The 576,716-nt window shown below is 36.9% G+C and overlaps 1 protein-coding gene across 4 annotated transcripts; it reads right to left on the bottom strand.

Moving 5' to 3' along the window:
- Window positions 1-155,427: 155,427 nt before the first annotated feature.
- On the bottom strand, window positions 155,428-421,131 carry LOC127380455 (cadherin-18). 4 transcript variants are annotated; one of them, XM_051609377.1, is made up of 14 exons: window positions 420,940-421,131; window positions 405,955-406,047; window positions 354,951-355,030; window positions 333,569-334,022; window positions 291,914-292,208; window positions 282,651-282,770; window positions 230,794-230,961; window positions 216,644-216,831; window positions 208,141-208,394; window positions 193,804-193,940; window positions 184,573-184,694; window positions 177,871-177,988; window positions 162,228-162,479; window positions 155,428-160,165 (listed from the first exon to the last, which is right to left on the bottom strand). In XM_051609377.1, exons 4-14 carry the CDS (start codon window positions 333,794-333,796, stop codon window positions 159,663-159,665), a joined length of 2,385 nt encoding a protein of 794 aa, XP_051465337.1. In that variant the 5' UTR covers window positions 333,797-334,022; window positions 354,951-355,030; window positions 405,955-406,047; window positions 420,940-421,131; the 3' UTR covers window positions 155,428-159,662. The 4 variants fall into 4 exon arrangements, with proteins under 4 accessions (XP_051465337.1, XP_051465339.1, XP_051465338.1 ...); XM_051609379.1 differs by having other exon boundaries at window positions 155,428-160,153; XM_051609378.1 differs by lacking the exon at window positions 420,940-421,131 and adding an exon at window positions 420,543-420,575.
- Window positions 421,132-576,716: the final 155,585 nt, after the last annotated feature.

Here is a 576,716-nt window from a genome sequence, read left to right as displayed (position 1 = left end):
ACTACAGGAAGGAAAGCTCTTTCTATCAGTTTTAACTTACTGCCAGTGAAAATTAGCATGGCCACAACTATTTCCTGAACTGACTCAAGTATCTAAAATTTATCATCAGAATCTTGACCTGTAAATAATATTAAAATGTGTATTTTTGTTCAAGTTTTGAATCTTGAATACTTTTTTTTTGCCTGTTGGCTTTTGGGAAATTGATTTTGGGGACAAGAACGATATTCTTGGACAGTCCTCTATGTAGATCATTTATGGCACAGTCAAAAGCATTTTTTGAGGGTGCCAAAGCTGTATAGGGTCATAGTTAAAAAACTGTTGTTTTTTATTCCGTAATACCTCCCATAGAAACAAAGCTAAAAATAATCCATTTTTTTAATAAAGTTTAAAAAATATTCTTTATTTCTTTTGTATACCAAAATCAGTGTTGTCAGATCTTTGAACCTCTACCCTGAATCTCGTGATTCCAGCATTCCTCTTGAGCAGCAACATGGATTTTTTCAAATTAGGAGGCTTGTTTTTCATTTTTTGTTTTGCTTGGACCACTTAAGATGGAAAGAGAAAAAACTTTAGAAAACCAAAGCTCTTTTGATATTTCTCATTATAAAAAACAAATGCTGTCCTTCTTTCATGCCAATGCTAGTTACTGACACACTATTTCTGGAGAAGCTCTCCAAACATTCAGAGACTTTTGTGGTGGGGGATACAGCACATCTTATAAGAGAAGGAGATGGTCCATTTTCAAAGATAACTGCATTAAGAGTTAAGATGAGACCTGCAATCATGTAAGCTTAAGGGCTGATGATTGCTTGGATTTTAAATGCATGCAGAAAGGCTTTATCTGTCCCACTCATTTTTCCACCCCTTTCTCAAATCTTTCTTGCAATGCTGGAATTTTGTTCCTTTATCTGCAAATATCTGACTGAAACATGTAGCAGGTTCTTGCATGCAGTGTTAGCACAAATGGTGTGTATTTTTATGTTCTTGTCTCCTTATGGTATTACCAAAAAAAAAAAAAAATTAAAAAAAGGAAAAAAAAAGAAAAAAAGAGCAGCTACAAGGAAAAATTTCAATACAAAATGTATTTACAGGCAATTATCCCTGTTTTTTTGTTAATGGTTTATCATAATTTTTACTTTTAAGAGTAAAAATTATTTGTGATAGTATATGGGAAACAAATAGACATGGCAGAAAAACGTACACAGGCACATTAATTCCATAAAGCAGTTCATACTTTTTTTTCCACTAATTTCTTTTATGGAAATGTGGGGTTTTTTTGTTTTCCTACTCATTTTTCACTAAAAGCAGAATTCCCTACCTCCCTCAAGCATCCAGAAAGAATAATAAAATTTTGTGGAGTTTTTAAATAAAATATATTTTCTACATCTCCTAAGTAAATCTGTAAACTGCTTGCAATAAATTTTGTATTCAACACATTGTTGTTTACAAAGAGTAAATGAACAATCTATATATACATAGTCTTAATACTATGTTTAATAATTTATCTTACAGAAAGACTGCAAACCAAGACAGCTCTGCTTTTCCAATTAGCATCTCACGCTTTCACCATGACTATAACTTTCCTGATTTTTCAAGAGTAATGAATAATTACTTATACCTCCCTGATTAATTTATTTCTGAATTCATAATCTGATTCCAATATGGCAGTAAGAATATTTTTGGCAGTGTTATTGAAGCAACTGTAAATTTTAGGAAAGTTTTCTGCATCTGCAGGTACAAAAGGACTTATGTTTATGTAATACTCATAGGAATATAATACCTTTTCCCTCCGTGCAGATTCTTCGGGAATAAAAAATTGGTTTGTGAAAACAACACAAAATAAAAATAAAATAAAAAACAAACAACAAAGAAACAACAACAACAACAAAACAAACAGTGATAACACATTTTGTCTACACCTTTCCCAGTTCTGTATTTGAATATCAAATTCTCACTGTGTCCTCAAGCTGTAAGCTCACAGCAACAAGTTGTTAATGTATTTTGTCTTGTGTCCTGTATCAACAAATATGTTTAAATTGTCTCAGAAAATCTGTAATTGTGTTTCCCCATGTCTTTACAGGTGTGGATAGTCACAATAATGACAAGGACTTGTCACTTGTCATAAAGAGGTTGGAAAGTTCTTGTCAGTTAAAAACAGAAATTTCTTCACATTCTGTAAATCTTTCTATTATAAATAAGAAGACCTTGGCCTATTATTCCTAACAAATAATTATTACCTTAGTATTCTTAAGAAGTAACCTGATGTTTAAGCGGACAGACTGAATAGTTCCACAGAAGAGTTATATGTCTTTTACCTTACTGGGCCTGATTTTGTTCTCAGTATGTTACATTTGGAACCTTGGAAAAAGAAATACATAGAAGAATGATTGAAGTGAGGAACCTTTCTGGTGCACTGAAGCCTGCAGTGTTGTTTTTAGTGAAAACTGACGTTACACTGTCGATGCAAGCTGCTTTAGCAAAATTCAAGCTATTACTAAAAAGGTAAGGGGAAAAAAATTTTGTGGAGGCTGGTCTTCAGAAAGCAATTTTCTTGGCTACTGTGTTCCTGTTGTTGTTATTGTTATTACTGAACTAAATAAATTAGTGAAAAATGGCAGTTCTTACTTTCACAAAGGGAATTTTATCTTGTTCAACTATTTGGAGATCTTATTGAGTTTTTTGGGCTTTAATGATCCAATAATGTAATTTTAGGACAGAGGTGGAAATCAGCAAATTAGAGCTCGATGAACTGTTTCAAAAAATATGAGCTGATCTGAATAAGCCACAATTAATTCAGCTGAACCAAACTGTGGTATAATGAATTAAATTGTTCTAGCTTATACTCCTGCAGCATTCATGTCACATGCTAGCTAAGACACAGCCGTTCCCAAATGTCAGCTACACGTTTGTACCACAAGATTCAGAATGGGTGTTGTGCTTGTTAATCAGCTGTCACAGCTCTCAAATAAACATTTTAAGGTAATAAGAAATGAATGCAAGTTCAGCCTGATATTCTGGATTGTGATTTGCAGCTGCTCAAGGTAGATGCTTTGCCTTTTCTGCTAGCATGGACAGCAGAGCATTGTAGAGAGTGGGCAGGTGGGGAAACATACTGCTTAGAAAACTTTTACCAGGATTGCCTAAAGTTGTGATTGAAAACTCTTAATGGAAGAAAATGTTGACATTTACGTTATCACATCACAAGTGCACCCAAGATACAGTCCTAAGAGCAGCCTGTTCATTTAGGGAGGAAAACAGCCCAAGAAAATCAACAGAGTCAGGAACAGTGGTGGTACCCTTGCTGAGGAAGCAGTAGGTCTCCTCTGTATGTTCAGTCTCCATTTAGAGCATAAATTTGAAGATAACATAATCAAGATGTTTCCTAATTTTTATTTACTTTTAGGTACTGTAATACCTTTGACCAAAACTAGAAGCAATCAATAAATATTCAAAGAAAATTATGTTAATTCTTAAGTAAGTTTAAAGCAAACTAATTGTCAAGAGTTTTTTCTCTCCCTGTGTAGATAGTTTAGCATGAAACTAACAAAGGCTACTGAACTTCCCACTGGGGATTTTAAATAGGTTCCTAATAACAGAAGCTTAAAAAAAATATATGCAATCTCACATTTTGAAGAGTGCAATGAGAGAAATACTAGTAAACAGTCAGAAAATACCTTAAAAGATGTCTGTAGTGTAGTGGCAAGAAGATGAAAAGAAGGTTAAAAATAGATGCTTGGAAGGTTTCCATGTAAAATATGCTGAAGTAAAATTCAATTTAAAAATGAAATTTTAGATCTGTTCCTACTCAATATATAGAGCTGCCAGACATTTAGATGTAGCGCTTAGGGACATGTTTTAGTCATATACTTGGCAGCGCTAAGTGAATGGTTAAACTAGATGAACTAAAGGTCTTTTCCAAATGAATTATTTTATGATTCTATCCACAAATGAAGTTTTCATTATTGAATCATAGAATCATCAAGGTTGGAAAAGATCTTCTAGATCATCAAGTCCAACTGTCAGCCCTACAACCACTAACCACTAAACCATCTCCTGAAACACCATGTCTACCTGTCTTTTGAACACCACCAGGGACAGTGCCCATACCACCTTCCTGGGCAACTTGTTCCAATGCCTCACTACTCTTTCTGTGAAGAACTTTTTCCTAATAGCCAATCTGAACCTCCCCTAAAGCAACTTGAACCCATTTCCTTTTGTTCTATCGCTAGTCACTAGGGAGAAGAGACCAACACCCACCTCTCTACAACTTCCTCTCAGGTAGCTGTACAGAGCAATGAGGTCTTCCCTCAGCCTCCCCTTCACTGCCCCAGCTCCCTCAGCCTCTTCTCATAAGGCTGGTTCTCAAGACCCCTCATCAGCCTTGTTGCCCTTCTCTGCACCCTCTCCAGCACCTCGATGTCCTTCTTATACTGCAGCTGGTAGACTGATACTGGAGTCTATGCCATACTGTTACATAGAGCTGCATCTTCTGCAATTTTCATGTGTCTGGCTTTGGGCTTTTGCTACAAGAGCATACTACCTGTTGAATCCTTCTCAAAAGTCAGTAAATGGTGGATTTCTTCTTGGCACACTTGTGGTAGGAATGTGATTCCTAATAAACAAGAATGTATTAATATCTCCATATCTCTTTCCCTATAGAGAATTGGATTCAACCTTGAAAAGTCCACTAGAGCATGTTCTATCCAGTAAAAAGTGAGCCACACACAAGAAACCTATCCTGTTTGCTAAACATGCTAAGTTTGAAATAAATAACCATCGGTTCCATGGTTCTTGAAATACATTTACTGAGATTAATTCATGCATCCCCTTTCATTTGATTCTGCACAGATTATCATTTGTCTTATATTCGTAACTGAAAAAATGCATTAATATTTAAATATTTTTTAAAAAGAAAATATTTGTGTACATTAATACTTCCATTGAGTACACCTTCTTAAAGTACATTCATGTAAGTACAGAAAAATATTGGTATATAAAATGTAGTCAGCCTCCTAGTAGGCTCTAAGTATAGATTTAATGTAACTGCATTCTTAAGTTTATTTCTTATTCCAAATTTTGTCAGCATAGCCTGTAAATGAAGAATGAACTTTCCTTTGCAAAAGGTTTTTCTGTGTCTGTTAAGGCTCCAAGACATCCAGTTCATCAGCAGCTGCAGTGAAAAATGTTGTTAGGCTTTCCTCATACTCTCTTGCCTGAGGAGCACAGAAGCGTCTCACAGTGGTGTTGACAGAATGGCTTTCAAGTTAATTAAAAAGTGTAGTCAATCTGCTTGGGATTTCCCTCAATCAGAGCTAAAGGAAGAATTGTGTTTAACCAAGTCTTTGTAGCGTGTATGAATGATGTATTCTAAGTGCCATGTCAGGCCCTAGATGAAAAGTCAACAGAAAGGTAAAGAAAAATAATTCCTTTGAAACACTGAAAAAAAATACTATTTCAAAAAACATTACATGCAGTACTTTGCCAATGCATTGCTGGAATAAAACCTTTTTTAGGGCTCCAGTTCAGCAAATGCAAAAGTCTCGCTTGACTTTGATGAAATTCTTGTCATCCCCAGACATTTTCCTAGGTTGCTATCTAAACAGACCCCAGTAAAAGTCACTCATATAATTAAAAAATCTTACTGATCTCCATCAGTCTGAAAAAGTCACCCATCTTTAGATTTTTGGGGAGCTTGGGAGTGCTGTATATGATTTCTGAATTCTTTTTTTCACTTGCAACTGACATTTTGAATTACAATAAACAAGTCACCTGACCTGTGTAACTGTTGAGGTACAGTGCACCTCTGTCTGAAATGGTTTTATGAGTCAATATCATTTTATGTCTTCTGATTATTAGACTGTAGCTAGATGTCCAAGGGTGTTTTGGTAAAATTTACCTAGCATACAAAACCTCTTAAACGTTTTCTGGGGATGTGTCTATCCTCTTTTATCCATTTTATCTCCTATTTTGCATAATAAAAATTGTGAGTGTGATACTAAATATTGTAATTTTAAATATTTATTTTATAACCTTCCAATTTTAAGGCTATTCTATTTTCTTCTAAACTATGATGTAAAAAAGGTAATTTTACTAGATCATAACTTATTTTTCTGAACTTTTTTCAAAACTGCTTCTCTAGATGTAGGTGTATCCTAGTTTGAGCCAGGACATAAAAAAATTTCTTTCTAGCAGTTTTACTTTCCAATTAAGTCTCTCCTAAGCAACTGCACTTCCTGAAACTAGCAGCATGGTTTTCAGTCAGCATCTGCTACTAGGACTGGTAACACTCGATGTTTATAGTTGCTGTTGAACAATGGTGTGCTGAAACGCTCTTGCCTATACCTATGGCTATAGAAACCAAGGTCTCTGCTTGGTTCTGCTAAACTTATGCTCCAGAAACAAAAGAGTAGGAAAGGGGTGACACCTATGGCCCTCCTGTGGTGAAGAGTGGACCAGACAGGTGACCAAAACTGACTAGACAAAGTATTCCATCTCATAAGTGTTATATTTTATATAAAGCTGAGGGATGTCAGCCAAGCTCTGTTCACCATGATCAGTGTCCTGAGAAGACTCTGTCCGTTCATCTACCTTTCACCCCAATTTGTATCTTCCAGAATCTGTGTCTTTCTGCATTCAGTTCCCATCTGCCACTGACTCCAGGATCTCAGTCTCTCTCCCTTATTCTCTTTCCTTTTTCCTCTCCAGGAAGGCAGCAGGGTTAACAGAGAGCATCTGTCATTCAGGTAATTGGTAGCCCAGCACTAAAACTTGACAAGAATTATTTAACATTTAATTCCCATGTAATTCTTTTGTAAGCAGGAATTTGACTTTTATAAAACTTCACAAACTTTTTATGGATACACACAGACACCACCTCGGTTATGTTCCACCTGTGTAAGTTAGCTCACTAAATCAAATTCTATAAACTGACAACTTGAATGGTCTTGTGACAATGATCAGTGCGTCTACTGTTTTACACTTTTTTTAAGGAGGCATATATGCAAATAATGTAGCTTCTTCCTTTGTTGTTATAAGAAAAATATTTATCTCATAAAGTTTTTAATATGTACTGCATAACTGACATGCCTTATTCTAGTACAGTGAATGCACTATATCTGAATCCTAAGTTAAGATAATGTTAGTTCAAGTAATTATATGGAGAAGCATGCTATCTTCTAGGTCTATTTAAACAGCTGGACATAGTGTACAGCTTTTCTGGACCCTATTATGTAACATTTTTAAGATTTTGCATTTGCCAACACACATAAGAAAGTGAGAAAAAAAAAGTTTCTTAAATATGCATGTAATAATGGTGATTGCAGGTGCAAATATAACAAATGAAATAACGCATATGAGTCACATGTATATGACAATGGAAATATGAATGTACAATGGTAAATGAAAAATGAGCTCATACATGTGACCCTGAATAGGGTGACATCTATTATCCATGTTTTATTTCCACTTCTGACAGTTGCAATGCAAATTCTGGATCACTGCTGTTGTCTCTCTAAGGGAAAAAAAGATTGCCTTCTGGCTCTCATACAATATACTCAAGGCAACAAACAATGGGTTATGACACAGATTGATACAGAACATTTTATTGCACTCACCGATTGTCTAACAGTGCAGAAAGCTTTATGCAACACAGAAGAATTTATATAACAATGGGCTTTAAAGCACTGCTTTTGTGTATCTGTAGATACTTTTTTAATAAAAGAAAATTATTGTTTTTAATAAAATGGACCTAAGAATAGAGATAATATTACTTATTTTGCATGGTTATTCACAGAACTGGAGGCAGTTGGAAATACACTTTCTTGGTTTTATCAAATTGAAAAGAAATATTGTCAAGGTAAATCATATATTGTTTTCCTACCAGTATTTTCACACATGCTTTGTTAACAAGCAGATTTTACAGATTTTGTTAGCAAACAAAGCTTAACAAAAAGGGAGAAAAAAACCTGTAATGTAACTGTTTAGATCTATACAATTGTAAGCTTGTAAGATAAAACCAAGCATACATCCTATACTGAGCTGAATGATGAACAGTGCTAATGTCATTAGGACTGCACAGTGAATATGATTAATGGAATTCAAGCGAATCTTACTGGATTTGCAAATAGATCTCCACGGTACCTCTTCTCAAAATCTTACTTCCAAGCTTCAAACAAAGGATACCACTGCCAAACAAACAGGGATTATATTCACAGATGTGTGATATTATGTGCATTAAAGACTTTCTAGATTGCAGTCCTTACATATTGTTAGTAGTTAACTGAACTCTATAGTGTTGGTGTTAAACCAGCAAGGCTCAGAGGTTTGCCACAGTACTTAAATAAATAAAGATTAAATTCAATTGTAATGTTGAGTTTATAAAAAAAATATGGGCATCACCATTCTTTACACCTTCATGGCAGCTAAATTTACAAATAGAAAACAACATGACAAGCAAGGCTGGTGTCAAACAGGCTAGGAAAACTGCCACAGTCAAGTAAACGAGAAACAATAAGATGATGAGTTATGATATACAATGATTTTAAATCTGTATTCAACCATGTTTTGTTAGGAGAACCTAGGGTATTTCAGCTGAATTTTCTGCACAATGTATTTCATAATATTTGCATTATCATAATCAAATTTAAAAAGATATATTAATAAAATTAACAGTGACATTTAATTTTTAAAAAACAAAGATGGTACCTCAAGGGCAATTTTATGTGTGTGTGTGTGTGTTTCCATCATGTTAGAATTATGAGGAAAAAAAATACAACAGCTTCTAAATTATTTGATACAGCAGTGAAAGATTAAAAAAAAAAAAAAAGCAATCAATTTCTGACAAGTAAAAGTTCTGAGGAAGAAAAAGTTGATGTCTTAGAATCTAGAGATTCTCTGTATACAAGATACTGGTAAGGTAGACAGGAATTTAGTCTTTTTTACTGTTTTAACAAAGAAATCATGGATTTTCAGACATAGAGGAAATAGTTCCACTAGTGTTTATGTGTGGATGTATGTGTGAGTTATTTTTCCCCTTCTGCTTTGTTTAAACTTCTAATCTCTCACTTTCAACTGTATTTGCTAGAAATAGGGCTCTAAAAAGAGCTTTTTAGAATTTCTAAAAATTCCTTTAAAACTTTCTGTAAATAAAAGAAAGCCCAGTTTCTTGGAGTGTCACCTGGTAGAGAGGCAAAAAAACAGGGCATTTCTTGCTAGCTACTAGGTAATCCATTCTAGAAGAGGAGCAGAAGAAAATGACTTTGTAAAGAAAAAGAAAGACTGTCCAGCACAGGAAATATTTATTTGGTGTACATTAGTTCTTAGACACTTAATTCCATCAACAGTGATGGATAGTGATAATGAGAAAAGAGGAAACCAAGCTCCATTTATTCCAGCACTTTTGAACCTAGTTGCTTTTGGAACAATTTTGTCTAAGTGTCTTGAATTATGTCTTCAACACAGGTTGCCCTGGGGTTGCAGAGGAACATATGGTTTGAGCTTAAGTCAATTTGGTTGAGATGTTTATAGGTATTGTATATACAATTTGAAACCCAGTTGTGCTGGGTTTATGTGACAAGGGTTTGGTAGCCATGCGGCTACTAGGGTGGCTGCTGTGAGAAACTGTTACAAGCTTCTCCCACTTCCAGTAGAGCAAATGCCAGCTCGCTCCAAGATGGACCCACCTCTAGCAAAGGCCCAACCCATCAGCAATGGTTTTAGCACATCTATAAGAATATATTTAAGAAGGGGCGAAAGTTGAACAATAGCAGAGAAAGAAATGAGAAAGATGTGAGAGAAACAAATCTACATACACCAAAGTCAGTTAAGGACGGGGAGGAGACGCTTCAGGTGCTGGAGTGGAGGTTTCCCTTGTAGCCCATGGCAACTACCATGGTGAGGCAGCTTGTTGCCCTGCAGTCCATGGAGATTCACACTGGAGCAGCTAATGATCTGCAGCTTGTGGAGGATCCCACAGTGGAGCAGTTGAATGCCCAAAGGAGACTGTGATCCCATGGGAAACCCCTACTGGAGCAGTATCCTGGCAGGACCAAAGGAGAGACAAGCCCATACTGAAGCAGGTTTTCTGGCAGGACTTGTGACCTTGTGGGGGATCCAGGCTGTAGCAATCTATTTCTGAGGGACTGCACTCTGTGGAAAGGACCCACAGTGGAGCAGTTTGTGAAGAAACGAAGCTCATGGGAAGGACTCATGTTAGAGATGTTCATGGAGGACTGTATCCCTTGGGAGTCCACACTGGAGCAGGGAAAGAGTATAAGGAATCCTCCCCCTATGGAGGAAGGAGCACTAGAGACCCTCATTCCCAGTCTCCCTGCACCACTGATGGTGAGGAGGTAGAGAAACTGAGAGCAAAGTAATTTGGGCCCAGGAAGAAGGGAGGGGTGGCGGGAAGGTGTTTTAAGATTTGTTTTTTATCTTTCATTATCCTACTCTGGTTACTTTGTAATTACTACTTTGTAATATACTAAGCTAATCGGAAGGGAGTGATAGAGCAGCTTTTGAGGGCACCTTCTCTCCAGCCAGGGTCAATCTGCTGCAGCACAGCCTGGTATGAGAAAGAGAAGATCATGTGAACTCCTCCCTTCGCAGGGACTGAAGAGTAGTATCAGCCTTGAGAAGCTTGGGAGACACTATGTACAGAGGTGAAGTTTACTCAGAAGCTGTTCAGCTATCTTGGGCACAATTAAGTGTCACAGAAAAGTTGTAGAATTTCACAGAAGAATAATGTTTATTCTGAGTCAAATATTCATTACCAGCTTTTATTGTGGTAGAATAATTAATATAAACACTGAAGGAAATAGATCGGTGAAATGGGTAGAAGGATCTCTACGAGTCTCATGTGGTCATGGTTCTTAAAAAAAAAGTCACTGTTCATTGACTTGTTTCAGAGATCGGTCTGAAAATTATTTTTCTGTTGCACTGCCTACTTTAGAAAATGCTCCCATGGTAACTGAGTCTCTTAAAAGCTTTTGATTTGTTTTCAATTTTCTTTTGTGTTTTATTTAGCACTTTGCATTATTCAGCCAGATTTATACCTCCTTTTATTTATTTGCTTGGGTTTGGTATTGTTTACTTGCTGTTTTCCTTTGTTGAATCTTTTCCACTGATCTTTTCTGTTCACATGCTTTCCTGCTGTGCTGTTCCTGCTGCTGCTGAGACAGAAACCAAAAGAGAGTAGAAGCATCATCAAAGCATGGATCTATCATCAATAGATCCATTACCAAAGAGACATCAGTAAATGCAGTTTAATCCCTTTTTAATTATCACAAAGTTTCCCTTGGTCATTCAATAGTAATATTCCCTGCCCACTGCCACAAGCGAACATCCAGCACTTCCTTCTCAGTGTCAAAGTGGTCCGTCACCGTTTGTAGAACAATAATTTGAATCTACAGTTTTGACTTGTGCCTTTTTCAGAGGAAAGGCTCTGGGACAGTATGCAGTTGGCCTGCTCTGGCCTGCAACAAATCTAAGTTAAGTGCAGGCTTTTCTCAAATAAGACAAATGCCATTCAAGTCTAAGTAGGTTAGACACAAGAAATATACTTTGCCTGAAGCTCAGAAGTGCAGGACAGCTGCTACTGCAGCTGAGTAGGACAGCTGACTTGTATAAAAGTAGGAACTGCTGCCTTTTGTTGTTATTCCTCCTAAATGTTCAGAACATCATAACCTACATTGTCTGCTGAATGATATTTCCCTTGTCATATGAATTATGTTTTGCCATCTCAGGTGCTATTCATAGTCTTCAGGAAAGACTCACAACTAGTAAAGGACAGCAATCATATATCTGGAAAAAGTTTAGTGCAGTAAAATATTGTCTTGAAGATGACTGTAAGAAACCTGTGAAGGAAGAATTTATTCTGATTTATACAACACAGGAACCAATAAAATGAAACACAATGAAGAGGAGGTACAAAACATAATTACAAACCTGAACAGGTTGAGCTTCTCATCAACTAGCACCCCCAAATCCTTCTTCTCAGAGCTGTTTTCAATCCTGGTTAGAAAGTGCTTGGCTGTGTCTGTCTAATTCTGACACTTCAGATAAATGGTATGTACTATTAAAGTGATAATTGTTGGGGAGTGAGGTGTAAAGCTTACGCAAAGCATCCAGACTACATTTACCCTCCTGTAATGGTTTAGGTATGCACAGAAAAAACACACTAAAATTCACAGATGAACTCTTAGCTTTACATCTGTGTAGTCCATTTGAAACAGGAGGACAGAATGTGATAGCAATCCAGAGAACCAGTTACCTAGAGCAAGTCAAAGAGGTGGCCTTGGAGTGACAGGACTGATGAGACCATCAGTGACCAGCTGAGTTAGAAAGCTAAACCACTAAAAACAGCAGCCCTTTGGGGAGAAACACATCTGCATAACCAACGCTGTGCAGAAAGATGAGTCAAAGTCCTGCTAAATGTGAAGGCCAGTTCACCAGCCAAGACTTGGACACCTTGACCAGATGGAATGACTGGCTGTTTCTCTGAATTCATGATACTAATGAAAAACCATATTCATCTTCATTATCATAGGATGGTTTGGATTGGAAGGTACTCTAACCATCATCTAGATCTAATCCCCCTGAAATGGCAGGGACACCTCTCACTATACCAGGTTGCTCAAAGCCCCACCTAATCTGGGGGAGGGGGCATCCACCACTTGCCTGGGCAACCTGTTCCATTGTGTCACCACCCTTAAAGTAAAAAATTTCTTCCTAATGTCAAATCTAAATCTCCCCTCTTTCAGTTTGAAACCATCCCCCCTTGCACTATCACTGCATTTCCTTGTAAAAAGCCCCTCCCCAGCTTTCTTGTAGGCCCCCTTCAGGTACTGGAAGGCTGCTATAAGGTCTCCCCAAGAGCCTTCTCTTCTCCAGGCTGAACAAGCTCAACTCTCTCAGCTTCTCTTCATAGGAGAGGTGCTCCAGACCTCTGATCATTTTTGTGGCCCTTCTCTGGACTTGCTCCATCAACTCCATGTCCTTCTTATGTTGGGGGCTCCAGAACTGGACACAGTACTCCAGGTGGTGTCTCACAAGAGCGGAGTAAAGAGGGAAAATCACTTCTACTTCCATTTTGTGGTGATCTATAACTTAAACAGCAGTTTATGGAAGAATCATGATAAAACACTTTTTATGAAAAAGTTCTTTTTTATTCTTTCTATCTAAATTGTAGCTTTATTCAAACAGCAAACAGCAAGTGAGTTGTGGTGAAGGCAAATTGGGAGAAGGAAAGCAGGCAGTAGCTAAGCAGTTTAAACTTACTGCTAAAGCCAAAACTATTCTGGATTTTGCAGACTTGGTCCTAACTTTTCTCTTTCACACAGTCTTTACACAATTTCAATCAGTTCAAGAGAGCAAGGCAATATTTTCTTCTTAATATGTTCTTTTTCAGACTACATTTAATGGATAGAAGAATAGATTTTAAGGCAAATCCCCCAAAACTAAAGACAGTAACATGCAGAATACAACCATATAGTCTTTCAAATTTTGTCCTAAACATGACATGCTCACGTAGACAGGTAGGAAAACATACTTTCATTTTTAGATATGAAACATTGGACTTTCCCAATTATTGTTTACCGTTCCATATCTCCACCTTTCTGTAATGTTTCACCTCTTTGGAACAATCATCCCTTGTTATGAAGACATGATTTTTTTCTTCACTGTACCCTATATTAAGGGTTTTTTTTTTTGTTGTGGGGTTTTTTTTTGTTGTGTTTTGGTTTAGTTTGTTTTTGTTATAAAAAGGATACTGTATATTAAGGACAGAATATAAAATACATTTTTACAACATCATGTGAAGAACAGCTATGTCAATCTTCAGTACTCGTTTCAACACAAATAAATGTATGTTAAGCAACTTCTGGTAGCAAACAACCTATAAAGTATGAGCACAGAAATTGACAGGTTCATGTCATAATATTAAATCAAAATGCAAGGAAATGGCACAGTAGTCAGTCAAGAAATTTATATTTTAAAAAAACCCAAACCAAACAAAACAATACTAAAAAACTAACATAATGCAAAACTTTTAAGTAGAGCAAAAAAATCTGTTTTAAATTTTCAAGCAGGCAATGGTTGATGTAATTGCAATACACTTATTGATGCAAGTGTAAATTATAAGCCTGAGGTCCATGGTGAAAGAGCAGTTCTTATAATAGATTCACAGAATATATATTTTTAAGAACAATAAAAACCTCAACAACACAGATGCAAAAGAAATTCTTACGAGATGAGTCCTGCATTCATTCTGTACTAAAAGTTGTAAGTTTTTAGAAATTACAGAGTGATCCCAAAAGAATAACAATTCAAACTAGTATGGTAAAGTTCTCTGAAAATTAAGACCTTCATTTTTCATTGTGCTGGATTACATTGCAGTTTGCCTTGAAGGAGAAAGGATTATTTCCCCAGAGATTCTTGAAGATGTCAAAATATTAGAAGTGTTACATCTTCTGCCTGCAATAAGATTTGTTATAATTGGTACAAAGTCAAAGGCATCATTAACTGCAGCTATGCACAAGAATGCCACCGATATCACACTGCAGTACTTTCTGTTTAACTAATCCATTAACTTTCCCTGAAATCAATTGACATTAAGACATCCTTGTTTGTTCATGAACATGCTAATGTGCAACTATTATGGTTTTTTTTTTATTTGAAATGTTGCTATGTAGATAAAGAAGATTATTAATCATCAATACTGTAATTAAATTCTATATGAAGTGATAATGACTTATTAGCAAAATCACACACACACACAAATTTCATTTCTGTAATATTTCACTGAGCTTTGAAAAATGTTAAAGGGGTCGAAGATTAATTAGAATATAAATTCATGATCCTGCAAACTCTTTCAGATATAGAGTAAATCATAATTGAAATACATAACAAAATTTCTCTCCCTTTTTTATTTTTAAATGGAGTAGAATAAATGGAGTTTATTTTGATTATTAAATCTGGAAATTTTCATCTAATGAAAACCAAAATAATATAAATCGTACAGTTAAAGAATGAAATAATAAATAAAAATTGAGAACAACAAAGAAGCATAAAACCCAGGGTTCCTATAAAGCAAACAAGTGTCATTGTAGATATCTAGGAACAAAATACTTTCATCATAGAAACTGTGGAGGTCTGATGCAAATTTTGTCAGGCTGCTTTGTACTCCAAATGACTACAGAATATCTAACAGTTTCCCAATGTAGATAAGATATCTGCAATGCAGATCAGAGGAAGGAAATTCTGCCTGCATTTACTATATACATCATTGTTTGTTTATGTATTACTTACATGCCTACTTGCACAGAAATACAGCATTTTTTATTTTGTCTATAGTTATAAAAATAAAAAAATATGTTTACTTTGGCACATACCCACCACTGCAAAATCTCTGCCAACAATTTCTATTCTTAAGGTTTGAAGGAAGCAGAGCAGAAACAACACATATCCCTCTATACAGCCTGTTCTTTCAGGGGAGACAGTCTTTCATATCTTCTCCTCTTCAGTAGCTATTTTAATGATTGCTAACTCTTTGTCTCTGTCTATCTGTTCATTTTTCTATCTGCTTGTCACGATTTTACTCAGGACCGGCGATTAAACTAATGAATGCTCTCAATCCCCTCCACCTCCCACCTAGGTAGGGAAAGGAGAGAGAGTAAGGAGAGAGATTTTCAGGATTGTAAATTAAACTAGACAGCTTTCATTAACTACTAATGGTAAAAGAAAATATATACATGTATGTATATATGTACAATTACATACAAGTATGTGCAAGAATGTGCAAAACCCTATTGCTTCCCCCCACCCCCAGCAACTCCCACAGCACTCTCCTGAGCTGTGAGCAATTCCAAAAAGTCCTGGACTGCTTCCAGAGATAGCAGCAGAGCAGACAGGATCTGAGTTTAGAGTTACAAGAGTCAGGAATGCATAAGCCATGGGATCAATGGTGATGGTTTTGACAGCCAGCCATGGACAGAAGAGGAGGAAGAAGAACTTGACTTACATGATCCCTGAATTTATACTGATTATTACACATACATATGTATGGAATATCTCTGGCCAATTTTGCTTTCTGTCTAGTTCACTCCTTCCTACAGTAGGGTTGTAGATGTGTCTTTAGTGCCCAAAACAGTAAATCCAACAACTACAGCAAAGTGTCCTTGGTGTCTTGGTACTAACTATAAACATCCAGGCATTACCACTAGCTGGAAAACTTGTGTGCTGCTTAAAAGAGAGTTCACTGAAGAAAAAAACATCAGTAAAAAGAAAATTTGCTTCATCCTGGCTCAAACCAGGACTCTGCTTTAGTTCTCATGTATGCAGTGGTTGTATACACCATAAGGCTTCAAAGTTAAAGTGCCAGGCAGTTATTTATATTCCTTGGCTACAGCCATGCAAAATGAATGGCACCAAGTAATAGATTAGGTTTCAGGGTGAATCAAGGTCTAAGACTAGTTTTGATTAAATTTAATTAGTTTTCATTAAAATAAATGTCTGGAAAAAATCACATTTCACCAGCTTATCTTTGTTCCCTACAGACTTTCTATTGTCTTCCCCCAATTAAGAAAATAATGGTTCTTCCTGAACCATTAGAAACACTTAAAGAAGAGAAAAAGCAGCTTTTAGTTTGGATTACACTTAAAGAAAAAGCTACAAGAGAAGATCAGCAATGCCTCAAGGTTGCTGTGTCAAGCTGTGTTTTTTCTTTCTCAGACTGGAGACTGAATGCAATGGCAGCCTGAAGATGCTGCCTCTCATAGGAGAATGAGTCCAAGAGTCTTAATTGCTGTACTTTGTCTCTTTGTCTCAGCGGCTCACAGTTTTTTGCTGAGTTTGAACCTTAGTGGAAATCTGGAAAAGAGACTGTTTCTCATAAATGCAATTGTCCAGGTATCATTCTTCTGTTATGGACCTCCCCCTTGTCATTTAAAATCTGCCTTAGACAAATCCCACTGTGCTGTCTTCAGCAACTATGCTGCCTGCCAGTAGCCCCTGTTATATCAACTGCTTGAAATATTTCTCACCATTATTTTTAAAGGTCTTTAAACAATGAAGTTTTGTATTAGCACCTCTGTCTCTTATCATTGCCCTTTTCTGTTAAACTGATGTTATTATTACAACATGTCTAGTGAAGTGGTTGTTGCATGAAAAGCAGAGGTCATGAAATTAAAATAGTTGTGGGCTAGTGTTCTGTGTTTCCTTGTAATTAATGTCTACAGTAGCCCCATTCTCTTTCATGTCCCTGACACCCTCTTTTTTCTCCCTTGCACAATGTTCCTTCCCATTTCTCCTTAAATTTAATGGAAAAAAATTGTAGGTTCAGTTCAGAGCTGCAAGTATATTGATAAGATAGCTGTTTGCTTCATTCTGAAGAAACACAGACCAGAGTTAGAACTGCTTCACTAAAGTCTCTCTACTCCATTATCAGTTTTTACTGGATTAATAGTAATAGAATAGCTTTTACAACTCTACTCTCAGCCAAAATTAACTGAAACAGCAACTGTTTATCAAGGTATTCAGAGTCATTTACAGATATACAGATGGAGAGACAGTATGACTCTCCTGGTTTGAGTCTGGACAAAACCAATCTTCTTTCTAGTAATTTTACTTTTCAGTTAAGTCTCTTCTAAGTAACTGCACTTGCTGAATTTAACAACATATTTTTCAGTAAGTGGCTGCTTCTAGGACTGATAACACTAGATGTTTATAGTTGCTGCTGGAGAATGGCATGCAGAACCAAGGCCACTGCTTGGTTCTGCTAAATATCTTATGCTCTGGAAACCAAGCGGCAGAAGAGACGTCACACCTGCGGCCCTTCTGTGGAGAGGAGAAGACCAGACAGGTGACCTAAACTGTCCAAATTAATTATTCCATGCCACCCACTTCATATTCAATATAATGCTGAGGGATCAAGACAATCAAGCTCTATTCATTCATGGTCAATGTTCTGGGAGGATTCTGTTAATCTACCTTTGATCCTGATCCATGTGTTCTTGAATCCATTTCTTTCTGCACCCAGCTCCCATCTGCTGCTGACTCCAGAATCTCAGTCTGGGACTTTTCTAGCCCTGACCTGCAACCTCAGTGGTGATGTGAGCATTACAGGGAGGGACAGGAGGCTTATGATAGTAGTTTTGTATATATTTTTAATATATTTCATTATTTTCTTTTTCATCACTTTTTTTTCACTAAAACTGTGTAGTTTAGTTTCCAACCTGTAAGTCTCTCTCCCTTATTCTTTTTCCTTTCCCTTTATGGGAAGGGAGAGAGGGTAACAGCAAACATCTCTCATTCATTTAATTGCAAGCCGAGCATTAAAACTTGACAATGGCTGCATCCATCTCATTTCTTCAAGAAAATAGGCTGAAAATGCTGCATTAAAACAGCTTGATATAGCAGGTGGTTTACAAACCTTTGCTCCAAGCCCCAGCTCCTCCATTCATGGAGTTTTCTGGTGAATACCTTACTGAAAATAATATATCAGAACAATGACATTTCATATTTATAACCCCATAGTTATCTATCCCCAGTTGATAAGTGTGCCTTGGCCCCTTTTATACTGTGTGCTTTATTTTTAAGCTCTTAGGGGGAAAGTCATCTTACATGAAAAGATGGCTTTATTTACAAGACTTATGGAGGAATGAAAAAGCTCTAAAGAGTTTCAACATTAGGGAATCACTGAGAAGTAAGAAACCACAAAGTAAAACTCTGACCCTGACTGTTCTGTACCAAAGGTGGTAGTACTGTGTGTTATGCTTGAATTTTGGAGGTGTAAAATTAGCAAAGCTATTCAGTCATTTACACATAGTATTCATCTTTGAAAAAAAGTGGTTTGGGGTGTGAGCTGATATAGACGTGAAGAACAGGAGTTGATTGATATAGCTTTTCCCCCCTATAGGGTTCCCTGTGGGCAATGTAATCATGACAGGTCTTTGGGAGTATTCTGAGTAGAACAGATCTGGTGAATATCCATGAGCTGGTTTGTTGGTTTAAACAGAAAAGAATCATATCAGTTTTATTATGTTCTGTAGAATCAGATTCCTTATTACCCATGAATGTTCAAAGGGTAAGGAATATTAGCAAACATGTTTACAAGTTGGATAATAAACATATTTTTAATGCAGATATCTTCAAGATCTCTCTTATTGCCCATATGTATTATTCAATATTAACTGCTTACTATATACCAGGTTCAAATTTGCAATTCAATTAAAAATTAAATTTTGAACAGATTCAAAAATAATATAACTTTTATCCTCCCAGCATGTTCTTAAAGGAATGGAGTAAACTTCAAGCTTCACAATGAGGTCTTCTGTTAAAAAATAATAATAACAACAGACCATGAGCTTATATTTGGTCAGTATTTCAAGGCAACATCCAGGTTTAGACCTGTGGGCAAAGTAGTAAAGGAGATGTGGACTATGATGTAACAAGGAATTAGTTTCAGAAGTCTGTTTCATGTGATCGAGACAAATCCGTCAGATCCTGTTCCGCATCTGTGACTGGAATGATGGATGAAGGTTAGCTGCTCTGAAAGCTCTCTTCAGATAGAAAAAGTTATGAAGCCACAGAGCTGTATGAGTGAAAGCAGAGGACATGGTGGAAAATGTGTTCTTTTTTCAGATTTACATAAAATTGCTTGGTGAGCTCAGCAGTTGAAAAGTCTGATTGGGTATTGCTGTAGGCCATATCTATACTAGAAAATTAAACAATTCCAGGTATTGTTTCTAACTAAATTAGATAAATAGTTTCTATGTTTTTAAGTTATCATAATGGTCCATGGTATGAATGTGGTATGATCCTATTTGCACCGTCAAATAAATTCCTGAGCGTGGTTGGACTGTTAATACAGGAAACAAATAAACAATATAGTTGCAGGCACCCTGTTCAAAGGAGAACAGAAATTAGTAGTACAGATAAGGGCCATTCTGTGCAAGATGGCCTTGCATTGTGCACATATACTGGTGATATTGAATAAATAAATAAAAAGGAAGGTAGGTTTTACTTGTTGAAATGTATTCATAAAATTATAACTGTCCTTTCAGAATTAGAGTCTGCAGAGAATGCCAGTCTCCTTCTTAATCTTCTGTGTGTATTATTCTATATGGAACAGGATACGGAAATTACAAAAAAAACAATGGAAATGTGATGTGGTATGCAGCAACTCGGTTGCTAGAGCTGTGAATACATTAAATCAGAAATTCCTTTACTTACCATTACCCTGTAGCTATCTAGGTGCAGATCAAGATGCTGCTTTGACATCTTCAACACTATAGACTCATGAGCTAACCTCATGAGGAGCAGTTTCTTTCCCATCTCCATTTTCTGCCAGTTCAGAACAGTAGAAGAAATCATCTTAGAATAAACAGGAAGAAGTAACTACTAGGGTTTCATGTGTCATCATGCATCTCTTAATTCAGAATAGCTCAGATCTGACTGATTTGTCTGATGCTGTAAATCTGCTTCATCTGACAATTCAAAAAGGGGAGAAATTTAAAAAAGTTTATAAGATTTTTAATGGTTTAAAAGTGTATTGATACTAATTTCAGAAACAAATTTTTAGTATAGCAGCAATTTTAGTATGCATCAATGATGCACAAACAAAATATATCAGCATTTTTTCTAGATTTGGAAAGATCTTAGTATAGCAGTTTCTTTTAATAAAGAAAAATCACATTCTTAATACAGAATTTCACACAGGCTTAGGTGTCATATTAAAAATAGAACATAAATTCTATACTGGCCTTCCATAGTAGAGCACATTTCACATGCAAAGAGGTTAAAGGAAATCAAAGGCACATTACTGAAATGAAATAAAAGAAAAGAAATTTAAGAGAATCAAAGTTTTTGAGTCAATAACTATACCTAAGCTGGTCTGTGTTTACCTTTAAAGAGGAAACAGAGTTGCTTTGGCTTTCAAATTGAACACACTATAGCTGCCAACTGTGACTCAAATAAACAAAAAGCAGTTACAAAAAGGAAAGTGTGTTTGTATTTGAGGAAGTGACAGGCCAGTTTAAAAAATTTAAATGGAGGATCTGATATTCAAACAACCTAAAAGAGCTAATAATTATTGTTGTTTTCTTAAGGAAGAATAACTTACACATTCATACAGAATATGTATTTGTCTGCCAGATTTATCACATTATATTTTGAACTGAGTACCTAATCACAGTAGCAGTAAACAAAGGAGTAAAATTCTTCAAAAAGTTATCCCTCCACAAGCTGAATGAAAATTGACATCAGGATAAAAGAAGACATCTTTGTAATGCTTCTATGTGGAAACACTTGAATTGTGAGTTAATCTGCAATCCTCATTCATTTGACTGCCAGAACCTAGGCAACAAGGATACATTTACTAGTCCAGACAGTTGGAAATTAGCTTTACGTCAACGACATCTAAGGACTGACACTTACATGGCTAGCCATGCAAAGAAGAATAAGGAGTGTTTAATGATAGAAAAAAGGAGTAATAGTTTAAACTGAAAAAGCAGAAATTTAGATGAGATACGAAGAAATTATTTCCTATGAGAGTGGTGAGACACTGGAACAGGTTGCCCAAAGAAGTTGTGGATACCCTCTCCTTGGCCAGGTTGGATGGGTGTTGGAGCAAACTGGTCTATTGAGATGTGTCCCTGCCCATGGCAGGCAGGTTGTAATTAGATTATATTTAAGGTCTCCTCCAACCCAAACCATTCAATGATTTTATGATTTGATAAGTAGGGAAAAAGCTGGTGTATGGCATTGAAATTCCTGGACATGTGGAAGGGACTTGTGTTTACTGTGGCCTATTTAGGGGCCACAAGAAGTTACAATTCACTTGAATGGTGGCAAAAAAAGACCACTCATGACAATGACATTGTGCAGTGAGAGAACTTTAGTACTTATAAGTAAGTCTGTAGGGAACAAATCTTCATTAGATTTGCTGTTTGAAGAGTAATGAACAGGGCTCAATTATAAAACTGAAGTATAGGTATGTGAAATCAGTTGCTTTCTTAACCCTCAGTATAGCCATCTGGGCACAGAAATCCAGACTAAGAGCAGCATCCTCCCTTTTTCCAGGATTTGGGAAAGAAACTATTCTTATTGTTATGCTGGGTTCTTGTAAGTACAACAAATATGTTGCAATTGCTTTATCTGAAATAAGGAGTTTAAAGAAAATATAAATAAACTGAAAAAAAAGTGGACTGTATGGATTAGTATCAGCTGAACATATAAACAGCTGAAAATTCTCTTTCATACCTTGCACAGAGAGCACACTATGTTAACAATGGTCTCATGAAATAATGCAATTTTGCTTTTAAATACAGCATCTGCATGGTATATAAGTTTCCAAGGCGCATCTTAAATGCTTCTGTATTTACCACAACATTTGAATACAAAATTTTTATGGATTTCAACAATTTCAGCTATTCAACAAGGGATTTTCAACTGGCATTTACTAGTGCTTCCAGATACTCTAACTTTGTCTTTAAAAACTTTGTCTTTAAAAGAGCAATTTAATATTAATAAACATTAGTTTTATTCCACATTTGATTAATGGATTTTGTCCAGGCATCAGGAATCTACACAATATAAGACATTTCAGGATCACAGCCCAGTATTTATGCCAGTGTAATGTACCATTACTCTTATGATAAATGATACAAACATGAAATATTAATGGACATGGATATATACTGATGAAGTTAATCAGACAGAAGCATAGAATCATAGAATGTCTTGGGTTGGAAGGGACATCTAAAGGTCATCTAGTCCAACCCCTCTACAATAAGCATGGTTGTCTCACACTAGAACAGATTGCTCATAGCCCCATCAAGCCTGACTTTGAGTGTCTCCAGGGATGGAGCCTCCACCACCTGTGTAGGCAACCTGTTCCAGTGATCCACCATCCTCATATTAAAGAACTTTTTCCTAATGTCCAACCTCTATCTACCCTTCTGTAGCTTAAAACCTTTACCTCTTGTTCTATTATTACATGGTTTTGTGAATAGGTCTTCCCCAGCCTTCTTATAGGCTCCTTTCAGGTATTGAAAAGTCACTATAAGGTCCCCCTAGAGTCATTTCTTCCTCAGACTGAACAGCCCCAACTCCCTCAGCCTGTCAGTTTCCCATTGAATAATAGGCTGACCATTTGGTCTCATGATCTTCCCATGGCACTGCATTGATTGAAATCCTGATATTAAACAAAATCCTGAAATAAAATTGAAATTCCAGAAACTGATTAGTCATGCTCCACATGCATATAAAAAACTACTTCAGGTGGCTCAAATCAGCCAAAGTTTCACAGATGTATGTTTTAAGATGGTAACATATTTTTATTAATGTAATATTTTGTGTGAATTAATTATTTTACCTTCGTCTAGCTCAAAGTTTTATTTGTATTATGAAGAGAAAACAGTTCTCTTTCTATGAGACTCTCTAAAGACACTTAAGCTCATTTAAAATGTAAAGATACACTTAAATACAGAGTTTAGCAATTGCTCCAAATTATATAATTTCACCTCACTCAGCTGATCAGGCTAAGTAGATTCTACAGAAAAGGTGTTTTTTGGATATAGGCTAGATGTATACTGCCCATATTTTGCCATTTTTAGGAGTTCAGCTGTCATTTAATGCAGTTACTTGCTACTAAAGTATGTTCATGAAGACTCTTAGGACAACCTTGATTATAACTTAGTCGTGTTTAGCTGACATTTCCTTCTCCCTCAAATTAATTTCAATTAGGTGAAACCTGGTTGGTTTTATTCTTAATTGCCCAGCATTCAGCATAGCATTTCCACAAAGAAAGAGTAGTTGCCGAGTGGATGAAAAAAATAACTACCTTCCAGTTTGGCAAGATGTTATATCAGCTTTTCAGTGATGAAAATAACTATAATCGCTACATAGCAAAAGAGAGTATTGCTCACAATTTCTGGAAGCTAGGGGAACTGATTTGTTCAGTTGGGAAGTGAACAGGAATGTATGTAACCCACCAAATAACCAGAAAAACCTCCCAGAGAATCACTGTGCATCACTATTACACTCTAGCTACTATCCTAACAAAACTTCCACCAGCAACATCAGTAGGTGGTAACATATACACCAAAAGTGCAGCAAACTTATTGAAGAAGACAATTATTTTATTTTATTTTATTTTATTTTATTTTATTGATATTTTTAAATAGAACAGCTGGAAAAGTAACTGGAACTTGACAATTGTGTTGAAATCCAGTCTTAAAACAGAAGATAATATTTAGAATACACCTAGTGGATGAAGACAATTATTTTGCTATTATTTAGTGTTACCCTCTTATTGCATCTATTTCTCAAGCTTTCCGCTAGAGTTTTAACTCAATTTTGTGTCATCATTTACTAATTTTATAGAAAGACCAAGGAAGAAAATAAAATTCTCTAATATAACAATAATTTCCCAGTAACCTTGGAGTAACTATCTTTCAAAAAATACTTTTGTACAAATGTAAGCTAATTGCACAGAGATTTAGTTAACTACTTTAAGCAGCATATATAAATACCCTTCAGACACAAGTATGAATTTTAATGATTGCTATTACTACTACAGAAGCCTATGAGTTCTGTGTTTGCAAGTGTTTTGGTCTTGCACTGATTACACATTCGGGATTCCTTCTATGCATGGGTGTAAGCAAAGCAGGAGAGAACTTTGTAGTTTTGATCAAAAATACAAACAGAAGAACAAGCCAATTTTTAATGCCATACTGAAATTTCCCTGTGGCGCATGCAAGAAAACCTTATGTACAGTGTATGTGATAGTATCTGTAAGCAGCAATTAATACACAAAGAGAGACGCTCCACAATTTCCAAAGCTGCCAGCATGCTTTTCACCGGCAATTAACAGCAAGAAATGACACATCAAAAACTGCTAAGGGGAAACAGAGACTTTGATGAAGTGCGAGCTGTTTTTAAAAGAGTTTGACACTATTCAAAAAAGTTTTTTCTTTTCCCATTTTCAATACTATTACATTTTAGCACCTCTCTGGTGTGCAACTGTGTACTGCCACCTTCAAAAAGCTAAATAAATCTATTACATGATATGTAACACAATCCAAAGCTAAAAATACTTCCATCAGAAAAAAAAAATAAATATAAAAATTAATAAAATATTTATTGCATTTCCCAAAGACCAGTAGTGTGCCTTGAGAAGGAAACTGAAATATTTTCTAAATGTTACTGAGAGAGAGCCAGAAAAATCCTGACTCTTCTCCCTAAACAGGGAACAAGGTACTAAGCAGTCAACAACATTTCAAAATCTGTGGTTATCTTAGAGAAGTTTCTCACTATGACTAAACACAATATCTTCAAGATTCTAAAACCTTCATTCCAGCTAATTTCTTCAATTCTTTCTCCAATAAACAGAACTATCTATATGTGGAAATAGCAAGTGATATAAGAATTGGAAATATAGGTAAAATTTATTTTCTACTCAATCCTTACATTACCACAATCACTACTTATTCTAAGAGTCACCTGTATAAGATCAGGATAATCTAATCAGCTAATCATCCAGATCCTATGGGCAGAGGACATAATAATTCTCTTCAAAAGCACAGACATGCTCTATCTACTCACTGCTATGCACCTTTATAACCATAGGCTTGTCTTGATTTCACTCTTTAGTATAAAAAGGGTGACACTTTATGTATGTCTATGGAGAATAAGTCAGAAAGTAAAAGAAGGGAAATAAAGGCAAGTAAAAAGGTAAGGCAAAGGAACCAAATGAAATATGCCATTCAACCACAGACTATGGTGGCAGCACAGTTTGTTTAGCTTGTGACTTGATGTGTAGGATCATGAGACAAGAGATGGCAGGGATAGCCAACATCTAATTGCACTCCTTGAGAAGAAAGTATCTAGTCTTCAGGCCACACACGAGGCACGCTAAGATATTAAAAAAATAATAATAAGAGGGAATGCCAGTTTTTAAGCAAAGCTTTAAATACAGTGTCCCTTTCAAATTGCTGTGGAACTTATAATAAAATAATAAAAATTACACATGTACAGCCCTGTCATGATAATGATAGTAATATCTTCCTTCAGCAGAAAGGGCCTGAAGCTTACAGCCCACATTTCATAGCATGTTGGTTCTGAACATATCATTGTTAGACTGAGTACAGCTTTTTAAGGCATTTTATAGAAATGGAAAACTCTGTAATTTGTAAGTGGCCATATGTTCAGAGCATCATAATTCCTCACTGCTTATAAATAACTTTTTACCCTTTCCCAAGAATGAATGGACTAAAACATATTGTCAAGTTTACCATTTTATTGACAACATCCATACTCTGCTGCTCAGTTTACAGAAGGATTACAAGCAATAATCAGTGTAATTTTCCCTTTTCTCTCTGTGGTAAGTTATGAAAATAAGTCACAGTAAACCTAAATCTAAGTTGTTTTGAAATCTTGAAATTGGAAACACTTTCTGATTTTGCATCCAGTGGGTTTATGGGATCTGCCTTCTAATTTTTAAAACTTGGGGAAAGTTGATCAATACATAAATCTGGATGCATTTCAAATTAATTTTTTCCAGCATATGCAAGGTGAGGATATAACATCTTTCATTTGTATCTCAAGGAGAGCACAATTAACAAGGCTTCCTCCAATGTACATTACCTAGGACTTCTAGCAGTAGTTTTGCTTAGAATCATAGAATCATAGAACTATTCAGGTTGGAAAAGACCTTTGGGATCACCAAGTCCAACCATCATCCCTACTCTACAAAGTTGTCCCCTAAACCATATCCACCAACACCACATCCAACAACCCTTAAACACACCCAGGGATAGTGACTCAACCACCTCCTTGGGCAGCCTATTCCAGTGTCTAACCACTCTCTCTGTGAAAATTTTTCTCCTAATGTCCAGTCTAAACCTCCCCTGTTGCAGCTTGAAGCCATTCCCTCTTGTTCTGTTGCTAATTATCTGGGAAAAGAGACCAGCACCAGCCTCTCTACAGTGAGCTTTCAGGTAGTTGTAGAGACTGATGAGGTCTCCCTTCAGCCTCCTCTTCCTCAAACTAAACATTCCCAGCTCCTTCAAGCATTCTTCATAAGATTTTTTCTCTAGGCCCTTCACCAGCTCCGTTGCCCTCTTCTGTCCTTGCTCCAGCTCCTCGATATCTCTCTTGAACTGAGGTGCTCAAAACTGGACACAATACTCCAGGTGTGGCCTCACCAGTGCTGAGTACAGGGGGACAATCACCTCTCTACTTCTGCTGGTCACACTATTTCTAATACCAGCCAGGATGCCATTGGCTTTCTTGGCCACCTGGGCACACTGCTGGCTCATGTTCAGCTGCTTAGCTAATACCTCCCACTCTGTTTTCTCCTGGGAATTGCTGGGAGCTCTCTCTTCACCAGTTTTTCAGCATCTTCTATGATTTGTTTTCTCTCTTTATGGCACATCAAGAAGCCTAGCTGTAATGGAGAAATGGGATGTACACACATGATCCAGGAAGGAAATTCATGTTCTTTTGTGTCTCCAATTTCTTCTGTACTCTCCTACTCCCAGATATTAGAAGTTATGTCTTTGACCCCCTCACCCTTTCTTCCCTTCTGCCTGCTACTCTGGAGCATGGTAGCCTGACAAAGAGCTGTGATCCAATTGTGATTAATTCCTTTCCAGAATACTTTAAAATGCAAACTCTACATTTCAAAGCATTTTCCTAAGAAGTAGGATGCTGTGACTCCTCTATATACATTGTTTTGTATGTAGGTGTGACCCTTCAGGAGATAAAGACAGCAACAGACCAGAAGGTCCAGTTACTTTTTACATTATAAGTGATTGGCTTTTAAAGTCCATAGTCCTCTACTATCACTGCAAGAAATAGTAAGAAACCCAGCAGAAGTGTCTTTGTTTTGCAATGAACAAAAATTTAAGCTGCAATAGCTTTTAAATAACTTCATGCTCCAGATCCTGGAATATATCTGCAGTGTTGTCAAATATTGTTTTTTTATATGGTTTTTTTAATGAGTCTTAGGTGCTTGCTAAGTGGACACATGGTTAAAGGCTAGGTGTGAGAATTTTCCCTTACTCAATATGATTTTCATGTTCTGTTAATATTGATGGGACTAAAGCTGATTGGATAACTGCAAATTCGAGTATCTTCATGTGGAAGTGCAGCTGCTGCTAACAAAGAAGTCATGACCTCCTGGGTGTTTTAAAGAGACTGTCACCATGTCCACAGTTAAACTGTTCTCAGGTTACAGTGCAATGAGACAAATAAAAAACCACCTCAGAAACAGGCACAAGAGCCATATGCAGGGTAAGGAAATACAGAAAAAATAGGGGCAGGATGGAGTAGTGAGTATACAGTGAATTATATAGAATCATAAAATCATAGAATGTCTTGGATTGGAAGAGATCTCTAAAGGTCATCTAGTCCAAGCATGGATGTCTCACACTAGAACAGATTGCTCAGAGCTCCAGCAAGCCTGACTTTGAATGTCTCCAAGGATGGAGCCCCCACCACCTCTCTAGACAATGTGTTCTAGTGATCCACCACCCTCATATTACAAAACTTTTTCCTGATGTCCAGCCTAAATCTACTCTTTTCAAGCTTGAAGCCATTACCCCTTGTCCTGTCAGCCATTCCCTCAGGTCTCTGGGATGCATCTCATCAGGTTCCATGGACTTGTATATCTTCAGGTTCCTCAGATGGTCAGGAACCTTGTCTTCACTTATGGTGGGAGGGACATTGTCTGTCTGGTCTCCAACCTGTGGGCCATCAACTTGAGAGCCATGAGGAGAGAGATTGCCACGGCAGACAGGCAAAAAAGTAGTTGAGAATCTCAACCTTCTCCTCGCCTGTTAATAGTTCACCACTGTTGCTCATCAAGGGCGTACGCTTTCTTTAACCTTCTCTTCCTGGTTTACATATCTGTAGAAGCCCTTTCGTGTTTTTCTTTACATCCTTTGCCAAGTTCAGCTCCAGCTGCTCCTTGGCCTTCCAGACCTCGTCCCTACTCAACCAGGCAATGTCCCTATAGTCTTCCCAGGATTTCTGTCCTCACTTCCCCTGCCTGTGTAGTTCCATCTTGCCTTTTCGTTTGACCAGCAGGTCTCAACTCAGCCATGCTTGTCTCTTGCCTTCCTTGCCTGATTTCCTACACATGGGGATTGAGATCTCTTGCAATCTTCAAGCATCTTTAAAGCATCCACCAGCTGTGTTCTGCTCCTTTGTCCCTGAGGGCCATTTCCCATGCGTTCTTACTAACTCTTTGAAAAGCTGGAAGTTTGCTTCTGGCATCTAGTTTAAAGCCCTGCCAATCAGCCCCACAATCTCTTGGGCAAAGTCCCTCTTCCCAGTTTCAGAAAGGTGTCTCCCATTTGATGCCAGCATTATGGGTGTTGTGTAGGCCATCCCACTATCAAAAAGCTCAAAATTGTGCTGCTGACACCAGCCATGGAGCCTTGTGTTGATAGATTGCATCCTCCTGTTCCTTACAATGTCCCTGCTTCAATTTGAAGGAGGGAAGAAAAAATACCCTACGCCCCAGATTCTCTTCCTAATCATCCCAATGTCTCTCTTGATGAAGTCTCTCTTGATTGATCATGGACTACTATTTGCTGCTTCCTCTCCACCCACATGAAAAATCAGTAGCAAGTAATAATCTGTGGACCTCACTAAATTAGGAGGTTTTCTCGTGATGTCCTTAACCCAGACTCCAGGGAGACAGGAGACCCCCCTGTGAGGAAAGTCTACAAGGCATATTGAACCCTCTGTTCTCCTCAGAACAGAGTCTCCTATGACTGGAACCCTTCTTTTTTCCTTTTGTGTGTGGTGCTCATGCCAGCATTAAGCCTGTCTGACTGTGTAGACAGCTCTGGTGTAGCTGCCCCATCCTCATTTGACTGTGCTTTCTCAACCAGACCCTCTTACCTGTTGTTCAGAGGCACTTAGGGAGGTGAGGTAACCAAAAGGGGATTTTGCCTGCTGCCTTTACTATGAACTTGCCTGCACTCACTCTTTTCATTTAGGTTTCTGCCTTTGGTCCAACAGGCCCCTTTATCCTGAGTGCTCTCTAATAGGTGGTTCCATTTGTGTTTTAATGGGGGCAGAGCCTGTCTCCACCAGTCTGTCTCCTGTACAGCCTCCCTAATGCTCCTCAACCTTTCAAGCTCCTCACACAGCTCTACCACCAGGCTGAGCAGATTCTCCACCTGTTCACAGTGGATGCAACAATTCTAATAGCTGACAGTTGTTGCCAGTGCAAGGCTCTGACATGCCTTGCAGCCTGTGACCTGGACAGCTGCGTGTTTCCATGGGAGTTCTGCCTGAGTAGATGCGTCCATTCTGGCGAGTGCAGAGGTCACGGCTTTCCACTGTGTGGAGACCATGGCTGAGCTCTCCCACACACCCTGCTCATGCTTTCCTTGATATAGCTGCTGCTTTGCTCTTTGCTCACTGAGTGTCACTTCTAGTTTCACTGGTTCCCCCCTCACACTCACCTGCTCACCCTTTGCAATTGTGGCATTTAAATGTCCCATGGTTGCCCCAGCAACAGCCCCAGCCATGTCAGCTTCTCTCGTATGAACTGCCAACTCCTGCCAGACCTCTCCACTCTCCCACAGGCTTTCCTGGCCCCAGGAACTGCCTTTTCCACTTTAATCTGGTGTACTTTTCTGTTAAGGCACAGAACTTACCATTGCTGCTGCCTCTCTCCTCGCTCCTCATGGTATGAGGACATCATATAAGAGAGGACACTACATGGAGAAGCAGTGCATAAGAAGTACTGACCTCATTTAGCAGCCTAGGAAACAACTAATTTTTTTCAAAACTGGATTTGATCTGCTGTTTCCAGTTGTGGATGAATAGCTTGCTTTCAGAATATTTGAAGTACAAATAAGGTTTTGCACATTTATTTTGATTTCATAACACTTTAATGAAAATCCTGGATTTTTTGGAGGTTCAGTTTGAGACTCCAGAATGTGTTGGTCTCATGGTCTCCTGCTGATAGAACGCAAGAAAATGCCAAAACTTGGTGAAAAATAGGTTTTACCATTTCTCTAAAGAAAGGACTAAAATTCAGTCTTCTTTTTCAGACTGTCTTTGTGGCTTCTAAGCCTATTTTCACCTCCTCTACTGCAGTAGATGTTCTCTGTTCTTTCCACTGAGGCCTATAAATAAACAGAAAGGGAATACGAGACAACAAAAAATGTGACTCTTATGTTAAGCCAAAAATGTTTATGGGGTGAATATTACCTCACAGAGAAATGGCTTTGTGACAGCTTGAACTATGTCAGCATGAAAAATAATTACACTGATAATTTTCAGAAACAAGGAAAGCATGTGGAGTACATAGCCTGTGTAATAAGAAGTGCTTCTTTATTCCCCCTAAGTGCTATGGTCAGAAACCTTTGTAACAACTAAATGGAATTTTATCAAACTTTTTAAACACTTCACTTCTTGATTAAGCACAAGTCTGAGAAATTTCCTTATAAGAGTTAACAGCTTGGAAAATTATAAGCAGCTGAAATTAAGCACTTAAAATAGAAAGAACATCTGAACCGTGACTATTAAACTTGTGCCTTTGTCACCTCAAATTGTGAATTCAGTTCTCAAAAGATGTGTGGCATCAAGCTGACTCAATGCTCAGATGAGAGCCCTTCGGGGAACACTCAAGTAGAAATCCTGTAAATCAAGCAGAAATCCCACTGAGCTGCTAATGAAGTCATACCCATGCCAAGTTTTTGAGGCTACCCAAGACAAGACATAGAATTATTGTCTTATATGATTAGTCATGTTGTTACTCTCACAGTGTAAATGTGAACCCTAGTGTCCTGGTTCAAGGCCAATTTACGTAGTTCATATCTATCATCTCTCAATCTCATTTGGGCATGCAGTCCTCTACTTGCTCTGGAAGTGTCACAGTTTATCAACAATAATTGTATGCCATCAGGAGCTAGACATTCGGCTGTTTCCATTACCATTTAGTAACTATGCACTGCTAGACTAATAACCACAGATGTACTGCTCAGACCTCATTTGTGTCCCTGGAAAAGCCACACCAAACAGATTTTTTAGCCTGATATGCATGAAGCTGGGCATTTAAACAAGGCATTTCGTTCTCTCTAATTGTCTAATCTCTTTGACTGTAACAGAAAGGCAGCTTTATCTCTTTTTACAACTCATTTGTCCAATGAGGAGTTAAATTTAAGTACCAATAAATAAATGGTAGTGCTGAACTTCAGTCAACCTGTTTAATATCCTTCACTCTATCAGGATGACACAAAAATATATTCCAGTCTCAAACAAACGTGTTAGATTGTCTGTATTATTAAATATGTTGCATATGTAGAATAGCTGATGAAGTCTGTATAGATCTTGGATTCTATTTGTATGGAGTTTGCTTTACAAAAGAGAATTTGTCATTCTAACAAATACAAAGAGTAAAGAAAACTCATGGAGACTGATTTCCCTAAAAGACCATTTTGTCTGAAGTTAGTAGGAACTGCTAGTGATTTATCTGAAAAATCAAACTTTAAACATTTAATTCTGTTGTTCTACTCTTCCAAAACAGGCATTGGTCAATTCAATATAAGATCAAGTCAGGGACTTTTCCCACGTGCCTTATCTATTTTCCCAACACTGGGCTTCTCCTCATTTTCTGTACCTGTCTCCCCTGGGTGAAACTAGTTCAGAACAACATCTCACAGAAAGAAATCTAATGACCTTTGTCATCTAGTTTGTTCTTCAGACAGGTACTCTCTTAAAACATGTTAACACTCATTCTTCTGCTAACACTATTGGCTAGTATGCCCTTTCAACAAATATCTGCCAACATTCTTATGTTCTGGTTTTCTGAGGAAATTAACCTTGTGCATTTGCATGGTTTATCCATCAGTCCATCTATCTATCTATCTATCTATCTATCTATCTATCTATCTATCTATCTATCTATCTAATCTAACACCCACTCGCTGCTGCCTACTCTTTGTTTAATTTAGTGACCAGATTAAAAAAAAAAATGGGCAAGAAGAAAGTAACTGCAGTGAGAGGCAGCTTTAGGATCTAGCAGATACTTTAAAAAAAAAAAAAACAAAACAATGTTCTTTATTCTCTGGACACAGTAATTTCAGGGAAGTCAGATGAATAGGGATATTTTATATATTTGCCACCTGGAAACACACCAATTGATCAAAGATTTTGTCATACTACTGTAATTATACATGCATAGGAATTGAGAATATAGGACATAGAACAATAACTTATTTTCTTGCAAGTATACTGAAAAATCTGTTGTTTTCCATGGCATATGATGTCTTTCATACACCATTACAGAAAATACAAAAAATTACCTGTGTTAAGGATATTTAGATCGTATTAGTTTTGGACTATCTTGATTTAGCAATACATTGTATTATTCTATTAATTTTTACAGTGTTCATTGAAAAGGTATTGACTGTAAACATCTTTAATTTATTAACTGAAAACACATTTGTTTAATGTGTATATGCATAATTTCTTCTTCCTTCTTGTGAAATATAAAAAATAAAATTCAGTTCCAGAATGGAACATTGTTAATACTGAAGGTATGAATGAAAAAAATATTATTTTTCTCAACAATAATAAATACATTAGTAATTGAGTATAAGGAAAAATACTGCAGTGCAGTAACTTTCCACAAAATTCATGCTCATCAGGTTACCATTTTATTGTTTTGAAATATTTAAACATGCATGCAATAGGGACAAAAATCATCAGGGGGAAATTCAAAAGAGTTTTATTGAAAAAAAATATTAAAACATTTTACTGAAAATCTCCTGTTCCTCACTGTAAACCAAATTACATTTCCATGAGGAAAATGGGACAGAAGAGGATATTTCCCTTTGGATACACTGAAATTCTCATACTGTACCCGTTGAGGTATAGGTTTATAACCTAAGGAGTCCAGAATAAATGCCTGTAAGTAAGAGATTGGATCTGAACTAGCACACCTGATTCAAAGCCTGTGTCTGGAGATATATGCAATAAGACTCTAGCTTCCAAACTCCACAAACTAGAAACTCTGAACTGTAGGTAATCTACTCTATTGAATGACAAGGGGCAGTTGTTTTAGATTGGAATAAATTAGATTTAGATTAGACATTTTGAGGAAATTCTTCACTGTGAGGGTAGTGAGACACCAGAACAGGTTGCCCAGAGGAGTTGTGGAGGCCCCCTCCCTGGAAATGTTCAAGGCCAGATGCAATGGGGCTTTGAACAGTCTAATCTAGTGGAAGGTGTTCCTGTCTATGCAGGGTGGTTGCAACGAGATGCTCTTTAATGTCCTTTCCAATCCAAACCATTCTATGATTCTGATTCTATGATTCTATGTTACTCTAAAAAGCCCTATATTTTTTTCCTGCCTCCTAACAGAGTGAGCCTTGTTCTGCATTGCTGTGGCTTTCTCTGTATTTCACTTACCATTTTCACTGGGTTTTTACTCTTAAACAGAGCCTCAGCTCCCTCTGACAGAGTTGCACAGTACTAAATACCATCTGGGACAAGAGTGGTCTTAGCCCTATGTACATGGAAACTGCTCAGGGAAACACACAATAAAACATTAATGTCCCACAGAGGTTACACCTCCATAAGATACTAACAGGGTAACTGATGGTGACCTCTCTTATATAAAGGATGGACAGAATCAGTAGAATCAGTTTTGATATACTTCATTACATGTGCCACTCAAGCAATCTAAACAGCCAAAATCAAGACCAGCACCCACAGCTGGGATTCACAGTCACACTTTTCTTACCAGAGAAGCTCCAATGGAAATGACAGCATGTATTCACCCATTTTTCATGGCAGGCTGTATACCCACATCTAAATAACTGAAGCCATAATCAATCAATCAATTCATATAAAAATACAATACAAACATAAGAAAACAAAAAACCTAAACCTCCAGAGAAATTCAGAAAGGTAATAATCACAGATTATTTGGCAAGCTCAACCAAAATGCTGTGGTGCACAGCCTCTATATCAGTTTCATGAGTTATTTTTTTCTGCTCCAAGGAAAAAAGTATAAGACTCCAACTGCAGAGCTACTGTTATCAGGATTTTAACTCACCAAGTGGTCTCAGCCTTTCAATTCCATCTTCTAAAACCTAAAGTGGAATTTGATCAAATGCCAAATTGATTTTAAAATCGCTTTTATGACTTATGAAAGCATTGCTCAATTTGAGCTCCTCTGCACGTATTTATCTTCAGTTCTGCCTCTACACTTAAATTCTGTGCTGCTGTTTGAGAATAGTTGGTCTTACTAAATTAAAGGAACACACACTTGTCTTTCTCATGTACTGATTTCTGGCTTTAGACTGAAATGCTCCCAAAAGCACAATATAAATCTAGATATATTTTACCTTTTATGTCAGCTATTTTGTAAATACAGTGGGATTTATTTTAAGGCAGGCAGGCAGGAAGGAAAATTACTGTAGGGCTCTGATAAACTCAGAAGACCTAATTGGTAAAAAAAAAAAAAAAAAAAAAAAAAATATATATAAAATAAAATAAAATAAAATAAAATAAAATAAAATAAAATAAAGAAGAAATATTGACGGGTACCATATCAAACTGTACTAACCAATACTAACAAACTTTCAGACAGAGATATCCCAAGTTATCAAAAAAAGAAGAAATATTGTCACAGGACTGGTTTGGTAATGGTTTACTACTTCCAAGCTGTGATGAATTCTTTTTCATAACAATAGAAAGGATAACGATAATAAGAATTTACTCTTGAAATCTCAGCATTTTCTGAACGTCTTCTCAAAAATGGGCATGCCAGATGGAGAAAAGGAAGCCATCCATAAATATCATAGTCTTAATTTGCAAAGTGCAGTGTATACATCCATAAAATTAATGTAACAGTACTGTTCCAAGAAGATTAAACAAAACCCCTTAGGCTGTATTCCAGACTACTTTTTTCTTGCTCACACTTGTGTCAAATGAAATTCAAGGGATACTCAGAAGAAATAATAAGGAAATTAGAAAGCTTTTGAAATAGCTACATAAGTACCCAAAGACACAACAATACAGTCAGTAAAATTTTATTTGCAGAATGCTGAAAATTTAGCAAAAATTTCTCATCAAACACAAATCATCTTAGGGAAATAAAAGGCGCAGGGATCTGCACACGTCCTGGAGCAGGACTGAATAATGGGATCTGACACAGTATCAAAACTGAGACATTGGCACAGGAGATTTTAATGGTTGCAGATTAATAAGCAATTTGGCATGGATTCAGACATGAAAAATAAGATTAACAGACTGTTGTCATTATCACCCAAAACAATAACAGAAAAGAATATATGACTGAAATTATGAAATGAAGTTTGGAAAAAAAATACAATTTTGACACTATTCTAATGTAAATAAAATTAAAGTAACTACACTAGCTGTCTTCAGAGTAATTATAGGGAAGTCTGAGTCAGACCTACATTACTACTAAGTATGTAGATAAATACAGAGGCAATAACACTAACATTAATGGATGGTAGAATTAAATATGTTACTGCATTCCAGTTTCTATTTTCCTTCAGAATTGAGAGGCCTCAGAAAAAACTAAACACTTTTTTTTTTAAGTTTGCTTATGATTTGTTAAATAATTACATTTATATGTAATGTGGAAGTTGATACGTTGCTGAAAAAACAATCTAGATGAAGATGCCATATGATTTTTGCCTTTTTGTTACAGCACACTTTTTAAAACAGGAATTAATTTTTCAGTTAATTCTCAGCAATTTCACGGAAATCACTGTCACAAGAAATTGGAAAACCTCTAATTTGAGCGTAGATCATCAAGAAGGATTAGAAACCTCTGGAAATAATCATAGACCTGCTACAAATTTTGAAAATTAAGGCATGCAAGTATTTGTAATTCAAATTAACCTGCTGTATGAATGCCAGAAATCTGGGATTAGATGGCTGTTCCCTCAGTGTCAGAATATTCCATAACTGTTAGGATACAATGTGGACACCCTTTTAAAAAATAATTTAGTCTTATCTACTTCAAAATAAGTTATTAGATGGATAACCAAATTAGATTGAATCATTTTCATTAGCTCTTTTAACATATGAAAAAGCGGTGGTTACTGCTGGGAAAATGTCTTCAATTTGAGCAGTTGCAGTTGGCCTTTAATTGTTTGTTCTGTTTCTGTATACCCATGTTATAATACCTAAAGTTAGTTTCACTGGGGTGAACACTGAAGTGCAAACATATTGACTTGAAATTAGAACAATGTAGAACAATCAGTCTTCTGAAAAATCAAGCTACAATTTTGAAGCTGAGCATTCAAATTAAATAGCACTTGCAGAGGCTGACATCCTTTGTGCCTTGCTGTCTTCTCTGTAAAATGGGGATAATTGAGCCACCCAGTCTAATAAACATCACCAATAATATTTGTGATTCAATCTACTGTTTGAGTTAGAGTATACTAAAATTACTAAGGAAGAGATTATTCATGCTGTATTTTGGAGAGGATAAACAAAAACTTAGGACTGCACAGTGAATGAGGAAGATGAAAGAAATATTTGATTTGTTCATTGAATAAGTGTCCTGGTTTGAGCCAGGATTAAGCCACTTTTCCTTTTACTGATTTTTTTTCCCTTCAGTAAGCTTTCTTTTAACTAGTAGCAGAGTGTTCCAGCTAGGAATGATAACAGCTGGAATGGTTTTGCAACAGCTGAGTCTTCTAGGTGACATCTTTACTGTGCCAGCTTAGACACTACGGGGAGATCTATGACCCCCCCTAGGAGGCTGAGTTAGACAGACAACAAAATTGGCCAGAGATATTCTGTTCCATATATCTACAAAAGCTCAGAGGAATGTCAGAGATCACAGAAGACAACTTCCTTCCTGCTTTTTCTTCCCTTCCATCCATGGCTGGCATCCAAGGAGGACTCCATCCACCCATCACCATCACTCCCAGTCTCCAGCTCTCCTGACCCTCATTACTCTGCTCTCTCTCCAGCAGCTCCAGGACTCTTCTGGACTGTTCACAGCTAAGGAGATGCTGTGGGAGTTGCTGGGGGTGGGGGGAGGCAATAGGGATTTTTTTACAGTTCCTGAACACATTTGTATATAATTGTATATATTTTCTTATATCATTGGTGTTTAATTAAAGCTGTGTAGTTTAGTTTTCAATCAAGAGAGTCCCTCTCCTCATTCTCTCTCTCCTTCCCTACCTGGGTGGGAGGGGGAGGGCATCAAAAGCATTGTTGTCAACTTGACTCAAACAGTGACAATGAAGCACTGAGGCATAATTGCACTTAGGCCTTGAATGTGAATTAAAATGTCACAGCCAGACTCCATCATAATCTTAAACTGGGCCACCTAGGAAGACTGTGGAATACTGTTCTGGGTTAAACTGCTGGCTGTTCACCAAGCTCCCACTCCCACTCCTGAGCAGGACAGGGGGAGCAAAAAAGATGAAAAAAGTACTTGGATTGAGAGAAGGACAAGAAAATCACTTACCAATTACCATCACTGACAAAACAGACTTGATTTGGGGAAGAGTATTTTAATTTCTTGCAAAATAAAAATGGAGCAGGACTATGAAACACAAAACTAAAAATTCTTTCCTCCCATCCTACTTTCCTTCTCAGGGTCAACATCAGTCCTGACTCTTCTACCTCCTCTTCTCCCTGAACAGAACATTCCTTCCTCTTTACACTTTCCCTTCACGCCAGTGTGGGGTCCCTCCAATAAGATCCAGTCCTTCATGAACTGCTTCAATGTAGCTCCTTCCCACGGGCTACAGTTCTTCCAGAACTGCTCCAACATGGGTCCTTTTCGGTCCTTCAGGAGCAGATGTCCTGAGCATGCGTCCCTCATGGGTCACAGTGCTTGCTGTAAAACCTGTTTCTGCCTGGGCTCCTCTCCATGTACAGCAGTTACTGCCAAAGGCCTGATCTAGCACGAGGTGTCCACAGGCTGCAGGGTGGATGTCTGCTCCAGCACCTGCAGCACTTCTTCCTCCTCCTTCTTCACTGACCTTTGTGTCTGCAGGGTTTCATTCACATTGTTCTCTCTCCTCTGTCTTACCCTTTCTCATTCTATGATAATATGTTATTACAGAAGCTCCACCAGCTTGCTGATGGGCTCAGGTTTGGCCAGCAGCAGGTCTGCTCTGGACCCAGATAGAAATAGTTTTGTCTGACATGGGAGCAGCTCTCTATTCTCACAGAAACCACCACTGCAAACCCCTCACTACCAAAATTATGCCACATACACCAAATAAAAATATTAATCCCTCAGGTTTTTAAAGAACATTTTATGAAGACCACATATCATTCATCATATTCAATTATAATACAGACAGATGGCAGAAGATCCTTGGCAATGTCTTGTATCAAGAAAGGAAACACTTCACAGGCTTCTAGAAATGGAAACATTATCTCATTTACTCATGAACAACCAGCACAGAGTAGGAGGAGAGACATCTGTTGCATTGCATCTGCAGAGTCCCTCAAGACTGAGAAGACATCAGAGAACAGCAATATAGAGAAGTGTTTCTTCAACCGGGTGGTTCTGCCTTCCTGTCCTGGAAGCCAATGTTGTTCTCACCTATATATGACTCTTCCATATTTCTGAAAGTTGTGGAATTCTCTGTAAGTTATACTACAATATCTTTATTTATTGTTTCAAAATAAAAGGGACAACATAAGTCCTTGTCACTAAGGTTTACTGCATACTGCTTAAATTATATTGACTATAAGATGAGGCCATGTACGAAAGGGGCTATGATTTTCAGTCTATTACAGTGGGTGGCCATCTGATGCAAAGTGGTTCATACAGCTGAACTCTTGTGGAGAGTTAGACTTTGTTAGTCATTTCGGCAGTCAACAGGAGAGTCCTTATACAGCTTTCATTGTAACTAATTGTAACAGCAACCCCCAGAAAGATATCATATACATATATTAAGAAAAAAAAAAAAAAATTAAGAACAACTATGGAAAATAAGTTAGAAATAGAAACAATGTGTGATCATCTGGAGTGTTAAAACAACAAAGGGTTATTACTGAGGTGGCTTAATTCTAGCAACAATAACACTTTAAATTTATTCTTAACATTACATGATGATATTTAGCACATTTAAAAATAAATGCACATTATATTAAACATTAAGATAGCAATACAGATTAAGATAATGCAGAATCTAGTATACCAAAACAACTGTTCAGTGTATTATATTAGTCTCATTAAGTCAGTTATAAGCCTATGAAATTCTCAGGCTTTTTCTAGCACCTGAAGATCTATTTTATCAGAAAATCAAGGTCCAGGTTACATATCATTGAAACAAATAAAAAAAATCCTATTGACTTTTGACAGGTTTTGTATGAGTATTTCAAATTCTGGTTAAGATTCCAGAAGCTCAACTCTTTTGAATGACACCAACATTAATGTTAAGAAATTCTATCTCAGGGATGACTATCATTGAACTATCAGAAAACTCCACAATGTCTTACAGCTGAGCATGTATTACTGTTGTTAATTACAACAGTTTTTTTGGTAAAAACATTGAATATTAATTGAATGTGAGTCTGTAGCATTTTAAAAGACATATTTATATTTCATATCTGAAGGTACTTTAGGTAGAAAATTAGTTACCATAAAAATTCTCAATACTTTTTACAATGCCAGCTCCATTTTTAGAGGGTGCAGAGAATGGAGGAAATGGGAGAAAGAAGAACTGTGTAACTACATTATTTTTGTCATGCAGTCCAGTAACCGGAGGGTGGAGAGCTACTGTAAAAGGAGGGTCTTCTGTTGTAGCTTCTGCTTTTTTTAAATGGCATTCTGAGGCTTCCCCTAGTTTGTGTTTTCCTCAAAAACATGTCTGCAATTTACATCCCCCATAGCATCTGGGTGTTTTGCAATCTTATATGTAAATGCTTTCACAAGGCTACCTCACCACCTTGCAGGTAGAAACCAAAGTGCAAAACAGCTACTGATTACAAGAAAAAATTGGTGAAATTGTACCCTTGAGAGGAGCTGTCCTCAGCATTTAGGCTTAGGAGAACCAATGGGGAAGTATAGTTCCAGATGGTTGCCCAAGTACCTTCTACACAGATTGAAGAAAGTGGCAGAAGGAACAGTAGACACCTAGCCTCAGAGAAGGTGTGGGCAGGGGGGCATGCAGAAAAGGTCAGCTCTTTCTATCAGCTGTACACCTAATTCCCACATGGGTCTCTTGTGCTGAAGTGCAGTCTCCTGGATTTGTGCACTTATTGAAAACAGATCAAGGGCAGATCTTTGTTTTCAAGTCAGAGAGGAATGTTTGTGAAGTGCTTAGCTCTCTTGAAGCAATATTCAGGAAGGTGTCTGAATCTAATGATGCAAGTTTCTGAGGACAATTTGGAGTGTCAGTTTTTAGGAATGACGTAGAGTTCCACCTGCTGGGGCAGAATGAGAAAATAATGTTTGTGTGAGGTAAAATTTACTCCATTTTTATGATTCAGACTAGAAAAGATAAACAAATTTATAAAAATTATAAAGCTCAGGAAAGCTAGAAAAGTAAACCTATGCATTTCTTTCTAAACCTCTACATTTCTTCACCTCATTCTTTATGAACTGTTATTTACTAGGAATATATCATGCAATAAGCCACAAAGCAATAACAATTTCTTTTCTCTCTTTCAAATTCTTCCCTGTTTGGCAACAAAAGTTATTTTTGAACAACAAAAAGCCATTCTGTGATCTTAATAATATATGCTTTTATGCCAGCATGATATTATGAGAATTACTTACAATTTCAATAGGACCTGTAAGCAAGCATCACCTCCAAAAATCCATCCATTTTTTTAACCTTAAAAAAAATGCCCACTGCTGAGCTATTGTAAACCAAATATATGCTAGTTAATTAATTAGAAATCTATATTCTTCACATACAAAATTAAGAATTCTATGTTATATAAAAAGACAAAATCACTTTATTTTCACTTTATTTTCGCTATAGAAGATCAGTATCCTGAGTTAAAAACTTTATCATAGGTGGGGTTTGCATCCTGAATTGGTACACACAACACCCCCCCACACACACACACTTTTCATATGCTAATCACAGAGAGGAGCATGAGAGGAGGAAAATAGGAAAATTAAGAACATTTTTATTTGAGGGAGAAGGCAAAGACTGAATTGGCCTATCTATTTTCAGTGGAGAGCATGTGTAACAATCTTATCGCATCAGGAGGTATTCATTACTCAGTCACCTTATAATGTGATTTAGCATATAAAGGCTATGAACTTATCTTTTTTAAAGCTGTCGATGGAAACACATGCTCTGAGGGAAGATCCAGAACACCTGTGTTAGAGGCCTGAACTGGCTTTATAAGTTGACTTCCCCCTGTTGACTTCCCCCTCTACTCTTCAACTTCATCCAGTTTCAAAAGAGGAGGAAATTAAAACCCTAAAGTAACCATCCACAATGGGAGCATTTCAGTTATCCTTGCTTAATGCTGTATAATTCAGACTATTTCATCAAAAGATCCCCTGTAACACCTGTAGAATTTTTGGGAACTGTGTCTTTAAAGACTGTCTTGCAGGTCAAAAACTGCAACACTACACAGTGCCAACCAAACAGAAAACCTCTGTTAATGTTAACAAAAGTTTCCCTATAATCATCTGGCTATGGAGTTATTTCTGATAATAAGATATTTAAAAATAATCATTCAAACTGCACATATATTTTAATCTAGGATTCCAATAACCCAGTCACACAAAAGTGTTTCAATATCTTAATTACTCTTAGAGTAGTATGTATTGCCCTAGCAGATTTGGAAAATTAGTTCCTTGGTCACTAATGAACAAAATTAGTACATCAGCAAATACCCGGTCCTCAGAAATCAAAAGCAATGGTTCAATTGCTTTTGAATCCAAAAACAAGTCAACTTGTTTTACTGTGTTTCTATTCAAAATAACATTGAAGACAAAATCTCAGAGTGTCTAAATCTGGTCCTCATTCTCAGCACTCTGACAGTCAAACACTAACTATTTCCTTGAATATATTATCATAACTTTCTGTAGAGCCAACTGAGCTCAAACCAGTTTGGATATATAATCCAGGAAGTTCTACTAGCTTAGTGTTCTGATTGACTCAATATATCCAGTCTTTATATATGCACTAATTTCAACTTATTTCTGTGTTTGGTTGCTTGGTTTTTTAGTGTACCATGCTAATTTACAGCTGGTCTGCCAAACTATTGTTACTTTATCTTAACTTGAAAGAATCAGCATTCTGGACATTACGTGAGTTCACCTTTCATGAAGACTCAAATATATTTTTTTGCAGACAAGCTAAGAAATGTCAATCAGAGTGACTTTTTAGTATGATGTCAACAACTCAGCCCAAGTCCTACATGGTTTAAGTCAGAGTTCAATGGGAAAAGAACCTGTCCTGTCTCACAAGCAGTCATGACTTCTTTTAGAATTTTTAATGGTTTAAGCAGTGTATCAGAGAAGTACAATAGCTAATGAGTGGGATAGTGTTTTTTATTATAATTGTATCAGTCACTGCATGGAGCTACTATAAAGCACAGAAGCACAGAATTGTCATGGTTGGAAAGGACTGCTGAGATCACCGAGTCCAACCATCAGCACAAAAGCACCCCAGACAAACAGAAACAAACACACGCATTCCACCAAAAAACACCCACAAAAAACCCCACTTTGGCCCCTAGACCATGACCTGAAGTGCCACATCTGCATATTTCTTGAATGCCTGCAAGGATGGTAACTCAATCACCTCCCTGGGCAGGCTGCTCCAGTGCCTGACCACTCTTTCAGTATGGAAATTCTTCCCAATATCAAATCTGAACCTCCCTTACTGCAACTTCAGGCCATTTCCTCTGGTTGTATCATTATTTGCTTAGGAGAAAAGGCCAGCACTCACCTCCCTAAAACCTCATTTCAGGTAGTCGTAGAGGGTGATGAGGTCTCTCCTTAGCCTCTGCTTCTCCAAACTAAACATCCCATCTCAGCTGCTCCTCATATGACCTGTTCTCGTGAGACCCCACTTAGAGGACTGTGTCCAGTTCTGGAGCCCCCAACATAAGAAGGACATGGAGCTCCTGGAGAGAGTCCAGAGGAGGGCCACAAAGATGATTAGGGGGATGGAGCACCTCTCCTACGAAGAGAGTTGGGGCTGTTCAGCCTGAAGAAGAGAAGGCTCTGGGGGAACCTCATAGTAGGTTTGCAGTGTATGAAGGGAACCTACAGAAAAGTAGTGAAAGGACAAGGGGTAATGGATCAAAACTGGAAGGGGGGAGATTTAGGTTAGACATTAGGAGGAAATTCTTTAGTGTGAGGTTGGTGAGACACAGGAACAGGCTGTCCAGGGAAGTTTTGGAAGCCCCATCCCTGGAAGTGTTCAAGGCCAGGGTGGATGGGGCTCTGAGCAGCCTGATTTAGTGGAAAGTGTCCCTTCCCATGCAGGGGGGCTGAAACTAGATGATCTTTAAGGTCCCTTCCAATTCAAACCATTCTATGATTCTATAGTTATTTCAGACTGAAGTAATGAAAAACATTAACAAAACACATAATTATGGAGAGTCTAATATAAAAGTGTTGCCTTTCAGAAGTCCACAATTAATATTAGAGATATGATAGAATGATCCTGGAGGTGACTTGATATAGATGCATGGAGTTTGTCAATATTACAATATTAATTTATCCACTTCTATTATGTTATTATGTTATGTTGAATGAAAATAATTTTCTTGTCTTATTTTCACTGCATATATTTATGGCATTTTACAACTGTAAATTCACATACCATTTAGGAACTGCAATTTTTCAGACAGAAAAAAAAAATAAATTATAACCCAGCTGTTGGGAGCTGGCAATTTAAGAATTCTTAAGCCTAAAAGGCTTCTTAGATAAACATGCTCATCTTTCACACATTTCAGTCACTTTTAGATTGGTGAAGAAGTAGAATTCCAGCAATATAGATAACATAACTTGGAAAAACATAGAAAACACTTACTAATCTTGGTCTTTATTGTTGAATAAGATACAGTGCAATGCACAGAATAAAAAAAAGTAGAAGCATATGAACAAAATATATTTTTCTGCTGAAAGTTTTGAGTTTTATCAAATACATAACTGGAGACTGACAAAAACTTCAACCAATTTACTCTCATGTATACATAGCAGTGAAGATGAGAGGCTGGCAGATTAAAACTATTAATCTTGTAAAGTTCTGTGTATTTGAGGGGACTTTCTCATTTCTCAGAGAATAAAGATGGTGAATAGTAAAGTCAGTAATGAATTTTTAATTAACTGGCACAATCTGTAAATTTACCCCCATAAGTCTAATGTCTTGTTCAAACTGAGTATGAACTGAGGAACACTTTACTGAGAACAGCACAAGGAACAGATAATGTGCATATCTTTATGGTGTTTTAAACCATAAGCAGGTATAAAACTACACCTAAAATCTGGCTTATGAATGCTCTCACGTGCAGCTGTTTAGCTCATCCCATTGGTTTTAGTAAGAAAAACATATTTTATTATTTTAAAATAGTTTGAACATGTTTGAATATAAAAATATATATGATAAAATCTTGACAAACATAAATTGATAGAACTCTACTCTTAAATTTTAGAGCTTAAAATCTATTATTAAATGTTTAAAAAGCAAAAAACAAACAAACAAACAAAAAACCCCACAAACCCAAACACTAGGTTAGAGAAAGCAATTTTTCCTCAATTTACAGAAAGGCAACTGAAAATGAAGCAACAAAGCAACCTGTTTTTGACACATGCAAAGACGGTGTAATGAGGTAGGGAAACTACAGGAACATAGAAACTGAATCCAGATCTCTACAGCCTTAGATACATTTCATTACACACTGTGTTTCTGAACAGTTATTTTGTCTCAGCTTTACACATAAGTATTATTTTAACTTGAGCTTACAAAACCGAGCATTTAAAAGAAAAACACTTTCAAACTTTGTTTGTTGGGGTTTTTTTCTGCATTTCACTAGAAAATAACCTAATTTGAGGGAAAACGCTTGTTTCTCTTAGTTATGGCAATGACTCTGTCATAGCAACCCCTTATTCACTGATATGTTTGTTGGTTTACTGTAAAATGATACTGAATGACTGAATATAGATGAGAAGGCTGTTTTTCTCCCATAAATTTGAATTATAATTGCTCTCATTCTAAATAGAGAAACAATATTCTCAATTTTTCCATACGTTAGAAAGCATAGTCTACTAAAGGCATGATACATGTATTCTAATTAAAGTATGGGGAAAATGAAAATTATTAGTACCAGGTTTCTACTGCTACAATAAATTAGTAGAATTTGAAAGTGTGAGTAGGCTTTCATATTGAACTCTAAGGTCTGGATTTATCTTATTAAATCTAAACTAACTACTCCTAGCATTATCAGTCATATAGTTAATGGGTTCAAATGCACTACTGTACTTTGTTTTGTGTAAAAGTGTAATACTAGAAAATCCTCTTGGATGGAGGCTTGATAACTCGTTGATCACAGTATTCTGGAGGTCACATTTATTAGAGACTGCTCAACACAGCCTAATGTGCCTCACAGATGATGGCAAACATAGTTCAGTTGCAGAAATAACTGCTGTCTTTAAGGATGGGGCATAAACCCACTAAATATGTCTCAGCAGGGTAAGAGGGATTTTTAACTTTTTTTCCACAAGCTGAAATAGAAATATAATAATAAGACTCTATTATTATTATTTTTTACTTTGTCTGTACAACCACTATAAGGTTTCTCCAACTGAATCTGAAACAATAATACAGCTTTACAATTTCAGTTATAGATTGACAAATGCTTTAAATAATGATTTTTTAATTATAACATTTTAAAATCATCCCCTTGACAATTTAATTGCCCCTTTCTTTTCTTGTCATTTTTTTAGTTTAAAACGTCTAGAATGTTTATGGATGAGTATATTTAAAGTTTTGGAAAATATCCAATTTAAACTTATATTAAAGAAATATAATACTTATTCTGTATGGGGTAAGAAAAAATAATGTGGTGGTTTCATTTGGCCAATCATGACTAACTGTTATAACTTAAATAGGTGGAATAAGTACTTTAAAAGCATTTTAGTTATCTGTAGTACACTGCAATCTTCTGTAGAAATGGAAACAAAGATATACACTGATGTTCATTTTTACTTCCTATTTTAGGCAATTCAGTATATAGTTTATTATTCTTATACAAAGTTTTGTATTGTGCAATTTAGCAACTACAAAAAGAGATAGATGAGAGAGAGATAGGGTGCTGCAATTTCCTGCCAGTATGAGAATGTACTTGCTTTTCCAACAGACTGAGTGATATGATTTTCTCTGCTGCAATCATGCAGTAATCTTCATTAAGAAGTAACACGGTTGTTGGTCTGCTAAGACAACAGGAATTAAAGGAAAAAAATAAATAATGCAACTTGTCTACTAAATTGTTACAATTAATACTTAAATTGCTTTTAATGAGTAAATGGAAACAAAATGTACCAGAAAAAGTGTGCTTCAATTAAATACAAAACAAGATAAACGAATCAGCAATATAACAGTTTACATAAATCAAGCATTATATTGCTTATTTCTGCATACCTTAAAGTTCATTAGTAGAAATAATTCTATCTGATAATGCAGATAGCTATTTGAAAAACTGATTACCAAAAGCAGAATTGTTGTATTTTAGCAATATATTTACATGATTTTTCATTATACACTTTCTAAAAAGACTCCTGTCTTCCATTACAAGAGAAACAAAACTAAATTTTTGACACCTCTCAAAATTCCTTCCAGTTTTCCAACTCAAACCCAAACTTTACAACGCCTTCAGCTGTGAAAGCAGTGTTCTCAGAACCATGCCTTGACAATTATCAGATCAGAGCTGTTCCAAGTCTGGGGTGAAGATCTTGGAATCTTCATTGCCAAGGAAGGCATTCTTGCAGAAATCATTGCCCACTTGCCTCTAAATCATAACACTGCTTTACACACACTTAGACATAAGAACAGTTTCTTCCTATGGTCTGGTAGCAGTTCACCCAGCTAAAAGAGACTCTTTTTTCCTTTTTGTTTTTTTTTTGTCTCCACAGCTTTTTTTCTCCCTTCATGGTGAAATTTTATACAAATTCTCAGTTACCTACCTGCAAGATGCCTTGATTTGACTCAGAATACTTTCTCAGACTAAAGCTACACTGCTTCCAATATTTTTATTGAAAGCAGTAAAAACCAAGTAACTCTTTCTCTTAGCTTCAAACCAGTTCTAACAAAACTTTAATACAAAGAATCATCCCCATTCATTAGAGCTCAGATACACTGTCGAAAATCTGTTATGACTCATATTCAATGCTGAATTTTTCATCACTCCCTGACCTTTCAAAAGAACCCAGAATCAAATGTGATCGTCTTTATATATTAACATCAGAAACCTCCACATTTCACAACCTTGCATGGCTTATGCATAAAACAAAATGAACACTGTTGTTTAGAGGTTTGTTTTTCCTGTAAGTATATTATTATATTCCAAATCTAACATGGATCTCTCAGCTTGCAAGTTCACATAGATCAAAATTGACAAGGATTTGCATGTACTCTTAGGATGTAGGACTGCAGAATTTTGCATATCAGGTTCACAGGGTGTCACAGTGTGACTCATCAGGATTACATGAAGACAACAGACTTTCTCAACTGCTGCAGCAGCTCTTTAGAAGTGACAGGCTGACTGACTCATGAAAGCTGCTGAAACCACAGCCTACTTGAAAGAGGGACATGATATTTGAAACTAACTGGCAGGGTGATTTGTTTTTTGTTTTGTTATGTTATGTTTATGTGGAGAGCATTGTCTCCTTACATAAGCCGAACACACTCCGCTACCTTCCTCTGTTTGGGGCTTTTGACAGGAGAGTCAGCTGGAATTCAAACAAAAAACATTTTGAACTTTTTTTTTCTTCCTAGAATAATAGCTGAACCTAAACCCTTATTTTGAATGTAAAACATCTAATAATGCAGCACTTTCTACAAGAAAAATCCAGTGTCTGAAGATAAGAGTAACTTACATTGATCAAAAGCAATTCCTTTCTGTATTGCTGCATTGTGTGACTAAGTTGGATGAGGTATATTTTAATTGCAAAATTTGTTGAACTAAATGTGAACTGAAAAAACAGATTGAGGACTTTTCTTAAAAAACAGCTGAATGTGACCTATTATTTTGAATCAGTTTTAATCTAAACCAGATATAAACTAAAAAGAATTCATCATTCCTAGTAAATCATAACAATTATATGGAAACCTGGCATTACACCCATCTCCCATGGAGGTCATATCCATAAGGGAATTCTAACCATGTCTATATTTTGAAACAGTAGGGAGCAGTAACTGTGCACCTGTGACCTGAACAACTGGCACTTGACACTGACACTTTGCATGTTTCATATGATAAAAACACAGCCTAGACCAGCCTAGTCCTGTGGACAAAATGTCCCACAGATATGGGAATGCAATAGGTGCATGTCTGGGACTCATCTGCCAGTTTAGTTCCACACAAAGGGAGCCAAGGCCATGCTCTTGAAGTCTTTTTCATGACTTTGCCCAAAGTATAGTCCACAGGGGTAACTGTTACTTCTCCCAGTCCTAACAATAATGCTAGTGTAGGTGCCTCCACTAGCTACTATGCCAAGTGATCTAATTTTCCAGCTGTTCCCTCTGCTCTCCCTTGGCATATGATACACCAGCATTTCCACACTACCACCGTGAATACTCTCTTCTGAAACATGAAGCATTGCAGACCTCAGAATAGTTATAAATATTCAGTAAGTGGGAATTTCACCTACCTGAAGTAAACTTGACTTAAATTTCCTTTAAAAAATGTGGAATGCGGGGAAATAGCAGCTACCTTTCTGCAACCTGCTCTTCTTTCCTATCTCCCTACTGATAGACTGTGCTGCAAATAAAATACATGTACATTTCTGCTCCTTCTTTGATGTGCATAAAATTTGGCAGAGGGTGTTTAGTGTAACCTCCTTTTTCACTAAAATCTTGTCTTCACAATTTCAAAACAGAATTTTGTCTGTCTGCCCCTCTGTGTCACATACTTCGGAGAGCTGAAGTGGAGTGAAAGTGGTGAGGCAGTGGCACACATATCAGCGCTGCTGCTACAGAAAAGTAAGAAATGGAATTACAGTCTCCTCCTGACTGTAACTCCATGCTGATAGACTTTCCCATTCTTAATGTTCTATTTTCTAATATGAATCATGTACTACATTTGATATGGCAAAAGAAATAGATATGGATCTGAATTATTTCTCAGACATTTTGGTGTGTACTTGACAGCAATGGGGCTGAGAGAAACAATATGCTAAATAAGGTACATGGGAATACGATTATGTATTTAATATTCAGCAATATGCTTGCTAAAAAGCAAAATAGCAGCATGAAATAAACTTAGATGAATGCAATTAATTTGCCTACCTGCACGCAGTTAATGCAATAAGTAAATTAATTCAGTCCTTATTAGGGCCTTAAAGTTACAGTAAGTTTTTAGTTAATTTAATTATTATTTAACAAATACCTTACAGTTAGGTAAATCACAACACAGCAAAGCAACTGGCATTTATTAATCCATTTGCTGATGCTTACTTAATATCTTTTAAATTGTTTTGTTAGAAACCATAGTAAACCTAAGCATCACTTCTGGCTGTTCTGATTTATCAAAAATTTTGTTTTAGTGGTCCTGCCTGGATCTTTCTTTCAATGTCATGTCTTCCTATGAGAAACTTCTTGGTTCTGCTCTTATACCTGGCCATTGCTAGATGTGGTATCAGTCTTACAAAGTTAAAGAAAATATGTCAAATGCTTGTAGGAGATTTTTTTACCATTATTTATAATAGTTTCCAAGGAACTTAGTTTTCTATCACCCAACACTTTTTAAAGTGTGTAGAGCTTGACTGGCTTTTATTTTGCATAATTTTCCGTTAAGGAGAAAAGAATTTGATGTATTAAAAAATATTTATTTTGCTTTCTGTTCTTAACACCATGTTTTTTGTAATTGATTATACTCAAGGTTTTTTGTTTTCATGTTTTGTCGTTTGTTTTTTTTCTTCCTTAGCTGATGTATATTAGAGAGAGAGGGTGGAACACTGAAATACATTTGGTGGATTTCCCTCCTTTAGCCTGTCACTCACTCTCAGTGTATTACATTAAAGTGATTAAATGCAGAAATTATGATCTGGATTTTGGTTCAGTATACCCAAGGTACAGAGAAACATCAATGTATAGAAAAGGAAGTCTGGAGACAGTATGTAATATATTCAGACCAGCGTCCATGGCCTCCATATCTAAATAGATCAAAGCTTTTTTAATCTAGTATTAATGTCTGTTGTCAGATGCCATCAAAGTACTTCTTGTTTCCACTAGAAATAGATCAACTTCTGGCTATATGGCTGGTGTCGCCACAAGGGTTTTGGTTTTTATGATAAGGGAACCTTCTACAAAGACTGCAACCTGATAGGAAGGGATGTAATCCACCTGTTTAAAAGAGGCAGGGCAGTCTTTGGCAGCAGGCTGGCCAACTTGGTGAGGTGAGTTTTAAAATTAAGAACTTGGGGGAAGGGATAAAAAATCATAGAAACATAGAATCATAGGGGTTGGAAGGGAAATCTGAAGATCATCGAGCCCAACCCGCTTGCTGCATCAGGAACACCTAGGAAAGATCACACAGGAATGCATCCAGATGGGTCTTGAAAGTCTCCAGAAAAGGAGACTCCACAACCTCTCTGGGCAGCCTGTTCAAGTGCTCAATCACCCTCACAGTAAAGAAGTTTTTCCTCATGTTGAGGTGGACCTTCCTGTGTTGCAACTTGGTGCCACTTCACCTTGTCTTATCACAGGGCACTACTTAAAAGAGACTGGGCCACTCTTGGCATCCACCCTTCAGGTATTTATAGAAATTAATAAGGTTCCCTCTTAGTCTTCTCAAAACTAAACAGCTCCAGGTGTCTTCACCTTTCCTCATATGACAGATGTTCCAGTCCCTTAGTCATCCTTGTAGCCCTCTGTTGGACTCTTTCTTGCATATCCCTGTCCCTCTTGAACTGAGGAGCCCTGAACTGGACACAATAATTCAGATGTGGTCTTACGAAGGCAGAGTAGAGGGGGAGGAGAGCCTCCCTTGACCTGCTGGTCACACTGTTCTTAATACATCCCAAGTTACTATTGGCTCTCTTGGTCACAAGGGCACATTGCTGTCCCATGGATATCTTTTAGTCCACCAGGATCCTAAGGTCCTTCTACATGGGTTGCTTTCTAGCAGTTCAACCCCTGTTCTATATCGGTGTGTGGTATTTTTTCTCCCCAGGTGCAGGACTCTACACTTATTCTGGTTGAACCTCATTAGGTTCATCTTTGCTCAGCTCTCTAGTCTGTCTAGATCTCACTGAATGGCTGCACAGCGTTCAGGTGGATCAGCCCCATGGCAATGCTCACACCACCATCACCACTACAACCAATTGGGGAATAAACCAGGCCAATCAGAGATGTATAAGATGTGCCTTAGCTGTCTCTCTAGTGAGAATAAAAAGATCAGCCACCTGAATTGTATGTATACTAATGCACACACTCTGGGAAACAAACAAAAGGAACTGCAGTTCCATGCCCAGTCAGAAAGTTATGATATCATAGGAATACCCGAAACATTGTGGGACCATTCATACAACTGGAGGATTATGATAGGTGGCTACAGGCTGTTTTGTTAAAGCAGGCAGGGAGGAAGAAATGGTGGAGGAGTCACACTCTATGCTAAGGAGAACTTTGAATGCATTTCAATGACGGTAATTGTGATAGCCCTATTGAAAGCCTCTGGATCAAAATCAGAGAGATCATCTCCAAGGGAGACTTTACATTAGGCATGTTACTGACCCTTAAACTAAGATGACAACACCATCTGCTGTTGTCGTCAGTACAGATACTTGAGTATTGTGTTCAGCTTTGATGTCTGCTATACAAAAAACATGCAAACAGGCTGGAGAGGGTCCAGAGAAAGGCCATAAAGATGATTAGAGTACTGGAGGACCATAGGAGGAGAGGCTGAGAGAGCTAGGTTTGTACAGCCTTGAGAAGAGAAGGCCTACGGGAGGCCTTATTACCATGCACCAGTACATAAAGGGTGGTTAGCAAGGAGACTCTTTTTTACAAGGAGTCACATGGAAAAGCGTAGTGGTCCAAACCCAGTGTTGGGTAGAAGCCACCTTATCTCAGGGCACAATCGCCCTGTTTATCAGGATTTTTTGACACCAAATTATATATTCAGGATAGCCTTCTTAATTATTTCGGTAGGTCCATCCCTGGCTTGGGGCCAGCTTGCTGTCACTGGGTATGTAACCAATTGATCAGGTCCTCTTGGAAGCACACACACACACACACACTGAGATTATGTGTTTAAAATATCACTTTACTGTAAGTTTTCAAAGTGTGTGTGTGGGGAAAAACTGGATATGTAAATGTACCCTGTTGGTAAAGAGAAAGAGGAAAGAAAAAAAAAAAAAAAAAGACTACCATAGTTTGGGGTAGAGAGAGCCTGAAGCCTTTCCTGTAAAGGGTCGACAAGGTGCATGAGTCAATGACATGAGTGCATGAGTCAAGGGGCCAATGACACACCTGGGGGGACAAGGCATTAGAGGTGAAAGGTTTGGAAGGTGATGTTGTGCTCACGTCCTCCTGGAGCCGAGGTTGAGGCAAGTTGTGGCAACGGTGGCAGGTCCAGCACAGGTGGCACCAGCGGCAGGGACAGCAGGGGCGGCTGCAGCATCTGCTTCCTCTGTCCTTCTGCTGCCTCTGGCAGCTGAGCTGCCATGAGCCTGGGCAAACAGGGGACGGCTCTTTTTGGAGTCTGGGCACAGCACGGGTGGCAGGGCCACTCACCGCTGTCGCCCTGAAGAGCTTTTCTCTGATGCTCTCAGGAGCGCTGGAGAGGCGAGGAGTCTGACGCTGTTTTCCTCACTGGACCCGGGTCTGGTGGCAAAAGGCCTGTGGTGGTCTCAGCGAGGGCTGCGTTCAGCTTGGCTCCTTGTATTTGGTTTTCCTTCTCCTCTCTCTTTTGTCTTCTTTTCTTCTGTCTCCTCTGCACCAGCAGCAGCGACAATGGGCGCAGGAACGACCCACAACCATCGTCATTCCGGGCATCCATTGCTGTGCAGGCTTAGGCCGCAGCTCCCAGCCCTACCTGCAGCCCGGGATGAAGTCCCGGCCGAGGCCCCTGCCCGCGGTATTGCCCCCGTTTCTCCTTTATTTTTATTTTATTCTGTTACATCTCTCCATTACAGTCAATTTCAGTGAGAGACATACTTTTTTGTAGGCCAGTTCTCCACAAAAAGACAAGGGGTAATGGATACAAGTTACTCCTGGGGAGATTCCAATTGGACATCAGAAGATAATTTTTTACCATAATAGCAGCTAGATGTTGGAATAATTCCCCAAGAGAAGAGGTGAACTCCCCTACATCGGACAGTTTTAAGAGTCAGCTGGACAGTGTGCTGGGCCTTCTCATTTAAACTATATTAAATAGAAAGGCTGGACCAGATGATCCTTGAGGTCTCTTCCAAACTGGCATTCTATGATTCTCTGATTCCTGTCAGAAGAAAATCTTTGTGATCTTATACACTATTTATTATGGATGTAAACAGCAGAATCAAGCCTTTAATAATTCTTTCTAAGTATGTTGTGGAATCAGAGGCTATTTATTCTGCATGTGAAGTGTACAGGTGTGTATATTTATGTGTATCTATGTATCTGTCACTACAGGAAATCAGGGATTGAGAAACTTGACGGAAAACATTGGGGGCATCATTCAAGTGTGTACTGTGTTACAGTTAAAAAAAAGTACGCAAGTGTGCACTTGCATTCCTCACTCTGCAGTAAGCACACTTTTTTTGCTTTACCAGCCTTCTTGTGATTTACTTCAATTACCATAGAATTATTTGCATTTATTTAAACATTTATTGAACAAATTTTTATAAAGTAACTGTACGCATGTAGTTTTAGGTATCTTACACCGTAATCAAGACTTATTTGCTGAGATTTTCTTGGGAAATACATTTACCGTAGATGCTTAAGCAGCTGCACTGTAGTTGTTCTACTGAATAGGACGATTTCAGGGTGAAGAGAAATGTTTTCTTTTTCTTCCCTGTCTCCCTCCCTCCCTCCTCACCTCTCAAACTTTCTCTCTCTAACTGTTGTCATACTTCGTTGTGTATTTTCCTAGCATGATGGGAGCAGGAAAGGCTGAGCTTATGGGATCAAAAAGCTCCACTAATCTCCAATACTGAATGAGCCAATAGTATGATGATTGTTCAAGCGAGGTTCCTGCCTAAATGCTATGATTTATCTTTTGTTATTACATGTTCATTGTCTTCAAAGATTTGTGCAAAGGAATATCCAGAAAAATATCAGTCTAAGGAGGCAGATGACAAATTATGGCAGTGGATGACAGAGATGTCCCTGCTAGATTGCAGGTGTAGCTCTGCTGGGCAGGAATATTATTATTTTTATTTTATATATAGATAATTACATAATAAATTTTTCATTCACTTTTCCTCTTTAAAATGGGAAAAAATAGTTTAATTTTACAATGCCATCAATACTGTTGATATACAGTGAGGAAAAAAGTATGTTTTCTACATATGTGTATACTTTGTAACAGATTTTGAACTCTCTTCACAAGTCTGCTTCTGCAAAACTTTACACTAGAAAGGTTATTGAGGTTTCTATGAGTTGTGAAGTTTGTATGATTCATGCATATACTTCCAACAGGTTTTGTTTCATTGAAGTACATAACCATGATCATTTCAGTAAGTGAAAAAGGTTGATTTGTTTGGAATATAAAAAAAAAACCAAAACACACAAATAAAAGCATCTCAGCAATACGCTTGGTAAAGAGTATTAGGAATGTCTTCTTTCCCTGTTTCCCTTTTGTTGCCATGGAAAATTTCTTTTGGAAGTACATTTTTGTTTCTTTACCTTAAAGACAGGTACACATGAAAGTAGTAAAGTTGCTTTGGTGTTTACATTATCTATACTGAATTATCTCCACAGTTCAAAACATTAGTGTCAATACATTAAAATACTAAAAGTTTAAACCACAAGTCTTTTTATGTTCTGCATGCATAAGAACTCACACATACCCAAATGATTGTGAGATTTACCAAGATGCTACTTCAGTTACTTTAATTCATATTAATGACACGAAGCGGCTGTAAAATTGGTATCTTCAAGGCAGAAAGGAGCAATGAACCTGGAACTTTTGAAACTTTAATTGTAGGGATGCAAATAGAGAAAGAACAGACATCCCACAGGTTGGTTATTTTCTTAGGGGAAACTGAGAAGAATACTCTTAATTGCTACATGTTAAGTGAAGGAGGATGGGGAGAAAAGATGCATTACACATATTCTATCTGTGTTTAATGAAAGCAATTTAGTAGATGTCTCAAAGACCCACTGTGAAAGTTCAAAAGACTGAACTGACAGCACTTGCAGCAATGTCATATCATCAGATACTCTAGCTGGATATTCAATCAATTATGTGGCAATTTCAAAACAATTTTAAAGGAAAAAGGGATAAGATTTCCTTTTGCTTCTTCCCCTCCATCCACTGTTCCCCCTGATTATTTACATTATGTATTAGCAGCTTGGTAATTCTTTTTTATTATTATTTTTAACATAATTGGCTACAGTGAGCTCCTTTCACAAGAACAAGGATACTGTGCTAAAGGTAACATGTTGCATCCATACAGCTGATTGTGCTATAGACCTTTAATAGAGATAGGAAGAAGTTCCTGTGGAAGACAAGAAGTAGAGAAAGAAAATTAGAATAGACTAGGAAAGGGCAAATCTGAAATAATTTTCAATATAAAGACATACTCTTGTGCACCAAGAGAATACTGGAATTTTTTCAAGGAGAGAAATTTCAAGACTTTCCAGCATGATGCATATATTTTTGTTGAAAGATTTCTATAATCTGGATAGGATTGTTATAGCAACTGAAACACTAGGCAGTAATAAGCATTCAGAAACACTAGGAAGCTGAGAGATTAAAAACCAAAATGTGTAGAAACAAACTAGAAGTTAGAATTTGAATGTTACGTTAAACTCCAATTTTTTTTTTTTTTTCATAAAATAAAATATTCTCAGCAACATCTTGTAAAAAAAGAGAATATTACCTGGCCACAGGTTTAGAGCACTCTTACTGTAATGAGGCAATCCAGACAATGATGCTGGAAAGACAGTGGATTAAGTGCCACCCTTGTGGTGCCTCCCACCTCTCATGGCTGTTCATAAAAGAAAGTCTGAATGGCTCATGAAGCAGCTCTTGAATCATCACAGTTTCCATAGATCATGAGATTCAAATAAGGATCAAGTAGTGATAGTGCATCAAGTTAAAACTGTGTTCATTCAGAAACTATTACAAGGTTTTCCCTGGTCAATGCCAAAATGCAAAGGAGAGAGCATATATGGGTGGGAAACTCTCTAAACAGACTGATTTTTATTCCTCACTGCATCTGTGGCAGAGTTTTCAAAGAACTACTTAAGTATGTACTCTCAGTGGTTTTAAAGTTCAGTAAGGCACAAGCTTATTGCTTATCTACCTTGCTGTTACTTATCCACCTGAAAACTGGCTGACAATCTTGCTTACGCTTGTAAGATGGTTTATTGATTACAGTCAGTGTGTTTTCAGAAATCAACATTGTTCTATTCTCTTAATATTTCTTAGTTTGTAATGAGTATTAAAAGATCTTTTTCCTCCAGTGTGGAATACTACTGTGTTTTTGTGCATAATTTCAAGTGGAATAAATGAAGTAGAAACAAAAAGAAATATGTGTTCTATGTGTAGAGCTAGGGTTAAATTAGGGACATCAGGACAATATTTTCTGTAAGTCTTTAACACATGGGAAAGTCAAGTTCAAAAGTCATTGTCTTGTTGACAGTTTCAGGAAAATGTACAATTAATATTTCATATTGTTGAATTTTATTTATCAAGTGTTTACAAATATAACATTGTATTGCCTTGTCAGCATTCTGTTTGGTTTTCTACTACTACTAAGTCTATAGAAATTAGGATTTTATTGATATTAAGGTGTAGTATAATATTGTCAAATGTCTCGATATTTTAATTCTAACAAAAAAAAAAAAAAAGGAACTAATACAATTTAACTGGAGTTCCAGCAGTGTTTCATTGGAGCAAACTCTACAACCTTTAGCATAAAAAAAAATACCATCATTTGACTGCTAGTAGTTTTCACCTGACTAACAGCCCACTTCTAGACAGGGAAAAAAACCCTACAAAACCAGAAGAGTTTACATGGGTTTATTGCTTTTCTGCTGGTAGTCCCCTACATACAGATGATTACCACATCCAGATAATGGCCTAGTGTTACTGTAGACATAATCAGTTTATGATTTGCAGTTATACAGTTCCAAAAACGCAAAGTGAACCAGTTCACCTTTGTGTTTTAGACTGCAGCACCTTCCTGGAGACAAAATCTTTTATTTTATGGTGCTGTTAGTAGAAGCAATGTTAATCAAGCCTTTGTGCTACAGCTTGAAGACAGAGCACTGGGTTCAAGCAGATTTCAGAAAGTTGTTTGGGTTGATTAGTCTTTCACAAATACTAGTAGCAATAGCACAATTGACTAGATACCATGTTGGAAAGAGGGAAAAGGATGTATGGCACCCCTCTTATGGTTCACATTTTTAATGTTATTCAGATTAGGCATACAATTCAAATCTTCCCTTCCCTTCTCTTCCCTTCCTTTCCCTTCCTTTCCCTCTTTTATTTATCTTTTCTCTTTTTTCTTCTAGACTCAGACTTTGTAGTGCTCTTTTCCAGATTCCAGAATGCTTGGAAGAGAGAGATTTTGTTGTGAAAACTTACCCTCTGTTGACACAGATGGGATTGTTTGCCAGTGCTCCCGATTGTAATCCTCTCATAAATAAATTAGTGCTTATGAGCAATTGCATCTGTCAATAAGGAAATAATTTATTACCTTCTTTGAAGTATGCATGGGAAGAAAAGAAATGGTTTAATTTTTTTTATCAATGATATGCATAAATTGACTTGACAAACTCAGTGTTTTTATTTCAATGCCAAATATAATTGTTTCTGCGACTAGAAAATACTCCTCTAAGTCATGAAGTCTGGACTTGAAGTATAATAAAGGCCTACTTCAAAGAGATTAGTTGTTCAAAGACTGACATGGAAGTATTTCAAAATTATTCAGATATTAGCAGTTCAAACTATCAGTACTATAGCCAAATAAATTACCTTTGTGGGGCAATGAGACAGGCCCTGTCTGACAAGATCCCTACTCTGTCATCCCAGGGAACCTGAATGGCTCCCAGACTACAGGAAACAGCAGCCCTTGCTGCACCCTGACACTGAATCAAAGAACTACTCTTACTATTATTTTCCAATATTTTTTTTCTCTATTAATATTACAAAATCCAGTATTATTTTCCAGTAGAATTTAGCAGTAATCCAACATCATTTACTTGCTCTTTTCAAGGAAACCTGACAGTGGTCACAGAAACTTGGCACTAAATTCTTGGCATCTTTTTGGGCAGTCAAACATAACAACTAAGACGTAACATTTCAGAGATATTTAAGAGGACTTAGCTTAACAGCTACTGCTGGCTTTATCTGCAAGATTCATGCCTGAACACCTGTTCTGGGTTCTGAATATTTGTTCTTATTAATATTTAGGTTACATTTTATGCTAAGATCTCCCAGGGCAAATGCCCACATAAAATTTCTGTCAGAAAGATATACTGTACTCATTGAATCAGCCATAAATGGTTATGTAGCATGAATATCTGGAAATGGGATATATTTTACAAATTTGCAACAAAACGAGTGGAACGTGTAACTGTGGTATCAGGACTGATGTAGACTAATCAGTTGTATTTTCATTAAGGAGTATGTCTTCAAATTTGTGATAATATTACCTAATTTTTCTCATCTGTTTTTCAAAACCTCAAATCAAGATCAGCTCAGTCCAGAGAAGTGTATCTGCACTGAAGAAACTGAACCACTACGAACAAGGCAGGTGACATTTTTTTGGCTAAGGAAAATAATTGTAACAGCAATTTTTTCTCCTAATTCTTGATGCCTAGGAGCTAAGTTTCAACAATTCTGCTTTTTCTGAAAGATGTGATGCTTTCTGAGCCTCAGATATCATGGTGCCCAGGCTTAGAAGAGTATGTCTAATCCTGCAGAACAGACTGTGTTGTAGATAGTAGAGTTTCTGGAGAAAACAATGGAAGTGGGTTTTATTCTGTTATATCACTAGAAATAGAATTATTTGAAACTTTTTTTTTAAAAAAGCAATTAAAGCCATATTAATCACTCAAAAGACACTTACAAGGGGAGCATGGTAACATCAAAAGCAAATATTTGACTTTAGTACTGCTGAACAAAATCAGTGTGTTTCAAAACAGTTACCCGAATTCAGGGTTCCATGGATAGCTTTTCTGCAGAGAAAATGAAATAATCTGGTATCTCTGATATAATCCCCATTTTTAAAAAGGATTTTAAAATCCTCTGGAACATAGCAAGAGGAAATTGTATTTTTGTGAACAAATCTAAGCTCCTTTCAACTTGCACTTTACAGGATTTTCATGTCTATATTTTTTACTTTCTCGTTTGTGCTGCTGGCAAGTTAGGCATTTCCCTGATACTCTCCAAGGGGCTTTATCTTTTCGTTTCATGAAATAGCTACATAAATACAGACCAACAAATGTTTTGTGGTTTGGTTTGTTTTGTTTTTCCTTTAGATTCACTCTTAGATAATGGCCTGCACTTCTCTTTGGAGGAGGTCATGAGGTTCTGTTAGTTTCCTGAAGCTGTCATAAACTGAGAACAGAAGTTCCATTCAATCTGTAAGCAGTCACCTTAAATCAAGAATATTTTTGCATGCCACCAAAAAAACTTGCAATAAAGGAAAGACAGTGTTAATTTATGGTGGGCTGACTCTGGCTGGATGCCAGGTGCACACTGAAGTCACTCTATCACTCTCCTCCTCAGCTGGACAGAGGAGAAAAAATATAATGAAAAGGCTTGTGGGTTGAAATAAGGACAGGGAGATCACCCAGCAATTACCATCATGGGGAAACCAGAATCGACTTAGAGAAATTAGTTTAATTTTCTACCAATCAAATTAGAGTAGGATAAAGGTATTAAATCAAATCTTAAACACCTTCTTCCCATCCCTGTCTTCTTCTTCACAAATTTCTCTGGTCCTGAATATGTGCCCCATGGGGTGACATGTTCTGCCAGCAAACATGTTCCATTGTGGTCTTGTCTCTTCAGAGATCCACAGGTCCTGCCAGAAGCCTTCTCCAGAGTGGCCTCTCCAAAGGCCACAGCCTCCATTGGGCATCAGCCTGCTCTGGTGTGGAATCCCCAAAGGCCTGCAGGTGGATATCCACTCTACCATGAACCTGAATTGGCTATAGCGGGACATCCTGCCTCACCATGGTCTTCACAGAGAGTTACAGGGGAATCTCTTCTCCAGCACCTGTAGTACCTCCTCCCCTCATTCTTCATGGACTTTGGTGTCTGCAGTCATTTGTCTTACACATTCTTACTGCTCTCTCCAGCTACAATTGCATAGTTCTTTTTCTTTCCCTCTTCTTAAATTTATTTTGACAAAGGCACTGCCACTGTTACTGATGGGCTTGGCCAATGGCAGGTCTGTCTTGGAGCTCACTGGCATTGGCTCTGTCAGACATGGTGGAAGTTTCTAGCAGCTGCTCACAGAAGGCACTCCTGTAGCCCCCATTACCAAAACCTTGTCACACAAGCCAAATATATATTAGTACTGTTGTTCCCTCAGACTAAAGTTATAAAAAATCATCACGAAAGAAAGGTGGAAATATATAAGCACTGACTTTCATAGCAACTTTCTTTCAAAATGCACCTGTGTCTTACTGAAAGAGTTCACTGTTCTCTTGGCTGATTGCATGCACACTGTGTATGTGTAATCATTTGACATGATGGAAAGCCTGACACAGCATTGAGCTTATCAGTATTCTATAAATTATTAAATAAGAATAAGGGCAGGAATATATTACCTGACTTTCTGGTGTTGTGGAGTCTTATAAGGAGGTAGCGCAGAGGAGGAGAAAAGCCATAGATCAATGTAGAGAAGTAAAAAAAAATATATATGATTAATACCAGATTAATTCAGTAGGAAACAAAAGGCAAGCTCTGTGTAGGGGAGAAAAACAAAAACAAAAACAAAACAAAACATAACAACAAAAGCATATAAGCATGTTCATTTTATCTTCACAGTTACTTTGTATCTTACCGTCGGAACATCTTGGTGACTCAGGCACTGATATGTTCATTCTCACTAAACCCCCGAGACAGGTAGATGGTGCTTTGGAAGTCATACCTAAAATAGTTATAGGTACAATATAGAAAGTCTATGGCAAAAGCAGAGCAGAACTGCCATGCTGAATCCCAGTGCAGCACCTTAAATATATCCTTCTCATCACATAAAAATAGCAAGCAACTACTGTTTGTATGAAATCTGAATTGCTTAAAGCCATACAATCTATTTTGACATCTACTGTGTAAATACAAAACAGAAATTTCCATTTTCTTTCCAAATCTTTCATTCCCACTTACAATCATTTTAATAGCAAAAGATTTCCTTTCTGGTCTTCATTAAAAACACTACCTCTGCCCATTGGTGTCTACTGCCACATACACAGAATCTATTATTTGTTTCATAACTGATGGACAATATGTTAAGTTCTTCTGGTTTTTACCTTGCACAAAAACATAAGCAAACATATAAGCAAGTGAAATATCTTTGAACCTGGAAAACTTTTTTTTTTTTTTTTCCCTGTTTGCTTTTAGAGACATTCATGACAGTTACTAAAAAACTATGTATGGCATTTATTTCCAAAGAAATATCTTAAGTAAAAATTCTCAAGTGCTGTCCTAGCCTTGAGAAAATAGAGAACTGAAAATCATCATGGATACCAACTTCACTGACAGGATTATTATTGAAAAAATAGCATTTTAATAGCCTTGCAATGTGGAATACTCTTTTTCTTCCTTGTGAAATTGTTCAGCATTGACAGACTTATCACAACTCTTACTTCACAACCACTGAAGATGGATCAGTTAATCAATCCAAACTGTGAATGTGTTCAGTCTCCTGCTAGTTGTAAAGTCCAACGTACTCTCATTCCTATGTAGTGAAACACTATGGAGAAAAAAATGCCCTTGCTGTTTCCAACAAAGACTTACTTCATAAGACCAGAACCTGATATAGAAATGTCTACTTACCAGTGAACTAAGTGAATGTTTTTCTGAATCCAGAATTGCCAACACATTGTTTAAGTATTCTAGAAACCTGCTATCTTCAAAAGGGAAAAAAGAAAAAAAAAAAGAAAAAAAAAGAAAAAAGGAAAAAAAAAACCAATATTTTACAATATTTAATACACTATTCCTACAAAGAAATAAACCAGCTCTGTCTTATATTCCTTAATTCCTTGGCTTGGAATGAACATGAAACAGAAGAAAGAGCTAAGTTCTCATGTTCAGAAAAACAAAAAACCATCTTAAACCAGCTCAGCACCTAAACTTTGAACACATTCATTTCCTGTCACATAAGCAGAAGCACTTCAGTCACTTGATATATCAGTTTGAACCCACAAGTATTTTGAAACACATGGTGTACACTCAGAATTGTGCTTAAAAATTTAATATTCCCACAGGCACAGTGCTGACCTATATCTATGTATGGGGTTTTCAGCCTGAAATTCTCTAAGTAAAAGGGTCAAAAGAGGACGTTAGATACCTGTTCAGAATTTGTATACGTAGAGTAACTAGGCCGCTGACAGGAGGAAGTGTACAGAATGTCTCCTTCCAGAGCATTAGCTGTGGGTCCGGAGTGACCAGAAAGCATTAAACACGGGCTGCTGACCCACACAAGGATAAATAACAGTGCCTTGCACAGTCTGCAGCACAATCATGTTACTGAATGTGCACAGCTAACCCTCCACAGCAAACCTCTGCTATACAGCATCTGTTCTCCATGAAACAGAAAGTGTCCTCATGGATTAACAGAATAAAACGGTATGACAACCCAGTAATAGCTGTCAGATTTTCATGGCTGAGAGAAAACTCTTAATAAAAAAAGAGAGGCCAACAGGAATAAATACGGCTTGCACTCTGTCTCTAACAAAAAATGGCTAAGTGTTTTAATATCCCGGTACCAGCACTGCATGGGTTAATGCCTCAACTAGATGCTGTGGCAGGAACCTGTGGAGCAGGGGCAGGGCATTGCATCATGTAATACTCCCTCTGTTTCTAAGGGTAGGTGAAATCTATCTGTTTCTTGCACATACATAGATGCAAAATCTTTCCTGCTTCTAGGAACCTTGATGACAGTGAAGATAGCCTGTTTTTTGCACATGCACAACTGTAAAGGTTGCATTTAGGCAGCTGTGCACCTCTGAGGGGTTACATTCAGTTGACCCTGTGGTAAGGGGACTGCAAGACCCCCAAGACTCTCACCCACCAACCCAATTTACTGCACATTCTCCAACCGTTGCTTGGAGGGGTGGTCGTTTAAGTATAAAATTGCAGTGTGACTAAGATGTGATGGCATCTGCTTATCAGATTGACTGACATACTAGTTATTAAAATAATATAATTCAGAAACAGAAAAAGCACAAATCCAGGACACTAAAACCAAATAGGTGGAGGTTGAATTCCAGTTTTGCAACATAAACCCTTTTTGTCTTTCAGTTACAGGTCAGAGCTAAAATCAGACATCTAAATGTAATTCAAATCCAAATGTCAATGCTTTAGTTAATTTCTGCTTCCAATAGAATGCATTTGATATTGAAATATATGAAATGTTTTGTATTTCACATCAATATGCACTGCTCACCTTAATATCAAAATGTGTTTTTCATTCTTGCCTATGAGTCAGTGGAGGGAAAAAAAAAAAAAAAAGGAGAAAATACAGAGAAAAGAATAGGAAAAAAAAAGGTAAAATAAAAACCCCAACACCTCAGTTGCAATGGAGATCATCAGTTTTCAATTGGGAATTTTATCACCGATCTCAATTTTTACTTTAGCTCGCTCATTTTTCCCATCAAAATGATTTGATCAAGACTCCACAGAACTTTGAAAAAGTTTTTCCTTGAACCTAATTTCAAGAGAACAGAAAGAATCTTAGAAAAAAAAAAATAAAATTCTATTCCTGACTCTTCATGCATAGGACCATATTTAAGTAAATTTTAATGTGGAAGAAAGTAGTGAATCTCATTCAGTAAGCAGAATGGTGATCATTGGTTTAAATAGGTGCTTCTACATTTTCACATACTTCCTGTGAGAGTTACACCTGTGAACATCCTTTCTACTATGAATCTTTAAAAAAATCAAGTTATGTTAAAGTTTTATCAGATAAAACTGGAATGATTTTATGCATCTGTACATCTAAAAGACAAAGATGTTTCACAAGAAGCAGTGAAAGCCAAGTTTATGCATCTTGCATAAGAATATATTTTGTCCATAGGTTATAGAATCAAAGAATCATAGAATCATAAAATGTTTAGAAATGGTTAGAGTTGGACAGGACCTTAAAGATCATAAAGTTCCAAACACCCTGCATGGGCAGGGACACCTCCCACTAGATCAGGCTGCTCAGCGCCCTATCCAACCTGGTTTTGAATGCTTCCAGGAATGGGGCTTCCACAACTTCCCTGTGCAGCCTGTTCCAGTGTCTCACTACACTCACACTAAAGAGTTTCCTCCTCATCTCTAACCTAAATCTCTCTTCTTTCCGTTTAAAACCATTACCCTTTTCCTTCCTCTCACTACAAGCCCTTGTACCAAGTCGCACCCCGACTTTCCTGTAGGCTTCCTTCAGGTACTGGAAGGCCACTATGAGGTCCCCTCTGAGCCTTCTCTTCTTCAGGCTGAGATATGTTATTTATACACAGATAAATAACACAAGCTCTTTGCATATCAATCTGTATATATGCACATAAGAAAATCTGATTATTTGGAGCATAAAGCTGTATTAACTTCTTAATCTCTGTGAAGTATTTTTTATAGACCTCTAATTTATCTCCAAATCAAAGAGTCTGAAGCATTTGAATCCAAATTTTACTATAACTATTGTAAGAGTAACATCTAGCAAAAATAATTTGAAGAATACATTTGTCTATTATTATATAGTTTAATTGGTTAAGAAGGACATTGTGTAGTTTCAGTGACTCTGAAAGGAGAAAAGGAGTTGGCAGGGTTACAAACCCACATCTGGATACACATGAATTTTTGAGGATTTCATATTCTGATATGAATTCAGAGGTGAAATTTGCATTTGCTTTCTAATTTGGCAATAGGACCTGGAGCAGAGGACCTGTTCTGTCCTGTTTAAATCCCTTGAATGCTGAAGAAAATCCATCTCATCTTCCTCAAGGGATCTCTGGTGTTTTTATAGTCTCTGTCCTGGAATGATCTTTCTTCCAAGTAGCTAAGAAGAAATACTCAATGCCAGGGAGAACAGCTCAGAGGAGAAGCTAAAACACAACCAAATGAATCAAGAGCTTTCTCAAGCTCAGTGACTGCTCTCTATTCATTCAAGTTAGCCTCTAGTGACAGCACCTTGACTTACTACCACCAGAAGTTCCCTAATAAAAAATTATTTAAATGTCTCTGACTTACTGTCTTCCAAGAAGACTCTGAATGACAGTGGTGTTCATTCAGCTTGTGCTGCTTTCCAACATTTGCATACAGAAGAGAAATGATCAACCCTCTCCTCACCCGAGGTAGTTCCAAAGGATCTTCTGACCGTCTTTACACTCGTTCAGTACCTGATTATGACAGTAAGAATAGCTGGACAGTGATGTTTAGGATCCACAAAACTACTTCATATTTTCCTGGTGTGGAAATTCATACCATTAAAAATATAAAAAAATCATACTCTTAAAATAGATCCTTGAAAATAGAATTAATAACAGAGACAAAAACAAATAAATGAACAAACAAAAACATTTCAAAGTTCTGTTTGAATTTTGCAACATTGAGTAAATTCAATATAAAGTTTATGGACTAGTTCATAAGCTCTGCAAATAAAAAATAATGGAGGCATATTTAAATGCAATCACAAAATAAATAAAAGGAATTATTTTATCAGCTTTAATCCCAGCACTTCATAGCTTGAGAATATTATGCAGAAATTCTGTCAGTTCCACTTTGTGCTACGTGGTTTAGGGAATTATTGATCTAAAAGATTATGAAATTATGTCTTCCTTTTTCCCCTGGTTCTCCTTGCAGTTCCATTTTTCACCTTTCACGTTAAGCCTTCAGTACTTCTGGTGTACGAATTAATGGAGAAAGCTGTGATAAAAGTAGTCAGAGGATTAAGTACCTTTTACCAGTTTTAGTCTTCATTAGTATTTTCTAATTGGTATTTTCCTATCTCTGTTGACATCATAACCATCTGCTCTAAGCATTCCTCAGCTAAATGGTTTCTGATTCTCTTGGTTCCAGAAACAAATCAACACATTTCAATATGAAAGGTTTCTATCAAATTAGATATATGAGTTTCAGGTAGGAGCAATCTGACAGATAGAGCAACTGACTCACAGAAAATCTATGCCCCAGTTTTCTTAGGAACTCCTACTCCAGAGTTTCTCTGTGAATTTCTCAGTTCTGTTTTTATCCTAAACTCAATGTATCTCTTCAGTTTCTACAAAACAGTTTTCAAAATCTCCTTCACTCTCCCCAGTAGCTTATTAAATACTCACAGCACATAATAATGTAGCTTATTAAGGGGATGGAAACTTCTTCTGTTCATAAGTAACTTAGACAAATTTCTGAGGAACTTCAGTCATTCGCCCTATCTAGAAAAGGCCAGATGCTCACAGTAAGTGCGGGATTGTTATTTGCTTCAAAGATATACAGACTTTCTTGTCCTTTTGCAATAGGATATAGTAATGCCTGAGGTGACAAGAATAGGTAGCCACTAACCAGGTTTCTATCAAGTTTTATTCTTTGCTTTTCATGGCCATACTTCACCTGGAGAATCTTATATTTAAAATTCAAAGTCACAGATGCACAGCTGTATCAATGGGCTTTGTGTCAGAAGTGATGCTGTGATAACATAAAAAGACAGTACTCTCACCCTTTTTAAGTTTGGTGGGGTTTTTTTTTTGATTGGTTTGGTTTTTTTTGGTTGGTTGGTTTGGGTTGGGTTTTTTTGTTGCTGTTGTTGAACAACTGTGCTGAAATGTATATGGCAAAAAAAAGATATTTAAAAATATGGCTTTTACAGACCTTATCCTGAACAGAACAGCATTTCATGAGAAAATAAGCAAAGCCATTTTCAGTTAGCAAGAGTTGGAATATTTGATTCAACAAATCACTGATTCAATAATAAAAGATCAATTTAACAGACATAGCAGACCGATTCTACATCACTTTGCATTAAGTTGAAACATGAAATTACTTAGATGAAGAAGCAGGCTATTAGTTGATACAGTTTCATATATGAGTTCAGTTGCCTGCAAAGTCAGCACTGGTTAACGTGAGTTTAGTAAAAATTTGTTACATTAATATTTATTTAATATTTCCAATCTGGAACAAAACCTGAACATTACAAAATTTATATTTTGGTTTCGTTTGTTGTATTTTTTTAATAAATAAATTTTTATTTAGATAATCAATACTTCAATTTTCATCCAAATAAAAGCATCCACATTCTAAAATCAATTACATATGTAAGAACTAGCAACAGTATTTACCGATCAGCCTTGAAGAAAGCTTAATTTCAAAAAGTCGAAGACCAAGATAGGCAACAATTTAGGACTATTTTTGAAATATAGGCTGGACTTCAATGATTATTCTTAGTCTAGCTACTTACATTAAATAAATATTCCAATACTTCTTCTGTTTTATTGAAATTTTGGAAGGAATGTGCTCCTATCACTGAAGGGCATGATACTTCCCATCTGTACATTACTGATGATAGCAATCTGTTGAATCTATGAATTATCCTAAGCAGGGTGCATACAGGTATATTTGAGTATTTTCTTATTGCTCCAATTGTTACAACTATAAATTATGTCAAGTAAAAAGAAGAAAGTAGTCACAAAATATTTCAAGGTAGCTTTAGTGACTTGTGGAAATCATTATTCCATAGTCAATCTAAAAGCATAAAAAAATATATATTAATTTTTTAAGTATGAGTACCTAGGACTCTGTGAAAAGTGATTAAATGAATCTCAGAATTGACAGTTAAAACTACAGCTTGTTTCCAAGCTGCCAGTTAAAAATGGTATTTGGTAAACTAAATTCTCATATGGCTCTCACTCTCCAATTCTGCTTGACAGATCCTTCACTGTCTCAAGATGATCTCTCAAAAGGTATGATCAGGATGTTTCAGTCCTGATAGCTCTCAAATATCCCTGACAGATCCTCAGGACTAGCTGTTCTAGTTGTAGTTTGACAAAATACCCTTGCAGGTGATTGCTAACTCTGCCTGTTGTTAATAGATAATCCACAGCACAAATCCACTAAGCTTATGTTGATTCAATACTATTTTGTTCTAACTGGATTCACCTGAGGTCTCTCAGAAATACTGTATGATGAGAGTTTTGTGGGTTTTTAAATGTACATTTCTGAATATATCTTTTTGCTTCCATTTCCAAAATTTCCAAAATTTGGACCAGCTTGATAAAGAACATTTCTGCCTTGGTAAACTCTTTACTAATAGACTGCAGTAAAAAAAGGGTTTCTTTTGTAAAGACAAAGTTCGCTATTGAGGAAGTGGTAAGGGACAAGAGAGTGCAGCTTAATTAGGGATCAAAATCAGCTGAAAGACCATAGAAACTGCAAAACTCAGAAAAGCTGCCAGAAAGAAAATGTCTTTGTAGTGTCTTAGCAGTTGTCTTCTTTTTTAAGAAAAAGTAAAAGTAGTGATCAGTTGAAACATGAGTCATATAAGGAGTCAAATGATGTGTTTAGCAGAAAAAGAGAGATTAAGATATTTATATGCAGCTTTGCTAATTTTTTTTTAGGATTTCACAAACTCTCTTTCCAAAAGTGGCTGTTGATATCTGAGAATGTTACTTGTTGAGCTGAAATATTTAGTTTATATTAGCAGAAAAATAAAACAAAGATTGTGGTTTAGAAAATGAGATTTTAAATGTCTTCATTGTTTTTGTGATAAAAGGAATATAAAGCTTCTATAATTATCTCAATATTTTTGTCTAAGTAAGCATAAAGAAGAAGAGGTAGAGGTACATAAAACATGCCATATACTTTTTACTGCTATGGTATTTAGTGATGCGAACATACTGCATTACTTCATTATTTAGAAATTAATGTAATTTGCATTTTGCCAGGATTTCATCTGAGTTTGCTCTGTACTTTCTGTTCCTATCATATTTAACACCTAAAGCAAGATTGTGAATAAGGTATAAAATCAAATCCATTCATTCAAATAATTTCAATTTCTTACTTCCTATTAGATAAAACATATTCTGTCACACCAAGATCATCAGATGACATGTTACTGATACAGACAACCGTTCTATCTGACAATCTCTTTTTACTAATTGACAGGCAATTTTCTTCATTAATAGTGTTGATTTAACTTTTTTCTCCTGAGGATCTCCTCTACAGAACTGTATTATCTCATTCCCATTTGTACACTGTCTGCAAAGGGTACACAACACTGATACATAATCTTAAATGTTTGGCATCTCTTTATAGTAGACCTCAAATATGCAATCAAATCTATTCATTAATATCTGCTTTGAAAAACTGAATATAGAACAACCTTGAATTTTTTTTAGTGTCAACATTCACATTTCTGCGGAGAAGAAAACAATTCAAAGGAAATTAATCTTTCTAATATAACTTCAATCTTCTGAACTCTGATCCATTACAAGGTATTTTCTGTAACTAAAATCTATTTTTCTATAGCTTCTTAAGCTACAATATCAATTTCTAATAATATCAGTAATCTGAGACCCAAAAGAAATAAAAAATCTGCACTTTATACCTCTGGGTATTGAATGCTATCATTACAAGAGCTATCTCTTTATATGATAATTTTTATCTTCAAAAATCTGAAGGGAATGTACACTGCTATATTAAAAAATATGTTTCATTAATAAAAGACAGTCCTTACCTTAAAATGATTCTCTCTATTTAAATCTGATATCTTCTCTAATATTGTACAGTGGCATTCCTTAAATACATAAATTTATAAAGATACTAAATTTGGATTTTAATAGGACCAATATGTCTGTCTTAACTTTTGAAAATTTCATGGTCTTTCTTAGCTAGCCATGGAAATTTATGATAAAGTGGCAGCAATAATTTTTTATTAGGGCAGTTATTGTACTCTTTAAAAATTTATATTAATTCAGCACTGTGCTATATATAATCATTAGTCAACAGCAGAAGATACCACCATGAACTTGTCGGATGCATTTTTCATTAAATAATGTGAAATATATGAAGAAAATTAATCAACACCTAAAATTCAAAATGAAGAAGTATATAAAAGATACTTTATTGTTTTCTATTTTTAAGTTATGTGGAGTGAACATTAGGAGAATGTTTGCATATTTGTCTTACATCAAAACAATTATATTAATTTTAAACTTACTATGTCAAAAAATGTAAAAGCTGATGCAAAAAGAGGCAGACATACCCTCTCTCACATCTAAACATTAGCCTTTGTTGGAGCACACCATGAAATGTTCCAGATTATTACCAGTTTCAAATATAAGCTTTGTCTAAAATCAATTAATTCAACTGAAATGTCAAATACTAGAAACAGCTTATTTGCAAAGCATTTTGAATGATAGAATTTTCTTCATTCTAAACTGTTCTGTGATAAAATTTGGAAAACATAAGACCATAAACTATTTGGGAGGTAGAAAGAGTAGGATGAAGAGGAAAAAAAAAACAAACAAACAAAAAAAACAAAAAACACCAAAACAACAACAAAAAAACCTGAGCATTTTTTAGAGGATATGAAATACGAAAGACAGTTTTTTGGTAATTTTTTGTATCAAATATCACACCACTCGTCGGTTCTGATTGTATTTTATATTAACTTCTTGATAAGATTAGGTTTCATCCATATTTTACTAATTTTAAAGTAAGTTTTGAATTTCACTCACTGTCTCTAGACAGTTTTGAATGGCAGAACTCCTCATTGGAGAAACCCCAAAATAAGAAAGAAGCAAAATCACACAGAAAACAAGGCATGTCGGGCTAGATCACTGGGATTTTTGGCAGTCACTTCTAATTGAAATGCTAAATTTGGAATTTTCCTCTTGTACTTTTTGACAGCAGTGGGCATCACTAGAACAATCCATAACATTCAACCTGTTAGTTTCAGAAAGTAATTTATTCAGAATTCTCAGTTTGACAACACATGCTGCGTGGTGTTTTATGTCAAAAACTAGTGAATGCTTGCTCTTCACAGAACTTAAAAGTGAAGAGTATTGCCAGATTACTCAGAACTGCTTTCTGAAACTTGCAGATAAAAGGATTAAAACATATTCCTTAATATGTATATTTAATAATAAATAAGCAGCATGACAATTCTGAGGAACATTTTATTTCTGCAATAAATGTTCTTGTTAAAGAGTTATGCAGTACTTAGATCCTCTTTTTTTCAAGTTATAAAATGAAATTCTTACCCATGGGCAAGTTTAAATACATTTACATAAGTTTAAATCTGAACTTTAAACACGTCTATATAATTTGTTATATAATGTCATTCTTTAGTGTTTAACATATACCACACAGATTCATTTATATATGTGCTTCTGTTTAATAATTATTCTGCCCTCAATACCTCCGGACCCAGGAGGTATTGATAAAACTGCAACGTCTGACTTTGGAAATTGACCTCATCTATTTATACTCTAACTCAAAGCATTTTTTTTAAAAAATAGCTAGCTATAAATAAATAAAAACATGGACAATGGCATAAGCCATATATAAAGTATAACGTACTAAATTTTTTCAGATATTAAGATGGAAATAGATCAGATTAATAAAAAGTGCAAGCTAACAGCCACAGCAAATTATTTATTTTTTTTTTATGGAAGATGATCAACTTAATACAATTGTGATAGCAGTTCTTCTGTTCCCAGTGTTGCAAAGCCTCATCTTATAAAGTAGGTTAAGAAAAAAGTAAGACCTCTTCCAGACTGCAAGAGCTGTTGAAAATTACTACTGTGGCTTGCTTTGCTTTCCTGGGGCTTAATTCAGATTTTATGGTTCTTTTGATCTCTTAGTTGCCTTCTTTTCCTGTCGACTGAAACTGTGAGCTCAGCATATTTAGAAAACAAACAAACAACCAAACAAAAACAACCAAACAAATAACGTGTGAAAACTTATGAACTAAACCTCTGCAGAGACCCCTACCATGCTTTAGCTCTTCATCGCCACCCAGTGTGACTGTGACGGGGGGACACTGACTTTTGCAGACAGTTGTACTGAAGGACAGCCTTAGTGTGGCCAAAGAGCAGCCATGGAAGACATCCTGAGATGATGCCAAGGCAGAGCAACATCACTGGCCAGCATATCACTTGAGAGCACTCTCAGAAGCAACGACCTGTCCCGTCCTTCCCCAATACTGTTCATGAAACAACCCCATCCTTTGTGTTCAAATGTGTTTGTTAGCTAAAGATTTATTTCTGACCTCCTAAATGATTATTTGCTACTTTTTTTACCACTTTATCTGCACAGCTTCTTTTAACTCTTGCACCTTTCCTCTTTGAGGAGTGCAATACAATGAGCAGCTGTTGATTTTCTTCTGCAGGCAGCTATAAGGACAGTGAGAGCCCCCAGCCTTTAACTGCAAGCAGGCCCTTACAATTTGTGACCCAGAGGTTCAGAGCAGGGATTTAACTCTTGGTCTCCCTATAGCTTAAACAAGTACTCTAAAAATAAGTCTGTCAATGCTATGTGCTTGGATGTTTTTCTTGTGGCTTTTCTCATTGGCAAAAAGAATTAACTGCTTCCATTTTATAGTCACATAAGTTTGTGAAGTTCTACAGTGTTTTCTTAAGTTTTCTTAAGTTACATACACTTGATTTAGCTGTAGCTTTGCTTCCATGTTTTTGAGATTAGTCCTGCCATAGACATAAATCTGGATGCTGCGGCTGCAGGTTGCAGCAGTATATGATTTATCTTTATTTTTTGAAAGCACCTACCTGTTGAATAAATTAATACAAACTTGCATTAAGTTGCTGTAGTCATACAGGGGAATTCAACACATGAACAAAAGGAGATTTAATGTTTCCTTACAAATATAGTTAATAAAATTTTATTATCATTGTCTGTAAAAAGAAAAGAGAATGCTATAGAAAATAAGTGTATGCCAAAAAGCATGCATTTGAATTCTAAATACAAAACACTTAGTAAGAATTTTAGTAAGCACAGGTCAGCTAGTAGTGTATCAATTTTTTTTAGAAAAATTTGCCCAAAAGACCTAGAAATGTGTTCCTTACAAATTTCTTCCTGTGCTATTCAAATAGTAAATTTAACATTTCTTGACAGCAACTCAATTAGCTCAAATTTTGCAAATACTCTGATACCCTGATAAAAGTACAGAAATTCCTAAAGGGAAAGCTTTGATTTCTGTTTAGTTTACCTGATTGTTTCTTTAATCTTCATCTGTCACCATGGGAAAGCCAGGAACATGCAGAAGAGCTAAGGCTTACCATCAAAACCACTAAAAATCATGTGTACAATTCCCCTTCTGTTTACTACCTATGCTTCAATGTAAAGAAATTATGAATATAAATTGGGTTGCATCCCACATCTATGAGAATGAGATTCTTGAAAACATTATCCTGTTTACTTTCAACACATATCGTCATGTGAATTTAAGCTTAAAATAAAATATATATGTATATATAAGTATTTAATTTCTATCCATGCTTCTATCTGGATATGATAGTATTTCAGTCTCATTGGAAAATACTACCATAAAAATTTATCACATTTTATGCTCTTTATGATCAGCAAGGGAGAATGGAAGATGCAGTATTGATGTAGTCTTTCTGAATTATCTCAGTAGCACTCAAACAGAACAGTTCACAAGAATATCTACTAAGGATAACAGAATCAAATAGCTTATCAGCATACAAAATACAACTAGTGAGAGCACATACATTTTTAACATAATAAAAAATAGAATATGTACCTTGAAGACTACTAGGCATGTATACTTTATGTAAGAAAAAAAGAATGTTATTTGTTAAAACATATATGTTATTTCTACAGATTAGGCAAATACAGTTAGCATTTAAGTCATATGAAAATGAACACATATTTTTGTCTCTTTTTGGACTTGTACTAAAACCTAGATTAAAATTTTAATTTAAAAAACCAAAAAAAACCTAAAATTGATCCTTCAAGTTCTGGAATTTTGCAGTTACATAAAACACTTTCTGTGGCCTTTCTATAGGTACCATTTTCTTAAAATACACATGCATTATATTTTTTGTTAAAAAAATAAAATAAAATTCCACTTGGTCTCACTACTAATGAGTCAAGTGTTTTCAACTAACTGTTCCTCACTGGTACTGCTGATCTTCAGGATTTCACAACATACATTACGAAGAAACAACATTGCCTTCCTTCAGATCCTGCCTGAAAATTCAGCTCATATCATGCCTGCAAAATACTGCAGGAAATAGTCCAATGATTTAAGAATTACTTGTTTAGTATTCCACCTACTTGTCTTGCATGTTTATTATATTAAACTTTCTGTGCAATTAATTTAACAATGGGTATTGCATTGAAGTAATTTGTTGCCTGCATGAGAAAGTCTTTCTGTACACAGTCTATAGCACAGTGGGAACGTTATTCCTAAAGTCTTGACAAGGATTTTTCAGGACTAACACAGAGCAAATAATTATCGGAAGTAATTAAAATTAATGATTTAAACAAAGGATACAGCAGTATACAGCAACTGTATTATTCAGTTAACATCTCAAATATCACCCTCTTGTACACAAAAGGACAGTTTTCTTTATTTGCATAATAAAGTGGGGAAAAAATGTACCTGTTTTCACTATGTGTGAGTTGTACAGAAGAGCAGTAGTGAAAGAAGCTCCTTTGCTTAGGCACTGAGAAGTCCAGGGTTTTGATTTTTCTTCCATTCTTTAAATTGCATTATTTTGTGCATTATCTTTTTTCTGAATATATGTGATAAAAAGCTTTTATTAATAGACTGATGCTTTTGTCCCACTGATCAATACCAAACACTCTATGCATAAATGTACACTATCCCAGGTATCAATGTGTATTTATAATGTTATTTGTTTCCTCTAAGATTCATTTATGAATGTGTAATTGAAGCTCCGTCCTTCAGCTATATTATAAATATTACCTTTCAATAAATTCACTGAGATTAAGTGTATAAAGTCTGCCTGCAATAAATTTAGGCAAACATTACAAATTGTGGACTAGGCCATAAGAGTCCTCCTGATCACCTCATATGTATATATATGTGTATAAGCATGTGTGTGTGCACATGTAAAAAAATAAAATAACCCAATAATATAATAAATACAGAAAGTGATTGAAGTTAGTGGGCTATTATTTATTCAGTTAATCTTAGGAATTTTTTAACATTCAGACGTCTGATAGAATTTCATAGTCTTACTGAAAATAAAGATACTACCATATAACTTGAGGTATTGACATCTGTGTTTTACTCTTTCCCGTAATAGTAGCTTTTTGGTTCTTCTGGACAAAATGAAACTTTATAAAATAAAGTTTCTATGTGACAGTGAGAGTTTTCTAAAGCCTTATTAACAGTCAGTGGTGCTCATTTACTGGAGAAGAGAGGAGAGGAGGAAGAAAGGAAATGGTAGAGCTGCACACATCCTCTGTTATAAATTGCAACAAAATATCTGTATTTCTATATATGATAATCCAGATGACCCATACGGTATGGGTTCTAAAATGTAGTTTAGCATTACCTGAAGACACTGACTTGTGTTTCCCTGGGTTAGAATATGACTGCTCTGAATAATGTACCGCAAAATTTCCTAAAGAAAGCTAGACATGGTAAAATACTGTAAACCATGATGCAGTAATAGACTACAGGAAAAGACAAAGGCTTCACTTTTCCAAGGTCTTTGCAGTGTTACAGATTTGTCAAATAATATATCAAGAAGTTCTAATGCTCTGTTACTTTGATTCTATTATTTTTTATTATCACTTTTCATTACACAGAAAACAAGAAAAATGTTGTCTTTTATGTCTTTATCAGGAAAAAAAAATTACAAATCAGTGCTAATTCTTGTGAATAAATAGATGGAAGCTACTTTACTGGAGGCAAAGACACCAAGAGCAAGATCTGTTTCTGAAAATTGAGTCACTTGTTTGTTAGATCAGTAATAGAATTCTTCTAGACTTATTTTTTTCCTTCCTTTTTCTCATATAATTTTCACAGTATGAGTTAAGACTTAAATAAATCTAAAGTACAAAAAGGCTTATAATGAACCTGTCGAATGGCTTGCCTGTAATTTGCCTGAAATGATATTATTTCCTGAGAATGTGGTTCTGTCTTCATATAATTCTTCCTAAGATGCCCGATGCAGAACCCTGAAAATGGAAGTTGACAATTTTGAGTAACATCCACTGGTAGTTGCTATCCTAATATCCTGGGTCTGGGGCTGAAACGCCTCAGAGTAAAGATCAGGTATAAATCAACTTCACCTTGCAAAGCAAAGTGACTTTCATTTTTTCTCTTCTGAAATAATCTTCTGAAATGGTTGAACTTAACAATGCATAAATGTATCTTTCTATTTGTTAACATGCTTTCAACACAGTTTAACTACTACTGTTCAACTTATCCCTGTCAGTTTTTTAATTATTTTTGCTGCAGTATTCATTACAATGGTAGCACTGGTATAAGAGCTGAGTTGAGTAAGTATTGTAGTCCACAGCTCATTTACATAGGGAGGTATTCAGCTGACATATGAATCAGGAATTTTTCTTCACTACCTTTTTCAGTACAGTGCTTTGTTGAGCACATTTTGTCCACAGATTTTCTGAGAGTAAGAGTGGTGCTTCTCTCCCTAACATACTCTGTAAGGCGTAGCATAATGGAGAGATGATCTGATTTAGTGCAATAATCCATACATTTAGTAAATCCCAGCTTATACTCAACAAGAAACAGAATGACCTTGGCCTTGAAGGTATTGGTTTCCTCTTATTTTAAAAAGAGTAGAAGAATACAGGTTTGTTGGTTGGTTGGAGTTTTTTTTCCATAGAACTTCCCTGTATCAGCCATGCTGCCTGCTTCTACCTATCTGCACTTGCTTGTTTCTGAAAATAATGGTATGATTTTTGTTTCCTCAAGCATTTCCTATGTCCACAACTGCATTTAGAACTCAGTCTCAATAGCCACTCTAGGATCCTAGTATCATAGAATTATAGAATGTATTGGGTTGGAAGGGACCTATAAAGGTCAACATACAGCTCAGCATCGTCAGAAAACTTGTGGAGGGTGCTCTCAATGCTGTTGCCATTGCCATTAATGAATATATTAAACAACACTGGTCCCACTGAGGGACACCGCTTGTCATTGTTTTCCATCTGGATATCGATCCATTGACCACTAACCTCTGGATGTGACCATCCAGCCAATTCCTTATCCACTGAAAGTCCACCCATCAAACCAATATCTCTCCAACTTAGAGAGAAGGATATTGTGGGGGACCATGTCAAAGGCCTTACAGAAGTCGAGATAGATTACATCAGTATGTGTTCCTTTGTTCATTGATGTGGTTACTCCATTGTAGAAAGGCATTAGGTTAGTCAGGCAGGATTTTCCCCTAGTAAAGCCATGCTGGCTGTCCTGAATCACCTCCCTGTCCTCCATGTGCCTTAGCATGTCTTCTAGGAGAATCTATTCCATGATCTTCCCAGGCACAGAGGTGAGGCTGACAGGTTGGCAGTTCCCAGGGTCCTCCTTTCTATCCTTTTTAAAAATTATGAAATGCTTATTAACATTTTTTGGAAATCACTACTACTTAAAAATTATTGCCTTATTTACTGTTGTCTAGACACCGAGCAACTTAAAGCATTGCAATGGATAAACTGCAACTATCCATTTATTACTAATGTAACACGGAGATTTCATTTAGTATTTCATACAGAATAGCAGAATACTAGATTATGACTAAAAATCCACTGATAAACAAAGCTGGTTTCACAAATCCAAATTAGATTGTTGATCTGATCTGGAGCAAGATTTTTAAATATTTGGGGAAGATATTAACCTCATGTTCTTATTCATAAACATGTATGGAGAATCATAAAAACACAGGACATAGTATATTGATTTCTGCAATTACCTTTACTCTGGTATGCATGTACTCATTTTCCATGTTGCTTGTCAGGCTCCTGGAAAGCTATCCAACGTTACTTATAATATATCTGTCTCGACAGAGTGAAATAGAGGTTATGTTCTCTGCTTACTTTTTCAGTGTAACATCAAAAGTTTGTCAACCAGCAGTAAAAAGCATACAAATCTGTCTGGACATTAATGACTGAGCCTTTGGCAAGGTTATATTCTTTCTTTAGAGGACACTTGATGGGCCTCTCAGTTTAGACAACATATCAGACACTATTCCTGAATGCTGAACCAACTCTGCTGAGGTCAGAACATGCCTGAGACTGTTTGTAAAAAAGTTTAGAACCTCCAGTCCAGTCAGGGTTGTATGGGACAATCTAAGTGTCCTCAAAAATATTTTTGTACTGTGGATTTTGTTACTTACTAGAAGATAAAGACACTTTCTTGCAAAATAAAGGAAGTCATATGACTAAAAATATGATTGGACTCTAAAGGATGGCATTACTGTGCATTGATACAACCTTTCAGCTGGGATATTTGTCTCTTAGGTTGCAAGATTGAAGAAAAAAAAATTGCATTGAATCAGTAGGAAAAAAGTCTTAAAATGTATTTCAAAATTATACATTTTTCTGGGCAATACAATTTCTCAAGTAATGGTACCATTCACACAATTGTCACATACTATTTTTTTCAATATCAAGTCATTCTTCATGAAAGCAACATATGAACTAAATGTTTGATCTCTTTGTTCTCTAGAACAAAGAACATTAATTTCTCTCTCTTTTTTTTTTCTTTATTCAGCCAACTGAAGTAAGCCACACTTGTCTTCCCAACTCCTACTCTGCTTCAGCTGGAAAGATATCTGCTGATCAGAAGGGCCTGCCAGCCCTGCAGATAGATCTTTTAGTTAATTACAGCATTTCCTGGGGTAATCTTACTGTTTCTTTTTTGTGATCCAAATAAAAATTACTGGCAAGTCTGTCTCACAATTTCTCCTTCCATAGGAAAAACTCAGTTATCAAGTCGTATGGCCTGTCCTGTCTACTACTTTCCACCAACTTATCTGAAGGCTCATTTTCAGACAGTGGTAGTACTACAGTTGTCTGGTTTCTTTTTTTTTTTTTGGTAAGCCCCATGATATTGCTAAGAGCTACTATGCCATCTCTTTAATATTATATAAAGAATAATTGAATAATTTCTATCTGAGTAGTTTATCAAGACACTAATTAGAGGTAATTGGAATGATAACGTGCATTTTCCTTAGAATTTCCAATAATAATATAACAATTTGACTTGCAAGGTTCAGACCATATTTGATTATACAACTCAAAATTTAAACCATAAATTCTTCTCAGACTCAGGAGCACTTTGATTTAGTCATTCCTGCTCCATATCACTCTTGATTATTTAGGCTACTAAATCACTACAGATATCTCCAGAGAAAACATTATGTAGGTTGCAGCATTTCCTTTCACCTTTGTGAGATAGCCTTTCTCCAAATGTTCATACATCTGTTAAGTGTCACATTCATAAGAGATGAAAGGGTGACATTTGATTTATGTCAGATAGCACTTCAGCTGAACAGAAATCTTGCTGGATCATTCTGTCTTAGTCTCATTGCTTTCTTAGAACTTCAAGTGTAGAAGATTATGCATTCACTATAACACAAGACAAATCCTCATCAGTTGCTTGTAATTAATTAAAGGTTGTGTTTTGTTTTGTTTTGTTTTGTTTTAATTAAGCTTGAGTGATGCATATTTTTTTAAGCTGTACTGAACATCCCTGAACATCTCATCTTACATTGAATTTGTCTTTTGGACCTAAAAAATTAGAACTTCATGCATTTTGGGCCAGGTTAGAGACATCTTAACATAAAGAAGACGTGCATATGCATTAGGGTTCATGTGATGAAAATGTCCAAAACATGCTGAAACATTTAGCAGGGACTTCGACTAAGGATTCTGCTTCCTCAGAACGGGTCCTTCCCCTAGAGATCGGTTACTCCTCATAACCATGTCAGAAAGGCTGAAAAAATTTAATTGTTTGGGTGTTACCTGTCCAACAATTTGATATTTTTTTGCAACATTTTAGTGAAAATGGTTGTTGTCTCTTAAAACATTACTAAGGGAAATCAGAAGAAATTACATTGTTTTACCAGAGTTAGTAATTAAAAAAAAAAAAAAATCTTTTATTGGAAAAATCTGTTGATATCTGTTCAAGTTAAAAATTAGATCCTCAGCAAACATAAAAAAGGACTCCTGAATCTAGAAACTTAAATATTCCTCACAGTATTTGGCGTACTTCAACTCAGAACCTGGGATTAAGTTGTTGGTTTTTTATGTCATTGTGACATTACTTTACACTGCTATTGTTTATGGTGTTTCCAGGATGCTGATCTGAGAGTAGGCACCCCATCTTTCCTGTAATGCTAAGGACAGTTTTGGGGGCTAAAGCAAAACAAATGCAGTATTAAAGAGGAAAGAAGTAGAGAAATAAAAAGTAGGATTGGATGTGGGTATGGATTTGAAAGACAAGGAAGGGCAGGAGTATTTCTTGGGGACTAGTACTGATTATTCTTCAACAACTACAGGAATAAGGATTAGTTTGGAAGAGTTTTGTAAGGGTTTTCCTGATCTAGCCCTGGCTGTGGTCCCAGCCCTGCTTGACGGGTTGTAGCACAATGAGCCTACATTCTACCAGGGAAGGGCATGTTCCCTCCACCTGTGGTCACCTACCACCCTTGTCCAGCTGTTAGGACAAAAAGGGATTGTACTTGTAGGGGTAAGGAAGAAGTATTTATGTGAAGCAAAGCATAATTCTGGCCACAGAATGTTCCGCTCCAAAGCCTGCTTTTCTTCTGATCAAATGTTGTGAAACCTACAGGCAAAACAAAGTTTTCTGTCTTCTCCATAAAAGCTAACCCCTTACTTCTGTTATTACGTACCTCTTTAGGGCAAGTAGCAACATTCTGCACGGAGTAAAAGCTTATAGCATTGTTAATAACCTGATAAGTACCAATGCAATATTACAAAACAAAAATTGTTTTTTCAGTGTGAGTTTTTAGAAAAAGCTTAGGAAATTGCACACAAATTGTTTATGCTGTAATATTAAGCACTCAGAAAGTAAGAAATGCAAGGTTTTGTCTTCTTGGTAATCTTAATTCAGATGCTTAGTACATGTGCATCTTGATTAAGTCTTAATTATATGATTGTAATAGTCTGTTCTCTTCTGTTTAATTCTGTGCACTGGCAGGGTGATGTTTAGATAGCTCAGAGCTGTTCAATATTTTGTTTCACCCTTGCACTGTGTATTGATCTATACTGTGTCTACTGCATACCTTTCAATCCCTATATGAACTCAGAGTTTGTTATTTACTTCCAGGGTTTAGTACAGCACTTAACATGACACAGTATTTAAGCACTTCACATTTATTAAGAATTTTCACAACGTCTCTGAGAGATGCAGGGATAGTATTTATTATGTCATTGTTAAAGATGGGGAAAGAGAAAATAAGATAAAACATCTTGTTTCTGGAGACTTGTCTAAGACATTTTGCATATGAACTCCCAACATACTCTTCCTTTTTATAGCACTTGACATGTTCAAAACATAACCCCACTGACTTCAGCTTTGAGTTTGTGGCATTTTTATAAAATTCAAATAAAGAATTTAGAATTGATGAATCTTTTTCTGTGATAAAAAAAACTATTTCAAGTACATTGCTCATAAATGCAAAGGAAACCTGTAACAGTTTTAGGAAAATCATCTTATTTCTTTGGGTAACATACCTTAACAAATATCTTGCAATAAGCTACCTCTCACTGACTACATGAGGTCACCTTCTGAAAATATCTTTTCATAACACAGATCCAGTACTGTCTCCAGAGAATTTGCTTGTGTATTGAAGAAAATACTGTTCCTCTACATCTCAAGGGTGGGTGGGGTGGTGGATGAGGATAAATTGTAGCTGTAGGAACAATTTTAATTCCTGAATTTCATAATTTAAGTGCTCATTTAGGTGCTTAAACTCTTGCATTTTTATTAGTTTAGTTTAGTTCAGTTTATGTATGTGATATCTACTCACATTCTATGTAACTCCATATCTAGAAAAGTGCAGAGAGGTATTTCAGATAGAAACAAAAAAGACCAGTTTTAAGCTGAAAAACTGACTTGTTCTATTATGGATGAGTTCATGTCATCTAATCTATGAAAGATTAGAAGGTTAAAAGGCAAATTCCACTCCTTAGAAACGACTCACAGGGGATATTGCTACATGAATACACAATCTGATTTTCAAATGAGGAATTTTTCCAGTGAGCACAATTGTCTGCATGGAAGAGGAAGATTGGAGACAGGGTTGCAATCACCTATGAAAGAAGCAAAAGGAACATTACTGCTCTTAAAAGTTCAGAAAGAATTTTTGATGAAGGGAAAAGTTGCAGAGGCATTCTGGCTCTCTTGTATTTAGTGCATATCTCCCAGATATGTCCACCTGTCCAACACCCTGCTGATCCCTTCGGTAGATTAACTCTTACAGGATGTACAATTTCATGAACCTGGGTGGGGGCAGTCCTAAGCACAAATACAGGCTGGGTGAGCAGTGGATTGAGAACAGCCATGAGGAGAAGAACCTGGGCAGGATGGTTGATGAGAAGCTCAACATGAGCCAGCAGTGTGCAATTGCAGCCCAGAATGCTGACCATGTCCTGGGCTGTATCAAAAGAAGCGTGGCCAGCAGGTCAAGGGAGGTGATTCTCCCCTTCTACTCCACTCTTGTGACACCCCACCAAAAGTACTGTATTCAATTCTGGAGCCCCCAACATAAGAAGGACATGGAGCTCCTAGAGAGAGTTCAGAGGAGGGCCATGAAGATGATCTGAGGGCTGGAGCACCTCTTCTACTAAGACAGGTAGAGAGAGTTGTTCAGCCTGAAGAAGAGAAGGCTCCAGGGAGACTTTTTATTGGCCCTCCTAGTACCTGAAGGCCTACAGGAAATCTGGAGTGGGACTTTTTCCAGGCACATGTAGTGACAGGACAAGGGGTAATGGTTTTAAACTGGAAGAGGGGAGATTTACGATAGACGTTAGGAAGAAATTCTTGAACATGAGGGTGGTGAGACACTGGAACAGGTTGTCCAGGGAAGTTGTGGATGTCCCTTCTGTGGAAGTGTCCAGGGCAAGGCTGGATGAGGCTTTGATCAACCTGATCTATCTATCTGTGATAGGACAAGTTTATGCAGCCTATGTAGAAATTTCCTGTTTCTTCTTCTGTGATTCTATCCATGTGCTGATTAAGTAAGAACTTTATTTTCCATTATTGTCAGGAATGAATGTACTTCGCCAGAAACAGACACAAAGAAAGACGTCATCCACACATCTCAGTGAAAACAATATTTATTTTGTTGGTGACAGCTTGGAAGTTATGTTTTTGTGACTGATTTCACATCCTTATTTCAGTAGGAGGCAGGAAAGAGACAGTTTACAAGAATTACATATAAGCATCCCAGTGAATGAATCACCATTCAAAAATATGGAAGACGTTACAGTGAATCAAAACCGTGAAGATGCGATTCATGTTTACTCAAGTGTATTTCCCCTAAGTGTCACCCTTCACGCCAATTAAAAAAATTTTAGTGCTTTCAACACATTCTTAGTACATGAATAATCCATTACAACACCGTATGTGATCTTGTTGGAAGATTTAGAAAATACTCCATTTTCTCAACTAGTAATTATTAAAAATCATAAAAGCATATAATTTGTTGCCTGATACAATGGCCTATTAAAATACTTGGTATTAGCACTCCACGCATCATCAAGGTTTTCTTCTCCTTAGATTTAAAGCCTAGGTACTACGCTCCAAACACAACTTGAAAGCATTTGAATTCTTCTCCAGATTTTCTCCTAATTCAGTCAGTTAAGACAGAGAGGTTTTTGTTCAAAGATCTTCCAAAGAAAGTGTCTTGCCCCTCAATTTCATCCAGTTGAGACTGAATATTAGATTAGTATTATAATTGTAATAATGACATTTTTAGAATACTGATGGTAATTCGATTTTAACATACAGTTAAGTGTTTTTAGATTTGCTCCATTTCTTGAAGGATCAGTGCCATAAATAACCAGCCTGTCTCAAGATGAAAGTAAAACAAATTCTGCTATCATAAATACTATGTACTTTTGCAAAGAAAAAATTGTTCTAGATAAGTAAGGGTAAGATGTCAGCTCATTCAGAAATAAGGTGGTACTGTTAATGGATGGTATAGGATGTATTCATCAAACTGGTTCTGTTGCACTCCAGGCTTTTTTTCTTTTCATTCTTTTTTTCTTATTATTTTTTTTTCCCTAGTGGTTCTTTTCAGACCAGAAAAAGTTTTAAGTTCAGATGTTCTATTCTCTACAGTTTTACTTCTGTGTGTGTCACTTACATTTGTGCTGGTTGAAAAAGCCTGCCAAAAGAAAAGGATGGTGTTTTATTCTGTCTTTTCATAACTGCATAGGACTAAAGAAAGTGTATTCTGTGATGAAACGGTCCTAGTGCATTTGATGTGACAGTATGGACCCATATCCTTTCTCTACATATACCCTGTAGCCACACAGTTCTATGTTTTTCACATGTCGAGAGAAGACACTCATTTCAGCAGAACTATATGCATACCAAATATTAAGCACACATGAAACATCTAAGTATCAGCACACCCCTGACAGTAGCAAATTAAAAAAGCCTACTATTTCTTGATGCATGGCAGGCATTGTATTTTGAGAGAACTGTCATAATCACATTTTGGAAAACACATTAACTTTCAAAGATTACTTTCTGAATATTTTACTAACCCTAATTAACATAAAATTAAACACAATGAACCCAGTCACATTAAAGGTGTTCAGAATTTCAGAAAATGCAACACTGCCTGAAACTGAGAGAACATAAAAAAAAAGAACTGTCAGCTAGAAACAGTTAATTTTAAAATGGAAATAAGAAATTCAAAAGTGGTGCTTTTGTTGTGCACTCCTGAAATTTTTTTCACTGAGTGAAAAGTGCTTTTGTGGTATCTTGGCAAAAAAGTCTACCGCACTCCTTTATAAAAAATACATATGCACATAAACTTAGATATATATCGACCTTTTCTTTAGTAGGTCTGTATTTTACCAAATAGATGAACATCTTTATCCATAATTTACACAGTGATAAAATGAGACAGGGTGACCTGCTTTCTCTATTTATGACCGATGTGTCAGCCTTCAAATATATCTCAGACAAATTTGCAAGACGTCTTGCAAATTTTGTGTAAAAAAATATTCACTATGCAAATTGCCACAAAAGTAGATACTTAACTTCCAAAATGTTTGTTTCCTGTGTAGTTTTCAGTAGGAACACCTATATTAATGGTAGCATCAGATCATTATAGTAAGTACTGAAGGTAAATATATATTTCTAACATTATAAGAACACTTCAAATTCCCCATCTCAAGGACTACAGCTGATACATTAATTATCTAGCTGTATGAAAACAAGATTATCTTGGAGCTTCTGGCATTTTTTGAGTTCATACATTTTCTTACCTTGTCTTTCTCTTATGTCTTCTTTTTATTGAGAAACTCCAAATATAGTAGGATCGTAAAAACTCAGCCCAACAAAGAGTTGAGTAAGGAGGAACATTTATTGAAATGGGATAGAGCAGTTTATATCACATACATATGCTCATTGTTTAGTCAATCCAGTATTTTTTTTCCTTTTTTTTTTAGCTATCTATAGCCAGCTCCGAAATGACAGACACTAATGTGACTTGATGTTTCTCAACAGATAAAAGGTAGGGATTATAACAATAAATTATTAAATAAGCATTTAATATTTATTGAAGAAAAATACTCATACTTTGAAATGTGACAGCATCAGATTTAAATAATCTGACATCCAAGGATTCAGTCAAACAGCAAAACTATAAAACAAAGAGCCTTATTCACTACTGCTTTGCCCTTTTTAATAGCCTGTGTTGCCGAACAGTTGAGTGAATCAGAATTAACCACTTAAAATGAGCAGCTTACAAGCATTCCACATTCATGCCAGTTATCACATGAAACATAGCATAAAAGAGAATCCACTCTGAAATATTTCCATTCTTTAGAAATTTCTGAATTAGAGAACTGTGTAACTCCCTTCTACACTCTTCAATTCAATTTTTTTTTTTACCAGTAACAAGACAAAACTTAAGGGGCAATGCGATTTGCTGAGAAGCTGTGGAGAATTTCATGGCAAGTTTATATACTAATAAAATGGTGTCCAGAGTCTCCTACATGGTATCTGTGATCCATCCGCAAAGCGGCATGTGAATATTGTATGTACTGTTGATGACAGTATAGGAGAGCATTTTTAGAGTAATTTAATATATTGGATGTGCTTCTGCATATAATGTTCTGAATGACCCGAAAAATATATATAGGCTGTACCTGGGTCTGTGCTCACAGTCTCAAAGCCTAGGTAGCTGCATGTCTGATCACCTGGACAGCCTGAGAACATAAACATACTGATAGAGTAGGCAGGTATGTATCTGAAGAAAGACAGAGCCTGTCTTTGCCTCTTGATAGCAAGACAGGCAAATGTGAGACAAAAGCACAATGAATCATGTTCAGCAGCTGTCATAGAACTAACGCTTGCTTGGTGCCAAAAATTCTTCTGTTATGGATAATGTATGTCACTGATGTGTTCATTTACCAATACCCTGGCAAATCCTACTACCAGTGTTGACAAAAGGAAAACATACTCAACACTTCCTGAAACAGTGTTTAAAGCCATCTTAATGTTTAAATGTTAATCATGCATAGGAAGCACCAAGCAATTGTTGTTTTAACCTATTATTTGGTTCAACTATTTCAACAATTTGATATAGTTCAGTTTATGTCTCACTACATGGAATGGAATGGAATGGAATGGAATGGAATGGAATGGAATGGAATGGAATGGAGATGGTGACTCCACCACCTCCCTGGGCAGCCTATTTCATAACAGGCCGATAACATTGATTGATAACAACTGGTTTTCCAGTTGAAGACTCAGCAGCTGGAATATAAACCCTACACATAGTATGTGCTTCCAAAGGAAAGTTTCAGAGTTAGTGAGTTCACAAACAGATTAGAACAAACATGAGACTGCCAAAAGATACAACACTCATTATTAAGCACCTAGGACAACCTACCAAACAAAATGTGTTCTATGTTAAACAGCCATTACTGATTGTCAATATTTTTAGGTTTAAAACTGTTCCCTGCAAGATATCTCAGTTAAATGAATTTCATACTAATGTGCTTCCTGATTAAGTGGAGTCTTTGCCTCAATTAGTCTTTCTATTATGATCCTATCATTGTAATGGTTTAGCTGCAGCTCAGGTTTAAGATAGAGCATTATAACTCAGACTCTCTTATTTCTCCCTCCATTGGTGATAGAACTGACTTGTTTCCCTCAAAAGTTTAATTATCTTTATATGTTTATTTGTGTGCATAAGTTGGTGCTACAGAGACAACTTGCTATAAAATTTAAAGCAATAGCAGATATATCACAGGAAAATGCTCTCCTATTTGTAGCTGTTCTATACACTATACTCAAATATTTATATTAAAATATTTAATATTGCTTTAGCTACTTGAAAAAGCAATGACAACTCTAACATAGTGGGAAAAACAAGAAAAGGATCTGCTTTAACATTCCTTTATAACATTATGTCTTCTGTTGCTACCGTAAGACGAGGTCAAATAGTATCCACAGCTGAGCAAAAGCAACACTGAGAGGAAGAATCCTTACAAGCTGTGTTTTAATAATATATTAATTAGAAAGACCATTCATTGGTTAGGCTTCACAAAGGCTAGAAATACTAGGAGCCCCAGATGGAACACAGAGTTTTACTCATTCAAGTGGATAAATTGATATAAATTGATAATTGATATATTAAAATAAAATAAAATAAAAATATTCCTTAACACAGTCAAAACACACTTATATAGTAGTTCAAGTGTCACAAGTTGCAAGACTTTTCTGCACACCTCCTTGTTTGCACTGAACAAGTAATTTAGTCTGTCTGTAAAAAAATGCCTTGAAGATGATATCTCCGAAAGGTAGGAAGACTGGTCTACAGACAACAACTGTTTAGTAGCAGAAATTCCTACTGCTAAATCAATGAAATTGAGGATAGAATCATAGAAATATTTTGGTTGGAAAAGACCCTTAAGATAAAAAAGCCCAGCCATTGAACTAGCACACTGCCAAGTCTACCACTAAATGATGTTCCTAAGCACCACAGGTACACATCTTTTAAATACCTCCAGGGATGGTGTCTCAATCACTTCCCTGAGCAGCCTGTTCCACTGTCTGACAATTCTTTCAGTAACAATTTTCCCCCTAACATCCAATCTAAAACTTCCTGGTACAATCTGGGTACATTTCCTCTAGTTCTATTCCTTGTTGCCTGGGATAAGAGACCAACCCTCACCTTGCCACAAGCTCCTTTCTGGCAGAGTTGTATAGAGCTCCCCTGAGCCTGCTTTTCATCAGATTAAACAACCCAGTTCCTTAGCCACTCCTCATAAGACTTGCACTCTAGACCATTCAGCATCTTCTTTGTCCTTCTTTGAACATGCTCCTGCACCTCAATGTCCTTCTTTTAGTGATGTGCCCAAAACTAAACACAGGATTTGAGGTGAGGCTTCATCAGTGCCTAATACAAGGGGACGATCATTTCCCTAGTCCTGATAGCCACCCTATTTTTTATACAAGCAGTGATGCTGCTGGCCTTCTTGGCACTGGGCACGCTGCTGGCTCATATTCAGATGGCTGTCAACCAACACCCCCAGGTCCCTTTTTGTGGGGTAGCTTTTCAGCCACTATTCCCCAAGGCTGTAGTGCTGCATGAGATTGGTGTGACCAAAGTGCAAGATCCAGCACTTGACCTTGTTGAATCTCATACAATTGACCTCAGCCTATCAATCCAGCCTGTCCAGGTCCCTCTTTAGAGCCTTCCTACCCTCACGTAGATCAGCACTTCCTCCCAATTTACTGTCATTGGCAAGCTTACTCATGGTAGTGCACTCTATTGCCTCGTTCAGATAATTGATAAAGATATTAAACAAAACAGGCCCCAGTACTGAGCCCTGGGGAACACCACTTATTGCTGCCCACCAACTGCATTTAACATCATGCAGCACAACTATTTGGGCCCAGCCAGCCAGTTTTTTACCCAGCAAAGCATACTCTGAAGAGTTTATACTTATCTATTGCAGCACTTCAGCTATGTGATTCATCCCACCATGTTCCCATGATTACACCCATATTAGAGTTTTCCTACTGCACAATGAGCTCCTGTTCTTCCCGTTTATTTTCCAGTGCTGCATGCATTGGTGTAGATGCATGTCATTTGGGCTATTGATCTTGCTGCCTTTTTGTGGGGAGAAGCCGTAATTCTTACCTGATCATTCTTAGGTGCTACAGTGGTTTCTAACCCATCAATAACCCTTGAGTCTTTCTGTCACATGGCTTTGCATCTCCTACCTCCACTGAGACAGCAGAACAAAGGACCTTGCTAGCACACCATCCCACAAACTTTGGTGTGTCACACACAGGGCTATCTTAAGTGAGCCTGGTTTTATTTCCTTCCCCCTGCAAATCTAGTTTAAAGCTCTAGCAAAGAGCCCTGATAACTCCTGTGCCAAAATCCTTACCTGCTTTGAGACAGGTGTTCCCCATCTGTTGCCAGCAATGTAGTGTCATGTAAACTGACCTGTGATTAAAACCAAACCAAAACAAAATTCTGCTGGTGACAGCAGGCTCCAAGCCAGGTATTGACCTGCTGGCTCTTCCTGTTCCTTCCCTCACCATTCCCTGCAGCTGGAGGGATAGAGGAGAACACCAGTTGTGCTACTGATACCTTAACCAGTTGTTCCAAGGACCTAAAGTCTCTCTTGGTTGCCCTCAGAATTCTTGTAGCAACTTCATCACTGCCTACCTGAAAAATCAAAAACGGCTAATAATCTGATGGCTGTACCAGAATAGGAAGCTTTCTCCTCACATCTTTACCTGGGCCCCAGGGAGGCAGCAGACTTGCCTAGGAAGTGGGTCTGGTCTGCATACTGCACCTTGTGTTGCCTTCAGAAGAGGGTCTCCTGGAACTATGGCCCATCTTTTTGTATTATGGAGGCAGTTTTGATGCAGGACTCAGACCAACTTAACCTCAGTGACACCTCCAGGATGGATGAACCCCCATCCTCTTTGCTGTTCAGGGCCACTTGCAGAGCCTTGTGCCTGTTATGCCAGGGCACCTGGGAAGGTGGGAGTAGTCACCGAGGAGACATGCCTGCTGTGCTGAGCTGGAACTTATCACCATTGCCCCCTACCTCTTAGTTCACTGTGGTCAGCCAGGTGCAGAAAAGACATGGAATCCTCCGTATCATGTGTCCTTTCTGCCTGTAGGACCTATTTCAGGGAAGGCAGGATACGATTCCAAGAGTCTATCTCTTTCTCACAGTCCCTGGTACTCCTCAACCTACTCACCTCCTCCCAGAGCTGCATCCCTAAGCAGAGTTCCTCTACCTGGGGACACCTCCCACAGGTGGGCTCACTGCTCTCATCCTATACTGACATGAGAGCTGGGCAGAGTTTGTGCCCTGACGTCTGGGTGGCTGTGTGTTCCCACCGGGGCTCTGTCTAGGAATCTGTGTCTGTCCTGGTGGGTGCAAAGCTTAGATTGGCCATGGCTTTCTGCTAGTCCTTGGTCAAGCTGATAGAGCTCCAGCACCCTTCCTGTGCACCCTTCCCTGCCAACTGCAGTGTAGACTACTGCACCATGTCCTTTCTGATGCACCCTGCTTTGTTTGTCCTCCCTGGTTGATGGCACTCCCTAAGGGATTTTTTTTATATGTGGGGGAGTGGGAAGTGGCTGTGTTTGCTCCTGGCCCTGTCGAGGTCTTGTCAGCTACTCTCATTGAGCCGTGGGCTCCTGGCAGGTTTCTCAGCTCCCCCTGAGGATCTCCCAGTTTGGGAAACCCTCCTGTGCACCAAGCTGGAGTGCTCCACTGGAGATCACTGGGGCTCTTTGCCTCAGTGGCTGGGATGGATGGATGGATGGATGGATGGATGGATGGATGGATGGATGGATGGATGGATGGATGGAGCAGATGTGCCATTTTAGTCCAAAAAGATATTCCCTCTCAATCTACTCACACAAAATCTTCTAAGTAAAAGAAAATTAAGAATGTTAAAACTTCCTACTAGACATAGAATTAAGTTTCTCTTTATTTCCTTGTTTTCTATTCAGACCATGACATTACTGGTGAAGAAGCTATGTTGGTATTCTGTTGAAATGGACTCCAAGAGTTTAATTTTTGAGCAAATATGCATTGCTATTAATTATTCATTTACACACATTATTCAGATTTGAATAATTAAAATAATCACTTTAATGGTTATTATTCACACAAACGTGATACGACTTTGATGTTGATTGAATTTCTCTTTTATTTATGTGAAAAATTAATTCATTTTTGAGAGAACCTGGGATAGTTTATATAGTTTCCAGTTTTTTAGCATTCAGTGAAAAATTATATGTTGACACTTCTAGAGAAATATAGCAGTTTCCTGGTAACAATATTGCTGATATTTCCAATATGTAAGTGCTACTTTGATGATTATGAAAAAAGCTTCACGACATTTGTCTCACAGCATGTGTCCACCTCCAGTGACACTTTTGACAAAATAACCTTTCTTAAGCATTTTAACTTGGATATACCACTGGAGTCTCTCCAATATCACTGAAATGGCACAATCATGCACCGTTGCTACATGCATTCCCCAAGCCAATGAGAAATCTGCTGACAAAGTAAGACTGGCATTAACAAAGCTAGACAATTCACTACGTTGTCCTCAGGAAGTAGCACTGATTCAAGCATAAGCAAGTCTGTTGTTAAAGAGTTACAGCAGTAGGCAGAGTCTTCTTGAGGTCTCAAGAGTGAATTAGTGCCTTTGCAATAATGTTTGCCTGTGTCACGAGCCAAAGCCAGGGGGGCTACCAGCTGTCAGGTGCTTCTGCAACTCCCCCCACAATGTGGACGGGTTTGTGAATGAGACCGAGGGTCACACGTGGTGCTGCTTCTCACAGAGGAGTGGCCGCTGCGGGACTGTATTTTAGAGTGGTGATTAAAATACCCCCTCACCACGCTCACAAATTGCTACTGAGACCAAAGTTTAGTTTACGAATTAACCGGTTTATTAAGGGTTAATACAAACGGAGGGACCAAGGTTCAGGAGACCTAGACTAGCTATATATCAGGAAAATAATTCCAAGGTACTATGGTCTTATTAAATGCACACTCCTAGGGAGAGATGTAGAATCAATGGAGTAAAAGGGTAAGAGTTGAGCCCAGCAGGAAAGTTAGAGAGTGAGTGAGTGAGTGAGTGAGTGAGTGAGTGAGTGAGTGAGTGAGTGAGTGAGTGAGTGTTTTTACCTTTCCACAACATGTGGTTCCTGGGATGTGGCTGGCAGGGCTCAGCAGCAGGTCCATAGGGGGTTCGGCTTCCCGGTGACAGGGGTGACCCCCCAGCAGCAGCAGCAGCAGCAGCGGACGCGGCTCCTCCGTGAGTCGCGGGGCTCCAACCCCGGGGCAGAGCGGCAGGTGGACCGGGCAGGCAGCTGCGGGCTCCGGTCCAGTTTGACTCCGGTGTTAGAGACACTATTGTAGGGAACATAGTTACAATTTAAATAGGAATAGGGTTAGTATAGAGGGCCATTTCCTCACATAGTGATCTGCATCCAAATTCATACTAAACTAATATTTTAGTCAGTAGAACACAGAGAAGGAAAAAAAGCTGTCAGGAAAATGGTAGTAAAAGCTTTTAATGAAGTATTATTTCAACCTAATAATTAAAAAACAGGCATATGTGTGTTTGTGAGTATGCACATATATACATCATGTATATTATCTTAATAAAAAGATATTTTGGGACAGAGCAAAACTGGACTATATTTTCCAAACAATTTGACTCTACCCCTAATCATGTTCTTTTTAAAATGAGAATAAATTTTGTGGGTTTTTTTGGGGTTTGTGTTGGGTCTTTTTTTGAGGTGAATGTGACCACGTGTCCTAAAGTTCCATATGAATCACTTGATTAAGCAAAAAGGTGCCTGTTTAACTTCTGCTTCTGTCCAATAACTCTGGAATCCTCTCTTCTTGGAGACTTTTTTTTCCCCTGTAGGAAGCAGCAAGGGCAGTCTGCTCAGTGAGGAAAAGGGAACCGAGAGCTGAGCTAAAACACATGGCTGGTGAGATGGGGCAGTCTCATGGTACTTGAGCAGGCTGAGCAGAGCCAGTTTGCTCACAGCAGTTAAATTAACTCAAGAGTCTCAATCATCAGGTATGTGCATCACATTGAAATAGCTTGAAGGTAAAGCCAGGAACCTGAGACAGCAAGTCAGGGTCAGGATGTGCAAGCGTAGAGGAGCACAGCTTTTCACATGGACAGGGGTGAAGAATTACTGCTGCAGCTCTGTCTTTTCTTGCCTCTTCTGAATATCAGGTTCATGAGTCTCAGCTGAAAATAGAAGATACCAGGGGAATGGAACAAAATAATGAATCTTTGGTCTGTATCTACATTATCTTTTGAGAGTCTCCTCAAGGGTGAGCTTGCTAAATCTTCTGCTCAGGTGGAATCTCTTTGTTTTCAAACCCCTGAGCAGCAATCTAAGAAGTCTGCAGCTGAAAAGTAGAAAAAAAAAAAAAAACAAAACTTTTTGATATCCATATGTCGAAATACGCTCCAGTTTACCATCTTCATGGTATCTGTTTGTAGTCTGTGTGTCATTCTGCTCTTAAGCCATCAAGATGGTAGAATCACATTTTGGCCATTCAGTGAGTGCATGGGCAAGACTCTGCAGCTTGTGCTGACAGCTGATATTTTGCAGGACAAAGCTCTTTCCTTGTTAGTGGGCATCCTCTTCTCAGCTTCTCTAAGTAGGGAAACCTGCAACATGAGTAATCTGCTGCCTTGCTACCATAAACAAATGAATGAGCTAGCAGACATTGTTTACATTTTCCATTTCTAACGTGACTTGTAAATTTTTAATAACATTGCCAGCCAGTACCAGCTTTATTAGTAGACCCAAGTCTTCTGAGCAACCAATCTCCAGCCCTCTCAACCAACCACCTCACAGCCTGAAAAAACAATACTGAGTTACACCTAGATGACCAGTTTGCATGTATGCAAATGTCTAAGGTAGTTTTATGCTTCAGAACTCACTTGGTCACAGCTCTTGCTCTGCACGACTTCCTCACACACCCCCTTCCCACTCTTCTACCAAGCAGAGAGACCATCTCAACCAACTATGTGATTTTTGGACAGGAAAATATACCTGAACCTTAAGTTTTTCAATGTGAGGGAGAGGGAGCTTGTTCTGCATTCCATTTAGGCAGGCCAAGCCAAGTGATATTAGGTCTGACCTATGGGGACTCATAAACTCTCGAGCAAAGGGGTCTCATAGATCACTACTGAAAGGTTTTCTGAAGTTATTCCCTAGTCAAAATGGCTTCCTTTTCCCTGCCTTTTGCTGCAGCATTCTGGGAGATAACAGCATGAGTCACATGGTGTTCTGTATATAGTACTGCATGTGACATCTGCAGAGTTTGTCTGAGTTGCAAGCCAGCATTGCTGCAAGAGGGAAAATATGGCAAAGGTCTGCTTTAGAAAAGATGTCATGATGCTCCAGGGCATCTCAACCTGAAAGACTCTGGAGCATGCCAAAGGCTCAAAAACAGTCAGTGGGAAGGCCAAGTTCAGATTTGTCCTTTCAATTTTTTTTCCTCAGGCCAGGGCCACTTCAGTACAAGCAGGTTCAGTTACCAGATACACAAAATTACAATCTGAAAGCAATTAATTCTAAATATGCAGAAACTAGTTAGATAAAACAGTCTCTGCTCTTTAGTGTTCCACCTTTAGTGATGAACTCATTGTGAACTGGTCAGTCTAGTTTTGCAGACCTCTGTGACTGGAATAATTGAGTAATAAACTAGCTGCTTATCAGTGGAATACCAAATCCTTCAAAGTTCACCAAGTTCAGCTTTATGATTTAATCCCTGGTCAAAAGTATGTTCTAGCAAATAACAGAATACTATTGCATTCTATCTCAAAGGACTTAGGACTCAGCACTTTATGGTTTCTGTTTAGTACACAAGTTTCATGACTACAATTGAGAAGGAAAAATATACAGTTTAAAATACAACAGTACAAACAAGAGAGAATATAAAAAATTATTTTCCAAAGGTGTATGATTACAAGGTAAATGTACCCTGACATTGAAATCATGCAGAGATTTCTAAAACTTAATTATGTGAAAGTTCAAATGGTAGATGAAAAAATGAGTGGATAAATTATCTTTGTTTCGTACCTTAAAGTGCCAGCCTACAGTTTCTAAAAATTAGCATGCAGTTGGTTTGTGTGCTAAAGAGGTGAAAATGGAAACAAACTTAAAAAAATCTGCCTTCACTTGTTGGTTTGGATATTTCTTATTTTTAAATCCTTATAATTATACAGTCATCTCCAGGTATATATTTTACTATTATTTTTTCTCTCAGTAACTTTCCTCTCAAGCTGAGACTTAAAACCGTCCAATGTGGGGGAATCTACCACTTCCTTTGGGAAACTATTCTAATGTTTGATTGTCCTCATAGTGAAAAATTTTCCTCTTGTGTCCAATCAGAAGCTCATAATGAGTTGACAACATGCTCTTGCAGCCCAGAAAGCCAACTGTATCCTGTGCTGCGTCAAAAGAAGTGTGGCCAGCAGGTCAAGGAAGGTGACTCTCCCTTTTTACTCCACTCTGGGAAGACCTTATAGCAGTCTTACAGTACCTGAAGGGGGCCTACAAGAAAGCTGGGGAGAGACTTTTTATGAGGGCATATAGGGGCAGGACAAAGCGTAATGGTTTTAAACTGGGTTTAGACTGGACATGAGGAAGAAATTATTTACTGTGAATGTGGTGCGATACTGCCTAAAGGACTTATGGCTGTCCCCTCTCTGGAAGTGTTCCAGCCAGGAAGGGGAGGATGGTTGCAACTAGATGATTTTTAAGGCCCCTTCCAACCCAAACCGTTATATGATCCTATCTTATACTTTAAAGTTAAATTAAATTCCAGTACTTCCTGTGAAAGGATTCTAGGATTCTATGAATAGATAAGATCCTGGTCTATGAAACCAAGAGTGACATCTACATTTGGAATACCTGCAGTGAGGTAAGAAGAGGACATCACTGTTGATATGTGGTAAGCCTCCTGATCCAATTCCTTGCTGGCCAAGGACTAAAATTTGGACCTTATTTCTAGTCTGCTCATTTATCACAAGGACTTGGTGATGCTCTAGAACAAGTATATTTCTCCCACCTGTCTTGTTTGCTCTGAGAGGCAGAAAATCAGGAACTTCATCCATTCTTCTTAGAGGAAGAAACACAATGTAAAGCCATCCACCCATGTGTTTGGGAGGATCATTGGTGGAACAGAATCATAGAATCATAGAACCATTCAAATTGGAAAACACCCTTGGGATCATCAAGTCCAGCCACCATCACTACAAAGTTGTCCCCTAAACCATATCTGCTAACTCCACATCCAAACAATCCTTAAACACATCCAGGCATGGTGACTCAACCACCTCCCTGGGCAGCCTATTCCAGTGTCTAACCACTCTCTCTGTGAAAATTATTTTTCTGATGTCCCGTCTAAACCTCCCCTGTTGCAGCTTGAAGCCATTCCCTCTTGTTCTATTGCTAATTACCTGTGAGAAGAGACGAACACCAACCTCTCTACAGTGACCTTTCAGGTAGTTGTAGAGACTGATGAGGTCTCCCTTCAGCCTCCTCTTCCTCAAACTAAACATTCCCAGATCCTTCAAGTGTTCGTCATTGGATTTATTCTCTAGGCCTTTCACCAGCTTCGTTGCCCTCCTCTGTGCTCGCTCCAGCACCTCGATCTCTCTCTTGAATTGAGGTTCCCAAAATAGCCTCCAATGCCTGGTATATAGAAATGTATATGAGTAATTTGAATAATAATCAATAAATACAGCCAACCATTTTAAGTGAAGTTCTGAGGAGAAGGAACCAGCTGTATGCCTATGGCATAAGTGGTTACGACTGTAATATCATGTTTTGACTTTTCAAACACCTCTTTGTATTCGCAATGCAGTAAGGCAATTGAATATAGAGTCTCTACTTCTAGGATGAGGCTACATTCCATCTAAGAAGAATATGTTCTCTTCCATGCACATGAACACAGTACCCATACAGATAGGAAGTAACAATATAATTTATCTGTAAGTTTTGGTAGCTTGTAATGAAGGATATTAAAGAATTTATTGAGGTGGAGAAAGAACTCCAAGAAAATCCAGGTCAACAACAGGACAGGAATAACAGCTGTAGTAACAGGCATCATTGTAAAATATTTCTACCTAGTCAAATTAAAAGCATGAAAGAATGCTGAATACAGGTTCTTTTTATTTTTTGTTCTTATTTGAGATAATTCTTTTACACTGATTTTAGACATGAAAAGGAAAAATTTCCCTGTATCTCTGGTATTCCTTCATGTGGGTATGAAAATCCACACTACTCCTCTAGTTTCCTGCAGTGCTTTTATTATTACACTGGATACATCATATGTATCATGATCATATGATATGATCATATTAGATAGATATACAAGGACTAGAGGAAGAACACATAATTATTAATGCAACACTAATGAAATAAACATTTGCCTTGGAACTTCCTGTGACCATAGTATTTATTTTCTTCTAAGTTAAAAATCTTTATTATTTTTTTTCATTGTTCAGTGGTGTATCTTCCTACCAAATCTCACTCTTTTTTACAGTTTATCTTTACTTCATCTCTCTGTTCTCTGATTTATGTCTATCATTTAATGCTGACCTTCATTTGAAGTCTGCACTGTTTTGGGTCTTTTCCTCACAAATAGTGATGAGAAGTGGATTTTAATGAAGTAAAGGACTTCTTTTGCAGTAATTCATCAACTTTTTACAAAGAACATGAAAAACTGTTTGCACTAATGAAAGTCACTGAAAAGATAAAAAGGAAAAGTCCTTTTCTTCTGATTCAGATCATATGTGTAACTTTGTCACCTCAAGGCCAGTAATCAAGTTTCTGTCAGAGATACAAAAAAGGTAATTGTTCCAAAATGAAAACTGACAGGAAAAAAGGTGGCCTCTCCAAGGATTGGTATGAAAATGGATCTGCTAATGAGGTATTGTCATTTAGTATCAAATGTATTTTATGTATGACAAACTGTCACGGTTTGACTCAGGATCGGCAATGGAACCAGCGACAACAATGCTCTCAATCTCCTCCCACCCAGGTACGGAAGGAGAGAGATAACAAGGGAGAGAGACTTTCTGGATTGAAAACTAAACTAGACAGCTTTATTTAAATACTAACAATAAAATATGTACAACTATATATAAGTATGTTCAGGAAGGTGCAAAACCCTATTGCCTCCCCCCACCCCCAGCAACTCCCATGGCTTCTCCTGAGCTGTGAGCAGCTCTGAAATGTCCCGGAGCTGCTGGAGAGAGCGGCAGAGCAGACAGGAGCTGAGGGGAGAGTTATGAGGGTCAGGGATGCATGAGCCTGGGGATCAAAAGTGATGGGTAGACTGAGTCCTCCCCAGACACTGGCCATGGGCAGAAGGGAAGGGAATAAGAAGCAGGAAAGAAGTTGGCTTCCATGATCCCTGACTTGAACTTATGTAGGTACATAGATTGGAATATTTTGGTCAATTTTTCTGTCCGTCTAGTCCACTCCTGCCTACAGGATGGCTACAGATATGACACTTCTGCTCTCAGTAGCTTCTGTGGCAGCAGATTCATTGGGTAGATCAAAGTGACCTTCGAGTTTTGACAGTAACATAAACATTCCTGTGGCATCAGTCCACTAGATGGGAAACTTTCTTCTAGTTAAGACAGCTAACTGAAGGGAAAAAAAAAAAAAAAAAAAAAAAAAAAAAAGGAAAACTGGCTTAATTCTGGCTCAAACTGGGACAAAGGGTTAAATTGATGAGTGAGTTTATAAGTACAGAAAAATAAGCATTAAACACAGAAGGATGAATGGTGGAAATCATATTCACATTAACTGCTTCCTGATAGAAAATTAGACTGAGAAAACTTTCCATGACTTAGACACATTTCCCCCTCCAAAAAAATAAAAACAAACCCTCACGAATTATAAGAACTCCTTTATGGATTTTTGTTATAAATTTAAAATATTATAATCCAAAATAATTAGCATTATCTTGAAGAGTAGCCTAAAAGTACAGTCAATCCATACTCCTTTTCTGATGAAAAGTGGAAACAACTGAATTTTCAGCAGGGAAATAAATAAATAATTAAATGAATGTGTCTGACAACATTTGTTTCTGAAAAATTCTCCGCTTGTGTCTATTTCAGACTGTTCTCTGTTGTGGGATGTGTGATAAACAAATTCCTTGGTCCAATTTCTGCTGATGCAAATGTGTTGTGGTGGACAAAAATTTTATAACCACATCCTCAGTTTTTACACATTGTACTCTGTATGTCCTTGACAATGGCAGTCATAACAATGAGGTATCCACATTAAGTTTGTATAGAAAGAAGTCATAAATGGAGAATCATCACCATTCTTTGGTTCTTTTGCTCAGCTGTTCTATACATGATACACTAAGTAATGCGCAGGGGACTTTATTAGACCTGCATTGTTACACCAGGACGGTGTATAGTTAAAATCCATAACATCTAGGATGTTTACTGTCAGATGCACAGAAGGGCTCTAGTAAGAAGGCTTTCAGCATATTTTATTAAGAATATAATAAAAACTGTGAATATAGATGAAGCACCTCACAACCTAAAGATGCTGTTGAAAGAACAGTTTGAAAAAGCAGCATGATCTTTATTGATAGCAAATGTTTGCAGAAAGAGAGCCTGTGACTTTTAATGAGGCTGAGACCTGATTGGTTGTATTGCAATGACATCAACTTTTCTCCCCACTTTTTTTTTCTGTCAGGACATGTCCCAGCCTTTCTCTATCCAAAACTGGAAGAAGAAGCAGATGCTCTACCAACTCGGTCAGCTACACACCTGGTCCCTGTCACTATTATAACTGGATGAGAGCTAAAGATGCTGGAATTTGGTGAGGGTCCCATTCCTTCTCTCTAAGATCCTAAATTTATTTTTAAGGTATCTAGAATAAACTGCACGATATCATATGACAGGTGTCCTTCATTCAGATACTGGCATCTTGAACAGACCCCAAATGAGGAAGTAAAGGTGGAAAGGCCTTTGGAATTCCCTAAAGCACCAGTTTTATCATTCAGCTGCCACTTAGAGGGAGAACATCACCACAACTCACAGCTGCGATAGTAATTTCCTACTCTTCTCCTCTGTCCCTTCATCTCAAGACTCATAGCAGGTGAAGGGGATCTCCAGTACAGCTGGGAGCAAGCTAGAAGTGTATGAATTAGTCTGATGATAACATTGGTTTCCACAGGTCTCTACAATTTATAAACTAGTTGCAGTCAAAATCTGGAAAGAATGAGATGGAGAACCAATGGAAATATAGAGTGAAACAGAATAAGAAGGGAAGGGACTTTTCATTTTCTCTTGAAATATCAGATGGAGATCTACAGGTAGAAGCAGGACACTGAAGAAGTCAGAACCGATGTTCTGGTGATATTCATTAAGTGTTGTTGCTTCACAAAGAATACCATAGCATCAAGAACTAGATCTAATATATTTCCTCTTGGAAATAAAATTGTTACTTGAGAGTACTAATAAAGAAAACAATTTGCAAAAAAGTAGCTTTATATGGAGTCATGTTGTCACAGTGTCTAAATTCCAGTAAAACACCATCATTACATCTTTAAAGAACTGTGGAAAAAGGTATCAAAGACATCATATATGTGTCCACGTTCTGAGACCTCCTCAGGGATTAGGACCAGTGAAATGATTTTTTGAAAGCAGCTGATATTTTATGACCTCTGTGCCATACTCATGAGGAAGTTTTCTCCAAAATTTTAGTGATAAGTATGTTCTATTCAAGGTTGTGAGAAATCATTCTATCAGCAGGTGTTTGCTGAGTTCCTATAAGCCCCCAAATGTAAACAAATTACAAAACATTTTAAATAAACCATTTACACCATGCTAGGCATCTTAGACAAAATAGTGAATAAGCACTAACATCAGTGTTCATGTGCCATTTGCACAGGCAGTTCTCATGTAGTTAGGGTTTCTCTATTTCAAAAATTTAAGCGGTCAAATAAAAAACTTTTTTTCTTATATCTTTTTTATTCTGTCTGTAGAAACAAATTTCCCAAGATATTCAAATAATGATCCATACAGATGATTTGAACCCATGAAAAGAGACATTCATTCTCTTATGCACTGGTAACTTTTTTGTTTGGCTATAGTATGGATAATTTTCTTATTTTATTCATTAGGATATATGTTTTTCCAAGTCACAACATCAGTCTTCTTTTCTTTCCCTATCTCATAATCACTGCTAGAACTAATGGCTTATTTTTTTTTATGAGGCCAAACTATTAAAATCCAAAGGACATGTAGTTTCATATACATTTACAGACATATATATGTACAGACTTCTGGCATTTATTAACAGTCTAGGGGCAGCTTTCCGTGCTGAGCATCTATATGTCTCTTACATTTCCTTAATCTTTTTTTTTTTTTTTTTTTTTTTTTTTATAAATTGTTATGCACTAACACAACTAAGGATACCAGGAGAGTATAGCAATCATCTTATTTTTATCAAAAGACAAATGTTTCAAGTGCTCGATCCTCTCCTGTAGGGGTTGGATCAGGGAAAATGCATTTGTTGCACTGCAACTGCAGTTAGGCAACAAAGATGCAGTATAACTTTGGTAGGAAACAAAAACGTTGCTTCAGTTCCTACACTTAATACAACTTCTCTTTGCAGGACTTGCTTCATCGATATAAACAGGTATTTCAGTTGGAACTGTAAGATCTAACTTACATTTGCCCTTGAGATTAGATGCTTAAAAAATAATTTTGTCCACCTTTCTAGGAAAACCTTTTGATACTGTTCAAGGTATACAACAGCAGTGCCTGAAATTTCTGCAAGATGAAGAAATTGCCTGTTTTGTCGGGATTAGAACTGTATTGTTATCTTCTCAAATTTTATATTTTGTAGCTCTGCACTGGCAAAGCTGTGTCACTAAAGAAATTTCAACTTCAGTCACAGAAAGCATACAGGGAGTTAATCTAGTTCAGACATGCAGTCTGTCACAGAGAAGTGTGTTTACCACTTCACACCCTCAGGGAGAGGCAGATTCCTTTACAGATCCTATGCTGCCACGTGGTCTTTCCCAGGAGGAAAAAAACAACTCATTTATGCTGATGACTTGCTAATTTTGCAATGAGACAGACCAATCACCAAGAGTTTCATAGTCCTGCAGCAATTTCTCACAGTTCTCTGTGATGCTAGAAGAAAGTTCTCACGCTTGGATTGGAAAAGTTACCATATAAAGTGGATTAGTTTACTACAGGGCAAAGTTTTATCCCACAAAATCCCAGAAGCGGGTATATGTCAAGCTTGGCAAAACCATGGATTTCCATATGACTACTTGTATCCAGGCTGGATAAACTTAATTTCCAGAACTGTATGTCAATCACCATGTTTAGACTCCTTTTGTATACTCATTGTAATCACCAAACAACCTAACATAAAAAAAGATTCATTACTTCATTAAAAGCCATTTATATTAGAATGGCCTAGCTAGTAGTTTTGATGTTACCTCTACTGGAGTAGTGCAACAAAACCAGTCAATTTCAAAACCACATTTTTAGTCCTATTTCAGTATCCTGTTTGTGCAACCCTTGTTTTATCAATATGAACTTTTAATTTGTGGTTTAAGCAAACATATTATGCTGTCAAGACCAAATAAAAGACCTCAGTGCCTTCAGTTTGACATTTGGCTTACAAATCCAGTACATCCTTTAAAGATTTTGCAAAGTAATGGTATGTGTAGCCAACCAGTAAGTTGTAAGTGCTTGAGCCATGTTAATTAATACAGAAAATTTCCTGTCAGACATTGCTAGTGGACCAAACAATTGTAAAGCAAACCTTGCTTCGTGTCCTTTACTTTATTTTTGGTGGACATAATTGACTTTTTGTATAATGCTGCATATTTTTCCAATGGAGAGTTGTTAAAGGGAAAAGAACAGTGCTGGAATTCAGTAAAAATACCTAATCATTTTACATAATTCATGCCACGATTTAACATCTCAGTATCTATTGGAGGTGCAATATGACATGATGTAAACAATCCAGGAGATTTCTGGAGACTACCTAAGACAACTGAGGATGATTAATTGATTGAATTTATTGAAGCAATGAATTGCTGATTCTGGGTCAGCTAAGAAAAGTGCCCCTAGTTAGACTGTTTTTTTATATATGAAGAAGAATGGATAAGTGTCACCTTAACTTCAAGATTTTTGACAGAATCTCTCATATTATCATTACCACCAGATTGGTAAGATATTGACTGGGAAGTTGAGCTATGAGGAAAATTGGCTGGACCACTGGGCTCAAAAAGTTGTGACCAGAAGTTGGCAGATGGTTATTCATGGGATTCATCAGAGGTTAACTCTGGGACAGAGTGGCCGTGCAGACTGCCCCAGCCCTGGACCACAAGCGCAATGGACCCAACAGTGTTCTTGCAAATGCAGTGAGCTGGGACCATCTGTCACTTTCTGACCTTGTCTGCTGGGGCCGTGAGTTGAGACAATTTGGCACCTTCTTGTCCTGGTACAACTGCAGTGAGTTGAAACTCTATGGCACTCCCTAAGCATATCTGGCACTCTTGTTTCTGGGAAAACATACCTGAGACCCTCCCTGCCTGGACTACAGCCCATTCTGAAAGATGCCAACATCATCTGACAAGAATCATGGCCACAACAGAAAAATACTACCCAAAGTCAATCTTCTCGTGACCCTATAAATATTGATCCTAAAGGGAGGCTCTGCAGAGCTCCCCAACATGGAAGCAGTCTGGTAACCCATATTTCACAATGAAAGATCAAATCCAATGAGGAAAAGAGTAATTCACTGTTTTTCATGTTTCAGGATGGAAGATCAAAAGAGTGAGTAATTTGCTGTATCTCGATTTTTTGCAGTGTTCAGTAGTAATTCATTTTAATTCAACCTTGTGATGTCTAAAGATTATTTGGCATCAAAACTTACTAGCATCTTAATCATAGGTTAACCTCTGTATCTGTGTGTGTGACTTAATTTAGAAATGTCTTGAATCTTTAAATTCCTGTGCTTGTTTATATAAAATCATTGATTATTTACTGAAAAAATATATATATACTCTAATTTTGTGATTTGTTGTAACTATGTTAATGAACTTCAAATCAATGCTATTCCAAAGTCACACAAGGCCCATAATCATATGTTGAAGAGCTACAATAAAATCCCTGCTCCTAATCCCCTCAGACATAAACTGTTGACCAAGTCTGGGACTAGGAGGGTATTCAGCTGCACCTAGACTCCTGTCTGAGAAGGAGTTTAGAAAGTAAGGGAGTCTGCTTTGTACCTTGTGACTCAACCAGAAGGCCTCCCTCATTTCTTTTTCCCTGATCCCTGTGCAAATCACTCCAAATCAATCATAATTTGATTTCCCTGGATTTCTGTATAAATTTCTCCTGATCTTCATGTAAATATCTCCAACCTAATTCCAACCTTTATGTTTCTTCCACATAGTAAGTAAGTAATAGAGTGAACCTTGCCATGAACTCCAGGTTGTGCTTTTACAAATTTATATTAACATTTCCTTTTCTAATGCCTTTGATGGTGATTCTTTAGGTGACCTTAATTCCTTCCACTACCATCCAAGATAAACTGATAGTGTTTAATGTCTCCATTCAAGGCCTGACGAAAAAATTGCAACCTCATTAAATGCGAAGGTGAATCCAAACTGGGGACAGTGGATGACAGTGATAATAATTATGAAATTCAAATGGCTGTATGGGAAATTATTGCTGACCTTTGAATGAGCCAACTTTTTCTAGTGAAAATCTTTGGAGTGAGGATATTTGATTTAATAATATTATTTTTTTGTCTTAAGAGAGTGAAATGATGACTTAGAAGAGAGGTTGCAATGTAAAGCTGATGCCTGGGATTATACTTTTAAGGGGTACCGCTCTTATCAGTAAACTCCTCCCCCCAAAAAAAAGTCAGAGTTCTGAAACCACTTATTATTATTATCACTACACAGCAACATTGTTCTTTTAATCTTTGATGTGCTTAAATTTGCTTTACCTGTTCAAATTCCTTGCTCTAAAGAGAGCATACTTTCCTGATTACAGTCCACTAGATACAACCCACCATCTATGAAAACTATTTGCCAAACTTTTTATTTTCTTTTTTTTTTCTTCCCATTTTTAAATGAAAGGACAGCTTGATTCAAGAAAATCACAGAAGTCTTTAAGCTTTGTCAATTCTACCATCCTTAGTCCCTGCTAACTTAATTATTGTTCATGAGGAGATTAACCCATTGTTTTTCAACCTGCATTCTTGGTTCAGTGGGTAATTGCAGGTTAAAACTGCATCTGTAGCTTCATTCTGGCAAATGCCTACCCTTGCCATGCACTTTTAATGAAATATGTCTTTTGTTCCATGTTAGAAACTCTCAGCTATCAAGATGGGAGTAGCAGATGTTTTCAGAAGGGCCTGGGACCAGTAAAATGAACAAGATGGAATTAGGGACTTAAAAGGAAGAAAGCAGAAGGGAGATTATCTCTTCCTTAAAATATTCTTTCAAAATAAATGCCAAGACCAGTTCTTAATTAAATATTGCAGGGCTTGCCCCTCTACTCTTGTGCCAAGATATTTTATATCATCTTAGCTGATGAGATCAACATTACTTGTGATAAGAAAATATTTGCAATGAAGCAACAGATAATAAACTGAGACAGCAGAATACACAAATGTCTTTCATTAAATTTTTCCCAGTTGCTTCATGTCAAAAGTTAATTTTTACTGGTTAGAATTAGTTCTTAAAACTAAGGTTAGAGTCAGGCTATGTGAAAGCATAGGAGATGTCTTGTAAATAATTTCACAGCAGGTAGTTTGGATTTTGCTTCTGCTTCTAAATAAATATTTTGTTCATCCTAAAAAGTACAATTTGGGTCTTTTTCTTTTTCTTTTCTTTTCTTTTCTTTTCTTTTCTTTTTTCCTTTCTGGAATATGGGAGTTATTCTCAAAGTAAGGGCTTCCTACAAAATGTTATGTCAGATTTTATGTTTCTGTTATTCCATATTTGTTTACCCTAGGTTTGAATTTTACTTCTACAAAGTACTGCATATTTGAAGTTATCTGCTTCATAGCACAGAGCAATGTTTTGTCGGTTGTGGCTGGTAATAGTTTTAAGTGGAACAACTTGGCCAAAACAAGAGGAGCAACACGATACTGGGAAAAGAGAATCCTGATTCTTGACGTCTGGTGCCAGAATTATTGCTTCTAGCTGGCTCCCATTTTTTTATCACAAAATTTGCTGTGAGAAAAGACCCAGAGTGCATAGAACCAGTGTTAAAGCAAGAAGGATAAAATAATTGCCTATGAGGCTCATCAAAAGAAAACCTTGCTATGATTTTGAGAGCAGTGTGAGTTGGCTACCCAAGTAGGCACAGTTATGACTCACTGAGCAAGTACTGAACCATCACATGATTTGATGAAGACCCATCTCCCCATCAACTCTGCAGAAAGTAGAGAAGAAGACCTATAAAATGCTTTGTTTCCTGATGCCTTTTCTTTTCTAAACTTCCTTTATTTTGAGACGTTGCCTACTAAGCAGCACAAGCATCTCCTGTGTTAAACATTATTATACTATTCATATGATGAACCTTCCACGGGCTGCTGCCATGATGTATTTGGATTCAAAATTACTGTAATCATGTTGAACTATGGTTTTAAATCTGACTGAAGATAGATGCATTTTCCTCCTACTCCTCAAAAATGGAATTCACCACAGAAAAAAGCTACTTCAATGAATACTGCAATGCTAAATGCACAGGACAAGTAAGATTTCAGAAATAACACACTTAATTTCTCTTCAAAAGCCAGTTGCAAATACTGCTTTCTGTGATGGATGACACCTGTTTTCCTCACAGTTAATCTTTTCTATTAAGAGCATGGCCCAGCAGAAGAGCATTCCTGTTTTCCATGTTCAGCCTGCAAATCTCTGCAGTCAGCTGGAACTCCCTAGGGAGCAAGGGGGGGAAATGTCTCTGAAAAGTATGCCTGAGACTGCTCAGATGGGTGATTTCCCTGACATACAGGGCAGCAGGTGGCGACTGAGAAATAGCATAGAAAAATGTAAAAGCACAAGAAATATTCTGGAGAACAGTGGAACAAATAAATAGAAAAATGTCAGAAGTGACAGAATTAAAAAATAACAACCACAACTATTAGAGATTCATAAAAGGTGTGTGGCACCTCCTGAAACTCAGAATAATTGTTGAACTGAATGCAGAACTGGTTAAAAGGACCTTTTTATCAAGAATGCAGGGAGTAAGCTCAATATTAATTCTCAATTCATCTTACTGATCGTCTCCCCACCAATTGATCTAAGTGTCTTTGTTTGGAAAAAGTAAGTCCTTCTTCATTTTAGTTCATTCAGTAAATAGTGCTAGCGATGCAGTCTTTGTGGTGCATTCAATTTCTAGAAATGTGTATGGACCTTTTCTTCAAGATTCTGGCACACTTTCACAGCCTTAAACTCCAATAGATACCTATCCCTGACACGTTTAGAAGGCTAAATGATAAGATTATAAAAGTCACTTCTTCCTCAGAGAAAGGAGTGGGTGTAAATGCTAATCTGTGTATTGGATTTGCATGGTCATGTTTTGGCAGTGGGAGAGCTAGGGATGTGGCAGAGGGAAGGGATGTCTTCTGCAAGAAGCTGCTAGAAGCTTCCCTTGTGTCCGACAGAGACACATTGTGTAGCAGCCCCATCCTTGTCCTCCTGCACCACTGGGGTGGAGAAGGTATAGAAATTGGAGTGAAGTTAAGCCCAGGAAGAAGGGAGAGGTGAGAATAAGGTTTTTTAAAATACAGCTTTTGTTTTTCATTACTTTACTCTGATTTGATTGGTAATCAATGAACTAGTTGTCCCAGTTCAAATTATGGCAACTGGTGAGTAATCTCCCTGCCTTTATCTCATCATATGAGCCTTTTTTTGTATTTTCTCTCCCCTGTATAGCTGTGAAGGGGAGTGACAGAGTAGCTTGGATGGGAACTCGGCACCCAGCCAGGGTCAACCCATCACATCTTGTTACTATCGCACAAGTGGATTAGTAATAATTACTTTTCTTATGTGAAGTAGTATCCCTGTCTGCTGAAGAATACAAGTACCCAATTAATTGTTCTCAACTCATTATCGAAACAAGTAAGATATCTTATGACAGTAATTTGTAGCAGGTGACTTTAATACTGTGACTTTTTTTTCAGCCCAAATGTCATAGCTAACTTACATCAGAACGTAAGAAAAAGTGTTTTATGTTAACTGCTACTGAATTTTGGCAGTCCTAGCAAAGAAAATTTCTTGTGATAATGTCCCATAGGTTGACATCACAATTCTGCAATACAACCTGAGGAAAATGAATTGTAGAAATCTTGTGTATAGGATTGTTTGTCAGATTTTCACTTTTAGCTAGAACAGAAGGCCAGACTGCCACACAACATATAGAAAGGTATTTCTGTGTGAGTCTTTCAATATTGTTTACCATTCAGGATGTAAAATGCAGAAGTCTAACTTAGAATTGAAAAAAAAACAAAACAACAAATTTTCATGCTATTTTTTTTTCCAATTATGTTCAATATTTCGAAGTTATTTTTCCATTCACTGAGTGAATTACAAGAATTGAGAAGTTTTATTTGATACTGTTGCACCTCATGATATCAGCTCTGAAGGCGTGTTTTTCCAGCCACTGTCCTTCAGCTAAAATATTGGCTGTGCAATCAGGTTTATATAAATGTAAATTGAGAAAGCACTTGCAGGAGGCAGGTGAAAGGTGGGTGACAGATGTCAGATATTAAATTGGTGGCACAATTGGCTCTGAAACCCTAATATCTACTTTTCATTTCCATGCCTTATTCCCTAGACCAAGTTACCTAAGTCCTCTGTCAGCAACGTTTCACAGAAACCAGCCAAGAAGAATTGTTCGTTTCAGAAGCGCTGAATAAAATGTATGTTTCATCTAATTTGATGAAATCTCTTTCTAGAGAACCAGGAGTCTTCAGCTACTTCTAGCATCTGGAAAAATAAATAAATAAAAAGAAATATATACGCATAGACCAACTGGGGATTCACACATGGGATTCGTAGTCTATATATCTTGAATTTCAAGTGCAATTTTTGTGTGCACCACTCAAAACACAGAGGAAAACATTTGAATATTACATATAGACTATATATTTTTAAAAAACGACCAACAGAAATATGGTAAAACATCCAGATACCTCATCTGTGCAAAGCTAAAGACAAGTTTCTCAAATACTCAACATTTTCTGTGAAAGTGACTTACAGGCAGACAATGCCAATGGATTATTAAGTAGAAATTATTTTCAAGTGAATTACATTACAAAAATGTTTAATATTATTAATTATTAAGGAGTAAAGACTATCTTCCCAGATCTTGGTTATCATGCTAATAAACTTCAAGGCTATGTAATATATGGGTTCTAGTATAATATATAGTGAACTATAATGAAATACTGAAAATATTACACACAGGTAAATGGGTTTATAAATAAGATCTGAAATGGTCTAAAAGGTGACATACATATTTGAAATAAAACATTTTACTCTGTTACTTTGTACCCCATAAAACCATTTTTGTATAGCACAAAGTAAGTGGCACAGACATCAAGAAATCAGAAGGAAAACTTTATCGTCTCAATTCTATCTGTATTGCTGTACTTGAAGATGTAGTTCAAGGACTCTCTGGGTTTGGCAGCACAACCATCTTAAGAGTTTCCCTTTCTTCCTCTATCTACGTCTATCTACTTTTAAAATACCCCACATTTTTCCAAAATGACTGTTAGAAGGGCTCATCTGTAATCCAGACCATTGAACTGATCTTGGTTAATAAACAAACTCTGTAGAACAAAGGATCAGTGATGACTAATATTACTGTGGTATGCTCACTGTAATATTACTGTTCCCTAGGTATGTTTCATCTCTACCAAGAAAGGCTAGAGGGAAGGCAAACTGCAATGCAGGGACAGGAATGGGAAGTGGTGATAATTTATTTAGTAGGTGTTACTGCCAAGGCCCATGTCTCATTAAACTACACCTGGAGACAAGAGTCCTGGGATCTTGTACTGTACTTTGTGAAGTCCTGAACCAGGGAAACATATAATGAAATTCAGTATAATTCGCAGTATGATCATGTAACACACCTGTTCATCTTGTCCCGCATTGACTGATGACACAAATCAGAGAGAATGAAGCATTATGAACCAAAATATTTAGACCAATTTTAATATTTTTTTTGAGGAGAAAAGGCTTCACTTCCCTCATTCCATCTTAAACAACCCTTAGCTAAGTAGTTTGATAGTTTTAAGAAGAGTCACTTCAGTCTGATTTGTGATTTCTTTTCAGCCAAATATCTGTACTAATAAATCCCCATATGTATACAGTAACACCAGGTAACCATGTTTAGCAGAGAGATTGCTTTCTTTGCTTCTGTACAGAATAAAAGTACCAGTACAAAGTTTTTCTGCATCAACTTATTCACACATAGCAAGGTTAAGACTGTGCGACTTATTTGTATTGCAATTGCATTCTGCTTTTTGACAACAAACCTAGTCTCAATCCTACAACACCTTGCTACAAAAGTAAAATTCTTTCATCTTCCTCGCAACTAATTTTTCTGCCTTCTCGATTAGCAAATATCTACTTCAGAGTGACATTTTTGCCCCTCTATTCTTTCCAATTTAAAACAAGGTTTGTTGCAACTGGCCTTGGCTACTTCCCTTCTGTTGGTTGTCCTTCTGCAGGCAAATCAGTATCCAGGCAGACTGCCAGCTGTTCCACATGGAACAGAGAAAAAATTGGCATTTTTCCTGCCTTGGAAACGGCTATGAGCAGTTAATTGTTCAAGATCCCATGCATGCAAGGCACAGTACATGTGTAAATTATTAGTCTAATTGCAGCAACAAAATGGTAAACGGAAATAAGCAATGGAGAAGCTGTTGCATAAATGTTTAATTGCTTGTATGTGGCAGCTGTTGTAATTGAAATTGTGACAAGACCTTGGCATTAATGTAATGATTCTAATAACTGGACACACAAAGGAAACAAATGAAGAGTTGCCTCTGGCAGGACAAAATGACACAAAAACTGCAATTAAATAACACACTGAACAAAATAAAAGCAACACTTGTGGCACCATAAAAAAGTAAGTTTATATCAGCAGCATCCTAAAATATTTGACTTTTCTTCCTCTTTTTCTTCCCCTCTTCTGAGATTCAGAGCTCCCTCCCATCCTGTCAAATGAGAAGGTATATTCCTCAGTGTTATGTTTCTATCAAAAACTGAAAATCATAGGTAGAAGGACTCAAGCCTCTGGGACTGTTCTCAGAAGAGGGTGAGTCAAGTGCTAGTTCACCTAGTCTCACACAACTAAATGGAGAGAGGATTAGTAGCTCCCTACTGAAAAATGTGCTTTGTAGCTAACTTTCAGAACACTCTTATTTTCACTGTTTATTTTTGTGATGACATTGCTATAACAAGACTCTAGGTTTTTTGAATAAAAATTCAGAAAATAGTAACTGAATTGTAAGTAAAATTGTATCTTTACCTGATTTTCAGATTTTGTTTCTAAATGAATAGATTTCTATGACTTCATTATAATTGGGACTGTATTTTTTTAACACACAAAGAAAGATGAATTCAATTAAATGCCAATACAGTACCTGTGGGAGTGAATGAGCTGGAACTTTCTTCTGCAAATAACACCTTAATTGTTTTTAATTCATAAAAATGATAAGTATCATTTTTCATAGATTTCATTAAAATAATAAATAGTGATATTCAGCTGTAATTTTATATTGGTGTTTGATTTCCTTCCTTGTAAGATTTTTCTTTATTTTCAGAAAGTACCAATGCCACAAACTTGATCTTATATGGTCAAAAGAGAACAGGAAACCATAATCTCCCAAAATATAAATTCTATTAACAAGTAGTTCAACCATAGCTTCATTATATTTTTTTCTAGTTTTCTAGCAAGTAAACTCTATTACTTCACCATTTGATGTAGAAATGTTTTGCTACTACTTATGCAATAGCGGTATTTTTTTCATTTCCTCTAGTAGGGGGTATGTAGCCATTATTTTGGTGCAGACTAAGCCAGACATTCAGTGATGATGTGGTAATTAAATCAGTCTACCAGCTGGCAGTACTGCGGCTGCACTCAGATAGATAGGTATCCTAGTTTGTCCAGATTCCCTCTCCAAAGTGCTTTGTCTGCCATCTATTTTCTCATGACAATACAAATCTCACTGTAGCAAATACATTTTTGATTACCTAGCCTGTTTGCCTGCCAGTGAGTAACTAATACTGTTATCACCTAATCAACTGCTGTTTAAATGCAGAATGTAAACTATGTCCTTGGCTTTGTTCTTTTCACTTTGTACGCTGGTAAAAACAATAGGCTCTTCAATAAGGTTTCTCACAGCTCAGGTTCTTGAAATGTCAGTGCACAGAGATTAAAAAAAAAAACTCTGTTGCAAGACTGTACATGTTTCTGTACCTAGGGAATTAAATGCAGTCTATTTTAAACGTTTCCGAACTTGCTTTTTTAAGATGCCTGTGAGAATATTTTTGTTTTCGTAAATATTCTAACTGCTGCTGCAGACTCCATAAAACACCAAAGCATTTCATTAGACAACTCAGGCACCATTCAGCTCTTGCCAGGAGGCTGAATTTCCTCTGACACGATGCAGTTAACTTTTAGTTCATGCATGTTACAGTCAGTGGGGTCTTTTCATTTTTTTCCACAGGACTTTGACGAAGTGCTAACTGACATTAGGTGCCATTCCTGCACCTTTTCTAGAGCAAAGCTCACTGCTCCAAGGTCTGTAATAACTGATAGCAGTAGCATTGCTGGGGAAGGACACCACAAACTCCACACTGGGCTCAGTTATTATGCTCCAAGTATCTCATCTTCAAGCTTAAACAGCAGTTATAAACTACTCAACTTGCAGCAGCACCAGACTGATTTTTTCAATGTGGATCATTTGTTTGTTCTCTAAGAATTTTTTTCCTGGACCTGGTAAAAAAAAAAAAAATATATATATAAAAAAAATTAGTAGATAACACAAAGTTGTTATCTATTATTATTGTTGTTGTCTTGTTATTGCTGCTGCTGTTGTTGTTGTTATTACTAATTATTATTATTGTTGTTGTTGTTATTGTTATTATTGTTATTATTATTATTCCTATAAGTAGAAAGACACTATCTTTATGACAAGGTCTCTTAGGTGGGAAATGGAACACCCTGGGAGAAGATTATATTCTGTAGTTCTTCCACATATCTGTTGAGTCTCTTACCTATTGGTCAGTCAGAAGTAGGTCACTCTCATTTTTTCCTGCTAGGAAAAAAAATATAAAAAATTATGAAAGGAACATCTGTCACTTGAGAAATTCTGTGGCAGAATTTAGGTCTTCAACAACCACATTGACTAGCATATCTTTATGCCTAACAGATATTATGTGTCTCTCACCTCCACCAGTTTCATTCTGCACAGTGAAACAAGACTATTCTCATATAGATTGGTTGGTTGTGGTTGTTTTTTTTGTCTATTGATTGGTTTTGGTTTTATTTTAATAAAATCTTTACTATTTCCAATTAAGACTTTTACAAATGGACACAAGCCAGAGGTCCTTCCATCGTCAGGCATCCATAGTGTTACAGCTGGGAGCCTCAAATTAGACCTCTGTCTGGATTCCTGTGCTGCAGAGGACTTTGACACCTTGTCACCTTTTCACAGTAAGTTGCACTGTATCCCTTATCCAAAACCCCACCATGTGCTTCAGAACTGATATCTCATTAAGTCAGCCACCAGCAACAGGATAGATTTAAATATGCCTAACCATGGGAGAGGACAGTAAGAGCTGTAAGTAAATACCACTAAAGCCAAGATTTAACTGCTTACTTTTATGGAATTCAGGTACTTAAACTAGATTTTTAGGTACTATGGATTTCTTCATAAAATAGACAGGAGCACATTTCTGTTTTCCTCCATCACCTCTGTTAAGAGCTTACAGTGAAAAGAGTATTAATTTAATCATAACAGTAAAGTATCTAAATTCAGAAATATAATCCCCATATCTCACTTCTCCTCTGGACAAAGATGTGAGAGGCAGAAGACACTTGTACTTCCCACCTTTATGGAAGTAATGAGTAGATTTCAAAACATTAGAAAAATCAGAACAATTCAAGCCCTGTAGACTCCTACAGCTTAAACAAAGCTGTTTGAATTATATTGACCAAAAGGTCAGTCTGGGAATCTTTCCAGAACCTAGCTGTTATAAGTTTCAGTGAACTCACTAATTTTACTGTCAGACAATTATAAGAGTTCCTGGTGTTTTCTTATTTTGAAAACATACTTCTGAATTAAACAAAAACTTTTAAAATACAAATTTTTCTATGCATGTATGAAAGTGTAAGAAATTAGGTTTCAAGTAATACATTACAATACAAATATATGCATAGGTTGATGTTTCTGACACTTTTTGCTTTTCTTGAAGGGTTAGTATGTATTTAGACTTATGTGTCTATCCCTATAGTACTGGAAACTGAAAGTTACTCTTTGTATTTTTTCTGTGTGAAACAGATTTGAATGAACACTTTTCATAGATTGCATTGCAAAAATGCAAGAACTTTACAGTTACCCAACGTTATGTGGCATTTGGTAAAATGTAAGATCCATAAAAAATGCTAGCACCTGTAAAATAAAATTTAAAAAAATTATAATGACAAGTGAAAGGGGCGTTGGAATGACGTAATTAAAAAAAAAATCTTAAAAAATGCAGTCTATATTCCACTAGCTCTTCCCGACTTTACCCTTGCTTTCCTGAAAGAGCTTACCCTCAAATAAATTTATTAATAATATTTTGCTAATTACAAACTACAGTGGCTGGGGATGATCACAGAAACACTGCGGATTTACCCAGTTCAGCACTCTAAGTCTTAGACCAGAACAGGCATTAACATTGTCAACCTTTGTTAACCACATTCTTCCAGACGCACATGGTGCCCATGACCCCAAAGTCTGTGTCCTGCTAACACTGAGACTACAAGGAGGCTGCAGTCATGCTGCTGCCACTTCAGGAGTACCCTCCAAAAATATAAGAATGCAAGTTTATTCCTACTGAGACATGAGATACAGTGAATATAGCAAATCTAACTGAAAGTAATAGTGCCAACTCTGATCTAATTTTGAGAAACAGAGTGACAAAGCTATCTCCGTAACAAAAAAAGACACAAAACCACAACCACACATGCCACAAAACCAACAACAACCCAATACACACAAAAAATCGCACCATGGCCACTGGACCATTTCATGATGTGCTACATCTACACATTTCTTGAACACCTCCAGGGATGGTGACTCCATCACCTCCCTAGGCAGCCTGTTCCCTTGCCTAACTGCTCTTTTGGTAAAGAAATTCTTCCTAATATTTAGTTTAAATATACAATGACAAATATAAAACAAAACAAAACAGTACTGTGAAAAAAAGAGTTGTTTTTCTTATAATGATTTACAGTCATTGCATGGTGGATGCAGTTTGTTCTGTGTTCTGGTGGAACTGAACATATTTTCTTTATCTGAATTCCAGTAAAGTAGAGGAACATTAATAATTTAGGTTTTGACAATCTTCTGTACATTATGTTATTGTATTTAGTTTAAAGATAATAACAACAACAACAACAATACAATGAATAACAAAAAACAAACTTTAATTTTATGAAAAGTATCTGTGAGCCAGGGAATATATTCATTTCACCAATTTATCTGTAAGTAAATTCTCAGTGCGTCAGATTATTTACAAGGTGCAGCATAGTATTATCACAGTATATTGAGATGAAAAAGTTGTTTAAAAAGAGAAAGAGCCCATTAAAAATCTGGATTTTTTAAAAGTAATTATCAAAGTTCTCATTTCATTTAGGTTTCAGTTGAGGCTTTGTGCAACCTGGTCTAGTTGGAGGTAGCCCTGCTCATAGCAGAGAGGTTGGAATCCAATGACCTTTAAGACCCCATTCAACTTTAACCATTCTATAATTCTATGATTCTATGACATGGGCTGCAGAGCTTCCACATGCTGGGCTCCCACTGGGGATACTCTGCACATATGCAAAGAAAATAACTTTTCATTCTTGGGATGCCATGAACCAGGGCACTCCACCATTTCTGCCAGTGAATCAATGTGAAGTATTGGAGTACAAAATGTGTTTCTGAATCTGCAGTGTCTGAAGCCCTAGCTTTCTCTTTCCTCTTCTGTGTCCCGCAGCACAGGCTTTTTTTGTGGGAGTAAGACAGTCCCCAGGCAGTCCATGACTTTTCTTGAAAATACTGAACCCATCTGTGTGGTATGTGAGCAGGTTACACGACATACACATGACCCTGAGTGAACATCTAACTGTAAATTCCTCTGTCAATAAAGAATAACTAGTTCTGATTCTGAAGAATCTTCCAAAGCATTTTAGCTTTGTTATTCAGTCTGATTTTCCTATTCTGTTTTTAATACTCTCATTCAGCCTCAAGTTTTGTGGTTTTTACACACTGCTTCACTGGAATGAGACTCTAGCTTTCACTACATAGTAGTGAAAAATCACTTAATAGGATGCACAAATATTACCTTTCCAGACTAATCTTCAAGCATTTCCGTATCAGTAAATTCAATTTCTAAAAATATATACTGCTTTATCTTGAGTTTTTTGTTTTGAGGTCTTATCTAAATCTTTCCTGGATCTGAAGAAAGAAATAATGACTTCTTCAAATCTCTCAGTTAATGATTTTTGCACTGTTAAACTGATCTAGAACACATTGACAGTTTTTTCAAGACTCTCTAACTTAATTAAAAATTTAACTAGAATTTTTGCAGTGTATAGACACTTAACAGAATTTCATCTTCAAGATACTCTCAAAGACAGGAAAATAAAGGAAACACTCATCAATTTTTCAAGCAAATGTTCAGAGCTAGCTGTTTCTAGCAGTTTAAACTGTTCTTTGTTGTTAATATGCAAGATTTTAGCTGTCACTTTTTCTCCAAGCTATTCAGATATCTCACCATGCAAAACATAGATTCTGATACCCTTCATGTAGACCATTGGCTTACACTGCAAGTCCCACCCATTCAGAAGAATTTATAAGTGAGGTACTATTTTATATAAATAAATCATCCACAAGTCCTGTATCCCCAACTTCTCATCTCCTCTAGAAATAAAAACATTACATCAACTATTCTAAGAAATGTATGTCTGACTAGACAGTATGAATTGCTCTGACAGCTTCTGTGCCTAAATTACATATAAAACCTCAGCTGATTTTAAAACAAAAGGTTCTAATATAGAACTGGAAATTTCAATTCCAGGGCAGAAGTATTTGCAGTACTCTTGTAACTACCTTCCTTCGAATGTTGTTATTATTCAAGAATTTTCTGCATTTAAATCCCTATTTCTTCCTTTGCTTTTGTTTTTGTTGTTTTGTTTTGTTATATGCTATTCTTGAGTTTTGCGCTTTTTTGCCTCATAAGCAGTTCTCTTGGTGACTATCAGCAATTCTATTCAGTTCTTTTAACAATAACTTCTACAACAGAAAACAAGATAATTTTACACCCTCAGTTTACTTTCTTCTCAGAAAATTCTCAGAGAGCATGCAGATAGCTTTTCTAAAAAACTTGATCTTTTCTGTAAAATACTGCATCACAAAAGAAATTGTAAAACACAATCTTAAGTTTTATTGTGAAAGAGCATAATAAAAACACTAGATTGGGGAATAAGAGATTCACATGACAGTACCTCTTCCAGAGACAGAAGAAGTAAGAAAAGTGTTTTTAAACACTAAACTATTTGTCCAATTAACACTTTTTGGAAATACTCTGCTGCAAATGCATAGAAGCTCTGCTTCCCATTCCATCCAATAAGTAGTCAAGAGCCAGTATCTGAAGGGTGGGTGCAAGGAGGGTGTAGCCAGACTCTTTTCAGTAGTTCCAAATGACAGAACAAGGGGCAATAGGCACAAGCTGGAACATAGGAAGTTCCGTTTAAATATGAGGAAAAACTTCTTTATGGTGAGGGTGACAGAGCACGGGAACAGGATGCCCAGGGAGGTTGTGGAGTATCCTTCTCTGGAGATACTCAAAACCCACCTGGATGCAGTCCTGAGTAATGTGCTGTAGGAGATCCTGCTTTAGCAGGGGAGTTGGACTAGATGATCACTAGAAGTCCCTTCCAACTCTGGCAATTCTGTAATTGTATGATAGCTTGTTTTAATTTAAAATGCAGACACTAATTCTCAGTGTCCCTTAACCACTTTTACCTCATAACAAAGGGTGTTGTGAAGTTCAGGAATATAATTATATCCTGCAATGGACTAGTTATACTCATGAAGAATGGGCAAACTCACAACTCTTAAGGGGGTGGAGGAACTTTTATTTGAGGAGAAGGTGAGAAAGAAAAAGTGAGGGGAGAAAAGGTTTGGCGGATCTTTCAACAACTTCTGTTTCTTTTCTACATGATCCCTTAATACACTCAGTGTTTCAGATCTATTGGTCTAATGGGTATAATCATTATTCTTGTAAATACTGATGCAGAATTCTTCAGAGTACTACAATTTATTTTTAAGCACTCACTTATAAAGTATTATGAAAGCTGCACCACTTCGTAGATACATATGAAAGAAGGCTTAGGGTTATTTAATTTTGATATATCTGTTCTAATCTGTATTTCTTCAGGAAAGCTTACATTGCAACAAGCACTTTAGTTATTGTATTTCAAGTAATAATTGTGAACTGTTGAGTAAGTATTGCTCTGTTATGCATTCACCTAAAAAAATGTACTCCTACAAAATGTTAAAATACTCCAGTTCTATTTCAAACGGTAATCTGAAGTGACTCAACCAAAGCTTTCTGAATTGTGAAAACAGCTTGTTAGTTGTATCTGAAATAAATTATTTGCTTTTGTAGCTGCAACCTTTTACTGGCAGTGACACTGTAAACATAGATAAAGGTGCTAAAATTAGAAGAGAACAACAGCTTTTTTTAAACCTATACATATATACATATATATATATACACTTTACGCTTACTAAGTATCTATTATGCTGAACAAGCTATTTGGTCTCACTGTATAGTAAGTATTTGGCAGATGATTAGACCAAAAGTTGCATCTAGCCGAAATTTCTGTCTATGAAAGAGGACAATTAGGGTTGGTTAAAGAATGAACCTTCTCCTTCTTTACCCCCCTGATTAAAGCATAGGTTACTTTCATTTCAGTTTATAGTTGTGGGGTTTTTTATAACTTTCATACTTAAAAGGCTAAAATGCCAGACATCCTTGAAATTGTTCAGCACATTCAAGTTGCTGTTTCAATCTGCAACAAAACCAACCTTGAAGGGACATACAGATAACAGCAGGTCAACACTGTGTGTAAAAACACAGAAAACTAAGACTCTAAAATATTGTATGCAGAGGCAAAGTATGGAATGGTAAGAATAACAACAGTCTCAAACGAAAAAAGCTGCTACAGGCTTCTGAGTAGATAAAGCAATGATAAAAAACCAAAATAAAACAAAACAAAAAAACCTCACAAAACAAGAGAAACTGCCAATGCCTATTGGGAATGAAAGTGTTGATAAATGTAATGTTATTGAGAAAGACTACATCTTTCAGGGTTCTACAGTGAAAATACATAAACTAAATATAGTGCAGGCAACTTGAACTCTTTCTATTCACATTCAAAATGGGACACAAACCCATTTGATTCTGAAAATGATAAGAAACTGATGCTAACATACTTTGCCTCTCAGTAAGATTTCCTTAGATTTAATGCCATTCTATATGGCTTTTGAAACTCAAGCAGAGTTTGGTCATTTATTTTTGTTACAAAGTATTTGGACATATTCTTAACATCCTTCTCTGAAGTAATCTGTAAAGCAAAAAGAAGAGTGGTGTTAGCAAGTAGAGGGCTATGATAAACAATTGTTGTGGTTTGGGCCTAACACAACAACCAAGAACCAGACAACAAAGAACCAGCCAGGTGGCTGCTCACTCAACTCTGCCCCACCCTCCCCACACACACATACATACACACACACACACACTGAGATGGGGAGGGTAAAGGCCAATTAGAAGCTCATGGGATGAGACAAAGGACAAGGATGGTTCTTCACTGATTAAGGTCCCAGGCAAAAGAGACTCGACTTGTGGAAAAATAATAATTTAATTTCACACTAACCAAATGAACACAGGACACAGACAACACAAAGAGCAATGCTTAAATACATTACCCCCATCCCTCCCTTCTTCCTGGGCCCAAATCACTTTGTTCCCCATTCCTCTACCTCTTTCCCCTTAGCAGCACAGAGTGACAGGGGATGGGGTTTAGAGTCAGTTCAGTCTGGTGGTTCCAGCTGCTCCTTCCTCCTCAGGGAGAAGGATCCCTTACAGTCCTCCCCTGTTTCTCCATCTGGTCCCTCCCATGGGAAAGCGTTCTTAATGAACCTCTCCTTCATGAATCCTTGCCACAAGGTCAGGAGCAAGCTGCTGTAATGTCGGCTTCCCACAGAGTCATGGGCTGCTTCTGGAACAGTCGCTCCCCTGGTGCAGAATCCTCCACGGTTGCAGATCCAAGTCCACAGGCTGCAAGTTCACATTCACCCATCCTGGCACCTTCAGGGAATGTTCCACCACGTTCCTCCATGAGTGCAGGGGGACAGCTGCCATCTCCCCATGGTTTGCAGGGAAACTTCTGCTTGGGCACCTTCTTCCCCTTCTTCCTCACCAAACTCAGGATCTTCACCTGGCACTGCCTTTCACCTTTACAGCACAGCTCTTTCTGCTTGCTCTGCTCAGGTCTTATATCAGTTCTTTCATATGTTAATCGCCGAGGTGCATCTGTTGTCTCTCTAATGGCTCTGGCCTTGGCTACCTGAGCCAGTGAAGCTTTTTAGTAGCTTGTAACAGACGCCACCACTGAGGCCTCTCCCCTGCTACCAAAACCATACCAGAACCAAACCAGCACAACAATCAAAAGGGAAGAAAAAGCTGAGGAATGTAACATTCTTGATAAGTTGCTGTGACATGCCAGGCATAATACAGAAAAGTCTCCAATGGGATTACACTGGGATTCTATTTCCAATAGGGGACAGCAGCAGATGGTACAGTGAAATGTGGACAGCTAGAAATTGTGTGTAGGCAGCTAGAAGACAGCTTGCACATAAAGAGAAATTCCTTCAATTGCTGATGATAAAGTCTCAGCTTACAAGGCTTAGTTAGTTCTTGTTAACATTTTGAATGTTTTTATTATTTCTTCTTATATCTGGTGAAGGCATACTCCCATAGAAGTGATTCCTGTCAGACAAACAGACAGGAAGAAGCAGAGAGGATCTTCCCCCAGGATATAAAACCTTGCTCCTATCCCCGGATGTTGGCACAGCCCTGTGTCAAGATGTGAGAAGCTCACTTCTTTCCTTGTGCTTGCTCCTGTATAAGCCTTTCTCTCTCACCCTCAATATGTCAATTGCATAGTGTTTTTGTAATGCATAGAATTAGCCAGTCATGGTTTTGGGAGAGGGCTAGTAGTGGTACTCTGGGAGAGAAGAGATTGTGTTGCTTGAGGTGAAGCAGTCAGTGTTGCAGCCAGGTAGAAAAATTACACAGTAATGGATGGCCAAAAAATTGAAGAATGTAGTGTTATTGAAATGGCTGCTTAATGCTAGTAATAGTATGAACAGCTACTTCATTCCACTTGTACTGGTTGCAGTTTATGGGTACCAGAAGTGCACCAGAACATCACAGTTTGTTTTGATGAAGCTTACGGTATCATTTTTAAGGTGACTCAAATTCTTTACCTTATGCTTAGAGCATCTTCAGAATTCTTATGTATATCACTGCTCACCGAGGCCTTTCTTGTTCAGAGGGTATATTCACATTAATGACGTAAATAGTCCCAATCTAAGGTGTTAGTAGATGGTGCTCTAATTTGTAATATATTGTAATAAAGATGTGGACACATCTTTAGTTTCTCTGCTGTAGAAAGTGTGGAAGGTGCCTAGTAGGGTAAATGGTGTTACTGTTGCAATTCCTACTGAGTACCTTGTATAGTGATCTAGTGTTAAACAGCTCCTTCCTTCCCAAGTATGATACCATACCCCTCTGTCCTCTCTTGAACCAAGTCCCCCTTGACATGTATTTTGCAGAAACACAGGCCTGTTGCACCCAAACCAAGTGATGATCAATATTTGCACACCTTAGGCCTTACAAGAACACTAAAGTAGTTAAACTGGCAGAAGTATATTAGGATTTTTTTAACATTGTAAAAACCACTAATAGCATTCTGTAACAATGCTAAGACTAAATGGAAAATAATAGCCATTTCAGTAAAGAAGCAAATGAAAATATCTGGCATAGTTGCACGAACAAGGTGACTGCAAATATGGGCAAAGAGTAAAATCTGCAAGATGAGGTCTGAGGACAGAGAGCAATCTTGAGAAATGTCTCTTTACATCAAAATAAGCCTGCAAAGGAGGCAGAAAAGAAGTCTGATAGAACCAGAATAAACCTTCAGTGTTTGGTGAAACCAGAGCAAGTCCTTATCTTGAAAATATGTCAAAAGGAGATGAGATAACCCCCTCTGCTTTTAAGGCAGGTGAGGAGCAAAACCTGCCAACGATGAATGGGGAAAAAAAAACACACAGAAAAAAAAAAGTTAAAAAAGTAAAAAAAAAAAAAAATAGGAAGAAGGAAGGCACTCCATTTCCAGCTTCCATCATCAAAGATCTCTTGAGACTTGATGTCTTGGGACCTTGGTGCCTAAAACCACTGACAACAGACTTCAGTGATAACTAAGCTGCACTTCTTCCACTCTTCTGTGTTACTCAGACTGAATATTTTCAGCAAAACTAGAGGTTTGAATGAGACTTTTTTATTTTTTAAAATTACATCATAAAAGTGGGCTTCCATCTACTGTTTCATATGTTCTATAGATTTGAATGTACTATGAGTATTTACCAAAGCCTTCCAAAAGAGTGCGTCAACAGCTCACTGCAGTTTTAACAATTTTAAATCTTCAGTGTAAAATTTTTCATTCTTTAATGAATCTATCTTTTCTGCTTCCCTTAGTGTTATCCCTGGGCTCTAAGCACTTAAAGACAAGGGAATTCAGTAATTAAAGACAGTAAACATAACAGACTTTTTCTTTCTTTTTCTCTTCTGATTTAACATTAGGACCAAACAGATTGAATTTGCCTATTTCTAGCTGAAGGTATCTTATTTGTGAACACTCTTCACTGATATTTATCCTTATAAGGAACCAGAGCCATCACAGGAGAGAAGCATCCTTTCTGCTTTCATGAATTACACATGAGCATCCCTCTTTGAAATTCCTGGAGGAACACCATCAGTGTTACAAGGCATACATAGAAACATAATTTTCAGAGAAGGCTTTCTTTCAGCTACTGACTGTGTTTGTTCAAGATTAACATGAAGAATAGCTGAATGAGTGCAAAATTTCAAACTATAGAAAATAATATTAAATTCTACATATTTGTATATCTAATGGAACACTTCAAATATCTTCATGTTTATATGAGTCATATACTTTATAATATTTTATCAATAAAAATTACTCCAAAAAGCATATTATTCCTATGTACAAAGCTAATTTCCATTTGTAAAACACAGTATAATTTTTATGCAATTATTTAGAATTTCATTAAGTGATTACAGAATCGCAGAATCACAGAATTGTACGGGTTAGAAGGGACCTCTGGAGATCACCTAGCTCAACTCTTCTGCTAGAGCAGGGTTCCCTAGAGCAATTTACACAGGAACACGTAGAGGTTTTGTGTGTCTCCAGGGGTAGAGACTCCACAACCCCCCATTACAGCTTGTTTCAGTGTTCTGTTACCCTCAGAGTAAAGAATTATTTTCTCATATTCAGGCTACATCTCCCATGTACCAGTTTGTGACAATTGCCCCTTGTTCTATCACTGGACACTACTGAGATGAGTTTGGCCCCATCCTGCTGATGCCCACCCTCTAGATATTTGTAAGTAGTAATGAGATCCCCCCTCAGTCTCCTCTGAGCTAAACACGCCCAGCTCTCACAGCCTTTCCTCAAATGGTAGATGCTCCAGTCCTTTAATCATCTTAGTGGCCCTGTGCTGGACAGTCTCCAGTACTTTCTTGTCTTTGAACTGTAGAGCCCAGAACTGCACACAGTACTTCAGGTGAGGCTTCACCAGGCCAGTGTAGAGACCCTCAACCTGCTGGCCACACTCTTAATACACCCCAGGATGACATTGGCACTCTTGGCTGAGACGCATGATAATATTTCAGTATTTTGTGTTAAACTGAGTGTGTGTCAAAATAAGTAATTGACCTTCCTGGTAAATTAATAGAGAAAATGTAGTTCTATACAGCTGTAGTTTCTCATGCAAAAAATACCCATTCTTCCAACTTTACTTTGCAACTTTCCTCTCATGACACCCTCAGACTTCTGGCCTTATAGCAGTAGCAGGATACAGATTTCCATTTTTTGGCAAAGCTGCATCTTCTATTTTACAATGGTCATATGACTTACAAGAATAAAACAAACAAACAAACAATAGAAGAATAACACCTTTTTACATTATGGGCATAGTACTAATATATAGTATAAGTATAGTATAAGCTCATTCATTAAAAACAACTGCCTTTGTAAGTGATTTTACAGTTCAGATATATTTACTAGCAGTACAAAGACTTAGGACTCTTGGGTTCAACAACTGTGCAGAATTTCTGGCTTTTCTTTTAGGTTATTACACTTTAAAACAACAACATGTTTGACATACATATATTACTTCCTTCAACTTCAGAGGTGCAATATTTAGCTACCCCAAACTGAGGTTAGAAAACATTAAAAGGAAGAAGAAAAGTATTATTTTTCAGTGATTGTTATGTAACCAATTTCAAGTTTCAACAATCATCCCGTATGTAATGGCTAGTTCAGACAGAAAGAATCCCCATTAGAGCACTGACTGCTAGCTACTTTGTGATCCATCTACAGTCAATGCAGCCATCCTTACTATTTTTCTTCTCACTCTACAAATCAGCTACCAAATCTGTGTGTGTTGTTTTCCCTGACACATGTATTTAGTCAAGACATATCTTCTCAGAACTTAGGGAAAGCATTACAGTTGAGTTCTTTGCATTCTTGCACCATACAGTTGCGTTAAGGAAAATAATTTGGCAGAAAATAAACCCCCTTGCATTCTGGCTTGCCCTCAGATGTTAGAGAAGCTGGGGGTGTCTGGGCTTAGATTCTGATTGATGCCCAATTTGGCTTTAGTAGTCCTGTCGTACCCAGTACCTATACTGGGACTCTCACGATTACAGATACGCTACTAATGCTGCACTGTCTGTCCAACAGTGTTTTGTGAATTCTTATGGCCACACTCAGGAATTTGGTCAAGTTAAGGACTCTCATGACCAGAATAATGAACAGTATAATCTACTAAAGCAACAGATGCACAAATTCTTTTAAATTGTTGGTGATAAATTCACTTTCTGCAAAGCACATGCAAATTGATCAATACGGCTGGGTTACACATGCGTGGGTTAATAAAGCAACTCTAAAGCAAGTTCCATGAGGGGTGCTTGCACCTTTGGAAGCAGGCAGCTTATGGGATGGAGGTGTGTCTTGGTATTATAATTAAATTAGAATGAGCAAAGTTCACCTAAACAACAGGATTTTGTCAAAAGGTGACAGGTTGTTGGCCCAGGGTATTAAACATGCAGCTGATTTGTTCCACAGTATCTTTGAATCCCATTGTTGCTACAGAGCATGGCCATGGTGCCTCCACTTTACTCCAGCTTCCAGACAATTTCTCTTAGACTTAGCACACCAAGTTCTCCTGATGTTGTCAACATTTAGGGTTGCCTAGGGAACTGCCACGGTACAAACTCATTGCACATTAGCTGCATTCCACCCTGCTTCTACACGGTACTTTTTCTTAAAATGTGAGCATACGTTTAATTTCTAAGTCACCTCCAGGAATTATTCTACACATACTTAAGAATTTTACTATTAGTCAGTCTTTAATTCAGTAGGATAATGCAGATAAAACAGACACAAAACTGAGAATTTAGACCATAGCTTGTTAGAAATATATGCAGCAGAAGGACAATTCTTGGTTGCAAAGTATCATTTTAAAAGATTAATTGAGTTATTTCCCCTAGTGGCTTTTATGAAGAAATATTTTACAAGCAAGATCATGTAGCAAAACAAAACTAAAATAGAAATTGCAGATGAGAACTGATTTGTCAAATAAAGTCATAGTCCCAAGATACTAATTTAGATCTGCATAAATAACAAGAATCTAGGATGGTTGTCAAATTCATGAAATTCAGTAAGGCCAAGTGCAAATTCCTGCACATGCATCAGGGAAATCCCAAGCACAAATACAGTTTGGGCAGAGAATAGTTTGAGAACAGCCCTAAGGAAAAGGACTTGCAGGTGTTGGTTGATGAGAAGCTCAACATGAACTAGTGATGTGTGCTTGCAGCCCAGAAAACCAGGCATATTGCGGGCTGCACCCAAAGAAGTGTGGCCAGAAAATCGAGGGAGGTGATTCTCCCCCTTTACTCCATTCTTATGAGATCCGACCTGGGGTGCTGTGTCCAGTTCTGGAGGCTGCAACACAGAAAGGATGTGGAGCTGTTGGAGTGAGTATAGAGGAGAGCCAAAAAAGATGATCAGAGGGCTGGAGCACCTCTCCTACAAAGAATGGCTGAGAGAGTTGGGGTTGTTCATCCTGGAGAAGACTCCAAGGAGACAGCAACCTTCCACTACATGAAGGGGGGCTACAAGGAAGCTGGGTAGGGACTTTTTACAACAGCATGTAGTAATAAGACAAGGGAGAATGGCTTTAAACTGGAAGATGCCAGTATTGGGTTAGACAGTAGGAGGAAATTCATTATTGTGAGGGTTGTGAGACACTGGAACAGGTTGCTCAGGGAAGCTGTGGATATCCCTTCCCTGGAAGTGTCCAAGGATATGTTGGACAGGACTTTGAGCAATCTGATCTAGTGGAAGGTGTACCTGCCCATGCAGGGGGGTTGAAACTAGAGGATCTTTAAAGGCCCCTTCCAATTCAAACCATTCTATGATTCTATGAGAAAGTACCTTCTAATAAAACAACCATTTTTTGTGTGGTTTTTGTTTGTTTGTTTGTTTTTGTTGTTTTGTTTTGTTGGCTTTTTTTAATAGTCCCCTGAACCATTTATCTAATGAGAGAAAGACAGAAAGTGCATCACCGGCTACATTGTTTACAGCAGAGCGACTAAAAAACTCTACCTGGTGCTTCCAGTAAAACAGTAAGATTTCTCTGTTACACAAGTTGGGAAACTTAAGATTTAGGTGCAACACAGAAATCTGAATAAGTGGGTGGTCTATATGATAATTGACTGCAGCAGGTATTTTGGTTTTCCCCTCTGGAAGATTGTATTTGCTGCAGCTGACAAGAATGAGATGCAGCCAAAGGTCATATCCTCTTAATACTTTTACTTTCAACCAATTAAACCCATGTGTTATCTCCACTTTTCATTCCATCATCCCGAGTATCAGAGCCTAATCATGTAAGAAACTTTAACTTGCAGACTTAATCATCTGGCGGGGCGTAACCAGCTGACATCCTCTGTGAGCAACACAGAGATCTGCAACACATCTGCTGATGAGCTGCCTCTACTCCTCACGAACTGTGCAAAATAGCATTTGACAGGAACAATCTGAAAGATCAATAAAGTGAAATCCCAGCGGAGCAGAGAGTCACATTCACATGAAACTCAAAAGCTTTCCCTGGAGTCTGAACCTTTACTATTTTTTAATGTCTTCTAAATATATAATAATTCACCTTTCTTGGAGAAAGAAAGCTCATTTTATAATAGAGCTACATGACATTTTCTGTGCAGACTAAGCATTCTGCAGCACATAGCATAGAATTTCAAAATCCAGGGTCTGGACAAAATAATATAGCATGCTGAAAATATGTATAAATAATAATAATTCACAACCCCCCAAAAAAGAATATTCCATCAAGCTGATTTTTTTAAGTTTGGTTACTTTGAAGATAACTAGTTCCTATCTCATGACCTTGCCAGCCTTTCCTTCTGATTATATAGTTCATCACAGAGGCTGAGAAAAAAGGAAAAAATGTTAATTCTGATTCTAGGAAAAGGTTAATAGTAGCAATAAGGTCACTTTAATGAATTATTTGCTTTAACCTACCTTTCCAGCCTTAATGTAACTGCTGCTCAAGTATTCCCACTAAGCTAGCTATACTGAATAAAATAATCCTAGAGCCTTTCAGATCTCAGAGGAAAGATTTCTTCATTTATATGCCACACCAAGTGGTGTGGCAAAGCCCTGTATCTTCCTCTCTGTCCAGTTATAGTAAAAAGCAAGTGGTATGTTTTTGCTGCTTTCTTATTTGAGATATTGCATTTCCTAAGACAGTCAAACATACAGTTGTAAAAATTTACAGATTTTAATTCTACTTTGCTGCTATTCACAGGCTTACCTTGCTTCTAACTGTGATTCCTGCAGAGTAGCAACCAGAACCTGGGCTGTAATTAGTCAGTCACCTGGAAGTGTAGCTAAAAGCAAGAAAATCAACACTACCACACAGCACAGAGTATAGTTGCCTTTGAGTGAAGAATAATTCCATACTTGGAATAATCAAGTTCCGGAAACCTAAGTTATGTGTAGCTGGGTCATGAGGATTGGCTTCAGGGTCAGCTACCTTTAAGACGTCTTAAGAATACCTGGACTATATGTCTGTGACCCATCAATATCAACTGATCAAACATAATACATGAACAACACTATAAAATTCCATTATCAATTAAAAATGCTAGAAATATTAGGAGATCTACACATTTTTTCTTTGAATTTTTTTCTGTGTTCATTCAGTAGTATAGTGAACCTGTCCCCTTTTTCTTTGAATTAAGAGATCTTGTGCTTGTTTTCTAACAGCAGTTAGTCCTACTGCATAAATTAAGGCATCAGGGAAGCATAACAATCCAAACCAATTAATATGCCTCCCAGGTAGCCTGCCTAAGGCCTATGTATAAACAAAAGAAAGAGAATAATCTAGTGAATTATTTGGGACGCTTAACATTGGCTCTTAGCTGAATTTACTCTCTAGAGGAGTCTCTCTGCTTTTCAACCATATGCACACATTAGTCTCCAATCTCAAAGTGCTTAAAACTAGGAGATATGAAACTCCCCCACATTTTAAAGAGAAAAGGTTCTGCAATCTTAACTCTGCATTTAAATTCAAAACTATCTCTGATTTTTGATTAGTAACTTTCTAAGTTTAGGAATGGGACAGGGGATTTTTTAGGGGAATTTTGTACAGCAGCTGCTGTATTACAGCCTGGTGGTTTAGTAATGCTGCTAGGCCCAATGAAAAGCTGTCAGTAATATTATGTCCACGTTAAATTTTGCTCAAAAACTCTAGTAGCGAACTCTAATTTATTTTTTTTTTGGCAATATCTAAATCATAGAATCATAGAATCATAGAATCCTAGGGGTTGGAAGGGACCTCGAAAGATCATCTAGTCCAACCCCCCTGCCAGAGCAGGGTCACCTAGAGTACATCACACAGGAAGGCATCCAGGCGGGTTTTGAATGTCTCCAGCGAAGGAGACTCCACAACCTCTCTGGGCAGCCTGTTCCAGTGCTCTGTCACTCTTACAGTAAAAAAATTTTTCCTGATATTCATCTTAAACCTCCTATGCTCCAACTTGTATCCATTACCCCTTGTCCTATCACTGGTCTTCACTGAAAAAAGCTTAACTCCATCGTCTTGACACTCACCCTTTACATATTTGTAAACATTGATGAGGTCCCCCCTCAGTCTCCTTTTCTCCAAACTAAAGAGACCCAGCTCCCTCAGCCTTTCCTCATAAGGGAGATGTTCCACTCCCTTAATCATCCTTGTGGCTCTGCGCTGGACTCTTTCAAGCACTTCCCTGTCCTTCTTGAACTGAGGGGCCCAGAACTGGACACAATATTCCAGATGTGGCCTCACCAATGCAGAATAGAGGGGGAGGAGAACCTCTCTTGACCTACTAACCACACCCTTTCTAATACACCCCAGGATGCCATTGGCCTTCTTAGCCACAAGGGCACACTGCTGACTCATGGTCATCCTCCTGTCTACCATGACCCCCAGATCCCTTTCACCTACACTGCTCTCCAGCAGGTCAGCCCCCAACCTGTACTGGTGCATGGCGTTTTTCTTCCCCAAATGCAAAACTCTACACTTGCTCTTGTTAAACTTCATCAGGTTTTTCCCCGCCCAAGTCTCCAGCCTGTCTAAGTCTCTCTGAATGGCAGCACAGCCTTCTGGTGTGTCAGCCACTCCTCCCAGCTTGGTGTCATCAGCAAACTTGCTGAGGGTACATTCTGTGCCCTCATCCAGGTCGTTGATGAAGATATTGAACAACACCGGTCCCAGTACCGACCCCTGAGGGACTCCACTAGTCACAGGCCTCCAACTAGATTCTGCCCCATTGACTACAACTCTCTGACTTCTTCCTTTCAACCAGTTCTTGATCCACCTCACTGCCTGATCATCAAACCCATACTTGATCAACTTATCTACAAGGATGCTGTGGGAGACGGTGTCAAATGCTTTACTGAAATCAAGATAGACCACATCTACCGCTCTACCATCATCTATCCACCTAGTAATTTCCTCATAGAAGGCTATGAGGTTAGTCAAACATGACTTACCCTTGGTAAAACCATGTTGACTGCTCTTGATGACCCCCATCTCCTTGATATGTCTAGAGATAGTGCCAAGGACAAGTTGTTCCATTACCTTTCCAGGGATGGAGGTGAGGCTGACCGGTCTATAGTTACCCGGGTCCTCCTTCTTGCCCTTCTTGTAGACTGGAGTGACGTTTGCTATCCTCCAGTCCTCAGGCACCTCTCCAGTTACCCATGACTTACCGAAGATGATGGAGAGTGGACTAGCAATGACCTCCGCCAGCTCCCTCAGCACCCTTGGATGCATTTCATCCGGACCCATCGATTTATGGATGTCCAGATTATGCAACTGATCCCTAACCCAATCCTCATCTACTATGTCCTCAATAATTAATTCCAAAGCAGAACTGCACATAGTATTTCTGTGAGATCTCCACTCAGCCACAGACATGTAGCCTATCTTTACCAGAGCTACTTCTAACCCTCTGAGTGACTGATGAGCTTCAAGTCATGGATATTTAATTATTGAAGTACTGTTTTGAGCAGTTACAGAAAAATGCTGCCTTCTTCATTGGGATACTATGGCCATACTGTGGTCTCACATAGAAAATGAGGTCTGTAGAGTTATTTGCACAAGTCAGGGAAAATTATTATGCAAGCACTAGAGCAAATTTTATTTCTACCCATCTCCTTTTTTTGTTGTTGCTGTTATTGTTTTCTGTCTACACTTTTAGCCTGACTTCATGATTGTTCTGAATAATTGATTTTATGGTATGTAATTCCAAACCCATCCTCATTTCCTATTTCTTTGTTTATATGCATCCTTATTTTTATTGTTTTCTTTCTAAAATGAAAATAATCTTTTACTTGCTTTCCCCCACACACACCACTGCCTCTAGTACTAAACAAAGAGTATCTCATGTACTACTCAGGGATGTTGGTGACAGGAAAAAGAAGACAAGAAAGGTAAGAAGAAAGAGGAGAAAAATACATTTTAATTCCATGGCATCTGTAAATTTTTGCTTTTGCTGCTTATCTTTAATGTTCCACAAGGAAATGTGTTTTATTCCAAGGATCTCTAAAAGTGTCTCAACACACACTAAAGTTTCTGTCAATTACTCCCTAGTACCTGGCTTTTCCAGACCAGTATGTGAATAACACTTCGTAAGGGACTAACAACAGAACAAGAAGGGGTTTGAGCAGTTCACTCCTCCCCCTCAGGCTTTAGTTGATACCTGCTGAAACTCCCCCACACACAGGTAGTATGCACTGCTGCTCAAAAAGGGAATGAGGAGACAGAGTGGGGGATTTATACATGTTGATTCTTTATAAGCAAAACAGATATCCAAAGATGTAACTGTAGTACAAGCCTCTGATAACACGAAGATTGTTATGGTAAAGGGGTCAACAGCTTCTGTTCTTAACAGAACAGTCCGATTTCAGCCTTTATTCTGCCCCTGAGATCCCACGAAGACCTGGCAGGACGCAGCACAACAGGGTGCCCCTCAGCTACCTGCGAGTTCCAGGCTCTTCTCTCACAGAGGCAGAAACCCCCCTGTGCTGTCTGGTGACTTCTCTTAGGTCTGGGTGAGTTTCAGCTGCCCAATGTGTTATCTCATCTGCAGCCAGCGCTGGCCCAGCCAGTCTGGAGTCCTGGGGCAGGACAGACCAGCCACAGGCAGGGGGGCAGACCCTTCAGCAAGGAGCCAGCATCTTGGGTCTTGATGGTTCCAGGTGCCAGAGGCACTGTGCAGGAGTGGTGTCCATTTAATCGCCCTTATATGTTGAAATAGGTTTATGGGAGATATATCTTTTTTGTGGTAAGGGGCGTAATCCTTACACACTTTCACAAAATAAGATCATTCTCAGCTTAATTGCTTCTTGAATATGTTTTGCAGAGAAAAAGGAAGAAAGTGCTATTTCATCTCTACCCACTGACTGTGGACTTGGTTTCTTTTAGATGTTTTGCTATTATCAGCAATAGGTAAAGAAAAATAAGATTGTGCTGTGTATTTGTGGGTCTGATCAGTTACTTCTACATGTAGTCTTATCATGTGACAATGATTTTAATGCCTCAGTCCTCCAGCAGTGCATCAAGGAATGCACACGTTTTACTTCTCAGCATCAAGAGTCTGCCAGTTGGCATGTTGTGTAATGGGGGAAAGTATCGGCTTGATGTTTTATAGGGGGGATCAATTTGGGCCCTTGGGTTCACTGGTTGGTTGCATTTTTAAGAAAATTAAAGTGTCTTAAAAATGAAGATTTACAATGTTTTAGTTTCAATGATGCATTATTTTGTCTACTACGTGTTGGTTTTAGCCTTGCAGAAATCCATTGAATTAGTGAAACAAACCTTTTGGAAACGTTTGTCAGCTAGTTTTTCTGGATAACGTCAGGTCAGGCTAAACAGAATTTAGATATGACTTTCATATAGAAGTAATATCCAAGGAAAGTCCATTAATATTAAGATTCTATGGTTCATCTTTAAGGAAGGAAATTACACTTATTGTGTCTTTTCAAGGTTTTTCTGATGAAAATATTGTCACTTGTGCATATTTGTTTTTCTCCATAGGAGTTCAGAACTTAGGTAATGGTACCCTAAACCAGAAAGATCATAGAAAATGTATATTATTACATTTTCTTGTTTGCAAAGTTGGATGAAATCTCTTCAGGAACATGTCATGCAGCTCAAGTGACTCCTTTATGGTCTGCATAACTAATGGAGAGAAGTCTGAGTGACTAATTAGGTAAACAAGTCACAGGACAATATATGCAATTCCCATCTGCATATTTAGGTGCTCTGAACTACTTATGCATATGAAAAAGAGACTTGGACTTCTGTGCCAATTACATATTTTTGTTTAATTTGCCTCATTTTAAAATCCTTTGCCCAGATACAGTGGTAGACTTACTTATTTTTTTTTACTTTCTGACATTAATATTTCACTATTTATAGAGGCATACCAAAAGAATACTGAATTTCTTTAAAATGTAAACAGTTTATAAGAATTCTCTGTATTCATTACTTTACATGAAGGAATATATAACTTTGTTGGTAATTGCTGACATTTTCCATAATCCATATCTGGCACTCTACTGAAAGAATTTTTTATACAATTATTTTTTGTCATGTCTGCTCATTAGGGTGAACATGAATGCCATTTACTCATTTAAATTAAGTAAAAGTAATATAGTCATCTCTTGTCCCTGATCATTATTTCAGTCTATACACTTAGGTTTTAGGTACTCTCCTAAGTGAAAGGGTTGCAAAGGTGTTGCAAAATGAACATATTTTGTTCTGTACCACATATCAGGTTTTCCTGCTCAACAGATCAGATTTTCCTGCCTTGGGAAAAGCAATAGGATACACAGGTATGACACAGGTGGACTTCTATATTAATTGTGTGATCCCATGAGGTTACTGACAGGATCATGTAGACAGAAATTACATTTATCCAAGGGGAAAAATGGTATCTATGAATTATCAGAAGTGTTCATATGTGATACCTTACTGCTGAGTTTGAAAATGAAACATGGATGCTGACCAATATAAAAAGACTCAGTCAAGTTTGTAACCACTGAACTTTTCAAGGTCTTTATGTAAAATCATATTTTTTTATCCATGATAGGATTGCTTTCTTTATTCCACTAAATCATTCAGTTTCACAAGAAGAGACTTACAAAAAATAGCTACTAATATTACATAGATTAATACTTAATAACCCTCTAAATAATTATAATTTGTTATAGAAGGATGAAACTTAAAATGGAAGAGTATATATATATATATGTAAAGAATATAATATTCTGACTTTTGATTTGCAAAGTAAGAAAAAATGTATTAAAAGGTTTACTTGCAGTAAACAATCTGTTACAAATGCCTACCAAAATAAAGGATTTACAGTCTACAACTAACTGCCAAAAATAAAATAAACAAGTTATAGTGGAGATTTTCAATTTGGAAATCTCAAAAATCTATGGAATGTATCACGTTTCTGAGATTTAACTGAGTTTCATAGTAAAGCATATGACTGAATTCTGGGACACAAACATGAGTATTTGTAGCTAGAGATCTAGAGAGATTTTTGTTTTAGGTTTTTACAGTGGTATTGATCTTTCTGGAGCTTCTTCACCACAAATAATATTGAAGTACAACATTTTGTATGAATTTAGATGTAGTATGACACCACAGAGATTTAGTTTCCTAAAACTAGTACTTTCATAGGGAGCCACATCACTTTATAAAAAAGTAAAGAAAGGTTCTATTTCCATAGCCAGCACTCATGACAAATCTGAAATGCTAAAGGGGTTTTATAGTCACGCTTTCCCTTAACCATATTTTTATCTTTGTTGCTATTGGATCTTGTGGTGGTGCGGACCCCCCTGTTCACTGAGCCACATTGCAACATCAGCCAGCATTGTTCTTGCCCTATTTACAAGTGTGGTGGGCTTAACATTGTTGTTAATACCAAGTGCAGTGGGCTGATGCAGTCTGGCACTTTCTTGCTTTGCTTGCTGGAGCAGTGAGTCCAAACAATCAGGAACCTTTTAGTACTAGTGCAAATACAATGACTTGCACGATTTGGAACTCCCTAACAGTGTCTGGAACTCTGTTTGCAGAAAGTACCTGAGACCCCTCCTGTTCAGAACACAGGCCAGCTCTGAAAGCAGGCAAAGATCACCTAACCCAAGTCATGGTTATAATGGAAAAGTACTGAACAAAGTCAGTCATGTTGGATCCTATAAATAGATCAAACAATTTAGTAAAATAAATTTGAGCAAGTGAGGAGACTAACAGTAGTGAAAAGGGCCTGTAGTTTAGCAACATTACTATTTGATTTTTGCCAGCAGACTTTGGCCACTTTGATGTCAATTATTAATTGATATAAGTAAAATTTTGGGGAAAAAAAAACACATAAAAAACCCAATGAGACATGCAGAATAAAAACTGACCTTATATAACACTGAAACAGCAAGAATTAGAGAAAAGCACAACCCAAGTAGTTAACAGCTCATCCCTGAGACAGGCCTGCAAAACAGGAAAGCGATGGGAGTACTGCCCACAACTTATCTTAGGTATGGCTTTGACTACTAGGTAGAAAACACTGACTAATTTGACTCACTGTATTAACATATCATCAGCGTATGGAAGAGCTATTAGCATACTACAATGCCCATCCACAGGCTAGAGGGACCCCTACTAACAGAAAGGCCCTTAATCTTTGAGCATGCCGAGTGAAATTTTTTAGCATTGCCACTTTAAATGGAAGCGAGGAATTAGTTAAGCAATCAGGTGTGTCAATGATAGAGTAATGTTGGAGGTAAAGTCCTTTCTCATTACTTGGGGTTTAAAAGTAACACTTGTGTTTGGGGAAACTGAGCTTGCTTTGTGAAATACCACCTTGCTCCCTTTTCTGCTCAGAAGTCGGTATTAAAGCAAGTATCTCAGCTCTGTGTGTGGATCAGCTTCTTGCACACATGAAAGACCCTACTTTTTTGGAGCACAACCTAGTTCAATAAAAAATTTAAGACAATCAAGGCAAGATCTTGGGCTGTATTGAGATCCTGCTGAGCCACAAGGGCTACAACAGAATGGAGGAACCAAATGAAGGAAAAAGTGTTTCTCAGTGTGTTCATGACCAAGTGAAGGTACAGTGGCTGAGTACAGTGGCTGGGGTCTTCTTTCTATGCCAATAATGCTATAAATTCATTCAGTGGAACAACAGCAACAGCTTAAATTAACCTAAAACATAGCTTTCGTTTTTACTTGAACATGCTTAGCACTTTCCCATAACAATGCAGAGTTACAAGGCAAGAGTTCACTTTCAATTCCCTTGGGCTTGAGTTCCCCTAGTAATACTTGATTATTTTTTTTCCTCAGAATTGAAAACAACAGTCTGAAACTGTGAGAAGAATTAAAGATTTACCTATAGCATTTAATGGGAATTAACATTTCGAAGCAGCCATTAATACGCTGGAAATTTCTCCAAATATTTCACTTGCATGTGATGGGTTGTGTCCTGCTTTGGACTTCAGTAAGAATACTATGAAATGGAAAATTTTTTAAAAAGGCCACCACCATCTAGTGATTAATAGTTTTTAACAACAAAGCAGTAATTCTTGTCAAGTGAGCCTTTTCTAAATCAATATCACATTAGAAATCCCATCCATTATAAATAACACTCTTTTACTTATTCAGTGTTTTCATTCCCCTGAGTTTGTTGCAACTTTACTTACAATTCCAGCAGACCTGGTCTGACATTCCTAACATTCAAGCTAGTGCATGCATAATTAACAGTAAGCAAACGCTGTCAAGAAAATTAATAGTGACAGTCAAAGCGCCAAAACCATTTGCTCATCTCTTTTGCCCATATACATCTAGAAATCTTTCTTACAATCTGGTGTAGACATAGCACAGTATCCGAGAATCTCATAAAACGAGATGCATTTCAAAGACAAGATAATAATGAAGAAACAATGGATATTTAGCCTATGCCTTGGATTTATCTATACATACTGCAGCTCTGGAATACTTTAAACTTCCTAAATACGTTCTTTCTCTGCCTTTCTGTATTTTAGATAGAAAATAGCCATTGTGAAGATATGGATTTTTAAATTTGTTTCCAGAAAATGTGAACAATTATGGAATTTCCATACTTTTTTTTTCAAAAATGTTTGTAGGAAAACAGAATTTGTATTGTGCTTTGACTTTCTTGGAAGGACCTGTGCAGAGGAGTGCAAGATGAGTGGTGCTTAACTGATGTGTTCAGCCTTGGACCTGACAGATAGGCTAATTTAGGTCTGGTAGGGTGAACAAGCCTGGCTCACTGGCTGGAAGAGATACATCACTGTCCTTGTCTGCTTGCCATCAAACCTAGGTTCCAAATGGCTATGTAAACACATGACTTGCGAAGCAAAGCAAAAACTCCACAATCAGAGGATGTGCAATAAAAGCCAGGATCAAAACCTGTATGACTTCATCTGGCCATGTGCATGCGAAGCAAGGCCTGGGTATCAACGAAGCTTGAACTTACATGCAGAGCAGGTATTAGGAATCTCCCCTACCTTTTTCCTACTTAATAAATATCACTGCCCTATTAGAAACCAACCAATAAGCTAGTTATTACCTAAGTCTCACCTCTTCAAAAGATGTTAAATTACTCTTTGAATCTTTTGTTTGGGCTGAGAAGAGCACCTCCACAGGTCAAAGGGCTTGATCCTCTCTTCTTCTGCTCAGGCCAGGATGCCTCCTTGAATGAGATACCACAGCTTCCACGTTTTGGGTAGGGGTGAAGGAATCCCTGGGTGTATTGTGTACTTTATATTATTATTTATAGCAGTATTAACATTTCTTAATAGTCATATCGTTGTCAGTGCATTTATCAACAGCTATCTCAAACTTGTATCTGTCGCCCTAATTTACAACTATTTTGTATTTGCCACTTGTGAATCCATCTCATGGCAGGCCTTGCTCCCGTTTCTGCCCAGAACTGGATATTAAAGCAAATATCCCAACTCTGTGTGTGGATCAGCTTCTTGCCCAGTAGAGAGGGAGCCCAGTTTCAGGACAAAAGCAGGTTGAGAGGAAATTGCCTCACATTGTGCCAGGGAATGCTTTGATTGGATACTTGGAAATATGTCTTCAGTGAAAGTGTTATAAAACATTGGAGCAGGCTGCCTGGGGAAGTGGTTGGGTCACCATCCCTGGAGGTATTTAAAAGATACGTAGATGTGTTGCTTAGGGACATGGTTTAGTTGTGGGACTCAGCAGTGTTAGGTTTACAGTTAGAATTGATGATCGTAGAATCTGAGAATGGTAGGGGTTAGAAGGGACCTCTGGAGATTACCTAGTCCAAGACTCCTGCTGAAGCAGCTTACTATAGAGCAAGTAACACAAGGTCATGTCCAGGAAGATTTTTAGTATCTCCAGAAAGGAGACTTCACAACCTCTCTAGGCAGCTTGTTCCAGTGCTCTGTTGCCCTCACAGTGAAGAAGTATTTTCTTGTAGTTAGGTTAAACCTCCTTGTCCTAGTTTGAGCCAAGATGAAGCCACTTTTACTATTTTTTTTTCCCTTCAGTAAGCTAGAATAGCACTAGTATTTTGAATAGGTTTGTGATTGTAAAATGCATTGACACAGATGTTTAATCTGATATGGGAAGGCACCCTGTAGTAGTATAGACACCTTCATGCCTTTTTAACAGCAAAGAGCTAAACAAAACCAGTTATATGGAAGGAATAATGCTGGCAATCAACAAAGATTTCAGAAAGAATTCTTGATTTTATAATTCACAGAATTACATAATTAAGAATTCAATTTTAGTATTTGACTTAGGACATTCCAGCTAGTCTGCTAACTATCTTGATGTTATCAAGTAAATATCAATTTTTAATTTTAATCAATTAATCAAGTTCAAAGAGGCTTTTATAATTTGTTTTGGAATTGACAAATGCTAAGATTTTCCATAATGATTGCTTAGATTTAGTCTCTAGGAAGAATTGACTTCATAGCATTCTGAACATCCTCTCTTTCTGTATAAAATAAGCTAACACTGCAGATATAAAGTCTCTTCTGGAAAGTAAGCGCAGAAACATGCTTAGAGTTTTGAAAAATACAGAAAAAAGCCCCGATAGCAGTTACCATCAACATTCTAAAAACACAGTGAGCAGTGCTTGAACAAATGTCTCATCCACTTTTGATCATGTTTCCTTCCAAGACACCTTAAATTTTCATCTACACGCTAATAATAGTAAAGAATGAATCCTTGTTCTATTAAGTCAATGGCAAAAATTCAGCTGATATCTCTTCATATTAAAATCAGGGATTGTATCCTGTTAGTGTGGTCTAAATGTATTATAATTTATTTATTCACAATTTGGGTCTAAATATAAATGCTATAGTCCTGTATACACAGTAATTTCATGCCTATTTTCTTCATTAAAACATGCAAAATGTAAGAAAAAAACTTTAAAAATCAGTATTCTGTTTTTCATTTCAATGGTCTATAGCAATAGGTAGATCTGCAGCAGTACCATGGGATCTAATGCCATCCTCAAGACACTGGCAGGCAAATGGTATAACACAAAATGTCACATTATAGGTTATTATTGGCTCACTGACTCAAATAAAGGAAGAGAGGGTATTAATTAAACCAGTGATGATTTAGAGAGAGAAGAGCTATGGGAGAGGGGAGAAATAGACAGATAATGTCCAGAAGAGATCTAACATTGAAATAATTCCCTTCTGCGTCTAAAGAGAAAATATAGTCTTTGACAAGGACAGTCCATTAAGTGATGTGACCTGATTAGGCTTATGAATGCTGCTGGCAGCATTATTAAGATGAATGAGAGGCAGAGAAGCCAGGACTGTGTAAGCAAACAGATCCCACCTGGGTGGGATTATTACATTTCCCCCAGTACACGAGAAATAATTTTTGTTTTGAAATGAGTTACAGAGATGAGTGGAGGAAAATTCAATCTATATTTCTCTATGATAGAAAAGGAAAACATAATCAGAATATAGAAAATATGTAACTGCTATTTTTTCTTCTAATTAATTATGCCCAAAGTAAAAGCACATATTCAAAACATGATGCAAATATTACATTAAATCTCATAACAATCAAATCAATGTTTTCTTTCTCCCATTTAGATACAAAAACTTATAAACCACTGAAGAAGTAATGAAGACCATTGCCGTTAGCTTATTGATCAAAAGTAACGGAGAAGAGTCAGTGTATTTGGTTTACGTTGTGAGGTTTTGGTAGTTGGAGGGGCTGCAGGGGTGATGGCTTCTGTGAGAAGAAACCAGGAGATGCTGACATGGCAGACAGAGCCAGTTCCAGCTGGCTCCAACATGCACCTGCTGTTCCAAAAGCAAGGTTCGTTACCCGGTGTGCAAGGAGCCAATGCACATATAGAGCTGAGATATTTGCTCTAATATCCAGTTCTGCACAGAAAAGGGAACAGGGTTGTATTTCACAAAGCAAGCTCAGTTTCCAGAAACGCAAGTGCTACTTTTCTACCCAAAAATGTGAGAAAAACTTTTGTCTCTAACATTATTCTAAAACTCACACACATGATTGGTCAACTCATCCCTGCTTCCATTGGGTAATTGCCAACAATACACAGGGGAAAAAAAAAAAAAAAAATCCCACCCTGGTGACCCACTAACAAACTCTAAATCCTGAAATCAATATCAGGAAAAGGGGCAACTAAAGGATTTTAAAGCTTTTGACAACTTCCTAAGGAGCAAGAGGCCAGCAAGTACAAAGAAACATGGAGTTTCAACTCCACTAGCATAATAAGCAAAACCACTGTCTGACTTAAGTAAACAAAGTACAAAAGCACTTAGTGCAAAAGCAAGGAAATTGTCTTGTTTCTGCACAGAAACATGATTCAAGCAGCTGTAAATTTTTGTGAGTGTTCTGTCTATCTGTTATATAACCAGAGATAAAGCTAGGAGGATAGCTATTTCTTTTCAAATTTAGCTGTACAAATCTGTACAATTAATCATTTTATCATCTGAATTTGACTTATTTTTGCTCTTTAAGTCAGTGTATTTAAAAAGTGGCTATGTTTTCCAGAATCTGAAATATGACTTTTTTAAGGAAAACTGTCTGAGGAATCAAGCAAGTTATAAACTGCTTTAGCAGGTGAATTAATTTTCTTTAAACAGAACTAGATGTATAATCAAAGCAGTACTTTTTAATCGACTTTTGTCTTTATTTATAATGGTCTTTTTGAACAGAGATTGACAAAATAGCAAAAAAGAGCAATTCAAGTCACACAAAACTGATTACAGTCTCAAAGCGTCAGTTTAAAATTAACTTGCTCTCATTGAAACAGTATTTAAACAAATTTACTTGAACACTTGAGTAGTAAAGAATTTTAGTTTTCTCAGCTGGATATACATAGCTGTCCTAATGTTTTCCTATTGAACAGGGCTAGATATTTGCCCAGAGACTGTTAATGCACGAAGAATAAGAACCAAATTTGGGCACCTTCCTTAAAATGCCAAATTGATATGAACTATTTTTTTCAAGAGAGCTAACAGAACTACCAGTGTCAACTTGGAAAGGCCATCCATAATCTGAACTACCACATTCCTTTGATATTTGCAAGAATAGACGTGATTTTATGGCATTCAGTAGTTTGTTTTAATTAGATCTCAATGATTGATATTAGTCTTCATTTCTTTATCATTGACATGATAAGCATAGCATACTAGGATTAAGTAGGATAAGATCCTGCTGAATTAACAGTAGAGTTAGGGAAGTGCATGCATGATAAATCTGCACATCTAGATGCCACATTTCTTCATCTTTCTCAAATCTGATGTTCAGAAAATGATCTCTAAGGCAGCAGGACAACCCTACGAGTGATGATTTAAGGTACTGCCTACCTGTTTGTTTTTTTTTTTTTATTCAACACACCTGCATACTAAAATTGAACCAATGCTCACCAACAGTCTTACAAAACTCAGTAATGTGGTGAATTTTTTTTAAATGAAAGTCAGAGAACTTAGCTTGAAATCTGAATGTCATTGCTTGTGGAGCCATTTTGCTATGCTCCTTGACAGTCTTGACAGTATTAACATATAAAGCCTTTTCCCTTCAGTGCAATACCTGAGTTTTATTCAAAGGTGATATTTTTTATTTATGAATCTTGTTCAGGAGGAAAAAAAAGGACTTTTAATGCAAGCTTCAAATGTGCTGCATGACTACTTAGCTAACACAACACATGGGAATTGTAATCTCCATCAAGAGAAGCAAAAATGATCAAATCTATCAGAAAAGTGTTACAAGAGCTGTCTTGGGAGGCTTGATCACTGCTGTGGAGAATGAGAAGTAAAGAGGCTATGTTTTAAAAAAGGAAAAAAAAAATTCTAGTTACCTTCAAAACTGTTTCTAGTTGTCTTTCTCTCTGCACAAAACTACCTGCAGTTTATACAATATATTAAGCAATTAGACTTAAAGGCGTAAGAAAATAGTGTTATACATTGTTATATGGTGGACACCATTATGAATAGTGATGTCCTGTACCAACTTACTCAGGAAGCAGATAATGTACTTTTCAATGAATATATATTCAGCATTTTCTTCTCTGCAGTGCTTCTGGAAATTGCAGCACTGGACAAGCCTCAGGGAGCATATTTCAAGACAGAGGTATGTCTTTTTTTTGTGTGTGTAGTATCTTTTATTATGTTATGTTTTAGAGGTTCTTCTATCTTCATTCAAACTGAGAAATCAATAGTACTTCTGTGTGTGCTTCTTCAGATTCAGTTTGAAGTTCACAGGTGTCATTGCTTGACTCAGGTCCAACAACAATGCTCTCAATCCCCTCCCCCTCCCACTCAGGTAGGGAAGGAGAGAGAGAAAAAGAGAGAGACTTGGCTGGATTGAAAACTAAACTACACAGCTTTAATTAAATGCTAATGATATAAGAAAATATATACAATTATATACAGATATGTTCAGGTATGTGCAAGGGCCTCTCGCCTCCACCCACTCCCAGCAATTCCCACCACATTCCCCTGAGCTGGAACAGTTCTGAGAAATCCCAGAGCTGCTGCTGGAGAAAGCGGAGAGTGATGAGGGTCAGGAGAGCTCGAGCCTGGGGGTCGATGGTGCTGGATGGACGGAGTCCTCCTCGGACGCCGGCCATGGATGGGAGAGAAGGGGAAAAGAAGAAGGAAGTTGTCTTCTGTGATCTCTGACCTTCCTCTGAGCTTACGTAGATATATGGAATGGAATATCTCTGGCCAGCTTTGCTGTCTGTCTAACTCAGCCTCCTACAGGGGGGTCATAGAATTCCCTGTAGTGTCTGAGCCAGCAGAGTGAAGGCGTGACCTTGAAGACGCAGCAGTTAGAAAAACATTCCACTGTCTTATCAGCTTTAGAAGAACACAGTGTTGCTAGTTAAAAGAAAGCTTACTGAAGGAAAAAAAGATCAGTAAAAAGGAAAATTGGTTTCATCCTGGCTCAAACCAGGACAACAGGAGTGGCAAAATCAAGCACCATGGAGGGAGGGGAAAAGATTTTTCAGTTCTGCAGTCCTGTTAGGTAACAAGGCTTTGTTACCAAGCAGAAAACCTACGAATACACTCTCTGGGCTAGACATATTAAATCACATCAGCTGCCCTCAAGCTTTATCCAAACCAATAAAATAATTAGGTAATTCTTGCATCATCAGAGAGAGCTTAGTGTCTGCATACTAAACATGAGGTAATAGATACTCTTTATGTTTACAGAAAACAGGTTGTAAGTGCAGTTTATTCAAAACCCAGTTGAAAAAGGCAGTAATGCCCCTAGTGGCTTTTACAGAGGTTAGATTAGACAAGCTAAGACTAAGTTAGAGGGAGGGAAAAAAAAATCAACCCTTTTTGAAGCCATGTAAAAAAAAAAATAAAAATCAGTGAGATGTATTAATATAATGGAAGACTCATGGCTATATATTGGGAGAAGATTCTAGAGCATCCATACCGGGTGCAGGTGGCAGCAGCAGCACTGGGAGTAGCCACAGGGGCGACCCCCGTGCGGGGCGGGCGGGGCTGCCCCGCGCCGGACACAGCCGGTCCCAGCGGCTCCAGCGGCCCCAGCGCAGGGCACAGCTGAGCCCCTCAGCCACGGGCGGGCGCCTCGGGGAAACCTGGCTCAGAAAGGGCAAAACGCTGCCCGGCAGCCAGGGCTGAGGGGAACGGGGAGAAACAGCCCTGCCAGCCCCCAGGGGAGAGCGGGAGGAGGGGATCCAGGTGTCCCAGCAGAGATGCCCATGGGGACCCCAGAGAAACCCCGGTGGGGCAGGGGAAAAGTGTGAGGAGAATAAATGGCAAAGAGGAGCTATTACAGACTGACTGGAGCCCTCTTTTTGCCTTTTCTTCTCACAATCCTTATCTATTTTTAATTGTCAATACACTAACTTTCTCCAGGTTGGGTCAGTTTTCTTGTGACAGCAACTGGTCAGTGATCTTCTTATCTTTATCTCACACCATAAGCTTTTTCATCTTATTTTCTCTCCTGTCTGTTGAGGAAGCAGAATGAGAGAGCACCTGGGTGGATGTCTGGAAGCTGTCCAAGGTCAACCCACCACAGCAGCCTACCAAGATCAGGCAGGAAAGCAAATACAAAGAAGGAACTTGGTAAGTCTGTAAAAAGGATCACAGGATTTAAGTTGCTCTCATTAGTAATTCACTCATTGATCTAAGAGGGTGGGTGCTGGGGGCTTCCCAGGTCAGTAATGGCAGGGCCTGGCAGCAAGGATCTGGCCCACCTCCCAGCCAGGATCAGGGCAGCTGTGGCTACTGAAGCAGCCCCTGCCCCAGGCAGGCATTGTGCACCTCCCTGAGGCTGTGGACTGGACAAGGATGGGACAAGATGTGGGCCTGTTGGTGAGCGTGGCTCAGTGTGGCCCGTGGCTGGGCAGGCCTGTGGGGAGCTGGAGACCAGTCCTGCTGTGGCACCACTGGGGCAGGGGCTGACCCCAGTGCATGGTTGTCAAATACATAAGAGCACATCAACATAATCCATTAACTGTCTGCCCGAACTTGATAGCAGAACTTAATAATGAGATTTTTTTAAAGCATTTTGTTATGAAGATTTATTTTCCACTAACTGTAGAATGTAAGAAAAATAGAGGAGTTCATTAAATGTTTTACTGCTCTAGATTGCCTATATACTTGTATTTCTGCCATTCCTGAAAGTCAACTCATATAAAGTGCAATGTTTAAATCAACTTTATTTACAAATAAAAATCACATAATAGATTGCATAAAGGGAACGTGGACTTTGTCCCCCCAGTCTTTAGGCCAATAAATGAAATCAAGTCTCCTATTAGACAGAGGTCTAAGTACCAGATAACCTTAATGAATACTTGAACTTCCAGTTGTAATGATAAGTGGAAGGCTGCTGAAATGGTAGCTCTGGATTCCCTCATGCCAATGTTCCTGCCATGAAACATCATAAGAAGTTAGCAGCCATGACTCCCAAGTGCTGCGATAGAAGAATTCTTTGTAGTTCTCATATAAAAACCCCTTTCTTATTGTTGTGTGCCTGGCAACAGTATGAATTCAGTACAGCTGGATGTGTGACATAAAGCAAAAATTTATTTAGAGAGCCCTGCTGGGAAGCAGTTTCACTCCATCCAGCAATATGCAAAAGATAGCTCATCATGCCCAGCTGCACAAAATTTAGGCAATATCCTGATGTAGGTCAGCTTGGCACTGCATTTCTGCAGGTGGACAGAGCAATAAAACTCATCATTATCTCTTCTAATACCACAGACTTGATTTATAGGCAGTTACTTGAATTTTGTCTTATGTGGAGTGGTTACAAAAGAAATTTTTAAAATAAAACACATTTAAATCTTACACTTCAGTCATACTTTTCCTATTCCGTTATGCTCTGTAAGGCTCTTAGGTAACATAGAGACATCAGTCATGGCTAAAAAATGGTTCAGAACTCTGACTACCATAGACTTTTTGAAACAGAAAAATAAACGCTTCTAGCACATACCACCCACTATCATTCATCTCTTAATATACCCCCAATACCTTGGAAAGCAAGGAAATTTTTCCCCAGGAAGACTATCAGGGTAGCATCTTTGAGCTGAGACACAATCTGAGCCTATTTCAAATGGAACCAGAAGGCCTGGGAAACAGTCCCAGAATGCAATTGTCTAGTCAGTCTTATGGTTCATGCCACTATGTTAAAAAACAGACACAAACATGATATAAATATATCATACAGAAATAATGTAGCTCCAGCACCACCCCAAATGACCAAGTATTAATGTCTCAGCCAGTAAATGTAGATTCAAGAGGTGGTGTTTCATTTGTCTCAGCTATCTGCTTTTCCTACCTCAATGATTTCTCTATATCAGACAGTATCTCACCAAACAGAAAGCTTTTTTTTTTTTTCCCCCAATGCAACAAAACCCTTTCATTCAATCAAGTAAACACTATGCTAAATATAATATATTTAAGCTTTTCTGTACAAGGATAAAAGCTATCTAGTGTTGACACAAGTGGAATTTATTTCTCTGCTGTGACTTTTTTTCTCTCTTTAAAATACTGTTTCTTATTAGTTTAAACTCTTTATTCAAATCAAGTTATTGATTTTACCATTTGTTTAAAATGAAAGGTATGAAGCATATGAAGGGTGTGCATGTGGGGGTGAATCTGTGGAAGGTGTGGATCTACTTTACTGAGTAAAATTTGTTCTATAAGCCGAACTTTGTAATACAAGGCTTTTATTTTTCTGGTATGCTTAGAATAGTCTAAATAAACCAGGCGGAGTTATTTATTTGTATGAGCAAGATTTCCTCTTGCATTTTGAGCAGAAGCACGTTAAGTGCCAGTGCTTAACTGGATTATAGTCTGTTGTGGCTGGTATATTGGTGCGAGTTCAGCATAAATAAATAAGCTGTTATCCATCAGTGGTAGCTATCACGTTGATAAATGACATTGACAGAACTAAGAAAATTATGTTAGTAGATATAAGCTTTTCTATCATGATGATTGTTAAATACAAGAAACAAATGCTCCACTTATCAAGTAGGAAGGAATACTCACTGCAATACAATCCACACAAAATCTTAGTTTAGTATTGACAAACTGTATGTGTAGAATGCATTCTTCATTCTGCAGCAGGAAGGTAAGAGCTATAAGCTACAATGTATTTATTTTAGGGCAATAGAGCATGTGACGGGTCTAGAGCATAAGTACTATGAGGAACAGGTAATGGTACTGGGGTAGTTTGGCCTGGAGAAAAGGAGGCTGAGGCAAGACCTTATCGTTCTCAACAGCTACCTCAGTAAGTAGCATTTGGACTTTTTAAAAATGAAAAACAGTCTATTTTTAAAAAGAAAGTATTAAGGATTTTCACGTAATATACTTAGAAGTAGTTCCTTAAAAAACTTTATATACTCGAAAAAGGAGTAGTTCTATTAAAACCACTCACTAATTTAGAGGTAAAAACTAAATGTGTTTTTGATGACACATGCCTTTCCATACTCACAATACAAATAATTTATTTGCTTATTACATAAGTAATGTAAAATTTATATGTTTGTATGCTTAAAATACTAGAGTATTTTCTTGCAAATTATCACATTTGTAACAAGAGATAATTCAGTGCATTATTTTCAATTACCATTTCTAATAACAGATGGATTTAAAGTATTTGGTTTGCTATGAATGTCTTAAATTTTAACATATAGAGTTGGTATTTTTAGTTTCAAAGTTTTCTTTGAGCTACCTGATGCTGAATAAAACACGTAACTAAGTTCGTTTCTTACCAGGTATTTTGCCAGCTAGAATCCCAAGCATAATATGAAAGAACACCATGAATATCACAGGTGATGTGGTTAATAATTGAGAGATATAATGGTTCACATTTTTCTCTTTAAAACTGAATCTATGAATCCTTTATGTGGTTGCTCTGTAATCTCAGCTCTCGATAATTTAATTAAGTAATTACTTAGTTCAGAACATTTTAAATGGTATAATAAGATGCCTGTGGACAGTATAGGATGAGAAGAGGCCAGCAGCTCTTTGACTTCAGTTTCATAATTCATTGGACTTCAAATGAACTTGAGAGTTCATTTTCCTGACTGGCACTATCCACAGATTAAGCAAGTCAGCTGAAGAAGGTTCGTGAACTACATCTGTAACTGGGTGACAGGCAAATCAGGCAAATTTTAAAGACACAGGAGAGGATGGAGGTAGGTATTACAGGGCTGGAAATTATTTGATACTGTCTTAGTATTGCAAACCATTAGGCATGAATCACTGGAGCTAGTTTTAACCCTATAGTGATTTGGTCTCATTTTTAGTATCTCTTTTGCCCTTGTCACGTTGCAGAATTTATTTGGGTTGAAACAGTTTTTAAAAACAATCCCAAGAGCAAAGTACAGCCCAGCAATGCTGATGCCTGCACCTAACAACAAATTGCAGCTGTGTGACTTCCAAAGCTGCATCTGATGTGGAAAAAAGGCTCTGTCAGTTTTGTATCCACAACATGACTTCTACTTTGTTAGCTAAAAACTTGTGTTATAACTTCTAGTTATTCTATTGTGAAAAATAGTATTTTTTCTGTTTATTTCCTGCATGACAGTTCTAATTTTTAAATCTCTTTTTAGAATTTATAAAGTATTATTTTCATTAGTAACTTCTTTTCCATATTGAAGAGTCCTAAATTTTAAAATATCCTGACATGGGTGTTATTCCACATCTTTGGACATTTTTCTTGATTTCTGAGTGCTTTCCCTCATTTTCCTATTGGACCAAGCTATTTACTGAGCAGTTGAAAAGTGGAACCACTCGGGGTCTTTGATGTAGCAGAACGACACTTTCTAATTTGTTTTCTATTATTGCCTAATAATTCTTAACACCAGATTTAGTCACACTGTTTTGAATGACTGCTTCGCAGATATTTAGGTTGAAGCAGTAACTCGAAGTATCCTTCCTGAGTAAAAACAATTTATTCTGAGTTCATGGTGTAGATGTATTTTTCATGGGTTTTATTTTGATTCATTACTTTGTTTCAGTTTCATCCACAACTTTAGTGCATTCGCTGAGTGTCTATTGATTTATTTGAAAGTCTTCACAGTTTGCTTTTCTAGATTATTTTCGACTCTAAGAAACAATTCCAGTCCTGGAACAATGCCCAATAGTACTTTTTACACTGAGAAGCCTTGCAGAGTATTCCTGTACTTTGTTTCCTGTTCTTAAATCAGTTTTTAAGATGTCATTCCATAATAGGTTTGATGAAGGACTTTGACAGAAGCTTATGGGTTCTAAAATCAATCAGGTTATCATTATTCAAAGGCTTGTTGACAGCTTCAAGAAATTCTAGTAGATTAACCTTCTACATAAACTAGATTTACTTTTCACTCATATGTCCTATGAATTGCTGTGTCTGCTTGGTTTTCTTGCCTGTGACAGTTGCTAGACACTTGATAACTGAACAATAGAACGGTTAGATTTTGAATTTTTCTAGCACTTTCACCCCAGGTTCTTAAAGCACTTAACAACATGGGATTTTCAAAGCTGGACATTAAAGCCAAGCTCCTAAATGACCTAGTTTTGAGGTTCTAGATTATTTTTAGAAATCATCACCAAAAAGCATTTTAGCATCTTCTGTTTAGCGCATATTGATATATGGAGAAAATTTATTCCAGACAAGTGTATTTGAACAGCTGGGACTCATGAGTTGCCCACTGGAAGAAATACAAATTAGCTACTTGCTAATAGGCATTTATTAGAATATTTGGTCTGGGACAGAAAAGGAATGGATTGCAGGGTCAGAAAAAGCTTATTTGTTTATGGATCCAGAAATTGTTGAGGTGATACTGCAGTATAAATATTTTTCTGTGAATTTCTCATTTAACAAAGCCATTCTAATTTCTGGCCTTTGGAGTAGATAAAAGTCCTGTATGGTGCGGGTCCAGTAGTATGATTTGTTATTATTTTTTTCTACAACAGATCTATAATACTTTTGTACTACCAGTGGCTGTTCAAAGGCCACCTAATGGTCCTCTGCTTAAAAAATATTTCTGCCATTTGCTCCTTGTCCCTTACATGATTGATACTATTGTTATCATGTCTTTATATTATTTGGCCATTTTCTTTGATTTTTGAATTGTGAAATATCTTGGCTCAGGTTCTACTTTAGAAAAGTGGATAAACCCTAATTGCATGATAAGAGAAGGCGAGAATTTGAGCTGTATTGTACATAAATCAAAACAGAAAAAAAAAAAAAGTGTGTGTATATATATATATGTGTATATATATATGTATGTATGTGTGTGTGAGTTACATTCTAGAACCAGACAGAACAGGTTTACTTTGATGAGTTCTGTAGAAAGATTTATTCAGATTTTGACAGCTGCCAAGGTATGACAGTGTCTCACTCCAACCTGGAAACACTGCCAATGATACAACCAGGATGGAAGCCGGAGAAGGAGCACTGTGCTGAACACAGCCACAGTGCTATTATTGTAAAACTGGATAGGTCTTTTTAAAGGCATATTTGCCAGATCCCCTAGATCACAGAAGAAACTCAGAATATAATTAGGAGTGGACAGGAATATGGTGATTAGTCTGAGTGACTAACTCTGGCATTGCCATCATGCAGGTTTTCTGTACTAAGACAGAAGTGAGATTACAAACAAATTTCAAGTAAAGAAATAGTCATTTGGTGCTAATCATGTTTGCATTTCTCATTTCCATTTCAAATATGAACTGGTGACCTTGAACTGAAGTGCTCAATGTTTCTTATAATTTTTTTTTTAACAAAAAATTTATCATTATGTTTTATTAAGAAGTCTGACAAGAACGGCATCTTCCTTAGCAATACCATGGAATATACAGGCTGCACCATCAAAAGCAGACAACACAAGATGGAAAAAGACAGATTGATCATGAAAACCTCTCACATTCAGCAACAATGCTTTCAAGCTGTGATAGTATCTGACATAAAACACCCTGCAAACAAGAAAAAGCTTTTCACTTTCAGAGGGCAAAAGTTTTCTTTTCCATAAGGACAAATAATAGCAGCAAGTTCTTGGCTGTCAGAATAATGTAAAACACTACAAGACACCAAATACCCCTTCCACATACTTAAATTGGGATGTTTATTATCTGACCTGTTTTCTCACCAGGTGTTCTTTCCTTCTAAAATATAACTTGGAAAGACATACTCTGAGCTCAAGTCTAAATTGCTGTCCAAAGTCAATTACTTTTCAATTGACACACTGCATCTTCCTATGTACACATTTAAATTGTAATTTCATTGACATGACATTTGAGAATTTAGTGCTGAAGTCAAAGGGCTGAGCTAGCCAAAGAGCTTGCTGCTTTTCACTTTCTTCTTGTGAGGAAAAAGATCAGATAATAAGCTGAATATAGCACAAGCTGCACAAACTGTGCATTTATGTTCTGTGTTTAGTATGACCTCTAAATTCTCTTGACTTCTTTTTTTTTTTATACAAGCTAAATGAAATGTGAGCAATGAAATTATATTAAACTCACCTAATCTGAAATTTGGTTAGATATGAAGAGCTAGTAAAGAGCCAGCAGAAGTTTTTTTTATTTATACATAATGCCAGAAGGTTTTTTCCAATGTTCCATGAGCTCTACCAATATTTTGTCTGGATTCAAATTGGATGAAAAGTAATAGATTCCTGACTCCCTTTACTTGCAGTCCTCTATGTAGCTATTTTCACTGTTCTTGTAATGTGTAATCTTCATCAAAAAAATTAAAATTCTGTTACAGAAGTGAGGAAATTATAGCAATTTTTCATTATAAAAGTCCAAGTGCTCAGGCTTGGCTACAGTTGTAACACCTTTCAAACTTTGTGTGGTCTATCGTCCTCCAAGAGTCCTAATCCCATTGTCCTTTTCCCCTTTGAAGGTTTCTTTGTTGGATGAGGATGTTTTTGCAGGTGTGACTGCCCACTAGCTATAGTATGCACTATTGCACATACTTCCAGAATAAACCAATTTCAAAGGCAGCTACTGTGGAGTTTGTTGGATCTTCAGGACCTTCTTGACAAATTAAGGGCTGAGGTATGCTGATAGATTTGTGAGAGTTCCACAGCACAAAAATGCTACACAAAGACACAAAACCCTCAGAAAAGGTCTACTTACAAGTAAACTCACAAGTAAAACTTTCTAGCTTTTGAAGACTCTCTGTACCCAAAGACATTTGAATCATGGAAGGAGTAGTATGGACATCAAACAACCTAAGATTTAATGCAATCATAATATAAGAAGACAATAAGCTTCACCAAGAAGAGAAACGCTCAGTGAATCTTATGTATGAAAGATGATTTTAAATCTTTATAAACATTATTTAGAAAGTTCAAATACCTCAAGTGAGGGCCAAAACAAAACCAGCAAACCCAGTAGTTCCTCCTTGGAACTTGAATTCAGATTCAGGCTGACAATGTTTTTCTTTCAAATACTGTTTTGTTTTGTTTTCGGGGGAGGGGTCCAAGAGGCAGGGCGCGGTGTCAAGGCACATGTGGGAATTGTATAGCATGGTGGTACAAAGTCTTAATTGGCCTATGGACAGTAAAGTAGAGCAACTAGGATACTAAAACAATATTGTCCTTTCATTTCCTGTCAACCTTAGCTTCATTTTTAAATTTTACGTCGGTCTGGGAAAGAATATCTTGCATGCATCAAGTTCCTTGTAAGCCATAGTATCAATATTTTCTAAGATAAACTTGTTGGTAAGGCCTGTCACTCCCTTTGACTGATACCTGTGCACTTGTATTGAATGTGTTTGAGTTTGACCACTGTGAATGTCCTTGCCTGTTTTCTCTTCTAATCTGTATCAATTTAGGATAATAACCCTGGCTGTTACCACCAATCTGGATTCATGGACATGCACTTCCCTAACTCACTCATGTGGATAATGTATTCATCCTATAATGCTGTATTTCAGTTCCAGGACAGTGATGGTTGGGGTGCAATAGTTGGCACAAGTAAAAGTAATGAACCATTTAGCATTAAACTGCAGTGTGTTACAAAGTATCTCCTGGTGTCTCTCGCTCTCTCTCCCTAACCATCTGTAGGAATAATCATGTAAGACAGTCTTTGAAATAGTGACACAACTCAGTGAGCATACCAAGCATTAAAAGCTAGCTTGAGTTACCTTACCATTTCTGACATTGACCTCATTAATGCTGCTGTATCACATCTGATTCTTAAAGACAAAGTGCCTTTAGCTATTTATATTTCTTTGGTGAGCATAAAATTCACAAGTGGAGAGAAAGTGACCCATTTTAGTTGTGATGAGGAATACAATAACCCATCACCATAGCAAAGAGTATATTTTATTTGAAAAATACGAATAAAAGATTTTGTCCCTTTTGTTTATTAAAAGAAAACAACAATTTATATCAGTAACACTTGCATAAGGAGGTATACTTTACATTACACTTTTGTTAAAAAATATATATATATTTTTGGAGACTTTGGAAAAATAAGGATGGCCCAATACTTGCAACACACTATTAATGTTCCTTAGAGTACGCTGTGCCATTTATCTGTACTGCAAGTACAAGGTCTTAGCACTTTATTATCCACAAAGTAACCCTAAGCAGCATAATTTCATATTCTTCTCTGCATTTAGAACATCTCCTGTGTTACCCTTTAAGTGAGTCTATGAGTTTGTCCACCTCAGACTGGTCCGATATTTAGATTTTCTAAAGGATGATTTTACAAACCTTAGACCACAGAAAATGTGTGGTTCCTTTTAAATGCCAGTGAGAATACTTGACTTAGACATTTTCTTGCAGTATTCACAACTTCAACAACTGCATCAACTAGAACTCAAAACCAAAAAAAAAGTTATTATTTTAGTTTTATAAGAAAAATGCAGAAAATAAAGTGCATAACAGTGAAATTACTTTCAACTTTTAGTCTTCTATGTGTATATAATATATGGTGACGATGATAAACAAATTGTTTTCAATGTATGAATCTTTGTCTAATGACAGCTGAATTCAAGCTCTTCCTTGACTGTAAAGTGTATTAAATTACATATTTTAGGTTGACAATACATTTTCACATTTTAAAGTATTTACACAGACCATTTTCTCAGATGACATGTCACGACTACAGCATACTGAGTCCCCATACCATTACAAGAAAGAAGGTTTGTTTGAAAGAATGAAATAAATTGGATTTTTTGTAAATGTGCTATTAGTTGAATAGCCATTGCAGTAATAAACTTGTAAATCATAGAGCCCTTAAACATTGCTTTTTATGTGCCATTTAACTTTACTCATCTTCCAATTTAAGGAAAGCCAGCAGTTTTCAGGGTTTAGTTGTCTAAGCAGCAACAGGATTACTGCTTAGGCTGACAGGAAAGTATCTAAGAATATGAGTACACTAAAGATCCATGAAAGCTTTAAGCAAAGTCTATACGATAAGACTTAACCATAAACAAGGAAATTTTCCCATAATGCTTTCACAGAATGTATACTTCATTTATACCAGCAGTGCTACAAAATGATTGTGCCCTCCATGGCATAATGTTAATGTTCTTCAAGTTTAATCAATGTTAAGACAGAAATTCTCAAATATAGTTTAGATTTGTTTCTAGGACACAAAGAACCAAACAACAAATTGTGGGATCAGAAAAATAATCAGTAAACCTGTTCTTTCTACATTGTGAAACCTTTTTCTATGGCCCTGAAGATTTCATATTCTGCTATTTGTCATGCAAACAATACGGCACTGTGATGTGAATTTGAGTTAAAAAAACAGTAAGCATAGCAAGCATGCAGATGTATCATGACAGAAAAGCACATTGGGTGATCACTCTGGATAGGACATACCAAACAGGACACACCACAGTATCACTGAAGCCGTGTCTCAACATCCCTGCAGTGTTTTGAAAGATAAAGAATTCCTGGAGCTGTGGGTTTAATGCACATGCTGTACAACAGCAAAAAGCACCACGAATGGTGAAAAGGGCATTCTTATTTCTCTGAGGTATGATCTCTTCCTCTCATTAACATCAGAACAAGAGTGTAAGGAGTGATTATTTACTTATGTCAATGCAATTATCTTGGCTTTAAGCTAGAATGTTCTATGATACAAATAAAAAAATACTTAAAAGAAAAAATACAACTGATTTTCCCTGCTTCAGTGTAGGACCAGAGGGAGCAGACATAATGCTGACATAACAATAACTAATACCTGACTCTAGAAGCTATAATTCAACAATTAATGCAGTTTTCATGCAAATGTAGTACAAAGTATTATTGCCTATGGTACTACTAATGCTGCAAGACTTTCTTAGCACTCCACGATATAAAAATTCAGATGTTGGCATAAAGCAAGTGCAATCTAAATAAAAATAAAAATAAAATTTCTCCTCATAAAATCCTGCACTGCTAGTTGCTTCATTTCAGACAAAACTGAAAGATATATGAACTCCACTCCCAAAAAAGACAATACATAAAGCATTCTCAGCTTGATTATAACTTACTGCATTAAAGCATCTGGCTAACTTTACAATCAAAATGTCTTCTTAATGCATTTCTAGAAGATTCTGTATTTGGTAAAATTTAAACAAGCAAACAAAACCAAACCAAAACAAAAACAACAAACCCAAAAACCTGAGCATGGATTATTAAACAACTTCCAAATAATCAGCAGAATATTTTAGGATTCGGGGTTCTTTCTTTCTAAATTGCCTTGTGGGTTCAGATGATGACAGAAAGTGAAACATTACAATTTTCAAATTGCAAACTTGAAACAGTGTAGCAAAAACCAATTCTGGAACTACAGTGCAAATAATATTTTTTAGAGTTTGAAAAGTTTCTTAAAACGCTACAATCTAATTTTTCCAGTAGGCTGCTTAAACCAGAAGCAGTACACAACATCTCAGTAAGAAGATCAGTTCAAGAAAGTCACGTCTAGGATCTACTCAACTACAGAGAAGAAGAGCAGGCTTAATACATTTTAATTAAAACTGGAAGAGGGGAAGTTTAGGTTAGACATTATAAGAAATTATTTAGTGTGAGGGTGGTGAGACACTGGAACAGGCTGCTCAGGGAAATTGTGGAAGCCCCATTCCTGGAAGTGTTCAAGGCCAGGTTGGATGGGGCACTGAGCAACCTATGGTAGGTACCCCTGCCCATGCACGGGGATTGGACCTAGACGATCTTTAAGGTCCCTTCCAACCCAAACTATTCTATGATTCTCTGAATATTCTGGTTCATCTCTGTGGCCCACAGTAGGTCAGCAATACAGACCCTGCTTGGGGTGCAAAAGGTATTCCTTCTCTACTAAGCTGAAGGTAAGTGCCACCTAAAATGCACAGGGAAGAATCTAGTGGAATATACAAATCTGTATTACACCAGCCCACAGAGTAAAATAACAGTACACAACTGATAAGCAGTTCTGCAAAGCTAAAATTACTAACATGAGAAATCAATTTATTTAATTAATGCATTTTAATAAATTGATGCATTTTCATTTTTTCTTCCTCTATTGATTTAAAAGGTTTGTGTTCCCATGAAGCTTGAAATAGGGAAAGAAAAGCTTGCTCTGCTTAGATGGAAATTGGTCTAAAAGACATTAAATATCAGTAGATTGAACTAAAAAAAAAAGCATCATCATTTTATTCTCTTTGCTTCAATTTTCTCTATTCTAATGTCTTACAAGCCACTCTGTTTTGCTTTTAGTCATGCATGGAAATAGAGAGACATTATGATTAAGAACTCTGTGTTGTAAACTGACAGTTGTAATGCCTGGACTCAGACCAGAAAAAGACCTGAAAAGCTTCAGCTGTTGATATAAGTGAAGCACAGTGAACCAAACAACTGCATAGTTTAATGGTGCTGCCATTTATTGAAAGAGCCTATGCTTCATGTATTTTGCTGCATCAAGAGTACTTTGGACCCATTCCATTTAAATGAATGATGTTTCTGTGAAAAGACAAAAAAAAAAAAAAGCACAATTCTGGAAACGGCAGTTCCTCTAGCACGCATTATCAGAGCAGGTCTGGGGTTATGGGCTAGAGCCATGTTTGCACTAACAGCCCTCCTGCTGTTAGCTGGTTATGGATGAGAAGATTATGAAGGACATAATGAAATTACATCATCTCAATGCAACCTGCTAATTCAGTAAGATTAAATCATCAATGGACCATTTATTTGTGAGGACAGTTTTAGGTTATTCCTTCTGTAGAAGGAAACAGACTGTTAGCATTTCTCACACTGATAGTAATCCCCATTGGCTACCTCACATTGGGATCACAAGGCCTAGAGCACAGCTTGAAATGCAACATTACAACCACCTGCAAGAGATTTAATCCTTCATTAGCTATCTTCCTAAAAAGACATGACAATAAACTTACTGTAGCTTAGAGATGTTTAGGTTTAGTTACAGATACAGTATCATGGACTTCATTGAGCAACTAAAAAAATATACACAAGGGACAATAGCTTCTTTTTTCTGTATTTTTCAAAATTTGACTTTCTTCCAATTGGAGAACCCAGTTTCAAATACGAAAAGGGCACTTGTTCTACAGTAACTGCATACAACTTGCTCAGTTCCAAGTACTGTATTCATTTTTTGTTACTGTTGCTGTTGTTTAGGAACTTCTCTGTTCTGGGAAACATAACTAAGTTGTTCTTTCTGATTCTATTTCTCCATAGAGTTCAGCTAGCTTCTTGAACTCAGGTCCCCAGTCTCCAAGGTAATTATAATCCTGGTCAGAGTGCGTTGTGGCTGAATCCAGAGAGCTGATAGATCCAGCTTCTGATCTATGACCCTCATAGGCATATGTCTGTAGGGAGTCATATGGGGGCACACTGGGGTCCAGATCAGCCTCTACCAGTCTTTGTTTTATGAACTCCTGAACATCTATACTGTCAAGGCTTGAAGAGAGATGATGCCTGGGCATAGGCTTCACTTCAGGACGGACGTCCCTCCGGTATTTTAGCTCCTCGGCAGCTGATGGATTCCTCAATGCTGTGATATCAAATGCTTCTGTGTCTTCTTCTCCACCACCCTCATCATCATATGTCACAACATTTTCCCGTACATCTTCTTCTGATATGATCAAGGGCTCCTTCTTGCTACGTCTTAGGGTGATGAAAAGGACCACAATTGCTAAAGAGAAAACTGCAGATATTAGGTTAGGTTTAAAGTTTACATCTGAGGTAAGTACATATATGCTACAGAAAACAGAGGCTACTAAATTATAAATGGAGGCTGAATACTTTCAGGATAATACTGGTATTCATGATCATTACATCAGGCACGTGTCTGTAACAAAGAGTAACCAAACTTGTCCAATCTAGAAAAGAGAGTACGTATATTCCTAGGAATAAAGTGAGCAGTGCCTTTGTTGTGTAGCAAGATACCTGAAGATAGATTACTATATGCCTGGAAAGCACCCATGAAATCCATGCAGCTGTGTTTTGACATAGCAATATATGGAAATGCAAAAAGCTGAGACCATACAATTAAGGGGAAAATTAATAATGTAATAATGCTGTACTGAATCTGATACAGCCTTGTGTTCCAAAGGACCAGTAAAGGGAACTCTTCTACTATATATTTTCTTGGTGGGGATTGCTAAGGTTTCTTGAGCCAATAATTTGTGTCCAGTTCTGTGCCCCTCAGTTCAAAAAAGACAGGGAACTACTGGAAAGAGTCCAGCGCAGAGCCACAAAGATGATGAAGGAAGTGCAACATCTCCCTTATGAAGAAAGGCTGAGGTGCTGAGTCTCTTTAGCTTGGAAAAGAGGAGACTGAGGGGCAACCTCATCAATGTTTACAAATCCATTAAGGGCGAGTTTCAGGAGGACGGAGCCAGGCTTCTTTCAGTGATGTCTAGTGATAGGACAAGGGGCAATGGGTGCAAACTGGAACACAGGAAGTTTCACGTAAATATCAGAAAAAACTTCTTTACTGTGAGAGTGACAGAGCCCTGGAACAGGCTGCCCAGAAAGGTTGTGGAGTCTCCTTCGCTGGAGACATTCAAAACCCGCCTGGATGCATTCCTGTGTGATGTGCTCTAGGTGACCCTGCTCTGGCAGGGGGGTTGGACTAGATGATCTTTCGAAGTCCCTTCCAACCCCTAGGATTCTGTGATAATGACATCCACTAGTTAAATTATCAGGGAGATAAAAGAAAATAACATACTTTCAGTTAAATAAGAAATGAGTAACTAAGACTGGCTTTTTCAGAAGCATTATTAAGGACTGTCAGTGCTTTAATAAAACTGATATTTAGGGTATATACTGAATGAAAAGGTAAAAAAAATATATTTTTTTCTTTTACAAATATTAAATATTGGATGATAAAATGTAAGATTATAAACTGAATCACAGAATCACAGAATTGTTCTGGTTGTAAAAGATGCATTATTAAACATTTGTAATCATCTTTCTGACAAGGTAGTTCTGAAGTAACCTGTGAGAAAAGTAGTCTTTAGAAAATGTAAAGACTTTGGAAAGAAAAAATCCTCAAAATTTCCAGTATGGGTCATAGTGCAATTATCATTATTTCTTGCCATTTTTATAAGAACTAAGAAAAGCCTGAGTGGTACAGAAATATGTACCCAGCAAATTCTATCTCTACCAGGAGAAAAAAAGATAAATATCTAATGGGTAACATTCAAATTGGTCTCAGCCAAAAAAAAATTTAAAAAATCAAGAGAAAATGTATTTGTAAGAGCATTTATCTAATGGAGTCATCTGATAGTCTCAAATGTCCCTTGCCCCTGTGGGTTATGTTGTGCATTGCCATCAGCTTATCCCACAAAGGTAATTAAGAAATGGCTTTTGTACAGTGGTAACCGTGTTCCTTACAGTGTAATGTGTTTCAAAAAGCTTTCCTCATCTCTTTTCTATCATTTTTCACACTGTTCTAGACATAGAATTAGAGTCAGTAGCTTTTTTTAAATCTTTCCAAATTACAGAAAAAAGATCTGCAGTGCTAATTATTTCATAACCTCTGAAAAATAATTTCCACTGGATTACGGATATTTATGAATGTACTTTAAAAGCATAATTTTAGCTATACCTTTACCCCTTAATCACAGCTCTTTTTCTAATTACTTACTACTACCAGAAAGCAGCCTCTGGTTCAAAAAATATATCATATTAAAAATTTCTACCCTGTCACATTCAGAGAGCCAGTGGAAGGGTAGCATTTCTTAATACTGAAAGTGACTTACCAAGAAGAATGACAACACAGAGCAGGATTGCAATTAAAGCTCCTGTGCTCAAGCCAGCTGAGGAGAGGAAAGCTTCAGCATGGCAAGTTCTCACTCTTCCATCTCTCTCACATCCACAAACCCTAATTGTGAGAGTACTGCTGCTGCTGAGAGGGGGCACTCCACCATCAGAAATCAAAACTGGGAGGTAATAGATATCTTGAGCGGTTCGACTGTATTTCCTTCGTCTTGTCAGGATACTGGCTGTATTATCTACAATATGAAAATCAGAATAGAATTTCAATGAAGTAAACATTTTAAAATGTTATTGAGTGTTTGTTTCCTGTCTAGTAGAAGCACAGGACACCTTAAAATGACAGTCCTAAAAATCTACAATCTAGAATTAAAACTTGACAGGAAGCATTGGTGGCCAACAGAAAAAAAAATAAAAAAATAAAAAAAATGAAGAGGCAAAGAAAAGTAATTAGCATTACATAAATAAGATTATAGAAGCTCTAGTACCTGTTTTAGAGTCTATATGGACTTTGATAAATGTTTAGGGCCCAGTTTGCAGGTGGTTTAGTCCTTTTTTATGCTGTTGGTAACATACAGACACTTGTAAATGTGGTTTCACACAAGACATATATATAAGGTGGTAAGTATTATTCATGCTGCTGAGCCACTGTATTGAAGTTAATCAGCTTTTCTTCTTCAGCCTCCCTACTCATCTTCTTGGAAATCTCCAGCATCATGAGTTTGTTATAAACTCATTAAGTTTTGTTTTCATTTGCAGTGAGTGCAAAATATGACATTTATTTATGTATTTATTTGCTGTGATCCTTGAAGTCTTCCTCTTCTTGTTAATGTCAAGGTATACTTTTGATAAATTAATCCCAAGTTTCTTGCCAACTTCCTCTTTAGAGGCATGACACCAGCCAGTAACAATGCATTTTATATTAATTTCATTTACAGAACCCTATTGAAACCAGAATGAGATGAACAGATAATTCATCTGAAAAAATCTGACAAAGTGTAGGATCATCATGTTTAAGAAATAATACTTACATGGGGGTTATAAAATACCTATGATAAAACATATTATGCTCCTTACAAAGTTGACAGATGCTACGCACACAAAATAATCTTACAGAACACACATTACAAAGAGGTAGATTGCCTGCTTGTCTTTTTTTCAATGCATATATTGGTGCAAACAAGGTGCAAAGTAAACAGCTTTTTTATGTTTCTGCTATATGATATTGCATTGTGCTGGTTTGCTTTGTTGTGTTTTTTGGTAGTGGGGGAGGGGTCCCACGGGTGGCTCCGGTAAGAACTGAGAAGCTCTCCCTGCTCCAAAACCAGGAGCTAAGGAGCCGTTAGAGAGACAATAGATGCCTCTGCGATTAACATACAAAAGAACTGATATAAGACCTGAGCAGAGCAAGCAGTTAGAAAAGAGGAGCTGTGTTGGAGAGGTGAAAGGAAGTGCTGGGATGAAGATCCCATGGTTGGTGAGGAAGAAGGACCCAAGCAGAAGTTTCCTTGCAACCCATGACGAGACGGCAGGCTGTCCCCCTGCATTCATGGAGAAGCGCGGTGGAACGTTCCCTGAAGGTGCCAGGACTGGTGAACTTGGCCAGTAGACTTGGATCTGCTGTCAGTGGACTTGGATTAGGCAGCTGTGGAAGACCCCAGCACCAGGGCAGGTGACTACTCTCGAAGCAGCCCGTGACTCTGTGAGAAGCCCAGGCTGGAACAGCTCCTGACCTCATGGCAAGGACTCATGAAGGAGAGGTTCATGGAGGACTCCCTCTACCATGGAAGGGACCCCATGGGGAATCAGGGAAGGACTGTAAGGAATCCTTCCTGAGGAGGAAGGAGTGACAGGAACCACCAGCCTGTGAACTAACTCTAAACCCCATCCCCTGTCCCCCTGTGCCCCTGGGGGGAAGGAGGGAGAGAAACCGGGAACAAAGTAATTTGGGCCCGGGAAGAAGGGAGGGGTGGGGTAACATATATAAATGCTGTTCTGTGTGTTGTCTGTGTCCTGTGTGCATTTTAATTAGTGTGAAATTAAATTCTAATTTTTCCCTAAGTTGAGTCTGTTTTGACTGTGACCTTAATCAGTGATGAACCCTCCTTGCCCTTTGTTTCGACCCATGAGTTTCTAGTTGGCCTTTGTCCTCCTCATCCCACGGTGCAGATGGGGTCATGGGGGCCAAGATTTGAATGGGCAGCCATGTGGCTCTTTCTTTGTTGTGTTAGGCCCAAACCACGACATGCATAAAAAACTTCTCTTACTTTTAGAAAATCTCACCCATTTTCCATTGTCTCAATATTTTATTTTATTTTTTATGTTAGGCTATCAGTCTCAACTTCCCTAATGCTGCTGGAGGATGGAGGACGGAGCTAAAATCTTCAGCTGGTCTGCCAGTCAGCTGCAAAAGCAGTGGTAGATTGAGCTCTAGATACAGCTCAAGAGCTGAAATAAACTCACATATCTGTAATAACTCAGGAATTTCAAACTAATATCTATTTTACATAAAATAAGTTAATGTTCTCAGTATATATATAAGGAGATGATTGCTGCTTCTGCCTTTCTACACTTAGAAAAATCTTCATCATAATTTCCCCCATATTAATGAAAAAACACTGACTTTCTAGTTGTTAAGAATCCAATTTATAATTATTTTCCTTTCTTGATATGCAACTTGTTACAGATTATCAGCACAGCCCCTTTCTAGCAGCTTCTCCTTTTGTCTCCTGCAGTTTCAGGTTGTTAAACAAAATAAGGCTGGGGAATGAGTTTAATCCCCGGAACACTGACTGTTCACACTGCAAAATTTTAGTGCTCTCTCTGGAATTCCACTAGTCTGGGCTGACTAAGACTCTCTTACGTAACACCCAACCACAGCTGGAGTTAATAATGTATACCAGAAACCTTTCCCAGCAGGCAGTCTGGAAAATAGTGCAGAAGGTTTGTCTTCTCCAGCTTTGCACAGTGCTTCGACATAATTCTAACAGCCTGTGGCTCCTTAAGCATCCCTAAATAGCTTCAAGCTACATGCTCTGCAGTACATAACTTCTTTTGTGATATGCTAAGACTGCTCTGTTGGGCTGCATTACAACTTTCACATTATTTCATACACTCAGAAGAAAAAAAAACACCATAATAACGAAATCTGAGCTCTACTGGGTACTACACAGGGTCCAGAGGAGGTAAAAGGCTAAGAATCATAGAATCATAGAATCCTAGGGGTTGGAAGGGACTTCGAAAGATCATCTAGTCCAACCCCCCTGCCAGAGCAGGGTCACCTAGAGCACATCACACAGGAAGGCGTCCAGGCGGGTTTTGAATGTCTCCAGCGAAGGAGACTCCACAGCCTCTCTGGGCAGCCTGTTCCAGTGCTCTGTCACTCTCACAGTAAAAAAAAAATTTCTGATATTCACCTTAAACCTCCTGTGCTCCAATTTGTATCCATTACTCCTTGTCCTGTCACTGGTCATCACTGAAAAAAAGCTTAACTCCATCTTCTTGACACTCACCCTTTACGTATTTGTAAACATTGATAAGGTCACCCCTCAGTCTCCTTTTCTCCAAACTGAAGAGACCCAGCTCCCTCAGCCTTTCCTCATAAGGGAGATGCTCCACTCCTTTAATCATCTTTGTGGCTCTGCATTGGACTCTTTCCAGCAGTTCCCTGTCCTTCTTGAACTGAGGGGCCCAGAACTGGACACAATACTCCAGGTGCGGCCTCACCAAGGCAGAATAGAGGGGGAGGAGAACTTCTCTTGACCGACTAACCACACCCTTTCTAATGCACCCGAGTGGTATGTACAGTCAGCCTGTGGCATTTAGCTCCATTGCAAGAGAGCAGTCAGAGTTCTAATTTTCTTTGCGAGTTTTTCTTTTTTTTCTATTTGCCCTCAGTACTAATACTATCACAATAAACTAGTCTGAGTGGTCACGTAGAAATCCCACCAAAGTCTAGAGAAGTACAACACTCCCATATGTGTTTTTTTAGTGCAGGTACTTGGAACAGAAAGATGAAAAAGTTTCAAAGAAGTAACAGTTCTAAGGAGAGCTACATTTCCAATTGAAAACAAATAAAAATGAGACAATAACAATCATACAAAGTTATCCAGAAAGAATACCTTACAAACCTAAGAATATGTTTAAGGACTCGGTTTGAAATGTAATTCCCTATTGATAGTAAGGGATACCATATCAATGACCTAAAAATTAATATTAACATCTGTCATGTCTCTCAATGCAAAAGAAAAAAATATCAGATTTTATACTGCTAAATACAAAAGATGACAACAAACATTAGTACCAATAATAAGAACAGCCTTTCATTACTTAATACTCCATTTCTGTGACAGTGTCCACAAGCCCCAAACGCTTCAGTTCAGCTACCTTGTCCATAGAAGTAAGAAAGTTCTACAAAATATTCTCCATGTGAATTTTCTTGGGCTTACACCCAAAGAAGAACTAGAATTCAAATTTGAGCAGGAAAGCTAAATCTCCTCCTTCCATCCCCTGGCAATCTAAAACTTAGTGAATGACCTGGTGTCAAACCATACAGCTACAGAAGCAGCAATGAAAATGCAGGCTGGAAAGAAAAGCATCAGAGACAAAAAATAATGAAGACAAAGTGAGTAATCATGAGCAGGAACCTAGAAGTAATGAAAGGTGTTAAGCACAGAAACTACTGGCAAAACTGTAAAGGAAAGAGAATTGAGATGTAAGCATGTAAGGACAAGAAAAAAATAAACAAAAAAAACCACAAAAAACTGTGAGAAAAGCAAAAAGAGAAGACCAAAATGACAAAATGGACAAACTGAACACTTCACATCTTACAGTGAATAATTTTGAAAAGAACTATAATTAAACTATGCTTGGCTGGGGTGGAAGGTCTTGCCAAACAACAAACTGATGTTTTTATACTGCACAGGGTAAATACAAATTTAAAAAAATATGCATTTTTTCTTGTAATGTCTTATTTTTTTCTTTCAACATTAAATTGATGTTCTTATATTGTTAAAATAATGTAAATAAATATTGATTTAAGACATATTTTGAGGCAAAGAAGAAGCCAGAATTTCAAAAATTTGTCATGGTGAATTTATGTTATTTGTATTCTCTTGAGCAATAACTAGATTTCTGTAGGAACAGATGTTACATGACATACTCAGGAGATGTTGTGACATCATACACAATTCTGAGCATTCTCAAAGAAAAAATGTATTTTTACAAGGTCTTGTAGTGAAAAGACAAGGGGTAATGGATTAAAACAGGAAGAGGGGAGATTTAGGTTAGACATTAGGAAAAAAATATTTAGTGTGAGAGTAGTGAGACACTGGAACAGGTTAATCCAGGGAAATTGTGGAAGACTCATCCCTGAAGGTGTTCAAGGCCAGGTTGGATGGGACTTTGAGCAACCTGATCATAGAATCATAAAATAATAAAATGGTTAAGGTTGGAAGGGACCTTAAAGATCAACTAGTTCCAAGCTCCCTGCTATGAGCAGGGACACCTCCCACTAGGCCAGGCTGCGCAAAGCCTCATCCAACCTGGCCTTAAAAATCTCCAGGGAGGCGGCTTCCACAGCCTCCCTAGGCAACCTACTCCAGTACCTTACTATCCTCATAGTGAAGAATTTCTTCCTGATGTCTAACCTAAATCTCCCCTCTTTCAGTGTAAAACTTTTACCCCGTGTCCTATTACTACCCTCTCTGGTGAAAAGCCCCTCCCCAGCTTTCCTGTAGGACCCCTTGAGGTACTGGAAGGCCACTATAAGGTCTCCCCGAAGTCTTGTTAGGGCTAAATAGCCCTAAGTCTCTCAGCTTGTCATCATAGCAGAGCTGCTACTCTAATCATCTTTAGGGCCCTTCTTTGGACACCCTCCAACAGCTCCAAGTCTTTCCTGTACCAAGAGCTCCAGAGCTGTACACAGTATTCCAGGTGGGATCTCACCAGAGCAGAGTAGAGGGGCAGAATCATCTCCCTCGCCTCGCTGGCCATAATTCTTTTGATGCAGCCCAGGACACAGCTGGCCCTCTGGGCTGCAAGCACACACTGGCGGCTCATGTTGAGCTTCTCATGTACTACCACCCACAAGTCCTCCTCAGGACTGCTCTCTATCCATTCTCCCCCCAGCCTGTATCAGCCTGTATTTGTGCCTGGGGTTGCACTGACCCAGGTGCAGGACCTCGCATTTGGCCTTGTTGAACCTCATGACGTTGGCACTGGCCCACCTCTCCAGCCTGTCAAGGTCCCTCTGGATGGCATCCTTCCCTCTAGGGTGTCAACTACTCCACACAGCTTGGTATCATCAGCAAACCTGCTGAGGATACACTCAATCCCACTGTCCATGTCTCCAACAAAGATGTGAAACAGCACTGGTCCCAATACTGAGGAGCACCACTCATCACTTGACTCCACTTGGAAACTGAACCATTGACCACAACTCTCTGGGGGCAGCCATCCAGCCAATTTCTTATCTACCGAGTGGTCTATTTGTCAAATCCATAACTTATCAGTTTGGAAACGAGGATGTCATGTGGGACAGTGTCAATGCTTCGTATAAATCCAGGTAGATAGTATCAATTGTTCTGCCACCATCCACCATCTCTGTATGTTTGTCATAGAAGGCCACCAAATTGGTCAGGCATGATTTGTCCTTGGTGAAGCCGTGATGGCTGTCACCAATCAACTCCTTATTTTCCATGTGCCTTAGCAGATTTTCTAGGAGGATCTGTTCCATGATCTTGTCAGGCACAGAGATGAGAATGACCTGCCTGTAGTTCCCCATATCTTATTTTTTTCCCATTTTTAAAAATGGGAAAATGAGAATGGGAAAACCTTTTTTTCCAATCGGCAGGAACTTCACCAGACTGCCATGACCTCTCAAACGTGATGGGACAGAGACTTAGCAACTGCATCTGACAGTTTCCACAGGACCCATGGATAGATCACATTACATCCCATAGACTTGTGCACCTTAAGATTCTTTAGATAGTCATGATACTGTTCTCCTACAGAGGGGTACTTCATTCTCAGAGTCCCTGCTTTCACCTGCTGTGGCCTTTGCAATGTGGCTGGAGAACTTTCCAGAGAAGACTGATGCAAAGAAGTGATTGAGAACCTCAGCCTTCTCAATATCCTGAGTAGCTAGGTCTCCCGTTTCTTTCAGGAGAGGGCCTACATTTTCCTTAGTTGTCCTTATATCCCACAGATTAAAATATTATAATAATATTTTGGTCACTGGCATGGAAACTTTCTTCTCCTGATATCATAAGATTTGATAAATCTTGCTATTGCTCTCAATATTTCAAAGAGTTACAAATAGTAACTCTTTGTACATGCCCTTGTGTATATATAAATAAAATATTGGAAAAAAAATATTTATATTATTATTTCTATGTATATATTTTTAGATACATTTATATATATAAAACTTAGCCAGCTGAGTTTTGAAGAAGATCGAAGAAGTTCACAGATCTGTGGCAGAAAAATGTCTCCCTCTGTGCTAGCTATTCCTGGTTTTCTGTCCTTTTTATTCATGTTGGAATTCCATTTTTACTTTCTTATATTGATTCTGCAATAATACCTGCTCAGGCATTCAACCTGTTTACATTAACAGCACTTCTATGGACTTCACTTACAGTCTCCATGTATAACTCTAACTTTGCACTCCCTCAGATATCATTTCTCTCAAGTTAGAACTTGTCATCTTTACAGGATGACATTTTATGGAAGGTAGTAGTAACTACATAACCAGAGTATGCCACTTTGATGGAAATTAAGGTAGGACCTTTGTTGCTGTTTCCCGCTTATGCGTGGTTGCAAAGTGAAGGTTTTAACCTGACCTCTCTTAATGCCTCTTCAGACAACTAGAGCACCTAAGACATGGTCTGTTATCTGGCATAGTGATTTGTAACTCTAAAGCTCTGAAGTCACTTCACTGGCCTGCCACAGTCTTTGTGTGTAATATGGTTGGATTGAAGAATTTTGCACATATCAGGGAAGAGAGATAAACAGAAGCTTCTGCAAGGGAATTAATGCTGGGGTGGGGCGATTTACTCTCTGCAGGTTGCTGTCTCCCTAAATAACAGCAATGCCAAGTAAAACTGACCTTTTTTTTTACTTAATTTTTACTTGTAGCACAGAAATATGTTAATTTGCATAACAGGCATGGGTGGATGGACACATGACAAATTTCATCTTATACAAATGCCATTGAACAAAATGTGCTCCAGATTTTGTAGACAAGCAGTTCTCTACTTTTGCGGGTAATAAAGTATCTTGTGGCATAACATGAAGAGAAAGGAATCTCCAAAGGGATGGCATTAGAAAAATGGCCTAACTCCAGAATATTCTCCATCATTGGGCAATTTTCAAACGGCCAGATGTTTGGGAAAATTGGGCAGATGGAAAAATAAAACTGCAACTATTCTTGTAAATTGAAATATTTGTTCTGAAGAAATAAAAGGAGAGGAAAACAAATGATGAGCATTCTCTAGGGAGCTGTTCTTCCTTGAAAGGAAGGTACACTTTGTCTACTTCCAGAAGATGGCAGTCTCAATTTATCAAGGTAAGAGGACACACAAATCTTATTGGCAATCTTGGGTAAATGTGCACAATCTCCGTACAAACCCTTATTATCTAGAAAATTTACAATATGCATTGAAGCTTCCATGGTAGACTATATATTGTGAAAAAAAATAAAATACCACCAGCAAAATAGTGCTTTAAACAGTGCATAAAAACCATAAATGTTCTCTTGCAGCTAAGTCAGCTGCTCTCTAGGGCTTCAATCTTTTCCCAGCTCCCTGAAAAATGTGGTATAACTTCTGGAAAACATCTCTAATAGGTAAAAAAAATAGGCAAAAAGAGGGAATTAATTTAAACTCAGACACAGAGAGAGCGATTATGCAAGTGTTTGTCTATATGCTAACGGTTGGGGATATTACAACAATGACATTTTCTCATATGTATTTTCCATCAAACTAACAATTTTTGACATATTTATCAAGCATTCTTTAAGCACCTGGAAAAATATCATGCTTGTTTCAGGATTAAAAAAAAAACCTATAATTTTAAATTTCAGTCATTCGAAATATCTCTACTCTGAAGAGGCTCATTCATGTTTCATGATTACACAATAGAAAGTACTATTAATCTCATATTGCCCTGGCAGACTTAAATGGGACAACCAAAAGCAGGTATTTCTGATTAGGCAAAAAGTATAAATTAAAGAGATTTTACACAAGTGAAAAAAGTATTTTAAAATTTTCTATGATAACTGCCTAAAAACAAAGTGACAATAACACAGACAAAGGTGAACAGTTAGGTAGCATCTGAACTACAATTTCAAAACACCACCAAATTAAAAAAAGCATTTGGCTGCTGAGGTTTTAAGAGAAATTGCAACATTTTTTTCTGGACTGAATAGATTGTTAAGAGTTCTGTTTTCATTAAAAAGCCTTCATAAGTACAATTCCCAAACAAACAAAAAGGCATCTTCCCTGGGTTAGCTTTCTAAAATTGCAGGAAATTAGGAAATTATTGCGTCTTTGTGCATTTTCTTTGTATAGCAGAGAAATCCTATTGCAGCTCTCGTTTTGTCTTGTTTATATGTGTACAGATACTGCATAATTTTGTTGGCTGTCCTCTTGTTTGTACTCTTAAGCCTTCACTTCTCTGAACAGTACTTTTTCAGTATATACAAAAAAAAAACCAAACAACAAAAAAACAAAGAATCCACTGTAACTTAATCTGATCAGTAGGGAAAGAACTAATATATTCTGCCTTTTCCATGTATTTTTTTTTTCTTTAAAATGAAATCTATAAACACCAATGGAATCCAGAAGGTGATTCTGCTGAACTGCATATTTCATATAGCCCTGTGGCTGTTTACTGACTTATATTACTCTGAGGGTTTTAAGCTCTGCATTATGAAGATGCATATTCAAAGACTGGAGCTTTAACACTGGATTGTTACTGAGTAAGGGTGCAAGTTCAGGACCAAGAGGTAAAAGCTTAACTGTTCATACAAGCAATTACTTGGACTGAAACATTAATATCTATTTCCTCTGCTGAAGCCATTGAATATTACTGACCTCAATCATACATATGCTGGATCTGTGTATTGCTGCAACCTACGCACATAGATAGGGTCAAAATATGAAACATTATACTTGTGAAAGTGCTCTAGATTTCAGTCAAAGTGCACAGATATAAGTGTTAATATTTAAAGATCCAATTCAGTGCTGTACAGTCTTTTGATATTGTAGATCTACTGATGATAACAGAGTTGGGGAATATTAATTCAATACTGTACTTGGGGTCAAAGAACAGAATTATGTTGTTCAGGGTTATGAAAACACGGGAAGAAAATTTCTACTGAAATTTTTTGAAATATCAAAACTCTCCCGAAGAAATAAAAGGAGAGGATAACTGGATCCAAAGATGACTGCAACAAAAATACAGCTTTGCAGTGACAGATACAGTTGCCACTGACTACCGCTTTCAATATGACATTGAGTTTTTGGTTTTTATCCTTCTGCAAAACCTCTTAAGGCAACTGATGTTGTTTGTTTTTTTTCCTTAAAAAACACAACAAACAAATAAAACTCCCCAAGAATGATAGCCTTTATGGAATTATTAAATTCAGAGGTAAAAATAGCAGCCATCACATGTTAAAAGAGTATTCTGATGCTTTCTAATAGCTAATGCTCAAAACCAAGAGTTTTCAACAGTGCAAACTTGTGACAGACTTAAAAGCCTTTTCTTCCTGACATCTCTCAACTATTTTCTAGAACAGAAAGTAACAACAATTCAATTTCTGAATAGGAATAGGTGATAAATATGAAATTTGTGAACACTAGCTGACTGGGTATTGTGAATGCACTTTATGAGTTTCATTTATCTTTTACATACCAATTATATCACAAAGAAAATATACCAGTAAAGAGTATTCTTTAAACAGTACAATCAATGGGTCATATGCCGAGCAAAATAGTGACAATTCTTTTGTTTTTAAGATACATTTCTTGCTATGATTAGAAATAAACTGTCATTCTATTATATATGCAAATTGTAAATTGTATTTCTACGGTCTCTTTACATGCAGAAGTTTTATGGAAGATGCTACAGGAAGTGTTTACTTACTTTTTTAAACTCCTTAGCTAATATACAAACATAATGCACAACATGCCTTTACCTTAAAAGACATCTTCTCCAGTTCCTTTCCCTATTTGACCCTGCCAAATCCGATTTACAATAGCTCAGACACTGCTTTCTGCTGTTGGTGAAGTCATTGCTAACTTCGTTTGGGGGAGTGATAAGAAAGCAGCAAATACTTCATGCTGCATACTTATAACCAAAGCATGATATTGCCTCATTAGAGATTTGTGGTAAGTTCTTACCCTCTTATAAATCTTTGTAGGTAAATAACATGTCAACATGCAGTCCTAAAAGTAAAGCAGCATTTTTCACTGGTAATAAACATATTCAATACAGATCCTAATTAAAAATATCTGAAAGAAACATAAAATACCTACTCTAATAGTTAAGCAACAACTATTCAAAGCATGTCTTGATATAAGTATCTTGTACTAAAATAAACATGGCCATGGTCTCCCACATGAGATCACAGTCCAGTATTTGAAGAATTTATTTGAATCTTATGCTCAAATGCAAAAATGCACAACAGCACACTTCCCTTATTTTGGGAACAATCCTCTGGCTTTTGCTATAATGACCAATTACCATCTGAGTGGAGCTAATACATTAATCTGAGAAAGAGCTGGAGGAATATTTTTAATATATTATAGAGTATATTATATTATAGAATATTATAAATATATATATTATATATATAATATTATATATTATATTATAGAATCATAGAATGGTTTTGATTGGAAGAGACCTTTAAAATCATCAAGTCCAGCAACTAATCTAGCACTGCCAAGTCCACCTCTAAACCACATGCCTAAGCACCACATCTACAAGTCTTTTAAATACCTCCAGGGATGTTGACTCAACCACTTTCCTGGCAGTCTGTTCCAGTGCCTGACAACCTTTTCAACACAGAAATTTTTCCTCATATCCAGCCTAGACCTTCCCCAGCACAACTTGAGGCCATTTCCTCATGTTCTATCACTTCTTACCTGGGAGAAGAGACCAATCCCTACCTTGCTACAACTTCTTCTGCAGTAGTTGTAGGGAGTGATAAGGTCGCCCTCAGCCTCCTTTTCTCCAGACTAAACAAACCGAGATCCCTCAGCTGTTTCTCGTAAGATCTGTGCTCTAGACTCTTCACCAGCTTCATTGCTCTTCTCTGGACTCATTGCAGAACTCCCAATATCCTTCTTGTAGTGGGGGACCCAAAACTGAACACAGGATTTGAGTTGCAGCCTCACCAGGACAGAGTACATGGGGACAATCACTTCCCTGTTTCTGCTGGCCACAATAGCCAGGATGCTGTTGGCCTTCTTGGCCACCTGGGCACATGCTGGCTTATATTCAGCTAGCTGTCAACCAATACTCCCCGGTCCTTTTATGCCAGGCACCCTTCCAGCCACTCTTCTCAAAGCTGATAGAATTACATGGAGTTGTCTTCCAAGTGTAGGATCTGGCATTTGGCCTTGTTGAATCTCATGCAGTTGGTCATGGTCCATTGATCCAGAATGTGCAGATCCCTCTGCAGAGCCTTCTTCAGGCAGAGTAACACTCCCACCTAACTTAGTGTCATCTTAAATCTTACTGAAGGTGCACTCAATCCCCTTGTTCAGACAATTGGTAAAGATATTAAATTAGAACTGAACTGGTCCCAGCACTGAGCCTTGAGGAACACCAAGCTGTGTGCTGTGGTCGACACTCTAGAAAGAAGGGACGACATCCAAGGGGTCTTGATAGGCTTGAGAGGTAGGCCAATGGCAACCTCATGAGGTTCAACAAGGCAAAGTGCAAGGCATGATATGAGGCTCAAGATATGCTCCACCAGTGTGCACTTGCAGCTCAGAGAGCCAACCACATTAAAAGAATTATGGCCAGCAGGGCCAAGGAGGTGATTCTGCCCCTCTACTCTGCTCTGGTGAGAGCCCACCTCGAATACTGTGTACGGCTCTGGAGCCCTCAGCACAAGAAAGATACAGACCTGCTGGAGAGGGTCCAGAGAAGGACCACAAAGATGATCGAAGGCCTGGAGCACCTCTGCTATGAAGACAGGCTTAGAGACTTGGGACTGTTCAGCCTGAAAAAGAGAAGGCTCTGGGGAGACATAATAGCAGCCTTCCAGTACTTGAAGGAAAGCAGGAAAGCTGGGGAGGGGCTTTTCATCAGAGAAGGAAGTGATAGGACAAGCGGTAATGGTTTTAAACTGAAAGAGGGGAGATTTAGGTTAGACATCAGGAAGAAATTATTCTCTGTAAGGGTGGTGAGGTACTGCAGTAGGTTGCCCAGGGAGGTTGTTGATGCTCCATCCCTGGAGATTTTTAAGGACAGGTTGGATGAGGCTTTGTGAAACCTGATCTAGTGGTAGGGGTCCCTGCTCATAGTAGGAGGGTTGGAACTAGATGATCTTTAAGGTCCCTTCCAACCTTAACAATCCTATGATTATACGATAACACCACTTGTGACTGGCTGCCACCTGGTTTTAAATCCATTCACTGCAACTCTTTGGGCCCAGCCAGCCAGCCAGTTTTTTGCCAAGCAAAGCATACACCCATCCAAGCCATGAGTGGCAAATTTCTCAAGAATGCTGTGGGAAACTGTGTCAATGGCTTTATCAAACTCTACGTGGACAACATCCACAGCCTCTACCTCAAACTTTAAGTGGATTACCTCATCATAGAAGAAGATGAAGTTAGTCAAGCAAGACTTGTCTTTCATACACCCATGCTGACTGGGCCTGATCACTTGGTTGTCCTGTATGGGCCACATCATGGCACTCAAGATTATCTGCTCCATAATCTTCCCTGGCACCAAGGTCGGGATAACAGACCTGTCCTTGATCATCCTTCTGGCCCTTCTTGTAGATGGTCATCATATTTGCAAACCACCAGTCAAGCAGGATGTCCCCAGTTAGCCAAGATTGATGATAAATGAAAGTGGCTTGGTGAGCACTTCCACTCAGCTGCCTCAGTACTCTTGGGAGGATCCTATCTGGGCCTCATAGACTTGTGTGTGTCTAAGTTGTGCAGCAGGTTGCTAATGAATTTATCCTTCAAATAATATTAGGTTTTTGGAACCAGAATATGAGTGCCATTAATCTAATCTGAATAAACACTATGACTTTTTTTTTTCCTTTTTTTTTTTCTTTTTTTTTTTCCCACTGTAAATATAGTTAAACATTGGAATAGATTCTTTAGGAAGATTATGCAGTCTCCTGTTCACTAGGGCATGTCCTGTTCACTAGGGCATGTAAGAGTAGGACAAGGGGTAATGGTTTTAAGCTAGGAAAGGTAGATTTACACTGGAAATTACAAAAACATTCTTTAATATGAGGGTGGTGGGTGGCTGGAACAGGTTGTCTAGAAATGTGGTGGAGGACCCATCCCTGGAGGCATTCAAGGTCAGGATTAATGGGGCTGTGAGCAATCAGTTCTAGTGTGAGATGTCCCTACTTATTGTAGAGGGGTTGGACTAGATGACTTTTAGTGTTCCCTTCCAACCTAAGACATTCTATGATTCCTTCCCTGAAAGGTTTTAAAAACAGCTAAAAAATATCTGTAAAGAGTAGTCTACACATCCCTTTGTCTGCCATATGTACCAATTATGCACTTAATGCTTCTCAGTCATTATGAGTAGTGATCCATAAGATCTCAGAAAGTATTCCATGGCACTACAGCAAAAATATAACTGTAAAATAAAGCCAGTCCCTACACACTTCCACACATGCATATAAACAAAATCACGCAATACACATATACACAAAAGCTCAAGAGGAAAGCTACTGACAAGCATTGACATTTAAATGTAATTTTCATCAGGAAGCAAAATGGAAACCAGTAGGTAATTCTCAAAGAATAATAAGGCTGATATTTGGTTTTGTTGGAAAGCCTGAATGGTCCTTGGATTCCAGAAATGTTCAGAAACACTCAGCTGGATGACTCTGAAGGTCTTTATTCTTCTGGGCTTCTTTGATAATGATTTTCCAATTGTGATTTTTAGGCACACTTTGTTAAGAAAGGTGTGAAACAATAGACTTAAAAATTCAGGAAACACTGAATAACCTGCTCTTGGTGTCATATCTGTAAAGGTAAGCACAAAATCATCTTTTTATGCCCCTTACATTCTTATTTTCCCCTTTAATCAATAACCAGCCATAACCATGACAGTATCCACTCTGTGCTATTCATCTAGAAATAGACAGAATTGCTGACATATTTTTCATTAATCACTTTATAAAAACATTCCTGAATGTATGAAATATAAATGCTAAACCAAAATGAAACAGAAAAAAAAATTCTATATCTGATTATTCATAGTTTGCAGTATTTTGCAAGCCATGTCCTTGATATCATCCAGTTCAGTCTTGAAAGATTACAATTTTCCCCTTCTGTCAAGAAATGGATGGAAACTTCTGTTCAATGAGACATCCCAGACAAAACACAGAATGATTTATTGAAATGTATGTGTTTGATTTACCTTCATTGTCCCTTAGAGTAAAGTTGGGATTCAAAGAAAGCTCTTCATCAAGGGAAAAATAGAATCTTGCTCCATTTGCAGCATTATCTTTGTCAGTTGCAGTGATAGTCTGAATTACCTGAAATAAAAATTAACAATAAGTGTGCTGAAACTTGAACTTGACCCAAATAGTACCTGACCTCAGCAGGATGCTCAAATTAAGCTTATTTTAATTTTATACTTGGCTGCTGCAAAATTCAACTGATTAAATGACTGGGCCATTAGCTTGATTTCTCTTGCATGAAATATTTTAGGAAACACACTTCAGACCTAGATAAAAGCATCTAAAGTATCTATACTTTCTGACATTCAAATATAGCCAGGACCAGGTACAGAGATTTTAATCAGCTACACTGCTTCCTGATGAATTTCAGAATTACAGTTTCATCTAAACATCTGTTTTTATAGAGCCAAAATTCAGACTGAACTGGAATGGTCTATGTGCTCACTATCCCAATAATTAGATGCACTTCAATATTAGTTAGGAAAAATAATTGTTTAACCAAAACGGTGGTCATATAATACCAGCTCTCTGTTTAAAATTCCTGTTAAGAATCAGTTTTAAATTGCTGGAGAACAAGAACAGGCAGAACAGCAGCCACTCCTTGTTTTATTTTGGTTTGCCCAAAGGAACAGAATTAGATGTAGCAACTATGTATGGGAGAGGAATTTTTGAAAGGTGGGACCTTCGTGTTCAAAAACCCTGGTGGTTTTTAAAATTTACTTTCAGCTAAAACTGAGCCAAGCTTTTGGAATGTGTGACCAAGCAATATTTCTACCTCTGCTTTCATTTTCACACTGCGCCTAGAAGCTCAAGTGCTAAAGTAGAATTTAATAAAAGTTGTTCTTGTGATATAGCCAGTGAAGCCCACACAGACTGCTGCACAGAGCTGATAGATATCCTGAGGGAAACATAAAAGGAGGAGTGAGAGGTTTTTTTCTGTTCAGTGTTCAGCAGTAATCTGTCTGGATTGAACCTAAAGCATAAACAGTGTGGGCTCAAGTGGTTTGCTCTGTTTTGTCCTAACACTAAAAGTAAAAGACAGTACGCAGTTCTCATCTCCATTCACGTAAGAGAAGCAAAACAAAACCATTTTAAAACCAACAGAGTAGAATGCTTATTCCATGGACTATATACAATATGGTATATTTACTATACACACCTGAGACAACTAGTAATACTAATGAGAATTGCTGAGAATATTTTTAAGTGGGTTGTTACACACTTTTGCTGAACTGTAGCAGAATAAATTCAATCTGAAATGTTTGTAATCATGCAGTTTACCAAAGTCATGGCAATAGTGATGAAAAAGCTTGTTAAAAGCCAGTTGTTCTCTACTCCATTTTGCAATGGTGGCACACCTGTTATTGAAACAACTACTGTGTAAAAACAGAAATATGTTTTTCTCAGATATATTTAGTTAGTAATGTTGAAATGGCATGAGGTAAAGGAAGACCAAAAAAAAGTTGATGGAAGAATCTGTTTCTGTTATTACTCAAATACTAAAAAAAACCCTGTTAAATACTATACATAGATCTAAAAAAAAAACCCCAAAAAACAATAAGACCTTTAAAATGACATTAACTTATTAAATATTGTTTATAAATCCTCAGTGCTCTTTATCAGTGATATGTATTTCATTTTTCCATGCACTTCAGCTTATGTTTGACAGTCTAGCAGATAAATTTTTGTCCAGTTGCCCTCTCCTACCTAAGATATTCAATGACATTTTACAGAATCTTGCTACAAGAACATGTTATTTTGAAACAAAAATACCTTTGATCAAGATTTCTGTACCATGAGACTGATACAAAATTTGTTTTAAAGACTAATTTAAAAACTCAATTAAATATACTTCCTGACTCCCTGACTTCACACATAGAAATTCACATATCCCCTGAATTCACCAATGTATGTAAGAAGTATAGCACCGGCTGGTATAGAAGTCATGGGTTTCCGCGTGGAAAGTAGATATTGAGTAGCAGGACAGGTCAAATATTTTTGACAGAACTGTTTTAATAGAAGAAGTTCACAGTCTTTCAGAAAAGGCTCTTGCTTTGTAAGGAAAAGATATTGAAAACATGCATTCATAGGTAAGGAACAAAGATATGTGTCTTTTTGACAACCAAGTGTATTTTTGATGCTTTTCTAATTAATAGACCAGTTAAGTAATGGCCAATTAGCAGACATGAACATGCATCTTACCAAAGCGAATTACAACAAAAATGTAGAGACAGAAACCTATCTGCTGTAACTGAAGTGATGAAACTGAATGGTTATGCTACTTTTATAAAGGCAAGAGTTGATGAGAAAAGGAAGAAATTCAAGAATGGTGGAGTACAGAAGAGGACAGAGAGTTAGTGCTAAATTCTACTCAGATCCTTTTTCGGAACTGAATCAATAAACCAGTAAAGATATATACATGACAAACCTACTTACATTCTTCCAGGATAAACACTGAACTTGGAAATGTTCAGAAAACTGTCAATATTCACTTATTCACTTTTTAGAAGACTGATTTTTTTTTTTTTTTTTTTTTTTTTTTTACATTGCTGTTTGCTCCCATTATCTTAAAATAATAAAACAAGTCACATTTGAAGAAAAGGAAAATTTCATTTGTCAGTTCACTTTGTCAAAGATTGCAAAATTTCATTTTCCCACATTGGTTAAGTTTCACAATCATGCACAAAATTAGTATATTTCTAGAAGTCAGACTTCTCCAAGCCTGGATTCCATCTAGGATCAAATCACAGGTGCCTTATCTACTTTAATAAGTAATATCTAGCAAGCTTCACCTGGAAGCTGTTGGAGATACTTAGTTTATCTTCTCAATAAGGTGACAGCTAATGGAGTGAAGTTATCACTTCAGTGTGGAAATTAGCATCTTTGCACAAGTATTTTCTGTTGAAGATGCCTTAGGGGGGTTCATTTAAGTATATAAGCCCTTTAAGTTTAATTCACTTTTTTTTTTTTTTTTCCTTGAAGTAAATAAATCAGGGTGTGGAGGGAAAAAGAAGCAGGAGACAGAGGTCATGAAATTCAATGATATTGTGATGTCTCTCCATAGATGCCTATTCTGAAAATAAAAAAATAAACACAGTGTCTTCCAATGACAACCTATTAGTTAGCGTGTCTTGGACATAATACATTCCAAATACATGTGCTGATGGATGAAATAAGGATTCTTACAGGACAATGCTGGGCTGAAGCCCATCTTCAAACTACTAGTCAAGCAGAGGTGCCTGGTAGCACCTCACAAAATTTGTTCTTTAGTGATAAATCTTATGAAACATTACTGCAAGATGACGGAGAACTCAGAGTAAATACTGCCTTTTCAGTGACTCAAAATCATCAGGCTGGACACACTTCTTAGCATATGGAACAGATGTTTTGTAATCACTGTTTATTTGTCCCTCCTTACTATTTGTTGAACACTGTAATTTTCTTTAAGTAGACAGTAATATCTTCTGAGTAAGAACTGTGTACTTTTGTGGTTTGTGATTTGTTTTGTTGTTTTGTTGTTTTTTTTCATTGCAGTAGTAACACAATCTTTCCGATGCCTTTTCATGCCATGTAGATAGTATACACCACGTGCATAATGCAGGCCAGTCAGGTTATGAATACAACAGCATGCTTATGCAGCCCTTCATATTAAACTACTGCGTGTAGACTCCTTCACAGAACCATAGAATTATATCTGTTGGAAAAGACCTTTAAAGTCATCAAGACCAACCATTAACCTGGCACACTGCCAATCTACCACTAAACCACTTCCCTAAGCACCATATCTACCAGTCATTAAAATACATCCAGGAATGGTGACTTACTTTGACAGCCTGTTCTAATGCCTGACATTTTTTTCCTAATTCCTGAATAATTTTTTCGTAATACCCAATCTAAGCCTCCCCTGGCACAACTTGAGACCATTTCCTCTTATTCCGTGACTTGTTGCTTGAAACAAGAGGCCAACACCCTCCTTTGCAGTAGAGAGTGATAAGGTCTCCTCTCAGTCTCCTTTTCTCCAGGCTGAAAAAAACCCAGTTCCCTCAGCTACTCCTCCTAAAATTTCATGGTAGCATTAATCTTGGGTATTATACTGCAATGCTACAGAGGTCAGGAGTCATTCACACTTGCAATAATAACTAAGAGAGAAATACAGCATTGACCTAAATCAGGAACGAAGTCCATTATAGCAAAACTTATTTGATCCTTATAGTAATATTTATTTTATCTTTGACAGGTCTCTCATAAATTTCCATATACAAAGTTATTATTGGAGAATTAAATATTTTCTAACAAGAAACATTAGATGCTCACCTCCAACAACATCCCTGGCAAAGAGAGCATCTCTAAGCTAGTTTAATTTCATACTTTAGCTTATTATTAAATATAATAACTATCAAATAAAACAAATATTAAGTATAACAAATATTTCACAATTATTGTTAAATTACACAATTAAAAAAATCAGGATATCTTGAAAGCAATTGCAACTAGTGGTTAAGGGAATTTATCTTTTTTCTAAAATTAGACTTTTGCAAGTTCTAAGTCTTCTATATTTGACTCTGAGGTTTTCAGAACATTATTTTTACTTAATTAAGAATGTTAAAAAGAGATATTCAGTTGATAGAGAAACCTACTTAGATTTTAAAATGCTTTCAATGAGGTGTCTCAGTAACAGCACTGAAGAAAACTATGCAGCCATGAGAGGAGATGAAAGGTCCTTGCATAAATTGCTCAAAAGAAAGGAAATGGGGTCTCTTCTGTAAATTGCCTATTCTACAAAGAAAGAAAGTCACAGAGATTTCCCGTTCCATAGAGATTTATGCTGGACCACTTGTTGGTCAGTGTAATAATAAATGCTTTATAAAGAGTATGAATAAGCAATACACCAAATCTATTTATGATACTGAGTTGTTCAAGGAAGAAAAGAGGATGGGCTGACACTAACGGCTTTCCAGTACTCAGTAGCTTGGCAATACAAAGACAGGTGAAATTTATTATACATATACCTAGATTTTTAACTTCACATACATGATGATGATCTCTGAGCTGACCATACCATTATTTCTAATTATATCGTTATGGCAGGCAGTTTTTTTGCATTCAGTGCTTACTAGTCATTAAAAAGCAAAGCCACTGATAGAAATTGCTAGGAAAGGAATAAAGAACAAAGCAGAGATCATCATATACTATGAAGCATGAACTATGCTTCATAGAATTATTAACCACTGCATACCTGCATCTTGAATCTTGATTCCCCATCTCAAGGTGAATAGAGAGGAATTGGAGAAAGGAGGACAAGATGAATGATCAAAAGTCTAGAAGGGCTTTATCACGGCCTGTCCAAGTAAAGTACGACTCTTCAGTCTGGATAAGAGACGGCTGAGGGGCAATGTGCTAGAGATTTGTGAATGGCACAGAGATAATAAATAGGGATCAACTTCTCTCTCTGTCTCTCTTCCAACACAAGAACTGGTAAATAGCAATTGAAGACAGCATGGGAAGTTGTGGTTTTTTTAAAAAAAAGTAAAAAAAAAAAAAAAAGAAGGTGGTACTTCTTCCTGAAACATGCAATTAAATTATAAAATTCCTTGCTGCACAAAATAGCAGATATCACACGTGTATGCTTGTTGTAGGAAAAGCTAGACAGATTCAGATGAGATGCTTATTAAAGGATTATTAAAAACACAGAAACCACACCAGGATCAGAAATGATCTGCAAATTATCTGAGACCAAGGAAGTATTTGGGGTAAGTATTGTACACACTTGCGATTTTCTTATACTGCTCTTTATGTGTCAGCTTTTGGCCACGGTTAGTATCAAGATAACTTTGTTCAGCCTATATTCTAATGAAGTACAGCATTTTTATAGTCAGAGTTAAAAACAGAAATGTGCCACTATGTGTTTATGTACACTACTTTTAAAGATTTTATGAGAAAAGTGTTAGTACTAGTAATATATTCCTCAGGAAAGATGTGAGTTCACAGTTGCAACTTACAACCTGTGTAATAATGCAAAATCAGTATAGCGTGATGGGTAAAAGCTGAATCTATGCAAAAAAGCAAAGGTACTTGGCAAAGCTGTCAAACCGTGGACTGCAATGAAGTGCATAAATCACAGGAACAGTGGCTGGAAGGTGATTCTTCTATTCAGTCTCAGTTCTAACCCTCCCCATTCTCATAGCTGTGAAAAATACATTCAACATCTTCCATTATGACACTGCACAGAAGAGGGCAATCCACATGCAAAAAGTGAGCATGGTAGCCATGTTAACCAGCCGTTTCACTGAGCTCCATTTGAAATATTGAGTACCGTGTGACACTTAGATGAGAGATGTCAAATCTGCATCATCTATTTTGTTTGGGATAGTGTCTTGTCAAATTTCATCACTTATCTGGCAAGATTAAAGTTCTGCTTATCTTCACTGAAGATAGTTTGGATATTTTTTTTCAGCAAGAAGAACGATATATTGAACAAATTCCCAAATCTTCTCTCTTAGCCTAATACATTGTAAAAGTTGAATCAAATGTGACATTCAAAAATGAAATAAAAAATAATTATGACATGTGTTCCCTGAATCAAAATTCTTACATATGTGGTATTAACAAATAAGGTAATTCTTCTTTCGCACTGGGAGAAAGATAAATGTGAGAGTTACCTGACCAGGCTTTGCATCCTCACAGACGACTACATCATACTCTCTGGCAAGCTCTGGAGGGTTGTCATTGACGTCCAGAATTCTAACACCAACTGGAACGTGGCTCACTTGCCCAGGATCGTCTGCAAAATATACAGGAGACTATTAAACCTTTTGAAATATTCTATATTCTGTGACATCCTCAATTTAAACATAGTTTCTTAACACAATAACTGAATTAGAACTACAGGCAGACATTTAGGTAGAAAGATACTAAAATATGTTGTTTGCTGTGCATCATAAAGTGTTTTGAGAAACAATAAAAAAAGTAGAAAGTATAGTATGAGTCTTAAGTCGCTGTTACATCAATTAAAATGTAGGTTAATCTGGAACTAAAGTGGGAGAAAACTGTTGCAGCTATCATATACCATCACACTGTATAAGAAGTTGTCAATTGCTTTGTCATGAATGTAAGTGTCACCACAGTATTGAAGAAAACCTAATATGGAAAATAATAAACATCTTCTTTTCCTCAGTCCTCTAAAGAGTTTGTGAAATAAAATACCAAAATAATAACAAAATAATTATATATAGGCACATATAAACTTTTTCCAGTCTAGTGTTTGGATTCACCACAAGTTACTATGCTATCACACTAAGTAGTTTATGAGTCTTGCTTTAACAGTGACATACTAGTAAGAAAACAGTGTTTAAATAACCTTGTCTTAGGCTATGATTTATACTTGCATGAGAGCTCACCCTCAAGAAGCACAAAAACCAGAATTCTTTCAATGAGAATACACTTTCCATGATGAAATGGAAAAAAACACAATTTTGTTTAATTTCTTTGTTCTTACTACTACGTACTAAGACAAAATTATGTTATTGAAAGAATTATATATTAAAACTTTTTATAACCAAAATACATATTTGAAATCTGTATAAGTATCACTTAGTTAGATTATAAATGTCATTTTAATTCTACCAGTAAACGAAACTATCAGTAGAAGCCAGAAAAGTCAATCTTTCAATCACAAGATGGAAGAATGGGTTCTTACAGATTGTCATTTTAAAAGTGCATGTAGTCTTAATCTCATTTGCCTTGGTGATTTTGATCTTAATCCACACCATATTTCTGACAAAACTGGTAATTTAAAAAAATGCCTTAGATTTGTCAGACTTTTAATAGCTTCTTCTTAGTATTATGAAAAAAAAATAAAAATTTATTAGACACATATGTGGATTAAAAGCCACCAGCTTCCCAATGAAAGAATACTTGAGAATGTCTCCAGGAGACCATGTGGGGTATGACTATTAACACAAAAAGATGCTTGTTTTTTTCTTTGGATGTAGGTCATGAGATTGTGGAGAATAGCACAAGAAGTGGAGACTGAATATGTCTTATTGATCACTGAAATATAGTTTACTAACTTAGGTAACTTCCTCTGTCAATGTCATCAGACAATCCAATTACAAAAATCCTGTAATTGCAATTACAAAACATGGTATCAAGCATCAGATGATCTAGAGATGATCTGTGACTCAAAGGAGTTTTATTCTTGAGGCCTTGTTCAGGAGGGTCTTGCACATAGTTTGTAACATTTGTGAAGTAGAAAGTTGTTTTAAAGCAGACAAAGAGAGAGCACACAAAAGCACAGAAAGGATACAGAAGGCAGTAAAGGGTTAAGGACTAACAAATCCATTTGGGAGTGGATTCACTAACTACAGTGCAGGAATAGATTATTTTAATACTAGAGAAATCTCAAAGAAGCTCTTGCCAGCAGGCAAAACCAGCTGTCATTTTAAGATAATCATAGAATCACTGAAATATTTTAGTTGAAAGAGACTTCTGGAGGTCACTAGTTCAGTCCTCAGCTCAAAGCAGGGCCATCTTCAAAGGCGTAAGGAGGTATATTTCATGTAAGAGGAAAGCAGTAAAATAAGCAGGAAGAGCACAGTGCAGAGGGTACCAGAGATAGAGAAGACCTGTTCTGTAGGTTTGGTGTATTTGGAATGGTTACTGAGGAAGGAAAATAAAACTTTTTAGTTCAATCTGTGGCACAAAAATGGTAAATACATATGTTTCAGTACAGTATATCAGACCGTTTTGCCACATCTTGTCCCCTTGTGTCTGTCACTGCTACCCAGTGCAGTCTTACTCTAGTCTGTTGAATTTGCATTATTTTCACAGAGGTTTCATAGAGAGTCAGAGAGTTTACCTTTATTTGTTCCACAGCTGCTTTGCAGTACAAAGAACTCATAAATACCTTAACAGTTAAAAAAAGCTCTTAATGCACAAAGTACTATGAATATCTTTCTGGAAGCAGTTATCCCATGGGATTGTTAGCATTAACACCACTTACCGAAACAGTCTAAGTTTGTTAGATTGTTTATACTATATAGTATAAACATTGTGCATACAAGATGATACCACAGTTTATAATAGTATGAGAGAATGAGAATGAATTAAAAGGGACCTTATAAATGTATTTGTTTGGGTTATTTTAGGTTTGGTTTCTTTGGTTTTTTTATAAAATAAAAAAAACTTAAAAATTTTCAGGTGTACAACTCCCGTACAATATCCAAACCACTCTAATAACTGGTCCTTTTAGTAGTACCTTTTTGTTAATTATACTTACATTTGCAGCAGCAGTTTGGCAAGTTTCCAGTTTTAAGATAATCAGTATTGACATATATTTCAGGCCTGTGAATTATAAAATTGCCAGATGCATAACATGTCCTATTAACATTATGCCTCAAGAGCAGATTTTTCAAAGTGAATGCCTGCTGTTTGAGGGATAACTGAAGCAGAAATATTGCTCTGACTCACCTATGTTACGTACTCACTTTCTTATGCTTGAGACTTTTCCCAGAATAAATAGTTCTTCTGCCAGAATACTAAATATCTGTAAAGTGAATCAATTTCATTAAGTATCAGCCCCTTCATCAGCAACTTCTCTGTGAAGTCCCTGTCCACAGCCAGTCTCAATTCTTGAATCTTCTGTTAATTTCTGTGGTCAAACTTTAAAACGCTTATTTAATAAGAAAGCTTTTTAATACAGCTACTGCTATCTGAATCTTCCTCTTGTTATTAAGAAAATTCCCATGGGTTTTATGAAAAGAAATTCTGCCTAAATGACATTTTTTATTATTTTTTTTTTTTTTTAAGTTAGACTGGTATAGTTAAACAGTTATTATTTTGAAAGCTGAGTGAATAGTTTAACTCAGAGACAGCCTATTTAAAAGGGTGAAGGATTTTACAAACAAATCAAGTAATTTTATGTTTCATGATCTAGAACAAAAATCTTCGTGTATCTTCATGTGGATTAGAATTAATATCTATCCTTTTGAATCATCAATATTAAATATTGATCTTAATCAGTACAATAAGAACTTTTTTTTTCTCATTTTGACACCTTTTCAAGACTCTATGAGGCAAGCCAACACTTAGGATGTTGTCTATGTTTGAGCAGTTGTTCTATTACCCAATGAACCCTTCACCTGAGAACGGGAATCAGGAAGAAGAAGGGTTTCCAGATTTATTAAAATAATAATAAAGAGCAACTATTATTCTCAATACTACTATGAACACCAAAGTTATACTCAGCCCATATAGTGGTCATGAGCTGTGAATGCTGAATGCCAAACACTGTGAGCACCACAGCTCCGGTGAGAGCGCAATGATCACAGCAAACAGGAAAGTAGGCCTCAGGAGCAGAACAATGGACAAGAGCCTGTGGGGACAGCGGCCTTTGAGGAAGAGTCCTGTCTCCAGCAAACTTCACAATTTATATTGAGAGTGATGCTTATGATATTCCAAACAACTGTTGGCCAAGTTGGGTCAGCTGCTGTCAGTTCACTCCTGCTAGCACTAGCAGCTGGCTAGCTCAAAACTGCTGACAACCTTTATCACCGTGGAAAACCACGTACCATGTCTGAAAATAAACTGCAACTAAGTGCTTTAACAACTTTGTTCTCACAGAATTGGGTGCTGCAGTTTTCTCAAAAATTGCAGCTTCCCTGAACAGAAAATTGATTTTATAATTCTATCCCAGCAAAACAAGGACAGAAGTTCAACCAGCTATCTATTCCAGTACTTTTAAAAAGAGAAGTAGAAAGCAGTTACCACACTTCTTTAGTAATTACTAGTTCTGGTGCATTAGAAGACTAAATGCAGATCTAGGAAGAATAAAATGTACTACAAAAAACAGAACTAAAGTGATGAAAGAAAGTCTAGTATGTAAGCAAGAGCATTAATATTCAGAAAATACTGTGTTTAATTCAGGATAGTGTATATGTGATTAACTAGATATTCTGTCAAGAAGAGAAGTATGCAGAATCTAGTAATGTTCTATCCTGTTTTTTTAAGATAGCATGTACTTCTAAATACTGTTACCTGAAGATGGCTAGAAAATGTTCTCATTTTTCTTACAGCAAAATCTGACTTTTCACTGATGGACACAAACCTGAAGGGCACTCATAGTATCTCTTGGATCATGCTAGTAGTTGTAACAGTAGTAGTAACAGGATCGATAGTAGTAATAATAGCACTGCAGCAGACTTAAAACATATAGCGCTCTCAAGCTGGCAACTCCCTTTGCCTTAATGTAAGAAAAATTCTGCAGCTCATAGAAAACACTGGTGCTCACCTTCTAAACAGATCTGGGAACCACAAAATATACTGGTCCTGTGGCCAGAAATGTGTGGTTTGAGATTCAGGTACTGACTGATTCATAAAGCCCTGAACAGGGAAATGTCACATCCTAAAGACTGTATCTTCTTTGGGGACCCACCCTTGCAGCCCAGAAGAGCCATACCCTACATCATCTTCAGATGACAGGGTAGGAATATCTTCATCGTATCTTTCCCCAAAGAAAGTGAGGAGAAGAAAATTCATCATTCCTAGAAGCCAATGACTAAACCAAGATAAACAGTGAATTAAGCATCAACTTGGAATTTGAATTTTCACTTCTTGTGCAGGATGGAGAACTAGCTGCCATTTGACAACTGTTGCTTTTTTGTTAAACTGTTTTGTATAGGTTTTCCTTATTGCACTGATAAATAATTTTAAAAGAACCACAGATTCTGATACAAATCATATTATTGTGATTTTATGGTCCATCAGTAGGCAACTTGCCAAGGCTGAAAATAAACTGTATCACTGGAAATTTTGGATAGGGTACCAGCATTGTGTTTAGCTCCCACCATTAAGAAGATATCAGATACCCAGTTTGTCACTACTCTATGAGCAAAATAGTCTTAACAATCAGACCATGTAGTTTTTACAGTCTGCTTTAATCTGGTCCACATTTTGGGAAATATTTTTGTGGCAGAATCTTCCTTGGAAAAAATAAACTAATTGTTACCAGTATCAAAACTTTCTGAAACTGAGCTAGCAGGCAGAATGCAAGTGAGGTCAAAGATTAAGAATAAATGTGAGTGATAATCATATATGTAGCAAAACAATATGTAAGACAAAATTTTCCTGTACTGTTGTTAAAAAAAAAAAAAAAAAAGTGTATTTCATCATTTAAGTACACTCTGTATTGTTAAAAAATATTAGATTTGGATAAAAAAAATATAGACTGCAAATACATATGAGGAAATGTTATGTTTAGTGCAAGGAAAAATTCACTTCAAGGAAAAAGTATGACACAAAGCCAGCAACAATCTCACTAATATTATACAATCATCCTGCTCTCCACCAGATACAGAGATTATAACACTGTAACAGCACTTTTTTCTGAGTTGTTTTCTTTTAGATCTTGAAAAGGCTTTCTTTGTATAAAATTTAATTGTTTGATACGAGGCATTAGATTATTTTTGATTATAGAAAGAAATGAGAAAATAAAATGTAATTAATTCTCCTTGTTTTCTAATTCTTTCAATGCTATCTGTCAGGAAGCTATTACTCTATAGACTCACTTGCTTCAGGCATTGCATATGTTGTTCTCATGTGATTCAAAATAACCAGAAATAAACATCTACTTTTGTCTTCTGATTTTACTTTTTGTAAAATAAATGGAATTTTCTGTATTTCAATTTCTGCACATTGCCTCATGTTATTTCACTAGGTACCACTTTCCTCATTATTTTTTTTTTTCCTCATCATGAGTCTTTCCTCTTCTTTGAGCTACTAGATATTGTCCAAAGAAGCGCAACAAAACTGATGAAGGGTTTGAAGGATATGTCTTATGAGGAGCGGCAGATGGAGCTGGGGTTGTTTAGCCTAGAGTGAGGGAGGCTGAGGGGAGACCTCATGGCTCTCTACAACTACCTGAAAGGAGGTTGCAAAGAGGTGGGGATTGGTCTTTTCAATGAAGTTAGAAGTGATAAGAGGAAATGGCCTCAAGATGAGCCAGGGGAGGTTTAGATTGGATGGTAGGAAGAATTTCTTCACTGAAGGGGTTATCAGGCACTGCAATAAGCTGCCCAGGGCAGTGGTGGAGTCACCATCCCTGGGGCTACTTAAGAGTTGTATAGACATAGTACATAGGGACATGGCTTAGTTAAGGACTTGTCAGTGTTAAGGTAAAGGTTGGACTTGATGATCTTAAAGGTCTTTTCCAACCAAGGTAATTCTGTGAGTCTGTGATCTTTGCTTCTCTCCTTTAGCCCCACTATCAGATATGTAAACACATTGATAAGCTCTTCTGAGCCTACTCATTTCCCGGCAGAACAGACCCAGCTCTTTCTGCCACTCCATGTATAACAAATAATCCAGTTCTTGAAGATTTCATGCCTTTTCACTGGACGTAGTCCAGCTGCATCATGTCTGTCTTGCACTGGCGAGCCCACATCTGGACCCAGCACTCCATGCGTGGCCTCACCAGTGCTGTGTAGTGGGGAAGGATCACCACCCTCGACCTGCTGGCAGCACTCCTTCTCATGCAGTGCAGAAATACAGTTGGCCTTCTTTGCCATAAGGGCACATTTCTGGCTCATGTTCAACTTGCACCCACCAGGATGTCCACATCCTTTTTTGCAAAGCTACTCTCCATCTAGTTGGCCTACCTGTGTACTGGTGCATGGGATTACACCTCTCCAAGTGTTGGACTCTGCATTTCCTATCACTGACATTCACAAGGCTCCTGTTCACCCATTTCTCCAGTCTGTCAAGATGCCTCTGGATGGCAGCACGACAGAATCACAGAATCATCATGGTTAGAAAAGACCTCTAAGATCACCAATGGTACACCCAGCGTGGGGGGAAAGGGAACAACACAACCCACCTGAACAAAAAACAATAAAAAATAGCCCCACAATCACACACCCCAAAAAACTGACAACACTTAACCCACAAAAAACCCACCATGTCCACTAGAGCAAGGTCTGAAGTGCCACATCTACATGTTTCTTGAATACCTCCAGAGATGGTGACTCCAATACCTCCCTGGGCAGCCTGTTTTAGTGCCTAACGACTCTTTCAGTAAAGAAATTCTTCCTAATATGTAGACTAAACCTCCCTGGCACAATTTCAGGCCATTTTCCCCAGTCCTATTGTTATCCACTTGGGAGAAGAGGCCAACACCCACCACACTACAACCTTCTTTCAGGTAGCTGTGGAGAGCAATGAGGTCTTCCCTCAGCCTCCTCTTCTCCAAACTAAACAATCCCAGATCCCTCAGCATCTCTTCATAGGACTTGTTCTCTAACCCTTCACCAGCTTGCTAGTTCTCTGGACACGCTCTAGCACCTAAATGTCTTTCTTGTAGTCAGGGACCCAGAACTGAGCACAGCACTAGAGGTGCGGCCTCATCAGTGCCTAGATCAGGGGCATGATCACCTCTCTACTCCAGCTGGCCATGCTATTCCCGATGCAGGCCAGGATGCTTTTGGCCTTCTTGGCCACATGGGCACACTGCTGGCTCATGTTAAGCTAGCTGTCAACCAGTACTTTCAAGTCTTTTTCTGCTGGGCAGCTTTCCAGCTGTGTCATTTGCAAACTGTCTGAGAGTGCATTCTGTCACATCAACCAGGACATTAATGAAGAGATTAAATAGTATTGCATCCAGTATCAGGCTCCGGGGGTACTCCCCTAGTGACCGGCTGCACTTTGGACTGCTGACCACAACCTGTTGAGCCTGCCTTTAAGAGAGTTTCCAACCCACTTCAGCATTCATTTATCTAGCCCAGACTTCAATCTGTCTTGCTCTTACATTATATTCTTTAAATCCTCCTTAATACTTAGCAGCTAGGGAGGGTTTTTTGTGAATCTGAATCACATCCTATTATTGTGTGCTATCATTACAAAGAATTCTAATTGATAGATCCTACACCAGTCCTTAAAATAGCTCAGCCCTAACTTTTTCCACTCCCAGAGGAACAACCATTCACTATGACTATTTCTTTCCTCTAAATCAGTCTTTAATTTGTTATAAAACTTTGTGAACTTGCTCTCTATTACTGTATTTCCACTACTCTTAACAAAGACTTTGTCAAAAAGCTTTAATAGAGTTAAGCAAATTGTATCTCCATCCTCTTTCAAATACTCTTTTATAAGCTTTTTCAAAGAATTCAAACATGCTAATGAAATGTGAATAATCTACGTGAAACATATTTTTAAATCCTATTACTATCAATTTGTAGTCCTTCCCCCTACATAGTCTCTAGATCCTTCAATGTATTATGTAGTACTACTTCATCATTTTTCTTATTCTCTAATACCACAAAGAGTTTTCAGGAAGCACTAGTGAAACAATCAAAATTACATCTTCAGTCATGTGCCCTGGACACCAAAATCACACTACTGCTTATTGTATGTTGCTGTTTAAGAACAGTGCATGTTAAAAAGGATTGTCCCAGCCACTTTCATGGCAATGAACTCTGTTGTGCTTTAGGAAGCATCTGTGTTAATGGAAAAAAAACCACTGATGGTTACATGAGCATTCCTTCCACAGAAGAAAAGGCAATGGAAATTCATCAGACTTCAAGACCTTTCAAATGCACAGGCAAGTATTTATTGTATCTTAACCTGGCAATTTGCCTATCAATAGTAAACTGGCAGCCTTCTCATATACAGAAAACCACAGTAAATTTACATAGGTGGAATCACATAGACATTTTGGGTTTTGTTTATTGTTCTGTGGAATTAGGGAATTTGTAAAGACAGAGAAAATTCTCCTTTATCAAAACTGGTTAAAGAATCCATGGTATTAAAAAGAACTTAACTTCCTAAGATAATGCTTCTTAAAATATATAAAAATATTATTTTCCTTTCTATTTTTTTTAATATTAATTTTTATTATTTACCTATCTCAGAAGCAGCCACTGTGATGTTGTACCAAGGTGTCTCCTCTCTGTCAAAGATCTTGGCAGTCTTAATGGTCCCAGTACTAGCATCAATGGCAAAATACGCATCTTCTTCTGTGTTATGATCAATGAAATATCTATGAAGAAATAAATAAAAAAAAAGGTATACACATTCTAGTATGTATAATCCAAAATAAACAAAAGGTACATAAGAATATTCCTTTCAAGCTTTTAAAACAATAGAATTAAAAAAACCCACAAATACTATGTTATGGAGACACCCAAAGTAACACTATATTTCATTTATTTCATAATGTTACATTTCTTTTGATACACAAGGGTTTGACTGTGAAACACTGATTTTACAAAGCAGGATATAATCCTGTCAAAGGTAAGATACAGAGATGTTTTGACTAAAAAATCATAAAATAGAAAGGCAGAAAAGAAAACATTAATATACAATTCTTTTCTTATTTACTTGTCACTGCAAACCTATGTTCTCAGTCCTAGTACCTGTTTTGAAGCATGTCTCTCTGACACGAAGTTCATGACATGATGACATAAACCATTTTGAACATAATCATTACCGAGACTAGTAGCAGAAAGGGCTGATTCCAAGAGCTGCAATTGACACCACTCTAGAAGCAGAACTAAGCACCCCTGCTTAATTCCCTTGGCTTCTGAGCAGAGAAAGTAAAAACCTTGAAGTGGGTAATGGAAGCAGAGGAAGGGAACACAAAAAAGAGATCGACCAGACATTTTTTCTCAAAGCCACAATAATTTAAAACAGCAGCCTACAAATTAAGTAATTACAGACCCCTGTCAAGTTTTCTTCACTGACTTCAGACTTGATGAAAAAAATAAGGAAAAAGCTTCTAAGTCTTTTCTATAACAAAATTGTTTTTCCTGATAATTTGTCAGCCCTGCTTTCATTAGTGAAGTTTTTGATACATGGATGTTATATATAGGTTAAAATTATTCATTTGTCCTATTCAATTGTTCTTATTTCTACATCACCAAAAAGTGTAATTGCCAGTTAATAAAAAGAGTGGTGCATATAAAGGCTGCCAAGCGCAAAAAAAAAGTTAAAAATAACCAGAGTTTTATTTATCTCACAATGTACTTATTTTGAATACTTATGAAAAAAAACAAACAACAAACAAGCAAACATTTAATTGAATGATGTATTACATTAAGATACAATCCGTGATAAAGCAATGGAAATAAAACACGAGAAAAGAAGGCAGCAATTTGAGTGAGTCAACGTATTTGGTCAAAGGACAGGGAAAAGATGGCTAGGACTTGATGATTTAGGTTAAATCTTGCTTGTTGAAGAGAACCTGAATCCAACTCTTGCACGTGCAAGAAGTATTTTACATCTGCCTTACAATATGCTATTATGACTCGGAAGTCAAGATTTTATTTTCATGCTTCCAGTATTTTCAGCAATTAACAAACTGTAGGTCAGACACTGGAAATCAAAACAGCCAAACCTAGCTTACAAAATCTTTCCTTCTCATCTGCTCTCCATCTTTCTTTTCAACATTGTGAAGAGTGAAACAGCTCCCGTATGACTGTGGGAGCTGCTGGAGAGACGGCAAACCTCCGTCCCCACCCATGTTATGCTCCTCTGGCATAAGGATTGAACTTGCTGTCTGAATGATGTCTGTATCTGAAATATAGTCAGAATGACATTAACAACTAACACCTGAGAATACTTCATTCTAATATAATCCAGAAGTGCTCAATAAAGACACTTTGGATGTGCAAAATTGCAGCTGAAGTTGCTTCAAACAGGCAACAGGCTCAAACTGTCTCCATATTGAAAGAAGACAAGCAAGAAGTCAATTGTGTAGGGGATGGGGCAAACATTTTTAACAATTTAAGTCAGGAAATATTTTTTTGAGAGGATATTATTTAGTCCATGTGTCCCAAATTGGATTGAAAAAAGCAAAACAAATGATGTTGCCAGAAAGTGAACCAAAAAAAAAAATTGATTAATTTCTAATTGCTGAATCACAGTGGGCATTGCAGATGTGCTTCGAAAAGTCGGTGGGCTTGTCAGTGTTCAGTAAACTCAGAAGATGAATTAAAAGCAAACTCTTGACCTCTATTCATCAGTCACTGCTCATGTCATGCTGGATATTACACCTATCCAAGAAAATTTATGTTGGTTTTGAGGAATACTGGAATCCTCTGAGCGCCCATCACAAAGCCAACAAAAAAAAGGGATGACACAACTATCCTATTGTCATTATTTTATGTGTCAGTATTGGTCCAGGCTATCCATACCTCTTTATTTGGGAATCAGTATTTGATTTTCAATTTCAGAACAACAACTTTTTTCCAGAGTCTCTGCAGATGTCAGTCTTCCATGAAGCACAGATTTTCAGGTTCTCCAAGTCTTTATTTGTCATAGAAATATTTTGAAAGATTGTGCCAATATCAGTGGAGAAGTTGTATTTTCTAGAGGTGCAGCTAGCCTTACCTTTTACTAGTTACAAAACCTTTAGAGACAGAGTGGAATCAAATTATAAAATTCTGTAAAGCTGCCATGCTTGCCACAGGGTTGTGTTGAGATTTGAATATCAAACAGATGAACCATGCTTCAGATGGAGAAATCTCCTCTCGACTCATGCCTTATGTGTAGCAGCATAGGAACCTGAGCTATGACAAACAGTTGAAACATTTGGCTATACTACTAGCAAGGCAGAAACAATGAACACTTGGTTGTGTTGGGCAAGATGGACAGAACACATGTACACAAATATCTTTTACATGATAGACTTGTATGCTGATGAAGGAAGCACTGGAAGCATAATCGTCCCTCAATTTTCTTGGAGACATTAGCAAGACCCTTTACTTGTAGAGCTTACAATCAGGTATACAATGAGAAAACTAATTCCTTCTCTCCTACTAAAGCCTTGTTTTTCTTTGGTTCTCCTGAAAATGAAAAGAATTATTAGGGGGAGGGGGGAGAAAGTTTCACCGTATAACTCAAGAGTCTTGTCCCTGCAGACATTTATTACCGTGGACATTGTTTATTTATTATCAACATCGGGCACAGTGTCTACTCTGTGAATCAGTATTGTGCTAACCACAGAACCATAAAAATAGGGATATTTCATATTTGTAGAGAGAAGCTTAAAACCAGACAGGATTTCAAATTGGGCTTAGATGAGAAAAAAACTTAAAGCAGTAAGAAAACTCAGCTGCTTTTGTGTGTGTGACATAATGAATCATTACCTCTACCTCTAGTATAGAACAAAAACCAACAAATACCTGTCCCAAATATGAAGCTTGTGTAGAAAACTTGGTTTGATGCTGTTAGGAATTCTGACTACCTAATACTTCTTTTTCATAGACATTCAGTAAAACATGGTCTTATTTTTTTTATATGAGCACCTTTTTCTAAAATGGTGATTTATATGTATGCTATAGAAACTATATGTTATCAGTTTTGAGAACTCAGTATTGGATGAATAATTTTATTTGTATTTTCTAAATAATTAATGTAAATAAGGTGATCCTGAGGTAACTTATTGTACTAATACTTCCACTTCCAGTGATACTACATTAATGAAAATGTTTTCATTTATTCACAGTAGAACTTCCCCTTCATGTGCTAACTTTTGCATACAGTTAAAGACATACTGAAGCATTCACAGGTTGTCAGAATTTTACTCGATCATAAATAATAAAAGTGGCCCTTTCTTAAGCTTTCCCATTATGATAATGTTCAGTTCTCTTCCCTTAGTCCAGATTGTTCCTTAAGATTGCTATGTACATCAAATCTAAAGCCACCACTTGCATTGCTGCAGTTTCCAACCTTCATGAATGTCTCAGTAAAACAGATATTCTCACACAGCAGAAGAATTAGGAATGCAAATCTAAAGCACTGCTCCTAAATGCTCTAATACATTTTGTAAAAGAAACTTCCTTAGTATAGCCACTCATTTTTGTCACATGTAAGAAAACATTTAGAACAAATTTAGTAACATTTATACATTGTGTGATATTTTAGGCCTTTATAAATACTAGCCACTGACTTATCTACATGTTGAGAATAAAGAGCATGCATATCCATAAATGCACCATACTCCAGAGCCAATGATCCTTTTCTTAGGCTTCTCAATTTATTTAATCCAGTAAAAAAAAATACTTTCAGCTAGATAATAGTGGCAACAAAAATAGTCACATGCTTCCCCTCCTATTCTTCCCTCCACCTCTACTGAGTAAATGCTTTTCAATATTTTTTCTAGACTGAAAAAACCTATACTGCAAGTTTTGAATTTCAAAATGTTACTTCAAAACTAAATTTTCACCTTAATTCAGTTGACTCTTCTTATTTAGAATGCACTTACTTTAAAATGAATTTACAATATTCATTGCAGATATTGCTTTACAGATATTTACTCATGACAAGGCTCTGTGAATTAGTATACTTTTAACAATTAAATCAGCACATCTGAGCTGCATGGCACATGTTAATAAAGAGAGTTAATAACAAGACATGCCTAGAAAAACAGCTCTCCATAAACAGTTCACGTCAAACCAGCAACAGAAACCAGTCTTAAATAAACTACATTTAAAAGGATCATTAATATAGAGAACTTATTAGTCACAGTATCTGAGGAGAATCTGAAGGAAAATAAATACCAAAACTTAGTCCTGCTACCACTAGGAAATGCAACATGTGCCACCTTTTTATTAGGTGAAGTCATTCAATTGAAGGGCATTCCCAGCTTCCATTGACACCATTACTCCTATTTCTGATCAAAGCAGCTCCCTGGCTCCTGTGACTTCATTTCTCACTTCCAGTCTTTTAGTGAAGAAGTGGTTCAGGGGCAATAGGCATTCCCACCAATTTTTTTTGGAAACTAAAAGCATTTGCATTAATTAGGAAATAAAGTGAAATATACATGCAAGATAGTATTTTTTTGCAAAAGGATACTCTAGATACATATTTCAGTTTGCAGTAATAAAGCAGTCAGGCTCTAATAACATAGACAGTGCCTAAATAACATATGCTAAAGGACTTCAGGAACATTAATGAGTTTCCAACCTTTTAGGAGGGCTTCTGAAGAATAAACCTATAAGCATTTCAGAATCACTATCCCTAAATTTTTCACTCAAGTTAATATTAACATCAGTTTGTCACTTGACAGACAAGTAGCATAGTTTATTACTATTCCAGTATGCCAGTATGTCTTTCTCCAGTTAATATGTTTTAAGGAAGAGCTTTGAGTTTGAGTTTTGTATAGTTTTGAGTTTTTAACTAATTTCAATCCTGGCTACAAGCCTATTATTTCCAATGAACTTCCAAAGTCATGTTTCAGTCAGATGTGGATTAACAGGTCACAGTACTTCTTTGGTTTTTTTTATTGAAACATAGGTTAACAGTCAGTTCTTGTGAAACTTGTTACAAAGAGGCACTTTAAAAAGGCCACGGGGAGAGGATCTATATCCTCTGCCAAACTAATTCCAACATCTGCATATCAATTAGAAATCAAATGCCATTATATGGAAACCTCTTTAGTTGAAAATTTATGCCAAGAATTTTTTTTTTCTAAGAAAGAGATGCTCAAAGTATAGAGATATTTATTTATTTAAAAAATACATTATTAAAAGAAAAAAAAAAAAAGTGCAATGATTACACAGGGAGGGAGATATACCAGGAAAAACAGTGAGAGAATTAATCAACTGCAACTCTCTGTGTTTGGCGAACTGCAGAGCAACAAGAAATGGCATATTGTGGCACATAACTCTGGTGCATGCCTTTCATCTCCTCTCTGCCTCCTGACAGCTGCACTCTGAGAACCAACGGCATCCTCTTGAACTCAAATGAAGCAGTAGGGAGACATTCTGTCGCCATGACTGTCTTGCACTCCCTTTCAGGACCAATCTATTTCCCTGTAGTTCAAACAAACTTCTCTAGAAGAGGAAAGCAATTGTGAAGTGTGAGTCAGAAATCAGCTGACACAACAGTAGACAACTGTTTTTCTCTTTACAGTACGTCTGACAGGTTATGGAGATATTAGATATTCCAGAACTCCTCAGCAGATTACTACTGAGAACTTTCCAGCTATGGAAATGAAATACTTTTGAAGAAAGCTTAGAGAAAGTGATCTCTCTGCTTAGCACTACTTTTTTTTTCCTAAACAGGAATATAAAGCATAACTTAGAGAAAATACTGTACCTCTTAGAGCACTGACAGGAACCTACTGAGTCAGCTCTGGTGCTGACTGCCAGCTGACATCCATCAGCTGATAAGCAGTACCTTGTTGTATCCCATATGGGACTCCTGGCTCATACAAAATCTCATACAAAAATCTCTCATACAAAAATCTCAGCTGATCAGAAGGGGCAACCTTCTCTCTCTTAGTCCTGGAGATGTGAGGTGTCAGATCCCAGGAAGTGCAGGGGAATTGTAAGCAGTGAAGTGCTGCCTCCCAGCAAAGCCTCTGAGAGACAGCCACTACTGATTTGCATTTTATGCAGAAGTTGGCTTCCTGTTTCCATTCCTATCCCACAAACACTGCTAACACGCCACTTGCCTCAGACACTGGAAATTCAGAACACTGGTCATTTGGAGGAAATGAGCCATTCCTCTACTCCTGTATTTTCTAGCTGACAATTTCTGCCTGCATGCATTAACCACTGATCCTCTTTTCTGGCTAATTCTGCCAGTAAATGTATAGACTAAAAACAGCCCACGCCCTTACAGACATAATTCAGAAGTCAAAGTAAGATAGAGGTTTGTTTCCTTTTCCTGTCTTTATGAATCTCTTCAGAGGATTACAACTGTCCAAACCCATTTCAAGTGGAGTTTTTGATGGCAGAAAGGCTATATTGAAGTTGCTTTTTATTCAGAGAGATTAACTCTTAGATTCCAATGCTGCTAAGACATAAAGTGCAGTCTGTGTTAGATGAGAATCACTTTTTGTTCTTAAAAGGTTTACCAGCTAAATTATGGTATTCTAATTGCATATTGTATTTTTTTCTCCTCATACTAAAGGCTACAACAAATAAAACCAAGATTGATATATTTATGCCTATCTATTGGACTTGAACGGCCTTACCAGAAGACTACACCACAGAGATATTAAGATATTAAAGCTGACTCCTAAAACCCTAGAAGAATTTTAAATACTAGAGGCATTCTGAAGCCATTGTAAAAATTATAGAACCATAATGATGATGTCCAGGCATCGAGTCACTATATAAAGATGATCTGTCAGTTCTTTCTTTCACAGCTCTAAGTGAGGGATGGAGGTGGTTCCAATTGCTGTGAGATTTTGACCACCATCCTGAGCTGGATGCTTCCTAAACTGAACAGCTGTCAGAATAGCTTACCAGTTCCTGCACAGAGAGACAGACATTTTTGTTGATGGGAGTTCTTAAACAGCTTGACAAGAATCAAAAATGGCCTAAAGGAAAAAATAAGCAACATATCTCCCACCTTAACACTATAAAGAAATGGTTTAAAATGGTTCCTCCCTGTGAAGACAGAGACTCAGCCATTCAAAATATGGTGTTCTTTTCCTGTTTTTTATTTACTGACCATCTAGGACAAGAATAATACTTGAGGAATAGAGAGCAAAAAAATGAAGATGAGATGGAGAAGCACAACACTGCTTCTCTCTGCTAAGTAACTGTGAGCCATTCACATGCCCTGGGAACATATTAATGTGTCTCTGTAGGTGTTGATCACAGGGTTATAACAGTGCCATGTTTTGTAGGTCTGAGGAGAGTGGAGGACAGATGTCTCCTTTTGCTTCCAAAAGTGCAGGGTTAGCAGGATCCAGGGTGGATGTTCAGCCATCACGCACATGACAGAGCAATGGTCAATGCACAACAGCATTCATCTCAGCAAGCTGCCCTACGTATAAATAACAAAGCTTCCTGTGCACAGGATAGCAGAAAGCAAAATGACCTTATTTCAGTTATAAGAAATTCAAAGAGCAAGCAAGACAAATCAAACTAGGTGAAGAGGTTTTTATATTCTCCAGCAGGGGATCAATCTTACACCTTCTCCCTACTTACAGAAGGGGGGTATGGCATAGAAACCAGTACTGATTTCAGAAAACAGGAAAAAAGATATTTAAAAATACAGTTTTCATTTTCAATGCCCTCCTCGATCCCCTCACACAGCTCTCTCATCCCTTCACTTACTATGCTGACACTGTATGACCAAAATTTGAGAGACTGAGTTTGAATGAAAAGCTCAGATTTTATTCCACCTCTATTAAATATTAATTTTTAATTAAAAAAGAGTCTATAACTGTGCTGGTTTGGTTTGGTGGGATTTTTGGTAGTGGGGGAGGGGCACTATAGGTGGCTCTGGTAAGAAGCTGAGATGCTCCCCCAGCTCCCAAACCAGTGAGCCAAGGAGCCATTAGAGAGGGACAATAGATGTGCCTCTGTGATTAACACACAAAAGAAATGAAGTAAGACGTTAGTAGAGCAAGCAAAAAGAGCTGGAGAGGCAGAGCAGTGCCCGTGGCCGGTGAGGAAGAAGGGGAAGAAGGTGGCCTAGCAGAAGCTTCCCTGCAAGCTATCACAAGATGGCAGGCTGCCCCCTGCATTCACAGAATGATGTGGTGGAACACTCCCTGAAGATGCCAGGAGGGGTGAATTTAGATTTTTTACCAGAGGACTTGAATTATTCAGCTGTAGAAGACCCCGTGGCAGGAGAGGTGACTGTTCCCAAAGCAGCCCGTGACTGTGTGGGAAGCCCACACTGCAGCAGTTTGCTCCTGACCTTGTGGGAAGGACTCATGAAGGAGAGGTTTGTGAAGGACTCTCTCCCATGGCAGGAACCCCGTGGGGAAGCAAGGGAGGACTAAGGAGGAAGGAGTAGTAAGGAACACCAGACTGAATATTTACTCTAAACCCCATCCCCTGACCCCTGTGGCACTAGGCGAAAGGAGGTAGAGAAATCAGTAACAAATCAGCCTAGGAAGAAGGGGGGGGGGAGTAACATATGTAAGTGCTGCCCTTTGTGTTGTCTGTGCCCTGTGTGCATTTGATTAGTGTGAAATTAAATTATTTTTTTTCCCCAAGTTGAGTCTGTTTTGCCTGTGATCTTAATCGGTGAAGAACCCTCCTTGTCCTTTGTCTTGACTCATGAACTTCTAGTTGACCTTTGTTCTCCCTTCCCCGTGCATGCAGGTGAGTGGGGCCATGAGGGAGTTGAGTGAGCAGCCACATGGCTGGTTCTTTGCTGCCGTGTTAGCCCAAACCACAACAATAACCAAAATTCTCCATAACATGTTATGTCTTTAAGGTTCTCAAAAAAATAATAGGAATATGTGAAACACCGTAAGTATTTTCTTTAGTCTACATTTGAGCATTTCTCTTAAAATACCACTTATTGAAAATCAACATTATTTTCTAGTGTTTGATGCCAGAAAATATTAAGCCTATGTTTATGATTTACTAACAATGCAGCAAAAGTTAGAATAAGTTTCCTGATGCAGGAATTAAAGAAAAAAATCATACATCACATTAATTGTTGTAATCATATGTACTTCTGACTCATTCATTTTTCAGTATTCCATCTGAAAGAAAAAGTTGTCAATTTACATCAAATGGGTAAGGCAACTTTCAATTCCTTACAGCTTCTACATACCAGGTATGGTGTAGAAAAGCACCTTTTTGTACTCATTACTATATACATGTATGATACATTGTGTCATTAGAAAAGTGAGAAGTGAGAATCAGGGCTGAGACTGTACTCTGACCAGAGAATTGATTGAGAACAGTCCTGAGGAAAAGGACTTTGGGGTGCTGGTTGATGAGAAGCTCAATATGAGCCATCAATGTGCGCTTGCATCCCAGAGAGCCAGCTGTATCCTGGGCTGCATAACAAGAAGCATGGCCAGTAGTTCAAGAGAGGTGATTCTCTCCCTCTGTTCTGCTTTCATGAGACTCACCCAGGAGTACTGTGTTCAGTTCTGGAGTCTCTAAAACAGGAAGGACATGGACCTGTTGCAACAAGTCCAGAGGAAGGCCATCTAGATGATCAGAGAGCTGGAGCACCTCTCCTATGAAGACAGGCTGAGAGAGCTGGAGTTGTTCAGCCCGGAGAAGAGAAGCCTTCACAGAGACCTTATAGCACCTTCCAGGACCTGAAGGGGGCCTACAGGAAAGCTGGGGAGGGACTTTTTACCAGGGTACGTATTAACAGGACAAGGGGTAATGGCTTTAAACTGAAAGAGGGGAGATTTAGGTTAGACACCAGGAAGAACTTTATTATGAGAGTGGTGAGACACTGGAATTGATTGCCCAGGGACGTTGTGGATACCTCATCCCTGGAAATGTTCCAGGCCAGATTGGCAGAGGCTTTGAGGAACCTTTTCTAGTGGGAGGTGTCCCTGCCGATGGCAAGGGTGCTGGAACTAGGTGATTTTTAAGGTCCATTCAAACACAAACCATTCTATGATTCTATATTATTACAAGACATGGCTTAACCCTGATATTTTCAAGCGAAAAAGATTTTGATACTGAAGAAAACTACTTGACACAGTGCAAAGAAGGGGGTTTAATGTCTCATAAATATTTCAACAAGGCAGTAATTCCTGTAAATTAACTACAATTCAGGATGTTTCGTTGATTTAGAACACAATTTTTAAAGTAAATATATTTTTTTCAAATAACTCAACAAATCTTTAAAATTAATACATAATGGATTTTCAATATCTTTCTTTTTTATATTGTTTATTTTAATATTTTTGCTTTACATATTTCAATAGAATAATAATCTTTTATTAAAATCACAGCATTTTTAAAAGTTTCACCTAAAATGCATTTGTATCTATTTGAAGAAAAAAATAATCAACTTAAAAAGAAAAATCCTTTAAAACAGCCCAAATTGCCAACAAGATGATGTCTGAATAAGCCTCTCATATCTACATTTGTTGTTACAGTAGTTCTTTTGGTTGGGTTGAAAAAGTAAAACAGTAGTGCAATTACTGGCACCAAGTCATGGCCCTCTGAAGATGGCTCAGCTCAGGAACAACCTGAAGTCACTGTGATGAACTTGCAGTGAAAAAATAAAGAGCAAAAAAGCCCCTAGCCCCTTTTTACTGGTACTTATAGAGGTTGTTGCTTATCTTGGGGTGTTTAGCTCAAATATTTTATATTTTAAATACTTCCCTTCAGCATTGTTAATTACTGTAACTACTCTAACCACTAATCTGGTTATAATTTCTGCTACCAAAAAAAAAGTATTACTTAATTGGGCAGTGAACAAATCATAGCAAATCTTGAACAAATCATGAACAAATCTCTTTCAGCAGCTGGACAACAAAGCAGTTATATGGTTGTACCCAAGTGTGCCTAATGTTTTATCAATCTCACACAGCGGAACAAGCATCCTCATAAAGTGGAAAGGATGCACAAGTGGATAAGGAAAATGGTTAAGCAAATTGCTGCTCTGTAGCTTGTCTTGTAGAGTCACAGTGTCTGGAGATGTATCTGAGCCATTTGGCTGAGGAATCATTATTTATTACTCCATTGCTCCACATACATCAACGGTGCAAGTCCTGTCTGTAGCTGTCTTCTCTGGAGACTCTGTGATCTGTGTTTTCTAAGAAAGTTACATCTAATCTTCCTGTTTTAATTTTTATAATACCTATTTTTATTTTGAATGAACTTGGACATATGTGAAAATGAAGGAGAGAGGTGATCTCTTAGGCTATCTTTCAGACTGATCAGGGTTTAAGAGGAACAGTGGAGGCATTACAAACCAGCACAGAAGGATGTAAGCGCAATGCGTGCATGCTTCTGAGCAAAACAGCCTCCTGTGAGCCACTTCTTTGCCCACTGCTCTTAGGGGGGTGTGGGGCACAACCTTGGCTCCAGTGCAGCAGCAGCTCAGCCCAGCCAACCTTTCCTGCCTCTCAGGTCATGTGCCACTTTCAACCAGCAGCTGCCCAAGCTGCAACTCTTGAAACAACACAAAGCCGTTTTGCACCGTGTCAGTGTTTGTGTGCAAAGTGAGGTGAGGGAAGATGGGTTTAAGTTGCCCAATCCCAGAGCAGACTTTCTCCACCCACAGCAGAAGGCTCAAGGAGAACCAGAGGGCACACCAGCCCAGCCTGGTACCTCTTCAGAGTCTCATGTACCAGAGTGTTAGTCTTGGCCTTAGAGGATCAACATCTTCACATAAAGCCAGCACGCTCAGAAATTATATGCATTGTCAGTTCCACAGTGCTCAATACAGCCTGGCTAGAGAGTGGACCCAGTCACAATATAATGGGTTGGCTCTTTTCAGAGCATCATGATCAGTACATTTTGCTAGTACTTTATTTTTCCTCCCCATTGGATCAGAGAGATATGGAAGGAATGATGAAAAAAAAATAATAATAAAAAAAATCCTGTTTGGAAAAAAAGGCCAATATAAAAAGCAAAATACTTGAAACATTTTTCCTTCCGATCCCACAGTCTCCAAATTCTTGCCTTTTTTCACACAGAAGATCTATTTCTGGCCTCCTCAGCCTTCATATAAAACTGCTGCTGCTTCCCTTTTACCTTGTCTGTCTTACCCCTTCCTGGACAAAACTCAGGGACCAGATACAGCTCAATTATGGAGGAAATAATTAAATCTTGCCCTACCTACTCCCAAACTACCATGACAGCTAATCTTTCTGTCCATTTCAGTTGTTTCAGGATTATAGTATTAGACGTAAAGGCGCTTGACAGTTATTTTTAGTAAAATTTTCTAAGTGATGTTATGATTTAGATACAACTACCATAGTGGCAATTTTTTCAAATGCAATAGCTTGCTACTAAGAAATTGTATACATCGATTGTCTGACAGTAAACATATTGAATCTTAGACTATTAGCAAAAGAGAACTATAAATACCTGATGTTTTCATTGTTCTGCAAAAATTGTTTCATCTTACCAAGACTATTACACATACCCAGCAGATTTCATCTCAGTCAAGAGACTAAAAATGCTCAATTATCTTAAGAAAACCTGTTTTCCAAGTATATCCTCATATAATTTCACAAAGGTTATACCATTATGTCATAGAAAGGAACAGTATCAGATATGCATTCATAAAGAATTTTTTTTCTGAAACATTTTAAGTCCACTACCACCTTTGAGACATTCATTAATTGTTCCACAAAATCTCACACTGTACATCAGTTTAGGAAGTAACTCATCCCACAAATGAAGTAAAGAAAAAATATAATTGGATCTTATTAAAGCTGAAAACATGTAGCTGAAACCTTTAAACCAGTAACAAATTCAAACCCCAATACCAGAGCATTCAAGGTTAAATACAAATGCTCTTAAATTTAGAAGAAATCAAATTAATATCCACATGTATATTTTTGGCATCAATGCTTTTTCAAGCTTGCTGTGGGGGTATTTCCAGATTGATTTCACTTCCTCAGTTCAGACCGTAACCTATTTCCAAGCCAGTTTTGCAATTATATGAAGCATTCTGGCCAGAGCAACAACACAGATACCTTCCCTTTTTATTTTATTTTATTTTTCAAATATTATTATTTTTTTTTTAATAAAAACATTTTCTTTAAGACTTAATTAAATTCAAAATACCATCAGTCTCTTTCTTTCCTAGTATATTACAGATGTATTTAGTTTTCAGATCGTGTATCTGATCCTGCAAGTGCTTGTTTCTCAGCTCTTCTCTTTGCCCTAGACCTGGCGATTTGAGATACGCCATGTCCCTAGCAACATCAGTGGGGTTCATTATTGCACCCATTCTATTCTTTTGATATCCCACTAAAACTGAAGGATATTAAAAAATAATTGCTTCCTCCTCAAGCACAGTTTTGCAAAAATTATACTGCACATCTGTGAGGAAAGGTGTACCTAAACCAGTTCTCACCTTGCACACCATCTGGGACAACTACAGTGAGCCAATTGTGCAGAGGGCCAGCACATATCATGTGTGCTATCAGCATGACTGGGGAAAAACAGCATTATGATCCTGAACAGATCTGCAGCTAGTGGTAAGATACTGATTAGCAGCAGGCAAGTGAAGTACAGCATAAAATAGGATGCGGTAACATATACTGGCTTTGTTCTGTCTGCTGTTTAGAGAGGTGTTGCTACAGGAACTAGTAGTGCACACGGACCTTTGCTTATACCAATGGCTCAATTATAATGTTAGTGCACATCATCAGAAGCTTGAAGATTAAGTTATTAAATGTAACCTATATAAAATTATCATGACACTGTTCTGACCAATATTTCCCTTTATGTACTAAAATAAAAGACGGTATCATACATCCCAGATCTCATTAACTCTTTGGCAATTAGAATTCAATCCAGTATAATCTGAATTTACTATACCTCACTAAACTGCTGGCAGTGTCGGGATCTTGTGCTGTTACTGTACCAACAGTTGTCCCAATCTTCGCATTTTCATAAACTTCCATGACATAGGAAGGCATAGTGAAGAGTGGAGGTTCATCCACGTCGCCAACAATGACCTTCAACATTGTTACATCTTTGAATGGTCCCAAGTGTGAAAAGCGGAAATCAAGGTGAGTATTAGCTCCTTCTATGTTAAGTGTATACGACTTCTTTTTTTCATAGTTAAGAGGCTGTTGGCAGAAAAAAAGATTTATCAATACCATTCTGTGGTTTAGTTTATCCTTCTAGCAAGCTATCTACTTTTCTGTGTAACTTATACCACATTTCTTCATGTCAATGGAAAGGCACAATATTCTGTGATAGTCTGGCAGCCACTGCCATAGCTTGTAAGTAGAAGGACATCTGTGAAGCAGGATGAATTCAGGTTTTCTCTACAACAGAATTTTGGGCAAGGTAGCAGTTTTGGAAAAACTCAGGGTTTAGACTGTCAGATTCTTTTTCTGTGACAAAGTAAAATATCTGAATTTTATCACCTTTTGCTTTTTATTGGTCAATGCTAAATGCTGAGAAAGGTAGAGCCTGATGTATCCCAAATTAAATTAACTTAATATCTTTAATTAACACAGTTGGAAAAGACCTCGAAGGTCACCGCATCCAACTGTCAACACCCACCCCTCAAAAACATAAAAAAAAAGCCCACTAGAGCATGTCCTGAAGTGCCTTATCTACACTTTTTTCAAATACCTCCAGGGGTGGTGACTCTACCAGCTCCTTGAGCTAAATTGTTCTGTTTGGAAAAGACTTTTAAGATCACTGAGTCCAACCAAAACCTAGCTCTACCAACCATTAACCTAAATCTAGCAAGTCCAGAGCTTAAACCATGTTCCTAAGCACCACATCTGAAGATCTTTTAAACACCTCCAGGGATGGTGATTCAATCACCTCCCTGGGCAGCCTACTCCAGTGTTTAATTACTCCTTCCATGAAGAAGTATCTTCTAGTATCTAATTCTAAACCTCTCCTGGTGCAACTTAAGACCATTTCCTCTTGTCCTATTGGTAGTTACTAAGGAGAAGAGACAGACCCCACCCTTACTGCAACTTCCTTTCACGTAGTTGTAGGGAGCAATAAGGTCTGCCCTTAGCCTCCTTTTGACCAGGCTAAACAAACGTAGTTGACTCAGACTGTCTTCATTAGACTTGTTCTCCAGATCCTTCACCAGCTTTGCTGTCCTTCTCTGGACTTGCTTCATCACCTTGATGTCTTTCTTGCAGTGAAGGGCCCAAAACTGAACACAGTATTTGAGGTAAGGCCTCTCCAGTGCTCAGTACAAGGCAAAAATCACTTCCCTATCATAAGAAACAGGAATTTGAATGTGTAAGAATAGCCTAAACGTGCTTATGTGCTTTTCTAATCAGAAAGGGTGCATCCCTATACTCTAAACCATTTTCATTTAAAATCTTCATCAGCAATAATGAGAGAGAGAACTCTGTGACCTCATTCTCACCATGTACTGCTCTGCTGCACGTAGATAATGCAGTCATAAATGAGAAGAAATTTTGCAGCCGAGGATATGCCTTCTACATGGCCTAATTTTCCAATACAACTCAATAGAAGGAACAACCACAGCTGTACCACCCAACAGAAGCACCACTGCCACTTGAATATTGTCCTGTTATTCAAATCAATAGATTCCCACTAGGAATCCTACCTCCCTGCTAGGAAGGAAGAAGCTAGGGGGTTGATTCATATATCACACAGCATGGATACTTTCTTAGCAGTCCCAGTTCTAGCTTGTTACTTACATGCAAAAAATTCATCTCCTGAGTTCAGATGGTTTTCAGATTATTGTGAACTAATTTTACTGACTTTATATACTTATTTTAATGGTATATTACCATGCTATTATACTGCCTTATGCAAGATAAAAGATACACAGGTAATTTAGTTCCATTACTGGATATACAATTAAACACTGCTTTTTACTGAAAGCCACAGTACACAAACACAATCACTTTAAGTCAGTTTCTTCAATGTCACTAAAGTCACTGACTACTTTTCATAAACAGCCCATTGAGACAGCCATCCTGAAATTGCTTTTAAAAATACCAGTGCAGCTTACATGTGTTAAATATCTTAAGAAACTGTTCCAAAAACTCGTAATCAATAGCAAAAATGCAAAATTCTTTTACCCCAGTGTATGAGCTGAGTAACTACCTTTTTCTTGATTTTGCAGAGGAAAAAAAATGTATAAATGAAGAACTGTCAGTCTCTTCCAAACTCTTCTGCAATCTTAGTATGTCCCCACTTTCCAGACAGAGTATGAGCCAGTCCCTCGGCCCAAAATTGTACTATAATGACTGTAGGGACTGACTGCAGGGACTGACAGCAATGACAATGACGACAAGGCCTGTGGGAGAAAACCTAACAGAGCTACCACATAATGAGGCGCTTAGGATTGAAGCTTCTTAAACACTGAAGTATCAAGGATAATCCCTGTTGTAATTTTTTGAACCCTTCTAAGTATCTGCCTACACTTCCACAAAGTTAGGCAAGTTTCTGGGAAAAAAAGTAAACCTAAGAGGACATGAAACATGCAGTGTTGCCACTTACCCATTTCACCAAAATATGCTACACCATGCAGTTATAGAACAGATTTCAAAGTTTCAGATTGCAATTTTTAAAATGTGTTTCTATGTTGAGCAAAAGCAATCTTTCTTGATAATAGACACCTCACTACTTACTGGGTTACAAATATCTGGCTTTAGCCAATTTATAAGGAAGGATAGGTATGTTCATATTTATTATTACAACAAAGAAAGCAGATAGTTCCACAGATATATATATACTGCCATTAAGTTTCCAATGTTGTCACAACACAGGCATGATACTAAAAGAACCTGCATACACATGCAAGGGTTTTTTTAGATACAATAGAAATTATCATGATTTTATGTCATGGCAGAATTCTACTGTAACCAATAGTGTTCTGTGTGGGCCTGAAAGCCTGGCTGAAGAGAACTCAGTACAAGAATTCAAGTCTTTGGCCAAAGCTAAACTGGTACTTCCTATCATCTTGAAGAGTGGAAAAGTAGTACTTATAGAAGGCAATATGAAGAACTCAATGTCTGAATTGCTAATGTCAGTGTGTATTTTGTAGACAAAATCTACTGTGAATTTAATTGATGACGTACAAGAAAAGTAGTTGGTCAGGATTTACATATGCTAGATATTCCTTGGATTTCTCCTCTATATATTGAAGGACAATTAATTCATTCTCTTTACTCTAATAGTATGAGACATTTTTGTCTTTTTCTTTCTCCGTCTCCCTTTCCTGAATAAAAAATTAAAATTTTAAAGGCATGGCATTTTACTATAGCTTGACAAGTATACTACTATTAAAAAGAAAAAAAGAAAAAAAGAAAAAAATAAAGAAAAAAATAATTGAATATACCAATCAAATAAATTCATAAAGAAATAAAAGTTTAGGAAATTCTAACTCAATGTCGATCATTAATTTACGTTGTATTTCATTTATGAGCAGGAAAATATTAAACAGGAATTTCAATTGCTCTGGAGCAAATATATTCTAAGATTTAAAAAATTTACAGTAGGGTTGTAAATTGTAACTATGACCCTTTTTTTTGAAAATTAAATTGAGTTTATACTGACAGTGATTGGATTAGGTTGGATAGGAAGATTAATTTCTCCCAGAAAACACAAATGGAATAACACAAAGTCCCAAGTATTGTTTCCTTCTTTTGTATAGTTATTAAATCAGAAAATACCAACACTTTTTTTTTTGTCCAGAAATAGAAGAATAATCCATCCCGATAATTAGAAAAAGCTGACACTATAACTATAGCCAAGGCTGTTTTTTTACTTGGATTTTCTCCTTCCTTCTTGTCTCTGAATTAAAGAATCAGATGCTGTGACATAAAAGAAAAACAGTCTACTCTCCTGCACTGTGATTCACGGAGGTGAAAAACAACACTATTTTCAACACTGAGCTATTTTAGATAGAAAAACACATACTGTGCTAAGCATTACTATTACCAGGGGTCACAATTTATTTTTTTTTCAGCTTGTTCTCTCCCAAAGAGCAGTAAGGAGCCTTACAAGTAAAGTAAGCCCTGTGACAATCCACATCTTTGAACGACTCATGAGTACAGTTGTTACCTCACATTTCCTTTTGGTAAAAATATTAAAAACCAGAAATCTGGTTGCAATTTGAATCTATAGAACTGTATTTTGCTAGGCTTCTCCTTCAACACTGTGTATGTGTTAAACTAGACATTTAGCTTTAATTTGAATTAAAACTTGGATTCCCATTCATGGCCTGTCTAACATGCTAGAAAGAAATTGGCTCATAGACTCATCAGTTTTTTCAGGTAATCTGAGCTGTTTACCAGTAGGAGGTTTTAATTGCCATCTTTTCCCTTTTTCTTTTTTACAAATAATTTATTAATCATAACATTCAGCTTAAAATAACTAAGCTATTTTAAACTCTAGGAAGAGTTTGGGCATTAAAATTATAATGTAAAACAATTCATATTTACAAAGGAAATATTTCATCTATTCCATAAAATTTTTAATAGGACTCATTTAACTGCAAATAGCCAAACATAATATGTGGTTTTGTCCTTTCTGACCCCTTACTTTCTCCATAAGCAGAAAATACTCAAATAAACTGCTTGAAAAGATGTTCACTCTTCCTGTGTAAAACCTAAATTTAAATTCTCCTTCATTTAACTCACAGGCCTTGAATATCTGTTGCCTATCTCAGGCATTAGCTGTACCTATAAGGTAGGAGAGGAAGCACTATTCTGCCTTTCTAGAAATCTAGATTTACTTAAAATTGTCCCAACACTGAAGTTCATTAACTCTTTCCTGGAAAGAAAACAAAACTTTTAAATTTTAGATGGATCAAAATATAGTTTTTGCTAGTGTTTTATTTTCCCAAAGCACAATGACTTTCCATGACCATTAGCCACATAACTCCAGTATGTATTCACTGCTTATTCTGATTTTCATGCAAAACTGAAAGTATTAAATGTAGCTCAAGAAACCAGCTTGGGGGAAATACTGTTCTTCATTATACTACAGTTTGTGTTTCTAGTATCAGGCCCCCGAAAGGAACAGAAGAATTTTATCTCACATAAATAGCTGCTTCCTGAGCATTTTCAGTCTCATTATACAAAATGGAAGAGACCTGGGATGTTGAGACTTTTTATTTCCGGGAAGCCTGAATGTTCCTGACATCAAGAAAGTATGGCATACTTCTCCAAAAGTCACAATGAGGTGGGGAAATGTTGAACAGCCATTCTCCGAGGACCCAGAGAATAATGGCTTTTACTGTGCTTTTTTGTTTTGGTTTCCTCTAGTCTGCCACTCAAACTAGGAACTGCATAAAGCAAAGGATAAATCCTTCATGACAGTATGCAATCTTCCCTATGTCGCAGAACCCTTGAGACTGAAAGGTAGCTCCACAGAGCATGCCAACAGGAGAGATGATGAAAGTACTGGATGTTGTGGGTCAGTCCAGAAAGAGACTAGAAAAGATTCCTTCCAAGACTTAGGTTATCAGCCTAGCATGGAGGTGATAAGAAATTTTATTTTTGCATCAGAACCTGAAAAAAGTGAAATTTCAAAAGGTTTGAGGAGGACTTCAGACCTTCAGACATAGTAAGATATTCTGCATTTTCTGATGTACTTACTAAGCATTATTCCAGAAAAGTATTAGAAAAGGACAAATAATTTCACTTTTCTGATACATAAGGTACTGGCATCGAACATGAAACAAAACTGATTCTGTTCTTGGCAGAGATTATCTGTTATGGGTAGGCTATTAAACTAATTCAGCTTCAAACCCAATCTAAATTAAAAGTAATTACAACACACAGTACATAAAATACTTATAAAACTGCATACAAGATCTGACTAAAAAAGCTATTTAAAAAATGAGATTACATTTTTGTACTGTACAAGGGGATATTATAACTCTTCTGAGGAAATAACGGAGGTACTCCATATGAGTTTTTCATATTCTAAAACACAGTGGAAATGTATATGAAGTATTTTTTTTTGCCAAAAAAGGTAAGAAATGGGATTTTACACATTTTAAGTGTGGACTTTTTCATTTTGTTACAAATACTTCCTTTCTGATTCATGTTCTCAACATGCCTAAATGTTGTATTTAACTAACTATAGTAATGATGAATTTTTAAACAGAGAATTTCTCATTTTGAAGAAGATATAACAAGTCATGGCATTAGACACATCAAAGCCACCAGGAAATAACTTCCGTGGTACAAAAGAGACAGAGTTCACATTTATGTGGCTGAAAGATGTGGGCATTACACAACCTTTATAAGAAGACACTGAATTAAAGCTTTTTAAGATACTAGCTGAGATAACAACCCTTTAAAAATAATTTTTAATTATAAAAATAATATTTCCTTCAGTTTCAAAGTATTTTTAAGATATTAAATTAAAATTTACATACATACATATCTATTCAGATGCAAAACAACAATGCTCTCTATAAGAGTTTTATTTTTTTCTCTTTTTCCACTTTTTCTCTTGTTCTCACTCTCATAATGTTAATCAGACACAGAATGTATACTGCAATAGGAACAAAAATTCACTTTTATATTTTATGCTGCATGGATAAAATAGCTGCATACAGAACTCAGTAACAACTAATCCACATGAGAATTGCTAATTGATGTCTGTTAGTTCAAGTGAAAAACTGAAATCGATAAACTATTTCCCTTTGTTGAAAAGGCTTTTTTAAAAAAAATATTATTACATACAGTAAGCTATCTGTCTTGGTTATTATAAAAGTAAATTTAAATCTAGCCATACAATATCAGCATAAGTTGCAGACACTTCAGAAAATGTTCACTTTTAACTCAGTACAGAAAACTTAATATGGAGATGAAATAACCTATGGAATTAGATTTGAGCATGGAATTCTGTTAAGAATGAAATTAAAAGGCAAGAACACTTTATAATAAATAGTTTCAATAGACTGGGATAAATATAGGAAATTAATATAAATGAAACTGTGTGATGGCTTGACCAGTTATATTTTGAGTCCTTATAAGCAAGTCAGTGTTCACATTGCACAATACTTGAACTGTAAGATGCCAGCTGCCAAGAAAGTAAATGAGTAACAGTCAGTGAAAACTGAATTATACACTCATTGCCACAGAGAAACTTTTTGTGTAAAGATTAATGCAGTCTGAGGACAACAATACAACATCCACCTAAATTGTACTTATTTCAAAGACATTTAAATTGCAAAGCCATCACTCAGAAAAATTAAACTATCTATCTTAACTTATTCTAAAATTCAATAAGATTTAGTTTATTATAATATTAGATAGAATCATAGAATAATTTATGTTGGAAAAGACCTTTAAAATCATCGATACCAACCATTAACCTAACTTTACGAAGTTCACTGCTAAACTAGGTGCCCAAGAACCCTATCTACACAACTTTTAAACACATGCAGGGATGGTGACCCCACCACTTCCCTGGGCAGCCTGTTTCAGTGCAACTTGAAACCATTTCCTCTTGTCCTGCTACTTGTGAGAACAGAGGAGCAGTAAAATCTCCCCTCAGCCTACTTTTCTCCAAACTAAATAACCCCAGCTCCCTCAGCTGCTTCTCATAAGACTTATCCTCAAGACCCTTCACCAGCCTAGTTGCCCTTCTCTGTACCTGCTCCAGCAGATTTTTTTTTTCTTATACTGTGGCCCCCAAAACTGAACACAGTATACAAGGTGCACCTTCACCAGTGTCAAGTACAGCAGGACAATAATTTCTCTAGACCTGCTGGCTACACTATTCCTGATGCAGGCTGGGATGTTGTTGGCTTTCTTGGCCACCTGGGTAGAGTGCTGACTCGTTTCAGCCAGCTGTCGATCAACACAGTCAGGTCTCTTTCTACTGAGCAGCTTTCCAGACACTCTGCCCCACGTCTGTAGCACTGCTGGAGTTGTTGTGGCCCAAGTGCAGGACTTGGCACTAGGTCTTTTTGAAGTCCATATGATTGGCATCAGCCCATCAATCTGGCCTGTCCAGGCCCCTCTGAAGAAACCTCCTACCCTCAGGCAGATCAACACTCCCACCTAACTTGGTGTCATCTGCCTACTTACAGAGGGTGTTCTCAATCTCCTCATCCAGGTTGTTGATAAAGATATTAAACAGGAGTATCCCCAGCACTGAGCCCTGGGAAACACCATTTGTGACCACTGAAAAATCACAGAAAACATAAATAACTGTTTTTTTCCTTGAATTTCTTTTCTTCCTGCTTTTCCTGCAAAGATTTAAAGTGTCTCAGGAAGAAACACAGAGAAGCTTACATTACTGAAGTTCATGGTTCCATAGGTGTGCACTGTAAAATATTTTCTTTATGGTATATACTTATTCAGCATTCATCATTCTATATTCAAAGTCTATTGCTTACCTTCTTCAGGGAAAGAATCCCTTCCCTTGTTTCTTTGTCAGTGGATATGGAGAACACCCCGGAGCCATCACCATTTATAATTGTGTACTTCATGTCTGCATTTGAACCAGTATCTGCATCATTTGCTTTGATTTTACCAACTGCTGATCCAACTTGAGCTGATTCAGGAACATATAGTTGATAATGTTCTGAAAGGGGGGAAAAAAAACAAAACATAAATATATTAATATTTTGTAGCCAAACTAAATTAGAGAACCGTTATGTACTTTCAACACTCCTGAGTAAATGGAAGAGTATTTCATATGTAAACCTGATAAATAACCATATGAACTTTTTTAGATTCCTGAAAGAATTCAAAAGGGTATTGTATTTTACTTGGGATGTCTTAATTCCCTACTCAAAACTCAAATAAGCTAATGTAGAATTTTGGTTTTTAAAGTTATTTTTCTCTTCATCACATAACACAAAAATTATTTCTGAAGCTTACCTCACACCAGTATTTTTTTAAATTTATCTTCTCCATAAGCAAAATAAATTTATCTTCACCAACTAATCATCAGGTGAGTAGCCAAATCAGTATTTTTTTCACTGGAAAACATTTTTATGCTATATTTATGTTTATAGTTTTTGTTCTGAAATCTTAATAAGTTTTGAAACATTGTATCAATATTTCACACTACTCAATCAACACCTATTTTTTTTTACAGAGAAATGCAATAATTTTTTATATTTTACCATTACCATTTTGTAGTGGTTTTGTTGCAGCACAAAACCCTTTGCACACAAATTTTACTTGGTATCCACAGTAAAGGAAAATAAATATAATGGATACATAAAAGTATTACACAGTTGCGCTCATAAAAAGCATCCATAACAGCTATGATGTCCTTTCATTTTTTTTTATAACATGTTAGGTTAATCATTAGAAAATGAAGCATTTTTCTGAGAAAATATTGTCTTAACTGTCTCTGTCCTTTTGGTTTAAATCTCCCAATAGTTACAAAGTTACCTGGGGTACATGAAGAGGCCACGGGACAAAAAAGTGGCAAACAGACACAATGTGATTACATAAACCTCAATTTCATTCTGAAACTAGGGCAGAAAGACAGCTCAAAGAAATTTTCTCCAATAATGCTAGTGTTGTAACACCACAGGGATGCTGAAACCTACCAGCAATGAAAAGGAGAATACACATTCAATAGAACGTGTGCACACACTAAAAAAAAACCAACCCAAATAAGCTCTCATCCAAATTCGTCCCCTGCAGTGTGCACAGTTAACATCTCAGGCCAACCACTAATACAGAAAAGAGATCAAAAAGACAACTTCTGTTACAATACATCTTCTGAAACCCCAGAAAGTTTCTTCTATATTCCTCTTCAACATGCTGTGACAGTGAATGCTATGGTGCAACACTGAGATGCAGGAGAGTGGATCAGATGATGCTACATCTCATTAAGCTAACATGTTGTTAGTTTGTCAAGTTTAAACCAGCTACGACAACTGCAGAGGTAGCCTCAGTAGGCATGTAGAAAGAGAAAGGCAAAATTTAAATCTGCACTGAGGCAGAAAAACACTATTAGTTGGATGGACTGAAGAAACTGTGAATCTACAGAAGTTGCAATTGAAAAGTGATTTTATCACTATAATACAACTAGCTTTAGTCACTTGTTAGGAAATGGACCTTTTTATTACAAATTTGTCTAATTACTTCCACAGTGGTTCCTAGACTTATTTATAGTCCTGAAGATTTTTTTTTTATGAAACTAGCCTGTAACACTAATTTAAAAAAAATAGTGGGAAGGATGTACAAGCATAATAAACTTTGTTAGTCCAAAAAGAAAGGAAAACAAAAACAAGTTACTGTGCATGAAGAAATCTCAAAGGAAACAAGAAATGACCAGCACAACAACAACAACAACAAAGTATAATTTATGATGCAAAAAAGAAAATATCAACACCGATGTAACAGGAAAATTGCTTAGTAGTTGTTTCAATTAAAATGCACAGTCAATTATTTGATGCAATTCTTTGATATGCATATAACAACCATATTAAAAAATCTCAAAGAAAATTATCTGCCATGCATTCTTTTGCAATGTTTTGTGCTTACAGATTATGTCAACTGGCACTTTCATATTACTGCTTGTTTTATTTCATACATAAAATTATAGTGATGGGATGAGATTCATTTTGGCATTTACTTACTGTTAAAATAAATGTGAAATGTGGTCTTCTGACACTTTTATTCTGACTAATGCATTCCAAAAAGGAAAAGTTTGAGGCCATAAAGAGTATGTTATAGAGTGGCCATAAAGAATATGTTACATAATGAAACAACTTCAGGAACTGGAGGTGTTATAACCCATAGGATAGGGTGAAGTAATTTGAGACTTCCAGTAGTCGATCTAGTTCAAATATATCCACATGACATTACACTCTGCTTTATAATCACACCCCAAGTGTTAGCCATCTGTTTCAGAAAATCATTTTACTGATACTAGCTTCAAACACTCTGAAATACTTAAGCTTTAAGCAAAACAAGTATTAAAAATCACCAATTAATTATCTATCAGTATTTGTACAACTGAAATGTTTCTAAAAATTAATTAATTAAAACTGTTAAAAAATAAACATTCCTAGACAATAAGGTCAGAAGTGTCTCCCAAAGAGTATTTAACCACTGCATCACAGAGACAGCAGATGACTCATGAACATGAGCCAAATAGATGCTTACAAACAATACTAACTAAAACAAACAAACACATAAGAGGATAAAATTCAGCAACATGAAGGTTAGATAAAATATAGATATTTTTTAGACTAGTGGTGGAAATTGGAAATGTTCTTACTAAACACTGAATCATTATAAGCTTTATTACTGGAAAATAGAGAAACTGGCTAAATGCTCAACTGAACATTTTCTTTGGGTATTGAATACATTTTGATAGGACATCAGCATAATGTGGGATGGGTGTACTGTGAACTTATTATTCTTCATTGTAAGCTCTGAGTCTTTCTCAACTCTCTAAAAATTGTTTGGGAAGTTATGAGCCCTGAGGATCAGGTTCTGTTCTGCACCAAAATTGTTTCACTCAATCTGCCTGAACTGAGCATTTTTCCTACACACCCAGCATCATAGCCTTCCAGGAGATGTTATAAAGCAAAAACTTCTACCAGTCTTGGGGATGCTCTGATTTGTCCTAGAGGAGCTGCCTAGTGGTTTAGGCAAGATTTTGTAGAGGTTGCTTTGGTTCTCAATTTTTATTTTAACATTCTCAAATGCATTCATTTAGCTCATGAAATTAGTAAATTAATACTCTTTTCCAGTTAATGTGCTGTATAGGATAGTCATACCACTTTGCAGGACTTCAGATGTACTTCAGTCTATGCTAATTGAAACACTGTTCAAGTACATATAGGTGACCTTCATCTTTCTTTCAATAAACTATATGGCTTATATCTTGTTACAATACAGAAACAATTTGTTGATCTGTAGAAGAATTTACTTCTAATTCCAATCAGCCTGCAGGAATCTATAATGCTGTATTTTACTCTCAGAAAAGCAGTTTCTCTGTCTGAAACTCAAAAAAAAAAAAAAAAAGAAAAAAAGAAAAAAAAAGTATGACAGTATTTTATGGAACTCAGCAAGCCTGTTATTAACTTTATTTTATTAATCTATTTTGTACATAATTTTGATTGACTTTTCTAGGTTAAAATATTCTCTTGAACAGTAGGAACCACCTTACATATCAAAGGATGGGAAGAGAGGCATAATTCTGAACCAATACAGAAATAAGTAAATATTTCACCTGCTTGTTATTTGTTTCCACAAGGCATAGCTTTAGAAACATGAGCATAAATATTTCTTGGTGATGAACCAACACATGCATTCATTCATACAACACAGCTCATACACTAATGCCTTTGTCTATCTACTAGTAAATTGATAAAAAGAGCAACTGATTGCCTTAATATAAAATAGCATCATATCTTATAGGTGTATTAAAGTTCTATGTGAAGAAATTTTACTTGAACCTAACTAGCTGAATATCCATGAGTCAAATTGATAAGATGCAGAGAGTAAAGGGACATTGAGTCAGGCTCAAAGTCTCATGAGTATCAGCCAAAATTCAACTGGCAGCCAATTAAGAGTAATTGTTCAGGAATCAAAAAGAGTGGCCAATAATATTTAATGTCTTGATTAATGAACTGAGTGACAGGTTGCATGTACTCACAGCAAGTGAGTGGACAATACCAACTTGGGAAAAAGTGGTCAGTATGCAGGAAGGCAGGGCTGCTGTTCAAAGGCACCTAGACAGACTGGAGAAATGGGCTGACAGGAACTTCACAGCATTCAGTAACCACACCAAGGCAGGAATAATGCCATCCTCCTATACATACTCGGAGCCACCCACCTGTAAAGTAGTTTTGCAGAAAAAGAACTTGAAAAATGATGTTTCAAAACTTAACTAGGCAAAACCCTTAGCAACTTGATGTAACTGGACTTGACTTAAGCAGAGGTTTGGGTCAGATGACCTTCTGGAGTCCCACATGGATCTGTGATCTTAGCATTAATTAATTTGTATCTCATGTTTTACTGTTGGTATCTTTGATAAAACTTAAGTGCAGTTCCAATGATGGACTGTGCTCAATCTTGCTTGGTGGCTTTCTACTACAAAATTATTCCTCATTCACAGAGCTACTTGTTTTCATTATATGTAATAGATTCTGGATTTCTCTTTTGAGACTGCAGAGTTTTAGAAGTCCATTTCTCACAGTATTTTTGGATATTTGCCACATCTTTCTTCACTATGTTTATTTTTAATGTAATAAAATACATTTTAATCCATCACCATTATGAATAGAGTAAATTTTATTATTCCAGAAGTTCAGTCAATTTTATGTCTACTATTTTTGTTCTGAAAATTCCTTTTTATGACAAAATCTCTTCCATACAGCTAAACTAAGGAAGACATTTCTAAGATGTATGTTTGGCTTATTCTTCTTCCCTGCCAAGAAAACAATGCTTTTGCATTTTCTAAAAGTATTTGAAATGTAAGTGAAGTGATTTCTTATTTGCAAATGTGACACTAAACTAATCTTCACAACTCAGACACATTGCTTGCCTTGAAACTCCAGAGAACATAACACTCTTGGGTCAATTTAGAAAAAAAACCCAAACAAATCAACATTCTTCTTAGATGCAATAGACTCTTTTGCCTGGAAAAAGACTTGTGCATCCCCTTGCCTGTGCTTCTGACATCTCAGTACAAAGAAGGAGTTACGTTTCTTGTTAAGATTATAATCGGTGGTGAGTTTATTTTATATTCTATGCAACTTTGCCTTTACAGACAGTAACTAAAAGTACCTAAGAACTCCCTGACTAATTCTCAGAGATCAAAAGTATCCTGACTTCTTCTAGAAAGTGTTAAGTTTATGCCACTCACGGGTTAAAGCCAAAACAGAAAGAAAATTTGGTTTCCTGGATTTTCAGATTCAGTAGTTTCCTGTTGGTATTGAATGCCCAATACACATTTTCTATGTGAATGATGTGGGGAAAAAACATCATATATACTCCATAATCATCACTAATGACCAACTTAATGGTTAGGTGTGATCTGTAGCCATTTCTACAGCAGTGCTGTGTTGAGCATATTCTATGCCATTTTCAAGGAGGACCACATTAGGCATCATGGGTCAGCAGAGAGCAATACCAACACCTGTAAAAGGAATATAGTCCATTTGGACTGTCTTTGGTACCATTTTTCATTTGTTTGCTTGTTTTTCCGTTGCATCAGCACAGTTAGGATTGTGCTCCCCTTGGGGTTTACCTTCATAAAGGACAATTCTGACCAACAACCCTTAAAACTGAGTGGTTCAAATTCACCACCAAGTAAACAGAAAAAAGAAAGTAAACAACCCCTCTCACTTGCAAACCCCTTACTGCTTTATTCAGATTCCTTACAGAAAAAACAAAACAAAACACTTTGTTATTCTTTATCTAGAGTATTTAAAAATTAGTTTTATATGTATGAAATATGTAATGAATAATCTACCTTGTACATAGAAATCCTCAAAGACAATGAGGTATTAAGTGAAATGAAAAAAATATTGCTAGACTCATCCTACTATCAGGAGCAAAGCTCATGCACATAGTTGATGTCAAAGCACATCAAAGTTGATGATGAATACGGAACACATATTTTTACAAATATTTAGTCAGACTTTGAAATAAATATATTTTTTGCCCTTCCAAGCTTCCCTTCATATTTGATTCTGTAAACAATTCTTTGATCAAGTTTTATTGTAGTAAGTCTTTGTTAAAGGAGAGTTTTCAAATCAGATATTTAAATAATCTTGAAAAGTACTACATTTAATTCCTTTATTTTTTACAGTAGAAAAACTGATAATGGAAATCTCACTTATCATGCTCAGGAAACAGAGTACTATAAGACTTCCTATGGGATCAAATACTGTTAAACAACTTATGTCAGATTTCAATGACAAATGAAACATTTTGGTAGCTTTAACTTCAAATACCAGAAGACATCAATATTCTCACAAACAAACAGAAAAAGAACAACATTAAACAAATAACTTCATACAATATTTGCCCAGTTTATGGAAGCATGTACTAAATATATATATATATATGTATTTTATTCATTGTATCTGAACTCTCTTAGGTACTTAATGAACATAATCTCTTAAACACTGTATTCTTCATCTCACAAGTGCATCTCTTTAAGTACATCATAAAGTAATGATTGATTCTAGCAAGTTACACAGATACAACATCAGAGAAAATTTAGAAATTCACTCAGATCACTGAGGCTTGTCCCTTTTAACAGAATTCCTCAGAATGTTATTGATACTAGCTGCTTTTTAAACAGTCCATTGCCCTTGTGCAGGCGCCTTGCTAGACAGGTGATTCTAAATACTACTAGAGAATAAAAAAAGGACCATATTTCTCTTTATTTTAGGACTATCATCTGTTGTCTTTTGGCCTGGCATATTTAAGTCACACACCTCCACCAGGTAATACCAGCATGTAATAGAATTTTTCCCTTTTATATGGGGTCCTGGCTGTCACAGTAAACAGGAAACTCAAGTTCTGAAAATTGACAAAAATGGAAGCTTGCTAGGTCACATTTGCCTGCCCCATGTTCACTTTCTGATGTGAAACTTGAGCCATTTATAAACAAAGAAAAATAAAGGTCAAGGGGCTTGGAGATTTACTTGTGATAATTCTCTGTAAAGGCAGAAAATCAGTGTAGTAAATACTAACTGCACTCATAAAGGAAATGTCACTCACTAGTCAGTCACTTTGGAACCTGCGTACACAATTTACGAACACAATTACTGAAAAAAACCCCTCTGCCTTTAGCAATATGAGAGAAGAAAAATACTCACAGCAAAATTATGCTGTGTGACTGTAATGTGAATATTTACTGTAACCAATTTTCATAGCTTTTAACAACAAATACTGCTTCCAGAACACATACAACCCATTAAATGTCTTTCCAGGTTTTAAAAGCAATCTTAAGGACAATTCTAACACTTAACTAAAGAGGATCTTGCTAACTTTCTTATACAGATAGCAAAAAACTTATTTATGTAGCTAAAAATGTAATTTTAAAAGTCTACACTGAAAAACTATTTACATCTAATCAGCAGTAACTGCAAAATTTTCTATGTTACAAGTAATTATTTATATGTCTTTTTTATAACAATTTTCCCCTGTTGTTTAAGATTTCCTAATATTATATTCTGGATTAACCCGTCTGTAGAGCCCCTCTACCCTCAAGCAGATCAACACTCCCATCCAATTTGGTGTCATTTGCACTTACTGATGAGGGTGCACTCAATTCCCTTGTCCAGATCATTGATAAAGATATTGAAGAGAACTGGCCCCAGTACTGAGCCCTGGGGAACAACACTTATGACTGGCCACCAGCTGGATTTAACTTCATGCACAACAACTCTGGGCCCAGCTGGTCAGCCAGTTTTTTACCAAGCAAAGCATATACCAGTCCAACCAGCAGCAAGTTTCTCCAGGAGAATGCTGTGGGAAACTGTCAAAAGCTTTACTAAAATCTACATCAACATCCACAGCCTTTCCCTCCTTCACTAAGTGGGTCACCTTGTCATGGAAAGAGACAAGTTAGTAAAGCAGAACATGCCTTTCAGACACCTGTGTTGACTGGGCCTGAGCACCTGGTTATCCTGCACGTGCCACATGATAGCACTCAAGATTATCTGCTCCATAATCTCTCCTGGCACCAAGGTCAGGCTAACACCTGTAGTTCCCCAGATCCTCCTTCTGGCCCTTCTTGTAGATGGTCGTCACATTTGCAAACCACCAGTCAAGCGGGATGTCCCAGGTTAGCCAAGATTGCTGATAAATGATAGAAAGTGGCTTGGTGAGCACTTCCACTCAGCTGCCTCAGTACTCTTGGGAGGATCCTATCTAGCCTCACAGACTTGTGTGTATGCGTAAGTGATGTAGCAGGTCACTATTTCTCCTTGGATTACGGGGACTTCATCCTGCTCCCCATTCCTGTCTTCCAGCTTAGGGAGCTGAATAATGTGAGAACAATTGTTCTTAATTCTAAAGACTGAAGAAAAAAAGGCAAAATCCTTATACGCTTTGAGACAAGTGTTCCCCATCTGCCACCAGCAACCTGGTGTAATGCAAACTGACCTGTGATTAAAAAAAAACAACAAACACAATTCTGCTCATGACACCAGGCTCCAAGCCAGCTATTGACCTGCTGGCTCTTCCTGTTCCTCTTTCTTCCCTCACCATTCCCTGCAACTGGAGGGATAGAGAAGAACACCAGTTGTGCTACTGATACCTTAACCAGTTGTTCCAAGGACCTAAAGTCTCTCTTGGTTGCCCTCAGAATTCTTGTAGCAACTTCATCACTGCCTACCTGAAAAATCAAAAACGGCTAATAATCTGATGGCTGTACCAGAATAGGAAGCTTTCTCCTCACATCTTTACCTGGGCCCCAGGGAGGCAGCAGACTTGCCTAGGAAGTGGGTCTGGTCTGCATACTGCACCTTGTGTTGCCTTCAGAAGAGGGTCTCCTGGAACTATGGCCCATCTTTTTGTATTATGGAGGCAGTTTTGATGCAGGACTCAGACCAACTTAACCTCAGTGACACCTCCAGGATGGATGAACCCCCATCCTCTTTGCTGTTCAGGGCCACTTGCAGAGCCTTGTGCCTGTTATGCCAGGGCACCTGGGAAGGTGGGAGTAGTCACCGAGGAGACATGCCTGCTGTGCTGAGCTGGAACTTATCACCATTTCCCCTATCTGTGTGCTGTCCTGTACTGGCATGAGAGCCGGGCACAGCCTGCGGCCTGACACCTGCGTGGCTGCGTGTTCCCACTGGGGCTCTGTCTGGAAAGCTGCATCAGTAATGCTGGGTGCAGAGTTTAGAGAGACCATGGCTTTCTGCTGGGTAGATGTCATCACTCCTTGGTTTAGCTGGTAGAGCTTCAGTGGCCACCCTGTGAGCCCTTCTGTGCCAACTTTCATGCCACACCTTTTCTGATGCACCATGCCCTGTTTTCCTGACCTGGTTGCTGGCTCTCATGTGAGCTGTGGGCTCCTGGCAGGTCTGTCGGCTCCCCCTGAGGATTCCCCAGTTTGGGAAATCCCCCTGTGCACTGTGCTGGAGTACTCCACTTCAGGTCATGCCGGCTCTGGAGCTGCTCGCCTCAACTGAGATATTTTGGTTCTGTGCAAATCTGGCTTTAAATCAACTTTCTAAATGTCCCTCTACCCTAATTTAAGGACTTACTAAAAGACTTAAGAATCTCTTCAGTAATAATTTATCCTTGGGGCTATTCAATTGCAGCACATTTTACCATTAGTATGTTACAGCTAGTAGCTATTGGAAATAGTGACAAAGGTAGTAAATGTTGTGGTGTGACATATGAAAAAAGGCATTCCTGTAATTATAATTTTAAGAATTCTTGTTAAATAAGCAACATTCCAATGTAGAACACTTTCCAGAATGAAATGCTTCTAGTACAACCTGAACACTGGATCATTGCTGGACTCATCATCATCACATAAATAACACAATGAATGGGAAACTAGATTACTAGGTATGAATTTACCAAGGTGCAGTTAACCAGATGTCAGCAATCTTAAGCCAAATCAGTTATCAAGTCCCTTTTTTTTTCTTTTTTTCCTGAGAACATACAATTCCTGTAATCATTGTAATTCAATTCTCCACAATAACTTTTAACCCTTGATCAATTTCAGTTAAATCTAACAAAAGGGAGGCATTATGGATTCTATAAGCCCCTTAACAATTACTGGTTGAACAGAGGAGAAAGACCTGCTAAAAGAAAGTCAGAGAAAATTCTACTTTACTCATCTCATTTGGTAGCAGCAAATGATCAATCAGCAGGCAGATAGTTCTGAACTGGTCACTAGAAGAAGATGGGACAGTAATACAGTACATAGCAGTGGGAGTGAGGGGATGCTGACTGCTACTGACGAGAATTGTAGGAACTAGATATGGAACTGAGGAAATGGAATGGACCATATCTGAGTATAAATTCTAAAATAAAATTAACAGATACCTTTGCACTTAATTAACTAATAAATTATTATAAGAAGGCTGGATAGTAGACACTTTACTGGCACAGAACAGAGTTAATGTACAGTTCTGGGATGTGAGCTTACTTTTTCAGAACTAACTGAAGTATTTTCATACAACATTCCTATTCAAACATGGCTCTGTACTTTTCATAAAACCATACAGTAAAAAGTGAGGCCAAACTATTTATACATAAACATAGCTTCACACTGTGTCTATATATTGCCCTGAAAAAAAACAAGGCTCAACAGTCAAGGTTTATAAAAATGGTTTAAGCCATTACTTGTATTTAAATTCCAACTTACCCTAAAGAACTGAGCTAGAGGTATCCAAAATCAAAATCTACAAATGTGGTATCAGGGAAATAATTTCCTTGTAAAATTAGACTCTAAACATAATAACTAAAGATCTCCTACACGTTGTCCAAGTTGTAATCATTAGTACTTGATGTACAAAACTTATCAGTGGAAGCATCTGCCTATTGTGATGATCTTGATGCAATCAGAATCTATTCATTCTAAACAAAGCAAAACATGTAGAATCTATTAATTCTACAATACCAGAGAGAATTAATGAAAGAAAAGTATACAAAAAATTCTGATGTAACTCAAGTCTGTTAAGTGTCATCAGTAGATGGAACATTTTCAATCAGATTACTGTAATAAATTGATGATTATGAAATCAGGGCCCTCAGCCATCAACTAAGTGGATCCATCAGTGGTAAAACTAATAAGAACTGAGAGATGCTGATTATTGAACAGCAAAAATCTTTCCATGAAAAACACTGTCTGTCAGCTTACATTAAAAAGATTGTTCATTTATAACTGGACTCTCTAAAGAAAGGAAATCTCTGGTAACGAAGAAGAAAAGGAGTAACAAAATAAATCAGTACAAGATCCACGGAAGTAATTGGTAGGCAAAATGTAGCTGAGGTTTCAGGTTATTCTCCTGAATTCACAATCCTGTGCCTACTCTTGGGATAAACTACTGTGTTTTGTAAGCAGAGTTTTTCAGCTATGTTTCCTATTCCAGAGAGTATTATTATCACTTCTTTCAGAATGGCAACCATCAGACTGATAAAATTATGCAGTAATGTTTCATATTCTTCCTCTGAGATTTTTTTATAGTTTGGAAAATTGTAGCTCTTATTTTAGTAATTTCTTTGAAAGAAAGTCATCTATGTTTAGAGTGAGTACAGAAAAAAAGCACAGTAAATTAATTTAAGCATATATATTTACAACCTCTATTTCTGAGTAGATTTTCAAAGTGTTTCTTTAAAGGGGACCAATCTTGCACACCCCTACTCCATACACATCCCCAATGAATACTGGTCTATCAAAGCCAGAAAGATCTTCTATCTACAGTAAAAAAAAAATAATAAAAACATCAATCAGATGAGCTTTCCAGTATGTTCTCAAACAAAGTACTCATACAGTTAGAGTCAGATTCAGAACTCACAAGTATGGCAATGGAGAAAAGGAAACTAACCAAGAGAGAGTCTGAGGTTTAGATGAGGCTCAGCCTGTTCAAAGGGTTATACACTTGATATATGAAGTTTTGGTTAGTACTTCCCTTGAATTCAGTTCTGCATGTGACAAGCCTCAGCAAGTCTCATTTAGCATTTTGTCTCATAAGGAAATTGAAGATAAATTTAACTGAAAACCATGGCATACAAAGAAAGCATAAGAAAAATAAACAACATCATTATTTCTGTTAGTGCAGTACTCGTGCATTACTGTAATAGTTCATGATGCTAAGATGGACTGATTTCCTATAATCTATACTTCTGTTTTGTATTACTAACACATAGCTACCATTCTTCCACAACGGGTTTGAGTTATACTTGTTGAAAAGGAGGAAAAAAGCAATGCTACAGTCGTAGCTGTGGTATACAAATCCTGTGTTTGGAAAGATAAAGCAAATGTTTGTATTCTATAAGACTTATTCTAGGATTAATCTTTTATGTTAAAAATGTTAAATGTTGTTTTTTTTTTTTACTTTGTTAAAATATGAGATTTCATTAATCTCATGAAATTAATGAAATTCATGAAATGCTGTTTTGTGGTTTACAGTGTTATTTTTTGCAATAATTAAAATCCATTAAAATATATAGAATATGAACATTTTGTATTTCTTCCAATCCAGATTAAGAAAAATATGTGTCAATGTACAGTTCTGCTTGCCAGTCAGCCTAATATTCTAACCTCCCATTCAGAAGAAAAGAGGCCAGTTCTTGAAACCTGATAATTAGGGATCCATCTGCCTCTAAATTTGCACAAAATTTAGGACATTTTTTTCCATGTTAACTATTTTAGATGTCATGTTTCTTCAAAGATATGCCTTACCTTCTGATTTCCAATAATTAGAAAGTATTAAATAAAGTGATGGATGCAATGATAATTTGGTAGAATGTAAAACCAAACATACTTTACTTAAGGCTCTGTTCCAAAGGCTTTATATTTGTATGTGTTTGTGATGTAAAGAAAAAAAAAAATAATAATAATTTCAACAACATTTTTAATGAGTCTTTGTACTGCTTCACCAGGTTTTACATAATGTGTATTGCCAGGGAGCTTTGTTTTTCCTCACAGTTTTGTGTTCTCTGTTATTGTTTATAAACCACATTCAAACAGCTTAATGCCTTTCTGGTGAACGTACCAACAGCTACTAGCCCATTGTGTTCTACAAGGTCTCATGCCATGTCTGAGTCCAGATCACAAGATTCTTACTTGCCTTGAGCTACTCTGCAGAGGAAAGCACATTTAGCTGTGCAATTATATTCCAGAAGGCTTAAAAAGGTTTTTTCATTTGAATTCAGAATTCCTACAAGAATCCATCTGCTGTGTCACATCAATGTACTAACAATGAGCTGGATAGAAATGAACTTCCTATAAATGGTTATGTTAAGATATTCTAAGAGTATTCTAGCATATACTTTTCCTAAATGCATGTCAGAACATTCATTTTGACATCAGCATTGACGATAATAAAGATGGACTCCAGCATAGCTCAACAGTGAGAAACAGCTTAGGATTTTACCACCTGTAATGTAAAAAGTGATATTAAAATTTTGCATGGACATAGAGAAAGAAACAAGAAAAAAAAAATGATAGATGTGTATGGAAGTGGCAAAGGCATGCTGTCTTCACTGCTTTACTGTGTTGCCTTTTGTTGTTGTCTACCACGAGAACAATGCTATTCACTTGTGGGATCAGAATGACACAGTTATTTCAACAGACATTCAAGAAAGAACTGGAGAATAACCCATGTAACACAAGAGTATTCCTTTGTCATTCGTCTCACTCTTACTGAGTTTTTAATTGAAATAAATCTTAACTGGTTTCAGTTGCCTAGCTATGCCACCTCTGTGCTTCATCTGAAAACACTGGAAAACCGAAAAATATTGCTGAATCCAAATACTTCTCTAGTAGTCTTTTACCCAAAAATTTGAATACTAACAGCTTCTTACTTCTCTGAAAATCAACATGATTTTCAATTCAATTATATGCTGAAATTGTACATACTCTGAGGAAACCTGGGTGGATTGTCGTTGACATCAGTAAGTGTGATATTTACAGTTGTTGACCCCGACAGCCCTCCGACCTGCCCAGCCATGTCTTTGGCTTGAATGACAACAGAATAATGCTCTCTGGCTTCCCTGTCCATGTTGTGCAAGGCAGTCCTGATGACTCCTGTGATGGAAAGAAGACAAACAAATGAAAGATCAGGATTAGATTGTTCTAGCAAGAGGAAAGGCTGGGTATAACCATTATTTTCAGGAAAGATGGGGCGTGGTAGATTTTCTGAAAATGCAAAGCTTTTCTACAATCAAAATAATCTGGCTTTAGTTGTCTGTATTTTTTTATATATAAATATATGTATGTATAAGATTGCTATATGCTGCTAGACAATCAACTTACTTGAAGATACAAAGAAATTAAAAAAATAAATATTAAACCAACTATTATATTAATAAAGAATTAATCCAACTTATATTACATTCCTAGCAAAAAGGTACATTGCCCAAATGCTAGTGTTTTCTCATACATTATAACTGTTTAAACAGCTACTTAAAGAGTGGGAAATGATACCCCACTGAAGAAGATATAATTTCCTTTTTAAGAAAAGTTAATTTCTGAATTAAAATATGACATATGTCTTAAAACTACCCAAAAGCTAAACTTTCTTATTTGACAAATCTCAAAAAACCTATGCTTGCCTACTTGACATGTCAATCACATACAATAATGTTCACAAGTGTGACTTACCTAGTACTTGTCTGTAAACTGAAAGATAAATTATCATTGTTTTTACTACAGTATAGAAATAAAACTAAAATGGACTGATCCTAAATTTCTGTCTATTATTAGTCATCACCATCAAGAAGTTAGTAAAAATTAGTCAATCACACATGTAGAAACAAAAATTACACCAAAGAAGGAAGAGTCAACTCTGCGGGCTTAATTTCAGCTATGGGACATTTTTCATTGATGATGATCCCTGTAAATTAGCTTCTGCTAATTTCTTTGGTCACAGGCTGGCAGAAACCTCATGGAGTTCAATAAAGAGAAACTTTAAATTCTGTGCCAGAGAACCAGTACATGCTGTGGACAGACTAGCTGGGAAGCAGCTTTTCAGAAAAGGATCTAGGGGTTCCTCAAGTTAGACAGAAGACAGCAATGTGCCTGCAGCGAAGAAGTTCAACAGCATCCCAGGATGCATTTTGAAAAGAGTTCCCAAGAAGTCAAGGGAAGGGATCCTTCTCTACTCATTACTAGTGAAGCCACATCTGGATTGCTGGGTCCAGTTCTGGGCTCACCAGTACATAAAAGACATTGACAAATTGGAGCAAGTGGCACAGAAATAAACAGGCATGTGAAATGCTAGACTTATTATAATTACTTTTTTTTAAAAAAAACAAATGTTTAGCAGAAATTGACTTTGAACTCACTAGCAAGAAAACATACAATACTATGACCAAATATTGTTTCTGGGTAAATTTTAAACATATATCTAATAGCCATTACTACAAAGCAGTTTTAGAAGAAAAGACTTGCACTTCCAGACAACTTGTTCTACAGCATGATTTTCAAGGGGTTTGATTCCCACACACTCAGATGATGCAAAATTCATTTCCAGAACACTACTTTTTTTGGATTTCAAAATTATTGTATTTGTATTTCTTCAGTAAAACCATTTAGCTATTATTACATATGAAATGGAAAATTTCATGTAGCTCATATAGTTGTTTCCATTCTATTCTGTAAACAAATCACACATAAAGAAGTGGAACTATCCACAAAGAATATTACTTTAAAGTATCCATGAATATTCAGAATTATTTTAACACAGTTTTGCATTATAAGTTTCTATTCATCAAGCTGACTAAAAATAGTATGCCAGTCTGTTATAGTTTATCAGTGTATTTTTCCCTTAAATGGTACTATTATAAACAGACTTTTTTTCCACAAATTTCACCACGATATACTGAAATTAACTACAATTTATGCACATCATAACAGAAATGCATGGATACATTTGGATGAAAGGAACTGATAGAACTGAAATATGACATTTCATCAAAATCAATATGATTCATTAAATCTGGCACTATGGTTCTCAAAATTCATTTTACTGACAAATAGGAAGATAGAAAAGCTTTAAAATTAAAAATGTCCTGCTTTGACATTTTTCAAATAAATTGCTTTAGTTTTTCACATTGAAACTGAATGTATTGGATCAATTAATGTTTATGTATATGCATGAAGGGAGTTTTATTTTTAAAAAACCTTCTATTTTAATTTGAAACAGACCACATTTGTGTTGTTTCTGTGTTTTCTGTATTTTCTATGTCTAAAAACACATCTGTGTTATGTACAATACTTACAAATACACTAGTCACATATTTAAACTAATTTAAAAAACCTAAAAATTCCTCTGAGAAACAATTACTTTTGTCTTCCTTTTTGCTTCAAGGGGTATGGTGCTGAATCAATGCTTGTAGACAGTTAGTAAGGACTTATGGATGACTAATCATTTGATCTCTCATATTTGCATCAAATGCTTCTTTTCTGAAAACCGAGTAAAGGAAAATGGGCAAGTTTTTAATTCCAAAACTTGTATCCAAAGTTTAGAATAAAAAAACCCTGGGTTTTAGCTTGGAATACACTGAAGAACAGGAACTAAAGAGTAACTCTCTATTTTCTTGGTTGTATACACATACATGTATTCTAAAATTATATCATCAGTGTGATGTATGTAACTACAGTGAGGACCCTAATCACAGAATCACAGAATGTTAGGAGTTGGAAGGGACCTCTGGAGGGAACCTGCCAGAGCAGGTTCACCTAGAGCAGATTGAACTGGATGGCATCCAGGTCAGTTTTTAATTTCTCTAGAGATGGAGACTCCACAACCACAACACTCAGGACAGCCTGTTCTGGTGTTCTGCCACCCTCAAAGTAAAAAAGGTTTTCCTCATGTTTAGATAGAACTTCCTATGTTCAAGTTTGTGCCCATTACTTCTTGTCCTGTCATTGGGCACCACTGAAAAAAGACTGGTTCCATCCTCCTTACACCAACCTGTTAAGTATTTATAAGCATTTACAAGATCCCCTCCTCAGTCTGCTCTTCTTCAGACCAAAAAGACACAAGTCCCTCCATCTTTCCTCATAAGAGAGATGTTCTAGTCTTCTAATCTTCTTCGTAGCCCTTTGCTGTACCCTCTCCAGCAGTTCCTTGTCTTTCTTGAACTGGGGAGCCCAGAACTGGACACAGTACTCCAGGTGAGGTCTCACCTGGGCAGAGTACGGTGGGAGGATAACCTGCTTCAACCTGCTGGGCACACTCTTCTTAATGTACCTCAGGATGCCATTGGCTTTCTTGGCCTTAAGGGCATGTTGCTGGCTTGTGGTCATCCTGTCATCCACCAGAGCTCCCAGGTCTTTTTCCACAGAGCTGCTTTACACCAGCTCAGTCCCTAATCTATACTGATACATTAGGTTATTCCTTCCTAGGTGTAGCACACTACACTTGGCTTTGTTGAATTTCCTAAGGTTTCTCTCTGTCCAGCTCTAGAGCCTGTCCAAGTCACACTGGTTCCCTTCTGGTGTGTCAGCTACTCCTCCCAGTTTTGTGTCATCAACATCCTTGCTGAGGGTACACTCTATCCCTTCATACAGAACATTCATATGATGAATATACTGAACAGGACTGGACCCAGTACTGACCCCTGGGGAACACCACTTTTTAAGGACCTCCAACTAGACTCTATGCCACTAATTACAACTCTCTGACCTCTACCTTTCAGCCAATTTTCAATCCATCCCACTGTCCATTCATCTAACCCACACTTCCTAAACCTTCCTATGAGGATGCTGCGGGAGACGTTGTCAAAAGCCTTGCTGAACTCAAGGTAGACAATCTTGACAATGCTCTAGCCTTGTCACTAGCAGCTTCACTAACTATTCTGGCAATATAACACTAAAATCATACATAATTGCGAATTTCTCTAATGAGCTCAAGAGGTGTAAGGAGAACTCTCTTGGTTGCCTTTACCAATAAGATTATATTAAATGTTCCTGTCATTATTTTTAAAGTAGGAATTGCCCCTAAGTATCTTCAGTATAATTGACAGGGGCTCCTATACATCCCACAAGAAGACCGAAAGTTCATATTTAGGAAGACATCTCCCTGTCTAAGACAGTGAGGAGAGAAACTAAAAAAGAAAACTGTCACAAGCTTTTTAAATTTAAACATAGCTTTAATTTTGCCTCATATTTGTTAGGCAGTACTGTCATCCTGTTAACTGAGTACTTTTGAGCTATGTTTCCAGTATTTATTCACCTTTACTAAGAAAGGACAGCAAGAAAAAAAAATGCAAGATGTAGATATCATTACAGGGACACTTCATCTTGTTTCTTGCATTAAATGAGAATTTCTACAGAATTTTCACTGCTATGTCAAAAAAAATGTGTAGAAAATGTTGAATTTTAGATGTATTGGAATGGCCTGCTGAGTTTAGTCATACCTATTTCCATCTTAAATTATTTGAGATGTGATTTTCCACATGGAAGGCTCTCCAAGAAAACACTTTTCTTCTAGCTTCTTTTCTAAGTTTATTCAACTCTAAATCACACGAATTTTTTTTTAATTTTTTTTTTTTTTTTTCCCTCTGACTATTTCTAGTCTTGGAAAGCACATTTTCCAACAGGATTTTTTTTTTTTTCCCTTGACCAGAAGGATAACCAGAAACCTACCAACATTACAGATGAGATTTTATCACCACCTTTTCTAATTAAAACTTTTTTCCCTACACATTACATCACCCTAGTGATTAATCTATGATTGATTAATATACCCAGGTAATTCTCCTCCAATGGCACTTCCAAATTAATGAGACCAGAGTTACTGTAGAGATATATCTCAAGCTGAAAGGCTCACAGAGTCCAACTCCCTGCTCCTCACAGGACTAACCAAAACTAAATATGGCTAAAAGAACCACCCAGATAGTCTTAGAATTAGTCCTGCAATATGGCCTTTAATATACTATACTATAGGCAGAGCTGCTGAATGCCTTCTTTGCCTCTGTCTTTACTCCTGCAGGCTTTCCCCATGAGCCCCAGTTTCATATAGCCCCAGAAGAAGTCAAGATAAAGGAGGAGTTTGCCAAGGTAGATGAGGATTGGGTTAGGGATCAGTTGAGTAATCTGGACATCCATAAATCGATGGGTCCGGATGAAATGCATCCAAGGGTGCTGAGGGAGCTGGCGGAGGTCATTGCTAGTCCACTCTCCATCATCTTCGGTAAGTCATGGGTAACAGGAGAGGTGCCTGAGGACTGGAGGATAGCAAATGTCACTCCAGTCTACAAGAAGGGCAAGAAGGAGGACCCGGGTAACTATAGACTGGTCAGCCTCACCTCCATCCCTGGACAGGTGATGGAACAACTTGTCCTTGGCACTATCTCTAGGCATATCAGGCACATGGGGCTCATCAAGAGCAGTCAGCATGGTTTTATCAAGGGTAAATCATGTTTGACTAACCTCATAGCCTTCTATGAGGAAATTACTAGGTGGATAGATGATGGTAGAGCGGTGGATGTGGTCTATCTTGATTTCAGTAAAGCATTTGACACAGTCTCCCACAGCATCCTTGTAGATATGTTGATCAAGTATGGGTTTGATAATCAGGCAGTGAGGTGGATCAAGAACTGGTTGAAAGGAAGAAGTCAGAGAGTTGTAGTCAATGGGGCAGAATCTGGTTGGAGGTGTGTGACTAGTGGAGTCCCTCAGGGGTCGGTACTGGGACCGGTGTTGTTCAACATCTTCATCAACGACCTGGATGAGGATATAGAATGTACCCTCAGCAAGTTTGCTGATGACACCAAGCTGGGAGGAGTGGCTGACACACCAGAAGGCTGTGCTGCCATTCAGAGAGACCTAGACAGGCTGGAGACTTGGGCGGGGAAAAACCTGATGAAGTTCAACAAGGGCAAGTGTAGAGTTTTGCATTTGGGGAAGAAAAATGCCATGTACCAGTACAGGTTGGGGGCTGACCTGCTGAAGAGCAGTGTGGGTGAAAGGGATCTGGGGGTCCTGGTAGACAGGAGGATGACCATGAGCCAGCAGTGTGCCCTTGTGGCTAAGAAGGCCAATGGCATCCTGGGGTGTATTAGAAAGGGTGTGGTTAGTAGGTTAAGAGAAGTTCTCCTCCTATTCTGCCTTGGTGAGGCTGCATCTGGAGTATTGTGTCCAGTTCTGGGCCCCTCAGTTCAAGAAGGACAGGGAACTGCTGGAAAGAGTCCAGCGCAGAGCCACAAAGATGATGAAGGGAGTGGAACATCTCCCTTATGAGGAAAGGCTGAGGGAGCTGGGTCTCTTTAGCTTGGAGAAGAGGAGGCTGAGGGGTGACCTCATCAATGTTTACAAATACGTAAAGGGTGAGTGTCAAGAAGACGGAGCTAAGCTTTTTTCAGTGATGACCAGTGATAGGACACGGAGTAATGGATACAAATTGGAGCATAGGAGGTTTAAGGTGAATATCAGAAATTTTTTTTTTACTGTGAGAGTGACAGAGCACTGGAACAGGCTGCCCAGAGAGGTTGTGGAGTCTTCTTCACTGGAGACATTCAAAACCTGCCTGGATGCCTTCCTGTGTGATGTACTCTAGGTGACCCTGCTCTGGCAGGGGGGTTGGACTAGATGATCTTTCGAGGTCCCTTCCAACCCCTATGATTCTATGATTCTATGATTCTATGATTCTATGATTCTATGATTCTATGATTCTATGATTCTATACTATACTATACTATACTATACTATACTATACTGTACTATACTATACTATTAAATTTCATGATGTTTTTCTTGCTCTTCCCTTCAAAGACATAAGCTTCCATTGCACTGACAATTCCTCATATCTTTTTGCAATCAGGAAATTTCTTCATGACAGTCCTGAACGTATTCTCAAAACATCAGACAAAACTGGCCGAGAAGAACATTGAGATGAAAGATAGATGCATCTACTACTGTGGATAGTTCCTCTTCTTTCCTTGTACCCAACACCTCTGGATTTGAGAAAGCCCTGAATACGTTTATTTTTGACAAGTTTTAGTTCCCTCTCCACTCAAGACTCTGAATTCATTCCTGATACTGAACTGCCTATAATTTATTTTTTCCCCAAGTTTTCTTTAAAATAATTCTATGCTCTGCACCATCTGACAATGTGGTTTTTTGTATTTTTTTTTTTTTAGCATTCTGTGAATAATCATTTTAATTACATGCAAAAGGTGGTATTACAGAAGGCTCAACAGTAACTGAGACTGTAAAAATCAAGACTTAGTAAATCAACTGCAGACCATTATCAAGAAAAAGTCTGTCACAGACAATTGCCTAACTATGTATATCAAAGTATCTAACTATGTACTTCCGTGTTGGTCCGATATGCTTTAAGTAATTTATCTTATTACTTGTACAAAATAAGAGCTTATTTTTGGTTCAGTAACCACTGCAGAATTTCTTCAGCTCTGTCTTACAGCTTACTCCTGCATAATGTGTGAACAGAGCCTTCCCAAAATAAACTATGGCTCATTTTAACATTTTGAGCTGAAAGGTTTTCCATCTAGTGGGGAAGGAAAAAAAAAAAAAAGCAGCTACACTTTAATGTCAAAATAATCTGTCATGGACAAGTTAATTTTTATTTTATTTATTTTTAGTTTTCATTCTGCTGTTGAATCACGAACCTGGTGACTAGAGATTTTATGAAGGGCCAGTAGGATATGCTGAATCCCCCATATTCTAATTGCTTATATTGATGTCTTATCATGATCATAACCACCAAATGGTTCAAATATAATTTTAAATATCTATGTAATAACTAATTAAATATGTTATTTTACTTATTACTGAGGGAAGTGAACTTTTGCAGATGGTAATTTCATTAATATTTTTACTTTGTGAATGAAAGCTCTATTTTTATCACAGCTTTGCTTTAGGATATAGTTAGTTTATTTTATTGTAACTTAATAACTTGAATATATTGCATATATTCAAATACATTTAAAAATCTAATAGTATTCTACCTTGAAAAAATTAGACAAATCCCTTTTAAGAGAAAAAAGTATAGTTTTTGCAATTTTTGCATTTTAAGACAAGCCCTGAGCAAGCAAAAGACAGCAGATGCTTTTTTTTTTTTTTTTTTAATTAAAACTTCAAAAATTACTTCCAATTTAGAACTCCCATTAGGCTTTAACTTGGATTTGTGATTTAATTCAAACTATAGCTGTAAACAAAATAGGCAATACAGAGATCATGGCCATACTTCACATTCTGAATGCTTCTATAAATAGATGTTTTTAAATCTAGGCCTTTGAGTCAGATCTGGTCTATATAGATAACTAGATATTTTGTTCCTTTACAGGAAGAATTTGCTGCCATGCTGCATCCCATAAAGCAGAAAAAATGCTCTAATGTACCATATGCAATTGCTGAAAATAAAAGAAATATCTATTATAGAAATACCATTGTAAGTGGCCAGCCTATTTAAGCAGGAAGCTGTCATTTTCCTTCTTGCCAATAGTTAAAGCATATGTATATTGATGCCACTTTTGCCATCTCTATTTCAGTTAGCATGGTATGCAGTTTTTACAGTACATTTCTCTCAGCCTCATGTAGGCTGCTTTAATCAGCAGGACATTATTATCAGGGATGTTTTTCCACTGAAGTGTTGTACTTGTCCCATTGCTGCTACTTTCAAATCACTATGCTGTGGAAGAAATAATTTCTGGATTTATTAGTAGTGGATTATTGGTTTATTCCACTGTGATTTTTGTCATTCCTGTAAACATCAGCTTTTCACTTTGGCCTAGACATCCGCATCAAACTTCTCAGGTAAGAGCATTTAAATAAAACTGACTTTTTTTCATGCAGATCTCATTATCTACTCACAATACAAACTCTTTGAACAAACTTATATTTGGTGTGACTTTATATGGTTGTAAAGATACAAGAGTCTTTTCATTTGCTTTGTTGAGCTGTACAGACATGGTTGTGCTGTCTGAGGACCCCTGTGGACGTTGGACCAGAAACCTGAGTTTACATGCATGACTACAGTGATACCTGGCAGGCTGTACAGCTGCAACTTGAAGTACTGGGTATAAATATTTTTCTCCATGTTTAAAAGTAGCAAAGAAGAGTTAATCACAGTGAGTAAAATAGTTGTTAGACTGTAGTATAGTATAGATGGGATGGAAATATGTTTTAACAGCAACAGTCAGAGGAACAGTATTAAGTGTTGTTGTCATTACTATGACAAAGTATAAGGCAGAGTCACTACATTAAGTTGGGTTCAGTAAGACCACCAGACCTCCAATAGAACTCAGGCCATTAAAGTGAAGTACCACTGTACCGAACCCGGCAGTTTAACTTTGCCTAAAGTGCATCCTTCTGAAAGCATGTGTCCTGGTCAAACCATGACAGCATATCCTTTTGAACTGAAGTGATGAAGAAGTAGAAAATACCACCTATTTCCTTGACTAAAAATTCCAGTTATTAATCATAATGTCAAAACTCTGTCCTTAATTTGGTAGTGTGCACTTTCAATCTCAAAACATTGACTATTGTTACCCTCCTTCTGTTAATGCTGGTTAGTTACTGTATAGTAACTGTTAGTTACCAGTATTTCTCCTTGTAAAGGTACTGTTATATTCTTATGAATCTAACCTTTCTGACAAACTAAATAGCAAAAAAACTTTTCAATGTAAAACCTTTTCTCCCCCAATGTTACTTGCTCTTTTTATCTTTCCAAGACTTTGTAAAAATACAAATAAAATTAAGATGGATATTTCAATAATACTAACATCACCATCACCCTCAACCTCTGACATAAATTTAACTTTTTTAATCTTCTAATTACATATAAGTAATCTACTTATGGGTTGTATCAAGCTTTTTTTTTTTTTTTTGCTCATTACTGCTTTGAGAACTCTATTTTGAGCTGCTTTACTCATAGTTTACAGAGCTATGGTCCTCCTGGATACAGTCCAATCCACTTCAGTTCCACTTGTAGGGCTTTGCATTTATTGCATTGAGTGGCACAAGTTATCAAACAATCTGGGTTATTTATACAGAATGCATGGTTCTTATCTTCATTCACCATTCTGTCATTTTTGTGTCATTCAAAGATTTTATCAGCAATAGTCTTACATTTACTTTTACTCCATGCAGAAAGAAGCTGCATAGTGTTGGTTTTACAGTGATCCTTGTAGAGTTCTGGAAGACTGTGTGCCTTTCATGATGATTCTTCCTTGATGACATTTTTTTTACTACCTCCCAGGTAGCCAGCTCATAGCCATTTAATATATATGCTTTATTTCTATTACTTATCATTATCTATTTAACTAGAATGGCCTGTGACATGGCAGTTATCTTTTTTAATATAGCTTAGAATTTCATAAAATAAATAAACCTGATTTCTTTACCATGACCTGTTTCCCAGAAAAACACATGGAAAGGCATTACTACTATTTCTGCTTTTTTACTGGCTAATTTATTTCTCAGCTCCTTTATTTTTATTTTCCTTTTTTCCAGCCTAAATTTTCCAGTCTAATGTTACAGAATCTCTTTTGGTTTTCCTTTTAGAAAACTAACACACATTTGCATTGTGCAAATTTCCTTTTCTACTTCCTTTATTCCGGAAGAATATATCATCCTGCGCGGTTTTAGGACTGGGCAGTAATTATAGTTCTCCATTAATATAATCTTGTTTCTAGGAAGAGTCAACATTTCAGGTTGAAAAATAGGAATATTCTGCCTTTTTTTTTTTTTTTTATGTGCAAATTCTGAAAAGAGTTCATAAAGGAGCTAATTCCTCCATTTTCAGATATTGTTTATTGGTATTTTATGTCCTGAAAAAGTGTGCATTGTTTCTTTTTAAGTATAAATTTTCAGACAGCAAAATAGAATCAAACATTCTTTCAAAAAAATCCCGTATCTGAGTAGTTTTTGCTTCTCCTAAAACTGTTTCTCCATTATTGAAGATTTAATTTTTTACTACACAAACCCCTTGGACATGAGGTATGGAGGACTAGAAGAAATCCTTAAAGACAGACTTCAACTTGAATAAAAGTACTCCTGTGTCCAGTAGCAACATGCCACTAGTAGTTTTCTGCATAAGTGTGCATAATGAAATAATTCTATTTATAACAGAAAACACTTTCATGGTTTACAACTGACTCGTGATTTCCTTGGAATTTAATCTGAGTTAGTGGCATATCTGAAGTTCAGATCAGAGTTCTGAAGAAACATATTGCTAAGAGGAAACAAGGCTAAATGGTCACATTCTCCAACTTAAACAATACAGGGGTCAAACCGTTTTGTTTCAGTTAATGCAGTAGGTATGAAACTTAGGTAAAGCAGTGTGAAGTCAGCCTACACAAGTATGATGCTTCTGCTGTGCTGAAATTTATTTTCCTGTTTTGAAAATTCAGTTTAAAAGTTATTTTAAAACCAAAGAAGAATCTGTACCTTAATTAATGATGGAAAAAAAAAAAATAATAATAATTGCCCAAAGCTGTTAACAAGTAACTGCTGGTTGTATAATTAAATAGTTAAAGTATTATGTTCAAGGTAATTATGAAATACACCTAGATGCAGATATACATGACTATCAGACAACTTAATGCTGCTTAGACGTGAAGGACTTCTCCATAACAAATTACTTGTCAAGTAGACAACCAGAGGAATCAAGTGAATTATATGAGTGTGAAAATAAAGCAAGGGAAAAGAATGCCAGAAGGAAGGAAATAACTCATCAAGTTAAGGCTCAAACAGGACAGATGTCTTTGGATATAAGCTTCTTAGAAATGCATTTAATCCTTGGTGACAAGGAACAATCTTAGAACATGAGATGAACAAAGCAATTAAGTAAAAGGAAAACACATTCAGTAACACCTGAATATAGTAGATGGGAATTAAGTAAAGGAATCTTCTCAAAAGAAATCCCATTTGACAATAAAGAGCTTAAAACGATCTTAAAACTAGCTACTTATATTCAGAGGCTTGGAAATATCCTTCTCTGAAACTAGAATTAGTATTAACTCCTGTATCAAACACTGTTTCTTGTAATGTCACTTACCTTTCAGCCTGTATAAAAAGGTCTTTATAGTTTGAATAAAAATTACAAAATAATAGAGAGTTGAAGGTTAAAACTGCTAATATTTCACTCATAATCCAAAGCTGCTTTTTACTGCCTTCCTGATGGAAAGAAAAATAATGATGGACTCACAGACTTGGCTCATATTTATCCCCTACTATTAATGAGTTAGACTTGTATACAAATTAATTTAAAGTATTTGTCTTTAATAAATTCATTATAATGTATCTAAATAAAAAAGTTGAGATAATGTACATAGTTGCCTATTATGTTGAATACTACTAAGATTCCTTTTCAAAGCAGATCACCTTGATAAGAAGGACAAGAAGAGAGACAATATTTGTAGGTATGACAAAAAAACTTTCAAATAGGGTTAAAATGGTGTCTGACTAATTAAAAAACTGAATGCAGTACATAATCTCGGAAAGAGTCCACATTTAGACAAAATTTTATGTGCTGACTAATTTAATTACAACTGACAAACACGGCCTGGACATATGATGCAGATTATCCATTACTAAGAAAGGTTCCTTATCCAATAGACTGAGAGTTTACATGGTAATTGTGTTCTTTTCTTCCTGTCATACTTATTCATTACATAGATGAGCATCCCACTTCACTGCAATGCTTCACTGACCCATGCATAACATGTGAAGGACCTTCTAACAGTATAATATAATTTATAAGTAGTTGCTATAAGTCATCTAGAGTGCAACCTTAGTCAGCATTTAAGTATGCTTGTTTGTAAAGTGCAAATGAAATACGAGACTAGAGTCAATATGGACACGCAAAACACTTTTTTTTCATGGATCCTGGTACTTGAATTACAATGTAACCATTTCTGCTTCATGTCTTAAGATAATGGCCATGTAAGCTAACGTCCCTTCAAAACAAAATCATTAAATTAAAAAAATCAGTAAAATACCATCAGTAAAAATTCTTCATTTTGGAGGATGCTTTAGTGCTAGATTAAAAAATATTAATCAGGAGAAATGTAGAAATTCATTGAATGCTTAGGACTTGTAACAAAATACCTGTCTATTCTCACAAAAAAGAAGCAAAACCAAACCAAACCAAACCCAAACAAACCAACAAAAAAAACAACTCTTAGTTCATATTCCACATAGGAGAAAAAATGTCTAAGAGCATTCTGGGTAAATAGAGCACTGACTAAGTAATCACAGCACATCACAGATAATGATTTTTGAATTAAGAAAATGTATCTGTGATAGCAATAAGCATGCCACAGTTTTCATAAATGACTGACACACACACAAAAAAATGATGTGGTTATACAGATAAAATTTAAAGAAATCCTACAATAAAACTGTAGACCTATGCATTCTCAAATGTCATTTTCTTTCTTAGACTGAAAACCCACAAAATCTTTGTCTATTAGATTACATAATAGGTAGCCATTGACTTTTGTTGAGTTTTAATCAGGACTTATTGACTTGAGTTAGATATTGATCCTGCCAGAGAAAAGATAAATCTGTACCTAGAGATACAATACATTTTACAGTTGGCTGAACACAGAGTCTGTGTTGTTCCATTGTTACAAGTGCACTTCTATCAAGAAAATAAATACTGAACTAGTGAAGTGGAGAAGCTTCTTGAAAACAGGCACTCCCACATTACAATAAATTAAAAAGCATCACAATAAGGTATCAGAAAACATTAAATATTACAACACCATAACAAGGCACAATGTTATAAAGTTGTTTATCATTTTTACTTGACTGAACATATTATTCTCTAAGTTATCCAGCCTCTGCTAGATGCATTAGCATTGAACACCTCTTGATTTGAAACTGAAGCTTGCCTGCATTTGAAATTATTCTGAATTTCAACAAAGCTCACATTTGAAAATAAACCAGCTCACTCTTAAATACTCTTACTGGAGCAAGACTTATTTAGCAATAACTCCACAAGCATTTTCTCATCAGCCTTGGGAAAACCAGGGAAAACTTTCTCACGGATCACATCCACAATGAGGAAAATTCTCCAAGTTTATGAGCCAAGTCACAAATGCCACAAATATTTTTATTTATTTATTTTTATTACAAACCTCTACATTTGGTACTGTAAAGATAAAAAAGGAAACAAAAAAATCAAAAGATCCTCTTTCCTTTACTTCTTCCTTCCTATCATTCTCTTCTACAATCACTGAAAAATGTTTTTGTTTTGTACTTTTAAGTTTCCAGTTTTCCTTGAGAAGATAAGGAAACCTAGCAACTTAGAACTTGATTTCCTTGATCAATCAGCAACAAGCTTAATAAACTACAATAATCTACATGACCCCTTCTGAAGAACACAACACTTATATAACTGAATAACAAATGCACAAATGAACTCAAGCTCAGTTTAGATAAACTAAACCACCCAAATTTAATTAAAGATTAAGTGAGCCTGTGAAACTGGAATCTTTCCAGTGTCTCAAACTTATATACAATTTGCAATTTTGCATTGGCAACATAACATACTGCAGTGTTTCAAACCTGCACTGAGCCAACATCTGTTGTTTAAATCTACAAAATTTACAGAAGGAACTTCTTACTGACTGGAATGACATGCCAAAATTTTAGAAGATATTATTGAAAGCAAGTATTGAAAAATAGTATGACCAAAGATGAAAAGTTGAAATACAGGGTATTTTACAGATAGAAATATTATAAAAAGGTAAAATGTAAAAAAAAATATGAAATAAAGATGCTTGCAAAATTCCACCTAGCTTTTTAAAATAAAGTTTTCCTAAAAATGATATTTTCAATTTGTTTGTTTGTCTGATTAATTAACTTCTGATCTATAAAGGAAAATAAACAGACCAACAGCGTTGTCATAGAACTTCTTCCCGTCTTTAGGGTTCTATCTAGTGCAAATACTTGCCTTATGTGGGCCTGGAATGAACAAAAAAGTGGACTTTGGTATGTCCTGTTCTTCTTAAAGACCATATATGTTTCTAAAACTATCTCTATTTTCTCCACTCCTCATTAAAAAACCTTAGTAGAATAATACAGACAACAGATAACAGAACTACCTTGATTTACAATTTGGTACAAAGAGTCAATAATTGTTTGCCAAAAGTATGTTCCAACTAATTATCTGAAGATTCATTCAAATGTATTCAAATGTATTCAAATGAAGCTGTGAAATGATCACTGAAAAATAAACTTTCAAGAAAAAGAGGCAAAGCTGTCTTACTTAACACGGTTGACCTTAAATTTAAATATTACTGTACCTTTCAAATGTGAATGACAAATAAAAAAGAAATTATTCAGACTTCTGTTAATATTTAAGAGAAGTAAGACTGCTTTAAAAATGCATAAGGACGTAGGCTGCCTATTTAAAGCCTAATCCTTTGATTTGCTTAAGTACTTATCCAAGGACTAAATGGTTTTTCTTGACTTAATTGTTTCAGAAAATTATGTCACAGGCCATACAAAAATCCTCCATTTCTAATTATTATGACAAAATAAAATAAAGATTCAGAGCAGCATACCAGTTTTCAATCTGAATGTCTTTCACCATTTTTCTTAAAACAAATAAACACAGAAACTTATTATTTTTGCATATGGCTGTAGAGGAAGACTTTCCCCTAAATATAATCTTCTATAGCAAACACTGTGTATAGCTCAGTTTTCCGCATCTGCAGAATGACCTGAGGTAACAAGAAACAGTACAGCTGAAGCAATTTACATGTACCTACACATGTGGTGGCTGATAAGCAAATAAATAAATAAATAAATAGTGCATTTAATCTCATGTACCAGGCACGAACATATAAACATCTCTGATACCAAGCCAAATATAAGGAATCATAATCAGAATGAACAGGAGCTTTTTCCGTGCAGAAAATATAGTAAATATGGCTTGTCATGTTTTGAACTGTCACGTGTTTTTCTTTTCCACTATTCTAAGATCTTCATAAAGTACATATATGATGCACGTGAGCAGGAGCTCATATTGTTGATCTTGATCTGGTATAAATCAACATACTTCAAATAAAGATAATCAAGCAATGCTGATTTACATTGGTAAAGAATCTTATTTCTATTTTTAGGCAAAAAGCTTCTTACCATGATTAGGCCTAAACTGTCAATCTAGTAATCTAGTTGATGAGTTTTCACTCTGCAAGTGTTAATTGTGAGGACAGCCTGTATCAGGGAAGACTTACATGAGCTAGGTTGCTGTTACAACTCCTGAGAGTGGTCAATAATTACACTTTTTTTAATATATGAATTTTTTCTAAAATAACATCTGAAAATTAAATTATATCTTTGTAAATCTGTGTGTTAAGGTCAGGAATAGAAACACAGACTGCATGCTTATTTGGGCCAGTTGCTTCCTCTTAGGAGCAGGCAATTCAAGTCAAATCTCTCTACCTCTACTTACAAACCACACTTCTTTCATGTTTAAATTTTAGACTGTCCAGAGTCCTTTAGCATTCTGTCTTACTGCTGAAAGCCCAGTATGAAACACCAATCAAAGTGGTGTTCCAATATACAAGAAGCAATAATTATAGAAGGAGACTTTGTAAGAAATGTATGTCTGCTAATGAAACTCCAGAGGAGAAATTTAGAACAGCATCTTCTGAGACAAGCTGTAAATTAACTGAAAGTGGGAGTGTAACTAAAAGAAGATTTTTACTCCCTAAAGCTCAGCAAATTTAAATTAACCCAAACATTGACAACTTCATAGGTCCAAGTCAGGAAACACCTACAAAGAACAATGTATCTGCTGGAGCTAGTATAGTTACTTGCAAAATGTAGTTGTAGCTCTCAGGAAAGTGAAAACTAAAATGAAGCATGCATATTTTAAAGTATTTCGTATCTGAATAAACAATATGGCTATTTTTTGCTTTATTTGAGTAGATCTGTTGGTTTTGTTAAGAAAACATAACTTCCAACATATAATTTACAAGAAAGTGGCAACGGTGCATAGTAGCTGCTTTGGTATTAGTAGAGTTTGCCCATTTTTGTCAATCATTCCTTCTTAATTTTGATTAGGACTTCTTTTACACTTTTAAAACTCAATTTTGGCAAGGACTATTTTCCTGTAAATAGGAAAATTGCCAGCTTGACCTCAGAGGATCTAATATCCTGATAAATCCTTTTTAATACTTTGAAGACTTTGTAAAAAGTTGTATTCTGATTGTTATGTCTATGAGACTGAACATTCAAAACATATTTTGACATGCATAAAACTTTTGCATATTGATCCGTTACAGTAGCACAATTATCTCTTAGGGTTTTTTATTAGCTGTGTTGCAGAAGTCATTTACAGAAAGACTGGAGAACAGATTTTTCTTACTCTTTCTAGCAGATTGCATTTACCAAATGGACAAGGACACACATATCCTCAGAATCTTAAGATGATTTAATATTTTACATATATATAGTTTGTTAAGAACACAGCTATATTGTTGTTCTTTGAACAAATTAATGTGTTCTTTTTTTTCATGAACAAGGTATTAAAAGTTTCTAAAACTGTCTCAAGGCATTAGATCTTCTATTATTGGTCTAATTATGAAAATTAAAACCAAAGTTTTTTTTACACAATAGCAAGACAATATGAATAAAAGGTGTAATTTTTAAACAAAATTGGCTGAAAACAGTAACTTAAAAACATGGTTTGCAATTATATGTGCCCACTTATCCCTGAGAAATCATACTTAGGACTGAGCAATGATATTTCAAAGCACTGAATTCACCAATAGATATTTTTATATCTAAAAAACTGACTTTCAGAATTCCCGATCAGTGACAAGTGGCATTTATAACCTGGGACTTCACTGTAACTGGGGACTGAATGAATACCCATTGAAGACCTAGGGCTTCAGTGAGTGCTAGATGAACTATTCGCTGCAAGTGTTTCTGGTCCAGATCTCCTTCCAATTTTTATATGCAGTACAGTCATCATGCACAGTAAATACTTAGCAATAATTAGAAAGCAGCCTTGGCCAGCTGAGTCCAAAGCAGCCTGCTTGACCCATATCTATTCTCCCTTTGCATTTTCAAGCTTTAGAAAGGTGCTGCTCAGAGTATGTCTGCTGCAGATCATACACAGAATACAATTACATCTTGATTTCAGGAAAAGTGCTGAGAGATACACAATGTATCCCCTTGCAAATGCTGTGGTTTTAGCTCTGTGAGTCTTACAACTTCTCATTATTTATTTGAGCTTTACACATTTAACACAGAAGGAAACTTTTTTTAAAGTAATCCCAATTCCACAGAAGTGCTCCTAGAGACATTTTTAAAGCTCTAGGAAAGAACTGAAGACATGTTTGTGTGTACAGTCCTGCATAAGCGACATAAATGCTCATAAATTTGTCAATATGTTTTGTTTTGTTTTGTTTTGTTTTAAGATTATTCTTACTATAAAGCCAGATAAAAATAATCAGTTGTCAGCATCTGGGATTTAAGAATTAAATATGTATTCTATAATGGTACAAAGAGCCTCTTGGTAATTATAGATGTTTACTGAGTTTATTGAGTGCAATATTCAAAGGAACGTACTGGGCAAAAAGTAAGAAAATATATTAAGAACTTAACCTTCCCTGAATTCCAGAGCTTTATTTGAGTCCTTCCATGAGCAATGATCCACAGACTGGAGTTCTGTTTCTTTCAGAGGATTCATATCTGAAGTAGAACTAATAGCCTGTGGATGCATGGCTATAAGTTTCAAAAAAAAATCAGTTACACACACAAACTATTCTACCAGTACTCATCTATGACCACCTGCCAAAACTTCCAGCTTAGCTTTAAGAAGTGTTTCAGAGCCCTAGTGAAACTTCCCATTAAACTATTTCCAGTTTTACTTCTCCTGGCAACTGTATTCTGATTGTTTAGCAATTTCCAGTACAGAACATAATAATGTGAAGATTGTCTGCTTCTAAAGATTACTCTCTGTGGAGGGACCTTTGTGGTCTCTGACACTAAACACAAACTCCTTATGCAAAAGCATGAGAATCTCCTAATTTTTCAATGTGTATTTGAAGAACAAGCACAATTCCCAACAGCTGGACATCAAAAGAGAATCCTCAACATGAAATATTACAAATAATCTAGATAATTTAACAAGGACTGTAATGTAAAGAAGCATAATGTAATGTTATTTTTGAAAAGACTCCAGAAGTAATTGCTTGAAATGGTTAGGAAAAACATCAACAACTCTGGTAATCATGTTGTCTGACTAGGCTTGGTATACCAGAGCAGGCAGTATAAAGCACAAAATGTGAATACTGCATTTGAAAAGTGAAGGTAAACTGAGACCTGCTTGCCAAGTCCTCCATATAGATACAATTTATTCCTCTGGAAAGGCACTTCAGAAAACCTGTATCATAATCTTGTCAGCAACTTCTGTATTACTTTTCCTTCTGTAAAATATTTTTTGAAACTGCCAGCATTGCAATTATTACCTTAAGTGTGAACAGTTGCAACAGTTTTTTGACTTGTGCTTCATTATTATGGAAACACCTTCTCTTCATGGTGAAAAACAGAAAACAAAACAATGCATCATTATGCTATATATATATATTTATTTTTTTTTTTTTAATGGGCAGATCAAGCTAAATAATGCCTTCTGATGTTCTAGAAGTGCTTATGCAGATGCTTAAGATTTTTGATCAACTTTCAGTGTTCTTCAGCTTTACTCTGAGCAATTCTGAATAATTTCAAGAAATCCACTGAAATATTCTGAAACACTAGCATAGTTTTTTCTTTGTTGAATACCTTTCTCTTCCTTTTGAATTGTGGAAAGAGAGGTTATGAAAGGAACACATTTATCACATGATATTCTAGCCTTCAATGAAAATCTTGCAGTGAAAACAATGTTGCATGACTAAACCAAAAACTTAGGGAAAAAAAGGAACATATATCTTATCAGGGCTGTCACCCATCCTGTTTTGTGGGTTTTTTTCCCAGGTATGTTCTGCATACTTGTCTGAAATTTTATGCAGGCAAGCTTTAAGAATTCTGCAAGTTTCCCAAATGCACAGCAAATCTAACCCGCTAATGCTTCTAGTAGGATGTCCTATACATTTTGCTTCGTATTTTTTGTTAGGGGCAAATCCTTCTTGACCAACCCAGTGGCTTTCTACAATGGAGTGACTGCATCAATGGACGAGGGAAGACCTACAGATGTCATTTGGAATTCTTTGACACAGTCCCCCACAACATCCTTCTCTATAAGTTGTAGAGATATGGGTTTGATAGATGGACTGTTCAGTGGATAAGGTATGAGCTGTGTGGTTGCATCCAGAGGGTAGTGGTCAATCAAGCTGGGCGGTGTGGTCAATATGCCACAGGGACAGGATGCCATCCAGAGGGACCTGGACAGGCTGGAGAAGTGGGCTCAGATGAACTTCATGAGGTTCAACAAGGCCAAGTGCAAGGTCCTGTGCTTGGACCAGGGCAACCAGAGATATCAGTACAGGCTGGGGCAAGTCATGCTTGAGAGCAGCCCTGTGGAAACAGACCTGGGGATACTAGTGGATCAAAAGCTGGACATGAGCCACCAATGCGCAATTGCAGCCCAGAAGGCCAACTGCATGCTGGGCTGCATCAGAAGAAGTGTGGCCAGCAGATTGAGAGAGGTGATCCTGCCCCTATATCCTGGTGAGACCTCACCTGGAGTACTGCATCCATCTCTGGAGCTCCCAACACAAGAAGGACATGGACCTGTTGGAGCGAGTTCAGAGGTGAGCAACAAAAATTATTAAAGGGCTGTAGCACTTCTCTTATGAAGACAGGCTGAGGGAGTTGGGTTTTTTTTCAGCCTGAAGAAGAGAAGACTCTGGGGGGACCTTATAGTGACCTTCCAATACCTGAAAGGAGCCTAAGAAGGCTGGGGAAGACATGTTCACAAGGGCTTGTAACAATAGGACAAGGGGTAACAGTTTCAAGCTAGAAAAGGGTAGATTTAGGTTGGACATTAGGAAAAAGTTCTATAATATGAGCATGGTGGATCACAAGAACAGGTTGCCTAGAGAGGCTGTGGGGGCCCCATCCCTGAAGGGTCTTGCTTGGGCACTGAGCAGTCTTTTCTAGATGGAGATGTCCCTGCTTGTTGTAGGGGGGTTGGACAAGATGATCTTCAGGGGTCCCTTTAGGGGTCCCTCAAGCCAGGAAATTCTATGATTCTTTGATTTTGTGATACTACATTTTTTTTAAATTATTCCATTAATCTTTTTTTTAATGATTTAATGAGAAGAAAGGCTAATTTGATATCTTATTTATCAGAGTGTCAGCTATAACTATATTTCAGCCTTTTCACACTGGTGCTAACTGACGAGAGTTAACCACAGCACACACTACAACCTCATGTACAGCTATTCATCAAGCCTGAAATAATTTTCTAGACCATTAGGTGCATTCCCCACTGAAAAGACTGAGATGCTGATAATAACACAATGATAATCCAAACAAGTACATGGAGGTGCAAACCTGTCAAATGGCAAAATGCTGCAAGGTTAATGGGTTTTCAGTTATCATCAGATATAATCCTCTACTTGAATATAATATTTGTGTTTGGTATATATATTATATATATATTGTATATATATAATATGCAATATATTCTATACAATATATACTATTTAATATATATTTTATCTATATATACATATAAAAATAATATCTATTTCTCCTGTACAGCTGGCGTCTTATTGGCCCACAATAGCAGAATATTTTGCAGAATCAAAAAATTAACACAAATTCTGGTTAAATAAACTGAATTCAGAAAGAAATTCTGGAGGGGAAAGAGGAGTCACCACATTTTTTTTTAAAGTTAATGCTTTCATTTGTCTGGTATATGCTAGATAACTATGTGTACATGTAAAATTAATAAGAAACTCATCTAAAAATGATAAAAACTTGTTTCATGCACAAATATCACTTTTTGCCATTATCTCTATTAATCTCTGCAATAATTCAAAATTGTAAATGTAATTTGTAAATTGTAAATGTAAAATGTAAATTGTAAATGTAAATGTAAAAGAAACACAATCTTGAAATGTACATTTATAAAAAAAGAAGCAGCAGAGCTCAACTTTGAGTATGAGGAAATTATAAGTATAAAGAAATCCACAAAACTATAACTCCTGTGAAACATTCTCAGAGAGAACACCTACTTGGGTAATTAAAACTGAGGGAATACCTCAAATTTCTGAAGACTTTCACAATTTATGTGCAAATCATCATAATCATAATTTTGCAACACATTCCACAGCAAGTGAAATACTAAAAGACTTACACAGAAGCCTTAGCTTGAGACTTCCCAGAGGCCAACAGTAGCCTGCTTGTATCAGAAACAGGGTGGCTGGCAGTATTACAGAAGTGATTCCCCCCGTCTTCTCAGCACTGGTGAGGCTGGACCTCAAATACTGTGTTCCGTTTGGGGCCACTCACTACAAGGACAACACTGAGGTGCTGGAGCATGTCCAGAGAAGAGAAGCAAAGCTGGCAAAGTGACTAGAGAAAATGTTTTAAAAATCTTCCCCTCCCTGGCTGAGGGAATTGGAGTTGTGTAGTCTGGAGAAGGCTTATCTTATCACTCTACAACTACCGCAAAGGAGGCTGAAGGGAGGTGGGTGTTGGTCTGTTCCCCCAAGTTAAAAGTGATAGGATGAGAGAAAATGGCCCCAAGTCATGCCAGGGGAGGTGTAAATTGGATATTAGGAAAAATTTCTTTACTAAAAGGGTTGTCAAGCATTGGAACAGAATGCCCAGGGAAGTGGTTGAGTCACCAACCCTGGAGGTATTTAAAAGATGTGTAGATGTGGTGCTTAGGACATGGCTTAGTGCTAGACTGGATAGAGTAGGGTTAATGGCTGGACTTGATCTTAAATGTCTTTTCCAACTCAGATGATTTTGAATTTGAACAGCTATCCATGTGAAACATGCTGTACTTCTTAGTAGCTTTTCAAAACTTGACCAGAGTTCTCTCTTATGGAATGAGACATTAATTCAAATTCCTTAAACCATTATTGAAAAACAGAAATGTAGCTCTTCTGTTCTGTTCAATTCCATTATTTTGTGTTCAGTAGAAAAACCAAATTAAGTTTGCTCCCAGAGGTGGAGGAGACTCAGTCTCTCTCTTTAACATTCACATTTCTTCTCAATTATGGAAATATGTTTGCATGTTGTTATTAGCTAGATACATTAACAGTTGTGAAAACAGAAATTTTGCTACTAATTTAATATAATTTACAGTTATTTATTCCTTAGCAATACTTCAGTTACTGATATTATCCCTTCCTGGACAATGAAGGGACACAGAAAAAAAAAAAAAAAAAAAAGGTAGTCTGACTGAGACTCCTGACATTATTCTGATTTAGCTCAAGTATATTTTGAAAAACTTCCCTTTGCCTGTAGCAGTTGGAAATAGCAAAATATTTCCCCATTCATAGTCAGGATGAAAGTAAAACAATGCCAGGAATCCTTATGGAAAAAAACCAACCAACAAACAAACCAAAAAAACAATACTAATAGTGAATACTTTTATTTTAGAAATGTGAAGCAATTGCATTTTGAGTTGAATTTCTACGTATAAATAAAAAATGAAAATGTATTTCAAAGATACTTAAAAAAAACAGCAAACTGATTCATCTGTTTGAAGTGTTTTCATTTCAGCTATCTAGGCTTTTCCAACAAGAATGTATTTTCTAATAGAATTGTAGTCAGCTGTCAGGGAAAATGGTATATGTTCAAAAGTATGAGGGGGATTTTTTCAGTCACAAAAGTCTTTGGTTTATTTTTTTATGACTTTGTGAGAACAACATGCATGCATGTAACTAAAATGCTTGAGTACTGCAATTTCCTGGCAGAGGTGACTGTTGTCAGCATTGCAGTAATTTTTATAGCTAGTACAGAATACAGCAACTGTTCAATCATCATGCCTGTCTTTCAAGCTGGCTGCCTAGAAGGTGGTAGATTATATCATTATTTTTGTTAAAAGCCTTTGATAGCATAGCTCCTAGGTATCTGTCAGACTTCCTTCGTCTGTCTTCTTCTGAGATGTGACTATGCTTATATAAACTTGCTCTTTACAGATCACAGCTAAATCTCTTACTCAAAAAAAAAAAAAAGCTGATTTTATCTGTGCTGCCATATTTGCTTAGATATATCACTCTTATCACCTCTATTTCCACTCACTCTTCCTCATCTTACAATTATAATTACAATTTTCCTTACCCACCACTGTATTTCTTACTAAGCTTTCTCTGACGTTGAAGTGGCTTGATTTCCATCATTGCTCAGCTTTTAATTTTTTTTGTTAAAACAGGAGGGATGAGTGGTTAATAAAAAGTATTTTTATTACTAGAGATGAGGTAAAATAGCAGTTGCATGGGAACATGCATTATGAATAAATATCCAGGTCTTTGTTTTGCAGCTAGATCCTATTGCTGTCTCTCAAAATAAAAACCCTTAAAACCAGAGGTCCAAGACACAGTTAAAATCCGTGCAATACTTTTCTCACTGACTTTATCAGGAATAATCCAGTATAAGTGCATAGACCTAGAATTATATAAGCCTAGAACGAATGAAACAAAACAAGGTCTGTATAAGCTTACTGCAGAACTGGCCGTGAAGTGTATTACAAACACAGAAAAAGACTTTTCTCTGATGAACTTAAATACAGTCTGGGAATTAAACCATGTACAAGTTTGAAGTGGGAGGGAACAAACTTGCAAAGCTGTTTTATCTTGATTATTCTATTACATAATTATTAGTTTCAGCAACACTTGGCTTTTTTTTTTTTTTAAATTTCCTTGCTAATATATGTGTATTTGTTAGGAACTGTCAAGATTTTTTTAATTTATTTTTTTTTCTTTTAGTAGCAATTGCACCCTCCTATTTATTAGAATCTGGAGGAACACTAACAAGGAAATTAATGTGGCTTCTTTTCCCCCATCTTTCTTATGAAAACTGTATCTACAGCACATGTGTTGTTTTTTTTTTCCTTTCAATACAGGGGCAGAGATGAAGGGATGACATGTATTGGCTAAATGTCACAACACACAGCAAGGTAAGACATTCTTTAAAACCAGCTAGAAATCAGCCACCCCTGCTTGCCCAGGGATCAGGTTACAGTACTGCCCTCAGTACAGTGTAGTTCAAACTATCTGCGAATGTTTGTGAGAGAAAAAGAAAGAAGGAAAAGGAGCTGATGTCATGAGTTTACTCATTGTCCACTAGACCACAAGTGGCTGGGACTGACTTCCCGGGCAAGAAAAATTTGCTGTTTGTTTACAGAATATATAACAGCTTAAACAGATATGGGATCTTGCATGACTATCATACATGACACATGTATCAATTGAAAAATATGTGATAACAGCTACTGATTGATAAACAATGTTTACACTAACACTACTTAGAAAATAAATTGGTTTTCATTTAGTAATCCCTAAGTGCTAGCTTCCAAATAAACCTTAACACTGAAGAACGTTTTTATTTACTCTTCTTTCTCTCTCCCATTTAAGTGGTGCTTTTCCTCCTGGGGCACTAAAGCACTTACTCTAAAATCCAGTAAGTTAACCAAAGGCAGACACTGACTGATACATTCATCATACTAATTATGTGTTGCATGGTGTATTTCTCCCATCAAGTGCTCCTACATATTTGATAGAAGCCTTTCAAATAAAAAAGAAGAAAAATGAAAACAAGCCTCAAAGCCAAGCTGCATGATTGAGAGAATCACTTCTCCTTGTGTCACTGAACTACAAAATCAATTAATGTCTTCTATCATCTCCAGAAAGTGCTATCTAACAGGCAGTCTGCAACAAATTACACCAGATATTTCAAAAAGCAATTTCTTCTTCCATTTAGGATTAGAATAGAGGTAAATTGACCCGTTCACAGTGTAAGGGAACAGGTTACTTCCCTTCACAAGTCTTTCAAAAAGATTCTAAATTACTTGATAGGACAAACCAAGATGTAATTGAAATTCTGGTTGAGGAACTTAAAAAAAATATATATTTAACTGAAGTGTAATTTCTATGTAAAGTAACTTTCCCTAGACACTTTAGCGCTTCATATAATTTAAACAGTGGAATTGACCTTAACCCTAAATGCATTTAAAGAAAAAGTCAACCCACGCAATCTCTTTTCCAGTAAACAAATCTGCACAGCTATTTCATTACCATATTCAGTATCTCTGTTTTCCATGGTTTTGTTTCCCAAGTGTGAGTAATCATCTTAGCAACAAATAGGCGTCTGATTCCTTTTTCACAGCTTTTTGCCAAACTTCTCCCAGACTACATTCTAACACTAAACCTTTCTCCATTTCCTCTGTCAGGTTGGAAAAATACTGTTTTTCAAAGTAAGGAAAAGAGGATTGGAGTTAATGTTTGAAAAAAAAAAAAAACAACAAAAAACCAGCTTAAAAGGTAAGACAGTTCTTTACCTGCTCTCACAGACACAACTTCCTTCTGAGCATAAGGGTACTTCTATCTACCTTTCAATTTTGTCAGAAGGTTTTGCTTCTCACCTGCTTCTAAATGGAAATCAAGTAGTACATCTTTAGCTGTAACTCTTCACAATGTAGGTACTGACAGTTATAAAAGACAGCTTGCTTTCATCCACAATTTCAGTAAGACAAATGATCTAAGATAACATTCACTGACTTGAATGAACATCTGGAGTTTAAAGCTGATAATTTTCAGTGGAAGTTCCTTGACTGGAGACTGCATGAACCAAATGCAGTTTTGCTGATGCATATAAAATGCTTTAAAGCCACTTTACATAAGCTTCCTTTGTGAGAACTCATTTATGACACTGAGCAGTTCACTAGGATGTTGTGCAAAAGGGGAAGTTAGAAATCTTAGCAATTACTCATTTGCCTTTCTTCCTATCTTCCTTCCAGGGCCTATGTTTTTTTCTTCTTGCCAGAAAACACTTTCTTGAAGTCAGCCTATATAATAACATTTTGTAGATTGTCAACAGCAGGTTTTATGGGTGATGTTCTTCGGCCTTCACTCTAGCTTAAAAAAAAAACAGAAAGAAATACCACTCCTTCATTCCTTATTTTGGTAGGCAGGGCAAGGTATAGAATTAAGATCCACTTCTCCTCCTGGACCCTAAGTACTAATCTTGGGGCTAGCTTTAATGTATGATCCACTCACTTTTTGTATGCTTAAATTCAAAGCATAATTTTATTATTGAACAAGGAAGTAAACCATCCACCTTTGACTGACTATTTTTAAAAGGACAGGTATCTCACCTGCATTACCTAAACTACGAATAACAATAGTACTTGACATCTAAATAATCTGATATGGCTCAAAAATGCATAGTATCCAAAAAGCTACAAATTAGGCAGATAGAAGAATGTGGAAAAGACAGCAGATTTCAGAAGCCTCTGTATAATTTTAATTTTGAATATCTCATTTGTGCATTTGGTGTAGTTTTCCCTCTGCAGATGGTGCATTACTGTCCCAGTAATGGAATATCTTCAGAGTCAAAAACATGAATTAAAAATTAAAAAAAATAAATTAAAAAAAAAAGGCCAAAAAAAAAGGACTGTATCCAAAGGAAGTGTAAGTGTGCCATTTTTGGCTCACTTAAAAAATTAGCCATTGTTTATAGAAGTCTTTAATTCCCCCTTCTTTCTTGTTCTTTCTATTCCAGAAGTCCCATATGACTGTGACCATCCTCCTAGCTAATGAGCTTAGATACAGCTTCAGGTGTCTGCCAGAAAATGATGCTATTGAATGCCACACAGTATTCCCAAGCTCCAAGGATACATTTGGCTTCTCTGCAGTAGTGAATATTTATATAGAGGGGTTTTGCTGCAGTGGAACAGGGAGAATGGAAATACTGTATGACTTTTTTGTTGGATTTTTATATTCTGTCAAAACTTATATTCATTATTATGAAAGAAGCAGTAAAATAAATAATGCATTTCCATTTATATACAAGCTATGTTCATTCACTTCAGTACCAATTACTCTTTCACGCGAAACCTTTAATTACATTCCATTCTGTTTAGAGACATATCTATTATTTACATACATAGATATACATAAGCCATAACATACTTCTTTTTCTTATTTTTGATGCTTTTAAGTACTCTCCATAAACATTTAGTTAAGCATGGAAGTGTGAAATGGTAACTATGAAAAACTATAATAGGATTAACATTCTTAATTCTTCCGTGCTTTCTATGTGAACATCTGTAGGTATGCAAAAGAAAGGGATATGAAAAGTCTGTGTGGTTGCTTAACTATGAAGTGGATGCCACCCACATCAACAGTTGCCAGTAACTCTATTCTTAGTACAAATAGTGTGCAAGTCACATTTCTGTCAGGCTGTTTCTTGGGTAGACAACGGCTGTACTGTGCTAATCTTCTTGTTTACAGAGACCTAATGCCACTCAGGTTGTTCTGGGTTTTTTTTGTCTTCTTTGTTTTTTTCTTTTATTTTCTAAGGGAGGAAAAAATACAAACTGACACAGTAAGAAACTTTATCTTAATAAATCATTCTTCCAAGTCAGCTGGAGCTCAGTCTTTTTAAGAACTGACTATTTGACATATTCATAGCCAGGAACTTGACCTATGTCAAGTAGACATAGGTATATCTACTTGAAAAATCAGGCAGTAAATCTGAATCTGAATGCTCTCCTTCAATGTGAAGGAGCAACAATTCAGATACTAAAATACCAGAAACTCCTTTTACTTTGTGTTCTTATTACTTGCAAATACATACGTCGTGGATATATAAACTCAATATCCTGGTGAAAGAGTTCTTGATGGTTCTTTCACTTTTCCACCATGTCGATGGAAAATTATTTTAATACAGTGAATGCGAAGTATTACTGAGCAAGCTGAAATACAGTTTTATTATACAATTTAAAAATACCTATTAATAGATTAAATGTATTCTTCTTACAAGCCATCTATCCAAATATTTATGCAGCCATACTGTAGAACTGAAATAAAAATGTAGTCTACAGATACATAAACAATCTTAGCCTTCCCCTCATATCCTGCTTTTACTGCTATATCAATATGGTGAAGTGTGTAACACTGTAGGCTGATGGGCTTCAGAGTCTGGGCAGTAACAAACTTCGGCTTTTGCAAATCTTAAAAAATCCCTCACTGTACTGTGACATTGCTCATACTGTGAATGGTTGAAACAGAATGGTTGAAACTTATTCACAGTAAATATCCCATGAATTTCTTTATAACAGCTTGGATAAGCCTGGAGGAGCTACGGTATGCTATAGGTCACTGCACATATGAGTAGCCTGTTTCTCATTTCTAATGCTGCCATTTGATGTGTTGCTTCATTATTTAAAAAAGCAACTCTATTAAAGAGGCTTATGCAAACTGCATACAACAAATAAAGTACTTGTTACATTAATTTAATTGACTACTGTACTTGCTATTCTGTTCTAAGTGATTTACCTTAGAATTCTAATGTTATCCTGTAATTTGAACTTTGTTCTTAGTTTTGCTTTTCTATTCATGCTGTTGTTAATGTCATATTCAGTGATAAATTTAAACAAGTTTATCCAAAAGGCAGTTGAAAATACTGCCATACAGAGCACGTCCCTTTCAGCACAAGGCATAAATACATATGCCGACTTCACAGTTAACCCACAGCAGTACTTGTATTTCACTCATTTGTAGTAATACTTAGGTTGTGTCTCCTAGCTATTCCATTATTTTCCAGGCACTAGCTGGCTCCCCCTGCAATTACCCACTAGCATCACTTTGAGCTTGAGCTAACAGAGCAGAGGCGAGTTTACCTCCCAGGCTGGAAGGAGTCCTGACAGGGGTCGCTTGGTCTTCTCAGTTGTAGCTGCAACTCCAGTCTCCCTCTCTGTCTCTGCACCCCCATCCCACACCACTGCACACATGAAAAGAGACCCCATGTCCTCAAGTGCAAATTCAGGAATGCCACATCAAGCATTCTTACCAGATGTTATTTAACCTGATTTTAGAACCTCCAATGGTAAGAGGTTTCAAACACTCACAGACAACATTCCAGTATGCAACTTTTTTTATTAATGTACTGCAAGTAGATCACATAAAGACCCACCACCCCAACCATGGTTATTTGACAACATGCCTTTTACTACCTACCTCCCTGGAACATCTAAGAAAATTTGAAATGTTTCTAGCTGAGGTCTACAGGAGTATCTCAGAACAATTATTCTTCCACTGTAGCAGTGGATGAAAGTTCTTGCTACAGAGTACTTGAGTCTCAGCAAAGGGAGTCACCTAGCTGAGAAAAAGGGATACTCCAAGAACACTCTTGCCACAGGGAGGAATTTTAAAGATTAAAAGAGAAAGGTGGTGGCAATGGAAATACTTAACTACTAGACCCATAGGTATTAAGTCTGTGATATCTAAGAGGACATAGATTAACCTGTCTTCTAGGTGTAAAGGTAACATAGATCTCCTAATATGTCCAGAGAGCTGGGAGGTGCAGAGGAGGAATGAGTAGGCATAGTCCATGTTGCTATCAGTGATGTAGAAAAGTGCAAGAGGGACTCACTCATGCCTTCAGGAGCAAGAGACTGAAGTCCAGGATTTCAATGAGAAACTGTCAGTTAAATATATAAAAACTGAGATACAGGCTGAGATTTACAGTCTCACTATGTGGATGACAGTATGATGTAGACAGGAAGAATGTTGGCAAAGTAGGAACTAGGGATGCTTTTGAGACAAGAGAAACCCGGACAGAAATGTCAGGCTGCTCTGTAACAATGAAACCAGGCTGCCAGCACTCAAAACTAAAAAGGTCACCGAAAAGTATTTAAAGTAGGAGTGGGAAGAAAGCTGAGGGATACAGCAAAGTACTCTGTTCAGTCTGATGCAAGTCACAGGGGAGAAACAGCTATCATTTATTGTGCCTCTGAAAAGGCCAAGAGGGAAATAGTGCAGTAACAGTAAATATCAGAAAGACAACTCAGAACACCTACAACATCAGCACCAGCAAGAAACTCCGTAAGAAGCTCAAAGAACTGGCCAGAAAGATGAAAGATGAGCTTTAATGCACATAAATGTACGGTAATACACTATGGAAAAATTACTTAAATCCTGCCTATGGATCCTGGCAGTTATAAATAAGGAAAACAAAATTTTTAGTTATTGCTGGCAGTTCTAGATCACAAGTATAGCAGCAGATACAAAATCCAACCAAGTGCTGGGCACATTGGAAGAGGTATTATGAACAAGAGAGATGATGACATTGTGGAATCATTAAAACCTAATGTGCCCACATTTTGAGTATGAAGAGAAGTTCACATTAGAAGAGCACATATCTTTAAGTCCAAGAAGCGTTAAAAAAGGTACATAAATGAACAAGTAAATTGTTTGGTGCAGGTCCTTTATGAGAAGGGACTAAAGAGACTGACATTCATCTATTGACTGAGAACTTCATGCTTATGGTTTAAAGAATCAGGAAGGTAGTAGATATTGCTGCAGAAGTAGGATTTGTACATCACGTTATATTTGTAATTTTATTTGCACTATTATTCAGTATTTCTGTCACAGACAAAGGAATGTTAAATAAAATCCCAAAGTCAATACATGACAGTAAGCTCTTCTGGGTAATAAAATACAAGATAACAAACATAAAGAAAGAACTATTTTTCACCAAATTCAAGAATACTATATTTGAAGACAACTGATTAAACTTGTAAGAGAGGCTGGTTTAATACAGATAGAAAGTACTACTTTAAATCACAGGTAGTGAAATTTTTGAGCTTGTTACCACAGGACAGTACCAGAAGTTTCAGAAAAGGATTGGATTAAGTCATGGACAACAGATTCGGAAACAGATACCATAAGGACTAGGCAAGGTGCCACCCCCTTACAACCCTAATGCAGTAGCTGTGGATGCTGGTAAAGTACTGGGGGATCAGACTACAGAAAGTGCCCAGACCAGTGTGTGCTCCCTAAACAGCACCTAACCAATGACATTGTCAGAAGCAGGATACAGGGCTAGTTAGCACACTACTCTGACCCGTAAGACTTTCATTATATCCTGATTCCTTAAGCCTTCTTTGCTCAGTAGTGTTTATTAGAAGTCACGTAGATGTTTTGTTTTCTGTCTCCTCAGTCAAGACTGAATTATTCATGTCTTCATTCAAGTAAAATAAAATAAAATACTTCTAATAAAATACAGACTTAGGTCTGAAAGGAAAGTTAAGTTCTAAGAGAAGATGGCAAACTTGTTGAAGGCAAGAGTTGCATGGATTTTGAATTGCATTCACTCAGGAGTCCAAAATACTGTCACATTTTACAGTAATGACAATAATACTAACAGGCAACACGATTAAGCAATACACACACAAAGAGACAAAATATTTTTATGTCACATTCGGGGGAAAAAAGGAAAGAACACTAGAAACAGAGTAAAATCTGTAGACCTGACTTAATCTAACCATTTCCTTTGGGCAGCTACTACTAGTGAAAAGATAAGCCAGGAACATTGTTTGCCAGAAGCAGCAGCAGCTGGTACAGGAGTAGTTGAGAATACAAAATACAAAACAAAATTAGAATAAACACATACAGGACCCAAGCACAGAAAAGAAGTATGCATTTTATTAAATGGATTAGCTTATTTTCTAACATGTATTTAAGTCTTCAATTTGTTAATAATCAACTCAGAAGACAGTAACAAGTTTAGTCAGAAATAAATTAATTCATCTGACACTGAAAGTCAGTGTGTGAAAGGATATTAAATTGCAGAAAAATACAGTGCTTCCTCCTTCTACCCACTTTTTTCTGTTTACATGAATTAGTACAATAAAATCCTATTAATAAGGACTGGATTTTCAAAATTATGTTCTCTGAAAGTCATTTCCCTCTTTTCATACAGCAAAACTTTAAGATTCCTCTCATTTTGCAGTCTATAAAATGGGTTAACAACAGAAGTTAAGAAATACTGGAAATTGAATATGTCAGCTTATGATTGTATTATAAGGAATAAACTACTTTATGATGTTTCAAGTCTTGTAGTTCTTCATCAGGGTAGAAGATATCAACCTCTATTATTCTTTTAAAATATAGTCAGTACTTCTTAAACATGTTACAGAAGGGCTGGTTTACTTTGGGAATGCAGATCTCCTTTCTTCCATTTATCTCACTGGTTCTCACAGGCAACCTTATTAGATTGGGAGCCTGCTGCTTACTCAGCTATCTTGTTTCTCATCAGCTGAGTATCTAGGCATTACCACTAACATGGATTTTCTTTTCCTAGGGAAAACACCCCAAACGTTGTGTTATTTTTTTCTTCTTTTTTTTTTTTTTTTCCTTTTTTTTTTTTTTTCTTTTTCCTTTGGTAACACAAGAGTTTATGTCATTGTGCATTTGTTTTACATCCTGGACTCTGTTTTCCTTCACCTTATAACACAGTCGCAACACAGAGTATTTGTGTAGCTGTAGAACTAGCTATAGTAAGCACCAATAAACCACAATAAACCACCAATCTCAGAAATATTTGATTTCACAAAGCTGCATGTGAATTTCTGTTTTATTGTACCATGCTTTTTAGTTGCCTATTTAATTCAAAATTTAGTTCTGCAGCAGTATATGTTGAAAGCATTATGAAGATAATGTGAATGGAAATAACCTTAGAGTCCCCTCTCCTCCCTAGTATTTTAATCTTTATAGTTTGCACCCTGCCTTCTTCCTTTGACTGTCCACAGCAGTTCTGTTTTTCCGTCAGCAGACTTCATACCCATACTTGCACTCCCTCTCACCTGTTTTTGTTTTATGTGTTCAACCTGAGGAGAGTCTTTTCAGAAGATACAGGGATACATTTTAAAGGAGTAATGGTCTGAAAAATGACAAGTGTTACGCATTGGAAAAAAATATCCATTAAGGATATAAAGCAAATGCAGTTCCCAAAAAAAATCAGACAGAAGGCTTTAACAAGAAGTAAATTTGCAGTTCTGTGTCACAGTTGCTTTTTTTTTTTTTTTTTTTTTTTTTTTTTTTTTTTAAATTCTGTAAAAAAAATACATTCCAATTTGCTGTATTATTGTTGTGGTAAATATCAAATTAGTAATACCTCACCACACATTTCAGAGCTTTTTCCATAATTTAAAAATTTCCATCAAACTGTTCATTTTAAATGCAAATACTATAAATTTAATTAATACTAGAGGATTGGCTAGTCTTTCTGTATATAAGAAATATGGCACATACCCACTGTAATAATAATAAAAAGTTACAGAATGAGGACAGGTTTCCTGCTCAACTATTCTCTCTCACCTTCCTTTTTTTGACATGTGGCACTCCACACTGGTACAGTCTAAAATAAGAAAGGTATAAAAATAAGAAAGCAAGCCCTACAAAGAGCAGTATAAAAGGATCTTAAAGCAGTGCTGATGACATTGGAACCTACGCATTCAAAATGGCCATATAAATTGAAAACATTATTATTCTACCAAAGATAATCACAATTTCAGTTTTTATCATGGCAATATAACAATGTTTTCACAATAATAAATAATGGTGTTAAAGAAGTGTTTGAATGAATACAGATGCCTGTAACTGACTCTAAGAAATGGTTAAACCTGGAGCAAAGGAAAAAGACATGTTGTAGATTAAAAAGAGAAAAAAAAAAAAAAAATCAAGATGCGTAACTGGAGAAACTTGAAGATGCCATGCTTCTTCATCCTGTTAAAGCAATTTAAACAGCAAATAAACTTTAGTAAGTCAACTTTTAGATAAATTTCAAAATGGATTTTAACACTTTCTTTCTGCAGGTATCAAAATAAAATATTTTATAATATCTTAAACAAAATATTACAATGCAGAAAATTTTCCTTCATTTCTGGCCAAAATAATCTTTACAGATTCCATTTTTGTAAACAGAAGGTGCAGTTAAGTAATAATAAACTTAAGGCATTCTTCATGCAGGAAGTACAGGCCCAAACATCCCAACTAATGAATAATGGCAAACTCCATCTCTAACGTAGTTGCCTATTAAATAAAAAAAAGATTATGAAATCATCGTCTTCTACTGGCAGCTTTGTAAATCTAATATTAACTTTCTTAACTTTTTATTATGAATGTGGCAAAATTACATCAATTGTTTGGTTGTTTGAGCAGCTAGGCACCAGGTTAGGAATCAGATCCCAGATGGAATTAAATCTTGCCAGGGATGTAAAGAGAAATAAGAAAAGCTTCTATAGGTATGTTGGGGATAAAAGGACAAACAAGGAAAATGTAGGCCCTCTCCTGAAGGAAATCTGAGACTTAGCTACTCAGGATATTGAGAAGGCTGAGGTCCTCAATGACTTCTTTGCTTCAGTCTTCTCTGGCAAGTGCTCCAGCCTCATTACAAAGACCACTGAAGGTGAAAACAGAGAGGAGAACAAAGTACCCCCCACTGAAGGAGTACAAGAGGGTGACTACATAAAGAATCTGACAGTGCACAGGTCTGTGGGACCTGATGAGATCTCTATACACGGGTCCTGAGGTACCTGGCAGACACAGTTGCTAAGCTTCTGTCCATCATATTTGAGAAGTCATGGCACTCTGGTTCCTGCCAACTGGAAAAAAGGGAACATAGCCCCTATTTTTAAAAAACTGGGAAAGAAGGATCTGGTTAACTACAGGCCGGCCAATTTCACTGCTGTGCCTGGCAAAATCATGGAAGATATCCTCCTGGAAAGTCTGCTAAGATACATCGAAAATATGGTGGTGATTGGTGACAGCTACTATAGCTTCACTAAGGGCAAATCACGCCTAACCAATTCAGTGGCCTTCTCTGACAAGGCTACAGAGCTGGTGGATAATGGCAGAGCAACTGATGTTATCTACCTGGATTTGTGCAAAGGTTTGACACTGTCCTACATGACATCATAGTCTCCAAACTGACAAGGCACAGATTTGACAGATGGACCACTTGATGGATAAGGGATTGGTTGGATGGCTGCACCCAGAGTTGTGGTCAATGGTTCAGTGTCCAAGTGGAGGTAAGTGACAAGTGGTATTCCTCAGGGGCCATTATAACTTCTTACCAATTGCCACGCTTCTGTTTCAAACCAGATATTGTTACAAAATGAAAAAATTAATTAAAAAAAAATAATAAATCATTACCATCACTGGCCACATTATTACAAACTTCTTTTGCTGATCTCATATAATCAGGAGACATAACAACAGTTGCATAATAGATAATTTCAGCTTAAATAATAAAATCTAGCAAAGTCTCTATGCCTTACAATGGAGACTGTTACTCATAGGGACTGTTGTCAGCTCTGCCCAGAATACATTTAGAAAACCCAAAGTTCTGAAAGCTGATATTTTCTTCCAGTTAGTAGAATTTGTAATCTGCATAATTAATTTAGTGAATTATCAGCAATCTAACCTACCACCCACCAAATGCAATTTCTAACTTTTAACGTATTACCACGAATGTTGTATTCTCAGTATTACATCCACATTTCCAACAAGCAGAATAGCAAAATAAGATTATTACATAGTACTTCATAAACAGTTACTAAAGCATGGAGCATAGAAGATCCATATATATGGAAAGTGGTTGTCTAAATTGACAAGTAGCGAAACCAATATACAAAAGAAAAAAAATATGAGTTTAGTTGAAAATTTTTAGTGGAAAGGGTTTTTCAAAGATAAATGCAGTTTCCTCATATACAAGGGTTTTTTATGGTGTTTTTTAACCATAGGCAGGTGGTTGAGCACCTTTTCCTTCTCACTTTTCCACCAGACAGGAATCCCTTAACTTACACTAAACTATCCAAAAAACAGCGTAATACCAATCTGAACAGTGACTCTTGCAAGTCAGATGTTTGATCTTGAATCAGAGGTGCTTCATTTTGTTATTTCCTAATTGAAACTTCATACCTTCTAAACACATTACTGACATTTTCATCTTGATTCAGAAAAACAACTAAGATTTAGTTTTTCACCATGACTTGTAAGACAGTTATTCTAAGTATCTTCAGCAGTAATCAGTTCTTTTCAGTTAAAACCATAACAGTGATAAAAAGTACTCTATAATGATGCTTTAAATATGTTATTGCGGTATTTTTAAATAGGTTGGGAAAAAAAACAAATCAACACAATATTTTTTTTTTTTTTTTAATTCCTTTCTACTTCAAATAGACTTGTTTGGTTGTTTTTTTCCATCTGTTGGTCTTTCTAGTAGCAAAAAATGACACCCTGAAACAAAGAAAACAAAGCCTTACATAAAAACAAGAAAGTACAGTTAGATCCTGTGCTGTTTCAGTACTGAATGGTTAGACTTCAGAAGCTTAATGCAAACTTCACCAAATTGCAAAACCAGATTATCTTTGACATGAGCAGACTTTAATCAGATTTTCTAAAACTGACTTGTATTATCTCTAAGTCAGTAAAGTAGCTCATTGCTGGGGAACGAAAAAGTAACGATGCCGTCATATTATAATCTGGATTGTGTTATGGTCCACTGTACTCCACTAAACCATTGTCTCAGAACAGTAATACAATTAGACACATATTTCTGTGCACGTAAAATTAAATCTCTATGACAGGAGTGTAAAATAAGAAATCCTTCCTATGAAACCAGATGCCATTACAATGTCGCACAGGCGCCAAGATGATTGCCACCAGATAGGAGCTCCTTTTTTGCTATGAATATAAGGACTAGTAATCTCCAGATTTACTTACCATTCAACATGTTAAAAGAAACTGGACAGCACAAAGAAAAGCTAACACAGAATCATAGAATCATTTATGTTGGAAAAGACTTTTAAGATCATCAAACACATCTATCTCTTTCTGTTTTGACTAGCCAAAAAAAAGAGAAATGCCAATAAAGCCTTTTTCTATTCTGTTCACTGTGTACTAGACAGGGTCTCCAAACAGATCATGTCCACAGGAGCCCACAGCTGCAGGGAATACCAGTTCAAAGGCTGACTGCTCCCTTCACAAGTCACAGAAGTGCACAAGATGGCTCAACTGCCCTCAGACCCTGCTTGCTTTTGAGGACAGGAAGCATGTATACAGGCAGAGGACACCTGAGGGTTACAATATGCTGTAGTGTCCTTCTGTACAAGTAAATTGAGCATGCCCTGGAGAAGGCCCGAGATACAAAGTGAATTGAGCTAACTATATCAATACAAGATATCCTCTTGAGCCACAGGCAGTTTGCAGCGCAGCCAACATCATGGGCCAGCTTTTAAAAGTACCACAAAAGCTGCAAATACTGAAAAAACGTCTGGCTGGATATTCTCCTGAGTCATAACTGTGGTAATAAAAAAATATTTTCCTCTATGTTTGTACCAGTGAGTACTTCAATTAATGCATCACAGAATCACAGAATCACAGAATCTTAGAGGTTGGAAGGGACCTTGAAAAATCATCTAGTCCAACCCCCCTGCCAGGCAGGGTCACCCATAGTACATCACACAGGCGGGTTTTGAAATACGGATTTCATTATCTTTGGAAAAATTGTATCTACTCTTCTCTCAAAAGGAGGAACTCCAGAAATTGATGTTCCAAAAGCTTTTAAAATTATGAGATGTTGTTTTTATGTACATTTTCTGCATTTGTTTCAGCAGTCCAGATTTTTTTTTATCTTTGTCATGGAAATACTACCAGGAAAAAAGAAGGTTCTACCCGAGGAGAAGTCAAAAGATACAATTTACAGGAAAGATGAATATCCTAAAGTATGTCAAGAAACAATATTTTAAAAACAGTTACACAAGCCACATTGAATTGTACTCCACATGCACTTCATATTACATTGCATTTGCTGTTAGTTTCCTGACTTAGTAGGAGATCAGCTGCACAAGTATAGAGTATCTTAAACAAATTTATATATTGAACATGAAACAACTTCTTTCTGTACTTTAATGTATAACTATGTTAAGATTATAAAAATTGTAGTGCAACAGTAGTCTACCACATTCAGAAAAAAATATTTTTCCAATTTTTTTTTTTTACCTTTTTTCATAGTCTAGGGATGAGATTTTTACATTAGCAATTTATCTATCTATAATTAATCACTTGTCATGACAGCAATTACAAAAAAATAATTTGCAGATACAGCTTATAGCATTTGGTAATGCACTGTATTATTTTTATTTCCTTAGTATACCTTGCAGCTATTGTTTTACTAGAGCACTCTGAAACTCTTGCAGAATATGCTACACTACACAAATTTGAGGTAAGAAGCAAATTTTTGGGGCCATTTCCAAAAGATTGTATACTACTTCATATCAATGTTTTAAGAACCAAAAGATACAGTTGCTAACATATATTGTCAACACCACTGAGATTCCTTTGACCGCAGTATCACACTTGAACCGAATCTAATCTATTTAATTAAACAGAGGCTTATGTAACCAGAAGGACCATTGTACATGAGTACAAAGTCCTGTAAAAAAAAGTTGCAAAGCCACTTTTTCACATTCAAGTAGTCATGGCAGTCTGGTGAAGTGCTCACTGACTGGAAAAGGGGGAACATAACCTCCACTTTCAAAAAGGGAAAAAAGGAAGACTCGGAACTACAGGCACATAGAAGCTGTGGAGGTGGTTGGTAGAAACCAGCCTGGTTTCACTAGGGGCAAATTGCACCTGACAAATTTTGTTTGTTTTTTTTTTATGATGGAGTCACAACATCAGTGGACAAGGGGAGAGAAACTGATGTCATCCACCTGGACTTGTGTAAAACATCTGACACTGTTCCACACAACATCCTGGTCTCCAAAATGACAAGACATGAATTTGACAGATGGTCCACTCGTTAGATAAGAAACTGGCTGACTGGTCACACCCAAAGAGTTGCAATCAATGGCTGGGTGTCCACATGGAGACGTGTGATGAGTGGCGTTCCTCAAGGGTTGTTTGGACCACTGTTATTTAACATCTTTGTCGGCGACATGGACAACAGGATTAAGTGCACCCTCAGCAAGTTTGCTGATGACACCAAACTGTATGGTATAGTCCACACGCTGGAGGGAAGGGAGGCCACCCAGAGGGACCTTGACAGGTGTGAGAGGTGGGCCCATGCCGACTTCATGCAGTTTAATAAGGCCAAGCATAAGGTCCTGCACCTGGGTCAGGGTAATCCCAAGCACAAACACAGGTTGAGTAGGGAATGCATTGCGAAGAGTCCTGAGGAGAAGAACTTGGGGGTGTTTGTTGATGAGAAGCTCAACATGACCAAGTAATGTGCACTTGCAGCCCAGAAAGCCAACTGTGTACTTGGCTGCAACAACAGAAGCATGGCCAGCAGGTCAAGGGAGGTGCTTCTCCCCCTCTACTTGCTTTCATGAGACCACACCTAGAGTAATGTGTCCAGTTCTCGAGTCCCCAAAACAGGAAGGACATGGACCTGTTGGAGCAAGTACAGAAGATGGCCACAAAGATGATCAGAGGGCTGGAGCACCTCTCATATAAAGATGGGGGGAGAGAGTTGGGGCTGTTCAGCCTGGAGAACAGAAGGCTCTGGGGAGAACTTATAGCAGTCTTCCAGTACCTGAAGAGGCCTAACGGGAAATCCGAGGGAGGACTTTTTACAAGGGCATGTAGTGGTAGGACAAGGGGGAACTGGAAGAGGGGAGATTTAGGTTAGACATTAGGAAGAAACTCTTCAGTTGCCCAGGGAAATTGTGAATGCCTCATCCCTGGCAGTGTTCAAGGCCAGGTTGGATGAGACTTTGAGCAACCTGGTCTAGTGGAAGGCATCCCTGCCTGTGGCAGCAGGGTTGGAACGAGATGATCATTAAGGTCCCTTCAAACACAAGCCATTCTATGATTCAATGATTCTATGTTATCAGTCACTTTTTCTCAGATTGTAACTTAAAATGTATTCATTGTTCTAAAAGATTAAGACTGATGGAAAACCAGATGCATGCATATTTATTAATCTAATATATATTGTGTAGGCTATGCATTAATTCTGAGAGTACCTGTGTTTTTAAAATCACGGGATTTGGGTGTATTATAAAAATCTGTGTTTATATGCAACTACTAAAATAAACAGTATCCTCAACTAATTCTATATGCCTAAAATCCATTTCACAAGTCTGCCACTACTGGTCTTTCCCCCACATCCAGTGTGAATGAAACATAATTTCTCAAATATGAAAGGCAAAAATTGTGAACTTACTCAAAGTTATTATTAAAGCAACAGTATTATTAACACAATATATTTGTAAAAAAAGATAAAAAAATAAAAATAGAGACACAAGGAATTAAGGCATTTAATAAACATACAACCAGTGTGTCTCCAATCATAAGCAGGCACGTTAGCATTAACAAACTGGCAGATAACATAGCTCTTGGAATAGTACCTCAGCATTTATTCTCAATGCCACTGCAAAGTTTCATTGCCACTCTTTAACTGCATTTCTGAAATTATTACCCTCAATAATACAAATACCCACAACAGCATTTGAAAGGGAAAATTAAATTTGAAAAGGGAATGTAGACAAGAAGCAGAGCTTCATATGAATTAGGGCACCTCTACAAAGTTCAAATAATGGTTTTCTTCATTTCAGTCCCCCAGCCAAAAAAAAAAAAAAAAAGTAAACAGAAAAAACCAAACAAACAAAAAAAATGGCCCAGTAATTCTTTTTTGTAGAACTAGAGATACCAGTAGTAATCTATTGTCTAGGAGAAGGATATCTGTTAACACAATTGCAGGCAATAAAGTCACTGCTTAATTCCACAACAATAAAGACTGATCTGTAAAAGTATTCCTAACATGTGGACTGGTCCTTAGGGGCAGAGTCTTTAAAGAGTGTAGTGCATTAATCTTTTGAGTCGGTATCCTGGCTCTCATCCCAGTTGAGCTTAAACTACAGTTACATATTTGTGGCTTTAGGGTGAAATCTTCCCTTTCCCTGAAGTTAAACATTTTATCACACATGTAATTTCTACACTTTGGATGGAACATTGGCCCTCCCACTTTCAAAACAAGAAACTTATAATTAATGGTTCGTGTATACCTTGTGAAATGTTCAATGACACAGAGAGTAACACCTGTTCATAGAAGTAATGCCTTTCCAGAAAAACTGACATCTTACAGACACTTGGAATAGAACACTTTTCTCATAATTAAAAGCAATGGTAGATTGTTCAGCTGCTCATATTTCTCTGTCTGAACATGTGATGGCTTAAATTATTCTTTGAATAATTCTAAGGAAAACTGTAAGAGTATATAAATATTTCGAACACACAAGAAAACTGTGAGAATTGAGTCAATTGTTCAGAGTTGGTCTTAAAAGTGTGAAAATTGTAGGTGTAGGAAGTCCAATATTTACTTGAAATTCAAAGCAAAGGACATTGCAATATTTACATTACTCATTGCTGAAAGCAGGCAGATTACACTCTCAAAGAAGTGTTCATGACAATATTTTTAGATGGCGCGTATATTTCTGGTCCTTCAGGAATGAAGTAGTGCATTGTACGGTACCTGGTAGAATTAGAAATACAAAAGACTCTTTCACACATTGAGTTTGAATTTCTAGTTGTTCTCTTGACATCAAACTGTAGACTTTGTCAATGATATATGCTAGAGATGTAATTTCTATTACATAATTTTAGAAATTCCTTGAGGGAAAACAAACATTAAAACCTTAATATGCAATACAGATTCTTACAGATTCAAGATAAAATTACAATATCTATGTAAGCACAAAATAAATTTATTTTAATTCTATACATTGTTAGCAAGATGTATCACTAATCTAAATAATTCAGCTTTCAGACTGATTCTTCACTGTGACCTCTCATCTTGATACTAAGTAGAAACAAAACACACATAATTAAGTTGGAATTTCTACTAGGAACTATAAATGAGTGGTCTGCCATGTAAGTGTGTGACATTTGGGATACACGGGGCTTGTATCCAAGAGATAAATAGTGTATTCAGACACTTACGGTGTCTGGTGTTTGTCTTGATACATCCAAGACATAAGCAGTGTTTAACACAGAAACGTCTTGGCAACCCACGGAACCAGTTTTACTCAACTAATAAAGGCAAGACCCTCTGCAATGTGGCAGGTGCGGAAGATGAACTAGAGAGTTTAGCGTGGGATGTGCTGAGATTGCAGACAAAAGAGGCACACAATTGGTGGCACAACTAGCACTGAGCAAGGACATCCACGATAACCAGACCTGGAATTAATCAAGAGGCTCAGACAGTGTTTTCATGTAAATCACCAACCTGGCAGAAAAGACTTTTAAGTCTATACAAATAACTGGACCAGAGAAATGCAGGAGGTGATAAAGAATTTTCACTGCAAACATGGAACAATGATTGGTTAACTGCTGTGGCAAATCCCAGGAATTAACTATATAAAGGAGAAGAGCACCAGTCTCAAGCTGCCTGCTAAGTTCAGACCACCACTCTGCTTCTACTACGAGACCAACAGGATGCTGGTGAAGCTCTGGGTGGTGACTTTCCTTTATCTCTTTATTTCCTTTCCTGACCTTTCTGATTTGTAGTTTATGGTTAGCTATCGTATCTATTAGAAGCTTATGACAAATATATAGCTATAACTCTTACTAGCTGATCTGTACCTAAATAAAAGCCTGTTTGTGCACTCGATATTGTATTATCCTTGTTTTGTCCTGGCGAGATCGCAGTCTCCACGTACGTGACTATCGGATAGCGTCAAAGTGCAAAAAAGTTTTAAAGGTTCACGACATTTATTTTCTTACCTAACTCAAACAGAATGTGGCATTAGCAAAATTGTATGATTAATGCAAACACCCTTACTGTTTTATAAGATTTAATTATTGAGTAACAACAGTTTAAGAGCCCACTCTACAGGAACCTGGGCATCAGCTGTGGTGTCTTAACTGTAGAATTAGGGGGATGTCATATAGTATTCCTTTAGAGTAGAAGCATTCAATTTATGTTAGATACTTCTATAGCCCCTAAGGTCATTAAAATGATATTGGAATCCCTCAGCATGAAGCAAAGAGAGTTAAATGTAAGACTACATTTTCAGTTACCACTCTAGTATGAACAAGCCTACATATCAGCAGGAGATCATTAACCCAATTAAACATGCTTATTTTAAGCAGATGTCGCTAAGATATTTCAACCCAAAAACCCCCAAAATTCTTCATATAAAAAAAATAATGAGGTTTATTCAAGTAAGTGTCAGTATTTGATTTCTGAAATTATTTTACTAACTAGTATGACTTCCTGTGTATGGCAGACAGAGTAATGAAATATCCTAACTTTATGCCAATTAGCACAGTAGATTCTTATCTGGGATACTATCATAGACTATTCTATTAAAGCATGCAATGGGTGCTCTTCCTTTTTGTACTGGAATGTCTATACAATTCCTCTTTATACAACTTTAAGATTTTTTCTGTTAAATAAGGAAATGAAGTAGAGCTTAATCCATTAAATTCATAATTATTACATCAGTACCAAAAGAGATTAATTTTAACAGATTTCATTAATCAACAGTTGTTTAAAAACATTACTATTTATTTAGCAGTACTAAATCCGTGAATAACTTTATACGCATACAACCTTAAAATTACACCCCTGAACTTCAGGGATTGCTCATTTGGTGTTTATGAGGCACATCTCTATATAGAAGACCTTATCACTTTCTATATGGAAACATCTATGCAGCCATTGTCTATGTTTACTATTTGCATTGTGCTCTTAGTCAAGAACCAAACCAGATAACTAGTAAACAGATTATTTCTTATAGGGATGCTTGAAACCATTGCTCCTACTATCATGAAGACAGAAAGCAGGAGATTGACAGTCTTCTCACACTTCATAATTAGACTGTGTTAATTTGCAGTGACGTTCTTCAATAAATAAATAAATATATATACTTCTTTACTATTTAATATCTCAATGTAAAAAAGTCCAAACAAGCTGATACATGACTGAGCACATTATAATACTACTACTGTAACAAGAGATCATTAGAAATGCAAATAAAGACAAATACCTATTTTTTTTTCACATTCAATTAAATGATAACTGTGTTTCTCTCTCAGTCCACTAATGTCTACATTTCAATTCAAAACTGCAATGAATGAGGCTTTTATTTCTTGTTTCATCACAGTTACAACCACAACTGCTGATCTGAAAAGACAAATGCTGCACAGATTAATTCACTCTGTATGTTCTGTTCAGAAAGATTGATGCATCTGTGAAAAGCTGTGTGTAGCTAACATCCTCCAGAAATGAGTTTACTATTTAAGCAGTAGAATTGGACTACAGTTTCATTTTCATTCCCGAAGCATTTGGCAACTGAAAGTGAGCTGCTATAGCAGGAAAAACAAAACAACAAAAAAACCCAACACAGTCTAATTTGAGGTTTCCCCAGGAAAAAATGACCTTCTGGGACTGGATTAACAGTCAAATGTTAACTGCTGCTGTTTTATGAGCCACACTTGACATAAGCAAAGAACAAGCAGGGATAAATCCTACATAAAGTTCATGGATCAAACGACTTCATATTTTTTGAAAGGTGGATATTAAATTTTAAGTCAAACTCCGAGGAAATGTTTTCATGTATTTTGGGGCATTTCAAAAGATGTTTCAGTTTCTCTGGGGAGTGGGAATCATATAAAAATATTAGGTATATTAATAAATCATTTGGTTTACTCTTCACTGACAACTTATTTTTATTATTTGTTTGGTTTTGTTTTTTTTTCCAGTAAGGTTAATGGTACTCTAAAAGGATCAGTGACTCTAGGGAAGCAATCCCCCACACCTCAAGTACTGGGTTCAGTTTTGGGCACTTCAATATAAAAAAGACATCGAGGTGCTGGAGCGGGTTCAGAGAAGGCCAGTGAAAGGCCTAGAGAACAAGTCTTATGAAGAGCAGCTGAGGGAACTGGGTCTGTTTAGTCTAAAGAAAAGGAGGCTGAGGGGACACCTTAACATTCTCTACAACTACCTGAAGGGACGTTGTAGAGAGGTATGTGCTGGTTTCTTTTCACAAGTAAATAGTGATAGGACAAGAGGGAATGGCCTAAAGCCAGGGGAGGTTTAGGCTGGACATCAGGAATTATTTTTTCCTCTGGAAGGGTTGCCAGGCATTGGAACAGGCTGCCCAGAGAGGTGGTTGAGTCACTACCCTGGATGTGTTTAGAAATCATACAGATGTGGTACTTAGGAATATGGTTTAGGGGTGAACATGGCACTGTAGGGTTGAAGGTTGGTCTTGATCTTGATCTGTTTCTATTCTAGGGTTCCCCAAACAAACTGTTTTAAAAGATCATATAATCATATACACATAATCTTTGCAAATACACCTAGTGTCTAGACATTGACCTCTTTCTCTTTCATCAGCATTATTAATACATACTTATTTATACAAATACGGTGGAATATTTTGCTGCAATTGGGGAGGAAAGCAAGCAGAAGGCAATACAGACTATCACGGCTAATTACTAATTACAAAGCTAATTACTATTACATCCCACAGCTAATTCCTAAAAGTAATATATAAGCACAAATACAAAACACTTCCATTCACATTCAAAGGGTTTGAAAATCTTATACATTGTTTTATGCATGAACAGTATTTTTGACATTCACAGTCATAACAACATAGTTGCTGCAAATTTCTACAGAAACAAAAACAAAACACAGGCACTAGAGACAATCACCTGAAAAACTAAAGATTGTTATGAGCTGCTAATTTTGGTAGCCTGATGGAGGTGAGGTTGCAGGTGCCTGTTTTTAATCTGTGATTCAGATACTGTAGTGAGGTTCTTCTTAGGAGCACACACACAACCATGCATACAGTGGAAAACACACTCATATAAACAGTCAGTACTCAAACACATAGGCACAATCAGCTTCTAGTTGATCAGGAGGAAGGACTATTCAGTTGGAAATACACGTGTACTCGAGATGGATTCTTCCTTTAACTTACCTTAGACACTGAGTCTATCCAGTAGCTGGCACCTGGATCCCCAGTCTGCCCAGCTGCTGGCACTGGCAGACACACTCACACATCCCCACCCACCCCAGCACACCTTGGATCCCCCCAGTAACACACCTTAGACACTAAGAGTATCGGGTAACTGGCTGTGGACTCTCCAGCCTCCCTTGCATGCCTGCTGACACTCCCACACAGACATCATGGGCTCTGATTACTTGGCTTTAACACCCAGGCTAACCAGGACCTGGCTCCTGGCTCCTTGGTCTTCACTTGCTTCAAGCCCAAAGACACACAGATAAAAAAAACAGGCCTTTCAGTCAACCCACAGACCATGGAGTCACTCCCAGAGTCAGTTTGAACCTATGGATGCCTACTACAGTTGACTTGTGAACCCTCTAATCTCTCCAGTATCTGGCCCAGACTTTTAGCTACATGGACTCCTGGCACTCAGGCCACTCATCTGACTCCCGGGCTACTTCAACCTGATACTCAATAGTGAGCCCATATTAACACTCACACCTATGCAGTACAAACACACTCTGTATTCTCATTTGCTGGCTCCACAGACACATGGGACCTTCAGACCCATGCTCCGTCTACAGATGCAGGCCCTTAAACCTGCAGACATACAGGCATACCGACAGAGTCCCTTTACACAGGAAAGTAGTTAGAAGTGGAGCATAAACAGATACAGGACAGACTGTGTTGATCAAGAACAGAGCACAACTAGACAATGGTGCTGAGGAAGAGCCTGTTTACACAGGACTAGCCCCTTTTATCCTCTTATCCCTCTATTTTTATGTCTTTTTTTCTCTCTGTCTCAATCCCTCACTTTCCTGCCTGTGTTTCTTTGTCTAAACACTCCAGAAAAAAAAAATAAAAATAATAATAGTACTATACCATAATGTTTTTCCTTGCAACCCAGAATGTGCCCCATACCCCTGTAGGCAGTAGCTTTCTCAGCATGAAGGGGAACCACTATTCTATTTTAGATGTATGAATTCTAAAATCCTATTTAAACTATTCTAAACTAAGCTCCTAAAAATCCATAATTTTAAAGTCTTCAGGTACCAATTTGTTTAATACCAAGTTAAGGCAACAGTAAGCTAGAAGCAGAAGACTTCTTAAGACAACTGTTCATACTAGAGCTAGGAACAGTGTGGTGTCTGCATCTGATACCTCCAAGAAGCTTTACTGAAGGATTCTTATGCTTCATAAACATTACATTCAGTCATTAATGTTGGGACCTTTCTCTTTTCCCTGTTTTAGCCATATTTTCTTGTAATGTAAGTTTGTGCAGGTCAGTATAAATTCAGAAATCTTCCACATAAAATAAAATTAAGATGGAATTGAACAATTCAAGCCTCAAGAAAAATAGGTCACAGAAACGTTTGCAAATTCAGCCGAGTGATGTTTTTATAAGACGTGTGTCTTAAACCCCAGGAATTCAATGGGAAATTTCATAGAGAAACACACTATTCTTCAAGACTTCTCCATAATTTTCAATGTTCTACTTCTTCCCGTTACATCATGCCAAATAAAATTAACTGCTATTCTGGAATTACAAAAAGACAACTTATCAAATCAAAAAGCTTTCTCCAGTTTTTTCACTGTTTACTTACCTTATTAGGTATTTAGTCTTTTTTCATTTCAATAGACTAAGGTATCAGAATAATTTTCATATTCTGTATACATATTAAAAACAGTTTAAGTTCATTAAGTGTTATTAACTCCCTGTCAAAAAATTTCACAGAATCACAGAATTGTCGGACTTGGAAGGCGTCTCTAGAGATCATCTAGTACAACTCCCCCACTAAAGCAGGATTGCCTAGAGCACATTACTCAGGACTGCATCCAGGCAGGTCTTGAGTATCTCCAGATGGGGACTCCACAATGTCCCTGGGCAGCCTGTTCCAGTGCTCTGTTACCCTCATAGTAAAGAAGTTTTTCCTCATATTTAAGTGGAACTTCCGATGTTCCAGCTTGTGCCCATCACCCTTTGTGCTGTAAAGAGTCTGGCTCCACCCTCCTTGCACCCACCCTTTAGATACTTATAGGAATTAATAAGGTCTCCCCTCAGCCTTCTCCTCTCCAGACTAAGGAGCCCCAGCTCTCTCAGCCTTTCCTTATGAGATGCTCCAATCCTCCAATCATCTTTGGTGTCCTCTGCTGGACTCTCTAGTAAATCCCTGTCTCTCTTGAACTTGGAAGACCAGATCTGGATGCAATATTGCAGATGTGGCCTCACCAGGGCAGAGCAGACAGGGAGAATGACCTCCCCCTACCTACTGTCCACACTCTTCCTTAGGTACCCCAGGATTCCATTTGCTTTCTTAGCAGCAAGGGCATTGTTGGCTCATGGATAATTTGCTGTCTACCAGGACTTCCAGATCCTTCTTCTCAGAACCGCTTTCCAGTAGGTCCACCACCCCTAACCTATATTGATGCATGGGGTTCTTTTTCCCCAGGTGTAGGACCCTACAGTTGCCCTCTGCAGCCTGTCAAGGTCATGCTGGCTAGCAGCACAGCCCTTTAGAGTGTCAGGTGCCCCTCCCAGTTTGTATCATCAGCAAACTTACACTCTGTCCAGGTCATTGATCAATATGTTAAACAAGACCAAACTAAGTATTGACCCCTGGGGGACACTGCTGGCTACAGCGCCCCACCTTAATCCCGCTCCATTGATCACAACCCTCTGAGTTCTGTCACACAGCCAGCTCTCAGTCCACCTCACTGTCCACTCATCAAGCCCACTCTTCCTGAGTTTCCTAATGATAATGTTATGGGAGTATCAAAAGCCTTGCTGAAGTTAAGGTAGATAACATCCACTGCTCTCCCCTCACCTAGCCAGACAATTATGAGGTCATAGAAGGCTAGCAGATTGGTCAAGCATGATTTCCCCTTGGTGAATCCTTGCTGACTTCTCCCAGTTACATTCTTTGCTTTCACTTGTTTTGTGATGATGTCCAGAATGATTTTTTCCAACACTTTACCAGGAATGGAGGTGAGACTAACTGGCCTATAGTACCCTGGGTCATTCTTTTTGAAGACTGAAGTGTTGTTAGCCCTCCTCCAGTCCTCAGGCACCTCTCCTGTTCTCCATGACCTCTCAAAGATGGTGGAGAGTGGTCTAGCAATAACATCTGCCAGCTCTCTCAGAACTCGTGAATGCATCCCATCAGGACCCGTGGATTTATGGATGTCCAGATTGGCTAAATGATCACTAACCTGATCCTCCTCTACCAAGTGAAAATACTCCTCTCTCCAGATCTTATTTCTTACCTCCAGGCTCCAGGATTCAAGAGGGTAGCCTTTAGCAGTGAAGAATGACCTATCTGCTTTCTTTATAACATAGAAACAGTGATATAACAATGCTATTTTATTTTGTAATACAGACTTGACACTGAGAACATCCATAGTGATTCTTTGCTGACTGGAGTTCCAGACTACAAATTTCACACCATTATATATAAAAAAAATATATAGGTCATTGCCTTTAAGTGCCAAAACAGAAGTAGAAATGTACAGTAGAGTTGTGTTTCTAAGTAAATCAAGGACAGAGAGAGCCTGAGCACTTTACCACTGATTTTCCATACCTTTTAGTTGTTATCATGTACCCCAGAGTGGTTCTAGCCTCTGCCAGCCAGTACTCTGCCAGATGGCACTCACACATGGCTGGGTAATGAGTGTGCCAGCATTCATTCCCGAAACACAGTATGTATTAAGAGGTTTGCATCAAGTTTGTTGCCCAGTGCCTTATATAGTCCTTCAACATGATCCTGCCAGGCTTTACACTCTTGGGCCTTTCTAATGTGAGCTAATAAATTTATAATTTAGGTTGAGAGAAACTTCTGAGGGTCACCAAGTCTAGCTTCCTACTCAAAAGCTTGCTGAGATGGCAGGAATATGTTTATTTTGTAATAAAGCGAGTGTATGTTTCCAAATTCAAAGGAGATTAATACACATAATAAAGAAGTCTTAAATGTAAACACATTAAAATGAAAACTATTTACACTACACTTAAATAACCTCAGCACTTTTAAAATATTATTACTCTTCCCTACAGGTAAGTGTAGGGATCACTATATTTCATTCTTTCATTATTAAAGCTTTGCATAGATAGGGAAAAACAGTTACAAAATTAAGTTGAAAAAAAGTATTTTCTTTAATTATATTTCCTCATTTGTAAGGAGTACAAGTACATACTAAAAATATGCTGGCATATTAATATTTACGAATGTTATAAAATCCCAAACTAGTAATCCCATCCCCAAAAGAGATATCTCTCTTTAAATAAACCAATTTAGATTGATTACATATCATTTACATTTTGTGGAAAAAAGGAGAAGGCAATGCATTGAGTTTAAGCATAAATATTTCAGCTCATTCTACTTCTTGAATCATAGTATAAATTCTCAGTAAAATGGCAATACTGCAGTTTTAAAATAAAAGAATAATATTAATTGATTAAGGTATATGAGTTGAAGCACTCACTCAGTGATCCTCTCAAGCCTAACCTTCAGGCAAAACAAAGCACTTAAAAATATAATGTAGTAGCCAAACTTTAGTCACTTCCTAAGCAGAGGCTTGAAAACACGAAAAATTGCTATTCCAGTTTGGCTGAATGGCTCACATTATGACATCATGGAAAATTAATTCTGTACAAAGTAGGCTCAATTTAGTACCCGGAAAAACATTGTGACTCTTAAATTCTATAGTGTTAAAGTGAGAAGTAGGCTACAATAGGAATAAAAAAAATATTTCCCTTGCAACAGCATTTTGTACATTGTACATTTCATCTACCAGACTTGGTTAACTGCAATATACTATCCAAATCACACTGAGAGAAATATAAAATACCAACCTGTTTTAGGGTCAACAGAGAAATATGGCTGTCCCTGAAGAATACTGTATACCACTCTGGCACTGTTTCCATACGTAGGATCATCTGCATCTGTGGCTGTCACCTGTAGAACAGATGTACCTATATTTACAGGAAAACAAGTCAATTAATCATAAATACAATTTTCAGACAAATACAAATATTTTATATGCATTTTTGAAACCTCTGCATTCCTCACATTCTACAGTTGGGAGATTAATAGCATTTTCTTTATATGTTATAATCCTATCATAATTTTAAGGGAGAATTACTTATACTTATTTGAAAAAAAACTTTGTCTCTCTCCATATGCATATGTAACATAATTATATATAAACATAAATAGTAACTACATAGCATGCATATTTATGCACATTCACACATAAAGAAACCACACGGATATTGCTCAGACTTCTGAACAACTCATAAGGACTTCAGGATTATCTTCATCCATAATCCAAATTAAAGTTGATGTACATATTTAAAACAATTTCCATAAACACCCCAAATCAATAAAAGATACCAAGGGAATTAAAAAATCTAGCTATCAGAAGTCAACAAAGATCTGAAAATGAAATAACTACTAGAGTCTTGTTGGAATTCCAATGATGGATCCAAACTAGACAGATAAAGGGTACAAAAGACAAATATTTGTATTCTGCTAATAAATACAATTAGAAAAATAAAATATCCATTTCTAGCATGTCAGTAAGTGGGATAAATCACAAGTAACACTTTGCAGAAAGATATAATGCGTCAATGCAGCACAGATTTTACATTTTACCATATTTTTCAAGACATGTAATGATTAATATTTGTTGCTATCACTGCCCAATCAATGCCTCACATAAGAAATCAGTAAAAGAAAGACTGACAATTTAATAAAGTTTCAGACCTCATCCCACTTGTTTAGCCTTCCACAGACATTGATTTCTACAGACTCCTTTGGTCCACTATTAAAACACAGGAATAATAACCACAGAACAGGCAGCTTTCATGTAATTCTGCATATAAAAGTAGGTTTTTCAGTCAAATTAACCACTGAGGCACCACCTCCACTCTTTGGCTGTTCAATTTCACCTTTTAGTTGTGAGAAGTATGTTTTTGAATTGAAGACCTTGATCTCCCCCACTTACTGTACTTTGATTTGCCTCATGGAAAAGATTCCTCTGGATAAACTAAACCAGATTATGTACTTCAGCAGCACATGCGATTTTCTCTACCTGCTAATGGGCATTTAGTTCCACAGCAGACGAGAGCTAGTCTGAAATAAAGCTTTCCAAAAACTTACAGTGTGGACATTAGATCCTCAGCTGCAGCTGTTTAATTTTTTATATGAGTTTCCATGCAGAGGAATATTTGTTGATGTGCACACCCCCTGTGTACACTCAGAATAAAAATACCAAAAATCATGGGGTCTCAGAGAACAGCAAAGCAAACATGTAAATCTTTGCAGATTTGGATTCTTCAGTTTGAGAAAGCATTATTTATTTGTGCCAGAATGACTTACTTGTTTTTTGTATCTCTACTGAAGATTTAGTAAAAGGCACAGCAAACACGTCTGTAATACTTAAATATAGTGTCTTGTGACCTCTGAATATCCCAAAGGTGTACAGGCTTATAGACAAAACATATTCCCGCAGGAGATTTAAGTATGCCTTAATGAATCTGAATTTGAATATTGTAATAAAACCAAGCTGGAGCTAGTAGTCTGTTCATAGTTAATCAGAAGTTAATGGTAAAACTAACTAAATTACTGTATTTGGGTTTATATGGCAAGGTAAACAAATATGAATTAAAGTTAGCATAATTTTCTTAAAATGTTCTACTAATCTATTCAGTCATATTACCTAAATACTTCAATGCTATAGTTCTGTAGCCCAGTTTGGCAACAGTTTCAAACTTGAGATAGAAAAGCTGCAACCTTTCTGTCTTTTAGTGAAGTCTGTTGCACTCAAGCGTGAAGTCTTGTCCACACTAATTTGTTGTTTCACCTTTATTCATGGCTTCATTCTTTTATGTTGGAGTATTTGGGAATCACTAAAGTTTAACAACTCATATGATATACACTGATTTTATTCTTTCTAATTGCATACAACCAAACATATCCATCCAATAGATACAGTTAAGTCACTTACCAGGGTCTGCTACCCAGAATGCTGGTCGATTTTTGTACCTTTTCGTCTATAAATTTTACTGCTTCCAAAAAACAGTTGCTGACAGCAGGTTTTGGAATGGATGAACAGATTTTTACTATTTCAGAAAAAGGAAATACCAGAAATACTCAGATTTCATGGTACTTTCACTTTTCAGAGACTTTCTTTTCTTATTTTGAAAGATAAGGGATAGAATTGCTCATTGATGTAGGACAAAGAAACAAGACTAGTGAAAGGTAGTATCTCACATAAGCAACTGGTCATTTTAGCATGAATGGAATGCTATTATATCTTACAATTCACTACAATGATTCTCTAATACATCTGCATCTCTCTCCTGGGAAACACCTGATAATAGTAATTTGGCATTGAATAGTGGCAAGGTCTTCTCTTTCCATCTAAAAGAACACTTAGAACCACAAGTTTTAACTCAATCCCCTTCCTCACTTCTCAAACTCTCATTCACTGCAGTGTAGCCAGTCAGATGCTTAACTTTCTCACTTTATTACAGAAGCACACTCAGCATCTTATAAGATACACTCATACTGGCCTTTTGCCTAACTCTTGTCTGATTTGCTGAGCTCAGAGGAAAGGCAGCTTGTGAAAGATGCAATTTAGAATGCCTTGCAAGAAAAACGGTAAGGAGGGTACCTTTACTTTCCAGTTACTCTTTCAAAGTCAGCATCATTCACCTCATCAATATGACAGACAACCCACAATTTTAAATAGATTTGTACCATTCAGATGTATCATCAGTTTTTGCTGTAGAGCTATGTGTAATGAAGGATTTAGATGGAAAAGTATACAGTATAGTTGTCTTGTGATTTTTAATGTTAGCAATTCTGAAAAAAAGAATATAAAACAAGTAATAAGGCTCTAATTTCCCTAGAGACCTCAGAACAGATATGAACATCGGACCCAGAAGCAAACCTTCTGTACTTTCCTCACTAACTCAGTGTGAAAGTGTCTGTCACTGTAAACACAAAATTTTGCTATGAAAGCATTTTGACATTCCAGTTAGGCAATAAAAGACAGCTTTTTCCCCAAAGTGAAGGCTCTGTTTATGCAGAGTACAACTACCATTCCACATGATTACCTGCTACAGTTTAGAGATTACATATTGGGAATTCTGCTTTCTTAGCTAACACTTCATACAGAGCAGTAAAGTTATCTCTGTACACTTTAAACATCACTCTGTAAACTTAGTCTTTTTCTGATACCAAAAATAGGGATTATTTCATTTGGGAAATCAAAATCTAGTTTTATTTCAAAATCTTGTCTTTTGTCTCTGAAGTATGCTTACAATTAAAATTTTGTAAAGTTATATATCAAAGAAAAGCTGACAGGAAATACTTCAGTCTGACTCTCTAAAGACAAATTTTTAATGTTTAATGAGGCAGTTCAATAAAATATGTCTGTTGAAAATGCAATTCTTTATGCATGACTTCCCATATTTTGCTGCACTGTTAAAATTTCAAATGGATCAATATTGAAAAAACAGTAAAAGAAGTGAAAATAAAGTGGAGTTTAACTAACACAGGATTTTCCTAAGGAAACTAATTCTTAAAATTTTCTTAACACACTAACAAGTCAACACATCATGTTTTAGTTTCATTCTACCTTAGAAAATAGTGACTTGACCAGGAAATCAACACTTTGACTCTAGTGACTATATCACTGATCCACATTTCCTTTGTAGAAAATATCTTTTTTTTTTTGTTAGATATATTCATTAGAAGATAAAAATCAAAAACAGGAAGAAAAATAGGCATCTTTTTGTAAAAATTGTATTTATGAACACCATTAATATTGTCTTTCAGATTATCTGAAATTATGACTACTTCACATTATAATACCCTGGAAAGAAGTCCAAAAGAGTCCAGTACCTCAATTAATTTCCTAATTTGAATTTTTTGGGAATATTTTTCTTATGCATTACTTCAACACCAGAAAATTAAATACACCACACTAGTTATGTCATTTTGAAGCTATCTGAAAATGAGCAGAAATGAGCTTTTACTGATTGAAAATGTTATTTCCTTTTGTATTTAGATATGGAAGATCTTCTCATAAACCTTAAAATAGAGCATAGTTATAGCTCTCAGTGAGACTGAGCTTTTTGCACTGTGGAAGAAATAATTTCAGATATAAACCCTGGTTCTTGAACCAACTTCTAGGAAAAATGTTCAATAAAGTCAAGGACTTTGTGCCAGAGTGAACACTGTGATCTAATACTTGGAAAATATTTTTTTAAAAAAACATATGTGTACTTTCATGTCTGTGACCTAAAAAAAAGAAAAGCCACAAAGGACATACAGTTTTTATAAGCAGATAAAAAAAAGGTACAACTTGTGGGAAAAATATCAATTAACTTATCAAGGAGACAGACAGTAACCTGCTGCTGCAACTAAACAACTTAATGGCACCACTTGCCAGTCAGCATGAGGGCTGTTACACAAACACTGAAAGTTCCTTAAATGACCATGTAAAAGTAGAAGAAATTTTTGCTGCAGTGAAGAATCCTTAGGAACTGATAAAATAGCAAGAAATTGTTTAGTTATATAAAGACTCCACAGTTAAATGTGAAAAAACGTGCTTTTTACAGATCTAGTAAAAATGGCATAGGGATTTCCATTATTTGATGGAAAGAATGTATCCTGTGGAAACAATAATAGAAATACTCTTTCTGAGACTACAGGCAATAAAACACTTTCAGTATGCAAAAAACACACACACACACAAAATCAAGAAAGAAAAAAGAAAATAATTATCATAAATTTGAAAAGATTGCCTGTATGGCAGAATATGAAAATTAAGTTTTATTAACACAACAGGAGAGCTTTGTGAAACAGATATTTCAATGACTTAATGTTAGGTTTAACCAGTATTTTGTTTATAAAACATATGCATTAATGCTTTATCATTAAAACTTCCTTAATTTACCATAATTCACTCTATTGTATATCCCAAAGTGTTATGCTAAAGCAACTACTTGACTTTGTCTTCAGAAAACAGTAGCTTTTATAAGGTAGTTGTACAGTGATACCAAGATTCAAACTACTACAGAAGATGGAAAAGAAGAACTTTTCATAAATACAATGAAAAAAATAGGAAATAATTGTATTAGCTGCTTTTGACTTTGAGAATAACATTCAATTCCTTTCCACTGTCTTTCCTCCTATGCAGAAAATAAAAGGCTTCAACAGAGGAAGGACATAATAAATGAAAATTGTCTCCATTAGAGAAAAAGGAAACTGAAAAATGAGGAAGACAGAGCTATGCACTTTTTGATACAGTTGATAAAGGACATTAATTTCACATCAAGACAGTCAGTAGTGTGATGAGACAACCAAGATAATAGCCGAGATGCTACAGAAATGAACTATAACAGTAAAGCTTTGTGCCACAGTTAATTATCAAAGACAATTGAAGAGGTTTTGTTCAGACCCACAACACTTATCAGGAGCTCTATTCCCTTACTATAGTGCTTCCCACAAAGGCACATTGCTTAGATAGTCTTGGTGTTACCACATTATTAACAGAACTACTGCCCTTCTGTATTTCCCTCATTTTTTGGGGGGTGAATTATGTTTGTTATAGTATAATTCTATGGTTAAAATGGGGAATTCTACATTAAACACGTCCTGTTACATATACTAGTATCATTGTGTAGATGGGATGGAGACCTACAAGTTTATAGCTCTGAAATTTAAAAAATGAGACTAAAAAAGTGAGTATTTGAGAGGACATTATGGTTTACGAGATCAATGAAAAATTATTTTAAGGAATGCAAATATATTTGATCTATAATTTAAAAATCTTTATTAGCTAGATCTTGACCAAAGAAGAATGGCTGATACAGATTGTTCTTCTGGTAGAGACCCAGAAGACACTATTAGAAATTAAGTTAATAAATAATGATGTAAAATGGAGGAGGAAATAGAAATTACAAGCAAAGATGAGGTAGCAATTAACAGTTAAAGGGATACCAACTGAAAGAACAAAATTCATAAAAGGGAAGTTGAATGGCAATGTAGGACTGATGGCCTATGAGAGAGGAAGAGAGAACAAAATAAAAGGAGACCGAATAAAGATGTTTCTCTCTTCATGTATTCGTGTTTCAAGAGGGATCACAGGAAAAAAAAAGGTTTTGAATTCCTCACAGCTGGAAAAAAAAGCAGAGGACTGAAAAGGGAGAAAGGTACTACAAGTACCTCCAAAGAACAAAGTATTAGAACAAGACAGTTATGAGGCAGGCACATAGATTACTTTTCAGAACATTATGTATGGAGGACATTTTTAAAAAGAAAATCAAGGAACTACTCCTCTGTGTTAGTGTAGTGGCAGTGGTAGTGAGAGAAAGAACAAAGAGGCAGTAATAAAGTCAGGGCAAAACAAAGAACAGGGGAAAATTTTTATATCCTTTTTTCCGGGTTGGAGACAGGATGAAGCCAATTTTCCTTTTACTGATATTTTTTTCTTTAGAGAGTTCTCTTTTAACTAGCAGCAAGTTTTCCAGCTAGTGGACTGATAATGCTGGAATGTTTATGTTACTGCTGAGATGCCAACATCACTTTGCTCTACTTGTTGAATCTGCAGTCTCAGAGGCTACCAAAGCAGAATAATCGGATCTGTAGCTCTCCCATAAGGAGGAGTGGACTAGATGGACAGCAAAATTGACCAAAGTATTCCATCCCATATATCTACACTAGCTCAGTGTAAGGTCAGAGATCACAGAAGACAACTTCCTTCCTGCTTCTTCTTTCCTTCTCTTCCATCCATGGCCACCACATGGGGAGAACTCCATCTATCCATCTCTGTTGATCCCCAGGCTTGTGCATTCCTGACCCTTGTAACTCTCCCCTCAGCTCCTGTCTGCTCTGCCACTCTCTCCAGCAGTGCTCTGGGACATTTTGGAACTGCTCACAGCTCAGGAGATGCTGTGGGGAGTTGCTGGGGGTGGGGAGAGACAATAGGATTTTCTTTCCTGAACATACTTGTATATAATTGCACATATTTTATCATTAGTATTTAATTAAACTGTCTAGTTTAGTTTTCAATCCAGAAAGTCTCTCTGCCTTGCTATCTCTCTCCTTCCCTACCTGGGAGGGAGAGGGAGGGGATTGAGAGCATTATTGTTGCTTGTTCCATTGCCAATCCTGAGTCAAACCATGACACCTTTAAAAACATTAAACCGCCTGGACGCATTCCTGTGTGATGTACTCTAGATGACCCTGCTCTGGCAGGGGGGTTGGACTAGATGATCTTTCAAGGTCCCTTCCAACCCCTGTGATTCTATGATTCTATGATTTTATGATTCTGATTATATTTGGTAAACTCGAGAGTCCATTTAGTACAATATCTGATTTTGCATGATAGATAGGAAAGAATACTTATTCTCTACTTCATAGAAGATTAATTACATTTAGGTTGATGAAGAAGCCAGTGGTGTAAAAACCAGTCTCTGCTTTCAAGCTGTTACAGCTCTGAACAACATGGCTCAGGAATAAGATTCAATACATTCTGGTCTTTCCAGCACTGGTATGATTACTACATGTTTGCGAATATTTCACATGCCACACTTTATTTGTATATGCAAGAAAAGAACCGTAGATGTGCTTGGAATGCACTGTTTTTACTATGTGTATCTGTAATGGAAGCTATGGTTTTGCCCTGGTTAGTCTTTCCACACAAACTATCTCTTTGCATACTGTGAACCTGTATGCAAATCAAATGGTATGCAGATTTCCACATACACACTAAACTTCCCTCACTGCACAACCACCTATGTCTGAACTCAGCATAATAATGTCAGGTGGTACCATAGAATATGAATTGAATGCAGATTCTCAGTTTAAAATTAGTTTAATCTACCTACAGTAGGAAAGTTGTAAAAGGCACTCTCCCACGGGAAATAATTATAATAGAAAATATAATAGCTAACTTTCAAGCATGGAACAAAACGCTTCTATTATTTTCTGGTCTATTCATATTAGCTATCATTACCATTCAAAGTGATCAAATTATGACAAATCATTTAGATTAAATAACAATAGAAATTAATTTTATATGTATGACCAATATAGTTATGAAAGCTGAGTAACTACATGAATGTTAATATTTTTTCCCTTTTTATTTTTAAAATTAGACTCTGCAGAAGTCTTTCACCTGCTTATTAGACAAATAGCAGGGACTGGGGAACAAATTATCTCCTTTTTCTTGGGAAAGTTAGACAGCTTGAACTTGAAGGTCATTTTTTAAATGGGGTGTACAGGGATTTGGGTGGAAAGGGAAAAGTGTACATTCATGAGGTAACAATCTGTACTGTCCGTTCAGTAATAAAAGACAGCGTATATATTTCACAAATATCAGTCATGACAACTGAACTTTCTTAAGAAAATAAATCTAGCACGAAAGTAGTACTTCCATCTGTCTCTCCTAGACTAGTTATATAGCTTTGATGTTGTGATATTAGAGGGAAGTTACAAACTAATTTCCACAGAAGCAATACATAAGGAAAACGGATTGCATAATGTAGCACCTCAAAGAATATCTGAACTGCATTTCTAAGAGGAAAAAACAAAGATCAGTACTTTTTTGCACTTCAGTTTGCTTTATAAGAAACTTAATAAAAATAAATAAACATATTAAATCATGGTCTAAAATAATCTAGACAACTACCATTCCCCTTTGTATTTTTTTAATTCTGTGAATGGTGTAGACTACTCATAGATATGCATATGCATACTCACAGACATATAAAAAATGTCATGAAGCGTGTAGTTGAATGAAGATATAAGAATACCTTTTGTTTCTAGAGTGTACAGTACCATTTGCCCAGGAATGCCTCTTAAAGCATTCAAGAATAAGAGCGACTTCCTCTACTGTTAGTGCATGCATGCACTGTTTTCTTAATATGAATGTTCTAAGTAACATACAAGGTTGCATTTGATGTCTTTTCATCTCTTCTCAACCTTATAATCTTTTACATACAATCAACGATACAATAATGTGTCATAACTTTGTCAAACAGTATGTGGCATTTCATTTGCTAAAAGATCGTTGAATAGAACAATTTGTTTTCCTTACCCATTTCAGACATCTCTGGCACAGTAACAATGTATGGTCCATCTGTAAATTTTGGTGCATTGTCGTTGATATCCTGTACTTTGATAATAAATTCAGATTCAGGTTCGAGTGGCTTGTTTGTCCGTCTATCAATAGCTTGGGCATGAAGCACATAGTGTGTCTTCTGCTCTCGATCTAGGCTTTTGGTTGAATGGATGTCTCCAGTCGTGTCATCAATAATAAATATAGTACCTGCCCCTTCTCCAGTAAGAATATATTTGACTGATCCATCACCTTTGTCGGAATTGGAGTGCAGCTGCAGAATATATACACATAATATAAAACGACATATTAAATTTCATAAAATGTTATACCACATAAGATATAAAAAATATACTATTATTTTAGAACAATTCTACTTAGTTTTTAACCTGCCCACCTCCTGTCATAATTCCTCATATGCTATTTCTGGCAAATAAATTATTTTATTAAGAATAATTTCCACTCCAGCATAGCTAATTTTCTAAGCAAGGATTTCTTTGGTTCTATGTCCATTTTAGCAAACTTCCAAGTCAATAATATTCTAGTAACCAGGTGGGTTTTTTTATTTATTTTGGTTGGTTTTAGTCCTTCTAGTAGTTATCTTACAACACTTACTGCTAGAAACTCTGCCTTAAACACTAAGCTGAAGCAGTCACACTGAAGATTAAGTTTGCTTCAATGACTATAGTTCGATTCCACTACCTCTATTATCTTCTGTGACCCCAAGAACAGCATCATATACTGCAAAAGAAAACTGCATAGTATGACAATGACAGATGTCTGTGCAGGATTATTCTATTCTCCAAGAACACAGATATTTTGGCTGGGTTTTGTTTGCTAGTTTTTAATTAGGAAGTCACCTGATTTACTTGTATTGAAACTCTTTACAATGAAGAAATGAACTTTGATAAATACTTCCATCATTTTCATTGTTCCTAACACAACCTTCATGCTATGAAATATACATCATGTGTATTATACCCCTCTTTCAGTAGAATAAAGCTTATAATTTACTGGGGGGGAAGTCACTATGTACCCTAGGTGTATTAAGAGTTATCATGCAACAGCTATCCATTCAGTCTCAGTGCTTCTAAGTTGACTTTAAAGAATTGCCTGTTTATATTAAAAATTAACATGTTCACTAAGGAGACAAGATTTTTTTGACAGATTGAGAGGCTTTGTGGTTTGTTTGTTTTCTAAAATGACTCTGAGAACAGAATGTATTTATTGAGGTGCACAATAAGAACAAACTGATAATGCAGAAATGAACAGCTTCAGGTATCGTGAAGTTATACTGTGATGTTAAGTGTCCCTTAAACTTTCTAATTTTAAAACTCACTCATTCTTATCCCACTTCCCTCACTATCTCTCAGTACCTGCAATGTGGTGTTACTAAGTTTCTATATAGAATCTGAGCAAAGTAGAATAAAAATGCCAGATATCATTTTTAATTAATGGAACACATGGTATCAGCTTCCAGACTACTTTCAACTCTCAGTTCAGAAATCATTTAGGGTTGGATAGAGAGAAAGACTTTTGGAAGTTCAAATAATCTTCTTTCTGACTTAAATCATAAGATAGAGATGTGCTGCTGTTTTCTCACTTTCTCCTTGTATATTTATTATTATTTTTTTTTTTTAGCCAGGCCTTTGTCTTGCCTTTAAAATTATCTAGCTTTCTATTTGTTCAAGGAGTAAGCATATTTTTAATCTTGTGTATTAAATCTATGAAATTTCGGTGTTGCACCTAATGTATCTTGTCCTATAGGAGGGTTTGGTAGATGAAAGTATAATAAAATTAAGACTGTCAGCTCATATAAACTTCAGTCATACTTCAGTCAGTGCACCATATATATATGTGAGTCACAACGAGGTCTGACTGAATAACCAAAACAAAACTGGATCACCATTGTGGACTTATTTTCACAGTATCATTCTGGTTGGAAAAGACCTTCAAGATCACCGAGTTCAATCACTACCCTAACTCTGCTGCATCCACCACTAAAGCCCATCCCCTGGTACCACATCTGTCTATTTATATGTCTCCAGGGATGGTGGCTCAACCACCTCCTTGGACAGCCTGGATCACCAAGTCCAACTAGTGTGCCAGAACAAGAAAACCCCAAAGTTCACACTATGTCCCTGAGGGTGTTGTCCAAGTATTTCTTGAATATTGCCAGGCTCGGTGCCATTACTGCTTTCCTGGGGAGCCTATTCCAGTGCTCTACCACTCTCTGGGTGAGGAATAAAAAGGGTCTATTGGTTTGGCTTTGCCTTTATAGGACAGCAAGAAAGTCTTACACCTTTCCTTTAGAGTAGTGATGAGTAAAATTCTGGTTACATCTCTTCTTATAGTCAGACGAATACTGTATTCTATTAAAAAGGAATAATTCACTTAATTTAAATGCTAGAAATCCAAACTTCCTATAAAGTAAAAATGTTCTTTAAAGTGATTTATTCTTAAAAATATGAATAGCAGTTATTCCAATATTCTAACCCTGGTTTGCTGGTATTAAAAATTTTCAGAAATAATGAGAATTGTTTTTCTCTTGCTGCAGGTTCCTTTCTTGATAAAATGATTCCTAAGTGTTAGTGTTTGCAAATGTTAACGTGTGCCTCAGAAAAACTGTCCCTGATTTATGGCAAAAAAACCCGACAAGAAACCTAGAAGAAAATTTGTATGCCCAGGATAATGACAACTTTGCTGAGTTTACAAACCTATAAGGAACACAAAACTACCCAAAGCTGAAAAAAAAACCAACAAACCAAAACAAAAACTAACAGAATAATCTTCATCCTTAATCTCAACTTTTAACTCTGCATGGGTATATGTAAAAGCATATTCAGATATACTGTGTAGAGACGCCAGCAGAAATCACTGTATTCATAACTGGAATTATGAAATAATGTTCCAATTAAGAAATTAGTTACATAGAAAGGTAAGAGATCAACAGAAAAAGGAACAGCTGTAGAACTTAAGTAAGCTTTCTTCTAAAAATCCAAATATCAACGTAGATATGATGTTGCAATATCATACTGCAGAAAGACATTCAGAAATAGATTGTGATAGCATGAAATGCATGGAACATTTGGAAAATTAAGAACATTAGATATTTTATGGTGTGCAGAAAAAATATTTGTAATCAGTGAAGAAAATCCAGTTACTTTTTGAATCAGAAGGCTTGTATGTCTAACAAATATTAAAAGTTAGGTAACACAAAATATTCTTAGTTGATTGCACAGCAAACCAATTATATGTTATTCATGCTAAGCATCATGTTACTCCACAAATTCCAGTTGAAAAATGCAGCATAGAATGTCATTACAAGAAATTTATCTGGGTATTAATAAATATTGAAAGCCTTCAGTTTGCATCTGGGCCTTTTACCCTGCACTTGTAAGGAAGCAACTGAAAACAAAAGAAAGCTAAGAGAAGTTCCTGCTTCCCTACTTCCTGATATTTCTTATATTGTTTGAAATATAACACATTTATGCCTTTTAATTTCTAATGCTACGTTTTAAATTCACATAGTGCTTCTACTACATAACAAAAGGATCCTTCCTTTTTCAGTTTCTTCATATTTCAGGTTTTTTTCTGCAAAGTAAATATGAAATAACTTATTATCTTCTTTAATACTTCTCTCTCAGTATAAATTGGCCCAAGCAGAAAAATATCTAGGCTTCTCTTAAACGCTTACTTGTCATATGTGTTGTGCTGAGGAGAGACCCAGGGAGTCCCTGCTTTAAGACTATGCCTACCACATGAATTCACGCCACTGAGCATGCCTCACTTCCTTCTTTTCCCTGCTTACTATGAAATCACCTACACAACAGATAGTTGGGGTTTGGGCCTAACCAATAACAAGGAACCAGCCACGTGGCCACTCACTCCCCGCCTGCTGGTCCTCCCCCCCCAACCACAACCACAACCACAACCACACACACCCTGTGGGATGGGGAGGACAAAGGCCAACTAGAAGCTCTTGAGTCGAGACAAAGGACAAGGAGGGTTTCATTCACCATTTATGGTCATGGGCAAAACAGACTCAACTTGGGGAAGAAAAATACCAGTTTAATTTATCACTAACCAGATGCAAACAGAACAAAGCAAAAAGAAAATACCTAGAGACCATACATTACCCCACTCCTCCTTTCTTCCCGGGCCCAAATCGCTTTGTTCCCGGGTTCTCTCCCTCCTTCCCCCCAGCAGCACAGGGGCCAGGGGATGGGGTTTAGAGTCAGTTCACAGGCTGGTGGTTCCTGCTGCTCCTTCCTCCTGAGGAAGAAGGATTCCTTACAGTCCTTCCCTGCTTCCCCACGGGGTCCCTCCCATGGGAGAGAGTCCTTCACAAACCTCTCCTTCATGAGTCCTTCCCACGAGGTCTGGAGCTGCTCCAGCCTGGGCTTCCCACAGAGTCACGGGCCCCTTCGGGAACAGCCACCTCCCCTGGCGTGGGGTCCTCCACAGCTGCAGATCCAAGTCCACGGGGTGAAGGTCCATATGTGCTCTGCCAGGTACCTTTAGAGGATGCTGCTTCCCCGTACTCCTCCATGAGTGCAGGGGACAGCCTGCCATCCTGCCACCTCGCCATCTTCTGCTCTAGCATCTCCTTCCCCCTTCTTCCACACCAGCTTCGGGATCTCTACTTCCACACTTCTCTTACCTCTCCAGCTCAGCTCTTCTCTGTCCTTTCTGCTCCCAGGTCTTGCATCAGTTCTTTCATATGTTAATTGTAGAAGCACATTTATTGTCTCTCTAATGGCTCCTTGGCCATTAGAGCTGGGGGAGCATTGAGTAACTTCTTACAGGAGCCACCCCTGAGGAGCCCCCCCTGCTACCAAAACCATGCCAGAACCAAACCAGAGCACAGGTTTCTTCCACGAAAGCATTTCTAATCAGAATAAAAACAATTCACCTCTTAGTTTAAAAACGCACGGTTTGGGAGACAGTACTTCTGCAGCTATGGCTAACTATTTACGAAAGACAGCAAAGGAGCAAAATCTAGCTGGACAACAGTGGACTCTCTCTATTTGGGACTACTGCAATCATTTCACTTTCAGATTCATTTGACAGGGCGGGGGGTAAGGGTGTGAGGGGGGGGGGGGATTGATGCTGCTAAGCAATGCAGAATCAAGCCAATCCGTGTTGTAGTCATCAGTTCAAACCTAACTTGTGTGGCCTGGTGAAGTCAGCTTCATTAAGACCCTTAGAAAGGGTGTGGACATTTCATTTCAATGAGATACCATCACCTCTACCAATTACTACTGCAACAACACGTACACACAGAGGATGAGACACGCACATGCTGCAGTAGTGTCAATAAATAGCTTATATAAACACAGAATGTGGTGTTTTTTTTTCCCCTGCTGTGCCAGTCAGAGACAGTTTGAACGTTGCGGGAGTCTCTTAATTTAAAAAGAAATACAAATGCATCACAAACTGAAACACGATTACTCATAATGTTGAAATGAGTAACAGGCATAGAAAAGAAATACAAGGGAAATATGCCAAACGTAATACAGCTCTCTGATTTCTGTATCAGAGGGTTTAACTATGACTATGAAAGCATAACCTTTCAGTAGGTCTTAGTTCCTATGTCAGTCCACCTCATCTGATGGTTATATATTGATCTGTGATACTAACTTTTTAACTGCTACTTAAAGAAGTTTTGTGGGTTTTTTTCCTTAAATTTTTTCAACTTGCTTCCCTAAGCAATCTCACCTTAGACCCCAAGCCCTATTTTCTAAATGACTTTGCAAACCAATGGTTTGCCTAGTTAATCACTAGAGACTAATTCAACTTGCACTCCCCGCTTAGCCCTCCCTAGTCCCCTAGGGCACCCCCAATCCTGCCCACAATCAGTACCCTGTGTCAGCCCCCAGGACCACCAGTCCCTGCTCCAGGAACACTGCAGCAGGGTCCGTCTCCAGCTCCCCACAGCTCTGGCCCACCTAGCCACGGGTCCTACCACGCTGGGCTCATCTGTTGGGCCACATCCCAGCCTGGCCTGGCCTCAGCCTGCTCCCATTCCACGGGAAGCACCCATTGTCCAGAGCTGGGCCTGCCCCAGTGGTCCAACACTGTCTGCTCTGCTCCTGGCTGGCCTTGCCATGACCCACATGGAGAATCCCCCATGCTCCAGCTTCAGGGAGCTGTCCCACTCTGCTGCTCCCTGACAGCATCATCTGCAATCCCCCAACTTCAAGTCAGTGCAGGCTTCTAAATTGTTTGCAAAAATGCAGTTTCTATCCCAAGCCGTGGGCTGGCTTTTGAAAAAGTTACTTATCACTGCTGGGTTAGTTATGCTACTAACAAGAACATACATATTAAATATTCTGAATCTGTCCACAACCAGAAGCCACCAGAAAGCATTTAATTATCATCCCCTGTTTGGCATTATTCCTCTCTTTATTTCTCTGAATTTTTAGGGAAAGAAGAAACAGAAAATAATAGCTGAAGAGCACATTTAGAATGTCACCTTCATCAACCCAGTGGGATCCATTTCTTGACACATTTAATAACAGGTTGTATTCAAGACAATTTATGACAGTTCTTACACCTTTAACTAGACTATATCAGCAGCATATGACTGATTTAGCAAAATAACAAGAAAGGTGTCCTTGTTTTGCTAAGACTTAAGTATTTTTCTTCCATCAGTCCATTTAAAAGTTTAACTTTCTTTTAGTATTCCTGCACATACTGCAGAAGGGCCTAATTTTCCAAAGGCATCATTAGAAGAGGTATACCAAACTATTCAGTTAATGAGTTTTCTTCATATTAGTATATTATTTTTTATATTATTACTTTTAAAATACTTATAATTTTTTGCAGCAACATAATATCTGCTGACAAATGAATGCACAGATTGTAGGCTTATTGCCCAGTTAATACAGTATTGTTACTGCTACTAACTACAAAGCTACCGGATGGACAAAACCTAAATGCAAAACCAAACTGGGTGGCTACTGCTTACATCTTTTTCTTAAATATTTTAGCTAATACTCAGCCAAGCGGTACATGTTGAAAGTCAAGAAAATGGCCAGAAATAGGCAGAAACTATGGCACAGTATAGAAACAGGTAAGAACAGGAAAGAGGCATGTCAACAAATTCTATAAAACCAACTAAAAAGTTGAGGATGAAGCCAAGACTCTGCTCCTGTGGTGAACATGGAATGCTAACAACTCAAAGTGATCACCACTCATTCCTTCGTTTGCCTACAAAAGCCAAACTGAAATCAGGAAACCAGCTTAAGAAGAACAAGAAAGAAGCTTTGATAAGAGGGGCAATTGCAAAATATAACTGTTGTCTATTAGTGATTGAATTGTGCAACTACTTCCCCTCATTTGCTTTAATTTAACAATTCAGATTCTCGGTGTGTTGTGTGAGTGGCATTTTAAGTGTACTAGTAATGACTTTTACAATATTTAATTGGACTATCTACAAATTCTTGAATCTGGATATAAGAGCTGTTCTGTTGAAAACAAAATTTTATTAACAGATTCCCATAGGTGTGCTAAATTCAAATCTGAAGCTGATTTAAAAAATCAAGAACCGCTACACTAACCTACTTAATTTAATCAGAGTAGAAGTGGTTATGTACATGTAAATTTATATTATTTTTAAATAGCTGAGTAGAATTAATTTTAAATGTATAGTTAACAAATAATAAAAATTAAAAATAATATGCACAGAATTCCAAAAGCAAAACCTGAGTTCTGTTAGTGACACCATCATTATATATTTTGAATAAAGTATTCTCTTCTACTTGGGGGGAAGTATGTTCTTTCAAGGAGAGCAGGAGAATCTCCCCTTTCTCAATTCTGTTGTCATTGCCAGTAAATTTGAACAGAACACAAGAGGCCCCCAGCACAACACTACCGCTGTAAAGTCTACCAATTTGTGCCCAGCCTAGAGAAGTGACAAAATAATTCCCAAACAACATGAACTATGAGCTTTAACAGAGCATACAAGAATATATTAAAAAAGAAAGTATACGTGTTACTTTACTTTTGTTACGCAGAACTATTTAATGCTTCACTAAAAACATAAAAATATAGATATATATAAAGAATTAATGGTACAATACTAAAACACTTAGTACAGAATATTTCAATCTTCTCTCTAATAAGAACAGCAATCATGGTGACTTCCTTTAATGTTTATGTAGAAACAACGTATAATTTAACATAAATTATACAAAAACTTAGTATTAAAAGCTGCTTATAAAATGATTTGGAATGATGCACACTGCAAAATCAGAGTCTATCCAATACTACTGAAATGTTCCTTGTGCCTATGCAGTAAAAGCATCCTCAGATTTGCTGCAGACTTGCTTCCTTTGGTCTGAGCTATAAGATATGTTATAACAAAACATACCGCTCTAGGCACTGTCACAAGTTTTGATGGAATTTTCAGAGGGAATCATTAGCCAAGGAGGTAATTGTTGTATCCATAAATTGGATACTATTTGTCCGCAAATTGAAACAAAACTATTCCACACCCTTGTCAAATGGGAAAGAAATACAGAATTGCAATTGCCCTCCAAATACTGGTTTTGTGTGGCAAGATTTTAATAGCAGGGACTAAAGGGGGCTATAAGTGGCTTCTATGAAAAGCTGCTAGAAGCTTCCCCCATGTCCAATTTAGCCAATGCCACTCACTCCAAGATGGACCTGTTGCAGGCCAAGGTTGAGCCGATCAGCAATGGTGGTAGTGCCTCTGTGATACCGTATTTAAGAAGGAAAAAAAAAAACAAAAAAACAACCTGTGCAACTGCAGCTGATGAGAGGAGTATGAATATGTGAGAGCAACAACTCTGCAGATAGCAAGGTCAGTGGGCATTGAGGGGCAGAGCTACTCCAGACACCAGAGCAGAGATACTCCCTGTAGCCTGTGGTGAAGACCATGGTGAGGCACGCTGTCCCCCTGAGCCCATGGTTAACAAGGTAGCAGATACCCACTTGCAGCCTGTGGAGGACTCCATGCTGGAGCAGTTGGATGCCTGAAGGAGGCTGTCACCCCATGGAGAGGCCACGCAGAAGCAGACTCCTGGCAGGACATGTGGAGATAGAGGAGTCCACACTGGAGCATGCTTGCTAGCAGGATTTGTGACCCCAAAGGGGACCCATAGTGGAGCAGTCTCTTCAGGAAGGACAGCACCCTAATAAAGGGATTCACACTGGAGCAGTTTGAGAAGAACTATATTCCATGGAAAGGACTCACATTGGAGAAATTAATGAAGAACTTTCTCCCATGGGAGGGACCCCATGCTGGAGCAGGGAAAGAGTATGAGGTGTCCTTCCCCTCAGCAGGAAGGAGAGGCAGAGACAACATGTGACGAACTGACAGCAAGCCCCATTCCCCATTGCCCTGTGCCTCTAGGAGAGGAGGCAGAGAAATCAGGAGTGAAATTGAGCCTAGGAAGAAGGGAGGGGTGAGGGGAAGATGTTTTAAGGTTTGTTTGTTTCTCATTACCTACTCCAATTTGATTGGTAAATAAATTAAATTAATTTCCCCAAATCAAGTGAAAACTGCTTTTGCCAGCTGAGTGATCTCCCTTACCTTATCTCAACCCACAAGCTTTTCCCTATATTTTCTCTCCCCTGTCCAGTTGAGAACGGGAGTTATAGAGAGGCTCTGATGGGCATCTGGTGCCCAGCAAGGGTCAACTCACTACTTCCCATTTGTTGCATGTTTTTTCTGAGATAGAAAAAGAATAAATGGTTGCAATCATCCAGGAGAAGCACAACTGAAATGGTACTAACTTTACAGTATAACACTAGAGCATAAAAATATATCTTCTTGCAAGATTTGCTTATCTGAAGTCCATTCTTTTGCTGCTGCTTTTGGGGAGACCAGGCAATGCCAGAGATATGCAGTGAATAAGCAATATCTGAAATAGCAACAGGTGTACCAAAGCTGACACAAGTGGTGAACTTCAGCTTCTATTTTCTCTATGTCCAAAATGAGGACTCCAGTGAATGACAAGAATAGAAAATGGAATCTTAAACCAAAACAATACATGTTTATGTATAAAACTGTTACTTTGTTTTCAAAGAACACACATATTTTCAAGAAAAATATAATCCAAACTTGCAGTTTAAGTGTATTATGTATCTAAATTAATACAGAAGAAAAATGCTTCCACTCTGCTGAAGTTTTCATCTGAACTCTCTCCACAACAGTAAGCTTTCATTTCAGACATCTTTTACTTGGGCAAATGCTATGATAGGCATGAAAACTGTTTTTTTTTCAAGAAAGTATTACTTACACAGCATATTTGCTTCACAGGTTTTAAAGGGCTGGGCAGTCTTTCTGTTGCAAAACATGCTAACCAAACTCTTCTAAAAGTAAAATTGTATAAATACACTTGTTTGCAGGTCACAGGGCTGAATGACTGCAGCTCATTGAAATATTACTCTAAAACAAGCCTGAAATTCAGTTGGTCTTTTTGTTTGGGTCTTATTTGAGAAGACTATATTTAAACAGAAAACAAGACTCCTCATTCCCCAGTACTCTCTATAGCCAGGAAAGTAGTTTCAAAGTGGAAATGAAGAGCCTTTAAACCAGCAATTGCAGGCAATTCTGCAGTGATACTTATGCAGAATGGCCATAGGATATCAATGTAAGATAAGTGCTTGACCGTCATATCATATCACCTTTACTTCAAAGTAAAGAAAATCAGAAAGTGTCTTAGTTACAGAACTTATATGGGTTTAGTTCTCATAGTCTCCTTGAAGGGCAAATTTTATCATTTTTCTTTCAAAAAGGAGTGACGTGAGTTTCACAGACTTGAACTACTAAGTTTACCCAGAAATAAGAAAATATTTCTATTTTAGAGACCCAAAACAGACTCTGGTCTATCCATCTTTGATATCACTAGACGAGGCTGAACTCTGAAATTCCCAGAGAAAGTGGAAGGAGATGGATTCCTGAAGCCATAAAAACATTATTCCTGGAAGGCTATGGAATTTCAGAACATTTAGAAACTCAGCTTTTCCAGGCCATCAGAAAAACATCATCAACAGGAAAAAATGAGGGGGAAAAAAATAAAAAGTAAATTAAACTATGAGATATGAAATTTAGACCTTAAATGAATGCTATATAGTTATATTAAGCAAAAAATTATCAAGAATTAGGCCAGATTTCTTCTAGGTTTTTTTTGTATGGTAGCTAAAAGTCTGACTTCAATGAGTATGAACAAGTAATTCATGCTCAGGTCAGTGTTCTATTACTTCCTAGCATACTGGCAACATGACTCCTTTCTCCCCTCTGATGTCAAATGCCACTAAGTTGTGCAGGAACTACTTCGCACTATCTAGAAAAATCTATAAAATTAAGTGGTCTTCAGTGTTCAGCATATTCTCACAACCACTGTCACCAAAAACTCACTTTACAATCAATAAATTAATAATTATGACTAAAACTTAATTTCTAGACCCACGCAGAAAGACCGTAAATTTGAGTAAGTGTGAATCCAAATGCCTTGTTGCACTGTTAGTAAAAGAAGCCCTGGCCACTTTACATCACCATTGGCAGAAGAATGTTTTGTTTCAGATTTTGTTGTTACTAAATTGCAGTAAGGAGGTGTTATGCCAGTATAAAGTACTTGTAAAAAGTACTTGTATGAAAGTACTTGTATAAAGTACTTCACCTGGGTTGGCAAAACCCCAGGCATAAACACAAGCTGGGGGGAAAATGGATTGTGAGCAGTCCTGAGGAGAAGGACTTGGGGGTGGTAGTAGATGAGAAGCTTGACATGAGCTGCCAGTGTGTGCTGGAGCCCAGAGAGCAACTACATCCTGGGCTGCATCAAAAGAAATGTGGCCAGCAGGGCCAGGGAGGTGATTCTGCCCCTCTACTCTGCTCTGGTCAGACCCCACCTGAAATACTGTGTACAGTTCTGGTGCCCTCAGCACGAGAAGGATACAGACCCATTGGAGGGGGTCCAGAGAAGGGCCACCAAGATGATCAAAGGCCTGGAGCACCTCTGCTATGAAGACAGGCTGAGAGAGTTGGGGCTGTTCAGCCTGGAGAAGAGAAGGTTCTGGGGAGACTTCATAGCGGCCTTCCAGTACTTGAAGGGGGCCTACAGGAAAGCTGGGGAGGGGCTTTTCATCAGAGAAGATAGTGATAGGACAAGGGGTAATGGTTTAAAACTGAGAGAGGGGAGATTGAGGTTAGATATTAGGAAGAAATTCTTCACTATAAGGGTGATGAGAAACGGGAATGGGTTGGCCAGGGAGGCTGTTGATGCCCCATCCCTGGAGGTTTTTAAGGCAAGGTTGGATGAGGTTTTATGCAACCTGGTCTAGTGGTAGGGTTCCCTGCTCATGGCAGGGGGGCTTGTAACTTGATGATCTTTAAGGTCCCTTCCAACCTTAATGATTCTATGATTCTACTTCTCAGTCTCTTGCCTTTCCTGTAAATGGGGACAAGCATACAAGCAAAGTGCTTCAGTACCTGGTCCTACTGTCCGGCACAGGCCTTGCAATCAATCCTCTGATTTGCTTAGATCACTGAAGCACTGTTAATGTCTGTAAATATCTTACTGTTCAGCTACAGTCACAGATGCATTAAACCCCAAAGACGAAGTAGTCCTAGGTACCAATATCATAACTTGCATTATCTGGAGAAGCAAGTCTGCTTTCATACAAAAGAATGGTTGCTGAGGACATTGAACAGGTGAAGGTCAGAAAAATTATAAGTGCATACACTCTTTCAAAACATCAAGAAATGCAACTGATCAGGGCTCAGAACTTCACTGAAGCAGTAGAAAGCTATTCTTCTCTGGAAAACATTGCACATTTGAGACGATGAAGTAAAACCAGTTTGTTTCCCCACACTCTTTCTGCTGACTTTCTACAGATGCTCTTGACCATCATTTCTGGTGCTTGTTCAGTCAAGACACTTTAAAAAATATATTAAAAAATACTGCAATAAATTTATATGTTTTTAAATATGCACAAAGAAAGATTTATACTGTTTTTCCTTTCCATTTGCTGTATAGAGGGCAAAAAGGGGACACATCAGATGTAACAGGATCTTCCAAAATAAAATACATATCTGAATATACTGAGAAAGAATGCCAACCTATTTCAGATTTTTCCAAACAAAAAAAGAGCTATTAGTTCTCTAAAACCCATATCAACTTATTCTACAGTATGTGTGATCTCCATTTATATCACTTCTCCTGAGATTAACAGAAGTGACAGAAATAGCTCACTGCAGTACAGAGCTCTAAGTGTAATAGTATTCAGACTCTTATGAAAAGTATGATTTATTTGTTTATTTGCTTGTTTTTCTGACAATGCTACAGCAAATACTGTTTGAATTATGGAAGATCTTAAGATAGCCTATTAATTTTTAAGCTCTGGAAAACCAACTATGCAGTGTGGCTATGTGATATTCTAAATGGTTTTTCTCCTTTGCTCTTCCTTAATAATACAGGGAAGACAAAAATAAATGTGTCATTTTCTGATGTAGTATTTGTGAGCTATGTAAAATCAACAAAAGAAAACTTGATGTCAAGAACTGGATTGGAGACTTTGATTAGGAAAAAAATAGTATGTGAAAAAGTTCAAGGAGAGATAATTAATTTACAAGCTTGTTTTCATCGCATCCTTCCAAAAAACTTTCACACATTTTTTTGGTTTGATGTCATTGAAGGCAATATGCTGAGAAATGTATAAGACTGTGGAAGGATAACAGGTCAGCTAATGTCCAATGTTCAGAAGAAACTGAAAATAATGCAATATGATGCACTACCAAGGACTGCAGAGGTCATTGTTTCAAAAGGATTTAATCTCCATACTTCTGTGAGCTCCTTAACAGCTCACAATAATGTGCTTTTCCAGGCTAGATAAATGCATGTTTTCATTATGGTGGAGGAATGGAGAATGCCAACTATGCTGCTTTTGACATCTTCTTTGGGTAAATCAGAATATCTATGTTCTCAGCCGCTTATCACTAGCCCCCTCCACAGGTATGTCGTATAATGACTGCAATAATGAAGTTGAAGTGCTCATGATTATTACAGAGATGACTATGCTTTTACAAGTAAGAATAAATAAATAAATGGGAACATATCTAGGCCAGTGAATGGGAATGTAGACATCTGTTCTTAACTTTAGCATGCTTTTTATGAATTGTTAAAAACATCTTCTGGCTCCCCTCAGGAGATCTCTTAAGGATGTAAACAGGATTTCCAGAATCCTTTTTGTGCGTTTCCCTGCTTCACACGTGCATAATCAAGATGCAGTACAGTTTCTGAGTTTAAGTTTTTTAATCGAGTAATTGTGACCAATAAGGTCACAAGGTTTGTTTTGTTTGTTGTGTTGGTTTTTTTCAGTGGGGTAGGATGCTACTGCTTCTGTATTCTTCTTAAGAGTCATCATGACCTCCATCTGTCCATAAACATCTGTATTACTACCAGTGCAAGGCTTTGATTGTAAGACAGAGTAAGCCTCTCATTATTTAGATTTGTTTCAGTGCAACTTCTGGACAAGTAAAACACAAGTTCTGAAAATGTTTATAAATCAATTTTATATCACAATTTATGATCGGCTGGCATTTTGAGTTAACAGCATTCCTACAGAGGACTTGCATAGCATGTAATCTTTTGCTACTTCTACATGGCAATGTAATTGCAAGTCCTGCATGTTATCTTTCTAGCACAGTACAAAATATTTCATCCTTTCATGGACAACATTCTTCATTGTCACTGATAACACACATTCTAACACCAAGGGATAGAAATTGTGCTAGATTTCTGAAATAGCAAACACTCCAAATTTTCAGAAATCTACATTCAGATTTGAAATACACTTAACTGTTCCTGCAATGAAATAATGACAAGTCTTCTTCTAAAAGCAGCTGTGGTATTTATTTTATTTTTTTTTATAATGGAGTAGAAAAGAAGAATCTATGTCCATGAATCAGGTATCTGCAGCTGAAATAGTGATGTAAAATTGTCTGAAATTTTATGTTCTAGTATTTCTGAGTAATAATTTTTACATTAAAATTCTCTTATATCTTAAAAAAAAAAACAACAACATGGGAAATGTGCTGAACAATGTGAATTACATAACTTTAACACATGGATCTTTAAAAATTAAATAAGGATATCTCCTCACAGTTCCAAATTTATCACTGAAAAAAATATTTCTGTTCTTTGCTGTCCATTGCAAAGTCACATACGTTTCATACTTGGACTTGTTTTCATTTATCTGCAGGACAGACATATCCTGACCATGGAAGTATCTTAAATTTATCAGAAGAAAAAGCCAGTTGAGAACTACTTTCTTTCATGATTACCTTTTAATGGTGTTTAACAAAGTATTTCAAAGTCAGATCCTCATCAATTTAATAAAAAAACCCAAACAGTAATATACTTTGCATGTTACATTAACACAGAATTTACGTTTCTCGTTAAGCACTGTCCTATATTCATCATCATCCAATTCCAATAGGGGACACTAATGTTCTCCTTCTGTACCTGTAAGGAACCCCAGAGACACTGTTCCATTCACTGCCATCAGTTATTAAAATAAGTGATAAAAAAAGTGTGTTAAATTTTACCTTTGTCCTTGACCAGTATTCTAAGTACAATAAATGCCACAAACTAACTATTCATACTTCGAAGCAATATATTTCTATCCTTCAAGTTTGTTATTTGTAAGCTGACATATCAATACATGTCATTTATCATGTACATTTCTGTGGCTTTTCTTTCCAGAGACTCTCTGACACCTCCCCTCTCAAAAATATTCAGGCAGAATAGAATTACAATCTCTGAAATTACTGACTGCCAAGAAACAAGCAGGTGCATGTGATGCTTTAAAACACTTTGTAAAATGACAAGGAAATTAATCTAAAAGTAGTTAATTTCAGGAAGAAATTAAAATTAGAGTTAATATATCAACTACTAAATATCTTGCTAGCAATACAAGGAGTTGTCAATGCAGAGTACCTATTACCTATTCACTAACACATTTTCCATAACAGATTGTCTCCTTTATGCTTAAGAAGCCCAGGAGGAATCATAGAATCATAGAATCATAGAATCATAGGGGTTGGAAGGGACCTCGAAAGATCATCTAGTCCAACCCCCCTGCCAGAGCAGGGTCACCTAGAGTACATCACACAGGAAGGCATCCAGGCAGGTTTTGAATGTCTCCAGCGAAGGAGACTCCAAAACCTCTCTGGGCAGCCTGTTCCAGTGCTCTGTCACTCTCACAGTAAAAAAAATTTTTCCTGATATTCCTCTTAAACCTCCTATGCTCCAACTTGTATCCATTACTCCTTGTCCTATCACTGGTCTTCACTGAAAAAAGCTTAACTCCATCGTCTTGACACTCACCCTTTACATATTTGTAAACATTGATGAGGTCCCCCCTCAGTCTCCTTTTCTCCAAACTAAAGAGACCCAGCTCCCTCAGCCTTTCCTCATAAGGGAGATGTTCCACTCCCTTAATCATCCTTGTGGCTCTGCACTGGACTCTTTCAAGCACTTCCCTGTCCTTCTTGAACTGAGGGGCCCAGAACTGGACACAATATTCCAGATGTGGCCTCACCAATGCAGAATAGAGGGGGAGGAGAACCTCTCTTGACCTACTAACCACACCCTTTCTAATACACCCCAGGATGCCATTGGCCTTCTTAGCCACAAGGGCACACTGCTGACTCATGGTCATCCTCCTGTCTACCATGACCCCCAGGTCCCTTTCACCTACACTGCTCTCCAGCAGGTCAGCCCCCAACCTGTACTGGTGCATGGCGTTTTTCTTCCCCAAATGCAAAACTCTACACTTGCTCTTGTTAAACTTCATCAGGTTTTTCCCCGCCCAAGTCTCCAGCCTGTCTAAGTCTCTCTGAATGGCAGCACAGCCTTCTGGTGTGTCAGCCACTCCTCCCAGCTTGGTGTCATCAGCAAACTTGCTGAGGGTACATTCTGTGCCCTCATCCAGGTCGTTGATGAAGATATTGAACAACACCGGTCCCAGTACCGACCCCTGAGGGACTCCACTAGTCACAGGCCTCCAACTAGATTCTGCCCCATTGACTACAACTCTCTGACTTCTTCCTTTCAACCAGTTCTTGATCCACCTCACTGCCTGATCATCAAACCCATACTTGATCAACTTATCTACAAGGATGCTGTGGGAGACGGTGTCAAATGCTTTACTGAAATCAAGATAGACCACATCTACCGCTCTACCATCATCTATCCACCTAGTAATTTCCTCATAGAAGGCTATGAGGTTAGTCAAACATGACTTACCCTTGGTAAAACCATGTTGACTGCTCTTGATGACCCCCATCTCCTTGATATGTCTAGAGATAGTGCCAAGGACAAGTTGTTCCATTACCTTTCCAGGGATGGAGGTGAGGCTGACCAGTCTATAGTTACCCGGGTCCTCCTTCTTGCCCTTCTTGTAGACTGGAGTGACGTTTGCTATCCTCCAGTCCTCAGGCACCTCTCCAGTTACCCATGACTTACCGAAGATGATGGAGAGTGGACTAGCAATGACCTCCGCCAGCTCCCTCAGCACCCTTGGATGCATTTCATCCGGACCCATCGATTTATGGATGTCCAGATTATGCAACTGATCCCTAACTCAATCCTCATCTACTATGTCCTCACCTATCTTGACTACTTCTGGGGTTATATGAATCTGGGGCTCATGGGAAAAGCCTGCAGGAGTAAAGACAGAGGCAAAGAAGGCATTCAGCACCTCTGCCTTCTTCATATCCTCTGTCACCAGGGCACCCACCTCATTCAGCAGTGGGCCTATATTGCCTCTGGTATTAGCTTTGTTGGCTATGTATTTGAAAAAGCCCTTTCTACTGTCCTTAACCCGACTTGCAAGGTTAAGTTCCAAGGAGGCCTTAGCTTTCCTAGTTGCCTCCCTACATTCCCTGACAACATTCCTATATTCCTCCCAAGTGATCAGTCCCTCCTTCCATGATCTATAGATTTTCCTCTTCCACTTGAGTTTCCCCAGCAGTTCCTTTTTTAACCACGCTGGTCTCCTAGCTCCCTTACTAGATTTTCTACCCATTGGGACACACTGATGCTGTGCTTGCAAGAAGTGGTCCTTGAATATTGTCCAGCTATCTTGAGCCCCTTTACCTTCTAGCACTCTGTCCCATGGGACTTCCCTTAACAATTGGTTGAGGAGGCCGAAGTTTGCTCTGTAGAAGTCCAGGGTTCTGGTCCTGCTGGAAATTCTGTTCCTCCCACACAGGATCCTGAACTCCACCATCTCATGGTCACTGCAGCCAAGGTTGCCATTGACCACCACTGCTTCAATAAGGCCCTCCTTGTTGGTGAGCACAAGATCCAGCAGCGCTCCTCTTCTAGTCGGCTCATCCACCATTTGCATTAAGAAGTTGTCATCAATGCATTGGAGGAACCTCCTAGACTGTGAAAGGCTGGCTGTATAAGTCTTCCAGCAGATATCAGGATAGTTAAAATCTCCCATGAGGACCAAGGACTGCAGTTGTGAGGCTGCTTTCAGCTGCCTGTAGAAAGCCTCATCAACTTCCTCATCTTGATCAGGAGGTCTGTAGTAGACCCCCACAACTGTGTCACCCATACTACCCTGTCCTTTAATTCTTACCCACAGACTTTCAACTTGCCCCTCATCAGCCCCTGTACAAAACTCGATACATTCTAGCTGCTCTCTCACATAAAGAGCAACTCCACCACCTCGCTTCCCCACCCTATCTTTCCTAAAAAGCACATAGCCATCCATGGCCACATTCCAGTCGTGTGAGCTGTCCCACCATGTCTCTGTTATTACTACCAGATCATAACCCTTAGACCGCACACAGACCTCTAACTCTTCCTGTTTATTCCCCATGCTGTGTGCATTGGTGTACAGGCATTTCAGGAAGCAAGTAGAGCACATCGGTGGGACTAAATCCTCCTTAGCCCATCCTCCTACAGGCCCTGTAGGGAAGTGCCCTTGTAGTTTAGAATAGACTCAGAGGTCTGATTCTGATCTTCTAGTTTCTTTTTTCTAACCTAATTTCACCAAACAAATATTTATATTTTTTTTCAAGAAAAAAATACAATTATTATATATAGAGCCACACCCACTAAATACAGTCTTTCACCCAACCATCCTAAAGTGAGTAAATATTACCCATATTACAAAAATCCAATTTATTCCACAGAGGGAATAATCTCTAGTAGGTTACTATATTCACTAGTGCAGTATAGCCATATGGCCAGAGATCCTGACAATAAAAGAGACTGCTGGTTAGGCAGGAAAAATCCAAATTCTATTTTTATAAGAGCTCAACTATTTTTTTCTCCAGTGATTTTTTTTTAACAATATTCAGTCAGCTGGAAGTATGTTCCTTCTGACATTTTTATACCATGAGAACTAAAGAAAATTGAAACAAATGTTGGAAATATAGTAAATACCGCATTCACTAAAACTATGCTCAAGAAATCTCTGGATAAAGCAGTGATTACTTCTGCTTACCACCTCTTCTGTTAATAGAAATAAAATATTCAGGCAGAAATCCACACCAAAGAGAATTTCCTGTGTATTCAGCATCACAACAGATGCTGATGGGAGTAGTTAAACATTAAAAAAAATTATCAAATCTATTCCTCTGTAAATGAGAAACATTTTGTGATATAAAAGGATAAAATCCTGAGGATAAAACCCCCATAATTTGGGGGTGGAATTCTACCCTCTGAAGAACAGGCACCAATCATTTCCATTAAAATTTGGTAACACTAGCACTGAAGCATTTTTATTTTATTTTAGAGTGATTTTTTATCTGGCTTATAACTAATTCCGAAAGAAGTCAACTTAAAAATATTGCAGATGACATATATCACCTGTTGTAATTTGTCGGAAATAAATTTCAAAGCTGCATTTTCTAACATATTATTTGGTTCTTTGTTTTTCCTACAGATGCATAAAATTTTAAAAAGAGAAAAATGAGTATATTTGAAATATGTTGATTTTAATTTAATAATCAAATTGTTGCTCTTTTTTTTTTTTTTTTAATAAAATAATCATAGTAAGTACTTTTCCTTACCTATATCTTGTGGTCTCAATTCCACAGGTCCTTATGTTTTACATAAGGGAGGAGTGGTTACTTCTTTGGAGTGGGTTCAAAATTACATCTTATCACTTTCATTTATATTTTTCCTTTAGTTTGACTTATGGAATACAGAACATTAAGGAAATTCCACTGATGCAAATGAACTTTGAATCAAGCCATCAATGCTGGTAGACAGAACTAAGTAAACCAGTTATTGTTTCAATAATAAAAAAATCAAATATATTTGCTTTATAATGCATTTATTATATATATATATAAAATACATTACAAGATACAAATCTTAAAATAAATCTAGGTAACATCAGAAAGGGAGAAAAGTGTAATTTCAGACCTTAGATTTTCTTTAAGGACTGAAGAGGAGGAGGGAAAAAAGGGACTGTGTGGGGGAGAAGAATCGCCTATATCTGCAGTTAGATGATCTGGAAAAGAGAACTAAATTATTTCATTCTTTGATTAAGTTTTCGATAATATTATCAATTTTACTGCCTCTGAAGTATTTGTCATTTCTGGGAGCCACTCACATTCATATGGGTAAGCTACGCTTTGCTGTGCCAAAACAGAACTACTCAGATGCCACTGAAGCAATGACAAGGTGTCTGGAAACAGACATAAGAAAAAATAGAGTTGCTCTCTCTTCAAACCCAAGACTAAATTCAAATTGAATGAAAAAGGAACAAAAGGAGATAATGTCTCCTTTTCTGAGAATAAAGGCCTACCGAGCTAACAAATTATAACCCTTCAACTGTCAGCAAAATCTGCAGACATCAGGTATGGCACTATGTAGTACAAGTCTCTGTGGTGTTATTTCACACTAGGTCACAAAAAGCTGGTAAGATGGTTCTCAAAACATTAGATGGCTATTATGTTGTTAATTGCTTGCTCAGGCCCAGCTGTCTATGTAAACCAGGTTAGGGTAGAAGCAGTGGCCTCTCAACAAAGCTGAATTCTGAGCTGAAGAGTACTCGGTGATATTGGAGATCAAAGAACAAGTTTTCTGAAGTTAAGAGTTCAGACAAAGTTTTCATAGTGGAATGATCTTCCTGCCCCCTCTGAAACTGCAGGTGGTTTGCTATATTGAACCTTTACTCCAAAAAGTCCCACTGTGTTCTACAATGCAACTTAGCCTGTAACATTCATCTGTTTCTACACTCCACACGCGCTACAGTTTCTAAAAGCCCACCTCAAACTGCATTCACATTGAATGCACTGATAAACTATGATGCCAAGGACACATGAAAATTTAAGCATGAGCCTCTGACATTTAAAACTTTTGCTGAGTGAGATGGAGAATTTTGGGAGGATAACTGGGTGCAAAACTGCAGTGAACTGAGATAAATGGCAAAAAAGCTGTGCATTTGCTGCAATATATAGATAAATATCCATTAACAATGATAACAATTTATGTAATTACCACTTCTGCATGATTAAACAGGAAATTTTCTAACAGAAAAAAACCCCAAAAATAAAAACCACACAAAACCAAACAAAACCAAAACCAAACAAAACAACAACCAAAAAATCCAACCTAAACAAAAAATTCTTTGCTTTTAGAATTAAGGTAGCCAAATGTGGAATGTTCATTAAAGTAAGTAATTCAAAGGAACAATCTGACTCAGGGCCATCTGTGTTTCAGCCTTTCCTAAGCCCATCCAAAGGCTCCATCAGTAGGTAATAAATGCAATTTCAATTTTAAAACATGCCCTGCCCATCACCATCATAATATCCATATTTAATTATGTGAAGAAAAATGCATACTTATTTACATACACAGCACACATGCAATCTTGATCCGGTTAATAAAGACAGGTTAGACATACAAATATTTTAGAATTTTGCCTTTTCTTTTGAATTGAGAATTAAGGCAATTTTCATAATTCTAAATGCATTTCTGATATAAAGAAGAAAGCTTCCGGCAGTCAGCTTAAAGCATATGATATGGCTGTGATAACAGTTTTGCAGAAAGACACCAAGGACACAGACATTCAATAAAGCATGAGTTTGCATGCTATTTCTTCCCTGGAAGTGGTGCTTTCAGTATCATGCCGTTATTCAGAAAATTAGTATTTGAGGGGAATACTTGCTTGTGAAATTCTCAAGGACAAGTGATGCCTTGTGAAAGTACAATTTAATTTATTATACAAATCCAGAAAATAGTTTCATAGCCCACAGTACATTGGGATTAGCTCATTCAGTTACAGATTAATTCCATTTGTGTCTAGCAGTAGTAATGTTATAGCTTTACCTCTGTGTAAATTTACTTCTTACATCATGTTATGCTTTGAGAGTCCTGCATTTTCTTTTCTCCTTATTTAAAATAATTATTTTTCAAGATTCATATGGTCTCAAAAATGTCCTTGGGAAAAATGAAAGCCTGTGAAATGGAAACAAAATACTGCCTGACAATAAACCAGAAAATTTATTCCAATGAATATGGATTTTTCATACCTACCCCTGACCAGCAGTAAACAAGGCTTAGTGTATATTGATACATCCAACAAAAGATTTTAAGCTATCTTTGAATTTCAGATACACTGTATATTCAGTAACCAATGGAAGATTTTTGCCAAACTAGTCTGGTCAAGAAAAATATTCTTCTCGCTCCCATTCCTCTATAGTAATAATAATAATAAATAATAATAATTAATAATTAATAATAATAATAACAACAACAACTACTACTACTTATGTTAACATTACCTCACTGCCAACAGCAAGGAGTGGAAAAACCTTTGTGTTCCACTGTTAAAAAAGCTTGTTAAAAAATCAGCTGTTATTGCAATAATCTGTAAAGGTATCTTGCACAAGCTCAACATGAGCCAGCAATGTGTGTTTACAGCCCAGAAAGCCAACCATGTCCTGGGCTGCATCAAAAGAAGCGTGGCCAGCAGGTCAAGGAAGACAATTCTTTCCCTTTAGTTGGCTCTTGTAAGACCCCACCTAGAGCACTGTGTTCAACTCTGGATCCCCCAACATAAGCAGGACATGGAGCTCCTGCAGAAAGTACAGAGAAGGGCCGCAAAGATGATCCAAGGGCTGCAGCACCTCTCCTACTGGCTGAGGGAGTTGGGGTTGTTCAGCCTGGAGAAGAGAAGACTCTGGGGGGACCTCATAGTGATCTTCCAGTACCTGAAGGGAGCCTACAGGAAATCTGGGGAGGGACCTTTGTCAATGACTTGTAGTGAGAGTACAAGGGGTAATGAATCAAAACTGGAAGAGGGGAGTTTTACGTTAGACATTAGAAGGAAAATCTTTAGTGTGAGGGTGGTGAGACACTGGAACAGGTTGCCCAGGGCAGTTGTGGAAGCCCCATCTCTTAAAGTGTTCAAGGCCAGGGTGAATAGGGCTCTGATAAGCTGCTCTACTGGCAGGTGTCCCTGCCTATGCAGGGAGTTTGGAACTAGAGGATCTTTAGGGTCCCTTCCAACCCAACCTATTCTATGATTTATGATTATGTAACACATTCCTCCTCCCCATACTGAAGTTCTGCCTTTAGTTGTTCACTTCTTTAGACACTGAAAAAACCTTAATCTTCATGGTAGAGTAACAAAAAATTTTCATGTGTGTGCTCCCCTGCCTCATGTGAAAAAAGAGAGAGGTGATACTTCAAAACCTTAGTTGGTGATGTAACTGGGCTTGATTATCAGAAATACTACCTACTAACCCAAGATACAAAAAATTCTGTTTTGTAATTGTCTATATATGTGTTATTCATCAATCTCTACATAGAAGAGCTTCCTCTCTCTGAAAAAGCTGTATTGGCTCAGGGGCTCCAGAAAACAATTAAATAGGCCCTGGAATGCCCAGCATGGACTGTATCACACAGGGAACTCTTGGGACATCTCCTGATATCATTTACACTTAGTAACTATGCACTTAACAATTATGCTAAACTAGATTAACACTTCTAGCTCACTGCAGATAGATTCTTAGTTCAAGATATGACATCATTTTAGTTTGTGACATTTATAGTTATTTCCTTCCAACATCCTCAACTTGTGTAGGTAATTTCAGTAATGTACAAGTAACTCTGACATATGGACAAACAGTTTAGACCAAAAAAAAAAAAAAAAAAGAAAGGGAAAACAATGAAAGCACAAAAGAGAATGGATGCATGAATGAATGAATGAATGAGATGATGCAAAAAAGTGCTGATTAAATGAGACAGTAGACAAAAATCTGTTAGGAAAGGTTTAGTTATAACTGGTCCCATAGTTGGCTATGGTTATGGAACAGATGATCTCTTGGGATTTCTTCCTGATATACAATTCTGTGACCTTTTAAAAAAGCATTTTACCTATTTCTCATACAAATTGCCACCTCAAGGATAAGTAAACTAATTCAGACCTATGAAGAAATCATACTCCAATGTTGAAAGTTAGTATTTATAAAGGATTGAAAAAAGGTCTCATTTTTTTAAGGGTGCCATTATTTTATTTTATGTTTTCAACCTAATTTATCTTACAGGCAGGAGTGCTGAAGTACTACCACAACACATTTTTCTTGAGCCAAACAAAACCTGCAAAAAAACAAGTATCTTTTGAGATATTTTATTCTGGCTCAAATATCTTAAAAGGTGTAAGGTTTGACAAATAGCAGATTTATCCATTTTCTTACATTTCTTAAAACAATGATTTATATAATGTTTTAGATTAGCCCCCTTAAGAATATCCTTTTATACAAAAACAGTGTGTGATCATGCCACTAAAGTTACTATTTAGAACATTTATCATGTTATTTACTCTTCTTAATAATATATATCTACACATACCATGAAATATTGTTGTATTATGCTCACATATTTTATGCACCACACATGCTCATCAAAACAACATCATCACTTTTGAAAACAACAACTAAAATTGTACTGAGGTGAGGCTTAATCATAGAGGAACATGTAAAGAAAATAATGTATTTTGAACTCATAGGGATACATATTAATTATACATGTAATTTTGTCTGTTTCTCACCATTCTAACAGAGTGGTGACACCTCCTCAAATGCTTGAGGACCCTCCCATTTGAAGAAGTAACTTCTTTCCTAATACTTAAGCCAAGCATGGCAAAAAAAATGTATTTTGCAGTGATCAGACAGGACAGAAAGGAACAGTGTCAATGCTCTTAGGTACCTGTACATTAATGGTTACCCTAAACCCAGTATTATATTTTTAAATTATTTTTAAAAGGGCACTGTTAAAACTGCTAACCATAATGTCAGTCATTAGCATTACACAGCTCATAGATACTACCAAAAATGTAACAGTACCGATTCTTACTTAAGTAACTCGCCTTTCCATTATTCTGGCAATCTGAAGACCTCAGAGAGGCTACAGCATAATTTAAATCAAGAACATTAATTCTTGTTCATAATTGCAGCTGGTAATTTAATGGCAAATGAATAGTAAAGCCAAAACTGATTTGAAACTTTACCCTCTTTTCACAGTCATGTTTCCAGCTCTGGCTGTCAGTCCTATCTCATCAGGTTCTCTGGCACATACTAGTGCCTTGTTTTTTCTCCCTGTTTTGACTAATGACTCACTACTGCTCCATGTATGGTCCTTCTTACTGTCCTGAGCAATAAGCGATGTCAACACTTCCACTGATCCTAACAGGATACTGAGACCTAACAGCACCTTGAACAAGCAAAAAACTCACTGTTATCAGTGAAGGGATCACCCTTCAGCAGTGATTTCTGCTGTTCCACCTGCAGACTCCAGATGCTGTCTCTCCCCACTGTCACCCCACCCTCAGAATACTATCCAGTTCCTCAAGACAGAGCATCTAATTCCCTGCTTTTCAAGAAAAAAATTATAGCCAGTTAAAACCTATTTTAATATAAGCATTCATGAAAGCAAAACAGGAAAAAAACCCAAACAGTAATAGCCTCAATTCAAAGACATTAGCACAGAGAATAAAGTAACTCTACAGAACTCTACTCTATTCAGAACTAATGTAAAAATGCCATGTGAGAATCTGACATATTCTTGACATCTCTGACAAAACAGGAAAAAAGGAACCAGGAAATATATACAAAATATAACACTGCTGTTCCTGTTGCACTTTTTAAATTAGTTTAAATAGGAAAATAAAAACTTTTATCCTACTATACACATTTTAATTTCCAGTCATGTAGTTTAATATTGCATTGAACTGGGAATAAATTCTTCTTCCTCATCTAGAGGTTTGTACATACATACAAACAAATATCTTCGGTGCTCAATTTCCCTCTTCATCAGGAAACCAAATTCACTATTGAAGGCCATAATTCAAGACACTTGCAACTCAACTAATCAACAAACATGACAGTTACTTAAATAATCAATTAATTAATCTATCAAGTTGCATTTGTTATACATCTCACAAGCATAATTAATTCAGCCACACAATTTCCCAGTGTGTCTTCTGATAGGCATCCCAGCTCTGGAGAATTGTACAGAATTGTCCCTTTACACTCTGAAACCACAAGCTGATTACTAACACAGACTCTTTTATCCATTACTTCACTGAGGTCCTGATGCTTCCACATAACAAAAATATATCAAACAAAATTCAATTACAAATTTAGCTTTTCTTGTCAGCTGAACTTTAATAAAAAACGTAACACAGCTGCAATGATCAGGAAACTTTCTGAGGATAGTTGGAGTTCTGCAAAACTCCTAGAAAGTTGAAATATGGAACATAATGAGGCTCAAAGTTTCTAGGATTCAATTAATTTTTCATAATTACTTCTAACATTTCTGATTTTCAATTGTTTTAACTTGGAAGTCAACAAGAAAAAAAATCTAGGCAAATCTTAGTGATGTGCAGATATGGGAACTTCACATGAATTACAAAAAGGGTTCTGCATAGCCATCAAAGACAAAATAATCTATTTTATTCTCATAGGCCAGTTTTTGGGGTTTTTAGGGTTTGTTTTTTTTATTTGCTTCAAAATTCAGACATATCTCTTATATAAAAGTCTAAAAATGTATTTATTCTTGCAAGAAGGACAGAGCTGAAAAAGATGACCCACGTCAGAAGGTTTTGAAAAAGTTATGAAATATACTGAAGGGTGATCAAACATGTTAACTGTAATTTTGTGCTAGTTGATCTGAGATTAATTTGTACAGGCACTGTGTAACAGCCACTTGCGTAAATTCTTTCAACACTTGGACTTTCTCTTGCTACTACAACCTGTGTTCTGTATTCCCCATGCACATTTGCTCCACACATTGTATTTTTCCAATGACTGAAAGAAGATATATCAATTTCTTCATGTGTCATTTTATAACCACACATGCTTCCTAAAATATCTTAGTATGTGAAGCTGACTCAGGATCTCTCCTCTGGGAGAGCTTCCCAGACTAAACTCATAACTGGTTTCTGTGAGAAACTCTTTCAGAGTGCATGAAATAAACAGCAACTAAGACACAGACCGCAATATACAACCATGTTATACACAATTCTCCTTGATTCTCTACAGATGTGGCAAGATCTTAAAATACGATTTACAGAACAAATACAATGATTTGTCATTTACACCAGCTGAGAAGCCAGTCTGTGAAATTCAGATTACTGACATACTAGCATGCTTTGCTAGAAGCGTTTAGAAACTCAATATAATCACAAACAACTATTTAATATGTTAATGTTATATTATGTTATTAATTATATCATATTATTAATATATAAGAATCTACACCTACTGTTTAGTAGGCTGCAGATATCTAACATTTTAGTTTTTATGTTTTGCTAAATAAAGACAGGTTAGACGTAGATTTCTTTTGGGTCTTGGACACTCTCTCCGCACAATATCTGCACATAGAAGATAAAAACAAGCAAATGGTAGGTGCAGAGCCCTCTTTTACACTGCATGACTATCTGTTAATTATAGGCTTCAGTGGAGTGATTAGCATTTCAGAGTACAACAATGCTTGTTAATTCCCATGTTTTGCGTTGTCGATTTACTCATTCAGACATATTAGAGTAACTGGTAACAAGTCTGCATCTGTCTGACTTGAAAAGCATTTGCCTGTTGTAGTGACAAGAGCCAGGAAAACTGACTGAAAACTGCTACTCCCTGTGTACTCAGTATACGTTAGAGCAAGAGGTCTGGAAAAATACAAATCTTTTTATTAGGTGATCTTTAAAAACCCAGTTTTCTTCCAAATACCTCAGCTGAACTCTTAATAAACTAGTCTCTCAAGAACCCAGAGACCCTGGACTTCAGGCAATACGAAATAAAATAATTCACGTTTTATACCTTGATTCTCATTGGCAGTTCATGTAGCTGTACTATATTAAGCAATATGTAGTCTTGAAATACACACTATCTTCCTATGTTTCCGAATGAGAAAGTTTTGAAGAAAAGTGCATTGATCAGCTTTCATTCGGCTTCTAGTGCCCACATGCATACCCTATTCAGTTCACACAGTAGTGTGATCTTTCATCAGGTGCCACATGGAGCTGAGGTAATATGAAGATGAAATAATCTTTTAACCCCCAAAGGATCCACATGAGGTCTGAGAGCAAGGTACTCTTTTAGTATCACAGGTTACAACACCACAAAGAAAGGTTAGAAATACCAAACACAATCACAAATTGCTGGAAACTGGGAAGTGCAGTTCTATAGTGAAATTTAAACACATGAAGGGAATCCAGCTGAATAATCCAGCTAAAGAGCAAAAGGCATTTCAGCAGAATCTCAATGATTTGAAAAATTTTGTATCCAGCTCTGTAACAGCACTGCTAATGAGGCTGCGGGGGATGCAGGTGTTTAGAAAACACAGTAACTATTGACTGGAAACAACTCCGGAGAAGGGAATATAATGAGAAATTAGGAGCATTTCAAATTAAGATCATTAAAAGTAAAACAGAACAGCTGACAAACTGGAGTGTACTTGCTCTCCCATCTGTAAGTAGATAAACTGAGAAGATTCCTTTTCTGTGCTTACTTGGCTTTCAATAGACTGAACATTATAGATATTTTTTTCTGGGAGGAACAGTATTGTCATTTAGATGCTTCTGCTTTAGTAATCCCATACTGCACCCACAGATGTATTTAGGAGCTTACATTGATGAAGACAATTCCTGAATAGCAGTGAGTTTAGAACTCTCAGGTTTTGTGAGGGGTTCAGTTTGTTTGTTTTGGGGGTTTTTTTGTGGTTTTGTGGGGGTGGGTGTGTGTTTTGGGGGTTGTTTTTTTGTCTTGTGTGGAAGAATATTGATTTTTAGTAATCAGAAATGGTTCTAGGAATCCTGAAGGAAACTTAAGTTACAAGTGTCAACTGAGAAAGAAGGGAAACTCCTTTCTGCAGCTGTGTGGTTTGATGTTTGTATCACATTTCTACCCAGGGATTTGTTAATTATGGTTTGCTACAAAAGGCTGCCAAAGAAAAAAATTGTCTCCCATAGAAAATAAAAGCAACACAAATAAATGCTAATATTCTATATGTTATAAAATTTCCAAGACATGTAAAAGAATGTCTGCTTACTGTGTAAAGTGATAAGTACAAGCCTTGTGAACTACTTAAGTTATGCTGAAATAGTAGCTTCAGAGATAAGGATTATTTAAATTATTATAGGACCTCATTAATCCATTTCTCAGACAATGTAACAATAGACAGTAAGATCATGTCTCTTCTCCAAAAGCTACATCTAAGCAGATCACAGTAATGTTACTGTTTATTACTACTTAATAGTATGTCTTTTTTGTGAAAGAACCAGGAATTTTACTCTAAATTTCTGATTTCTAGTCAAGTATATTCCTATATGCTGCCTAATTAGGTAATATGCATTCTTTTTGCTGCTATTAGCCACCATAATAGCTATCAACATCCACAGTGGAGTCAAAGCAGTCTTTACATTTGCAGGACACAACATCTCTTTACTACAAAATATTGCTTTCTGCAGTGGATTCACTCAGAGGAAAATTATAAATAATAGATGAAACATAGCATAGTTCTAAGTAAAGATTAATAGCTGCGTTAGTAGGAAGGTGGCCACAACTAAGAACAATTACAGAATTTTCACATCTAGCAACTGGGGAAAGAATGGAAGGTTTGGGTTTTTGCTTTGTTTGTTTGTTGTGTTTTTTTTGTTTTGGGTTTTTTGTTTATGTTTTTGTTTTTTTGTTGGTTTGTTGGGTTTTTTAGATTACAGTTTGTGAGAAAAACAAACAAACAACACAGTTAATGTCATAAGCAATACTATTATATGCATATTTCAGCTTTTACCTGGAATCTACATCCTAATTTTACATGATCCTTAAGATTCATGTTTTAAATAAAAACAAACCTTGAATGAGTCACTATAAATTGTCCGTTTGCTTTAAGTATGAAAACTATCTATAATGAATGTATTCCTTGTGCTCTAAAAGAAACATGTCACAATGATTTCATACAATATAGATAAAAAACTGAGAAATCACTTCATCCAAATAACTTTTTAAACAAGATTTGCTCATGCTATTCCAGACATGTAGAGGAAAAGCTATCTAAGAAAGGACAATGGACTGGAAATGCTGAGTTTATCAATAAAAGCCTCTGACATCATCAAGCTTGGAATAATCTTTAATATGGCAACAAATCCTCATGAATCAGGTGTGTGATAGGCAAAAGTTATTTTAGTTAACACTTATTTGAGCTAAAGCTCAGCTATGTATATTTACAGACATGAAGCTCTGACTTCTTGAGTGCACAGATTTTCTGTCAAATTGTGGCTTACTCTTCATCTCAATGTGCCATGTTTTTTACCTCCTGAATTACTTCAGTTCATAGAATCATAGAATTATAGGGGTTGCAAGGGACCTCTGGAGACCATCAAGTCCAACCCCCCTGCCAGAGCAGGATCACCTAGGGCAGGTCACACAGAAATGCATCCAGACTGCTCACGGAAGTCTCTAGAGCAGGAGACTCCAAAAATTAATTATTGAGAGACTAATTAGGAACACTGATGTGGCATGAAACATAACTGTCCCATACTAAGTAGTTTTACCAACTTCGTACATGAAGAATTGCATTGCTTTCTTTATTTCTAGCCTGTCATGCTAATTTCTTTGATGAGTCCTACTGCTTGTTAGAGGGAACAGAAACGAAAAAAAAATATTCCTCATTCACATTCCCCACACGACTCATGACTGCCTAGTGCACCATCCAACCCACTCCAATTTCTCTTTTTAGGAAGAAAAACTCTCCCTTATACAGGTGTTCTTCACACTACTTCCACGAAAGTAGAGCAATCCTTCCCCATAAAAAAATCTTGTACTCAGAAAGAGAACAACTGTAATTTCAGAAATGAATTTGTGAAAGTAAAATTAGTTTATCAAATAAAGGTGACTGTTTGATAGTCTAATTAGTCACTTCTCATACAGAAACTGTTCTTTACATTAAATCAGCCTTGCAGCTGATCTGAGAAGGCCTTGCAGCCCTTCTCAGAAATGTTTATTTTACAAGACTGTAGAAAAGGGTATGAAAGTTTGAGACACATGTGTACTGTGGATTTATACAGTAAGATACGTGGTGGTTTGGGGTTTTTTTTGTTGTTGTTTCTGGTTTTTCTCCCCCCCTAATGATTTCAGTTTATTCATTGAATTGTTTCTAAGCACTGAAGGTTTCTCTTAGAGTTAATATAACTTTACGGTCTTGTTAATGAGTGGTAACTATCAACTCAGTTAAAACTGCTCAACTCGGCTGCTCCTTATGTGCCCCATCCTACATTTATCTGTATTGAATTCCACTCAGTCTTGTAAGATCTTTCTGCTGAATTTGTTTATGGTTTGTCTTTCCCATTTTTTCTTCTCAAAAGCTTAGTAGTATCAATGATGGTTTTCACCCATCTATTCACTCAGGTTTTCAACTAATAGTTTCAAATTCTAAGGATTAATGGTTTTCACCCAATGCCAGTTTTGGTGGTTCTGGGTTTTGCTGTTTGTTTTTTCGGGGTTTTTTTGAGGGTGTGTTTTTTAGTTTGTTTGCTTGTATTTGGTTGGGGTTAGTTCTAATTTTATATTGATATCACTGCATACTTTGGACAGACATCAAAGCAGTTTTAGGTAAGTATTAATAAAACAAAGTTATTGTGTTAAGTATTTCTTCTTGGATTGCTGCAGCAAGTACCATTTCAGTAACTACTTCATCTGTCAATTTGTTCTACAGCCTCTTTCACAGTGCCACAGTTTGACACTCTTCCTTTGATGCATTGCCTCATAAAATGACTGTTCTGTGCTCCCCAAGGTCTCTGATGGTAAGAGAGATTTCAAAGAAATTCTTTTAGCTTTTCTGCAACAGCCTTGTTTTCCTCTCTTTACAACTTTTATACCCCAACTTTCTTTTAGCACAACAGTTTCTGGTAGGCTTCTTCATCCTGATGTTTCTAAATTTTTTTTTTTTAAGTTTTGCCTCAAACTTTCTCTGATGGGTTACTGTGCTTTACAATTAACATGCAAGGTTTCTCGGTCCTTTCTATTTCTCTTATTGGGAAACAACAGCATTTTTTAAAAGACTGCCTTTATTTGCCCTCTTTACTACACCATTTAGTCATTCCAACTTCCTCTAGCTCTTTGTGCCTTTCTAGCAGGTGCTTTGCATTTGCTTTAAGCATTAATTAAGACCAAGTTTAGCTTTCATTCTTCTTTTGGAGATTAGATGACTAGATAATTTATGAACCAATCCTGTGTTATGGCTAGAGCCTTTTTATACAAATGCTCAGCATCAATGTAAAATTTCTCCTACCTTCCAGGGAGTAAGTGAAGTCCCCCATTAGTGCTGCATTTTTCCTGCCTTAGAAGCTGCCTGAAAACCCAGACAAGGACATACCAGTACTCCATACCATCAAAATTAATTATAAACTAAACCCAAGGTAAATCCCAAATGTAAATGTCTGAATACAAATTATTATTTCTGATGACTGGGATTTTTGTTTGTTTGTAACCTAATGGAAAATTTCGAAGTATTAAAAGAGGAAAAATGTAAATTTGATACAAATGTTAAACATATAGGACAACTACACTACTACTCTTTAATAACACACTTGGAACAAGTTTGTCTTGTGAACTTACTCTTCAAGTCCTTTTAATAATACGCTTCTGCAGCGTGATATTTTTGCAGTGTTCCTGTCTCCTGTCTTGAACCAGTCCATACAGGCAACCTGCCTTTTAGATAAATCCTGTAAATTAAAGATGCAATTACAGAGACGGCAAGTCGTTTCACATCAGCTTCTGGTGGGTCAGCCTTGGCTGGCTTCTGAATGCCCAACTGGCTGCCTTTCTCACTCCCTCTCCTCCACAGGACAGGAGAAGAAAATAAGATTTTAAAAAGTTCATAAAGTAAAGACAGGGAGATCACTGACGAATTACCATAACAAATTTGACATGAGGAAAATGAAATTAATTACTAATTAAAATAGTTGGATGGTGACGAGAGAAAAAAAAGTGAAAACGCGTTACCCCCATACGGTCCTTCCCAGGCTCACCTACACCCTTTTACTCCCGGCTTCCTACCGATATACCTCCAAGTGGCACAGGGAAAAGGGGAACGGGTGGTAGCATCCAGTCTATTACAGCTGCTCCTCTGCTGCTCCTTCCTCCTCACACATTTCCCTGCTCCAGTGCAGCCAGCTCATGGGCTGTGCTTCCTCGGGATAAACCTGTCTGGGGTCTCTCCCGGGCGGCAGGGCCATCTCTGCTGGGACACCTGGATCCCCTCCTCCCACTCTCTCCTGGGGGCTGGCAGGGCTGTTTCTCCCCGTTCCCCTCAGCCCTGGCTGCCGGGCAGCGTTTTGCCCTTTCTGACCCAGGTTTCCCCGAGGCGCCCGCCTGTGGCTGAGGGGCTCAGCTGTGCCCTGCGCTGGGGCCACTGGAGCCGCTGGGACTGGCTGTGTCCGGCGCAGGGCCGCCATGGCGGGCACCCGCCAGCACTTGGCCAGGTAAAACCAATACATCACCAAAATGAAAAACAGAATAAATAAAGCAACAAAGGCTAAGTAGAAACAAGACAGTCTTTCCCCACAAAAAAATTACTGCTAAAATCTTAAACTAAGAAATGGCAGTTCATCTAAAAACATTGGTTTCATCAATTGAGGAATTCAGTTTAAAGAACATCTAAAAGCCGTAGAACTTCATCTACTAATGTGTCAAAATCATTAAAGGATAAGATGTAAAGAATGGGGGGAAAAAAAAAAAAAAAAAAGGTCAAGTTTTGTACACAATTTTTCAGTCCATTAGAATCTTTGGGAAGATTCCATCACCTTGACACAATTATTTTTGACCATTAATTGAAGTAACAGTCTTCACATAGCAAGCTGATGTTTGCACTACAGAACTGACAGACTGTATAAAGCTTCCTCACAAAAAAGCTATTACTTTGACATATTAGATACAATGTTGCTGTTAGACATAAAAGACCAAGTTGCTTCCTGGTGCAATCCACATTAACTTGAATGAAATTAGAACAGGTTAACACTTTATCCCATGTCTCTGCACTTCATTATGTTCATGCTCTTTTGTTTGCTTGCTCTTTTAAGTCAAAATACCCTTGTCAGTCTGTATGTAGGTATTTTCTGTCAAAGGACTGTAATGAAAGTACTACGCTTCACAAAACCTCAAATTGGCTGAACTTTCTAGAAGAAAGTCTTATTTTTCAGGCTGATGAAAGCACTCTCTTCAGAGTTTGATTTTCCCCCAAATAACCTCTGAATGTTTAGAAAGTGCACGTTTAAAATACCGAATAAAACTAAATGTCCGTGGCATTATATGACATGTAGACTTTGAATAACATGCCCTCAGTCTCTCAAAGAGAAACCAAATAATAGTTGTGGAGTAAAGGTAGGGTTACTCTCAGTATGGCTGAGGCAAAGTTCTGTGCAAACAGAAGTAAAAAAAAAAAGAAAAGCAATGCACACTTGAAAAGCTTTTGGGTTGGCAAGAGTCTTGAGTTAGCTCTGTAAAAATACAGTAGAAAATGAGATGGCTAACATGATATAAGACCATATAATGTTGCACAGTACTGACCTCAAATTTCATGACAGCATTTAAGATGGAGAGGGCATTTCCTCTGTTTCTTGGTAAAGTTGCTCCCTGAGCAACAGTGGGAGACAGGTAAGAGAATAAAGAAATGGGCAGTGTCCAATATGACCAGTGTTGGCTTTCCATCAACTTCAATGGAACTGTATCAAAATGCTATTTAGCAACTGCAAGAGTGACAAGACTCAGGACCTGAGTAATCAGAGAGCAGAAAAGCATAAAGATAAAAAAAGATAAAATGTACTGTTAAATCGGAAGTTAGTGACCTAGTGCAATGAAAATGCTGTAACGAGGAAGAAGATGATTTTGAGTAAGCAGAAAACCATAAAGACCAAACTACATAAAAAGCACTATACAATATTTGGTTATTGACCTAACAAGAAACTGTAACAGGGAAGATTTATTATTATTATTGAAAGGGATCTATTAAAATATGTAAATTTCTGCTTTTTTCACTGTATATATATATAATCTCAATATTTAATGTATTTGCTGGGAGGTCCATTGGAAGAAACAGGAGACATTTCAGTCTTGAATTAAAAATCATGATGCTGAACTCTTTGCTCAAATATTAAGTATATTCCTTCAATGTTGGCCATCCCCCTTCCTAAGAGCCCTGGAAGAATTAAAAAGTTAATCTCACACCAGACATGTGAAATATGTGATTGTAAAGACTGCTGAGCCAGCATTCTTTTCCTTTTGTTTTTACTTTATTTTCTACATAGGTCTATTCTAGCATAAAAATACAAAGTAGCAACTGAAGTCCATAAAAGAACAGAAAAATCTGTGTTTGCATATTTAGGTTGTTATTGCTACTCTGTGTCTGCTAGCTACAGAGGAAAATTGTTTGTGAAATTATCAAGCTAAAAGGTAGAAAATGAGATTCGTATTATTCTAGATGCTGATTATCACCTGCATGCCTTTCTACAAAGGCATAAAAATAGCTAACAAGCTATATGCAAAATCTTTAAACTATAACATCTACACTTTGCTTTTCATTTTCTTTATAATTGAAGAAAAATATTTTCTATCAGAATGAATTTTGGAATTTTTGCTTATGTTTAAAATTCTGCAACATCTGATATGCTTTATTTTATGTAAAATTCTAACATGAAATACAAACATTTTAATTGTAAAACTCCACTTTTGTTTTTTCCTTAGTAATTATTCTGAAATATATTTTTCTCCTTACTGTCATTAAATCTGAGATGTGAGATTCTCTTGATATCATAGAATCACAGAATCATAGAACGGTAGGGGTTCGAAAGGACCTCTGGAGATGATCGAGTCCAACCCCCCTGCCAGAGCAGGACCAGCTAAGGCTGGTCACGCAGAAATGTATGCAGATGAGTATTGAAAGTCTACAGAAGAGAAGGAGACTCCATGATCAGGTAAAATGAGATTCAGTTTTCTGTATTAGAACAAATTTTTTGCAATGACATGTTACAATGTTACTTTGTAAAACAATTTTGAATTATAAGTTTGTTATACTGTACTTCAGTGTCCTGGTTTAAGCCAGGATGAAGACAATTTTCCTTTTACTGATGTAATTTTTCTTCAGCAAGCCTTCTTTTAACTAATCACAGTGTGTTCTAACTAAGGCTGATAAGAATAGAATGTTTTTGTAACTGCTGGGTCTTTAAGGTCACACCTTCACTCTGCTGGCTAAGACACTACGGGGAGATCTATGATGCCCCCATAGGAGGCCGAGTTAGACAGACAGCAAAATTGGCCAGAGATATTCCATTCCATATATCTACGTAAGCTCAGAGGAAGATCAGAGATCACAGAAGACAACTTCCTTCCTGCTTCTTCTTCCCATCTCTTCTGTCCATGGCTGGTGTCCAGGGAGGACTCCGTCCATCCACCACCGTCAACCCTTAGGCTCGAGCTCTCCTGACCCTCATCACTCTCTGTTCTCTCCAGCAGCTCCGGGATTTCTCAGGACTGTTCCCAGCTCAGGGAAATGCTGTGGGAGTTTCTGGGGGTGGGGGGAGGCAAGAGGTTTTCGCACATATCTGAACATATTTGTATATAATTGTATATATATTTTCTTATATCATTAGTGTTTAATTAAAGCTGTGTAGTTTAGTTTTCAATCCAGCCAAGTCTCTCTCTTTTTCTCTCTCTCCTTCCCTACCTGGGTGGGAGGGGGAGGGGATCGAGAGCATTGTTGTCGGACCTGAGTCAAATGGTGACAGTTATCAAGATTTAAATAACAAATTAATAGAACTGCTACCTTGAAAATCCTATACAACACCTGGGAATTCTTTCTTAATCTAACTCGCACTACAATGATTTCAGGACATTTTAAAAGCTGTTACATTCCTTTTCCCTCTCCTGTCTTCACACTCATTTCCAACTGTTTCATGTGTCTTTATTTCCCACATCAACACAAATCTGAAAGTGTTTTTGAATCACAAGTAAAAATGTAGAACTAAGTCAAATGTCATTCCCCTTACCCCCCAAATTTGGGAATAAAAATACAGTTTAAAAACAACACAGAGCAGAATACCTGAAAAGACATTCCTATTTACCCTTCAGAAGACACCTGAAGTAGATTAAGAGGTATACATTCAGTATTTCAGAGATCCAAAATGGTCCACGGAGAAATCAAGTGTCAGTCTTGTTCATTATATTCCTCTGCTATTCCCTCCAATAGCATGACTTACTCAGCCCCAAACCATCACTGATTTTCCCTTTACCACTGCATATTTACTTATCTCTCCAAACTAAAAAGGACAGTGAATGTGTAGTTATTACTTGCTTCCATTGTGATTCTTTTTAAATAAAAATCAGGAAGAGTAGACTTTCTGGAGACAAAGAGGTGTGAGGGAGGGTTCAAAATTAAGAATCTTATGGGCTGAAACATGTACTTTGTTATTCTTCTTTCCTAAACTTATTTATTTGCCATTTGTTCTCCATATCCTGACACTTGAATTATCTAACCTGTGAGCCTGCAGAAAATACGAGAGAAATGCAAACTGTATCAGCAATAGCAACTGAGAAATGTTAAAGCTTGCAGCCCTACACTCCAAATTTTTCTAGATTTCCTCAGGAGAATCTTCATTCCTCTGAGCTAGTGCAGTCTGAAGCTGACTCCTCAGCAGTCAATGGTGCACTCAGTTCCGTGGATTCAAGCTGCTTATTTGAGACAAGGGTATTTGCTCCCACTTAATCAAATTTACACACACACACACTTACACTTGCACACACAGATGAGAAATCTGTTAAAACTAACATTGCTAGATTCTATTGATAATTAGGAAATTTTCAAGAACCTTTCCCCAAATAACTAATCATTTTAGATAAAGAAGTCACTGTGGTTTGAAATTCTTTAAAGATACCTTTTTTATTACAAAACTATTTCTGGAGTTGTTTGTTCAGAAAAACATACTCTAAAACATTGAAGACTTTATCCAAGTGCAACAGCAGTTCAATAACTCCAGAACCACAGAAAATACTTAACATCTACAAAAGGATAATTTCTCATTTCTACCACAACCTTATTTTTCCACAACATGTGTTTTGCCATGTTCCTATGAAAACCTTCTGAGTATGGCTAATACAGAAGAATTTTATACAGATTTCCAGGCTCCAAGTGACTTTGTTTTGAGAAATCAAATGACCAAGGAATGGGGATGTGTTTCATATTAAAATGTAGTGATGACTTGTCCTAACACTAAGAGATGATAGTATTAAATTAATCCATCCTCTTGACGGTCATTTCATGGTAAGAATGAGAAACCATACCACTTTCATTGCAGGCCTACCCTATTCTTGTCCTCGGTGTGCATTTCCACAACAATGACTGTAACCATTATAATGGTATTGTACATAATGACTGCTTTCTGTGATGTTACTCCTAAATTGGGTGTGAAAAATGTGGAAGGACAGATCTCAAATGGCAAAACTCTCACCAGTGAGGTAGAGTAGCAGTATACAGAATTAATAATTGACAGAATTGATAGTGTGCTGCCACTGAAGAGTAGCCTGGAATTAGAGGACACTGTTCACATAGTCTTTCTTCATAAACAGAGGGTCTTTGCATTAAAAACTCTTGTCAAATGAAAGGCACATAGAATGAGACCTTGATGAGCTATGTACAATTAAACACAGCATCAGTAAGTCATGTATTTTTCAAAATTAAAAGGAACTCTGACACAATGATGACTACTGAATTTTTGCTAATTACTAATATATCAGTCTCAGCCAGGATTTGCTTTTTGCTGAATTGAAATAAATGCCTCAGCCAATATGAATGATCTTTGCAGCAAATCAGGTCGTCAGGAAAATAAAATAAAAAAAATAAAAAAAAAAGGAAAATAGTGTACACATGCTTCTAAGTCCTGCAAAGCTTCTGCAAAGATGATCTTACTAATGTTTTAAAGTATTCAGAGTAGAAAATTATGGACACCACAGGGAATTTTGAGGAAAAGGGGAGAAAAATTGCTAAGTAAAAAGGAAGAAATGTCCTCAAACAAGGCATGTAGTCACATTCTGACCACAAAGGATTAAAAGAAACCTATTAATTTATCTCCAAAAATATAGCATTAATGGAGTGGTCAGAGGATGAATGGAAATATATAATGCTATCACAGGAACATACAGTTGAAAGGGACAATTCCTTAGCTCACTAGATCCACACCTCTGTTCTTCCATGTAATCATACCTATAAATGCTTTCATAAAGACAAGCATGCTTTACTTGTAAACCCCTTCAGATTTTTGTTTCCACTCTTGTTATTAGACTCTTTCAGAATCTCACTCATTTTCCTATTTCTACTCTAAATTAACTCATGACCACCAAAACCTCACATTTTCAAGTAAAAGCTGAATCAATTTTAATAGATCTTTCCCTTGTGGTTTCTTCTGAAGTGTATTTTTAGAATAATGCATGCTCTCCGCTATTATTTGTGGGAGTAATTAAACAAGCCTATTTTATTCTCTGCCACTACTCCAACCATATAACCTCATATATATACATTTATTTTTCATGGCCAGAAGTAATCAGAGCAGTAAACAGATTAACATTATTTTTAAGATAGTTTCAATAACACTTTATCTTTGTTTTGTTCATCTCAGCTTTTATAGCTTAGTATCACATGTACCTTCTTTAAGGCATGACAGTAGAGGCAATAATTGATCTAGTTAACAGATATTTCTCTTCCTTTGTCACTTAAAACTGAAAAGCCACTAGTGGACAAGAGCAATTAATGAAATTGTTCTGTAAGAGCCTTATCACATTGTGGACCTATGTATCTCCATATTTAAATCTTATTCATGCTATCTAGCTTTTTCCAGACAATGTTTTGATTATCCTGCATAGCTTTGCATCAGCAACATATTTGTAAAATGTTTCTTCAGTTCCAAAATCATTCAAGAAAATGTAAATCAGTCTAAGATGGGTCTGGAAGCACATCTCCTCATCTGCTCACCCACTATAAAACCTTATCTTTCAATGGAACCCTCAATCTCTGTTTAGAAAGGTCATTCCCCAGTTTACATTTCCTGCAGAAATCTCAGTTATTTTCAGTATGCTGAAATACCTGGTATTTTACTAAAGTCTGTGTAACTATTTTTTTTTTGTGTGTGTGTGTTAATAGTATCTTAAATACAGATGCTCCACTTGTTATTTTTAGTTCTCATGATACTGTTCAAATTTGGAAGCCCTTGATAACAGACATCTGTGGTTTCAGATGGTTTCCTTGGATATTTTTCATAATCTAAGACAAAATTTTCAGGATTCCCAACTTTAAAGCAGCCTAAATTGAAATAATTCCTTTTCCATGTCCTCATCCATGTTAACCATCTTTCTTCACTCATATTCAACATCCTTCTCTATTTTCATTAAGGAAATTAAGATTCATCTAGATTATATAATAAAAAATTCCATCATAATGCTCAAAGACAGTGTTCAAGGGAAGAAGAGCTCCAGTTTTGTGGTATTTTAATGCAAATTTAAAACTCAAGCTATGCAAATAACGTTACACAAGATAAAATAGACTTCAATTGGCCAGCCTACAACTGCATGAGCATGAACTTTACATTAGAAGCTCATTATTTATGTCAAAATGTAAATGCAGGTTTTGTTTTTCTCATGGGCTTCTGATGAAATGTAACAAGTAACATGCCTTCTGCCACTTCTTCCGAAGAAAATCACAGGGGTTTTCCCTTTGGAGGAGTCCTTTTCTACCCTATCCTTAGAGTGGAATTGATACTTTATGGAGCCTAGACTGTATTTTTAATATTTCCTAAAGTAGAACTGAATCTTATTCTGAAATAGTCTGAAAAAAGCTTTAGCAGTGATATATTTAAGCCACATGCATTTGGGGTTCCAGAATCTGATGTAGAAGGATTAGCTGCACTTACATACAGACAGCATACATAGACAACTGGCAAATTCACTGTGTGTGTATGTAGCAATCCAGGAAGTCCCTTAATAAAGGAGATGCCATCTAAGGAGATACTTCACCTTACACAATCAATGTTACATTTCAGGGAACCAAAAAATCAAAACCAGAAGCAAAAAGAAGACAGTGACCTTACCTTTCCTACATACTGAGGATCTGGTCCCATGTGCTCTTCTAAAACAAAGAACTGATTCCACACCCATCCACGCTTGGGACGATGATGCACTTCTGTTTCACCTTCTACAAGTTTGGTTTGATTTCTGGTCACCTTGATGGAGCCATGGTGAGCAGCTCCATAACACCTCTGCACAAAACAGAGACAAACTAGGACTGGGCAGATACAAGATGTACTTGTAATTCTCATTGTAGGATAAGCTTCCTGTTCAAGGTTTTCTTTCTCTTTAATAAGTTCCCAAGACAGAAGGTGAAGCCTGGTTCAGAAATACAGTCCAAAAAAGGGTTTTCTGCTTGTTCATGATATAGCTGCCCATTTGGGAAAGCTCAAATTATATTTACATTATGAAAAGCTGACTGAAAAATTCATATGTCTTCTGAGGTCTTCAGAATAGAGTTCCAGAGCCGACCATTTTCTATATGACAAGGAAAGAAAAGAAAGCCACTTACTCATCACTAAAACCAGCAATTTTTGCATTTCTCACCTTTGATTATACTCACAGCTATACTAACCAGTCTCTGAAAGCCTCTCATTGTAACTAAAATATCTTTTCAATCCTTCCTGTAAAATTGTTTTCAGATTGTTTTATTAAAATACCTTAAGAATTAGCATGGCTTTTCCAACCTATGAAAGTATTCATATTATTAAAAACTGGATGATTCAGCATGGCTCTTTTGGCCTTTACCTGCTAATCTGGTCTGACAGTAAATGAAAATCAATGCTACAGTGTCGTTAGATAGTGATTGGTAATTAATTTCACATGATTTCTTGATCTTCCATATACCACACAGATACCCAACATGGTGAAAAATACCAAGGCTAAGACAGGTTTCAAAAGAAAGCCTCCAAAATGGACTTTGACAATTATGAGTCAGTATTAGAGCATACTGACAGGAACTTTCCATCCAAATGTGCCTTTTTACTCCCTGTGCTTTCCATAAATTCCAACCAATATAATATTGGAACTTCACAAAATTATTTCATACTGACAGAAAGTCAAGATACTGTTGTTTAGGATATCAATATTATTTTTATTACAGCTTCTAAATTCCTAATGACAATATTTTCTCAACTTCTCAAGAGCAAAATGTAACGTTTTATAGTAGAATAACAAAATTTTAAAATGTGCATGGTCGTTGACGTAGAGCCTAAAGCAAAGTACCTTAAAAGAAATAAAATAACTGTTCAGCCTCAGAGAAACAGTTGCTTTAAGGGAGCAATTTGTTCATTTATCTGAGGATTTCAAAGGTCAGTCAATCTGGAATCTGAAAACATGCAACTAAATCTATAAAAATTAACACTCTTCCAATATTGGAATTGAGTATCATAAAGCAATTACAAGTTCTGTAAATAGAACCACAATTAAACTAATTTTGTTTCTAAGTCTCATGGGAAAGCAACAGAACAAATTCAAAATTTCTAAAGAATTGTCAAGCAAGAAATTAGAGATCAGATGGAAAATACTGCAGTGAAAAGAAGATCATCAACTCTCTTTTAACTGTAGATTTTAATTTTTTTTTTCCCTTATGCTTGTTTCAAATGCATAATAGTACCAGAAACCCCACCATGGCTTCTTCTGTATTCATCTAAGTACAGCTTCTCATCAAAATAATGGAAGAATACTTCAAGACTGCTGTACATTAGAAATACCCAGAAAAAATGCAGTGGGTTATGTGGAAGTAAAGAAAGAAACAGTCTTTTACAGCTGGCAGGGCTTAAAAAATTAACTCTGTATGGTATTTTCCACTGAGGAAAGAAAATTTTAGACAATATTATCCTGTTTGTTGGCGTTTTTTTCCCACATAAATGTAAACTCTCCTCAACTGCTATAAAGACCAAATTATTGGGCTCTTAAAAACCTCATGCCTCAGCTCAAAACAGATTAATATAACAGAATGTATTAGTACCTTCCTTAGGTACGAATGTGGTTTAATAGGAATTTTTCACAGGTAAATGTTATATGAAGTTTAAGTTATGCCAGGGACTGAATCCAGACATTCTGGGGCTCACATTAGTTTCTAACTATATACTCTTCCATGGTTTCCTTGTCTTTCTGCACTCTTTCCAGATTCTTGCTATAAAACATTTTTTGCCTTAAGGCATGCAATTTCCTTCTACAGATTTCTATATTTACAGATGAGCTATTTAAATAGGTTAGTCATTGTTATACTTCAGATATACTGTAAAATTAAAGAGTACCTCAAAAAATAAGAAGGCTGAAGTTTTATCTATTCAGGTATTATTTTTCTTCCCTTTGTTTCCATCTTGGGAAATGCCTGGGAGCAGTTCATAAAACTATAAGCAGTGCATAGTAAGTTAAAAATGGTGTATGCAGTGCATTGAGTTTTCTTAGAATGGCACATTTTAGATGTATTTGAAAACATTACTACTGAAATTTCCTTTATAAAAACTGTGAGAATGGTGGTGGTGGAAAATTCTTTCCTTATAAAAGTGTAAATATAAATGAGTGCAGAAGATACCAACAAATCAAGATTTACTATATAGAACTTTGTTTTTCCCCTGTCTCAGAAGACATCCAGAGGGAAAAAAAACCCAACACAACACCAAAAAAAAGAAACAAAACAACAACAAACAAACAAGCAAAACCCTACGTTGCTTAACTCATTTCAGAGATCAACTGCTAAACACCTGCCCCCAAAATTACAGTTTTAAAATTCTTTGTTCTGAACAGATGTTTTTTAATAATAATAAAAATAAAAGTATTATAGCAGCAAGGTCCTTCACCTGAGCTGGCGCAGGCACAAGTACAGGCTGAAGGGAGAATGGGTAGAGAGCAGTCCTGAGGAAAAGGACCTGTGGGTGGTAGTAGATGAGAAGCTCAGCATGAGCCGCCAGTGCGTGCTTGCAGCCCATAAAGCCAATCTCTTCCTGGGCTGCATCAAAAGAAGTGTGGCCAGAAGGTCGAGGGAGGAAGTTCTCCCCCTACACTCTGTTCTTGTGACACCCCACCTGGAATACTGCATACAGCTCTGGAGCCCTCAGCACAGGAATAATACAGACTTGCTGGAGAGGGCCCACAGAAGGGCCACGAAGACGATCAAAGGGCTGGAGCACATGTTATGAAGACAGTCTGAGAGAGTTGGGGCTGTTCAGCCTGAAAACAGAAGTCTCTGGGGAGACCTTATTAGCAGCCTTCCAGTACATGAAAGGGGCCTACAGGAAATTTGGGAAGGAGTTTTTCAACAGAGAGGGTAGTGATAGAACAAGGGGTGATGGTTTTAAACTGAAAGAGGGTAGATTTATATCAGGCATCAGGAAGAAATTCTTCGCCATGAGGGTAGTAAGGCACTGGAGTAGGTTGCCTAGGGAGGCTGTTGGTGCCCCCTCCCTGGAGGTGTTAAAGTCCAGGTTGAATGGGGCTCTGAGCAGCCTGGTCTAGTCTGAGGTGTCCCTGTTCATAGCAGAGAGGTTGGAACCTGATTATCTTTAAGGTCCTTTTTAACCTTAACCATTCTATGATTCTATGATTTTATAGTCTGCTTCCTGTTATAATCATACTCAGAAATTCAGGCCTCTGCTGTTCTTGAATTCTGTGTGAAGCCTGGAGAATCATTCCACTATGACAAATTCAACAACTAAAAGTAAGGATTCTCAGCCTTGAAGATTTTTTGTAGTGTTTTCACTCTGGTAAACATCTTTTAAAACCAAAGCCTAATTAATGCTAAGTATAAAAGTCCTCATTCTTACTCAGCACCCTCCTACTAAAGGTCTAGCATAACCATTCATTAAAACCTGTCCCAACCCCCAAAAGAATCTTCAGCTTTCCATAAAGACAGCAAAGTTTGTCTACAGGGGGAAGTAGAGATGGAAAGACCTTTAACATTTAACACAGAAGAGACAGTAAAGCAAAGAATAGACAAACTTGAACTGTTAATGGCAAAAAAAAAAAAAAAAAAAAAAAAAGACGAAAAAAAAAAAGACCGAACTTTCTGAAATCCCTTAAATTATTGCCATAAGATAACATACTGAGATGCTGACTACTCAGTGCTCTTATCTGCAACTTCAGATTATGTGTCCTACATTACAGTTTTTTGTTACACTGATGTATGCAACTTGTGTTTTTGCTGTCTCCTGGAAGCCCTCATGAAAATGCGTTGTGTATCTCCAGAGACTGTCAGACTGAGGTAAAATTAATAATTAAATAAGATGACGTGAGAAAGTTCCATCAGTATTGTTGGAAATCATTACAGTACAGTAGTTACTGCTTAGTGTGGCAGCAGGTTACTATAATGAATTCCTAGGAAACCAATATGAGTACAGTGATGCAAAATATGTGTGCTTCACAATCACGAGATGTATCCTTAGTAGCAGAGACTTGTCCTGAATCTCAGTCTCCCCCATCTCACATAACCAAATTGACCACATACTTGAATTAATCTGAATGATTCAGTTTTGCAGATGCACATCCAGCACAGCTCTACACATCTTTTGTCTCATCTCTTGGGGACCTTTTTCAGTTCCATGGTAATGCAGTGATAGTTATGGAACATGTAATAAATTGCATTTATTCTATACTTTCTGACTTCTCCATCTAAATTCTGCCTCTGTAATTCCTCCCTGTCAGAACAAGTACTTCTATTCTCAAAATCTGACCAGCTTCAAATCAACATCATTATTTAGATATAAAAAATCAGGCAGGAAAATATTTCTTTTTCCTGCATTGACTGTCCTTAGTTTATTGCCACTGTCATATCCTTTAGCACCACAGAAATAATGACTTATTGACATGGAGGCCAAAGACAGAATAATGGGTTAGTATCAGAAAGAAAAAGTGAATGTTATTTTGTGTTTTATCCTTCTGAAGAAGAGGTTGATAGATTGCCAAGAGAATATATAGTACTCCTGTGGACCTCTGGTAATTGACAGAAAAAAAGTGAAATTTGTCTGGAAATATTTCATCTGTAGTGGATCTCTATTCTCTTTTCCCAAGGACGGTAGAGCTGAGCTATGGGACTTAACTTGAAAAAATGAGGCACCAAGTTTTTCTCAGCCTGTGCACTACAGACATGATATATAATCATCAGTGCTTTCTAACAAACACTGCCTTCTATACATGTTGTCAATCTGCCAGAAGTAGTGTCAAAACTGTTTTGGAAAGCATTTAAAAAATATATTGCATGTTGTTGCTTTGCCCCTTTGCTCTAATGATGTTGTAGCTATGTGTATGAGACTGAAAACTAGGAAAAATATAATTTAAAAAATATTCTTAAAATACTTTAATAATAACTTCAATAACTAAAAATGCTTTGACACTATTGTTATATATTAACAGACCTTCTAGAAATGGGAAGCTTAACTACATTTTACTTCAATAGCATAAGGAATTTTTCTTTAATTTATAATTTTAATTTGCATAAGATATTGAACTCTGAAATTATTGCTAAATTTACATGTAAGTATAAATAGAAATAACCACAAAAGAAAACCTCAATGAAAAATAAAGATTGTTCTTTAATACAAGAAAACATAAATTCTGCTGTGGAGAGAAAGTTGGGGGGGGGAGTGTCAGAAAATCAAAAGAAATCAAAAGCAATCAGATATTATATATATATATAAATAAAAGAAAATTTAGAATAAGATACAAGAAAGATACTGAAAATTCACTGAAAAAAATAACAATACAAGATAGTGAAGGAAAATCAAAAGTTAAAATGGAAACAGCTGAAGCCATGGAAGCTAGTATGTGTCACTATCAGAAATCATTTTTCCCTCAGACCTGCAAACATGTGTTTAAAAATCCAGCAGTACAGTTCCTGTGAAATGTAAGAAATCCAGTTAATACATTTCAAGAGAATGACAGTTAACATAAATAAAACGTTAACCGAAAACAAAAATCATGAAGCAAAATTGCACATGAAATAGGTGTATCTGTGAATTGGTGTGCTGAAATTGCCAAAGGAAGTGCAAACCTAGTATTTATTTCCCTTGATATTTATCTTCCATACCTGAAAAGCTCTTCTAAATTCTACGTTTTCACATATAACTCACAAATCAAGTCAACTGATGACACATTAGATTCAGAATATATATATGGATATATATACACAATATATACAGTAATATTGTAGTCAGTTATTAATTGAAATAAGTCAAATTTGGGGGGAAGAAATCACATAGAAGAGAATATAAGGACAAGAAGAATAAAAAAAGGGCCTAGAAAACAGTAAGAATTAGACAAAACCAGATACCAATTAGAAAAAAACACAACAGCCTGGCTTTGAGACAGGCCTGCAAGACAGATGAAAAGGATGGAAAGGAGCACTGCCCACAACTTATCTTCATTGTAGCCTTGAGCACTGGGAGGAAAAACACTGAGTAACTGGACTAACCAAATTAACATAACATTAATGTATTCATGAGTATTAGCATACTACAATACCCACCCATAGGCTAGAGGCACCCTTACTAACAAAGAGCCCCCCACTCTGAGCATGCATAGTGACATTTTTTAATGTTGCCACTTTAAATGGAAATGAGGAATTAGTTAACCAATCATGCATGCAAATGATAGAATAATTTGTAGAGAAAGTTATTTCTCACATTTTTGGGTATACAAGTAGCATTTGCATTTCAGGAAACTGATCTTGCTTTGTGGAATACCACCTTGCTCTTTTTTGGCCCAGGACTGGATTTTAAAGCAAATATCTCAACTCTCTGTGTGGATCAGATTCTTGCACGCTGGGTGGCAGACCCTGCTTTCGGGACAGCATGAGGACACCAGCACAGGCTTAATGATTGGAGGTCACTATGCAGCATGCATGGTAAGTTGTGATATTCTTAGGTTCGATTTACAATCAGAGAAACACATGTAAAATTAATTACTTAGACAAGTACACAATGCTTGCTGACATTGCCCAAATAAAAATCAAAAGGAAAGAAATGCCCTTTTTTTTTTTTTTTTTTTCTTCCCCTCCTTTAATTCCTGCCCCTCAAACAAAGGAACAGCCATACCAAAAGCCAAAGAAGACACAAAAAAGAGCAACTGTATCCTGGGATATTGTCAAGGAAAGGGAAACCACAAATTTTGGGGCATTCTAAAACATTGAAAGCAAAATTCCAGACCCAAATCTTTCATTTGTGAAAGAAAGCTGTTCATTGGGAAGTAAAATATTATACTACATAACAGACAATTTGACAGTACAGATGTGGGTTTTACATGTCTTTATTTTGTTGTTAAATGCCCCAAATTAGTCATTACCCAAGGATTAACCAATTACTCTTTTCACCTGATTCTTTTAAAGTTATCTAGCTGCAGAGTTAGTGTTAAATAATTTAAAATTAATAAAATTATTTCGGATAGGAATGTGTGATTAATTTTTCAATAGTATCCTGACTGACAGACATACATCTAGCAGTCCACTTATGAAGTTCCATCTGCCAACTGGCTCGGACACCCACAGAGACAATGTCAGAGGCCTCCGTTAAATCTACGATTCGTATCACAAGAGACCTCTTCTGAAGTGCTCATAATCCAGGTTACTTTTAGAATCTAAGAATGTATCTTTTTCTCTCTCCAATTCTTCCTCCATTCAAGGCAGATATTACTAAATATTGTTTTTACCTTCAGTGATATACTTCATTAGGATTATTGCTAGATTTTTATCAATTAATAATTTTGTTTTACTTCTTCAACTCCATAAAATAGGTTCTAAGTAATTGAAACCAATATGCTATTATTGTTCTGTGAAGATCACAAAAAATACACCTTTTATTGGCTTAAATTAATTTGGATTTCAGAGGTTAAACTGCAACAGTTTGTGGTTTTGTTCTTATTTGCATTGTGGGTTAATTTTAGAAAATTTGTACCTGGAACTTCAACACAACACAATTGTGGACTCTTTATTTCTAACACAACAGATTAGCCTGATCTTCTCCTTTGAAAATGTATTATATTTAATTAATAATATCTTTATATTGCAAAAGGAAGGAGATAAGGCCAGAGATGGCTTTTCACCCAGCATTAACACACTGACATTTATAGGATTTTTTAATTCTGAAAATTTTGCCAAGACCAAACACAGCATTTCAAAACTTTATTTTAAAATCCTGGCTGCAGCTCTAACAACTAGCCAGAATTGGTTTGATTCAGGTTCTAGATAAAACTTTGTTTTAATACTTCCTTTACTTTTATCTCTAATACCAAAGCAGTTCAGAATCCAGACTCCCTGCTAACAGCCCTTAAATGTTACCTTGCTGGCTACAATAGGTTGCATCACTTTAACTAGAGTCATAACACAGAATAGACATTGCATGAATAAAGCTGTTTGAGATTATTGATAGAAGGGGCCCCACAATCCTTACAAAAGGAGGCACATGAACTGGAATTCACATTTTGTTATGAAGAAAGTTGGAAGGAAAGCCTTGCAACACTTATGATTAAAACAGAACAGAAATACTGAGCTGATGCAGACGGCCCTGGGCAGAACTGCTTCCTGATAACATGTAGGCTAAAGTAGATGAGTCATTTGTTATATATAGATGGGCTTCCTCAAAGGACAAAACCCCAACAGATCCCTACCTAACAGCACCATGGGGAGGAACAGAGAGTGTGAAAAGCTGAAATAGCCTTAGGAGATACTCACAAGAAATATTAAAAAGATTTTAATGTTGCTTGTGGCAAAATAAACTCCTGGATAGTTACAGGGCTGGCACCTGCTTTATCATTCCTTTTTCTTTAATAAATGGAACTGTCAAGGCTGTCTTGTACCAAGGTCTTAAAATAACAGTTTTCATAGGTGTTTAAGGAATTCATATAAAAGTAATGCGGACTAATGATTAAGGCACTCTCTTCTGGTCCTGTGTGTAGCTAATCACTAAACATAAGCTTTAATGGATTTCTTAATGGATAGCATCAACTGAGGCACCCCTCACAAAGAGCAAAAATTAGCCACATTACAGCTAGATAGCTAATGCAGCACATTATATGGCAAAGGAGATAGATAACCACATAGACCAAATAAAGGATTCTCAGCACATTGACACCAAACATGATAGAAAAATAAATATAACCTCCTTAACTATTTTTAAAGGTGCTTTTCAAAGAGGACTGGTTTGGGTTTTAATAAAAATAACAAAATATCAAATCAAATCAAATAATAGGAGTGTCCAGTCCTTTATATATATTAAAAAAAATATATCAAATTTTTGCATACAATCCATCTATGGCCCATAATAAAATCCTATCAGCTCTTGATATTCCCTTCAGAATAGAGATTTTCATAACTGGGATACAAACAAGGAGGTCACATTAGATACTCCAGCACAGGAGTGCTGTTATGCTGCAAATATATTAGAACCACTATGGAATTCAAGTGTTATTGTCATAACAGGATTTTTAAAACTATATCTAATTGATGCTTTGGTTAGATTACGTGCAAGATGAGCTGTGATCTGTTATGCCATCTTTAGCAATAAATGGCTCCAGTGCGTGTTTAACTGTAGAGATGATTTTAAAGACTCATTGATTTTAGAAAAAAAGTTTGAAGAAAGTTATTTGAAGGCATTCTTATATTCATGAATGGATACAGGAAACTATTGAACCCTAAAAACCAATGGATCTGTTACCCTGTTGAGTAAATACATTTTAGGAAAGAGTGCAAATGAGTATAGAAACATACGATGTTCCTGGAAAAGGAAGTTTGCAAACAAAACAGAAAAAGTATTTAATTTGCAAACAGCACTGCATATACATAGACAATTAAAAACTACAATGAACAGTTACTGAAAACATGACATTAAAACAAGATTAAGAGATTAAATGCCTCTTCTTGGTTGGCATACAAAACTATTTCATGTAAGATAAGCAGGCACATAGCAGCTTCAGGATAAGAGAAGTGCTCTGCCACAATCAGTGACTGAAAAAATATTTTTTTGCAACTATATCCATCTGGTTTGCACAGAGAGGTGATGTCAGAACCACAACTCAGTAACAACACAATTAGTCAGATAAGATCCAGACACCGCTTCTGTAACTGTAAGGGCCCATGCAGTCATGTTAGGCATTACCTGCTGTAAAATGCTGTGAGATGCAGAGAGATGATTCATGAATCTGACTCTCAACTTTCTTTTCCTCAACCAGAGATCAATTCGTCTACATTTGTATCTGGAGTCATGTAGCTAGTCAAGGATAATACAAGCATGCAAGACAGCACAAAGGTCCTATTATATTCCCAAAGCAGCAGACCTTTTTCTGCTGTTACTATTCCCAAGGAACTTGATAGCAGAATAAAGATTTCAGTCATTTCTTGAGTCATTCGTCCCATTTATAAAGGTCAGCTCACCCAATTAGGGAAGAAAGCAAATGCATGAGACTGATGAGCAATTACCCAGTTTAAATAAGAACATGCAACAGCCCACTTGTGTATAATCCACAGGTATTGTTTGTCTGAACAGATTATTTGTCAAAAATTAATAGCAAGTGCTCCTCTGAGTGTTGTGGTGGCATCCTACACGACTGTAAAAATATATAAAAGGAATGAAGGTCCAACGTAGACATTAGATGCTTAAGAAAGCATTAAAGACATTCACCTCTCGTAGTTTCTTACCAGTTTAGCACTGTGTACTTGAAACTCCTTAATATAATTATGCATTATATTTTTGTTATAGCAATTTTAGCAATACATAATACAATTTTTATATATAATTGCTTACATAAACTTGAATCTCAGTGTTGTAGAGTAAATTACTAGATAACCAAATCTTTTAAACAAATCTTACTGTGTTTGCTTGCAATTTGAAAAAAATCCCTTTCCACTGTGTCAAGAGCAGAAAAAAAGTATGCCTAAAATGTGATGCAATTCAGTATAGAAAATAACTAAAATACATTTTCATTTTCCCTTCCTTTTGAACCTAAACATAACTTGTCAACAGTGTTTCTAAGATAATTTACTTTTCTTTTCTTTCTTTCCTTTTTTTGTTTAGGTGCTTTACAAGACAGGAAGAATAAAAGAAAGATATCTTTTGTTCCATTTTAAAATGCTTCAATGTTTCTGAAAAATTAAGGAAACCAGAAATGAGTCAAAATAAATAAGCCACTTCTATTTAATAAACACAATTTTTTATTTTTTTTTTAAATAGAATGTTGTAACATTTAAAATCAGGTAGGATTCAAAACAAAGATAAGTTTTCTTTTAAAATATTTAAACTGTACAGGTAAATAACTTTGAGCCTTTTTTCCAATTGAAATGACTCTTCTAGAAAGTTTTGCTTTTCACACATTGAAACACTGCAGTCAAGTAACTTCCTGACTGAAAATACCCAAAAAGCTCTTCATTTAATGCATGTAACTTATAGGTTGTCTTCACTTAAATCACAATTATGACTGACTTCTCCAATTTATGTATGCTGGATTCAAATGACAATGCTCCAGATCCCACCAGGACAATTACAAAATTCTAAATTCAGCAAAGATAAGCTTCTACCTAAGGTTCAGGGGCACTCAGCTTCAACTGTTTTCCTCTGTAAGAGAGCAACTTGCATATATTTTAATTTTTTTAATCTATATTAATGTTTTTTAGTTATAAATGTTCTATGAGCAAAACCCCACTATTAAAATATTAATAAATCCTTAGTTACAGCAATATAAACAAAAAGGAATTTATGAAAAAATATTTGTGTTCAGAATGCCTTTTATGGACTTAAGCTTTTAGGAAATCAGCATTAAGAGGTCAAATAGTGCCCCACTTCTGACAGGTAAAACCATCTCTTTGAGTCAGTTACAAAACAAATAATAAAAAATGTGAAGATCTTTTTTTCTTTTCCTTTGAACAGAAGAAACAGTAACCTGAATTCTATTTTGAATTTAAATTTTTGAGCACTACATGAATCCAAAGAAAATTGCTCCTGGCTTCTGTGAAGGCGGCACGAAGACTTCATCGACCTATTTTACAACATTCTGACCCTATGTGTGTGATGTCACACAATCCTGTAACACAAGTTGGGAAGGACCTTTGGGTGCCATCTATTCCAATGCCCTGCTCAAAGCAGAGACACCTTCTAGGCTGAACACAACTGTTTAGCTGTGGAAAAGCTTGCGGCGAAGAGGACACAGGCACTAGCCTGGGATTAAACTAAGTGAATAAGAGGTCGGAAAACACAAGATAATAAAACTTGATAAAATTGGCTGGATGAAGCATATAACACTGTAAGAAGTTACAGGCAGAGCCATGAGGAATGGCTGAATTTCACAGAGATCTATGTGAGAAGCAGCTGAACTTCATAGAACATTCCAAAAGTATATGGGGGCCCTTTTAGAGAGTCTTGTGAGGTCCACATTGCCTAGGTAACTCTCCCAGTAAGACTTTTAAAAGTTGTGACTACCTAGAACACTACCAGAGATACCAAGTTTGACTGAACTTGTAGAGAACCAAAGACAAAGGAACAGGTAATAATGAGGAAGTTGTTTGTGTGGGAGATGGAGAGAAAAGGTTAAACGAAAGAACATGAAAGAGGAAATAGTGAGGGCAGGGAGTAGAGGAAATATAAAAGGCAGCGACAAATGTTACTTGGACATCTCTATAAAGCAGCACAATGTCTGACCATTGGCATTTGGAGCACAGCAATAACCATGTTTTTTGTTCTTTATTAGTGTCTGACTTACTTCTGCAGTCAGAGGGACAGGGCACATCTTCCTTGGAGCCATTGAAGGAGACCTGGCAGCTCTTCTCCTTGGAATGATGGAGGAAACCCCTTGTACCACCTAACAACTTTTTCCTTTCAGGTCTCCTGTAACACACACCAGGGACCCTCTATTTGAAACCTCCATAGTTTCTGTTGCAGTTTCTGTGGGTCTAGATCAATTTTTTATTACAAATACATTTCATGAAGTGCATAATTAAGTGGTTTTAGTTCAGTTAGTCGCTACTCATCGTGTCACAGGTATATGAAGTTAATCAGCTCCTGCAAGGGCTGAATTGGGTCATTCCTTGGATCTATGTGCTTCAGTTCAAACAAAAAAGGAATAACGGAAATGGCAAAAAGCCAATTAAAAAAAAAAAAAAATCTCTTCAGAAGTAACACTATACTTTTAACTGACATAAAGGTGAAAATGAGTTTTGTTCCACAGTCATTTGCAGTTCCAAATTTTCTCTTATGATATTATAGAAATAAATACTATAAGTAAAGAGAAAAGGAGGCATCCATATATGTTGAGTCTAAATTTGAAGACTATTTTAAAACATGCCTTTTCACATCACACTTTGACTGAGATCTCCTTAAGTCTCTGATTTCTCCTGTGACATTACTTCTGCCAAGCATATAATAATCACTGTCAACCACACAGCATTGCTACTAGCATGTTGTTTTCTTACCATTTCCCTAAAAATGTTTTTCTTCTACACAGGAACAACAAGATATAATACTGAGCATACTTTTTTTTTTTTTTTTTTTAATCTTATTTTCCTGTCTTCTTTTCTCATTCTTTTAGTTCAGCCAGTATGAAATCATGAGGCTTCACAATATATCATTTCCATCAACAAATGTATTTGGTACCATTTTAGACTGAGTTATTAATAATTCTTCAAATACAATGTCACAGCTTCCTTACAGATAGCTATAGTAAAATGTGTGATCTGTTAAATGCAAACAATGCAACTTAGCAGCTTGTTCCAGTGTTTGAGTTCCCTTTTGGTGAAGCAGTTTCTTCTAATATCTAGTGCAAATCTCCCCTAGTGGAACTTGAGGCAATTTTCTCTTGTTCTATTGCTTGTTTTTAGGGAGAAAAGACCAACCCCCACCTTGCTAAAACTTCCTTTCAAGTAGTTGTAGAGAGTGCTAAAGTTTCTTCCCAGTCTCCTTTTCTCCAGGCTAAAGAACCCCAGTTCCCTCAGCCAATCCTCATAAGGTTTGTGCTCTAGACCTTTCACCAGATTTGTTGTCTTTCTCTGTACTCACTCCAACACCTCAATGTCTTTCTTGTAGTGCAAGGCCCAAAACTGAACACAGTATTCAAGGTGTGGCCTCAGTTTCCTAAGCCATGCTGGCCACACTATTTCTGATACAATCCAGGATGCTGTTGGCCTTCTTGTTAACCTGGGCACACTGCTGGCTCATTTTAAGCTGGCTGTCAACCAGCACTCCCAGGTCCTTTTTCCTCTGGGCAGCTTTCCAGCCACTCTTCCCCAAGCCTGCAGCATTGTCTGGGGTTGTTGTGGCCCAAGTCCGGGACCCGGTACTGGGCCTTGTTGAATCTCATACAATTGCCCTTGACCCATTGATCCAGCCTGTCCAAGATCTCTCCATAGAGCCTTCCTACCCTCAGGCAGATCAACATTCTCTCCCAATTTGGAATCATCTACACACCTACTGAGGATGATACACTTGATCAGCTCATCCAGATCACTGATAAAGGTATTAAATAATCCAGGACCAAATAATGTTTGAGTAAAAAATTATACAAATCCACTGGAATGAATAAGAAAACAGTGACTTTAAAGAATAGGCAACTAATTTAGTTCCTTGCAACTGTAGTTCTAAAGTTCATTTGTAGTTTTCTGTTGTTCTAAACGTCATTTATTCTAATTAAACATAAGAAATTATAGCTACAATATCAAATAAATATTTATTTCATTTAAAAATACTCTGAATTTGGAAAACTGTTTTAATACACACATGTATAAACACCCTCCACATAGATATGTCCATGTAAATGTGTACCTAAGTGAATAAAATATCTACAAACTCTCATTTCTCTGTAGTTGCATTGGTCTGTTACAATTTTTTACTAAAAGTTCCCCAATAAATTTGTTTTTACTTGGTTTCCCATTTCCATTGCTCTGAGTTATAAAAAAAACCCAAACAACAAACCCAATCAATAAAATATTTTCGCAGGTGAAATTAACAGATTTTGGTTGGATAACTGAACTCTTTATAACTGAGAACTTCTTTAATCTTGCTGTTTTTCTAACAGAAAGGAAAAATACTCTTATATGCATGTTCATTTTTTAAAAAAATTTCCTTTCTTATTGGAAAGCAATAAGTATACAGTGGAATATTTTTCGGGTTTGTTACATGGCATGTTATTTGAAAAATAGGAGAAAATATATTAAAATAACAGTGTACTTTGGCAAATAACTATGTCCGACTACTAGTGGAATTCAATATTGACATGAAGAAGGAGGTAACGTTCTTCGTTGCTGAAACTATCTGAAACCTTCTTTTTTTTTCCCAGCAGCTACACATATTATCACCCCTTTCTTTTTCAGGAATGCAAAAGAGTAGTTTGTCACAAAAGGACACCAAAACAAAAGAAAGATCCAACTCTTTCAATCCTGATATATGTATTGGTATATTTAAACACATAGTGTTTCTTTAAATTAATTCATGATTGTGAGTAAAGACATATTTCCATGCCTTTGTTTCAGATTGTTCTTTACTGTTCTTCCTAAGCTTCTTTTCAATCAAGGTAGTCTTTTCTAACTTTTATGTTTATCCTCCATTATTTTTGTCTAGATACAGATCACTTCAGTATTCTTCCTTGAATAGTTCTCCATCATTCTAAAATTGTAAGCGCATATAATTTTTAATGTGAACTGAAGTTAAATACATCGTTAAAAGCTTACTAATGACCTTAAGATAATTTCAGGTTTATTACAGCTGACAATTTTAATGTACTAATTTGTATTAAGGTTTAAATAGCAAAATGTGCTAAATACACTATTCCCACAGAATTGCCATAAAGTTCATATATGCAACTTTATTGCATTCTTGTGAAAATTTTAGCTTCCACTCTTATACAAGCAACTTCCCAGGAACACATATACAGGTAGATAAATTGAGATTCAACTTCCAAGCCATAACACCAGCAAATCCTCAGAAACAGAAGGGAAAGGAGAATCAAGGTTAATCAATAGGATCACATCTTAACTTCTGATTGTGCAAAGACTTACTTAACTTTAAGCCTATTAATGAAAAGCTCATTCACGTTAATAGGATTGTCTGCTCAAAATTAAGCTTAAATCTGAACTTTTTTTAAGACCAGGTCATTGGTGTTTTAATGGAAGAGCTGGAAGTACAGCTTCTGTCAACAAATAACATTATATACTTAAACTCACCAGGAAAAGCTAAGAATGCAGCAGTCAGTTTCAAAATACGTTTGTCTTCACTTAGTGTATTAATAATAGTCTAATGGAAACTGAAGCATGAGACCATTTTCATATTGTCCATAAATAAGAGGTGTGGTATGTGATACTAAGGTTTCTAGTGTGGATAGAAGGTCTTCAAGAAATAATTCACAGTACACTTCATAGAAATAAAACTTTAAAAAGACTATTTGCACCCACAGGGTGTCTCAAACTGTTTTCTGGAGCTTAGCTTTTTTCTGCAGGTGAGCAGGTTGTGGGTTTTCCACTTATCTAGAATCATTAAGAGAACTACAATGAGGACTAAACAGCTAGAAAAATTACACTCTCACTTTAAAAGGAAAAGCATTTTCACAGGAAATACCAGTTTCTCATATCTCAATCTCATTTTGAGCCTTATTGGACAGTACTTAAAAGTAAACTGTTCCTAGATTACTCTATTCAAACAAGTAATGAAAAGTGTTAGATTGAGGTCTTAAATGCAAGATATAAACTATCTGTAGACAAGATCTAATTAGTCATATCCTATTTATGACAGCATTCATGCAACCGAGTTAGTAGAGAGAGCATAATTTAACAAGAAATAGAACAATGAAAAAGACATTTAAAAGTGTAACAGCTTCCAATTATTTTTTTTTATTTTTTATTTTTTTTATGAGGCCTGGAATATTTGCTATGAAAACAGTCAAGGGAAATAATAACTCAAAATTATGTACCTATATTTTTTTCTTTTACCAGTCAAAGTGAGAGTCAAGCATTTCAGAATTTCATGTTTCCTTACTAGTGGTCTGCTACTTTTGATGAAAGTTAATTAGTATTTCATTGATAAGGGTACATAAATTTCCACATATTCTTGTATAGAATTACTATTATTAGAAAGAGATCAGGCTGTGGATGAGGCTACTAGCAAACCCTCATTGCCCTTCTAGAATTGAAAGAAGTATGCAGTTGTCAAAATGAACTACCACAGAACAGCAATATCAAGAAAATAAATTACCCGCAGTGATTAGAAAAGCTTAAAAAGTTAATAACAGTTTATGATCCTGATCTGATGCCAATGTAATAGCATTAAGGCAGCTTCAGGTCTATTTCTTCTTGACATAGAAATTATTTGTACACGAGGCTAATGCAACTTAGCAAATAGGAAACCAAGGAGCTATGCCAATCTATCTGTCATGAGCATCTTTAATCCCCAGGGGGTGGCTGATGGAATAAGAGCTAGTACAGCAATGATGCTCCATCTCAAAGCCCACCTTAGACTGAAGAAACAGCAGTGAAATATTTTGTTTAGTTGTTTTCTGAGGGGATCCCTCTCTTAATAGAGTTGAACAAAGCTGTTCGGGTTTTTTTTAATGACGTTTAAGTAATCTCCTACAATGGAGCTTGTTGTAATTTTAAAATTTGAGTATCCATTTTCTTTCTAAAACTCTGAATTGTGAGGTGCTGACATTTCTGGAATTATGTATGTCTTAAGACTGAACAGTCTGTAAAAGGTACTTGTCAGATTTAAGCAGCCCTGACTGGTGTTAAATTCCTGTGCAAGCCTCTTGCATAATGATGAAGGGCTTTTATATGATTATTGTAATAATGCACATTTCTTATGCATGAAAAGGTAAATATATACATAAAAAGAAACATACAGATGTGAGCATCTGGTAAAGAATGTCACATTCAGTACTTAATTCAAAAGTAAGGAAAATAAATTAGGTTCTTGTGGGACTAACACTGTTCAGAATCAATAGAGTAATAAAATACTACTTTATTTAAATAACAGAGTAAAAAATGTCACTAACCTGTTCATTTTTCCAAAGAGCTAAATAGTTAGATGATCTTTCAAGGTCCCTTCCAATCCCTAAGATTCTGTGATTTTGTGATTCTGTGATAGTCTTTTTTTCCTCTCTAGAGAGCCTTCTAACATAACATGAAGTTTAGAAAATAGTAAGTTGCAAGTTTTATAGCATTACATTAGCTTTTGCAAAAATTTACCTAATACTTTCTACAACATATTATGAAAACATATTCTTCACCTCGGTTAAATAAATCAATACAGAGGAAATAACAGAAAGGATTTCAGTATTAGGTTACACTGTAAAGATTACTCTTGGAAAACACTGTGGAAAGAATTTAAAGGAGAATTTTTCATAAAACAACAGTGTCACCTTCTACAAGTGTTTTCATAATTAATTCCGTTGGTCGGGTTGGAATTCAGGCTTTACAATAATAAAGCATGTCACTTGGTTACTTTTTAGATCTTATATTTTAAAAGCTGAATTTATATTTACTGTAAAAACATACAAGAAACAGTTACATTGAATAAGGTATGTATAATAATAATAATCTCTATTTCTGAATTTCTAAAATCCACTTTCTATTGAATATCTAGCTTCTATGGAAAGTGAAGATAAAAATTACTTCTTTGTAACCAAGGTCACATCCAATAATTTAGAATAAGAAAGCCATAGACAGATACTCCATCTCATCTATTACTGCTGCTTTAGTAATAGCGTTATGAAAGTAACACTCCAGAGACCACACTTTTTTCTTGTTCTTTCACCAGGGAGTGAGGAAATGGGACTCTAGAGGAGCTGACTACACACGCTAATAATAAGGCACAGCCCATAAGGTATCAATCTTTTGATATGTACCAAAATAAATGACTGAAAAAGAATAAATAATTATGAGACCTTTGTACTTCTGTCTGTTTTGATACTTAACCATAAAATCCAATGCATCAAAACCATACATGCCAGAATAACATCAACCACCAGAATGACATCAATACACAATAACAACAGCTTATCTTCATTTATCGGTATTTCTTTAATAAACACAGTGACAGTTATGTACTAGTGTGTCAATATACTCCCACTCTGCAGAATTACGGGCCATCATAACAAGTGTTCATTAAAACTCTCAGTAACCATGAACCTTCTCAGATGCATAGGCAAGGCCCTGGGTAGCTAATACCAAAGTAATCTTTCTTTATTGTGAACACAAGCTTATTCAAATGTGTTTGTAATTCTGTCCTGAAAAAGACTCTTTCTGGATACCCAGAAGATAACATCCTGCAGATCAACAACACAGGTACTACCTTCCATCTCTTCCATTAAAATATTTAACAAGAGAATTAAAAGAGTCAGCTGTTGAGAAAAATCATTAGGTAGCAACTCTTCTGATGCTGCTGGACTAGGCAGGATTTGTACCAGTAATGTAAGACCAGAATCTCTATTTCTGACAATAAGGTCATCATGTATCTTATTACCCCCAAAGTTAGGCAAAGAGTTTTGAAGTCTTACCTTCTTCATAATTCTTTTGAATATTTTATTGAAAGTTTTTATTTTTACTTCTATCATTCTTACAATTCAATGACTGCTGTCTGCCACACAGCATCGGCTTTGATTTCTAACACAGTAATGCAATTATATCCCCATGGCAATTTGTTTTGAGGTAACTTCTCAAGTTGTACATCTGTAAACCACCAGAGATGGCCTATATTATTACACAGTAATTTCTAAAATAAATATTTTTATTTTTTTTAAAACCCTGATTTTCCATTATCAGCCTACCACCCTCATAGTTTCTGTACTTATCAATTTTCTCACTTCCTCAGTTCCTTACTTGTTTTCTTGTAAACCAGTATTTAGTATTCAGCAGTTGAAGTTAGCTTTCACCCAAAGCCCAAGGAGACAGCAGGAGAAGGTGTTCAGTCCCTCAGAGACAGAGGTATTTAGTTGAAATTGCATTGATGGAGGAAGGCTGTGTCTAGGCAAGATAGATTGTTTCATCCAACACTACAGGGCTATTGAAATATGCAGTCTATTGCCTCTGGTTTTCTTCTCATGCTCTGCCCTCCTACTTCAGTCTAGCCCGCTTAATGGACAGAAACCCTGAAGCGTTTTGGCTGAGTCAGTCCTTCTCTGGTTATTGTGCTGAACTGGCTTCCCACGGGAATGAGTGAGTGTCAGACATGGTACCACAAAGGAGAGAGGAACACAGCTGTGAGCCATGCATCTGGTACCAATACGCAAGCAGACTGGTTTGACCAGGTCAAATCTATGCGTCAGTTACTTCTGCATAAATAAATCCTACATGATCTTTCCAGGTAGTCCTAGTCCACTAAACCGCACCACCATTCCTTTGCTTCTCAAAATTGCTGTTTGCTGCTCTAAAAGCATCAAGATTCTTTGTATTCAAAAAGCTGCACAGAGCAGCTTGGCCCAGATCATCTGGCTTTCTCCTTCCTTGCGCTTGTGTATAAAAAAATGCACTAAAATATATTTCAGTAGTGTTCAATTCCTAAGTAATAAAACTACAACCTAGTGTTACAGACTTCTGCCTCAGCTGCTTTCATATTTGCAGTTCTAAGAAACGAAAAATGTTAATTGTAAATAGTTTTCGGAAGTAGTGAAGGTTTTAAAGTTATGGTGTATTAGGCTCAGAGTTTAAATAATTTTCCTGTGTGACTGTCCTCAACAGCTGCAATGCTGCACTTGCAAATATATTTAAACAAATATCTAAATACAAATATATCTAAATATATATTTATATATATAAATATATAAACATTTCTACATTTCTAAGTATGAGCTTCATACATTAGTGTTCCAGTTTAGCTTCTGACATCCAAGTGTATTGTGTATGATCCATTATTATACATTGCTTTTTGCTGCAGAGATATTTTTTCCTGGGGAGAAATAGGAAGCAGTTTACACCTGCATTTTGAAGCAGAAATTTTAACCTGACATGATCCAAAACAGCATTTGAATTAACAGACAAACATGCTGCAAATAAATTTGACAGTCATTTACAGTGTAAAACAGTAGCATTTTTAGTAGCATGCAAATACAGCTGACAGGCATGTCTTTATTCAATTAGTTCCTAGTTTCCAAGGGCAGATTTGTATGCACACATCAAAACTGCACCCTCTATTTTTAGAGGCTTTTTATATTGGATATTCAGAATTACTTAGTATCCAAATCAATTTAGCAGAATGTCACTTAATGTTCTTCTCAGTTTTGGCTTTCAATAATTTACTCTGTATACCTCAAAACTGCTTATGTCCTGATCCATAATTACGTCTAAGCAGATCACTTGGCCTTTTTAAAAAAGTATTTCAGTTTCATAATAGTTAGTTACATGTGTATACACTTTCTTAAGCTTTTTGGTGTGATAAAATTTTCATACCAATTTATCTGCATATCCTACCTACTACTGTGGCTAAAAGAGTGGGTAAAACAGGCACTTACTGTTCAGCCGTTACAGGGCACTTCTTCACTCCGCGTTTTCCAAATCACTTGCAAAATCAAACCTACTGCCTCTTTAACTGCTGGGAAACAAAAACAAAACCCCCACACATGTCAGAACTCAAGGAACTGAAGGAGAGGGTATTTGCAGATGTGCAAAGCAGTGTAACAGTGATGTGAATCTCTGACCATGAAATTCCTTTACAAGAATACGAGACAGGGCATATACTTGAAATTTTTAGACAAGAAAGAAAAAAAACACAACACCAACGAAACACCAGAAGCAATGATGTTAAAAATACACGAAAAAAGACATATAAAAAAGCAAATCCATCACCTTCGCATTAGTTCAATTTTGTATCTTTTTACCATACTGTGGACCATGCATATTTCAACAGTGAATTAATTTTTTTCTCATGCCTTTTCCATTAGTCTATATTGCAATAAAGGATTGACCGGAGTTTATGCCTACCACCACATTAGTATCACACTAAATATTTTATTTATTTGCAAGCCCAAATACATTGCCTCTTCAATAGGGAGTTAAACTTATTTGAATAAGCTTTTTATTTCTTTAACACAAAAGCTGTAGATTTTCATTCGAGAAAATGCCATTGGAATAAAAAAGCAGCTTTAAGAAACTTTTTCTGAAGTGCATGACAACTACCGATTACTTAACAATCCTCAAAGGTATCAGTATCAGCAAGCAGTGCAATGCTGCCATTGGCCCTTCAACAGAGTTATTAATAATTGCAATTCTAGCACAAATCAAATGTGCTGGAACTGTTCCTGTAAAACTAGCATGATGTAGCATTTATGATTTACAGTAAGCCTCGTTTACAACACACCAGATAGCATCTTAGAAAATTAAAGTTTAAACAGTCATTTCAGACCTAATGTATATTAGAGATGTCACCAGGTTCTGTTTCAAAATATGTGTAAAACTCATCACAACTAAAATGTGAATTAAGAACAGTTTGCTCTCTAAAAGGAAACTCAGTGATGTTCTCATACCTTTTGTCAACACCAGACACAGCTTTTAAATGACCACTGCCAGTTACAAAACTTGTCTGTTTCTGGTATTCAAAGATAGCAGTGGGTTATGATGCTGAGAGATAATGTGAAGACTCTTTTTGTGCTATGCATTCCCACTCCTTACACACATGCTAGGAGACAGCCCCTGTACTGCATAGGTGAAAATGCATTAAAAATGTATTTTTTAAGGGAAACATTCCCTGAATGAAAGAGCCATTATCTCCATGTTACTAATAGAAAAATGAAGCATGTCAAATGTCATAGGGTAAAACCTACTTGAAAGCACAACTTGAATAAAATGATGTCTGAACATCTGCCCCCTCTACTACTGTAGGTACACACAGGCTAGAAGCACAGATAAACTGCTAACAAATTCACATCATTGCAATGTCTCTGGGGCAGGAGACTACAGGAAAGCTGGAAAGGGACATTTTACAAAGCAAGTAGTGATAGGGTGAGGGGCAATGTCTTCAACTTGAAAGAGGGTGGATTTAGATTAGATATTAGGAAGAATTATTTCCTGTGAGTGACAGGACACTGGAGCAGGTTGCCGAGGGAGATTGTGGAAGCCCCCTCCCTGTAAGTGTTCAAAGCCAGGCTAGATGAGACTTTGAGCAACCTGGGCTAGTGGGAGGTGTCCCTGCCCTTGCAGAGGGGTTGAACTAGATCCTTTCCAACCCAAACCTTTCTATGATTCTGTGATTCCAAGGCAGTAACAAGCTGTTCACTTGTTTTAAATATGGAGAAAGTCAGAGACTGGCTTTGGGTGATGGAATCATTGAAGCCCTTGACAACCACCCAGCTGTAAATCCATGAACAAGGAGGGAGTAGCCCCTCAGCAGGAGGAGCCCAGGAGTGAACTGTGGTGAGGGAGTGGGGCTGCCATGGCCAGCACTGAACAGCCTGTCCCCTGAGCCTGCAGTGCTGTCCATGATCATGAGCAGGGGCACCACAGGTTTGACAGATGTACTGAAAATGGAAATGTATCATAGCCCTACCTAAGCACACCCTGCCCCAGCTGTCCTCTGGCAATAAACAGCCAAGGCAGAAATGTGAGAAGAGCAGTTCTGTTGTGGCTGCCTCACCCCCAAGTTCCCCATGACACCAAACAACCTGTAGAAGTACCACAAGACTGCTGTAACTGAACATGAACAAGATTTTCTAATATTCAGTGTATTCTGAGTACCTTAGCCTTCAGCTTCCTTTGCAAAGATTTTTTTTTTCTTTATTTTCAAATGAAAAAAAAAAATAAATCCTTAGAATTACTTTTAAACTTACCAATGCTACAGTTAATTTCGTATCAAGGAAATATTTTTTTTATTTTTTATTTTTTTTCTTAAGGAGTTGTTTGGGTTTTTTTAATTGTGTTACTGCCATTTATATTCTTGCACGGCAGTAAAAATCCAGCTACGGATAAAAGACCCTATAACAAAAAATCATGCTCCTTTTCTGAAGGGAGAGTACTGTATCAAGTGCTATATTAATCTCCCTTCCTCACCCATTTCAAATTAATTTAATCTTTCTCATCTCCAGAATGACATCTGCCAGTGCAGCTGCTCTACTAGACATTTCTGTCTGTACTAAAGTCCTGCAGAATGAATATGTAGTAGGAGGCAGGAGGCGATGTATGTGCATGTAGTGGGAGAATGACATGACACAAATTAGGACACTGGTGTGGTTGTTCCACTGCTCTGGTTCCCAAGGCTAATCCATGAAAAATAAAATACTACCATTACAAACTTTACAGAAGAGACAGGGGAAGATAGGTCAAGGAATAGAAAGAACAAAATACTTTTCTATTCTCATTTTTACAACTAAAAGAGAGATAAAATGGAAGCAGATTGCAAACCACCAACAGAAAAGCAGAAGAGGCAAAGTAAGGCCATGAAACAATTAGTTTCACTGTTAGATCACAGGAAACATCACAAGTAACAGTTTCTGTGATACTCCATTATTCTACATAAACACCAAGCAGTACCTGATTGAATGGCTGCCTGTCTTAAATCCTTCCCTTGCTCACTTTCCCCTTCTGTTCCAATCCAAATTATTTCATGTCAACTTTTAAATGGAGCATGTATTGAATTATTTTTATTGAAAAAGTACAGTATGGAAATATGTAAGGTGAGGTAAAAAGGCTGCAGTGGATTAAACTTGTATATTAAGCAGTATTCATTATAAATAATTTTTACATATTAGTAACAAATAATTATAACTTTTGAAGAACATTTGTATTTTTATTGGATATGAAACTGGAGACAATACTCAGAAATTATTACTCTGCAACACAGGGTAATAAAGACAAAATATCTAAGCAATAAAATTTGAAACCTAAAGTTTGAAGTTGCATGCTCTTAGCATCCTGACATCTACAGTCCCAGTGCTTTTGCAGCATCCCAACTGGTAACTGCATTAATTAGAAAAGAGAAATTCCAAATCCCTTTTTCTAGACAGATATTCAAAACTATGTATTTCATGTACTAACCAGCACTAACCAGATTTTACTTTCTATATTAAAAAAAAATAAATTTCTCCTGTAGTTTTTTATTTCCCCTACCCTTCTGCAAAGGGTTACAAGGGAATATCTTTTGGGAGAAAAAATTTGTTGCTTTTTATTGTTTTCCTTTGAATCCCACAAAACTAATTGCATCAGTGAATTTGAAATTAGTGTATTTGCCAATATGTAATAAAATAATAATTTAAAATAACTTTTAATAAATAAGAATTTTTTTTCCTCCTTTCTGGATTGTAGTCTTATCACCAGACAAGAACCAAAGTCATATATAGAAGTCAGACAGTGTTTTCAAAACAGTAAAGAAACAGTTTATTAACATTGTTCTTATTTTTAGTACTGTTATTTTTCTGTGAAATTATAGGGACTCTATTTTCTTACTGATATCCCAATAAAATTCTAGAGACTTTAGAACACAACTGATGTATTGCTATGCAAATTCTGTAGTAAAGGTTTCTAAACTTCCCAAAACCTATAGTTTGAAGCAATACTGTTACTAACAGTACAGTTACAGGTAAAGCAGTGAAGTTGTTCATACTTACATATTTAGCAAAATTAATTTAAATGATATTGAATAAAAATCTTTCTACAGAAAAATAATGGCTGCAAGAAAAGGTGTTGTCAGACAACATAAATTGGTAGATAACAGGCTGACCATGAGCCAGTAATGTGCCTTTGCAGCCAAGAAGGCTAATGGCATCCTGGGGTGCATTAAGAAGAATGTAGCCAGTAGGTCAAAGGAGGTTATCTTCCCCGTCTTTTCTGCCCTAAGGAGGCAGCATCTGGAGTACTGTCTCCAATTCTGGAATGCCCAGTTCATGAAGGATAAAGAACTACTGGAAAGAGTCCAGTGCAGGACCACAAAGATGATGAAAGGAACGGAGCATCTGCCCTATGAGTAAAGACTGAGAGAGCTGCGGTAGTTTAGCCTGGAGAAGAGGAGACTGAGGGGGGATCTCATCAATGCTTGTAAGTATCTAAAGGGCAGATGTCAGGAGGATGGGTCCATGCTCTTTTCGGCAGTGTCTAGTGACAGGACCAGGGGCAATAGGCACAAGCTGGAGAACAGGAAGTTCAAGCTAAATATAAGGGAAAACTTCTTTACTGTGAGAGTGACAGAGCACTGGAACCTGATGCCCAGAGATGTTGTGGAGTCTCCTTCTCTGGAAACATGCAAAACCTGTCTGGACATGCTCCTGTGTGATCTGCTGTAGGTGATCCTGCTCTAGCACAGGTGTTGGATTAGATGATCTTCAGAGGTCCCCTCCAACCCTGACAACTCTATGACTATATGAAGTATTAGTGACCGTTCATTCTGATCACTGTGGGAGCAACTGCTCAGTGCAAAGTAAAAGCTAAGGAACTGATCAGGAAAAGAAAAATAAGAGTTATCCCAGAGATCAGTGGCCCTTGGAGCAGTAAGATATTAGGTCACCTCAATGGATTTAGGAGCACAGGATGAACTAGATGAATACTAAATTGTAGAACAATGTGAAAAGGCTCTCTTTAGCATTTTGGTATTTTCTGCCTGCTTTTTATCACTAAATGATGAAAAGAGAGTGCGCTAAACAATCTACCCAACAGAACCAGGTTCTTAACACTCAACCTGTAATACCTGGACTTCAGCCATGTCTGCTACCTTCTATATTCCAAGTAGTGTTGTGTATCTCTCAGATTAAAAGGGGCTGAATGAGTAATTTTAAACAATTTTAAGCTAAGTAACCTGTTCTTCCTTCATCTGTTCAGTACAACATAACTTAAGGCTTATTTGGGAATTTATTTTTTTAAAAAACTGAGCTAGAACTGGGAAAAAAAAAAAAAAAAAAAAGAGTGTACTTATGTTTTTTTGAGCGTTTGTAAAATGAAGCATGACAAAATCCATCTGAGCTACTTCAACTACACCCATTTAAACCAAATGCAGGAACATTAAACTACTCACAGAGATAGCAAGATATATGAGTTCATAACTCTGGTTATAAACATTGGGGTAATTCCTGAAAGTTTTTTAGGTTGACGTCTGGGGTTTATTTATTATATCTAAGTTGAAAATGCTCCACAATTTCAAGTAGACATTGTTGTAACACCAAATGTATTGTGTCTATTTATCATACCAACCCATTAACTTTGCTTATTCCTATCAGTTGTCAAGCTTGCCTTCCTCATCCTGCATCCTCTGTGTTGTGTAAAAGTTTTCTTGACATTAATCTAATTAAGATTAGAATTTATACTGCAGAATGGCTTAGTTTTACCAGTGTTGATTTTATTCTCAGGAAGACATAAAAAGCCTGTTAAGTGATTTCAGTAACTAAGTACTTTATTAAAACCATCAATGTATATACTTCTCAGAAACTAGTGAATACTCTGGTTTCCTACTATTGTCCTTCATAATGTACAACTTCTGATAGTTCTTAATGAAGAATAACCATCTGCTTTGTATAATTTCTAATATTTTACCTATTGTTATGCAGCAAATTACAGAGTAGCATCACAAATCCAATTACGTTACACATAATGATAGTATCTGCTAACAGAACAACCCTAAACAATCCTCTGGAAATTTGAAATATTTACAATATTTCAAATATTACAATATTCAAATATTACAATATTTGAAATATTTACAATAAAAAAGCAAGTAATGTAATTAACAGAATTTTTTTTGCGACTGGCTAAGAAAAGGCTACTTATATATTCATTACTCCTGACAGTGACTGGCAGAGGAAACATTTAGGAAATACCTTCTGGGAATCAAATTCAAGTGGTTCGGAAATGCTGGTTCTGAAATGGTTATTTAAATTATTTCTAAAGACACCTTTGCCACTGTATCATAGTTGTTATTATCAGGGAGGAACACACACTGGATATGATTATTCCTTTCACTTCTGATTGAAGGTTTAAGAGGAAAAAAAAAAAAAAAAGTCTCCTGGACAATTTAGTCGAACAAGCATTAGACAAAGAGGAGGGTGTGTAAATCAAAGCCTTTACTTGAACCGTGTGAGGCTTCATCCCTTGTGTGGCTCCAGTAATTACAGTGGGCTTACAACAGGAGCAGACTAAAGTTCAGACTAAAGCAGAACACATGGCACTTCATTTTGTAAACTGCTGCACCTTTCTGATCAGAGCAAGCAGTTACATTTTAATTCATATTCCAGCTGTGTCAACAGAAAAGCTCCTGGCAGATTAAGAAAAGAGGTGAAGTTCAGCACAGCCTTCTATGTCTTCAAGCCAACAAAATGCACAGGTAGCAATTTAAAATAATAGCACATAAATTATCAATTAAGTTTGAAGTAAGCATGGCTGGATTTTGCTTTTCTCTAATTCTTGCCAGAGATGCACAAAGGAAGATCACTAAGATCATTTGCCATTAGCAAAGCATAAGGTTGGAAGTTTTCAGATCTCTGTTGGGTGCATGCATTCCCCAGTGTGCTGTTCTTGTTTCTATATTTAGCTGAAATCCCATTGAGCAAATGGATTGCATGTGCAAGAGCAGAACGTAATCAGGCTTTTAGTGTGACAGCTTGCCTCCTCACACTCACTGGGGAGAAATAAAGAACATTTAAAGTAAAAAAAGAATAAATATAAATAATTTCAGATAATCTATTTACTAAGGAAATGTTTAACAGGTTTTAGAAAACCATAACTGAGGTTTACATGTAATAATATTAAATAAATACTTATACCAAAACACATAATTGGTAAAGTTCAAGAAGCAGAGAAAATAAATTTTCTGATAAGCTCCTTAACTTTATTTTCAGCAGCATTTAGTGACCACAAAAACAGAACAAACAAAATTAGTTCAATAATGTAAAATAGCTCCCACCTGACATCAGTATTTCGAAACTCTCAAATGCAGGAAAAAAACAGTGGATCCAGGGAAAGTGTGCTGTAACATCCAGGCCGTGTTTCCATCTGATATACAGAAGTTCAGGAATCCTGAAAGTCACTGGTACTTTGGTACATCCTGCTATGACACTGAGACATGAACACATGGTGTAGGCAGACTCTCAACTTCATAAAGTCCACAGGGTCTGCAAAAATACTGATTTACAACACCCTAGCATTATCATAGAATCATAGAATGCTTAAGGCTGAACGGGATCTGAAAGATCATCAGGTTCCAACTTCCCTGACATAAGCAGGGACACCTCACACTAGACCAGGTTGCACAAGGCCTCATCTAACCTGGCTTTAAACACCTCCAGGAAGGAGGCATTGACAACATCCCTAGGTAGCCTATGTCAGTACCTTGTTACCTTTCCTGACATCTAACCTAAATCTCCCCTCTCTCTCAGTTTAAAACCATTACCCCTTGTCCTATCACTATCTTCTCTGATGAAAAGCCCCTCCCTAGCTTTCCTGTAGGCCCCTTTCAAGTACTGGAAGGCCGCTATAAGGTCTCTTTCTCTTCTCTGGGCTGAATAGCCCCAACTCTCTCAGCTTGTCTTCATAAGAGGTGCTCCACCCCTTTGATCATCTTGGTGGCCCCTCTCTAGACCCTCTTCAACAGCTCCGTGTCTTTCTTGTGATGAGGGCGCCAGAGCTGCACAGGACTCCAGGTGCAGCCTCACCAGAGCAGAGGGGCAGAATCCCCTCCCTGGTCCTGCTGGCCACACTTGATGCAGCCCAGTATGCAGCTGCTCTCTGGGCTGCGAGCACACACTGGCGGCTCATGTCGAACTTCTCATCTACTACCACCCCCAAGTCCTTCTCCTCAGGACTGTTCTCTAGCCATTCTCCCCCCAGCCTGTATTTGTGACTAGGGTTCCCTCAACCCAGATGCAGGACCTTACACTTGGCCTTGTTGCACCTCATGAGATTGGCACTGGCCCACCTCTCAAGCCTATCAAGGTCCCTCTGGATGGCATCCTTTCCCTCTAGGGTGTCAACCACACCACACAGCTTGGTATCATGAGCAAACTTGCTGAGGATACACTCAATCCCACTGTCCATGTCTCCAACAAAGATGTTAAACAGCACTTGTCCCAATACTGACCCCTGAGGAACACCACTCGTCACTGGCCTCCACTTGGACATTGAACCATTGACAACAACTCTCTGGGTGAAGCCATCCAGCCAATCCCTTATCCACACAGTGGTCCATCTGTCAAATCCATGCCTTGTCACTTTGGAGACCAGGATGTCACGTGGGACAGTGCCAAATGCCTTGCACAAATCCAGGTAGATGAGAGGTGCTCTGCCACTATCCACTGTCTGTAGCCTTGTCATAGAAGGCCACCAAATTGGTCAGGCTCAACTTGCCCTTAGTGAAGCTATGTTGGCTGTCAGCATGGGATGAATGGAGGTTCCTTTCTCCCCAGTCACGTTAGTTTAAAGCCCTCTTCACTAGCTTGGCTAGCCTACAGCCAAACATGCTCTTCCCCTTTTCTGACAGGGGGATCCCATCAACCTCCAGCAGACCAGGTTTGTCAAAGCTGGTCCCATGATCCAGAGAGCCAAACCCCTGGCTGTAGCACCAGTCACATAGTCAGCTGTTGATTGGCTGGATCCAATTGGCCCTGTCTATCCCCTTCCCTTTGACTGGTAGGATTGATGAAAATACTACCTGTGCTCTGGAGTTCTTAATTGCTGCTCCCAGGGCCCAGTAATCATTTTTAATATTCTTAACGCTGCTGGTGGCTGCATCAGTGGTACCCACATGAAACACCAAGAGCCGGTTGGATGTATGATGCTAGGAAGCCTCCCAGTGACATTCCTGATGAGAGCATCTGGTAGACAGCACACCTCTCTAGAGAGCTCATCTAGTCTGCAAATGGGTGCCTCTTAGAAGAGAATCACCTACTATTACTGCGGGTTGATTTTTCTTGTTTGCACTAGCTCTTTTAATGGAACAGATTGAGCCACCTTATTCAGCTCCAACACTGGTGTAGGCTGGTTATTTTCCTCTTCTGTTGTTTGCAGAGGAGTGAACTGGTTTCTTCAGGGGCTCTGAGGGAGGTTCCTTCCCCTTGCTTGTTCCTTTAGTTCTTCTTCCTACTGTCTTCCAGTCCCTTACTTCAGTGACTGCCCTCCTTTCTGTTTGCACTGGTGCACTGGGCCGGGGTGAGGGGGGAGGGGGGGAAGTATTTGGCTGACTGGGCACAGGCTACATGTCCTTCCATGTACCAGTGAGTGCACAGATCACACCATCCAGCTCATTCTCTGACTCCCTGATACTCTGCAGCCTCCTGCAGCTCAGCTATCTGCTGCAGGATGTCATTCACCTGCTCACAGCTTATGCAGGCAGGTTTCCCCCTTACTTCAGGCACAAGAGAATGGTTCAGGCAGTTTCCAAAGCCTGGGGTCTGTACAGCAGCATCGCACCTCAGGAATTCTATTTGTCTGGACACGCTGGCCACTCCCAAGGTGAAGAATGCAGATCCCACAGCCAGAGCCACAGCCTTAGCCTACTTCCTTCTAACCACCATTCTGCCTCCTATGCCTTCCCTGCCCAAGTATTGTTTACATCTTCGTTAATGACCTGGGTAGTGGGACAAAGTGCACTCTCAGGAAATTTGCAGATGACATAAAACTAGGGGGCAAGGGGAGAGACTGATGCACTAAATGGGTGTGCTCCCAATCAGGGGGGACCTCAACAGGCTTGAGAACTAGGCAGAAAGGAATCTCAGGAAGCTCAACAAGAAGAAACAGCAAGTCCTGCATCTGGGGAGAAATATGTCCACTCCAGTGACAGATCATTCACAGAAATAAACATATAGGGCCTAATTCACTGAGGCAGGTGTGGAAAAGTGTGCACTCTCTTGATACAGAAATTATAAACTAAATGTGCAGCCTATGTCCACAGGGAAAACCTTCTATACATCTCTGATGATGCAAACCCTTAGTAGAAAATGGACTGTATGGCTGAAGTTAATAATTTCCCCATAGATGTTAGAGCTTCAAGAAAATCTTGCACTGACAATGAAATATGTGAACAGATTTCAAAGTTAATAGTACAGTTAAACAGTAATCAAACCAAAATGTTTCAATGTGTCTGTGTAAATTCTTCAGAATTAATCACCTTAACATTGTTCAGGCAAAAATTCCTCAGCAGTGGTGCAAATAAAGATACACAAACTGGTAATTTATTTACAAACTTTAAAAGAAAATGTTCATATATTATGAACACTTGCTGCTGTTTCCAGTGTTCCTGCTAGTATACTAGTGACAAGTGGTGTCCTTCAGGGGTCTGTACTGGGACCAGTGTTGTTTAGTATCTTCATGAATGATATTGACAGTGGCATTGAGAGCACCCTCAATGAGTTTGCAAATGACACTAAGCTGCATGGTGTGGTTGATATGCTAGAAGGACAGGATACCATCCAGAAGGACCTGGACAAGCTGGAGAAGTGGGCCCAGGTGAATCTCATGAGGTTCGACAAGGCACCTCGGCCAGGGCAACCAGAAATACGAATACAGGCTGGAGGAAGACATGCTAGAGAGCAGATCTGTGGAAAAAGACCTGGGGCTATTAGTGGATCAAAAGCTGGACATGAGCCACCAATGTGCAGTTTCAGCCCAGAAGGCCAAGTGCTTCCTGGCCTGCATCAAAAGAAGTGTGGCCAGCAGATTGAGAGAGGTGATTCAGCCCTCTGTCCTGGGGAGGCCTCACCTGGAGTACTGCGTCCAGCTCTGGAGTCCCCAATACAAGAAGGATGTGGAGCAAGTCCAGAGGAGGGCCACGAAAATGACCAGAGGGCTGGAGCACCTCTCTTATGAAGACAGGCTGAAGAAGTTGGGTTTTTTCAGCCTGAAGAAGAGAAGACTCTGGGGAGACCTTAGAGAGACCTTCCAATACCTGAAAGGAGCCTATAAGAAGGCTGGGGAGGGGCTGTTCACAAAAGCATATGACAACAGGGCAAGGGATGATGGTTTTAAGCTAGAGAAGGGTAGATTTAGGTTGGACATTAGGAAAAAGTTTTTTACTATTAGGATGGTGGATCACTGGAACAGGTTGCTTAGAGAGGTGGTGGATGCCCCATCCCTGGAGACATTCAAGGTCAGGCTTGATGGAATTCCGAGCATTTTGTTCTAGTGTGAGGCATCCCTGCTTATTGTAGGGGGGCTGAACTAGATGACCTTTAGAGTTCCCTTCCAACCCAAGACATTCTATCATTCTACATGTTGGTATAGAATGTTAACATCTGACAAAAGACCTTACACAATCAAATGCAAGAAGGAACCAAGTGTACTTCCTAAATTATCTTATGAAATCTTCTGATCAAGTGTAATTTGAGATTGAAGGCAAGCAGAAAGAGTTCAACTCTGATTGCCATGTAGGAACATTAAGTCAGCTCGATAGAGAGAAATAGTTAACTTGACACAAGGCTTAAGCAGCAAGCTTAACTGCAACATTTTTTCACTTGATCTACTTAGCCTGTAACTATTTTAAGGTGTGTGTTCTATTTTGAATGCTATAGATAAGTGCTAGTGCTAGAATTTTATCTTAACATTGCTTGAGTTGAGTTTGATTTATGACAACTGGATAAAAAAGTATTCTTTACCCAAATATGTCAAACCTCTATAAACTGGATCTATAAACTAATCTATAAACTGGATCCTGGAACAGCCTAACAAGAATGCCAGACAAAAATCTCCTCCAGCCTCTCTGGGGCTGCTGTGGAGAATGGACACAGAAAGTTGATACTACAGGGCAAATGGAAGCAGGACCATCTCCTGGTGACTACTGGTGACTTTGAGGAATCTCTGATATACACTTACACCTCTAGTTTTATAGGAGTCTAACTGTGATGGATTTTGCATTGAGGTTTGATGTTTGGATGTTTTATAGCATATAATAGAACGAAACTATACAACTTCACAGTAACTGTACCATGCACAAACTACTGTTTCTTGGGATTTGTACTGTTGATGTGATTCAAGAATGTTTGTCTGTTGCTTTTAGGGTGTAAAATTTTTTCAAAGCTCTAACTTGCTTATCTAGGAGGTATTCAGTGTACTTACATAGCAAGAGTTGTTATAATCAGATCCACACACCAAACATCTTTTTGAACCTTTATAAATTGTTGAAGTTTTATTTCCCCTATATACAAATACTTCATTTGGTTCTGAACACATCTAAATTGAAAACTCAAAACATATGTCTTAACTTGAAATAGAACACATTAACTTCAATGTTGTTCAGAGATAACTGAGCAAGGCTACATCCTGAAACAGCCCCAACAAGTAAGTTTATGACTAATATGCCCTGCTGTTGCAAAACATGGATGAAAGTGCCCATAGTATTAAAGCACTTAAAAATACATATATTTTCTTGCAATATGAATGCCTATAGTACAATAATATAAGGAGATAGCAAATATCTATTCTTAAAAATATGGGATTTTTTTCTAAGCTGATTTTTGTTTTGGCTGTGTCTTTGAGGAATGTGATTTGTAGCAACAATACCTACTTCAGAAAATCCAAATTTAAGTATCTTTGCTAATCTTCTATTTGCATGTCAAAAGAACTTTTCTGATTCTGATTCCTACTTATTCTTTCCAAATAAAACTAATTTATTCCTGTATATAATTTGTAGTAAAATCTAGTGCTGCAGATTATTAAGTGGAACAAAACATTTTCTGTTTTATGTTCCTCAGAAAGCATCTTTCATCAGTAATTTTGAAATCCTAGCTGGAAAAACGAGAATCATGTCAGCAATATTTCTTTAATATGTATTCTGAAAGGTCTGCTGCCAACAAGGTTTAAGGATGTACTGTGCCTTTAGTCACTTTCTGAACAATGGATGACTCTGCTTACACAGATATTTTAGCCCAAAATCAGCATCAAAACCCTATTTCCCTCTTTCTCCAGGTTCACCGTGTGTATAGAAAGTACAGATAAATCCTTTTAATTCTTCTTCTCCACTTAGTTTCCCATAAAGTCTGAATGGCACAAATGGGGCAGATCTAGAAACAAAATGACAGCCCAAAAATCATATAAAGGGACTTGCTTATACATGTAACCCAGAAGAGTGAATTTGCCACTGTTCTCCTGACCAGAGGTTTAATAAAACCTCCAGAAGTGAGAGCTAATCGACAACAGAAAAGGAGAAGGTTATGTTTTAGAATATTAGGATGAAAATTGAAGTTCCTCTCTGCAAAAATTTCTGAAGATTAAAACAATAAGTTGAATTTTGACAGAATATTCATTTGTTCCTTTCCACTTCTTCCTCTTACATTGTTTGCTAACCGATGTGCCTTTAGCTAACAACTTTCAAGAATATTCTTATATTCACAAACACACCTGAGGTGCCAATGCTACCTTGCTAAAAACAATCTTTGCAAAGATTCAAGTCTCTACTGCAGACATAGTTATCTGGGAGCAAAGTTAAGTATAATGGTTTTAAAAAGCTCTTATTTGTAAAACAATCTATTCTATTTGGATATTTGCTGAAGCACGAAATACACTTTTCTTTTAATGGAGCTTTCAGCACAATCTGCCAGTTTGGACTTTCCGAAAAATTTTAGACCCTCCTGCTCATGAAGAATCATCCAAGATTAACTGTAAGACAGAGGGGAAAAACAAAACAAAACAATAAAAAGCTTTGAATGCTGGGTATTAAGGCAATTCAGATGCAAGAAAACTATTTTATTAATAAAACAGAGCTTCTTTCAAAACTCAATCAATCATATCAGTCACTTGCTAGTGGCTTTTACTAATCACTCCTCAACTGGAAAACTAGCTCCAGGAGTGTATTTTGTTTTGGTTAGAGAGGGAAATTGAGTTTAAAGAATTCAATTCTATGGCCTCCTAAGAGTAAGTACAGTCTGGCAAGCACATTTTGCCTTCGAACTAGAGGAAGGTAGCAAAATATTTTCCGAACTTTAATTTCTAGGAAAAGTAATTTGTCAGATTTTGTTTGGGTCTCTCCTGTATATATATCACATTCATTGATGCACAATCATTCACTTTTTCATTACACTCAGAAAGGTCATTAAGTGTAAGCAGACAGTGGATAAATTGGCATTTTCAAGGATGGCAAGGCCACTTTTAGGGGAACCTAAACTCCTTGAGAACACTTTACCAAGATTTAATTTATGTCAAACTGTAGCTTCTCAAGCCTGTACTTTGATAACTAAAATGCTGATTTGACTTTTAGGTGTTATGCACACAGCAGTTCCCAGTGAAATACCATGAGACATTTGAAAAATGCATAAGGATTTAGCCATAAACACTTCCAGCCTTCTCCTAGGAGATCTTTGCTCTCTTAATGCAAACTGTAAAAGCTTCCTTCCTCTCTCCTTCTCCCATCATTTTGAGCAACATTTGAATAGGGATGGATAAATAAAATAATACATGCCTCAGAAATTAGAGGTACTATCCTGGGATTTGGAAAAATTCTGTTTCTTTCCCACCATAGCAACAGACTTGTAGTGGGCTTTTTTTTTTTTTTTTTTTTTTTCCCATCTGTAATGGACCTTTCCTATCTGAAAGAGCTATGAACATGATATCCATAAAAGACTGAGAGTTATTATATCTAATACTATTTTAAGAATCCTTTACAATTTGCAAATATAAAGACATGTAACCTGAAAAAGGTATTAATAAGATACCTTGTTTAAATGGCAGCAGAGATTTGACTAAGTGTAGAGATTTATTTATTACCTTAATCTCTACTTTCCTTAAAACAACTTTACTTCAAAGAATTCAGAAAGAGATGAGCAAAGATTTATTAACAGGTATAGTCAAAGCTGGTTTCCTAAACTTCCTCCAATCCCAAATTCACAAATGTTCTGCTGATAGAAGTATTTTGTACAAAGTGTTGATCTGATACCTGAAAATGAAATATGATCACTTTTGTCTAATAGGAGGAAAAAATATTTTTAACAGAAAGGTTCTTCAATTGTCTGAAGTTTTCAAAGAACTCCTTTGTGTAAACCCACAAATCATTGACCTAAAATTTCAATTTTCATATGCGAAGACTGCAATGCAGGAAGAAAGGACTATTCTTGTCAGTTCAGGCTTGAAAATTTCTGGGACAAGCTCAGAAATAATTCAAGATATTTTAATAGGATTACTTTGATAACCACTAAAAATATTTAATATGATAAAGCTAAAAAAAATGTGTGCCTATTTACTAGCAAATAACATCTGCTAGGATAGGCAACTGGGATAGTTAACTAAACCAAATTAGTCACTGAAGATATTACATTCTTTGCTGCTTGCATTTGTTGTTCTTGTTACTTTATACTTTTGACCATTTTTCCATCAAACTGTAATTTCCAGTTATTGTTCCGTGTTTTCCATGTGGTCTAAAAATAGTATGAAAATAAAGGAACAGCAAGGTAAGATAGTTAATTGACTTGACACAGCATTCTTCAATAACTGCTAATATTCTAATCCTGCTGATGTGAAAATGTAGAAGGTCTCACTTTAGAGTTAGGAAACTGCTCTTTCAAATAATAGAAGAGATTCCTCAATGTACTGTCTGTATCACATTCCCTATCCTATTCCTATTGCAACACAGAGCTGCAATTGGGATGCAAATGCAGATTTGAATCTGCACCTTTGGAAGTTAACTTATCCTCACTCCCAGTATAGCTTATAACGCAGTAGTTTCCTTCTGAAAGAGTGTATGATAGTACTGTTTTTGCTTAAGAGGTTTCCTGAACAATGGTCTTATATTATTGCTTAGATAATTTACAACCAAGAAAAAAAGACAAAATGTTGACTGATGACCTGAATAGCCAGTAAGGAGATGTGTTGGAAAAAGTACACAAAAACCCCCCAAAACAACAGTTACTTTTCCCGATGCAACTTTTATACTACACAGATTCCTGTAATTATTAATGTACATTGTTAAAAAAAAAAAAAGACAATCTGCCCTGAAAAATATACTGATTTTCTAATCCTTTATATTATGCAGCAATGCACAATTGCTTTGTTGATTTGTAAGTTACATGGAGAAACTGTCAATCCTCTACAGTCTTTATACTCTACCAATAGTTTACCCCCAAGCCTGAACAAAATGAAACACACAGAGCTTGATCCAACTTCTTTCGCAGTCTGAGTGTCTTTCCATAAAGATTACTGAAAATCATCATATATTGTCAAGTCTCAGGGTTTAGCCTTAAAGCTCAATGGAATAAACAAACTTTAATCTAGATTTCCCATGTGGAATATTCTAAAGACATTCTCCATTTCCACCAGAAATGTAATACCTTCTGATCCCAAAAAACATTCCTTTCCTTTTGCTTATATCCATGCCAGAGCTGGACATACTAATTTATTCGGTACAATTCAAGGATAATTCCCCTGGATTTGTACAGTCTGATTTTTGCATCTGTGACTTAAATCACTCAGCAAAAGAATTTCACATTTTTGCAAAAGTTGGAGAGGCTACTGGTTCATGCAGGATGTAACCAACTTAGTACAATAAGAAAATCACCCACCAATCTCAAAATTCTCCCCAAAATCAACTGACTCTCCCTCAGCCTTCTATGATTACTGCAAATTAGTTGAGTCAATCAATCAAGTTATAAGTTATTAGAGGATTCTTGGGTATACCACATCCTAAATGCCATGTCTGAAAGTCATTTGCTTGCAAATGCTTTAATCAGAATAGTGCAAACAAAAATTAAAAAATGTGGAAGAATAGAAGTGAAAAAAAAAAAAAAAATCACATTGCTTAATGTTAAGACTAGTCCTTTAATATGTATAGTTACAAGACTATTTGTTGTTTCATCTGTGTTTAAATTATATTCATCGCATGGAGGCTATGTTCTAAGAAAAATTCCATTCACTCATGAAACTAAGTTTCATGGGCTTCAAAGTGTTTATTTCCTCTCCTCTGTGTTATTTTTTTTGCGTAACTGTCAACTGAATATGCTCAAATATGTAATTTTAGGCCCTTTTGTAAATAAATCTGTGAATAGGACATCTTCCCAACAGATTTCCAACTGACAGCTAATGGGATGTAAAATTGTAGCTACAGTCTGATCCTCTGTCCTGCAGCGAAGTTTTACAATAAATCCCACAGAAGGGTCACCTCCTTTAGTCCATCTCAAGTAGAAAACAACAACAATAACACAACTATCAATGTATGCCTGGCTATAATTTTGACAGTTTTGACAGTCAAGGCTCATAAGGCTTATCAGAATGCTGTTCATGTTGCAGTTAACAATGTATAAAAATGTATGTCTCCAGTACTTTAGTATCAAGAATTACCAATAAAGTTCTATAAATACTTCTTTTTCTTAGTTGTCATCAATAACATTTATACTCCTGTACTGACACAACTTAAGTATGTGTCACTGCTTACAATTTTCAGGCACATTAAAAGAATATAAGTTTTATTTGCATAAATGTGGATGGGTGGAGACTAATTGTAATATAATAACTAAAACCAGTGATCTTCACAAAGCTTACAGTAAGTATTTTATTCTTCACAGTGATACAACCTTTGGTTTGTATTTATGTATTTTCTTAGAGCACAGAATTCCTGGCAAATTAACAAAATTGGAATGTTTTGTCCAGATGAGAGCAGACTTCAAGTTCAATGGATTAAAAAAAACCCAACCAAAACAAAACAAAAAAACAAATCAAACAACAAAAACCCAACCTATCCTTTAAAAGCCAAGCCAGCCTTTATTACCACTGGGAGTTTATTTATTCATATCCTCAGGTATTCAGATATTTGTACTAGGAGCAGAATATGCACCTACTGTTAGAAATATTAATGACTGAGACTACTTACTGCAGTCTCACTTTCAGATTAACCAGGGATGTGTTTGTGGGGTTTTAATTTCTGTTTAAATAGTGCAGTTAAATGACAAAGTGCCATTAAGGTCCTGACTCTACTTCCAATAAAGGCATGAGCTCTTTCAATAAAAATGCAGAAAATGGCTTTGACTGAATGATGTCTTCATGTAAGAAAAACATTTGCCATACAAGAAGCTCTACTAATATTTTAGCAACAGTATGAAAAAAACCCAAACAAATGAATAAAAAACAAACAAACAAAAAAAAAAAACCACAAAAAAACAACCACAAAAAAACACCAAAAAATTGCACATAAACACATAAACCCAGTACTGTATGATTAGTCTTGCTTCCATTTATTTGTGGACTCATTATAAACAGGACCAAATCTCAGGGTTTCTTTGACAGTACAGTTCAAATCAAATAAAGTCAGAAGCAGCTGCAATGCTTATCTATTATATGTTTGAATACTGCCATTTCTGGAAGTCAGAAGGGAAAACTCAGGAGCTCCTAACAAGAGCTTTCCCATATGCTGTTCATCCTTTCTGCCAGAAATAAACTGGCAATGCTGAATTTCAGAGTTCCTATCTAGTTGCTCAGAAAAAACAGAAAGCTATATACTCAAGCAATAAAGGAAACTTTAAAATTAAAAGTTGAGTGCTTTAAATATTTATTTTATAAACATGCCACTTCTTTAAAAAAAAAATTAAAAAAAATATCTGTTTTATTTTAAGCAGTGAATATAGAACTGTGGAATTACTTAGGGTGGATAGACTTCTGCTCAAAATATGGACAATGAGATCAGCTTATTCAAGGATTTGACCAGTCAAGTTTAGCATATCTTCAAGGTGGAGATTACATACTACACTGGGAAACCTGTTTCAGTATTTGACTGAGCTTGTATTTATTCTTTTCTGACCAAAATTTCTCATGCTTCAGCTTGTGCCCATAACATTTTGCTTTACTGTTATGCACCACTAAATACCCATCACCACCCTCTGTGTATTCTCATAAAGTAGCTGAAGACAGCAGTAAGACCTCCCTGGAGCGTTATCTTCTTTGGACTGAACAAAAACAGCTCCCTCAACCTCTCCTCATACATAACATACTCCAGTTTTCTGACCATACCAGTAGATACTCCTTGAATTTGCTAGAGTACATCAATGTCTTTCCTGTCACGAGGCACTCAAACTGGACAAAATACTTCATATGCAGTCTCGCAAGTGCTTCATGGAAAAAAACCCCTACTTTCCTCAACCTGCAGGCTACTTTCTTGCTAATATTTAATCTTGCAGAATGCATGTGGCTTTCTTTGCATGGCTTTTTTTACCAGGACCAGCTCATGACCTTTTCTGCAAAGATGCTTTCTGTCTTGCTGGCACCAAGTCTGCACTGCCAGATTGTAAATTATTCCATGTGCAAGAATGTGCATGATGCAAGACTTAGCATTTGCCTCTGCTCAATTTAATGAAGTTTCTGTAAGCTCATTTGTCCTGTCTGTCAAGGTTTCTCTGCAATCTTCCTGAGAGTGCAGCCCACCTTATTTTCCAGGTCGTTAATATAGACATGAAAACAATTGATCCCTCTAGCTACAATCTTTGAGGAACAAAACTAGTCACTGCCTGCCCTTCAGCTGCATTTTGCACCACAGATCACAATGCTCTGATCTTGGTGGTACAGCCAACTTTCACTTTACAGTCAACACTTGCAGTCAGTATCTCAAAAAAGCTGACTAGAGTAATAATATGGGAGATAGCATCGAAAGTGTTACTAAAACCAAGTTAAAGACTGTCTATTCTCATTGTCTTCAGAACCAGCCATCACAGATGACAGTTAGATAGGTCAACTGTGGTTTGCCCTTTGTAAATCTATGCTGATTGCTGCAATCCCTTTCTTGTCCTTCACACATTTACATACGGCTTCTAAACTCTGTAACTTCCCCAGGAACTAATGTTAGGCTGACCCAACACGTTACCTGGGTATTTCTTGAAGATGGGTGTCTGCCTTTTGCCGGTTGTCAAAATCTTCCGTGATCACCACAGCCTTTCAAAGACAAGAGAGATCAGTGTCATTGCAACACTGGCCAACTCCCTCAGCACCCTCAATCAGCTACAGTCTGTTTGGTCCCATGGACTTCTGTACATTTAATTGCCTTAAGAATTATCTAGCTCCATCCATTCCTGTGGAGGTTAATACTTGAGACCTCAGTATCTGCTGGTAGGCTCAGGAGCATGGGAGGTCTAAAAGAACAGACCTTAGCAGCAAAAATCAAGGCAAAAGAAGATACTGAGGACTTTGGCCCTTTCGGTGTCCTCTGTTATTAGACACTCTCCCCTACTGAGAAGGGGGTACAGGTTCCCCAGGCTACCTTTGCTGCCAACGCACTTAAAAACACCCATCTTGTTTCTTTTACAGTTCTTGATTCAACTGAGCTCCAACTTTCCTAACCTCATCTTTACACACTTGGGCAATGCCTCTGTAGAAAGCAACCAGGAAGCCTGTCCCAGCTTCCTCTTTCTGTGTACTTTCTGGTTTTGCATATCTTCAGTTGTTCCTGCCCATGGCAGGAGGTTGGAACTAGATGATATAAAATAAGTCATAGAATGCCAGGTTGGAAAGGACCTCAGAGATCATCTGGTCCAACCTTTTAGGTACTACTATAGCTTATATGAGATGGCTCAGCACCCTGTCAAGCTGAGACTTAAAACTGTCCAATGGGGGTAGGGCAATCTACCACTTCCCTTGGGGTACTATTCCAATGTTTGACTGTCATAATGGTGAAAAATTTACCTTTTCTGTCCAATTGGAATCTCCCCAGGAGCAACTTGTGCCCATTACCCCTTGTCTTTTCCATGTGACTCCTTGAAAACAGGGAGCCTCCATCTTCTTGGTAGTCACCCTTTGAGTACTGGAACGTGGTAATATAGTCTCCCCTAAGCTTTCTTTTCTCAAGGCTGAACAAACCCAGTTTTCTCATACTCTCCTAACATCACAGGTCCTCTGGTCCTCTGGTCATCTTTGCGGCCCTTCTCTGGACCCTCTCCAGCCTGTCTGCATCCTTTTTGTAGAGTGGGGGGGACACACTAAAACTAAATGCAATACTCCAGGTGTGGTGTAACAAGTGCCAAGTAGAACAGGATGATGACTTTTTTATCTCTGCTGGTGATGCCCTTGTTGATGAAACCCAGCATCCTGCTGGCTTTCTTTGCTTCTGCAGCACACTCATGTTGAGTCTGTTATCCACCAAGACCCCCAGGTCCCTTTCCACAGGGCTGCTCTCCAGCCAGATGGATCCCAGACTGAACTGCTCTCCTGGGTTATGTGTTCCCAGGTGCAAGACTTTACACTTCTCCCCATTGAACTTCATGAGTTTGCTGCTAGCCCACTCCTCCAGTCTGTCTAGATCTTCCTGGAGGTTGACTCTCCCTTCTGGAGTGTCAGCCTCTCCACTCATCTTGGTGTCTTCAGCAAATTTCATTAGGGTTCTCTTGATCCCAACATCCAGGTCACTTATGAAGATGTTAAACAGCATTGGGCCCAATATTGACCCCTGGGGGATTACTAAGGTCCCTTTCAACCCAAACCATTCTATTGGTCTTTTCATTTTTTTTCAGAATTTTCAACTTTACAATTTCATGGTCACTGCAATCCACTACTGACCTTCACCTCTTTAGCCACTACTTCTTGCTTGTGAATAACAGGTTTGCAGAGCACCTGCTCTTATTGGCTCATTGATCAACTGTGTCCATATATTGTATTCAACACACAACAGGCGTCTCTTGGTTTGCCTGCACTCTGCCATGTAATGTTGCCATTCCAGTAGGTTGTTATAGTCTTCCATGATTTAATAGTCATGAGACTTCTGTAAGCTGGTCAGAGACTTCATCAACTTTGCCTTTTTGGTCATGCAATTTCTAGCAAATATCTGCTACTGTGTTACTCAGGTTGGCCTCTCACATGGTAAGTACCCTCAGCTCTTTAAGGTTTTATCACCTACACCAAGGTAAAGCCACTCTTTTGCCTAGAATTTTACAGTCACTTTTATATGTGACTGCTAACGTAAAATAGCACAGTGCTCTCTCTTTATGAAGAGAACTATTTCTGTGCTAATTAAGTTGCCTACACCTTAAAGAATGTTCTATCTTCTGATGCATTTTGCAATCCAAGTGATTGATTATAATCCTACAACTCTATGGGAGCAATAACCAGCTTTTCCAACTTCTCTTTTATTTAACTTTGCACATTAACAAAAAATATTTATGTCTCTTATCACAGAAATTTGGCTAAAGTCTTGTTACATGACTGTAACTTGTGTTTTGGTGCCTTAAATTTTAGTAATTCTTACAGAAGCTTAATACTGATAACCCCAAGCACTAAATCACCAGAAGTTATTTTTGGGGAAAAAAAAAAAAAAAAAGCAAGCATAATGAATTGTTACTTCTTTTAATTTGCTTTCTGAGCCTGGAGGGTACAAGGAGATAGTTATAAATCTTTCTTACATGGCAAAGGAAGCAGAATCCTGCTGATCTTCTTTTTAAATTAAAACTGAAATTCTCAAATAAATTGCTTGATTCCAGAAACCACAGCTTAAGAAAGCACATATAAAAGGAGAAAAAGGCATTGATGGCATGCTCTTCTCTTACACACTTTCAGGAGGAGCTGACTAGCCTACAGGCCAAATGATTATTAAAAAAAAAAGTTTTTTTTAAAAATAATAACAAGAAGAACTGAGTGACAGTATGGAAAAAGGCTGTCAAAGAGAAAATAGCTTATATGAAGTTTAGAAACACATCAGTTCCTTTTTCTTCTAGCAATTGTGCCACACTTAATTTGCTGTTCATTCATCTGTGCGGTCTGGAACACACAGTCTCTGTCTTTACTATTCTTTGGTATTCTGCCTTGGACAACCAAGACCCAGCATCTGCAACTTGGAACAGTTTCAGACCCAGTATCTGCAACTTAGTGCCATACAAACTATTTGTCTGTGGACTGGACTTTACAGCTGGAATTAAGATAGTGAGTGTGGGCACAGTTTTAATTGCATTCAAAATACATATTTAGAACAGACAATTCTACTCTGAATTCTAAATACATAGCAGATTAACTCCATAGAGATTGTTTCTGAGAATCTCCAGTGCCTTTAGGGGTATGGTTAGTGGATGAGAAGCATGAAGATCACAGCTCAGGAAGCTGTATTGTTTTAGTGGAAATGTGAACTAGTGAAAGAACGGTCACTACAAGATATCTCAAATAAAACTGGCACTGTAACCAAGAATAAAAGAAAAATTATTTTGCACGTTCATCAGTACCCTTTGTTACTGTATCTGTTAAAGATATAGCATAAGCAAAATGCCTCAGTCATTTTTTATTGAGTCCACATATCATCTGTCCCTTTATAATGCACATAACTTGTGTAACTTACATATGCAGTAGAAAGAGTGTGCAATAGTAAACTCATAGCAGGATATAAAAGTATTTAATATACACATTCCTTGACATGGTACTTTTGGAGACAGTCCAGAGGAGGGCCATGAGGATGGTCAGACGGCTGTAGCACCTGTCCTATTAAGGACAGGCTGAGAGAGCTGGGATTGCTCAGCCTGGAGAAGAGAAGGCTCTAGGCAGACATTTAGCAGCCTTCCAGTGCCTGAAGGGGCCTACAGGAAAGCTGGGGAGGGACTGTTTACAAGGGTGTGTAGCGATAAGACAAGGGGCAATAGTTTCAGACCGGAAGAGGGCAGATTTTGGTTAGACATTAGGAAGAAATTATTTACTCTGAGACACAGGAACAGGTTGCCCAGAGAAACTGTGGATGCCCTACCCCTGGAAGTGTTCAAGGCCAGGTTTGATGGGACTTTGAGCAACCTGATCTAGTGGGAGGTGTCCCTGCCCACGGCAGGAGGATTGGAACTTGAAGATCTTTAAGGTCCCTTTCAACTCAACCCATTCTGTGATTAGATGATGAAATACATTTATTTTTGAAATAATAAGGAAGCTCCCCAAGTGTAGGATGTAAAGTCTAAAAACTATGTAAAGAGCTCAAATTCTGTAGGCTTAAACCTCTGTTTCTTTGTTTCTTTGAATTCACATTCAATTACAGAAACTAAAATGAATATTTGATTGTACCTACATAAGATTACAATTTCCCATTCACTAAGTTAGTGTGCACTTCTTTGCTGTTTACTTTGTTTTGAAGAGATTTATAAAATATTAATCAAAGCATCAAAGGAAAATGTAAAAATACTAATTTTATGTTTAGGTCTCTTATATATTCACTGAAAGTTCAAAATAAAGAGTAATATTTGTCTTCTCTATTTAGATAAGCTTCACAGTGGAAAGACTATGGCATGATTACAGCTGTATCAGTAAAGAAAAGTTTATCTTATTTTTAGGGCCCCAAACTAAGGGAATGTTTAGGAACAACAGTGTTCAAGACTTCTTTAGGAACAAATAAAGTTTATAATCTGCTGTTGTCATAACTCCAGAAATAAGATATGTCTCTAAAATGAGGAAAATATTTCAGATGATCAATAATGCAGGTTTATTTTAGCTTTACCTTTCCTGTTTTTTCTGCTCAGACTATCTGCTGTACCAGAAATAAATATTTTCTTTGGTCATCAAGATATCTCTTTATCATCTAAGTCTACATAACAGCAAAGCAAATCATCATGATCCAAGACAACAAGTGAGAATAAAACAGCAATAAATATTTCTGCTCATCTATTAAACCTAGCTCACAAAACCAAGCTAGTTTTGAACTGAGACAAACATATTCTCCATCAGATAATTGCATTCCCTCTCTACCACCCTTCTTACATGTATTCAGCATATATGCCTTTAATTTGCTTGACAGCTGCTGTGCAATACTTATTACAGAAATATCTTCAAAAGTGATGCTACACATGGAAAAGAGAGGGAGTTTTGGCTCATTTGGACAAAACAAGGCAAGACATCTTGAGCATCTAATAATATTTCACCAAAGTTACAATACATACAACACTGTATTTTTCTGACTTAATGCCCGTTACTTGAATGGGCTGAAAGAGCCCTTCAGATTTGGCTGTATAAAACAGAGAACATTAAGTCAAACTAAAACTGCAATCTCTCTACAAACAACAGCAACTGTCCACTTTTATATAAACACATAGTTGTGTAAGACATGCAACTGGGAAAAGGTGACAAGAGAAGGAAAGATCGCACATTTTTTTAATAAGTCACTAATTTTTCTACCTATCTGTCTCTATAGATAATATGTTCTACATCAGCTTTAATCAGGTTTTGGTTTCACACTGTATTTATATTCCTGCTAACAGCATACTTTTCTATGCCATAGAATATTATCCTCAGTGGTTCTCTCCTCCTTCCATTCAGATAGAACAGATCATTCAAGGGCACTCTTTGTCTGATTTGGAGTGCTGGTTTACTGGATGAGAAGCTCAGTTAGATTTCATAACAAACTGAAACTACTTTACAAAATACCCTTTTTCCAGATAATTATGATAAACCCTAAAATGGTTAAGTTGTGACTTCAGCAGTGTGTTTGATCTGCAGTGAAAGACATTTGGCTCAGAAGACACCCTGCTGAAGTTTTCACATCAGAAGATTCAGGACAGGGAAAGTTTCTCCTGCTTCCTCCAAGGGTCAAGTATTAAAATCAGGATCCTGGATCATGAGTGGTTCTTTCCACTGGAATCTAAAACCCCATCATTCTTTACTCATTTCAGGAAGCTAAATGAGCAACACAAAGTTTTAACCAGCTGCATCAGTGACCCTTCCTATCAGGGTGTCTGAGTCCTTAATACAAAGGCATCATGGTGCAGCATAGACTGAGGTACAAGATATGCATTTCATACTTAGAGCAGGGAAGTATTTTCCTAAACACTGATGTTACTTATTTCCACTCCATTAATAAAAAACAATTACAGTAGTTTTCACTTTAACATGAAAATGTAATAGCTTTTGAAATAATCTCTATTACTCCTACAAATTGTTTTTTCGGTGTTTTGGTTTTTTGTTTGGGTTTATTTTGGTTTTGGTTTGGTTTGGTTTTGTGTGTGGGGGGGGTTTTGTGGGTTTTGTATGTTTTTTGTTGTGATTTTTGTTTGTTTTTTTTTTAAATGACTTAACATGTTAAGAGAATTAAAAGCTGAGGATCCTTTTTTATATGAGTACAAATCAAAGTTCAGCAAAAAAGATCTTTCTTCTTCTGAAGCCATTCAAACAAATTCTTCAAGTATGAAATGTAAATGAACTAAACAAATTCAAGCACATGATTAGTCAGGATCTGACACACTCCATATTACAAAAGGTTCAGTATTAACCACTCCTACAAAAACATCTCTGATGTCTTTCTGTGTTGAGGGTTTTTGCTGGTTTTTTGTTTGTTTTCTTCTTTAAATAACAGATTTAAAATAAAATAAGATAATCACATAGGAAGTATATTTCTTTTAATTATTAATTATTTGACTTTCACTGTATACAAATACACCTGGTAGAAAAAATAGCAATAAATAAGGATCTGTGAAACTCAGACTCCTACACATCAATAATCTTTTTCATGTCTCAGTACCATAATAATTTCCATGCAAGTGTGGAGCTGCAAACACTGGACTATCAATTAAGTCAAAACAGAGTAGATATAATTCCTGTGGTAGCCCTGCCAAAAGAGACAAGCATCTGTTTACTGAAGAGGAAGAGCAATCATGGAGACACTAAGGTAGCAGCTGGAGTTTTGATAGCTGCAATACATGGAAAAAAGTCCTTATGGGACAGCTGAACAGTATGTGTATGCTTAAGCATTATGATTAGTATGATCTAGGAAGCTCTTTCAGTCATTTTTTTTAATATACCCTGAGAATTCCAAGGCACTCAGGATGCTTCTATGAATATTATAATAAACCTGAACATGTTAAAAAAATAAAATAAAATAAATTAATTTTATGAGTTGGTGGAGAAAACCAAGATCAAATGCTTGTCACATTGTTATCAGTTTTTATTTGTGTAATTGACTTCAATAACACTAAGTTAACATTCCTGATTCCTGCAGGGTTTGTTGGTTTTGTTGTTTTTTCCCTGCTCAAAAAAGTTCTGAAGAAATAGCTAAAAGCTTTTTAATAAATGGAGCAGAAAACACACATCAGAACAAAATATGTGACTTAGTTCATAAACTCTTTGATTCATCAGAGAAAAAAGGCATGCAGTTAAGAAGGACTCTCAGCCTCATGTCAGTGTACTGTCAAAGAAATTTTTCTGTGAAACTGAGCAAATATACTATAGCTGCAGATAGCCATTGAAGTCCTACACATTTCTTGGCACATTTTTGAGCTTCTGCACAGACAAAATCCCTACTTTCTCTTTCAGTCATGCCCCAACCCCAAGAAAATTGAGGATGGTATAGGGACGGGAGGGGGAAAAAACAAGGGTAAAATTCCTTATCGACAAAGATTTTTCATAGAATCATAGAATCATAGAATCTTAGGGGTTGGAAGGGACCTCGAAAGATCATCTAGTCCAACCCCCCCTGCTAGAGCAGGGTCACCTAGAGCACATCACACAAGAACGCATCCAGGTGGGTTTTGAATGTCTCCAGTGAAGGAGACTCCACAACCTCCCTGGGCAGCCTGTTCCAGTGCTCTGTCACTCTCACAGTAAAAAAAATTTTTTTCGTATATTCACCTTGAACCTCCTATGCTCCAATTTCCACCCATTACCCCTTGTCCTATCACTGGTCATCACTGAGAAAAGCCTAACTCCATCTCCCTGACACTCACCCCTTACGTATTTGTAAACATTAATGAGGTCACCCCTCAGTCTCCTTTTCTCCAAGCTAAAGAGACCCAGCTCCCTCAGCCTCTCCTCATAAGGGAGATGTTCTACTCCCTTAATCATCTTTGTAGCTCTGCACTGGACTCTCTCAAGGAGATCCCTGTCCTTCTTGAACTGAGGGGCCCAGAACTGGACACAATACTCCAGATGCGGCCTCACCAATGCAGAATAAAGAGGTAGGAGAACCTCTCTTGACCTACTAACCACACCCTTTCTAATACACCCCAGGATGCCATTGGCCTTCTTGGCCACAAGGGCACACTGCTGGCTCATGGTCATCCTCCTGTCTACCAGGATTCCCAGGTCCCTTTCTCCTACACTGCTCTCCAGCAGGTCAGCCCCCAACCTGTACTGGTGCATGGTGTTTTTCTTCCCCAAATGCAGAACTCTACACTTGCCCTTGTTGAACTTCATCATGTTTCTCCCCGCCCAAGTCTCCAGCCTGTCTAAGTCCCTCTGAATGGCAGCACAGCCTTCTGGTGTGTCAGCCACTCCTCCCAGCTTAGTGTCATCAGCAAACTTGCTGAGGGTACATTCTATACCCTCATCCAGGTCGTTGATGAAGATGTTGAACAACACCGGTCCCAGTACCGACCCCTGAGGGACTCCACTAGTCACACACCTCCAACCAGATTCTGCCCCATTGACTACAACTCTATTTTTGTGTGATATGTGATCCCTTGAGGTTCTAGGTTAATGGCAGGTGTGCCTGAGATGCCAGAAATTATAGTTGACTGCCCAGTGATCCCACCAATTATGGAAATTACTCTTGGTGGACAGATAAAAGGCCGCCATACTACAAATAAAACTCAAAAACACTGTAACAAAATGTTTTCTGCCTACTAACTAATAATGTCTCCTGTCTAGCTGTTTCTCTTGTAAAAGAGGTCCTGCAACTGCTTTATTGCACTTTGTCTGATTTCTAAAAAGAAAAAATGTTCAATCGAACTAAATCTAATGAGCTCAGAGTAGCTGACTGAAACTGAGCTGAACAGATGGAATTTCAGTTGTTGGGTGAAGGTGACATTTGAGTTCAACTGTCCTGTAATCTGCAAATGTTAGTCCATAACATTTACTCTTTTGGTCTCCTGAATTACTAGGACTATAGCTTAAAACATAACTCTCCAGTATACATACAGGTTTTGCATACACATTATATAGCAATAACTTCAGATATTGTTATTATATTGTACTTTCTCTTTAATTTTTATTTTTCTTGCAGTATTTCTGATTCAATTATAAGGTCATAGAAAATCCAGAAAAATAATCCTGAATTACTACTTTGTTTCAGCTATAAAACAGAGAACATACATACCTTAAAAGAAATCAAATTTTTAAAAATTCCATAATCATTCTTTCAACTGTCTCACTCCTCACTTGTACATTAAGACTAATATCTTTAGAAAAAAAGGTTACAAATGCACATGCTTATATCATTGCTTTGAATCTGTATTATCTTTCTAGTATGTTGATGCTTACAAGATATAATAATAACAGTAATAATAATAATAATAACAATAATAATAACAATAATAATATTAATGATAATAATAAATCTAGCCTTGAGTCTTCATGGAGGTAGAGTTTAAGATAATGTTAAAGATAATTTGGCTTCCAAACCTGTGAAATTCTGTGTAGTTAAGAGATTTTAGTTTCCTCTTAATTTGACCTGGATTCTGATTTTTTTCATCTTAACATCGTGTTGAGTTTTTTATTTTGGTTTGGTTTTTTGTGGGTTTTTGTTTGTTTGTTTGTTTTCTTTGGTAGTTTTTTGTTGTTGGTTGGGGTTTTTTGTTGTTGTTGTTGTTGTTGTTTTTTAGTTATTAAGCATTCATATGGAATACCACCAATCTGAAAAGTTCCTTTTTTTAAATAAGCTAGTAATTTTAAAGGCTATTATACCAATCATGAAATAAGTTTTGTTCCATTCTAAAATTCAGGATGTTGAGGAGAAACAGCTCAAATAATCATGAAGTATAACTGCCAAAGAATAATTTCATTAGCAGGACCCTATGCATTTTGTTGAGGTTAAGAGTAACTCCCACCATCTACAACAGAACATTACTCTAGAGAACTGTTCCTGGGTCACAAACTCTGTTTTCTTCTCGCACAGTCATTGGCATAAACACATGTATTACTACAATTTAATTAGGTTAGAATGTTTTTGTTGTCGAATCCTTCAATTTCACAGGGAATTTCTGTTGACTACGCCTGTATTAGCAAAAAAAAAACATGCTATGCTGGGTTTTTTTAAGTTATTCTTTCAAAATATTTGAAAAGATATTTTATTAGTAATAGCCTAAAAAAAAAAAAAAAAAAAAAAAGAGTCAATTATTTGATTATAACAGTTATTTGAACCTATATTTTCTAGTTCTCATTTTGTTCTAAAACAAACTTTTCCCAAGTTCTGACCATCAGAAATTAGAAAAGAGAAAAAAATTTCCAGGCTTCAGCACAAGAAAGATATGGATCTGTTGGAGAGGGTCCAGAGAAGGGCCACCAAGATGATCAAAGGCCTGGAGCACCTCTGCTATGAAGAGAGGCTGAGAGAATTGGGGCTGTTCAGCCTCGAGAAGAGAAGGCTCCGGGGAGACCTTATAGCAGCCTTCCAGTACTTGAAAGGGGGCCTACAGGAAAGCTGGGGAGAGGCTTTTCACCAGAGAAGATAGTGATAGGACAAGGGGTAATGGTTTTAAACTGAAAGAGGGGAGATTTAGGTTAAATATTAGGATGAAATTCTTCACTATAAGGATGGTGAGGAACTGGAATGGGTTGGCCAGGGAGGTTGTTGATGCCCCACCCCTGGAGGATTTTCAGGCCAGGTTGGACGAGGTTTTCTGCAACCCAGTCTAGTGGTAGGATTCCCTGGTCATGGCAGGGGGGCTGGAACTTGATGATCTTTAAGGTCCCTTCCAACCTTAATGATTCTATGATTCTAATATCACACTTGAAAATGCAGAGCATAGCATTGACAAAATATAATAAAAAGAAGAAATAAGCAATATTAGATAACAACAAATACCTAATATTCTTGAAGTTTCAGACCTCTTAGGCTGTAAAAATTCTTCCTGATTGGATTCTAATAATACCAAGCAGTCCTTTTCCCAGATTACTAGCATGTTTATATTTATTTATTCAGTAATGCATAATAAGGTGCAGTTGGTTTTCCAAATAAAAAGCTGCATTCTGTTAGAACACTGAAAGTCAGAGAAATGAACAAAGGCAGCGTAACAATTACAGATGGGAAACATACTCCATTGTAGAAAAAAATATTGCTGCAAAGTAAAGCTACTATTATTAAGAGATAAAGAATTAAAGGAAAACAAAACAAACCAAACCAAACCAAAAACAATTTACCTGTTTAGGTATTTGTGGGATGAAAATTACATTGACATATATAAACATAGGGAAAGAAATAATGTTCAAATATTTTTTTTCTTATCAAAACTGAGATGCAGCATTGTAAGGGCGCTACTAATATTACTGTTCTGCTAACAGTTAAAATTGGCTACAAAAATTTGATACCTATGTAGTTTTCAGGTAGGTAATAAGAAAACACCTGCTTTTTCTAGTCATGACTCATTAATGTTAAGTATCTCTCCTATAACTTGGGATTTTGGTAGTAATCAGAACATCCTACTAGAACCCACACTGCTCAGTGTTCCAAAATGAATGGCTGAGCTGGATAAAAGGAGCTTAAGGTATCTGCTTTCTATCTTCATAATTGGTGACAAGGCATGAATTGAATACTTAAAGGACTGAAAATATTCTTAGGCTGATTTTTAGTATGCAAAAATCATCCTACTATATTATCTTCTTGGCTGGCATCATGAAATATGTGATCTGGCACCAAGTATAGCTCCAGCTCTGCCGAAACAAATGCATTAACTCCCATCATGTTATAGGAATGTTATTATAATATTCTGTGATGGCTCTGCAGATAAAGGGTGTCAATGTCATGGTGAATTATTTTATGCGTAGGATGTAGAAAAGCACAAGCATTTGTTCAGAGTACTCCGTTAACTGCAGAAAAAGCACTCCCCCAAATAGAACAGATTCTTTAGTGCAGTCATTGAGGATATATTCTGATTTGAAAGAAAACAAGTTCATACAAAACCTTGTACTTCCTATGATATAATAAAAGTTATAGTAAATAGTCAAATTATCTATAGATAAAAAATGTGTTATACTATGAAGAGTTTGCTTACAGTTTGCTAAATGGATATCCCAAACTAACTTTGTTTAAACTGAAGAAGAGGTGCAAAGCTAGATGCTAATATAAATCTTCTCAAATAAATATATTAATTTAAAAAAAAGAAAAAAAAACAACAATAACCAAACAAAACCAACAACAACAATAAAAAAAACCACCCACAACAAACCAACCAATCAACCAACCAAACCAGCAAAAAACCCAACCAAACAAAAAAACCCAAACAACCAAACTTTTGAGAAATTTAGAGGACATGAACTCTTGCATATCTGCTGCAGACTCTGTGGATGTGCACTCCTGATAAAAGCCTATCCAGTCATATTTATAAGAAGGTGTGATATTTAGCATTTTAAAAATAGCAAACAAACAAAACCAAAATACAAACAAAACACACGTACAAAAATCACCTTTCTGAAATCTATTCTTCACTTAAAATTTCCACTGTTACTACAAGATCCGGCCCACAGATCCCATTTTTGCCTTAGTGTTTTCTTGGCTACTCTGTCTTTCAGTACAATACCAGTAAGTTGATGACAGGGGCTTTTGAAACTTTGGACAAGTGTTTCATACTCAGGCAGAGGAGCTGATAATCTTAAAAATGTAGCTAAAACAAACCTTGCACTTCATTCTCCTTGTTTCATAATGTTTGGTACTATCTTTGATGTAGTCTGGGGCCAATACCATAAACACTTATTTGATTCTTTTTTTCTCTCACCTTCAGAATTGAGCACATTGCTCCTCATACAATTATGAAGAATTTTCTCTTTCTACAATACTCAAGAAGTATTCTGGAAATTAACATAAATATCTATTTTAAAATACAAATATAATACTTCACATATTTTTATATTTATATATTGTATGGGAAAAGGTGTTCATAACTAGTATTTAGAATACCAGGATTTGTCTTGTTTTGGTTTTTTTGTTTGTTTGTTTTTTCTTTTTTCTAAATGGAAACTATTGAATTTTATATTCATTTTTCTAATTAAACCTCATGAGTTGCAATTGCCTATCTTGAAGATGATATACTGCAGTCAAACTTTTATTTTTATTGGTTGCTATGGAAATTAAGTGGAAGCTTAATCACATAGTCCTTTGTGTTTGTCCTCTTTTTTCTACTTTAATAAGAAAATTATTTATCACAATCATTCTTCAAGCTATTTTTCTTTCAGATGGTTACAGAAATGGACAGAATGAGCTTTCTTATTTCCTTCTTTCAATACTTCTCATCTACTTATCTTAGACAAGACAGATAGCACACCCAGGACTATTCTTAAATCTATTTGTCAGGTTACTTATTATTCTCACGTTCCAGCTAGAAATATCAAACCAGCCTCATACTCACATGTATCCTCCAATCACACTTGCTTTCTTAATCAGAATCACCTGTTTACCCCCTTTTTGTTACCCATTGAAACTTCAGAATAGCTCTTACCAATGTGACATTAACATAGTGTGCAAGTACAAATACATGATCCATTTCTTGCTTCCTGTAAAGGAAACAACAACTCAGTCTGGTCAAGTATATCCGCAGCTGGTGATTGAACCAAACCGGGAAGGCACACGGCTGGACCTATTGATTGTGAACAGAAAAGGACTTGTGGGTGATGAGATAGTTGGAGGCTTTGTGTGATCACAAAATTATAGCTTCCAGTTCTTGGAGAAGTAAGGAGTGGGGTCAACAGAACTGCTACCTTGGATTTCTGAAAGACAGACTTTGGCCTTTTTAGGAGACTGGTGGACATAGTCCCTCAGGAAACAGACCTGAAGGGCAAAGGGGTCTAGAAAGTGCTGAATCAGACAGTCGTCATGTGCCAAAAGATGACATATTGGGGAAGAAGACTGGCCTGGCTGAACAGAAAGCTTTGATTGGAACTCAGGAAATAGAGTCTCCATCTTTTATCAGATACAGGGGGAAACAATGACAAAGGATGAAGAAAAGGCTGTCATACTTAATGCCTTCTTTGCCTCAGTCTTTAGTAGTAAGAAAAACTGCCGTCAGGGAACCCAGCCTCCTGAGCTAGAAGACAGGGATGGGGTGCAAAAGGAAGCCCCATAATGAGAAATGGTTAGTGACCTGATACAACAGTTATATACACACAAGTGTATGGGGCCAGACGGGATCCACCGAAGTGTACTGAAGGAGCTGATGGAGCAGGCTAAAAAGAATAGGGAGTGAAAAACCACACGCTTCCTTCCCAGCTCAGTATTTCAGCAATAAGCTGTACAGAGAAAAGCAGAGAAAAAAAGCTGAATTATTATCTGAGCTGGAAAAAACTCCTTGCAGCATGTAGCAAAAGAAGCGCAGGTGCTCTTTTAGAGCAGAGCAGTGTACTCTGGTGTGAGCTTAATAAGTCAATTGGATCCTACTGAGACAGACTGAAGATTTCAGTTGTAATGTACCTACAACTAAGAATCCTTTTTATCTTATACTCTCCAAATACTTGTATCATGTTTGTCAAGGCTATTTAATTTAAACCAACTCTTCAGGAACCAGATGCACAACCAGCAAAAATCTCTAACTATATGGGGAGCAACAGTGTTACACAGCCACCAGCTCAGTATTTGTATATCAAAGTCATAATAAAAGGCTTAAAAATTGATTTCAACATGCTGCTGTTACTACTTTCACAAGAAGAAAAATGTAGAGCAATACAGAGATTTTCTGAACGAATAAAGCTATGGAAAACCAAGTTACTAAGGTAAGCCTGACAGATAATGAATATATTCCGCCCAATGCTTTTCATATAAAACTCATTGTTCCCTGTATAGCAGATGATCCTAATTGCAAAGGTTATTCCATCTAGTACAGTGTAGTAAGATCTTAATGTATAATGAGTAGCATTAACAATAGAAAATAGGCAAAAGTTATGAACTACAGTGTCTTCATCCAATCATTTATCTAACAGAAAAAGCTAAAAAATATCACTGGTTATATTCTGAAAAAAAAAGTACTCTGCTTGCACAATGTTTGTGTAAGGGATCTGGAGATTTTGGTTGATGATAAGGTCAATACGAGTCAACAATGTGCATTGTTGGCCAAAAAGGCCAACTGCAACTCAGCATTGGTGTGACCTTGCCTCAAGTAGTGTGTGCAGTTTAGGGATCCACAATATAAGAAAGATACAAAAATATTAGAATCTCTCCATAGGAGAGCAACAGAGATTTTGAAAGGCCTAGAGCACACAACTTGTAAAGAGCAGCTGAGAATATGACATTTGCTCAGCTTAGAGAAGAGGAGACTGAAGAGTGCCCTCATTGCTGTCTACATTTTTCTCATGAAGGGGAACAGAGAGTGAGGTCCCAATCTCTTCTCTCTGGTTACTGGTGACAGGATGTGAGAGAATGGCCTAAAGTTGCATCATGGGAAGTTCAGATTGAATATTAGGAAAAAGTTCTTCACTGAGAGAGTGTCCAAGCCCTGGAACAAGCTCCCCAAGGAAGTAGTCATGACACCAGGCCTGTCAATGTTCAAGAAGCATTTGGACAAAGCTCTCAGATATATGGTTTAACTTTTAGGTTACCCTCTGAGGGCTTGGACGTTGAACTTAATGAGCCTCGCGGGTCCCTTCCAACTCAGGATATTCTATAATTCTGTGAAATATAATGGTTTCAAAAGCTAATACTTTCCTTTCTGAAATGTATTTGATAAAATAAAAATCATGTTCTCAGGACCTTAGGTTGGGTTTTTTCCAGATACATTTTTACTCAATACTTTTGAAAATGGTATTATTTCACACTAGTAGGAAAAAAGGTATTTTCATGTGACAATAACTTTCTGTTACAAAGAAATACAAAACTACATTTATAGTTCACAAATAGAAGCTTTTTCATGCCATATAGTAGGTGTGCTAAGAATGTTAAAGACGTTATTAATGAATGCATATTCTTTAAGTTATGGCAAATAGCATACCCAAAATCCAGGCTGAAAAATACAGGTCTTTAACTTTTAATGTACTTGAAGTCTTTTCTACAATCCAGGGTTGAAAAAAAAAAGGCTGTAATTTTTATTTTGTGGGGCTTTTTAATTTTTATTTTTAAACTTTTATTTTAGTTTTATTTTTGCACTCAGGCAGTATATGGAGCAAAACAGATCAAATTAAATCTCAAAAAAGTATATTACTTTTATTCTGTTTGTTCAAGTTGTGTCCATTTATAATAAAGCAGTAGCTTTGTTATCAGAAGTCAGGCAAAGCAAAATATTTCAGTGTTGAGATACATAATTCATTGCCATTTTGGATATTAAGAAACATCTCAATACTGAAATACATACAAGCAATGTGTTTACCAGGGAGCCTGCAAAGAAGCTTATGGGTTTATATAAATTGCCCTTCAGAGGGAACAGAGAAAAGTGAGTTCATCAGCTAAAAAAGGTATTGGAACCAATGTTATTACAGTGGCTCCTTGATAAATACACAGTTTATTACTGCTTTATTCATGTGTTGGCTTATGTTGGTGATAAGAGTGCAGCCGGTCCATCAAAGACATTTCCTATCCAGTTGGCTGCAGAAATAATCTTATGTTTTGTATAAATAGAATAACTACGGTTGATATGTTTGTTTAAAATGGATCATCCAACAATAGCTGCTGAAGAAATATTCTCAGATGTTAAAATATTTTACCAGATGATTTTTAGAGTTTAAATTGTTTATTCACCAACACATGCAGTTCAGAGTTAAAAAAGGAAGCAGACAACTGTTCCATTTCCATTGTGACTGGAGTGATACCATTTTGCAGGGATATAGTTGGAGATATTCCATTAACATTTTAATTTAAAACAATTCCCAAGACGTAGAAGTAAAATAATATGGTTACAAGGACATTTTTTATTCAAGTTTTCTGTTCCAGTGAAAACACTGACCAACTATGGCAAAGAAAGAAGCAACTGTTATCAAGTACAGTGAAATCCAAAATAGAAAAGTTTTCAGGTACTTAGAGATAGAACTAGTATCATGCTCACCTTCTAGCTTACAGCACGTATTAGCTTATTGAAAGTAGTTATAACAGAATCATCACCAATGGGCCATTCACTGAAAAGTTTAAATTTTCACTGTAGAGATTTTCCAATTATGTAATTTAAGTACAGAATTAATAAATTTTCATGAAAGTTTACGTTAAATAGGAAATTTTCAAACTCCTCCACTAGTAAGGAAGACAAATAATTAATCTTGGTTAATCTTGGTGTTAATCTTGGTTAGGTCATGTAAATGAAATGTCATTACATGAGTGGCGGAAGGTTTTTTCACAATGTCTAAAAGACCTAAGTCCTTAAATTGTGTTTTCATAGGACAAGTGGCAAGAGCTTAATCACTTTAAATTATAATTTAAAATTATAATTTGGCTGTCCTGCACTTGCCATGCCAGTACAATCAAAATGAACCTCTCCATGATTTTTCTGGGTACCAAGGTCAGGCTGACAGGTGTGTAGTTTCCTGGATCCTCCTTCCAGCCTTTCTTGTAAATGGGCATCACATTGGCAAGCCTTCAGTTGTCTGGCATCTCCCCTATTAATCAGGACTGTTGATAAATGATGGGAAAGGCTTGGTAAGCTCCTCCACCAGGTCACTCAGTTCTCCTGGGAGGATCCCATCAGGCTCCATAGATTTGTGAGTGTTCAGGCACTGTAGCAGGTCATTAACTTCTTCTTACTGGATTATGGGGGGTTATTCTACTCTCCATCCTTATCTTCCAGCTTAGGAGGCTGAATACCCTACTGGTAGCTGGTCTGATCATTAAAGACGGAGGCAGAGAAGGCATTATGTACTTCAGTCTTTTACTCACCTTTGATTGCAATGTTCCTCCCCACATCAAATAAAAAGCTCCCAGTCCAGCCAGGCTGGCCATTTTGCCTAAACATGGGGACAAGCTGTTCCTGCACCTTAAGATTTACTTCTTGAAGCGTGTCCAGCATTCCTTTATCCTTCAAGAATGTTTCCCAGGGGAATCTCTCAGCCAATGTTCTGACCTGGCCAAAGTCCACCCTCCAGAAGTCCGTGGTGGAGGTTTTGCTGACACCCCTCCATACTTCACTAAAGATTGAGAAATACCATTTCATAGCTGTTAAGCCCAAGACAGCCTGCAACCACCACATCTTCCACTAGTCCTTCACTGTTTGTAAACAGCAGGCACCTCCCCTGGTAAGCTTACTTATCAGCTATATCAGGAAGTTATTATCCACACACTCAAGGAAACTCCTAGACTGTTTCCTCTCTGCTATGTTGTATTTTTAGCAGATGTCTGGCAACTTGAAGTCCCCCACCGGAACAAGGGATGGTGACTGCAAGACTTCTGCCAGAGACTTACAGAATGCTTTGGCTACCTCCTCATCCTGATTTGGTGGTCTATAATAGATATCCAACAGGATGTCTGTCTTATTCATCTTCTCCGTCATCCTTACCATAAGCACTACCCTTTATCATCACAGTCATTGAACTCTATACAATCGAAGCACTCCCTACCATACAGAGTCACCCCACTGCCTCTCCTTCCTTGCCTATACCTTCTGAAGAGCTTATAGCTATCCATTGCAGCATTCCAGTCACAGAATTCAGGTATGTTATCCCCTTCTTATAGAAGAATCTCAAAATAAAGACCATAGAAGCATTCTAACTGTATTAATTTACCTCAGCTCAGGTATCAACCAAATATCCATACAAGAATTTTACAGAAGAACTTTGAGAAATCTATAAACACACTGGATGAACCAGAATTAAGATTGAATCTTTTGGATAAATTCCCTTTACTGATAAAACACTCTCCCGTGTACAGCTTTATACTATCTGATCATTATATGTGCAAAGTGGTCAGAGAATCAGTAAACACAGCAAAACTCATTGAGGACCAAGAATGACTAGTACCAAAACCAGTCTGTTACCTATCCAGTAAAATACCTGACAATGATCTTTATTATGCACAAGCTGCTTCTAATAAGCCACATTTGAAATCGGGATATCTAGAAGTACATATTCAAGCGCATGCCAAGAAACAGTTTCCACTGATAGAAGAAACACGAAACTGCATTTCAGTACTGCAAAACAGTTGAACAACTGATATTATTATCTGCTTCACTTTATTCATTAGCCAGTAGCAACTCCATGAATTTTGTACAGCTATGTCAGCAAACAGTACACACTATTTTAACTATCTACTGGATATTATATTCTATCTAATTTAATTGGTTGAATAATGTTTCCTTCAATAGTAAGGACTCTCAAAAAAAATCATCATAATACACTAAAGACAAACTCTATTGTTCTTTAATTTCCATGAAAGAAATAAAATAAAATTGTAAAGGGACTACTATTCTCCTGTTTCTTGGGAGAAACATATAGAAACATATTATACATACATGACACCGTATTACTGTCAACACCTTTTTATTCTAGTAGACCAAACATAATAATATAAATGGAAAAATGTAGAATTTATGAAGGAATACAGGATTTTAAGTATGTACGATGTTCTTCATATTTCAAATATACATAAATATGTATGGTTGAGTGATTTGGTATACTTAACGTTATTTAGCATTCTGAGGGTAAGAAAAACAAGACAAAGAGCAACCAACACTATGTGGTTCATCAGTCATAGTCCAACAGTTCAGGTGCATAATTGGAATACAGTCTTTTCATAAACTGCTTAACTCTAATAATATTTTTTATGAGCTATGGAAACAGAAAGCAGTGTTATAAAATAAAATGTGTTTAAAAGGTGTCAGGATATGCTTAGCCTTTAAAATTTCTCAATGTAAAGATATGCTGGATCCCTAGATTCTATAGGACATTAGGTAGCACTATTTGTCAGGAATACTAGTTTGAATTAGTATTTGAAAAGGAGATTTAACCTTCCCTTCAAAATGCCATTTCAACTATATTTTCTGTCTGTGCTCAGTGAGACTGTTCTTTGGAATAAACTGTACAGGGTCATATATAAAAAACTTGCAGAAATACCAACTACTAAGTTCACTTGATAAATAGGATACTTTCCACACTGTAAATTATTTCAAGTTTACTCTTTCATTTTCCACCTCTGAAAACTGATATCATTTGCAAATGTCATCGGCCAGAGATCTTGTCTTCATCTCTTTTTATACAACAGTATTTGTGATGAACACAAGCTTTTCAGAAAAAAACAAAACAAAACAATACACACAAAAAAAAAAAACCACCAACAAAAAAACAAACCTTCATGGCTGTGTGACAAATAACAAGATATTTCATGTGAAAAATCTTTTGCAGATCACTTCCTTCCTAAATCTGATTACTCACAGGACACAACAAAAAACCCTCTTCCTAAGCATAATGAACAGAACAAATGCAGGAAAGCAATTTTGAAAAGCTGTAAATTAAATGTTTTCATTAAGATGTACTCCACTATCTCCCCCTCAGTAGTAGTGCAGTAGTAGATAGTATTATGGCCTCTGCATACAAATTCAGTATCTTTTTATGACCTGCCAGTCTCTTTTCCCAAATAAAAAGTGATAGAACAAGTGGAAATGTCCTCTGCTTTGCCAAGGGAGGTGTAGATTGGATATTTGGAAATAATTATTCACTGAAAGAGTTATCAAGCACTGGAACACGTGGCCCAGGGAAGTGGTTGAATTACCATCCCTGGAGGTATTTAAAAGCTGTGTAGATGTGGTGCTTAAGGACATAGTTTAGTGGTGGACTTGGCAGTGTGCTACTTTAACTGTTGAACTCAATGATCTTAAAGGTTTTTTCCAACCTAAAGGATTTTATAATTGAATGACCTTTCAAGCCTGTTATTTAAATGTTACTCATGTATTGTCCCTGACCAGAGGCAATGGGGAAAGAGACAAAATGAGGAAATATTTCTATTAACTAAAAACAAAACTACAAAGAACTTTGCACCATCATCTCAGCTAATTCACCCTTCCAAGTATTACAAAGATCTGTAAGATGTGTCTGAAGCAGCCAAACCTTTAAAAAGACATATCTCGCTCACCCAGCCCTTATTAGATGAAAGGTAGATGCTTTCTTTCTCTTCACTTAAGTTTTTCCTTCTGCTACTCTCTTGCTTCCACTGAGCAGCACTACATTCAACTTTCACCTTAGTATCAGTCTAGGTCCAAAATCCATCATCTTTTTGCTGAATTTTCAGATAAATCTCTGCACTTTCTTTTATGTCAGCTCCCTTGAGGGCAGAGAAGTGGTCACATCAGCAAGTCTGCTTGAGTTCAAGAAGTGTTTGAATGACATTCTGAGGCACATGGTGTGATTCTTGGGGTGCCCTACACAGGGACAGGAGTTGGACTTGATGATCCTGATGGGTTCCTTCCAACTCAGCATATTCTATGATTCTGTGATTGTGTCATACTTCATGCTCACAATTTCTCCATAAACACTACTCCAGTTTAAATCTCTCCTTTAGCACCATGCTAAAAGTTGAGCCCTTATGCATCACGTTTACAAACATATTTTATGTTCTGCTAATCCTGACTCCATCAGAAATTATTTGCTGTTCACACCAGCTTTGTTGGTGATTTGGTCTCACTTATTAATTTTCTTTCAAACCCAGAAGAATTATAATTTTGACTCTTTCAGCTGTGTGCTGGAATTATGACAATCATATCAAAACCAAATGAAAGCATCCACACAAGGAAACCAATGAAATGTTAAGTTTTAGATTGCATTTTATCTTCATTGCAAAAGAAAATCTAATGAATTATTCAATGTGGCACATAGAAATTAAAGTATCAAGAAGCCACTACATGGCTTTCCATAAGTCATTTTCCAAAGGATATGTCTCAAGTTTTCAAGGATATTATTAGCGGTAATGTGGCTGTTTATGAATAGTGACACCATAAGCTATTCATTAGTTTCAATACTATGACGGAATGAGATCAAATTAGCTATAAACTTACCTAAACTGCAAAATTCTGCTAGCAATTTTGTATTAATTCATTCTAAATGGTGTCTTCCACAGCCTTATAAAAGAAATTATCTTCCTTCTTAACTCCATTAAAGCATGTTTACTGAGTGATGGGCTCTACAGCATGAAAATCTTATCCAATATTCCTAAATACTGATTTCTCTTGACTTTGAAAACATAGTAACATCTGTGCACAGACATTTCCAGCTTTGTAATGTTTAAAGTAGCCTTACTGGAAAAGGACAGATAAAACACCATAATGTCACACACCTTTCTTTCACTGCTATGTCACTATGCTGCCAGCAATGTTGAGGGAGGTGACCCTTCCTCTCTTACTCAGGACTGGTGAGGCCATATCTAAAGTGCTGGGTCCAGTTCTGGGCTTCCCAGTACCAGAGAGACATGTACATACTGGAGAGAGTTCAATGAAAGGAGTGGAGCATGAGAAAAGACAGAGAGTTGGAACTATTCAGCCTGGAGAAGAAAAGGTCAGAGAGTATCTTATAAATGTATATAAACACCTGAAAGGAGAGAATGAAGAACAGGGAACCTGATTTTTTACAGTGCTGCCCAGTGACAGGACAAGAGACAACAGGCACAAAACGAAACACAGGAAATTCCAAATGAAGACAAGTATACATATTTAGTGTGCATTGTCAGGTTGCCTAGTGAGGTTATAAAATCTTCATATGTGGAAATATCCAGCACCAAACTGGAGATGGTCCTGGGCAACCTTCCGTAGCTGACCACACTTGAGCAGGGTGGGTCAGACTAGATGATCTCAAGAGGTGCTTCCAACTCATGTGATTCTGTGAGTCTGTAATTTTTAAAAGATCTACAAAATATCCATAAATGTATATCTAAGCAGCTGCACACACAAAATTACATAAGTAATTATATTAAAATAGCAATGCTTTAACATTAGATTATTAACATTAGATTAGATATAACTACAGGACACAGCAATTCCAACAAAGTCTACTTTTAGTTCTATCAATGCAATACCCAGGCCCATGCATTATCCTAACAATGGCCTGTAGGTGGTATCATAAGGCAAATAATATATGAAAGGTAATATTAATGGCCATAAAGCATAATATTTTAAGTTCATTTTTTAAATCAGTTTACTATTTGCTTGTGAGACTACAGGTGCAAGAGTGTATGAATACGAGTTTGTATGCTGCCTCTGAGATTTTTTTCTTTCTGTAGCACTCCTCTGCAGGGCTCTGAGCAATAATGATCCAACATTTAGAAACATGCAATACAGAGAAAAGAAAATACTAAAATTTCTTCAGTGTTATCAGAATCCAGGTGAGAGTTCTCTGAGCTTTGTTGGCACATATCAGAAGTCTTTCAAGCCTCACAGATTAGGTTTTAGAAGTCTACTTCTGCATAATACTTAACGGTACCACAGATAAAGAAAACATGAACAACAGCTCCTCACAGTGAACTCTAGGTAATTAATTAGTTTGTGCCTTTGGTGTAATTATCCTGTTAGACATTATGAAGCAGTTGCACTGAGACTGATGAACACTATCTCAGCCTAATAGGAAAGGAATAATAATTCTGACCACTCTGACTCTTCAGAAGAAAAATATTCCTGAGGAATATTAAAGCCTAAATCTTCAAGGAACCTGTATATTTAAGAGTTTGACTTACAAATTCTCCCTGTATAATATCCCAGCTCCTAAACTTTAGACTCACACTTGCAGCTCTACTCCTGATTCTCTAGAGGAAGACCTAGACTGCATCTTTATCAGGTGAATAAAAAGTCTGATTTATAGTTCAGGCAGTAAGGCAAAGTGATATAATAAGACAATATGTCAAATAAAGTGGGTGAGCAGTGAAGATGGTGAGAATTATGGCTGGATATGTCTGAGATTTATTTTTTTTTCCTAAATAAACATTCTTTTCAGCATGCATATATCTCTGTAAATAAACATTTGCATATATGAAATTCCATGCAGCTGTTGACATAATATAACACACTGTTAATGCTGTACCAAGAAAAAGCAGCCAAGAGGTTCAGAAGCTGATTCAAGATTACATGCCAATTCTATACTGTTGAACTGGATAAATCCACATCCCAGACATTTCTGATCATGAACATAGTAAATTTCCGTTGCAGTTTTAGCAGATAGGAAATTCCACATCATTGCCATGACTAACATTTTTAACCATATGAATCTATAATATAAGCTTTAGGTTTCTGCAGTTTTTCTATAAAGTCACTTCAAAGCTGACCAGTTTTTCCTCTCGGGGAAAAAAAATTAATAAGTAAAACAGACAACTTGCTGAAGTTACTGCTTATAGGAGTAGTTGCTGAAGTATCTGAGTAGTTCAAGTTATATGTTTATTATCTGTCCTTTTATGGGTATGGAAGCACTGTATTTCAGACACCATTTTGTGGTAAAAAAAGATAAAAGATGACATGGAGTATCAATGCCTTTCCATATGGTATTTGCCAAAAAAATATATGCTTTATACTTATGGAAAATATATCACATATACATAAACTAGGTTGCTTTTCAGTACCAGCAATCAATGGACTTGAGAAAACCTATGCATTCTGCAGGTCTGCAATCCTGTAGACCTTGCTGACAACATGTGAGATAATTAGGCAATGAGGAGAATACAAATTGTATTAATAACGAAAAGATAATAAAATGCTAAAATGAGCTTCAGAAGCTAAAACATATAAACAAACATATAGTTGTTAACAGAGATTACTCTGAATGTTGGATACATCACTACAGCACTTTGCATAAACTGGCCTCAAAGCACAAAATTTAAATCTTAGTTTCTACTTTAAAGCACACTTTTGTACTGTAAGGTTAACTAAAAAACTAAAAGCATCTAGCAACTGAAATACACACCAGATCTAAACCCTAAAATACACTATTTGAAATTTTTAAAAAGCACGGGTTTTAGATATATGATCATATCATTGCACTTTTGAGAAGACCTAGTCAATTGTGAATAATGTAATTGTTTTACAGATTAGGTAACAAAGCACTTGCAAACCACATATGTAGTTAAGAGGCAATACATTGAATGGTAAATAGCCTTTCCAAACATCGACTAGCAAAATATCTCATGATATTAAAGGCTTATCACTCTTCAAAAATGAGGGCCAGGTGCAATTTGAAATGTCTTTCTTTGGCTGTACAGTATATAATCCAAATGAACTGTATTTATAACTTGTATTCAAGCAGAGATGTAAGAAGCATCACCAACCATGGCAATTCACAGTAGTATGTTTCAAACATTTGAATAACTTCATTATATATATGTTGGCTGCTTTTCTTTCCATATTGGGTTCATTTAGTTGATGGAGTAAATGTATGTAATTCATACAATGAACAAACACTGCATAAAATTACAGAACTGTTGACATGCTACGGAATTGCATCACAGCAGTATGACATCAGTGGCTGAGAGTGCTGATCTAGGTGCCTGTTGCCTGTCACTCAGGCTCATATGAAATAGTCATCTTTTTACTCATCAGTTTCTTCCTTCCTTTCATTAAATGGAAATAAACAATAAGAATCTCCACAGACACCATTATTCATAAGTGAACCTTATTAAATCATAAGCTAAGATCTATTGACTATATAACTACAAAATAAAATACACTTCTCACTTTCAAATCAAGGTGTTACTATCTAAAATATTAGGTGAAATCCATTATGCAGAAATATCTAACCTTTTCAGAATTGAAATGACCCTTATTTACTACCTTAATGAGAAATTTTGTGAATCTTAAAACCAGTGGTTGGTGCTAATTACTTGAAAACTTAGCTTGAAGACCTGTGAAAAAAAGAAATCACGCAGCGGCCTAAATCTCCCAGTTCTGGATTCTCTACACAAGATTTGTAACCATGAGTTGGTCTCACTAACCAACACAATAAAGGAGCAGATTTGTAATTGAAGAATTAACCTTGTAATAATAAAATATGTAATCAGATAATTTTTCATTACTATAAAAAAAATCACAGAATCACAGAATATATGGGGTTGGAAGGGACCTCTGAAGATCATTGAGTCCAACCCCCGTACTGGAGCAGGACCAAAAAAAAACCCCAAACAACTAGGGCAGATCACTCAGAAAGGCATCCAGACAGGTCTTGAAAGTCTCCAGAGAAGGAGACTCCACAGCCTCTCTGAGGAGCCTGTTCCAGTGCTCTGTAACCCTCACAGTAAAGAAATTTTTCCTTATGTTGAAGTGGAATTTAATGTGCTCGAGTTTGAATCCATTGTCCCTCATTCTATCATAGGGCACAAGTGAAGAGAGGTTGTCCCTGCCTTCTTGATGTCCAGCTCTCATGTATTTATAGACATTAATTAGATCTCCCCTCAGTCTTCTCTCTAGACTGAAAAGCCCCAGGTCTCAGCCCTTCCTTGCAAGGCAGGTGTTCCAGTCCCTTAATCATTCTCATAGCCCTTCTGTTGGACTCTCTCAAGTAGATCCCTGTCCCTCTTGAACTGGGGAGCCCAGAACTGGACAAAATACTCCAAGTGAGTTCTCACCAAGGCCAAGTAGAGGGGGAGGAGGACCTCCCTCGATCTGCTGGAGACACTCCTCTTAATGCACCACAAGATACCATTGGCCTTCTTGACCACAAGGGCACATTGTTGTCCCATGGATAATTTGTTGTGTACCAGGACTCCAAGGCTCCACTTCTCTGTGGAGCTGCTCTCTAGCAGATCACCTTCTAGCCTGTACTGGTGCATGTTGTTGCTCCTTCCCAGGTACAGGACTCTGCAATTGCTCCCGTTGAATCTCATTAGGTTCCTCTTTGCCCAGCTCTTCAGCCTGTCCAAATCTTGCTGAATGGCTGCACAGCCTTCAGGTGAATCAGCCAATCCTCCCAGCTTTGTGTCATTAGCAAACTTGCTGAGAAGACATGCTGTCCAGTCATCAAGGTCATTGATAAAGGTGTTGAACAGGACTGAATCCATCACTGATCCCTGAGGGACTCCACTACTTACAGGTCTCCAGCTGGACTCTGCACCATTGACCACCACTCTTTGGGGTCTGTTGTGTAGCCAGTTCTTAATCCATCTCACTATCCATTCTTTTATCCCACATATGGGATAAAAGATTGTGAGCTTCCTTACAAGGGTGTTATGGGAGACTCTATCAAAAGCCTTGCTAAGGTCAAAACAATTCCTTTCAAATTTTAAACTATCAAGAGATACCTGTGCCGGGGTTTTGGGGGGTTATTTTTGTTTCTCGTGGGGTTTTGTTTGTTTGTTGTTGTTTTTTTAACCTAAAAAGTGTTTCATAGAGTTACAAGGAAGTAAGCTGTATATTGGTCTTTTCCCTGGAAAAGCTTCACATAGCAGGTTCTACTGCCTACTCTAAAAATTAAATTAAAATACTACAATATTATGCCAAAAGTTTATTCCCTACAACATAGGTTATTTTTGCAGTTAAGATTAAAATAAAAAGTAAAAAATAGAAAATACTGCAGCCAAATCCTGAGATAATTATTAAGTTTAAAGTGCTCCCAAAAGAATTATTCCATGCATCAAATTGTTTTTTTGCAATGGTGGAAGTATACACAGAGGTTTATTTACCTCCTTTTATTTCTTTGATTACTTAGTTGCTGCTACTGATACCATATAATACCATTAGATTAATGACCTAAACTGTAAATATTTTCTAGGTTATTAGTTACTTTCAGATTTTGAGATGTACTTCTCCTTATTGCTCCTCTCATAGTATCACATATCAGGAATTTTGGGTGTTTGAATTTCCTCAAGTGCTAACCTTAATCAATACATTTGTTCTTCTTAAAAATATCCTGCTTCCCAGGAATATAAAAATGCACCCAGTACAACCTAAGTCCTAGCATAAAAAGTTACATTTCTCCTTATTGTCCACTTTGACCAAAAAATGATGACCAAGACATTTGGTACTCGTTTAAGCATTCCAAGCCTCTATAGTACTCTAAAAACCTCTTCCTCTTTCTTCCCAAATATTCCCACATGTTATTGAGTGTTTTGAATGTACATAAGCATCCACTTAATGATCACTGGAAGACTTCTTTTACTCAGCTACCAGTCTATGCGAAGTCTTCTACCTCTGAAAACTCCTGAGAATGTGCTAGTATACCTCATTGTACTAACCTGATATTCCAAGCCAGGGCAACATTTTCAGCAAATCCACTTTCTTCTTTGTTTTTGCTTTTTTAAAATAAGACCAAAATGAAACCCACAAAAACCCCAGTAACATTAAAGGTAGTTATAAACAATGCCAGTATTATAGACCAAGTTGTCCCACTACTGCAACATAATTATTTGTACTATATAAAGTTAAGAATCTGTGAAATCAAAGATCAGTGCCTAGATCTTCCTTCCTCTACAATTTTCACTAAGTCTGTAGCACTAGACAAACAAAGTCAGTAACAACTTTGAGATTTTCTTTATAAATGTTCTGTTAGAAAATTTAACTGGATCTGTGTATTAAACTTTCTGTGATTACAGACTGCAAAATATTTGGTTTCTGAAGAACTGTAAACTAAGAACAAAAATAAGCAGTCCTGTAGCTAACTCAGGCAATGAACTGATCTGAATCAGGAAAGAAATCTCCTATTATTTTATCAGCTCTAACCAGTTACCAGTGTCTGTTGACAAAATAAATGAAACAACTTCTCAAAAGAGCACTATGTATGCCATAAACTTTTTTCTTTAATAACCAGACTGGTACATCTAGCTACAAAAGCAACTCTACTTCACTGTTTAATGAGTCAACTCATTAGGACATGAGAGCTATATATACAGACTTAGTACTCTTCTACAGATTTACCAAAAATCATTAAATACATTATGAACATAATTTAAGAGGTCTCTTATTATTTAAAACAAAACAAACAAAACAAACACAACACAACAACAACAAAAAATCAAACTAATACAAACACCCCCCCCCCCCCATATTATGAGATATGGACAATGTAGTACTGGTGTCTTTCCACATGTATATATTTTGTGCTTGTTTACCAGAAAGTAAACCTTCATATGAGCCCAAATAACCACACAGACACATACAAACATACATCCACCTAATTGTATAGTCTTTTTTATCTTCCTGACTAAGCCTGCATTTCTGACAGATATGACATAGAGCATTTAACCATATTGCTACTACAACAGTATTGGAATTAACCATGATCAATGCCTCAAAATTTCCAGAGTATTAATTGTCTAGAAGTGTTTTGAGGAGAGAAAAAAAAAATATTCAGTCTCAAGGGACATTTTGTCAACTGTACTACCTGCAGGCCAAATAATAACTTCTGACAGCAAGAATGCAGACCTTCAGATACTAGGAAATACTTGAAAGAATTTTTAAAATTGCCAAAGAAATATTTCTGCACATGTTTACAAGTTATATCTAAGTTACACTCTATGCAATAGTTTTTACTTCACTGATGCTGTATCAGGCATTAATCAGCAAAATTTCTGGCTCATTATGCTCAGAATTAATTTTAGTGAATCCTGCTGATTAAGCAGGGTTCATTCCCCAATTCACTAAATTGAAATTGAGCATTTAAAATAAAAACTAATCTCATACTGAAGCATCTTTGCCCACTTGCTTACCAGATAAAAATACATTGTTATGCAGGAAAACTTGCACTTGTGACCAATCACAGTGAGACAAACAAAAAAATTAATTCTAGGAAAAAAAATATTATTTTTGTCAAATCTATGACATATTTTGCTAGTTTTACACCCATCTTTTCACACTTCTATAAATGGTTATTATTAGATATCTTTTTGGCTGACAGTGAATTAAGTGAAAAAGTTTTTTTCATTCATTCATTCATTCATTCATTCATTCATTCATTCATTCATTTAATTCATTATCTGCTCCAGTTGCTCACTGCCATCTTTCTTCTCCATTTGTTGCTGCATCCTCAGATCTTTACCTCATGCATAGCCAGTCCTAGTGCCAGTCAAAACTTTCAGTATCAGATTAAACTTTGTTTTTAAATGCAGGTTATTTAACAGGAACAAGTTAAGGAGGGGTTACAGATGCAATTCTACTCTCAGAAGAATAGAACAACTTCTAGCAGGATGTGGTGAAAAGCAATCGAGGTAGGCTTGGAGCTGTAATCTTTCCAACAAACTCAACAGCAGCCAAGACAGCTTTTCAGACCATAGTTTTAAAGTTTTGGAGGATAGATGAGAGAAAGAAGTGGCAGAATACCAAAGACACAACAGTAAACGCTATTAGAGATTGGCTATGGCTTTAAGAAAAAAGTCTGTCTTATGGAACTAAAAAAACTCCAAGACCCTTCAGTTTTCTGTGCTATCTTACATTTACAGAATAGTCAAAACCAATAAAAAGAAGAAACCAGGAGAATTCTCACAGGGCAAACTGCAACATTTAATAAAACGATATCCTTAAAAGATAAGACTTGTTCCGGGACTACAGTCATACAAGCAAGCAGCTGACATGAAGAGCTTGCTGAACTCAGCAGCATTTAAAATCTATTATGCAACCAAGGGAGGTGTTGTGAATAGAGTCCCTTAAAAGGGCAGTCCAGATACTTTTACCTTGGTGCTTCCCGATTCTTTCCCTTCCTTACTCATCTTACAGCTACATCAGCTGTCTCCAGAGCTTGTGAATCGTGTACATGTAAAGCCCGTCTCTGAGAGGTCATTGTTTGACAAGTTCTATGGACCCAGTGGTAAAAATCAGGCAGTGGTTCAGTCCCTTTGGATACATATCTAACCAAGACCCATAATTAAATGAAAATAAATACCGAATGCTTCACCAACTAAAAATTTCTCTGTTGCAACGAACAAGGAAACAGTGAATTCACCTTCTTGGACTCCTGAACAGTGCTCTAGCCAGAAGGCTGCACTTCTCTCCGCTTACTTCAGATAAAATGCATTCTCCATTTGTTTCACAACACCTAGAAATTAAAAAGAAGATTTTACTAAGATGGTATGGCAAATATTTATTTATTTATTTTAATCCCTTTTCAGTAACTGGTTTAATAAGTGTTTATAGTCCTGTCTCAGTACTAGAGATCATAAATTTCAGATGGGAACATCAAAGGCACTTGCAAGGCAATGTTACTATGATGCTAACTCCACATCTTTAACCCTTCAAATTATAAAAAATACAGGCATTCAGTCAAAAACTCTGAAGACATGCCATATTTTCTTTTTCCATGATCAGCACTCTGTAATAAATTCACACACATGACACACTGCTTCTGTGGAAAAGAAAAGGTAGGAGTCTACTTTCATAATTTCTGTCTGGATAAAACACACTCTAATTTCATTTCTATGCTGGGAAGAAAAAATGAAATCTAAATTATCTTTTCTCAAAAAAAGTAGAAATAAATGTAAAGACTTCTAGGAGACACCGCAACAGCAAAAATGATACAGTATTCTTACTGCTTCTGAGAAATAGAAACCTTTGATTACTTTCGAGTAGTTGGCCAGAGCTGGCAGTTGAACTCAATTATGATTCCATCAGGTTTCAGCTGATACATTCAACAGTGTTAGAGAGAAGACAAAATACAGTAGTCCATGCAAATCATAACCTAAGTTAATTCACTAAGCTGATATCAGGCTGTTCCTAGGTCTCATATTTCAGATAAATAAAATTTAAAATATCAAAATTAAAGGATGAAATTACCTTAGAAAAATAATTTCAAAACCTTATGTTTTAAAAACACATTTCCACATAACTTAAAGCAGACAAAAAATATACTTGAAAAAGACCAAAAATAATTAAAAAGATGGTATCTTGGCTAATGCAATGACCACACATCCATCTACAAGAGACCTATTTTCTCCACACTATTTTGCATATGCTGGGAGGAGATAACAGTAAGTTTGTTTGAGATTTCTCCAAAGGTTGCACAATACACTATACTCATAACATTTACTTAGGATTATCAATGCAGCTGCTTTGGAAAATATTAAACATACTCAGAAGTGAAGCAGTAAATTCAATCATTCAGTGTAGCTCGTGCTTCCTTTTGCTTAATGCTGGCCAGGTCCCAACTCACTTCTACAAAGTAGTATTTTCTGTCAGGCCTAACTGTAAATTAATATTAATTGTAGTGGCATGCTGTTTGAGGGGACAAAGTCATTCTAAACTCTGAGAAATCAGAACTTTAAATTCTGTCCCATTAAATAAGAGGGTTATCTTAGAAATTAAGATATTTTAAAGCACACAAAGAGGCTTTTTCTCTTTATGTTCTAGAACTCTCTGTTGTCCATCTGAGTAATTTTGAACCATGGGGCTTAAACTTCTTTCCTTCAGATATTACGTCAGTGCCAAAACAATTTTGGTCCTCCTGATAATCAGACTCTATTTTCTGTATCTTACCCCAAGATGTCAAAAACATTTTGTTTCACCACTGCAGGTTAATCTTCTCCTTTGTCCTCAAAGCCATCAAACTCTACAAATCAGTTTTATTCTCGCTATTGTTACAAGCAAGTCCTATTTATCATTCCTGTGGCTCCAAGTCTAGAATTTTTCCATTCACTAATGCTTTTACCTCTCCACAAATACTCTTCACTCTCTACAGAAATATGTATTTCTAGCAGAAGGGGGCTTGTTTTCTTAATCAGTGTAGGTAAAAAAGTATACTGCAAAAGTGGTTCTATCTAATTCTCTAATCTGGTCTCTCCAGTTACTGAAGTTTGGAGTGGACATTCATATCCAAGATGGCTAGAAATGAGCACTTGACAGATACAGTACATTCCCATGTCATGACTATCAAAGAAGTATATGGCTAGAGACTTAGGAACAGCTTTTATCCCTGTGGAGTTACCACTTAACTGCAGAACTCAGTTTTTACAAATAGAAAATTATAAAGTAAATACTTATTGCAAATAGGAGTGCAGACTGAACAATAAAAGCAAAAACGTAGGTTAAAAGGAACTTTTGGAGATTGTCTAGTCCAGACACTTCCCAAGGCAGGGCTAACTCCCAAGTTAGGTTTAACTGCTTTAGGGTCTTTTCCAGATAAGTTAAAACATCCACAGATGGAGGTCCTTCTCTATGTAAGCTGTCTCACTGCTTAAGTTTGCTCCCAGTGAAAAACTTCCCTCTTACATCCAATGGGAGTTTCCTTCATTGCCACTTGTGGACACCATCCCCCACCCTGTTGCTGTGCACCTCCCAGGAAAGCCTGGCATTGGCTCCTCTGCTGCTGCAAACAGATCCATATGGTGCCTTTTCTCTTGTCTCCTGGCAAAACAGATCCTCCAGCACCTCAGTGGCCTCCCACTCAACACTTTGCATTTTCTTGACCTTCTTCTTTTAGAGCACTAAAAACTGGACACACCTGTCCTACTGCAACGGAAGAGGAGGATCCCCGGCCCTGAGCTGCCAGCTGTGCCTGGCCATTGGGAAGCCTTCCTTGCTGCGAGGGTGCACAGCTGCCTTGCCTGTACTTCACTGCCCATCAGATCCTCACATCCTTTCCTGTAGGACCCTAGTCAGCCAAGCCATAGCATTGTTTTGGGTAATGTCAAACCAGGTGCAGGACTTCTGCTGAACTGTCTGTGTGAACAGCGTTTATATGGAGTTTTAAAAAAGATAGTTCTGCTCTAAGAAACTTAAGCCTAAGCTAGGTGAGACATATAGGTGATGCATGATGAAAAATAAGTGTTCAAGAAAGGCAAGCTGTTAAAGGAGTCAAGATAAAATTTCGAGCAGCATTCAGAGGGAACATAAATGCAAATTTGGGAGCTTCTGTTCAGGGTGTGGGAGCTAGATAATTGAGAGACTCAAATCCAGGAATGGGTGATAGGGGTAAATAAAGCAATAGTATTAGGGGGTTACCTTGCCATAAGGCATGTGAACAGAAGAATGATTGAAAGCAAAATAAGATTATGTACAACCTTAGGCATATAACTCACCTTGCCTAGCAGTTATTTATTTTTTCATGTCTGGGATTCCAATTAGACAACATCAAAGATACCACAATCCATTTTAGGTTTAAAAAGGTCTTCAAAAGGAAAAGTAGCGCTGCAGTCTGTCAGAGCTACTTGACAAAGAAGAGTTCAATAATCCTCTACTGCACTTGAGCAATGAGGTTTGAGAAGTATAACCTTAAAATATAGGTAATAGAAAGAAATAGGTATGTGTCTGAAAGGAAATCTCAAATTCCTCTTCATGCTTAGCTTTCAAAGACAAACTTTAAATACAATGGAGGTAGCTGAAAATGCCTATTCATTTTGCTTGTGAGAAAAATGAATCTCATGCCTTTAGGCAGTAGACGGTTATGTGGTCTTGTGAAGTGAAAAAGTACAAACTGTAGAGAATCAGACTGAACAAATGTTAAGATGCCAGTCTCACAGGGCCTTTGGGAACATACTCAATAACGATATTTTTGAGATGTTTCACACAGGAATGGTGTATTTGTTATAATTATTTTCAGATTGCAGAATAACCTAATAAAAACAAAAGAATGTATTTATACATTAAGGAACAGAGACAAAGACAAAGGCAATACCTACACAAGAACGCATAACAGGTATAAACAAGTGAGTCATTTTAAGGTAAGTTGAAAAGGAAAAATAAACCAAAACCCAGCAACAAGAAAGCAATAAGCTGATAACTTTCCATTGGACCAGACTATAAAAAAAGATTGATGTTTTCCACTTAGCATCTTTCAGATGTTGAAAAATTAGTCTTGTTAGTAGAGTTCTTTCCCTCAATTTATGCAGAAAAGACTTCAAATGCAGAATTCATTTAGTCCTCATAGCAAGAAGAAGCCTCTTTATCATAAAAAAGACAGAGGCAAGCAATTGGATGGAGGAACAGTTGCCTAAATTTGTAGAAATGATTCCATCACTAATGTTTCAGCTGTTGTAGATGGCACAAGGGTGGTATCCAGCATCCGAATTTGAGATGCATGTGTCTGAAGAAGACTGGTTGTCAACCTTGTTGCAATCAATACAAGTTTGTGCATTTTCTTAAGGTTACAATAATGATGGTAGCTGTGGAGAAGCCCATCAGTCAGCATGACGGGAAGGTTAATACCAACAGAACACATCTCCACTGAAGAAGTTCTTTCTGTGCTGTTGAGCAGGAATGCCAATAAAAAGCTGAGGGCCTTGTCTGAGAATCTCAATATATCTCAAGGTTGGGATCCAACCAGTAAATATATTTTGCCCTAGTGAGCAAATATAGCAGAAGATAGGTATAATTCTCAGTATTGAGACCATTGCTCATCCTAAATAATAATTTATAAACACAGATTATTTGGTCTAAACCTGTAATCCTATTTAGGAGTCAGATATATACTGTATAAAAAGATTCTTGAGGCAAAAGAAAAAATCAACTTCATTATGTGGCAACTGTAAAACTAACTACATCTTCTTGTGAAACGGAAAAAATAAGGAAGCATATAGGAACTGACTCTAATTGACACCTCTACTGCAATAATCTGCAACAATACTACAAGAGGAGCAAAAAACAGGTTTAGTCATGGCCTTCTTTTTTGTATCCTACCCACACAAATTCTTGATCTCTTTCTTAAATGTCATACTTTTACTTCTTTATTTAATCTCTTTTATCCTCTGCTTTTGACTTTTTAAAACCAGTTGCTAAAATTACTCAGCAGAATTGCACAGCTGGTATACAACACTTCTTTTAATTGACATGAGATACATAGGAGACAGGAGCTTAAAAGGCCAATCATTATGTGTAGTTCATAAGCTAACATTTCCTGCAGACAAAATATATTCACAACTACGACAGGGATGGGGCCAAATTATATTGAAACTATCCATCTAAAGTTCTTTGTTTCTGAAACTAATCAAAGTCCATCTTTGTTTCAAATATGGTGTTTTCTAATGTCAAGTATATTGAGAACCCCACCAAAATGGAGCAAAGAGCTTTGACCTCTAATGTAGCTTCCGCAACAATAAAGACAGAAAAGAAAATATAGAGTGGGTATTAATTAAAAAAGTAATAAAAAAATATAAAAAATAATGAAAAAAGTATAAAGACATGAGGAAAAACGTGGGGAGTCAAGAAGACAAAAATTCAGCAAGAACAGCAATTGCCCCATTCTTGGCAGGAGTGGAGGTTCACACTTTCGCACTTGAGTGGTAACTGTCTGGTATGCAGGTACTCAGCAGGAACCTACATCCAAGTTAGCAGGCATCATAATGTTCTGCCTAGGAGCATGTTAGCCTTATCTATCTATTGTTTGTATCAGCCAATAAATAATTGCTGTGTACTCATAAATGCAGTAAATTTCTGCTTGCAATTCTCTGTGGATTGTAAAGGATGTTCAAATAAAAGTGACACGGTAGAGGAATGGTACAGAATATAAAAGTACAGTTTGATGTAAGAGCTAGCTATCAGTTTGAATTTACTAATACTGCAGTTTTTAAAATAAGAAAATGAAGGTCGCCTTCAGGTTTTGCAAAGGATAAACAACTTTGCCACATTGGAAAATCAGTTCATATTTTTAAGTCCAAATGATGATAGAACAGTATTTTTCAAACAAGCTGCCTCGTTTTGAAGCTGCTTGTGTGGAAACATAAAGAGATGATAGAGAAAAGTATTTCCCTTCAGGGGTAACACTGTATGTGGACATTACAGGAATGTCATTATCAAAAGCTTTGGTGTCACAGCAAGAGCACCAGCAATCTACAAAGATTGACTAGACACACTGACAGGCTTAAGACCTTGTCTATGAAACAATTCTTACAGCATTCATTTTCTAGTTCTCCTTTTCCTGAATACAGTCATGTCAGCATGCCAGTGATCCTCAGAAGACAAAATCTACTTCTATTCTAAAGTACCTCTATTTAGATTACAGATGCCATTAGCATACTTTTTTTTTCCCCAAAAAAACCAAAAACGTGAGACTGAAAGCTGTAGATTTGGAGAGAGTCGTATACCAGAGCATATTAATTAATGAGCTTTATTTTACTTAATCATTGAAGCCCTGAACAAAATATTTATTAAATATTATTTAATACAAGAGTCTTTTAATAAAACCACTCATCTTTCACGTGGTATAAATATGAATGCTAAGTAAAGAAGTATACATGATTTTGGGGTTTTGCAATGTTAATAAAAGTAATACCCTGTTTTTAAAAGCAAAATTACAGCTCTATGTTGCAAATAAGTGCATGCACAAAAGTCCCAAAACATGTAACACATTCATGTAAACAAGCCATGTGCATGGGGGCATTCTTGAGTTTTGCTCTGCAAGGGAGTCACAACACTCATTAAAATATAATAAGCTCCATAATGAATAGAGCAAGAGCTCATTATAATGTAATGAGCAATAATTATCACACAATGGTCCTGTGGAGTAAACCCATTGCATTTAAAGAATGTTATACCTTTTTTCTTTATGAAAAATGCATAGCATACATGGGAGCTTCTGCAATCTCAGTTCAGAACTAGGAAACATATAGGCAAGTTGGTGTGGTATAATTGACCAAACACACTGCCATAATATAACAACACAAACCAAACTGACTTCAGTAGCACAGGGGGCATTAATAGTTTTAGGAAAACATTCCTCACCTGATCTTATATCATCTGAAACAGCTCAAATTCTTTAGCCTTCAAGTCACAACACAAGGCAATATAGTCAACAAAGCTCTTTTGGCTGACTTTGTTCGAGAGGTATTTAAAAACTTCCTGAATAGGTTTCTGTCTAGAAGGCTACTTTTCAACAACATGTACAAAGGCACATCCCTCTGGTCATCTTTTCTATTCATCTGACCCATGGCTAAGGGAAGATTATTGAAATAAAAGTGTCCTACTTTTCTTTTCCCACCTCCAACCTGCTGCTCCCCGCATTTTTACCGCATTAATCTGGAACTTGCCAGGCCTTCACATAAAATGACACAGCTGTCTAATCTGGCAGAAAACTAACCCAAGAAAAAAAACACCAAACCACCAGAAAAATCAAGCCTGACAAAAAAGCAACAACTTGTTGGCTGAGTCATCTTGTGCAAGCTCTCCTTAAGCTCCTCTATGCTCTCAGGGCCTCACTTCTCCAGTAACACACATTCATCTACCAACTGCGCCTTAAGAGGTTATGACATCTCCAACATTATGTTTTTCACTTACAGTATAAAACATGGTTGGTATTAGCCTGATACACTTGTTTGACCTGTATCTGAGAAACAGAAAGGCCTCCTCCAGGACAATATTCATGCAGCAGGATCAATCCCTCAAAGTACTCTAAACCTAGAGTGTTCAATTTACAGCACACACAAGTCATATGTGCTGCCAAGCCAACATATTTATGTCCCAACAGCAAGCTGGGAACTGACTAATGGTACTCTGTTTGCACTGGGGACCTGCTCCCTACCTCTGTAACCTACACACAGCTTGCATACCCATAAAGTGCCTGGGAAACACCTAGGAAGAAGCTGCTGCTGCTGCTTGAAGGCACTTGTGGTAGAAGGTTCCCATGAGCTGCTCCAGGAACAGTAACTGTCTTCCACCATCCTGTTCCCTGGGGCAACTCTGTGGCACTCACAGCATTAATGCACTGTGAACCTCATGCCTTGGATAGCTGTCCTGAGAATATACAGAATAACAAATAAAGTTTATTTAGGAAACACTAGACCTTGTATGAAACAATTGTACCATGAATATTTTGCAGCCTTTACCTGACACTGAAAGATCAACCAGATAGAAATGTTCAGCACCTCTTGAAATCATGTTAGCTTGCAGATTGTCTTGCTACTTCCCAAAACCACTTAGAAGGGTTTCTAATAGTAACTGATGTTGGATTTCAAAGTGTTAGTTGTGCATTCATTGAAAATGAATAAATATAAGAGTGAACATTACATTTCTTCAGTAGTTTTCTAAAAGAAGTCTTAGATGGTCCACAATTAAAAAAAAAAAGAAGAAGAAAAAAAGAAAAAAAAATCCAGCGCAGCATACAATGTTAAATGAACTTATTATTTTATATCTTCTGCCATGAAAATACAAAAATATTGAAGATATCTCTAGGCTGAATAGGCAAGATAATAACTCTGAGCTCTCAAAGTCCTTAATATGAATGCTAGAATTCATACTTTAATGAATGGCAAATAAATAACAAATTTTCTTAATCAGCAAAGTGTGTGGAAATTGAATGTAATAAATTATGTGTAGGTTTTTCGGTTTTTTTATGGTTCCAGTAAGAAGGTTCATTGTTTATTAGAACGAACAAAATGAAAAAAATAAAAGAAATAGTGATTGAGGACTGTAATCTAGACATAAATTAGTTTTCTCTTTTTATTTTAAATATTGCCAATTCTCATGAGCAGTTAATAGCTGCCATGCTACAATGCTGCTCTTATGACCTAATTTTATTTCACCTCTCCTGAAAGCCAAGATTTTACACTTAGAAGAGTCAGCAGTCCCCAGGTGCTAATGCAATATATCAGTGTTAAAAATACCTTCTTACAGCCAAATAAAATCTTTTTCACTATTGAACAAATTAAAGCAGCTCCCCTCTTTTTTAGCAAATACTTTTTGCATCAAATATGCACAAACACATGCATACACACTCCAACACCCTCAAAATTAATAGCAACACTTTTCCTGTCCTGCTGCCATTGCTAAACTACTAATTTTTTTTACTAATTATAGAAAGATTCCCTACTGAAGGAGCACTTGTACTTTACAGTCAGTACAGGATTCACAGGAACAGGATCTCAAACCTGGTTCGGAATATCTTGAATTTCAGCCCTACTAAACAGAGATTATCTCTACGTTGTAATTTTTTTTTTTTTTTTTTAATATTTATTCTATCAATCTGAGTACCATCAACAGCAGAAAATGACACAAAGTTTGACAAAATCCTAACCAGAAATCCACGTCTGGGAAATGTCACCTTCTGCCCCAATTCCAGGTGTCAGCTTAAGCATTATTCTAACAACTCTCCTATACAGAAATGGCTATATACAAGGAAAAGACAGAACAAAAATATTTCCTCTGAGCAAGATATAATAATTGATAATGAAAGATACTTCATAGTCTCTTGGACCAAAGGATTTTCATTCACAACTTTCCCACAACCCAGTAACAGTAAGATGTGAATTAAACAGAATTCAAATCAAAACATGTAACTTTAGTCTAACAATATATTATTCATTTAGTTAGGTGCCTAATCGTAGAATATTATTAAAAATAAAACTTCTAGTATAGTTATGGAAATGCACATTGCCATTCATGAAAATAAGCAGACTTGGATCAAAAAACAGCTCACTGTGCTACCACACAATGTGATCAATAACTTTTATGGGCTTTTAACAGTACCAAACATCATCCTTTTTTTTAAAAAAAAAAAAAAAAAGCTGATTTCCATGACTTTGCACCTTCCCAAAGAATATGTATGTGTGTATAACCATATATGCATTCATAACTGTGACTATAAGGTTTTAATGTCCATTAATTATGAAACAATAGACTACATGATGGATACACTGGCACAGGTTGCCCAGAGAAGTTGTAGATGCCCAATCATTGAAAGTGCTCAAGGAAGGTCAGACCGGATGGAACTCTGAGCAACCTGATCTGGTGAAAGATGTCCCTGCTCATGGCGAGAGGCAGGGGTGTGGGTGGGTTAGATGATCTTCAAAGGTTCTTTCCAACACAAACCGTTTGGTGATTCTATTATACACCTGGAAATACCAAAAGAGGGAGTCAACCAAATAGAGTTAGCTGTTTTCAACAGGAATACTGCAGAGGGAGAAGGTATGATGGGTAGTATTTGGATGACCTACATTTAGGCACATACTTCAGTTCAAACTACCTATGTCATCAGCAGGGACAAAAAGGATTCTCCACAGTGTTTCAAAACAATTCAAGTGCAAGACCCCATGGGAGCACTTGGAAAGCCTGAAGCTGGTTGGTTTGCAATGCCTAGTCTACCACTCCCAGCTCATGGAGAACCCAGATGAGGACACAGCAAACCCCCCATTTCCACCTCCACCTCAGACTGTCTAAGGGAAAAGTGTGCCTGTCTTACTGCCTCGCTTCTCCCATCTGCTAAGTTGAGACAACTTGACTGATACCTCTAGGAAAGTACTTTGAGGGTTCAGCATTATAGAATGTGCAGTATTATACACACCAAAAAATATCACAGGTTGCTATAGTCCTATGGTAGAAATGCAGCCAGTACGTGAGCTAGCTTGGGTATTTTTACATACTTCAAAAACACCCTTTAAAATGTGCTGTGTAAGCACTGATTAAATTACATTGAAATTTAGGTAAGGTACAGTTAGGATTAAAAAATATGTCTGTGATGTAAATATATCCACCCTTTAAGAATATTTGCCTAAAAGAAGCAAATAGTTTCATAAAGAGTGTGGAGTCAAGTTTGTAATTGTAAAATAATTCGCTGCCTTTTCTATGATACCAAGCCCAGCCTTAATTCTGCTCAGGTTTGAATTCCACAAAAATATAAAGCACAATTGCCATCACACAAAATAATGATTCTTACAGGTCTCAGGCACCTGATAAATGTATTTTCAGTGTACAAGAATTGTGGATGTGCAAATGCCACCGAGTTGCTTATCAGTTATTTATAGAGCTACATGACTGTGTTGCTCTGGTTGTGCTCCATGCACAAAGAACTTATTTTTAAAAAGTAAAAAACAATAAACCCCACACCAATATAAAAATTCCCTTCCCCTTCCAAAAAAAACAACATCCAAATAGATTAGACTTATGCGTGACACTGGGGAATTGGAAGTGAGTGTAGTAACTGTAGCATGTGTAGCATTGTTACCACACTCCCTTCAAATCCTCAGCTGGTTTCATTTAAATTCCTGTTGATTCTCCATATACATATTAAGACTCATTCGAAAAGGTAATGGTAGACCATTTAAAGCATTTCAACATTAGTAGTTTGTCTGATAAAGACTAGTTTTTAAGGGAAAAAAAAATCTCATTCTGCCAACCTTTCCTCTCCCTTATGGGAGATACAGTTGTGGGGTTTTTTTTCTCCCAATTGAGGAGCTTCTTAAAAATTCTACTTCAGTTCTTGGATTGAATTTTCAGATTCCATGTAATTTTGTTTGCTGGAAAAGGACTGCAAAATTGTGCTCATAATCAAACACAATTTAGAGAGTAATGAAGAAACTAACACTTCAGTATTAGGCTCTGCCATATTTCTTTAAAACAATACTGTATAATATTAGTTCTGTAATTATAGTGCAATGTTCATGTCATACATGAAGCTACAGAGTGCTTCAGGGACTTGTCTAAGATACCCCTTTAAGTAAGTGGTGAAATTAAAGCAGAGCACCATGATTTATCAGTGGACTGTACTCTCTTTAAACTAGAGCACAGTTGACTAGAGACAATAAGTTTTCTAATATAATTAATTCTAGTGAGATTTACGTTCTGGATTACATCAACCTTTGTAGGCAATTTCAGCATTTTCATATTATTTCTGCTTATGACCTTCGTATATGCATCTCCTTCCTCTAGGAGAAGAATAATCTCTTCTATGATTAGAATCTCTTTATATTGCTTTTTTTTTTTCTATGTACTTTCTCCTCTTCCTGTTATGTCAGGTCCCACCTTTATTTTGCATTTCCTACAAGCAAACTGTGCCCCAATGTGTCCTTAGGGCTGATAAAGCATAGGTCTTTTTGCAGGACAGGTCTGGCAAACCTAACTAGCTGTTAACTGTACAAGCAGGAGCTCATGTTCATTTGCATGGAACGGATGACTCACTGGTATTTAGCTGGTTTGGTTCGATCTGGTAACACCGATAATTTTCAGCACTACTAGTATTAACCAAAATGTAGTTCTCTCTCTCTCTCCAGAGCAGGAGTTTCCACATGTGGAAAAGCATTTTTTGTACTACTCAAATTCAATGTAGCCTGAGATGTAGGCTGACATGTTGTATACAACCATATTGAGAAATATCAGCTCAATTACTCACATTTTAAATGTGTTCATTCCTAGTTGTTGGTAAATATAAAGTCCTTATTAAAACCATTGATTAAAGTTAATTGAGTTCAGAGACAAAATGATGGCTTTAATTATTTATTTTAAAAAATATATATATAATCACTTCTAAATACTGATTGTTCCCTGAAAGGTATTACATAAATGTTATGCACCACAGGAATGTCAGTACTAGTACAGTAACAACTGTATCTCTCTGGAATGCACACATGCACTCACACACACTCATTTTGGACATTCAAGACACTCATACCCTATTGTTTTATGACATCGCATAAGTTCACCAGAACTATTACCAACAGCTAGCACAGCATGCACCAACAAGGTGGTAGAGTTAGAGTATCTGCACTGCAGGATAAAAAAAACACTAGACAACAGCAATTTTAATGTGTGGAGTAAAGAATGCTGCTTTCAAATTAAACTGCCTGGGGAATTAAAATGGCCAAAGTACAAAAAATTCAACTGGTATTTTGGCCTAATGGCAGGGTCAGCACTCCTATTCTGGTGAAACCTTATAGGAATCTCAGCACCAACCTCCCTACCTCAGCAGGTATTTAGTTTTGAATATCATCTGTAAATGGTCCAGTCAGCAACACAGTGCCCCCTAAGCCACACCTGTGCACTGGATATGCTCCTATTTAAAGGAAAATGATGTCTGACACACTACTTGCCCTGTCATTTCTTAGAGAGAGAAGGTAACAGCAAATGGGTTAGTTGATTTTTGTTGTTGTTGTTTTTGTTTTGTTTTGTTGTTTGGGTGTTTTTCTGCTGTTGGTTGTTTGCTTTTCTGTTTGTTTGTCTGTTTTCCTAAGTAGACATGAAACAAAAGTTATCTGTTGGAGCCCTTAAGTAGGATTATTAGTAATATTAACTAGCTACAGAAGAAAACCATTACATGGTTTCCATAAAGCCACATAAAAAAAAAAACAAAACACCAAAACGTGAGCCACACCTTAATTTGCATTAGGTAACTATAATGTACCATGTCTTCTTCAGAAAATATGAAACATTCTGTCAAAGATAGTGCAGTAGATTGGGGAAGCTTCTGGGTTGTTTGTCTAAATCAATCTTCTTACGTTTATAGTTAGGCAAAATGCCAAGCACATGCCAAACTTTTAAATTAATATAATATTTCCCCTGAGGACAAGCATTTACTATCATCCAGAAGAAGAACAATCATTGCAGAAGGAAGGCATCAGTGTTTTCATACAAGTGTATATGATTGACTGTATCACAGAACTAAAGCTTTGGAAATGTAGAAGCTATGCTTAGTGTCTTGGAATGGAAAATAAAATCTGTACCTTGAATAGAGGCAGTGATTTTATCACTGGTACTAACCAAAGTAAAAATTTTGCCTTTGTTTTCCACTGTATTTTTTGATCATGAAAATCTAATGGGGCACTGTTACTCATGAAAATTGATTTATTCTGAACTCTCATCTGAATGATGAACTACATTAAAATACAAGAAATGTTGATACTGCTTTACAGAGACCCACTCAGACAAATACATGCAGGGGTGTGCATTTGCCACATTTCATTGGCTTCCGTACCCTGGCCTCCTTTTATCTTGTCACTCATGTACATAAACCAGACTTTCACAGGCACACACATATACAGAGGTTCCAGACTATCTTGCTTCCAAAGATAAACGTTAGTGCAATGATTCTAAGGAACCCCTTGCTTGTAAAAAACACTCAGTTCTAGACCACTGGCAGTGCAGTTGGTGAAAATGTGGTGTGAACTAAAGACACATACTAGTGTTTGTTCATAAAGAAAGATAACATGGGGGTGGGCTAGAAGGAAAGGAAGAGAGGATTAATTCCTGGTGATGCATTATTTACAGTGCCCTTTACACAGAGTAAAGTTGGGTCACTGCTTAAGCTTTAACAAGCAGCTAAAGGTAAATCTGTAAGAGGTCTTTTTTTCCTGCTATTCCAATCCTCAGATATCGCATATTACAATCATGGGGGGGGAGGGGAACAAAAAAAACCCAAATACCCAAAACCTGAAATTGCTCTTCAAATATCAAGCTTAATGTTCTTCACATACAATTACACACGGCGTGCTTTTTGTATAGAAAGGCTCACATATGTGAGTTCAGCTAAAGAATCTGTTTGCCATCACCATTAAAATGCATCTGCACATTATTCCCGTAAGTTAAGCAGCAGAATTGTAGGTATTACGAATACGGTCACACACAAACACACACACAGAGCACCGCTTCCTTTCTATGCCTGTATGTTGCGGGTCCTTTTGTAATTGCCTCGGATAAGCAAACGCGATTCTACAACAGCACGACAGGGTAAGGCTTACGTATCAGCGGTAACTTTAAGATATACAAATTACAGGTTGTGGACCCACTGAGACAGCCTTATTGCAAAAAATATTTTGCACTGCTCAGAAAGCTGTGTTAGCAGCACTACTGTCCAGAAATGCCCAGGTTGCCACACATTCAAGTGTCATTTTCTTTGAGCCTTACCTTGGCTGACTTGCCCTAACTGGTGACAAGGCACTTTAATTTATAAGAAGCAAATAGGGACTTTTCGCAGTGTTGGCGGCACAGCCGCTCGCCGTCCTCCGAGAGGCACCCGGCCCCGCGTCCCTCGGAGCCCCCGGCCCGGAGCCGCCGCTCCTGCAGCGCCGAAGCACGGACGATCGGCTGCGCCTCCCGCCCGCCCCCGCTCCCGCCCGCCTCACCTCCCCTCCCCGCCCGCCCCCAGCCTTCTCCCTTCCTCGCGTTGTTTTTCCCCTCTCCAGCACTTCGGGGCTACACGCAGCCTCCAGCGCGCCATGGCTGACCCTGGCCAGCCCCGGCACTCGGAAGGGAGTGTGGTTCGTCCATCCACCCATCCATCCACCCGAACATACGTACAAACCGGTATCATCGGAGCGTACGGGCAGAGGGACATCTTTGCCGGCAACTGCGCTGCTGCGAAAAGCCCCCTTTCGTGCTGGAGCTGCTGAAGGAGGAGGGTCCGGCTTGGCGACATCAAGCCCTGAATTCGGTTCCGGGAAGGGGAGCCGGGGGACGAGAGGGCTGGGTTGTCGGGTGGGGTGAGAGTGCAGGGACGAGGCGCACCGCCGAAAGCCGGCGGTACGGCACTGGTGTGGCAAGCTGGCGACAAATTTTCCTATTGCTGTGCAAAGTCGTCACAGCCTGCTAAGCATTCCACTGGCGGCTCGTTCATCAGCCATCCACATGGTCCGACGGTGGCTGCAAGATTCAGATTGAATGATGCCCTTTAATGCCTCTTTCTCGCCTTGCAGGAGCACTGGATATTTCATTCTGCCCACCTGTCCCCTTCTAGATCAGTCCCACTCCTTTAATGATTTTCTGCCTTTTATCCCCCCACATTCGTATTACTACAGCATAAACTGTAAGTTGGTGGATAATTTATGTCCTTTCAGGTAGGTCTGGATCAAGCCAGGCTGGCTGATGCAAGTCATTCCAAAATCTGGACCTCGTATAACGTCTTTACTCCAAGTACACCTTACTTGGAATTAAGGTTAATGGCATTCTCCTGATTCAGAGTTTCAGCAATAAAACAAATGTGTCAGACACTGATTATCTATCTCGCTAAGGCAGTATATTAAAAATGTACTTAACATACAAATGAAAGCCCTGGCACATAACCTGCTGGCACAGGAGGATGTGTGCCCATGAAACTGCAGCCTGCTCGAATTCCAAAGCTGTGGCAGGAAATGGCAGGATGGAAGAGGAGGGTACTGGTTACTGACTGGTGTTAGGGGTCAGAAGCAGCACCCAAAGTATAACTGATAGGCACCCCTAGAGAGTAATCATGCAGTTTAACATAGCCAGAAGGGAAGTTGTTACACCAGATTAGATGGAAAGAACAACACTGCTGGCTGAGATGATAGAAATCAAAGACAAGATAAAATCCAGTGCTGGATTTTGAGAACTTTTTGGACAAAATCGCTCTGAGCTGCTCAGCAATATATACTTAAAATGATTTTTCAAGGAAGGTGTGGAGCTGAAGGCAAGAAGCAGCTAGTTGTTTGAATTTGGGAGAAGTTTCAGTTTGCTATTTATATGTTCTCTGGCTCGCAACTGCAGCACATATGAATCAATGCTTTAATACAGAGTCTTCAGAATGTTCTCTCTCATGCAACTTCTGTTAGGTTTTGCATAGCTCCAGATTCAGATCTCATGATCTGAGGGATAGGCTGTTTTTTAGCCAGATGCTTTCACTATTTTACTTCACTGTGGGAGAAGCAACTTTCAAATAATATTGTCAGGGAGGTAGTTATGTTAGTAACATGGAGGGCAAAAAAAGCACGGAAAAAAGGAATGAAAAGACACCCTTTCCCTTTCAGTCTGTGAAGGTCCACACAATCCCAAATTAAAAAGTAGTCACAATAAGACACTCCTCAAAGATGCCCTCCTCACTGCTTAAAGTGAAAAAGGCAAAACAAAGGGTTAACTTTCAGGCTACTAACAGTCAGATGAAATGCTGCTTTGGTATAAAAAGCCAAGGACACAGCTGAAAACATAACAACTAATTTTAAAGTTTGTTTGGTTTTTTTTTCAGCAATTTTCATTGAATAAGGCAGAATTATGAATATTCACCAGATACTCAGAGCATGCCATCAACTCATTTTTTTTCTGCAATAAGAAGTATGACAAGCAGAGGGAGGTCTTGATGCTCTACAAAAACATTTAAAAGGTGAAAATCTACAAAGTTCTTTCTTCTATTATATAGATACAATAAATGCATGCATATACATTTGTGTTTACAAATTTCAGAGACTACTCTCAATAAGGAGCAAGGAACATCGGTGAAAGGAGATTATAAACAGTATTGGGGTCTAATTTGGGATAAAATGGACAAAGATTTTCTTAACAATTTAAAATCATGCCATTTCAAGGACAAAGACGACAGTTTGAAAAAAATTAGCCTCAATGAACTCCGGCATTTCTTTTAGGCCTACATTTTAAGCTAAACACTGAGATCCATTGTTACTGATGTTAGGCCAATCCTTTTATTGGTTTGAATGTTAAAGGAATCTAAATTTGTCATAGAGAAAACAAGCCTTATGAAAAGAACATCAAAATGAAATTACTGTCTGGCACTGCAGTAGTATCGCTAGAGGAATTCCAGGGAAATTTTGGCATAACCTGTGAAGTCACTGTGCAAGTAGGGTTTTGCCTTGGGAGTCCAGCAGACTTACACAACTCTACTGGTATAAAAAATACATAAAAACACAGAACTTTGCAGATTGCATTCCAAAAGTTCCCTTCCAAGACCTGAGAGCTTGTAGCAATAATTACACACATAATTAACTTGTGTACTTACTATATGCTTATGAGCAGTATTGAGAAGATGGTGGAGTAGTTATGAAGGAACATACATAGCTGTGTCAAAAAGTAAACAAGTTTCTACAGAATATTAAAAAAAAAATAAAAAATATTATTTTGCTTATGTTGAAATTATCTTTGTTAAGTAACCTCCAGCTAGTTATTTATAAGGTATGCCTGCAAAATCAGTCTCTGTTTGTCCCTATTATGTTAAACATGTATTGATCATCTTGCAGGTAACTGGTAGATAACTGATCATTCAGCTAACATTCAGCCAGTTATAAAAAAAAACCTAATTGGTTCATTAATATGCAAAGTAATGCAAAATCCAGGTAATTTATTGATTACAAATTTCCTATACCCGAGATACCTTAGGAATGGCTGAGATCCTACTGGGTTAAGTATGTTGCTAAATTCAGTCCAGCTCATCCTTGTTCTCAGGCATGTGCTTGCTAACTGCTGCAGTTAAATACTAGCAGTCACTGCCAAGAACCTCTGCTTACACATGGAGAACAATTGTACCACAGTTTTTCACATTCTTGTTCGAAAGCACCAGGGAGTTTCCCAGTTATTCCCATCCCCAGCAGTGACTTTCCAGTGTTATAAACAAATTACAAACTACTTCCCTTTTTCCTGGAGAGAAGGGCTAAAAACCAGTAATCTACCATTGTGTTACATCACCTCTGGAAGCAAATGGCAGTAAACACTGGCTGTTCATTTCTTTCCAGTCCCAGAAATGTGCCTGGGCACAATGACACTCCTTTAAGTTGTTATTTATTTTCTTATTTGCTAAAAAAAAAATAAATTGTATTCACACAATTACTAATAAATATTCCTACAACTACTAATATATGTAGAAATTAATTTTCTTAAAAGTTTGTATGTGATCTACCAATAACAGTTCTCTAGAAAATATAATCTAGAACTGTTTCTCTAAGTGCAATTAAAAATTAGTCCCAAAGATTTTAAAAGTAGGGTATGTCAAGTAGAATATAAAATATGTATATTGTTTGGTGATAAATCACAATTGGACATAATGGACTCACCATATCACTACTACTTCTATGTAGAAAAAGATTTAGAAGTAATACTACGTGAAAATGCAAAAATAAATTTGAAACCAAGTGCATTGAAAATATTGTTGCTTTTCCATCTTTAGATTTCTAAAAGAAAATCTTACCAAAATTCATAACAGGTAGTCAACATCTTAACGTTTATCCAAACAACATTTTCTAACACAAAATGGTGGGGCAGAATGTTTTTTAATTCTGTGTAGTGGATGAACGCACAACTGAACCATCTTCATGTTCCTGATGAAAAATCTCTGCAGGGTTTCCACATCACGCCCACTGCATATTGTTGGGGTAGGTTTTTTTGTGGTTTTGGTTGGTTGTTTTGTTTTGTTTTTAATTTGGTAGTGTGCATAAATATTCAGAGGGTCTAGGACTAAGACAATTCATGTTTCGTATGGACTACCTGAATATACTTTAGATCATGTATTTCCTCTTAAAATTAAAATAGTTTATTAGAACAAAAATTATAACTTTTTAATACAGGTTAGCAAATTCTACCCAATACTAATTGCAGAGGGAATGGCAATGCTGCTGATACCGCCTTGGCTCCTTCTACATTGAGCATCACTGGAGTATTTTCTAATAAAACAACAACAGCTGTTCCTAGATATATGATGCCAATAACAGTTGCCAGTCATAGAAAACTTGTGATAATATAATAATTTGCCTTTAGTATTGCATGAAATGACAGGTAAAACACACTGACAGGATTTAGAGAAAACAACATAATACCTTTTTGCTACATATTACCATAAAACTGTGAGCTAATCAGTCCCTCTGAATGGAGAAAAGCACAAGGGACTAGCATGATGTTTCAAACTCTCAGTCTCTGCATCACATCATGAAGGGGAAGACAAGAAGGAAGACTTAGCTAAGGGCAATTAAGTAATTGACTCAGACATCAGTAGTTCTCTCTACACATTCTGTGGAAATTCACTATAGCATATATAATAGACACCATTCAATCAAGAAACATTCTTAATTGGGATGTTTCCTAGGAAACTAATATAACCCTGTGACTGTATATAATGCACTGACCACTGTGAAATTGGATGCTTCCTGGTAACTCTATAAAGATCAAATGCAGTAGACAGCATTTTTGTAAATTTAAGCTTGGTAAGGAAATTATCCTGATGTTTATAGGCAAAAAAAAAAAAAAAAATATTTTAATTTAATTTAATTTAATTTAATTTATTTTTTTTCGCACTCATAGGCTCCTCATAATTCAAGATTCTCTCTGAATTATTGCAAACGGTTATTTCAAAATTGTATTTTTATATAAAATACAAGCTGATTACAGAAATGACTGATTTAAAATTATGAACATTATATTCAGTGGAATTTGAATGCACTTACATCTGGTAATAAGATACAGCCTTCTTCCTCACTGTAACAGGAGCTTTAATAAAATTTTGCTTAGAGGTAGGTAAACAGTAGCAGGCAAAAGCTCCTGGGATGTTCTAAAGACAGATTTTTGTAATTTCATCCTAAAGGACATGAGTTCTGGGGCATATCAAGTATTTTCTATCTTTACTAAGATAAAGAAACTGCTTCTCTTAGCCTCAGCATTCAGTAGGCTAACAGATAAAAAAGAGAACTCTAAAATGTTACAATATCATGACGAAATTTCTACTGAAGTGAGAATATCCTCTCCATTGAAACTATGATGGTGAAACATGCTGAAGATGTGTTAAGGAGAAATGGGGTAATATTTGATGTCATTTTTGATACTGAATCTTCCTTTGGACTCAAGAGTCCTCCATGTCTCCCCTGTCCTATTTCTTCATGTAATACCAGATATTCTTTTTTACTACTTCTTGCCAATATGAGGATGTGCCCAGATACCATTTTTCTCCTTGCAAAAATGTACAGGATCAACAAATTTTAATGGTAAAGTACCTTTCACAGAATCATTAGGTCTCTGAGGTCAGAAGGGACCTCTGGAGATTGTCTACTCCAACCAGCCACTGTTGAGAGGAGGGTCAACTGCTGAAGATTGCTCAGGACTGGGTCTAGTCAGACTGAATATCTTCAAGGGTGGAGTTTCCACCACCTCTCTGAGGGACACGTTCCAGTGTTTAATAACCTTCACAGTGAAAATTTTTCTTATGTTTAAATGCAACGATATTTACTCATTGCTTCATGCCCTGTCAATTGGCACCACCAAGAAGAGTCTGGCTTCCTTTTCTTTACCTCCCTTCATCAGGTGCTTATACATATTGATAAGACCCTCTCAGAGCCTTCTTTTCTGTAGGCCAAACAGTGACACTTTTCTGCTCCATCTGGTATGACAGAGGATTCAAATTTCTTAATGATCTCAATTGCATTTCTCTTGATTTGCTCTGGTACATGCATGGGTGTGTGTACCGGGAAGCTGATAACTGGACTCAGCACTCCAGATGAGTACCACCAGGGCAGAAACAATGGATGACCTGATAGTGATGTTCTTCTGAATGCAGCCCAGAATGTTGTTTGCTTTCTTTACTGCAAGGGGACAAATTAATACTATATTTATAGCAGTTAAAATTTGTGATTATATTGAGAGCTAACATAGAATCAAAGTAGAATTTTTAAAATTACCAAGCTATTTAGCACAGATCTCAGTTGCTGAATCACCCACAGCATGTGGAACAACTGTATTCAGAACAGAGTTGCAGAGTAAATTTCTATCTAATCCTGGGTCTTCCATTAACTGGAATAACCTAGCTTCTGATTAGCACAGGAAAAAAGACATAACTGAGTAGTTTTCTGGAAGAGGAAGAAATTGAGGAGAAGTGAAGAAAAGGATAAACTTCTTGGTCACTTCCAAATTCTGAAACTTAAATTGACATATTTTCATTTAGAACTGTCAAACAAGAAAACAAGGTTGAACAACTTATAGCATAGTCCACAAGGACAGCCTTAATAGATGGTAACAGAAATGAATTCTCCTCCACTAAGGACTATTGTGTAGGCCCAGTGTCCTTCATATTCTTTAGTGCAAGGCCTGGTGCTACAACATCCCCTTCCAGTGTGCTGAGCACAAGTGGGAAATCACAAGATTTTACTGAAGATTTTGAAGTTCCGGTGGAAATAAAACCCTGATATCACCCAGGTAAAAACACCACCTCCTTGCCCTTTTCCCCCTCTCCCTACTTTGTATTCCTCTAGCCTGGCAATGAGACAGCTGAAGAAATGGAAACAACAGCAAATAAACTTTTTTTTTTATTATTCATCCTGGTTTTATTTGAAGAAACACTCAGCTCCACCAGCCAACGACATGCTCCCATTTAGAAATGCCATGACAACTATTTTCTTAGATTAAAAAAAAACAACAACCAAACAACAGCAACTGGAATACTTCTTAGGATGTGCTTTGCTTCTACCATTTACTTATTACTGGTCACTAGAAGACTTTAGAATAAATAAAAATTAAGAATATCACTAGTATGACCTGTTCCATAGGCAGGGGAAAAAATTACAACATTTTCTTTAGCGACCAAATTGTACACATAAACAGTTACTACCCATCTGTTCACTAAAGGTGTAGGAAAGGCACATCATATAAAGCCTTTTTCCCAAAAAAAGGCTTGCTAAATTACTTCACTTTTCATCTCAAAATGAAACAAGCTTTTCACAAAGCATAATCTATCAGTTCTCTTTCAATATAAACATTCTATAAACCATTGTTATTATTTTACTCCTCCAATTCTTTCTATGAGTAAACAAAAACTACCAAAGCATGGCTCTCTCTGAGGAAATTATCACAATGGCAACTCCGTAGATTCTAAGCAAGGTGGAACAATTAAATAACAGGGTCATGTGCAAGACAAGACAAAAGACTACACTAATTTTCTCTTGTGGTAAACGAGAGGTCTGATTAATGCATAAGCACCAGTTTTGCTTTGAGGAATTCAAGAAATGGATAATCATCCTCTTCCCTTGGTAGTTTACTCCAATGGTTGATGGATTGCTTATTTAGTAATCTTTATATATTGTCTGTACAATCTACTGATTGTCCTATTCTTCCCATCTCTCATTCTTTCAAACTTGTTAGAGATAGGTAGGTTAACTGGAGAAATGCAAAATGGGACAGGATGCATCCAGCGATGGAGGGGAGTGACTGCCACCACTGAGGAAACACTCCCTGATAACTGTTTAACAAGGAGATAAATCCTCCAGCAATTGAAAAAAGGCAAACCATATCCATCTTCCAAAAAAACCAAAAAAACAAATTAAGAAGGAAGATTCACAGAATTACAAGGCTGTTATTGAGCCTTAATTCAATCCTTGCCAAATTTACAGAACAAATCCTCATAAAAAAGGTTTCCAGGGTCATGGACTGGAAGGCAACTGGAGCCACATTTCTCAAGAGTTGATATTGGTCCAGATACTATTTAGCATCTTCATTAGCAACATGAACAGTAGGACAGTATTCAGATACCACGTTAGAGGGAGTGGTTAATGCACTGTAGGGATGCAATAACACACAGAGAAACTCCAACAAGCTGGCACATGGCCACTGAGGTGGTCTGAATGCTGGAAGACCTGACATACAGAGAGATGCTGCATTGGCTGGGTCTATTTTGCCTGGAGAAGAGAGAGAAGATGCAGCAGGGAGCTAATCATGCTGCCAGTACCGGAAATGGAGCAGTAGAAGAGACAGAGCCAGGATCTCCTGGGAGGTGCACAGCAACAGAAGGGGACAGTGGTCACAAGCAGCAATAGACAAAACTGCCATTAGACATAAGGAGGCAGCTTTTTACAGGGAGCTAGGTTAAGCACTGGGACAGGTTGCTTAGAGACATATTATAGGAGGATTTTCAAAAGATTTGAAGTTTTGAAAAACTCAACTAGCCAAGGTTCTAAGCAATCCAAATTACTTTTGAAGACATGCCATGAGAAATGCTTTTAATCTTTTTTCTTAGAATCTGCAATGTTAAGCTAGATATCTTAAAAATAGAGCAGTCCTTTCTTTTTCCTTCCCTCTACTGAAAATAATAAAAATATTATCCAAGTTAGGCACCTGCAATACTTCTGCATTCAAGAGTCACACGATGAAACAGTCAGTCTCTTATGTCTCATGTTAAAAAAAATATTCTCAATTGGCTACACTAAAGACAATAAAGTAAATTTCTTGGCTTTATAGGATCAACATCAAGAAAAGGGAAAAAAAAAAAAAAAAACAACAAGCAAGCACAAACCTGTATTTATTACTAAAAGGGCCAGATATGCAATACGCATACAGAGAATAGATATACTCAGTAACAAAAATACTGTTTTGACAATATTCATTTTTTGTGTACCAGAAAAAAGTGATCTAAACCCATAACAATATATAAAATTATTAGTTACAAGGGAGAATTATGATTAATAAGGCAGAATTAATCAGCTGATCTTTAAAGAATTGTTAAAATAAAAATATTTAATGGCAAGTTTTTCAAATATGAAAGTTTATTTAGTATTACCTTCCAGTCCTTTATAATACAGGGCTACTGATTACTGATCCTTTCTCATTCTTCTAAATGCTTCAATAAAAGTGGAAGCTCATTGCTGTAAATGAAAACTTGGTGTATGGAATGCATATTTTTGCACACTTAATATTTCACTACTTGTATTTTAACACTTCCAATATGTGGACTGTTTTATGTTCAGATGACTCAAATTCATACTACTTAATTTCATTCCATATTAGTTGGAGTTTTACTTTACTTGCATGCTACATTGTACAGCATCTAAAAATATATTTAATGGTGGCATTTAATGGAATCAGTACCTCACCATAACCTAAATGAATAGACAAAATATGATCTCCAGCATTGTCCTCTTCTGTCCCTTCACAACATCAGTATTAATAAACAGACATTATTAAATTCCAACAGAGACATTATTACATTTAGGGGTTTATTTCCATGGCCAAGACCTAAGTCCTTTAATATGCCTTTTAATTAATAATAATATATTCTCTGGGTTTTTTTACTTGTAGTGTAGTGCAGGTTTTTAAACCCTGTCCATTGTAAAAGATTCATAACTATCACAGCAGTTGGAAGATAAACGACTCTTCAGCTAAAGTTACAATTATAGAATCTTAGAATCACAGGGGTTGGAAGGGACGTCTGAAGATCATCAAGTCCAACCCCCCTGCTGCAGCAGGAACACCTAGGGAGGATCACACAGGAATGTGTCCAGATGGGTCTTGAAATTCTCCAGAGAAGGAGACTCCACAATCTCTCTGGGAAGCTTGTTCCTGTGCTCTGTCACCTTCACAGTAAAGATGTTTTTCCTCATGTTGAGGAGGAACTTCCTCTGTTGTATCTTGGTGATGTTTCCCCTCATCCTATCACAGGGCACCACTGAAAAGACATTGGCCCATTCTTGACATCCACCCTTCAGATACTTGTAGACATTAATAAGGTCCCCCTTTAGTCTTCTCTTCTCAAGACTTAACAGTCCCAAGTCTCTTAGCTTTTCCTCATATGAGAGATGTTCCAGTCCCTTAGTCACCCTTGTAGCTCTCCAATATATCATTGTCCCTCTTGAACTGAGGAGCACAGAACTGGACACAATACTCCAGATGTGGTCTTATGAGGACAGAGTAGAGGGGGAGGAGAACCTCCCTTGACTGGCTGGCTGCACTGTTCTTAATACATCCCAAGATACCATTGGCTCTCTTGTCCAGGAAGGCACATTGCTGCCCCGAGGTTGTCCACCAGGTACCCAAGGTCCTTCTCCATGGGGCCGTTTTCTAGCAGGTCAACCCCTAATCTATATCACTATGTGGTGTTTTTTCTCCCCATGTGCAGGACTCTACATTTATTCTTGTAGAACCTCATTAGGTTCATCTTTGCTCAGCTCTCCAGTCTTTCTAGATCTCACTGAATGGCTGCACACCCTTCAGGTGGATCAGCCAATCCTCCCAGCTTCATATTATCAGCAAACTTGCTGGGGATACACTCCATCCCCTCATCCAGGTCACTGATGAAGATGTTGAATAAGACTGGGCCCAGTACTGACCCCTGGGGAGCACCACTAGTCACACGTCTCCAACTGGACTCTGCACCATTGATCACAACCCTCTGGGCTCTATTCTTTAGCCAGTTCTTGATCCACCTCACTGTCCGCTCTTCTACCCCACGCTTCCTGAGCTTATCCACAAGGATGTGATGGGAGACAGTGTCAAAATCTTTGCTAAAGTTGAGGAAGACAACATCCACTATTCTCCCTGCATCTGTCCATTCTGTCACATCATCATAGAAGGTCATCAAATTAGTCAGACATTATTTCCTCTTGGTGAATCCATGGTGGCTACTCCTGATAACCTTCTTTTCTTCCATGTGCTTAGAGATGACCCACAGAATGAGCTGCTCTATCATCTTTCCAGGGATGGAGGTGAGGCTGACTGGTTTGTAGTTAACTGGGTCCTGTTTCTTGCCCTTCTTGAAGACTGGAGTGACATTGGCTTTCCTCCAGTCCTCAGGAGCCTCCTGCTTCAAAGATGATGGAGAGTGGTCAAGTGATGACTTCTGCCAGCTCTCTCAGCACACATGGGGGCATCCCATCAGAGCACATGTATCTGTAGATGTCTAGTTTCCTTAATTGATCTTTAACCCAATCTTCTTCATTCAAGGTGAAGTCTTCCTCACTCTTGACTTCTTCTGGGGTCTGGAAGGTTTGGGAATCCTGAGGGTCAGCCTTAGCAGTAAAGACTGAGGCAAAGAAGGCATTAAGTAACTCCGCCTTCTCCATATCCTCTGTCACCAGGGCACCTGCTTCATTCAGCAGTGGGCCCACATTTCCTCTTGTCTTCCTTTTGCCTCCAATGTGCTTGAAGAAGCCTTTCTTGTTGTCCTTGACTTATTTTGCCAGTTTTAATTCTAAGGAAGTCTTAGCTTTCCTTGTTGCATCTCTACACCCTCTGACTATGTTCTTGTATTCTTCCCAAGTGGTCAGCCTTTTCTTCCATGATCTATAAACTTCTTTCTTCCACTTAAGTTTGTTCAGAATTTCCCTGCTCAACCATGTGGGTCTCCTGGCTCTCTTACTTGATTCCTTACTCTTTGGGACACTTTGATCTTGAGCTTGGATGACTTGGTGCTTGAATATTAACTAACTTTCTTGGGTCCTATTTCCTTCCAGTACCCTATCCCATGGAATTTCTCCAAGCAGTTCCTACAAAACCAGCTCTTTTTCTTTTATGAAAATATTAATCCAAATAGCTTGTTATAGAATATACATTTTTTTTTTTTTTTAATTGTTGGGAAACAACTCAGACTTTTCTATCTGGAAACAGAAGAAGATTTCTCTGGAATCCTCATACTGTTCAGCATAAGGAAGAAGAGTCCTGAAGGAGAAGCACTGCTTGAGAGCAGTTGCCTTCCAAGGCTGTTTAAACTCTTTTCCAAGCCTAGAGGAGGAAGCCTAGAGGAGGAAGCCAGAGGATGTGCTATGTACAGCATCCAGCCACACTGGGGTGATACCAAGGGTCACTGCAAGCTTGAGGACAACAGCCTACTCAGGAATGAGAGAAATTTCTAGCACTGCATGTATTACACCAGCTACCATAGGAATATATACACATAAACAAAAAAAGACCTCTAACTCTTTTTTTTTTTTTCTTTTTTTTTTTTTTTTTCTTTTTTCCCCAGTCACACCTCTACCTCCTCTACATTCAATCAGCTCCCAGGCTGATTTGTTACCATGCACAAAAACTCTTAAGAAACTCTTGCTGGATTAGAGTCACACAGTGATCTCAGCAGGACAACAGGAGAAGGAAACACACAGCCCCTGGCATCTCTGAAGGGTGAACAAGCACTGGGGACAGCTCCAGAGGGGAACATAACAGAAGACAAAACCATCTGACTTTCAGACCAGCAAAGTTCAGCTTCAGAACTGACAATCAGCTTGGCATGAATCTGCTGATAGTACTGATAAACATTTGTATAAATGGATGAAGGCTCTGACGAGACCTTATACTGGCCTTCCAGTGTCTGAAGGGGGCCTACAGGAAAGCTGGAGATGGAGTTTTTACAAGGCTGTGTAGTGATAGGATGCTGGGTAATCGTTTTAAGCTGGAAGAGGCTAAATTTAGGTTAGATGTTAGGAAGGAATTCTTTAATAAAGGTGGTGAGACATTGGAACAGGTTATCCAAGAAGGCTGTGGATGGCCCCTCCCTGGAAGTGTTCAAGGCCAGGTTCAATGGATTTTCAAGCACTCTGGTCTAATTGGAGGTGTGCTTAACCATACAGAGTGGTTGGAAATAGATGATCTTTAAGGTCCCTTCCAACCCAGACCATTCTGTCATTCTATGAATGTCAAAATACTGCAAAAATCTACAGTCAACTTTAAAAGCCTTTGCAGAACTTTGCCAAGAGTTAGGAGAGGGAGTCTGAACATTTTATTTTTTTTTTCAAAAATGTGTCGTTTCTTTCACTACACTTTTCTCTCAAACAAAACCAGTGATACATAATGCAATTAATTTGAAGATAAAACCAGACACTAGTGCCTGATACAGATAAGAGAACTACTTTATTACTAGAGTTTTTATTGTTTAAGCATTTAAAACATTTTAAATGCAACTAAAGCATGATCGTGACTGCATAGTAATCACATGTAGACAGGAAAATCTGGAAATGGAAAATCACTGTATAGTTTTAATAAATATAATACTTGAACAACAGGTTTCCTTCATAGTTATACTCAAGATAAATATTAGATTTATTCTGTAATGGAAAGAATATTACTTGCAATTGGTTCTGATTTTGAATTTGCAACCTCCTTAGTTCATTCTATCTTTAGTGTTGTATTGTTAGAATATCTTGTATGTTAAATGGATTATCAAAACAGTATCCCATGTCTTCATTGCTAATGCTATCTCGTAAGTTGTCTAAAAACTTTATCAAATAGGCCAAAGTATGACCAAAAAAAGTAGGTGAGAAACTCTTTTTATTGATCCATAATATGCTAACATTTAGAACTATTAAATTGATGATAGTCATGTCAGTCTACCGTGATTTAAAAAATGTTGATTGACTTGTAAAACAGACAGAATTTCACAATGCCTGGAAAATATCAAGAAGAAATTGTGACTGCTTATTTTTAGATATTGAGATCTCATTAATGCCTCAAAGATACCACTTTTTGTGCACATTGAGGTGAACCCCATGAGCTGCTTAAGTAAACCCAAAACATTTCTTGAAATAAATTTCTGCCTTACCTTAAAATACAGAAAATGTCTTTATGACATGTTGCACTTTTCAATTCTTTTTAAGCACTAGTCTGTCTTTTCAGCTAGTACATTTTCTGTGAAGAAACATGTTGAACTAATTTTTTTGAGTGAGAGGCTCTAGAGACAGAACTATCAAAATACACAATTGAAAATTCTTAAAACAAAACAAAACAAAACAAAAAAAAAGAAAGCACACACAAAAAAAATCCCCAAATAACCCAACAAAAAAAAACACAACATACTGGAATTATTACAGAGATTATACTCCTGGCTTGCCTGCTAAGTTGGATATAACTGCGAACATAGAAGCTGAAAAATAAAAAAATTTAGTCATTGTCAAAGACATCATCCTCAACATTTAAGACAGATTCCTCTGTGTTTCGCAGCTTCCAGGTGAAAGCTGCATATATGTTAACATTTACCATTTTGCTCTTTCCTATAGAGTCAGTCTGCAGATAAACTCTCTGAAATAAATTTATTTTTTCCTCTAATTAAAAGGGAAAAACATACTGTAAAAACTTAAATTATGAAATTCTTATTTCTATAGTATGTGTAGCCTCATTATCACCCTTTCCTTCTTTCCCTCTCCCATCCTTGGTGGAATTCTCTGGCTTCTCATAGTATCAGAGGATCTTTGGTATCTCCTGTGCTCTATTGCCTAATAGTAAATGTGAGCTTCATTATCACACTGTTTACTGGAACATATGGTCATGGTTTTTCTAACTTTTTAGAGCTTATCCCATTTTGGCAATAAAACTATTTTCTTTACATTCCACTGATTCATCATGTACAAGAGAAGTAACACAGACTTTTACAAGAGTGATGATTTCAGTTTTTGTGATGGCAATAGAAGATTAGTCCCCAGATTCTGCAAAGATTCATATGCATGACAATTATTCTACAGCAAGAGGCTTACATGATTACAGTGGGCAAAACTGTGTTTCAATGTACTTGCGGGATCTTTAAAACATTATTGCTTCAAATAGTACAATTTTAGGACTTTTATATAGGTGAGATTTTAAAATGTTATAACACACTTCAACCTTCAGAAACCTACCACTGTGTCTTAATTAATTAAAATACTGTTTCCATAGTTAGTAGGAATCACTTGTGACAAAAAATAAGTTTTTGATGGATTATGTGTATTTCCTACAAAGCTAAGAGAATAATTAATTCACTCTCCAGCAGAAATCTGGAGACAATTTAGCAGTGAACACTAGTGATATACTAAAATAATTTCTGTTAAATATTTTACAAACTCATGATCATGTCCCGTAAGGTATTACACTGTGGAGCCCTACAGCGTATTCAATTCTCATTACCTTCACTGAAGCTACAGTAAGCAAGAGTTCACCACCTCTTCGCTTCACAACAAGGATTTAAGTCATCTGCTTTGAACTGTGTCAACATGATTCATTACATAAAGAACTCATTAGTGGAACCTTTTAAAATACAGAGATAAATGAAACGAGAAATGGGAATTAAATTCTGCTGCTGTTAACAAATTTCACTACTGATCCACATAACATTTACAAATTTACATTACAGTCGATGGCCATCTAGCAGTTGGATCCACTACAGAAAAACGGCAATTTGTTAGCAGATTAAAGATAGAAAAAATAACACTTGCGTCTTCAGGATACAATTTGGATGTAAATTACTCATACTGCGGAGATTTTCCATGTGTGAAAAGTATTACAATGTTTTGCATGCTCTAGGAGTAAACCACCATCAGTCAATGTAGCTCTGCAAGGATATATATATATATACACACACACACATACATACATACACATATGTATATACACACACATAAATACCTGTACATATATATGTATATATACATATATACATTTGTGTGTGTATGTACGTATGTATACATATGTGTGTGTATGGATGGATGGATGGATGGATGTATATATCTGACTGCCAGGTCAAGAAAAAGACAACTGCGGACAACATCATACCAAAATAAGGTATTTAGATAAACCCACCCAAGTTTTTCACTCAAAGAATTGGAAGTAACTTATCTGAATCTCTGTCAAAGTACCATATGAAAGATAAAATATTTTGGATTTTTTCCAACCTAAAATTTAACCACCTTCTCTGCTTTTCTTTCATAAAAGGGAAAATATTTTTAGAATTGTCCCTCTTCAATTTTCTGTCTTTCCAGTCACTCATATTGTGAGATTGTCCATAATACACAAAAAAGTCCCTGATGGTGAAACCACAGAAGTAGACCTCTCTGTGTCTCAGGATTTGAAAGTTTTTCACTTCCTGTCTCATTTCTAGGGTTGAAACAGAGATCCTGTGATCTATTTGTATGTTATTGCCCCCAAAAAAGATCTTATTCAATTTCCTAGCCTTTCTTATAAAGGCTTTTTTTTTTTTTTTTTTTTTCAATTAGCTTTGGCTTTTATAGGTGTGAAAGAAAGTTAAGTTCAATGTTTTCAGGTATTATTTTTAGTCATACTCTCCCTTCTTCATCTATTTTCAGTGTCACTTTAAAACAATTTGATTTTTTTCTATATTTTTATTTTTCATTCTTTTGTATTTGAATTTTCCCTTTTATTTTCAGTATGGGAAATGACAATTTCAATATATTTACTGGCTTTTGCTCTGTCCATTTCTTTTGTTTGCTCTCACATATTTAAATTCACATGATTTCTTACATTTTCAGTGATGGTACATTTTTTACCAATTTTTTTTCCTCCCTGAGTAAAACTGCTACAATATTGTCTTATTCTTTGGATATCAAGAAAAGACCTCTTTTTTTTTTTTTCTTTTTTTTTTTTTTTTTTCCTATAAGAATTTATCTTGGAATAAAATTTATATTTTAAGCTTCTTACATATGTACTTCCTTTTCAAAGGATTGGGTAGATTAAAAACTTAAAAGAAAAAGGTTCTGCCCCTTTTTTTTCTCTGTAATTTTAGCTTAAAATAATTATTGTTGAATACCAAGATTCTTTAAAGTTGGCTGTACTGAAGAGAGGAAGAAAGTGATTGACAGCTTCATGCCTCAAACACAATGGCCCTTTCTATTGCCACAGTAGAGCTGATTCTGTGTCGTCTGTGCAGAGCTTTCTTGAGAATTGATGGGCACCATAAAATGAACTACTGCTTTCATTACATAGCACTTCAAATGCAAGATGTATTTCTTCAACTGCATCTTCTCTAATATAAACATAAACCTGAATTTACTTGTGCATTTCTACACAAACTAGTACATCACACACACACTTGCAAGATAACGAGTGACAAGCGAGCAACAAAGACTGCTCTGCTGGCGTAAGTGCAGGCTAATACAAATATAAATGCTTCTGAAATTGTTTTAGGGCTACTGGTCTTCAGAAAATGTTCTGACCATTTTGGTATCAGAAAGGCACAGGAAAATCTCCATCAATTCAAAAAAAAACATTAAATAAAACTTTTAAAGGGAAATAAATAACTGATGAGGCAGGAATTATATATACTTGTTTTATAGGAAGTGAAAAAAAAATTGTTTAGGATGATCTAAGGAGACAGAATGAGATTAAAACATCCAATAAGATACATTCTCTAAAAAACCCAGGGAAAAACAAACAAACAAACAAACAAAAACAACAACAAAACACAAACAAACAAACAAAACAAAACAAAAAACCACACACAAACAGCAAAGACCCCAGCTGCCTCATACATTGTTTCATTGTTTCTATTGCTACTGAGCCTGACTTACCACTCAGGCTTGAGTATCTGTTGCTGGCTTTACACAGATATAACGAAAAAGGTTAAGAAGTTTACAATGTAGCAAACACTTCCAATTTAAATGTAATAACTGAGGAGTGTGACCTTTGATACTGAGGCTTACCCTGTTCTTCAGATGAAAGCATACAAATCAGACCGTTTGAGATACTTACTGTCTCTTATCTCAGGAGTATAATACTGAAGCTCATTTCTGTGTATAAACGGGATTTAAGTATTTTAATTATTTGTTGAACATGCATCTATATATATATGTATTTAAGATAAAAGGGAAGAAAGCAGAGAGGGAAAAGGCATCTACAACAGGTATTTGTTTGGTTGATTTTGTTTGCTTGCTTTTTAAAATAAAAATTAGTGTTAATTCACAACTCAGTATACACAATAGGGGCTAGATGAAACAGATGAATGATGCAGTGACAAAGATGATGCAAATGTATTTTATAAGTAGATCCTCTTTTCCATGTTTCCAAAGAACTGAAGCCTAAGGTTATCTATTCAATGTATATAAATACCTGAAAAGAGAGTGCAAAGAGAACTGAGCCAGGTTCTTTCCAGTGGTGCCCAGAGCCAGGATCAGAGGTAATGAGCATGAACTCAAACACAGGAGTTTACCCTCTGAAAATCAGAAAACACTTTGTTACCGTGAGGGTGACTAAGCACTGGCACAGGTTGCCCAGAAAGGTGGTATATACAAAATCCATCTGGGCATGGTGTGACAGTGTGCTTCCTTCTGCCCCTAGCTTTACCTTTATTTCCCATAACCCTCTAAAGCACAACCACCAGTAGCAGTTATAATGGATGTGTCTCGTAATGAAGGCTGCATCCTGCTTGAAGCAGATTCAGGGAAGACAGATAAAAACACAAGAGTCAAGGGCTAGGGTGAGGAGTGTGACCACCTATCCACAGCACTGGTCAGTGTCTAGCTCAAGCCAGGTTTGGTGAGGACTAGCATCTGTGGTCAGTATGTAAACATGCCTATAAATCAGCTATCTTATCCCCATAAATAGTGAGTAGCACAAGAGCCCTCTGGAGTCTCCTGAAACAACTGCAGGGTACATGTCAGGATCTCCCCTTGAGTTGGGACAACTCTCAAGGTTACCCCTTAAGGTTGAGAGAATCCTTACTGCATCAGATACTTGGTTAGTGAATTGGGAATAAGCTATGAAGCTTTGAAATCTTAGCAAAAATATAAAAAGGATAAACTATGCACAAGTATAATCCCTTAGACATAAACCATTGACCAACTCTGGGACTAGGGACTGGATTGAGTCACACATAGACTCCTCTGTGAGAAGGAGTTTAGAAAGCAAGGGGGTAATTTCTGAACCTTGTGAGTCAATGGGAAGGTGTTCCTGACAGTTTTACTGACCTTGTCCTCTACACAGTAGATAATAAAGTGTAACTTGCCATTGACTTTCTTTAAACCACTGCTGCTATCAAACTTTGTTTAATATCTGTTTTATATATTTGCTACTTCTCTCTCACAAATGAAGTGTATCACTCCATCTGTGACACACGGTCTTTGGGTACCAGATCTAACTCACCCTGCTTGACTAGGGAGGGTGGGCCAGATGACCTCCAGAGGTCCTTGCCAACCTCAACCCTTCTATGATTGTGAGATTCTGTTCCTTTGATCTAGAACACATTATTTCTGTTTGTCACAGAAATGATCCACTCTAATCAGTCTTAGTATTCTATTTATTTAACGAATTTCAGCCATCAGCACATAAAGACTAGCCTCTTCTGGGACAGCCCCCGAAGCTGTGGTGTGAATCTCTTTCTACTCCTTGCTCTGATACTATCTTACCTCTTTCCAAAATATGTGAGGCAAAAAAATTCCACAAGTATTCTACATGGCAATGGTAAATGCTACCACTTGCTGATGCTCCTTAACTCTCATGTTTTTCAAGGCATTTACACATCACTGCTCCTACCCAATCTTTAGTGTTTTTCTCTTCCGCTATTTCCAGCAATGCTTACCTATCAGTTTCCCTAGTTTCCCTGATTAATGCCACTCCCCTCTTCCTTTCTTCTCAGCTCACTTGCACATAGTAATAATAATAATAATAACAACAAAAACAACGACAACAACAACAATTATAACAACAACAACAACAATAATGACAACAACAACAATAACAATAATAATATCATCTTAAATTTAAACAAATTTGGGTAGCAGTTCCCATACTCTAGTTGAAATGCCTGTACTGAAGGTTTTGGTTGTGTTTTTTTTTTATTTTAGCAGACATTGGTCAATATTTCTGTATGCACTATTATGTAATGCACTGTTTATCACACTTGGGCAAGAAGGGCACAAACAAGGTACTTCCTTAAAGCCTGGGTAAACAAAGCATAACCTTGAACCTGAAAGTTAGAGGTGAAACCCTAATTGTGAGCTTGTTTTCCATAATCTACCCTCTGCCCTACTGACCTCATATTAAGAAACTCCAGCAAAATATTCTGAAAGAGACACATGATCTCAAAGTTTTAATTTTGTTTCAAGGTGCTGGTATTTCCCAGTCTTTCTTCTCAGGGTTGCTGCTGACTCCCTTGAGCTGAACTGTCAATGAATGGTCAATCATTTTTGATCTTTAAATACAATCCATGATCTTTTTTATAGTTTCTGTAGTTTATTATTTTATTTTAAATATATTTCTATGGCTACTAAACTGTTACAGAACAAGGACAATATACAAAAGTTAAACTTAAAAGAGACATTCAATGGCAGGTTAAAAAAGGATTGCTTATTCATAAAATCCACAATTGCAAACATTCCCTCTCTTACAGCTCTGTAACAATTACCAGGTTGTGATTTTCACATGATCTGAAAGGAAAGCAGAAATACAACACTGGTTCTTTAGGAAAAGCTAACCTTTCTTTTAACAGATGGTTAAAATACTTCAACAAGCAAAAAGTACTTACAGTGGAAAATGCACGGAAAAGCAAAAAGAACACAGAGATTTTGGACACTAGAGAAGTCAACCATATTCCATATTTTAGTGATGCAGCTGTAATAGGTGGAAAAGCTGAAACCAATGGGCTCAAGCTAGTAAACAGGCCCACAGTTGGACAAATGAACAAATTATAAGTAGAGCAAGCAGACAATGAAATGTACATTGAATTGTGTACTCTGAGCATGTTATGGCTGCTTTATAGATCTACCTTGTTACAATAGCAAACATTAGATGTCCTAATTTGACCTCTTGTAAACTGCAGGCCAGAGACTTTGTGACAAAGCACATGTAGTCATATGTCAAACAGAATGGAAAGGGGAAATCCCTGGCTTCTATCAGAAGCTTGAGAAGTTCACGACATAGGCAATTGTTTAGATATGCTTGGGTGACCCACAAGGGTAATCCATATCCTGGGCTAAAGAACACAACTGTCTCCCTCAAGGCTCTTTACACAAGTTGAGATTAAATAAAATTATCTTCACTTTCTAGCTGTAAATATGCTTATTAGTGTGATCCTGACTGTATAGGAAAAATATATCTGTCAGATACATAAAAAGAGCATTTTCAATGCCAATTCAGATTACTTTGCCAACCCTATTTCATGTCCCATATTCAGTCCAAAATAAACCAGAGAAAGTCTTGGGGAAAACAATTATCTGTACTCACAAAAAATACTGTTCATTCATTGTCCTTTGGAAACTAATCCTCCCTAAATCTAGAAAATAACTGGTTAGAACCCTGGAACCTTGACATATGATTATGGTGTTTTTATCTAATGAGAGCTGGAAGTGTTTTGATGAGCATGTGGAGGCAGAATGGAGTGATCCTCTTTTTGCCTGGGCTTTTAAAGAATTTTTAGGGTAACTCAGATATTGAGTTTAAAAGGAAAGCAACCATCTGCACTATACAATCTCACAAGCCTTTTCAGGGAAAGAAAAAACAAAACAACAAATAACCAAATCAACAACAAAAAAACAACACAGGAAAAAAAGCAAAGAGCAAAAAACAATCAAACAAAAAACCCCAACCATAACTCTCACTCCTAATGAAACAAAAAACAAAAAAGCAATTAGAACTTCTCTTTTTGAAACATACTTCATCTTTACAGTAGTAATATGGTTTCTATTTCTCCTGCCTTCATTAACTAATCTTCATTAATTCTCCTGACAGCTAGAATGCATATGTTAGTAAAGTGATATTTTTTTAAAACTTTCAATCAAGAATTTGTTATACTTCTGTCAACAAGGCTGAAACCCCCCCGCCTAAATTTCAGCTATAGCTGAAGTTGTACATATATCTAAAATTTATCCTGCAATAAATTGCACTATTCAGCTCTCATTTCACAAGACTTCTTTTCTCATTTTGGATAATTCTATTGCCTTCTTTTCAGAAGTACTGCCTAGGATGCTCCACAGCTTTTTGACAATAAAACCATCTGAGCTATACACTGTATTTTAATAGTGGCCTTTCTGTACATGCACAGAACATCACTCTTCTTTTCTTTGGTCCCACTCCTATATATGCAAGGACTAATCCAGTCTTTTTTGTCATAGTAGGGTACTGAAAATTCTTTTTCAGGCAATTTTTTGTGCTGATTCATTTGTAGTTTCCTGAAAGAGTATTTTCAGAAAAAGGTCTGCCATCAGAAGGGAAAAGTGGATAATAAAATAACTTAATTTTGTAGTATTAAATTTCCTTATGTTGAATTGCTCTGCTTTCATTAGAAGATAGATTAGAGGATCACTCTGCAAACTATGTCTTGCCTCCCTCATAATTTATTATATAAGCAACATATATTTCACCTGCATACTGTGCCAGTACTTTTTTGATCTGGAAACTACCAATACAAGACTATTGCCAAGTTTTAATTAAAAAAAACAAACAAACAAAAAAAAAAACAAAAAACAACTAATAAATGTTATACAGTTCTGTTGATTCTTAGGTAAATTTTTTCTTTCCCCGCAGGAAATCCTGAACTCACCCTTTTAATTAAAAGCTTTGACTATTTCATTTTCTAATGTTCCTAATATGAGACAATAATTTGATACAAAACAAGGTTGCTGGAGCAACAGTATTACTGGTAGAGCAAATAATGTAGAAAATTTGAGTATAATGTATTAACTCACATACTAGTCAGGTGTTTGACACTGTTAGCAGGAACTCTAGTATAGGAAGACTTAATTCTATACAACTATAGTGGGTTCACACCAACGACATCCAGCATTTTCTAAAATGTGTTATTATACATAAATCTTTTCCTGGGATTTGTATCAGACTAACCAATCTATACAGATCCTAAAGCTTTATCCCTTTCTATACACTCTTATCTTTGAGTTTTAAATGTTCAGCTTTCTTAAAAACATTTATTACTAATAGTTTAACAACATAAAAAACACTTGAAATACATATAATTTCATGTTTCTCCTGGGCTCCTGTTCTGAATACCATTAATTTTAGCTGGGGCTACTTCATGTCTTCCTTCATTATAAATTAAAATTTTCAGTCATATAAGAAGCACCCTGTGTTTCTTTTTACATGTTTCTGCCTAAAAGAATGAGCAAAGGGAATAGTCTACATCTGACTACTCAGTCTACTTAACAATTATGGAATCAGACCAGACTCTGGATTTCCCTTGTTTTGCCCAGTTTCAGTCTAGTAAGGCAAAATTTAATCCTGACTTTTAGGCAGGGAACAAGACCAGATGTCAGTACAGATATTAAATAAAAATTTCTAAGTGAGATTCAGTTCCTCTTCTGTCCTGTTAATTCTGTCTTCTGCTTGAAGAAGACTGCTATAAAAATACCTTATTTTAATATATTTATGTTACAAGAATGCATGGCACATTTTTTTATTTTTATTTTTTTTTTTTAAAGTCATCAGATAAAGTTGAGAACACAGTTTTGTGTAAGTTTATGTAGGCAAGCAAACAATGCAATTATCATGTACAACCTGTATAAATTTTATTAATGGAACATCTGTTTTCAAAATGTGCCAGCACTTTCAATGTAAAAATTGCAAAATTGAAATCTCATTAAGTATGAATATTATGTTTAGGTAAAAAGATATTTTAATTCAGACTTCATTTTACAGATTTTTTCTTTCATAGGCTTCTGAAGGTAATGCAAAAGGTGTAGTAATAGATGTAAGAAGTTGAAATGAAATTTATTGAAGTCAAGAGACTTTTCCTTGTGCTAGTAACAGAAAGCAAAATATTTTTAAAATATAGAGTTCTGTCCTTTTTTTTTGCGGTAGAATTCAATTCAGTCTTCAGTCAATTAAATTATGTTTAAAGGTAGCATATGCAATAATTTTAGAATTAGGTTCCACATAATAAAGATTGCACGTATCAATTTTAAATTAAGTATGAAAATATGTGCTGTAACTACAAAAACACTATAAGAAGTGGTTATGTCTGACTGAATTATTAGGGTTTCTCCTGCCTATTCAGCTCCTGAAGGCCAATTTCTGCCTTCAAAATATAAAACAAGGAAATCCAAATGGTGGTACTTGGCAGGCATCTGAAGAAGAGTGCTGCCTTACATATTCCTGAGTGCAGGCTCAGCTGCTAGAGAAACTCAAACTAAAAAGAAGTACATAGGTATTTAGATTTTCAGCACTTCTATATTATTCCAGCATTACTTAAGACATATTTGTTCTTCACTGCAATTTATTTTCTTGATACTCTCTCACATTTTATCTTCAGCTTTCTTAACCTCTTGATATTCTCTGTCTTGCAGGAATAAATAATTTCAGGCCCATTTGGTTGTATTCAGTTTATTCTATATGATGATATTTTCACCATCAGTTGGGAGAATAGTATGAGTTTCTAATACTAACTGTTCAGTGGCTTGTGAGATTTGGTAGGTTCGACTTTGATTTTTATGACCTGAAATGTCTTTACCTTTCCTAACTCTTCTGTGCTGGGTTGTTGGTTTGGGTTTTTTTTAGAACAGAAAATATAGCTATACTAGATGATTTTTAGGGCTTTTTAAACTCTGAAGTTTTTCATTGTACCAGTCTTGTGGCTGAATGTTTATTATTATCTTTAATGTGAAAAAAAACCAATAGAGGGCAGGCTAATTACCTCTCAGCACAGGTAAGGGTGGTTGTTATATAATGCTAAGCACCAGATGGCTGCTGGCTTTTATGTTTGTAGACAAGTGAGGAGTTACTAGCAGCCCTGGTTCTCCAGTCAGCACAAGGGCTATTTATTATTGTAGTGTCTAGCTTCATACAAGCAATAACATTAGGATTAAAATTTTACCATTTAGGTGGGAAGGGACATCTTGCTGGACAGTCACTTCAGGATTAAGAAAAAAAATAACACTAGAAAAACAAACCAGGGGAAATAATAATAATAATAATAATAATAATAATAATAATAATAATAATAATAATAATAATAATAATAATAATAATAATAATAACAATAATAATAATAATAATAAATTAAGTTCTTATCAAAGTAACACAGTTATTTCAATGTTGCATTTCTAATATGTCCAATATGTCTAATATGTCATCTCAAAACAAAAACTGCCACTAACGTAACATCAATAAACACATGGCAGTCTGGAAAAGACTTGAATGTAATGGTTTTTATTATAAGACTCTGGATTGATTTGGATTGTTTTCTACATAAAAAAAACCCATAAGCCTGTTAAACAAGAGATCACAGGATTTTCAGTTTTAATCAGTTAAGTAGTAACATTAAAAAAGAAAAGTTTTGTTTGAAAAGGATTTTAATAGAACATTAAAATTACTATTCACACTTCCCTCTCATGAAGCAAGATTTTTCTAATTTCTAGCAGTTCAGGAGGTACTCCCTTGGAAACAATGAAAAGTTAAATTCAGGCTAAAAATTTATGATTTTAGAAATAAATCCAAACAGATTAGTGTCCATCTTTTACAGATTTGTTCTATCAAAACTCAATGCATTAGCTAATGCTCATACTACTTATAGGCACAGAATCCATAAAATCTGCAGAATTGTGACTAAGTATTGCACTGGTGAAGATTCAAAAAAATAAAAACAAAAGACCAAAGACTATTAAATTGCTGAAGCTCAGCTGAACAGCACTATCTCAAAAGTAAAGAAAACAATACAGCATATAACACAAATTATCCAGAGGTCTAGAGGGACATAAGAAAACTTCCGATAATTGGAGAAGCCAGCTGGCAGGCCTTTAAGTCCCCCAGTCCCAAACACAGAATTCACACTTGCTAACAGCCTCTCCTTCTGCTGTGTTGCCAAGGCTCAGTGAGAGGAGTTGCGTTTGGCTCCAGAATGCATGCATTGAAAGAGGACCAGATTCAGATTTAATGACGTGAGCACATAAACTTCTTTATGCTCATTTCTGACTAGACCAGCCTTCTGGAGTAAACCATGAAGAACAGATCTGCTTCATACACCTTCCTGTCATCCTGAAGATTAGGAATTTGAAGAGATCAACAAATGAGAGAGCTTAGGAAAGAAAGAGGATGCCAACAGCTAAAATTATAGTATTATATAGTATCAATGTTATTTCTTCCACAAACTCCAGTGGAACTGAGATTCTATTCCTGACTATCATGCCCCAAACTGATTAACTAGGAGTATATATTTACACAAGTATCTCAATTTGCAGAGGTGCCGCATACCCATGACATTGAACACACCTGTCTTGATGTGTGCATGATTCCTGGTTCCACGAGGTATCATTTTTACAGTCCTCTATGTACCTGCATTTGAACAAGACCACTCCAGCCTATGAAGCTTTGCCTGTTGTTTTTGGTACATAGGAAACAAGAAGACAGAAGAACATGGGAAGGTGAAGCAGTTCCCCAAAGGTCAAACATAAAACCTACAGAAAGCCTGTTCTATTAATCCCTTAGCTAGCTTACTAGGCTCCAGCTGTCCAGTTTTTATCAGAGACTGCTCAGAACCTCTCAAGACAGATGGCTGCAGAAATGCTGGCTTAGAATTTAAAGTTTTCTTTAAAGTTTAACTAGCTCCAGATACTAACTTTCTGTTATTCTTGGTAAATGTCCTTTGTGTTTCAACACTGCCAGGTTACTGCTACAGAGCAGAGTTCTGCGAGCAAATGTTTTTTCCCTCCTTGAGGAAAGCTGGGGCTTTAGAGTTCCTCTGGTACTATCCAGAATCAATTTAAACTTAAGCTTCTCTTTCTCAGTCTGACTGATAACTTCTAATTTTTAGCTGAGTTAAAAAAACAAAAACAAAAACAAGTAAAGTGATTGAGAGCCATGCAGTTTATTTTGTGTCACTGAATTAGGAAGTTGGTTTTCATCCTTACGAATTTATTGTATAAAAATACAAGGGGGCCTATCTAAGTCACTATGTGCACATTCAGCAATGGAAGTAACAATGCATGTTGATCTGTTCCACTTATTGATGCAAAAAATTCAGCAAAAAAATTCTCCCCTTCATATGATATAGAAGCAACCCCTATACTTTCATGTAGTTATGGTGTATCTAAAGAGCGGTAATGTGTGACACCTGAGATTATAGATTTAGAGAAGGCTGCTAAACTGTATTGGGAACAAATGGATTGCTAATGTTCAGCTCAGAGGCAGAAGTTGGGGACTAAAATGTCTCATAAATTATCTTCTCCAGTAAACATACATCTGCATAAAAAACCTCAAACACGAGAAAACTAAGAAAGTTATATCATGTGATGCAGGTTTGTTCCCAAACACTCCTGAAACAAACACAACTGCCATATTTTTTCCCAAGAGGGTAGTAGGCTTCAGCAAATCTATCAAACAGGACTTAAATGTTCATTCCCTTCCCACATTTTTATTTTTTTTTCTTAAAGCTACAGAAAATCACTACTTATGCCTGAATTATGTGATTTTGGAAAAAGTTCAAAGAAATTAATAGAATTTTTAAGAATATAAGTCTGAAAAACTACAAGAATATTCTTCCATCCTCTTTCTATTTACTTCTGATTTTTCTAGTCCTGAAGGTATTAGAAATGTCCCATTTGATGTATAAATTGTAAGGTGCTTAACTATTACACTTAGGCACATCAGCTCAGAAATACCACTGCCAAAACTTAAGTATCAGACCATAAAAAACAGCATGTGGAAACTGTGATGCCTATGCTTTCAGAGAAACTTTTTCACTGCGCTTAGCCTGTTTTTGTTCATTTTAGGGACAGCTGAAACTTAACCTGCACCAAATACTGAAGAAGAATATTTTTTTTTAAGATGAACATCAGAAACATTTTAAGAATCTGAATCAAACTAAAAACAACAGACTTTTTCTTCCTGCATGACCAGGTCACTGCCAGTGCTAGGTTAATTAAATGAATAATTTATTAAATGGTCACTCCAAGCAATGAAATCTATCAGAAATTAAACCAGTTCAGTTTGCCATTATTATTTTGGAAGGAGATTACAGAGGTTAGTTTTAATTATTTTCTTCCTTTTTCTGTTCAACACTTTCCATAGGTTCATTTTTACAGCCATCGCTCAGCTGCTTTTTTGTAAGGGAAGCTGAAGTGTTTTTTTTTCCCCAGGACTTGAATTCCAGGTTCTGCAAGTCCTACCTCAGAAGTTCTCAAGGAAACAGTTCCCAAAACATTTTGCGGGCATCACATACTAATTGTGTCATTGATAAGCGGCTACATGTTGAAGGCAGGTTCAGAATTTATCCAGAATTTTGAATCAATTCAGTACTGAAAACGCAAATGGCAGTCCTTACTCTGAAAAGTCAAAAAAGGCAACTTCCATGAAACAATTCTTGCAGCAATACATTTTAGACTAAGGCCTGCTGACACTGACAGCAGTAACATTCAAAGGTAAAGACAATACAACACACTTGAGCCATACGTTGTTTTGATGTAAATAACTCTTGCAGGAAACAAATATTGCTCTCACTCTTGGCAAGAAAATTAAGACAAAGGTTTATTACTGCTTTTAATTTTTCTGAGATAACTTTGATCCTGCTGTCTTGCCCTCATGAAAGCATCTGCTTTCCTTGAATAGATTCCCTGCAGAGACAATATGGTGGGGTCAGCAACGGGCGAGAGGAAAAGAAAAAAGGGAAACACACTAATTCAATACACTCCCTGCTGTCCCTTTGGGGCGCACTCAGGAAAGCTGGCATATCCTTCCCTTGCCGAAATCCCAATCTTTCTGCTGTTGCCTTTTTGCCACCTTATCTGTTAGAAAGCAAAACTATGAAGTCAGATCACTGATCTGTTTTTTAATGTCTCAAAGGTAGCAACATATTTTTGACATTTTGTACAGGTGGTGAAATCAGGCACCTAGTTTGAACTTAACTCTTAAGTTTTTTGTTGCAGACTCTAGCTTCAAAGGATATACACACATCCATGCACCTTTTTTTCTGAAGAATAAGAGAATCCCATTCAGATTTCAAGATAAAATTCTTCTACCTAATAAAACCACATATGAATAGGAAAAAGAAATCATAGAATCATAGGATGGTTAAGGTTGGAGAGATCATCAGGTTCAAACCTCTCTCTTATAAGCAGGGACACCTCACACAGACCTAGACCAGAATGCACAAAGCCTCATCCAACCTGGCCGTAAACACCTCCAGGGAGAGGGCATCAGCAGCCACCCTGGTCAACATATTCCAACACCTTACTACCCCTCATGGTGAAGGCTTTCTTCCTGATGCCTAACCTAAACCTACCCTCTTTCAGTTTTAAACCATTACCTCTTGTCCTGTCAGTACCCTCTCTGGTGAAAAGCCCCTCCCCAGCTTTCCTATAGGCCCTCTTCAGGCACTGGAATGCCATTTTAATGTCTCCCCAAAGCCTTCTCTTCTCCAGACTGAATAGCCTCAACTCTCTAAGCTTGTCTTCATAGGAGAAGTGCTCCAGCCCTTTGATCATCTTCGTGGACATTCTCTGGACCCTCTCCAACAGCTCCATGTCTTTCCTGTGATGAGGACTCCAGAGCTGTACCCAGTACTCCAGGTGCAGCAGAGCAGAGGGGCAGAATCACCTCCCTGGCCGTGCTGGCTACACTTCATTTGATGCAGCCCAGGGTGCAGTTGGCCCTCATGAGCCCACAGCAGGCTTCTCATCTTCTACCACCCCCAAGTCCTTCTCCTCAGGACTGCTCTCTAGCCATTCTCCCCCCAGCCTGTATTTGTGCCTGGGGTTGCGCCAGCCCAGGTGTAGAACTTTGCACTTGGCCTTGTTGAACTTCATGAGGCTGGCACTGGCCCACCTCTGCAGCCTTTCAAGGTTCTGTAGCATGCAAACTTAGTGTTGGGTGTAAAGCTGACTGAATACAAATCTCAGCTTTCCGCAGCACTTTTTAAGGACTTAATGTTTTAAAGAAATCCACAGCATAGGAAAGAGGACCAAAGGCTGAGGAACCTGCCTTCAGATGCTGTTTCTTTTTTTTTCTTTCAGCTTATATATGGCCTTCTTCCATCACCTGCCAACATGCCTAACTATGCTTATTAATGGAACAGTCAGCCCTGCAAACTTAATCAAAAACTGTGTGGAGAGTACTGCTGCTTGCAACATCTACTCTCTACTCTTCCCAAAAAGGCAAACCCTCCAACTTCCCAGATGAAGAGGTGAATTTTGAGTGCGAGCAGCTCTTACAACTGAGGCCACATTCATTTGCTTTGCTGTTTAGTGGAGCCAAATATTATTCCCCCCTTACAAAAAGCCTACCTTTAATATTTTGGTCTTCCTAATATGATGAGAACAAAATTTGAAATTTATTCCCACATTGTTATCACAATAAAAAAAGTTCTAAAAGAGTAACCGTTAAGAGGAGGTGAAAGAATTTCCTCTTTTTTTCTTTTTTCTTTTTTTTTTTCTCCAAAGCGATTCAAAGACACTGAACATTATGCTGGATTTTACAGTGTCTTTCACTGTCCAAAATAATAACTAGAATAACTAGAAGTTCACATTTACCCATTGTCAGCCCAAGGCAGCATTAAAATCTGCCAGCCAAGCAGAATGATGACAATGTTCTTATAATGCCCTAAATAAGACAAAAATAGCTTCTGTAAGTACTACATAACTTTCTTCTCCTCCACACCTGCCCTCTTATAAACACCATGACATTATCTGGCATTTGACTGGGAGGGAAATGTTTTTTCTTCAGAAGGTGGTGGAAAAACAGGGTAGTGGGATTTCTGTTTCTATTGTTAAAAGGGAAATATACAGGATTTTAAAAAGGCATTTAGGGAAAACAAACAAACAAACAAACCATCAAACAACAACCTTCATACCAGACGATGAAAGCATGCTAGTTTTATCACAGCTTGTCAATTATATAGAAAAACAATTTCACCAAGTTATATTCAGTTGGCTAATATGCAATCAAGTACTTTTTTGTGTGTAGGCATATGTGTGTGTGTGTTTAAGTATGCATAATAAAAATACTGTTATGAAGCAATTATTCATTTAGGCAAATAGTAATTTATCTCCTGTTTAATTCCTCTAAAGAGGACAACATCATAACTTCTGACTCCTGTAGGTCAAATTCAAGTAATTTATTTTTTTTAATGGTCAAAAAAAACCCCACTTACTCAACAAAGTGTGTATATTAGCTACTACCTATAAATAGCTATACATAGAAAATTAAGAGCCTCCTCTTTCCTGCACAAAATGTAACAGTTTACACAAGGTCCAATCCAATCTCAACAAGAGTCAAAGAGATGCTTAATTTATTAATTTTGTTTTATTTTTATTTTTAGTTAAGGAATTTTTTGTTCTTAGTCATGCAACTTTCTAACCACTATTTTCACATTTATGCTATAGATGTAGGCAAATGCTGTTACAGTGTCTGTTAGAACCACAGCTGTAAAAGGATGGAGTATCTAAATACTATTACTTCTAGAGCTAGAAGCTACTAAACTCCATAAACTTTGTGTCCAAATACTGTCATTTTACAGGAAGCTTCAGATTACCTTTATTCTGATTTTTTTTGTCAGAAAGTGACTCACAACAGGATTCACATCTTTGCATCACTCTTTTGCTTATTCATACTACACCACCATTTATTTCTTCTACCCTCACCACCCCTGTAAGTGTAGTCTAGGTTTATAAAACACTAAACCTATCAGGGTTTTTCAAACAAGTTTAACAATATTTTTACACTTAATGGAACTATAATACTCTTCTGATACCACTATTATGAAAATTCAAATGGTACCTACATTACTATTAAGAGTTTCTTCCTGAAATTGAGTAACTTTACAGGCCTTTTCCAGTTTGAAAAAGGAACACTGATCCAAAAAAGGTTTTAGATATTAGCAGTCTACTTCCAGGATTAACGAGAATACCAAATTGAAAATGAACCCTGTCTAACAGTTTAATTAAGTAAATCATGCTTGCTGACTTTGCTCTCCACCCCAGAGCAGGCCAGAGTTGTCCCACTTAATTTCACTGCTAGCATCTATCCTTACCTATCCTAAACAATATTACTTCAGTAAGATTGTCCTCACCATGACACACCATGGTCTGATTTTGGCACCATCAAATAACTCAATAAAGCACAAGAAAATTTAACTACATTTACTGATTCTTTGGTGATTCCAGATGTGGGGGTATGTATGCTATCAGTCCATCTATTGCCACTTGCTGGGCACCTGCCTGCCCTCTCCACTTTAGATACACAGCCTTGCATTGCCCGTTATAAAAACCAAACTCTAGCTGTGCTTCCAATCACTTGCTTGTGTTAAGTCACAGATTTAGTGCAGTGCTGCTGAAATGACTGAGAAAAAGGAAACACCACTGTGGTTGCCTTTGACTACAACTTTTTGAACTTTAAAATATTTTGAGCCATTTTTCAGTAGAAAGATTTTGTTATTGGTAACTCCCTGACCACCCACAGGATAACTTTCACTCTCCACTGACATAGCATTGCTGTGGCAACTAAGATTCTTCACTTAGAAAAACTATGTTAAGTTTCTTTTATTGCAAATAAACAGCTGGAAACTAAAAACCACCTAGAGGCCTTACACAAGTCACATGTATCAGTGGCCCTTGCATGAGTTTGAAGAAATGCTGGCAGAGAGATCTTTCTTTTGCCAGATCAAACATTCTTGCCATGTATTAGGATGGACTAATAATGCTCCTCCCCATAAACTCCACCAGATTCTTCCTATTTTCTTCCACCTTAATAATAACACTACCTAACAGCAGTTATCTTGTGGATATTTTCTATGTCAGAGACACTCATTAAGATCATGGGAGGATGGATCAAACAGCATATGCTCATGGCTCAGAAAACACTAAAAACTCTTGCTGCATGCAGCAACCTTTATTCTGCAAGTTTGGAGAGTTTAACAAAGTCCTGCACCAATAACCGTCTTTTAAAATATGGTCTGTTAGTATAATTTCCCAGATAAAATATCTTACAACAATGTTGCTATTACATTGCAATATTATGTGTCATTAACAATGTTTACATAGATAAGAAAATTTAGTATCATTTGTAGAAAATGAAATTTGAAATCCCAAGCATTATCCTAAGAAATCTGCTCAAGGAACCCTCCAAAGAAGGATTAGTACTTTACCACACAGTTTGTAAGAGGAAAATGATTAGCCAACTCAATTATCAAATAGCAGAAACTCTAACAAATTAGTCATCAGGTACTGGAAATCAAGGAATTATTAACAAAAACAATGAATGTAGTCTCCCATAAACGATCCCTTCAACTTCATGGGGCATTATCATTAGATGTACATTGACAACCAGAAAAATCATGTTTAAACACAAAGAAGTTGATGTGTTAAATGATAAAAATACAGTGCAACTGAATCTCCATTCAATGGACCATTTAGCTGGTTCAATCACATTTAAATAAATTCAGTCATTGTTTATATTAAGTGTTGGAAAAATTACAGGAAAAAACAAAACTCAGACTATGATGTGAGTCAAAATCATAGTATATTTTGCAAAACATCTATTTTTAATGCATAGAACAGCATCCTCTAAGTAATATGAATTCTATACTGCCTTATTAAGATATTATGCAATTAACTTTTCTTTACATTTATCTGCCCAGTGTGTTTATTTAACCAAATAAATACATCGTCGTTGTCTAAAAACTGGATAGTTAAAATAAATATAAAAAGAGTGTAGACCCCTTGAGGTACAGCAATAGTTCCTATATCAAAGCAGTAATACTGGTATGAATTTTAATATGCATTGATTCAATAAACAGCAGCATTTTGAATTCTGGGTGCAGTGCCACAACTGAAAAAATTAACTACTAGATGTGAAATATGTTTTTAAATTTCCACATATTAAACCCATGGAATGGTCTTCAGACATACTGGAATAGTGAAACTGTGCCTAGTGAAATGTGAACTTCAAATAGGAGCTGAGCTATATCAATTGCTTAGAATTCTAAGGCATCACTACATTATATCCATTTTCTGCTCAGAAAAATAAATGCCTGTCCCAGTGTAAGAAAATATGGAAATAAAATACAAAGCATAGAACAGAATCATAGAATAGAATCATAGAATCATAGCGGTTGCAAGGGACCTCTGAAGATCATCAAGTTCAACCCCCCTGCTGCAGCAGGAACACCTAGGGAGGACCACACAGGAACGTGTCTGGACAGGTCTTGAAAGTCTCCAGAGAAGGAGACTCTACAACCTCTCTGGGAAGCCTGTTCCTGTGTTCTGTCAACCTCACAGTAAAGAAGTTTTTCCTCATGTTGAGGAGGAACTTCCTTTGTTGTAACTTGGTGCCATTTCCTCTCATCCTATCACAGGGCACCACTAAAATTATATTAGCCCATTCTTGACATCCACCCTTCAGATATTTGTAAACTTTAATAAGGTCCCCCCTTATCTTCTCTTCTCAAGATTAAACAGTCCCAGGTCTCTTAGCTTTTTCCTCATATGAGAGATGTTCCAGTCCCCTAGTCATCCTTGTAGCACTCTGTTGGAGTCTTTCCAGTATATCCCTATCCCTCTTGAACGGAGGAGCCCAGAACTGGACACAATACTCCAGATGTGGTCTTATGAGGACAGAGTAGAGAGGGAGGAGAACCTTTATAACTTTTTAGAGCTTATCCCATTTTGGCAATAAAACCGTTTTCTTTACATTTCACAGGCCACACTGTTCTTAATACATCCCAAGATACTATTGGCTGTCTTGGCCATGAGAGCACATTGCTGTCTCATGGATAACTTGTTGTCCACTAGGACACCAAGGTTCTTCTCCATAGGGCTGTTTTCTAGCAGGACAACCCTAAACTATATCACTGCATGGTGTTTTTTCTCCCCGGGTGCAGGACTCTACACTTATTCTTGTTGAACCTCATTAGGTTGATCTTAGCTCAGCTCTCCTGTCTGTCTAGATCTCACTGAATGGCTGCACACCCTTCAGGTGGATCAGCCACACGTCTCCAACTGGCTCTGCACCATTGATCACAACCCTCTGGGCTCCATTATGTAGCCAGTTCTTGATCCACCTCACTGTCCGCTCTTCTACCCCACACTTCCTGAGCTTATCCACAAAAATGTGATGGGAGACAGTGTCAAAAGCCTTACTAAAGTTGAGGAAGATAACATCCACTGTTCTCCCTGCATCTGTCCATTCTGTCACATCATCATAGAAGGTCATCAGATTAGTCAGCCTTAGTTTTTCTTGTTGCATCTCTACACCCTCTGACTATGTTCTTGTATTCTTCCCAAGTGGTCAGCCCTTTCTTCCATGATCTATAAACTTCTTTCTTCCACTTAAGTTTGTTCAGAATTTCCCTGCTCAACCATGTGGGTCTCCTGGCTCTCTTTACTTGATTCCTTACTCTTTGGGACACTTTGATCTTGAGCTTGGATGACTTGGTGCTTGAATATAGACCTCCTTTTGTTCCAGTACCTTATCCAATTTGATTTCTCCATGTAGTTCATTGAAAAGGCTAAAATTAGCTCTTCTGAAATCCAGGGGTTTGACCCTACTAGATGCTTGGTACCTGCAGCACATGATTCTAAACTCTACCGTCTCATGGTCACTACAATCAAGACTGCCCACAACCTTAATGTCTTCTACCAGTCCCTTTTTGTCAATACTAGGTCTAGTAGTACACCTCTCCTTGTTGGTTCCTCCACCACGTGAGTCAAAAAGTTTTCATCAATGCATTGGAGGAACCTCCTTGACTGTACCTGCCTGGCTGTGTGGTCTTCCCAGCAGGGTTTAATTTATTTTCGGTTCAGCTTTTTAAACTATTCCAAACTGGAGCCAGAGGAATGCCAGAAATGAGGAAAGCACTGATGTTCCCCACCACTGCTATAAGACATGATGCCACCTTCTAAAATACAAACCTATACAGTCTGATACAGTACTATTCATTCACTGGTGATTTTCTATTAGACCATGATATGCTGGAGTATAATTATAGGTTTACCAAATAGATCTGCCTATTTATATTTGTGGGATTGTGGACAGTGAATTTGTTTTGGGGACAGCAAATACTGTTACATTTCAGAGAGGTGTAGCTTTAAAAGACAGACACCTATCCACTCCTAAATTGAAGCTGCCCTTGAAGCAACTCATTTAGTGAATTTCCCATCTGAATTGTTCAGTAATCCTAGTTGCTAAAAATGAAGTATTTTTTACTTCTAAATTTTGTCCAAAGAACAATTCAAAATGCATACAAAGACAATGCTCAGTTTCCCATCTTACTCCATAAATATTCTTCCAAATTCCTTCCATTTATAACCACAGAAGTGTCAAGCCTTCTTTGCAGAGGATGCTTTTCTCAGTCTTTCAGAAATACTGAGAAATGCTGACACTCTTTTCTAAAGCATATTACTGTTCATAGTTAGAATTAATTCTTTTTTTAAAGGCCACTAATTTACCAAACATAAATACTAAAAGAGTAAACATTACAAAGAAGGCCTCTGCATTCTACTTAAAAGGACTCTTAAAACATTTCTATTATATTTTTTTTGCTTACTTTGTCTATGGAATTCTCAATAGTGATGGAAACAAGGGTCTCTACTGCAGAAGTCACACCAATAAATGACATTCTATTCTGACAAAAGACAAGGAAAGATGAAAAAGTTACTATTAATCTGATTAATCATGTTTTTCCTTATAACCCCTAATGTCTAAAACACCTGACAAAAGAAAACACATTTATCTTTGTGTTTTTCATTTTTCTCAAACTGAGTGTCACACTTTGTGTGTATGCTTTGCCATTTGCAATATATTAAAAAAAACTAAAAATCCTGAAACATTATTTATACTCAGTACAACTGTAGAATACTAAGTTATGTTTTCTTGCCATAATTGTCTCTGACAATAATGGAATCTTTAATGGAATTTCATAACCTTTATGAGCACTTATGTCACCAACATGAATTTAGCCCAGTCAGAATAACTTATAGGAGAGCAGGAACTAAAAAAATGCAGGTTTTAAGTTTTCTCAAGTATTTCTTGAATATGCTCACTGAAACTCATGTTTTCACCATTCCTTCTTCCTGGGTGATATTTATAGAGACTATCTATCTCCAAATTTGCATACCTGAAGGACTCTGCCATAGGTTAAGGATTATTTCTGTAGCTAATCCTTGGCACTGTTTGATATAGTATACTTCTTGCATGAGTTGCAACATATACTTTTCTATGAAACCATAGAAACTCTGACAATCAAACTGTGTCATAAATAGTACTCATGACATGGAAGCTCTCACCATAAATAATAGCTGAACAGCTGAAGCTTATTTCTGTATGTATTTTCTTCTCCCCTGTCACTGTGCTGTAGTGAATTGCGGGGCTTAAGAAAATATGCTAGGAAACCATGAAACACAAAGATGACATCTAGAAGGTATAATTGAATCAGGCTGTATTTTTCTACATAAGGTTAACCCATATAGAAAATTTTGTCTCAATTGTTGTATGTCCCAAGGAAACAGCAACATCAATAACTTCATGGGAGAAATGGATACATTAATCTTTACCTTGCACCTCCAGTCGTCTGCAGGGGGCAATGTAAGGAAAAAGGAATGAAAAAATAATTACTAGCAAATTTAGCAGCACAACTGCCTATACAGCAGATACGCTGATTCAATTGCACTGTTTTTCAACAAAATTATAAAAGGAATTACCAAAACATACTAAATTATAATCCCACATATTGAAAGAAATTCCAGAAAACAGAAGTTCATTTACCATTCTCACTGTGTTTAATGATTTGGCTCAAAGATGTCCAAAAAGATTAAAGTTCAAGCTTAGAAATAAAGAAGGGCTTTTTATCAACAAATCACCCACAAAATTCCTTCAAACCACTTCAGAGTTCTCGTTCCTTCTAAATCATTAACAAAATGCTTATTAGTGATCTGACGGTTAACATTTTTTAAATTTTTATAACATTTTGCTTTTTATTTCAATACAAGCAAAATACAGCGACTTCTGATTTACCAGCCCAAGTGTGTTCTTGCTGAAATCTAGAGGTGAGCTATTCAGTTTCCATCAAGGTAGTTAAGTGATTCTAACTATCAAAGAAATTTGATGAGAAAAATTGAGATCAGAAAACTTTTTTTCTATGGCATTTCTTTAAGCTTGTATTGATGTAACAGGACTAGAATGTGATGCAAAGGGATATGATTACCCCAGCCATATTTAGAAAAAAAATATCCTACACAAAATAATAAGCATGAATCCAACACCATCTGAGAGGACTCAGGTATTTTATTGGTCATTTTCTTCCACCTTTCCTGTCAAATCACAAGACTGATTTTTAAAATATGATTGCTGAAATGGAATATCCTGCAACAATAGCTTTTCTCCTATGAAATTATATTAATATTGTCAGAAAGCGGAATCCTGCATGCTAGAATATGAAGCAGTGTGAGGCTTGTGGTAACTTGTGCCTTCACTGCTGTCTTGTGATCCACAAAAGTATGTCATTTTATACCCCATGATTAAATAACATGTGTAAATCTAGAGCTGAATATGCCAGCCTGATCTGTGTGATTGGTTTATGTTTCTTCATCATCCATGTGCCATGGGGATCTCAGTGAAACTGTAATCCTCATCAGAGGACCAAAACTTTGTATTTCAATCAGGGCAGATATCTATTGTCAGAGCCTTGCAGACACCAACAGGCCTTAATTATCCTGACCAGTCTCACCAGGGACCCTCGCCCAGGCACATGGGTCCAGGGGCACACAGACCTGGCCTGAGCTGTGTTAGAGTTATACCTGTTCCCAGTCCTGGCTGTTCCTGCAGCGACACTGTGTTTTCTAAGAGTAACCTATAACCTTGCCTTTTGCTGGATTACTGGCTCCTTAACAGTCAGTGACACTTACCAACAATCCTTCTCTGTTCAACCAGCTCAAGTGCTGTGTGAGGGAGTCCCACTGGTGATGGCCCTGCCGGGCCCAGACAGGGCTTACCGCTAATTCCTCATGCTTGTGGATCAGGCCCAAAGCTCATGTTGGAGAAACACGGAACTAGTTGGCCTTCCAGTATAGATAGTCTTCTTGGCCACTTTCTCACAAGGTACTTTACTTTTGCCAAAATAACTCTTATTATGCATTGCATTATAATTTGCTTTTTCTTGATTTGAGCTCCTTATTCACCTTTTTGTGTAAAAAAAAGTCCTTTCAAAAAATGAAAGGAAGACATACAATATTTTTTAAGTCTTTGATTTGTTAAAATGTGCTTTTCATCCTCACTTTAGTTAATATATTGAAGCACATTACAGTAAAATATCATATTTAAGCCCTTTGAAATTGTGACAGAAATTTTCAGTCATTTTCATATAAACCCAATGGTAAAAGATACTGTAAGTTATTAGTGACCTTATGCAAATGTGCATTAAAAAGCTTTAATGCAAACTGCATAATAGTTATGAAGAATTATGTAACAATTTTGAATTTTTTTGGGTCTGTTAAAGAACAACTATATTCTAGCATCCAAGCTACTTTGATGGTGATGAATAGAGTTATAGTGAAAGAAAGAAAGTGCTACTAAGATTTGCCGAACTTGAAAACTCTGTATGTCTACTTCCATATCACCTCACAGTCAGCTACTAAAGACAACATAGTCCATGTAAATCTGTATGTTAAAGAATGAAACAAAATTAGCTCTTAAGAAAAACTACTAATTTAATACAATTTATCAAAAAATTGAAGGAGAAGGGAATACATGGATACAGGAGTTCAAGTTTGATGTCACTGTGGTCTGTAAAAATAGTCTTAACAACCCAGTGTCATTCTCTGGGCACTTTTGTGGAATGCAGAAAGCTGGGATTAGACTTTTGAAGCCACTGTTTCCAACTTCTCAAGGCAATTTCTGAGTGCAATCACAATCCCAGGGAAAAACCTACCACACAGATGAACACTCACAGCAAGATTTAAACTGTAGGAAAGTGGTATAGACTAAGTAGTCAAAAGATACATCATACAAGAGGTGCTTGCACTGTGATGCTTACATTGCTCAGGAGGACAGAAGTGAAGCATCTTCCCCATTTCCACCCACTAATGAAGGAGTAGATAGAATCCCATGGGACAGGGTACTAGAAGGTAAAGGGGCTAAAAACTGCTGGTTAAAATTCAAGGACCACTTCTTTCAAGCACTTCTCTTAAGATCAGAGCATCCCAACAGGCAGAATATCAAGAAAGGAAGCCAGACCTGCATGGTTAAAGAGAGAACTGCTGGGCAAACTCAAGTGGAAAAAGAGAGTTTGCAGATCATGGAAGGAGGAGCTGGCCACTTGGGAGGAATATAGAACTGTTGTCAGAGGATATAGAGAGGCAACTAGGAAAACTAAGGCCTCTCTGGAACTAAACCTTTCAAAAGAAGCTCAGGACAATGGAAAGGCCTTCTTCAAATACACTGCAGATAAAACTAACACTAGAGAAAATATAGGCCCATTGCTGAATGAGGTGGGTGCCCTGGTGACAGAAGGTACTAAGAAGGTGGAGTTACTGAATGCTTTCTTTGTCTCTGTCTATACTACTGGAGACTGTCCTCAGGATCCCCAGACCCATGAGGCCCCAGAGGAAGTCAGGGTAAAGGAGGTTTTCTTGGTTGATGAGGACTGGGTTAGGGATCAGTCAAGCAATCTGAACATCCATAAATCGATGGGTCTGGATGGAATGCACCCATGGGTGCTGACGGAGCTGGCAGAAGTCATTGCTAGGCCACTCTCCATCATCTTTGGTAAGTTGTGGGGAACAGAAGAGGTGCCTGAGGACTGGAGGAAAACAAATGTCACTCCAGTCTTCAAAAAAGGTAACAAGGTAGACCCGAGTAATTATAGACCAGTCAGCCTCACCTCCATCCCTGGAAAGGTGATGTAACAACTTATCCTTCGCACTGTCTCTAGGTATATGAAGGATAAGAGGGTCATTAGGAGTAGTCAACATGGTCTTATCAAGGTGAAGTCGTGTTTAACCAACCTGATAGCCTTTTATGAGGACATAACCAAGTGGAGAGATGATGGTAGTGCAGTGGACATGCTTCATCTTGGTTTCAGTAAAGCATTTGACACTGTCTCCCACAGAATCCTCACAGCTAAACTGAGAAAAGTGTGGTCTCAATGATTGGGTAGTGTGATGGATTGTGAACTGCTTGAAGGAAAGAAGTCAGAGAGTTGTGGTCGATGGGATGGTCTAGTTGGAGATCTCTGTCTAGTGGAGTCCCTCAGGGATTGGTACTGGGACCAGTACTATTAAATATATACATCAAAGACCTAAATAAGGGAAAAAAGTGCACTGACAGCAAGTTTGGTTTCCCACAACACTAAACTGGGAGGAGTGACTGACACACCAGAGGGTTGTGCTGCCATTCAGCAAGATCTAGACAGGCTGGAGAGTTGGGCAGGGAGACATTTAATTAAATACAAGGGCAAGTGTAGAGTCTTTCATCTGGGAAAGAACAACCCCGTGTACCAGCATAGGCTGGGGACCGACTTGTTTGCAAGCAGCATATGGAAAAGGGACCTGGGGGTCCTGGTGGACAGTAGGATGACCGTGAGCCACCAATATACCCTTGTGGCTAAAAAGACCAATCGCATCCTGGGATGTATTAGAAGGGATGTGGTTAGTAGGTTGAGAGAGGTACTTCTCTCCCTTTGCTCTGCCCTGGGCAGAGCACTTCTGGGCCCCTGAGTTCAAGACAGACAGAGAACTGCTTGAAAGAGTCCAGCGCAGAGCCACAAAGATGATTAAGGAAGTGGAATATCTCTCTCATGAGGAAAGGCTGAGAGAGCTGGGTCTCTTTAGCTTAGAGGAGCCTGAGGGGCAACTTCATTAATGCTTATAAATATGTAAAGGGCGAATGTCGGAAGGATGGAGCTGGGTTCTTCTCAGTGATGTCCAATGATGGGACAAGGGGCAACAGGTGCAAGCTGGAGCATAGGAAGTTCCAGGTAAACATAAGGAAAAGCTTTTTCACTTTGAGGGTGACAGAGTGCTGGAACAGGCTGCCCAGAGAGGTCATGGAGTCTCCTTCTCTGGAGACATTCAAAACATGCCTGGACACATTCCTGTGTGACCTACTCTGTGTGTTTCTGCCACAGAAACCGCAGAGGTGTTGGACTAGATGATCTTTTGAGGTCCCTTCCAACCCCTAACATTCTGTGATTCTGTGATTTTTATCTCGCTAACTTGGTAATCCTAAGTGTAAAAACAGAGAGCGCACTACACTGTGCATCTTTAGAACTGAATGAACACTAGAACAGGCTACCCAGAGAGGTTGTGGAGTCTCCTTTGCTGGACACATTCAAAACCCGCCTGGACGCCTTCCTGTGTGATGTACTCTAGGTGATCCTGCTGTCAGGAGGGTTGGACTAGATGATCTTTTGAGGTCCCTTCCAACCCCTAAGATTCTGCAAGGATTCTGTGAACGTGGAAAGTAGGTCTGACTCTTTATTGGAATACTAAATCTGGCTAAAAAAAGACATACAATCCCACCAGAAATCAGGTTCCTGCTGTCCTGTTGGTATTTATGTATGATTCCCGCTACACCTGCTTCTGATTTCTGATATAGTATCTGCTATTGAATAACAGAAATGAAATATAAACATTGCAACAATTAATGAATAGATTATTTTTAAAACATAATCATAAATTATTATCTAATAGAAAATGTTATGCTGTTGTGTGACAGCCAAGACCTAAAACACATTCCAGTCTTAAGCAGATCTTTTAAGGCAGCTAATGCTTCAGTTTCTTCACTATGTTTCTATTCATTTGGGTTCTGAAGTATGGCAAGTGCTAATACATTGGCTCTACTCCTTCCAAGCTTATTTTACTTCTTGAAGAATTTCCTTCTGTTACTTGATAATGCATCATAAAGGAAGATCAAAAGCAAATGTAAATTCAAATTTTTTTTGGTGAACTCTTAGTCCAGAAAACATAATTAAGGTGTTTTAGGAAAAGAAGTTTAAGATCATAAATATTTGTCAAACACTACCTGTATTCTTCAGAATAATGATGCTGGGAACACAGAAACATTTCAGAGATCTGTTTCTTTAAAATACATCCAATCCCAACTGGATGCAACATTACAGCAAAATTAGAATGTTTATTTTACAGTAATCATTCTAGTCCTAGTGTTCACAACAGTTATTGAGAAACTAAAAGGTAAAAAACACAAAATAAAAGAAAACAAACAAACAAAACAACTCAAAATTTTTCAATTTTCATTGTGTGGTAGTAACAGCAGAACTTCAAAATAGAGAATTTAAAAGATACTATCTTCTAGGAAATTAATCATTATCACTTACACTACAAAATTAATAGTTCCAAACTTATAACAAAATTATATGAAAATTATGCTTCAAAGTAATAAAAATACAAAGACTATTTTAAAACAAAATAAAATTAAGAAAAATATTAATATTTTTATTTGACATTAGGATCTAGATAATGTGTCTACATAGAAATGGTCTAAGGCTTTTTTACTATTTTATTTAATGCAGAAGACTAAACAAAGCTATTTGCTGTTATTCTTCATAAAAATCTTCAGTGATAAAATTGAAGTGGATCACTGTCATGGTTAACTCAGGATCGGCAATCAAACGGGTGACAATAATCCCCTTGATTCCTTCCTCCCCACACCCAGAAAGGGAAAGGCAGAGAAAATAAAGGAGAGAGACTTTCTGGATTGAAAACTAAACTAGACAGCTTTAATTATAAAAGAGAATATATACAAATATATACGGGTATGTTCAGGAATGTACAAAACCGCTATCACTTCCCCCCACACCCAGCAACTCCTCCAGCGTCTCCTGAGCTGTGAGCAGTTCTGAAATGTCTTGGAGCGCCACTGGAGAGAGCGGCAGAGCAGACAGGAGCAGAGGGGAGAGGCATGAGGGTCAGGAACACAGGGGCCTATATATCAGAGGAGACGGATAGATGGAGTCCTCCCCAAATGCTGGCCATAGATGAAAGAGAAGAGAAAAGAAGAAGAGGAAGGGCTTGACTTCCATGATCCCTGAATTTATACTGAGATTTATGTAGATATGGGTGGAATACTTTGGTTTGCTGATTTTGCCGTCTGTCTAGTCTGTTCCTCTGTACAGGAGCATTTGTAGTATGCTCATTTAGTGTAGCAAATCTGACAAGCAGAACAAAGTGTCCTTGGTCACTCAACAGTATCTATAAACACTGAGTGTTATCAGTCCACCAGCTGGAAAACTTGCTGCTAGTTTCAGCAAGTGTGCTGCTTAAAAAAAAACACAAACAACCTAACACACACACACACAAAAAAATAAAATAAAATTGGCTTTATCCTGGCTCAAACCAGGACAGCCACTTCTACAGTAGCACAGGCATATGCATCTCTAGTTGAGGATCTTGACTGCTGTTATTATCAAGCAGTAGTGTCAAAATAAAATTCATCACTGCAAAAAGGTCAACATAAAGAGGAACATAAACCTTCTGTATATTTATTTTACATGACTACATATATAACCAAAATTCAGAAAAATTTGGTTCTTAGCATTTTATTACGTTGCACTTGCAGAATGTGCCCTATTATCAGTACATGGTCAAGGTTTACAAAATGTAGCTACCATAAGTTGTCCTTTCACCAAACCCAGTCACCAGCTTGTTGGTCGAAGCACAATGTCTTTTTGTACTCAAACTTCTGCATCCAGGAAACAGAAATAAAACTCTCAAATTACACATACATCATGAGTATAAACACATTGAAGTATGTAAATCAGAACCATTTTCTATGGCAATTTAGCAATAGCATGATTGTGACAGGGAAAATGTGAACATTTAGGCCAATGAATATTCACAAATGTTACAAAAGGGAAATAAACAGTCAGCTTTCATTAACTATGCAACTTCATTTACAGACTGCATGCTAGATTCTTAAGTTCTAAGCTCTTGATGAAAGCTTCCATAATTTTAGAAGTATGCAGTGACATGTACTGCCTATAATTTGGCAGACGTGCAGAAAATGCAGTTGTTTTATCAGCTGATAATTCTACCTTTTTGGATCCATAAAGTTATTAATTTCCTCTAATTATCTCTAACTTGGCTTAGAAAAATAAACCAAAAGACATAGCTGCTGATACAAGAAACTCAGTATCAGTGGTCAAATAAATATTGCTGGTCCATATTGAAAATAATCCGTCTCTATAATCATAAATATTTAAGTATGTCCCAGCCTTTTTTTTTTTTTTTTCTTTAAGTTGGCACAAATATTACAAAGCTTTTAAAATATACATAGAAATTTTTTGAAATCACACTTGAATCAGCTGGGAGGAACATTTCTGAGGAATAAAACACTAGAGAACTAGCAAGACTCTATGTCAAGAACTGGTATGTATCAGAAAGGTAATAATGAACTGAATGATGTTTACATTAGGAAATGAAAAGTCTGTCTATCACAGGCATAATCTCAAGAGTACTCCATGTCACTCTTTAACTTTGCAGAAACCTAAAGAAACAAAACTGTAATATTATAAGAATTCTTATAAAAATCTGTATTTCAGGGCTGAATATAATTTGACACACTACTAAGTGAAGAGTTGTACTGATATTAAGAAGTAAAGAATAGAGAGAAACTTATGTCTTCTCCATATTTGCCATGTACTGCGTAATGTTCCAGACTTTACAGCTATTTTTAGAAACAATTCAAAATCAGTGGAACTATGGTAAACAAGACTTACTTTCTCCTCATACTTTATTTTTCAGTTACAACCCTTAAGGTATTCTAAAAATTTCAGAGTATATATGTAATGTCTTACTAAGGAGATTAAGCTCTCAAAAGATTCAAATTTATATGAACAAAGCCAAAGTATGAAACGTCAGCTGCTAGAACCACTTCTTAGCCCATGAACTACGAAAAAGCCCCAATGCTGATACAGAATGTCAAGTATTATACCAATTAAAATAAACTTCTCCTGTCATAGGTTGGCATTAGGGCAAAAAAATACTGAAGCAGAGTAATACTTCAATTAATGGCAGTTGCAGTTAATGAGGGGAGAGTACTTGCTCTACATAAATAAAATTGCTTTATGTGGAAGAGGTGATTGACCTGGGGAGAATTAAATCAAGTGTCTTTAGATGAGGACTTAGACCTGAACTTAAGTTCTCAATACTGACAATTTTTTACCACTACATTTGACATACTCACTACAGTTTTCTACATGTATGTATACATACACATACATCTGTCTTCCATGTATATTTACAACATGTATACATGTTAAGTCACAAGATAAAAATGTCACAACTGAAACACACTGTGTTCCAGCAAAAATCATTCACTTTGACAGAAAGCCAATCTCAGGGTCCAGAGTGGTTTGGACAACTTGTCTAGTACTTTGTCACATCCCTGCCCTACCTGTACCTCTATTTTGCAAATGCAGAAAGGTCTTAATAGGCCTTTCTCCAGCTCAGATCTGCAACATTGATTTAATTATTTTAGTGTGCATGTGACTCAAACACTACTGTCACAGTAATCATATACGACTTTGATGACAAAAATGAACTACCATCACAATTAAAAAGCAAACAAGTCCACACAAAGTTTATACTTTGAAAAGGGAATAAGAAGCTTTAAAAAGTTGTTTTACACATCACTAAACCAAATAAAAAAGTGGTCACTAAATAACTTATCCATCAAAAGAAAGTGAACGGCACATCTAGAGAAGTCAGACTTTATTCTGAAATCACATTCCAACAACTTCCACAGAGATCATGTAATTGTTAGGATACAAAAATAAGTGAGTAAGAGCTAAAAGCAAAGTAGGTGAGCACTGTAGGCTGTTCTGGCTGTATTGCACATAGTACAGTCCAGTCCATGCTAATCTACTCAAGCTTGTTCACACAAAATAAATAAAAAAATACTCCTACATTTCTTACAGTGTCTTAATATTATCAAACACTCTGCCATGTAAAGAAGTTCAATAAAAATTGTATCTAAAATACATCATTAAAATATGATTGCTTAGTTTCCATGGTACCGTTTGGAAGTCACAGAAAAAAAGGGTAAATTATCTGATTATCTGTGATTATTAATTCAACAAATTAACAGGCATACATTAGAAAAAAATTGTTGCTACTCCACAAGCATATAGTGACTGCATTCAGATTTCTGTCAAGCTAACGGGAAAGTGAGAGTTCCATGTTATGAGTATAGTACACAATGTTTTCTGTATCAGCTGTAACAAGACTTCATCACAATAATGAGCATAAGACAGCATTTTAAACACAAAGAAGTGTGCATGTGAAACTAGGATCTCAAATACAAATTCCAAATATTTGCACAGCTGATACCACCTAGTGGTCCTGTATCTGGGATATTTGCTTCTTAAATAGTTACATAAATATTATCTGGAATAGTGTCATTCAGCCTCTAGAAATAAGTTAAAATATTAAAATGGATGTATAAGGCCTATTTGGAAGCTCAAGAACTGGTTGCATCTTTAAGATTTTAGTATTTTCTTTTTGTTTGTCCATCATGTAGTAAAGCACTCTAACTGTTTGTTTTTGTTGTTGTTGTAAAAGGAATTTGTATATACTTAAGTTACCAAGGATCACTTATTAGTAATTGCTAGGTAAAATGTTGACAGATTAGTCAAAAATTCACAAAAAGTCAATTTTCTCCATGATTAAAAATAAAGTTGATTTAAAAAATAATTTTCAAAACATTGCTGATTATTTCTTTAGTTTGTTTTACACCTGTCAAAACATTACAAAGAACACCCACCCTGACAATTCAGGCCGTTTGGAAATAACTTGTATCATAACAATGTAAGACAAACTGCACCCATTTAAAAATAAGGGTGTGCCATCTCACTCTTCACTATCTTAGCTAATATGGGTCTTTGTGCCATCTCTTATCTTATGTGAAAAGTTGACACAAGCTGTGATAATAGAGAAGTACATGAGGCTATAGCAGCTGAAAGAATACATACTTTGTCTGCATTTGAGTGGCAGATTGTTGGTAGAATGACTTTTCAATACAATTTCAATATCTGAATGAACAAGAGAAATTATTTAACTTTAACTAATTTACTACCTACACACAACTACAGCGCGAATTGTTAAGGCAGACAGTTACTCTTTCATACATTTTCTAGGTCTAATCTCAAGTAAAAACTATTTTTTTTAAAGAGGATTTTGGGCAGGAGGTTAGTAGGAGGGAATGGTAAAATATTTTTTTCCATGTAATGGAAATGTAATCTTCTTTTAGCCACGGCATGTAAGTGCTGGGTTAACAAAATAGTACTGCAGATATTGTGAAAACGGATTTCAGCACACTGTCAATGAGCTACACATTTCAGATGAAAAGGTAACGTCACTGAAATCCACATTCAGAGAAGAAAAATATTGTCTGGCAAGACAGAGAAGGGATTTATATCCTAGGGCTACTGATTAATAAGACTCAGTTTTAACTTTTAAATTCGGTTAACTTTAATAACAGCCTTACTTTTTTTTTTTCCAATATTGTTTATAAAACAATTCCTAAAGTTATTTTGAAACCTGTGAAATATAAAGATATTAAATAAGCAGGACAACTCACATATTTTCAACAATATACATACCTAAGGAATTTGTTGATTAAGTGCTGTAATATTTTGTCAGATACAACACCTATTGAGAGGACTCCTAAAATTTCAATAGAAATGGTATCCAGCTTCTCATATATGTTACTTAAATATTTACTATTTTTTACCCTCTTATGGATCATAAAGGGCCAAGAAAGAAAGAAAACCTGTTTCAAAATCCTTATATGAACTGATATGATACTGTTGACTGAGTAATTATTCTGCCACAGCAGTTTATATCAGTTGACCCTGTTTCATTATCCACCCTTAAAATCAGCTCAGAATTTTTTAAAATTTAGCTTATTCATCCAGAATGGAAATGGTTTTGAGTCAGGTTGATCTGTCCTCAGCAATAGTTCCCAATATCCGTTGTAACAGTAGTTAAACAGAAACAGTACCTTATAGGAAAAAGTTATACTAGACAGTAAAATTCACCTGTAGTTACTTAAAAAAAAACAACAAACAAACCAAAACAACAACAAGGCCACAAAAACAACCTACCAAGAAACTAATTTGAAGCCTACCTTGATTGGAAGTTTAGCACTGAAATTTGCTGCTCTTTCATTTAATATTCTCCTGCAAGAAAAATGGTCAGGTTGCTGTCTTAAGCCCAGTGTAATCATTTTTATCAAAACCAAAACATATAATAAGCTATGTGTCTTCATTATATTACTTTTTAATGAAAATGAAGTGTGTGAAAGTCCACTGAACATCACAAATGACTACTGGGAAAACTCATTTCAAGAGTTATCAGGAGTTAGAGTATGGGAGCCAAGACTGGTAGCAGCTGCAGCACTTGGCTTGTGCAGAAAAGTGACCTGACCTTCTCAGCCTTCCTAAAGAAAGTATTTCAATTACCCTATGTGAAGAGCACAACACTGAGTTTATGATAAATGGCAAAGTCATCTTATTTCTATTAGATACTTTTCCACATAAACATCTTTCAAAATTGTGAAGAATCTGTACAAGAAACTTGTTTTACATTTTTTTCCATGTTTTTTGCTAACACAGTTATCAGCCAATATTATGGCACATTTGAGCAGGCATTTTAAGAAGATTTTCAAGAGATGCAATAGAGCTTACACACTGTAGATAATAAACATAACTGAAGAAGTGTTTCTAATCTCATCTATCATTCACTACATGTGCTGCACATATGGCACAGTATTACACAAGTGAAATACTTAAGATCAAATTAGTTCTTAGAACAAACACACATACAATTAGAACAAATATGCTGATTATTTGAAAAGCATTTAGAAGAAAACCCTTGTGAAATAAAACTCTAGGTACTTATGTATTCCAAATAGATTTGTCAGAGGAAATTGAAAACATAAACACAGTAAGCCTGAGACTGGTACAGCTGTTGACAAAATAAAGATCTTGTGTCTCAACCCAGTCTGGTGGGTCATGTCACTGAAGAATATATTTCGCTAACTTTGTCTTTTCTAAGGAAATATTGTTTAGACATTATAAAAAAGATACCTACTTTAGACACAGGATGAAGAAGTAAGAATCACAAATTTTCTAAATATACTTGTTAAGCACAAAATAATTTTGTCTTGAATAAATACACTTGAACCAAAAGAGAAGAATTTATGCTCTTACTGACTACTTGAGGAAGTTTAGCCTAGTTTTTAGAACTGACATTCACTACTGCCTTCAAGTACATAGATTTTGAGCCAGTTAGCACAAAAGAAAAGTAATCTCTGATGTTTCAAACCATGATCTTTATTTTTAAATATACCCCTTAACCTGAGATGAGTTGTAAAGTAATACTGAAAAATTGTACGAGATTTTGTGAGGAGGGATTAATTGTGTGAGTCCAGAGGAGGGCCACAAAAATTATCAGAAGGCTGGATAATCTCTCCTATGTAGACAGGCTGAGACAGTTGGCGTTGTCCATCCTGGAGAAGAGAAGGTATTGGGAAGATGTTATTGCGGCCTTTCAGTACTTAAAGGGAGCTTACAAGAAAGCTGAGGACAGACTTTTTAGCAGGGCCTGTAGCGATAAGACAAGGGGTAATGTTTTTAAACTAAAAGAGGGTACATTCAGACTAGATGTAGTCATGGAATCATAGAATGCTTTCAGTTGCAAGGAATCTTAAAGATCATCGAGTTCCAATCCCCCTGTATAGACAGAGACACCTACTACTAGATCAGATTGCTCAGAGACTTCTCTAACCTGCCTTTGAAAACTTCCAGGGAGAGGACATCAGCAGCTTCTCTCGGCAACTTGTTCCAGTTCTCACCACCCTCACACTAAAGAATTTTTTTCCAGTGTCTAACTTAAATCTAGCCTCTTCCTCAGAGCAGAGATACTCCAGCCCTCTGTTCATCTTTTTGGTCCTCCTCAGGACTCGCTCCAGGAGCTCCATGTCCTTCTCATTTTGGAGGCTCCAGAACTGGACACAGTACTCCAGGTGAGGTCTCACAAGAGCAGAATAGAGAGGGAGAATCACCTCCCTTCACATGATGGCTATGTTTCTTTTGATGCACCACAGGACACAACTGGCTTTCTGAGCTGCAAATGCACATTGCCAGCTAATGTTGAGCTTCTCATCCACCATCACCCCCAAGTTCTTCTCCTCCAAACTATTTTTTACCCATTCTGCCCCCAGCCTGTATTTGTGCTTGGGATTGCTCCAATCCAGGTTGGATGGGGTTCTGAGCAACCTGATCTAGTTGTCCCTGCTCACTGCAGGGCAGTTGGACTAGATGACCTTTAAAGGATCCTTTCAACCAAAATAATTATATGATTCTATAATTCAAACATTTTAAAGATTTTGTGGTATTATTCCTTGGACTGAAATACTGAGCTTTATATTCTGCATCTATGAATAAAAGGGACTAGAAGCTCCAAAATACAGATTGCATTTGGAAAGAATAGGTGAAGAAAATGGAAGTGGGATAAGAGATGTAAAAAGCAAGATACTCCTCACACTGATGTACTTCAATTACTCTTCTATTACGGTATTTTATTTAGTAAAAGAGAACAAGCTGGTGCTCTAGGTGATGTTGAAGTGTATCTCTTGAATAGCATTCATGAAATGTTATCACACATTCTTGTAAAAGCTCCAAATATAACTTGCTCCTAAAATAATGCTTCTGCCACTTTGTCATCTTTGCATAAGAATTTTTTTGTGTGTATTTTATGGGATAACGTTAATAAAGCAGGCTTCTAATATACCTTAAAATTCAAGTTTTGAAAACATGATTGAAGAAATTAAAAAGTACCATAAACCAGATTGTATGTTCACTTGTTCTACTTCCCCAGTAGATGGACTTCAAACATTTCCCTTAAAAATACTATAGCATCTCTTGTTTTGGGGAAGTATGCTTATTATTCAGCTTTGTATCTCCTATTTCTGCAGCATGCCTCTGTAGTTAGTGCCAGCCTTACCATTCCAAGTACTTCAAATGACTGCTTGTTAATGATCTGTTATCCAAATATGACTGCTTAAATTCACCCATATTTCTGTCATTCCTGCTGAAGACAAGGGTCTTCTGGCACTGGAAACAATGGAAGGTACACATCTAGTGAGATATGGTGTAACAGGTCCACCCATTCATTAGAATGACTGAAAGCCAATTTCAAAATTCTCTGTGGTTTACTGGCATGTGACAGAATACAAAATCCAATGCACATGATCAACATGGAGAAGATTAAAAAATAGACTTATTAGACATGTTCTGTTGTATGTAAGTGGCAAAGGTATTTCATGCTTCATTATATATGGTTAGATGTAATAATTAGAGGATAAGCACACTGATCAATTTTACGCACTATGTTTCTGAACATTTAATGAAATCTTTTGTAGAGGTACTTCAGGATTATTTAAATTTTCAAACTACAGGTAATATCACCATTTGAGCTACCCAGTCAGTCCTAGAACTGCTACTCAAACAGGAGCATGGTCACACTCTCTCTCCTTCCCTGTCTGGAGGGGAACAACTGGAGGTGCCCTGAAAAATACTCATCAATAACTTAATGGAGTCTTGAGTGATCAGTATAACTGAATACCTGGTGAGTATTTAGGGCAATAAAGAAGACTGAGCCTGGTTCTTCTCTGTGATGCTCAGTGATAGTCTAACAGGCAATAGGCACAAATTGAAATAGAAGAAATTACATTTAAACCTAAGAAAAAAAGTTTCACTGTAGGGGTCACTGAACACTGTAACAGGTTGCTGAAATACTGACATCCTTGGAGATATTTGGAACCTGAGTAGATGTTCTCCTGGGCCATCTGCCCTAGGTAACCCTGTTCTACATATTCTACTATATTTTCTCTCCCCCTTCTCATCTTTATGTTTTATTTTGACTAGTAAGGACATTTGAGCACTAACAGATATCAAGAAAAAATATATAGGAAGGGAATTCTTTGCACTCCTGAAGCAGTATGTGCACAGTAGTCAGCTTAAGCACATTAGTAGAGGAGCTGGTAAAATCTGTGAAACCAAGTTTTATTGCTTCTTAAATACAAATTTCCCCAGTACTGCTACCAAATAATATTCTTCAGAGTGAAGAGCTGTAAATTAGACCTTGATGGCATAATTCTTTGAAAAAATATTACAAGAGCTTGTCAGTTAGTATTTGCCCTTAATCCTTCTTCTCTTCTGAATGCAAAAAATAGAATGTCATTTGTTTTGAACCTAAGTTATGAGGTAATAGGTTTTGGTAGCTTATTAACAAGACTATTACGTAAAGAGAACCAGAATGTATTTCTGTTCATTTTCTTTCAAGGAAGACCTTTATATTTTTATTCTTTTAATTTATTTTTTAGGATTTAATAAATTGTCCCTAATAAAGTGGTATTCCACTCCCGCTCACAGCTGCTTTGAAAACTGGCTAGTGTTTAAAACACGGATCAATGAAAAACAGTGAGGTATCATGTCAAAAGGAGGTGTCTGGTGAATGCTGCTGGGATGAGTATTAGGTCATCTTTGACTTAAATTTCTCATTAGTGATCTGAAAAAGGGTATAAACAGCATGCTAATGAGATTTACATATCTAAATTGGAAGGTGCCTTACAGTCCAAACAATACAAAAGATTCTGGGCTGTGGGGGAAGAAAATCTTCTGTCTGTATTTTGAACATTTTCCACTATCTGCCAGGTTTTTCAATAAAGTCAAGTGCAAAAATAAAATCTGAACTCACCTGGATTATGGGGGTATTTGTTTTGGTTGTTGTTGTTGTTGTTGTTTTTTGTGTGTGTGTGTGGATTTTTGTTTGTTTGGTTGGGGTTTTTTGTTTGTTTGAGGTTTTTTTTGTTTGGGTTTGGTTTGGGTCTTGTTTTGGTTTTTTTGTAATGGGAAGCGGAAGGCTGTTCAAATGAAAGATGTCTTACAGACAGTAATGGTGCACATAGACAAGGTTTTTTCAGTGCTATTACATTTAGACTTGACCACAGCACAGACCACAGAAGAGGGAGGAGGAAATGCTTCACTGCTGGTCAGATGTTCTAGCATCACGTAATTGAGAACACGCACATCCTAAGAGAGTGCTATTGTACAGAGATCAGCCTCCACAGAACTGTAGAATCATTTAGACTGCAAGGGACCTCCAGCCCACTTCCCACCTCCCACACTCCAAATCTACATTGTAGTAGCAGATTAGCGAAGGGGAAGAGAACCTACAAAGAACCTATGCCATTTAAGATAAATCAATGGAGCTCTAAGTGTACATGTATTAGTACCACACATATGTGACAGCATTTTTGTATTAAAGAAACATTTATAAATTGATGTAAAAATTACAAAAAAAAAAAAAACAAAACCCCACCCAGTTAACCAATGGATAACTGTAATTGAGGTGAAAGCTGCATTACAAAGTGTCCTCGATTTAAACTTACAGCATTGTGCAGTTTATAGCAGTTGAAGCAATCCTATTACAGATTTTAAACATGGTTTCACATCTTACAGGAGATGCATTTGGTACTCTTTGGAATTGATTGACAAAATGTGTTTAAATGTGATCGGAGGAATGTTACAGAAATTGTACGCAAATAGTTTCAAGCATTAGATGAAAAGCATCTTATGCTTACTAAGCTGCATCTAAGTATATGTTCAGAGTTATAGAATCAAACCAAAACCAAATATAGCCATTTTTAACTTAGAGTGAATGGAGATTCTGTGTTTCTTTATCATCAGATCATTATGCTATCCATGTATTCCTAAAATGGATGAGGAACTTCTAGTTCCATTGAAGTCAAAGATAAAGCTTGTTGGCCCTTTTGGTTTTTTAACTTCCTGAAATGATAATTCAGATGAAATACCATTTTGGGCATGAGAAACAATCAAAGGCTACATGATTTTTCCAGAGTTGCTAATTAAATGTATTTAATTCAGCTCACTTTCAGTATGTGCAGTAATATTAACCTTTATGCCCAGTACAACAAAAAGAAAACTCATTACAATAGCAATGAAATCTGTATGAATTTTATCAACTATATTGATTTAATAAATGTATGTTTACTTTTGCTTTTGGTGTACATAGATGATGAACGTGAGTTTTGAAATTTCTTGTCAGTTACAGTTTAAGCAGTCTCCTTCATGATACAGGAATGTGGTTTATGCTTAATTCATCTTAATCAGGGGCTAAATTTCTATAACTTTTGCAGTTCTGCTAACATTTTGCTAATCAGGAATCTTTATTAATTTCTCTTTCTACCACTAAATTACATAGATCTACATTTAATTATAAGAGCACTTAATAAATTAAGTAGAGTATAAATGAACTCCAATTTAACCTTAATATCACTTGAAAAACATAGATGTCAAAGATGAATAATAAGTTTCAAAGCTTCAACCTCCTTCTGCTAGAACTTGTAAAGTCACTCTATTAAGAAGAAACACAGTAAAACACTGTTAAGATTTGGGAAAGTATGCAACCGTAACTGAATTATTATTACTTTTTCTTCTCTGTAAGGAGCATTGACCATGTAGCTCATCAAAATTTAAAATATGTAGGCAATTAAAAAGTATCATGTCACAGAATTTTAAGATTATTTTAGGAAGACCTTGTTGAAGCATAATGTTACCTTGTTCCAAAATATACATGAAAATGGAACCTGGACATTATATGTTAATCAGAAAGCTATCCTATAATGGACTGTTACAGAAATTTCAATAAACTATTTCACTAAGCTGATTTAACTTTCTGAGGTTAGTATGTGCATATTTTCCCTTTTTCTTGCCTTTGTTCTAAATTTAGCAAAACACAGCAGAACTTAAGCAATTCAGTGAGATAATATGAAAACGTGCTGCTGAGTGCAGGGTCTTCAATTAATCTGACTTGTTTTATACGCTGTAATTATTTAACAATATATCACCTTCTCATTGCAATTTATATATGTTCCTGTCTTTAAAAAATAAAAGTATTAAAAGAGACACTCCCGATGTTTTACACAAAGAAAAAGCCAAATCTAGTTGAATGGGACATCACAGTTACTGTCAAATTCCAAAATCAATGACCTTATAAATAAATGCTTCCTGAAATACACAAATACTAGCAAAAAGTTTTCAGTACAGTAAACCTGGTGTTTTTCTCAGTTAGAAATTAACTATATAAACAGCATTCTATAAACAATCAATTTAAATAAGCAAATGTATCACAACCTGTTTTTTTCCCTTCTAAGCCAAATATTGTCCTGCAATTTACAGGGTGAGGAAGAGTAGAACTCAGTAGGACTTGGGGTTGTGCCTGGAATACTAACAAGCAGCAAGTTTTCATACTAAGGGAAAATGACCTAGCAAAAATAAACAGATGCAAATTACTCCCTTTTCTGAATCAATAGATGGTGAGAACCTTACCTATGATATACAGTCACTTTAAAAATATTATTTTAATGTTACTTGAAAACAGTAAACACATTACAGATAGTTTTCTGTAGTGGATGGATTTATTATTATTATTTTTTATTTTATTTTTTCCTTCAAAGACTTCAGCTGTAATGTTCAGCCACCTGTCAATTATCAGCTGTTAGTTATTGTTAAAAGAATAAACCAGCTTGGTAACAGAATCAGTGAATGAATGTTTCTACAGCAAAATGAGATGTATGTAAAACTTTGAGTGGGTGTTCACTTGGGAACTTTAACATAGAGAAAAAGTCTTATGAAGAGCAGCTGAGGGATCTTGGGCTGTTTAGTCTAAAGAAAAGGAAAATGAGGGAAGACCCTACCACTCTCTAAAACCACCTGAAAGGACACTATAGAGAGGTACGTGCTGGTCTCTTCTCACAAGTAAATAGTGATAGGACAAGAGGGAATAGCCTAAAGCTACACCAGGGGAAGTTTTAGGCTGGACATTAGGATTTTTTTTTTCCCCTGAGAGCATTTTCAGGCATTGGAACAGGCTGCCCAGAGAGGTGGTTGAGTCACCACCCCTGTCTATGTTTAAAAGTCGTATAGATGTTGTGCTTGGGGATATGGCTTAGGGGTAAACACGGTAAAGTAGGGTTAAAAGTTGGACTTGATGATCTTAAAGGTCTTTTCCAACCTAAATTATTCTACAGTTCTTCCCTCATCTGCATCAAGGGCCTTCTATTTCTGAATAGAAGGTTGATATTGTTGCTCTACCACTTTCCATCATTTTCAAAACATCATGGCAAACAGGAGAGGTGCCTGAGAACTGAAGGAAAGCCATTGTCACTCCAGTCTTCAAAAAGGGCAAGAAGGATGATCCGGGAAACTATAGACCAGTCAGTCAGGAGTAGCCAGCATGGATTTACCAAGGGGAAATAATGTTTGACTAATCTGATAGCCTTCTTTGATGTGACTGAATCGGTAGATGCAGAGAGACCAGTGGATGTAGTCTGCCTTGACCTTCGCAAGGCTTTTGGCACTGTCTCCCATCACATCCTCATGAGCAAGCTCAGGAAGTGTGGGGTAGAAGAGCAGACAGTGAGATGGATTGATAACTGACTGAACAACAGAGCCCAGAGGGTGGTGATCAATGGAGACCTGTAACTAGTGGAGTCCCCCAGGGATCAGTGCTGGGTCCAGTCCTGTTCAACATCTTTATCAACTGCCTGGATGAGAGGACAGAGTGTATCCTTGGCAAGTTTGCTTATGACAGAAAGTTGGGAGGACTGGCTGATTCACTGGAAGGCTGTGTGGCCATTCAACAAGATTTGGACAGATTGGAGAGCTGGGAAAAGAGGAAGCTAATGAGGTTCAGCAAGAGTAAGTGTAGAGTCCTGTACCTGGGAAGGAATAATACCATGCACCAGCATAGATTAGGAGCTGACCTGCTAGGAAACAGCTCCATGGAGAAGGACTTTGAAGTCCTAGTGGACAACAAGTTATCCATGGGACAGGGATGTGCCCTTGTGGCCAAGAAGGTCAATGATATCCTGGGGTTCATTGAGTGTGTCCTGCAGGTGGAGGGAGATTCTCCTCCTCCTCTACTCTGCCCTAGTGAGACCACATCTGGAGTATTATGTCCAGTGCTGGACTCCCCACCTCAAGAGGGACCGAGATCTACTTGAGAGAGTCCAACAGAGGGCTACCAGGATGATTAAGAAATTGGAAACTCTGTCTTGTGAGGAAAGGTTGAGAGACCTGGGGCTGTTTAATCTACAGAAAAGAAGACTGAAAGGGGATCTTATTAATGTTTATAAATATCTGAAGGGTGGGTGTCAAGAAGGAGAGGCCAATCTCTTTTCAGTCATGCCCTGTGATGGGACAGGGGACAATGGATGCAAACTAGAATACAGGAAGTTCCACTTCAACGTGAGGTCACTGTAAGTATGATGGAGCACTGGAATAGGCTGCCCAGAAAGGTTGCGGAGACTTTCAAGACCCATCTGGATGTATTTCTGTGTGACCTGTCCTAGATTCTGTGGTGGTCCTGCTCTGCAGGGGGGTTGGACTTGATGATCTCCTGAGGTCCTTTCCAACCCCTAACATTCTGTGATTCTGCAATTATCAATTACATCCTGTATGTCTGTTTTTAAAACCTTTAGTAATGTGTGGTTATTATCCATGCTTTTTGCTTTATTAACCTATCGCTTTATTACCTTTGAAAATTAAGACTAGTATCCCCAAAAATATGGTCACTCAATCCTTCTCACAAAACCACTTCACAATTTAAGATGATGTATAAATGATCTTGGATGATGTATAAAATACATGTGCTTTACCCAGCGGTAAGTAATATCAATTGAATTATTTAATTGCACCACATTAGGAGAGATCCCAAGCATACCTATTTATTGTGAAATTTAGCAATTCAGATTTATACTACAGGATCATATCAGCTGCCAATGCTCAGCATAAATATTTTAATAGGGATGACACGTCTATCAATGGCACAACAGAATACTAAACCCTTTATTTATTTATTTTCAAATTTTAATGATATATGAGCCCGCTTTTGAAAATTATTACTTCTGTGTATCCACTTGCTCCTCCTGAAACATGAGGCCCAGTGGAATCAGTGGGATTAAGAAGAGGGGCAAGATTTTATGCAATTGGGTCACTGGCTTCTATCTTTCAAGTACCAAGAACTGTTTCACTGGTGTCATATACAATATTGCAGGGCTGAACACAGAGTCTCCTAATTCAGGCTCCTCAAGGAAATTCAGGAACTAAAACACAGAGGACTAAAACTCCCTACATACTCTGAAAAACTGTGACAGGAATGAAAATAAGAAACTGCTCACTGCAGATGTCTACAAAAACTGTAAACAAAAATGTTCACTGGTATAATTAAATAAAAACAAACAAAAAGTATTAAAATATTCAGTGAACATTTTGGCCTGCACTTTTTTCAACTTAAAAATCTTCTTTGCAATAATGAGAGACGAATTAAGAGATAGGGAGAACAGGATCCTTATAGAAGCACAGATTGTGGGATCATATAATTACTTCAGAATCTCCCTTTATATGAAAAAAAAGAAAAATCAATATGAAAAAACAGTCACAACCATTTCAAAGTGTGCTGTCAGTCAAAGTGAGTCCAGAAAACCTAAGAGCAGCTAAAGAGCTAAAACTCTCTGCTGAGACTTGCACTTCAGAGAGCTGCACTGATATTAGTCAAAGTCAAGCAAGAAGGACATGGTGAAGAAATGTCAGTAGAAGCAGAGCAGGAAGGAAAGGAGACTGATGAGGAGGCCTGGAGTTCAGGAATGGGGTAGTGAAGATAGCTTAAAAAAAAATGTTGGAAACCATTTCTGCAGAAGGTGGTTAAAAAGAGACAAAGCACATACAAAGAAACACCTGCATGAGCCTGCAGTGAACCTGAAACTAACAGACTGACTCATTTATTTCTGAAATACTGGTACAAAGCTTTCTGAATAAAAAGGTTTGTAATAGAACAAAATCTTGCCTGAGTAAAACAGCAGATGTTTACTGGGGCTTGTCAAAGATCAATGATTTCTCTCTTAGCCCACACATGTACTTCAAGAGCAAAGGAAGGTGATAAGGATGAACAAGACTTTTCCGCGTCCTCAAGCTGTAAACATTCGAGAAAAATGTCAGGGTGTTTTTGGGTTGGTTTGTTGTTGTTGTTGTTTTTCTTTTTGCAGTGTTTTGTTTTTTTGTTTTTTTTTTTAAATATGGTTTATGTTTTTTCTTGTTTGTTTATTGTTGTTGTTTTGTTTTGTTGGGTTTTTTTATTTTGTGAAGTGATCCTGGGTACTGCTGAAATCCACGGGAAGTGAACTAATGGTGACACTTACCTAGAACTTCTTGTGAGGATGACATATCAGTCCAGCACTTCACAGACAGTGTTAAATAGAAATGTCCAAATATTTATATTCATCTCATCAGACTGTAAGAAGCCTAAGGCTTATCTCTGTTTTATCCATTCAAACTACTGTACGGCTGGAAATTCTGGACAGCAGCAGTCTTCTCACTCACAATACAATTTCTGCTTACAATTTTAACTTTGGAAGCAAGTAGATAACATGTATCTACTACTCTTTTTTAATGTAATACAAACTATAGACAAGCACATTACTCAGAAACATGTAATTTTAGAAGATATTTTGTAAAACATTGGTGTTTTACTTAAATTCATTTCTGATTTTTCTCACTCTAATTGAGATAAACTATAACTTGTGAGATTTCATACATTAATAAATGTTGTTTAGCTGCTGGCTAACAGAAAATTCAGTGTTATTTTAAAGTGAGAATGAAAGAATTTTCTATTTACTCCAGCCTCAACAATCAAATGGATGCAGCCACTTGTTTTAAATGTCTGAGATACACTATATCTAATTTCTGCTTTAATCCCCAGTCAGATCAGGTGCCAGTAAGCCCTTGATTTTCTTCACTACAGCCTCTGCACCACTTTGGATTAGAGCCTGTAGACTTGGATTAAGTCTATTCTTAGTGATTCTAAATCAAACCTGTGTATTTGACATTTATTTTGTCAGGAGCTATACTGTAGCAGAATTTTGTAGGACTTCCCTACTATTTTATAAAACAAAGCTGACACTAAGACTGCTCAACAGATATATTTTGAAAACTAACAGTCACTTCATTTCATGAAGCTCAGAAATTACAAATTGTAAATGATACATGAGATAAAAACACTGTATGAAACAGCATCAAAATGTTATTTTGACCACCTTTCCTAATGTAATTGAAAGCATAGATGCAATAATCAACTGTTACTGCAGCTGTATGTATGAAGATTCTCTCCATTTGCAGTAAAGTACAAATCTTTTACATAGCACTCTGGAAATAAGTTCCAACTCATAATTTTAATAAAAATCTCTGTGATTCAACTCTCATCCACTAAAAAAATATTTTTTCTTCTGGTCTTATAGCCAGGCATTTATTTTATTGTTGTAGCTTGCTCCTACAATCAGGTGTGAGTTCTTACAGATCTGTCATACCTGGTTCCTCCTGGTCCTCTCAAGTACAGGTCATCTTATACTAGCAAGCAGCATTTCTCAAGCACAAATATATTTTAACATGCAAGATCAGAAAAATACACAGTTTCAGTTTTTAATTACTTAAAAAAAAAAAACACAACCACCTAAAATCTCAAAAGTTATGTTTTTAATTATTCCATCTCACAAATTAAAATCAGTATTGGTCAAATAGCATCACCAAAAAGTAAATGAAAGTCTGAAAAAAATGACAGGATCTCTATCAACAAAATAGTGAACAGTGCTAACAATGTCATCAAGTTCTTTCAGCTGCACCGTACAGCAACTCAACTGTAATATGTTTTGTAAAAATGAGTTAAAACTTACTGCTGATTTGCATGTTCATTCTGAAATGTAGCAGCTATTTTTTAGTTAAGAAGCACCATTTTGAGCTGTGTCCTTTGCTGCATTTATGAGCTAAGTCTAGAAATACGCATAAGGCATCGTTTTTTTTCTTTCCACCAGATAATCTCTGTTCAAATAGGATGCTTTTTGGGCACTCAGTGCTCTCCTTTCACACGAAGATCTCTCTGTGTTTGGCCATGCATTAGAAAGACTGTCTTCTTGCTTCATCTAAAATTTCTTGCCAGTATTTTGCCTTACTTTTTCTGCTTCAGGATTTGAAATGCAACATATTTTCATTCACAATAGTTCCTGTCTCAGCCTAGGTTTTTTTAAACCAAACCCCTTCACACAAATGGGTTGCCAGTGTATCTGTGCTCTTTCCATATGCTCCCTGTGCTCTTCCTTTCTCTTAGTATCAATTTCATTGTTATATTGGTCAATAATTTAGCCAGTGTCAAGTCTACAACTGGTTTAACTAGTTGTAGTTCTCTGTCCAGGAACTAGAATTTTCTATGTCAACACCTTTATCCCTCTCAGGGAATGAAGAGTGATGTCACCTAGGAAGCTAAGTGCCTATATCAATCAGCCCTGTGACCTAATTACAGAACCATTAAAATTGACACAGGATAAAGAACATAGAGAGATACTCTGAGTATTGCATATATTTCCTTCCTGGTTTTCCCCTTTTCCCCTCAAGCTAATTGTATGCTATCTATAGATGGCTGGAACATTATCTCAAGATCAGGGACTTATCAGCTTCAGCATTTGAAAACTGATCCATTAAAAATAAGCAGAAAAAAAATCCACTAAATGGGAGCCAGATCTGGACACTGCAAAATTTTAGCTGGTTGGTTTTTTTTTTTTTTTCAAAACTAAACTCATTTCACTGTAAGAAACAGAAATAATAATTAATTTTTCCTGCTGAAAAGGTGTTCTTTCTTACCAACATACAGAAGGTTATAAAAATTTATGGTGCTCCATGTATAAACTATTTAATATATCAATGTTATAAGGTAAATACCTCAAAAGAATGCACTATCCATTTGGTACTATAGCAAAACTATACACATGTTGTATGTGTGTATAACTATATATAATGACAATATATGAACAGGACCACTAGGAAGATCAGGTAACTTGATTCCAAATCAGAGAAGCAAAGTTAAATCATTGGGTTTGCTATTTTTTCCATTCTCCTCAAGTTTTGCTCTAATAGGATATCAAAAATCATCACACAAAGAGCAGCCTAAGGGTTCAGAGAGTCTCTGTGGTCTACATTTCAGAGGGCACCTAATGTTGCCTGAGCACCTGGAACAGACAAATATATATGAAGAGCAATTATTGGCTACAAAAGCTATCTCTCCATTACTTTGATCATCATATTAGGCTCTCACATGGGGAAAGTCAGAGTCCTCTCTGCCAGCAAGGACTATATTTACCATGGAAACTACCATTACTGAGTAATTTGAAGTCACTTGGGTAACCTGATCATTTTGTAAAGTGTCAGAAACGTTGAACTGCAGACTAAATAAACCACTTGAAATACATTTGAAATCACATGGTAACATGCCCGTCACTTAACTCTATTAAATGACAGAAACACTAGGCTGACGAAGATTAAATAATTTGACAGATGGAGTGACAAAATGCAGATGTGTTTTCTTATTTTGTTTTTCCTTATAATATATATAATTTTGCCTGGTCCGTTACAATTATGTATCCCCAACTGAGAGAAAGTGAAGATTTATAAAGGCTTACAAAATTATAGAATAATGAAAACTGCATGGGAACACTGAGGGATCAGGCTAGGCAAAAATATATTCAACTTCACAAATACGTATCTGTGAAGCATATTTTTAAAATACTATTAAATATTTTACTTGGTGTCTTACTTCAGCAGACCAAATAAAATGAGGTACTTTTTTATTTAAACTTTTTTTCTAATGGCTGAATATAGAAATATTTACTCACCATGCTTCTGAAAGATACATGTATTTAACACTGATACAATGTATTTTCCATTACTCAGTCTACCTACTAATGAATTTTGATTGTACTTCCTGGTTTTTAATTTGTAACTTATTTCTAGATGACATTTTTCTTTACATCTAGCTAACAGAACTATTTCTTCTATCTATTTAAAATGTAGAAATCTTTTGTATGCAAAATGGAAAGCATTTACAGGTTTTTCCAATACATTTTTATTTTTAAATATTTCACATAAATATGGCACATGAAGAAAGCTGTAACTGTGAAGTCAGAGAGAACATAGAACCTCTAGGTTTTTTAGCTTTGCATCTGGCTATATCTAATTATCTATACAGAAAGATGGTTCCAGATAAAAGAGAATCAGATTATTAACTAAGTCACCATGCTTACCAAAAAAGAGAGATAAAAAATATTTTGCAGTTTCCTTTCAAATCAATCTACATCTGAAGCTGTGAAAAAGTCACTACTGTTCAAAAGCAGTCACCACTACTCTAATACTTAGCAGAGAGATTAATAAATAGTTAATGACAGTTCCAAAAGAAATATACCTCAAAGACATCAGTGTCTTAATTCTTCCAAAGAATTACTACCTCAGCTGCCTTTTAGTCTTCTGGTCTTGAATTTGTTGTGTAGCCTAGAAAAAATAAATCTCAGCTTACTTTCAAACTGAAAGCACAAGGCTAGGCCCAAGGAAAAAAAAACCAACAACCAAAACTTAATAGCATGGCAGCTAATTCCTCTGTAATCCTACCTCATTATCTTAAGCAAATAAATCTCTGGAAAGGATTGTCTTATTAAAAGTGAATTAGAAAATTGAATGTCATCTGTGCTGGGAGACATCCTCTTAAAATGCAGTCAGTAAGGAAGCTCATAAATAGGGCACGATATAAAAATGTTCCTATCAGGCAATCCTTAGCAGATTTTCAACAGGTGTGTATCTAAGTATGATTTCACAGACTCCTAAAATAAAGCATGTCAACATGATTTACCATGAACCTCCAAAGTCTAAAAATTGTACTCATTTTTATTCTACAGAGAAAGAAATATTATAAAGATAGATAAAAGTGTAGCAGGGCTAGCTACTGAATTGTCATACCTCCCACTCTTTCATGTCATCATAATGTTTGATTTACCAAGGAGAACTTGGGGAAAAACAAACAAAACAACACCAACTGAAAAAAATGTTATTATAATTTTATTTTTATCACCATGCAAAATTCAGGAGGCATAGCTCCTAAGTATCATAGAATCATAGAATCATAGAATCATAGGGGCTGGAAGGGACCTCGAAAGATCATCCAGTCCAACCCCCCCGCCAGAGCAGGGTCACCTAGAGTACATCACACAGGAAGGCGTCCAAGCGGGTTTTGAATGTCTCCAGAGAAGGAGACTCCACAACCTCTCTGGGCAGCCTGTTCCAGTGCTCTGTCACTCTCACAGTAAAAAAAAAATATCTGATATTCACCTTAAACCTCCTATGCTCCAATTTGTATCCATTACTCCTTGTCCTATCACTGGTCATCACTGAAAAAAGCTTAACTCCATCTTCTTGACACTCACCCTTTACGTATTTGTAAACATTGATGAGGTCACCCCTCAGTCTCCTTTTCTCCAAACTAAAGAGACCCAGCTCCCTCAGCCTTTCCTCATAAGGGAGATGCTCCACTCCCTTAATCATCTTTGTGGCTCTGCGCGCTGGACTCTTTCCAGCAGTTCCCTGGACTCTTTCAAGTTCCCTGTCCTTCTTGAACTGAGGGGCCCAGAACTGGACACAATACTCCAGATGCAGCCTCACCAATGCAGAACAGAGGGGGAGGAGAACCTCTCTTGACCTACTAACCACACCCTTTCTAATGCAGCCCAGGATGCCATTGGCCTTCTTAGCCACAAGGGCACATTGCTGGCTCATGGTCATCCTCCTGTCTACCAGGACCCCCAGATCCCTTTCACCTACACTGCTCTCCAGCAGGTCAGCCCCCAACCTGTACTGGTGCATGACATTTTTCTTCCCCAAATGCAAAACTCTACACTTGCCCTTGTTAAACTTCATCAGATTTTTCCCCGCCCAAGTCTCCAGCCTGTCTAAGTCTCTCTGAATGGCAGCACAGCTTGGTGTCATCAGCAAACTTGCTGAGGGTACATTCTGTACCCTCATCCAGGTCGTTGATGAAGATGTTGAACAACACCGGTCCCAGTACCGACCCCTGAGGGACTCCACTAGTCACACACCTCCAACCAGATTCTGCCCCATTGACTACAACTCTCTGACTCCTTCCCATCAACCAGTTCTTGATCCACCTCACTGCCTGATCATCAAACCCATACTTGATCAACTTATCTACAAGGATGCTGTGGGAGACCGTGTCAAATGCTTTACTGAAATCAAGATAGACCACATCTACCGCTCTACCATCATCTATCCACCTAGTAATTTCCTCATAGAAGGCTATGAGGTTAGTCAAACATGACTTACCCTTGGTAAAACCATGTTGACTGCTCTTGATGACCCCCATGTCCTTGCTATGTCTAGAGATAGTACCAAGGACAAGTTGTTCCATCACCTTTCCAGGGATGGAGGTGAGGCTGACCAGTCTATAGTTACCCGGGTCCTCCTTCTTGCCCTTCTTGTAGACTGGAGTGACATTTGCTATCCTCCAATCCTCAGGCACCTCTCCTGTTACCCATGACTTACCGAAGATGATGGAGAGTGGACTAGCAATGACCTCCGCCAGCTCCCTCAGCACCCTTGGATGCATTCCATCCGGACACATCGATTTATGGATGTCCAGATTACGCAACTGATCCCTAACCCAATCCTCATCTACCTGGGCAAACTCCTCCTTTATCTTGACTTCTTCTGGGGCTATATGAAACTGGGGCTCATGGGGAAAGTCTGCAGGAGTAAAGACAGAGGCAAAGAAGGCATTCAGCACCTCTGCCTTCTTTAAATCCTCTGTCACCAGGGCACCCACCTCATTCAGCAGTGGGCCTATATTGCCTCTGGTATTAGTTTTGTTGGCTATGTATTTGAAAAAGCCCTTTCTATTGTCCTTAACCCGACTTGCAAGGTTAAGTTCCAAGGAGGCCTTAGCTTTCCTAGTTGCCTCCCTACATTCTCTGACAACAGTCCTATATTCCTCCCAAGTAACCAGCCCCTCCTTCCATGATCTATAGATTTTCCTTTTCCATTTGAGTTTGCCCAGCAGTTCCTTTTTTAACCATGCTGGTCTCCTAGCTCCCTTACTAGATTTTCTCCCCATTGGGACACACTGATCCTGTGCTTGCAAGAAGTGGTCCTTGAATGTTGTCCAGCTATCTTGAGCCCCTTTACCTTCTAGCACTCTGTCCCATGGGACTTTCTTTAACAATTGATTGAGGAGGCCGAAGTTTGCTCTGTGGAAGTCCAGGGTTCTGGTCCTGCTGGGTATTCTGTTCCTCCCACACAGGATCCTGAACTCCACCATCTCGTGGTCACTGCAGCCAAGGCTGCCATTGACCACCACTGCTTCAACAAGGCCCTCCTTGTTGGTGAGCACAAGATCCAGCAGCGCTCCTCTTCTAGTCGGCTTATCCACCATTTGCATTAAGAAGTTGTCATCAATGCACTGGAGGAACCTCCTAGACTGTGAAAGGCTGGCTGTATAAGTCTTCCAGCAGATATTGGGGTAGTTAAAATCTCCCATGAGGACCAAGGACTGTAATTGTGAGGCTGCTTTCAGCTGCCTGTAGAAAGCCTCATCAACTTCCTCATCTTGATCAGGAGGTCTGTAGTAGACCCCCACAACTGTATCACCCATACCACCCTGCCCTTTAATTCTTACCCACAGACTTTCAACTTGCCCCTCATCACCCCCTGCACAAAACTCAATACGTTCTAGCTGCTCTCTCACATAAAGAGCAACTCCACCACCTCGTTTCACCGACCGATCTTTCCTAAAAGTACATCTTGAGACTCACACATGTTTAGAAATGCACATGAAATGTCTAAGCAGTGAAGCAGTGCAAGGTAGGAAGAGAAATCAGATAGAAACTACTACATTCACAATAATTGTTAGAACTTTATAAGTTTTCTCAGGATATGTTTACCAATTGTAAGAATTTTTTTACATATGGTAGAAATAGAAAACCGCTGTTACCAGATCGTTAGGAAAAAAAAGATCAATACTATTATAACAAAGATTTTTTTTCATCAAGAAGTGACAAATTTATTATCAACTTAAAAAAAATAACAGGTAACTGTAGAAACCAATCGCTCTTTGCATTTCTAGCTTCATTAATATTGAACTTCTCAGCTTCACTTCAAAATACTCCTCTTATCTTAATAACCCTGTGAGTTATTCCTTGTATACTTGTACCAACAGAACCAAGCGAACCCAGCTATGGAAGACGATTGTGTTGTATTAAACCTGAATTCAATATGGAAAAAACGAATGAAAGTAGTATTCAAACGCAGTGCTCTGCCTGCTACGGAAACTAAAACACGGCATCCAGCATCCACAACAAGCAGTTTATACTACACTACCGTGGAAGTTTCTTTAAGAGTTCTGGTTCACAAAATTGTAACACTGCTACCATTAAGGCCAAATATTGATTTATAAATCAATAATCCTCAAATGCATTGCTTCATGGAGCAAAAGTACACATTTAAAATCCTTTTGTGACATCTCCCACAAATCATTACACCTTTGTATTTCTACATTGGGTTGATTATTTATCCAGACTCACTGAGCACCAAGAAAATGTCTCATTCTTTCAGTCTGCTATATTTTTTTCCCTGTTTCTTTTTCTCTTGACTGGATGGTTGGCTGAGGTTTGTTGTTTTGTTTGCTTGTTTTGGTATTTTAAAGGCTCCTATTAAGTTGGCAACTTTGTTGTTCATGTTCTTGTTCATAACTCTGAAATCTTGTGTTTTCTTCTCTCCTGTGCATTAACATCCATAATGTCAGTATTACCTATATTTGCCAAATATTTTAAGAAATTTATAAAGCATTTATTCTTAATAATACCAGTTTGAAAGAAACCTATGGCTTTAGTCTACTCTCTCTAGACATTTGAAGGTTCATACTTTCTATGAGAAAGGCTTTGCACTTGTGAACTTTTTTTTTTGCTTTCTTCAGTGGCTTTGTTTTCTCCAGTGGTTTCATTCCTGTAGTGCACAAATATGTACAAGGTTGCAAAGAATCACTGATTGCTTTGTACCCTAATAATCACAGAACTTGAATTTTAGTGGCATCTAGACCCCTGACTTTTTCAAAGGAAATCCCTACCGTTAAACCCACACTAAGAAAAAATATAAAAAAAAACCAACCAAGCAAACAACAACAAAACAAAACAACAACAACAACAACAACAACAACAAACCAGTTCAATCATGAAACACAGAATTGGGTAATGTTCTGTTATGAACTGTAGACACAAGATCAACCCTCATCTTTGTGGCAGTAATTGTATTCTTGGAAATAATGATTTGCAGGTTTCAGGAAAAACAGTAAAAAAAACCAAAACCAAAACAAAACACCAAAAAAAACTAATCCAAACTCAAAAAATAACCCCAAACTTTCCTTACAGGTTTTCCGCTGTCTTGTGTAATGTGAAGTGTCGAGTTAGGTCTCCTAAGTCAGAAACACAACTAAATAAAAGCTGATTAAATTATTAATAAACTTATTTCTATCTAAAGCATCAAAACAAAACATTTCACAAACAAAACAAACAAAAAACCCAAACAAAACTCTCAGAAGATAACAAGGTTAATCAGACTATGAGAGTATAGCTAACTACTTTATTATTTTGATATTTGAGGACTTATTAGTGACACTAGTTACTACAGTCATTCTCTTTTTCATTAAATCTCAGTTCAAAATAATGTAAATGTGGACTACTAGCTACTATTTAGTTTTGTGTCACAGTACCCAGGTGAAAAAGATTTCCCCAAGATAACAGCAGCTAGTAAAGAGACAACTTTAAGACCTGGATTTTCTTTTGCTTTTCCCAAGGAGATCAATAGTCTTTACTTTTTTTTTAAACTTTTTTTTAAACTTTTTTTTTTAATAAACAGCTTGGTTTATCCTTACCTACAGAAAAAAGAAACTTACAGACAACAGTGACAATAACCTAAGCCTTCAGCTTACAGATGAAGTCTTGAGCTGTGGCTTCCCAATAATTGAAAATAATTTACTTAGCCTCAAACAATTCAAGCTGAAATTAGAAAGAACTCATTTTCTGGAGACAGACAACTAAATTATTTTGCTCCTAAAATATTTATTTGAAACCACCAGAGAAAAGAAAGAGAAAAAGAGCTTAATCACCAACACAGATGAACTGTGCGTGGAAAATGGCATTAGCATCACTTACTTGCCTGCATACCAAAGAAAAGACATGACGCATCCTAAAAATAAATGTCTGTTGTCATTAAAGAGAAAACAAAATAATAAAAGGCAATGTAACCCCCCTCTAATACTTTTGGATCAAAGCCATGTGCTAACCAAAGCAAGGGCAGGTAGAGTTACTATGGGCACTTACTCAATCTAAATGAATCTAAATGAATTTGTGGGACATCTAGCTCCATCTGACCAAACAGATATTCCACATCAGAAGATGTCATGTTCACCATATAAAGCTGAGTCACCATCTCTGGATGTGTCTAAAAGTCATCTAGACGTGGTGCTTGGGGACATGGCTTAGTGCCGGACTTCGTAGAGTAGGGTTAATGGTTGGACTCAATGATCTTAATGTCTAAAGCTGTCAACCTAAGTGATTCTGTGATATACATTAAACAAAAAAACTTTTAGATATCATATCAGAATTCCATTGGGAAAACTGAACCTTCACTTACTAAACATTTATGAGGAAGCCATAATAAATTAGTTAGTGAGCTGTGTCTTCCCAATTAACCTTTCAATGTACAAAAACCCAAATGGTTTCTAGTGATTCTGTTTGCAATTCATTGTAAATGGAGTATTCTCATTCATGCAGTACAACTCTACCACAGATCTCAATTAATTTTTAAAAAAGTTCTTCATAAAAAGAGATGGAAAAGAAAAAGAAAGTTCATTCCAATATTTTAAACATAATTTAATTTCTATTATTTACTCTTAACTAATTAACTGAAGGAGTTTCTAGTAAAAATAACAGTCAGGGGAGGATAATCACAGGACCAACAATACATGTTTCTGAATAAACAAGAAGCTTACTGGAATGCTTAGTTTCAATTTACATCTTGTATATGTCACAGATAACAAACACGTGTACAGATAACTACCATATATTTTTACATACCTTGTGTTTAATAGCAAAGTCAGAAAAAAATAAGGATGTTAAATACTGCTATTATCAAAATGTCGCCCATCTTCCCAAAGAAAAATTTGATTAAAAAATTACTTCAGAATTATGGAATGTCTTTGGTTGGAAGGGATCTCTAAAGGTCATCTTGTCCAACCCCCCTACAATAAGCAGGGGCATCTTCAACTAGATCAGATTGGTCAGAGCCCCATCACCTTGAATGTCTCCAGGGATGGGGCCCCCACCACCTCTCTAGAAAAACCTGTTCCAGTGATCCACCACTCTCATATTAAAGAACTTTTTCCTACAGTCCAACCTAAATCTACCCTTCTCTAGCTTAAAACGATTACCCCTTGTCCTATTGTTACATGTCCTTGTTAACAGGTCTTCCCCAGCCTTCTTAGGCTCCTTTCAGGTGTTAGAAGGTTCCCCCTAGAGTCTTCTCAAGCTGAATAACCCGAACTCTCTCAGCCTGTCTTCATAAGAGAGATGCTCCAGCCCTCTGATCATTTCCACTGCCCTCCTCTGGACATGTTTCAACAGGTTCACATCCTTCTGTTGGGGGCTCCACAGCTGGATGCAGTACTTCATGTGAGGTCTCACCAGGGCAGAGTAGAGGGGCAGAATCAGCTCTCTCGACCTGCTGGCCACACTTCTTTTGATGCAGCCCAGGATGCAGTTGGCCTTCTGGGCTGCAATTGCATATTGGTGGCTCATCTCCAGCTTTTGATCCACTGGTTCCCATAGGTCTTTTTCCACCGGGCTGCAAAGTTGCATTTCCTGACACAAATACACTCTGTTGTTAAAACTTAAGATTAGACTAATCATGACTTAGTCTCATTTCAGACAACAGTCTCAGAGTTCTGGCTGCAGTCACATTTTAATTCATATTACCATATAGGTGAAACTATATGTTTAGCACCAAGAGAAAATCAGACACTAAAAAGCAAACACACAAGAAAGAGGATTGGGAAAAACAGGACAAAACAGAATGCAGAGGAACAACTTTAGATTCACAGTAGTGGTATTATAAATTTTCTTCAGAGAATGGTAGTGAAAACAAAAACTAGTATGAGCTTATTTTCCTGTCAAAAAATCAAGAGTGATAGTGGATATGCCCCTTTGGGTATATAAAAGTAAAGACTCTGCTTTCCTTCAGACTACTTGAAGTCTAATGATGTTCTTCACATAAAACAAGACACCCCAAGGTAAAGGAAGTAAGCAATATTTTTAAGTGACCACTTAGAAGATAATTTCTGAGCTCACCGAAGGTCCCACAGCATATTCTAAATTGCACACTGGCATATAATCTTTTCTTCATAAAGTATAATCGGGTCTCAGTCTGTTCAGTGAGGTTACCAAACAAGTTTCTATTTCCCACAAATTGACTATATTGAAAACAATCTGTGGCTTGAGGGACAGGAAAGAACTTGAAACAAGTGAGGACTTTATTGAGTGTACAGTGCTGACTGCAGTTGTCTGTGTTACAGGAAAGCAGAGTGGCTAGTTAGCCTGGCTTGGGAGCAAAAAGAGATGAGGAAACAACAGTACTTGTAGACAAATGCTTTGTTTTCCTTAGCCAAGTTTTAGCTGCAACTACATTATGCTCTATACTCCAAAAATACAGTAAGTAAAAATATAAAGAAGAAATGAAGAGACTTCTTTGAAAATTAGAAAATAATTTTAAGTTGAGAGAGCTCTCCAATTAGTAGTCTGATAAATCACAACTGCTGTACAATCATGAGCATTTTAGGCAGATTTTACTTCAGTTTTTTTAACTTATGAAATGTGAATACCAGCATTTTTTCATTGCCTTTTATTCCCTATATTTGGCTCATAAGTGGGTCAGGCAATTGCTGAGGCCTATGTAGAGTGATACTAAAGAACTACCCTTGGAGTTTCAGCACACCACAATCAGAATTATATTACAAACAAAGGATAACTATTTCTTGTGACAGCTACAAAATATCTGTAATTAAGTATTAAGTAAAAACTGAATGTTTAATAAAATTGATTAAAAATAACATTCTTCCATCTGATATATTAAACCAGCATTTTTATATTTATTTTTTTTTCTCAGATAAGAGCACAAACACAGAAAATATTTGCCACTAGAAAACAAAACACTAGCAGTGTGAGCTGCTTTCTGTTCAAGAAACTACCAGTCTGAAGTGGTACATTGGTACAGGGACATCATATAATGCCTAAAAATAGGAAAAGACTAATAAGAACCACTGAAATTTTTGTATTATATAGCAAACGTGCCTTCCCACTTATATTGAGAAGGGCTTTTGCCTTTTTTGGAAGACATGAAGGTGGAAGACAGACAAAATTCCTCTAAGAAAACTTGTTCCATTTGGATTTTGTTGGGTTTTTTGGGAAGTTTGTCTTCTTCATAGCAATGGAGTTGTACACTACTCAGAAGATCTAAAAAACCTAATTTGGGATTTTTGAGGTTTACAAATGTCTCATTCAATAAACCTGGGACACAGCACTTATTAAAGGAACAGACTTCTGGGAATAAAGTTTTCTCTATTTCCCCTCTAAAGTTATTGGACAGATGTACCCTCTTATTTCTCCATCAGACCAAAAAAAGACAAACTGAGACTTGACCTCTTCTACCGATCCTACATTTTATCTTTTCAGTTTGGGACAGCATACATCAGAGTCTACAGACAGAAAATCAGTCTTTATTCTGACCTGCTCTTCAAGAAAATCACAGTAACTGTCAAGGAAGCACTCTCAGTATCCCTATGGACATTTTAAAAAAAAGTAAGGAAGGTGAGAAGCACTATTCAAATTTTAGGAGGCTGCTAGGTTTATACAAAATAAAAAAAAAAATGTACCCATGTACCTAAAACATTAAAATAAAGTAGTTTTAATAATTGTAAAAGACCTTCACACCTCATACAAAAATTAGAGGTTTTTTAAAACATTATTTATCTTCACATTTAAGAGTTTTGGTTTTACTCCTGGAGAAATACTCCATTATTCCATGCCAGATGAATCATTTGCTTCTGTGTTCAGCTGAATCTTTTGTAGTTTCCTTTCTACCAGAGAAGCCTTACTAGTAAGCCCTGCATTCTTCTATCTGTTGGTTATTCATTGATTTGCATCTGTCTGTACACATACTACTTTACATTAATCTGCTTATTTTGATCCTCCAAATCTGTCATGCAAGGTACATGATTCAGCTGTAACAGAGCATACCATCAGCCTTCTTTTTGGTTCCCTTTGTGTCCACTAGGACCACCAGGCCCTTTTCTGCCAAGCTGCTTTCCAGCTGGTCAGCCCCCATCATATATTTGTGCCTGGGTTTGGCCCTCGCTAGGGCAGGACTTTACACTTTCTCATGTTGAATTTGCTGAGTTTCCTGACAGCCCATTTATCCAGGCTGTCCAGATCTCCCTAGATGGCAACACAACACACTGGCCTGACATACAACTCCTCCTAGTTGTGTGTCATCTGTGAACATGCTGAGAGTACACTCTGCCCTATCAAGCAGATGATTAATAAAGATGTTAAACAGGGGTGGACCCAGTGTTGACCTCTAGGGTTCAATGATAGTTACTGGCCTCCAACTAGACTTCATGTCACTGACCACCATCCTCTAGGCCCAGCCATTCAACCAGCTTTCAATCCATCTCATTGTCTGTTTATCCAATCCACACTTTATCAGCTTCTCCATAAGGATCTTATAGGAGACAGTGTCAAAAGTCTTGCTAAAGCCTAGGTAGCCTTGCTGACATGCACTGCTCTACCCTCATCTACCAAGACACTGTTTTCCTCATAGAAGATTAGCAATTTGGTCAAATATGGTTTTTCATCAGACCATGGACTTATGAATGTCCAGTTTGCTTAAGTATTCCCTGATCTGATGCTTTTCCACCATGGGTACATCTTTCTTGCTCCAGTCTTTTCTCCATCTCTGAGATTCCTGAAGGCTGGTCTTGCCAATAAAGACTATGAAGGTGGCATTCAGAACTTCACTTTTCCATGCTCCATGTCACTAAGTTCCCTGCTTCATTCAACAGTGGGCCCACATTTTCCCTAGTCTTCCTTTTGTTACCTATGTATATGTAGAAGCCTTTCTTCTTATTTTTTTTTTTAAACCCTAGCTAGATTCAATTCCATTTGAGCTTCCTCTCTCCTGACAGCATCTCTGAAGGCTCAAACAGTGCCTGTATATTCTTCCCAGATTTCCTGTCCCTACTTTCACCTTCTGTGTGCTTCCTTTTCGTGTCTTAGTTTGCAGAGCAGCTGCTTATTTGGCCATGTAGTACTCTTGGTATTTTGGCCTGAGGATCTACTTATGGGGATGGACTGACAACAACAAAATATAAATATTTATAAATATAAGTATTTCTAAATTTTTCTCAGTAGTGTAACCCATGAGAGACAGATTCACAAATTTATACATATAAAGAATGTATTTAATATTTAAGTAAATCTTGTAGGAAATCAACATAAAATAGAATCTACACTGATACCACTGTTCTCATTTCATCCTAAAGTCACTGACAGCAAAAAAAAAAAAACAGTTTAGCTGCTAAGCACATTAGGGAAATACAATGAATCTGTGAAATGGTGTTGAAGTATTGTCTCTTCCATCTTCCAAAAGCCTTTTTTATGGTATTTCTTTAAGTCATTTATTTCCAAAGAGTGTTAAAAAGATCTCTCTGAGGACTGGTAAACTTCAACATGTTAAACTTCAACAACTGCTGTACCATCCTCCTACTGAAACATGTAAGAACTCTCAGAGAGTACATACAGGGTAAAAATTTTCTTCTTCATTGGTAATTCACCTTTCCTTAAATGTCCAAATTCTTGCTTTACAGGCTGCAGGTAGTTAGCTCAATTACCAATAAAGTAAGACTTTACGTACATTCAAGAAGTATTTAAACTAAAGCAACTGATTTAGTGCCGCTGTCTGGATCATTAGTGTACTAGCTGGAGACTCCTAAATCACTAGTTTAAGAACTGCTACTCAGTTATTAAGACATTTTTCAAAGTACTGCACCAGCTTTCAGGGAACTTCAAAACATAAATAACTTGTTCTGCATCCAGCTAGTTACTAACACTTCTCAATTACTGTGATGTTTTATGCTCATTTTGCAAAAGTGCTAGAGCTGCACAATGGGAGGAAGTAGCAAAGCATCAAATCTTCAGTAGTCATTAGATATTGCAATTGCAACAATTGCAGTTACCTGGATTGTTCTGTTGTGAGGCAATTAAGTGACTGTTCCTGAGGGATTTGTAATATTACAGTAAAGTAAGGAATCAGCACCTCATGCAGACTTAATCTGTTTTGCCAAGAACAAAAGACAAGAGAGACACAGAATACAGCCATTGACTGTCCTCTAGCATAGAGCATTTATTCCATTGTAAGATTTCCCTTCTTGTGCCCATGGGAAGTGACATGACAAACATAAGACAGTTATTGGTGTAAATATATCCACACACTTTTGTACTATATACTCCCACACTTGCATAGACAATATCTTTATAACTTTGAATCAAACTGTTGTGCTCTTACTATAATATCAGTCATTTAGGTAGATAACATGGGTTTAGCAGCTAATTTTATCAAAAATCTTACAGAAAAAAGTATAAAAAATTGGGATAAAGCATGGCAAGAAGTCACTATCCTTATAGGGCCACACTCTGCTTTCACTTATCTCCTCTGAGCCAATATTCAAATGGTTTTCAAGTGAGCAGGTGATAATTTGGCCATGGGACAAATTTCCTACCCGCCCTTGCACAATTTACTTTTTTGTTAAAAAGAAACATATACATATTTTTTTTTTCCCCTCAGTTGCTTTAGGATTCAGAAGGAATTAAAAAAAAGACAATGAAATACAAGTTTTGTGTGCCAGTTTTCCAGCTGGCTCATGTTCTGTTACCAGGACACTAAATAAACAGCCTGCAAACACCGTCCGCTGCCTTTGTTCTGCCAGCTGGAAACCACAGGTCATTCCACACCCAGACACCACCACAGACCAGATCTTCAGAAGGACAGAGTGAGGGAGCTGGGATTGTTCAACCTGAAGAGGAGAAGGCTCAGGGGACCTCATAGCAGCTTTCCAGTATCTGAAAGAGGCCTACAGGAAAGCTGAGAAGGGACTTGTTACAAGGGCTTGCAGTGAGAGGACAAGGCGTAACAGTTTTAAACTGAAAGAAGAAAGATTTAGGTTAGAGATCAGGAGGAAATTCTTTAGTGTGAGGATAGTGAGACACTGGAACAGGCTGCACAGAGAAGCTGTGGAAGCTCTATCCCTGGAAGCATTCAAGGCCAGGTTGGATGGTGCAAAAATTAGGTACTAAGCACAACTTTCTTGCTGAAGTACATCTTCATTTTCTGTGGAAGAAAACAGAAATTATAGGCTGGGATGTTGCTACTATTTTGCTCTTTCATTTTTTGTAATGGTGTAAGAACTTATTGGGGAAGAATACAGCAATAAAAAATAGTTTTCACCTGCAAGGGAAACTGAAAAGACTGAAAAGAAAGCTAACAACATATGAAAAACAATAGATATCCTCTTCGCTCTCCAAGAACTTGAAAGAGAACGAAAAGTAAAAGTATGCAGATATCTCAGACTACAGAGAGAGGCTACGCAATCAGGCTACCTCCTGATTGTGGGTTAACTCTGCTCTTCACACACTCAAAACCATAAAGACTTGTTAAAGCTAATGGCAGCAGAGTTACTTCAAAATTCTCATTGGTATTGAGGCAACAGAAAATTCTGTACAAATCTTAACAAAAGAAACCAAGAGTGAATTTACCAGGTTCTTCTAATAATTAATATTTTTTGGCACTGCAGCTCACAACATTATGGCATTTGCTAATAACATTATTAACATCAACACGTTGTTTTTTTTTTATAGAACCTGATAAGGGTTACGTTTACACACACACACTTTCAGTATCCATTATCTTAACAGGTTGTGGGTGAACCATTCATACTAAAATTTAGATTTTAAAATATATACATAAGGTAGTTATTTAGCTTCTCAGTTAGGGTCAGTGGAAGAACACAGTCATTTGTGCAAGTCAGCCTAATCTAAGATGTCTGTAATGGGTTGGACAAGTTTCTTACTTCTTTCCATCAATTATAAAGCCATGACCGGTCTTACCAGTAAAACTGATTCTAGGTAAATATTTTGGTCCTTATGCTAGACCCTGGAGACCTTTTTAACATGTGAAGTCTAAGTTCTAGCTCTACATCCCAGGAACTTCAGAAAAATGTTACCCCTACTGTTCTGGTATTCTGTATTGCCTCATAGGATGTTAAAATTTTCCAGCACTGAATACATGAGACTTTCTCTCATGCGTCCTTTAATTGCACCTAAACTCGATCTTGGAAGATAAGCAACATACAGACAAGTTATTTCACCATTATCACATACCTTGCCCGGTACCTCTAGATGACACAAATTTCTAGAGGTTTTCATGAATGCTGGCGCTCTCCTCTGATTTGTCTCTCTAGCATTATGTTTTCTACCTTTTGTGATGTTCTAAGTATAATTTTTAAAATAACAACAATCTCAGTATAAAACTGTTGCATGCATTCTTAGAAAGTATTTCAGAAGAAAAGATAGCTCACCAATTCATTATTTTTACACGGACATACAAATTCGCTAAAGCAAGCCAGTTCTACAGGCTTGTTTTCTTCAAAAATTACTTGGTATGCCCAGCGAAAGTGCAAAAGGCTTTTTGATACCTGAACACTAAAAAACGCTGCATAAGCAAGTTGTTCCACAGAGAAAATTATCTAAATTATTCTTTCCACAGATCTGTGTTTGTTTCTATTTTTACTACAAGAATATCAGCTCACCAAAATCCCTATCACACCTCTTCTAAACAAAATATTGCACATACCATGCCTGCAGCTATTTGTGCACAGAAAGTAGTTAGAACAAATATGACTGGGGAATTAGCTGCTACAAAAAAAGCATGATGCTCAAACCCTGTCCCACCTGTCCTCCTTTCAAAAGAACACAAACGCTGCTCTCCCATTCAACTTTTAACCAGTTTTCACATAAATATTTTAAAAAAATTATTTCCTTTGAGACTTCATTACTTCCACCTTCAACAGAAAACTGGGAAATCAATACGGAATTCAGGAAGGTGACACTGGTGGTTAGAAGCAGGCAGCTACATAAAACTCCATTTGAAAAGGAAAACAGGCCAAGAACAGCCTAAGCACCCAATGAAAATACAGATGAATAACTCATTTTATGTAGAAGCAGTAAAAGAGTTGTCATAAATTAAACTGAAGAACAACATGCACTGATGGACTATAATAAGTATGGAGATCCTGTTCTGCTGCTCTGCCAAGACGGTGTGGATTGACTGGGTTCAGTACAGCACTGTGCATGGGAAGTAGCTACAAAATTGTTCTTCACACTACTCTTGCCATATGTGTAGGCCTTTTGCTTAAATAGGCTGTATGAGGTGAAGATATAATTATAGCACACTTGAAAACAGAATGCAAATTCAAAGCTTATGATTGCATCCTTATGACCATATGGTCATAAACGTGGAACATACAGGGAGTAAATCTAAAAGGGAGTAAAAAAATTTCCCAGAACTCTACCTTGAAAAATAACAATCTATCACTTGAATTTTAATCAGTCTGTATTATTTTTTATGAAATGGCACAGGTATAATATGATAAATGAATACAATATTCGAAGTAAAAGATTGAAACCTAAAAGAACAAGTACAAATCTAAGTGTAATAAACTGCAAAGCTTTAAAAGAGTATCTACTTTTTTAATTTGGAGCTCATCAGGATTATTCCTGTTAATTCTAAAATCACCTACTGAAAATTTATTTTTTCTTATTCACCAACTTTAGCTGAATTTTTTTCCTTCATAAACATTTGAGGAAAAATGACCTCTTGCAAACAATGGAAGCTGAATGTTGTGAAACTGCATTCTCATATTATGCTTCAACACAGAAGGTCAGAAAAATATTCATTAGAAAATGAAAAGGAAAGATGGATTGGCATTTTCACTAGACTATCTTCCAAATTATGACCAATATCAAGTTCATTCAAGTCTTGAGAGACTTTACCTGGTCTTTTTACCCAATCTTCATCTCTAACAGTGTGGGGAAAGATGAACCAAATATAAAAATGAAGTTGGAACATTAACTATTTCATTAAAAATTATCAAAAAAACAAAAGAATGATAATATTTTGCAATAGTGTGGCAATTTATTTGAGAGAACATCGTTATCTCACAACCTTACTTAGAACAATAAAAGTTAAACTAAGAAGTTGACTGAGCTGCAGCTATGACTGAGTGAAAATAGAAATCTAGCCAGAAAAATCTTGATAAATGAAAGGCACATGGAAATGAAACATATAGAAATGTAAAAATAATTTTTGAAGACAGAAAATTAAATAACCCACACTTTTTCTTGAGATCAATAAAAAATATTTTAGTTTGCAGTAGTTGTAGCAGGTTAACCCTGGTTGGAGTTCAGGTGCCCACCAAAGCTGCTCTTCCACTCCCTCAAGTGAACAGGGGAGAGAAAATATAATAAAAGGCTCATGAGAAGGGATAAGGAGAAGATGATCACTCAGCAATATCAGAATGGCCAACACAGATTCAACTTGGGAAAAAAAAAGGGGGCCTACAGGAAAACTGGAGAGGGGCTTTTCACCAAAGAGAGCAGTGATAGGCCAAGGAGTAATGGCTTTAAACTGGAAGAGGGGAGATTTAGGTTAGATGTCGGGAAGAAATTATTTAGTGTTAAGGTGGTGATGCATTGGAACAGGTTGCCCAGGGAGGTTGTGGATGCCCCCTCCCTCACAGTGTTCAAGGCCAGCTTGGACAGGGCTTTGTACAACCTTGTCTAGTGGAAGATGTCCCTGCCCTTGCAGAGGGGTCAGAACTAGATGATCTTCCAGGTCCCTTCCAACCCAAACCATTCTATGATTCTGCAAAAATTAATTCAATTCATTACCAATCAAATCAGAGTAGGATAACGAGATATAAAAATCTTAAAATACCCTTCCCCCCACCCCTCCCTTCTTCACTCCAGATTTCTCTACCTCCTTCCCACCAGCAGCACAGGGGGATGGGGAATGGGGGCTCTGTTTAGTTTATTCTGTGAGGTCTCTGAAGCTTCTTCCTCCTCAGGGGAAGGACTCCTCACACTCTTTTCCTTCTCCAGCATGTGTTCCCTACCACAGGAGACAGTCTTCCATGAACTTCTCCAACATCAGTCCATCCCATGGGCTACAGTTCTTGACAAACTGTTCCAGTATGGGTCCTTTCCACAGTGTGCAGCCCTTCAGGAACAGATCGCTCCTGCATGGGTCCCCCACAAAGTCACAAGTCCTCCCGGAAAATCTGCTCTAACTTAGGCTCCGGTATCTTCACAGGTCCACAGGTTCTGCCAGGTAGGTGCTCCAGCACGGGTTCTCTACAGGGTCACAGACTCCTTCAGGCATCTGCTTGCTCCAATGTGGGGACCTCCATGGGCTGCAGGTAGATATCTGCTCCACCATGAACCTCCACAGGCTGCAGGGGAACAGCCTACCTCACCATGGTCTTCACCACAGGCTACAGAGGAATCCCTGCTCCAGCACCTGGAGTAGCCCCTCCCCTCCTTGCTCACTGACTTTGGTGTCTTCAGAGATGCTTCTCCACATATTTTCACTCCTCTCTTCAGCTGCAATTACCTTTGTTCCCCCCACTCCTTCTTAAATATGTTATCACAAGGTGCTACCAGCATTGTTGATGAGCTCAGCTTTGGCCTGCAGCACATCTGTCTTGCAGTCAGTGGCATTGGCTCTGTCAGACATGGGGGAAGCTTCTATCAGCTTTCCATAGAAGCCACACCTGTAGCCCTCCCACTACCAAAACCCAATACAGCAGTGAAATTAATGCTACTTAGTTATCAACTTCATTTGTAGACTGTGTACAAACATCACAGCCAACTGTTTAACAAGCTGCACAGACTTAGCAGGTCAATTCTTTTAAGGAGTTTACCATATTAATAACAAATAGTGAGAAACACTCTTCACAAAAACTGAATAACTAGCTTGTTTCAGAAATTGGCAAGACCTGCTAGATATCCTCTCTATGTGATAATAGCATTGCTCCCCCAGAAAAATAAGGCACCTTTGTATTTTCTTCTTCCTACTCTTTCTTGTAAAAGTAAATATGTTCTCTTAGCCTTTCCCCACTTGTCATTATATTGAAGGTAAGATACTGGCTTATTTTCTCTCCTTTCAGTTCCCAGATCATCCAAAAGATACCGAAGGGTAATTCCTTCCCTGGACTGATTATTCATTTCACTGAAAACAAACAGAACATCCCAGGTAGCATTCTAATGCTAGCATAAATAAATACAGCTTGCCAAACAATCTTGATGTGCTTGACTTTCTCAATTAAGAAATTTTTCTCTTCCAGTTCCAAACACACCAATATCAACTTGTTAAATGTCAATATTATAGCATCCCACACACTACAACTATCTTCAGCTGCTTCTGAATCAGTCAAGACTAATAATTTCTTTTTCAATTGGAAGCAATATTTCTTATGCTCTTATCTCACAAGTTTAAAATAAATAAATAACTTTAAAAAAAAATGCATTGACATTTGAGCCTAAAATCAGATTATTTGTTTAACATATTCAAATAACTACACAACAGAGAGAAGTTAATAGTATGTTGACACTTCTGGCAACAGTCTTAACTCTAGAAGTACATTGCTATCTTCTTTTTATACATTTCCATTAAGCATGGAGAGGCAAACTTAGAAGCACTGTGAAAAAAATAGTCATTTCAATGGTGAAATGAAGAATAAGTTAAACAAGGAGCACAACTATTAAGAGTGACTGAAGTATAAAATAAAAAAGCCAAACAAAACCAAAAGCCACTAAACACAAAGCCCTCCAAAAGCAATTATACTTGTATCTTAAAACCAATCCAGAAAATTTAGAGTAGCTTTTTCCCCAGAGATAAACTGCAATAAAGATAATGAATGCAATTAAACCATCTCATTATCCACCCAAGTACTTCTTTACCTAAGATATGATAGACAGTTATACATACTCAAGGGCAGTCTGAACTTCAATTCTGTGGCTCAGGTAATGTGTGGAGGTAATGCATGCAATGTGTGGAAGTCATACCCTCAATTATGCTACAATTGATCCACATCTGGCAAAAAAGCTACAGCTGTAACTGAACTTGTACAAGAATTATTTTACTTTGTCTTGCAGATGAATCATGCTTACAATGTAACCAGCTGCAATAGTGAGATCCTTTACTTTATACTACACAACTTCAATGTGAGTTTCTAAATATTTAAGCAAATTTTACTCCAAGCTTTGAGACAAACGAAAAAACAAAACAAAATTTTAGTATGTCTGTTCTTAATTTTCAATTAACATGTTGCCTTGACAGTTACGAGTTCCTCAGCTGCTTAACTAGAAACAGAATCAATTTTTACACACAGCTGAGTATCATTACTGTAAAAGCCCTTAGACACAACATTTAGATGTGTAAAAATCCTTCATACAATCTTATGTAACGTATACTCACTAATGACCAATTAGATTAATTGTTACTTTTAGTTTTGTCTATTTTATCATTTTTAGGAAAAAAGAAAAATCACAGGTATCTTACTGAAATTCTTAATAGTGAAGAGGGTCTTATTTTCTTAAAATATAACCACAAAACAGTTTTTTGGAATTATTACCTAATTTTTTTAATACCTATTGTAATTTTCTGTGTGGAAGTTTATTTAGTGTTTTCTTTACTTACCCAAGAAGATTCCTATCCTTCCATCCAAAATTTCAAAGTCTGAAGAAACAACATTCTTGCCAGTGCTACTTGGTCCCAATTTTATACCTCTAGTGTCATTAGTTTTTCTAGTTATAAAAACTGAGTATTTTAAGAAATACTGCATTCATGTGTCTTTTTGCATATGCTGATTTCTTGCATTCAGTCAAAATACATGAAACTATGAAAAATACATATTTCTCTGTTCCCCATCAATACTAACAGCTATTTTAATAAACACCCAAAACCTCATCTAGGAAGTTGAAAGCTAACACAGAATTCTCCCAGGAGTTAGGGCAAATCCAAAGCAAGAAAGACCCCTGAACTACCCTCTTTTATATTCTCTGTGCAGGATGAGAGGGAGTGTTGCAGCACCTGCTGCTGCTGTCACATGGGTTTTCATTAATAGGTTAATTTACATTGGTTCCTAAATGATCTTTCAAATCAATCTGGACTTCATTATTTAAAAAAAAAAAAAAATAAAAAATTGAAACAACACAACATGACCCACCTTCTGAAAATAAATTCATTCCTTGACAAATGCATGCATAAAAATCAGTCTTTTTCTTTCATAGATATTTGAAGACAACAACAGTATGAACAAAGTTTTCTTCTATAGCCAAAATGTGTGACTTAAGTGTTTCAGCAAAATGTTGAATGTATTCTCTGCTTTCCACAGTCAGACAGCTACACTATCTTATACACTTACTGAAGTAGTCAGTAGTGTCTGAACAGTTATGTCTGAAACTTCTGTTACCTTTATACAGGAGGAATTAGAAAGCTTTAAGTTCTGGCTTTTTAAGTCTTTCTCTTTTCTCAGGAATTCCCAGACTATTTGAGCTGACTGTATATAGACTGTAAAAAGCTGTATTTGTTAAAGGGTAGTCATGCAAAACAATTTTTTTTTTAAATTACATAACTGAACAACAAACTTCTCAAAGTCTTGGTCCCATCTTTGTTAGCTATCTTTTGCTTCAATTTAGCAGTTTTGGCATTCTTTGAATAAAATATGTACCTTTCCTTCTCTGTCAGCAGTGGCATTGTCTTTGCAAAAAGAAATCAGGAGCTTTCAAACCCATGCCATTCTGCTTTGTGAACTTAGGAACTTTAAAATATAGCACATCTCATTTGTTAATACTTGGTTAACAAATAAGTAGTTGGAGTAATGTTAATTACTCTAGAAACCTGTGTTGGATGACATTTGATTTAAATGGACTTCAGTATCAGTGCCTTCAGGAAATGAAGACCTGCAATAAGTAAATTACTATTTGAAGATAAATGGGGACAATTAATCAAGCAGATTGCATAGGAAATATTAAAAAAAAGCCCTCTTCAAGTAGTGAGTTTAAAAGAAATGAAGTCTTGAAGTAATATCTAGATAAATTATTTCAAATTTCTCCTAGTTCAGTGATAGCAACTGTAATCCTGCTCTAGTTCAAAAATTACCTTTATTAGATCTCTTGAGATCTACAATCTGTTGAGATCCACTTGTTCAAAGCTGTTGTGTTTGGTAGCATCACACCATTGTATACCAGCAGAGAATTAATTCAGTATTCACATTGCTAGTTCTGATACTTAATCTGAAAAATTGCAGAAATGAGGTAGGTACACAAAACCAGAGAGACAAACTCAGACCATTAAACAGAAACCAGCTACCCCGGTACAGGTTATTCTTCACTTTCCTTTTCTGATGTGAACTGAGCAAAAATCTAGTGAATATCTCAAATTGTTTTGAGCCACATTTTAGTAATAATTTGGAATGGAAATATGAAAGTGTCATTTGCTCTGTGTACAAAGGAATAACAGATTATTCTACCTGAGTATATCCTCAGAGTACTCTAAGTATTAATCTTTTAGTAATTTCCTTGTACTGTACTCACTACCAGTTTTCATAATAACCACAGTTTTTATTAGAGACCTTGTGTTAAAGAAAAGAGTATCCTAGCAAAGAAAGAAAAGAGAAAAATCAACATCTTTAAGCAATACATCAGTGAAATTTCATCAATGCTTTTTCTAGAATATTCTGTACAATGTTGTTCTATCTGCCAAAGCAGTTGAACTTAAGTAAGAACCCAGAAATGATAGTAATATAGTAATGAACCTGCAGAGACTTTTAATGCAAGAAAATTAAAGGAGTTTAAAAAAAATCAAGGCCAAGAGGAAAATTATTTCTCTCTAGGAATTCATGATGTGCTACAGATTTTGGACAGAAGAAAAATATTTATAGACAACAAAGGTAGGTAGTGGTAGCTTTAAAAATAGGATAAAAAACTCTAAATCTCTCACAAGCAGAATCTCTGGGAGTTCCACCTTGGCACTTTCTGGCCAGAAGTAGCAGTCCTGAAACAAGGTCAGGTATCCCACTGTAGCAGGAAAATTCAAGTATTCCACTGGGTAGAGAAACCACATTAACACCTATAATCTTCTTGATTAAACTGAGATGTTCCCCTATCTACTCAAAGCCACACCTAATTCAAACATGAACACTAACTTCACATAGTTTTGACAAGTGCTTAACTGACCATGTTGCCCGCACGTTGCCCAGCTACTTGCCCATGCCAGTACAACAATAAAGCTCTCTTTTCCTCAGCATCTTCTCCCTCTCTTGTCACTGGCCTTGGTAGGCCGACTTTGCTGCACCCTGCCTCCAGCTTCACAGCTGAACTGCTGCCCTGCCCTGCAGTGCATGAAATTCAGAGGGGTGACTACAGTAGTTGCAATATGCCCAGGGTGCTTGGAACAAAGGAGCAGTCCCTGGGGCTGGTCGTAATAGGGCTACAGACCTACAGTAAGGATAACAGAAACACACATATTGCAACCATCTTCAAAAAGGCCCGAAAGAACGGTCTGTGAAATCTACAGGCTGCTAAATCTCAACTGGAAAAATCACAAAGCAAGTCCTCTTGATCTGCAGCCTTCTTCAGCCTGGCAGGGGAAGGGTGAGGAGAACATCAGAAAAACGGCTAGATCCTTGGAAAGTTTGTATTTATCTGATTTTAACTGAATATGCTAAACTGAACTACAAGTGTCAGCATTATTGTAAATGGATTGATAATAATCTGGTTTTTAGACCATAGAATTCAAAAAGATTGTCTCTGTCAAATTGACAGGAATTCAAATAAGCTAATCTGAAACTTAGATGCAACAAATTGGTAATCACTTCCACTTCCCATTCTTCTATCTTCTTCCAGTGATAAGAAAATAATTAAACTAAGTAATAACATGACAGGACTAAAATATTTTATCTCTATCTGATAATGCCTCTTTTATTTTTTTTTGTCTTAAGTTACTTTCCTATATCAATGTTATTCTAATGAAGACCTTTTTTCTTCTGATAAGCTAAGAACATATTTGATAGCCTGAAATAAGCAAATTAACTTAAACACTTTAAAAATGTTAGTCATTACTAACTGTCTTATTATGTAGTCACTCTTATATAGTTGTTCCAAAGCTGCTTCAGCCTCTTGGGGAACTTAATGTGTACTTATACTGGGAGGGAGGCAAAGCCAGGATTTGGTTTTAAAACTGACAGAAACTCGACTTACACAGGAGGAGGATGATGCTAGTAGGCTGAATGGCAAAAGTCTGAAAACCATGTAGGGGCATCCAAACACTGCTGAGTTCAAAAATCATCATGAAATGAGCAGGCAAGAATCACTGCCTGATAGAAGCAAGAAATTCTCAGTGAGGTGACTGGGGCACTCTTGAGGACAAGCTGCAGTCAGCTGGATAAGCTACCACTCTTAAGGGTCAGGAAATCTCAGAAAGGTCAAGTTTTGGTTCTGCAGTTCCCCTGCTGTTGACCATCACCAATATTGCAGCTCAAACACAGCTTTGAACAAACTGTTCTTCAGAATTTGCAGGAACCTTGTCAAAGAAACACTTCTTGCTGATTTCCAACAGACAGAAAGAGTAAGGTTTTTTCCTCACGAAAGTAATCAGAAGACATATAGAATTGCAGTCATGCTTAAAATTAAAAAAAAAACCAAACCAAACTAAAACAGAAACCTGGAAAAACAGGATGATGTGGCCATTTCATCTATTTAATTCCATGTAAGTAATGTCATCTGTTGTTTTCATTATATTTTTAAAATACTACTATCAGTGTTCACTGAGGTAAAACTTTTTATCTGGTGTCCAGTACATCTTGCTTTGTTCAGCTCACAACTGCACATACGTATAAAATAATCTTCTCCTTGCTTTCAGAAACAACCTATAAAAAAGGCAATTTAACTTGGTTAATGACAGCATTTTTCACTGAGGGATATTCCTATATCTTCACACTAAAACCAAGTTAGCAATGTCTAACAGCAAAAAACACAAATGCACTGCTCAAATAAAATTATGAAAATGCTCATGAATAATCCAGACAATCTCAGTGTCAAGGGAAAAAAGTTCATAAAATTTCACAGCCTGAAGCTGTGATTAACTTTTAGAAATATTCCCCCTTTACTAAAATACAAGATAATAATTCAGGTCTGCAAAATGAAGAGTTTTAATGTGAGAACTGGGCTGTTCAAATTACAGGATGGTACCCCTTCGAGGTCTCTAGCAATGGTGGTTGAAGCCAGAGGATGTATCATGTCACTAGTTAATCCTTCAGTAATCAACCAGTCCTTCAAAACCCACTAACATTCTGCTTATGTAGTCTAATAAATGAAACTCCATAAATCCAAAGATCTTCCAAATTGGTGACTCACACTGTAAATTTTTTTTTTTTTTTTTTTTTTTTCCCTTTGAGATTGGCCTCTCATTAGAAATTTCCATGAATTTGCAACTAAAGGAATGCACCAGTGCCCCTGAGAAACTGTGAATCTTTCACATCTGTTGAACTAGGCAGTTTATTCTATTATATTCTCATATGAGCAGGAGATTTAAAAGCAGTTTGGGTTGCAATGCCGATAATTTTTCCCCCTTGCCCAAAAAGAAATATATTCCTCCTTTTAAATGGCATATGGTTTCCTTCCTTCGTGGAGACATTTATTTCTTTCCTGAGCTATTCCTCTGACCACTTTACTCTGCCTTTTTTGGATTTGTTTTTGCAATGTAAGAAAGATAAATTGAGAATGCTCAAATCCAGACAACTTCTCTTTTATTTCTACTTTAAAGTTATACACTATATAAAGGAAGATTGTGTTTTTGATTGAACCAGATGGCAGTTTATCTTGTTTTTTAACTTATTAATATTTTTGTTAAAATTATAAATGAAGACATTCTCAGTAACTCTTGCAACAAGAGCAGGTCAACTGGTTTTGGCACAGAAATTAATGATTTCTAGTGGAAAGCCACAATAAATTTATTGATAAGTATATGCTGTTATAAGGCTTGCACTGAATTATCCACATTTACATTCAAAATCAGTAGTTTACAACCTGTATGCTTGCTTTCAATTTTGATACAGAAGTTAATTCTACAACCAAATCCAGCTTTTAGAAAATAAGTGCAAATTTCACTACTTTAGAGATATTATTTTCAGTTTATTTAATGCAAAAACTTTGCATATATTTATTTTTAAGTGCAGCATACCATACCAATTTTAGATTTAATTCTTTTTTCAGAACTCTCAAGAATAGATATGAACTTGTTAATGGAGGTAGCTAGAAAAGAAAGCTCGCAGTTTTGCAAGATCATCTTTAAAATACACAATCCTGCTTGAAGTGTCATCAGTAATAGGACACTTTTATGGCTAACAATATTCTCGTAACTCTTCATTCATAGTTGCATTGAAAAGTAATCTTAATTTTTTTCTGCAATGGAAACAATAGTATTAATAGCATTTTCTCTGCTGCATTTAATAGCTCTTCTCTGATATGGGCTAGTTCAGATGAAAGATCTCTTATTTAGAGTGGTTTGAATTTAGGATAAGTTGGTATTAGAATCATTTTTATTGAAGAATATTCAATCAGCAACTTTTTTTTTTTCATGCTGAAATAGAACAGCAAAAATAAAAAGTAAAAGTTACAAAGCACATGAAAAGAAGAAAAATCAAACTTAATTGATTAAAATAGCACATGCAGAATTGGATTTCCAACCTTTCAATGGGACATGTATGATGTTTTACTAAAACAAAGAAATGCTCAGTTGTGCTGCTGTGTTTGGAACCCTACATGCAGACAACAAGAATTCAACAAGAATTCCAACCCAATATGTACTTCCAGTACATATTACATGAAATCACAACTCATATATACTTCAACGAGTTTAAACTGTTTTTTGAACCTGTGCTAAGTGGACAAAGTACTTTCATTTTGCTACTGAACAATTTTATTGTATGACAGAAAACACCTGTTGTATTTGACAGAATCTTTTCAATACATTTCGGAAGTTGAAGGTGAATAGTAATTTAAAAAAAAGGTCTTGATTGGGAAAAGCCCTAAAATATACTGTGAAAAAAATTATCTTTGAAGTACTTATTCATCTAAGTGGCTTTCCATTCAAAAATAAAATAAACTGTCCTCAAAACATTTAAATCACAAGTTATTCTAACGCTTTTCTGCTTTTGTTGCAATTTCTTAATACAATCACGATCTAATTAGAATAAAAATTATGAAGATAGGTTCCAGGAACACAAAACCCAGCCTTGATCTGTGATGCACTCAGAGAAGAGTAGATGAACTCAGGCATGAGCCAGAGATCCTAAACATTATCTTGAAAAGTTCCTCCTTTAACTGACTAGATGAAATTTTAAGATTTCTTCATGTTACTTAAGCACTTCTGAAGAAGATATCAGAACACTTTTTTATTAATCTCTTATTATTTAGTATTCAAAGAAGATTTCTGAGAGAAAACCCAGAAAGTGTAGGTACTAAAGCTGAGACAATTTTTTATATTTTTCTTGAAATTCATCGTAGGATAGTATTATACATGCATACACAGAGTGATCTTTTATGAAAATGTTCCCTTGTGAGGCCACATTGGTCAGGCTGAACTTCACTTCTGGTAACACTAAGAGCAGACATTTCAAGAATTAGCAAGGTGTTCTGCCCAGTGAAACTCATTGTGAAATAAAACTAACCACATCACCAACACAGATAACTTGACCTTAAATACATATGCCAGATGATTAAGGATGTGTCCACATGTTCTGGTTTTATTTATGCCCTGCAATAGCAATTATATAGCATACAAGAGGACAGCGCAACTATTCAGAGTGGAGGCAATGCAATTGTACAAGTTCCGAGTTATGAGAGACATAAAAATCCTTTTGCTTTTTCTCTTAAATATAAAACCTTGAATAAAAGAAAATGGATTCACTTTCATTTAGGTTACTTGCTTCTCTTTTTGACAAAGCTTATTTTGAGATACATGTCCTCCTTTCCAGAAGATTTATTTTCATTCAGTAACACCTTTCCAAGTACACTGCCTGGGAGTTCTGCAAACTCTGCAGATCTTCCTTCCTTGTTTTATACTTATTAAGTGTTTATTCCTTAGAAATATTTACTAAAAAAGAAAAAAGAAAAAAAAAAAAAAAAAAGAAGTATATAAATATTTTTTAAGGTACTGACATAACACATTATGTGTGATGCAAGCCCATGACGCAAGATAGACATTCGTGTCAAAAACTAACATCTCTGTTTTATGACAATCTACAGCCGTAACTACTACACCTGTTATAAATCTATTCCCTTACTTTTCTCAAGATATTTCAACTTCAGAAACTTATTTATTTATGCCTCTGTTTTTTATCACAGAATTGTAGTTGTTTTGGTTGGAAAAGCACTCTAAGATGACCATCGAGTCCACCCATTAACCTAATACTACTGAGTCTGGTGCTAAACAATGTCCCTATGCACCACATCTACAGGTCTTTTAAATACTTCCAGGAATGGTAATTCAAACATCTCCCTGGGCAGCCTATTCCAGTATTTAATTACCCTTTCAGTGAAAAAGTTTCTTCTAATCTAAACCTGCCCTGGAGTAACTTGAGCCCATTTCCTCTTGTCCTGTTGCTTGTTACTATGGAGAAGAAATAGCCTTCCATGTCATTCCAACTTCCTTTACGGTAGTTCTAGAGAGTGATAATGTCTCTCTGCAGCATCCTTTCCTCCAGATTGGACAACATCAGTTCTCTGAGACACTCCTTGTAAGACTTGTTCTCCATACTCTTCACCAGGCTGAACAACCTAAATTCTCTCAGCCCACCTTCATAGGAGAGGTGCTCCAGCCTTCTGATCATCTTCCTGGCCCTCCTGTGGACTTGCCCGAACAGCTCCATGTCCTTCTTAAGTTGGAGATCCCAGAACCGGACACATATATGAAACCATTTTTATAAAACAATGGAATTTATAACTGGATTTTACAATCTCACAAGAACAAAATAGTCTCATACTGGGTTTGTCCTAGTTTTATGAAGCAGCAGACACAAATTAAATTTGAGATTGCCCCATATAATTTTAACCTGACAAATGGGAGTCTAGCATAGGGGACACTTACATGTATGTAAATCAGTTAGGTCTTCTCCAGGTTACCAAGTCTGCATGTCTCCAGAGCTTCAGAGACTTCTGAGGCAAGCCCATCACGGAAGATAGACATGCCAAAAATATATTTTAACTCCGTAATGAAGGACACATTCACAGGGAATCAGACTATGATTCTATAAGGGGGTATGTTTTTTTGGTTTTGGGTTGTTTTTTTGTTTTATTTTGTTTTGTTGTTTGTGTTTTTTGTTGGTGGGTGGTTATTCCTTTCCTTTCCTTTCCTTTCCTTTCCTTTCCTTTCCTTTCCTTTCCTTTCCTTTCCTTTCCTTTCCTTTCCTTTCCTTTCCTTTCCTTTCCTTTCCTTTCCTTTCCTTTCCTTTCCTTTCCTTTCCTTTCCTTTCCTTTCCTTTCCTTTCCTTTCCTTTCCTTTCCTTTCCTTTCCTTTCCTTTCCTTTCCTTTCCTTCTCTTTCCTTTCCTTTCCTTCTCTTTCCTTTCCTTTCCTTCTCTTTCCTTTCCTTTCCTTTCCTTTCCTTCTCTTTCCTTTCCTTTCCTTTCCTTCTCTTTCCTTTCCTTTCCTTCTCTTTCCTTTCCTTTCCTTCTCTTTTCTTCTCTTTTCTTGTTGCTGTTTGTGTGGGTTTTTTTTCTGGAAAACATTTTTCAATGCTTTTCAACAATGTTGAAAAGTTAGTCATAATCCAGGTCTATAAAAACAGGACTACAAGTCCATAAAAATTGCCTTCCTCATATGTTCTGTGATCAGTAAGTGCCCTCATTATTAAAGTAACCAAAGTTTCAAAAAGAAATCCACATATTTTGTAACAACAGAGAACAACTAATGCTCTTGCTGAAGTATTCAGTCTTTGCATCAGACATTCAATGATGCTGCCACTATAGACAAGAAGTACTAAATTTCTTTGCAGTTACCAAACTATACTATTGGAGCTGTCAGCAGTTAAACTGGATTTGACAATCAGGACTTCTTTGGTAATTCGTGTAATTAGCACTGTGAAACACAGAAAACAATGTACTAGCACCATGAATATATTGTTTGCTCAGATGAATAATTTTCACATTGCTATTGAATTGATGTGACTTTTGCTTCAGATACACTACAATTACCATATCATGTTAACGATAGAGAAGATAGAGTAAAATATTAACTAAATTACTGTAATATTTTTTTAAGGAAAAAAGTTTAATTAACAGTTATGAAAACTCCCTACTCTAATTTGAAGAGCTATTCACAAATGTTGAGCACAGTGTCCTATTTCAATGTGGAACTACCAAAGCTTGATTACCGCTGCCAAACAACACGCAACAGATACAGAATATTGCCACCACCCTAGTTGTAGGGAGTAAAACCTCACAGAATTGGCAGGGTTAACCATCCCGTTGGAGAAATAATATTTTCTAAGAGGAAAGTTATTTCAACAGCACTTAGGATTCAGTGAAAAAGAAGCAGAAATCTTAGACACTTGTATGAACCTGATTCCAAAGACAGACTAAAAGTTTTTCCCGTGTCATTGCTAGTCAGCCTCATCTCCTTATCAGTAGTGTGCTGACTTACAAATTTCAGTGAATTTCTACAAAAAATTTCAGTAACACTTCTTTCTTGTTTCCTCAATAAAAAGATAACTCAAGGTGATTCCTAAAACATATGAAGAACATAAGTAACATTTACTTTCATGAGGGTCTTTAGCAAATGACTTTGAAAATACTGTGTTAGTAATCACAGTAACAACTGCTCCACAAATCATTACAGGGAATAAGTCAGTCACTGCCACAAAGGACTAAACCTCTATGGTTCAGACCGGAAGAGGTATCTCTGGAAACCCATGATTTTATCATAAGAGAGGGTCAGGAGACAAAATGATCAAATGCAATTAATTAGTTCTGACTTAGAGCATTTTTCTAGGCAAAGGTCATGGACAAGAGTGGGCTGTCTGTCAAGAATTTAAACCCCATCTAAGTGTCATTTTATTGTAAGCCTGCTGGCACGTTGAAATGTGTAGTTTCCATCAACTTTTAACAGTACATATCTAACCCATGAACAATTTCAGGAGTTGTGCTTAGACTCCACTGATCATTATCAAGGTTTGGACTTCAAATATGTGACTGGGACGATGGAGGAAACAATAGCAACAAAAAACACAACAAAAAAAACCAAGACTAATTTTCTGTTCCTTATCATTTACCTACCAAAAAAAAAAAAAAAAAAAAAAAAAGTAAGACAAAATGGAAAGTTCTTCTCCTGAAAAAACAGTTCTCTGTGTTGCTGTTTCAGTAGTTCCTGAAAAGCATAAATCCTTTTAAAACTCATAAATAAAAAGTATAATTTCTAAAAAATAGTTGCCCTTTTTTCTTCCCCCTGCCAGTTTTTTCTTCAGTTACTTTGGATGGTGTAGGAAACTGGGAAGGGAGAACTCTCTGCCGTCAACTCTCTGCCAGAACATCTCAGCACCAGGCCACCAGAAGAGCCCTGAGTCATCTGCCGATCCACAGAGAGTTGTTCTAGACCTATTGGAAGCATAGAATATGTTCACAAAAAGCCGGCAAATCCAGTAAGTATCTTTCTTGACAAGGAGCTACGAAAATGCTGAAGATTTTTCATTGACTTTCAGAGGAACAGCTTTTATTCCAAATCCAAGTGAACTGTGGAAAGCAAGAGTATCTTCAATTTGGGTTACACATAGAATTTTTAAGAAATTCAGGGATTTGTGTTGCTTTGGAGCTACGTGTGTGTCGGCTTAAGAGAACACTGACATTTTAAAATAGGATAGTATTAAATTCATAAAGCACTGAATTTCACAATATTTCCCTTCCCAGACATAATCCCACAGACTACTAAAGCATGCCATTGCTTCTTCAAGGGTCTTCTAAATGGTCTTAACTGGCCTAGATTTCTATTACTATACACAGGAAACTGAAATTAGTTGTACCAGCAGCTACCTTCTTACATCTCTACGTTTTTGAGTGATGTTATACCCACATCAAGCCTGTCCTCTGGTACCCTTAACAGAAACTTATCATTTAGTCCCCATCTTTGTAAAAATTTGTCCTTGTTTATTGTAGCAGAAACCTACACTTCGCTAGAGGCTGTGCAGGAGCAACTTAGAGATGTATCCTAACTTTCTTGCAATATACTTTCCTTATCATAGCTCTCCATGCTACTAGCTTATACCACTCAGTACAGACACCTTTTCTGTGTGACCAGCTGGTTCCACATGTTGACAATGATGAGCTTGCTGGCCTTCTGAGTCTCTGATCTGATGCTAAATTTCATTTACATATGAAAGCTATGGCTGGTCTGAGTGAACTGGTAAGAAGAGCACTTCAAAGCCACTTTGAACTACATGAATAAAAAAGCGAGGATCATTTCAGGTGAGGCAGGATAGCAAGACATTGATGGTACAAAACGATTGACAGCTGGGAGACAGTTCTTTTTAGTAAGTCCAGTCTGATCATGCATTCCAGAAAGCAAAAAATAAAATAAAAAACTAATTTAAGTAGCTTAAAAACAACAATCACAAAACTATATTTAATTTTCCAGCAAGACTGGAGTTTTGCAGCAACAGCAAGATGAAATACCCTAGAGGAATTGGAGAGCACAAATATCAAATTGGCTTTCCTCAGTGTTGTCAGAAGCTGATTTTCATCTCTTCATTTTGCTGATAAAGAAAGGTTAGAAATGCCTATTGCTTTCCACCCAGAGCTTGGTAAACAAGGCAATTTGAGACTCTAACCTCAGTGATTTTTCTTCCTATCACAAATGATCTATAAGTTTCATTACTCTATGATCTTTGATTCCTCAGGCAGAAGTTCTCTTATATAAAATAAGCCTCCCAGAAATTGAAACAAAACCGGACATGCACAGAATTCCAAGAAAACAAAACCCATCTTGACACAAAGCCTTACTTCAGTTTATCTACTTAACTGTGCTCTAGCTGTAGACCTACCCATTGTTGACTTGCTAGCAGATGCTATACTCATTCAATTGGTTCCTTCCTCAGAGCAAGTTCCCCCTTTTTAAAACAAACAAAATCAAACCCAAACCCAAGAAACCAAGCAAAAATCCACCCTAGCTACTCACAATGAAGAATAAGGCAATCCAAAAAACTTTATCTTGCAGTATAAGCCATTTTCTTTTCATTGGTTGCTATGATGAAAGTTAGTTTTAATATTTATTCTTCAAATATTTGCTTTCTTGCTGTACTGAAAGACAGGCACAATGATGTAACACTGAAGACGGAGGTAAAAGGAACTTCAATATTTTTTGAAAAAGAAAAGCTGCAAAACAAGGCTTCTGGATTATAAATTTTACTAGAGAGTTTGAAGATCATATACAATTGCCCATTTTAACAGATTAGCTCCATTAGAAAGTATTTGCTATCCTCATTATTGAAGTGTCACTAAAATAAATAAATAATTAAAAAAAAAAAACAAACACCTCAAGATGAACGTTTATTACCAATGGTTTTTAATTCACTGTGGCCCCATTCACACGTGGTTGTCATGATTAGTAAAGCAGCTGATTTGTTATTCTCTTCAGCTGTTGCTCTGTTTGGATAAATAAAAGGATTAAGAAGTTATAAATGTGTAGGTAGGTATGTACAGCAAACTAATGAGCAACTGCACAGGTAAGCTATGATTGTTCCTAAACTGTTTACAATTTCATAACTTTGTTAAGTATACTTACCAAGTCGAGAAGAGTTACTTTTACAGAAAAGTATGAAAAAGTAAAGATATTAAGGAGGAAGTGCTTCTAGTTATTCAGATTAAAATTTTAGATGTATTTCCATTATGCAATGGACACATTTCTATGCAGAAACAGCTGTTTTAGTAGAACAGGAAGACAGCTTGAAGTAGGCACATTACACTTTTGGGTGTAGTTTTGTTTTTGTTTGTGGGTTTGTTTTTTTGTTTGTTTTGTTTTGTTTTTTGTTTTAGTTAGTTTTGTTCTTGTTTAAAGTACAATATATTGTAACTCAAGCAGTCCATCACAGCAGGAAACAACTACTGTGTTTCAGGACTAAGAGGAAACTCACTGGCTAACTCCTGGAGAGGCTGCAAAATGTAAGAATTCCATTTCAAAACGGAGAAGAAACTAACAGGGATTGAGACAGTAAATTATCCTGTAATAGAATCTGGTTTCAAACAGCTGTCTGCCTGTTTTGGTATGTCATTTTGAACAGACATTACCCTACCATTAAGGATTTCTTAATGAGTGGAACATTAAGTGACTTAATTTTCCTCATTCTTGCTTAGCATAATTATTACAAATTCTAATAAAATATAAAAAAAGTCAGAAATAAGAACAGCTTGATAGAAAGGGCTCATAATATGAAAATGAGAATATGAAAATTATGAAATTATGACTAAAAACCAGGTTTGAATCCTAATTCTCTCTGTCTCAGAGTAGTAAACTTGAAACTTTGTCTTCAAGATTCCTGTCTTGATTGCTGACTGGTTTAGTGTGTGGGGACTTTCCCTCTACAACCTAAAAAATCTTTCCAACAAAACCAGATTTTTTCTGTTTTTTTTCATGCTTCCACATACCTTTTACTGTCTATATGTTTTATCTGTCTTTTGCCAGCCCCACCCCCCAACCTGAAACAGCAGTGTTTGTGGACCTATGTTATTCCCAGTATTATTTTAATGAAAGAAAACTACTTAATGAACCTTAATAAAACTATTCTACTTAGCCTCATATGTAATATTGGAACTGGCAGAGAAATTCAGGCTTTGTGCCATGTCCTTGAGGGCACTGCCAGCCCTGACTGTCTCTGCCTATTCCCCTGAGCTTCCCCTCCCCTTACCCAGAGCCCAGGACCCCATTTTAGCTCCTGGGACTGTCAGTCCCTGCTCCAATGCAGGAGGAGTGCCTGGTCCTGGTTCTGTCTCCTGCAGTTTTGGTTCACTGGCTTATTTCCTGTAAAAACCCCAGACCTCCACTGAGGACAGCTTTATCTCAAGCCCTGCCTCTCATCTAGACTCCTGTAGTTTCTGATCACATCCTCGTCTTAGCTCATCAACCTGGGACTGTTAACTGTCCCCTGCCCCAGAGCTGCTTGGGTGCTGCAGGACTTCACCCTCCTCATGATGGCTCTACCAGTGCTTGTGGGCACCCTTGTTGCCTATCTAATCCTCCCTTGTGGAGCAACCCTGCTCTTGCTACTCCCAAGCACTCAGTTTTTCTTAATACATTAGTATATATTTAATTAAACCTGACAAGAGCAATGGACTAAAAGATAAGACAACTTTGTCACTAAAAGCTGTTGATGCACCTATTACAATTAGCTCTGTCAAAGTGCTGTGTGTTTAGGAACAATGGGATAAAGTTACATTTTCTTTCAACAGATATGTAGGAAAGAAAAAGGAACTTGGACACAGATGAAGTAAATTAGAATTCAGTTTGTTCATTAGTTGTTCCCAGAACTTTGATTCAAGCCTAGAGTTAGCTCCTGATTTTGGCTAAAGTTGAAATCAACTGGATTGATGTTTCAGTATTTAAAGGTGTTACTCCCCTGGTTCTCCTGTCAATCACTTGAGAAGTTTCCTTTTAAGCCTATTATTATTTTAATTTCAGGAAGCAGTAAGAATGCCAATAATCAGGCAGAAAAATATACAATTATGACACCAATTCCAACCCTCTAATTAAAAAAAATAAATTGCTAATTATGTCTATCGACAGCTTCACAATCACTTTATCCAGGCTCGATATGTTCACTGTGAATTTATTGCTCTTTTTATTTCTACACAACAAGAAAGGCCAACAAAATCTTCTTATAATTGTATTTAAATACTAACTTAATAGAATGGTTTTAAAAGCTTGCTTCCATCTTTTAAATTATAATCATTTGAGGCTCTGAATAAAATCCTTTTAAGTTTAATGAAGCAAAATCTCCGGGTGTTAATTTTATTGAACAAAAGCTTAGATTAATAGATATTTTATATTTTTTTTGTTTAATTTAATAAAGTGCAGTTCTGCAAAGAAGACACTGGAATAATACTGCATTTCTATATGGCATATAAAGCACATGCATTATTCATCTTCTATTTGGAAAATTAGTTCAGAATATAGTACGCTCTTGGAGATATATGCTAAAATATTAAGGACAGCTGCTAATGTTACATGGCCATTTCTGTTGCAAAAGAGAGTTATAAACTCACACAGTGCTTGCTCACACAAACACAATCATTCTTGCAGAGTACTAATAAGATTCCTACTTCAAAAATTTAGTAGAAATTCAAAAATGCTACACTTTTTCTCTCAAGTTACAGAGTGGAGGTTAAGTGTACTTCCTGAACACAGATAGGACATTTAAGCAGTCAGTCAGAAACTTATGCAAAAGGATTGGAGGTACAGCTGGAAGTAGGGGCTTCCCCATTTATTTAGCAAATGGTCATACATATGAACACTTTTCCATGAGTAAATTACATGCATTTATGCCCAGTGAAGCAGTTTGTGGTCCAGAGAGACAAAGTAATCTTTTGTACAGCGAGAGCAGCTAACTGTGGAAGCAAGCAAGAGCAGTTCAGTCTCTTAAAACTATCATCATCTTTTGCATTGGTGTATGAATATAGAAAGGAATAACTGCTGTTAGATGTGCAGGGTCTATTTTAGGGGATATTTTTTTATTCTAAGAACTTTGTTCTATTAATAAACCAACAGTGCAACAACACATTTCACGTAAGATATTTCTGGTTCACTCAGTAGTAACACCAGCTCTAACACTTATTTCCATAATTTCCATAAAAGCTGGGACATGAGACATTGAGGAAAGATCAGCAATACATCTAGTACTCTGAAAATTAATACTGCAGGATGGTTTCAGAAGGTAATGGTTGGGAGGACCCCATAATGCATCCAAGTACCACAGATAGTTCTACAGCTGAAATCTCTTCCAAATACCTGTGATGCATGAATTTATCACTCTCCACAAGAAGACCTGTGGAGCTTTTTTGTTTTAACATATGTACATGTTTTCATATAAAATATTTCATCTACTTAGAATTTACCAGGTGTTATTACCTGTCATGGTGACTGACAGCTGATTTTACATGCTGCCTAGAGAAATACTTTCATTCACTTGAAATTTGATGTATTTATTGGAAAGTAGCCTATCTGAAAAATGTAAACAGGATTGTTATTTTGTGGGGTTTTTGGTAATACGTTAACTCTCAAAACATGGTTACCACACCTACTGAAACTCAGTGTGTTTAACACAACAGAAATAATTACAAAGGTAATTTTTTTCTAATTGTTAGAGTTGGATAAAAAATTCAGAAGCCAAAACAGTATCTGAGCAAGTACATTTTAATGAACAAATATAGCTTATAATATATGGAATATATTTTAAGAACCTTTCAATTGCAAAGCACAGTCATCTTCCTGGGGCATATCTCAATATTTCCTGACATTCAGTGCTGATAACATGAAATACCTCCTGCAATTCTGAAACTGTTTTGGTAGGTGGGGAAAAATTATTGAAAACTTGAAATACATAACCTTCAAGATCAAATGCTGAGCTATTTCTATTGTACTCCACTGTATTGTACAGTTCAGAAGTTAAGCAATTGGCTGTATGGAAATATTCATCATAGTTCTCCAGTAATTTGTATATGGAATAACTTCTTACAAAGTCAAACATATCAGTTTGATACTTCAATTGTAAATCTCTTTAATATTTACAGATATTCTTATTTATTGCTGTCTTAAAATTTTTCAGCTATATTTGATCACAAACGTCTCTAGTATTTCGATACTTTTCTTGGAAACATCAGTGATGTGAAAGACAAATATGCTCTTTTTCTATCATAATTTTTGTATCTAAAAGAGACTGCGGCCGCTCCTGTTTAACATCTTTATTGATGACTTGGATGAAGGGATAGAGTGCACCCTCAGTAAGTTTGCGGATGACACTAGGTTGGGTGAGAGTGTTAATCTACTTGAGGGTAGGGAGGCTCTGCAGAGGGATCTGAACACGCTTGATCAATAGGCCGAGGCGAATCCATGAGTTGTTAAGTTTTACTGGGTAAATATAGAGTGGAGAGATGGAAAAAAGATGGAAAGGAAGATGAGGAAGGAATGGTTTGCCTGGAAATGCAACTTAACCAGTTGAAACTGAGAAATCTTTGGACTCACCTTTAGTTAAGGATCAAAGTGCCGAACATCTTTTATGTGATAGGATAGTACAAAGCATATTATGTGTCTATATCCCATAACAAAAATACATAGCTGTGCAAAACATGCAGTGTAAACCTAATTATACAAAGCAATCAATTACTATTCTTCTAGAAGGAGTAAATATACCTGAAAGTACACTTAAAATTAATTTTTCATTTTATTAAGGTGTGAAAACACTTCTCCCTTAAGTTTCTAATAACACAAATAATCTTTGGTTCTGTTGCTGCTTTGCAAGCAATGTTCAATGTCTAACACACAAGTTGTTCTAAAGATCAGCAAATGATTCCTGGGAAACAGCAAAGAAGCTCAGATTAATTTATTCCAAAGTACTTCAGAACCGGTAAAAACCTGTGATACCTCCTCCATTATCCCTAGTTCTTTGCATCATGAGCTAGTTATTTCACATGACCCATTTAGGATACACATCAATCTTTATCACTTGTAGAAAGTCTTTCACCTCACTCTTTCTTTGATACTTTCACCAAGTCCCTGTCTTAAGCTCAAATGAAGTTCACTTCCTATTTCTACTGCATATCTTTAACCCCCTACTACATTCTCTTTGGTATATGAGAAATATTCAGATAACATAACAGTGATACAGAGTAGCATCTTTCTTCATTGTTCTGCTGCTAAGCCTGAAAGAAAATTTGTGAAAAACTCTGGTAATACTTTCACCTAGAAAATTCCAGGTTTTGTAGGAAGGGCTGCCTTGCTACCCACACTTAAAATTCCTCTCACGCACACACTACTCGCTGAGCTTGGTATCCTTATATAGGAAAATATCTGTTGACTACATATGTATTAATTTTCTAAAAGTAATTTTTCTGGCATGTCATGTCATTCTGAAGTTAAAGTGCAAAAAGAGTCCCTCAGAGGAAAAAAAGGCTTTTGGAGACAAAGAGTAAAACATGAAGCCACTGCCACAATTTTGGTTGTGTTTTTTTTTTTTCTTTCTTTCTTTGTACTTGGTGAATTGCAGATTTTCTTAAGCATAAGTTATTTCAGATGTAATTACATGCAGAAAACCTGTCTCAGTCAGTAATTACAGTGTTCACTGTCATTCTTCAAAGATTTGATTAATCAGCACATCTTTCCCTTCTTTGTGTAATGGATGAATTATATAAGGACTGTCTTCAAAAATAAAGGACATCTAGTAGAATTGAAGTGTTTAATGATCATCTTGAATGCTGCAGGCAAAACTATTTTTACAACAGATCTTAGGGCTGGGGGGAAAAGAAAATGTCAGAATGCATTCCTCGATTCTCTAATTTAAGAAAACAAACCAAAAAATTCATGCAGAATGGCAATTTGAGTATCTTCTCATATATAAAGTTTTATACTGTTATTCTCATTTTTTTTAGAATATGTAGTTCACTGGTTCCAACTTTTTCTTCTTCCCAACTCAGTCATCCTATGATGGTATTTAGAGAGTTCTATATCGTATCCCAGCTACATCTGATACTAAAAGCTTCTTTTCTGCTGTCATTTTTGTCCAATACAAATGATTTTTTACTTTCCAGAGGCCAAAAGATCAGATATTCTCACCTCACTTTGCTCCATCTCATTTATGTCAAGATTTTCTTGCTATTGATTTTATATTTTTCTGCATGAGCTGGGATTGTACGGCTTCTTTCAGAATATCCTTGCTCCTCAACATGAAGAACTGACAGTTAAATGAAATGTAACTCTTGCAGAGCTGAAATTATTTATGCTTTCGCTAAAAGCTGAGTTAACATGAATACAAAAGCTGCCCCTTTTCAAAGTACTTACATTCACTGTAAATTGAAAAATGTTTCAAAGACAGCTTCATTAGGCTATATTGGTACTGATACATTAACACATAGTGTGTGCACAGGGCAAGTCTGTTACAGGACTTTGTATACAAGTGACCCTTTTCAAGTATAGCAGTATAAGCTTTGTTACATTAAGAAATGTAATGTTCTGTAGCAGATGATTAACTAATGAGACAAGATTACTTGGTAACAACAAATATCCTTATATTATTCATATTAACATTTAAAACAACAGATTTTTTTTTTTTTCATGTTAAATATTCACTAGGTATCATTTAAAGTAATGGTAGGTTATGACACATCTCAGTCAATGTGGACGTCTTGTTTACAAACTTCATTCAGCCTTTGACTAAAGTATTTTCAATAAACAGGAATAAAAACACAAAACAAATCCTTATCAATACTACATTCCTTCTGCTTACCCAAAGTAAAGAAAATAATTTCTATTCTCACTTGTCATTGGTGATAAGCACATCAACTTCAGGACTAGCTTCTGTGCTCTGTGAATGTTTGAATTAATTTCCACTCAAGAATTATACTTGTTTAGCCATATTTCAGGTCAAATCGTGTTGCTTGTTGTTTCTTATGTGAAGGTTTATACATAAAAGCCATTTCTAGCACTAGATTCCCATGTAATATCTTTCTCAAGAGAAAGGCTGCCTAGCTCATTCAGATAAATTATGAAAGCCTTGCAGAGGTCACAAAGTGACAGCTGTCCATAGAAGGAATACTGCTTCACTCAACGCACCTTCCATCCACAAAGGGCTCTCAGGTTGGTGACCTAAAACAGTGCACTCCCTCTTGCAACAGCATCTTGTTTTTCTCCAACAACTTCTTTTCAATATTTTTCTTTCAACAAGTCTTCCGCCCTCTCCTGATATCAATAACATTAAAAGTTTATTTTGTTGTGTTTTGTTTTAAATAGTAAATGAAAGAAAGTTCAACATCTGTTTAGCTTCCTAGCTACATAAAATATTCTTATTACTCTGCTGCAGGACCTTATTTTAAAGTGTGTCTGTGTGCCTTAAGATGAATATAGGAATGAAATGTGTTTTCAAAATAAGAGTTTGGGTGACCAAATCAAACAAGATGCATAAGTTAGCAGAAGCAGCTGGAGAATTTCTCGTGTCAGTCCACATATCTACGCTTGGAAAAAGGCAGTCCTTGGAGCTACCTCCTGAAAACCTAACTCTGCTCACTTCTGTCAACTCAGATTATAAAGTGATCACAGAGCCACTGAAAAACCTCTAAGCTTTTGGAGTTCTTTAGTTTAGATGCTTTATATACATGTGCCGGTACTCATGAATCTATATACAGGGTCATACTTGCTTGTTCTATAAATTCAAATGTTAAATGCCTTATATATAGTAGACCCAATGCAGTGGACCTATGCTGCTGCAAATTGCACATAACTTGCCCCTGAGATTTACAATAGAACAAGTCTGTAGCTTTAAGCCAGTATAATGATATTCTTCATCCATAATGATCGCTAGAAATTTTTTGTGTCTATAATAACAGATATCCAATTCTAATACAGAAATTTTCTATATGTACAGGAAGAAGAATATTAATAAATGTGAACACTGAATGTATGAATAAAATAGGATAAAAACCAAACTACACTGATTCATTAAGCTGCAGGTCATGAAAAGCAGGATTTACTTAGCAGCATGGCAGGAAAAGGAATCTCTTTGATCATGAAGCTTAGTCTGTTCTATTGATTACAAACCTACATTTTGAGCTATTTTCTTTATTTCTCCTATTTAAGCTGCTTTAGGACCCTCGTCTTAATTTTATATTTTTGTTTATTCTTGCCCAATTCAGGTTTTTTGCTTGCTGTATTCCTTCTCTTATGCTCAAGATGTGAAAGGACAGCATTTATTTTGCCCCTTTCCCATAATTTTTCTAGGTTGGGTAATTTAAATCTCAACTAGAAAGAAAGACTTTCTATTAATCTTATTATTATCTTCAAAACTTCAGCTTTGCTGAATATAGGGCCAGCAACATCTTATATGGACAGGCAGATAAGCACTGTCTTTCTCCATTTTTATCTGCTGATAAAGCTCTCTTTTTAATAAAAGTGACTGTTTATAATTTAAAAAAAAAAGCAGGACTTGTTTATTTTTTCCTATTTAATTACACTTCAATGGTTTCAAACTTCAGCTTCATCACTTTTCAAATTATATCTCAAGCCACATTTCTAGCCAAAATGTCTCAAAATTTCAAATCAGAATTTGTTCAGACTTCTTGTTTTGGTGACAAAATAATTAAATAAAATAGTAATGAATCCCTAAATAAGGAATAATGCTACTAATTACTCCAGACAAGTATTTCTTCTTTAAGCATAACATTGCATCACCTTTAGCAACTATTATCCATTTTATAGCATCAATCAAATTAAAGTCCAACATAAAGGTAAAATGTTTAAAAACATGTATTTACTTCAATCTCTAATTGAATTTTGTAAATGTCACATGAAAGCATATTTGTGGTTGACTAAGGACTGATCAATACTGATCTGTATAAAATCAAGTATTGTCTTAAAGCTTGGTACAGCCACAAGAGACACAGAGTAAAAATTCTGCAGAGATAACAAGCAATTTGTAGGACTATGTATCCATTTCATTTCCCTTAGAAGTTTCCCAGTTGACAGTCAAACCACTGAGTTCAAATACACCACTTAAATGAGAATATGAAGGTAAACAAATATAAGTTGATGGATCAAAGTAAAGTGCTGTCTTCAGTCGGTTTTGCCTTGTAACCTTGTCATACTTTACAGATCTAGCTGAACAGAAAAAGTTGGGTTTTGTTCTGTTTTGTTGTTTTTTTGTTTTTTTTTTAAAAAGACAGCATTAAAATACCTTCCACTAGAATTAGAGCTAAATAGATTGTTTCAAACAAAACAAGATGAATTAATCTGTGTCCAAAAGCAATGACATTCTGAAATATGCATGAACTTTGATGATTTTTCTTAAATCTGGGCAAAGGCCTGAGTAAGATTTTGCATGATACTGAGTCAACAAAAATCAAGTTATTACTCTTTTTTTAAAAAATAAAATATATTAACGTATGTTAAAAGGTATGTTAAAAGCTTTTTTAGCACAGATCGCACCATTACCAGAGAAGCCCACAAAACAATATGTACTTAAACAAAAAATGGGAAAACAAAATCTGACTTCATTGTAGAGGAGTGGTTTACCTAGTTATTTTTTATTTTAAACAATTCAGCTTGACAATCAAAATGTCTATACTATTTGCGAAGTGGCCTAACAAAATATATAGAGCACAAAGAACTAAAATAATCCATTTAGCAGAAGATAAAAACCGCTTAACACAGCCCTTTGAGTCTCATAATTGCTGTCTTTTGCAATGTATACTGGAAGTAACATAGTGGGTTTATATGATGAGGCATTGTTTTCATCCCATAATCTCAAAAGTACTTAGAAGTCAAGAAGTAAAGAAGTCATCACAGAACACCAGAGCCAGTAGACGTAGGGTATTGTCAGTCAGAATAAGTAGTATTGACATGACTGATACAGGAGATCCTAAAACAGCATTATTAATATTTCAAGACTAAACCAGACTCAAGATAAAAAACAACAACAAACAAAGCACCACAATCAAAAAACCCCTAATGAATAACCACTCAGAACAAAAGGCATGGAATTTGAACCTGACAGTTTTGAGAGAAGTTTTAAATAAGACCAAGATCTAATTTACTCTCAATTCTGCCAAAACATAGTCCCACCAAACTTTGGAAAAACTGAAATTACTTTTATCAATAGTAGAGAAGTGAGGCTAACCTCTCTCTGCAAGTGAAAAACCAAAATTGCAAAATGATGTGAAGGTTAGAACAAAACTAATTCCATGTACATAATTCTAGTGCAAATATTTTTGCCACTTGGAGTCACAAATAATTGAAAACAACAGAAAATTAATTAATTTTTAATAAGTGAAGATAAATAAACTTTTAACTTGAATACAATGAAATACAATATTCATTATAATTGAATGCAGACAGCTTGAAAGCGTGTGATTATTTCTTTATCATAATAAATTAACTTTCTTGTAGATAATCACAAGCTTGTTCATATACATGAAACAATGGGGGGAGGGAAAGCAGCAGTAGTGCATGGAAATTCCGTAAGTTGAAGCAATAGAGACTACAGTAACACAACAATGATCATTACAATGTCTTGACTGACTACCTGTACTATCTGCAAAATATCACCCTCCTGACAGAGATTTAACTACTGAAGAGAGTCTAAAGACACTTTCTTCTGTCATAGATTTGGCATATGGAGAAAATACTCTCGAACATCTTTCCAGAAATCAGGAATGTCATCTGCCTCACCTTTAAAAGGGAACTTTATGTCTATCATCAGATACTTGCTTGGATTTGTGAACTCTGCAGTCATTAAGGAGGATCTTGTTATAGAAATACATATTTCATGTGATCATGAAAATGTGTCTTATACTTTCAATGTACACTTAACAAATAAGTGGATATTTATAGTACATATACTATCCCACATTTAGAGTCTACTGCTCCTTCTGTATAACTGTACCTTTTCTACATTTGTGCAATTGGGCCTGAAATAGATTTCAGGGCTTTAGCAGTTACAACAATTTTGCTGCTTTTTTATGGTAACCAAGCCATGCAGCCAACTTTCTCCTATATGTTGCAATCTTGCATTGAAATGAAATCTGTGGAGGTGACAGTCTGCAGTGGCATTACTGCTTATTCAGTGTGAACTTCATAATTTTCATCTTTTAAAAAATCATTCTTTTCTTATGATTACAAACCAATCTGAATGTTCACAAAAAGGTCAATTGATATGGATGGATGACATTTACTGATTAAATAGGAGTATTTTGTTTAAAGATGAAGTATTTATTTATTTATTTATTTATTGGTTATAAACTTGCAACCTCTATATATTCCGTACTCATGAGTGCATGTTTATAAATTTAGACCACACTGAACACTTAGCTTTGGATATTTCAGAATCATATTGAAAGACAGTCACCTGCCAAAAATACTGAGCGTAACTCAGGTCTAGCAATGGACTAAAAGCAAAAATCATGAAAGAATTCAATACTCAAATGTTAAAGGGAAAAAAAAGCAACTCTGAAAGCAGAGATCTATAAAAAACACATTTTTTTCTTACTTTCTTAATTTTTCTCATTACAATTCTTTAGAGAGAGAAATTATGAATATTAAAAAAAAAGAAACAACAACAAAACTCCCCAAATGAATGAAAAAAACCCAAACAAACAACCTCACAACACAACAAAAGACAAATAACAAAACGAAAGAGCCCATCCTAAGAAAACTGCAGTTAATCTGTGTAATTCTGGAATATGCACCAATTTGTATTTTGCCTAGAGTTAATAGATTATGAATTTTTCTACTTTATTCACCTGATTTTCATCTACCATCTCTCCACACCACATTGCTATTGCTAGCAAATAACACACAACAAATAAGCTGAATTATGACTAAATACTTCCTTGACTTTTAGAAATAGATAAATGTTTAAATCACTGTTGTGATTGGGCTGGGGTGTGGGTTTGGTTTTGTTTTTAATAGAGTTCATTTTTTTGTGTGCCAGATACATTGTTAAAATGTGGCAGAGATAAATCAATGCCTTAATTCAGACTGGCATCTTAAAAGATTTCTAAAGAACCAATCTCACTGTAATTTATTAAGGAAGAAGTATAAACATAATACATAATTTTAACAGGCTTTCAAATAACACGTATATTCATATATGTATATTTTTTTCGTTTTCTACCCAGTCATCTCTCGATTAAGCTTGTGGTCCTACTTATACAAATAGATCCTTAGCATTTAACATAGTTGGACCCTAAGTGTTAGGGATGATCAGCTTTTACTCTGGATAAAATCTTCACCCTATCTCCCACATACTGTGTGAAGGTTGTTGGTTATTTCAGAAATACACATAAAAGATTTCACAGTATCAAAGAACTGTGACTGCAACGCAGCATTTCTGAAGAAGTGTCACTATGAGAATAAACACTGATATTTATGAGAGGAAACAAATGGTTAGATAAACAATTAAAAGAGGCAACTTTTAAGAAATAAAAAGGAAGTTTTTGTTTGTTTTGGTTTTTACTGTAAAACAATCTCCTTCCCTTTAAAACAATTTTAATAAAAGAGCAAACAATGTGACATAAATGTTGACATTTCTGTGTAGTTGTGGTTTTTTTTTTAAGGTAACTTAAAGACTAAAAAGTTGCCTTGTGGATGTTGATGCAAGCTCCTGGTCCAGCCTTTATGTGTCTAAAATTTTTGACTTTTTCTAAAAGAATGAGTGAACATTTTTAGTTCACAACTGTATTCTTTTATGTTTTAATTATTCATAACGATTGTATATGGCAAGAATGAAAGCTACCTATAAACTGTTTTTCACTGATACACAAGTAGTATGTATTATAAGAGGAACACACTGACATATTTTTTACTATTTATTTTGCCACTGTTCTTTCACATAGCGGAATCAACTCATTTTACTTACGTATCACAGTTTAACCTAGAACAGACTTAACTGAATGTAGAATTACTAGAAATGAAATTGGTTCTATCCTGGCTGAAACCAGGACATTATTGGAAGTGCATTTCTCTGTAATCTGTCTGGTAACTGCACCAAACTTTCTGATAGTATGGATAATGCTCTAGGCAGTTTTATGCAAAAAAAGAAGAAACATTTTAAGGTAGCAGAATAACTTAGTTCTGTCCATGTGACTACTACTACTGTAGTTTTGTTGCATCATTGAATGAGATGTACTGGATGCTAGTAAATTTTTATTATACCTTCCATATACAATAGAAATTTCTTTTTTTAAAGTTTTTATATTAAATAAAGTTAATTTTTTGTTAGCAGGAAAAAAAAAAAACCAACAACAAAACACAAACACCCAAAACTCTGGCAGATGTAGAAATGGCAAAAACTTACTACAAAGCTAACAAAAGTTCTAGGAGTTGTATTAGTGGTCAGAATTAAGCTGACAGTTTGAATATTCATAATTATCAGTTTCTCACGAGGATCTGCAGTTTTTCACCTGATAGGTGCTAAATCATGTGGTGAATTACACAGTTGTGTAATAAACTGCACAGATGCTTTGAAAAACTTAAGCACCAAGAAAAAAACCATTGAACAGACTGTCAGCTTTGGGAGTAGACTGAAGAAGCTTTTGAAAACTCTGAATTAATGAACTATTTAAACCTGAATCACTCAATTTGTCACTTAGAATCAACATTACAGACAGTAGAAAAAAGATGAAGTAGCTTTTCCTTCTCTTTTTCTCAGCTAAGTAGAGTTCAACTTGGAACACTGGATTTCTTTGAAATGTTTGTCTCAAAGCAGTATTAGCTGTGGTTTCAGATTGCTTTATTGTATTGTATTGCTTTATTTTTACCGTAAAAGGACAGACAAGGTAATCGTAAAACATATGGGACTCTTGACACCAGAAGTCTACAATCAAATAACATGAAGAAAAATAAAAATTTTTATTTGCTAAATGCAGAACTGACTTGAAGAGCTTTTTGTTTCTGTGCCTATGAAACAAAGATAGTATCTGTAAATAAACACCCCGAGGGGAAAAAAAAAAACACAACACAAACCAATATTTAAAATGTTATTTAAAAAGATAATGCTTATATAAACCTAGCACTGTGTGATATAAATTATAAAATCCAGTGAAATGTAGAGAAGGGAGATGCATTTATTAAATCTAAAAATATAAGACTGGAAGTAAATTTAAGAAGCCAACATGCTTGCCAGGTAAGGCAAGTGAGCCTACTTGGTAGACTTTGCTTTCTAGAAAAGAGAATTCCAGACAGTTTCTAGATAATGTGAACTAATGTTCATTATCATCACAGTTAGAAAGTTTTCCCTAATGCTAAATTCAATTTTTCAACTGAAATTTGAGTTTATTGTTTCCTATTGTGCTACATGGAGAAAAATTGATCATTATTTCTTCTAGACCAGCAGTTCGCAGTAGGTTGTTACGCGCCATCATGCTGTGACTATGAGCACAAGTACAGGGAGCCAGTTGCACCAACAGTGGAACTACTAATTCCATACATACATTGCAAAACATCTATATGATGCCCAATTTGCAGGGCTTTTTTCTTCAGACTAAACAAATGCAGTTCCTCTCACTTCTTTGTAGCAGCTGACAGTCTACAAAAAGTAATTCTCACTGTGTTCCTCTGTATGCTCTCCAATTTGCTTCCAACTGTTGGAAGAATAATGCTCAGTTCATATAAATTTTATAGCTTCAGTTGCCTACATTCTCCACCAATTTGTTGAACTCCAACTCATACTGTGTATGTGGGTAAAAGAAATCCACTCTGACCATCCTGGCCAGCATTCTTAAGGTGAATTAAATGCTATTTTAAGTCCGCATGCATTATCAAGTTGGCTTAATGTAAATGTTCTTCTATGTCTATTTAAATTCTATCTTAAAAATAACACAAAACAAAGCAAAACACAAAACCCCAAACCAAACAAAAAAAAACCCCAACAAACCCACAAAAAAACAACTAAAGAAGTAACACATACATAAATTAAACAGAAGCAAGTGACACTTTAAACACAGAATATAAGCCTTTTAAATTCTCTGACAGTGTTTATAAAAATAATTTCAGAGCAATTGAAATGGAAATTATCTATGCACTTCTCAAAATTTATAGATGTTTATACTGTTAAAGCTCACCTCATTTTAGAGAAGATATTCAATGCTATACAAATTCCAGACTGAAACCAAAATGCACCACCAAATAAGAGCAACGAAAAAACCAAGTATGCTTAGCCAGAATGGCAAATAAAAAAAAAAATAACACTTTTCATTACTGGAAAGAGTTTGCTAACTTTAATTACAGGTAAAAAAGTTAAAAGATCTACTGTGCTTTCTTGCAAACTAACTAGATTTTACTTGATACTGCCTAATAATGATCAACCAGTAGAAAACAGCAAGTTATTATGTGTATAACCTGCATACCCAGACCGCAGCAGCCTTTCTACACACTTGGCAAATTTGCTTTTCTTTAACATCTTCCAAGACATGCTATTCCTTCATCTTTTTGAGTTCTAGGTAATTTCATACACTTAAGATCATATTGGTTAATGTTAAGCACACTTTAATTCTATTATTAGTAAGTAAACATATTTTTTATTTGGAATGGTTTTTTAAACAATTGGGTATTATGGGTTGAATCTGCTTCATAGGCTGCATGGAAATATTGTATTACTTACTATTATATCACAGGTGTTTTGGCAGTGTGACTATAACATGCTGAAATATTAGCTTAAATTCAACAAACTAATATTGCTTTGATCCTCTTTGAAAGGCTCGTACATAAATGGACTAAGCAATCCAGCAGGGCTGCCCTCTACAGAAACAGTCAGAAAGCAAGAGCAGCTTTAGAAGACAACATGAAAATTATTCACTAAAAGAGAAAGCTGAAGTGCTATTCCTCTCAAATAAACCCAAAAAGAACCACTGTGAAGAAAACTGTACTTTAACAGCAATCACAAACTAATTTCCATGAGGGAAGAAGAAAAGGTGCTACTGACTACTAAAGTAAAGGAAGAAGAGTCATCCTTCCACAAACAATAGAGGCTTTGTGGAGTCAGGTGTAGTCCAGGAATCCACTAAAAGTCCCAAGAGATATACACATATTTTGACACTTAACATGGTTTGCTAGTCAGAGTCAAACTGGTCCAGAATCATAGAATCATAGAATCATTAAGGTTGGAAGGGACTTTAAAGATCATCAAGTTCCAACCCCCCTGCCATCAGCAGGGAACCCTACCACTAGACCAGATTGCACAAAACCTCATCCAACCTGGCCTTAAAAACCTCCAGGGATGGGGCATCAACAACCTCCCTGGGCAACCTAATTCTGTTCCTCACCACCCTTACAGTGAATAATTTCTTCCTAATATCTAACCTAAATCTTCCCTCTCTCAGTTTAAAACCATTACCCCTTGTCCTATCACTATCTTCTCTGATGAAAAGCCCCTCCCCAGCTTTTCTATAGGCCCCCTTCAAGCACTGGAAGGCCACTGTAAGGTCTCCTTAGAGCCTTCTCTTCTCAGCTGTATAGAAAGTATTTTCTTTTATTAGACATATGTTTTAACCATTTTTCTACTACAATACTAGACTCAAATTTTGCACATAAACTGTCTACCCCTGGCACCTTATGTCTTCTATTCATTCTGCTAATTTTTAATGAATTACAAATCATGTTAATTAAAATTGTCTAGTATTACTGAGTAGACAATGTAACTTGCATACCTTTTCATAACTGAATTGCAGCATCTGTTTCACTGAAAATACTTACTGTTTTCAACAGAGAAAAAACATGCAGGAAACACAAAATGATAAATGCAGCCTCTTTGTGATACAACAATGTAATTACTTAGCAAAACATTACAAGGAGATTTATTTTTTCATCCTGAATTAAACATCCAAATGAAGTTACACTTTACTCTAACTACTTCATTAATATTGGTAATTATTTCCCTTATTAAATTCCTTCAATATTATTATTTGATTCTGAATTTTCAGTAGTGCTTCCTACTTAAATATTACAGTAGTATTAAACCTTAAAAGTTGACTATGAGCTAGAAATAATTAAGACTCTTAAGTGCATTAGGCTTCTCATAGACCACAGAGCTCAACATTATCTTATTATGTTATGCTCAGCTAACCAACAACAAGACTAGTCCATATAATTTAAAAAGCACCACAATAAATGAAGAGCCTCAGCTTCATTCTTCAACAGAGTAAACATTTGTAGAACAGATTTGTCTCCTCCCTCAGAGAATAGTAATGATGAAGTATGAAAAGGAGAAAGGCATATCAAAAGTTAGTGGAAGTCTTTATTCAATATAGTAGGGGGGGGGAGGGGGGGGAAGAGAAAGCTGTTCCGTCACATCTGAGATTAACCTCAATGGCACACCTTTTGATTGTTATAAAAAGTTCCACTAGCTCTATGGCACTAAGAAAAATCATGACTGTGCAAAATGCAGCAAATATTAATAATTTCTACTTTGAATGGATGACTTGAAGAAGAGCAGAAAACAGTGGAATACCAATACATAATTTTTTCATAATATTTTTTTAAATATATTTCTCATATGAATTAAACATTACTGTTCAGTGCTAGAAGCCTACAGATTATGAATATCCACAAATTATTCTCATATGTATCCATGAATATATATTACTAAGTTGTGAATGATTAATTATATCATTTAACTTCAAACATTTATCATTGGTGTGGAATTAACCATGAAAAAAAAAAAAAAAAAAAAAGCTGTATCAACCTGCTTTCCTTGATGATTCTTGCATTGAAATGTATTAAAGAAGTACTGACAGTGTTTTACAGGTTTTAGCAGTAAAGTACGCTTTCAGACTTAGGAGACACTCCCCATTACAGCAAAGAAATTAATTGTTCCTTTTCAAGTTTAAAGAGACTATGGCCTATACACTTCGCTTCCTGTCTTCTTCTAATAAAATTTGTAACAAAAAAATTAACTATGAGATAAAGGCAACTCAATCAAACATGAATCATTTTCTAAAAGCAATGTTAAACAAACACAATTAAAAACCTGTCAAGACACAGTTTTTAAAAGTTATGTTAAACAAATGCACATTAAAAAAAAATCCTTTTTTAAACAAAATTGATGTTACAAGAATGCAGTTATAGGAATTATATAAAAAAATTCTAAAAGTAATGTTAAAATACTGCACTTCAAAAAAATCAAAACACAGTATTTAAAAGTGACGCTCAGGACTGCAACCTCTAACAAGCAGTTTGTAATACATTTGATTATCATAAATTTTTCCTTTCTCATGTTTGATTGAGTTACCTTTATCTCATACTTCATTTTTCGTGTTACAAATTGTGAGGCTCATCCAGCTGAACTCCCTTGTACATACACTGTTTCCTTGCAAAAACCAGCGCTGGGGGCAGAGCTGCCTGCTCTCCAGAGTTCTACGGTGCTGAACGAGCGTCGCCTGCTGGTCGGTGTGCTGTTGTACTGGCAGTCAGCTGGCAGGCTGGAAGTGTCCAGCAGCTAGTTGGCAGAAGCCAGTTGTACTAGCCTCCTCTGAAAAGCACTGTTTTGAAAACATCTCCAGGCTGGTATGAAGCATTTTCCAGAAGATAGAGAATGGTCGTGCTGGATCTGTGTGGAATGGAGTTTTTGTAGGAATGGTTGTCCTATCATCATAATTAGTGCTGCTGCAGCTACTATGATAATAAGTTCTAGTGGCTAATTGTGAATGTAAATGCTAATACATTAATCAGGAGTCAAGAGACAACATTATTAAAGGACTGGAATATATATCTCAGAGATAAAGGAAGTTCAAACATCGTCCTCATGGCACTGTTGACTGACCACTTCTAATGGAAGCATAAAGTGGGGAAAAATCAATTCTGAGTAAGCAGAGGTCATGTTCAGACATCCTGAAATGAATTTTATCTGCAGTGCACGCAATATTTATAAAATGAGTGCCACTTTGATTTTCCAAACAAAGACTATTAAAAAATGGTGATTTAGACCTATTCAGATATTATATTAATAGCATATTAATTATTGAGTATTATTTATATAAGACATTTATAAAAAAATCATATCTACACTTATAATATTTTAGACTTTTGGAAAGCTTAGTATCTAATAAATTCCTCAGTCTTAAGTGAACAGAAGAAACCCAAGAGAAAAATGTAAATGAAAAACCACATATCTAGCCTAATTTGTAAGAACAGAGTGTCTGATAATAACAGCACTTTTAAAATGCAACCAGGGCCTTACAGTCAAAAGAAATAGAACATCAAGTTCTCACCTCTGGGCCGTCCACCTTTTCTGTTGCGGGAAGGAGGTACATGCACATGTTTGTATACATGTTTTGGAAAGGAAACTTGCTTTCTGCCCAGTACAGAAAAGTTTGTGGGCATATTCAGTCTTACAGCAGCACCAAACTCTTTGTAACTCCATCTTCTCCCTGATTCATGTAGACAAGTTTGAAGTTATGTTTTTAAAAAAAACAAACAAAACACACTTCCCCTCTGCATACAGTTATTGAAGCATTAGCCCTGCTGCGCAGAAAGCTACTTCTTCTTGTCACCAGAAATGTGTTATAGATTTAGATCTTTCTCTGTGTGGGTATTATTACTCAGACATATTTTAAAAGACATCTTAGAAAATGGAACCAAAACCTGGACACCCAGTTATCTCATGCTGAAGATGACCTAGAATGATGTCACCAGTGGTCTCTTCCATGTATCCTAATATCTGCTTTAACTTATTTCAGTTATTGAATATACTAGTGCTAATTTTCCAGACTTCACTGGTTACTCAAAGTTTATATATGTTAGATACTAATTTTCCCTTTCTTTGCAGCTTATATAAACCTGTTACAAATTGTAAATACAAAACTCAACTGCACAATAAAAATTGAGAAGAAAGGCTATCCTAAACCAGCTAAACATTAAAAAACAAGCAAACAAAACCCGAAAAACCAAAAACATTTAGTAGACTATTCTTGGAGTATGTATTTCAGCAAATATGATAGACCTAGTTCTTAACAAGATATAGAAGCTACCTTTTAAAGACAACACACCTGATTTGGAAGGCTATTTAAATCAGCATTAATATCACATCTTCAAAGTACATTATTGTACTATTTAAGGCATTAATATATGGGAGTGCAAAAAATAACAAATCTGTAGTGAAAATGAATACATTATTTCTCTCTGCCTTCTTCACACACTGCTGTTTTTATGGAAGAATCTTGAAAGCAGTATTGAAATAACAGCCATTTTATCTTCAAAAGCATCGTTATTACCATAGAAAATTCCTGACATGCTTAAACAAAGAAAGGTTTTATAAATAGCTGTGTAGCTCTTTATTATGCTAACTGATCAGGAACAAGTAATTGTCAATACCATAGCCAGTACTATGACTATCTCTACCCATCATGTCTAGACATTCCTCCAATAAATTATCATTGATGAACACATGAATAGTTGTCCCTTTGTTGTACAGTCTTTCCGGATTCTTAACCATGTTTATAATCTCTGACTGCAGTTTGTCACTCTGTCAGAATTGTACCTGGCAGGCAAGTTACTAAAGAAGCAGAGGCAGTGCTCAGTAGCTGATGACTATCTCTTGCTTGAAATCCTGTGTCACTGCTCTGTCTCTGTCACAAGTCTTCAGATAAGGGTGTAGTACCTCAAGTAATCCTGCTAAATAGATGGAGACACTCCAGTGAGGAGAGGGATACGCATGTCAGCATCATGTATGAGCTCATAGCTTCACATCTACTTTTTCATCTGTTTTCTCAATGGTTCAGTGTCTCCCTTGTGAAAAAAAACACTGGGTTACTTCCACGTATGTTTTGTGCCTTTCCAAGCCCTACATTTTTGTATTTATTTACAGTGTGTAAGGCAAAGATCACAGTCATTTTGTCCTTGTAGTATAATTTTTGTATATATACTAAGGATATGAGGAAAGGATATGAGGATATGAGCATCTTAAGCAACAAACAGTTTAAGAGGTTTATGATCTTAAACACTATTGTTTCAATGTTGAAAAAGAGGACTGAATCACTCATTGGTGACTCCCTGGAGACCAAAGTAGTTATACTTGGGAATGACTGCACACTTAATCTCTGTTTTCACATCTTCATGAAACTGATTTTGGTTTAGAGTTTTCTTTATCATTTTCACAATACTATTTGAGAGCAGACCCCAGAACACTATTAGAATCCTTATGCAAAATCCTCTCACCTCCAAAAAAAAAAAAAAAAAAGGCAAAAGATACTTTGTAGATCCTTATTCACAGCTAATTGATTTACTCCATGCAACATAAAATGGCATAATTATTTTAATCCAGCAGACACCATGTTGGAAATAAATTTAAACCAAGGAATTTCACTAACCAAAGAAAGAATTGTATTATTATTAACTGTGGAGAATACTGAGGATCATAGCAGCATTTATGATAATCTATTCTCTGACAGGAATCATTACTTGAAAGACAAAGGTCAAACAACTGTTACTTAAAAATATAAATTAAGCAGCATAAAAGGGATTTTTACTCTTTAGTGCACTATCTGAAGCTCTAAGAATAGTATTACAATGGAGTGGTTCTTCTGTGCTAAGTAAATCAGTTACAATATAAAAGATAATAACTGACTCAGAAAATATGTTGATTTTTCTCTTGCAGGTGACCTCTAATTGTGGTGGGTATTCACAAAGTCACAAGTAAAGGAGGCCACTAAACAGTCTAGTAATTTCTCAAGACTAAAAGGAGTGCATCTAAACCTGGTGTTGTCCATGAAGGCAAACATACCATAATCCTGGTATAACTAGACCTGTGAAACTCAGGATGCTTGGAGAAAAATAGCCCCCAAACATAATAATCTGTGGGAGTTAATGAGATACAAGGGAATGGCAATATAGCCAGAAAATTTAATTTAGCTTGCCCATTGTAATTATGTATTGTTACTTGTCAAGTTAAGAGATATATGTCTGAATAAATAACAACAAAAAGACTTCTAATTTTAAACAAAGCAATTTCTTACTTCCAGGTGCCTGACATCAAGCATGTTAAAGTGATAATCACTTTCCATTGCTTCAGCGACTGCTCTGAAGTTGAGTTGTAGATCAGTCATTAGGTCACTTGGTTTGCTAAAATACTGTGGCATCGATAACCAAGAACTTAGTAAACAGATTTCATAGTGATTAGGAATGTAATTAGTTCAGTTTACACCCTGAAAAACAAAATATAGCATTTCTATTTTGTAACAATCAAAACAAAATAACTTAGATGTTGTATCTGTTACTAGGCAAAGAAATGATAAATGTCTTAAAACCTCACTAAAAGCTACATTCTCTGTTACTAGATCAAAATTTCTATTCAGTGGTCGTTTTCAGTAAAAATAAATTTTCTAATACGAAAAGAAACCCTACTTTAATTAGCATTACACACTCTCCTCACTTCAATATTTATCCTCCTTAGGCACTCCAACAACTGTGCAACATTCAGTTAGTAATATGGAGACTGTGTACATTAAAAAGTTGTAAAAGAAATATTTTACATACAATATAATTCAATTAATATAAATAATTCCTTTTACTCTTACTTCTTATTGGTGTATGTTACTATGCTTAAATACTGATTAAAAATTACTTTGATTCATTTAGTTTTGTTACTCAGCTGTCCATTACAGTGAAGCCTCAATATAAGTGGTGAGATACTGAGAATAATTGAAAATACATTTATTTGATATTATGTTACAAAGCAAATACATAATTTATCAAAGTAGTTACATATATCCTGGTATTTAAAATTCACATCAGAAGCACATACTGAAGATTACTTATAATCTTCATTGATAAATGTCCTTAGAGGAAAAGTATGAAATGTCTTAAGTTTTTTAAAATATACTTTACTTTTAGAAGGAGAAAAAGTATCTTGCTTTTTACATTTTTAACATTTGAAAATATGTTGATTACCATAATTTAACTGTGCTTTCCACATCTGCCTGTGTAGTTATCACCATTCTGGGACTTGCTCAGAATTCAGCCTCACTTTATTGTGCTACACAAAAATGTTGAAACTTCAGGATATTTTTGTTCGTCACTCTTATTGTGTTCCTCAAGATAGGCTTCTTACTTCCTGAATTTCTCCTAGAATTTCACACTAGTTATTGGGGCCCACAGTATTTCTTAGTTCTTAGAAATGGGAAAAAATTGTCACCTGTTTCTTCAGTGATATTCTTTCTTTGTTAAGTGAATTAAAAGAGCTCTGAAGTAATACAAAAAATTATTTCCAGTCAATGTGCATATCCAGTAACTCAAAATAACTAGTACTATATGTGTTTAATAATTTACTTAGGGTCTTCTAATTTGTCTGGCTTACATCCATTCTTTCAGGTTGGTTGTTCAGTAGCTATATGCTCTGTCCAAATGGTAATAAGTTTGCTGACTTGATAACTGGATTGTATTAAGCAGAAGATAACATTTTGAAATACAAACTAATAATCAGAAATCATCCTAGATTTCTCTCATGGGTTTTTTTTTTTCATTTGTTTTGTTTTGTTTGTTTGGTTGGTTGTTTTAAGAGTACATATACTTGTGTGTGTGTGATAGCAAAGTATGCAATTGCAGTGAATGCTTGATGCACAGGGGAACTAGAGAAGATGAAACCAGACTTTTTTCCATAGTGCCTGCTAATGGGCCAAGAGGCAATGAGCACAGATTGAAACAAAAGATTCAAAACCTCATGAAGCACAGGGATCAGCTTGCTGTAACTGAATCTGCTTTAAGGGAGGAAGATGGACTAGGTGATAGCTATTCCAACCTCAACCATTTTGTGATTCTGTTCCACTAAGATAGTTAGCTGAACCGTATTACAATTTGTTTAATGGCAGTGGTAGCAGTTTGATGATTCCTTATATATTGGAGATAAATTCATTAACAAGCATAAGAAAAGATCGCAGAAACTGTAAGAAAAAAAACCAAACCAAACCAAGCAAAAAACACAGAAGAAAGAACCTGGAATCCTCTACATGTGTTTGCAATGAAAGTAAATACAGATACAGGCCACTTTTTCAGCTCCATAGTGACTGTCCCATTCTGCCCCTCTGGCCAAACCATATGCAGGTGTTCCATTTGATGCATGTTCACCAACAACTCCATACATCACAGAAAAGATAAACCATCAACATCAGACTGAGATGGTTGTACTTGGCAGGACCCTGTCTCCTTCTTCCGGAATACATGTACTGACACACACACCACCTGCCACAGAACACCTAGAAGAGTGTTTCTATAAGTATGTAATACTAGTTCTTTGCTAGCAAATTACTTGCTCTTCATATCTTTTGTCCCATGAGCCAATTCATTACAAGCTTTCTTTGGCAGAACTGAAATCAGAGATGAAAATGACACAACTAAGAAACATCAAGATACAACTTTCTAAAACTCCTTATTCGTCATTATTGGAGAAAGTCCAGAGGAAGGACACGAAAATTATCAAACGGCTGGAGCACCTACCCTATGAGGACAGACTGAGAGAGCTGGGGCTGTTCAGTCTGGAGAAGAGATGGCCATGAGGAAACTCTATAGCAGCCTTCCAGGAGGAGGCCTACAGGAAAGCTGGGGAGGGATTTTTTACAAGTGCATGGAGTGAGAGGACAAGGAGTAATGGATCAACCCTGGAAGAGGGGAAATTTAGGTTAGACATTAGGAGAAAATTCTGTAGTGTGAGGATGGAGAGACACTGGAACAGGCTGCCCAATGAAGTTGTGGAAGCCCCATCCCTGGAAGTATTCAAAGACAGGTTAGATGGGGATCCAAGCAACTTGATCTAGTGGGAGGTGTCCCTGCCCAGGCAGGGGGGTTGGAACTAAACGACTTTTAAGGTCTCTATTTTTCACTCAAGGCAGTATGCAACATGAGCCATTTACTGATAGTTACGGGCACAAAGTTTCTCTGTTCAGGATTTCATTAGCCTAAGATGATGACTGAACACTATAGGTTTGGCTCTTCTTACATCTTTGTTGATATCTTAATAATTTTTTATTACAGCTTTGCATTATACCTTTTTCCCAACAAGCATTTTCTGAGCTATACATCTGAAACTCTTTTCCATGAAGAGGACTAGTATAACATTTTTTTTTTTTTCCCCAAGACATTAAATTTGAAGAGTTAGTAAAACATAATGGGTTCCTTTAGCACAGAGAAACTGGAACGCAACATACCAATTTGATTAAATAGGATTAATTTCAAATTTAGAAATACTTTTATTTTCTTGATATTGAAAATAATTTTGTTCTATGCACAGGAACAGCCTTTCTTCTCATTTGCTAGCACTGCATTGAAAGAGATTAAAGTACTTTCTGTTTCTCACTTTTTTCTTAGTTCCTTCTTTTCTTGAAACTAAAATGTTGCAATGGATGATCACACAGTGTTTTTAAATTTTAATAAATGACAAGTTAGACAAAGATATGAGAGATATTAGTACATATATTTTTGTGAAACAACACTCATTTTCATGGTCTGCATTGGGGAGATAAGCATACATTTTAATTTGAAGTTGATTTCAAACCATTTATATACAGAAACTTTATGTACCACGGAGAAACGTTTTGCTGGTTTTCATAGGCAAATATATGTTTGTTAGATACATTTATTTATTCTGAATGACTGCATAGAGATCAAAGCCTTTTTTTCCTGTATATTCCTTATGAAATTTACTTCTTTTAAAATAGAGGAAAATGTGCATACTTGGAAGATATTGTTCATGCAAGAGGGACAAAGTTAACTTACTCCATTTTTTAATCTATTCAATTTTCAATGCCTAACTTCCTCTCCTTTTAAGACTTCTCACACTTCATAACAACCGTTTCAAACTAAATCAGACACACAAGTTTTAATTAACACTGAATATTATATGACAAAGTACGTTGGAAGTAAATGGAGGTTATTTTATGAATGAATAAAGCTTAATTTAAAACAAATAAATAAATAAATAATTGAACAAAGTGTTTTCCACTTCTCCACAGTTCACTTTCCTTTACTGTTCTTCTCCTGCATCCAACATGCCTGGCTCCCTGACTCCCTTCAGACTCCCCTTTCTCTTCTGACCATGGCTACCCTGACGAGGTACGCAGGGCATGCGCTGGGGCTAGACTGTGGCTTTGCTGGCTAATCAGCTGGCTGGTTACGCAGGGTGACAAACTGATCTGACACCAGGCTCACCAGAAATTGTAACAGTTACATTCACGCTGTACACACTCAGTCATCTGGTCTTATGACAGAATTACAGAAAAAAAAAAAAAAGTATTAACGTAAGAATTCCCCAGCTGTATGCATGACCTTAAATAGGTCAATTGGTTTCACACTGTGAGTTTTGCCTGGTTTTGGGTTCTTGGTGGAAGATACAAGAGTGGGGAGGACAGTCTAAAAATCAGTGTCATTGCAATTGTATAAGTATTTTTAGAAAGTTAATATAAAATGAGGATCAACTACAGAGTTCAGAAATACATTTTAAAAACCTCAAATAAAAAAACCTATTCCTATGAAACCAGAATGGTAAGTTTTCTACCAGTAATTTGCATATATGAAATAACATTTCCTGGGAAGTAAATACGTGTGGCAGCTATCTGAAATGGTCAGATAACATTTTTAGTGTCTGATCTATATGAAATCTCTGTAAATGAGGATTATAAAGAAACACTGAAAAATTGAACATGCCTAGTTTAATCATGCAGTAATTTACCTAGGTTTGCAGAGCAGATGAGTTAATAATTCCAAGTAACAGGACTCATTCGGGTTAATGGACGCTAAATCAGATGCCAATTATGATAATTTAAATGTCAACATCATTAACCTTGCTAACTCTTTCCCTGTTGAAGGAAGGGTGAAAGAAAGTATGTAACATATTAAAAAAAAAAAAAATAAATCACACAAGCTACTCTTGCAGACTGCTCCTGAAGGACAGCTTTTATTGTAGATGATGAGGCTGAAGAAGAAGGAACATAATTTTAATCACCCTAATGCTCAATTTTCCAACAGTTATAAAATATTACTTCAGCACTGAAGGAAAAAAAAAAAAAAAAAGAATGTTTTATGGAGAAAGACAAGCAGGCTCAGTCGAGAATAATTGTGTTTGTCCCAAAGAAGAGTTCAAGATTTCTCCTTGAGTAAATTACCTGTGTGGTTTCATCAACACCATCTCACTATACACTTACACAGACACATTCTTCTAGTGTTACCCAACGACAGGACAAGCAGCAACAAGCACACAGAGAATCAAAGGAAATAAAATTTTTAAACACAGGAAATCCATGATATGCATCTCAGAGCAAAATATATCCCACTGAAATCTTACCGATTCTGAAACAGCTATGCCAAACAGGATTCCATATTGAGGCCAAAAAAAATAAAAATAAAGAGAAAAAAAAAAAAAGAAAAGAAAAAGAAAAAAAATACCTACAAAACAAATATCCTTATCTGAACTTATTTAGCTGACATTTTAAAAATAATTAGTTAACATAAATTCAGTAAACTTAATTTCACACTAAATGCAATGCTAAAAAATTTTAATTTTTCTTATTCAGCACACAAGATTTAAGTGACAGATGCTGAATTTTATTTAGTTCCTTTTCAACACACATATGTGCATTAAATTTTCATGGCATTTATTAAGTATGAAGTGAAGGACTACTTCATATAACCAGAATGACTGAAACAAAACATTTGAAACATGATCCAAAGACATCGGCTTCTGTGAGTTTGGGAGTAGTTGCCTAATTTCTTGCTTACTGCACTAGACACTACTGCTGTAGTCACTCAAAGTGTAGCCTTATGTAGGATGAGTGCCTCATCTGTTAAAATTTAAAGACAAATCTGTCTGTGGAAACATGACTTGTGGTACGCATTACAACTACTCACTGTTGAGCCTTTCAACTTGATGAAGTATTATTTGACCTTCCAACTCTTATTAGCACGATGTTCAAAATTCAATAAATCTTTTAAACAAGAATGGCAAGAATCTAAGCCCTCACAGGGCTTCTGCTGCACCCCATTACTTCAGATATAGCATCAGTTGCCTGTCTCCTTGGCACTGTGGCAAGACAATACATGCTCCTGCAATGCCTTTCTTACTTCCACAGATGAGGGCTTATTCTGATACTGCAGCAAGACAGCTAGAGCCACCCTTATATTGCTAACCGATGTACACAGATACATGCTTCTTCCTATGTATTTCCTTTATTTGACTGATTGGAAGCCAAACTACATCCAAATTATCCTACAGCCGAGTGTGATAAATAGATAAATTGACATAAGCCAAAGTATGAAAATAGAAGTTTCTTTAGTTTCCTGTAACCCAGACTGCCTAACATATACACAGTTGATACTGATATTCTGCCACACCCTCATAGCCAGGAGTTACATTCCCATTCATATGTACAAGATACTGTAGCTGTTCCTGCGGAAATAACAGTAACTACAAATCCCCCTAGTAAAATCCATCAGACATTACAGCTTAGGAGTGGGAGACAATCTCTGCAAATAAGACTGCTTACTATTTAGGATGAAAAAAACCAGACAATATATGGTAGAAATGTTCCTGGGAAAAAATAAAAATAATAATAAAAAATTCTGTTAGACAACGGAACCTCTGCCACCATACATACTTTGTTACTTTGTTTACTAGTCAGATATCAGTTGCTAATATCCTTCGCTGTATAAAGATCTTGATAATGAAAGGCAGTTCCACTAGGGACTGAAAAAAACTGAACCAGGAAATTTCTTGTGTAGGTCATCTGGTCCAACTGCGTGCTCAAGCTGTCTCACCTGCTGCTTTCCCTTAGTAAGATTTCTTTATGGTAAAATTCCCAAATCAAACTTGGACTACCCCATCACATCCACACTTTAAATTGCAAGAGTCCATAATTAAAATGGTTTGTAATGGCTCACCTGGCACCTGGGCAGCTGAAGACTGAGCACCAACAATAGCACTGAGTAAAATTCAGAAGCACAGCGATTGTTTTAGCAGACAGCATGTTTTTCTTCTGCAAGTAATAGAACTGTGCAGAATGTAGTACACACTGTCCTAGGATGGATGTTCCCTTCCTTTTAAAATTTGTTTTACAGACACAGTTGCTATTAAAGTTTTACATTTGCTTTAATGGAATGCTAAAAAGATTGTGTGCTTACTAAAGGTATCTCTTCTGATGCCCCAGACATGCAATAGAACATGGCATTCTTCTGATCCAAAACCATATAAGTAATTTTTCTCTTCTAGTTCTAGAAGTGAGGTCTAACTGAGGAAAAAAAAAAAAAGTTATCTTGATCCTTTTATGTAAAAAAAAGGAAAAAGTAGCTATATAGTTGACAGTTCTTGGCATGTTATTTAAGCTCATCACTTCCGTTTAAAAAGAAAAAAAGAAGTAGTGGTCTGCTACTGTAGGGTTAGTCATGGCGTGCTTCCTTGACAGAAAACAAAGTAATATTAAAAATATTAAGTGTAGCTCATGTATGCTCAGCAAAGCTGCAGCATGGAAAATAGTAAAGGTGTGGTAAAATGTAATTAGCATGTGAACAGTGATGGCTGGCAATTTTGGAGACTTAAATATTTAACACATGGATAGCAGTGAGAGTTTTTCCACTGATTCCGTCAAAGAAGGTTTCACTAATACAAGTAATGTGAATAAACACTTTAGAATTTGTGACTCTTGTTAAAGAGTCATTTTGTCTCCAAGTCAAATGCTATCCACTAAAATATTCACACTGGTAAGAATTCATCAGCCTATGCTTAATATCTGTAAGACTGTAATTTCCAGGATGATTTGCATATTTCAAGGACACTCATTCCATATTCAATAATCCTGATTAGGAGAACTAAAGTTACTTGAAACTCTGGTACAAAAGAAAACCCAACCTATTAATTACATCAAAAATGACCTTGGTATTATAGATACATTCACTACCCTCTGTGACATTCAGATAAAGTTGACTGCATTGCATACCAAACACTGTGGTAGTCTGAAGTGTATAATCATAAATTTACAGCTGTTTGTGTATTAGCTGACTTGTCTGCTAGACAAAACTAGGTGCTTATTGCTTCCAACACTACTATGCATAAACACACTCTGATAAGAATATATCACACACCATTTACAGTGAGTAGACTGTATCTAGTCAGTGAGAATCCCCAAAGGAAAAAGAAAAGAACATCAGAAATCATTCTTACTGCTATAGAGAACCCAAAGGTAATTGTCCTGTGGACAAGAATTACCAGCATCTTATGCAGCGACATATTCCCCTATAGATATTTCCAATCACCAATAAAAAGTAGTATTTTATACACAAGATTTTAAAGTCATTCTAGAGAAAACTAATAATCACAGAATTATGTTCCAACAAAATCACTGCATAGGTTTTAAAATCTGTATTAAAAAGTTATCAGTCCCCACTGAGTTCCTCAAAAACAGAGGCAGAAACAACTTGGGAAAAGAGAAGAATAAGGCATACAACTGTTAGGATAGGTAAAAAGATATCAAAAGGAAAATAGGAATGTGAACTTATGCCAACAGACCAGACAGTACAAAGTTCTGAAAAGGCATAGCACTATCCAGGTGTTTATTTGTTGGGGGAGAAGATTTTAATTAAAGTGATTATTTTAAGATGCCATATTTTTAATGGATTCTTCAGAGAAGGTGAGCAGTATCAGTATATTCAAGAGAAAACCCACATATAACCAATAATATAATATTTGAAAGTTGTCACACATCTGTATAGCTGAATTATTTCTTTATATCAACTGACCAACTGGCAGAAAAAATAAAATTCTACTAATCTCAAAATTGTATTTTCTTATGTTTTTCTTTATTGAAGTACCCCATGTTTGATCAATATCATTGTACTCCCTTTTTTATTCTCTTCAGCATGCAAAACAAAGGGAATTTCCAGTGCAACTTTCTAGCTAAGGTCTGAAAATTGATGAGCTGGGAAATGTCACCACATACAGTAACATACCAAGTATACTAGGGCTTGATTTAAGTTCTACTGAAATTAACCGAGATGCCGTCACTCCGTGGAGTATCAAGCACACAACTATAGCACAGTTGTTGACAAGTAGACACGTTATTCATTTGAGCAATTATCTATTTGTAAAAGATTCACTATCAGGCCTAGATCATAAATCTTAGAGCAATAAACTCACAAGAGTCTCACGTGCGTGTTCTGACAGGTGTTGCTTTACATTCTTAAAGAGAAAAGAGTGAAAGTATCATGCCTACGTTTCTGCCAGTTTAATGTTAGAAAGCAGTGGCATCTTATGATGGGGTGAGAAAGGGCTCTTTGGTCTTCCAGAGTACACCTTTAGTTATTGTAGCGTTATACGACAGAGTCTCTTTGAAAAACTGATTTAATTTCACCTAAAACTACGTAAGTTTTGTTTCCCTTGTTACTCTAAAAAATTAATCAAAGTAAGAACAGAAGAGAGAAATAACATAAGTCAATGAAATAGGATCATGCCAAATGTGTAAAATAAAAAAAAAATAAATCAACATACATAAATAAACTTTAGAAGATTTGGACCAATGTGTGTATGTAGGCATGTATATAAACACACACAAAACCACACACAGAGTATATTTATTTATATGTGTATGTGTATGTAGTGGTAATGTGTAGCTATTCTTTTCTACTATCTGAAAAACCTGAATGCAGGAATCAACTTGTTTTTTATCTGTTACCCTACTTCTGAGATATAACTCATGTCAGTTTTCTGCCTGTGCTCTGATATAATTCATTTTAAGAAAAAAAAAAAAAAAAGCTTTCTTTACATAAATTTATACCTTTCCTCACATAGGTGTAACTGTTTTGTCCTGTTTTCTACTTCATTCATTTGGCTGAAGCTCACCTGTCTTTTCTGTTGCTATATGCTATGTTCATAGAATCATAGAATGGCCAGGGTTGGAAGGGACTTCTAAAAGTCATCTAGTCTAAATCCCCTACAATAAGCAGGGACATCTCCAACTAGAATTGGATACTCAGAGCCCCGTCAAGCCTGACCTTGACTGTGTCCAGGGATGGGGCCTCCACCACCTCTCCAGTGATCCACCACCTTCATATTTCCTAATGTCCAACCTAAATCTACCCTTCTCTAGCTTAAAACCATTATCCTTTGTCCTATCGTTACATGCCCCAGTGAACAGGTCTTTCCCAGCCTTCTTATAGGCTCCTTTTAGGTGTTGGAAGGTCACTATAAAGTCCCCCCAGAGTCTTCTCCAGGCTGAACAACCTCAACTCCCTCAGCCTGTCTTCTTAAGAGAAGTACTCTACCCGTCTGATCATTGTCTTTGCCCCCTGGACTTGCTCCAACAGGTCCACATCCTTCTTCTGTTGCGGGCTCCAGAGCTGGACACAGTACTCCAAGCATGGTCTTACCAGGGAAAAGTAGAGGGGCAGAATCACACTTCTTGATCTGCTGGCCACACTTCTTTTGATGCAGCCCAGGATGCACTTGGCCTTCTGGGCTGCAATTGCACTTTGGTGGCTCATGTCCAGCCTTTGATCCACTAGTACCCCCAGGTGTTTTTCCACACAGCTGCTCTCTACCATGTCTTCTCCCAGCCTGTATTCATATCTCTGGTTGCACCAGCCCAAGTGCAGGACCTTGCACTTGGCCTTGTTGACTTTATGAAGTTCGCCTGGGCCCACTTCTCCAGCTTGTCCAGGTAAAATGTTGCTACATGCCAGATGTTATTCTGTGTTTCCCTTTTTCTTACCATTGTGAGCATTTTTTTATTTATTTTTTCCTACCTGTTCTTGTCTTCCACATAGGTTCTTGGCAATGTTAAGGAATCATAATATTTTTACAGCCATTTACATTTAATTATTTTTTTTTTTTTCCAGTCAGTAAGCACTAATCAGTTTTCCTACTCTCTATCTTTAAAAACAGTACGAGGTCTCCCTCTCTTTCTTCCTCTTGCCTTTCATTTTTTAAAGGTTCAAAAGCAAATTCCCTGCCTTTCTTCTTTGGATTTGTATCTGTTACTGCTTGCCTTTTAAAAGACTTTTGCCTAGGCGACATCTGACACTTCTCCGTGACAGCAGTACACAAAATTAGTAAATATTTCTCATGCCCTCAGCAAACATTCTTCTGTCTATTTAGATCACACTAACCCCATCACAGAGTGTCTAAATTTTAACCTACAACCAAACTGAACATTATCAGTCACTTCTGGAGAGAGAGGACTTGCTTCTACTTCCTCAATGGCAAAGTTCAGAAATTACTTGACTAATTGATCAAGAGAATATTTAAATGCATGGCCACCAGTATTTTGGCACTAAGAATGTATTCAAACAAACAAACAAACAAAACCCAAACAAAAACCCCACAACAAACAAACAAACAAAAATCCACAAAAAACCCTAACAAACAAACCACCCAAAGAACTTTTACAGCACTGCATGCCACCTTCTAATCTATTCACAGAATCACACTGTACTGTCAGAGTTGGAAAGGATGTCTAGAGATTATTTAGTCCAAATCCATCACTAAAGCAGCATCACCTAGAGCACATTACTCAGGACTGCATTCAGGCGAGTTTTGAATATCTACAGAGAAGGAAACTCCACAACCTCTCTGAGTAGCCTGTTCAGTGCTCTGTCACTCTCACCTTGAAAAAGTTTCTCTTCATATTTAAATGGATATTCCTGTGTTCCAGCTAATGCCTGTTGCCCTCTATCCTGTCACTGGGAACTGCTGAAAAGAGCCTGGCTCCATCCTCCTTGCACCCATCTTTTGGATACTTATAAGTATCGATAAGGTTCTCAGCCTTCTCTTCTCCAGGCTAAAGAGTCCTATCTCTGTCAGCCTTCCTCTTAAGAGAGATGCTCCAGCTCCCTAGACTTCTTCACAGCCCTCCACTGAACTCTCTCTAGTAGTTCCTGTCTCTCTTGAACTGCAGAGTCCAGAACTGGATGCAGGATTCCAGATGTGGCCTCACCAGGGCAGAGTAAAGGGAGGATGACCACTCTCAACCTACTGGCCATACTCTTCCTTATGCAACCCAGGATTCCACTGGCCTTCTTGGAGACGAGGGTAACTTGCTGGCTTATGGATAATAGACTGTTTACCAGGAATCCCAGATCCTTCCTTCTCCTCAGAAAGGTTTTCCAGCAGGCCTACCTTTAACTTGTACTGATGCATGGCCTTGTTTTTCCATAGATGCAAGACCTTATGTTTGTCCTTCTTGAACCTCATTAGGTTCTTCTCTACCCAGCTTTCCAGCCTGTTCAGGTCACCCTGGACAGCAGCACAGCCCTCTGAAGTGTCAGCCACTCCTCCCAGTTTTATATCATTGGCAAACTTGCTGAGGATACACTCTGTCCCCTCATCCAGGTCTTTGATTAATATGTTGAACATGACCAGACCAAGTATTGACATCTGGGATTCTGCTGGCTCCAGTCCTCCAACTTGACCCTGCTCCATTAATCATAACCCTCTCAGTTCTGTCACACAGGCAGCTCTCAATCCACCTCACTTTCCACTCATCTAGCGCACACTTCCTGAGTTTCCTAATGAGGATCTAATGGGCTACAGTGTCAAAAACCTTGCTGAAGTCAAGGTAGATGACATCTGTTTCTCTCCCCTCATTCAGCCAACCAGTTGTGACATCACAGAAGTCTAGCAGATTGGTCAAGCGTGATTTATCCTTGGTAAATACATGTTTACTACTCCCAAAAACTTCTTGTTTGTCAACTTCCCATGAACACAAGTGGGACTAAACAGCCTGTAGTTTCCTGTGTCATCGTTCTCGTACTTTTTGAAGACCCAAGTGATATTGGCCCTCCTACAGTCCTCAGGCACCTCTCCTGTTCTCCATGACATTTCAAAGATGATGGAGAGTGACCCAGCAATAACATCTGCCATTTCTCTCAGCACTTGTGGATGCATCCTATCAGGTTCCATGGATTTATGGATGTCCAGTTTGGTCAAGTAGTCTCTAACCTGGTCCTCTTCTTCTGAGGGAAATTCTTCTTCCCTCCAGACCTTTCCCCTTGCCTCCGGGGTCTGGGATTCATGAGGGACAGCTTTAGCAGTGAAGACTGAAGCAAAGAAGGACTATATCTTCTCTGTGTCTTCAGCCACTAGGGTGCCCTCTTCATTCATCAGCAGGCCTACACTTTCCCTGGTCTTCCTTTTTCTATAGATATACTGAAAAAACAACTTATTGTTGTCTTGAACCACAGTGGCCAGTTGACTTCTGCATGAGTTTTGGCCCTTCTGATTTTCCCCCTGCATAGTTTTTCTACATTTTGGTATTCCTCATAACTTGCCATTCTCCTTTTCCAAAGCGCATAAACTTTCCTTTTGTTCCTGAGGTGCAGCCAAAGCTCTCTTTTCAGCCAGACTTGTCTTCTTCCCTGTCAGCTCATGTTTCAGGACCTGGTGATGGCCTGTTCTTGTGCCTTGAAGAGTTTCTCTTTGAAGTATGACCAGCCTTACTGGGCTCCTTTACCCTTCAGGACTGTCTCCCAAGGGACACTCTCAACCATGCTCCTAAAAAGGCCAAGGTCTGACCTTTGGAAGTCCAAGGTGGCAGTTCCGCTGGCTCCCCCTGTTGCTTCTCCAAGAATTGAGAAATCTATCATTTTGTGATCACTCTGCCGAAGATGACCTCCAACCTTAATATCCCCCATAAGATCTTCTCTGTTAACAAGCAGCAGGTCCAGCAGGGCACTTTCTCTACTTGGCTCCTTCACCAGCTGTGTCCGGAAGTTGTCTTCACACTCCAGGAACTTCCAGGATTGTTCCCTCTCTGCTGTGTTATATTTCCAGCAGACATCTGACAAGTTTAAGTCCCCTATGAGAAGAAGGCCTAGAAATTATGAGACATATGCCAGCTGCTTACATAATGTTTCATCAGCCACTACACCCTGTTTTGGGGGTCTATGACAAACTCCCACCATGATGTCTGCTTTATTGGCCTGACTGCCTTGTTCTCTGGGTGAACTAAACAGAAAACTCGGATCTTACAATCTCAGTAAGAAAGGAAGTCCAAAGCTTAACTTAACATCAGAGTTTTACTGATTTTATTAAGCTCTGGTACAAGATTATTTATATTTGTAGCAATCTATTAGAATAATAGAATCATTTAGGCTGGAAAAGACCCTCAAGATCATTGGGTCCAACTGTCAACCCAATTCTACCCATCTGTTCTTATATCTTACTTTTCCTGCATTATACACAAATTATATATAAAAAAAAAATAAATACAAAATACAAACCATGTTCTTCTGTTTTTGCTGAACTTGTAAGATACAAATCTGGCAACTGTTTGGTAATTTTGTGCCTTGCCTTACAGTAAATTACAGCCTTCTCCTGCAGCTGAGTTGCCTGCTCCCTGCAGTGTGAATGATGATTTACTGTTTGCTATTATAATGTATAACACAGGGAGGCATTGACAGAAATCTTAGGAAGTGCAATTTTTTTTCAACTAATCTTATGGCATTTGTTACTGTGGCTGAACAAAGGCAGAAAAGGGATTTTGCCAGTGTTCAAAAGACTGATGTAGAGAATCCCTGAGATACCAACAATAACAAAAATTCCAATTTACAGCAATCACAAATGAGGAGATAGGTTGGGAATCCGGCAACTTTAAGCATTATTACACCCGGTTGTAAAAACTATTGGAAGAGCTGTTCACTCACTGGTCAACAAATTCACTCTTGCTCTACAACAGCCACAGGGCAGTGTCACACACATAATTTTACAAAAAACCCTGCAAATATAACGCAGCAGCAAGATCAGGTTGTTTTCCATGATATTGTCATTAGTCTGCAGAAGAAAGAGAATTGAGAATTTTAGCCTAGTGTGTTTCTTTTCATTAAAACAAATATGGACCTTTTCCAAAATATGAAAAATAACTTTGACATGCATGTGTTGTTTCCTACTAATTGTGAACTTAGTAAAAAACACATACGTTATACTATCTAAACACAAATTTTTGAAAACACACCTAATGTGAGACAAAGGCTATGATGGTTTCAAAGTATCTCTGAAAGGAATGTCTGGAAGAATTTCTGTTGACACACTACTAAAAATATGTATAGTTCACTTACCAAAGAATCCTAGAATAACATGTTGGAAAGGAGCTCAAGGATCAACTGATCCAAAATATGCTGGAAATAGTATGGTCTAGGCAAGATGGCCCAACTACATGTCCAGCTGAATCTTAAAAAGGGTGGATTAAATGTAGCTGAACTTCTAAGCCACATCATTATTAAAATGCATTGGTTAAAGAGGCTGATAGAATACGAGAGATTTATCTTATCAAAGAATGAAATCATGCCATGGTTTGGATTGCAAGGGACCTTTAAAGGTCATCTAGTCCAATCACCCCTGCAGTGAGCAGGGAATTCAACTAGATTACACTGCTCAGAGTCCCATCCAACCTGACCTGGAATGTAAGCATGGATGGGAAATCTACAACCTCTTCAGGCAACCTGATACAGTGTTTCAACACCCTCATAAGAAAAGGAAATTCTTCCTTACATCTAGTCTGAATCTATCCTCTTTCAGTTTAAAACCATTTCTCTTTGTCTGATCACTACAGGCCCTACTAAAAACTTTGTCTCCATCTTTCTTGTTATCCCCCTTTAAGTACTGAAAGGTCACAATAAGATGTCCTCAGAGCCTTCTCTTCCCCAGGCTGAACAACCCCAGCTCTCTCAGGTTTTTTTCATAGGAGAGATGTTCCAACCCTCTGATCATTTTTGTGGCCCTCCTATGGACTTGCTGTAACAAGTCCATGTCTCTCTTCTGCTGGAGATCCCAGAGCTGGACACAATGCTCCAGGTGGGGTCTCAGCAGGGCAGACTAGAGGGGCAGAGTCACCTCCCTCGACATACTGGCTGTGCTTCTTCTGATGCAGCGCAGGGTACAGTTGGCTTTCTGGGCTGCAGAAGTACATTGTCAGCTCTCGTCCAGCTTCTCATCCACTAAAAACCCCCAGGTCCTTCTCTGTAGGGCTGCTTTCAGTCCCCCAGATGGTATTGATACTGAGGTTTGCCTGACCCATGGGCATGACCTTGCATTTGGTCTTTTTTCACCTCATGAGGCTGACATGGACTCACTTCTTCAGCTCATCTGGGTCTCTTTGGATGCCCCATCCCTCAGGTATGTCAACTGCACCACTTATCTTGGTGTCACTCAGCTTGGTTTTCTTCGGGCAAATAAATATGATAGACAGTATCACTGTATATGGGATAGAAATGTCTTTGGTTTCCATATAGTGTAGTGTATACGTTTTACTAAGCTTTCATCAAAGCACTATGTTATAGTTTAAGGGTATTATTTTGGCAGATGATCTAGGCTTCTGTTGGACTTTAATTTCCCCACACCTCCCTGCTTGTTTTTTTCCTTTGTTTGGTGTTCTCTTGTGAAGCTTTTATCGTATTTACAAGGTCACAATGGCAGATGATTGGATTTGCGTCTTCTACAAAATAAATACTTTACTAGAATACTCTCTAATCACAGCAGAATTCAAGGAAAGAAAACTGAAAAAAAAATAATATATTGCAAATACAATCCCTTGAAATAAACTCTTAACATCTTCAATGGAAAGAATTACATTGTCATTTCTACACCTGCTTTCATCTGCTCTCTGGGGCTCTTCCTGCTGTGAACACCCTAAAGGGCTTTTCTCTTCTGAGTATGCAGATCTCTCTTTAAGCTGTCATCTTAAGCACTTAACATTCTGTGCACTTGGGTGCACTTATCATTTGCTTTTTGCTGTAGCTATAAATAATATTGAGAATGTCTAGTGTCTAGATGCCTTATCCAAACATATGCAATGGGATCAGCAGGTTTTAGAAAACATTTATCAATATAACATTTGCATTTTTCACTCTGCTCTCTTTTGGAAAAGCAAGTGCTGCTACAAATGGTTTTCTCTAGACAAAGTGGTATTCAATTAGTCCAATTACTTTAGGCTATAATAGTTGTACTAAACATAATTCATTGTGTTAAATTAATATTGAATGCTCTTAAATAGAGATATTATAATTCACTGTTTAGAGAGTTGTGAGTAAATATAAAAAGTGAATGAACAGATATGGCTAATTTATTAAAAGCAAGTGAAAATATACACAGCTTGCTAAACTGATAAAATTTTACTTTAAGCTCAATAATTCTGTTGTAGTTAGACTACTTATTGTGTAATGTAACGTAATCAGATGTTAATGATTAGCATACTAAAAAAAAGAAAAAAGACAAAAAGAGTAAAGAGGAGCTTTGGTGTTTATGTTAGTTTCAAAATTATAAAATGTAAAAATGTAGACCATGTTGCTTGCTGTGGAGCAACAGAATCATTTGCAAGACCATTTGCGAATTTTCTGAAGGGGAGAGGAGGATGAAATCGGTTCAAGATATATATATGCTGCAAGGAGGAGAAGAGAAGAAAAGAAATCTGAGAATTAAGTCAGAAACTTTTGGTTCTATACGCTGCCTAAATTTGAATTGCTATGTACCTGAATTCACATCCCTCCTACCTCTTGAGATACCATGAGCTATTCTGCAAAATGCAAATTATAAGCAAGTTTATTTTTCAATATTGAAGTTCAAATAAGGTTATGGAAATGGTCTTAAAGTAATTCCCTAAGTTAATCTATCTTATTTAGGTACAAGATGTTACCATCTTTACTCAGATGGTAGTACCCTATGTCTAGGATTGTGCCTTATGAAGTCAACCAATCTCTACTGAGTCTCTGTAATAGACCAAAAAAACATATAAGCTTTAATCAAATGTTCTGCCCGGTGGAATATTTGCAGATGTTTCTGTAATACAAAAACTAGTGTGTGTTTTAAATGATGTTTTCAAAAAATGTCTCCCACAAACAACTTCAATTTACAAAATAAAGTAATTTTCTCCTGGGAAGAACCAAGACCTTTTGGAGTCTCAGTATTGCTGTTTTACTGTTTGTAAAGATTACAGGACCTGAAGGAGATTGAGATTTTTGTTCTCCCAAAACATGACACTCTCACCAGCAAAAAGAAGAGTAAAGATCAATATTGTTGAATATTAAAAAAATAGCTGACATAGCCTCCTCTCCCCAAAGGAATAAATAAGGTTCTTATTTTAAGTTGGTCTGGTTTTTTGTTGGTTTGTTTTTTGTTTTGGTTTGGGTTGTTGTTTTCATTTGTTTTTTTTTGTTGTTTGTTTGTTGTCTTTTTTTTTTCTCCAGATTTAAATCTGTCAAATAAATATATCTTTTCAGTTTTAAATCTTTTTATTTTCCTGCACCTAGGGAGGAATAACCCCATGCATCAGTATAGGTTAGGGGTTAACCTGCTAGAAAGCAGCCATGAGAAGGATCTTCAAGTCCTGGTAGATAGTAAATTATCCATGAGCCAGCAATATGACCTGGTGACAAAGAAGGTAATCAGTATCTTGGGATGCATAAGGAAGAGTGTGGCTAGTAGGTCAAGGGAGGTTATCCTCCCCCTCAATACTGACCTAGTGAGGCCACATCTGGAAAACCATGTCCAGTTCTGGGCTCCCCAATTCGAGAGAGCCAGGGAACTACCAGAGACAGTCCAGTGGAGGGCTATGAATACGCCTGGGGGATTGGAGCATCTCTCATATGAGTAAAGGTTTAGAAAGCTAGTGCTGTTTAGCCTTGAGAGGAAAAGACTGAGAGAAGACTTTATCAATGTCTATAAATATCTAAAGGGTGGGTATAAGGAGGATGGAGCCAAACTTTTTCAGTAGTGCCCAGTGACAGGACAAGGAGCAATGGGCACAAGCTCAAACACAAGAAAAACTTCTCTGCAGGGTGGGAGAAAAAGCACTGCAACAAGCTGTCAGGGGAGGTTGTGGAGTCTCCTTCTCTGGAGATATTCAAAACCTGCCTGGATGCAATCCTGTGTAATATGCTCTAGGTAATCCTGCTTTAGCAGGGGGGGATGGGCTAGGTCATCTCTAGAGGTCCCTTCCAATACTGTGATTCTGTAAATATTTATTTAATTATATGCTTAAAAACTGCAAAAGCCCAAGTTGAAGAAGTCCTAACAGGCAGAATACTAAATAGCAAAAATCATGTTGTATTACTGTCACAGTTTGGACACCTGCTCTATCACCCAGACCCACCTGGGATGGCAAATCAGGAAAAGGAAAGGAGATCCGTGGGTTGAAGTTGTCCTGGTTTGAGTCAGGAAGAAATGCATTTTATTTTTACTGGTTTTTTGTGTTTTTTTTTCTTTTTTTTCTTCAGTGAGCTCTCCTTTAACTAGCAGCAAGTTTTCCAGCTAGTGGACTGATAATGCTGGGGTGTTTATGTTACTACTGAGACACCAACGTCTCTTTGCTCTGCTTATTGAATGTGCAGCCTCATAGAATCATAGAATCATAGAATCCTAGGGGTTGGAAGGGACCTCGAAAGATCATCTAGTCCAACCCCCCCGCCAGAGCAGGGTCACCTAGAGTACATCACACAGGAATGCGTCCAGGTGGGTTTTGAATGTCTCCAGTGAAGAAGACTCCACAATCTCTCTGGGCAGCCTGTTCCAGTGCTCTGTCACTCTCACAGTAAAAAAAAAAATCTGATATTCACCTTAAACCTCCTATGCTCCAATTTGTATCCATTACTCCTTGTCCTATCACTGGTCATCACTGAAAAAAGCTTAACTCCATCTTCTTGACACTCACCCTTTACGTATTTGTAAACATTGATGAGGTCACCCCTCAGTCTCCTTTTCTCCAAACTAAAGAGACCCGGCTCCCTCAGCCTTTCCTCATAAGGGAGATGTTCCACTCCCTTCATCATCTTTGTGTCTCTGCATTGGACTCTTTCCAGCAGTTGCCTGTCCTTCTTGAACTGAGGGGCCCAGAACTGGACACAATACTCCAGATGCAGCCTCACCAATGCAGAACAGAGGGGGAGGAGAACCTCTCTTGACCTACTAACCACACCCTTTCTAATGCAGCCCAGGATGCCATTGGCCTTCTTAGCCACAAGGGCACACTGCTGGCTCATGGTCATCCTCCTGTCTACCAGGATTCCCAGGTCCCTTTCACCTACACTGCTCTCAAGCAGGTCAGCCCCCAACCTGTACTGGTGCATGACATTTTTCTTCCCCAAATGCAAAACTCTACACTTGCCCTTGTTGATGCTACAGGATTAGAAGAGTTGTATCTGTAACCCTTCCGTAGGGAGTCAGGGATGACAGAAATCAAGCCCCTTTCTTCTTATCCTTCCCTTCTCTTCCATTCATGGCCAGCATCCAGGGAGGACTCTGTCTATCCATCACCATTCATCCCTAAGCTCATGCATTCCTGCCCCTCATAACTCTCCCCTCAGCTCCTGTCTGCTCTGCTGCTCTCTCAAGCAGCAGCCAGGACATTTCGGAACTGCTCACAGCTCAGGAGATACCGTGGGAGTTGCTGGGGGTGGGGGAGGCAATAGAGTTTCGCACATTCCTGAACACATTTGTATAAAATTGTACATATTTTATTTTATCATTAATATTTAATTAAAGCTGTCTAGTTTAGTTTTCAATACAGAAAGTCTCTCTCCTTCATTATCTGTCTCCTTTCCCTACCTGGGGTGAAGGGGATCGAGAGAATTAGTGTCGCTGGTCTAATTGCCAATCCTGAGTCAAACTGTGACAGATGTGAAAAAAGGTGTAATAGAATAATAATAACAAACTAATATTAATTCCAATGCAAATATAAGGTACAAAATTATACTCAGCTCCAGAGAGTAATTGTGAGCTGTTAGCTTCTAGCAGTGAAGGCTGAATGCCCAGCAAAATGAGCGTCACAGCTCCAGCAATAATGCAATGGAGTAGGTCTCAGGTATGGGCCAACTGACAAGATACTCTGAGGAAGGCAGCCATGGTGGAAGCCCTTTAATATCTCCACAAACATCCCAAATTATAGTGAGGGTGAAGTTTATGGTATGGAATACATCGGTTGGCCAGTCTGGGTCAGCTGCCCTGGGCTTAGCCCCTCTAATCCCCCTGCATCAGCATGGTTCGAAACTACCCTCAACCTTGGTCACTACAGAAAACTGCATACCAGAGCATCTTACCTCTTTTGTTATCACAGAATTGGACTCAGTGATCTCTCAAAACTACTGCTTCTCTGAGCAGAAAATATATTTTAGAGTTCTGTCCCAGCAAAACTAGCATAATTACGCTGATGTTAATAACAAAAAGCTTTTAATAATGCTTTCAATAGCATAGAATCATATAATGGTTAGAGATGGAACGGACCTTAAAGATCATCAAGTTCCAACTCTCCTGCATGGGCAGGGACACCTCTCACTAGATCAGGCTGCTCAGAGCCCCATCCAGCCTGTCCTTGAACACTACCAGGGATGGAGTCTTCACAACTTCTCTGTGCAGCCTGTTCCAGTATCTCACTACTCTCAAACTAAAGAATTTCCTTCTGATCTCTAACCTAAATCTCTCTTCTTTCAGTTTAAAGCCATTACCCCTTGTCCTCTTACAACAAGCCCTTGTAACAATTCTCTCCCCACCTTTCCTGAAGGTCACTTCAGGTACTGGAAGGCTCCTGTGAGGTCCCCCTGGAGCCTTCTCTTTTTCAGGCTGAACAACCCCAACTCCCTCAGCCTGTTCTCATAAGAGAGGTGCTCAGCCCTCAGATCAATATGTTATTACTCAAATACTCTCACTTTGATCTTTGTAAAAATTCCATAATAAAATTATGTTAATCATCCTAGCTACACTTTTGAGGGAGTTTGAGGTATAGGTGCAGAACCCCTGGTTCACTTAGCCACATTGCAATGTCAACACTAAGCAACATTGTTCTTGCTTTAGTTGCAAGTGCAGTGGGACAAACATTTTTCTTGTTTCAATAGCAAGTGCAGTAGGCTGAGACTATCTGGTGCTTTCTGACCTTGTCTATTGGGGCAGTAAGTTGAAACAATTGGGTACTTTCTAGTCCAAGTGCAAACACAGTAATTTGGAGTGATCAGGCACTCCCTAACAACACCTGAAAGTCTGTTGTTTGTGAAATTTACCTGAAACCCCTCCTTCCCATATCACAAGCACACAATGACAGTTGCTAAAGATGACCTAATTCGAATTATGACCATCATGGAAAGGTACTGAACAAAGTCAATCATCCCATGACCCTATAAATATTAGTTCTGAAAGAGGAAGCCCTTTGGAGCTCTCTGAGATTGCAGCAAGCTGCTACTCCATGTCTCATGAAGGAAGTCAGTCTGTCTGACTGAAAACAGTAACCTGTTTTTGTGCAGTTCAAGGATCTTCAGGTATCAAAACTCAGCATCTTAACATTGGTTAACCTCTCTATATGTGTGTGTACTCGCATATAAGTTTAGATACTTTGTTAGGTCTTTAGTTGAACCACTGTATTTGATTATAACAAATACTTTATTATTGAATAAGTATTGCTAGAAAATATTATTATCAATTTTGTGATTTGCTGTAATAGTGTAAATAAACTTCAATTTGATATTATTTCAAATTATACCAGACCCATAACTATGTGTTAAAGCACTACACTAAAATCCCTACACCTGAACCTTTTAGTCACAAACCGTTGACCAAGTCTGGGCCAGGAGTGGATTCAGCCCCACCTAGACTACTCTCTGAGAAGGAGTTTTGAAAGCAAGGGGGTCCACTCTGAAGCTTGTGACTCAAAGGGAGGGTTTTCCTCATTCTTTTCCCTAATCCCTGTGCAAATCATTCCAAATCATTCCATGGAGTCCTGACTCCATCTCCCCTATCTCTGTGTAAATAATTCTAATCCAAATCCAACCCCTTCGCATCCCTTCCACATCGTAATAGAGTGAACCATGTTAAGTAGCACTTTCATAAATCAGTATTAAAATCACCTTTTTCTGACACCTTTTTTGGTGATTTGTATGTGACTTTAAGACCTTCCACTTTCAACCGTGACCATAGGGACACTAGTTCTACTTACATTAAAAAATATAATAATTCTCTCCTTAATGAAAAACATATTGACTTTTGCACTTGACCAGGATTGCTAAGTAGGTTTAATATCTATGTTTATTTCAGATTATACATTCATGTGTAGCTGCTAAAAAAAAAAAAAAAAAAAAAAAAAAAAAGGTGATTCATGATCAAGTATATAGAAAATAATTTCCTGGAATTGTTTGCTGATTTCATCAACACAACAATATTGTGAAAAAAATGAGAATGAGAAAAGTGTCTCCTGTAAGAAGCAACAGGGAAACAGGCTCTTATGAAGCAGACAAATGGTGACATTCTGCAAATGTATCCATATAAACAAATTTCTCTGCAGTAACCTAACAAAACAGATAAGCACTGTAGGATGTGAGTATAAAACAGTCTTTTAACAGACAAAAGGTATTATGTACAGAATCCAATTAATCTTATTTTAATTTAACTCTCTGACAATTTGTGCACAAATAGCTATGTTAATTTTATGTAATAATTCAGCTTCTGCTATATGATAATATATTTATTTATTTTCAGTCTTACTTAAAATTGCCACATAGGAGTTTAAAAAGAAATTTTGAAAGTCCTTGTTAATCCCATAGGCAATAAAACAAAAGAAGTGTGGTTATCTTCATAGAAGACTTTTTATGCAGATAAGAAAAAAGTTTTTACTTCTCAAAGTTAGCCTTCTTTAGAAAATAACTAATAGTATATCTTGTCAATTATTGGCACAAAATTTGCAGACACATGAAATTTTAGTCTGCCCTCAGTAAAAACATTTAACACATGGACATGGTTTTCTGCATGCTTATGCTCACAGCCATCTGCTACTTGGGCACTCTTCCCATTCACAAGCTCATTGGAAATTTTCCTTAGAGTATCCATGGCAAGTAATAGGAACAATAAACCAAGGCTTTCGCCTTCTACCAGTTCTACCAGAATTTTTTTTTTTTTTTTTTTTTTTTTTTTTTTTTTTTTTTTTTTTATTGACCACTTATACAAATACCAGTTAACACACTGGGGAAGTAAGTTTTAGAATGTAATATCTGAAAAGTAGAAAAACATGTAATGAGAAATGAAAGTCCTTCTACCAGTAAACTTTGTTGTAGCAAGTACTGTAGGGAATAACAATAATCACTTTTGGTGAGAAGAGATAGAAATAAGAAAGTAATAAGAAAGTATAAAGATGATAGGACACTCTCTGCAGGTTAAATCATATGGCAGAAAATAACATTAGAAAATAAACTTCATTCTAGAGCTGAGTTATGCTCTCCAGAGAAAACATCTGAGTATGAGTGTTTCCATAAACAAATTTGCTATTCTGAATTCCTTCATATCTCTGTGTTCAACCTGAGATTGGCTAACAGATTCCCAAATAACTTAATTCTGAGAGCACTGAGGAAGAAAGCATTACTACTGTTAATACTTTGACAGCTTATACAAATTACTGCCTGATTCTGGGAGTTAAAACAGGGACTCATCAGTTCTGGAGTATGTTAGTATTTACCGAATCCCAGGCCCTGGAAGAAAGAGAGAAAGCCTGGAGGAAGGAAGACTCTCCACTGGTCAATGAGGATTGGATTACAGACCAGTTGGGTAAACTGAATATACATAAATCCATGGGCCCCAATGGGATGCATCCACGTGTTCTGAGAGAGCTGGCTGATGTTGTTGCACCACCACCCTCCATCAGTTTTGAAAGATCATGGCAAAAAGGAGAGGTGCCTGAGGACTGGAGGAAAGCCAATGTCACTCCACTCTTCAAAAAGGGCAAGAAGGTTGATCCAAGAAACTACAGAACAGTCAGCCTCACCTCCATCCCTAGAAAAATGCTGGAGTAGCTCATTCTGGAGGTCACATCTAAGCACATGGAAGAAAAGAAGGTGATCAGGAGTACCCAGCATTGATTTACCTAGGAAAAATCATGTCTGACTAATCTGAAAGCCTTCTGTGATGTGACTGAATCGGTAGATGCAGAGAGACCAGTGGATGTAGTCTACCTTGACCTTAGCAAGGCTTTTGGCACTATCTTCCATCGCATCCTCATGAGCAAGCTCAGGAAGTGTGGGGTAGAAGAGCAGACAGTGAGATGGATTGAGAACTGACTGAACAATAGAGCCCAGAGGGTAGTGTGCAATGGTGCAGAGTCCAGCTGGAGACCTGTAACTAGTGGAGTCCCCCAGGGATCAGTGCTGACATCAACTTGACCTCCAACTTGACCCTGTTCCATTAATCATAACCCTCTCAGTTCTGTCACACAGGCAGCTCTCAGTCCACCTCACTTTCCACTCATCTAGCCCACACTTCCTGAGTTTCCTAATGAGGATCTAATGGGCTACAGTGTCAAAAGCCCTGCTGAAGTCAAGGTACATGACATCTGCTTCTCTCCCCTCATCCAGCCAACCAGTTACAACACTATAGAAGTATAGAAATCTAGCAGATTGGTCAAGCGTGATTTACCCTTGGTCAATCCATGCTGAGCATTCCCAACGACTTTATTTGCTTTCATGTGTTTTGAGATGATGCCCAGAATGATTTGTTTCAACACCTTACAGAGGATGGAGGTGAGAGTAACCAGCCAGTAGTTTTCTGGGTCCTCCTTCTTGACCTTTTTGAAGACTGAAGTGATGTTGACCCCCCCCTCCAGTCCTCAGGCACCTCTCTCCTGTTCTCCATGACATTTCAAAGATGATGGAGAGTAGCGCAGCAATAACATCTGCCAGTTCTCTCAGAACTTGTGGGTACATTCCATCAAGGCCCATGGATTTATGGATGTCCAGTTTGGCTAACTGGCCTCTAACCTGGTCCTCATCTATTGAGGGAAATTCTTCCTCTCCCCAGACCTTCTTTTACCTCCAGAGTCCGTGATTCAAGAGGGTCGGTTTTAGCAGCGAATGCTGAAGCAAAGAAGTCACTGAATAACTCTGCCTTCTCTGTGTCTTCCACCACTAGGGCACCCTCTTCATTAATCATCAGGCCTACATTTTCCCTTGTCCTCCTTTTTTTTATTGATTTACTGAAAAAAACCCTTATTGTTATTCTTGATACCACTTGCCAGATTTAATTTCAAGTGGACCTTAGCTTTCCTCATTGCATCCCTGCATTCTGTGACTACATTCCTCTATTCCCTCGAGTGACCTGTCCTGCTTTCCACATTCAAGAAATTTCCTTCTTAAGTTTAATTTTTTCCAGAAGACTCTTATTCATCCATGTAGGTCTCCTACCTCCTCTGATTTCTTCCTCATAGGAATGCACTGGTTTTGAGCTTGGAGGAAGCAGTGTTTGAAAACTGCCTAGCTCTTATGGACATCCATTCCTTCCAGGGCCCTGACCCATGGTATTTCACCGAATAAGTCTTTGAAGTGGCTAAGCTTTGCTTTCCTGAAGCCCAGTGCAGTAATCCTACTTATTTCTCCATTTCTTCCACACAAAATAGTAAACTCCACCATTTTGTCATTGCTACAGCCAAAGTTGCCCCCTACCTCCACATCTCAACAGGACCTTCTTTGTTAATACCAGGTCCAGCAGCACATCTCCACTTGTATGTCCCTCAACTACCCGCATCAGAAAGCTGTCATCACTGCCTTGCAGGAACTTCCTAGACTGTGTGTGCCTGGCTGTATTGCCTTTCTAGCAAATATCAGGGTTGTTGAAGTCCCCTATGAGAACCAGAGCCTGTGATCGTGAGGCTACTTTCAGCTGCCTGTAAAAGGCCTTATCAACCTCCTTGTCCTGAGTAGAAAGTACCCACAACAGTGTCAGCCATGCTCCTTAATTCTCACCAATCAACTCGACACATTCTTCTTTTTCTCCTAGGCAGAGCTCAATATATTCCACTCTCTTTCACATAAAGAGCCACTCCACCACCCCACCTTGATGACCTGTCTCTCCTAAACAGTACACAGCCATCCATGACAGCATTCCAATCATCTGAGCTATCTCACCATGTCTCAGTAATTGCAATGAGATCATGTCCCTGTGACCACACACAGATCTCTAGTTCATATTTGTTCACCATACTGCATGCATTGGTATAAATATATATAAATATATAGAATGTATATAAAAAAATACATAGGATGTAAATAATATATCATACAATTTATTTAATATATGTATATATTATAAATAAATATATAAAATATATATACAGATTGGTATTACAGTAAGTATTCTGAAACAATCTCTCAAAAATATTTTCAACAATTATCATATCTAGGTACAATTCAGGACTCCATCAAGGGATATTTAATTGTTTTAAAATAATGAATTAATCATAAAGTCTGCACATAATTAATAATGAATAAAATCTTCAAGTATTTAGCTATTTCATATTAGTCTAAACTGTGCAACTTATCTTTATCATGTGGTTTATGCAAATGTGGCACAGAAAGCCTTAGAAAGTTACAGAATTTTACAGTGATTCCTCTGTACAGTGATGCTATGTACTCCTTCAGAAAGAATAATAATTGCAAAAAAATCCAGAAAAGTCTTGTGCTTTCACTCTGCTCAGCTCTGACAAAGAAAAGGTGGGGAAATATTAAAATAACATCAAAGGGCAGTTTAATCAATTAACTAAATATGTCCATCAGACCAAGTTGCATAAAAAAAAAGCAGAAGCTGTGCCTTGTATTTTTAAGATACAATGGTGTAGTAAGATACTCCCATTCAATTGTAGCTCAGTCATTTGTGTATTCAGTTAAAATAAGAGCAACCTGGCTCAGTTCCATTCTTTTGATCTGACGCCTCTTGATGTCCCAAGAGACATATCCTTGGATCAGCATTTGCATCTTATGCTGCAGGGGAAAATCTTTGCCTCAAATTCTATTACATTATTTCTAGAACACAAAGACTCACAGGGACAGAGAAAGAATGAAAGAAGAAGGACAAAATGAAAAATATACTGACTTATACTCTGGGGTAATAAACTGAATTTAATCTTTTTGTGGATTTTTTAAAAGCTTATTTCTGAGCTTATTAGAGGAAAGTGAGAACAAAAGGGACAGATATTTCTTAGAAAATTTTTAAAATTACAGCAACACATTTTGCACCTTATTCACCTACTTTTCTGCTCTATTTTTCTAGCTGCTGTAATTTCTCTGATTGTTGAAATTTGCACAGTCCTTGTGTGGATTTCTGGGGCACACAGACAGGACAGACTTATTTTAATCACATTTCAGACACACCTGAGATTTGTACAAAACCCCCCCAAACACTACACTCCAGTAAGTGCAGAAAATCCCCTAATTTTCCTCTTCTTTTGAATATACATCCTAACATGAAAATTCCATTTTTAATCTCACTGAAAAAAAAAAAAAAATCCCCACAGAAATCTGTCTGCTGCCTACCTACTGAAAAGATTCTATAATCTCCTTTAGTAAGCACACAGATTCCTCCTAATCCATTTCTAAAAATGGTTTAAAAATACAGAGGACTATTCATATTCCTGTAGGAATACATAGTTCTAGACAGATTTTTTTCAGTAAAATCAGAAGGAATATTTTAAATAATCAAAGGCAAACTTCTTCTGAAATGCATCATTCTCCCATTCCCAACACACATTACAAATCAATATTCATTCCATGTGCTTTTCCTCGCACATCCTCTGCACAGTGTTCAAACATCTCTTAATGAAACCTGAACTCTATACTTATTCATTATGGCTTTCTTTGCATTTCCAGAAAGTGCCACAAGAAATAAAATTACAGCAGACAAAAATATAAGGTGTGTTAGGATGAGATAAGTTACTTTCAGAAAAATAATTTCAATTATTACTAACAGTCTGTGACAATGTTGCTCTGTAGGCTTCAAAGAGTACTTGCAAGAGCAAAGACATTTTTTCCACTGTCAGCAACTGTTGTTGTGCAGGAACTAGCTGATATGAACCACCACAGCGATGAAAATAGCATCTATATTGGGAGTGCAAAATAAAATGAGATGCTCTCTTACCTAAATTAGTTGAATTACATTTACATTGGCCTCTCTGAGTATTAATCACTCAAACAGATTGTCTTCATATTGCAACCAAAATCTTCTCCAGTTCTCACAGCATGCCAACCTCACATCCCTTTCCTTTTATATCTATTTAGAATTGTAGAATCTGAATCAAGATGTTTAAGTCTAAACATGAGTCTTTCTAATGGAAAAAGGAATTGTATGCCCAGAGTTAGATTATACTGAAGTATTTATCATTGTAATTTACTATTATAACAGTCCTTCCACATTAAGTTTCTACAGGAAAAGTTAAACTCCAAGCACGAAGGTGTCTTCCTAAATACAAAGCATTTTTTTTTGGTTCTGCTTAATCAAAAAAGCAAACAACACTAAACAAACAAGTCAACCCTTAAACAACTCATCCTTAGTAATCAAATTTAAATTGTGCAATACCTGATTAGTGCACCTTGTAATGGGGAGATTCAGTGCAGTTTGCCTTTTTTTTTTTTTTTTAATTATTTAAAACTAGTGAAAGAAAATATTATTGTGCAGGGTTTTTTATATCTATAGGTTTATAAAATATATCAATTAGCCTATTTTTAAGTTCTTTTATAAATGGTTATAGGGGGAAATCCAAAATTGCACTTTAACTTTTGTCAGTATGATTCTTAGGGAAGTTTTAACACTTAATAGACTGTAAGCACAAGATATGATATCTACTACTTCTGTGGAATAAATTATATCTAAAAAGCAGAGCATTGGATTAAAAGTCTGATCAGAAACTATGTTGTCTTAAAACTACTTATTTTTTCATATACTGAAAAGGAGATTAGCTATGTGTATTTCTTCAAAGTTGAAATACTTTTCTACTAGCTACTTTTCTTCATAAGCTCATTTGCTGAATGTTTTGTAGAATCAACTGATCAGTTTTGGACTATGCCTGAATCTTGCAGTATATCATCAGAAAGAAACAAAACAGGAAAAACTCCTCTGCCTGTGTCATTTTAAAGCTGACTGGTTTTCCAGTCTGGGAAGGAATTATTTGTCTTCTATCCCTGTTACATGTATACTTATGCTTTCCTAACCTATTATTAGAAAGCAGTCAATTAAGTCTTAGTACACTGTGTTTCTGTGAAGCTCCTGAATTCTTTAAGATACATACTCATTTCTAGACAAATGCCTCTTCACCTCACTTATTTTCACTTACAACAAGGTGCCAGTTCCTAATCTAGCACTCCATTACCCTCCTGTGACAAATTTACCTGAAAATACGTTACAAGTGCTTCCACAAATTCACAGTTCACCCAATCATTTTTTAAAATGCATCTTCTGCTTTAGACTGTTTAGATTTCCGCAGGATGAAGCAGAACAGCTGGGCAACACCCCAGTTCATCTCAATACATCTTAGAGAATCTTAAACTGTCTTGAACCAAAAGAGTATCATTCCCTGCCAGAAGGAGGTCTTCCTGTATCGTAAAGCCAATACAGTAGTGTATGGACCAGCTCATCCTTTCTGGTCATTTGAGGTCCTTCAAACAAAGGTGATTTATAATTTCTTTGAACCATAACAACTCTTCTGATATTATTAGAAACTGTATGTGTTTTCTAACAAAATAAAAATATGTCTTACTTTCTTGCATGGCCCAGTTTGCCTTCAAACTACTACGACTGAATGCTGGCCAACAGCCAGTTTTCCTTTAAGCTCAGGATCTTCAAGTCCTGCTGTAGTACAGCTGATGGTTCACTCCCTTATACTTTAATACAACATGTTACGTTTTGTCAGCATAATATTTTTCTTATATGCAAGAGTGCTTTTACTAAAACAGCAAATACTTGTGAAAAATGGATTATTTTTTCTTTCCTAAAAGCACATATAACAGGTATTTATTGCACATGTATTTATGCCCAGTTCACTGGACAGTACCAGGTCCATAGAATTCAGTCCTAAAACTAATAAATAGAAATTTTAATATCAACTGAGATGGAAGTAGTTTTGTTACCTTCATAAGTAGTAATCCAAGGTCCTTGAAACAAATGATATTTTTATTCTAAGTTAGACAAAAAGAAATATGAACCAACAATAAAAGAGTAGTAACAATGAGATACTAAAAAGCTGTTGCTGAGTGTTCAGGGAATTATATTACTTAAAAATATAAATTAAAATGAAACTGCCAAGACAATACGAAAAATTACACTGATTCTGCACCATTTGCTTCATTACTTAGTCTACTTCTTGCTTAAACCTGATTTCAGAATGTATAGCATGCCATAATAAAAGTGATCAAGGTTTGATTTGCTCAGTAACAAAGTAAGTGAAAGAAAGTCAGCTCAATCTTATCCCAGCAAGGCACGTCTCCTGCTGACATAAAAGGGATCTGCACAGCTAGAGTCCTTAAAAGGCTGAGAAATTGTACATCATTGTAATAGTCCTCAAAAAGATCATGAATTTTTGGGTGTATCATCTAATGGCTCCTTTATAAATGAATTCTTTTATTCCACCTCTCTGTGTTACACTTTAACCTGCTCAACGATACCATGCACAGTGTCATACCACTCCAGCAGCAAGAAGTGACCTGTGGTTCACTGACATCAATCATTCTCTTCCTTTCTTAGGAAACCAGATAAAAACCTGGTTTTGTTCTCTGTAAGACCTTCTTTGCTTTTATGTTAATACAATAAAAGAAAATACTAAATAAAACCAAAATTATTCAAGGTAAGTGTTGAAAAAATTCATGACATTCAATGACAATGAAAAAACGTGTATTGTTCTATGCTGAAAATATACTACTTCTCTAACTCAGTAGTGCATCCCTGACACAACGCACACTTAGTTACACATAGTACCAGCAAAAACCCACCCACATTATTTATTTAAACTTTCTCCACCTACGAGCAGTTGTGTGACTATGTTACCTTCTTGTATACATTTGAAAACATTTAAATATTTTGCCTGACCTTTTGAATGGCACAGATGTGCACTCTCATGTAGCAATTTCTGTACTTGTAAATTTCATTTGCTTGTTATGATTTTTTTTTTTTTAAATGAACTTATAAGTACATATACATTCAGACTATATTTAAAGGCTTAGAAAATCCCAAACATTCCAAATTAGCAAATTGCTACATCTACTCTCACAGTAGGTTAAATAACTTATCTGATTTTTTTTTTTTTTTTTTTTTTTTTTTTCATAGAATCATAGAAGGGTTTGACTTGAAAAGGACTTTAACGATTACTTAGTTCCAACCCCCTGGCATGGGCAGGAACACCTCCCACTAGACCAGGTTGCTCAGAGCCCATCTAACCTGCCCTTGAATACTTCCAGGAAGAGGGAATCCACAACATCCCTGGGCAACTTGTTCCAGTCCTTCACCATACTCATAGTGAAGAATTTCTTCCTAGTGTCTAATCTAAATCTCCCAACCTCCAGTTTTAATTCATTACCCCTTTTCCTATCACTACACACCCGTGTAAAAAGTCCTTGTCCTGCTTTCCTGTAGGCCCCCTTCAGGTACTGGAAGGCCGCTATAAGGTCTCCACAGAGCCTCCTCTTCTCCAGGCTGAACAACCCCAACTCTCCCAACCTGTCTCCACAGGAGAGGTGCTCCAGCCATCTGATCACCTTTGTGACCCTCCTCTGGACACGCTCCAGGAGCTTCATGTCTTTCCTATGTTGGGGACTCCAGAACTGGACACAGTACTCCAGGGGGGGTTTCACAAGAGCCAAGTAAAGGGAGAGAATCACCTCCCTTGACCTGCTGGCTACACCCTTTTGATGCAGCCCAGGACACTTGGCTTTCTTCCTTTAATTTCTAATACTTGATTCGTGGTTTATTTTTCACTGACTTAGAACCTGATCTTGCTTTCCAGATTTAGTTTAGCTATGCCTTTTTCTATGAGAGGTCACTGATTTAAACACTTCAAGAACTTTTTTAGTTAGGTTTGAATTAAAAACCAGCATTAAAAATGAGCATATAATTATCATGCCATTATCATATAAGTTAAACAGTAATGAATGACATGATCAAATTGAGCTATCAAACTCTGAAATAATCTTTGCATTTGTTCCCTACATAGAAACTGATCTTCATTTTTTATAGTGCTGAGTGGTGTCTTTAAATTATATTATTGAATGGAATGACTAGAAATGTTTTACACCAGTATAGTTGTAATATCTATCTCATCAAATAGCAAATAACTAAATAAATACTGCTGTGATTGTTTAAAAACAGAACTGCATTTTGTAAACAGATCCAAATACATATTTTTGAGACAAGTTCAAGTAACTAAACTCAGACTGAGCTAATTGTTAAATAATTCTTTTTTGTTTTGTTGTGGTTGTTGTTTGGATTATTATTTTTGGTGTGTTTTTTGTTGTTGTTGTTGTGGTTCTTTTAGTTGTTTTTCTTAACTGAAAATTAAAATAATCTTTATATGTTCCAGGGGTAAAAAACAAAATCACTGTGTTTTCATAAGAAGTGACTTAGATTTTGCATCAATTCTGTGATCTCCTCCAGCATGATTTTTAAAATGTTATGTCTGCTTTCTGAGCAGAATCTGCAAGTAACATTGAAATGTCACCGTTAGCTTGCCCTTATTTTGCAGTTTTACATTGTTCTTGTTGTTGTTGTTTTTTTCTTATAATTTCTCTACCTCAAGTCTTAAAGTTCTTGCTTTTCCATCTTTGGGTTTAGAAACAAATAAAAATAATAAGAATGAAAAAAATATTATGCTAGACAACATCTCTAGCAAGACCACAGGAGCTTCTCCTTTAATTGGGTGGGTTGCAATGTTCTGTATGGAATTAAAAAAAAAAAAAAAAAAAACTAAAGACAATATTGATATGAGGAATAAAGCATGTAAAATAGTAAGAAAAATGAGACAATTTGAAAATTGAACAGGTGAGTAATAAAATCTATCTGTTCAGATACTATTTAGCTGAATTTACCAACTCTAGTAATTGATTGCCAAGTACCATTCTTGACCACCTCTATCAAGCTAATGGAGCAATGTATTTGTTACACACAATCCACTGAATTCTTATTCCTATCCTACACATGCTTCACACTCCAGGAGTAATACAGGTTTGTGAACAGCACTGATAGATGTTGAACAGACATACTAAGAAAATACTCCTTTTTGTGCTAAAGCACTTATGAACACTGTCTTAAATGTGTTATAGTATTTAAAGGCACACCAGACAATAGGGGAAATTTATTTTATAGAAAAGAAAGGGAAAACAATGCTGAAGTATTTTTAAAGTTGTTATTTACCTAAGACAACCTAAACACTTCACTGGAGGTGAATGAAGACTGTGAAAATGTGATACTGTTTATGAATTCATTACTAACCAAGAACTTAGAAATGTTTCCTGTCAATCTTTCAAGTCTCCACTGAAGATATCAGAAGCCTGAAAACACAGCATCTTTCACGGAAACAGAGAAACAAACTTCTGAATATGCTCATATTTATCTTCAGTGAGTTTCACCTCTGAACATGCAGCCCTGTAATTCAGTGTTTCCAGTGCTATTAACAGGCCACATCCTCTACATAAAGGCTATGCAGTCCACTCTCTTAAAAGTTTGTAAAAGTTAGGTCTTGAAAGACAAAGGACTCAGTCATCTACTGTCACCCACATGTTTGAGAAACAGGTTGGACTATTCCAACCTCCAAATTTCATTGATATTAATTCAAATACATTGTATGCATAGACTAGACCATATATTATATCCACTTGGTCCTTATCTCTTCATGAGGAAACCATAAATATATTCTTTTTTCCTGTTTTACGAAACAAGGATGAATTCTTCATTCCATGAAACTGGATGGGAAAACTCCCAGTGACTTCCCTGTGGGGACTTTTTTATTCTGTGTGTATTGAACAAAGTCTAGTCATTGCCAAGCAATGTTGAACTCAAGCAATGAGCTGAATTCAAGAATTTTGATCACATCTTCATGCAATGGCTGCTGTGGTTTAGAGCAAATACTTCCATATGCACTAAAGCATGTAAGCACTGACTACACTGAAGCGTGTGGGTGCCTACCATAGGAGGAACTCCTAGAATGTTCAGTATTAGCTACTAAGTGAACTTCGTTTCAGTAGCAGATGACTCAGAATTTTAATGTTTCAATAAAGATTCATATTAGAGTAGACGATTTGACTAGAAAGCAAACATTTCACGTTTTGAGTAATATCACAAAATATTTCAGATGCTTCTGGTCTCATTTGTATATAACATGTGAAACTGAAAAAAAACAGTAACAACACCAAAAACTATTGACAGCTACATTTACTGATGTTGTACTTGGATATTTTGTTTCTATAGCCTTCTAAGTGAATCATCTACTAAATCAACAAAATCAAATCTCATTTACAAGCCTTTCTTTGTTTCATAGCTGAGAACGGAATAGATCAGAGTATAAGCTGCTATATTTGCAGGATCCATGAAGGAATCCTCAATACCTTTCTAGCATTAACACTTTGTACAAAGCACCTAGTGCCATTTTTTCAAACCTTCATTGTCAAAGGTTTACTAATGTAAAAACTCTTTGTAATGGATTTCTACATTTATTACCTTTTAACTCTCTTTCAAGATAATTCTTTTATGTGGACAATATTGTCGGCTTGACATCTTAAGCAGTACAGAAATGGTGTGGTTGAGAGCATTAGCTCAAAAATGAGGACAGGACAAAGCAGGAGTGCTCAGGAAGCTTTCTGGAATAAATGGGTAGATTTATCTTGTTTTTAAAAGACTTATAAGAACAGAGAAAAATTACTGAGGGAGAGAAAAAGAGGCCCTAAAAATAGAGAAAATGGCAAATATGGGAGCAGAAGCTGCCTATGTCCCCAGTAAATCAGCTATGAGTACAGTATACCACAGAGCTAATGGCTAAAGTGCTTGATGGTGTTAGTCAAGGTGTCAAGCCTGTAAGGTTTTTGAGAAGTCTCAGCTCAAGCCTGCTTCTTGTCTGTCTTCTTTCTTCTTAACACCTGATTTTTTATGTTACTTGTTGTGTCCCCCCCCTCCAAAGGAAACTCAGCTTCTCCTTGTGTTGCTTATCTTGGTTTGGGTTTTGTCCTAAGTGCTCATAAGTGCTTGGCAGAATGCCTTGTGTATTTGCACTCTTGTGCTTAGCTGTCTCTTACTCATTTATCTTGCAAATTCTGGCACTTGGCTGCTTCACATGCTTATCTCTTATTTTCTTTTGTTGGTCACATTTATCACTTAAGCAAAATGCTTGAACATTTTGTGATTATGCTATCACAGTGTTACAAAATAATTAATATTCAATTATTGGTTACACCATTTTACTGTGCTTATATTCCATTTTAAGTTTCTAATTATTAATTTTTTTCTGCTTATTACACTTTTGATATATAGGAGTCCTAGACATTTTCTGTTATCTTTAAATTATTTTTACACATTCCAAGTAGAGCCCATGCCTTTCTGCTGTCTAGATTTACTGTGTAGGTTGTCCCATTGCTACCCTTTAAACTGTACTTGCTTTTTCTGGAACTGCTGTGAACCTGAGGAAACTTTCTGAGTGTGTGTAAATGATCATACAGGTTATTCTTTTATGGTTTCTTGGATATTATCTTTGTCTTGCACTGGATTAATTTTTTCCCACCTTTTTGGGACAGTTCTTTCCTCTCTTCTCAATTCTCAGATCCCCATTTGAAATACACTCACAATAAGACTGATGTAATTGTATCTGGTATGTAGACTCCAGTCAGGCTCAGTTCCATTACTAAATAATTTTCATCAAGTATCTACTGGGGGAGAATGTATATAATGGAGACCTAGGAAGCTTTTGCTCCAAAGTTTGCCATCTTCTCCATTTTTAGGGCCTCTTTTTCTTTCCCTCAGTAATTTTTTCCCTGTTCTTACAAGTCTTTTAACAGCTTACACCCACCATTTAGCTATTCATAGATACTGATAAGGTCTCTTTTCAGTCCTCTCCTCCCCAGGCTAAACATTCCCAGCTCTCTCAAACTCTCCTTGAATTAATCTCTCCAAGAAAAAAGGATATGGTCAAGAGAAATAACTAGAGGGGTTTTTGTACCAGCAGCTTCAATGATACAATGTGGGGGCTTGAAATCCTAGTGCAGGACACATACAACGGGAAGGGTTAAAAAAAAAAAAAAAAAGGAAAAAAGGAAGAATAACAATAAAACCATGGCAAAATGT

This window comes from Apus apus, chromosome 2 (assembly GCF_020740795.1).
Source record: "Apus apus isolate bApuApu2 chromosome 2, bApuApu2.pri.cur, whole genome shotgun sequence".
Classification (NCBI taxonomy): Eukaryota; Metazoa; Chordata; class Aves; order Apodiformes; family Apodidae; genus Apus; species Apus apus.
The sequence above is the reverse complement of the archived record's forward strand: the minus strand, read 5'-3'. Positions and strand labels throughout refer to the sequence as shown.

Excerpts from the sequence above, each read along its gene's own strand:
- LOC127380455 (XM_051609377.1), bottom strand. The coding sequence starts at position 333,796 with ATGAGAATTACAAGTACATCTTGTATCTGCCCAGTCCTAGTTTGTCTC. Across the intron at positions 208,395-216,643 it reads GGATTCTTTCCCTGAAGAAG|CCTCTTAACTATGAAAAAAA; the intron begins GTAAGCAATAGA and ends TTCTGCCAACAG. Across the intron at positions 162,480-177,870 it reads TACTCTAAGGGACAATGAAG|ATAATACAGCCAGTATCCTG; the intron begins GTAAATCAAACA and ends TTCATATTGTAG.